The sequence below is a fragment of the Aulonocara sp. 'chitande type north' Nkhata Bay genome, linkage group LG1 (assembly GCF_057382095.1).
Source record: "Aulonocara sp. 'chitande type north' Nkhata Bay isolate Kocher_YH1m ecotype deep benthic linkage group LG1, A_spYH_male_GT1.1, whole genome shotgun sequence".
Classification (NCBI taxonomy): Eukaryota; Metazoa; Chordata; class Actinopteri; order Cichliformes; family Cichlidae; genus Aulonocara; species Aulonocara sp. 'chitande type north' Nkhata Bay.
The window spans coordinates 7,740,656-8,216,383 of NC_141344.1; the positions used below are offsets into that span (position 1 = coordinate 7,740,656).

At 39.3% G+C, this 475,728-nt stretch overlaps 18 protein-coding genes, 2 long non-coding RNA genes and 1 pseudogene across 30 annotated transcripts; 14 read left to right on the forward strand and 7 right to left on the reverse strand.

The window, feature by feature from the left end:
• The first annotated feature begins 11,059 nt into the window (after positions 1-11,059).
• sv2ba (synaptic vesicle glycoprotein 2Ba) lies at positions 11,060-29,051 on the forward strand. The gene is made up of 13 exons (XM_086312086.1): positions 11,060-11,215; positions 14,979-15,707; positions 19,795-19,975; positions 21,645-21,796; positions 23,075-23,208; positions 23,697-23,786; positions 24,968-25,081; positions 25,212-25,300; positions 25,434-25,598; positions 25,693-25,826; positions 25,923-26,123; positions 26,222-26,381; positions 27,661-29,051. The coding sequence occupies exons 2-13, from the start codon at positions 15,230-15,232 to the stop codon at positions 27,842-27,844; spliced, it is 2,082 nt and encodes a 693-aa protein (XP_086168212.1). The 5' UTR covers positions 11,060-11,215; positions 14,979-15,229; the 3' UTR covers positions 27,845-29,051.
• Positions 29,052-35,502: 6,451 nt separating this feature from the next.
• Positions 35,503-36,415, forward strand: LOC147338615 (uncharacterized). The gene is made up of 2 exons (XM_086298338.1): positions 35,503-36,255; positions 36,362-36,415. Exons 1-2 carry the CDS (start codon positions 35,503-35,505, stop codon positions 36,413-36,415), a joined length of 807 nt encoding a protein of 268 aa, XP_086154464.1.
• Positions 36,416-41,730: 5,315 nt separating this feature from the next.
• Positions 41,731-42,623, forward strand: LOC147338616 (uncharacterized). The gene is made up of 2 exons (XM_086298351.1): positions 41,731-42,396; positions 42,537-42,623. The coding sequence occupies exons 1-2, from the start codon at positions 41,731-41,733 to the stop codon at positions 42,621-42,623; spliced, it is 753 nt and encodes a 250-aa protein (XP_086154477.1).
• Positions 42,624-43,448: 825 nt separating this feature from the next.
• Positions 43,449-56,708, reverse strand: LOC147338617 (aminopeptidase Ey-like). 2 transcript variants are annotated; one of them, XM_086312216.1, is made up of 21 exons: positions 56,524-56,708; positions 52,568-53,168; positions 51,606-51,748; positions 51,309-51,451; positions 50,612-50,738; positions 50,376-50,530; positions 50,176-50,289; positions 49,925-50,068; positions 49,458-49,523; positions 49,273-49,338; positions 47,710-47,882; positions 47,505-47,581; positions 47,286-47,419; positions 47,150-47,205; positions 46,911-47,058; positions 46,628-46,719; positions 45,279-45,389; positions 44,887-45,054; positions 44,535-44,675; positions 43,908-43,989; positions 43,449-43,787 (listed from the first exon to the last, which is right to left on the reverse strand). In XM_086312216.1, exons 2-21 carry the CDS (start codon positions 53,164-53,166, stop codon positions 43,629-43,631), a joined length of 2,898 nt encoding a protein of 965 aa, XP_086168342.1. In that variant the 5' UTR covers positions 53,167-53,168; positions 56,524-56,708; the 3' UTR covers positions 43,449-43,628. The 2 variants fall into 2 exon arrangements, with proteins under 2 accessions (XP_086168342.1, XP_086168421.1); XM_086312295.1 differs by having other exon boundaries at positions 56,674-56,693.
• Positions 56,709-57,962: 1,254 nt separating this feature from the next.
• LOC147338618 (aminopeptidase N-like) lies at positions 57,963-82,548 on the reverse strand. Of its 4 annotated transcripts, none has more exons than XM_086312579.1 (21): positions 82,304-82,548; positions 70,538-71,248; positions 69,684-69,826; positions 69,277-69,413; positions 68,983-69,109; positions 68,748-68,902; positions 68,237-68,350; positions 67,945-68,088; positions 67,536-67,601; positions 67,289-67,354; positions 66,633-66,808; positions 66,243-66,319; positions 65,968-66,101; positions 63,469-63,524; positions 63,243-63,390; positions 63,041-63,132; positions 62,837-62,947; positions 61,715-61,882; positions 60,730-60,870; positions 60,392-60,473; positions 57,963-60,263 (listed from the first exon to the last, which is right to left on the reverse strand). In XM_086312579.1, exons 2-21 carry the CDS (start codon positions 71,140-71,142, stop codon positions 60,111-60,113), a joined length of 2,895 nt encoding a protein of 964 aa, XP_086168705.1. In that variant the 5' UTR covers positions 71,143-71,248; positions 82,304-82,548; the 3' UTR covers positions 57,963-60,110. The 4 variants fall into 4 exon arrangements, with proteins under 4 accessions (XP_086168705.1, XP_086168630.1, XP_086168552.1 ...); XM_086312504.1 differs by having other exon boundaries at positions 82,295-82,548; XM_086312426.1 differs by lacking the exon at positions 82,304-82,548 and adding an exon at positions 75,294-75,458.
• A 177-nt stretch (positions 82,549-82,725) lies between these two features.
• Positions 82,726-91,767, reverse strand: ap3s2 (adaptor related protein complex 3 subunit sigma 2). The gene is made up of 6 exons (XM_086312791.1): positions 91,570-91,767; positions 89,741-89,832; positions 89,142-89,253; positions 86,411-86,482; positions 85,163-85,270; positions 82,726-83,727 (listed from the first exon to the last, which is right to left on the reverse strand). The coding sequence occupies exons 1-6, from the start codon at positions 91,636-91,638 to the stop codon at positions 83,602-83,604; spliced, it is 579 nt and encodes a 192-aa protein (XP_086168917.1). The 5' UTR covers positions 91,639-91,767; the 3' UTR covers positions 82,726-83,601.
• A 10,137-nt stretch (positions 91,768-101,904) lies between these two features.
• Positions 101,905-164,384, forward strand: LOC147338620 (insulin-like growth factor 1 receptor). The gene is made up of 21 exons (XM_086312849.1): positions 101,905-102,929; positions 112,387-112,953; positions 144,698-145,004; positions 145,327-145,463; positions 146,504-146,648; positions 147,661-147,869; positions 148,103-148,229; positions 148,777-149,012; positions 150,408-150,575; positions 150,668-150,872; positions 152,135-152,439; positions 152,545-152,678; positions 153,531-153,690; positions 153,832-153,931; positions 154,845-154,915; positions 155,405-155,634; positions 155,773-155,880; positions 156,088-156,250; positions 157,151-157,280; positions 157,414-157,548; positions 158,684-164,384. The coding sequence occupies exons 1-21, from the start codon at positions 102,839-102,841 to the stop codon at positions 159,207-159,209; spliced, it is 4,254 nt and encodes a 1,417-aa protein (XP_086168975.1). The 5' UTR covers positions 101,905-102,838; the 3' UTR covers positions 159,210-164,384.
• Positions 164,385-165,197: 813 nt separating this feature from the next.
• lrrc28 (leucine rich repeat containing 28) lies at positions 165,198-177,836 on the forward strand. 3 transcript variants are annotated; one of them, XM_086313067.1, is made up of 10 exons: positions 165,198-165,327; positions 172,765-173,005; positions 173,102-173,142; positions 173,371-173,408; positions 173,491-173,628; positions 175,205-175,411; positions 175,504-175,606; positions 176,002-176,186; positions 176,289-176,448; positions 176,534-177,836. In XM_086313067.1, exons 2-10 carry the CDS (start codon positions 172,838-172,840, stop codon positions 176,601-176,603), a joined length of 1,110 nt encoding a protein of 369 aa, XP_086169193.1. In that variant the 5' UTR covers positions 165,198-165,327; positions 172,765-172,837; the 3' UTR covers positions 176,604-177,836. The 3 variants fall into 3 exon arrangements, with proteins under 3 accessions (XP_086169193.1, XP_086169148.1, XP_086169079.1); XM_086313022.1 differs by lacking the exon at positions 165,198-165,327 and adding an exon at positions 172,216-172,341; XM_086312953.1 differs by lacking the exon at positions 165,198-165,327 and adding an exon at positions 172,267-172,474.
• Positions 177,837-178,030: 194 nt separating this feature from the next.
• Positions 178,031-183,399, reverse strand: LOC147338622 (uncharacterized). The gene is made up of 3 exons (XR_015130181.1): positions 183,347-183,399; positions 178,921-179,020; positions 178,031-178,136 (listed from the first exon to the last, which is right to left on the reverse strand). It is a non-coding gene; the product is annotated as an uncharacterized LOC147338622 (long non-coding RNA).
• Positions 183,400-184,019: 620 nt separating this feature from the next.
• Positions 184,020-225,132, forward strand: LOC147338623 (synaptosomal-associated protein 25-A-like). 2 transcript variants are annotated; one of them, XM_086313248.1, is made up of 8 exons: positions 184,020-184,139; positions 202,836-202,942; positions 204,989-205,030; positions 212,610-212,658; positions 218,336-218,453; positions 221,742-221,861; positions 223,008-223,152; positions 223,733-225,132. In XM_086313248.1, exons 2-8 carry the CDS (start codon positions 202,871-202,873, stop codon positions 223,799-223,801), a joined length of 615 nt encoding a protein of 204 aa, XP_086169374.1. In that variant the 5' UTR covers positions 184,020-184,139; positions 202,836-202,870; the 3' UTR covers positions 223,802-225,132. The 2 variants fall into 2 exon arrangements, with proteins under 2 accessions (XP_086169374.1, XP_086169292.1); XM_086313166.1 differs by lacking the exon at positions 218,336-218,453 and adding an exon at positions 218,694-218,811.
• Positions 225,133-226,996: 1,864 nt separating this feature from the next.
• Positions 226,997-229,655, forward strand: cox5ab (cytochrome c oxidase subunit 5Ab). Its single transcript, XM_086313442.1, has 5 exons — positions 226,997-227,156; positions 228,700-228,816; positions 228,927-229,048; positions 229,193-229,315; positions 229,526-229,655. The coding sequence occupies exons 1-4, from the start codon at positions 227,084-227,086 to the stop codon at positions 229,304-229,306; spliced, it is 426 nt and encodes a 141-aa protein (XP_086169568.1). The 5' UTR covers positions 226,997-227,083; the 3' UTR covers positions 229,307-229,315; positions 229,526-229,655.
• A 1,011-nt stretch (positions 229,656-230,666) lies between these two features.
• fam219b (family with sequence similarity 219 member B) lies at positions 230,667-239,225 on the forward strand. Its single transcript, XM_086313347.1, has 7 exons — positions 230,667-231,376; positions 233,256-233,364; positions 234,092-234,185; positions 234,314-234,391; positions 235,372-235,423; positions 236,753-236,903; positions 236,994-239,225. Exons 1-6 carry the CDS (start codon positions 231,302-231,304, stop codon positions 236,900-236,902), a joined length of 558 nt encoding a protein of 185 aa, XP_086169473.1. The 5' UTR covers positions 230,667-231,301; the 3' UTR covers position 236,903; positions 236,994-239,225.
• A 3,513-nt stretch (positions 239,226-242,738) lies between these two features.
• On the forward strand, positions 242,739-302,506 carry LOC147338626 (AT-rich interactive domain-containing protein 3B). Of its 2 annotated transcripts, none has more exons than XM_086313634.1 (9): positions 242,739-242,789; positions 243,753-244,385; positions 272,203-272,277; positions 272,945-273,017; positions 290,417-290,600; positions 292,591-292,850; positions 295,203-295,475; positions 296,241-296,333; positions 297,492-302,506. In XM_086313634.1, exons 1-9 carry the CDS (start codon positions 242,754-242,756, stop codon positions 297,692-297,694), a joined length of 1,830 nt encoding a protein of 609 aa, XP_086169760.1. In that variant the 5' UTR covers positions 242,739-242,753; the 3' UTR covers positions 297,695-302,506. The 2 variants fall into 2 exon arrangements, with proteins under 2 accessions (XP_086169760.1, XP_086169683.1); XM_086313557.1 differs by lacking the exon at positions 242,739-242,789 and adding an exon at positions 242,823-242,941.
• Positions 302,507-305,034: 2,528 nt separating this feature from the next.
• LOC147338627 (semaphorin-7A-like) lies at positions 305,035-320,988 on the reverse strand. Its single transcript, XM_086313764.1, has 14 exons — positions 320,732-320,988; positions 318,438-318,565; positions 318,285-318,323; positions 318,086-318,184; positions 317,726-317,813; positions 317,345-317,461; positions 317,104-317,246; positions 316,823-317,001; positions 316,231-316,336; positions 315,613-315,808; positions 314,313-314,428; positions 313,941-314,086; positions 309,403-309,458; positions 305,035-307,144 (listed from the first exon to the last, which is right to left on the reverse strand). Exons 1-14 carry the CDS (start codon positions 320,826-320,828, stop codon positions 306,774-306,776), a joined length of 1,881 nt encoding a protein of 626 aa, XP_086169890.1. The 5' UTR covers positions 320,829-320,988; the 3' UTR covers positions 305,035-306,773.
• Positions 320,989-321,140: 152 nt separating this feature from the next.
• On the forward strand, positions 321,141-322,951 carry LOC147338628 (uncharacterized). The gene is made up of 3 exons (XM_086314113.1): positions 321,141-321,257; positions 321,344-321,461; positions 321,593-322,951. Exons 1-3 carry the CDS (start codon positions 321,156-321,158, stop codon positions 321,694-321,696), a joined length of 324 nt encoding a protein of 107 aa, XP_086170239.1. The 5' UTR covers positions 321,141-321,155; the 3' UTR covers positions 321,697-322,951.
• On the reverse strand, positions 322,242-337,337 carry LOC147338629 (semaphorin-7A-like). 2 transcript variants are annotated; one of them, XM_086313892.1, is made up of 14 exons: positions 337,085-337,337; positions 335,080-335,210; positions 334,920-334,970; positions 334,733-334,831; positions 333,047-333,155; positions 332,693-332,800; positions 332,451-332,593; positions 332,169-332,347; positions 331,758-331,863; positions 331,218-331,413; positions 329,395-329,507; positions 329,059-329,204; positions 328,233-328,294; positions 322,242-325,298 (listed from the first exon to the last, which is right to left on the reverse strand). In XM_086313892.1, the coding sequence occupies exons 1-14, from the start codon at positions 337,182-337,184 to the stop codon at positions 324,976-324,978; spliced, it is 1,866 nt and encodes a 621-aa protein (XP_086170018.1). In that variant the 5' UTR covers positions 337,185-337,337; the 3' UTR covers positions 322,242-324,975. The 2 variants fall into 2 exon arrangements, with proteins under 2 accessions (XP_086170018.1, XP_086170111.1); XM_086313985.1 differs by lacking the exon at positions 335,080-335,210 and having other exon boundaries at positions 337,085-337,324.
• A 4,008-nt stretch (positions 337,338-341,345) lies between these two features.
• Positions 341,346-342,565, forward strand: LOC147338630 (uncharacterized). The gene is made up of 3 exons (XR_015130186.1): positions 341,346-341,458; positions 341,544-341,655; positions 341,722-342,565. It is a non-coding gene; the product is annotated as an uncharacterized LOC147338630 (long non-coding RNA).
• Positions 342,566-344,907: 2,342 nt separating this feature from the next.
• On the reverse strand, positions 344,908-354,019 carry LOC147338631 (semaphorin-7A-like; annotated as a pseudogene). Its single transcript, XR_015131831.1, has 13 exons — positions 352,509-354,019; positions 352,356-352,394; positions 352,151-352,249; positions 351,826-351,919; positions 351,454-351,561; positions 351,213-351,355; positions 350,868-351,046; positions 350,569-350,669; positions 350,009-350,204; positions 349,701-349,813; positions 349,299-349,444; positions 348,236-348,297; positions 344,908-347,744 (listed from the first exon to the last, which is right to left on the reverse strand). The product of XR_015131831.1 is annotated as a semaphorin-7A-like (transcript).
• Positions 354,020-354,974: 955 nt separating this feature from the next.
• On the forward strand, positions 354,975-356,856 carry LOC147338632 (uncharacterized). Its single transcript, XM_086298388.1, has 5 exons — positions 354,975-355,046; positions 355,152-355,276; positions 355,534-355,889; positions 355,978-356,201; positions 356,517-356,856. Exons 1-3 carry the CDS (start codon positions 355,034-355,036, stop codon positions 355,834-355,836), a joined length of 441 nt encoding a protein of 146 aa, XP_086154514.1. The 5' UTR covers positions 354,975-355,033; the 3' UTR covers positions 355,837-355,889; positions 355,978-356,201; positions 356,517-356,856.
• A 6,631-nt stretch (positions 356,857-363,487) lies between these two features.
• Positions 363,488-375,257, forward strand: LOC147338633 (synaptotagmin-5). The gene is made up of 5 exons (XM_086298402.1): positions 363,488-363,585; positions 365,152-366,152; positions 371,497-371,668; positions 374,139-374,305; positions 374,391-375,257. Exons 1-5 carry the CDS (start codon positions 363,564-363,566, stop codon positions 374,538-374,540), a joined length of 1,512 nt encoding a protein of 503 aa, XP_086154528.1. The 5' UTR covers positions 363,488-363,563; the 3' UTR covers positions 374,541-375,257.
• Positions 375,258-404,533: 29,276 nt separating this feature from the next.
• Positions 404,534-445,258, forward strand: LOC147338634 (collagen and calcium-binding EGF domain-containing protein 1-like). Its single transcript, XM_086314371.1, has 11 exons — positions 404,534-404,937; positions 406,705-406,785; positions 436,704-436,756; positions 438,340-438,474; positions 438,916-439,053; positions 439,904-440,037; positions 440,288-440,402; positions 440,638-440,777; positions 441,281-441,316; positions 441,666-441,701; positions 442,365-445,258. The coding sequence occupies exons 1-11, from the start codon at positions 404,825-404,827 to the stop codon at positions 442,551-442,553; spliced, it is 1,170 nt and encodes a 389-aa protein (XP_086170497.1). The 5' UTR covers positions 404,534-404,824; the 3' UTR covers positions 442,554-445,258.
• The last annotated feature ends 30,470 nt before the right edge of the window (positions 445,259-475,728 follow it).

Sequence of the window (475,728 nt, forward strand, 5' to 3'; positions counted from 1 at the left end):
TTATTTGGGAATGATGTCACTTACATGGCAATTATTGGAACTTGCAACATAATTGTATATTTATTTTTATTTTTCAGTACAACTGTCATGCATTTCCCAACACTCAACACTGACAGCAGATCATAATCAGAATTTTTTTTAAAAAAAAATAGTGCTTGAAACTGCACATCCACAACATACACACACAAAGCACTTTGCTCTGTGTAACACCAGGGAAACACTTATTCAAAGTCTCTATTTTCGATTTTCATTCAGTAAAAAGAAATAAAATAACTTTATAGTTCACAAATTGTCATTAGTAGAAACTAGAAGAAAGGGGGGTAACTTTGATTTTGTTTTATACAGTAAAATTCATCAGCATATTGAAAATTTAACTACCCAAAACATAATCACACAAATCCAGATGATTTAACTATAAATGTAATCTTGTAGTTACTAATTTATTTGTAGTCAAATACGCTGAAACCATAGCAAACCCCATCTTCCACCATATAAACTTTTATTTTGAAGGGAGCGCCTCAAGCCACTAACCTTAACCACTAACTGCTGCTCAGCTGACAGACAGTGATCCTACACTGCTTTCTGTAATAAGGCTAAAGAAGAAATTAAGTGAAGGTTGCTGCACATTTTGCTTAATTTAAGTTGTAGCTTCTCTGAACTACAGTGACCTTTATATGCTGGGCGGACTCTACTTTTCTATTATTACTTTGCTGAAGTCACAGAACTGCTCTGCACAGGGCTGCTATAAATCACGTCTTGTAGCAACATTAGTTGTAAGTAACGCTACACAGAGATTAAAATGCATTACACAAAGACACTGAATTCATTTGATCCATGCTGGTTGCATGCCATACAGTACGGTAAAGGTCACTGATTCCAAACACATTAAGCTTCCTTTCTTGCTTTCCCCTTTTTCAGTTTGGTAATGTATCAAAAAGTGATCTATGATTTAGACTATCTATGATCTATGATTTGGACTCAGTGATGAGAGGTGAAAAGTACAATCTCCTGACATTACATTGTGAATCACAGGCGCTTTCATTTTTCAGCAGTGCAAACATTAGGTAGATGCTTATAATGTAGAACAGCGAGTTTCAGTGTTGTCTCATCATGACTGCAAATCCCTTCCAGGCAGAGGGGCGAAAAAAAACTCCTGTGGTTTCAGCTGCCCTCTGCAGGCACAGGAGGTTTTCTGCAAGGATCTCTGTTCCCAACACATTATATACAATATACTGGTAAAGGAATGCTGTTTGAAACTTTTATAACACCCCCCTCCAAAATGCTGGAAACGCAAACATAAGTAGTTTGCCATGAAATACATTAGTCTCTTTCTGTGTTAAATGTCAACAGAAAGAAAGAAAAAAAAGAGCACAAAAAACAAGACCTTGTGTGCTCGGTTTACTCAGTCTTGTAAAGAATGCAGTGTTTAGAATAACCTTACCTTTCTTATACATACTGATACAAAGCAGGGCAGCACTGAAAAGGAGCTTTCATTCCCTCTGGCTTGCCGGCCAGATTTATAAATAAATAAATGTATGTTGTTTGTGACTTCTATTATTTGCCTTCGGGCATCAACAAAATGAATTAGAGCTTGCAAATACCATCACATATCCTCATTCAAAAAAAGGATAATGCATGCTTATGTGTTTAAAATCAAGCCAGAGTTATTTCTGGATCTTTAGAATGACATGAACTGAGCTAATGAAAAAAAATTACTGTTTTTCAGCTGAGCCTTGCTGGCATGTGAGGCCACACTTCCGGATGGAATCACTTTTAATAATGTCACAGTGTCCCTGGGGCAGGAAAAAAGAAATCTTGATAAGAGAAAATCTTTTAAAAAGAAAATCTACTGTGTAACTTCATGAACCAACTAAGAGTCTAGATAGATGACTGGCTGCCTGTATGGACAGACTGACCCGTCAGAATGAAAAAAATATTTCTGAGTATCAGTTCCCAGCTCAGAATTTGAGTTTGAGGCTGTTTCTCTCCATCCACAGATTATCTGCTGTTATGGATCACAGCTGTGACAAAAGCATTACTGATAAATCAGACCACTCTGCTGCCTTGTGCAAGTAAATGTCTCTTGCCAGAAAGAGAAAATCACAATAAATACCCCATAATCTCCAATGGTGTGTCTTTGGCTGCAGCAGAACCGGATGGATAGATGGGTGTAAAATAAATAAAACATTTTTAGACTAAATTTCTGCACAATTCTGGGAATCGTGGGTTATTGTGCTTCCATTTTTGTCGTTTCACAAAAATGAAAATACTGATCACGCTGAAAAAGATGAAAGCTTTAATGTCATAAACATGCATATAAAAACACTAGAAACTAGAAAATGTTTAAATATTTAATGCTGAACCTGAAATAAAAGCTATCAAGATTTTACCTGAAACTCATACAAAGACATAAAACTTACTACCATCTTTAAAGCTCACCTTTCTGCACAGACGCTGGTATCTGGCACCTCATCAAACACATGCGTACGGTGTCATCAACACAACAGGCGTACTCTTTCCATCACTGTACGTGAAATTGAACCGCATAAAAGTTGTTTTGGAGGCCCAGCAGGGATCCAGGCCTCCCAGCCATCACAAGCATCTGGGCTCGGAGCTACGCCTCTCTCCTGCACCTGTAACCAGCCGAGGGTTAGATAAATGGCAGGTGGTATTGAAAAGGGTCCCCATTCACAGCCATACCGAGCTGCACTTAGACACATTATTGCAGCCTGGAGGAGGAGTGGAGGGATGTGGGGAGAATGATGAAGCAGGCGCGGTCTACAGAGTGCCAGAACATGAGTGAGACGGGGTAACAAGCATGACACAAAGAAGTACATAGCTGCCTTTGTGTGGTGATAAAAGAAGGTTTTGTAAGTTGGAGGATTTGGATGGAAGAGATAGAGCTGGAAAAAAAAGCCCCATCCTGAGTAAACACTTGGACAGAGAGACAAAAACGCACTAGTTGCAAGAGGAGGGAGGAGGTGGCAAAGAGAGGAGTGAGAGGCATATCATTTGGCTGAAGTGCCTTCAGAATAAACTGCCTCACAGCTCAGTGGAAGGACCCTCTCACTCAGCACCAGTGTCCACAAGTCTTTTAACTCTGACCTTTGTTGTTTACATACAGTTAAAGCTACACTGGGAAATGTTTGCAGTCCAAACAGCCACAGTGGGGGAGATGTTTGAAAGTGTTTTTAATACTCAAGGTCAATTTAGCAGCTCTTTTGTTTGTGGTTTTTAAATTTATAAACACATAACGCTCCAGGGATCTTGCTTGAGGTTCAATTTTTAGTTTTAACCTTGTTTAACAAAGCAGTCATAGCTGCCAATTTACAAAAACTGACTCCACAGGACACTCGTGCATACAGCTCATCTAAGCCACTTGAGGCTACCTTAAAAAGTCATTCAGTCCACACAGACCCCAGTGTTAGAAAGCTCACCTTCAAGACCCAGCTGCACAGACCTAGATTTCAGATGATGACCCCCCCTGGAAACCCCAAATCTGTATAACCTCCAGCATCTGATAAATAAATAATGAATATATATAAACCACCGGTTCCCAAGGGTCTCCAACCAGTCTCTAGACCTTTGTGTCTGGGACTTTACAGTAGAAATAAAACATGCTTATACTACAAAACGGTATTCTCCATAGCTATACAATAGGGAATTTATTTGCTGAGGCATCTATTTAGTTAATAAAAGGTTTAAAGTAAGGAATGTGGCCACTCCAAGTGACTAGACTGCTAAGTCTTTTTCAAAAATGACCTGAGCTTATTTGAGGCACTGAATTGGACTGCCTGTGTTTGCAGTGTTGATGGCGATTTCAAACATATTAAATGCAACTGCCTGACAAATAGCATGGCAAGTTGTGTGGTTAATTATAATTATCTGTTGCTATGATGCCAGGTCTCTCTTGGAAATGAGATTTTTAATCTCAATGAGATTTTTTACCTGGATAAATAAAGGATTAAAAAACTGCCTCGACAGCCAGCCAAAGAGGTCTGTGTTCCAGGTTGGACAAATGAAATTGTAATATTTTACTGTTACGTTACTTACAATTAATTAGAAGGTGTCTGAAGGTGCAGTGTGCTAAGAAAGCTTGCAAGCCACAACTAAAACCGCATCGCAGCCAGATATGGTTACCTTTAGGTAAAAAACTAAACAAAACAGGAAATTACAAGCCAACAGAGGCCATTTTTACACACCCTTAGTGTCATTATCACAACGCCATCTAGTGGCTTTGATAATTATTAGAAAGGTGAAAGTTAGTAAACTCATATTATTATTATTATTATTATTATTATTATTATTATTATTATTATTATTATTATTATAGCTTGTGGTAAAAGATTGATTATGAGGGTTATTTTTACTTAATAAAATAAGGCTCTGTTATATTTTGCAGCATCATGCAGATTTTTTTGTAAAAATTTGCTTAAAATCTGATTTAGATAACATGCTAGCTTGATTTAAAGCAGCGCTGCTGGATTTCTGTCCACAACACAAGTTAAAGACAAAATGTATGTACTACCACTCTATATGGTGTCTAAGGTAAACACTCAAGCAAAATCTGCATTCAAAATGAGCATTTTTATCAAGTCTTCAGTCATTTAAGTCACTTCAGCCAGTACACATTAACCTACAGGAGCTGGTTACCCATGGAAAAATGAGATGATGCTCCTGGTACACGCTTTCATGCAGATGTTAATGCCATAGTTGTAGGCAACAGCAATGCACCATGCCTAGCAGCACTCAGCAACCCTGCTCTGTAACTTTGCATAGTCTGACACTTCTCAGCTGAGTTGCTGTAGTTCCCAAAATTTGGGAACCACATCCACATCAGATTACACCACCATACTAGATTTAAATGAACCCACAAGAATTATCCATTATTTTTCAAATGTTAGTAAAGAGAGGCTGCATGACTAGGTGTTTGATTTTATATACCAGCAAGTGTAAACACCTGAATTCAAAGATGAAGAGGTTATTATTTTGTTTGTTGTTTTTGATTATGGCTGATCCCTCAGAAATAACATATAGTCATTTAACCTTTAATATAACCATATTGATAAATGCAGTTTTAGATTAAATGTAAGGAAAGAATGAATCTCTATGTAAATACACAGCTTGTATGTTAAAAAATATCGCGCCAGATGCTCTGACTATTGTTCTTTGAAGTTTCATATCATTGTTACTTTGGGAAAGTAGACACATGTTCAGCATAAAAAGTTCTGACACCATAAAGATAAAAGCTTCCTCTGGGCTGTAGCTGTCTGTTTTCTCAGCAGCACTGTTCACTCAGCTGCCGCCCACCATTTGTTACAGCAGAGCTTGTCACATGCTCACCTTACAGGTACAACAATTCTCAGGATACTTCATACCAATTCTCTGTAACTGTCAACTTTAAATTGACTCTGGGTGTGAGATTCTTACCATCAGATCCTTATTTTCTTCATCTCGGTGTGCAAAAAAAAGCTCCAAACTTCAAAGTGTACCTTATTATCATGATACAGTGTGGTATAATTGCACAGATAACAGTGCACCAGTCATGCTGCTGTCATTCAGCTGAATGGACTGGCTGACATCCAAACTGCCACCCCACAGTCATTGTGTGTGATGAATATGTGGATGCTTGTATTTTAGTATCAACAAATGCCAGGAAAATACCAAAATTAACATTTACGAGTATTTCCTGTGAGCCTGACATGAGGCCTCGTGTAGCTTATTTCCACAGTGTTCTGTGAAAGGTCACAATAAAGATCTCGATGACATAAATCAATAATGTTTTTGTAATTAAAAGCATTTATCAATAATCTCAGTGCCCACAAGATGTCAGTATCTGTGGCGCTGCAGGTCAGTAAGTCCATTTGATCCTCATCACCTGGGATTTACTGTCTCTGTGCAGTCGAAACACACCACAGTACAAATCACTGTCACATAAACTCTGTGTGTGTTCCACCAATCAGAGCAGTTTTTGACCAGTTCAAATGACTCCAGTGACGCAAAACCATGACTGCACTTTGTTCACACCCGGAATTGAAGTCAACCAACTGCTTTGTTTCTTCACACTTCTGTGTGTCTTTGCATGCAGTCCTGGATCTGTGCCAGAGAGCAGGTCAGGTGACTTAAGCTAAGTTGGCGTGTCCAACCAGATGACTGGGATTTGGGGTGGTCGGACCCTGGCCGTCTCCCACCCGCCACCACATCTCACCTCCATTCACCAAAGCTCAGCAGATTAACTCCCTCAGATCTTTCCTCTTTAATTAGGAGCAAACAGGAGGCATGAAGGCACAGCGACTCCATACTAATAATTCATGATAAGCACAGCTGGGGAAATAAACAAAGAGGCCTCACTTAGATTTCACCAGAAAATTTGTATGTAAAACCATTATTTTTCTGCTTCTGAATATACTCCACAAAACAATGTTTACTCAGCTGGGAGAAAAAACTCATAAATTTCATCTATTACCATTTTTACAAGTCCGTTGGATCACATTTTTATATATAGTTTTTTATCTTTCAGCTATAGGCAAATATGAAGAACAGGGGAAATGAGCTACATATAAGACTCGGCTTTAACTTGGAGACCCACAATCATGTGGAGCGTCCTCTCTAAGCTATGTAGCACTGACTCCATTAAGGCCCAGTCAGCAGATGAGAAAAAACACCAAGCTATGTCTCAGTAATTGTACCAGCAGGGTTTTGTTTGCTGTATTCTTCTCCGTCTTGTTATCTTAAAGTTATTTTGCGCCCACATATATAGAAGATGAGGCACTCAACAAAAGGAAGCTGCAGTGCTGAAAAGAACTGACACTTGAACAGAAGATGCAGAAACCCTGAGGGTCTTATAAACAGTATTTTAAGCAAATCAGACTGTAAACAAACAGCTGCAACAATTGAGTTTGCATTAGACATGAAAAGGAGAGAAAGCAAGGAATTTCTCTAACCCAAGTCAATACCTAAGTCAATGCAAAACATATAGTAGAATGTAGTTCTTTGTATGACAATGACTCAAAAATAAACTTTAATTCCACAATAATGCAAGGTTGCAAGGATGTCAAAGGTCACAGAAATAAAAATTTATTTGGTCCTGCAGTCTATAAAGATTTCACAGGAGGTAAAAGCAGTAAATAGTGAGTTCATGCTAAAAGGGATGCAAGAGTGGGTTTATCACGCCTTCCCAGAATCCTCCCCTGGAAGCCATTCATTTCCTGGATATTTGCATGAGACGTCTCCTCAATTCATTGCAGGGATTGCCCCTCCTCCTGAGGCAGGCCTATGGCGGGCACCATCAGCTGCAATCTCACTGTGCTGCCAGAGGACACAGCTCTGCAAATGAAGGACGGAGACATTACAAAGTGTAAAACCCAAGCACAAATTTTCAGAGTCTACATCAAGTGTGCGCAGCTGTGACACAGTATCATTAACGCTGACAGGAGGCAGGGCCAGAATAACAGGCCGAGAGGGTGGATTATGTGGATGCGCATGTCTGTAGATGTCATGATGGCGTAATAAAGAACTGCAATGTGTGATTGGTGGATAGTGTCCCTACATGGATGGGTAAAGGCAGTCACAGGTGGGGCTTGGAGGAGGGGTTAAATGGAGACTGGTGAAGACAGAGAGTAAGGGGGCTAAATTTAGCCAATGGCTCTGCTGGGGTGGAGCTAATCCTCTTTGCACTCGAATTATCTGGCCTTCGGATTAGAGAGCTTTGCCTCTATGTAAGACATCTACTCTTTATAATGATGTCCCATAGCAGGCCGTACCAAGTCCTCTGATGGGGGTGTGAGAGTTGACAGACTGACCACAGATATGAATTTTGTGTGCGCGTGCACGTGTGTGTGTTTTGTCATGGCATTTCACACAAATGTGCGTTATATAGTAACAGCAAGTTAGTTCTCAGCTGCATTTGAATAAAGCACCAAATCCACACTTTTAAGCTTAAATTTCAAAACTTACATTTAACTACTGATTTTATCTATTGTTCTGATTTTATCTGTTTTGATTTTATATACTGTTTTGTTTGTTTGTTTGTTTGTTAATTAGTTAGTTTATTTGCTTGTTTTAATCAATTTTAAATCATGCTTTTTATTTGTTCTTGTTTCTAATGTCTCTGTAAAGCACTTTGAATCACCTTGTTGTTGAATTGTGCTATACAAATAAACTTGCCTTGCCTTGCCTTGCCTTGCCTAGTAACAGCTATCATATATTGCTGCATATGGTGCATTTAATATTGGATCAAAATTAAAATTAAAATCTTAACACAATATGTACACTAGTGAGCAAGGCACAAATGATCTCTGATATATACAATGCACAACTCAGACACCATATATTCCTTAATATATAATTCCATCTTGTTAATATTTAATAATGAAACTTAGATGTGTCTGTGGAAAGAGATTTTGAGCTGTAAATGCTGCATACATATCTAAACCAGCAGGTAGGTTTCTGGTTTACATATCAGCTGTAGAGACTCCAGTTAAGGCATAGAAAAACTAATCTGATAGGTCACAACAAGATGACTAACGGAATAGAAAAGCAGTAAATAAGTATTTGTATTACACTGCTGGATTTTTTTTTTTTGACAGACTTTTCCCGCAAATCTTATTTTCGTGTGAATAACCGGGCAATTTTACCTCTGAAAGCTTCTTGTAAACAAACTGCATTTATATACCACTTTTATCCAAACTACCTTAGATTGTGTCTTCAATTCACCCACTCAACACACACATTTTTGAAAGAGAGCCACCACCACTATCTTGATTTATCAGAACAGTCATTGCAGCTGAGGGACAGAGCTGACTGAGAACCTTCAGAATTTTTACATTCAATACTTTATTCTAAACGGGTCCCTAATTTACTAAATGAACACAATGTATTAATTAAAAATGACACAGGCAACTGAAACCATAAACTCACTCAAAAAGTTTTTACTGAGGTCATAGATCAGTAGATTCATAGATAGTCCAATATATCCGCTGTCCCTTCTCTGCACATGTCCAAATGAGCCTCATCTCTCATCTCTCTAACTGCTCAAGCTGAGATTTTGTCCATCCTGGTCAGTCCCAATGAAAGCCTCAACATCTTCAACTCTGGCACTAACCTTTATTAGTGCCATCCTCTCACTCACCAGGTTTATGTTAAACAGTCTGGTCAAAAACTCCACTGCTCTGTCTCCTAGACATCTCCATATTTTCACAGGTATGTTTTCTGGACCAACCCAGCAACATGATTCAGAGCATAGCTGCCATGGTCCTGGGTCTTGGACCTAGCTTTTGCGTTTATGACTGTGTGATTCCTTCTTTGGGATTTAAAAGATTTTCATGTTTTAGTTCTGCATTAGTTTTCTGTAGTTAGTATTCTCTAGTGTGTCTGAGTTTGTTATTTCTAGTTCCTGGCTCTTGTTTTATTATGTTAATTCCCTTTTGTGTTTAGTCTGTTCCTGGTCTTGTCTTGTCATCAGCATCTCCTTTTGCAGCCTGTCTAATCTCCATGGTCTTATCATTTGTCTCCCTGGTCATAGTCCCATGTCTGTCTGGTGTCTCTTGTCCTTTCATGTTAATTCACAGGTCCAGTACCTGAATCCAGTTAATGTGTCTCAATCTAGATCTCAGTGTGTTGTTGTTTGCTGTTTTATTTTGATAGAGTCCTGCTTCATGTGTATGATTCGACTTTGTTCCCCAGGGGTGTCCTCTCTGTCTTATCTTCTCCCTGTGTATATATTATTTGCATCTCCCTCACGGCATGTGAGTTTCTGTCTGCCCAACCAATAGCTTGGTTAGTTAGTTCATTTTCTCTGTTGTTATTCCAGCATTAAATAAAGCTGTGATTCTTAGTTTACTTCTGTCTTTCAAGTCCTGCACTTTGGGTACATCCTCTGCCTGCTACCCACCTGCATCACATCACAGTAATAAAGTGGATTGTATCATATCCATCTGGGTAAATAGACCTATACATAAGTGTTTTAATGTCTTGCTCAAGCAGATTTGGACACTTTCTAGCCTTTCACTTTTATATTACAGGACAATGTAAATACCCTCAGTAAAAACAAACTATATAAGGATGTTTTGGCCCAGGGAGACTGCAGATAGACGGTGGAGAAGGCCTCTTGAGGCCTATGTAATACATCTATATATTAAAGCCTTTTATATTATATAATCTACTATCATTTGGGAAATGCCGGGCATCCATATACCGCACCGTCAAACCATAACTGCAGGGGTTTTTTTGTAGCATCAGACCTCTCTTCTATCATAGTCAGTATATTCTGTGTATGTAAACCACAGGAATGATATGTGGAGCAGCAAAGCTATGATTATCCATCTTCCGCTCTAGGTGCCACTCAGACACATCCATAATAACCTCTACACTCATCCACACCCAGAGAAATAAAACTGCCAGCCCTTCCTTCCTGCTTCAACGGAAAAGGAATATTTCATCCAGTTTTGCTGATATGCTTATCCAGAGTTTCTCAGGATGGATGAGCAGCCAGCAAAGCGAGCCAATGTCTCATTCAAGGATACTTTGGCATACAGCTGTTCCTCAAAGGAAGCAGCTCTTCTGCTTCTGGGACAAAAGGGAGCGTCCCTGACTGGGGTTACTATAGATAGTCATTATCCTAACATGGCGTAGGCAGTGAAAACCACTTGGTGTGGTGATTAGATGTAAACTAAAATGTGCACCTCTTGGAACTTTCTTCATGTAAATTACTGAAACCACATTCAGGTACCCATGACAACGAGCATCTGCCCTGCTGATGTATGTGTCCTTGAGCCAAAAAGAGAAAAGGAAAACAGAAAATCTGAAGGCTGCTGTTCTGACAGCTGACTATAAACTCTGACCTCTGTTAATACAGATCAGCAATATCCCAAAAATCCTGCAGAGCAACTACACAGTTTGCAGTCAGTGTCAGTTCAGCCTGTTGCTATTTAAACCTTTAGGACTGTACCATTACCTCCCAGAGGGGTGGTGGGGTTAATTCTGGGGAGTTTCCTGTGGGGATGAGCCCTGGTGAGGGAGGGGTAGTGTGTGGTGTGTATGTGTATGCATGGGGTGGGGGAGTTGTGAGCTTGGACCCTAATCCCTTAGGTTTGTCTACAGCACGGCCTTAGGATAAACTGACATGTAGGCGATCGACATTTGAAAATGCTACTTGGACTTTAGCACATTTTTAAGTTCAGAAGTCATTTTATATATTACAGGAATGCTTTCTCTGGTAAGATAACATTTGTTATTTTTCAATGCTCGCTGCTTTGTGAGATGAACTAGTGAGGAAGTAGATAACAATGATGGAAAAGATAGCTGCAGTATGATTTTTTATGTGGTGCAGCAACACAGGCCTGATGATATGCAGCAAATGCTCCTTTATGGTCAGCACTAATTCTGATGTTTATAAAACAGAGAAATTTTAGTCTGAAATTATTTGTGTCAACTGGTTTATCTTTTACAAAAAGACATAAAGCTGAATGCTTGATGAGATTTTATGCGTTGAGTGGAAAATCTCCAATCTCTTGTCTATCAGACATAGAAATGGGTCAGTTAGCAGACAGTTGTCCCAAGAAATCAAACGGGATTCTCCTTTGACCTCTGGAGATCAGTGCAGAATTGAGATTAAAAGTAACTTGTTTCTGTTATGGTCCAGTTATTCTATCAACAGATGCAAGACATTTAGCAGATGTAGTGCAACTGATTTTGTGTTATATCTCAATAGACACGAGTTGCTTAGCAGGATCCTGGTGTTGTAGGCTGATAAGAATTTCAGCAATTTCAATTTGGACTAACAATTTTTAGCGAGCAAGAAAAATGTTTGGATCCTCTCAGAATTGCTTAGCTGTAGGTAAGGCTTTGATCAAACAGCTGTGTTGCAGAAATAGGGGTGGGTGGGGGTGGGGAGTGATCCAATCACCAAAAGGGGCCAAATTAAAAAATACTATTGTAAAACTGAAGGCTAAAATTTAATTAGAGGACAGTGACTTGTTGCAGACAATTAATAAGCACAACGCTCTGGGTTCTAGGGTTGATTTGTGATTTTGTCAATTTCTACATTTCCTCAAATGTAATTAAAACATAGATTAAAAAGCAGGAGGTTGGACCAGCTGGGTATGAAAAAGTGAATGAATAAAGCTAGGCTCCTACAGCTAAACTGGAGCTGCCTGCAGTGGTACTGCAGGCAGCTCCAGTTTAAAATTAAACTTAAAAATTAAATATAAGAATTGCAACTGGAAAAAAAAAATCAAAACGTAGACCACTGGGAAGCTCTGATGCTCTATCCACTGCATATGTATGTGTGTGTGTGCGTGTGTCTGTAGAGCTATTCTTCCAAAGTCCATTATCGCAGCATTAATATGTAACGCCACACGAGTCTGTGGTTCCATTGCTCTCTGTAGAATGAGCTACAGAGTTTGGCTCAGTCAAAATAATAAATGATCTGAATGGTAAAAGGTCATTTGTGAAATTGAAATAGCTTTCTGTAAATTAGGTGGCAACCTCTCTGCTTCCTGTTAAACCTCAGACTCACATTGATTTTCGTGATTTCAAAGGGGCTCTCTGACTTTTCAACAACGGGACACACTCAGAGAAAGGCAGATTATGACCTATTCAAAAACTGCACAAATGGTGATTTGACATCTGTGTAAGTGTGTATGCAGTGTGAGTTACGGCTGTGAACGCAAACCTGGATCAATAGGTTAGAAAACAAGGGCGGGAGATAGAGGGGAAAGACTAGGCAGCCCAACTGTTATGTAAGCGGCAGCTGTGTGAGAAAAGGAACTGCAGCAGGATGATGAAAGCAACTTCTCTTCCCTCAACATGACTGCGCATCCATCCTAACACATTCCCTCTCATGAACTGTTCATGTATTATTCACACCGCTTGAAGAAATAATAAATAGATGATGGTGATTCTATCACAGTACTCGACTTCTTCTCATTACTTCCGACAGTAAAACTGATTCAAGCGTAGATTTTAACTCAGACTTTCTGATTTCAAAAACCTCGCATCTGAAAGCACCAAACAGCCTACATTTCAGTGCATCAATCCAGACTGTGTAATCCATCGCTGCTACCAACCACCTCTGTGACTTTCATGATGAAACAATGATGTGAGGCAACAAGGGCAGAATAAAAAAAAACCTGCTGTCGTAATCTGGATTAATTTACAGTATTCGTCATCCTGCTTCCAAACCAGCACAGACCCACCCAAACCAAACCAAGCACTGTCACATGATAGGACTACAAATATTTCTACAGGGCTAATAATCACCGGATGAAAGTTATGCCAATAACACTTAGGTGGACACAAATGGTCCATTAGGAAAACTGCAGTAAATCAGGATTAAAACGGTTCAAATCACAATAAAAGTTATGTGAAAGGATTCAGGTGGAAATACACCACTGTTTTTATACAGTTAGCAAACCGTCTTTCTAACTTGTATCACTTAGTTATTTCAAACAAACTTATCATTCATCTTATTCATTGAAACTATTAAGGATTCTATTAAAACGCATATGTGGAATGTATGGCTGATGAAATTTAAGGACAAACATGCTAAAACCTTTTGGTATAGTTTACTCTGGGGAAATCAGTTTGCCATCAAAAAGCAACAGAAGTCAGAGAAACAGAGATTGTGTGGAGATCTGGGTTATTTAGGTGATCTAGGTATTTATTAATTAATCATGTTAAAGACTGTCATTTGCATTAATTAGTGTCAGGCTAAAAAAAATCAATTAATATATTCTGTTATTTAAGGTGAACTTTGTGGGTTACCTTTTGAAATGTGTTTTTAATGAAGAAAAATATATAATTAAACAAGATCTTAATAATTATAATACATACAGTTGCAAGTACAGCATTACTTGGTCTGGCGTGGCCAATATTTATGCTCCTAATGCTACTTTATGCTAATGTTAACTAATGCAAAGACGATTCAGTTTTCTAGATTTACTTCTTTACCAGTTTTATGTAATTTCTGCAGTAAAGGTTTAATAGGTTGCTTTACAGTACTATATACTTCATAAGTAGTACAGATGTGTGTAAGTGTGAATGTGAAGCTGTAGCTGGAGGAGGAATAAAAAGCTAAAATTTGCCTGTGACTATACAGTTAGAGGTTAAATAAAGGTTTGTCTTGTTTAAATGTTTAACTGTGTGACTGAATTGTGTGCTGTGTTTGGTATTCAGCCATTTAGTTATCTGACACAAAGCATTAAAAAAAACCACGACATCATATTTTATCGCTAAACTACAGAGGATAACAGCTTCAGGTTAGCAATTTCTTGATTTTACAAGCATGTGTGTGTTTGGCTTCACTGTGATACTCATTTAATCACGTCAGGAACGGATGCAGCACCAAAAATCCTCAAATTTAATGGAATTTGTGTTTCTCTGTTCGTCGGCATTAGATGCTCTGGCCTCTGGTCACCAGAAAAATCAAGACAGATCTGAATGTGTCATTGCAGCAATGCTGTGTGATGGATCAAAATGGCGCCAGAGCATTTGAGCGGGGGAGACGATGAGATTATCTGCTTGTGTGGAAGGACAAGCAGCCTACAGAGAGGGAGAAAAGCATTACCAAACTTGTTTTTCCTTCCATAAGACACTTTGAAAAATTGAATTTTTGGAAGAAGGATAGGATTTTAGTTCACAAGCAAGTTTTTTAAAAGTTGGAAAAATAAAAAGGAAATCAACTCAAAATCTGTTTTAATAGATGCAATAAATACAATACAAAGATAAAAACAGGTTTAAAAATCTTTCAAAAATTAACACGTTTAATCAAAGTTTAACCATTAAATCTTATTCTAGTACTTTCCCCGATACTTTTATAGAATTTTGATGTAAGTTTTATAAAATGATTGTTTGGAAGTCCTTTGAGACATTACCTGTTACCTGCCCAAAGGGCACCGTTGCATAGCAATGGCTTTTCCTCTACAAGTGATGTGGGGCTAACAGACAATATGTAATGTGTGGTGTTCATTGTTTTTCAGGTTCAGCATGCAGCACTTTACGTATCACGGAAGGTAACAGTCTTTCAGCATACTTGTTGAGGCCTTAAACCTGAGACTTAACTACAGAAGACCTGCAGTTTTCTTCTGACACCAGGAGACTGCAGCTACACGAGAGCAGCTCACGGCTTCTTGGGAGGATTATGCCATTATAGCTGACAACTTGAGCTTCCTCAGCACACGACGGCTCCGAGACAAAGTCACTCCTGCTCTCCTTACATGCAGCAGGAACCATGGATGACCCCTATCACAACAATGTAAACCAGCAGATGACCGAAGGTGGAGATTACACCTACACCCAAGATGGTGGAGGTCAAGACGGCTACCCTTATCAGACGGACTACCCTCCACAGGATGAGGATGCTGCTAGTGATGCCACTGAAGGGGCAGATGAGGATGATCAGATGTATGAGGGGGAGTACCAAGGCATCCCGCACCCCGACGAGATCAAGGAGGCACGACGGGCAGCTCGAGTGGAGGCCAGGAGGAAAGCCCGGATGGCTGCCCAGCAGGAAGAGGAAGAGGAAAGCCTGCCAGAGCAATACGAGACCATCATGGAGGACTGTGGCCATGGACGCTTCCAGTGGATGCTCTTCTTTGTGCTGGGCTTGGCGCTAATGGCTGATGGCGTGGATGGTTTCATGGTGGGCTTTGTCCTGCCCAGTGCTGAAAAGGACATGTGCATATCTAACGCTGACAAAGGATTACTGGGTGAGTTTAACTGAATTTCAATTAAATTTTATGCAGATCAAGGGTTGTTTAGAGCCAAATCAAATCAACAGTTGGGTCAAGGTAATATAAGTAATGTTGACGTTGTTAAATGAGAAAAATTAAGGTCACAAATGTGAGATATAGTGAATATTAAGTGTATCCGCTCACTTTCTGAGCCACTGATGATTAAGAATTGTTTTTAAAAACTGCAGTAATTTGCTGACTCGCCTTTTGGGACAGTGTTTCAGGTACAAAATATCTGGATAGTGGATAACACTGATCTTATCCAAATGTCCGTCAGTGTGGAATTCAACAACTGCAGCTAAATTTGATCAATGACAACAAATGCAAAGACCTGTTTATCTTTTTTGTACACAGCTGTTTTATCTGCATGGCAACCAGAGTATGTTAACTTTCAGCATAAAAAAAATCTTGTTCCTTCTTGACAGTTTATCTATATTGTTTAATATGATAATGATAATATGATAAATATCCTCATTAGAGATCACAGTCATGTTCACAGATTTTCAGTTGGTCAGAAAATGTAACTTTTACCCATATGAAAGGCCCGGAGAGGCCTATAATTCATCCAAAAGATGGCATACTCATAGCATTCTGTCCAATAGTTGCCATAATTCTCAACTTCACGAGGCTAAAAAAATATCAAGACATCCCTAAAGTCAGTAGAGTTAAATCTATTTAAAAAATCAATTCAACAGTATGTCAGTTTGAACAGACTACTGACAAACTACTCCCTCTGCCATTATTTATCATATGGCTAGCATGACAAACATACATTATATGTAGAGACATAAAAACCTGCAAGACTACCTAATTACAGTCATCTGTCGAAGAGTTTCAGTCTTTACCCAGGGAGGAGGATCTCATCAGTGAAATGATCTGTTGTTGTGCTTGGCTGGAACAAAATCCCGCATATGCTTGGCTCTTGACGGCACATGGCTGCAGCCCACTGCTTCAGATAAAAATATCCCCCAGTCGCTGGAGCAAATTAGGGGGAAAAGGCTTGGATCTTTCTGGGCAAATGCAAAAATAAAGAACATAATGAACATTGTGTGTCCTAATGGAGTTTGGGTCCACTGTGAGCAACCAGATTAGCTTCACTGAGCCTTGGCAGTGGTCCTCCATGTGTCTGGGAGTTGGCTTGAGGGTGCCAACAGATATATTTTAATTATTTAGTTATCTTTAGGACTGAAATTTGTATGCAGCGTGGACTTATCGGGAGATTTACCTTGAAAACGTCAGTTCCTCACTTTCTGTGCAGACAACTGAACTGCAAATTAAAGCCTTTCACCTTATTTCCCAGACCTCGTGTGTAGCCAGGCGATGTGGCAGATTGCACATCGCTCATTTCATCTTAACAACAGGCTCCTGGGATGAAGCATTGCGAGAGATTGATGAGGAACCCGGTGGTGATTGCATTCGGTGTGTGTTCCCAGGCTAATATGGAGCATGTTGCAGCAGTCAGAGATCCTGGCGGCCTGCGGAGCTGGTGCAGAGCTGTCAGATATGCTTCAGGCCTCTGACAGGCTGCGGTAGCAGGAGGAAGGCCTGGCGAAAATGAAATCACAGCGTCTGTTTGCGCAGAATGGGGGCAGAGAGCTGATCATTGGCTGAGAATATGAAGTAGATCTGCAGAATGATCCTGTCTGATTCATGCTCATGCTCTGTCCACTAGACACACAGGAACAGAAATTACTTTAATCGTAACCTTAGTCCTGGAAAGCAGACAGACTCCCAAAGCTTTTGTTAAACACAGGAGGGTTAGCACACTTACCTTTAATGACAGTTATATTGTTTAATCTGCAGGGTGAAGTGTTCAGTAGAGGAAGACACAGTGGTGGACACAAACAAAAGGAACCTACACCTGACTGATGATATCAGAAATTCTGCTCAGATTTAATCTCAACCCAAGCTGCTATACTTGATCCACAGCTACTGCGTACGTAGATAATTTTATGATACCTGCCAGATTGTCTTTGGTGCTTCATGTCTATTACTGAAATGTTTTGGCAGACTGGGAGAAATCACGCTAATCGTTCAAAATGTCAAGGCCTGTGATGCTCAGAATTTGAATTTTCACATGTTTCTAGAGATTTCTGAAAACAGCAGCTTCACTGCCCATTCAGAGCCTTCAGTTCTTATTTTCTTTTTTATCTCACAGATTCAGTAGTTTCTAATTTAGTTTTAGCAGGAAAACTTTGCTAATGTACTCAACAATGTTGAATAACTACTGCCCTAACACATTATACATTTTTCTTAAAACATAAATTCAAATACTTTCAGAAAAGTTGGAAAAGTATTCAACCATGGACACAGTCGATTAAGGAAAAATGAACACGCTAATGCTAGTTTTTTAAATTTAGTTTGGTTATCTTAACAACAGTTACACTTTTAATTGAAGTAACAATGTATATGAAAACTCATTTGTGATAAATGTGTTTTAAAAAGTGAGGCATTTAAACATAGTAAACAACCTAAAGTAGCTGAGCCAGAAGCTAACAATTAAAATAACTTCCATCCTTTAGTTTGGTCCCTGTGTGAGATGGCAGCAACGATCAACATTTTCACTTTTCAGTGATTTGAAACCATTTTGTGTTGGGTCTAATGTTGGGTATTTATAAAAGATGATATTCTCTTAAACAAAGTGACTCCCATGCAGGGATAGACCCACTTGTTTCACAAGTGCTGACGTTTGCTTCCCAGTTTTCAAGGGACTCATGGATTAGTAAGTTAACAAATGATCAAATATCATAAAATCACAAAGAAAAACTGCACTGATTCATGAAAGTAGGTAGCAAAAATGTGGATCATTCACCTGGTTAGAAAAATGCATCGATTTAACAGTTGAAATAGTCACAAATGTGCCTTAATGAGGCTTAATTCATTTTATTTGGAAATTAATTTATACAGCATCTATTAACGTTCAAGAGCATGGAGTCTCTTTTACTATATATTTTGTATCTCTGGCATCTTTTGCAGCTGTATTTTGTTCTGTGCCTACAGTTGTGATAAAAGCACTTCAGCACAGTGCTTTCACTTTTAATACAGGAAGGAAAAGATAAATTCTCCCTTTTCCTCCAGGGACTAAGTGTCTTCACTGTATTCAAGGACACTTTTGCAAGCTTGTTGCTGCCAGGACAGATCCTAGGCCTCCATGTGAAAGATGGGATTTCTAAATGCAAGGCCATCCTGTTAATTTATCCTTGCAGATATCTGAGGCGTACACATTTCCTTAAGCAACTATTTGGCCAGCATATTAGATGGTATGATAGCTTTTACTCTTCTTTCCCCTGTGCAGTCTCGAGTTGAATGGGATATGCAACTTGGCGTGTGGAGCATCAGAGCATTTGGGTAGTCTAGTAATCCACGGGGAAGGTGCACACTATGGCTCCACGTGCTGTTAAGCTGCTTAGTTCCTCTGTAGTTATGGCTGTGTAGTAAAAACACAGACTAGGCAGGAAGTATGCATTGTTCTAGTGGTTTAAACAACACGCTGAAGAAGATAGCTGAGGCTGTAGATTTGAGTCCCTAAACAGCTAAGACAGGAGAGCTTATTTCTCTCTCCAGAGACATTAAAATGAAAAATGGAGTATGCTCTTGTGTGGAGCTGTGGAACAGCTTCAGAACAAGAAGAAATGGCAGGCTGGACCACCTGCCTGCTGCATGCTGACAGATTCCAGACCGGCCTGACTCAGAGTGGGAGTCTGCAGTGATAAAGCATGTAATCAAAGAAACAATAAAATGTCAGAGAAAGCCCAAATAACAGAAAACTGAAAGCAGGTTTTAAAATATGGAAGGTGAGTGTTGTAGAAGCGGAACGCTCTTCCTGGGAAATTATTGTGACCTTTATTTCTTTGTCTCAAATGTAAGAATGTGTCACACTGAAACACTGTGTGACGATTTCTCTTCTTCCTACTTCATACAAGGGTAAAGAGAGCCCCCTTGTGTTTGACTTGAGTTTTAAAAGTGAAGCGTTTGTTTGTGTGTGGATGTGTGAATCTGTAAAGGTCACATTTCAAGTTAACCAGGTTCCCAAGTGATTAAATATGTGCGTGTGTATTTGCAGGTCTCCTGGTGTATGTGGCCATGATGGTGGGTGCACTGGTGTGGGGTGGTCTGTGTGATAAAATGGGGAGGAGGAAGTGTCTGATCTACGTCCTGACCATCGACCTGGTCTTCTCCTTCCTGTCCTGCTTCGCTCAGGGCTACGGCTTCTTCCTCTTCTTGAGGTTCTGCTCCGGCTTTGGGTGAGACACTGACTTAGCCAAATTTACATTTACATTACTTGAACAAAGAAAAAAACATCCACAGGCTTTTGTCAGACTGACTGACCTTTTCTATAAATAAGTTAGTAGAAAGAGATTTCAAAATAATACCCCTGACATTTAAAGAAAAAAAATGTACCTGGTAGAACTAACATGGTCTGTGGTACATTTAGTCAGACTGCTCAGAAGAAAGTAACTGATATGCATGTTAAAACATTGCATGTTCTATTGTATCTAACCTATTATGCTTCTTAGTGCTTTAATAATGGAGTGTTTTAATTTGGTGGGCTATATTAGACATTTCAGACTGCTAAATTAGTTTAATTGGTATTCTAAAAGAAAAACTGACCCAGTGTTTGAGTCTAATTGGTGTTTACTGTGTTGGGCAGTTTGACATCAGTTCTTTACTACTATGCAAGGTCCTCCAACTACATGAGGAAGTGTAAAGCAAAAACTGTTGTTTAAGCCATTTAACAATTGCAGGAGAGAGCCAGGAAGATTACAGTAAAGTAGGGGTCTTGTAGTACCTTCTACTCTGCATGCTATCATGTGCAGCCTGCTGGCACATGTCACGAGAACACACTGTTAACACCACCTCAAAGACTGCATGCTGCACACGAGGAGATTTCTGCTTATTTACTTCAACAGAGCATTTCTTTATTACACTAATTAAAACAAGTAAAGAGTGCTGTTTGATTGTTCTTATTTTCAGCTTTATTGCTCAGTTCCTGCTGTTGCCAGCACCTTACGGTGAAGCTATTGGTGCGCACTGATTGATTTTGCAACTTTCAAAGACACATTTATTTTGATAATGGTTCCAGCCAGATCTGCAATATTGATGTTTGAGCTTGTTGTTCAGCAAGAAAATACAAGGTCACCGAAATAAACTGTTCTGCTGTCACTGATTCGCGGTGATAATGAGTCCCACGTTAGTCATTAACACTCACATTTGAAGAAAAACTATGTGCATTTTTCTGGCATGCTAACAGGAGGCTGACTGCACATCCCTGTATGAAAAGATTTGCTACAGTCATAAAAAAGAGAGGAATCTTCAAAAATGCCAATAATCCTTGAAGTCATTTTAAACCTACAGATGTGATAATCTGATTTTTTTTTCCCACAGTTCAAAAAATGTTTCAATGTCCCACAAAGTATGTAAAAGATCTGAGAAATGGAAACGGCATTGGCCAAAACGATCAAATATCCCTGCTGATGCCGTTATTAAACTGTGACCATCGCCAGCATTGAAACTTCCTTATCGCAAGGCTCCAGAATTAAATCAATAATCACCCTCATGATAGGAACCAAAATCTTGACTTAACTCGTGCCTGTTCAATAAAATGAGCTCTAAAAAATCTATCAAATATTCTATCAATGCCAGTAATTCTGTCATTATATAACAAAATGTTTTTAATCACGAGTGTTTGAAGCTTGCATCATCATGACTTTTAGATAAGAATTTTCCATTTCCAGTTAGGGTTTGGCCTTAATTTTTCATTTAAAATGCAAATGTGTGACAAGTTGTCTTTAAAGCAAATTTGACGAACATCCAAAGGAATAGGATGTCCTAAAATATGGACAAAATCACATCAAAATCAAAAACATCTGTGTAAGATTACACTCATTTTATGTTTTATGATCCCTCCTCCAGAATTGGTGGCTCCATTCCAATTGTGTACACCTACTTTACTGAGTTCCTGCAGATGGATAAACGTGGAGAACATCTGAGCTGGCTCTGCATGTTCTGGATGTTTGGAGGCCTGTACGCCTCCTTCACCGCCTGGGGAATCATCCCTCATTATGGTAACGCACAAACTCTGATAAACAGACAAACACATGTAGAGTATTGAAACATATAAGATGAATAATTGAGACCCCCACAAATGGAGTCTGTAATAACAGTGTCCTCTGTTAGTCTCTCACGGCTGTCAGTTCAAATGCCTCGTGCATTAATGTTTGCACAAGTTTGCAAATTTAAACGTTTGCCTTCTAAAAATATTACATTTAATAACGTAGTATAGTGACGATACCCCAATTTTGGTATGTGATACCAAATGCAGTATTAGCAATTCGTAATGTGTTCGTAGGGAGAACAGCATTACTATTTCAGTTTTAATCAGTGGCTGAGACCATTACTTGCTGAACAGAAGCTGATGTCTTAATCTTTTCTGCCATATGGGAAGTCACTGCAGTCCAAAATGTCACATTTTTTTGCCTCTTACTCCCATTTGCCCAAAATTCTTGAAATGCTACTGAAGTTAATCTCTTTGCTTAATAATCGTGTTCATAAGATTACAATAAAATTTATTTGATTAAAATGTGTTCATGTGTGACAGTAAAGAGAAATGACGACGACAAAAAAATAGTTACTGAATGTAATTTCTGGAGGCAATTTATCTGAAGTTCAACAGCAATTTGACACCTCATACACTCGCCTTTTAACTTTTATGTCTATGAACACCATCCTGCACCATCCTGCCCCACATACCCTCTATTCACAAAAGTACTGGGCCATTACTCTTAGAGGAGCTGCCACAAAGCCCCTAGTACACTGTTTCTGTGCTGCTGTTTATGCCAGAGGAGGATTTGAACTCTGAAGATCTTTGCTTACTATCCATCCTTGATTCTCTATTAGTAAATGTCATCTAATCATGTTTGAGAATGTAGCTCTTGCTCTTGAAAATTGTGTGTAGCCCGCCCTTGGCTCCTCCCTTGCTTTTTGTTGGAATTTTTCTCATAGTGGGAACATTTTGCTTCTTCTCTTTCTTTCTCAGTCTGCATAATGTGGTGAAATGTATTGAATAACTCATTAATATGGCTTATCTGGAACCTTATCTAATCAGTTATGTTCTGAATTAATTATTCACAATAAAACCAAACATACCGCCAGCATCCAGTTTGAAAAAGATTCCCAAACAGCCTCACAGTTGGCTACTTGTAATTGACTTTTGATGACTCAAATGTAAACAACTCAAGAAAAAAAATTGCAACACACTAATTCTGTGATTTCATAATTAAAGCATTCCAGAAAACAAGGTTTGTGGAAATATTAACGTGTTCTTCACTGGGTGGTTTTTGCAGGTTGGGGTTTTGCCATCGGTACACATCTTCAGATGCACAGCTGGAGACTGTTTATCCTGGTGTGTCTCTTTCCTGCACTGGCCGCACTCATCGGACTCGTGTTCATGCCGGAGAGCCCGAGATTCCTCCTGGAGGTCAGATACTGGAACCAGTGTAGCCAGTTTGTAGTAATAATATTGATTGTCAGGATTATGCATCCAGCTGTGATTGGTTAAGAATGTTGAGTCATCACCACACCAACATCCCACTGCTGTGCAAAGGTAGCGATGAGCTGCTAAGACAGCACCAGAACACCACCCACCCCTGTTTCTCATCCTGGACAATATCAGGGCTTTAACCACATGTGGTATTGTATTTGTATGCTACTGCTGCACCACAAGTTATCACACATTACCCCTTCTAATAAGAGGCAGACCTAATGGGAACATTCATCTGGCTGCAGTGCTGGTGGGAAAGTTTAAGCGCTCAAACCAAAACCCATGATTAAAAGAGTCACTCTTATATATAGTGCACTAAACTTTATAATTTCAGCTACACATTGGAAAACCCTGAGAGGTTTCACAGGGTGCTCTTTAAACTTGTTTAAATAGATATTTATATGTTTGTACGTGTGGTTTTTCAGAATGCACGACATGATGAGGCGTGGATGATCCTGCGACAAGTTCATGACACCAACTGGAAAGCCAAGGGGGAGCCAGAGAGAGTTTTCACTGTAAGCCCTCATTTACACTCATGTTTGGCTCAGTCAGTTGACAGAAAAGTTATCTACTTATTAACAAAATAAAATAAATGTAGCTCCAATCTCCCTGCATTTGTGCAGGTGATATCTCTTTGTAATTTATGTAAATACCTTAGAGTTAGTCTTACATCTCTTCGTCCATCTATTCATTGTCTGCTGCCTATCTTGGTCCAAGGGCAGCAGTCTAAGCAGAGATTCCCAGACCTCCCTTTCCCTAGCAGCCTCCTCCAATTCTTCTAGTGGGACACCAAAGGGTTCCCAAGCAAGCTAAGGAACATAATCTCTCCAGCATGTTCTGAGCCTGCCCTGGGGCTTGCTGCTCAGCAGGAACATTTTTGTCCAGTTGCACGTGCCAGCTGGACAAGCCCAAAATAACTCATCCAGGAAGTGCCTGTGTGGATAGGGTGGCAGTCAGAGGGAGAGGCCTTGGTGAAATGAAGCTGAAGACGGTTCTTGGGCTCTTGAGTGTGCAATAAAGTAAAAATCATTGAGGAGAAATCATTTGAAAGAATCCAAAAATAATAATTTATTGAACCAAAGAGTTGACCATTCAGCAACTCCAATGAACTAACATAACAGGACCTACAACTCTAGACACTGGTGGTGATGGACTTGAAGATTTGATTGAGGTTCTCTGTGCAACTAGGATGAGGTGGAGATGGGGGCGAATTGGGTTGGACAAATGAGAGTCTGAAATTCAGAATAACTGAAAGGAACACATGCATGTAAGAAATTAACTAATTAGACTAGAGTAATGATGAAGATGCTTCATAACAAAACCAAAAAAACAACATAAATCCCAGAGCCCCATCTGTTAACATACTGATGAAATGTTATTCACAAGTCCTGATAATCATTTGTTTTTATTAATTAATCTGGTTAGGAAACTTTGATCAAAATTTCCAATGTTTGTTTGTCCGTGTGCAACACTCATTACCATGAATATCCCCGACAGGTTTTTTTGTTTGTTTTATTGTTTCAACTCAAGGATCTAACACAAAAACATTTTTTAAAAACTCGATCATATATTAATTTACATATTTCTGCTTAAGTTAAAGTTTTATTTATTTTTAATGTTTTTTTTATGTCACACTTGTGTCATCTGTAATTGTACATGAAAAAAAATATCAAAAAAACTTGATGCCTTTGTCAAGGTAACCAACATCAAGACTCCACAAACTCAGGAGGATGAGTTCATAGAGATCCAGAGTGAGACTGGGACTGCCTTCCAGCGCTGGACTGTCAGAAAAATGACCATGCTGCAACAGGTCTGCAACACTTTACAGTAAAATAAAACAGAATTAAAAAAAAATAGACAATTTTTTGCTTTGCTTCTTTTTTAATGCAGACCTTGCATGTCAAGTTTGATTGTCTGTCGGTCTCTTTCTCCTTCCTTAGGTGATGGCCAATATCATGTCTCTATCAGCGCCAGAGCTCCGACTACAAGGCCTCCTTCTGGTTATTGTCTGGTTCTGTTTGGCCTTCAGGTAGATCTACATTGAAAGCTGAGGTCAAAACAGACCTGTGCTTTCATCTACAGAAAAAAATTAAAATTTTCTATCTCAGGCGAATCATTTTAGTTTTCTCCACTCATGCTTCCAATCCTTCTGTGTGTATCAGCTATCACGGGCTTGGAGTGTGGTTTCCTGATATGATCAAGTACATGCAGTATGAGGAGTACGAGTCCAAAGTCCGAATATTCCATCGAGAACGTGTGGAGCATTTCCACTTTAACTTCTCTCTGGTCAACCAGATCCACCGTGAGGGGGAGTACATCCATGACAAGTACATTTCCGTAACACCTAATGTTATAAATTTTTTCTCAGTTTCACAGTTTCGTTTGTTTGTGCTACTGCTTCATGTCATTATTTTCATTTAGGTTCGCCAACATTGAAATCAAGTCGGTCAAGTTTGAGAGTTCTCTGTTTGAAAACTGCTACTTTGAGGATATCAAATCCACCAACACCTTCTTTGAGAACTGCACTATTAAAAACACCGTCTTCTATAACACAGGTACCAGACCAGACTGCACTGAAACTGTACAATTAGCTAAAGCAATAGGTTTCTCCTGTAAGCACTTTTTACAGTCTAACCCTCTGTACTCTTCAGATCTCTGGCAGGACAAGTTCAAGAACTGTCGAATGGAAAATGCCACCTTTCTCCACCCGAAGAAAGGCTGCCATCTGAACTTTCAGGAGGAGAATGACATCGTCATCTACATGGTCAGCTTCCTGGGCAGTTTGGCTGTCTTGCCTGGGAACATCATCTCAGCGTTGTTCATGGACAAGATAGGAAGGATCCGCATAATAGGTGACCTCAGGAGAGAGCAGCACAGGAACGATGAGCTTACGTAGCCAAATATTCAGTCAAATATTTGTCAGTATGTCCTCATTTATTTGTCTTTCTAGGTGGTTCTATGCTGGCGTCATCGGCCTGCACTTTCCTTCTGCTGTTAAGTTTCAGTCAAGGAGCTGTAATATGTTGGCAGTGTCTCTTTTATGGCGTCAGTGTGGCAGCCTGGAATGGACTAGAAGTAATTTCTGTGGAACTCTACCCGTCCTCTAAACGGTAATCTATCCCATTTTTACGTGTAATATGAGCTCCATTATAGTACAGATAAATTATTATGACTCTTCCAAAAGGGTAGGCCAAACCCACCGTTCAGTAAAGGCTAGAACAACAAATATGCAGCTGCATTTTAACCAAAAATAGCCTGGAATGCACTTCATGCCTTCTTTGTTCAGTAGTGACTCGTTAGCTTTAAATATATAATCTCCCCCCCTGCTGGTACTGCAGCTTAGGCATGCATGTCCATTTTATGCTTGGGAGAGGCAAAGTGTAACATCCACATCCAGTAAACCCGAAGACTTGTTGTTTCAAATGGAGTGAGATATTTACAACATATAAGAACTGTAACTAGTAAAGGCAGGACTTTAATGAGTAACTGAGTAATCACATCTGCCGGGGGAGAAAATGAAAAAATATGCAACCAGGAGCTTATATGTGAATTTAATGCCTGATATAAAGGGAGTTATTTTGCAGTTGATAACAAAATTATACATATTATATATAGAAAGGTAGCTGTTAGTACACCAATCTTAGCTGTGTTACTGTGGTTTGCTGAGGAATGAAAAACAGTATACCATTACTGCACAGCAACACACTGCAAATGTCAAAGTAGCTTAACTAAACTCAAAATGTGGCACCTGCCCTTAGAAATGATTGAAATAAGGAAAGCATACACCAGTGTGTACCACCGAGATGGAACGTGCCATCGCGCTAATGTGTAAAAATATATAAACCAATACAAAAATGACAAAGTAGCTTAACTAAAACCAGCTATTTCCTGAACAAATACATTGCACAAACTCGTGCATTATTCTTTGTGGCCTGCGCTCATAGCTGGCTCCCTAAATCATTTTCTCAGATATCTAAACTCTGACACCCCCTAGTTGCGCAAAAATGACTTGGATATTTCACAACATCGGTGACACAATGCTTGGTACACACAGGCGTTTTCGCTGTTCTTTCTGCTGATGCCTCATGTCCTATTGCCTGCATTCTGTTTTGTCTTTTGTGAGGCTCAAGCTTTCAGTTTGGCAGCTTTGTTCTTGGTTCCTAACATTGCAGGTAGTGCTTCGCACCTCACAGCACCTGTGAGGCATATTTGATGTTTTTTCCTGGCAGACAGAAGTGAACACCTTTGTGCAAAACAATGCCAGCGGAGAACAAATGATCTCAAACGTTAACCTGCATCCATGGCCAATTCGGTTCTCCACACATTCACTTCATTAGTAAATCAGCCAAGTTATGACTCTAACCCTTCTCTGTCTTTCTGACTCTGCAGAGGAACTGCGTTCGGCATCCTGAATGGCATCTGTAAGTTTGCGGCCATCATTGCCAGCTCTATCTTTGCCGCCTTCATCGGCATCACTAAGATCATCCCCATCTTCCTGGCCTTCGCCGCCCTCGTCTGTGGAGGCATGGTGGCTCTTAAACTGCCCGAAACCCGGGAGAAAATCCTCTCCTGAAAAGCCAAACTCCTGCAGCCTCTGGGCCCCAAACGCAGTCTAGCTATGGGTGAAGCCGCATATTCTGGGGAAAGTATCAGCTTTTTAAACTGAAACAGAAAGGTAATAAAGAAAGGCCACGTTGTGCTAGATGTGTGTCATGGTTATATGAGTAAAACTATTGAAAACCTGTCTGGTTGCCTATATAAACCTGTGGTTGCTTTCTGTTCTGTCTCTAAGTACCTCAGGCTGCCCAGCTTTTCTGTCACATTGAATAAAAAAACTAGTCTTTGTCTTCCCTCCATCTTTCTCCCAACCTGCGTTTGCACACATTGTAGTAACATTTGTGTTGTTTGAGGTTCGTGTAAAAGATTAATATGAGATGAAAATGTGTACTTGAAAGGTGTTGTAGTTCTTGTTACCATGTCGTGCTTTGATTTCATTCCCTCTCAGAGAAAGAGAAAGGACTCGTAGTGATAACTTGAAATGAATTAGAATCCTGTTGTATTCACCGCCGAGACTCAGCAGCAATATCACTGCAGGTGTTGTTATTCAGAGAAAACACCCATTTCACCCACACAGTCTTTGTTTATTCTGCGGTGTCCTGTGGTGTCTGTAGTCTTCTTTAGTTGTTGCTTGGTTTGTTTTCTGTAGACTTGAATCCAGATTCACCATTTTCAATAATGTAGAAGATTTTTTCTTTTAAATGAAATCCTCTCCCGTCCATTTCTCCCAGCGTATCCAACCAAAACAATTCTCCTTGTCTGTCGTCGTGTCCTCGACTCTGAGACGTTGTGTCTGTCCTCAGTGGTAGAGCTGTGTTTTGCTGGTGATAATGTAGAATCAGAGTCTTGTTTGTCACATCTTGCCATGACAAAGTGTAAGGAACTGTTTAATTTGTTTTTGTCTGTTTTTTTTTTTTTTAAAGAATGACTGTGAAAATAGATGTTTTGATATGATGCTCTCATTTTAACATACTGATGAAGAACTGATTTACAGAACTTGTTGCATATTATGTTTCAAGACTTCTAAAGAAGGTGTTACTTTTTTTTTTGGCACAACTGAGGTGTGTATGTGCGCGCGGCTGTTATCCACACATCTGTGAATTCACTGAATCACAACAGTCTTGAATACCAGTATTGTATTTGTGGTTGTACATATAGACCTGTGTATATTAGTTGTAACATAATAGCTGCATCATGACTTGAATAAAGCTGAGGGCTCATGATCTGGTTTCCTGGTTCATGAACACATGAAAAATGTCATACATTTTAAACTTTATGGAAAACTGTTAGTACCTGTTTTGTGTTGATTTAGAAGTCACTGACAGATGCATATAAAAGCAATGGAGGTGCTCTTCTTCTGGGGATTAAAATCTTTTCTATGTGATCCAATGACCCTCTAAGTACAGGTGTGATTGGCTCAAAGACACACCCCATCTGATTGTGGTCACCCACTGGTTTGTGGACTTGCATTTTTAATTTTGGAGCCAACAGTGACCATATTTAAAAGACAGGGTTGATTCCAAACCAGTAGATAGCTCAGCATAGCCATTGCGTGTCTTTGGATTCTGGGAGAAAGCCAGAAAACCTGGAGAGAATCCACACAAGCAGAGAGAACATGCAATCTACACACAGAAAGGCCCCGGTATGAATTCAAACCCATGACCTTACTGCTGTGAGGTGACAATGCTAACCATGGCAAAATAATAAATAAAAACTTGGAGACTTGTGCAAGACATGGACTGGTTCCCATAGTAGAGAAATAATGTAGGTTATGTGCTTCTTTACATGTCCTGCACATCTTCTGCATACAAGCTTCACCGTTTTATAATGAAACAGAATATTTATTTATGTTTTATTCAGACACAATGTGCATTTATCATCATCGCACTAAAGGGTTCACTTTTCACTGTTGTCCTGTTGCCAGAGGTTAATCTTAATCCTCAGTAAATACTGAACTTCATTTTGATTCACCCTGCAGAAGTGTCCCAACTAATGTTACATCTCATTTGATTTAGTCACACAAAAACAAAGCAATAATCACAGGGGGGTTGTGTGTCAGCGCTATCAGTCTTATCTTAGTCTTGGCAAGAAAGCAAATAAGCGCATTTCTCAAAATGTTGAGCTTGTCCATTTGATATAATCTGACAATGTACAAAATACCCATAAGAAAACATTTGACAATAGTGTTTTGCTTGACAGATGAAGGTGTGCTTTCAGTGGGAGGTGCACTCTGAATATAAACTGTGACACAGTGATGAATACTGGCAGAACATTTAAAAATCTGTTAAGAGATAAGGAAGAAAGATACAATCAGCATAGCCTTCTTAAAAAAAATGTCATTTGAATTTATTTATTTGGTCATGTAAACACGATTAAAAAAAATGAGATTATATCTTGCTTATTTTTTAATGTAAGCATTTGTGACCTCTTCGTTCGATTGTTTTCTAGCAAATTGTTTTCTCCTTCAGGTACGATGACTGCGAAAGGGAGCGGAAAAAAATAGCTGTTCCCATGTCAGAGCCAGCTGTGTGATTGTGGGGAACTAGTAAAAACATGGCAGCACACAAGTGTGAGCAAGTGCCAGTAGTAGGAGGATGTGTTTACTCTGGCTAAGGTGTGAAAGACACTCTGCTGATGTGTCTACCAGGCTTATCAGAATGTCTCATGGCTGTAGAGGCCAGTGAAACGTTGTCTCTGAAGCTAATATTTAAATTTAATCTCGTACTGACTTTTGCGCAATTTGACCTATTTCTGCAGCCTGACAGCGTCTTCCTGCTTGGAGAAGAAGTTACCTGAGTCGTGTTGGCCAGCTGGATTCTTTGATGTTCTGTGAACGTCACTTTCTAACAACTAGATGAAATTTACTGTGCACCTCTGGCTGACCCCTCCGGTTCCAGCACTGTTTCACACCTAGGGTGTAAAATGTGCTCCGCTCACATGCCACCTCACCCACTGACACACACACACACACATACACACACACACACACACACACACACACACACACACACACACACACACACACACACACACACACACACAGAATCTAACAAAATAGCTGTTATTGCCGCATGAATTTGGGACACATAGGACTAAAGTGATACTGCTTTTCACAACTTTGTTTTTTGCTATGTTTAACTGCCTCTGTCAACTCCATCAATGCCATTTGGATAATAATGAGACCTCTGAGTTAACCTGTGAGCTCTCTAAACCTATTATAACTAAAGCAGCTGTGGCTCTTGAAGAAAAAAACAGACTGACATTTTTTCGGCACATTAGAGTTCTTCATCCTCAGTCATCATCATCATTTTCTAGTCTCTTTGTAGGACTCATTTACTCCTTTGGCGCCCTTGCATTGCAGCTACATGGGTGTCCACACAGAACCATGAGTGCACCCTATAATGACAAAATGTACAGTATGTCATTCAGACCCAAGCAAACCCCCACATGCCCACAGTAGCAAAAAGTGTAAATCTAGGTTTATAATGCCTTGTGGATGTCCACATGGATAGTTGTAGACACCACAGATAAGTAGTTACTCTTATAATATTAATTTATAGTCCACTTGGGAGGACTGACTTGCAGTGTAGTGTAGACCATGATTGTGAAACATGCGGCCTGACACCCAGAACCTTCGCAATTGATCTGCAATTTAGCTAATGCAGTGATTCTTGGAATTTTTAAAAAAGGCTTTTAGCCTTGACCAAATTTAGCAAAATGTTTTTGTTCTGTCACCCAAGTGAATTGTGTGCACTGCCATTGCGATAGCTGATACTCATGTTTCTGCTTATAGAGCAACATCCATTGCAGACTGTTTCGAGGAAACCTATTTTAAACTGGAAACTGTAGCAGGCCCTGGGATTTGTTTTTAGGTTTGAACATGTCTAACATCTCTACAAACAAGAACGACAACAACAAAATCCCCCCCAAAACCAAACCTATCCTCTATCAGTCCAATGATATTGTGCAATTTAATCTTTCTTGAAGATATTTGGTGTTTCACAGTGAAGGAGAAATCACAGTAAGACTAACCTAACCCTGAAATTGTGTATCTGAGTATCAAGAGAACCTGAATTATCTAAAACCCTTGAGAGCCATAATAGTCGTGAACTACAGAGTTGTGCACAGTGATATATTTGCTATAAAGTTTTCTTTTACTGTTGCTCCTGAAATGAGTTTCACATCAATGAGATAAAAGTCAAAATAACGTAGTTATGCAAACTATTTTGCTATGCATGCATGTATAATATGTTTGATTTCTACTGTGTTCTACAGTGATTCATCAAATTTCATATCTCTTATCTTTTTTTAAAAATTTTTATTTGCTATGTCACTACCAGAATATCCAAAGAATGATGTTATAAATGATGTCAAACTAGCTTTTAGTCCAAGCAGAGGGAACACCCTGGAGGTCGTGGTGGGGTTGAGGGAGGCACAGACAGGTGGCAGGCAGCCCAGCCTCTGAGCCTTCTGTGGGTGGGCATCCACCCAGAGGTGCCAAACTCTCAGCCAGGCTCCCACAGCCTCACCTTGCTCAGAGTGACTGGCAGGGTCGATCAGCGGGTTCAAACCCAGTTCACTCTGCCCGCAGCCTGACATAGCACATACCTATCCATCACTTTCAGAGCTCAGGCCACAACAGTATCATATTATACACTTATGTCCTTTTATCTGTCATATTTAAGCCTTCTGGAGCTTCCAGCTCGTCAGTTTTCTAGTCAGAACAACTGAATGTGCTCCCAACTGGAGGACACTGTCTACAAACATGTATTTATTTAATTACCTGCTTTACAGCATGCCAGTTCTCCATCAAGGAGAATACACCATTGACACAAAGCCAGCTGGAAAGAACAGAATTAACTGCTGTGTTGAACAGGGTTTGGATTTATGACAGCTTTGATGTTTAATAGATGATTTAATAAAGAGCAGACAGTCCAACACAGACAGGAAAGACAAATTGCCTCCTAGCTCAGAAAAGGGGATGCATCCAACTGGAAAATGCTGTGAAAAAGCATAAATGCACAGACTCAGCATTCACAGACAATCAGTAAACATGTCATGTTGTTTTTTTTTAGTGAAGTTGTACACTCGAATAAAGCCTGAATGTTTTATTATTTGGAATAGGTTTCAGATTTAAGATGCCATATTTTTTTAAGACACGAATGCAAAATTTAAAACTTTAGTTTTTCACTAAAATGGGAAATTTATCATCTCTGTTATGTTCTAAATCTACCCCATAAAAAGCCCTCAGTAGGGCAATCGTTTTTATTTAAGGGGACAGAAGGCACACCGGTCTCCCCTTTGGGAGATATGAACTGGGGAAATGTTTGCCTTCTCTTTGAATATATTGGAACTAAACTGTGCTCACCTGGCCTTGCTTAAAGTGTACAAACACATAAAAATAAATGTCTCTTTCCAAAAATCTTCCTTTAGTTAAACATCCACAAACTTACTGTGAGCCATTTAATGCAGGAATTATTTCTACCAGCCTTATCCTTGAAGAAAAAGCCATGTATCTGTATGTGTAGAGAGTTTGTGGGTCTCACCCATCTCTTGGTTGGTGATGTGTAGTGGAAAGACAATAGTTCGTACGAGAAACTGTTCACAGTATGTGTGTATTATTCTAAGTACATTAGCCAAAATTTACGGAAAGATAAATTCTGTTTAGTTTTTCAAATGTCTTAATTTGGTACTTTTAGCACCATAAATCAAGTATAATCTCTCAAAAACTTGACAACTCACATCAAAAATAATGGAAATTACAGACCAGAGGAAAAAATAGAACACTTAAAGGGAATTTTGGGGTGAACTGTTCCTTTAATACCGAGCCTTTTCCAGGGAAAACACAGAAAGACTGGGGACACAGAGAGGTTACCAGCGACTATATTTTCCAGCATTCCTGGTTCTCACTGCTGAGGTGTGAAGTGACGCCTTCAGACTCATCAGTTCCCATGAGTGTGAAATAATCACACCTCAGCTTTAACTGGATAACAGAGGTTCATTAGGCTCCATTAAACCTCATTATATTTGCATTTTAGCCATTCAGGACATAACTTTTCTTCCTTGAAGCACATAAAAAAAAGAGCAGCGGTTTCAGTTCACCGATTGAGGTAAAGACAGAAGAGGATTGGCGCTCACGCCTGATTTGCTGTGACAATAAAATGATCACACAGGTGAGAAATGGTGGGATGTAAAATGAAGGAGATGAAGTGAAGAATAGAGGACGCTGTCAGGTTCAAGGCTAGAGAGAGGTGAGGAGAGGCAAAGACCTGTTGAAGCAGCACATCCACTGTTCAAATACATGCCACACATGATTAAAACAACACACAATCCCAGACTCTCGATTTAGCGTTTTCATTCTGCATGCCAGCTTTTAATATTTTACTTAATGTCATTCATTAGTGTTGTGTTTTAAGACATAAACAATATGTATACCCAATTCAAACCCTGCACAGACCAACCTGCTACATCTGACGTCAAAATGAATCAGATAAAATAATTTCCCCCAGGGATCAATAAAGTATTCTGATTCTGATTCTGATAATAGGAGCAGTCTAATATCTGGGCTTGCCTCAATTGGTTTAAATCCATAAAACATGCATTTAGGCATAAACTGCACTTCATAGAAAGAATTTAAGAGCTGATCGCACAGGGTGTCGGGGTTTACAGCCTCATGCAACATATTGCTTGGTTGCTGAAATACATGTTTAAGTGTTTGCATTATAAAAACCTGTTCTGAATGTAAATCTTGCATGTTACTGCCAAACTGTAACTAAAGAAGAACCCAACTTTGGAAACCCTAACCGAGAATTGAAAATGGAAATGGAAAGCTAAGTGGAAACTATAATATCAGTACTATAATAATTCTGATGTTGAATCAGATTTAGAAAATGTTATTGTTTTAATACTATCTATCTTTAGTACTATCTCTCATGCAGCTGTTGAAATTTAGCTCGTTGATAGATATTTGCTGATAATGGATCAGAATCCTGATTAAGTTCCACATACTTCTAATTTATAGTAAACGTTGACTTTTCTTGGTACTTTTGCAGATTAGTGTGAAGTACATATGCACATAACATCCATCTTCAGGAGCCAATGTAAAAAACTGTGGTTAAGTCAGCATACAGGCAGGTTTTTCTGTATCGTATATCATTGCTTTATTTCTGCAGTGTATGTCTTCTTCACACTCTTCTGTCATATTGTTGAGTGCGCTGACCTTTTCGCATGTTTGCTTGTGCGTGTGTGTGTTTGTTAGCAAGTGAATGTAAGAAAGAGAAATGAGATTATTCCAAACAAAGCCCTTAAACATGTGCAAAATGCATCAGGCCTGCTGCAGGGACAAAAAGCCAAAAAACCAAAATCTGTTTATTGTTTTCAGAAGGAGTCAAAATTCACACGTCGACTGCTGTAGCTCTGGGCTTTCCCAGATTCAGAGAAGAGGGAGAACCAGAGGGAGAGGTACAGAGACAGGGTCCCACTCATGATGTGTGTGTGTGTGTGTGTGTTCAGGGGCAGTAGCCTCTGCTTAGACAGTGATTGTGAGAATCTGTGAAGGTGTCACTTCGCACCTCTGTGGCCTGGCCTGGGCTTATAAAGCACTGGAGCAGAGCTGAGGAGCACTTAAAGCTTTCCAGTCTCTCCGGTCACACTGTTGAGACCCTTAAACACAACATGGATACCTCCTCAGTTCCTCACCTTGACTACAGTCTGCAGTACCAGTGGTTCTCCGACTCGGACCTCTCCAGCATCTCCTCCCCAGAGACACTTTCTCCTGTCCACTCCATGGACTCCAGCCTCTCTCCTGGCTACCAGCAGCTCCCACAGTGTACTCCCAAGGGAGCCAAAACCGGTTATTCCCAAAGCCTCAAGTCCTCACCGTGCTCCTTGTCCGGACGTGGGCGCAGGACTGGGAGGCCCACTCGGATCCGGAGCAAGCAGAGGGAGAGCGCCAGCGAAAAGGAGAAATTAAGGATGAGGGATCTGACTAAGGCTCTACATCACCTCAGGTCCTACCTCCCACCTTCAGTGGCACCTGCCGGACAAAATCTGACGAAGATAGAAACCCTCCGACTCACCATCCGCTACATCTCCTACCTCTCATCCCAGCTGGGCCTCAGCGAAGAGGTGCTGTTTCAGAGGAGGGAACGAGCAGACACCTCAGTCAGTGACACGTCATCCACTGACATCCTCAGCTACTTCCAGAGTGCTTCCACAGGAGGACAAGTGACTCAGATGCAGAGCCAGAATCTGATCCAGAGCAGCCTGTACCCAAAACCATGTCATAGCCAGAATACTGTGCTGCATTCTGGGAATTGTAGTATTGGAGTGGATCAGCACCACAGACCATACAATGAAGCTCCCCAGAGAGATATGAGCATGGACGGTATCCTACAGTCGCCTCCAGTGCCACAGCCTTCCTGTCAGGTTTGTGAATATTAAATCAGTCACATAATTCAGAATTCACTGTTTGTACAACAATTTTTTTTGCATGTTTCTAATACTAATATATCTTCCACTTTCTTCAAAACAGATGTGTGGCAAAGACTTCTGCACCCCGCTGGTTCCAAGGGAGTATTGGGGTTGAACGCTCCAATCTCTGTGTGATCCTCAGCAGAAAAAGACAACAAACTTTACTGTGTTTACTGCCTCACTGTGAATCAAGTTATTTATTTGAAATAATCATTCTAATTCTATCTTTTATTTATTTTCTCCTCTGAAAAATTCCATGTAAATATTGATATGACTAACAGTTATTTTTCTATTTCTGTATACCACTATTTATAATAAACCATTTAAATATAAAATATCTTGTCCGGATTCGAAGCTTCTCTTGCACAATACGCCAGTCAGTTTCTTTCATTCACATTTCATGTGCATGGATGAGGTGTGCACATGTGAAAAAGGAAAGACTGCAATAACACACAGCTAAATAAAATATAAGTGAGCGCACTTTTGACAATAAAAAACAAACATGTATGTTTGTGGTTATATTTTGTGTTCATTCTTGTATAATTTAGTACTGAGAAACTATATTAAACATGTAAAGCAGCATGGAGCTCTGGGGATTTACCAGAGGGCGCCCTCTGCTGGTAACAAATACAGAGGAGACGAGCCCATCTCCCACACTCATTTGTAGCTGTAATACTTTGAAAGGAACATATATATATATATATATATATATATATATATATATATATATATATATATATATATATATATATATATATATATATATATATATATATATATAGATATAGATATAGATATAGATATATATTCAATAAAATATATAATATTTCACAGACCTTAAAAAATAATTTTAGATGGGAATTTTTATATTATATTATATTATATTATCCATCCATCCATTTGCTTCCGCTTATCCTTTTGAGGGTCGCGGGGGGCGCTGGAGCCTATCCCAGCTGTCATAGGGCGAAAGGCGGGGTACATTATATTATATTATATTATATTATATTATATTATATTATATTATATTATATTATATTATATTATATTATAGCACTGGTTGAGCTTACATTCATTTGGGTTCAGGATTTGTTTGTTTCATTTCAGTTTTGTTTTGTTTTTTAATATTTAACAAGTTTTTATTATGGTTATGGTTAAGTTTTTATTACTTTTATTAAATGTTATCTGTAGGCTTTTTAGGTATTATAACATAGTAGATATTTGCCACTAGCAAATATAACTCATATATAGCATTATAGAAACATAGAAAGTCATGTACAGGTACTCCAGCTTCCCCCCATAGTCTAAAAACATGCATGTTAGGTTGATGTGTCATGGCTGTCTGTCTGCGTTGCCCCTGTGACAGACTGGCAACCTGCCCAGGTTTACCCTAAGCCACCTGGGAAGGCTCCAGCTGGCTGCAAAAATTAATTTAACTTATATTTTTATAGGGATAAGTATGTTACGTGAACTGTGCCACATTGAATGGCATTTATAGCCTTAACTAGTTTGCAAACACATACAGAAAAATATCAATAACATAAAAAGAAAATGATTTCCATAACAGCCCCTCACATCTTCCAGTAGATGACAATCCATAAATAATCATTACTTTTCATATGGATTTATTTCTCTTTTATTATTTTAGCCGTCATCTTCAAATTGAATCATGTTATCTTCATATCTTATTTACTTTTGCTCTTGTATCGCTCTGTCATCATTTTTTAGGTTATGAACACCAGACTGTAGTGGTGTAAGTTTGAATTGTGCTGTTTTGATTTCATTTTTTAAACTTTGCTTTAATTTCCCCGCACAACGTCTGTGTGTACAAAAGTTCTTTCTATATGAAACTGCCTGGCCTTATATTTGAATAACAGTTGTTTTTGTTTATTTCACATAAATGAGAAAAATAAAAATTTCATTTGAATATTACAAGTTCAGTCATCTTTCTTTAGTGCAAACACACACATATACCCTGGAAACTAGCCTTTCCAGAAGCCTCTTAAAAATATCTCTGTTGGGGGGCTAAAGTACTTGAAGAATCTCCACAACATGTCAGAGATCAGTCTCTGTGACTGGTTATCTAGTTTTCTTTTAGTGTATCTTTGTTAATGGGGCACTGCAAACACAGAGAGGTTCCTGGCACCACTGAGTCTAGACTAGGATCCCTCCCTGCTCTTTCCCTTTTCTTTCACCTCATGCCCTAATTACCTGCTAAGCCCACCGAGAACACTTTAATATTCATAGAGAATAGTGGATCTGCATATCAGGCTGGAGAATTAGGCCCCAGTGTTTCATTTGCCACCTACATGTGCTTCATTTGATATGCGAGCAGTAAGCCTAACACAAAGCCTAATATTCTCACTGAGGTCTTTCATCGTGGTAGAGTTAATAAACTCTGGGCTAAAAGGGTTTGGGATGAAAGGGTTAGCACCGCTGTGCTGATTATTCACTCATTACATGTGAGTAAACAACATCAGAGCTAATGTGGATTAAGAGAAGGAAGATCCTCTTTATCACCGGCCTGGGAGGGAAGAAGACAGTTGACAGCCGGGGAAAATCTGCAGAAGTTCAAAATGAAAAAGAAATTAATGAATAAAATGTGAATACAGAGTTGAAGCAAGTTCTGTCAAAAGAAAAATTATATATATATATATATATATATATATATATATATATATATATATATATATATATATATATATATATATATATATATATATATATATAGCACCTTTGTGTGCTTGTGCTAAAAAAGTAATTTGTATGTAACAAGAGCACTGGACCAGCTGGTAGTTCATTCGATATGTAACAGAAACACATGAATGAATAATAAAACATATATAAATCCAAACATATATAAATGCAACGTTTCTCCCACTGAAAATGCTACGTCTAGATGAACAGAATCAACTTTTAGAGATTTACTTAACTGGATGACTGAGCATGCATCAAGACATAAATGCAATGTTGTTTTTAACGGTGACTCGTGGCACAGGGTCAAAGGTCACTGTAGTCTTTAGTTGCTTACACTATGTCCCTTGTCTTTTCCTCAATAACAAATAAAAATTCATGAGGACTTAGAGAAAAAAAGGTCAGCCCCAATCAACAGAAATTTAAAATGCTTAATGTAACGTGCTGTAATGAAATTGCACTGTTCTGAGGGTGAACTGTAAAAAGTACATCTAAAATTTAAGGTTGCAACTGTGCCAACATTATCTTCACATGTGCATTTGCCGGTATGTGTGTGTTTTTACAGACTCTGTATGCAATTTTACTTGTGCCAACCTGTAGTGCTTCCCCTCTTTTGAATGTTGTCATTATGAACGTTGTCCTGAAGTGTTTTTGTCTTGTCTTTGTTATTTGATTACTGAGTCACTGATTTCATCACCACCATGGCCACCACGTAGATTTTGTTTCAATGGAACTTTTCAAAAATTCAATGAAATCTTCTACACGAAATCCCAAGTATTGTGCTATATTCCACAACAATAAGGACAGGATAGGATTCATAACACAAAACTACAAACTGAAATTTAAAGATCATTGTTTTATCATGTTAATAACTGAACTGAACTGAACTGAACGGTCTGTCAGTATAGTTTTGCTACAACTAAAGTACAGTTGTACAATTGTTCTACAAAGAAAAGAAAACAGAAGGCATGTAAACATAATTTTGGCACTAATTTATTATGCACCTGTCTGTACTTATTGTGTTGGTGAATGAGGAAAAATATTATCCAGAGAAATCATAAATATATAACAGTGGTATAACCAGTTGTTACAGCGTCACGGAAGTCCTCTCCCGGACTTATTCCTTCTTCCAGCTGTGGACTTTAATGTCTCTCATTTCAGTATAGCTCAGAAACTTTATTTCTAAGCAGATATGATCACATTAATATAGCATTCATAGTTTACCCAGTTTTTGGGAGTTCGAAATATATCCACACTTCAGCGAATGATAAAATAAGATGGAAAACACAACAGTAATTTATGTGAAACACTACAACTCCTGCCAGTGATGTTGTGATGGTGTCTTGCTTTGGATTGTGGGATGGCATTATTCGCTTTCTTCTGGAATGAATAAATACCGACACTCTGTTCATCTAGATCAGATGTCCAACTCATATTGTGGCTGTCACTTTGATACTTTATTGTTCCCTCATTAGGAACCTTCTTAAGCACAAAAGACTGCAATGTTTAAGTGAGCTGACTAGCTTAGTGTCTCCTAAAACCCTTTGAAGCTTAATTAATTTAAAAAAATCAAATCAAGTTTCAAAATAACCAAAGTTGACCAAGTTCTCAAACACATTATTCAATAGGCAACATCAGAAATATGTACAAAACAAAAAACATTCAAATGTAAATATAAAAAAAAGTGTTTTCTTTGAATTAAGGTGGCTGTTTTTCTTGGGGAAGTTTGTTGGTGGGTGCTGAGCGAAACGGGTTCGCACTTCCTAGACATAGGTTTCACCTCTGCTGCAGAAAAGGAGACAAATGTGACGCGCTGGTTTGTGGGAACACTGCTCAGGACTCAGATCCATGGTTCATGAGTGAAAACAAACCCACCAATGGGCAATTAGTGAAGGGATGTGATTGCGTGAATATTATGTGTTTGTAGTTATAGGTGTTATTGAGCATAATTAAGATGAATTTCAGATATATACTGCACAGCAACATGAAAAAAAATATCCACAATAATATCATACCTGTTTTTATTGTCTTGGCATTACTTCTTGACGATCCACAGTTTTACCTTCCAGAAGCACTGAGTACTGCTGCTGTCCAAACAGCTCAAGGTGCAAAATCCTCACACCTCACAGCTGCCCAGACACACTTCTTCCAGCCTGACCTCTGTTACCACATGCCAGAACTAAAAACAGTTAGTAATACACACAACAGCTACATCATCAGCATTTTTTAAAAGTAGGATCATATTTTGAATGGTCATTCAGTGAGCATCCATGAAGCAGAAATGCTGCAAGTGAACATTTTTCCTTTTGTGGAGAAATTGAGATGCGCTTTTGGTAACATACACATTTGCTGCTTCCAATCGGTGCCTTTGGGTTTTTTAATAAAATTCTAAGATTCAAAGAAGAACTTGTGACCCAGGTACAACCCCAGTCGTGCCAGGGTCATGTTCCCAGGCTGTGGGAGCATATAGTGTGAACCTGTAGAGTTTATAATGACCACGCAAGTTGCCAGGTTACACCTTGTGCTGAAGCATGCCAGATTCCCATGGGACCCCCTAGCCTAGGTGTCATCTGTGGTCCCAGAGTTTCTCAGGACCAGAGGTGGCTGTCAGAGGTGCAACCTCACACCTCCCACCACATATATGGAGCAGCCTCCATGTACCTCCTCAGTATCCTCTGCCTGCCTTACCAGCAACATACTAACAGCTGACTTCTCAAAGAAGAGCCTACAGCAGCCACAATGGAGGTATCCTACTTTTCTCCTCTCCCACTCCAGGAGAACTCTTTCCTCTTTGACTGCGAATCTCTGTTAGAAAAATCTCTGGCTTCTGATCCTGCCTCAGACGCTGGTTACAGCAGCACTGGCAACAGCCTGTCTCCTACTTCCTCTGTGGACTCCTTCTGCTTCTCCCCTACTTCCCTCCTAACATTTGGAAGTGAACAAGATCCCTTGGACTGCTTAATCTTTAATACCCCTGCAGCACCTCATCTCACTCACCAGACTCCACTCTGCTCCAAATCCTCTTCTGCAACAAAGAAGTCCAGATCCAGGTACCCGGGTAAAAAGCGCCAGACTGCCAGCGAGAGGGAGAAGCTGAGGATGAGGGATTTGACCAAGGCTCTGCATCACCTCAGATCATACCTCCCACATTCAGTGGCACCAGCCAGCCAGACTCTGACCAAGATTGAGATTCTGCGCCTCACCATTCGCTACATCTCTTTCCTGTCAGCCCAACTGGGCCTCAGCGAGGAAGTGCTGGAGCAGAAGAAATCCTCAAACTCAGTGGAGCATACCCAAACCTTCAACAATTTCCTGGGTCAGCCAGCAGCCAGTTACAGTCCCGAAGAGCCAAGCTGTAACACCATGAGCAAAGCCCAGCAGCCCTTTCTGCAGAATTCATATCAGGTATGTTAATATAATAAACATAACATATATTATTGAAAAAATATTTTCTATAAAGATTTGCAGCACAATTTTTGATTACATTCCAAAATGTTAAAGCTAAATGAGTTTCTAATAAAAAAAAAACTGTCTTCTGTTGTCAGGTTCCAGGTGGAGTTTGCTTGAATAGCGAGCAGTACTGGATGCTACAGCAACAAAACCAAAATGTCACCTTCTCTGGACTGTGTTGAGAGATGTGGTGATCAATCCACTGAACCCTTTTCATTGCAACAATGACAAGATTTATGCACAAAACCTCTGTTTTTCTTTTGTTAATTTTAACAAAATATGTATTCTAACGTTTTATTTTTGTATATAGATCTTTGTATTTATTGAACTTTCATATTGTGAGCAGAATAAACATTATTTATCAAATTAATCCTTGCTTCTTGGCTTATTGGTGCATTTACTTTTGGCATCATGAATGATGTAGACTTGTAGCTTGCCTGCCACTTCCTTCCTAAACAAACACTGCAGCTGCAGGACAATGAGGTGCTAAACAAGGAGCACATCCCCTCTAAAGTCTTTAAGGAAAGACCCCCACTGAGAGAAATGACAGCTGAACTAGAACCAGTCAGTCAGCACCCTTTAACATCCTGTGTAAACATTACTTGATGGCTGAGATCCTTTTTTTAAAAATTAATTAATTAATCAATGTTTGGGTCTGATATAATTTCAGACTTGACTGTTAAACAGACTGAGCGTGTCTCATTGGGATGCTTTATTTATACAATTTTGCCCCATCCCACTTGTAAGTTGATGCTTCACAGTGTGATCTATGATGCTGAACAGATGTCTGGAGCAAAGAACAACCAAAACTTTTCAAACATTCATTTCCAGTGTGGCATTTTGCAGACAAACTGACTCTTTTATCTACCCTCAGAATTACAAAAAGTAACAAATTAAGACTTCAAAACATTTTTTCTATGTACTTACATCTGCCTAATATTTAAAAATGGGGACGACAAGCTAACCCTATAACATATTAAAAGTTAACGTGCCAACACACACAAAAACCAAGAGAATTAATCAAATCCTTTTTTATTCTTAAAAAGCCTTTTTTAATCAAAAATTTACAATTAAAAAAATCTCCAATACATTTAAAATATACATATTTCAAAAATACATTTGCTTTCAGCAAAGTTAAAGATTTGAACATTTTTGACATTTAAAAAGTGAAAACTGTGTTTCAGTTATCAAACTGTCCCTGAGATTTCATTGGTGAACCAGTCAAACACTAGTTTCTTATTCAGAGCCAACCAGTCCATGTTGGCCTTGGTTCTCTCAAGCGCCTGCTCAAGAGATGAGGCAGCTGAGCCAAGTTGGTTTATGTTGTCTTCTTTAAACTGCAGCAGCTATAGAGGAAGAATGTGAAAAAACGGACATTTAAAACTGACACTAATTTGCTGTAATTGTAGCAATGTTAGCAAGTATTTAATTTTATCTGAAAATATGGAGGTGAAAAGAAAATGTACCTGCTTATACTCAAACTCAGAGGAGAAACGTTTGGTCACTCCATTAATAAGTCTTCCAAAGGACATTGATCCTCCACCATAGCTGAAGAAAAGGCAAACATTAGAGGGCTTTTATCAGTATGCAAACAGCTACGTATGACAACAGCTCTTTGGCTGTGCACGTTCATCCCAATATGCCTCCAGAATCAAGGAAATATCCATTTTTAATTTGTATTGCCAAATATTGTGCGTATCACATGAAATGTCATATGCATTTGCACTACTAGAAACTAGTGCAACTACAATTAAAGCGCTTTAACATGGTCCTTTGTCAGGTAAGTCCTGGAAAAGTTCAGGGATGCAATGCATGTGGGAAACTGGCTATGCTATGTAAAGCAGGGATAGCTCAGTAGGCAAAGTGGTCGCCCCATTAATGGAAGGATGGGGGTCAAATCTACAGAATGGCTACCCTGAGGTACCCCTGAGCAAGGTACCGTCCCTACACACTGCTCCCCGGGTGCTGGATTGGTGGCTGTCCACTGCTTCACTGAGTGAATGGGTTAAATGCAGAGAGTAATTTCCTTACAGAGGATTACTAAAATATGCATAGTATTGTACATATTATTATTAAATAAGGAGAAAACTCACTTATTGAAAATGTGATCCCAGTTGGCTCTAATAAAGTCCCAAGCCAGGGGCTGTCCAATTGGATTACCGGCAATGTAATTGATGGTGAAGGTGGCATCCTGCTTACGGATCATCTCTGGGACCAGACAGTATTCCAGATACCTAAAAGATCATTTACATAATAATATGGATTAATAAAATATTCTGACTCTGATTCTGATTCTGATAAAACACAATTACAGTGAGGCTGAAAGACAAAATGCATCATCAAAGGTGTTGTAAAAGTCACTCAGACCAGTCTGTAAAATGTTATATTACCTAAGAAGTACCAAATGAAAGGGCAGAGCGTTACCCAGCTGCTATTGCAACTGACCTGTTCAGCAGCCAGGGCTGTTTGGTGCAGGACAGAGCATACAAAAGTTTTTCAGCCTCCGAGGCAATGGTAGCATTCCTATACATTCCCCAGGCAAAGTCCCACTCCACCACTCCTCCTTCAGCAATTGCACTGCAGTACACTGTGGTCCTCAAGTTGGGGCTAATCCTGGATGGTTTGAACAAGACAGGAAAAAAGGTGATAACAATCACTGCCCAAAACAGAATCATACATGTCAGATCAGAGCTAAAATGTTTGGGAAATGTATATCTAATAAAAGTTAAAGTATGGTAGTGAATACCTATAGTGTAGGCAAACATATGAAGTAAGAATATATGATTATACAAGAAGCAAAGGGGATGACTATAAGTAATAATTGTTGTTTAACGTACTTGTTATTATCAGGGTTGTCCATCCACTCTTTGAACCACGCTGTTGTCAGTTCCTTACAACCCTCCACTCCTGTGCTGCAGCCCCAGGAGAGTGCGTTCACCTGATTGTACCTGGATGTAAGCGAGTCAGGAGAATGCAAACATTAATGACGCTATCCATTAAGACGAGGCATAGCCAAAGACACATGGCTCAAAATGTATTTCACATTTCTGAATGCTAGAAGTGTGGAGCATGCAAAGTGTTTAACTGACTGCATTCAGGGCTCTGCGAGTACCCAAAAGTACTGTAGTACTCATAATGGAGTGTGGAGTGCTGCACATTTCACACTCTCAGTGGATGTTAACCTTGCTATGTGGCAAAAGAGAATTCAGGGACCACCAACCAGTGTCTAGACACCAGGAGGAGTAAAATTTGTCAAGGTCATGCTAACCAGGTAGCTTTCAGCAGCAGAGACAATGTGAGTTTGTAGCCACACTAGCAGATATACTCTGCAGAAAAGCAGATAAGCTCTTTCTTCAGTCTCCTTTTTTCACTCACTATAAGTTTATACACCTCTCTGTATTTAATCATTTGTTATTATTAATCTCTTGCTCTCTTCCACAGCATGTCTTTTGTCCTGTCTTCCTTCCCTCACCCGGCCTGAGCCTTGTTCTATGGCAGGTTTCTTCCTTCCCACAGTTGCCAAAGCATTTCATCATGGTGGGGGGTTTACATGATTGCTGGGGTTTTTTCTGTTGTATTACTGTTGGGTCCACCTTACAATATAAAGTGCCTTGAGGAGACCGTTATTGTTGTGATTTGACGCTGTTTAAATAAAACTGAATCGAATTGAACTGAAGCTAAATGCTATCTGGCAGTGCTAATACGCAGAATGTCTTTAACACATTCACATCACATGGTTTATTATATCATCATGCTAATATGTGCTAATTAACAATATAAGTTCAGTATAGCTGATTTGATTTCCTTTTGGGTCACCAAGAAAAATGATCTGATAATGCTAAAAAGATCATTGCAGCACTAATAGCTCAAGTTAATGGAAATCATTGAGGACACACAAAGCGAACTTGATGATAACTGACCAGATTAGGTTAGCTTATAGAAATGCAGTGGTGGGAGAGAAAGGGAAGAATTATGTGCAGACTTGATCAATGATTGTTGTGAACACTTTCAAGAGATATGTGAAATACTGTGTCTTACATGACATTGACGGCACATTCTTTGCAAACTGCAGGCTTTTGCAACTGGGATAATAAGGTTTATCTAGCCTACAATGTAATTGTCATTCATGGCATTTATAACATGTTCAAAAGAGTAAAAAAGACAGGCAGCAGGTTAACATCCTTACTGGTCGGTGTGCTTTTCAGGGATCTTTGTCCAGTTGGCAGTGAGATCTTTGAAGTGTTTAAATAGAGGGGTGACCTTTTTATTTATGTAACCCTGAGGAATGAAGATGAAACAGTTTGTTTACTGTGCAGAAAAAATGATCTACGTTTGATTGCCACTGACTCTTCTACTTCTATGATTAACTTACACGATTAATCTCAAATCATCATTGTTCCAAAAACTTGTTTGGATTAATTTATTGATGATGTACTGATGATGATGAGCCTTAAAGTTTTCCTACAAACCTGCATGGGTCCGTACACTTCGCTGCGGTCAAACATGAGGACGAAGTAGTCCAAGTTGCGAGTGGCCGTCTGCCAGGGCATGTACTCCAATTCCGCGTTGAGGAACCTCGTAGTGCTCAGAGCCAGAGTTGTGCTGACTATCTTCGCCCTAAAAATAACCCATACAGCTGTTCAGTTGTTTATTTCAGTATTTAGCAGTACTGCTAAAAATAAAATAAAATCAAAAAGCATGGCCTCACCTTGCCAGGTTAAATGCATCGTCAATAATCTGAGCGCGGTTGATCACTGGAATAGCCTAAAAGGCACATTAAAAAATTAGTTTGGAGGCAATCGTAGCTATTACGAGATGACGCAGAGGTATTCTAGGTGTTATACCTGATGTTGGGTGCTCAGCTTGGTGAGGATACGGTCCCAGTTTTCAGAATCATAATTTACTCTATAAAAGCCCTTCATGTCTATGTTGGCTATCAACCATTCACTAGCACCAATCGTCATGTCTGGGTTTGTTGCTGTTTGGGTGAAGATTAAAAACGAATTAATCGTTTTAATTTATCTTTGCCAAACTACAGTGACCCGAAACACAGTAAATCTTACCTTCTTTGGTAAGAAGCCAGTACTGATCTTTAGCTGCACCAGTCTTAATCCAGGTAATAGGGACAAACCACTCATAACTGGAGCCACATCAGCCAGACACACATGTAAGTAAATAAGGTGAGAGAAGAGAGCGGGTGATTTTAACATGACATGATCAGAACATGTTAAAAAATGTGCTCATGAAACATGAAAAAAAGGATCATACTTGAACTCTGAAGGTACGTCCACCACAGAATCTGGGTTCAACAGGAAGTGCTTCTGAGAGATTTTTCCAGTACTGGTGTCGATGGTGACCACTGGGAATCCCATCTGTAGGATCCACCGGTTCATAATCACTTCCACAGAGTGGGGCAGCTGTATGCCAGCATTATCCACTGCCTGATAACAAGAACAACCGAATTAATATAATAGTATAACAATCTGTGTGTCAGCTCCTTTTCACATTTCAGTATGGTCAGTAACAAAGAATATTTTTGATATTTTTTTCAAGTATAAGTCATCATCGTTTATTTATTTATTATCGTAAATGATGAAGTCATCGCACTTTTAAATTGCTCATCTCATACTCTGCAGTGATCTTTGTGTTGCAGTCACTAGTTCAGCATTTTTTTAAGTACATTTAAACTGGGTGGAAAGCTATAATATAGTAGAAACATTAATGTTATTTATACAGAAATGGAAGGAGGCCATTCACGTTCTGAAACACGGTCTGAAACAATTTGTTTTCTCTCTCTTTTGGACCCATTATACTCGCAACGCACAAGCCTCATTTTGGAGTTTTTTTTGGCTGTGCACCTCTCAGTTTTTGTAATCTGACTTCTTCTTCACTACTATCAGCTCCACACGAAACCTGTTATTCAGGCAAATACTGCAGCAGTACAGCCAGTTTGGCAGATTTTTCCCTTTCCCTCAAAACACTCCAAAGACATTTGTATCTTGTCCTCTTTTCAAACAAGGAACCTTTCCATAGGCAGATGTATAAACCACCACAGAGATGTGGCACCCTCAATGTTCATGCACAGCACGACTGATATGGTGGGTTAATGGACCCTTAAGGATACCCTGCCTTTGAACTCACTCTGTTCTGATGAGTTACCCCACACAATCCAAAGTTTTGATTAAGACATTGTTGGGTTGTCTGTACTCTGAGTGTGCCTGAAATAACCTCATTAACATTCAGAAGTAAGACAAGAAAAAACGGACTGAAGTGGAGCGTTTAAAGCAATCTGAAGCCAGATCTTTCAGCTTAGTTGGATTAGTTGTTCATACATGGACCTCTTTCTTTAAAACGTGGCCATGTTTAAAATCAACATCCTCCTGTTTTAACAGAAATGTAAAAGAAAAAGCAGTATGCATGTTTGTTGCTGGAATAAAAAACCCTGCAAGAACCTACAAACTCTAGACAGAAGGTTTCTGACTGGGTTAGAACCGAGGACCCACTTGTGATGAGGCCACAGTGCTAACACTGAGCCATGCTCCCTATAGTCCCACTCACTACAATACCCATAGTTCTTGGCTCCATCACACAATTTGCTTCAGAGGATAATTGATCCAGTTATATTAGGACATATGAGGAAACATCTTGCTGTTGTTATTCTTTTAATAGTCTTAATATAAATTAATAATAAAATAAATATAATATGACATTTTCCTTTTTAAATCATATTTTCATATTTAAATAATAATAAATAAATAAATAAATAAATAAACCAACAAATGAATGAATACATTTTAAAAAATACATTTTTTTTAAGTGTTACAAACTTACCGTTTGCAGGTTCTTCCACAGGTCTTGGTAGACTGTGTTTTTATATTTGAACTCTTCTAAATACATCTGTAGACAAATTATGAATGACTTAGATTGATGCATGTCAATAAAATGCTGATATGAGCACATTAACATTTCTCCTGATTTGTGGACAGAACCTTATAAGTTGAATTAACAGTACTCACACTGAGTCCATTTGAAAAGACCTCCTCGGTGATGAAGCTGGAGAGCATCCTGAGAACTGCAGCTCCCTGTGAAGAAACATATCAGCTGTTAAAAGAACTACCAAAAAAGTCCAGTTATGCTCATTTTTAAACTCTTGGGAAAGAATCTGCCATTATACCCTTGATTGGAGTACTTTTTTGTACATTAACGATTTAAGTTGTGATCCTCTAGTGATAGCTATGTAGCTATTGATTATATGTCGATGCACATGGAAGTAGATTTGTATATGTAAGTAACAGTCAAATCAAATCAAATACGACTATAGTAGTCATCTTCAGGTCCAGTAATTGAACCCATATTTCTGAAAGTGAAGTTCCTAATGAAGTTGTCCTAACAACACACTGGGTCAGTAACTTGATTAGTGGAGCTTGAAGAATACAACACACTGGGTTACTGTAGTTTAGTTCTGTTGTAAATTACACTGCACCTTGCTGTATGTGATGGAGTCAAACAGTGCATTTATGTCCTCTGGTCTCATGACGTCCGCCTCTTTGGATGAGAGGGGATGGGAAGAGGCCAAAGCGTCCACAGCCATCACACCAATGATCTCGTTCAAAACTATTAAATCGCTCTGGAAAAGACATGGAGAAATATTTGTACTGTGTTCCAACCAGACGCATTATTAAATTTTAAATTGACCTCTGCGTAAAACTACAACAACAACAACAAAAAACTCACCATATTCCAGTCTGGCTCTGTGTAGTTGGCTCCAAGATAAGAAACGTAGGTGGCAAATCCCTCATTAAGCCACAAGTCATTCCACCACCTCGTGGTCACTAAGTTTCCAAACCACTGTGAGGACAAAGCTTCATGTCACTGTATTGGTTTGTAAACATATTTTAGTCTTACCATATTTACAGTTAAGGTTTGTTAGGTACCATATGAGCCAGCTCGTGGGAGATGACTGTTGCCACCCACTCTTTATCTCCGTTAGATGACACTGCAGGATTGTATAAGAGCGCAGTCTCTCTGTAGGTGATCAGACCCCAGTTCTCCATGGCTCCAGCACTGAAGTCAGGCAGAGCGATCTGGTCTGAAATTTATCAAAGATGTCATTTTTGGATTATATATGGTCCTTTTTGTTGTTGTTTTCCTAGGTATTTGTTGTTCTCACCTGACTTTTTAAGGGGGTAGGGAATTTTGTAGTACTTCTCAAAGAAAGACAGTATGGGTCCAGTCTTCTCCAGAGCATATGCACCCTGGCCCTCATCTATAGCCTTCCTGCGAGCCCAGATCCTGATCTGAAAAAGGGAAAACAGCTGTATTAACCAGACAGAAGGAAATGCATGTGGACCTGAGAGCTGAAGTGAGCTCTGAGTCCAGCAGAGGGCAGCAAACAATCACTGTGACCAGCAGAGAGGGAAAACAGCCGCTCTCGTGATGTAAAAAAAAATCCATTACATTAAAGGCCAGGTTTAGGTGAAAATAACTGAGTATTGCTGTGATTATTTTCAGTTTAATACATTTCTTCCAAGAACTAATGCAGCAATTATTCTCTCTGAAAATAGCACCTATTATCTCTGATAGTTTACTTCAACATCCATGATTTATCCATTTCAGCCTATGCACCAGAATCCAGAGCAGAAATGAGCATTGCATATATTTTAAAATCTTTTAGATGAGGCCTCACTGCTCTAATTTTAATTCAAACTATCATGAGCACAGATCAACTTGAATTATCGGGCCTAACATAGACCAGAGATAGTAGTTTATTTATTTATTTTAATCTATTTAAAAGGAACCAAAAATATTAAATAATATGTTGCCATTAGTTTCTGTGATTCTAACTGAAAGCTTTAGTAAATACTCACCAAAACCTCTGCACCTAGATCTGACTGAATGAATCCAAAGTCACACACAACAAAAGCCAGCAGGTAGGTTGACATAATCTCTGTGGGTCCAAAGCTTGTCTGGATTAAATTCAAACCATCCGGAGTGGTGATGTTTATAGGTTCTGTTTTGGGGTCAGAGACAGCTCCGTATTAATGATAAATGAGGAAAACAGAGGAAAATAGACAAAATGTAATTGAGATTAATTTAAAGTCGTCACACGGGGGCAGTTGATACGTTAAATGTTGCTCTGAACACTAAACAAGAATAGAACTTGCCATAGTTCATGGAGTTAGACAGAGCCACAGTCCCGTGAGGGTGAATGAGAGTCATGTGGAAGACGGCTTTCATAGCTGGTTCATCGAAGCAGGGGAAGGCTTTCCTCGCGTCCGTTGGCTGCATTTGAGTCGTGGCCAAAATTCTGATAATGGAAGAAGAGAGAACGTAATAATTACATCCACATAATCGAGTCAGGTGTTGAATTCTTTTTGACGTACTTGATTTTCTTTAAATGGAAAGTTTAAAACAAACTTGACCGTGACTTTCATTAAATCCTTATCAAGATGAGTGTTTTGTATTTTAAATCCTACACATATCAGCTTTAATTACAGAGGTCCAAAAGCAAAACTTGGTTTTGTATTGAATTCTTATTTGACTTCATTTCATAATATTAGTGGTTTTGTTAAAACTACATTGGTTGATGTCCATGAATCATAGCCTGGCTGTGAAGGTGCTTGCATTTAGGCTCCAAGTGATCATATACAATACATACGGTTTTGTTTTTTGTTTTTTTTGTTTTTCACTTTAATAAATATATATTTAAATTACCATAAAGTGATTGTGATTACACAATTAAATCTTTACATTTTTAAAATGATTAAAAATGAAAACATACAGTGGTTTGATTTAAAGTAAAGTTATTCTAAATGTATTAATTCATGCATTTACTTTTAAACTAGTGCACATCTGATATTTCATTAATGGTGGGAGAACAGTTAAAATTAAGGAGTGGCTATTAGGTAATACTTAGATGCAACAGTCTTAAATTTGGGAATGAGGCAACTTGTTAGACATTACAAATTAATTTGTGAGCTTTTAGCTGTTTCCCCATGTTTACAATCTTAGTTTAACATTCTGTCATTTAAATTTTAGAAAGAGCAGAGGACTTGTCCAACTTGCAACACTTTGCTCATTTGAATCATGTCATGAACTTAAGCTTAATAAAAAAAGAAGTTCATACTTTCGCACGCCGTCTTCATAATATTCACTCCTGTAGAATCCTCCCAGGTCATCAGCCAGCTCTCCGACAAACTCTGTGAAGAGCTCATAAGTGCTGCCGGCCTGCATAGGGCTGCTAAGCTGGATCACCAGATACTGAGTAGGAACCTCCAGCCAACTCTTTTTCAGCTGGGGTGCAGAGGCTCCATCCACAGCTTTCAGCTGTGCGTGGTATCCGTCAAACATTGTGAAGTTCAGCTTGTTGGAGTGGATGAGAATGAGGTCAGTCTCGTTCACGCATGTGAACAGCACCGTGGAGTATCCGCTGAAGATGTAGAGGCCATCAGGGTTGGGAGTCAGCCGGGGCCACAGGGTCACATTGTATGAGATAGGAGACAATGAATCTGGAAGTCTGTAGTGCTGCCAGGGCTCTTTTGGGGTGGAGGGTGTGGTGGTCTGGGTGCCAGGTCCAGCAGTCGTTCCAGTCGCCGGAGTCTCTTGATTCTTTGATTTCTCCTGAGCATAAACAACTGAGAGGGCTATGATGGTGGCCACAGCACTGATGGCTACAACCACGCAGACCACTGCCACCACTTTGCTGATGAAGAAGCCTTTACCCATGTCTTCACCAGAGAAGAAGAGAAAGACAGAAATTAGGGAATGATTGTAATTTATATCCTACCTTGCTGGATTCAAAGTTAATGATTCATTTCCTGGGCGGAGAAAATGTCCTGAAGTCAAAAATGTTGAGTTGTAAAAAGTTCCAGCGATAAGAGTAAGCTCTACTAATCTTTAAACTTTTTATCTGCATAAAGGCTCTGAACAAAGGCCCTCTGTAGAAACTGGCCTGTTTCGTCTCTGTGTGTTGTAAACTATGTGGTGGGAGATCTGCGGCAGAGCCTCCTATGTGTCTGTCTGCATATGCGTCTGTGCATAATTTTCAAACGTCAAGTCAAGAAGCCAAAATTACATAATGAAATAGGCTAAGTATGGGTTTACACAAGGCCATAAACTTTTATTTTTTCCCAAGATGCTGTGAAAAATCTAAATTTACTCCAGCTAAGTGACTGGAGATGTTAAAAAAGAGAGAAATTGTAGGGTTAGAAATGAAAACACATGCCTTTTAGATTAGTTCAACAGTATATTGTTGAATTTCTGGATTTAGGTCAACAAGGAGAAGGAGAAAAGCAAAAATGAGTGTCACTTAAACAGAAAGCATAGGTATACTGTTGGCAACGTCATTTCAGCGTAAGTGAGTCATGTATCTTTAAAAGTTTACTGTAATAATGAGATGTGGTTTATGAGTCAATCAGTGCTGAGAAGCAGCTCAGCACCACCGTAGTTACTACATCACCCACGCCACACCCAGGATGCGTTCATTCAGGTTGTTTTGCCACCAGCACAGGGTGATGCATTTCTCTGTAATACATTAGCTATTATGATATCATATTACATCTACAAAAATCTTAGTAGTCACATCTGAGTTGCTTCAGATCCATGTGACTAATGTGTCACATGGGTCTGTTTCTAATGGCCTAACAACGCAGGAGTCAGAATAAAGGCTTACAGAAACGGTATTGGGGTAGCTGGTCCCCATCTGAAAATATTCACTATTCATTGAGGCACAACTTTATTTTTATTCCATGTTATTTGGCGGCTGTAGAGCAGGCATATGCCACACAGTTCTTTTCATAACTGCTGCATATTATACAGCATTTGTGTTTATTCCACAACGGTTTTGTAATGTTTTCCCGTATGTCCTCAAAAAGGCAAAACTCTGCATTCAAGGCTCCAGTAGCACTGCATGAGAAGTCCAGCTGCATGTTTATTTAACTTGAGCGATTTTCAATTTTTTCTTACTTATTATCACCAAATCCCATAAGTTTCACAACCAGAAAGTTGTTTCTGGAAAGTGAGAGTGTAATCATTTTTCTTCTCTGTCACTGCTTTTTAATAAACTGGTTCCCATATGTTCAAATATTATCCATTGTAACTGTGAATCAAGGGAGCTTAACATATTTATTGCAATTCATTGTTGGTTTTGGCCTTTTAGTGATATTTGTCAGCTGGAAAATGTTGTGGTTTTATCTGCAAAGGATGGCAACGTGCTGTCACCATCCAATGAGGCAGATCAAATTCACACAGTGGCCTCTGTTTAGGGTAGATTCATAATCATATTGTGGACATAATATACATTTATATTATCCAGCCCCCTCTGCACTGAGCAACACGAAGCAAAATAATCTTTTTTTCTTAAAAGATTCACTATTTTTAATCTGAAACACATAACAGGACCAAAATCTTACATGTATACAGGATTATATTTAGCAGCTACCCATGCATTCAAAACAATTCATGAGTTTTTCAGGCTATTTTCCCCAAATTAGTGTTTTTCTCACACCAGTCAAGGATCTCCAGTTTACATGCATGAACCTAAAGTTCCATCTTGTCTAAAATATGAAAGTTGTACATACAGTGGCTTGCAAAAGTATTCGGCCCCCTTGAACTTTTCCACATTTTGTCACATTACAGCCACAAACATGAATCAATTTTATTGGAATTCCACGTGAAAGACCAACACAAATTGGTGTACACGTGAGAAGAGGAACGAAAATCATACATGATTCCAAACATTTTTTACAAATAAATAACTGAAAAGTGGGGTGTGCGTAATTATTCAGCCCCCTTGAGTCAATACTTTGTAGAACCACCTTTTGGTGCAATTACAGCTGCCAGACTTTTAGGGTATGTCTCTACCAGCTTTGCACATCTAGAGACTGAAATCCTTGCCCATTCTTCTTTGCAAAACAGCTCCAGCTCAGTCAGATTAGATGGACAGCGTTTGTGAACAGCAGTTTTCAGATCCTCGGACTTCTATTGGTCTTTCACGTGGAATTCCAATACAATTGATTTATCTTTGTGACTGTGACAAAATGTGGGAAAGTTCAAGGGGGCCGAATACTTTTGCAAGCCACTGTATCATTTAGAGCTGGATTTATATGAAATATGTTTCACTCACAAAAATATTTTCTGATTTATGTAGGAACAGAAAAAATGCTTTGACTCCAATATAACAGTAAACTGAAATGAGAGTTTTGTGCTTGTCTCTATACATTGCTTAAATAATTTTTCTGGAAAAGTATGCAAATCGTTGCAGTTAATGAGATAACTGTCCAATGTTTCTATGATGCAAAATAAATTGTTTAAATGTACATTTTATCTTTGATCTTTCTCCCTACCAAGTAGCAGACATATGTGGACATTGTTTTCCAGCCTCAGGCAGTGATAGACTTTAAAAAGAGGCCCTTTAACATTTAAAGTTTATTAAAAGTTGTCTTTTTGGGATTTTACAAAGACTTTAATTCAGTCCAGTTCAACTGATTATCAATCCTTTGGGCCTTGTTTACTCAGAGCGCAATTTTTTGTTGACTAGATGTGTGAAAAAAAATGTCAAGATAGTACAAACCCATCAAGACTAAAATGGGGTTAAATTTGGTTCAAAAACGTTCTGGTGGTCATCTAATGTGAAGTGTCCTTAAACTTTTAATATTTTAGACATGTTCTTCAAAGGTTTTTCATCTTTCACGTTTACATATTTGGCAGCGTTCTCTTGATCATCTTATGAATGAGTTTTGCTGTGTGGGTGGTCTTAAGTGTGAGATCTAAAGTGATAACCCAAACACTACTCTCAACCCTCTCTTATGAAGAAAAGCGAAAAAGATCTTCTTTCTCTATCCTTCTTTTTCTATTTTAAAGTAGTTTTTGCACTAAAACAAAAACATTTTTTGATGCATATCACTTCGGATAGTCTTGCTTTTTTCATACTTCACGGTTGAAATGGTTAAACAAAGTGCACGTGCACACACACACACACACACACACACACACACACACACACACACACATAAAAATGACTAAAAATACATTGTAACTCTAAACCTTCAGCTAGAAACACAAACAGTAGAACATTTTTCTTACCTTGAATTTACTTAGCATCAAGTCACTGGTTTCAGTTTCCTTTTCACCTGTGGATCCAACTATCTTGTTGTCCTCCAAACTTTGAGCAAAGCGGCTGCTTAACCAGAATAAATATGTCCTGTTATTTTGATGATAAAGGAAAATACTTACTGAATCAGCTGGGACTTTCTCAGATTTGAGCCGACAGTGACTGCGTACAAATAACATTGGAAGCTATTACACAAGCACTGATGTCATAAAGCCAGAACTGCAGATACTTCTGGACTTGTTGTGTCTTGTCTTGATAAGGTCAATGTTATGTTTACTGGCATTTCTCCAGCACACCTGTGTTCCAGGTATTTCATGATAGAGGTATTATTACTATTACAATTACGTTAATACTATAATGTTCTATCATATCGATTTTCCATCTGTATTCTTTATTGTGTGGATATTGTAGATATTGTGTAATGCACTACATTACAGATGCAGGAATACACCGCATAGGCCATGACGACCATGACTATGAGAAGAAGATAATGATTATCATCATTATAATTATTATCATTGTTGTTGTCATTATTTGCATGCATTGTTTGTTCCGCTCTTATCCTAAATTGTCCTGTTCTTTTGTTCGTTTAGTAATTAAAATTAAGCCAAGTAAGAAATTTAATTAATTTAATTAAATTGAATATAAGCAGCTTCACCGTCATTACAGACAGACTCTATATGAGTTTAAAAAAATCAATAGAGTGTAAGAGGAAAGTGAATAATGTTTTATTAACCTTAGTGTTAATGTTAAACATATTGGTAAAAACTTTCACCAGCTCATCGTTTCACCTTGAAGTGTAACATCCGTTTCAAACGAGTAGAAACAAGAATGACTAATTTGACATCTTTATCCCGTATATCTTTTTTTTGACAGATGCTGAGGCTTCCAGTAAGACTGTAATTACACAGACTGTAATTACCGGCAGATGATTCCTTTTAAAAATATATTGGAAAAGACTCCGTTTTCCATCTGATTACATTCCTGCGGCTAAAAGTACAAGCTTGTATTGTCAGGATTAGACCTGCAGTGAGATGCTCCTGACAGGGAAAGTTCATCCAAGCGCTCAGCTTAGAAAAACAACCCTTCTTATGACCTATTATGTTTCTAATGAGATATTTTATGGGAAAGTTTTTAACCTGTCACTGCTCAATGGGGAAAAACGACTCCATTCATCTATGTTAACTCTTTAGGGTTTGCAGGTCTTTTATTTTGATTTGGCAGGTGATTAAAAATGCAATAATTAAGTTTAAAAAAGCCAAAATGCGTAATGAAACATGTACTATTATTCTAAATGTAAACTCATCCACTTCAATTAAAAACTCAAAAGCTGCAGAAATTGTCAGTAAACAACGATGGGAAGAAAAGAGGAATCTATAGTTACTGCCCGTTTGCAATAAACACACCAAGAACAGGTACAAATGCAAGTTTATTCATGGGAAATCAGTTTGAAATGTGACATGAAGTTTGGATTAAAGGCAAGCTGTTTTCACACATGAACTTTGGAAAATATATACATATGTAAGCTCAGTGTGCTTAACACAGAAGATAAAAAAAAACATAAAAACACGCTTAGTTATTGAGTGCAGGCCTGTGTGAACAAAGAGATTTGGAGTTTGTTTTTGAACGCAGATATAACTGATCTTAGGTGAGCAGCCAGCTTGTTCCAAAGAACAGGAGCACAGTAATTGAGTGCGCCCTCATCATACACCTTTGTGAATCAAATCCAGGTAAGAGATCTTTGCCTGATTGCTAGACAGGTGTGACTGGCTTATGAATCAGGACAAATGATTCTTATTGATAAACACAAGTGTGGGGAATCATCTGGAGAATCAGAATGATTTTAAATGGAAGGGTTTGTGCTTGTTATCTGTATGTTGCCACATCTCTTTGTAAGGAAGAAAATTGTTTATCTCAATGCCAGTCATGGAGGAGCCATGAAGGTGTTGTAAGGAAAGCAAAAAAAGCTGATGAATTTGACAACTAAGGAAAATAAAACAACAGTTATGTGAGGAGGAAATCAGAAAACCCACACCTTTCCAAAATGTCTACTTGAGAATGATGATGGTTTAAAAAAAATTAAACTTGATTAGTAAAATGTTTATCCCTGAAACAGTTTGTAGCTGCCGGCATTTACTTTTGTGGTACTATCCGCCAGCCTAGAGCTATAAATAAAATACTGGGACTTTTTCCCCTCACTCTTTGTTTCTGGGGCAAACATAACCACTTCTTTGGACCTTCCTTCACATCCATTCAGATAGTTTTAGCAATCTCCCTGCAACAATTTGCTGAAGTTTGGGAGCCCTTACATTGGTGCTATCATCATTATTTCTTGTATTGACACAATGTTATTCTTTCGCTGATAAATTCAAAAAATTTCGTAAAAAAGTAGCCAGAAAGGCATGGGAGGAATCGCACTGAACTGGACAATCTCAATAGTTGTGAGCTGCATCAGCCTGATGTGTAGTTACATTTCTGGGAAGATGCACATCCAGTTATGACACAGGTTAGGCTATAGATTTTGATGGGTCTGCGGTTACAGTGTAGCTGCTGAAGCATAAACCCCCAGTCCCCTCCTCCAGCTCTTCAGGAGGGCTACCAAGGTGTTCGCAAGTCTCCTCCCTGAAACCCTTCACCTAAAAGGTGTCCATGGGTACTATTCTTTCTACGACCATTTCTTTTTGGTTGGTGTTGTAAAGTTAGAGAAGGAAGGCTGAGATGGTTTGGGCATGTACAGAGGAGAGACAGTGGATATATTGGACAAAGGATGTTAAATATGTAGAGCTGCCAAGCAGCAGGAGAAGAAGAAAAGCATAGAGGAGGTTTATGGATGCAGGGAAGGAGGAGGACAGTGTTGGTGTGACACATGATGTCACATGATGGAAGCAAACGATCACATGATGACGAGCAACATAAAATTAAAATTTTGTGAATGAGGTCATTTGTCTAAAGCTGTCCTTTTTCACAGGTGACAGGAAGTACACAACTTTAGATGTGCTCTTAATTCTGGAAATACTTTGTGTTTAGTGGTCACCACTTGCTGTAATTCAGTGACTTATTTTAAGTATAATTCTACCATGGCTTCAACTGCACATCATATGCACTTTGTACTAGGAAGTTGGCAGGATAGAGACTGTTTAATGTCTGATCCCACCACATCAGACATTTCTCCCATGCATCTCTGTCTGTCTAGGAAAGTTCAAGCACATGCATGAAAACAGCTGTCGTCAACAGATTTTAACCACTTGTAGAATTGCTGCCATTAATCTCTGCCTCTACTGCTCTACATTAAATTTACTGCCTTGGGTAATAGTATAAATCATGATAAGGATCAACTTATAATGTAAAATATGTAGAAAACAAACACGCTGTCGTGGTCTCTTCCCTTCCCTTGCACTAAAGCTGATGTTAAGTGGGCTATTGTGTGACAACAGTTAAACAGTCCTTCTGCATTTGTCAAGAGAAAAGGCTTTTGTTGTTTCCGTTGATTATAGTGATTTTCATTAATTACATATCACTGTCAGTACTGAAAAAAGGACTGTGGTGGCTTTTGGTGTTCTCACGTGGACTCCTGAGCAAACCACCGCTGCACTTCAGCTTTGTTTTCTGTCACCCACTTCATGTTAGCCGTTGTTTTCTCTATGGCCTGCTCTAGGGCCATGGTGGCAGAACCAAAGCCAACACTGAGGTTTTCTTCTTTGAATCTTTTAAGCTGGAGAGAAGAGCAAATACAAACAGACAAAATCAGAAATTTAGCAATCGTTGTATTTATTTTCTCCCAAATGCCCAAAGGGAAATTCTGTGTTTTTCTGTGTGGTTGAGGTTTTGTTGGCTCCATACCTCCTGTAACTCATACTCTGTAGAGAATCTCTGTGTGATTCCACTGACAAGATTAGAGAAGGAAAATGATCCTTTTCCATATCTAAAAAAAGAAAAGGGGAAAAAAAAAGCTGTAGTTCAGCAGAAGGAATTAGTAATAGGTAGGTAGTCATGCTTGAAAACTCAAACTGGGCAAGTAAGTGAAAAAAAAAGAAAAAAACCCAGCAGGATTTGCACCTAAAGAAATGTGATTACTTCTTAAATCCTGCTGTTAAATTCAGCTTTTAAAATTCTTTTCTGTCTTTAACAATTAGCTTGTGAGTACTGACTATTTAGAAACAAAAGGATAGAGCTCTCACTGTTGGAAGATGTAACTCCATCTAGCATTGATGAAGTTCCATGCTAGCGGCATCCCCACAACATTTCGGGCAATATTCTGGATGGTAGAGGTGGCGTCTTGCTTACGGATCTTAGTTGGGTCTAGTGTGTACTCCAGATACCTGAGTCAACGATATACCCACATACAACGATTATTTCCGAGGGAAAATGGAAAATATCTGATATCATTCAAAGTTGTGACTGCACAATGCCTGCTATAGATATTGCTCAGTTTAGTGCTGCATAAATAAAACTGAATTAAACTATAAGGGAGGGAATCAACAACCAGAGACCAGGAGATAAAGTAGCATTAATGGTATATGGGAACTATTTTCTATTGTGACCACATTAATATTTAACAAAATTATAGCACATTTATAGGCAATAACACACAGCTTAATATCTTGGAGGTGTGGGGGGGCTGCTAAAGGCTTTCTTTAATTTGCATGGCCACCCTCATTATTTGGAAAGGGGTCCTTAGGGAGTGTAACCCACTCGCTTACTGATCGAACTGACAAACTGATTAAAAATGAATTACCGTGCATTTGTTGATGAGTTTATGGGACTGCATAAAAACAAACTCATCCCAGACAAGATAAAAACACCCTTGGTGGCCAGCATCCACAAGCAGGATTTATTTGTTTGTGAGGATATAATTAAAATAGTACTGTTTAGATAGCACCATGATGGGTGGTAAATAGAGTACAAGCCAATTGGGAAAGCTCAGTTCGACACACTTGTTTTTCTGCTATGATGAGAATCTCTTCACCACCAGTTCACAGTGTTACATTTACTGTTTTTAATGGTTCTATCATTAAGATGTAATTGCTATAATTGCTCTTATGCTGCAAAGCAGGTTCTCTTTCTCTGTGTTCAGTTGTGAGTTTTATTCTGAATAAACAATCAGTTTAGCTTCTTTGAAAAGCATTTACATTGCTAATACATTACTATACTTCCACAACACACCTGTTCAAAAGCCAAGGTATTTTGCTGCAGGCCAGTGCAGACCTGAGCCTGGACGCTTCAGATGCCAGAGTAGCATTCTTGAACATGTTCCAGGCAAAGTCCCACTCTGCCACACCACCAAAGGCTATGGCGTAGCAATAAACTGTGCTTTTCAAGTTGGGATGGATCCTGGTGAACATAAAGATTATGCAATGAATTTCAAATGAATCCTAGAACACTGGCTCTCTCCTCTCCCTCTCTCTGAATGCACACACACAGACATACTTGGCATATAGGTCACTAGCTGTTTAACAGTTTTGTAAACAGTTCAGCAGTCACATTTAAGAGGTCTGAATTATGGCAGATTATAAGAAATATTCATTCTCACACTGTTCTAAATTCCTTACTGCTCTTGCAGTGGCCAGGGCAAGAGTCTTTGGACAATTGCAAATTGTCAGTGTCTGACAAAGTGTGGCATGTCTGAGGTCAGCATGGGAATGACATATCTACTTGCATGTCATGATCTGCTGGATTTGTAACTATGAAGATGCATTCATTTAAATTTATTTATTTATTTTATTTAGAAAGAGGGGCAATACATATTAATGAACATTTTAACAAATGTAAATATGCCAGATTATAGCCTTGGGCTAATTTCCATCTGCAGAACCTCTGGCAGGTTGGTGTTAAACACAAGTTAGTAAAAAACATACAGAGACAGTATTTACAGGTCATGTGACAAGGACAAAAACAGTGATCACATTATACTAGAACAAACAATGACAAGAAGAGTGGACACAGAGGACAATATAGATAATAATAACGGAAGCATAAATTTTATTGCACAAGACCCAGTATTGCACAGGCCCTTACTGTCCTGATATTGAACTGACCCATTACACTAATGGGTCAGTGCATTTGACCCATTACACTAATTACAGGTCTTGTTTCTAAAATCTGTGGTGTCAATCTCAATTTCATGTTGCTGGTTATGAGCTGCATCATAACCGCCTAACCCTAAAAACACCTGCTACTGCCAAGATTTGCCAAGACTGAGTAGTAAAAGACAGATATAAAAGCCTTAAACGTGTATGAGAACTTTCATGGGCTCAAAAGAACAGATTGAAACTATTTTGTACTCACGGGTTGCGACTTGGATTTTTCATCCACTCTCTGTACCAGCTTTTTATAAGCTCCCTACAGCCTTCCACTCCCGCACTGCAGGCTATCCCAATAGCATTTATCTGATTATACCTGAGAAGATTTTTTTTACAGAGACAAACAATATATACAAAATCTTAGCTTTTTGATTTCATATCAAAAATCTGTGTTTAAAAGAGCCCTTACTGGTCGGTGTGTCCTGTAGGTACTCTTGTCCAGTTAGATGTAATTGTCTTGAAATGCTCAAATAGAGGTTGTATTTGTTTCTTAAGGTATGCCTAAAATAAGAGTTAGAGTTAGTTTTTTTTCCTGTCAGTTGACTCTTTTATTTTAAACACTCACAATAGGCAAGAATAATAATTAGCATGTAAACTAAAGTAGGGCTAACCTGCAAAACTCCGTAGACTTCATTGCGGTCAAACATGAGAATATAGTAGTTGAGGTTTCTCAAAGCTGACTCCCAGGGGATGTAGTCTCGCTCTTTTGACAGGTATTTGGTAGTTCTCAGAGCCAGTGTGGTGCTGATTATTTTGGCTCTGGGGGAAAAAGAAAAGGATGCTTTTTCACACATAACTGTTTAATACTTTAACTTAAGATTTTTCTTTTTCCTTTACCTTGCTAAATTGAATGCATCATCGATAATTTGTGCCCTGTTGATGATTGATACAGCCTGAAAGAAAGAAAAAAGTCACATGCAAAGTGTATAAGACAAAACAATTTAACATTTAAAATTATGAAATGTAATACACTGAAAATGCAATATGAAAAATGACATTGAACAAAGCCAACATATTTCTGTCTGTTAAAGCTCTGAAACCTTGGGCTTTATCAGATCAGCTGGAAGGACTCTCTGTTCTCATGTGTTTGTTTGTTTTGCACTCCAGCAGTTGAAAAGGCATTCACAAAGGTTGCCTGGTAGCCAAAAGTGAGATTGTTGACTTGACTGCTTGGTTTTTTAAATTCCTTTGCCACTGAAGGGTAGCCTGGATGACTTAGATTGTGACTAATTGTGATTTTACACGCTTGGGTACCGACCTAAAAAGTACTATGAACTCATTGTCATGTTAAAGAAATCAATTTGAGATGATCTCAGCTTTGTAAATTGGCGTCTTATACTGCTGAAAGCAGCCATGAGGAGATGGATGGACATTGTCAGCAGCAATACTCAGGTAAGCTGTGGCATTTAAATAACACTTGGTTGCTTCTAATGGGCCCAAAATGTGCCAAGAAAATATCCCTCACACCACCACCAGCTTATACCACCAGCACCAGTCTGAACTGTTAATCCAAAGCAGCATGATCCATGCTTTCATGCTGTTCATCACAAATTCTGACCCTACCATTTGAATACTGTAGCAGAAATTAAGACTCAGATCAAGAAACATTTTTGTCCAATTTTGGTGCAAATAGTAGCCTTGGTTTCCTGTTCATAATTGATGGTAGAGGTACCAAGTTTGGCCTTCTGCTTCTTTAGCCCATCTGCTTCAAGGTTCAATGTGTTTTGTGTGTATTCAGAAATGCTCTTCTGTTACTTTTCAATCTCAAAGCAGCCTGGACATCACCCTCTAGCATCAGCAAGGCATTTTCACCCAGAGAACTACTGCTCACTGAATGTTTTCTCTTTCTGACCATTCTCTGTAAATCATAGAGACAGATGTGTGGGAAAATCCCAGTAGATCACCAGTTTCTGAAACACTTAGACCAGCCCATCTGACACTAACAAGCATGCCTGTGGCGGGGGCGTGGTCTTTGGCCTGCTGCAGAGGAGGGGAGCTCACGGGACGGCGCTGAGGCGGGAAGGAGCAGGTGCCCGGAACTGACTTGATGAGGAGAGACTTTTCTTATGTCTTGCAGTGAGAAGGAGTGAGAGGGACAACGGGAGTGACGGAGTGGCTGCGTCCGGGGCAAGAGCCAGAAACCGCAGGGAAAATCACAACTGTAAATAAAGCACTGTTGAACTCTCAAACGCGGAAGTGCCCATCTGTGGGTCGTGTGTCACAATGACTTTCTCAAAATCCCTTAAATCACTGAGATTTAGATGCTCAGTTCTATTTCCACCATGCCTAAATGCAAAGAGTTGCTCCCATGTGGCTGTGGATCTGATAGTTGCATTAATGTGCAGAACGTGTGTACTCAACAAAGTGGTCAGTGAGTGTAGTCTCAGAGCTCAAATAACTGACAGAAAAAGCAGCAAATATCAACATTTGACAGCTAATACGTTTCTGAAATGTAACAAATTCAGCTCTTGTCTCGTCTTCCACAACAAACTTTGATCGGTGCACTCAAAGAAAAAAATTTAGTCAAAACCCAAGAGTTACACATACTGAAAGCAGTTCAAATTGTCTACAGCTCAGTGTGTAAATTTGGCAAAAATGCATAGATTGCACCAAATATCTTTTTTCTGCTAAGACTTTTAACTTGGAGTTTTTGTGCAGTTATTGTGTTTTTAAGATTCTTTGCCTAGTCTGGTGTTGTCTGCCTTAAGCCATTTAAACACATGAACCTCAGTCAAATTCATGAGACATGTTTTTAGATATTTTCCAAATTATCCTTTACATTCATACTACTGATAATACTGTGTTTGCTTCAGGCAAAGGAGTCTGGAGAGCCTTAACAGGAGGCAGCACACATGATTCTCACTTGATACTGTTAAATACACAATTGTTGTGCTATTTTCATATCAGTGCAATAAGATGGCACACAGAACAGAACAACAGGGGCAGGTTGAAGACCGGCTAATACTGGTTCAAGAGTACCCAGACCTTTATCAGGTGGTATCTGTAAAAGTTCAGGGCTGCAGTGCTATTGTCAGGAAAGTGTAAGATACAGCTAAAAGTATAATAACCAGTCACAGCAGAAAGTCTTTGTCGCTGACCCAATCCAGCACAAACCGACCTTAAACATAGGCAACAGAAACTAGGGGAAATTCATAGATATAGTTGGAGTAAATTTAACTTTTTATCTTATTTTGTTTTATTATTTTAGTTTAGTTTTATTTTTATGCATCTATTCCATCCAGTTTTGGTTATTTGAATAGCCGTTGTACAGTCTTTAGTTGTCATACCATATAAATGTGGACATAAAGCACAAACAGGAAAACACTTGTGACTCACCTGGTGGTTGGTGTTGAGCACGGAAAGGAGACGGTCCCAGTTATCAGGATCGTAGTTCACCCTGAAGTATCCAGATACATTTGTGTTTGCGAGTACCCAGTCCTGTCCTGACACTCTCATCGGAATATGAGTGTCTAGTTAAACAAAAGAAAAGAATGACACACAGCAGATTTGATTAATTTAATGAGCTGTGGTTAAACCAACTAATCTAGTAGGAAATGTCTTGTTTTTTAGTCTGTGTGCAGAACTAATACAGCACCATGATATGAGTGTACCTGTTTTTTGAAGGAGCCAGTATTGTGGCTGCTGCACACCCATCTTCATCCATTTGATAGGGACATACCAGGTGTAACTAGACAGAAAAGACATAATGGGAAAAGAAGATAGATAATTTATTGTTTGTCATTTCCATATTACGATTTCACTGCTAGTGGGTACACTGGATTAATACAACAGATTCTTATTGGCTGCTGTCTGAAAAAAAAAAATCAGCTTAGGTAGAAGCAACACAAACAAATCAGAGTCACATCTCATGTCAGCAACACACGACATCAGCCCCTTCAATGTGAATGAGAACCAGGAGCCTAAAGCACATATGTGTAAGTGCAGCCCCTTCATTTCTCATCTGAGTGAAACTTGCAGCACAAGGTTAAACAGTTTCCTACTTGAACTGAGAGGGTCTGTCCACTGTAGAGTCTGGATCCAACAGGAAGTGTTTCTGTGTGACACTTCCTGTCCGGGTGTCAACACTGACGACTGGGTAGCCCATCTGGAGAGTCCAGCGGTTCATGATATTTTCCACAGAGTGTGGAATATGTATTCCTGGTGCATTTTCAACTGCCTGACAACACACACACACACACACACACACACACACACACACACACACACACACACACACAGAAATTTAAGATAATTGCACACACACACACACACACACACACACAGAAATTTAAGATAATTGCACACACACACACACACACACACACACACACACACACACACACACACACACACACACACAGAAATTTAAGATAATTGCACACACACACACACACACACACACACACACACACACACACACACAGAAATTTAAGATAATTGCACACACACACACACACACACACACACACACACACACACACACACACACACACAGAAATTTAAGATAATTGCACACACACACACACACACACACACACACACACACACACACACACACACACACAGAAATTTAAGATAATTGCACACACACACACACACACACACACACACACACCCAAAAAACACAATACCAGTGAAGTCATGCAGGTTAACCAACCTGTTGGAGATGATCCCACAGGTCTGTATATACAGTGTTACCAAAAGCGAATGTGTTCAGGTAAGACTGAAGACACAAAACGGAGATGAGGATCATATGATGCAATCACGAGGAAAGGAAAATAGTGTGAATTTACCAGGAAACATTTTTTGGCATAAATAACCACAGACACAGCATCATTAATTCCTAGTCTGCTGACAGTCGCACACACATTACGGCAGCAGAGATGAAGTGATAATATACTCACACTGAGTCCTCTAGCAAACACAGGCTCGGTGAGAAACTCTGACAGCATCCTTAGCACTGCTGCACCCTTGGAAAAACAAACCGCCAGAATTTGGTGAGCTTGAATTTCTCATAACGGAAAGGGATTTTCCACAAATCCCAAAGCAAACATTAAAACGAGTTGCCGTCCTGATGGTGTGATATGAATCACACGGACGCAGGAAGACTGAGTGAATTGGGAAAACTGAGCGTTTTACTGCAAATTAGCTAAATAAAAGTAATATAATTTAATAAACATGAGAGTTTAAAATCAAAAGGGCTTCAAATCTGGCTATATTGTCCGCAAATGTGGGTGAAATTGTAGAATATATACTTAATTTCTGTGAATCAACTTGCATAAAATGTTGTGTAAAATTATCGGAGGAGCAGACCTTGCTGTAAGAGATCGTGTTGAACATTTCACTGATCTGAGCGGGCTCATTGACTTCCTCTTCTCCACGTGACAGTGGGTGAGAGAAGGCCAAGGCATCCACAGCAAACACCTTCTGAACATCATAAAGGACGATGTGATCTTTCTGCAGCCAAGCAGAGAAAGAGAACCAGGGTAGGTTTTATAAGCCAACAACATCTGTGAAAAGTTACCAATCTGTGACACAAAAGTGTACATCTGTTAAGAACTGTATCGAACTTTGCTGTCTGTGGAGATGCAAGCATGTCTCTTACAATGTTCCAGGTGGGCTCGGCGTAGTCGACTCCGAGGTACTCAACATATGATGCAAACCCCTCGTTTAACCACAAGTCATTCCACCATCGCAGAGTTACCAGATTTCCAAACCACTAAATAAACACATGAGGAGTAAACAGATGAGCATTTCTGCCATGACCAGGGAATTAACGTTTCCATGAACCTAGACTTTGGCCAACATTAGCACTATCAGTCACATCCAAGCAACACAATAACCGAATCAGCAGGGGATTAAAACATTTCAAACCACAGGATTTCCCATCTGGTTTTATGTGTCGAGAGCAGGGTGAAATTACTCCACTGTCACGATTTGTCAGCTGCTCTTGCAAAAGGGAGTAACACAAGTAGATTTATTTTTACAGTACTTGATGAGTGAAGGAAGGAGACTTTGCTGCAATCACGTTCATTTCATAATATAATGTTGCTTTAGTTTGTGATGCCTAAAGCTTTGAGAAAAGAGACCGTCTGGGTTAAAAACCAATGCTATACCATGTGTGCGAGTTCGTGGGCAATCACAGTTGAGACCCTCTCTTTGTTTCCAGTGGAGGAAAGGATGGGGTCATAGAGCAGGGCCGTTTCCCTGTATGTGACCAGACCCCAGTTCTCCATTGCTCCAGCGTTGAAGTCGGGCAAAGCGATCTGATCTGTGGAGATGAAGGGTTAAAAAAAACATGCTGTGCTCAGGGAGATCATTGAAATGAAATGATTTAGCAAAATGGTCTACCTGACTTTGAGAGAGGATATGATGTGTTGTAATAATGCTCATAAAACCTCAGGATGGGTCCTGTAACATTGAGAGCATAGCTCCCCTGACCATCATCTATTGCTTTTCTCCGAGCCCAGATTCGAATCTGCAAAGAGTAATTTAAATCTTTGAGTCCAAAAAAAATTGCTCCTTACCATTTCATGCTCGTTTTAACTTTCCAAGATCATATTTGGGAAAATATAAGCTGGGAAATGCTTTTTGGATCCCGGCCTCACTGGGGATTTAAGTGAATATGTAATCCAGGTTTCTTACCAACAAATCGTTTTGGTTTGACTCAATGGGAACAAAGTCGCTGACGATAAATGCCAGTAGATATGTTGACATTTTCCGCGTGGGCTCAAATGTTGTAATTTTGACAGCCACACTGTCAATGACAGCCTCTGAAGCTTCTGTGCAGGCAGAGAAAAATATTAAACACTCTGTTAGCATTAACAGTGTTTAGTTACTTATTTACTTTAATAACTTGGACAAGGTGTTTTTTTATTAGTTACAACCAATGACTGAAGAAACAGTCATTGGCTTTTCTACAGTCACTGGTTTATGAAGCAATCACATTACCTACTACTTACAACATGATATCTATTCTCATTTTGAGCTTGTTTTTCCATTTGCACTGAAAAAAAATAAAAAACTGAAATAGTTTTGTTTATCCAACGAACCCTTTTCCTTGCCATTGGACAGAGCCACAGTGTCTCGTGAGTGAATGATCGTGACAGTAAAGACTGCTTTCATGGCTGGTTCGTCAAAGCAAGGAAAGCTTTTCCTGGCATACGTTGCCTGCATTTGTGAGGTAGCAACAACTCTGCAAAACATTGGAAATAAAAAACATTAATGGAAAACATTCACCAACAATCCAAAAGCCTTCAAAAACTGACCGAGAGAAACATTAAGCAAATAATACTGCAGCTTTATCACGGACACTGGCATCTTAAAATTATGCACAATCTCATTTGGTGTTTGCATGTGATTCACTAAATATTAGACACAAATCATCACATATTAAATAAATCAGAACATCGATAACACAGTCATTCATCCAGCTAACAATCATAATTCACAAGTTACTGTATTGTGTGAAGTACAAAAAGAAAGTGATGTCTACATTTGATTGATTGGCTGTATGGCACAAAGTGATGAAAACTGCAATCTACTGAGAACGACAAATATGACTTTCACATACAGTTTGGGTAAAGACTCATTCTGCAGCTTTCACTCAAATCTGACCCGTCCACTGGAAGGAGTAGAAATTCTTGCGATAATGGAAATGTGCATGTTAAATGATAAATATAACCTTAATCTTGACCTTGAAATGTAGCTAGTGAGTAAAACCATAAGCAGAGAACAGGTTCAAAACATAAAGCTAACAGTGGTTACCTGTCTGACAGCTCTGTGATTGCAACCTCCTAACGCTGACATGTTTGCTCTCCAAAAAGAACCCAATATCTCACCAGCAGCATCTGACAGAACAGCAGTATTTGACACCGTGGAATAAGAATGTGTTGACAAGTCTTACTTCTTTACGCCATCCTCAACATATTCACTCCTGTAGAAGCCCTCCAGGTCATCCGCCAGCTCCCCGAGAAATTCTGTGTGAAGTGAATAGGATTTTCCCGCCGATAATCTGCTGCCTAGCTGAATAACCAAAAACTCAGTTTTCTTCACAAGCCAAGAATTCAGTATAGTGGGCACTGGGGCCTCACCCTGGCTGCTCAGTTTAGCGTGGTGCCCAAAGAAGGTAGTGAAGTTGAGTTTTTTGGAGTGGATGATGATGAGGTCTGTTTCTTTCACACATTTAAAAATTACTGTTGAACGTCCAGTGAAGATGTACAAGCCCTCTGCATTGGGCTTCAATCGTGGCCACAGGGTCAGATTGTAAGAGACGGGGATGAGGGAATCTGGAAGTCTGTAGTGGTCCCAGGGTTCCTTTGGAGTGTCAGGGGTGGTGCTGGGTGTAGTTGTACTGGTGCCATCTGATGCTCCATCTCCTACGTTACCTTGATTCTTGGACTTTTCCTTGTCGTAAGCAACAGAAAGAGCTATAATTGTAGCCAGTCCACAGACCGCGAGTACAAGCATCCCGAGGCCCACATTTTTACTTATGTAGTAGACTTTCCCCATGTCTGATCAGAAGGTCAATGCAGGAATCAGAGGGATCTCAGTCTGCTTATGTCAGCACGGCAGAACTCCTCCTTCTCAGTTAATGGGTGAGCTATTTACATGGCACCTGCCGAAAAAAAGAGGAAAAACAAGAAAACCTCAGCCATTTAATCTATAACTTGGCATCTCTATTTTTTGTAATAAACGTCAAGGATGCTTAACAAGCCATGTAGTTTCATAGTTACTGTTTTGAAAGAGTTATGTAACATTAATAAATCATTCCATTTCTGTGATGCATTATAAAACCAGACTTCCAAACTAGTATTATTCCTCATCCTGCAGGCAGCGGGTTTAACACTGAAAAAGACACCAAAGGGTTGAAGGTGTTGTTACTCAGACTTCTTGGCTTTGGTGTTTTGCGCTGGTCTCATGCAAAACAAAAAATGTTTCAGCATCACAAGTCGATCCGAAAAACAACTTTATGTATCACAATGAAAATGATCAGTGGTACTATAACGTTAAAAGAAAAAATCATCTGAGAAAAATTGGGGGTAAATATTGTCACAAAGGCAGCAAGCTGAATAATGAAGCATTAAGCCAGAGCTCATCTTTTGAGTGCCTTTAGCTTTTCTGTGGGTAAATTCAAACTATTCCTGTTCTATTTTCTGAGTCTTTTCCGTTTTCCCACACTATCAAAACATCAGTGCTATTCGATCATCAAGCTGAAGAAAACAGGACGGGAGGAAAAGGGAGGAACTGTCTGCTGTAATTGATGGTTGGGGTCAATCTCTGTCAACCGCTGAAGATAAAACAAATGAAGCCCGTGTGCAAGTGGAAAAAAAACTGCAGTTCTTGTGGGTATCACTTGAAGCTGAATAATTAAACTGGACCTTTTCACTCTGTTGTTAATGGATTACCTGACAGATATCATCATTTGCTGCAAGTTAAAGACCACCTAAGAAATTTTTGCTTCAGTTTGAATAAAATTCTAGTGTTTAATGAGCTCATAGTACTTATTAGACCAATATCTGTCTGTGTCACAGACCCGGTTCCGGGGACTCGGGGTCCGTGAACAGTGTGGACCATTATTATTGTTATTGTCGTTGTTGTTATTGTATTGGATGTATGTTTGCTGCCCTGCGCTCTTGTGTTCCATGCTGGTGTGTGTACGTGTGGGTGTCTGCGGGTGTGGCTGAAGAATGAAGGACAGCCACCTGCAGACCTGATGGGCGTGGCCCTGCCGACTGCTGGTCACGCCTAGGTTCCCACACACCTGCTTCTGATCAGGCTCGTCGGGGGAGCTACTTAAACTAGCATCCCCAGGCTTCTACCTTTCTACCTATAAAACCCGCCACCAGCCAAATGGCTGGTAGGCTTTTAGCTAAGCTTTAGCTTCAGGCAAGTGGAAGCTAAATTGGCTAGTCATTCATATGTAAATTGGGTTGTTACCTGGGAATTCTGGAGGGAGGGGAGTGGGGGTGTGTGGATGAGGGGGTGGGGGAGCTGCTAAAAGCGGTGAGCTTCCTTTTGTGTTTCATCTTGATGCATTCTCAATCATCCAGGGAAACAAATCTCCAAAAGTCACCAACTTGGAGTGTTTCAGTTTGCCATCTTAGGGAGAAATCAACACACATGGGTGTATGTCCTTTGTTGCTGAGATTTATTGATAAAAACAGTACAAAAAAATCAACCATTTGTACACATTTTTACAAATAATTATAAAAAGTGAGTGAGTACATTTCAACATTTTCAGCAATCACTCACAATCCTGGCACTGCCATGGTATCTGTAGTCTGCATTTACCTTGGCTTGGCTTCCTGAGGCCTGGCTTGGGCCTCAGGAAGGCTTGGCTTCCTTTTGGTAGTGGAGCATTGATCAGTCGTCCATTGTGGCATCAATGTGATCACACCTTGTTTTGTTGTAAAGGGTGGCAGGGCTTGGCTTCCTTTTGGTAGTGGAGCATTGATCAGTCGTCCATTGTGGCATCAATGTGATCACATCTTCCCATATCTTGGCAAGGACCCCAGTCGTCCCACTGGGGAGAGACTTTCTGAAAATGTAGTAATGAGGCTGATGGAACCATTCCTAGACAAGGGCAGAAATGTTACCACGGACAATTTTTTCACATCGCTTTCACTTGCGCAAAAACTTCTTAGACGGAAAACCACCATCCTCGGCACAGTCAACAAGATTCGCAGGGAAATTCCTCAATCCACTAGACAGACAGATCGCAATGAATTCACCACTCAGGTATGTTGCAGGTCTTTTGTGGTTCTATGTTTATGTGTTTCATTGTGTGTAAAAGTGCTATGGAAATAACAATTTATCTTATTTCTTAGGTGTTTTCAACCTCTGCTGCCACGCTGACGGCGTATGCGGCCAAACGGAAGAAGACAGTCTATATTCTTAGCAGCATGCACGGCGTGGTTCAGACTGATAACACTACCAAAAGGAAGCCAAACACTGTCACCCTTTACAACAAAACAAAGTGTGGCGTGGATGTGATGGACCAGATGGTTCGGGAGTACACTGTCCGCAGAGGAACACGGCGCTGGCCAGTTGCCGTGTTTTATAACATGATTGACATGGCAGCACTGAATGCACATGTGCTGTATCAAGCATGCTCCGGGACGAAGGAAAGACGGGTGGACTTCCTGGTGGAGCTTGCAAGGGAGTTAGCTCACTCTCATGTAGCTGCGAAGAAGGCAAGAAAAGAACAGTTGCCTTTGACACAACCCTCCACACCGAGCCCTGGAAAAAGAGCCATGTGTCAGGTCAAACACAATTGCAAGAACAATCATGCCACTGTGCGATGTGTTCACTGCAACAGATACACATGTGGTAAATGCAGACTACAGATACCATGGCAGTGCCAGGATTGTGAGTGATTGCTGAAAATGTTGAAATGTACTCACTCACTTTTTATAATTATTTGTAAAAATGTGTACAAATGGTTGATTTTTTGTACTGTTTTTATCAATAAATCTCAGCAACAAAGGACATACACCCATGTGTGTTGATTTCTCCCTAAGATGGCAAACTGAAACACTCCAAGTTGGTGACTTTTGGAGATTTGTTTCCCTGGATGATTGAGAATGCATCAAGATGAAACACAAAAGGAAGCTCACCGCTTTTAGCAGCTCCCCCACCCCCTCATCCACACACCCCCACTCCCCTCCCTCCAGAATTCCCAGGTAACAACCCAATTTACATATGAATGACTAGCCAATTTAGCTTCCACTTGCCTGAAGCTAAAGCTTAGCTAAAAGCCTACCAGCCATTTGGCTGCTCTCCGGGTTTTAAAGGTAGAAAAGCCAAATGGCTGGGCTCTGGGGCTTCCTAGTTAACAGAGCGATGGAGCGTCCTCCGGCGCAGGATCGTTGAGTTAGATTCCATGTCAGTGTTTGAAGTGCTATTCAGTGTATGCCTGCTGGAGTTGGTGCCATAACGGCTGTGTCTATCGTTTTTCCCCAGGAGGACAGCGGAACACAGGACTGCAAGACACACGGGGTGTGTGAAGGCACAGGGCAGAGAGCACGAGATACCAGCACTTATTGGAGGACACGTCACGGGAGTCGAGGGAGCACTTTGGAGATTTATTGTGTGGTGTACTTTTACTTCACTGTAAATAAACCCACTGCTCATTCCACTAGTCCAGCGTTTGGGTCCTTTCTCCAACATTCCCCACGGTATGCCACCCAGACCGTGACAGTCTGTGCCTCACACCCATACAGTTTATAAATGCAGCTTGCTAAATTTATATGATAACACCACTCTTTCATCAATACAAGGTAAGTTCTGGCTACAAAACGTGGCAGTGGCCAAAAAGATAACAATATATGTTCAAAAAGCAAAAATTAGACCAGTGGGTAATATCACCATGGCTGCATCCAGCTTTTAACCTGTCTACTGTCTATGGTCAGAAAATGGAAAGCTAATCCAGTCAAGGACCAACCCTAGAAAAGCCCACAAATCCAACTTCTACCTGAATCCAGGTAGTACCCGATTGGGGTTCTTCTGTCGTTCCAAATTTCAGACATTACCCAAAATTGACCTTTTTGTTTTTGTAACCAAAATTGCAGTCATGTATTCCTAAAACTCTAACAGTGATTATTTTAAATGAGTCAGAGATAATGAGAAGAAGTTCTTGTTATTTTTAAAACTTCACCTACAGACAACGAGACGTGTAGCTCCTGTATTCCTTCTTGTTAACTCCTGTTTGGTTAGGAAGTAGCAGCATGCATCCAGCTTCAACTCTGAATTCTTTCTAATTTTACCAAAAGACGCTGCTGAAATCAAAAGTGTCATCCCAGTTCTTGTTACTCCTTTTGACACGACAAAGAACACTCATTAGCTGCCAATTCGGTTCAGCTTGTGCGTTAGATTACCTTCCAGCTACGTCTCTTCCTTGCCTCATCAGTATCATAAAGCACTCTGCATGCAGACCAGTGCATCCTATCTCCCTACATTATTTGCATCAAATGGTTCAACTCTTCACTCTGAATTCTCTGTATTTTTAGCAGGCAACCAGCAGGTTTTCCTGCACTACCTGCAAAAGTTACAGTCATTTAGCCTCTTTGTAAACAAGAATGCCTTTCCAATGAGTTGTTTTCACCATATGTCATTTATTCATATCATCCTGTCTTTCAGGCCTATAATCACACAAACCTACTCCTTCTCAACACCACCTTAACTTTAGCTCAGGAAGTTGCAGCTCACTGTCCACATTCTTGCTTTTCTTCACCACAAATCCACAGAATCCTGTCTCATCACCATGACCTTTTGTGACGTTTTTACTGAAAAAGGAATTTTTCTCTGTCACAACCTCTGTGAATATTATCATATGTTTCCAAAGACTGTAATCTTGCCTTATAGTCATCTAAATTCTAAAGCATTTTGGTAAATATGCTTGTTCACTTTCTTTTCAAGAGGTAAAGAAACTGACAGAATACTCATGTGTGTACAGTAAACATGAAATTGGGCCAGTGGCCAGTTAGCAAACAAGGAAACATTTTTTCACGGACAAGAGTCACAAGATGCTTTACAGAAAACAGTCTAAGACAATACAAAGAGGACAGAAGAGAAAAAGATAACGAACACAAACTGTACAGTGCAAAAAGTGACATTTACCCTTATATGAAGCAAGAACTGCACAATAATTAAAACAGGGTTAAAAGAAGACCCAAAATTATGCTACACAAAACCTCAGCTGGCACAAAATATGTTGCTAAAATGCTAAAGTAAGTAGATATATTGTCAGCTCTCAACAGGATCGTGCTAAGTGGCTTCAAAATCTCCGTTACCCCGCATCCTTATGTGGGTGCAGGGAACAAACCTATAGGTATGGCCTGTATTTATATAGCGCTTTACTAGTCCCTAAGGACCCCAAAGCGCTTTACATATCCAGTCATCCACCCATTCACACACACTGGTGATGGCAAGCTACATTGTAGCCACAGCCACCCTGGGGCGCACTGACAGAGGCGAGGCTGCCGGACACTGGCGCCACCGGGCCCTCTGACCACCACCAGTAGGCAACGGGTGAAGTGTCTTGCCCAAGGACACAACGACCGAGAGGTAGGTAGGCCAAGCTTAGCACAAAGACTGGAAGCACAGGAGGAAAAAAAAGAAAGAAACTGTCACGATCTGAGGAGACAGACCGTGCGGTGGTGCGTGTGGTGGACCCAGGTGCGAACACAAGAGAGTAGACCGGAGTAACTTAAACTGAAAGTGAGCCTTTATTATGGCTGAAGACAGGTCTCAAACAAAGCAGAAATACCATGACTAAACTAAACTGGGAAACAGATACTGATAAACTATGAAGACTCGGAAAACCATGACGAAGCCTGGCCATGAGGACATGGAGGGTGGGAAACACAGACTGCATGAAACACAGAGACTAAATACACATGAGGGATGATCAGGGGAAGTGGCCACACATGGGAGCACAGCTGACACACATGAACCTAAAGACAGGACAGGAGAAGTGAAACTAAATACACTGACATTGAATACAGGCTTTCAAAGTAAAACAGGAAACATGGAGATTAGACATGACATGAACTAAACATAACCACGCAGACATGACAGGTAGACGCACGAACCAGGGAGACTGAGTACAGGGGGAGATGACATAAACAACTAAGAAACAAAGGGCTAAACAGCACCCTAGAAATTAACTAGACGAACTAAGCTAAAGCATAAATGAATACAAAAGATACATAAAACTCAACACTGGATCACACGACCCAGGACCATGACAGAAACCATATTAACTGGTACTTGCTGTATATTAAAGAATGCCTCAGGTATTTATTTGAGGTCCTTTTTAATATTGGACTGTCCATTTTGGTTTTAAGCATTCAAATATATATTTCCATGTAGTAGCCTTTCCCACTTCACTTTGTCATTAACTCATTTCCATTTGTGTCATTAATATTTAACAGTAGGAGATCAAACAGCCTTCACCTCTACGCTGGTAGATATGCCGTGACATCATAAAAACACTCTAATGAACCTGTTATCAATAATTTCTCAATATTTACAGCTGATTCTTTCCATGGAAGACTTTGCATCCCGAGTTTTATGGAGTCTTGGCACAACAGTTCATAAAGTGTAACAGGGTAACAGTTATAAATGAAAGTGAATATAAGATTTTTCTATTAATTCTGTCTGCTTCACCCGGTTTTGACTTGAAAATGAAAGAGAGAAATGAAAGAGAGCAATGTAACAATAACACCTCTGTACTATTTAGACATCACAACTGGCAATAGAAGTAATAATACCTTGTTTACCAGTTAAAGAGTGAAGAGATATAGAAAGATACAGAAAAGAGACTATTTTCTTTCAGAATCTTCTCACATTATCGGTATTTTCAGTGAAATTGAGTCTAGTTATATCTGCTAGTGAACAAACAAACAGAATACAACCCGAAGTCAAAGCACTCTGTGTCACTTATGACTTGTACCAAACCAAAACCCTGAACATGTAGTTATTTATTTCATAATGAACGGTCTCACTTTTCCTTCCTGTCTGACAGCATGTCCATGTGACTGCTCATCAGAGTGTCCTGAAACACAGGATCATCATGATGTTGTCACAGCCCTGGGTCGTGTAACCTAGCACTTTGAGTTTTTTTGGTTTTTTAAGTTCATTATTTATTTTTAGTCTTTTTGGTATTAGCACCCAGGTTCCTCAGCTGTACTTCTTCGTTCATTTAGAGTCCCTTGGGTATTCACCCCTGTGTTAAAGTTCCCCTTGTTGTTGAGTGTCTTGCCTGTCAAGTTTTATGTCTGCACGGTTAATGTTGTCATATTCATGTCATGTCTGCGTCTCGCCGTGTTCATTGTTCTGTGCGTCATTATGTTCATTCTAGTCATCTGTTTCCTCATGTGTCTCCACTTCCCCAAATCACCTCATGTGTGCGTATTTAAGTCCTTTTTCTATAACTGTTTGCTGTCAGGACGTCTGCCCATTTTCCTTCATGTTATCTACTCATAGTCACAGTTTTAGTCACAGTCAAAGTCATAGTTCATGTCATACGAACTTGTCTGTTTATCTTCGTGTAGACTTGGTCTTGTTTTTGGTTCAGTTCATGTGTTTGGCCAGAATTGGCCAGAAAGCTTCTTCTTTTGTTGAGAACGCAGCTCCTTCCTTCGGTGTCTGTTTTTGGGTCTGTGCAACAAAACACAGCAGCATACCCCGCCGTGACAGATGTGTTAAATATCTCATGATTTGTTCTGTGTTAAGAAGGCTTTTCATTCTCTATTTATAACAGAGTATTTTATATCTATATATGAGGTTGTTATATAGTTTTTTACATTTATTTATATTATATATATGCATATATTATATGCTTTCAATCGTATCTTTTTTAATAAAGGTAGTTGGTGATTAGCGTTGTCACCTGAGTTTGAATCCACCAGCCAGCTCGGGCCTTTTGTGTGGCATTTTCATGACTTCCCTGTACTTATATGTGTAAACTTTGGCTCCCTCCTGCAGTTCTCTATGTGTCAGCCCTGTGACAGCTGAGATAGGCTGTAGTACACTGCAACGCTAAATTGGATAAGTTTAAAAAGAAATTGATGGCTGAATTGTGTACAGAAAATACCTTGTCTTGGAATCTATCATAATTCTTCACAGGAGGTTTATATTTTAAGTTGAAGGTTAATAGTTTCATTTTTGTATTCGAAGAAATACATCAGTGTTGTGTGTGAAAGTTTTATTTATGACTTGGACTTTGACTTAAATTTGATACCCATTACAGGATGACATCCGAGCCAATTTTATCTGTTTACTTGTTAGAAAAGCTGACCTAGGCCATAATGACTAACTTTCCGATCAGTCATAAAAGCGAGTAATTGATTGGAAATGAGTCATGGTGTTAAGTGTGTATTAAACCATCATTATTTAAGATGCTATTGTTCATTTTGAGCTAACACATTTTAGTCTGAACTTGCCACTCTTTCTGCTTGTGTTATTTAGCTTAGTTTAGTTTGGATGTGAAGTGTTAACAAAGATCAGTTGTATCTTCTTCCAGTTAAGTATACGCAGAGCTGTGTCTTCGGTTTGTTCACAAACATCTAATTAAGAACGACATAACTGATGGTTGATAATAGTCCATGGTCCATTGTAATGATAGCTTGTAACACTCATCAGAAGGTGAGTCCAAAGCCATGATAACATCCACATCATGATGATTCAGCTTCTTTAGAAATGAGATGCTAAAACAATAAAATGTGACAGCTTTTATGTTTATAGACCAAGAGAGGGGAAACAACGATAAACATTTACCCCGCTTACTTCATACATAAATTCATTTGTAGAATAAATTGATTTAAAAGATCAGTGGATTCCTTGAGTATGCAAAGACCCACTGCAGTCAGTGGTATGTGAACTCAACAACCTACAGGTGGAGAACATGAGGAACATACACTGGAATGCAATACTGCGGGCCAGGACAGAGAGTTATTCTTCGAGCTGGCTTAGAAAGCCTGCTCTCAAATGTCTGAGCTTTTCCCACGCAACAAAAATGAACTAAAAGCCTACTGTTTGAAAGATTGACTTATACTTGTAGACTACACACAAAAAAGGAACAGAAGCTCAGGCTGGAAGACACAGCAGCATGTAGAAAGATTATAATTTGGTGATGATTTTTTTTTACAGAACAGTCATTGCCACATAACAATAATGCACTCAAATTATTATTGTCTATATCTCTTTCAAAGCTTATTTCTTGTGTTATTAATGGAATACCTTTTTAGTGGCAGAGAAATGGAGCAGTGCTTCTTAGGCGCCAAAGAAAAGGTGCTGATGGAGAAACAGCAAGCCGCAAGAGCTGAATGTTTCGATGGAAATAACAAGAAGAATTCATAAAATATTATTGCGTCCCCATTACACAGTTTACAACTGTGGCTTTGGAAGACTTAGCGTTTTGTTGAATAAATATTCAATCGAGGGTTTGGGTAGGTCACAGAAATTGTTTTATCCAGCGTGTGGAATTTACAAAGCTTGTTTGGGAGCATGAGTGTGATTATTTACAGTCACTGGGATGTGTTTGTGTGACTATTCATATTTATATTGAGAGTGACATGTGGACTGTTGTGGAGCTGTGAGGATATCAGCACCTTGCTGTTATAAAACTGGATATGACAAAGGTGAATTTTCCAGGAAAAAACGATATGCTCGTACGGTAGCAACTTCTCAGTCCCAACATGTGCTGTTTAATAAGACTTGAAACCATAGATTGGAGTCATAAAAACAACATATTCTCATAGACTTCTAGGTTATCTGATTTAATTTAGCAAACAGTGGAGTTGCCCCCTGCGGGGTATTAGAAAGAATATAGATTTAATGAAATAAAGCTTTTATACATTGTTTGTTTGTTTTTGTTTGTTGTTTTTTATTGGTATTGCTGTCATTACAGCATAAAGCTTCAAAATCGCACAATGTGTTACATTTTAATGACGGAAAAGTTTTATAGCATACAAGGCTCGGCTTCTTTGCTGGTGCTAACTTATAAACAATGTTGAAAAGAAATCTAATTTTCAAACAACAGGTTATAAAGTCTATTCTTTCCCATTTCCGCAGTGGAAGGTAAATCAACTGTCTGCGAAATCAATCAGGGAATGAATTTTAATCATCAGTCTTTCAAATAAATCCCCTTACAGTCACTTTAGACCAATTCAATAAGAAATATGATCCAAACAAATCACGAGAACGTTCCTCTTTGCCAACTGAGAGCCGGAGTGGGAATGTTTATCGTGGGGAGGGCAAAGTCACATATTTTCATGGAGTAATAAAATGACAGTGAAAAAGCAATGTGACAAGGCGCATTTCGCGGTGTGATTTTTAAAAGGCCTCCCGCTTACATTCTCTGTAAGTGCTGTGTATTCTTTTTGAAGAGCCACAGAAGAACGTCTTTTTTCTATCATGTGATTAACCGGAAGACCGAGAAATGCAGGACAGCGCACCTTCTTTTTTGTGTGCTCCATCCGTGTCCTATCACACTTTAACCTTCAACTTTTTTTAACAAGATTTATCATTATCCATCAATAACTTTCGACTTATCTCAGACATTTAAAGGTAAAAATACCTTTTAGCACTCATGCAATCATTCCACCTGTTCGTGAACCTGTGACCGACACAATCAACTCTGTGTTTACTCACTTCCACGCTGAACAGATAAGCTACAGTCAGTTTATGGGGGCTGCAGAGTTTACATCCAGAACAGCCCATGCTGGATGTTAACAGATGACTAATAAATCCACATCACAGCCACTAAAGCCAAACACTGATTTATCTCACAGCTGCTGTACTAAAGTATTTACTTTGCACTCACTGCAAACTGAGTTGCCGTTGCATACTTTGGTTTTTGATATCAAGTAAGAGCAGCGTAACTCAAAGTATCATGGATTTTCTTAAACGGCATCACAAGACTGTACTTCACAGCGGAAAGTCTGCCTTTGATCCATTCAGAGACCATTTGTGAACAATTACACCAACTTCTTGCTGCACAGAAACTCTAAGGGAAAAAGCAGTGCAACAATTTACCAGATGGCTGTAAAACTTGCACAAAGGACAACTAATGTTACTTTTCTTAGAAAAAAAAAGACTGGATCAACAAGACTGGTCTCTTTGGTCATATTTTTACTAAAGATATAGAAAACAGTACCTGCCAAACCTTGTGTAGCTGCATGTCCAGCGCTCGCCCGGAATTAAGTCCACAAAAGACGTTCAAGTTGAGCTGGAATGATCCCAGGCTTAAAGACTTGCAGTCGGCATCTGGGAGAACGGAGGTAGGAGGTGGCGAGAGTTATGACAGGTTTCTCTAGAGATGTAGGGAGGGAACAATCTTCTCTATCCCCCAAAATCCCTAAGTTTAGTGGGAAGGGGGGACTGAAAGAATGCGGCTGTATCAACACTGCATTGTGGTCAAGCAGAAAGAGCTCCGATCCTCAGAGGTACAGAGTGTCCTGATCATTCTGATTAAGGTTTCATATGACGCACATAAACCCCAGCCCCAGTGCCTCAGCTTACCTGCTAATATCCACGAAAACCTCAAGGTTTGTTATATGCAAACCGAATAAAGCACAGCCACAGGGATTTCAATTTTCATTCATTTAATTTACCTTCGCAAGAAAGGTCTTTGACACCAGGACACATTTCCTTCCTAAAAAGGATTTTATAATAAAAGTCTTAATTTGAACATACCTGACCACTAAATACAGCCAAAGAGACACAAATATACTTTATACAAACATTTCAATGATCCAAAAATGGTTATAGTCATTGCACTCTGCTGTCTCTCCTAACAGATTTTGGCAAGATCTTGCAGTAGCACATTAAAAATTTGGGCATAACCAAACATCATTTGCATGTTCTGCACCCTGGAGAATGACACCATTAGTCACAAATCGCAAAGACATCAGGGGGAAAATATATAAAGGAGATGGAAAATAAAAACAAGAGAAATTGGATAAGTGGCAAGAACCAATAAGTTTGCCAGAAACAGAAGCCTAAGATCATATTTCAGTGAACTGAATGTAGTCCAGAAACTCAATCCAGAAAGGAGGGAATGCTTTGAAAACAGATTTGGGAGAGCTGTGTAGAAAAATACACATGGCTAAGACATCATTTATTTATCCTTTAGAAAAGGAAGGTAAATCGGGTGGCCCCAAAATCCCCACAAACAATAGTACATATATAATAACAGCACGCGTAATGCTTTCTAGAATCAAACCTTATATCATTGTGCAAATCCTTCAAATAATCTGTAACATGGATACAACAGACATCAAATATCACTTACAGTTTACCTCCCATACATACAGGAATAAAGGTGAAAGTAAACTTATGTGGTTTTGTGGTACATTTATTAAAAATAAACAAAACAGTGTTCTCAGTTTTGACCAGAGAGCTGGGTGGAGAAGGACTATATCAGTAGTGCACCAGCCCCGCAGAGCTCAGCGGGAAAGCTGTTCAGAATGGGGAGAGGCTCGGCACTTTGATATTGATGTCTCCAATGTTGATGTTGCGGGGAATCTCGGGCAGGTTCATGTTCTTCACAGCAGAGACAGCACGAGCTGGAGCCGCTGACAGACCTCCCTGCCCAGAGAAACATGGCACAGAAAACACCTTTAAAGGCTTCGTGTGTGGAATCATCACGTTTCATCTTTAATACTGCTGTAATGGCACAAGTCTAAGCATCTGCAGGGGGAAATCCTGTAGTAAAACTGCAACAGTGTTAAGTTACACATGTTGTGTATATAGACTTTACTATGAAAGGATCATGTGACTGAATGAGAACCTCATTAACCTCATTCAGTCAGACTGACACTGTGTTCACGCTTTGATTCCCATAATTTCGTGTACATGTACAATGACAATAAAGGGCTATTCTTGACCATTTCAAAGTCTAACTGAACTGCTACGGTCCTGTTTTGGCTCGGTGAGACGATTTGCTCAATACCCAAGGAAATACAAATCGCTGCAAGTGTGCTGTGTAAAATCTCCTTTTGTTTACAGTAGTTTTATTTGTGGTGCACCTTTACATGAAGCATTTTTAAAGTAAGGTCATCTTAATCTGAAAAGCTAATCTTAAAGCAGACGTAATCTTACCTTGTATAGGAGTTATATTTCTGTCTACTTGTACATACCCGTGCCATCTGGTGTAGGATTTTAGCCAGCTGGTAGTGGGCTGTTAGCAATGCGATGATGTCATAACACATCAGGCAACATTCAGGTTTTTTAATATAAATTCGATTATTGTTATTGTCGTGAAATTAAAATTATTTATAAGGTGTTATAGGTGCAAAAACACTACAAATGAGTCATTTTAACCTAAAATTGGATGCAACATGATAAGATCATAATGTCTAATATAGATACTTCAGGGGCTTAAGATATGCACGTGTGCTAATTTTGGTTGCACAACTCCTGATCATGTAGGGTGAGTTTGCAGAAAAAGAGGTTTCGTATATTACAGTAAGACTAACTTCTTAGTATTATGAGTGGACGCTCAGTGCAAATAGTCTCTTTAGTCAAGTGAGTGCTCACAGTGCTCTTATTCTAAAAATTAGTTAAATAAAAACACACATTTAGACGCCCTTGGTGCATCATTTTCCAACACATTGTGACAAGAGATATTGCAACTAAACCACAATTTCTGAATGGTGACCAAAACAGTACGCCAACTCTCACAACAATGCAACACCGCTACTTGCCTACTTACAAATTCCAGTATTATAAACATCAGTTTTGGTTCTAAAACAACCATTTAAATCATGTTTACATTAAACATTTACAAAGTTTCATAATCAGCAAGTGTAACTTTACAAGAACCATCAATTAATGTTTATAGAAGGTTTGCAAATCAATTACTTGTAATTCATTCTATGCTAACAGTAAATCATTATTACTTAAAGTTCAATTACCAAAGTTATTATGAAGGATTAATTTTAGGGGTTCACAAGAGTTTCTGTTTTCAAGCTAAAACATGCAATAACCCTCAAGTGCGCTCCTTTAACAGAACGGATCTGACCTCTGACTTCTCCATGCGGTTCTGCACCTCCACCTGAGCTACAATCTCATTCATGTTAGTCTCCAGCACCATCCCTCCCATCACCACCTCCTGCAAAATGTAATGGACCTGCAGAAAGAGCAAAGCACGGCAATTAAAACTAAGCAATGCTGAAATGCATGCAGTTTAGTTGGAAAGCAAAGCAGCTTTCCATCACAACCTTCAGATGTTTGAATTCCTGTGGGCACAAAATGCTTACAGCAGCATAAAACTGTCTTCTACTGCAAATCTGTCAGCCTCTTTTAAACCCCTGACTGTAAGTATCAATGACATTTTTACAATGCCATGTAGGTTAGTTGCGTCTATCCTCCAGAGATGTACAAGAACATGTTTTTCTTTCAAGAAGAAATACTTCCAGGTTTCACTTTGGGAAAATTCCTTAGGCCAAACCTAACAACACCACATGACATCCATTTCCTGCTGGGAAAATTCAATCAAGATGGCCGGGGATGTGTCTGATTAGTTTCCAGCAACACATCTAGCTAGGCTCAGAAGAAGAGAAAAACAGATTTAAATGTAGCCTGAAGCACATACACACATCTTCAATTCTAAAGAAGCCCTGCACACAGTTTTAAAAATCTTTATTATGTACTGTGATATATATTATTTGAAATGCAATCATTAATTTCTGAGGTGAAAAGGTTAAGTAAAGAGGCTGTTCCAAAAAAGCATCTGGCTGCACAGCTAAGACTAATAGACTGCACATTACCTGAGGGTCAGGCCTACAGTGCAGTCATAAACACAAAGTTCCCTTTTATCTCAACCTTTTCATTGAATGGGTAAAAAGAAAAAAGCTGTCCATGAATACAGCTCCTACACAATTATTCTGCTACAGCTTTACCGTCAATATCAAGACAGCGTTTATTCTGTAATGGCAGCATGTTAATGTCACATTCAAATATTTATGGACAGTTTCCCACAAGTTCGAAACACCAGTGTATGTTGCTCCGATATGGAAGCCTACTCTTACTCTGTGCTTTTAATACAAGACAGACCCACTAAGCTGTGCCTGACCAGTGCTTTTTTTAAACATTTTATATCACTGTCTTTAAAATTCTTGAAAATTGAGACGGCTCTTTTTGCCAAAAAACTGCCAGAAACCACATTCGCACAAAGCTGAAAACATTTACTGACACATTTCGTTTTATTGAGCAATTATTCAACTAATACTTGCAGCTCTACAGAAATGCATCCCTATCCCCCACTTACCTTATCCATGTGGAATATGAGGTCTAGTTCGCAGACATTTTCGAAGCATTTATCCAACGTTTCCACAAACACCTGCAGTGAAGAGAACAATGGGGTCAAAACGGGAAATATTTTCAATGACAGATTTGTATTACTGTCTGAGTGCTGATTAAGTACATACAGTTAAGATGGTCACAGGCCAAATGTAGAACAACTTCCAAATTTCCCAAAGGGACAATAAAGCTGTGAAGCCAGATGTCAGCCCGAATCAAAGTGAGTGCATCAGCACTTTGCGTAGTAATGTTGTTGAGAGGTCTGTACAGCCTGTATCTGAGATAACAGGCTTTCTTTTTAACAAGTTACTTCTTTAACACAACCACCAAAGGAAATTTAAGACATAAAAAAGTGAAAATTTACTGATGTCAGTTTAAAATACAGTAAAAGGAATTTGTTTTTAAATGGTTCAGTTTATAAACATTGTCCAAATTTGTTCATTAATCTTGGATGTAAACAAAATAACGCAATCATGTTAAGCCATTTATTGTTAAAGCAGCAGCATCTTAGAATACTGAGAACACAGAGAACAGTGAGTGTTGTACAGTGTGTTTTCACAGACGCATTCCCAAACTTCAACACTTTTCGGCTGAACGGAACAGTAATCTGAGTGATAAGATAAAATGTGGATACACCAGTTCTGATTGAAAAGTGGCATAATCCTAAACACCTCACTGCAAAAAAAAGTTTCTCTGTTAGCTGCTGGAATGCATCCATGCTTGCAATAGATGCTGAAAGAATTTCCTCGAATCATTTCTGCTTGAATTCAGTTTGGATCAACACAGTGTTTGGATTCATCCATTAGCTGAGGTCATCCAAATAACTGTGCCTCTCACCTCTCACATCTGTTTCAACTCTGCTGACAGAAGCATAATAACAGAGGGATTTATTTGTAAGATTTCACTCAGTAGGCTCTTTCTTGTATCATACACCTTGTTGCCAAAAGTATTCATTTGTCTGCCTTCACATTCATATGAACTTGAGTGAAATCCCATTCTTAATCCATAAGGTTTAATTTTATGTCAGCCCATTCTTTGCAGCTACAACAGCTTCAACTCTTCTGGGAGGCTTTCCACAAGGTTAAGGAGTGTGTTTATGGGACTTTTTGACGATTTTTCCACATGTGCATTTGTGAGGTCAGACGCTGATGTTGGACAAGAAGGTCTGGCTCACAGTCGCCACTCTAATCTCGGAGGTGTTCTATTAGGTGCAGTCATGTTGGAACAGGAAGTGGCAATCCCCAAACTGTTCCCACAAAGTTAGGAGCATGGAATTGTCCAAAACATCTTGGTATGCCAAAGGATTAACAGTTTGTTTCACTGGAACTCAGAGGCCGTGCCCAACTCCTGAAAAACAACCCTGCACGATAAACACCCCCACCCACCCGTGTGTCTACCTTTACACTTGGCAAAGTGCAGTCAGACAAGGACCGTTCTCCTGGAAACCGCCAAACCCAGACTCATCTATCAGATTGCCAGACAGAGAAGCATGATTTGTCACAAAAGACAACACACCTCCACTGCTCTAGTCCAGTCTAGTCTAGTCTTTACACCACTCCATCCAATGCTTTGCATTGCACTTGGTGATGTAAGGCATATATGCACCTGCTCAGACACAGAAACCCATTCGTTGAAGCTCCCTGTGCACTGTTCTTGAGTTAATCTGAAGGCCACATTTAGTTTGGAGGTCTGCAGCGACAGACTCTGCAGAGAGTTGGCAACTTTTTTCACAAATTTTTTCACAAATGTTTGTAGAAGCAGACTGCATACCTAGGTGACTAATTTAACAGACCAGTGACAATGGACGCGATAAGAACACATTAAGATTTTAAATCAGTGTTCTCTTGGCTTTTTCTTTTTTGTTTGTTTGTTTAATTTTCTATTAAAGTGAGATCTGTTATTTGTGTAATTTTTACCCGTCCAAGCTGTTTTGTTACATTGCATTTATTTTATTGGCCTAAGTTGTTTTAGGTTTTGACTTTGTCATTTCGGTTTAAAAATCTTCAATATTATTCTTTCAGGCTTTTGACTGAGTTTTCACTGATTGACTCACCAAAGAAGCAAACTGGTTGAAACACAGTCGCAACTAATTTGTTTTCATCTTTCTTGCAGTCAGTATTTTCACAATAAAACACCAATTAGTCACATGTGTTGATAGTTTAAATGTGAAGAAAAGCGATATTTACTTCTTCCCATCCATTACTAGATTGTTTTACATAACACACTCACAGCTATCATTCATCATTTCACCTAAGCTGGAAATTGTCCGTGTGAAGATAAAATGATAATTCGTTAAATTTGGCACCTCTTATAAACCTGCCAGAACCCACCTCAAGTCTCATGGCACAGTATTCAACACTGATAACTCTTACCCTTATGACTGAAAACCAGAATTAATTTTTTAGAATATTTTAGAATATATATTATAGATAAGGAAAAGAACATATGTATTCTAAACAGAAACAGAAACTGACGAATGATCCCACCTGGTCATTTTTGTAACTAGAATAGTTTGAATGCTTGAGAGTTAATACTCCTAAGGCCTTTAATGGATATTTGTGTATTTAAGGACCAGTAGACACCCTGCAATTGTACTTTTTGCTCCAGGGTCAAGTGTCTGCTTTACAAGCCTGGTGTAGTGGTTGTGTGATTCCATGTCAAATATTTCCAAAGAGCCATTCAACAAAAGAGCAGCTGACCTGGATCAGGTCCAATATGCCGAGCTCGCTCTCCGATGAGTCGACACAAAAAACAAAGTATAGAGTGGCGTAGTGTCGGTAAATCAGCTTGTAGTCAGAGCCACCAATGAGACTGAAAGGAGATTAAAAAAAGAACAACTTCAAAAGGCATTCAGGAGTAGCTTCATTCTGAAATAGACTAAACTTGTTTTCTGTTAATTCACTTGAAAGATATGATGGAGACTTTTGAATATTTGTCTCCATCTAGTGGTTAAAGCTAGACCACTGCATCCACAGCTGCTGTCAAGTAATGTCAGAATGCCCAAACCTGGCTCAGGATTTACAACAGTTAGTATTTGTCGAATTAAAATGTGACAACACACAACTAGTCAAACAACAAGTGTGCCTCTCTGCCTCTGACAGAGATCCCAGGTGAGCATGTATCAAGACACTCTGACAGAGATCTATTAAACCAGCTTTTGTGACAGCTGTGCCTAGCTAAGCAGTAACAACCTTATCATTTATAGCTGTACTTAGAGTACACACATGCATATATAGAGGATTTGTTTTATTGTAACCTGTGATACAAACAGAATTGCATAAAAGAACACCTGACTTACCTTCCACCCTCCAAGAAGTTGCAGACGTTGTCATCTCTTTTAGATACCAAATGAAAAGTCTCCCGAATGATCTGCTGCTGCATGTCCTCCGCCTGCAAGCAAATACGTTACAAACTCCATTAACTCCATAATTGTCAAAATAAATAAATAGAAATTAATTTTAAAAAGTCTAAATATATTTGCCAATAACGCATTACTTAGACTTTTACTTATTTTTAACCACGTTAAGAAGTAAAACCTCTACAGTAGGACCTGAACAATATATCGGTTAGCCAATATTGCTCCATCACAGATTTGATATATTTGCTGTCCTATACAATAAGTTTTATCAATATAAAATAATGGAGAAAAAAAATGCACATGACTATTTAGAGATGCCATCAGTTGGTTTAAAGAGTGGAGCAGAGGCCTACACTTCATGGAAGGATTAGGGATTTAGCCAGGTAACTTTGTAATAACTCATGAACACACACAAAACTACCTCACACTGACTAATCAATTTTCTCTAAAATAATGTCATCACTCCAGGAAAAGCCTGTGAACCTCAGTAACCTGATAGCTCACTGAGGTTCATTCTCTTATGTACATCAGTAAGTAAATAGATCATGAGGAGTAACTTTATTCCTCGTGTTCCCTGCAGCTGTCAGCAACTTTGATGTCATTTAAATGTTAAAAGTGATCGCCCTCTTCCCAGTGTTGCCAAGCGCTTACTAATAGGAATTGTCTTAACGTTGGGGTCTTTACCTTGCAGTATGAAGTGTCTTGAGCTGCCTGATGCTGTAAATTGTCATTATATAGATACATTTTAATTGAATTATGAACCTTAAAATAGGAATATGAACCTAAGACAAATCACCTAAGCCTTGTGCTTGCTGACTTTATATAAAATTTGCATGCAAGCCTACTTAGAGTTAATTGGTTACTTTCTTTAAAACCACTTTGCATCCAAGAAACACTTGAATGGAATACAAACTGTAGATACGGAAAGATCCCTCTAAGTGTATAGCTTACATCCTACACACTGCTTACACACATATACACCTGTTGCCTTTGGTCTACATCGTGTGTTTAAGATATTATTTTTTGTGATATTAGCACATATTAGCAAAATGATGTTAGGGTAAATGACACCAGATAAATAAGCAATGACTTGTATACACTGGGCATAATAAAATCCTAATTCCTTTCCCATGACTAAAGTACACTCCATACTGTCATAATTTTTATATTTATAAATAAAAATATATAAGATGATATAAACCCACATCATATGTTTTAGAGGCAAGTCTACTTGATTTCTATTATACAGTAAACAAATTAAATAAACCTACTTACAGACAAATCTGCAGTCACTGAAGCACAGCCGCCATTTTTAAATGAGTTTTGATAACTATGATAAAAGAGTTCTCCTGGTAAAACCATTTATTTATGTTGTATGTTATGTAATTAAACAGACAAGGATGAAGCAAAGTCAGTGATTTCAGGACAGATAGTCCGGCTAATACATACATATGTACGATTTAAGTGGATTTATCTTCACAGATAGCTGCTCCTTCATTATATAACGCCTATATACTTTTATATAGAGAGAGGTCTATTTTAATAGAAAGGAAGTAAAACTGAAGAGTGACTGAGCTCCAAGTTTGTTCCCTTTCTTGCTCACGTGATCCGCTAATAGTTTTACTTGGCTACAGGAAAATATCTCATAATATGTCAGGATCTCTGAAATATATGTGGTGCTGCTCATTACACGAAAGGTCACAAACGCTAATCAAATACAGATTGTAAGGTAAACAAATTGTTTCAGCAGTATTTGCTACAATACTCACAAAATACTGATAGAATCTGATCAGCCGCGGCTTCCCGTGGTTGTTAAAAATTAATATGGCTTTAATCATCTCTGTTCTTTGGCGTTATCAAAGTACAGCGTGGAAAATTCTCAAAATGTTACGATTTTGACTCTCTGCTCGACGTTAGCTTCCGAGCTCCCTGCAACCGGATCTCTCGTTCAGCTACATCCGGTTGCACCGCAGCGGTCAGCCAGACCCGCTCATGACAAAAGGTTCCGCATAGATTTTCGTTCTGGGTCTGTCTGCCATACAGGCTATCCAAGAAATAATTAACGTCAATAAACCAAAAACCTGAGCAAGTACGTTTGTTGTAGTGTTGCTGATTTATGGCTGAAAGCTAAACTAATATACAACAAAACCAGGTCTGAATGCACATCACATTAAACCTTAAAACAGCAGAAGACCACACTGGGTGCCATTCCAGTTGTGTAAGAACAGGAAACTGAGGCTATAACTGTCAGTGGCATACCAAAACTGGAAAACAGAAGATTTGAAACAAGTTCCTGCCGTGACATTTAGATAATAGGGTCAGAATTTGGTGTAAGCAACATGAAAGCATGGCTCCATACTGGTTTGTATTAACAGTTCAGGCTGCTGATGGTGTAATGGTGTGGGAGATTTTCCTGGCACACTTTGGTAACAAATGAACAAATGGCAAAGCCTACCTGAGTATTGTTGCTGACCATTGTGCCCACAGTTTGCTCATCATCTGATAGTTACTTTCTGCAGAATAATGTGCCATATCACAAATCCTTAAATCCTGTTAAACTGGTTTCTTGAACATGATGAGATCTTAATTCAATAGAATACATTTGGGATGTGTTGGAACAAGAGATTCACATTATGTACGTGCAGCTGATAAATCTGGCATCATGTCATTATGGACCAAAATATCAGAGGATTGTTTTCAGCACATTGTTGAACCTATGCCATAAAGAATGAAGGCAGTTGTAAAGGCAAATGTATGTGCACCTAATGAAGTGGCCAGTGAGTGTATTTTGTAAAATCACTTTCATAACTTTAGTAAGCCTTAGCCAAAAGTGCTTAAAACATAAACAAAAACCTCTAAAACCCACATAAAATCAGATATTAATTTCTTCTTGCTTAAATATGTCTGCAGTTTTTGGCTTCCTATCAGACAGCCAAAGGTTTCTTGGGATTCAAATTTTATTCCAGTAAGTATACCCAGTCCTCAGTCTTCACAGTGGTGGTCTATACTTTTCACTTTGTGAGGCTATCCACCTGACACATTATGTAATTTTCGGGTCTTCGTGACTAATGCACCATCAGCTGAGGCACCATGTTAATTATTGGAACCTTTGTACTTGGGTCAGCTGCTTCACACTGCCTTGGAAACTCTTTTTCCTTTGATCTACAGTGGGTGGTCAAAAAACCGGATCAAGACCCAAATTATGTAATATTGTAGCAAAAGTTCTCAACAATTAACACATGTGTGCCAAACAGGAAAATTTAATTGCCCAAATGGAAAAATGGTGAAAGATGGCATGTTAGCATGCTTTGAAGATGTTTTTTTGTCTTTTATTTTTTTCTGCCGAGAAAAAATAAGAAGTTGCTGAGTTTTTCTTTAGGGTATTTAAACATTTCTAGTACACTTGGAGGTTTTAATCATCTACTATAAAATATGTTTCCATAAAGAAAAGCTGTCATTGTAAGATGACATTAAGCTTATATCTCAAGTTGTATCTTCAAAAAAAGTGTTTCATTTTGCATATTTTGAATCCATTGTTTAGTTTTTCATTTAGTTTGACAAGGATTACGTATTCAAATTAAATTAGTTTGGGTTAGATAACGAATTGTACTGCATGACTCCATGTAACAGATGCGGGTAGACCAGGCCTGAATTTTAAAGCCGTCAGCCTGCAATCTATATATTGTCCACCAGAGGGGAAACTCTGATTTCCAAAAAGAAGTCCAGCTGTACAGAGCCCTTTAAATGAGAGGTCTCAAACTTAAGTGAGCCGTGGGGCACTGCTGGCACTTTCATCTCATTGGGGGTCCACTTTAGTGTTCACGGAGTACAAAAAATAATGCCGCGTGTTTTGTTTTGGGGGGGGGGTTGCTCTCGCTAAATATTTGTACTAATCCTGTTTTCTCTCTCTTCGCACTAGTGTTTTCACGGTTTCACCCTTTGTAATAAGTTATTGCCACGTACATTTCGCTTCCGTGTTGGATCTGTTCTGTGTGTAGTGTTTTGTTTTGGGGTTTGTTTTGTGATTTTTTAAATTTCAAATCTTGTATAACAAGACAAAACTGTAAACGTGAATGCAATTTTTTCCATTCACTCTCTTTCTGGTCAGACACGTGGCAGCACTTATGCTATAATTTTGTTCTTATTTAACAAAAAAATGCAGACATGTGTGTACACATTGGTTTTTGACTACTAGTGAAAATTGTTTTCTTTACAAATAACTCTCACTGAACTAACACGGCCAATCCCTCAACATGTTTGTACTGTGCTCATATTTTTGCTTTTTAAAGAACTTACTTCAGCATTGCACTCAGCAGCGAACAAATCCTCCTTAAAAAGGTAACTTGAAGTGCCAAATTGCTATATATTTCTTCACGTCAATATACAGGCTGCAAGTTTGAGACCTCTGCTTTAAGTCCATTGATATATGATCTCAGAAAAAACTTTCCTGATAAATTTATGGACTCTAGCTAGTTTAAAATCTTACTGGATACAACATAATATTCATGTTAGGGAGGTAGGGTAAGCCTATATACATGTTGATACTACAAGTTCCTCAGGTGTGTGGTGTTCTTGATAAAAGTGAAACACAGACTGTGTTCATGACATCCAATTTAAAGCAACAAGAGGAATATTTTAATAGAAGGATTTACTGAAATTTTTGGGTGGCATCAAGGTGTCTATGTCCAATTTAAATACATCACATGCTCAATGTTAAAAAAAAACCCTCTTTACTTTAGGTTTCTAAGGGCGACACTTTCAACATATCTAAGAATGACTAAACCAACATGCATTTTACGTGCTCATACAGCCACTAGAAGCTGGTTAATTTTAAAACAAACAGGTGCATGTGTTTGCACTTTTATATAAAGACTTTTTTCTTGTAATATGCAGATTCTCCTTCTAGAGATATATTTAATACCTTTTTATGGTCTTTCCCTATATTAACAGTGGATAAATCTATAGTTTCCAGGAATGCATGCATATAGAAAATACCCCAAAAGGGCTCAAAATATTAATAGCCACCTTTTTTCTTCTTCTTTCAGCTTCTTCCAATAAGGGTTGCCGCAGCAGATCATCTGCCTCCATCTCACCCTATCCTTATGCACAATCCTCTAACACGGCAACTCATTGCACACTAGCTTTCACTCTATAATTTGACAGTGGGGAAAACCTAAAAGTCCTTACTTACTTATTTACCAGGAAAGCACCTTAACATCCACAATCATGGACTTTGGGATTGGGCAGAATACTTACAGGTATCCTTTGCTTCATCACCTTTCCTCCAGAATGAAATGAGCTTAATATAAAATAAAATAATTCCTTTGTTATACTTTGTTAAAACATACAAACAAGACAAGAGATGAAGTGATAAGTTTGGGAGCAACCAAAAGGTATAAATAATGATTTCTTATTTTAGTTTCAGGAAGAGACCAAATGCAATCAGTTGTGTTTTACATTGCTGCAACACATAAGAAAAACAGTCCCCATAAATGTTTCAATGAGAATAACAACAGATTTTCTTAATTCTAATATTACCAATGAGAGAGAAATCATAAACCAAGGTCAAAAACACTGATCGGAAAATCCCTTGAACTACAACCTGAAACTCCAAGGCTTGTGACTTTGTTTATGCATGAGGACACTGCTGATGATGAAATACCCCTGAGACATCCTTGCAGCTGCTTCCCGAGATACTGCTCCGTCACACAAAGGTGTCCAAGTGACAGTGCTGCTGCATAATGTTTCTATTCACGGGATGCTAAGCCACTTTCAAACTATCCATCTGCTCCAGCACAGATTTAACAGGTGAGGGTGACAGAGGAAAAAAGGATATCACAAGCTTTAACATCATAAGCAGGACACGAGTAAGCCAAGCTGTGAAAAAGGACACACAGAAGGAAATTATTCAGGACAGAAAGAAGACCAGGAGTGAGTGGACCAAAGTCCAAAAGGCAAATGACAAAACCTCTTCAAAACCCACCTGTCTTCACAGTTTTCTCTGAGTCAGCTTCAGTGGGTACCAGAACTTTAGGAGAGGCATAAGTGTTTCAAGTAAGTTCTGATTTTTTGCTGCATTGTCTTTGTATAATGCTATATGCTTCTGGGACTAATGCCTGTGCACTTCTCATGCTCTGATCATCTCGAGTAGCATTCTTTAAACAAGTTGCATAAAAATCTAAACTCCTTCAAAAAACAAACAACGAAAGAGGGTTTTTTTTTAAACTTTTTGTTGTTGAAGTTTCAATGCAGAATGTATGAATGGGAAGTGAGGCATGTACCTCAAGGTAATCCCATTTCTTTGAGTACAGCTCAATAAACCTCCACGTTGTTTAGGGCGAGCAGGTGTCCTGGTTCAGGTGGGACTGCACAGTATTTGTCTTCCCATAACACAAACTGAGATAATATCCTACATTTTAATTAGCTGTAGTTTGCAAGCATTAACAGATAAATCTCACAATAAACATGTAGCTAATCTTTAGAAGTATCGCTACTGAAAACCAAAGATGAATACCAGAGAGACAGTCGGCTGAAATAGTAGTTTTATTACAACAGGTTGCTCTGTGTGTAATTCTTATTGATTGATTGCATAGAAATAATTGATTGCTTTGGCTCAGACCAAAGTAGTGGGAATTATTAGAGCCCAAATTTGACGAGATGAAAGCATGGGTGACTTTTTTTAAGGTCAAATGAAAAAAAAGATCTTTTGAAACATGTCTTAACTAAAGAAAGGATGACAATGTGGTAATTTGTAAGTAATAAACAAAGCTCAGTGAAAGATTACATGCAGGTGTTGAGTTTGAGTAGTAGAATGAGGAAAATATCACACATTGTGCAAGACAATGTCCCCACCTCTACAGTATACAGTGAAAAGTAGTTTCTGCCTTCCTGTTTTAAAATTAGACAAAGATGACTCAAGTAAATACAAAGTGCTGTTTTAAAATAACTATTTCAATAATTTAGGGGGGGAAAGCAACCCATACCTTCCTGGCCCTGTGTAAAAAAGTCACTGCCTCCTAAACCCAATCACTGGTTGTGCCACCCTGGGAAGCAAGAACTGCAGTCAGCATTTACGATAACTAAAAATCAGTCTTTCACATCGCCGTGGAGGACTTCTGTCCCACTCTTCTTTGCAGAATTGTTTTAATTCAGCCATATTGGTGAGTTTTCCGGATCATGTGCTCATGTGAAAGCCTCTCAACTCCAGACTTTTACTGGGCCACTCCAAAACCTTCATTTTGGGTTTTTTTAAAGCCTTCAGAGGTGGACTTGCTGGTGTCTTTCTGATCATTATCCTGCTTCTTAACCCAACCCCGCTTGAGCTTCAGGGCATGAACTGATGGCCGGACATTCTCATTTAGGATTTTCTGGCAGAGAGCAGAATTCCTGATTCCATCAATTATGGTAAGTCATCCAGGTCATGAAACAGCAAAGCAACCCCAGACCATCACACTACCACTTATGACATCCTGTGTTAGTTTAGCCAGATATAATAGATCTTGTCAGTCTGAATATTGTCGGAATATTTTCCCAAAAGTCATGGGGATCATCAAGATGTTTTTGTCCAGTGAGAGACGAATCTTTGTGTTGTTTTGGTCAGCTGTGGGGTTTGCCTTGGACCTTTTTTATGGAAGCCATTTTTTTTCAGCCTCTTTCTTACTGCAAAATCATGAACACTGACCTAAAGAACGAAAGAAAGAAATCAGCAACGGGGCAAATATTTTTTCACAGAACTTTCTTCTTGATTCTTACTGTCCATCCCTTTGAGGCTATATGACGTACAGTATGCTGGCGCTGTGGTTCCCAGAGAGTGTGTGGGTGTTTGCCTGTGAGGGTTTACAATATCTACCCACAATAAAAATGCACTGGCTCATTAGTGTATTCCATTGTGCATACAAGTATATAATTCTGCACAGTATATTACAACTTATTTGTCACACACGCAGTCAAAGGTGCCTAACCTGCAGCTACTACTTTCACATGGGACCAGACGCCATTCTGTACCTCAGGCCCAGACTCATCAAAATGTCACACCGCATTTCCTGTTCTGATTTCATTTCCATTAATTCTCTGTTGTACGTTTTTCATCATTAGTGCTGCAAAGCCACCCAGGCTGTTGTCTGCATATCATCTATTATTTCCCCCCTAAATTCCCTTCCTCCTGCATGAGCACAGTGGAAAACAAACAGACGCTCATTAGCATGTGTGACCCGTTGGTGGTAAACAGGCTTATTTCCACATGAGTGAAGTGCGAGAATGGATTCCACCGGGACAGTTGAGGTAGGTGGGCCCGCCGGCTGCCTTCATGGGGACTTTAATAGGGACTTAACAAATGCAAGTGGACAGGCACAACATTCTCTGGCACAGGGGGTCATGTTGGTACAGTGAGCACTTGTTAGAGGGTGACTCACTGTATTTGGACTCTTGGGTGGCCACTGATATTCACTTCATTTTTAATGTGAATTTTTTTTTCTCCTCAGTGCTAATTGTTGGATTGTGACGGATGCTGAGTGCTGTCTGCCAGAGCTGAGGTAATGCGTGGCTTTCAAATAATGCTTCTGTGCTCTGCTCTTGAAGTGATGAAAGCGGCCTGTAATTACAGGGATAATCAAAACTGTCAGAGGCTCTTCTATGGATGGTTTTGTTTACTGTCTGCTTCTCTCACAGCGTCACAAGCTGCTGGCCCTCCACTTCCTCTGGCTGGGCCTTAGACCTCAAAAGATCACAGCAGTTGTATCTGTCTGAGAATCAAATGTAAGTAAAAGTCAGTTTCATTAATGGGTTGTTTTAGAAACCTGTTCGGGTTTCCTGTACTCAGCTCATAGGGCTACAGTATAACAAAGTTGCAGAACAAATCAGGTGGCTCTTTTATCATTTGTCCCTCGCAGGGATTAATCTGTTCATATCAGTACAAAGTCCTGATGGGAGTGGTCGCTTTCAGGGTGCCAATGCCCCCATGCAGAGGCCACCGGAGGTCCCTAAACTGTATGAAATTGATCTGAAAAACAATTATATGCTACTTTACTAATACACTGTTTGCTAGTTTTTCTTCTTCTTGTCACCTGTCTACATTTTTCCTCTTAGTTATGCTGCTTTTTCAAATAGAGATCAATATGTTGTCCAAGGAAAGGATTATAAGGATCACAGCTTCCATGTGGCATGTAAAAAAAGGCACATGTTACCTATAACTTCAAGAGGAATATGTCGGGTTCTTTTTGTTTGTTTGTTTTTTTTTTTAAAAAAGCGGTATAAAATTTTCCATTCAGTCTTTTTTGTCCCACACTCAGTTACGTCTGTTCCCCTCAAGGTGGCAGCATTTCAGTATCTTTTCATTCCTTTGTTGTTGCAGGAGATGCTACAACAGTCTCCACAAGCCATGACAGCATGATACCTTTTAGGCATTTAAGTGAAAGTACAGATAAGTATCTGTACTATTAAAAAAAACTAAACAAAACATAATTGTGTTAAAAAAAATACTCTGATAAAAGCTGAAATACTGATTCTTTATTCAAGTAAGTGTGAAAAAGGACAGGTCTGAAATTTGTTTTCGTTTTTCCCCCCAAGCCAAGTCATATTAATATCATAATTAAACAATAGTGATATAAGAGAAACCTCAACTTTAATTCTAATTTTAATGAATTCACTTGAACATCTGTTACATAGAACATAATATTACAGAGTGAAATTGATTATAATCAGTACACACCTAGTATAGAGCTAGTATAAACCACAAGTGAATCTGATCAGCATCATCAGCTTGAATTTGTGTGCTACCCTTGATGTGATATCACACTGACTTTGAACAACACAACTGCCCTGCACAAACTTCATTGTGGTATTGTAAACCAACCAGTGAAGCCTGCACTAAACTGGCCAGCATTTTCATGCAACCTCTGAATAATAACATTAGTACACTTCATTTTGTTTAGCAGGGTGTTTCACAATATGAAAAAAAAGGAAACATAACTTGAGATATAAAGTTGTATTTTAAACAAATGCTCAAATTAACAAGAACATCACATGATATAACCTTTAAATTTCCAGTTCATCAAATGTCACTGAGCAGTCCTTAAATTTTTAAAATAACCTCTCTTCTTCCTCTCTTGTCTTGTCTTTCATACATCTTTCTCTACCTCTGAGTGATGCTACCTCTCATTCTCACTCTCCCTGAGAAATGTGGCAGTTGCAGCACTAGCTAGCAGACAGATTTTGTGACAAACTGCACAGAAACAGCTATGTGAATGCCAATATTTGTTGAGCTGGTAGAAATGTTGCATTTTAAATTACCTACCACTTAAAAAAAACATGTCACTGCCTTTATGCTCAGTCCTTTTCTGGTGTGCTATTTTGTTTGGTTGTTTTTTCTTTCGCCTATCTCTTTGGACGTAATAAACATCAGTGATGCATACACTCACCTTCCCTCTATTTAGGTTTAAGTGAATTTGGTATTTCAAGGTGTGAGGTGAGAGGAAATAATGATTCCCCTGAAATGTCATAAGTCTAAAGTAAAAAGCCAGTTTAGAAAATATAAGAAGTAGAGAGTCTGGATATTTGTGTTAAAATGTGTTGAGTAAGAGTAAAAAAAAAAAACTGTCAGAAAAATAGATATCTGAATTTCTATTTATATACAGTAACAAAGTACTTTGTTATTTATCACTATTGGTTTTAGAGGTTAATTTTCCACAAATTTCAACTTTTTCCATCTCTTGTTTTTAGCATTTTAGTGAATAATTGGTATTAGGTATGCTAAGTAAGATCAAGTCAATTTAGGGATTTTAATTGTTGTAAAAAAACAAAACAAAACAAAACAAAAAACAAAACAATATTATTATTGTATTATTATTATTGTAAAACACTAAACACTAAATACCTGAGCACCATATCGCTATCTAGTAACACCTATGTTTACATAGGTTATCATCCTATAGGAAAAGACAGATAGCATTCATAGATATGTGGAAAAATTGGTCTATACAGCTAAAGATACACAGGTGGATTTGTTTTCCCTACCGTGACCAGGTTAGTATTTTTTTTCTGTGTATTTGAACCCTTGCTTCCCCTTGTGTATTTACAAGTAACTGCTAACAGTATAACCAGTAATTAACATTTCTGGAACACGACACAACCTTTTCAGAATAAACAGCTTGAACTCTGTGGGGTTTTTTTGGAACACAAATATTATTTCCTTTGGGTACCAATGGCAGTAAGAACATGGCAGAAAAAAGTGTATGTTTTCTTCCCTTGTGATAATTTGATTCTTAATGAGGGTCAAGTGAAGACCACAGAAACAGCATGCTGTGTTCACTGTAAATGGAAATCCTCTTTAAGGTGCAAACTTAAAGTGGTAGATTTAGAAATCTTTTAGCAGGCTAAGCACTTTATGAGCTTATCTTTTGTTGCATCCTAGGGAACATGGGAAAACGGATGCAAAATTTATAAGCCAGTTAACAAGTATCATATTTGCAGTCCGAGTCCAGCCTTTGGTAAGATACCGTTTCTGTAAATTATTACATTTGTGTCATATTGCACTGCTTGGTCACAAATTGTTGGCACGCCACTGTTAAAAAAAAAGGGGGGTGCACTTTTGCGCACCCCCTTTACAACTACACCCCTGCAATCGTGCAGACAGACACGGTCATTGTATAGCTGGCCCTCCACTGTGTTTTTTGAGCGGAAAACAATCCTGATCCTGGATCAGTATCCCTGATTTCCTTCATACCTCATCATCGTAAAGGTAGTCGCTACGGCGGTGCCCCGAGAGGTGACAAGAGGTCTCACTCTGTTTACATTTTTCCATCCGATTTTTAAATAGAAGCTCCAACGAATAATTGCATCCCCCTGTAAAGCCATTTTTCTTCAGAGACCCGCTATTCCCATGCTATATCCACGCTGCCGTGTTTGATGAGAATGATAGCGTAACGAACACGCCTTGTGTGGATATTATGCACTTAAAATAATCCGATAGGGTGTGCAGTGTATGTAGTTTTACGCTTAATTCGACCAAAGATGCTCGAAACTGTTAAAAACTGAGGATTTCTCCCAATGAGCGCCACAGCAGTCACTATGGTAACTGCTCTCCATGGTGGCAAAGCTGCAGTAAGAGCGACGCCCTCTTTCACCGAGGCGGAGTGATTCATCACACGATGCATATACGATCTGTACGCATGGCGCCGTGTTTACGGCTAACACGGCAGACTGCAGACTGACCGAAGGAGACTGTGTGTGTGTGCGTACCTGTGAGTTATTCCATGTAACTGCGCGAACCGCTCACTTATCTATCGACCGAGGGCGTTAGAAAACCAAAGAATTTGACCTCAACCGCAGCAAAAAGCTCAAATATTCATTTTAGCCCGCTGGTATGAAGGTGAATTACCACAACAACGCGGTGCGTGTGTGCATGATGAGCGGCTGAGGAGGAGGAGGAGGAGAAGAAGGAGGCTGCGGTCTGAAGCCAGATTTTATCCTGGATATTTCGAAACAAACGCCGTGCCGTTTACTTAACGGGGCACTGTACAAGTGGAATATGTTACTGTATCCCCCAGTCCATCTCGGCCCATCCCAATTTTAGGGGAGGTTTGACCCGTTTTCTGCCTCCTGAGGATCCTCCAGCAACAGCAGCGGGACGGTGAACGGTTTTTCCTCCAGATATGGAGTGTGAAGATGCGGATTACAGAGGAATCCCCGCCGCTAGTTTAGATACAGTGGTCTTATATTCTCCAGTGCGGCGCTATCCAAGAGAAGAATAACTATGAATACATATTTTCTGACCTCGGGACTAAATCGGTGATATCGCTCTCTATATATGCTTTTTTAATTTTATTTTTTTTGGAGCACGACTGGACTCCCGTTAGGAAACGTGAGAGTGCAATCCTGCTAGCCTGTTTGTAGTTGCTATTAGCTCCATTAGCCGGCTAACAGCTAAAAGGTGCTGGCTGGAGCTTAAAAGGCGTTTTGATAACTCTGACTGGGTTTTCCCCACGTTTCCTTCCCACAGCATATTTATTTACTGGATTTAAAGTGTGATTCACTCATTCGGGGATGAGGTCTCGAAAGGAAAGGAGCCGCTTGACCTTGTTTTGGGGTCTGATGCTGGGTCTTTCGTCCTGCCTACGGCCCGCCACCGCAGAAAGTAAGTAATGCCTCTCTACGCTACTACACACACGGGCAAACTGTGTTTTTCCATGCTTCGTTAGTGTTCAAACACGAGGAAAAGGGTCATTTTTGTTAACCCGAAAAACAGTGTTTTACTGTAAATATCGCACATGTAATACTGCACTGTGTAAGCAGAGTGTTATTTCCGCTATTTGCACATTATTTTTATGCATTTAAAGTGAAAAACAGGTGTGTTGTTACTAGAAACGAAAAAAATATGGAATGTCACTTATGGTTTCACTATAGTTTTGCATTATTTCGGTCTAATAGATCATGATTTACTTTTCTACATTAAATTTGCGGTGTATATATTTATTTATCTTAAGTTGTTGTATTTATTTGGGCTTTAAATGGGCTTTTAAGTCACTGAGAGATTTTTGGGGGCTTTCTACATATGTAGGCTAGTTTGTTATGTCGAATTTATTTTAGAGGCAATTTTCCAACTTTGGAATAACTAAACTTTATCTTGTTCTGTCTGACACTTATCTTATTGCATGGAATTTGCGCTTTACACCTTGACATATTTTTATGAGACAACAGGAAATATAATTTTAACTCTTGGTGAAAACTTTTTTTTTGGTGTGACTATAATAGATCGTTTTAATATTTTACTTGGCGTTTCTAACTACATCACAAACATGAGTCAGCGTTATGACTATTCATTTAGTTTGTTTTTAAATACATCGCTGTGACTCATAGCATGATGAATCAGAACAAACAAAGTGGAGGTATGCCAATATAAAACCCCATCAAACAAGTGGAATGTTAGGAATTTTAAAATGTAATTTTTAGTTTAGTTTGACTCTAAAATTGAGAAATAATATTTTCACATTCAGGTAAGAAAAACAAACAAGATCTCACCTTTTATATAGCTTATCATATATCACATTTAGAGGATAAAAAGAAGAAGCACACCCAAGCATTTATTTCCTGTAAACATATTATATTTCGTTAACGTTTCAAGTTTTCCAGGAAAACGGCGTCCACCTGAAACTGACTTGGTTAAACACGGCCCTTACATTCAGTTAGGCAATGTTTTGTGTGCATGTTATTCACAATATAGGTTGTAATTTTTAGTAATGTTCCCTCGGGGCTGAGTGAAACTAATGCAGGTTTTTTGTTTTTTCCCCTCTCGCTGTACAGTCATTTATTCTCCCTGGGGATACCTTGACCTTGGAAATGCTTTCATGAATACCAGACACAAATCATTTGAGCGACAAGAGGCCACAGATAAGAATATTAGAATATTGTGGGGTCTTTTTTTATTATAATATATTTTTTAATGAAAAGTTGATAGCACTTTAAGGAGCGCTAATCAGACTGCATGGATTTTTCGCAATAAATAAAACTCGGTTGAGCACATAAACCTTACGACTTCTGTCAGCTTGTAAACCTTTTAATCTGATGCAGTTAAATTGTCTATAAATTTATATTCCTACATTTCTTTTTTATGTGTTGCCATCTGAAACGTTTCCATGTTTCCAGCTAAACTGTAAACTGGGCTTCCCGATTCATCCCATTCATGGTGACGTGCTGGGGAGGGCTGGGTTAGGTGGGTTTTTAACCAGGGTCTGGGTTTTAAAATAGAACAAGCCAAAGTACATTCACAAGCAACACAGACCAAGTTCTGTTGATTGGAAAGACTGAGGAGCTTGTGAACTGTGTGTTATGGGGTTTTGGTTACAGGACAAACCTGAGAGCTGCAGAGAGGTTCTCCCATCGAAGTCCTGCATTTATTCTTACTCTGGTGTGGAGCTGTGTAAAGATTCCTTGTGTGGCTTAACTTTGAGCCTTTTTACTGATTTACAGTATCAGATGGCACTGAAGTTCATCTGGCATGAAGGGTGTACTATGAAGCAAGTTCTGCATAGCAGGGCTTTCTTTGTGTTAGCTAGTTTGACAGAATCTAAAAACCCAGTTGGAGATAACAGGTATAACGTTTTTGGTTACCCTAAACCTCCTACTTCAAACTCTGTGCATGTTCACATAAAGAAGGTGCGTTCGATGTCTTGTTCAGTCATTTAAGCCAATCAGAAATTCTAAGAGAAAAAGGTAATAAAAAAACTCAGCAGTGGGATATTTAAATAAATCAGAGGCAGATCCGACATTAGGAAGAGCGCAATCATAAATCTTGTGAATTCATGCATGAATATATGTATTTTTACATTCAGAGGGCTCTGGGTTCTGGATTTTAATGTCTAATGACAAAGCTGCAGATTAGCACTCAAACTTTAAAATTGATCCAGTTAAATGACAGTCAGGTCTGAAGTGGATTTCAGGTTACTGCCTTTGCTTAGGTGTTTGGCTTTTGCAATATGAAGGATTTTGGATATGGTGTGCTTGCACGAAGTTGTGCATAAAACAAAAGCACGCAGCCTGACGGTGATGACAGGTAGATGAGACAGGTGATGATTGAAAAGTGGGTTTGAACAGGAAAGAGGATGAAAGCAGAGTAGAAAGAAATGCAAATAAATAAAAAACAAACAAACATACAAAGCACCGACAGTCTGACAATGTAACCAGAAGTTGGAACTTATGCTGTAACTTGCATCGTAACTTACGATGTAACTGGAATCTTCTGTTAACCCTACGCTGTAACCAGTCAGAGTCATTGTTGGCATTTGTCAGGTGCATGTCAGGTTGCACGGCTGTACCTTTTCTGCAGTGCTTCTTTATGTGATAATAATTAGACACAGCTCAAAAGGTTGCATATAATGTATTCTTTGAATGAACAGAATAGATTGTCTGTATCACACTTAGAGCATGCTAAAGATTAAAAGTAAGGGTGAAAAGGTGGTGCTTTCAGCTGATGTTAAACCAGAACTCTGAACAAGGCTATGTGCTAGGCATTAGTTACTAACCAGGTAAAAAGAGAGCCATAAAAACGAAATAAAATAATATACGTAAAACTCAGATTTTAAGCTTGACATACCTTTGCAACACCTTAATCTTAATTGGTAGCAAACCGCTCTGATTAAGTCCTGCTGCAGACGGAGCTTTCACATTACCCCAAACAAGTTTTATCTGTCACCGGTGATCTCTTTCTTAAAGCTTTCCATCACGTTTCTTCTCACCTTGCCTCTCATGTGGAAAAGTATTTATGACTACGCTTGCCCCTCAGGCAGTCTGTCACTAACGGGACGGAAACGAGGAGTAAACAGACTTGCTGCAGTCTAGTGGCAGCGTTTGAAGCACCAGCTCAGAGGCCTGTATTGCTTCCTATTTCTTGTCTCATGGAGCTTCTAGTGGATTTCCTCTGATTGTCTGTGGACAGTCTGGATGCTGCAGGCGGCTCGGAAAAGGTTATCAAAAGTAAATATGTGATCTGGAAGCTCATCAGAGCTGCAGAGATAGGCTTGTGTACTCAGCTGTTTAAAATCTGTCAGTGTGGAAGGAGAGGGAGGGGGAGTTATTAAGCTGCTACACCTGCTATTGGTATTTTCACTTAGCCGATGCGCACAACATACATTTTGATCACGAGCTTTTGTTTTTCACAAGCGGGATGGGAGCAGTTCCCATGAAAGATGGCTATGCTGGTGCTGCAGTGAGGCCACAGAGGGTGAACTGATGAGGCCGCCTGTGGTGATGTAACGTCACCAGGCAGTGTGTCTTTTTACAGTCCTGGGTGTTGGAAGTGTATTAGCAGGTATGCGGCTCACTGAAGCCTGCTGACAAGTAGATTACAGAGAAAGACATAACGATCATGCAGCACGCTTCCTGCTCTAAATCACACCAAGCGCCCTCAAGCCCTGCCTAGAGAGGTCTTAAACTCTACACACTAAGGGAAGCACAGTGTTTCCACTAAAACTGGAAGATAAAGAAAATAGTTTCTAAACTTAAATTAAAAAGAATATCTATCAGATTGTCATAGATGGTATATGTCCGTCAAATAAGTTAACAGGGTTGGTGCCTTTACCGGTACTGTACATTGACCAGTCATGTGTGCATGTGCAGTAAACCACCACAGATTTTTCCTGCATTAAAAAGGAGGTTTTGACCTCAGCTCATTATAATTTTTGAAGTGGGGTTTAATTTACATAAGCTTTAATAAATTTGTATTCATCAAATGGCTGAAAATATGAAATGCAGACTCTTTGCCTTATATGTGGACCAATCATCATGACTGTGATAGATAAGAGCTTAAAATAGGGATTGTAAAAATTAACATTGAAACTGATGAAAAGCTGAACTACAACTGAAACATTTTCAAACAATAAAAAGGAAGCCAGCTACTCAAACGAACTGAAACAGAACTAAAAAATCAAATTCAGTTCAGGTATTTATTTTAGTTCACAGAAACCTCCAGCTCCGTGTGTAGCTCATGGTTTGTATCCAGGAGATGTTGGTTTCACTTGTACCCTTGTATTGACTAGTCTTTTGTAAACATCACGTAGGATGACATTGTCACTAATATATTTTCCAACATATTTTGGAAAGCTTAATAATCCAAAGTGAAAAGTACTTTTTTTTTAAAGATTAGCAGGAATATTACCCATCTTTATCAACAAGTAGTTGGCTTACAGTTGGAGGGAAGTAACGCTCTTGCTCTGATTTTATCACTTGCCTGCAGTTTGCATTGTGATGGTGTCATACAATGATTTTAATGACCTCTGAGCATTTGTTCAGTTGAGGAATTAAAAATCCAGATTTTCTTGGATCTGGTTTCATTGCAAAGTTTTTCAATTTTGGGTGATTTCAACTTTAAATAAATGTCCTCATTCAAAGGTAAATGATTAGTTATTGTCAGAGTAAAACCTGGAACACTGTGCTATTGCAGTGTTGCCAATATTACATTATTCTATGCCACTAAACTGCATTGAGTGGTTTGGGAAGACATTCTGCCAGCAGAAAGGTTCATAGTGTTCTTTTTGAAATTAAACTTTGTTCCACCTCAATAGGAGCGAAGAAACACCACATATGTTTTTTGTAGAGTTCTATATTTTGGTATCGGCGGTACTGTCTGTAACTGATCCTGTGACATTTTGCAGAGAGCCATTTGCTGGGGTTATTTATTCAGTATCACTTTGTAGCGCACCGTCTGTCTACTCTTTATGATAATCATACATAAAACATGATTTGTTAGAAAACTGAAGGGATGTTTAAAATGAAACAATGCATTTGTTATAGCCATACCTTTGCTTTTATGGTAGATTTAAAAAAACAGAACAACACAAAACTCTCCTTTCTAGTCTTAAGTAGCACCAGACCTAATGTTTAACCGCAAAATGTATTAACTCAGAAAACAATAGTTCTTTTTCTGGGAATGTACGATCTCCCCCTCTCAGTGTTGCTTTCGTACAGTAAAACTTTATAGACCAGCAGTAAAGTAAGTAGCAGTGTGACAACCTGTTAGCTGGTTGGTGTGAGTTTTCCATGACTCAGTGCCCTCCAGCTTTTTGAAGTCTAAATCCTCCTCACAGTGATGTGTGATAATGGCCTCCGCGTTTCTGTGGGTGCTGTGGGGCTTGAGGCAAAGTATTGTGCACACCTAAAGTGAGAGGAAAAGTTGGAAAGGCAAAATCAGTCTACCGATCATCACCTGTTTTGCCAAACTATGCCTCATGCTGGTTCGGTTTTATTCCACATAGATTCCAGCACAGTGCCTCCTTTTAAATCCTTCACTTTGTAGTTTGTTTGGTTTAGAGGTTGTCTTTGTCTAAAAAGAATCAGCCCACTGACTGCCTCAGTAAATAAAATACTTCTCAAGAGGTTAAAAAGAAAACAAATGTGAACAAATCTATTTTTACACTGAACATAAAAGTACATAAATGCATGTTTTTGCAATTAGTTCTCATCAGAGGGGCTGGCAGCTGTCCTTTGTTGTCAGTGCTTTGATCAAAAGCCCTAACATTTCACTTCTGACCTTGGCAAATACTTCTAATAGTTATAATACTTTTAATGTAGTTCACTACATCTTAGTGTATGTAGTGAATACTAAAGGGCGAGACATGGATCACGGCTTTAGGGGGTTAGAGGCATTAGGGGTCCATCTTTGTTTTAGAGCTAAATGACACTTGTTGGGGAAACTTTTGTTAACCCTTTAGAGCCGATCGGAGCGGGAACGCTCTGTTATGCGTAACTATTTTTAAATCCCAGTAGCACTGCAACCACGTAAGCTAGCGCAAAAAATTTTTTTGCATATGAAACCGGAGGAGTTGTACTTACATCTGATGCCATCAGCTTGTCCTAGGTCACGGTTTCCTTCCACATAAAGCTTTGCAAAAACTGCATAAAAAGCACTTGCAGGAACAAAAACATAATATTCCAGAAACACGCTTTACCGATCTGATCAGCTGTTCAAAACACTTCCTACGTTGGAATAGACGTCAGCGCGAACTGTAGTCTTTTTTGCGATCAGGGCCTCAGGGCCTATACTGCTCTTTTTAAAAGTTATCTTTGACTTTATGACTTTCTGTGTCGTTTCTGGGATGCTTAGGACTCATATTGCACTGCTGGAAATAGTTTATTTTGATGCATATGCTGCTTTTTTGCAAATTTGCAGTATAATATTTATTTTCGTTTTTCCTGCAGTGTATAAAAATTGGTGTATTTCAAAAATAAAACTATGAAGACACTCAAAATAATTTTCCTGTGGTGGGAAACTATTTTGTGCAACTTTTTTGTATTTACAGTTTTGAGGGATAAGACTCTTAAATTTCTCTAACTACAAATATATGTCAAAAAATCAAAAACGATTTTCAATTTTTTTGTAGTTTATTGCACTTTTTTGCAATTTATGTAATTACTATGCACTTAATGAATACATATTATTAAAATCTGGGCTATAATGGTTGTATTGATGTATAGCAACTTGAAATGCTCCCAAAAATGGCTCCACAGCATGTAAAAATATAATATAAGCTCTGGCGGACTTGGTTCTATGGTAGGTCTTAAAGGGTTAAAGGCTAACAAGCTAAGGGGAACTTATTCTCTTATGCACTACAGCTCTGTGTGCTCTACTTTATCCCTCTCCCCTCTCACGTACACAAGGTGAAACTACTTGAGAAACTTGTAAGGACACATATGAGTCCAAAATGCATTAAATGCTGTGACACCGCACTGAAATTAAACAAGGACACACAAATTAGGTAAAAAATGGGGTGACCCAGAAGACAGTGGTGAAGGAAACTGATCACTGGATGGATTGCCATTATTGTCAGTGTGCCCTCAGAGGATATAACCTGTTACTCTTATCTCCTAACTTTTTCCTACAAGTTCCATGCTCACTCCCCGTTTTGTTCAGATGACAGAATGTTTGGGTCACCAAGATGTATCTAGAAGTTGTGAAAGGTTTCTATAGGTGCACCTGAGGAAGGGTAATTAACAGTTGCTTAAGGTCGTTGCTTTCAGCTGCTCTTGAATGAGTTGTTGGTTAGTTGTCATCTTCAGCTTGTGTGGAAAATGTGCAGGTCTCACAAGGAGTTTGAGAGACAGTTGTACATCACACTGACATCGATTAGTCCTTCTTCTATTGCCTTCACATAAAATATAAAAATATCTAGATAAATAAACCTTATATGGAAAGATATCAATGCATTTAAATAAAAAAAGACTGTGTGTATAGTGGGAAAGGGGCATTGTATACCCAGATGATTGCCAAGAAAAAGAACAGAACAGAAGTACAAAGGATGCCCAGTTTGTCATTAGTCACACTAACTTCACCACCTTGGCTCACCTACTTCTAGCGCCCTACTTCATGTACTCATGGGTAGGACCACATCATCCTTGAACTCAATCTTCAAGTTTCTAGATGTACCTTGCACAACATACTCAACACACACATGTTGACCAAAGGTTTCCACAGACTGTCACATCTCATCTCAGGAAGCATCAAAAGTGGCAATAAATGCCTATAAAAGTATTCAAAAGTGCCTTTTTGTAGTAATTTCTTGCTACTTTAGGTTTTATTTTATTTCATTTCACTTTTATTAAACAAGGAATTCTCTTGAGATTAAAATCTGTTGGTCAAGGTACAGCTGGCCAAGAAGGAACACCATTACAAAATTATGGATTATAAAATCCGTACACCGTGAATGCACATTCACAGACAAGGTAAAGTCATAGTACAAAATACAAAGTCCACTGTGCAACACATAGTGTTGCAGATGGAAATGACATGTTTTTGCAGCTGATTAAAAAATCTTGAAAGTCATAAACATTATAACTGCTAAATACAGGTTTTTGGCATTGTCATCATGATTCTGTTGGTCTGAAGCACAGCTTCACCTCACGTAGTTCCAGACTCTTGTTTCATGAAGAGTTATGTTACTACAGTACTTGTAAAACCTTGTCATCATTAATTATGTCCTTTGTTTGACAAGTTATTTTATCACATAATGTATTTGATCAACTGACACGGTGTACATGTTTTATGTACGATGTCTTTGATAGTCGAATAGTTTCTAACCCTTTGATGTTGATGCGTTACGAAGGGTTGATAAAAACATACAGCGAAACGAAATACTGTGGTTGTAATAAATGGCTGCAAGTGTAACAACAGCCTCAACGCTGTGCAATCAAAACTTTATTGCACTGTTAACCTAAGCTTGGATCGAACGTGACTCAAGTGTTTACTTTGTCACACCATGTTAAGTTGCCATTGAAATGAGAGCTGCAAGGCAAACACACTCTGTCAGCAACAGCACGGCTCAAATGTACTGTCAATATTTAAAAAATGTACTGGATAAACCTTTAGGTATCGCTATTGCAGAGCTGGAAACCACTGATATTCTTAACAGCTATTTATTGCTAAGGGTGGGTCCATGAGTTATGAATTCTCCATCATTTTTAAACAAGGTTTTGTTGTCTAGCTTCTAAAGATCAGGCAGGACCGTTTGGATTTAGCCGAGAATGCGATTGTAAAGACGAAATTGTTCTGATTCCTGACCAGAACTTTAAATTAAAGGACACAATACAGCTTTAGTTGCAATTGTGATGGACCTCTTTGCATCTCTCAGCAGTGCCTTTTTGAGTCACTTCCAGTTTAGTTTTGACCTGGTCAACTATATCTATTTAAAGACGCAAAACTCGCAATGTTTCTGTAGGTTAAGTTATGGAAAGACTTAAAGGTTGTTGAAGTTCCGTTTTTCTCTAGATGGCTCAGCTGCTCTGATTACTAAGATGTTTTCATGGTTAAAAATTTTCTTCAGACTGGGACAACCACCTCACTCATGTTTTTCATTTGATTTATATTTAACATTCAAGGAAATTCCCTGCAATAAGATTCATATTTTTCACAATTTTGTCATTGGCATGATGGTAAAATAATAAATAATGAAAAATACTGGGATCATACCTTTTGCTGCAGTTGAGCAGCTGTATTATATAGCAGTGAAATACCTGAGGTGTTACATATTTACTTTTCGATGTAACTGATACTGACCTATGTTTTATTTTGGGTTTTTTTTGTTTTTGTTTTTTCTCCTCCCCTGCAGTCTGTGGACCCAACATTGATATTGGCAATGACATCACTGAATTCAGGCGTCTGGAGAACTGCACAGTGGTGGAGGGCTACTTGCAGATCCTCCTCATTGGTGACAAAAACAACAACATCAACAACCAGGAAGTCTTCCGCTCCCTCAGCTTCCCCAAGCTGACCATGATCACAGACTACCTGCTGCTATTCCGGGTATCCGGCCTGGACAGTCTGAGCACGCTCTTTCCCAACCTCACTGTCATTCATGGTCGTAACCTCTTCTACAACTACGCCCTGGTGATTTTTGAGATGACCAGCCTGAAGGACATCGGCCTGTACAACCTGAGGAACATCACCCGTGGAGCCATCCGTATTGAGAAAAACCCTGAGCTCTGTTACCTGGACTCCATCGACTGGTCCCTCATCATGGATGCAGAATTCAACAATTACATTGCTGGAAACAAGCAGTCGAAGGAGTGCAGTGATGTTTGCCCAGGTATCATGGAGAACAACCCCCAGTGCAGCAAGACCATGTTCAACAACAATTATAACTACCGTTGCTGGAACTCCAATCATTGCCAAAAAGGTAAGGAAAGTGTTACAGACAAAAACTTATCAGGGATTTAAAATGTAAATATCATCCGGGCAGCCTTTGGTCTGATTAGTGTAGATTTGAATTTACCAACCTGTCTGTTTAACTGCTTTATTGTATTTTGACGCAAGGAAGGAGGAAAGCTGGGAGGATGTTTTTATGCAAGATTAACTTGTCTGCAGATCTTTGCATTACAATTTCCCAGATGTTTATCTGCAGAGCTCAACAGTGGCATCATTTTTGGCTCAGCCCATGGTTTTGTTGTGTAAGGTTTAGGAACTACTAGTCTGTCTAATGCTAATGTATACTTGCTTGTTTAGAAAAATATGTTTTAAATGTTTCCAAAAAGAAACAGTAGCTCACATATCGCAGTCAGATGTTTTGTATGGTCCAGTAGTTCTCACCTGCCTTAAAAAATGAAAACACTAGGTGAAGGAGTAAATGTTACAGAGCTTAATTAAACCGCTCCGGTTACGATGAGTGCGAAGGCGGCCTTTAATTTTGTGTTTATGACTGCAGCGTTTTAGATGACTTGTTTTGCTGGTGCTTTTCAGACGATGTGTTTTGGCTGTGTGCGTGTGTGTCTGTCTGTCTGAATTCTTTCCCTGGTGACTGGCGCCTTGCTGCAGACTCAGCATGTTGATGTTTTCTGCCTTGTGACATAGAACTGTCGCTGGGCTCGCTTGGACTATAAGCACGCCTGTATACATGCGCGCGCACACACGGTAATGATCATCAAATGCATTCGCAGCACATACAGAGATATAGACACATAAACAGGTAAATTACATATGCAGATATCTCTGACAAGCACATCTACGCATGGCCTGCTTCGTGAGTTGTTGGATTGACAGCGTGTGGGCATGATGGGAAAGAAATCAGAAGGTGAACTGAGCTGGAGGAGGATGTGTCGGATGGATGGATGTGGATGGAGGAGGTGTTAGGTGGATGAGAATAATGCTTACTGTTTGTCATTCCTCTTGAGAAATGGACAGTCTTTGTCTAGAGACTTTTCCTTTTCTTGCATTAGACACAAGGAGAAAGTACAAGATAATTTTATCATTCAGTACTTTATGAACGATGACCTAGAAAATTTACCACAAGCAATCTGTCTAAAGTTGTGTCTTGCAGGAAGGCCATGTGCCGCCCCACCTGCTGCTTCATGAAGTCAGCAACTTTTTTGTCTTAGTATACCAGTTGCACAGTCAGCGAGGAGATCAAGTGTCGCGCTGTACAGAAACAATAAGGTTTCTTCCGATAAAAGGCCATCTTTCTGTCTTCACTCGGAGATAGTAATATTGTTTTTCAAGGGGCAGAGGAAAATGAAGGACAGTAGATTAGGTTCACTGATGAACAATGGCACTGGGTAATATTTTATACATCAAGTCTGCGCACATTCAACAATGCCATGTTTGTTTTGTTGCATCAATAAGTCCAGTGCTTTAAACTGCAGCGGTAGTCTTTGTTCTGGTCAGGCACATGAACCAGTTCTCCAACCTCTCTAGTTGAAGGAGCTATCGTCACCAGCTGCAGCGCACATTTCTCCAGCCACTAAAGGAGGGACACTCTGGAGCTGCCTGCACATAATGCTCACTGTCGCTGCCCAACGGCACATGCCTAAAGTGACATTTCAACTGCTGGCAGGCACTTTGTGGTCTCTTCAGCTTGTCTTACACCACTTAAGTTTAGTAACCTGGTACATGTGGTGTCTTTAGGTGATATATCAATGGAGGACAAAGAGATTCACAGATAACTAAGAGGGAGACCCTGCAAGAGCTGGAAAAGATCAGACAAATAATAATAACAATAATAATAATAGTAATAATTCTTTATTTAAAAGGGACCGTACAGTTTAACATAGTCAAAGTATAAAACATGAAACTGATGTACTGCACAAAAGTTTATGGCTATTGCTAATTTCCAACCATTGTCCCTTGTTGGGCTGCCTTTATGGAAAATGTTGTCCAAATTTAGATCTGCGATATGACATTTTGCTATTATATTATATGGTATAGGGCTGTGCGATATGACCAAAATTTCATATCCCGATATAAGGCATCTATCGTCCCGATAATGATATAAATCACAAAAATTTAACATTTTCTGTAAATTCTGTGAATCTCGGGCAGCTCGACTTGCGTGAAGTGTTTCCAGCTGGGCGTCGTGTACCTGGAGTCGAGTTTTTTAACGCTGTATGAAACCATACATTTTTAGACTTAAGTTTTAACGGCCGCTGTTTTCTTTGTAAGTATTTATTAGGGAAAAGTCTGTTGTAACGTTTGAGTCTAAGGTTTATTTTTTAGCACCTGACGGCTCTTTTTTTGCTTCTCATCCGTAAATAATCTGCTCTTTCACGTGATTCAGTTTATTTTGAAAAGTCTCAACAGGATGACTTACTGTCTGGAGATATGGGGTAATGCATATAAAACGAACACTCTTCCTATTTTCAAGTTACAAAAAAAAGCTATAAGAATTATAAACCAATCAAACTATATAGAACCAACTAACATTTTGTTTATTAATCTGAATACCCTGAAATTTTATGATTTAGCTGAATATAAAATGGCACAGATAATGTATAAAGCACAAAATAACTTGCTTTGCCCCAGTACTCAGAAGCTGTTCAAAGTCAGAGAGAGTCAATATGACTTAAGGGGAACAGATTTCTTTAAAAAAAAACAAGATAAGGACAAATATAAAGCAGAGATGTGTTTCTGTTAGAGGAGTTAACCTGTGGAATAGTTATGACAGTGATTTAAAAAGGTGTAGTTCATTTTCCTTGTTTAAAAACATGTTTAAAAATAGAGTAATAGAAAAATATATAAATCAAGAATGAAAAGAGCAAAAAGGAGAAAAAAAATAACCTCTTGATTCTTTTGCTTTGATGTAGTTACTTATCTAAGGTGGAAAGTTTTTTTTTTTCTTTGTTTTTTTTTTGTTTGTTTGTTTGTTTGTTTGGTTTTTGCTTTGTTTTATTATTTTCTTCAAGCCCTGTGTACAGGAGCTGCATACAAAAAGATATTTTGTGAAAAGGGTTGGCGTAATAAACAAATGCTTCAGCCAATACCTTTTGATTAGCCTTGTCTCATGCTTTCTTTCTTTATGGTAGATTTTTGTTCTGTTTTCACTGTTTTGTTTTTTTTTTGTTTTTTTTTTTTTCACTGTTTTCACTGAGATTTGAATTTGAATGCTAATCAATAAAATCAAATCAAAATCAAATCAAAAATCAAATCAAAATCAAAAAAGGATCTTGCGCTTTATTGTGAAAGGTTTATGTGGTAAATAAACAAGCGGACACACTAACGACAACGCATAAAAACAGGCGCTTGTCCGTCCGTAGTGTGGTTATATTAAATATACGAGAAAGAGAGAACTTTAAGAAATTAATATAGCCACTACAGTGACCATCGAAACGATGAAAAAATATTGCCGTAAACAGTTTATTTTGCGACACCACAAAACAAACGATGGCGTAAAATGAAACGATAGATGTTTTTATATCGTCATCCGATATATATCATTATATCGAACAGCCCTATTATAGTAATGTGATTACTATCTTGTCTTTGGATGTATCTATTAAGACACTCTGGGACCAGCCTATTTATACACTTGAAGACTAATTTAACAAAACACAAATGATTGAAACTCTTAAAACTAAGTAAATTATATTTCATTAAAAGTTGTGATGCATAAAGTAATTAAAGTAGGAGTGGGTATCATCACTGATTTCTAGAATCAATTTGATTCAAAAGGTCCAGATTAGATTCGATACACGATTCGATTAGATTCAGTTTTGACTCAGACAGTTAGAAATATTATAATTCTGATCATTTATCAGTACTGACAGTTGTGAGACCTAATCAGAGGTGTAAGCATCATAGCAGATGCCTTTGTGCCAAAGTAACTGAGGATAAAACACAGAAAAACATGAAGGAGATTTTCCTGGCCTGGCTTTATATAGTAGATAACCTTAAAAATATTTTGCAGTAGAACAAAAACAGAAGAAAACAAAGAATCAACACATGAACATTACATGATGGTGCTGAAGTGAAGCAGAACAAAGTTACAGAGGTTTTATTAGAGACGCAGCTAAGCATTTTGCAATTTGGCGTAATTTTTAAAAAAGTTTAAATTTCTTTGGTATTGAACAGCAGAAATTAGGCTTTCTTGTTGGAAGTCATTTAAAAAAAGAGAAGAAAAGAAAAGAAAACAGCGGCCGACAGTGCTGTTAACAACGGTACACTGGTGGTTAATAAGTAAGCAAATAATATAGAAAACGGAGATTTGAGATGGGAAACTGTTCTTGAAATACACTGAGAGAAAAAGAGAGACAGAGCTGTGCAGGAATTGTGATTTTTATTGCGGTGGAAGCAAAGCAGCAAAAGTAAGAGGGAATTCATGACGATGTTTATGTGAAGCGTAGTTTTGATCTTCTTTTGGTGCTGGTTCAGTCAGTTTTGGTTGGAGAGTGACAAAACCTGCAGCTTCAGAATCTGTGAGCTGTTGGCTTTCAGCACCGGCAGCGTGCCTGTGTACGTGCCGTTGGGTGAGAATGCCGACAGCTCACAGATTCTGATGCGTCGGGTCCGCGCTTTGTGTTTACGTCTTTTTGCGGAATCCGTCTGGGATTCAGGTCTGGGGAACGGATGGGCCAGTCCATAGCATCAATGCCTTCGTCTTGCAGGAACTGCTGACACACCCCAGTCACATGAGGTATAGCATTGTCTTGCATTAGGAGGAACCCAGGGCCAACTGCACCAGCATAAGGGGTCTGAGGATCTCATCTCGGTCAGTCAGGCTGCCTCTGGCGAGCACATGGAGGGCTGTGCAACCCCTCAAAGGAATGCCACCCAACACCATTACGGACCCACTGCCAAACCGATTATGCTGGAGGTTGTTGCAGGCAGCAGAACGTTCTCCACGGTGTCTCCAGACTCTGTCACGTCTGTCATATGTGCTCAGTTTGAACCTGCTTTCATTTGTGAAGAGCGCAGGGCGCCAGTGGCGAAGTTGCCAATCTTGGCGTTCTCTGGCAAATGCCAAACGTCCTGCATGGTGTTGGGCTGTAAGCACAGCCCCCCACCTGTGGACGTCGGGCCCTCAGGCCACTCTCATGGAGTCTGTTTCTGACCGTTTGAGCAGACACATGCACATTTTTGGCCTGTTGGTGGTCATTTGAGAAGGCTCTGGCAGTGCTGCTCCTGTTCCTCTTTGCACAAAGGTGGAGGTAGCAGTACTGCTGCTGGGTTGTTGCCCTCCTACAGTCTCCTCCACATCTCCTGATGCACTGGCCTGTCTCCTGGTAGCGCCTCCATGCTCTGGACACTACGCTGACAGACACGGCAAACCTTCTTGCCACAGCTCGCATTGATGTGCCATCCTGGATCAGCTGCACTACTACTTGTGTGGGTTGTAGACTCCGTCTCATGCTACCACTAGAGTGAAATCACCGCCAGCATTTAAAAGTGAACAAAACATCAGCCAGAAAGCATAGGTACTGAGAAGTGGTCTGTGGTCACCACCTGCAGAACCACTCTTTTATTGGGGATGTCTTGCTAATTGCCTATAATTTCCACCTGTTGTCTGTTCCATTTGCACAACAGCATGTTAAATTGATTGTCAATCAGTGTTGCTTCCTAAGTGGACAGTTTGATTTCACAGAAGTGTGATTGACTTGGAGTTACATTGTGTTAAGTGTTCCCTTTATTTTTTTGAGCAGTTTGGTTTTGTGAGGTTTAACCTGAGAGTCTGGTGTCTCGATTTTATATTTAAAAATTGATTCAGGATTTTAATGAATCGATGTCGCTTTGTTCAAGCTAAAATCGATTTTAATCGGAAAATCGATTATCGAAACCCACCCCTAAATTAAAGCATTCAAAGTAAAATGCTGCACAAGTGTGACATTAACATAAAAGGACTTAAAGTGCTTTGAATGGTCAGTAAGACTTAAAAATGCGAGTACATTTCATTACATTTTGCGCAACCATTATTAACAATAACAGTGGCGTAGGAGTGCCGTGATCATTCATGGGTGCACAATAAAAGTTAAAATCTGTTGAAAAATAAACTTAGGTGGCTGTTACTAGACCTCAGCTGTAAAGTAAGTGCGTGTGTGCGTGTGCGCGCTGTATCTACAGCAAATGTATCTGCATATTTTTTTTAAATTAATAATTTAATCCTAAATGCCTCAGTACTTAATTTACCAGTGCCACTGCGAAAGTTGCTTCCACTGCTACTTCAGCTGCTAAACCATCTGCTGCTACAACCAGTACTATTACTTCTGCTTCTCCCACAAAGACTACAAGTTCTGCTGCTAAAACCACTGTTAACACTACTGTAAGAAGTGCTAGTACTCGGGGCCACATTCCTCTTGTTTGCAGCTGTATGAGGTCAGAGCAGAACACACAGACACAGACAGACAGAGACCTCTGCTCTGCTATACTGTTGGCTAACTGGTGCCAGCACATTTAACGTGGTGTCTGGGTGAAAAGTCTGTTGTTTTCCAATTACCGGTAATTTCACCACTCATGTTCCAAAGCATCTAAGTTGCTGTTTACCCCCAGCAACAATATTTCAGAACCTGACTAACTGGACACTTTTAGTCATGACTTGTGTATTTTTGTTCAGCTGGCATCTTCGTGCCTTTTTGTTAACTAGACTAAAGATAGGGTGGCGAATGACCCTGCAAAGATGCGTAAGTAGTCTACCAGAGGCTCCAGAGGGAGTGTGTCAGCCAGGGCAAATGGGCCATCAGTTGCTGCCGCCGCTGCCTTAAAACAGAATTGATCTCAGACAACATGAGCACTGCTGCTCTCACTGCAGAGACTGCGTGTTGTGCTATTTATTAGGCACTTTATTGGAAAAGTCTGCTGGTAGTAAAGCTAGGCTTCATTAAGTGAGGAAGGCCAATGGCTGGAGTAGTTGAGCAGGCTGACCAAGCATGTTGTCTGGCCACTCCACTACCTGCAGCTCAGAGGCTTTACGTGCAATCCTGTGTGTTAATAGTATGTAGCAATAAATAGAGCAAAACTTGGTTCTGTTTATGCAATTGTAGCAGCAAACATTGCGGCCACACAGGATCATACTTCATCATCATGATTTGTCTCCTGTGATAACGCCCTGTATCAAGCTTCAGTAATCTTATCTGGAAGCTATTGTTTAAATATGTGTCTGGCTCACAAGCCTGTTGTGCCAGCACTTTGTATTCAAAGGCATTTTATTTCCAGACACAGTCATTCATGGGATCAATATATGACGAGAGAGAAGAGTGCCAACCCTGTTTTCAGAGAGTTTATATAAAGGACGTGCCTTTAGACTGAACTCATTCATAAAACTGTTACAGCGAAAAGAAGGTTCAAAGCCTGCTTTCTTCTCTGGGAAAGTTTGGTGGGGGGGGTGGGGGGGGTGGGGGGGGGGCTGCATTCTCCTGTGTTTACTTCCTCATTTGTTTTTTGGAATCTGGTTTGGGTGTTTTTGTCTCCTTCATAACTCATGGGCTGCTTCTAAAGAAGAGCCATGTCCGAGCATGCTGGGAAGCAAACACGTTGTTTCAGTCGCGCTCTCAAGCACACGAATCCACACACTCTCTCACACATCGAACAGCATGGGGGATGTTTTCCGGTGCTTTGTACGGTCTGAGGAGATGAAAGCACATCATTAAAGTACAAAGTAGGACTTCTGGGATTTACTGGAAGGAATTTTTGTCTTTTGTTAACCCCTGGCTGAGGGGATTACACATTAAACTAGAAGGATTGTCTTTAGCGGTGCTGCTCATTCAGTTGTTAACTTAGTTTACAGTACCTGGCGTGTCAGTATTGGAGCGTTTATATTTATAGTCCTTAAGCTAGCATGCCCTCCTGATGAGGCAGTGTGCATTGTGCGTTAGTATTATTAGTATATATACAAAAGGAATGTGCTTATGTGCACATCAAGATAAAAATCAAGGATCGAAGCAATTTTCCAAACCTGTTTGTAGAGTTTGAAAGTTTCTGTCTTTGGTGAGCTATAGCGGTAGACTCAAAAATGCAGTGGCATAGACTATTTGACACAATTTCACAGACATTTTGAGAAGACTTTTTTTGACTTCTTACCATGAATGGGGAAAATAAATGATTGTGGGCTAGTAAAACCTAGAATTTGTATCACTATATTTTTTAACATTCTGCTGTTTTTATATGGGATCATCAAAATCAATATTTGCGCAAGTGATTCTTTATATAATTTTGCAGGCCCATTGCTGTATTATCAGCAATTAACTGCAATTACAAATTGCATGTTATTTGCCTATTTACCCTATTCAATCGCAGACAAATATGAGACTGATAGCAGACTGTGTTGGGTCTGCGCTTCCACAGGCCCCGCTGGTTTAGAGACTTATTCCCGTTAATGAAACAAGACGAACAGCAATTGATCGATTTTACTTGCTAGCAAGGGAGGCTGGTCGGAACCAGGCTCTTGGAGCTGAACGCTCCTCACCTGTTTCCTAGCTAACTTCAAATAAACAGCCTTCCTTGCAGCCTTTTTATTGAATACAGTTACAGTTTACACAGGCACCACCCATTGTAACACCCCCTGTGGTGTGTCAGGCCCTTGTAAATGTGTGTGTGTGTGTGTGTGTGTGTGTGTGTGTGTGGGTGCACGTGAGTGTGTGTGTTTGTGTTTGGGGGTGCATTTGTGTGACCCCCTGTTCACCAAAGGGTAATAAAGGCAGGAAGTTTACTAAACAAGAAAACAGAACCTTCACCTAGGATGCCTATAATAAAACACTATAGCGTCCCCCACCATTCAACAGGCTGGGGAGGGGGTCAGAAACAAAGGAATGTCTTTGATCATACAGTTTGAACCAAGACTTAAAAATTTAAGTAACACAATGACAGCATTTAACAATTTGACTCTAACAGACTGACTGCTTTATTTGGCAACATTTATTGTTTTTAAGACGTATATAAGCTGAATAAAGGTTAGAAATCGGAATGTGTTGCAATAACTGACATGTAACAAAATGTTCAAAAGTGCGATAATATTGTATCATAAGTGAAGAATTTTGATAATATTGTATGGTTGACTACACATGCTCTCATGTAATGTTTTCCAAAATATTACGTTACTGTAATTGTTCTATATTTTTTAGTATTTCATTCTAGGGCTGTTTGATATAACGATATATATCGGATGACAATATGAAAACGTCTATCGTTTCATATTATGATATCGTTTGTTTCATCGTGTCACAAAATAAACTGTTTACGGCAATATTTTTTTTCATTTTTTGATAGTCACTGTAGTGGCTATATGAAATTCTTTTTTTCTTATATTTAAAAAATAACCACACTACGGACGGAAAGCAGCTGTTTTTACACCTTGTCATTAGCTACAATGACTGTAAACCTAGCGTGCGGCTCTGCATCCGTTTGTTTATTTTCTAAACCTTTCACAATAAAGCTGAAGAGCCTGTTGAAATTTTTCAAAATAAACTGAAATAATGACAAACAGAAAGACCAGTCAAAACAAATCAAGTACCTTATTTCTAAACGAGGTGCTACCTCTGTAGCATGGACATGGTTTGGTTATGAAAAGTCTGGCACGGACCAGAAAACTGTACCATGCAAATTATGCAGGAAACCGGTCCCCACCTCACACTCAAACACGGCAAACCTCTTCTATCTCCTACGCAAGAATCACATGAAAGAGTGTGGAGAGAGTTTACGGATGAGAAGCAAAAAAGAGCAGTCAGGTGCACAAAATAAACCTTAGACTCGTTAGAACAGGCTTTTCCCCGCAGCATGCAGTGTAATAAATACTCACAAAGAAAATGGCAGCTGTTACAACTTATGCCTAAAAATGGATAGTTTCATGCATTGGTCAAAACACTTGACTCCAGCTACACGACGCCCAGCTGAAAACACTTCATGCAAGTCGAGTTGCCTGAGATTCAAAGAAAATGTAAAATTTTTGCTATATTTATCATTGTCGGGACGATAAATGTCTTATATCAGGATATGAGATTTTGGTCATATCGCACAGCCCTATTTCATTTATCTCTGAAGGGAAGACAGAAAACAAAGCTGTACTGCTAATAATAATTAATGTAGGCAAAGGATAGAAAGAGTAGAGAGCTCTACAACTCTGGAGGAGATATGAACATTACATTATTTCTTATTGCACAAAAGGGTAAGAACTTGATAGTAAAATGCCCCAGAAAACAACCTGCTGCGACTGTAACAGTATATCAGCTCTTTGGCATGTTGTCTCTGTAGAGATGCTTGGAATCTTGTTTATACACAATCTATAATGCTAACGCAAAGTTAGCATCAAAGACCTCAGCTAAAACTGAAGGTGCTAACAGCATTGGCAATTAAATTAAAGTTTATATTAACAATGTGACTGTCCATATCAGGCTATATTGTGTCGTAATGAAGAAGCAGTGGAGTAAATCAGTAACTTAAGGCATTATTTTTATTGATCAGTGTTCCCAACACTGACCATCATTATCAATAAATGAGTGAAAATGGGAAGGGTATTTATTTTTGCTGCAGTGTAACTGTGTTTGAGAAGAGGTAGTAAATCTGTTTCTCTGCAATGTTGTGGAGGAGAGACTCGTGAGCCATTTTCACATCAGTTTAAAAAAATTACAAAATAAGCTTGTTCATTCCATGTGTCTATTTTCTATCTCACCGGTAGCAGTAGTTGTTTGAGCCACACAGTTTGCATTATGGTAGGACAACAGAGCTAACTTAACAGAGTGCATTCTTAGCCCCCTAATGCAGTTGTTTTCAGTTGCTGGCAAATTTACAGGCATTGGTCCTGGCACTGTACCCACCAAATATTTAAAACAAACTACAGATTGCAAAATGCAGATTCTGAGCACCCGTCTGTAGTATCAGTGAAACTGTGCATGTTAGCTGGCATGTAGGAAACACACTATCAGCTGTCTAGCAGGAAAACGCACTTCCACTGTGTGAAAGAGCTAAAGAGAGTCCAACAGTGTGTGAGTCACTGAATCGGTGGACTCGGTCCCAGCCTCTCCTTCCCTCTCCTGTTTTCTGGTTGCTTTTGGATGTCGTAGATCCAGTGTTTATTTGCCCAGTGCTTCTCTAGTGCTAAATGTGAGGCCATTTTTAAACACAGATTTCCTTAATGTGAACTAGCCTTTTTCAGTTTTTACCTCAGACATTTTGGAGTGTTCCAGTAGTACGTTGTCCCCGTTGAACTCTGCCAGTATGATTTGTGTGGATTCTATTAAAGTCTTGATTTTATTTTTTTAATTTAATTATTTGAGACATATACCTTAATTAGTTTGTTGCAGTGTTTGCAGAAGTCCACGTTTCTTTCATGATATGATGATTTCATTGCTTCATGATACTTCTTTCTTCCTCCCTTTTCTGACAGTTCTTTTCACATGCAACAATATACCTGGTTCAGTTATCAGCATGGCTACAGCAACTCAATCTGTGTCACTTTGAGAGCACATCTGCTTTAAATGTGCGCTTTTCACTCCAGAGACAGGAGAATGATCTATTTTGACTCTTAAATTGCGAATGAAAGTTACGAAAGGAAATATATTTACCCTTTTTTCTTTTTTTTTTTAATTCACACCTTACCTTAATTGGGTTAAATTGGTCTTGTTTTGTTCTGAACATTTTTGTAGGAACATTTTTTATGTTCACTTAAAGAGACATTTTGATTTTTAACTTTCTGTTTAATTTTGTGTTTGTTGTTTGGTCGAGTGTGTATGACAGATAAAAACTGGAATGGCCTGTAAACACGGTTATAGTGGGGGAAAAGAAGCAGTTTCTCTTTGTTTCCCTGTGTTTTTTGTTTGTTTGTCTTTTAAATTTAAATAAAACGTTTTTGTTTTTTGTTTTTTTCGCTATTATTTTGACTGCGTTGACTTCTTCTCTTAGCGTCAACCAACATTATTAGCAAATTAATCACAGGCAAATAAATAAATAACTAAATTGCTCTTGTAAAAACGATTGGTTGAAGGCTCAGCCTATCGCCCAATGTCGATATAGTCATCAAATCACCCAGCCTCAGTGGAGGAGGTTTTAAACCAGTTCCTGCACTGCAGAAATGATCATGGTTGGATTTATGTATTTATGAAAATGTAGACAATCCATGGCATGCTCATTGGCAAACAATTTGTCAGAAGTTGCTAGCCAGTGAACACAAATCAGATCCACCCAAGATGCTGACTGCCAAAACTCTCACCTAGAGGCTGCATAACAAGACTTTACTAACTGATCAATAACAACATCTATCTTTTAGACATTGTATGAATTTAGCAAGTCTTTGCTCTATATTCCAAAAGGCACCATCGGCACAACACACTTCTCAGTTCAGTTGGCCCATGTGTCAAAGTGGCCACCCCCTGACTTTAAGCATTAATAATATCCAAATTCACACAATGCTGGTTTTTATACATGGCTGTAAATACCTTTTCCTGCAATCAGGTCGGACTCTTTAACGTGGGAAACTATGGGCACAAGTGGCTGCTCCAGGAGCTACAGTTTTTGGCACTTTCACCTGAGCCTTTTTTTTTTTTTTTTCCAGCACCAAAGGTTGCTGCTTGCTTCGAAACCACACACATATATGACAGCAAAGCCTCTAGTATACAGCAGTAACAAAATGCATGCTGACAAACAGAATAGTGGTAACATATTGTAGTAAACACATTATGTAAGATAATGGAAGTTACTGTGGTATTTTTGACTGACTGTAAATAAAAGTCAGAGATACATGGGTCGACAGAGAGGTCATCTTATCCAGTCTGACTTGTGTGACCCAGTGCTAGTGCTTAAGGCTTAAGGAAGCCCAGTGACTATAAGTTCCTGCTGAAGTCTGCCTAATCTCTGCTATGATTAGCTCCATGCCATCATGCACAAAGTACAGACATCCACTCTCTCACTTTATACTAAGCTGGAGATGGATGAAGAAGCCCTGGGACCATGTGGTTGCTTGCTTGTGGTTAAATCCCTGAAAGTGAATGAGAGATCTTCTTCTTACTTTTCACCATACTATGAGACGTACCAGTGCTACTGGCTGAATTTCAATCAGCTTGCGATTTTGGGAAATCACCTTGACTTTCATCAAAACACCTCCTACATTACCTTCTTTGGGTCATTTGTGGGTGTGTCCTCACATTCATAAAAGAGCTTTTGATTGTCAGTGAATACCCACTCCCATTGAAGAGCTGAGCATTTCTGTCAGCATGCAAAGCTGGATACATTTAACACACAATAGACTCTGAAAGTGCTGCACACATCTTGGACTCTTGATTAGATCTTTTGGCTTAGACCTGTGATGGCATGCTGAGATGTGTTACTTCCACCAGAAATTCTAATCTAAGTTTATCACAGTATTTTCTCAGTCATTGAAAACCAGTGAAACAGAGTGATTTTGAGTCTTGCTCTGTTTTGCAACTGCAAAAGCAAAAAACCCTTGTTGGACCAAAATGCCTCAATTATAGAGCTTTATAAGGCAGGTAAATGGGTAGTAAATAAATATAATTTAGAAGGTATATAGGAAAATGTGGTAGTCAGGGCTTGTGCAAGGGTTTCAGAACTTAAGGTGCTCTTTGGCTTCTGGGAGACACTAAATTTTATTATTATTGGTTATTTTTTTTAATCTGTTTACTTTTATATTTTTACTTTGAATTTTCTCCGACATCATATTTCAGATTTGGTGATTTAAAAGACCAAAAAAAGTAATAAACAAAAAAAGAAAAACCCTGCAAAAAGTATAAAAAAAACAACCTTTTACTGAAGGTTAACTCTATCATAGGTCATGTTACTGTCTTCTCATTCAGGAAGGTGCTTGTGTGGGTAACCTGTGTGGGACATAGATTCTTGTTTGGTTAAGTGAGCAGCTCTCCATTGCTTCTTCTCCACCCTCATGGTACTATTGGGGGTTGCTAGTCTGGAGCCAGTTCTGCCTTGATTTGAAAACCAGCCCGCATTTCATCAGGCTTGAGAAATGATTATTATGTAGTGTTGTTAGCAGAGGTTTGGGTAATTTCTGTTGGGGGAAAAAATAGTGTACGGAATCTGTGGGCTGCATCTGCCGATCATTGAATTTCCTGCAGTAGCATCACAGCCACACATATCAGCGGTCCAGGGGTGTTGACTACCCATTCCTTTTACTTCTCTGGCACAAAAGGGAATAAGTAGATAATAACAATTTTTAAAAAAAAAAAATAGCCATCGACCAAACTATTGTTTTAGACACTTATATTTGTCCCAGTTCATCAACCATAAAGTGTCTGTGCTGGCCCATGGTTTAACATGTATATTTATATGTAGTAATCCCAAGCAGAAGTAAAGCTTGCCCTCCTCTACTGTTTCATCACTGCAAGCTTGGTCCGGACAGCAATGGCTGGTTGCGAGCTATGGGGCAGCTTAGAGTAAAGTCACTAAGCTTAAAACTAGATATCTCCCTACCACAGTTGGGAGCCACGTATCTGGAAAGGTAACCCTGGGGCTTTGTCTAGACCCTTCTTGCTGAATTTGAGCATCTGTCATATACCAGACACTGACACTGATTGTTGATTGGCAGGTCATTCTTGTGGCCAGCCTACCTTTCAATTTCGATCAGATCACCTGTTGTTTTCCATTTTGTCAGCACATAGCAATCTCATAGTTGTCTCATATTCATTGTGATATGCTCCCTATTTATATGTATTTATATTTACTACTTTCTATGTTGTAAACACATACTGAAGACATATAATATATGAAGCAAGGTATGTAGAATAGCAAAGAAAAAAATTGATAAATAGTCTCTGAATATGTCTTGTTTTTTGTATTCCTCAAAGCAGCCACCCTTTGCTTTGTTGACAGCACTGCAAACCCTTGGCCTTCTCTCAATAAGTTTATGATGTAGTCACCCGAAATAGTTTTCACTTCACGGGTGTCCCTTGTCAGGGTTCATATGTGGAATTTTTTGCCTTCTTCATGGGCTCAAATCATCAGTTGTGCTGTGCAGAGGTCAGGTTGGTACACAGCTGACAGCCCTATTTGACAACTGTTAGAATTCAAATTATGGCAAGAACCAATAAGTTAAGAAAAGAGAAATGACAGTCCATCATTACTTTAAGAACTGAAGGTCAATCAGCTGGAAAAATTGCTAAAACTTTGAATGTGTCTCGAAATGCAGTCGCAAAAACCATCAGGCCTCTACAATGAAACTGGCTCACATGAGGACCACCCCAAGAAAAGAAGACCAAGAGTCACCTCTCCTGCTGAAGATAAATGTATCTGAGTCACCAGCCTCAGAAATCACAAGTTAACAGCATCTCAGATTAGACCCCAGATAAATGCCACACAGAATTCCAGTAGCAGACACATCTCTACATCAACTGTTCAGAGGAGACTGTGCGAATCAGGCCTTGATGGCCTATAAAGCAACAAGCAGAAGAGATTTGTTTGGGCCAAGAAACCCAAGGTATGGACATCAGAACATTGGAAATCTGCGCTTTGGTCTGATGAGTTCAAATTTGAGCTCTTTGGTTTCACCTGCTGTCTCTTTATGTGACGCAGAAAAGGTGAATAGATGGTCTCTACATACATGGTTTCCACTGTGAAGCATGGAGGAGGATGTGTGATGGTGTCAGGGTGCTTTGCTGGTGACACTGTTGGGGATTTATTCAAAATTGAAGGCACACTGAACCAGCATGTCTACCACAACATCCTGCAGTGACATGCCATCCCATCCGCTTCTTTTTCAACACGACAATGACCCCAAACACACCTCCAGGCTGTGTAAGGGCATTTACCAAGAAGGTAGCGTGATGAAGTGCTGCGCCAGATGGCCTGGCCTCCACAGTCATCTGACCCAACAGATGTTTTCGGATGAGATGGACCGAGGAGTGAACGCACAAGGGTTAACAAGTGCTCAACATCTCTGGGAACTCCTTCAAGACTGTTGGAAAACCATTTCAGGTGACTACCTCATGAGGCTGATCAAGAGAATGCCAAGAGTGTGCAAAGCTGTAATAAAAGCAAAGGGTGGCTATTTTGAAGAATGTAAAATATAAAACATGTTTTGAGTTATGTAAATAATCATGAAAATAAAGAAAGACCATTAAATTAGAGAGCCAGTACTACTAAGGTTATTCTGTCCAGCAATAGCAGTAAGAGGAGGAAAAAAGCAGTAACTGATCACCAAAACAAAAATGATGCACGACTACTTATGCACCCCTTACCCTGACCCAGAACCCGGAGGCTGTCAGGGCTGGTAATTATAGGGGCTGCTTTGTAAACCAGGCACATCCATGACTGCTTTTAGTGAACGGACACACCCATCCCTGGAATTCCTGGAAGAGAACATTGCTGGTTTGGCTGTGTTTTAGTGCCTACTGTAATTATGTGGCCTTTAATTGTGTTCTGTTAACACCGTTAGCTTTGGATGAGCGGTGTGACCAGGGTCTCAGGTCTTGTTCGTGAATTCAAAGCTGGCAAAGAACACTCGTGGGGAAAAAAAATATAAACAATCTGTATGGTGACACTCGTGACGTGACTTGAAGCTCCTTCCTAATGCATTTTTGTATGACAGGCAAGAGGCCGGTGACCAGGTCTTATCCAGTCTAGCAAGGTATCAGTTTAAAGTAAAAAGAGCAATCAATGGAAGAGTATTAATATTAAACCACATGCCATCGTTTCTCTGATCTCATTAGGTGTGCTTATCGGAGAAAGCTTGGCAAAAAAAGCATTCTGGTTGTGATGAAACCTTTCAGCCTGTTTTAAGGCTGTCAGAGAATTGCTGTTGGTCCTTAGCACAGCCAAACAGACCAGGATGCCACAAGGTGAATGGGAATCTTATACTCAGCCTCCTTCATCCTTTCCATCAAATTCCAGGGATATTTCTGTCTTCCCTCGCCAAACACACAAACCCATAAACACAAAGAATCAGGAATGTGGACAACTCCTTCTGATGCTCTGTGTGTGGGGAGGGCATGCGCGCCTGGTGGTTCTTGCCAGCAGAATTAGGAATTAAGAAACTTTTCAGATTTTGAATCTCTTCTGACATGTTTGTGCATCCACTCATTAAATGGAAGTTTTTGAACTCCGCAAATTTACTATTTAGGAGGTTTGAGAAATTACTGACCTCTGTAATCATTTTAAGTGGGGGAACTTGCACAATCGGTGGCTGACTAAATACTTTTTTGCCCCACTGTATGTTGATCTTTTGAACTGAAGGGCACGTAGAGTTTGAATGTGTACAGCAGTCTGGCACATATGAATATCACTGCCAAGCTTGTGAGTAGAGTGAGATAAAGTTAATTCAGTGGCACAACATTTGTTTCTTGTATAGCATTAGATTATGGACACTCTTACACTGTTTTTGTAATTTAATATTTTTTAACCTTGTTGCTTATCAACACTTGTCACCGCCTTGGGTGACTCAACATGCGACTCCACCCTTATGCAAAGTAAACCGACTTGCTGTGCAGCTAACACCTGAACTGTATGCAGTATCGTTTGTTGTCGCAGCTTAACCGGATAAGTGGTGTATTTTTGTGCAAGCAGCCTGCAATTTAACAATTCAAACATTAATAGTAAAATTTAAAATGGCACATGCAGATACTTTTTTTTCCAGTCATTTTGTTTTAAAATTGTACTGCCTGTCCTGTTTTAAAGGCTTTTAGCTTTTCATAACACACTTTTGAGAATTTAGGCATGACCTGCATTGATGTGATATTTTATCAGGTTTTCAGTCAGTTCTGAAATATCAGCCCTCCTCACCACTTGACTAACTGACATAACATAACTATTTATTTGTTGATTTCTTCACATATTTTATAACACTTTTCAGTGAGATCATTTGAGTTATTATTTTGTTATTCTATGTCCTTAGTGTTTTATCTTCAGTATTTACAGTGAAATTTTGAGTTAATCTTTAGTTGTTGCATAATGGGTACAAACCCTTATTCTCTTCCCTTTTCACACAGTGAGTAGTTTCTTGAAAGGTTGGCATGTAAACTATGTGCTAAGGTCAAATCTTCTGAGGCTAAGGTTTCAGCAGGCTTGTTTGACCTAGACATAACTCCCAGAAGTGGCAGACTCCTAATGTGTCAGTTGTTACTTCTGTAAAACTATTTTTTCCTCTGCATCTGTAATCTGCAATATCCATCCTAATCTGAATTTATCGTGAAACTCCAGGTACCAAGAAACTAATGTGATAGATCCTCTGTTATTGTGTGCCCTTTGGGGGACCAAAGGAGATTGGCTTTGTGCTTCTCAGGTCAGTCAACAGAGGGATGCCAGGAATTCCTTTTGTCTGTACTTGTCTTGTACTTATTTATTTAACCTTGTGACTCTTGTTGAAAAAAGTTAACGGTTGGCTCTGTTTAGACTACCTTTAACTGACTATTTTTCTGATGTTATTTAGTAATTGCAAGGAATGTCATTATCATTTGTTCTGCCAGCAGCCATTGTTTACGGGTTATTGTGTTGCTATGTCTTGATAGAACTTGATAATCTTAAAATTAAAAAATTATATTAAAGACATTATTTAAATGCTGCTTATGTGCCAATCCTCGAATGAGAATGGTGTGTTACACCAAAAAGCAGTATTTCCTGTGGGAAAAAAACTTCAGTTCAGCAGGTTAGTCAGGTATATTGATGCCTGCCCAACAGAATCCGTGATGGAAAATACAAGTGGGCAGTCCCCGTGTCTTATTTTAAACGATCAGTCATTTCTAACATGCTAACTCTATCCCTTCCTGTGTCATGTTTTCCGTTCCAGTTGTCACCCTGGTCAGGTTACTGTTGTGATGGTCATTTGTGTCATTTAGTTCTTGTCTGATTGTTCAATGGGCTTACCCACTTCACAGTGTTGTATTAAATCTAAGTCATAGCTAAGGTGTAGCCCTAAAACCTATACAGTGGGGCAAAAAAGTATTTAGTCAGCCACCGATTGTGCAAGTTCCCCCACTTAAAATGATGACAGAGGTCAGTAATTTGCACTAGAGGTACACTTCAACTGTGAGAGACAGAATGTGAAAAAAAAATCCATGAATCCACATGGTAGGATTTGTAAAGAATTTATTCGTAAATTAGGGTGGAAAATAAGTATTTGGTCACCTCAAACAAGGAAAATCTCTGGCTCTCACAGACCTGTAACGTCTTCTGTAAGAAGCTTTTCTGTCCCCCACTCGTTACCTGTATGAATGGCACCTGTTTGAACTCATCGTCTGTATAAAAGACACCTGTCCACAGCCTCAAACAGTCAGACTCCAAACTCCGCCATGGCCAAGACCAAAGAGCTTTTGAAGGACACCAGGAAAAGTATTGTAGACCTGCACCAGACTGGGAAGAGTGAATCTACAATAGGCAAGCAGCTTGGTGTGAAAAAATCAACTGTGGGAGCAATCATCAGAAAATGGAAGACATACAAGACCACTGATAATCTCACTCGATCTGGGGCTCCACGCAAGATCTCATCCCGTGGGGTCAAAATGATCATGAGAACGGTGAGCAAAGATCCCAGAACCACACGGGGGGACCTGGTGAATGACCTGCAGAGAGCTGGGACCAAAGTAACAAAGGTCACCATCAGTAACACACTACAACGGCAGGGAATCAAATCCCGCAGTGCCAGACGTGTTCCGCTGCTGAAGCCAGTGCATGTCCAGGCCCATCTGAAGTTTGCCAGAGAGCACATGGATGATACAGCAGAGGATTGGGAGAATGTCATGTGGTCAGATGAAACCAAAGTAGAACTTTTTGGTATAAACTCAACTCGTTGTGTTTGGAGGAAGAAGAATACTGAGTTGCATCCCAAGAACACCATACCTACTGTGAAGCATGGGGGTGGAAACATCATGCTATGGGGCTGTTTTTCTGCCAAGGGGACAGGACGACTGATCCGTGTTAAGGACAGAATGAATGGGGCCATGTATCGTGAGATTTTTGAGCCAAAACCTCCTTCCATCAGTGAGAACTTTGAAGATGAAACGAGGCTGGGTCTTCCAACATGACAATGATCCAAAACACACCGCCCGGGCAACAAAGGAGTGGCTCCGTAAGAAGCATTTGAAAGTCCTGGAGTGGCCTAGCCAGTCTCCAGACCTCAACCCCATAGAAAATCTGTGGCGGGAGTTGAAAGTCCGTGTTGCTCGGCGACAGCCCCAAAACATCACTGCTCTCGAGAAGATCTGCATGGAGGAATGGGCCAAAATACCAGCTACTGTGTGTGCAAACCTGGTAAAGACCTATAGTAAACGTTTGACCTCTGTTATTGCCAACAAAGGTTATGTTACAAAGTATTGAGTTGTATTTTTGTTATTGACCAAATACTTATTTTCCACCCTGATTTACGAATAAATTCTTTACAAATCCTACCATGTGGATTCATGGATTTTTTTTTTCACATTCTGTCTCTCACAGTTGAAGTGTACCTCTGGTGCAAATTACTGACCTCTGTCATCATTTTAGGTGGGGGAACTTGCACAATCGGTGGCTGACTAAATACTTTTTTGCCCCACTGTATAGTTTGGTATGCACTTCCTATGAAATGTAACTACACATCATATCGACACAGACCTCAACAAGCTCGAGGGGTATGTAAACACAGTATGTTTATTTACACAAGGATAACACCTCTGTGGAAAAAATGTAACAGGTTGTAATTGTATGAAGCCCGCTTACTATAATAATATAAAAAGCTAGTATTCTGTCGATGTAGACAGATGTTGGTTTTCTTGGTTTCATAGCTCAAACAGTCCAGGTGTAGACTCAGAGTTGACCCTGAAATATTTTCTCCTTCCCACAAAGTTAACTGTTGATCAATATTGAGCTCCATGTCCAACATAAACATCTTAGTTTCACTCATGAAGGCAGATTGCTGAACACACCCCAGCACACAAGCGTAAATGCAAATGACATTGTCCACTACAACACTGAGTCTCCAGGGATTTAAAAAAAAATACTCGAAATTAACTGTCTTGGACTTCACCTGGTTTGGTAGTAGGGCCACAACTGGAACCTGCAGCAGGTGGAGAACTGCCAGCTGTAGTCTAAGAGGATGAAATAAAGTTTAAGATTTACTGGAGAAGCTTCTGGTTATATTGCCCAATTATTTATTTGTTAAAACTTACTTTGCAATAAAAAACATTTTACGGAGAAGAACCTAATGAGCTAGCTTTGATAATTCGTTTAACCGACCATGTGAACATCTGTGCAGTTATGTACACATGCCTGATTTTACATACACCCATGTAATACAGCCTGTGCACAAGCCTTCTTTAAAAATGTTCTCTCTCTCTAGTGACCATCCCAAACAGGTTTTACAAAGAAATGGTATGTGCTCTCCCATCAATCATAATGCACACATGAAGTGAACACTGGATGTGTTCACTGGATGAACAGAGCTGTGTTGCGTGTGCACATTGATAGGCTATACCTGTGGAATGGTCATTAGACACTAGAAATGTCTAGTGTCTAAAAGTAACATTCAAAACTATGGAAAATATGGAGGTAGCTGTTTTTAAAAGATATTGGGGGGGAAAAAAATAAATGCTGCTGTAATCACTTTCCAGAGGTCTGCAGTCCTGCCTTGAACAAAAATAAATAGTCGTCCTTGTATCTAATAAGCCTTCAAAGTGGGCCACCTGCTTGGTATTTCATCTTCTCACCAGTGCATCTTGCAGGTGTTTTTATCATAGCTACACAAAATAAATCTTTAGCTCTTTATTTTGACCCATTTCTCTAACCTGTACCACCACCCACACGGGCAAAGTAGACACTTAATGCAATGTATTCTTCTCAGTAGAGTCTTGACAGATGTGTGTGAATCCACTCTTGTTGAGAGTGTGAATTAGAAAGAGAATCCAGTTTAGCCTTTTATCGCTAACAGGAATAATGATCTCTTAGTGTTTTGCTTTCAAACAGACTGTAATTATCAACAGGAAGCTTCAGACCACACATCTCCAGTGGGGGGACTCCTCTCACTAGGAGGAGCGAGGGAGGAGGAAGAAATCCAGCATGTCGTCTAATATTCCTGTTCCTGAGCAAATTAAAGCTCCCGATCTGTGTGTACTCAGAGCGAATGGTGTCATTAAAGGAACTTGGAAATGTTATTCTTCATTTTGAGTGAATGAGTTTTTCACAAAAGAGCCGACAAAGACAAATTCTATTTAGGTTTTAAATTAATCAAATAAATATCTGCCATTTGATTTCATTAGGTCTTAATTACTCCATCAATGTATGCATTTTATTTCCATTTTACATGGTGCTCTGTCAAAGTTGGTTTGTTTGTTTTGGGGTGGTTGTTGTTGTTGTTGTTTTTTGTTTTTTTTTTTAAAGCTTTTTATTTTGTAAAACTGCATTTTATCAGCATATTCTGCTTTGTGGAGGGTATGTTTAATAGACTTTTTAAGTGTAGCCAAACATTTTCCTGTTTTTTGGATAAACAAAGTCCATCAGATCTCATCTTCAGCTAAAGCAATAAACAATTTTAAAGCATTTTTGTTTAGATTTGTACAAAATTTTAATATATTTTTCTGTTTATATTTTAAGCCTTGGGTTTTTCCAAAGTCTTCCTGGTAATGTTTTGGGTAAACTTGTGTAAGTAAACAAACTGATTATGGACTGTACCTTCACTTCAACTCTCGTCTTTGAGGCAGATATGTTCTCAAGATTGCTCTAGAGTTGCACAACTAAAACATTTCTAGGAACTCTAACTGATGGTTAATGGATGTCGGCAGACCAAACACAAACACAGCTGTTAAGGTCAATAGCGTGCTCTGTCTTCATTGTTTTCCTCTATGGCGCTAAGCACTTTTTGAACAGCCTGTTTGTTGGACTGAACTGACAGGCAGGTTGTCACATGTGTTGGAGGTCTCTTGTACTTGACCACTGGATGGCTAGTTGTGATGTCTGTTATCTACTTGGAGACTCAAAAGATGAACAGCACAATAGTGGCCAGCCATGTAGAGCTGTGAATGGGCTGAATGAATCAAGACCCTTGTTCTTGCTTTTGTAGACAGCACACACAGACTTTTGACTGGCTGGTTTTCTGAATGACTGATTCACTGACTGAACCTGTACACTGACAGTCTGTCTGGCCAGTACAGAATATGCTTTGTATGAGACTGGAAACACAGCGAGATTGTTGTGTTTTCTGTACATCATCAAGTTCTTCCCAATTCAGCCTGAGTGCTGGAACACACTGGGAGGCCATGGAGTGTGTGAACTTGAGAGAAAGGGCGGGGATGCTTCCACGCTCACTGGATTCACACAGCTTGCACGCACACCAAGCCTAAAAAATGAGGAAAACAGTGAGTGTGGAAACATCTGTTGCCTCAGTTTCTCAGTGGCCACTTTGAAGCTGTTGTGTATGGCTTTCAGAGTTTTGCATTTGGTTATACTTAACGTATTAGTCAAGGTGGCTTGGTAATTATTTAATATGCCTAAAGAACGAGTAACACATTCACCTAAAGCGGGAAAAACATACAGAAAACAGTGGTGTGTCAGATGAGGGATTTGAATAAAAGCATTTTATTTCCAGTGTAATTGTTAAAAGATACTCATTATACCATTAAAGTCATTTGTCATTGATGACAACATAACAATTAAGTTTTCAGTATTCCTAATTCAGTTCTTTTCCTAATAAAAATAAACAGGTAAAAGTCTGTTTTCCCAAATGAAGATAGCATAACCTACAGGACACCAGTGATGTGCAAAATGATTTTGGTGACACTATGCTACATACATTTATTTTGTTTTATTTGCATCGAGCAACTATTTCCATCAATATGTTCAAGCTGTATGAAAGTGGTTGGAATTTTGTGCAGTTGGAAAGAGAGGCATTGTTTGGGTTTTTACAGCATTTCTGTTTTGGAATCTTGATTTGAAGAATATCTTACCAACTGCCACTTTACTAAACGAAATAGTGGTGAGTTGAGCCATATTGTATGTGTGTGCATGTAATGACAGTTGAAATGGTCTAACAATAGCTAAGATAGTGACCTAATTCAATCAGTTTCCAAATGGTGTGTTTGAGTCTGGTTGGTGGTTGCCAGGTTACACTGACAGATGGATTGAAATTGTCTGTAGTGTGTGTGTGTGTGTGTGTGTGTGTGGACTGTTTCATAGACAATCTGGCAACTCGGGTACCATTATGAACATGAGAAGCTTACTGATGCATGCATCCTTAACATTCATAATAAAGTTTGAGATCAGATGGTCTTGAAATATTGGGAAAACCGAGGAGTGTTAGCAGGCATGCACAACAAGATATGTAAAATGAAGTACTGTTTGATCCTGTGGTATTTACTTGTAGTGAAGTAGAGGGGTAGAGGCAAAAATCCAGACATTTTCCCGCCATTAGGGTGGTGACTAGTGTGCGTTTCCCAGCCAGCCTTCCCACTGGGCTGGTATTTCTGTTTCCCTGGAAGCACTGTATTGGCTTTTTGACGCACAACAAGTGATCTTTCTCCCAGAGCCAGAATGCTCTATAATGACGGAGTGGAGAAGGTAAACCATTTCCCCGAATGGACATTAACAACTATACAACTGCCTACAACAACTTTTGACATCCCATCACTTAACTCTCAATTACCCCCAACAAACAAGCCAACAAACAAACTAATCCTTACTGGTTAATGGGAATATGAAGCACAACCTGTTCCCATGCAAATGCTGTGATAACAACGAGAACCACCTTTGCCAGCAATCAGCATGTTTTGATCAAACTGTTAATTCATTGTTTTTGCAGTTTTATTCCTTTCAGCTGCACTTCCATGATAATTTACATGATTTTATTAACCAGCTTGTTTTCTGAGGTTAGGGGAAATACTGACATCACTCAAATACAGCCCAGTACAGCAACACACACACACACACACACACACACACACACACACACACACACACACACACACACACACACACACACACACACACACAATATCTCTGCTGTGTCTGGTAACTTTCCACAGTAAAATATATGTAGCACACACTCAGAACAGCTGGCTAATGAGGATTCAACCAGATTACCACACAGCGAACATATACTTGACTTTTCTTTATTCCTTGGTCACCAAGAACTCAAGTGTTTGTTTTAATAGTCTGCTAAATGTTTAGAGTAGATCACCAACATTGCATTCAGGAAAAAAAACCCAAACAAAACTTTGAAGTAAAATCACATTTCGATCTTCTCTGGCTCTTTTGACTGAAGGACTGAAGAGCTCAGGCGATAGCAAGATATCTGTCATCCAACAGTGCATAATTTGCAAGAATGGCTACTTGGTGTACGGTTTTTTTGTTAGACAGGCTTTGACACAATAATCATTAGATGAACTGAAATTTAATTTTGCACAGAGTCAAGGTCATGTTTGTTGTTCTCAGTAGATTTTAACTCATTAATTTGTGCAACATAATCAACCAATGACAAGAAAACTTATCACCTTTTTTCTGTACTTCCCACCTTACAATAATTGTTTTGGCTTGTTTTGTTTCTGCATTAACTACTACATCACTGATGTTTTGGGATCGTGTTAATGTTGGATAGAAAAAAAGATTAATAAATAAAACAAATTATAATGCTTAAAAATGGTAGGAATTTTTGAAAATTAATTGTTCTCTGGTGATCTGAAACTCAAATTGCTTCACACAAGATAGCAGGACATTTTATTTTATTTTTTCCCCCTCTCTCTCGTTTTGATTTACTGACCAACAACTTCCCTTCTCCTGTTGTTTGGGTGAGTGGGTCCAAAGAAAGCTGCCCCTCTCAGCCCACTGGTTCTGGACAGCAACAGAAAAATCGCAATAGAGTTGATCCTTTTAGCTTTCAAAATGGTTGCCTGCTTGTGATGTGTTTAGAGGACATCTGTAAATTGTAGCTGAAAAACTTGATCTCATTTCCTCATCTGTTAATTTGTGGTGTGTAGATTACAGACGCTGCATTACGTGTGTATGTGTGTGTGAAAAAGATGCAATATACATCTTCATTTCCATCTTAAATTCCTTCCTTTTCTACTTCACTTCACCACTTCACTTCTTCACACTCTGTACCTTGCTCCCATCTCTTCCTCCTCCTGCAGTTTTTCTTTCTTTCCTTTACGCTTTCTCGTTTTCATTCTCTTCCTGTTTCCTTTTCCTTGCCTTGTGCTGCAGCGCTGCATCAACCTGTCTCTAAAAGTGTAGTAAGGGGGATTGAAAGTGAGAAGCTTTATGTTGCAGATGTCCAGCTGAATGCTGATCTGCATTACTGTATGCACCCACTGACCTCTCCACCTCCCGCCACTGGTCAGTCAGGGAGTTGTGTTCAGGGGTTTGCATGCAAAAAGCCCCAGCTTGAGTCAAACTTTAAGCAGAGACTCTCTCTTTTTTTCACCCAACCCTCAGTGGACCTCAGGCTGTACATTATTGCATTTCAGAATTACACCTTTCCAGCTCACATCACCCCATTGTAAGAGGTCAGAGGGCAAGATGGAGTTTTCGGGGACTGGCAGACGCTGTGAGCAGAGAAAGAACATTTTGTGCCTGTGAATGCAGCGCTCGTTTCCTCCTGCTGAGCACAAACAGCCTGCTGAATGGTTGGTGGGACCACACAGTCTGAAGGTTCTGATTGGCTTTTGTGTCAGTTGGAAGATGGGCTAGAAGGTCATCTCATGGTCACTGGCCAATCGGGGAAAGACAGCAGTTTTCAGGAACTTCCTGTGTTCCTGTAAATGACAAATAAGAAAAATTAGCCAGTGATACTTAAAATAACTGACAAATGGATTCTGTAGTTGATTTTTGATTTGAAGTTAACATCAGGGCTGTGCGATATGACCAAAATCTCATATCCCGATATAAGACATTTATCATCCCGATAACGATATATATCACAAAAATGTTACATTTTCAGCTAATTCTGTGAATCTCGGGCCAGTCGACTTGTGTGAAGTGTTTTCAGCTGGGTGTCGTGTACCTGGAGTCGAGTGTTGCATAAGTTGAAACAGCCTCAATTTTCTTTGAGTATTTATTACACGGTGTGCTGCGGGGAAAGCCTGTTCTAAGCTTTTTTTTTTTTAACACCTGACGGCTCTTTTTAGCTTCTCATGCGTAAACACTCTGCATTCTATTTCACGTGATTCCATTTATTTTGGAAAATCTCAACAGGATCTTCAGCTTTGTTGTGAAAGGTTTATGTGGAAAATAAACATGCGGACGGCGGAGCCCCGCGATGGTTTTACCGTCGTTGTTGCTAACGACAACGCATAAAAACAATGGCTTGTCTGTCTGTAGTGTGCTTATATTAAATATAAGAGGAAGAGAGAACTTCAGGAAATTATACAGTGACCATCAAAACCATGAAAAAATATTGCCGTAAACAGTTGATTTTGCGACACCACGAAACAAACGATAGCGTAAAATGAAACGATAGACGTTTTCATATCGTCCTCCGATATATATCGTTATATCGAACAGCCCTAGTTAACATTATAATTAGGAATTTGCTATGCAAGTGTACTGAAAGGTTTCTGTATTAGATGGTGTCAGTATTCAATATTTGGTCATGCAGGATTTGCAAATTATGCAAACGGTAGTAGTGTTAAGGGTAAAAATCATAATCACAAAACTGAACAACAAATAGTTGGCAGCTTTTGCAAGTTGTAGGTCACTGTTGTTGTTGTTTTTTTGTTTGTTTTGTTTTTTGTTTTTTTTGGTTGTTTCTGTCTCGCATTTCTAATTCTGTAAACAAAAATAGATGTGATATTCATGTTTAAACGTGTTGAAACTGAATGGAAATTACTGAATTTCCCGGGGGAACGCACCTGAGGGATTAATAAAGTTTCATCTAATCTAATCTAAAAACCAAGCAGCAGCATCTGGAACTGAAAAATGAAGCAAATGCAGAATTGCAGTTCCTCCAGCAGCCACTTAAAGCTGGCTCCAAAAGTGAGTCACTCCCTATAGACTATTACGGTAAAATGTCCGACTTTCTAATAAAAATAAGCAGGTTTTCACCCTGGAACAAAACCTTTTTAAAGCCTGGTCATCATCTGCAGGTCCTCAATACCATGGAATAGTTGTGTATGCTTGGTGTAGTGATTAATGCATTTGCTTTGCATGCAAAGGACCTCTGGTTAGATTCTGGGAGGAGAAACGAGCCTCAGGAGGTTACAAGCTAGTGTACTACTAGTGAACGTCCCAAGCTTGGATAAATGGAAGATTTATGTCAAGAAGAGCATCATGCGTAAAATCTGTGTCAAATCAAATATGCCGGACCATCTGCTTTAACGACCCCTACCTTTACTGTAGAAACACCTAATACTCTTTATCTAATACATCATATTAGGCTACTGTGCCTCTTAACTGCTTTTATACATACAAATAAACAGCTTGCTCTAATACAGTTTTAAATGTTCATGTAAGGAAGACTGACTCTTTTATCATTGCATTTAAACAATGTGATCTAAGATTCAGTGCTCTTTGCATAAGGTACTTCCTTTCTGAACGTGGTAAATAAATTCTCCAGTGTCTCCCTCCTCTCTCCTGCTGTATGCAGAGCTGCCGGTCTTTCAGTGCCCCCACACTTTTGGATGTTTTATTATTAATCCTCTATTTATCCAGGCAAATCTCAGAGATTCAAATCTCTGGCATCATGGCAGTAAAAATCAAAACACAAACAACACATAACAACATAACAATTAAAAAATACAACGGTCCATACAAACGAGTACAAACATGTGAAAAATATACAACAACTGATCATTAAAACGGTCACACTGACTGAAAGAGTTATCCTCTCGTTCCTTTAAAATGGACTTAAACTCCCTCATGACAACCATTTCTGAATCACTGTAGCTGTCACTATAAGGGGTGGATAGCAATACGTGGACATACAGCAATGATGTGTAATGCACTTTATGAAGGCATCTTATGTACCAGGTCTGTTAGTGTTGAGGCTTTAAAACACGACTTCACAAACCAATAGGTAGTGCCAAAGTGAATGTAATTTCACAGTTGAAATGTAGTTTTGGTGCATTTCAAATGTGAAATTGAAATGCACCAAAGGTCAAATGAATTGATTGGTTGATCATCTAAAAATAAAAATAAACAATTTTGTCAATTACTATGGCACTCTGTTTTTAATCATATTAAAGCAGAAAAGCCGACCTGTACTGGTTGATTTCCTCTTTCCTGAATACCTTTGCTATTCTTTCTGCTACTTATACTTAAAGAAAATCAAAAGCAGATTAACAGTTAATAAATACAGCAGTTTGGGTATGCTTTTGTAAGTTGCTGCTTTTTAGTGTCTTAGAGTTGTTCAGAAATTGTATTAATGCAGCATTAACCCCTGAACCAAACACAAACTTCCTAATCTTTATTCTTTAAGCACAAACATAAACAGGTTAAAACCATCTGTTCAATCTTTCTTTTGTGTTTTAGTCTGTGCTATCATCCACTACGATCTGTCTTGTAATGCTATATACTGTGTGTCCAGATCTTTCAATATAATATAACAAGTCTCTGTGGATAAATCATTGAAATATAAATAAAGGGGAGTAGCCATACGCATCTGCTCTGGCCTGTTGTCTTTGGTTTGTTTGACAGAGTTGGTGGAGGCAGCATGTTGAAACGTGTTCCAGTGTTTTATCGCTCAGCATTCTATAAACAACACATCATTTCTTATAGCTTTGTGTTGTTTGGTGCTGGTTTAAACAGCCTCTGGCTAACCTATGTGGATGACACAATCAAAATTACAGTTTCTTTGGCTTCAGAAATCACTGTCCCTTTGTTTATGCCTCAAAGGACACACAACCAAATAATTTCAAGCAGGGATTTACAGTGTTTCCATAGCAGTTAGTGTTTGTTTCTGTGGCAGACACGTTACTGTTTAGAGTCAGTTTGAGCCAATCAGCTTATGTCATGTTGAAGCAGTGAGCTGCCGACAGTAAAGGTGGGTTAAAGGCTGCTGCTGCTCAGCTGCGTGATGGTGATGGTGAAAGGTATGTGTCAGCTAGTCAAATAAGCTGCCTTGGTGATTTGTTGTCTATCACGCTTCATTTAAATTCCCCCGCTGCAGAGACAAAGGCCATGACGAGATGTGGCTGCTCTCTATATGTATGTCAATATGGTGTTTTTCTTCTGGAACTCCTCAGTCACTTTTTCCTGTCATCAGTTACAATATCCTCTTATTTAGAGGAACACCACAGCAACTGGACGAGTTATTTGTAGCTCTGTTGGCTGGAAAATCCGGAGTGGATCAGGGAGGAAAGCACAGCTGAAGCACCTTTTTAGAATTCTATAATTATCATTATTCTGTAATTTTAAGAATACTACTACTACCACGACTACTTCCTTTGGCTGCTCCTTAAAGGATCGCCACAGTGGATCGTCTGTCTCAATCTTACCCTATCCTTAGCGTCCTCCTCTGTCACCCCAACTTATCTTATATGGAAATCTTGTTCTTCGTAATCTGTGTGTTTGATTTGGCAAAGATTTTACAGTAGATGCTCTTCCTCACACAACAATGCCCATTTTTCCAAGATCGAGACATGCATGAAGAGTACACTGGCTTGTGGCTCCCCATGGTTGGGTTGCCTTTTATAATAGTAAGACTAAGAAAACAAAAATTCAAATGTGGTTGGTTGGATATGAAGCAGCTTGCATGAGTACCTCATATGTGGCTCTTGGTGTATTTAAAAGCTTTAATCTGGGCGGGTGTGCATGCATGCATTGTCAGTCATTCACTGGTAAATGCAAATAATTTGTTCAGAACTGAAGCCAGTAGTGTCATAACAGAGGCATGTTCACACTGAAGGCTGACTGGTTATATTTATGTGTTATGGTTTTAGGTTCACTGCAAGCTCTGTTTGGTTGTTAAATATGGATTTGCATCAGTGGGAATAAATCAGTGTTGTTGTTTGCTCCAAAATTTTAACTTGTTTGTAGTGGTATTAAGGGCGAAATATTACATTTTGAATGGTGTGACGGTAGAATATTAAACAAAAATATTTTTAAAAGTCCAAATTAAAACATAGAGGATATTGGCCTTTTGCAGTAGCTGCTCCTAAATGGTGGTACACACTCCCCCTTCACATCTGGAGTTATTTTAAAAGTTATTTAAAACACAGTGTTTATTTTTTGGCTTTTAAACCAGGCTGAGGTTTTAATGAGGTCTTCTTCTTCTTCTTCACAATTGTTTGTTAAGAAGTTTGTTTGCTTTTTTGTTTCATGTTGATTAAAAGATTTACGTTGTTCTTTAAGTGTGCCAGGTAAATAATAATGGCACATGGCACTCTACGATTGTGCTACAACCTGGAAATTTGAAAACCTTTTTGGTCTGCCTTCAGGGTGAGATTATCTTTCCTGCTGCAGCAAACCTACATGTGCATCATCTGTGCAAAACATTCACATAGGAAACGTATAAGGGAGCAGTTAAATCTGTAGTCATCTTTACTAAATGACCACTGGGGCTCGAGTAATAGAACATGTTATCAACTCAACTCGTTTGCTGTTGGAACCTCAGCCTCTCCATAGGCCAGAGTGCCTTTGAGCAAGATGATGATAGCACAGCAGCACTGCCATCATGTATTTGAGTTTGTGTGGAAAGGTGTATGAGGAAACACTGAAAAGTGCTTTGAATTCTTCAAAAGCAGAAAATCTATTTTTAACTACAGGCTATGTACCTAAAAATTAATGTCATGTTCTGATGTTTTGTTTTGTTTTTTTATTGTTTTTATTATTTTCTGGGGGAAATTGTCTGACTAAAATACCCCCCTTTCTTTCTGTCTCCACAGTGGGGTGCCCAGAGAAGTGTGCACTGCGAGCGTGCACAGCAGACGGCGAGTGCTGCCACCCTCAGTGTCTGGGCAGCTGCACAGTCCCCGATAGTGACACAGCATGTACTGCATGTGTGCATTACTATTACCAAGGCCGCTGCATGGCTGACTGCCCCCCAGGCACCTACAAGTTCGAGGGCTGGAGCTGCATCAGTGCCGAGCTTTGCTCCAAAGCCCAATTTACCGACCTTGACAGATACGTTATCCATGGAGGAGAGTGCATGCCTGAATGTCCATCTGGGTACACACGTGCTGCACCAAACAGGTGAGCTGCTGTTCAACCTGAATTTAGCCTGGTTTAACACCCTCCTTATTGTTGCTTATTGTTGCTTTGCTAATATTGAATTTAGTTCCATCGTAGTCTCTGTATGGCCTTCCAAATAGTGAAGGCCGTTAAGCATGCCGAGGAATTTCACCTAGACATGCTTTGGCTGCTTCTGTGAAATGTTGACGTCAAATCTTTCAGGGACAGAAATTTTAAAAAAGAAAGAAAGAAAACCCCGCTAAACCAGTTTGGCAAATAGATGCCTGTCAAGAACGACGCTGTACATTCACTGTCTCCTGCCTTTCTCTCTGTCTGTCTCCAGTATGTTTTGCACAGCTTGTGATGGTCTGTGTGATAAAGTATGTGATGGGAAGGTCATCGACTCCATGACTGCTGCTCAGTCTCTCAAAGGCTGCACTGTTATCAAAGGCCACCTGCAAATCAACATCCGCAGAGGCCGTAAGTACTGCGGTGTAACACAGCAATACGACTGTTAATACTCGCATTTCTTTGTGAGGGAGGCCTGAGGAGCTGGTGTAGAACATTATGAAGATCTGTTATATTCACACCGTTAAATCAGACGCAAAAAGAAGTTATCACAGATTTTGCTACTTGAGAAAGTCACATGAGAACTCAACAATTTGAATATATTTCATTGTGCATTCAGGAAAGCTGTCGTCATGGATTACAACAGTTTAAAAATGGTTCTATAATAACATTATTTTACAGTAACAATGTAATTTCCAGTTCAAAATAATCCTTATTTGTCTCCTCTTGGGCCTTTGTGCAGCCTGTGATTTAATCTACTGACTGAAACAACCTGGTTCAGTTCCCCTGTCCCTACCTTTAAGCTACCTTTGCTCTTATTGGCTTCTCTTCATAAATAGAAGGTTTGTAAATAGTAGGTGGGTGGAGCTTTTGTGCTCACAGCCAGAGTCTCAGGGTTTAACCCATATGAAAAATGCTGACACACTCCAAAGCAGTTTTAAACTTTAAACAAAGAAAAATAACCAGGTTTGTTTTTTGTAAGCGGGGCTTAATGTTCTCAAGCTTAATGCATTTATGATTATCATATGGCCAGAAATGACAGGAAAATGTTGATACCTCTGTTAATTAGGTTCTACAGACCTTTTGGATGAAACACACTTGTTTAGTCATATGTCTGAAGGTCCATTTTGTTCCAGGAATAAGTCCTGGCCATGTGCCTAAGATAAACATATTACATATATCTGCTTACTTTCACACAGTATAGAGTCAACCGTCTGAAATGGAGCATTTAGCCCATTTTATATTTCATAGTTTTCACTCATGGTGATTGCTTGTACACATACTGAAATTTTAGCCATGTTTAAAAATTAGCATCCATCATTGTAACAGCATATATATGACAGGAAATGCGTAAAATGATAATAAGTCCTCTTTAAGCCAGCAATGAAGTACTAAAGGGTAAAATGCATCAATAGATAAATGAATGTGTTTGTGACGGTCTGTGTGTTTAGATAACATGGTGGCAGAGCTGGAAAGTTTCACAGGTCTGATCCAAAGGGTGACTGGTTACGTACGGATCATACACTCGCACACACTGAGCTCCCTTGCATTCCTTCGGAGCCTGAGATACATCGATGGAGAAAACCTCCATGAAGAGTAAGAACACACACACTTCTCTACGTGGATAAACATACAGCCAAGGTTTTAATCTCAATGCCTTACAGTGGAGACGGATGTTTGTGCATTGGGACACTCTGAGCTCATTTCTTCTCATGTACTTTTCTCAAGGATTCACCTGAATATTAATTAGTTCTATTCATTTATTCAATTCTGTTTTATTAGTTTAGTGCCACTTCACAGTAAACATTGCCTCAAGGTGCTTTGTAGTGTAAGGTAAAGGTAAAAGTGGTTCTCTCTCTCTCTCATTTTACTTTTGAAAACTCTAGGAACCACAAAAAATTAGTGCTCAACAAACACAACTCTTGAGTAACTACATTTTCAGCTAATATATAAGAATGATGTGATCCAACATCCTCAAGATGTTCAATCTTTAGTGAAAAAAGTTAAACAAAACTTGAACAAGTGCAGTTGTTTGTTATTTGTTTGTGAATGAGGTATAACCTCCAACAGTCCCAGGAAAGGTTCTCTCAGGGTCATTGAGAGGCCTTCGTTTCCCTCCTCCATCTGTTTGTGTTCACAGGAATCTTACTGTCCCAAGGCCCACATTACAGTCATTCCTTGATGTCTGGGTGTTACCCAGAGAATCATAAAAAAAACCTCCTCTCCAGCACACAAAAAAATGTCAGCCCCTGGTTAATCGGATTTGCCAGGTGATTTTTATCCTGCTGTCAAGCAGTCCCTCTGCTGTCTAACTGGGTCATTAAACCTCCAGCTAGAAGAGAGATCTACCGAGAAGAGTAAAATAGCTACATTTTGTTCAATTAGCATAGCTTCCCCTAATAGACAAGTCGCTAGTGGATATGTTGTGTAGTTTTCCATTACATGCTGAAAATAAGGCCTTAACCTTGGTGGGAAAGTTGGCTCTCAGCCTAGCATGAATCACTATACACACAATACACTCATAGATAAACATACACGAATGAATGTAGAACGAAGCAGCATATTGATGACTGTAATCCATTCATCTCCTCCTCTTTCTGCCCTCTAGCATGTATGCCTTCTCTGCATTCGACAACCAACAGTTACAGTATCTTTGGGACTGGAAGCAGCACAATCTGACCATCAAAACAGGAAAGCTGTTCTTCAGAGCCAACCCTAAGCTGTGCATGTCCGAGATCCGCAAAATGTGGAACAAAACAGGCATCCAGGCCCGCTTTGATGAGAGTGATTTCCGAAACAACGGCGACAGAGCCAGCTGTAAGGGTCAAAATGAGCTTCAGTTTGAAAACCACAAACATTTAAATTGCTATGTCCAGTTCATGTGCTGAAGTTACTCTAGTTTACTAGAAGTTTGCAAACACCTCTTTTGAGCGTGATGCTGTTCTGCTTCTTATGTCAGTATTTACTGCGCCACTCTGTCAACACTAATTGCTGCATATTAATGCACACATACTGAAGCGCTTTTTCCCCCCTCTTTGCTCCCTCCATAGGTGAAAGCACTATTCTGAAATTTAAGTCTAACAGCACCAGCAGCACAAGGATCAAGCTGACATGGCAGCGCTACCGGCCCCCTGACTACAGAGACCTCATCAGCTTCATTGTCTACTACAAGGAAGCGTATGTTTTTTGTTTATTTTAGTTTATCTGCAGGCTGAGTGTTACTGAGCTGAATCTTAATCCCACCACTTTATCAGCCAACATGTTTTAAGTTAACTGTCAGAGGTTAGGTTTCAGAAACATTAACAGGACTTTAAATACAGGAAATTTTACTTTAATCAAGTTTTATATTAACTTGGTACGTAGTTTCACAAATGTCCAGAGAATCAGCAATAGGAAATCTCACTTAATGGTTTTCCAGCCACAACTATTGGGCGAATATTAGGAGCTGACTTTAAGTGGACATTTAAGTGTTAAATCGTTGCAGAAGAATGAGGGGAAAAACTGATGCAAAGACATGATGTATTAAAAATGGTGGGCCAGGCAACAAACAAATACAGCAAAGTAAAAAACACGATGGAAATGTGGTCTTTCTGTCTGTGTTAACTATTATTTTGAGGAAGATGAGATTTTTGTGTTTTGCTGACATTCTTCATTTGTGTAATAAAAAACACATGAATTAAATAGATGTACAGTAATAAATTAATAATTCGCCCTTTTCTTCCAGGCCCTACCAGAACATCACAGAGTTTGAGGGACAGGATGGCTGTGGCTCCAACAGCTGGAATATGGTGGATGTGGAGCTGAGGCCTGACAAGGAGTCAGATCCTGGAGTTCTTCTGTCCAACCTGAAGCCGTGGACACAATATGCTATCTTTGTTAAAGCTATCACACTCACAGTGGAGGATAGACACATGCCAGGAGCCAAGAGCAAGGTGGTCTACATCCGCACCAGCCCCTCAGGTAAACACCACAACAGCACAGATCAAAAGTTAGTCTCTTACAGTCTGTACTTTCTTCTCTCTAAAAGTGGAGAAAGTACTTTTTTGTTCGTTAGAATAACCAGGGAGTTAAAGAGCAAAATTGTTGTTTGACTAAGCCGACACTAAATATCCCCAAGTAATGCCTTTGTTTTCATTCAACATAAGCAGCTGAAATGGGAAGGAAATTTAAATAAAATGACATTTATGTAGCACTTTTCTGGTGTTATTAACTTCTCAGTGCTAGACACTGCAAACCCCATTTTCACCCACACGTTCATATACTGCTTTATTCTTCAGTGTGTTATCTATTTCAAAACCATCTGTCCAGGGCAGTGTACACCCTGGACAGGTCACCAGTCCATCCTAAGGCCAGCACAGAGTGACACACAACCATTAATTCCTACGATCAATTTAGAATCGCCGATTAATCTAACACGTACGTCTTTGGACTGTAGGAGGAAACCAGAATATGCAGGGAGAACCAACATGCGCACAGGGAACACAAGCAAACAGCACAATCTAACCAGGAAGCTTCTTGCCATGAGGCAACCGTGCAAACTACAACTGGTGCCGTTTAACCCAACCCAAAAATAAAGATTCATCATTTGGTTTTAGTGCCAAAGCTAATCGTAAACTAATCAGTCAAAAAAACCAAAAAAACATATTTACCTTGTCCATATCTTTAGTTGCAGAATTGCAGGTATCCTGCTGTGGCCATGTTTTCACCACCACTGCATTGTAGCTTTATATGTGTTGTTCGACTCCCCTCTATCGTTCGGTCTAAACAATCCCAAAGGGGCATTACTGTATCCCCACCAATGCATAGCAGTTTTCAGCTGGCTTTCTGGCCTTACTGTTTGGCTGCTGCCATACTGTCACTGACCTCTGGTGGTTTGAATTAGCAACTGCTTTATTTCCCTTATTAGTTTAACAAAAGTAGCAAACAACTGTGATGTTACTGAAAATCATATCCTTGAAGTATATTTTTATACTAAATGGTTTGGTATACCTTAAAACCACCGTACAGCATATGCTTAGTTGCTACTTGTTTTGCAAATAGAAGTGGATTATTTCTCTGTCAGAATTAAAGCATTTCTGGATTTTATCCAAACATACTGTAAGGAGATGGAGAGGAAGACTGTTTGAAATAAACACAGCTGCAAGTCAAAGAGATGGAGAAAATCTGATTTAAACAAACTGTAATATACTGCAGTAATTAGATGAAATGGAAGGCTGCTTTAAATAAGTCCAGCTGCAGTGTAAAGACATAGCAGCACTGTGATGTCAGACGATCACATCTGCACTGGCAGCCTGAAGGAGAAAAGAGTTTACTCAAAAGTTGTTAGAAATCAGTTTATGCCTCTGTGCTTCTCAGCACCCTCCATGCCTCAGGATGTGCGAGCGTACTCCAACTCATCCACTCAACTGGTGGTACGCTGGTCGCCCCCTGTCTCAGCGAATGGCAACCAGACGTACTACTTGGTAAGATGGCAGCAGCAAGCGGAAGACCGAGAGCTCTATCAGCACAATTATTGCTCCAAAGGTACACGCACACAGACATAAACTTCCATTGCCACCCCTGCTGCTAATAATTAAGTCACAAACGGACTACAAATCTTTCTCTTTCTCCTGCAGAGTTGAAGATTCCCATTAGGATCGCTGCCATAGGGGTGGGAGACCAGGAAGAGGAGACAAAGCCAACTAAACTAAATCCAGATGGGGCAGGTAAAGGCTGTTGTCCCTGCCCCAAATCAGTGGAAGACCTGGAGGCTGAAGCTGCTGACGCCTCTTACCGAAAAGTCTTTGAAAACTTCCTGCACAACTCCATTTTCACACCAAGGTGATTAACCCAAGATCGTTATTTCTCCATGTGGCACAGCCGTTGTGTAGCTACGGCAACATTTAACTTGATTTTTACCCCTATGTGAACTAACCAAATATCTATGCATGCACAATTTGAGTAATTTTTCAGGTTAGCAAAACAGAGATCAGTTTCTTCCTTTGGTCTTTAGTCATTATACAGTATAATTATGCATAGCAGTTACAAGCCTAATGAGGAGTGATAATTCAGTCTTTATATTTTTTTATCCTTCTTGAAATTTCCCTACAAATGTATTTACTTTTTCTTCATTTCCCTGCATAGTGGCTCAGCTTCTGTTTGATTTGGTTAGTGATAGGTAGTCACCCTGCTGCATTGCACTTCGGACATCTGCATCACATTATTTCTTTATGTCTCAACACACATGTGCAAGTCCATTGGGAATAATTAGTTCTTGGTGTGTTTTGCCAGGCCAGAATAAAGGGATTTGTGTACTTCCATCTAAAGATAAACATCAAGTGTCATCATATTTTCTGCACTTAGTTTTGAGCTTACCTTTAACAGATGTGTGCAAACCAACATGAATGGGACAGTATCTGTAAACTCTGCTGATGTGATCATTACACGCCTACCAGAGTCTTTTATGGATTGGCTGGAACTGTTTAACTATAATTAGCCAAAGAAAACATTTCTTTCTTGGTGTTAGACGAAATATAATTGAGGATACATTTTCAAAAGCCATTTAAAAGGTGTCTATATTTCATTCTGGTTGAGACAAAACCTTGGCAATAACATTGTCTGGTATTCCATCCAATGAAATATTATGAAATAAAGGCACATGCGGGAAACTACTTGGTAATCTCTTGTTGCTCAGCTGTGTTAGTGGGTCTGATATATCACATTTCGGCACGTACTGTGTGCTTTGCCTGTAAGAGTTTAGTAACTAGAAAATTAACTGAGCTGTTCAGTAATTCTGTTTACAGTGTTCCTACCATGCTTCATCAGAGCTGCTGAACCAAAAGCCAAGTGGCAACAAAAACAAAACAGATCACTTAAAACGTCAAGTTTGAGCAAAGTATTCCAGTAACTCTGGAATCAGCACAAACCTAAAGAGCTAAGAAGTAAACAACAAAGGAGACAGACAGGTTTCAGCGTCTTGTGGTTTACCGCAGTATTTCACATCTTGCTCCAAAGTATGAAAAATTGCACTCAGGTTGGGCTTAATGTCACTTAAAATCCACCTGTTTCACACTTAGAATTTCTCCTCTGACTCTACTTTTCAGGCCAGCAGATCGTCGCCGCAGAGATCTGTTTGGCATCGCCAACTCTACTCACTCCCGCCGCAACCACCTGCACGGCAACAGTAGCACTGCCCCTCCTCTTCAAGCCGCTGGCAACAGCAGCACCCCCGAACAGGATCCGGCAGACCAAGAATTTGAATTCATTGAGCAATCAGTGACAGAACGTGAGCTGCAGATCTCTGGCTTGCAGCCTTTTACGGTTTACCGCATCGATGTTCATGCGTGCAATCGACAGGTCGTACGTTGCAGCGCAGCGGAGTTTGTCTTCTCCAGAACCAAGCCTGCAGGTCAGCAATTTGTTTTGAAACATTACAGGCAACTGGGACACACATGACCAAGCTGTGATTTCTTTGATACCCATTGTAATTAAACTCTGGCTGTGATTTTACCAGAAAAAGCCGATGACATCCCGGGTCCAGTGACCTGGGAAGGCCACGAGGACTGGGTGTTTCTGCGTTGGCCGACGCCGCCTCGTCCCAACGGACTTATCCTCATGTATGAGATCAAGTTTAAACTGGGTGCTGAGGTAGGACAAACTGCCTTTGTTTCCAGTAAATTCAGTAGTTTATTCAGAATTCTTTTTGCTCGTAGATCATCTTCTCCTCTGTATGAAGTGATTAATCTGAAGTAATACTTATAATACTGCTAACTTTTAAGACTGGCAGGAAGTTCACAAAGTACATTAAAGCAAAAGGGACAGATGCTAATAGCAAACAAAAAACACAAAAGAAAAACAAAAAAGGGATGTGACATCAAAGCAAGTCTATAAAAATGAGCTTTAAAGAAGAGATTTTTATGTTACCCAGTCTGACTGTCTGCCAGTCATTTAGCTAGAGCCATTTCACGTTTGCAAGTATCAAAGTCAACGCCATAATCTCTCATTTTCCCTTTAATGAAAAACAAATGATCACTATTCCTTTAGTCTTCACTGCACAACACAGAATTTCAGTTTAACCTAATGCTCTGAAAATGTTGGGAAGTCAGTTCTGACACACAGAATGTGATGCAGAAGTGTTCTCATGTTAAAATGTGCTCATTTTAAATGCAGAACAGATTGAACCAACAAACAGGAGTTACGTTTTAGAAACGCCATAAAAACAGTGGCAACGCTGGGTCTCAGAAGTACATGCTAACCAATCAAATACGCCACTGACCAGACATGAGACTTATTATTTATTCATCTTGAGGCAGAATGGGTCTGGCACCCTAAACCCTGTCCTTACTATTTATTGCACAGTACAAATTAAAAACAGCAGGCCCTTGGATGTTTGATTTGGATTTAGTAAAACTTACTCCATAATAAGCTCTCTTTTCTGTGTGTGTGTGTGTGTGTGTGTGTGTGTGTGTGTGTGTGTGTGTGTGTGTGTGTGTGTGTCAGACTGAGAAGCATGAATGTGTATCTGGTCAAATGTATCGGGCCCAGCGTGGCGTTCGGCTGTCCAACCTCAGTCCAGGAAACTACTCAGTCAGAGTGAGAGCCACGTCTCTGGCTGGCAATGGCTCCTGGACACAAACTGTGGATCTCTATGTGGCTGAACGTAAGTAAGACGCATGCGATCATGCATCATTAGAGTTGATTGCAGCATTTTTTTAAACAAAATGTTGTGCCTTTTTGTTTTCTAACAACTGAATGACGTCAAAACTACCAATGATATTAATCAAACTGTTCGACCTAGCAGGATATGAAAATATCTTCTACGCCATGATCTTCGTTCCCATCTCCATCATCATCTTCATCTGCCTTCTGATTGGAGTGATGGTTGTTCTCAACAGGAAAAGGTTTGTGCACAAGAAGTGTTTCGTCACCTACGAAAGATCTATCCTGAGAAAGAGAATGCCATACTTTTCCCGAAAGAAACGCGACCCTGTATCAGGAAAAAAACCAAAATGAAAGGCATATGGGCATGTACTTTTCTTCCTTTTTCTTCCCCAAAATAAACACTTAAACAACGTACTAATGGGTGGTGTGGTCACACTGTGATCCACAGTCACTCAACCAACACACTAACCAAAGCAAAAATGCTTTTGCCAATTGTAGTCCATAAAACTAAGTGGCAAATAAAGCTAGAATTCCATCTGTTACGTGATTGGCACCTTGTTGTATGTGGGGTTATAATATTTAGTGTTTATGTTGAAATACCAAAATTATCCTGAAGAGAACTGAAGATCATAAATTTGCATGATTTGAACTCAAAACAACCTGAAGTAATATGAAGTAATGAGTCTCCAGAAGAAATTAGCAACACCTGTCATACTGTGATTTTACTTTAGGGCCTATTAATCTTTTTTTCTTTTTTCTGAGCCAGCCACAGTAGGTTTCCTAATTGAAATACTACAATACTTGTTTTCACACGTGCACTGCAACAACTTCTCTAGTTTGTAAATCAGTCAGTCTTTAACCTGTCCATTCCTTAGTATGAAGATCAAGTGCTAGAGAGCTGTGCATTGCTGCCTCCTGCTCTATCCAGGCACTGTTATGCCTAACAAATGTCGAGTATATCTGGGAGCGTAAATGCATCTGAAGCAAAAGTTCACTTGTGTCAACAGTGAATTTTGCATTTTACTAGTATTCTTTGTAAAATAAAAAAAATTGATGTGCATGATTATACCCTTATGCATGCTCCCTGTTCTGTGTCTGTAAACATATATATATATATATAATTTTTTTTTTTTTTTTTTTTTTTTTTGTCAGGAACAGTGATCGGCTCGGAAATGGAGTTCTGTACGCTTCAGTGAACCCAGAGTACTTCAGCGCAGCAGAAAGTGAGTGAAGTTAAGCATTCCCGTCCATTCAGTGGCCTTTAGTTGAAAAACAAAACATTTGATAAGTACCTGTGATCAGCACTGCTGAGATGGAAATCTTGGTTATTAATAAAACTGCCTCAGCTTCAGCCACCATACACCTATAGGAATTTAAATCACATTTATAACCTATGCACATTAATGTGCCAGGGAGCAAAGCCAGCCAGTTTTTATCAAATTTATCACTAATTTAAAGCCATGAAAATATATTACACTTGTACAACAATCACAATCAACCAGAAAACAACTGCAGTAATAACTAATAATTTGTCAGCTGGACTCTCTCCACTAGAGCGAGGCTAGCTAATGTGTTTTTGAAAGATTGAATCTTTACATCACTATCTCTCTGTCTGCTTTGTTAAATAGCTAACACTGGATGTGGATAGGCAGCACACATCAGAAAGTAATCACGCTTCTTTTGCTAACATAAAAATGCCTTTTTCTGTGCAGTGTATGTACCAGATGAGTGGGAAGTGGCACGGGAGAAGATCACCTTGAGCCGGGAGCTTGGCCAAGGGTCATTCGGCATGGTGTACGAAGGCATAGCCAAAGGTGTGGTCAAAGACGAACCAGAGACGCGTGTTGCCATTAAGACTGTTAATGAGTCGGCCAGCATGAGAGAGCGGATTGAGTTCCTCAATGAAGCCTCCGTCATGAAGGAGTTCAATTGTCATCATGTGGTATGTGCTCACATAAATTCAGATCTTACGGAGAAATCAGGGTAGTTCATATTTTCTGACTAGTTAAGAAGAAATGGCCACATGGTTACATCAGTTCCCTTTGTTACCTGTGTTTGAATCATCCTATGTTTGTTGCAGGTTCGTCTCCTGGGAGTGGTCTCTCAGGGCCAGCCCACGCTGGTTATCATGGAACTGATGACCCGAGGAGATCTAAAAAGTTACTTGCGCTCCTTGCGACCTAAAGAGGTAGTAAATTGTCGTCATAGTGATCCACAGAAAATGAGTACTGAATAAAAACAAAGCTAAATATTTAATCAGTAGGGGTTTTTTGCATGATAGTAACTTAATTGTATCTCTATCCAGTGTAATGCAATGTTGTAATTAAGTGCAGTGAGAGAGTATCACCTGTGGGTCAGATAATTCATGTTCGCTTGTTCTCCTTCATGTCTCCAGCAACAGTGGTCCAGCCTGTCTCTCCCTCCTCTGAAGAAGATGCTTCAGATGGCAGGGCAGATTGCTGATGGCATGGCTTACCTCAACGCCAACAAGTTTGTCCACCGAGATCTGGCAGCCAGGAACTGCATGGTAGCCGAGGACTTTACTGTTAAGATCGGAGGTAAAGGATGAGTCTTGTCACTGGAAGTATGCTCACTAAGTGTAAACTCAATTACAGAGTAAAGTAGAAAACACACCACTAGCATCATTAGCTATTTTCTAGACAGTTATAGCTACAATGATGTGCCTTGTTAAAATGTCTAAGGCTCATGTGATGTGCTGTCTAAGGGTGTTGTCACATCTTCTGTGTTTAATCAGTTTAAATTGAACTGTTCGTTTGTGCAGATGCTAGCACAGTAATAGCACTCGGCAGCGAACCAAAACAACTGTGCTGAAACCCTTTAGAGGAGGTGGTCTCAGTGCAGTTCCAAATGAACTCCAGAGCGGTTTGTTTATGGTGGGAACGTAATCCGACCCCCATCCGAACCAACTACAAATGCTTTGGATTCTGAATGGGGCAAGGCACTGTTAATGCCTGTACGGGCTAGCAGCTAGCCATGACATGAGCTTAAATTCTCCTTCTTCTCTGATAGTCCAGAACACAGCACTTTCTTCCTGTATTTGCTTTTGTTGCTTCCATCCACAGAAACTTCTGGCCAATGAGGGGACTGGGTTGTAGTCATGCATTTTGCTTTGCTTAGAGTTTACTTGGATTTTTCTCTGTGTGAAAACAAACCAAACTGCAGGGAAAAGCTACAAGTTTACAAACTGATTAACTGATTCGGACCAGAGTAAACAAACCATAGGTGTGAAAACACCCTAAGTGATGGCAGTGAATGTAATGCTGTTTTAAGAGTTATAATACCAGTAAAAAGCACCACCGTATGAAATACAAACCCACTCAAATTACACCAAGAAGTCAGAAAAAATTTGAAAGCATTTCTATCGAATGAAGTGACTGTTTTTTGCTTCACTTTCTTACTTTTGGTCTGTGTGCGCTTGTGTTTGTGTGTGTGAGTAGATTTTGGCATGACCAGAGACATCTATGAGACAGATTACTACCGCAAAGGTGGTAAAGGTTTGCTCCCCGTACGTTGGATGTCACCCGAGTCCCTGAAAGATGGAGTCTTTACCACCAACTCGGATGTCTGGTAAGCAGATGCATGAAAACACACATGGTGACTTCATTCTATGTGTATACTGCTTCCAAAAATATGTCATCATTGTCATAAAGATAATGGAAAGCACACTTTTTTGCCCCCCTCCCCATTTCCCTCTATACAGGTCATTTGGGGTTGTGCTGTGGGAGATTGCCACTCTGGCAGAACAGCCCTACCAAGGTCTCTCTAATGAACAAGTTCTCCGTTTTGTCATGGAGGGGGGGCTTCTGGAGAAACCTCAGAACTGTCCCGATATGCTGTAAGACACACAAACTCCACACTGCACATTCACATAAAATGCTCTCATGTCTGTTTTCCTCTTCTCTGCTGGTTAATTTTAATTATCCGCTCAGTGAAGGGGCACTGCTGCCCTTCAGCCTGTGGTCTCTGGATTTGCTGAACTGCAGTACTGATTGCCTTCACAGCCCATCTATATTTCAGTGTGTGAACTTGTATTCTTTAAGATGTGTTTCTTCTTAATGTGAAACAGCCGCAGTATAAATCCACATCAAAAGAGTCATGAGTGTCACAGACAAATTTGGCAACCAACAAGAAAACACTGAAGGATGCATCAGATGGTGAAGTCATGCGGAGAACAAATGTGAAGTCCCAGGGTTTGCTCTCTTCCCTAACAGCAACAATTTTATAAATAATATTATTCATTAGCATATCTAGAAAATACGGTCTTACTAGTGCACTTCCTTAATTAATAATGATGTGTTGTGTCCTAATTGTTTGGTTTGCAGCGGACCTCATCTCTTGCTTTACAAAATAAAAATCAGGCCCAGTTTGACATCCTGGAGCTGCCACTTCTGAAAAAAACACTTTTAGGTGCATTACTGCCCCCTTCTGGTTGTAGTAGCATGTTTGATACTACCAGGTACCAGTAAACACAAGAGAAAACGTTGATTCTAAGAAGATAAATATTGGTGTAAATTATTAGTATAATTTTTTTTAAGTGACCATTTTAGAAATAGCGGAGTCCACCTTACAGCAACTCTAAAACAAGTTAAGATGCTTCTTTAATCCACTCAAACTGCAGTGTAAGTTTGATAAGTTATGACTGCTTGAGTCATAAATTTGTTTGTCAGAATCAGGTTGGCTGCAGAGCTCTCTGTGCTGGATGCATGTGAAGGCAGCGTCAGCTCAGCACTTCATAAACAAGAAGCGAGTGCACGAGGGTCATACAGCCATTTTAGCAACAGAAAGCAAACATTTGGCAAAAGTAAATATTGGTTTGTTGGTAGGAAAGTACAGTTCCTCTGGATAGGGTCATTACTGCAGGAGGACATGTTGTTGCTGAATACTGACCTGACCTATTTGTGTGTGTGTGTGTGTGTGTGTGTGTGTGTGTGTGTGTGTGTGTGTGTGTGTGTGTGTGTGTGTGTTTGCAGGTTTGAGCTGATGCGAATGTGTTGGCAGTACAATCCTAAGATGCGTCCATCCTTTGTTGAGATCATCAGCAGCATAAAGGATGAGCTGGACCCGTGTTTCAGGGATGTCAGTTTCTTCTACAGCGCCGATAACAAGCCCCCCGATGCGCCGCAGCTCCACCTGGAAAAGCTAGACAACATGGAAGATGTTCCTCTGGACGTTCCGTCATCGACACAACTGCAGCAGACTCCAGCTCCCCAACAGACGCCCCCTTCCCCAAGCTCAGAAGCACCACCTGGCCCATCGCTAGCTCCCAGCTCACCTTCCTCTCCCTGCACGTCGAGAGCTGCCATGGACAAGCACCCCTCCAGCCAGCAAGCAGCTAATGGGCTGTCGGGGGCGGGGCACGCAGCGGGGGCGGGGCTCGGGACGGGCTCGAGCGTCACAATGCGGCCGTCTCTGGATGATCTGCCACCATACGCGCACATGAATGGAGGACGCAAAAATGAGCGTGCCATGCCTCTCCCGCAGTCCTCTGCCTGCTGATTGGACAACCCACCAGACTGCAAACCTTCCATCTGCTGGACATCTCAGTGGATGGAATAAAAAAAAATTTTGTTGTTGTTGTTTTGGGGAATTTTTTTTTGTTTGTTTTTTAAATCAAATACAGCAAACCGCGTGGTCCACTAGCTGGATGTGACCATTCAGTGAGACTTACAGGAAGACGAGCAAACATGTTCTTCTTTTTCTGTTTTTCCTTTTCATAAAGTTTTGGTTTCTACCAGCTGGCTGTCCAACGTGACACTGCCCTCGAGTGGGAAGATCAAAAACACTACAAATAAGAAAAATATCAATAATTTGTGAGATCTCTTTCTCTCTCTTTATGGCTGAACTTATTTTATAATCCATCATTTGTTACTTTTTTATATGTATTTACAAATGGGAGAAGAAAAATCTATAGACCTTTATATAAAACGAGCGGCGTTTTGTTTGCTTTTGAACGGGCATTATGGTGAAAACGTTAAGCATATCTAATGAAGAAGAAACTCTTAAGAGTGACTGGCATGTCTCGTCGGTCGTTCAGTAGTGTGGTTGCTCTGCAGGCTGAGTGTCAGCGTAATGCCGGATCAACAGCCAACTCGCTGAAACAAACAACCAGAGGGGGAAAGGTCAACTCTGCCAAATTTATTGCCAAATTTATACTGTTTGTCAGATTCTCTCTTCTGCAGTTTTGCCCTGTAATTCTCCAACACACTCCATTGAAAATTAAAGCAAAACAAATCTGCTACTGCACTATTTTGAAATAAAAGGGATATTACCTTCCCTCTACAGTGCTACACTACAGTAAATCTGACATTATAGACTTTGAAATTATCTGAAATTGAGCCACATCTTTTCACAAAGTGCTGTACCATTACGGTTAAACCGCCAAATACAGTCCATAAAGAAGCAAAAAAAAATAAAAAATTAAAAAAACAAACAAACTCAAAGCGAGGACTGCGGATGGAAAAAGTGTAAATGGGAAAAACAAACATAAACACGAGTTGTACAACGTCTCTCAGTCGGGGTTCTCCGAGTTCAGAGGCGTCTTTGTTGTTGTATTCGAACAGGTATTTTTTTAGGCTAGTCATCGGTCTCCAACCTTTACAACATCTCTCTGTGGGCAGAGCATTTATGTACACACCAGTTGTTTGTGTCACTTTTCTAACTTTTCTACAGTTGGAGACATTCATCGTGTACAGAAAGAAGCTGCTATTCCTTATTTCTCTTTGTGGTTGTAATATAGTCAATATCTATATATTAAAAAGAGAAAAAAAAACTCCTTCAGGTTGGATCTACGAACGTTTCAACTACAGTCCATTTTTTTTTTAATGCTTGTAACTGTGTAAAGTGTATCTGAGCTGGTTTCGTTTCTGTGTTTGCGTATAAGGTACGACTATTTGCCTTGTGTTTTGAAACACTTCCCCTCCCATCTAATTAGGGGACAGCGATGGGGTGCGACGACCATCGGTGTTCTTGTACTCTCTCGGGACCCTTTTGCATCAGTCCTCTATGGTTTGGATTAAACCGCTTCTACCCATCATTATCACTCTTAAGAGGCCAGGTGTCCCAACTAAATCTCAGGTCAAAGAGGAAAGTTTAATCCTGTTCTACTTTCCCGTTTGTTTTCTTCTTCTTCTTTTTTTTCCTTGTTCTGTCAAAACCCAGAGACATCCAGCCTGGTGTGTGTTAAACCTCGGTCTCATTCTTATTCTCTCTGACTGCTTTTCTTTTTTTAACAATACTCAAAAGCAGTGTTTTTACAACCGAATGGTTGTCAGGCTGCGTTTGATTTGACCTTTACACTTATGTATAGAAACCTAATACTGACAAAATGTAGAAGTGAGACATTTCAAAATGTAGCATTAAACACTGATAAACAATACTGTTAGTTAAATAATTCAGAAGGCATATTAAATAAAGAAATATGTAATTTATGATAATCTTCTATTATACCAGCTCATCACCTTAGTTTCCCCCTTTTTTTTGGAGGGTTTGTGCACACTTGCTGTTTGTTTAGTGCCTTTTAGCCACCTAGCAGCAAGAATACACTAAAAGGGGGCACGCAGTGGCGTCGGGGTGAGCTAATCCTAGTTATCTACCTGAGCCACCTGGTTCACCCAAGCTAACTTATTATAAAACAAACTCCAGAGTAAAAATTAAGTTACTTACTTTAATTACTCCTTTATTTGTTACCAACTATACAGGTGATAAGTACAGTTTACATTTTTACCTGAAGCATTTTACCCAGCAAGAAAATATTAACACATTTTCTTGCTGGCTCATGCTAGTTATACCTTTTTTTTTGTTCTGGTTTATTATGAAAGAAAAGTGTTCATTAAATCATATGCTGCCATAATATGCCCTAATTCATGGTAAAAAAACAAGAGCCGAATATGAAGATAATTGTGTTAAAAATTGGATATTTGTACCAGAAATGGTCCTCATGCTAGTTTAGTTGGGGGGAAAAAAGGTTAGCTGTAGCTAAGTGGCTAGCAGCTCTGTCAGATGATCCCCACACATGCATAAAAGTCCTGAAAAAGTAATTAATGACCAGATTAATCATTAAATGTGTGCCAAAACCCTCCCAAAATCTCGGGCAATAAAAGATAAAAGGATGTATAAAATGTTCTTTTTAGTCCGCATTGTAATCATTTAGCTAACAGTATTATGTGAACTCACATTTCTTTTTTTCTGATACTGCATTTTTGTCAGTTTCAGGGCTCTGTGTTAGTGCCGTGTGCAAACCTTAAGAGTACAATGCAAAACATAATTTATGTATTTCAGGCGAGTACAGAAACCTGTCTGTGGGATACTTTCACCTTCTTCTAATCAACTTCTGTCTCTTCATCAGGGGTGGTTTTCTTTAGGCTGCTAGAGTAACCCATATTATTTATCTTTTTTCAACATATAAACGTGTGTTTGTAGAAGATTGGGCTGAGACATGGGTGAAAATTAATCTTATAGCATTGAGAGGTTTTTTTTTTTCCTTTGGGAACATTAAGATGTCACAGGTGACACTAAAAGGATTTATAAAAGGAACAAGTATTGAGGCCCTTCTCTTTGAGAATAAATCTTAATGGTATTCTTTATGAAGATTTACTGAAGAAAAACCATAATGTATGATCAGAGTGGACCACATAGAAAGATTTTTAAAGGTTTATTTGCCTCTGAAAGCAGCATTTGTGTATCCCTTGCCCAAATGTTTCTTGGTTATTTATGTCCTTTTTGTGTGAAGTGTAAATCACTGTAAAAAAAAAAAATCCCCCATTAGATATTTTTGTTTTCCTTCTGATATGTTGTCATTTTGTTTTGTTTTTTTCTCTATTGTGGGGGAAGGTCTTGTTATTAATCCTTCAACCATCCATCTACCTCACTTTTTTTCTTTTTTTTCCAATCTATCTACATGTACAGAACAACAAAACATCTCACCTACAGTTGACTGGCTGTAATGACGATCTCACTGCATGCTGTCAATAACATGGTCAAATCCAAACCACAAACCAAACCATCCTGGAAACATGGTAAAAGTTCCAAGGGGAAAAACATGACCATCAAACATCTTGCTATTGAAGTTTGGCCCACGATGGCTTTTGTATTTGGGCTTTCTAAAGTCTGGAGGAGCTGCTACAAGCATACAAGAATGGAGGAAGGGCAATTCTGTCCTTTGCACCTACTCTGCACATAATCCACCACCACATTGTAGGGTTACGAAGTAGCATGTAGAATCCCCCCTTTTTATCTTTTGTATTTTTCAGGTTATCCTGTAATCAGGTGGATGAAGTTGTGACCTAAGCTAGCCACTATATGGCAAATCCACCTATTCGCTTGGTAAAACACACACAATGCAAACTTTCTTTATGGTACTATAAATTACTAACGTTTAATATGAAAAAATATAATGAAGAGTACAACTTAAAAATGTTTTATGGGTGTATTAGGGCCACATTGAGAAATTACTATATATTTTTTCATTATGTTGCCCTAATATTTGTACAGTTCTGGATGCCATTGTTGCTTGGAAAAACACTGTCGAGTGGGGTTTTCAAAGAGAGGAGAAGTAAATATAGCTGTAATTTAGTAGTAGTGCATGAAACTGGGTCTACCTGAAGGCCAAATTCGCACCTTTTAAATCCCACACGTGACCTGTGCCATGATGGTTCCGACCTAGAAAGCCCACTGAAGATGTTAGACAATCATTCACTTTATTTTTCTGGTTTATAAAAACAATGCTGCTACTATATGCTGTTTTAAAACTTGTTTAAACACATAAGGATACATATATGCAGGACTGCAGGCTGACAACCACCAGTTTCACCATTTTCAGTGTGACAGTTTAAATCCGTGAAAGCCCTCACTGCCTTTTATTACACTTTGAAGCACCGCCAAGTCTAAAACGAGCTTTCTCTGGTGATTTCTTCTTCTAGCTGTGGACAGTATAGACCGGTTTCAGCAGGCACACATTTTATATGACTTTTTTTTTCTGTCAATACTTGCAGCAGGTATTTGGTACGTAGAAATGTTGATAAGTGAAGGTTGTGTGACTTCTGGATTTCACTATAACTATTACTTGCTTCATTTGAGGATTTTTTTTTTCAACTTTTTTTACTGCCATAACAGGACTTTAGAGCTGTTGCTTTTGCCTCTAGACCTGTTTCCACATCAGTCAAATGCTCTCCCTCGTTTTTCTTTTCTTTTTTTTAAACCCTTCTTCCTCTCCTGTCAGGGTCATAACTTCAAACTGGAGGTCTCTGTAAGCCCAGCTGCAGGAAACGAATCCATGTTGGGTGGTCAGGATGGGTATTTTGGAGTTTGTGGTCTGAATTTTGCCTCACTTTTACCACTGGAACACCTCACAGAGCCGACATAAAATCAAATTTCGATATTTTTTTTCTCTCCTTTTTTGTTACATTGATGGTCATTTTGTTACCTGTACTTTTGATTTGTGTAAATTATTCATAGCCTTCCAACTTTTTGCGTTTTTATTGAAATGATCTGTTAGACTGAGGTTTCATTTTGGTTTCTCTTTTGTACATGCTGTTGTAAGAATTTTTCCTGTTATCGATATATTCTGAGTTCTGGGAAAAATTATTGGCTGAAGGAAAAGAGAATGTCTGTTTCTCTGATTCTTTTTTTTTTCTACAGGAGATTTAAGATGAATAAAAATGTATGCAAACTGTTTTGCTGCGTGTTTTGTTGGAACGGATGTTATTTGGGATGAATTTTGTATATTTCTAGTCAAGGTTTCAGGAAATATAAGTAGAACATCTCAGTGTATTTAATTTATAGTTCAATAACATGAGCACAGTGAACGAATATGGCTGAATTTATATAACAGGTTTAACATAAACGGCTGAAGCATGTTGCTTATTTTTCAAAAACAGGATTTGGTAACAGTAACCTGTGACTATAAACTGGATGTTGGATGCAGCTGCCAAAACCACATGTGCTGTCCGTGTTAATTACAGTATTCAGTTTTTATCCAAGTATTCCCTGTGAGCCAAAAGGTCAATTCAGGAGGATCTAAATGCTTTATTCAAGGTTCAAGGTTCTTTATTTGTCACATGCATAGTTATACAAGTATAACACACAGTGAAATGTAGCCTGACACGCTCCTCGACATGTGCAAAAAAATTGGGGGGGTGTAGAGGAAGAACATTATATACATATAATAGTAAAAACATACATACATACACACACACACATATATATATATATATATATATATATATATATATATATATATATATATATATATATTTATATATATTAGGGGTGCAACGATATTCGTATCGATATTGAACCGTTCGATACAGTGCTTTCGGTTCGGTACGCATATGTATGAACAATACAACATTTGTAATTTATTTTATCAACTTTCCTTCTGACGATGCTGTCTGTGTTGAGCGCTCAGTGAATCTGTGTTCGACTACTCCGCCTAGGCTGCACTGTCGAGCGCAGATCCACTGAGCGCTCAACACAGACAGCATAGTCAGAAGGAAGAGCGCAGGGCAAGCTAGCGAGACAGAAGTTAAGCTCTCCTTTTAACATGGACCTCCCCCACTCTCATTCAGATCTGGCATTTGGAATTATTTTGGTTTTCATGTGACGTATGACCCTGAAGGTAAGCGAGTCATGGACTAAAGTAAAACAGTATGTTGGATGTGCCATGCAATGCTTAATTACATTGGTGTGAACTAGTGTGTTAGCGCAGTTAGCTCGTTAACGTGTTGGCCGTCTAGCCCCATGCACGGGGCGATCGGCGGTAGCTCGTTAACGGAGATTTGCCGTGTTGTGGCGTTAAGGTCATTTCAACGAGATTAACCTGAAAGCACTAGTGGGAACACAACGAATATGACTGCACATTTACACCGACATCATCCTAGTGCAAAGACAAAAACAACAAGCATGCTACTAACTTTAGCCGAGTCATTTAGACAGCTGTTAGCACGTGATTCTCCTTATGCTGCTGAGAATATAGCCCAGAAGAAGCGGATAGTATAGCTTTTATTTTGGAAAGAGCCATTTCTCTGTAATAAACTCTCTTTTCCAAAGATGAGTGATTCCTCAATCAGATACAGGGCTTGCAAAATCGCTAGCCTGACGTCCTGGAGCTAGCGATCTTTCCAGTCGGGCTACAAAAATCTATCTCTTCCCTGCCCGTCGGGCTATTGTAGGAAAAATATATGTCAATGCTTTTGCATTCTTTCAGAAATGTAGCTGGGTAATTATGTCATTGGCATCGGTGAGCCACTGTCAATATGTGACATATTGAAATCGCGTTTGAATTTGCGCTTGTTTTTTTGCTTTCACTTTGCAATCGTGCGAACTGTGTATAGAGAGCGACAGCACTGATCTGTGAGTGATGATAATTTGTGCACCAATTCCTCTGACATCGTCTTATTAATCGTTAGCTTACTATGCAAACATGACAAGTGAAATCTCCCGCAGCAAGCTTAAACATGTGAGAGGTTGATCGCGCAGAGAATCGCTGAGCTTATGTGAGTCCGTGTGTAAAAGTAGCAGTATATATATTTTAGTTCTGCTGAGCCAAATAAGACAGGTCGGGGTGAAGAAGTGACAGCCAAAGAAAAGCTTACCACAAAACGGAGAAGTTATGACAAATGAGACTATAAGGCAAAAAGAAAGTGCAGCTTTATGGTTTCATGGACAAAAGAATTTCTGTGGCTGCAATATGACGAGCTAAATAACCAGGGCTGCACATAAGTGGTCCGCAGGTGCGCATTCGCTGTCAAAATAAAAAACGCGCACAAGGGTTAGGGTTAAATTTAAAAACTGTACTTTTGAGTTAAAATATATATTTATAATTTTAATAAATGACAAATTAAAAAGGCATGAACATTTTTTTGTATCGAAAAAATATCGAACCGTGACACCAAAGTATCGAACCGAACCGAACCGTGAATTTTGTGTATCGTTGCACCCCTAATATATATATATGTAGTATATACATTGGGTGAATGTGCAGTAGTAGCAGCAAGCAGGTGAATTCTGTACATTAATATGAATAGACATCTGACTATTTACAGGATAGACAATATAAACATATTTAAAATTAAAGGAATTGAAATGTACATTGTGCCTTGGTTTAGAGTGCCTGGAAGAGTCCTGACTCAGTCAATTATAGATGATGTGAGAGGGCGGGTGTGTGTGTTTAGGGCACGGATGGCTTGGGGATAGAAGCTCCTCTTGAGTCTCTCTGTCCTTGCCCGGAAGATGCGGAACCTTCTACCAGATTGCAGAAGTTGGAACAGTTTGTTGCCAGGATGGGACGGGTCCTTCAGTATCTGCGCTGCTCTAGTCCGGCATCTCCTGGTGTAGGTGTCCTGAAGCGGGGGGAGAGCAATCCTACAGCAGCGTTCTGCTGTACGGATCACTCTCTGGAGAGCTTTTTGGTCCTTCACACAGCTGTTCCCAAACCACGATGTCATGTTCTGTGTGAGGATGCTCTCCACAGCGCCTGTATAGAAAATCCTGAGGATCTTTGGAGAGACCCTGAACTTCCTCAGTTGTCGTAGGTGATACAGGCGCTGCCTAGCCTTTTGGTCTGGACCTGAATGTGGGCAGCCCATGTCAGGTCTGAGGAGATGTGGACACCAAGATACTTGAAGGACTGCACCCTCTCCACTGGAGCTCCATTGATGATAATGGGCTTGTAGTCTCTGTGCTGACTCCTTCTGAAGTCCACCACCAGCTCCTTGGTCTTGCCGACGTTCAGCTGGAGGTGGTTGTCCTGGCACCACGATGCCAGATTCTTCACTTCATCCATGTAGGCCGCCTCATCGTTGTTGGAGATGGCACCCAACACCACTGTGTCGTCAGCAAACTTCACAATGGTGTTGGAGCCATGGGTGGCCACACAGTCTGAAGTGTAGAGGGAGTAGAGCAGTGGCGAGAGGACACATCCCTGAGGTGCTCCTGTGTTGATGGTGATGCTGTTGGAGAAGCACCTGCCCACCCTCACCACCTGAGTTCTGCCAGTGAGGAAGTCCAACACCCATGCACACAGACGGCTGTTAAGTCCCAGATCCCTCAGCTTTGTGAACAGTCTGCAGGGCACTATTGTGTTAAACGCTGAACTGTAATCAACAAACAGCATTCGCACATAGTTACCCTGTTTCTTGTCCACGTGGCTGAGAGTGGTGTGTAGGACGTGGGCGATGGCATCCTCTGTGGATCTGTTGGATCTGTAGGCGAACTGCAGCGGATCTGTGGTGTCTGGGATGGAGGAGGAGATGATGTTCTTCAGCAGCCTCTCAAACACCTTCATTACTACCGAGGTCATTGCAACTGGCCGGTAATCGTTCAGGGATGAGGGTTTGCTGTTCTTGGGCACAGGGATGATGGTGGATCTTTTGAAGCATGTGGGGACCACAGACTTCGCCAGGGACTCTTTATCAGTTTTTTCTAGTCTTGGTTCTGTGTGATGTCAGTGAGTTTAACATGGCCATCTCAGGCACACAGCTCTCTGTATGCAGAGGCTCTACTCCAGTGTTTTCCCAAACCACAACAACACTTCCCTCATGGTGCTTTATATTGTAAGGTCAAAACCCTACATTAATACACAAAAACTCCGACCCCCTATGAGCAAGCACTTTGGCGACAGTGGGAAGGAAAAACTCTCTTTTAAAAGAGAGAAACCTCCGGCAGAAGCAGGCTCTGGAATGGGGTGGCCATCTGCCACGGCCAGCTGGCGATGAGGGAAGGAGGGCGGTTTTAAAATTAAATTTAGAAATTAAATTTAGATGCCCAATTTAAATAAATATTTTACGCCAATTTAAGAGTTTTGTCACATAATCGCATGCGCGTTTCAGTTACATTTTAGCGCTGGCATGAGAAAGCCCTAAAGATGACATTTTGGCTCTTCAACTTGGCATGTTTTTGGAAGGTTTTGACGATTACTTCGTCAATCACTGAGTTGCTTGACCTCATTAAGAGTACTGGAGAAGGCAACCTTTCATGGAGTTCATTGTATACTGTCAGGCTGCGTTGTTAAATGTTCTCTGAGGACATTTTGTAGTTTTTGGACAAAATTTTGTTCCAGATCTTATGGGAAACCCTCTGCATAATAAACTCAGATGTATCTGGATGCCATGTTGCCGTCTCATTTCCTTCAGCCATAGCGTGCATTACCAGATCTTTAGTGAAATTTTTCACAACTTCCTTGTACTCTTCCCTGTTTTCAGAGACACTGAGTAGTCTTTTTGGTAAAGCCAACAGGTGTTTGGTGAAAATTGGGACAGTAATGTTATCAAGCTGTTCTCTCAGATTAAAAGTCAAACGTTTTTCCTTGCAGTTATGTGTTTTGAAAAGATCCTTGAGAATGGCCTTGTCTAGATTTTTCAGGTAATTTGGGGATAGATCCATTTTGGGAAAGACAGACTGTCCTTCTCCTGTTTTAGGATCAGGATTTCACCGTCTCTCTGCTGAAGCTATAAACTGGGGTGTGTTTAAGACTGCTGCCATAAGAGAGGACGGTTCTGTGAATTTAGAGGAATATGCATCAGTGGTCACCAGCTGCATCAGCACATGCATTGACAATATTGTCCCCACCAAGCGATACAAAACATATCCAAAATCAGAAAACACGGTTGAACTCTGAGGTACGTTCCATGCTGCATGCACGCTCCACTGCATTTGCCTCTGGTGCCGCAGAGGGCTACAAAAAGGCCAGATATGACCTGCGCAGATCCATCAGGGAAGCCAAGTGGCAGAACAGTCTGAAGCTGGAAGGACACTACAACAATTCAGACTCCTGACACATGTGGCAGGGCCTGCAACACATTAGTGATTTCCAGCTGCAACACGCTACCAGATGAGCTGAGTTCTACGCTCGCTTCGACACTCTCAACACCAACCGATACAGAGGGATTCTACCAGCAGGGGCAGCACAGAGCTCTTCACTCACTGTGACTTCGACTGAGGTATGCAAGGTTCTGAGGATTAACCCGCGACAGTGACTGACTTTGAGGGTGTGCTCTTCAGAGCTGGCTGAGGTGTTTACAGACATTTTCAACTTGTCCCTCACCCAATCAGCTGTGCCCACATGCTTCATGTCTACCACTATAGTGTCCCTCCCCAAGAAAAACAACATAACCTGATTGAATGACTATCGCCCCATCGCACTCACTTCAATTGTAATGAACTGTTTTGAGAAGATAGTCATGTCCCATATCAAAGCAGACATCCCGGATACATTAGACCCTCTGCAATTTGCATATCAGCGCAATCGTACTACTGAGGACGCAGTTAATGCAGCCATCCACACAGCCCCTTTCACACCTCAAAAATAAGGACACCTATGTTCAAATGCTGTTTATAGACTACAGCTCAGCATTCAACACCGTCATCCCAAGCAGACTGGTGGAAAAGCTCTTCACTCTTGAACTGACACCCCAGTCAGTCAGAGTTGGTATCAGGACAACAGGTACAAAGATAGTGAGCACAGGGACTCCCCAAGGCTGTGTGCTCAGTCCACTCCTGTACACCTTCTTCACCTATGACTGTGTTCCTGCACAGGTATACACTACATAATAGAACTGTAATTACCCCTAACCTGTAAATTTGCAATTTTTGTACAGATCTCTGCATATACACCTTAATATTGCATACTCCATATATATTATCACTGTGACAGTGTTGAAACTACTTTCACTTTAAATTCTGTTAACACCCACATATAAGCTACAAGATTTACAAAGCACTGTTTTACTTATTATTACTTTCTTTTAGTTGTGTGAAGGGAACCCACAAAGTAAGAATTTATCAGTCCCATTTATTAGTATTAATTCAGATATGTCCCTCTGAGGAACAGCTGGACTGGATGGTGAATTTTTGTTTTTATGGGCCAATGTTTGTTTGCTTGTTTGTTTTTGTAACGGTATAAACAATGAAAGGTGGGGGATTGGCCAATTGGTAACAGTTGACTCTGGGCTGGACCAATTACAGCCAAGGAGGTTGGATGCATCCTCCTCCTTGCTTGAGTAACGGCTCTCAAAGCAGTCTTATCAAAGGCAAACAGAAGAAAATGGTATTGAGGTATCCGTATTGAGGTTAAAAGGGACGCGATTTGATCTGTACTTCAGCTAGAATGAAAAAAAGACACAAAGCTGGAGTTATTCTGTGTCTTTGCTGCACAACTGCCTCTTCTTCTCTCATTCTCCCCCCCTCCCTCTCCTGTTGCTACTTCAATCATGGAACTGATCAATGATCAGCTGATTGGCTTTTCTGAAGCAAGTCTCATCTCTCTTGTTTGTTTATCACCCACTTTGCGCCAGAAAGAGGAAACCAGCAGATGTCGCGCTAAACAACAGCAGCACGTTTAAGCTTGATCAGCTGATGTTAGAATTTATTTAATATTACTTTCTAGTTTCAGCGGATGTTTGCTGGAGCCACAACTGTAAAAGCTGCTGGTCATGATATCTGTTTGGATATGTGGTGAGAGGGAAACATGAAGATGAAACCAGGAGATGTCCTTAGTGAATCATCAGAGCTGAACAGGTGATGGAGAAACAGGTTTACCTTTTAGGTGACATGAAGGAGTTGAAGGAAAGTTATGAACTGTTTCTGAGAGACAAATAACAAAATAAATCATTTTCTATGTAGCTGACAGCTGGTAACTGTGCAGGGGCGGGTCTAGCAAGGTTTTGCCAGGGTACCCGGTAGGGGACAAGGAAAGGGGGGCACAAAGAAATACTTTTCTTTCTTATTCTCATTTAAAATGTCTAGCTTTTGATAAATAATTATCTGAATCTTACAACCAAAGTTTTTATCTGGTGTAAAATGTATAGAATTCATACATACATACCAACAAGACAGTGTACATTACTGTCACAACAGCGTTTCTTTTCATTCAAAGGCTTTATGGCTTTTCCTATAATACCTCGTGGGGCGGTCTCTAGTCAAAATGCCTCTGCCGATTTTTTGTCCCAGTCCAGCCCTGATAAAAAATCACCCCTGATATTCCTCTCCATCCACTCTGCCCTACCTGCACTCTCCTTTACCTTTCTTGTGCACAGACCATTGCTTTGGACGGTTTACCCCAAGTATTTAAAGTCATCAGCTTTCACTTTCTCTGCTCCTTGCAGTTTCACCATTACGGCTGTGTCCCTCTCATTCACACCTATACCTCATAGCTGTCTTCCTGTCCTCATTTATGTACTGCAACCCTCTCACATACTTCTCTGCCACTCCTGATAACCTCGTGTAGTACCACTGTTTCTGTCTTAGCACCCTATCATATGCTTTCTCTCGATCCACAAAGACGCAGTGCAACCTTCTCTATACTTTTCCACCAACAGTCTCAAAAGTCTTTTTCTCCTTCTTTAGTGTTCAGCCTCATATACAAGTCGGTATAAGCTACAATATATTATATCTATTATATCTTCAATGTACTAATAACTTGAGAACAAAAATGTTTATCCTGAAATATTTACATGTTTGGACTACAGTTCCATAGAGCCCATTCTTTTTGTGTCATCTCGCGAGAAAACGGAAATAGAAATACACGAATGACCTGAAGAGGGCAGTAACGCCCCCTCGCTCCGTCTAGTCCGCCGAAAACTTCCCCACAGGAAGAAGACGACGAAGAAGGAGTTAGCCTTGACGTCTGGCCGTGGTTGGTTGTTGTTGTTTAGCAACCATTTGCTAGTTAACGGGTAGTTTACCTTTGACATCGTATATGGCGCATTAAGCTGGTTATGAGTATATGTGAGGTTTAAAGGGGATTAAAATGGCCCTGCAAAGCTGAGGTAAACTACAGTTTTCATGTTATTGGACAGTAGCAGCCTGTTAGCTGTCATGCTAATAGTTTAAAACAACAGATATTACTACTTATTATGTTTTCTTGTGTGTCATTTGGCGTCTAATTTTGTCTAATATTAAATGAACTAACAGGTTCCTACTTTATGCAACCGTGAGCCATTAACTGTAGTTGCACATCACACGAAAACCCCCTGTTAATGTGGTCTGGGTCCACCTCATGTCGCCATTGCAGCTTGGAATATCTGTCAGGACGTCTGCTCATGTGTTTGTCTGTCAGGATCCAGTGATGCCATAGAGGTAGGAGGCACTGCCAGGGCTCCTCCACCGGAGGACGAGAGGTCTCCTTAGCAATGGCAACCGAACTTCATGAGACCATATTCATGGCCAAGCAGGAGCGCCACAAAAACCTGTTTCTTAACTACAAAAACCTGAACATTTTCCCCGTGGAGCTGCTGAAAGATGAAGGCCTGCAGTTTCTGGAGAGACTTTACATGAAGAGAAACTCACTCACTACACTGGTATCCACACAGTGCATTTTCATTTTACCATATGAGACACTTATGAAACCCAAAGAAAATTTCTAACTACTTCTGCTTTTGCTCTGTCTTTATCAGCCTGACAATCTTGCTCAAAAGCTCCCAAATCTCATTGAACTGTAAGTATTTTGCTAAACTAAGTTTTGTTTTATAAATGATGACAACAGAGAGTTGACACATGCTGTCGGAGATTGATGGTGTGTTTTGTGTTTATCAAGAGGTTTCTAGTGAAGTTAACCACCAGATGTTGCATCACTAAATGAGATTAACTGTCTCTCACATTTAGGTGTTTTCAGCAGCAAACACCAGAGCTGTAATTGTCTTACTTGTCTGCTTGTACATTTCAGGTATTTGCACTCAAACAATTTGGTCATTATTCCCGAGGGTAAGCACATTGTCCAGTACAATAATATTAATAACAGTGTTTAATTCACTTGTTTGAATATTAAGATTGGTTTCATTCCCAGCTATTGGAAACTTGGCCAGACTGCAGTCGTTAGACCTGAGCAATAATGCCCTGCAGGTTCTCTGTCCAGAGATCGGCAGATTGAGGTCTTTGCGGCACCTGAGACTGTCCAATAACCAGCTCAAATGCCTTCCTCCAGGTAAGACACAACAGTTGTCTGTCTTGTTTTTAGATTTCCTTTTAGAGGCTTAAATTATTTTACATTATCTTATATTAGCCTGAGTCCTTTATTCAGGGGCATCGGTTTAAGTACAGCTACCTAGACCAGTGGTTTGTCTTGGAGCAAGTCCAGATGTTCCTTCTGATTTTGTGCCAACCATACACTGCAGCAGCACAAACTGAATGCTTAATGTTTGCGAAATCTGATACAAACCAGAATTTAACCCCTGCCCCTCCCCCACAACAAACGTTATACTTACACTATGCATTGGCAACATTTTTATATCATTAGGACCTAATTAAATGAGATCATTGAACAAAATGTGCTTATTCACATTATAGAAAACCAAGAAAAGCTTAAAAAAAACTGTGCTTAGCTGTGTCTTTATGAGCACAGAGAAGGAGGATGTCCGCTGGAAACTGTCATAAAATTCTACTCTGTACTCGTGTCAGTGCAACAACACGATTGGCTAATGTATTCATGTTTGAACTCTTGATTGTCACTTGTCTTACATAAAAGCTTCAAAACAAAACACTAGTGGAATAAAATCGTTTACTCTGAAATATTACAAAAAAAGAGCAAAACATGTACAACATACGTGTATTGGTAATGCTTTTACCTGCTTCAGCAATTTCTCTGTAAGAGTAAGACTTATATTTCATGTTTGGCATAAAATCACTTTGAACTGTTGCTTTTTTTCCCAGCGTGTTTGGTTTTCCCGACTTGTAAATATTTTAATTGCCAGCAGAGAGCAGCAGAGCTCTACCTGAGAGAAAAGTTGTTTTAATTTTTTTTTAAACACAGATTATCGAGGCGCATGTAAGTAGTGTAGCTGAAGCTGAAGGGAGGTTGTGCAATTTCATATACTTTAAAATAAATAAAAATAGTTACCTTCCGTGGATTTTGTCAATAACTTGAAACCATTAGATTATTATTTGTTGTGCCCATAGTCAAATTCTCAGTAACGCCTGTTTTCTTTTTGCCATGGTTCTTGATTTACCAGGAATGTTTCCTGAACTTAGTGACAACACCAAGAATTTCTTTTTCGAGTCTCACAATTTCTGTTGACTGAATTTCATCCTAACTATGAGACAGTGTGTGCAAAATAAAAATAGTAGTGATGAGAAACAGTGCTTCCAGCCCTATATCAAAGTATACTTAACCAAAACCAGAGAGTATATTCAGTTACAGCTGTGGTTCGAAAATAATATAATCATTTGACTGTGCTGCTGTTCTTTTTGCAGCGATGCTCTCGTTTTGCTTTAGAAATCCCACAGGCTCCTGCCTCCTTCTAAGAGGAGGGTATAATGGGCTTACATCAGCTTTAGCCAAGATGATGAAAAAAAGACCTGTCAACAAAGATGTTATGTCTAGTTGAGATGTTTGGAAACCCTTTGGTTTTAAGGCATCCAGCGAGGAACAACAAATACAAATCAAATTTCTGATAAAAGTTTGACAAAACTGGGATTTTCTTTTTTCTTTTTTTCATTCAAATAATAAAGTTTTGCAGCTTTATCTGAGATTTACATCTCTCACATATTTGTGACACCTGCAGAGATTGGTGATCTGCAGGACTTGGAGACGCTTGACGTGTCGATGAATCAGCTGATGTCTCTACCGGACCGACTGCATCGCTGTCTCTCACTACAGAATCTGACAGCGGACCACAACCTGCTGAGCCACGTTCCCCGGCAGCTCTGCTGGCTCCACCGCCTTAACCAGCTCTCTATGGCAGCTAACCGGCTGACTTTCCTACCACTGGGTCGGTGAATCCTCTTCTCTGTCCCTCCGTTATTTGCTCTAGTGGTGACAATAAAATGAGCGAGGTGGTGTTGAAATCTTTGTGTGTTTCAGATCTGGGCAGATCACGGGAGATGCAGTTTGTGTTTGTTGACAACAACGTGGACCTGAAAGGACTCCCGTCCTACTTGTACAACAAAGTTATCGGCTGCAGCGGGTAATACACCATCCCAACAGCTCAACAGATACAGTTTAAGACAACTGATAAAGGTCATTGCTGATAAGCAGAGTGAAAAAGAAATGCAATTCCATGATGTTGGATATAAGTTAGCCAGAAAATTAACTGGTATTTAGCCCACAGACTGTTGGAAAAGTGTAAATACTAAATGTATAGAGAATGTGGCTGGTTGGGACAAGAGCGAGGTGGTAAGTATTATCCTCTGCATAGTGGTGAAACTGTCTTAACATATCATCTTAAGATCTGCACATGTGAGGGGAGGATACTGATATACGTCTTGTATAAAATAAAGGTGGTTTGTAGCATCTTTACTAAATACAACTGCAGACTTAATGGGCTGCATACTTGTGTTTGTGTGTGTTGTTGTCCTGCAGATGTGGCTTATCTGCTCAAGCGCTGGAGGGTGGACTTGGTGAAATGCTGGGTGAGGAATTAAGTGAAGCCTTGGTTGGCCTGCCAGCTGAAGTGAAGGTGGTGGGCTCAGAGACAGAACATGTTGTTCCCCTGGAGGAGCTGGCTATGAGGACGCTGCACCGCATCTACCACCGCCGCCCAACAGGTGAGCAGACACTGTTCACTCTTAAGTTAGAAAACACCTGCTGGTTATAATTTAATAACTTCAAACTTTAACGGCACCTTTTTTGTTTACTGCTGTTTTTAGAGCTCAGCTTGCTGCCTCCCATCACCCTCCCAAAGAGCCTGCGGGATCTGTTGCAGTTCCCCCTCGGTCACTGTCACCGATGCAGCCAAGCCATGTTCACGATCATCTACCCCAAACTCTTCCCCCTCCGTGACACCGCCCTGGCAGGAGTGCACCGCAGGTCAGGCAAACACACCGTCTTTTTTAGTTTCCCCCTGAAGAAGGATTTAACATGCATACTTACGTCCTTCTCCTCTCCTGTTCAGGACCACTGTGAGTTTTGTAGCCTACTGCTGCTCCAGTCACTGCCTCCGAACCTTTGACCTCCAGGGGTGATCTCATTTCCTTCTCTCTCCCCTCCCCCACTCACACACTGACATATAACATCAGCTGTGGATCTTGAATGTCTGTGGCTCGCTACTTGATAAAGAACCTGACAGAAGCAGCGTATGCAGATGTTTGGTAGGTCAGATGATGAACACAAAGCTCAACATTTCAGAGCTTTGCATTCCTGTTTGTGTGGGGGGGAGGTCAGCAGCAGTGCACAGTAGTGCTCATTAAATGGTAACTACCCACTCATAACTGGGCACTTTTAAGAACAAACACTTTCATCTTTGTGGAATAAGATGTTTTTTTCCACTGAAGCTTTTTGCAGCAGACTCATTGATTGCAGAGTGATCTTTGAGGTGTTAACATTTGTAGCATGCTTTTGTTTTTATGATAACCGAAGAATATTTGAAGGTTTGTGAGTTCAAAGAATGTTTATCAGTTTGATGTGTGTTAATTTCAGAAGAAATTAAAGTGAATGTCTAAAATAGAAAATCTACATTTGAGACAACATACTGCATGAAGTCATGTTCTTAGTCACAGTTTTTGTGAACTCTAAGACCTACTAAAGACAATGAGCCAAGGATTCATGTTAGGGCTGTCACGATATCAGACTTAAACTTCATCATTATAATATTGTAATATGAGTGGCTGAAAAAGAAACTTCTGTACTTATGCTTTCAGTCAGATTCATTAACTTTGTTTATTGGCCAGTTAATTAAACTCAAAATTCGTAGACATGGCGAGAGATGCTATGATGCTTAACCCTACAAAAGCATACAAAACAAAGTTTTTTCATATTGTGCATTGACACAATATTTACATTTCATTTTTAAATATCAGGATTTTCAATACATGTAATCGTGACACCTCTAACTCGCATTTATTTGACAGGTTATGAGAAAGTTTGTTATATTCTATATCAGCTTTTAAGATTTGACCGTTTTATATGTTAACAGCAATGTCTTTTTGTCATAACAAGAATTATAATAACACACTCTGTGTTTAAAAAAAAAAAAAAATACACAAACCAAAAAGTCAGATTTTCACACTTTTTAGGGTTTAAAGGACACAGACTGTCTGCCTGAAGAAAAAGAGAGATTTAAACACAAGCAGCGCTGTGTGTTTCTCTTGTTGAACTGATATGTGTGTGTGTGTGTAATGTTTATTACCATATTGTACAGTTCTAATTTATCATTTGTTTTGTTTGGCAGTAAATATTGACTGATGTTTGACTTTGAATTTATGTTTTTCTTACAAAAGAGAGTTCATCATAACAGTTGTCCATAAAGAAAACTGCAGAGAGGACAGAAGCATCTATTATCAGATCCATTACATAAAGTTCTGAAATGTCTGAGAAAACACAGCTTTTAATGTGACTCAGGTCTGAAGCTTGTGAGAATCATGTCAGTCTTACAATATGTTGTTAAAGCCACAACAGAAAACATGCCGTAGTCGCCTTTTGACTGTACCCATGTAAGCACCAACCTCTGCACCACCATGCCGTTCTCCTTTACAACAATAACTCAAAGGTCTGGAGATCTGGGAAAAAGAAATAGAAAGAAGTAGCCTTGGGTCAGCCACACAATCGCCAGAACCCAGAACCTCCCTCCCTAAACTAATTACGTAATTTGAACTAAGCTAACAAGTAAAAGTGAAAAACAGACACTAGGAGAAGATACGAGAATGAGAATTGTTATTTGTAATAAAGCACTTCACTTAGTTTGTTTCTTAGTTTCGTTTGTAGTGGAAGACTTCAGTCTATAAAACGACACAGGTTTAGATTTTATTTATTTTTTGTTCTCTTTCATGTGACTGATGCCTTACAGATGATTGAAATTGCTGCCCAGATCACCCAAAACACTTTCCACTTGAAAGTTTTCAAACATGAACACGTTCAAATCTTCTGTTTTCCTTCTCTTTGCATTTCACAACTAAGAGTGCATGTTTTTTTTCTTTTTTTGTTAGAGTTAAAGTTCAGCTGCTTGGCTATAACAGTTGTTTGTGTCAGTAGGGCAGGAGAGTCGAGCTCTTTGGCTCCCCATTATGTGGAATATAAAAAACATCCGGCCAACAGGAAGGTCTTGTGCCAGTTAGCCTCGAGCCAAGCATGCCAGGGGAGCTTTGCTTAACTCCTGAGTCAGACTTTTATTTTCCTTATTTATTCCTCTGATATACCAGCTATCCCCCGCTGAACATGCTAGCAGCATACCCCGCCTTTCATTTCTTATTTTCTTTATCGTTTGCATTTTTTGCAATGAGTCCATCTGTAGCTGCTGCATAATAACAGAGGGTTGTTGAGAGGAAAGCGGAGCAGCTCCATTACCTGGATCGATGACATGTTCAGACAGATGTGATACCATGATCCTCTCTGACTGGTGCTTCAGCTTTCTGCCCTCCCTCTGGGACTATTCCATCTCAGCTGCCTGCACATAGGAAATATCACTCATCCATACTTTATGCTCACATAAAGACACAGGCAAAGCAAAGCCTCATGAATTTGTACATAAACACAGCACTGCAGGAACACATGACGAGAAAGTCATCAGTGCAAATTGAACATGTGAGCTCAGATGAATCTGAAGGAAACCTACATTTAAAAGGAGGATTAACCCCCCCAAAAAAGATTGCGAATCCTTGTGCAGATGGACTGGTGTTGTGAGAAGTCAAGATTTCTCAGATGGTGTTTTCAGAGCCTGATGTGGTATGTTCACATGAAGTAAGAAAAAACCTATCTACTTTCTTAACCCACATTACAGTGGGGCAAAAAAGTATTTAGTCAGCCACCGATTGTGCAAGTTCCCACACCTAAAATGATGACAGAGGTCAGTAATTTGCACCAGAGGTACACTTCAACTGTGAGAGACAGAATGTGAAAAAAAAAAATCCATGAATCCACATGGTAGGATTTGTAAAGAATTTATTCGTAAATCAGGGTGGAAAATAAGTATTTGGTCAATAACAAAAGTACAACTCAATACTTTGTAACATAACCTTTGTTGGCAATAACAGAGGTCAAACGTTTACTATAGGTCTTTACCAGGTTTGCACACACAGTAGCTGGTATTTTGGTCCATTCCTCCATGCAGATCTTCTCGAGAGCAGTGATGTTTTGGGGCTGTCGCCGAGCAACACGGACTTTCAGCTCCCGCCACAGATTTTCTATGGGGTTGAGGTCTGGAGACTGGCTAGGCCACTCCAGGACTTTCAAATGCTTCTTACGCAGCCACTCCTTTGTTGCCCGGGAGGTGTGTTTTGGATCATTGTCATGTTGGAAGACCCAGCCTCGTTTCATCTTCAAAGTTCTCACTGATGGAAGGAGGTTTTGGCTCAAAAATCTCACGATACATGGCCCCATTCATTCTGTCCTTAACACGGATCAGTCGTCCTGTCCCCTTGGCAGAAAAACAGCCCCATAGCATGATGTTTCCACCCCCATGCTTCACAGTAGGTATGGTGTTCTTGGGATGCAACTCAGTATTCTTCTTCCTCCAAACACGACGAGTTGAGTTTATACCAAAAAGTTCTACTTTGGTTTCATCTGACCACATGACATTCTCCCAATCCTCTGCTGTATCATCCATGTGCTCTCTGGCAAACTTCAGACGGGCCTGGACATGCACTGGCTTCAGCAGCGGAACACGTCTGGCACTGCGGGATTTGATTCCCTGCCGTTGTAGTGTGTTACTGATGGTGACCTTTGTTACTTTGGTCCCAGCTCTCTGCAGGTCATTCACCAGGTCCCCCCGTGTGGTTCTGGGATCTTTGCTCACCGTTCTCATGATCATTTTGACCCCACGGGATGAGATCTTGCGTGGAGCCCCAGATCGCGGGAGATTATCAGTGGTCTTGTATGTCTTCCATTTTCTGATGATTGCTCCCACAGTTGATTTTTTCACACCAAGCTGCTTGCCTATTGTAGATTCACTCTTCCCAGTCTGGTGCAGGTCTACAATACTTTTCCTGGTGTCCTTCGAAAGCTCTTTGGTCTTGGCCATGGCGGAGTTTGGAGTCTGACTGTTTGAGGCTGTGGACAGGTGTCTTTTATACAGATGATGAGTTCAAACAGGTGCCATTCATACAGGTAACGAGTGGGGGACAGAAAAGCTTCTTACAGAAGACGTTACAGGTCTGTGAGAGCCAGAGATTTTCCATGTTTGAGGTGACCAAATACTTATTTTCCACCCTGATTTACGAATAAATTCTTTACAAATCCTACCATGTGGATTCATGGATTTTTTTTCACATTCTGTCTCTCACAGTTGAAGTGTACCTCTGGTGCAAATTACTGACCTCTGTAATCATTTTAAGTGGGGGAACTTGCACAATCGGTGGCTGACTAAATACTTTTTTGCCCCACTGTATATTATATACTGGCATTTTTAATGTATCTGGTTGTCATACTTGTACAATTTCCTTCATCAATGACAGATACTGAGGATTTCAATCATTTATGTCCAAGGTGGTGGTTGGTGGGGTGTTAGGGTTAGCCTCAGTAGACTACCTGCTCTACCTCCTGAACTACAGTTGTTCCCAACTTCCATTTGAAGCTGATTTAGGTGAAATAAAAACTGCTCTTTCCTCCCAAAGATAACATCTGTTCTTCTGCACAGAGATCAGTACCAGGACTGTAGTATTTGATAAGCCAGCGACAAACATTGTCCAAATATCACTGATAGCAGAATGTTTGTCCACAGCCGGCTTGTTTGCTGTGGTTGCTCAGCTGTCAAACAGCATGTGCCTGAGGATAACTTGGAATCTTGTTCTAGGTCTATTAGGCATAATTCATGGTTCACTGTTGCAACACAGTATAGTATGTTTGTAATTCAAAGCGAAAAGGTAGAAAAGACAACAAAAAACCCCCATAACAATAGCACATAAACAAAGGGATTCAGACCTGATCCAAAAGTTAATGACCTGTCCCTTTGCCTCTCCTCCACCTCTGAGTTTCATTAAATTCAGCCGGTCAGTTTCAGGTACACGTGTAGATTACTATACACCCTGAAAATGAGTTGATATCTTTGTAGCTGCATGGGTTTTATGATTAACAATAGTGCAGTGCAGTATTCAAATGTCCCAATACCACACGTGTAGTACTTAACACATTATGCAGCAGGAATCCTGTCACTGTTTTGTAAATGATAGCTAAATACTTATCAGATTATATGCATTCAATTGACACAGCCAGTTGCCAGTTCCCAACTGTCACACATCAGAGTAATCACTTGGAAATGTCTCTTTGCTGGATGTTCTGTGCTATGCATAAATTTGCACTCTGAGCCATTTTCAAACACTCGAGGAGGACTGCTTCAATCAGTGGCAACACGGTGTCACAGTGTTATTGGGTTCTTGACTTTATTGCTATTGGATCATCAACTGGGAGGGAGGAAAGCCAATCCATCACCTGCATAGATCCATTCTGCTGCTAATCAGCTGCTTTCAGGCCTCGAGGGTCAACTGGATTTCTGGAGAATGTTTTAGTGTTTTAATAGTAAATAATGAGGAAGAAGACAGTAGAGCGATAAGGACATTAATCCATTAAACTAGGAGAGAAGACAAGGACTAGTGTAGGATCACCACATGCTGCTGATGGAGCACAGTAAGGACTTACTTGACAAAACAACAAATTTAAAGAACAAGAACTAAGGGCTGATTGGCTCAAAGGACACTTGGAAAAGCGTAGTGACATAATTTTTTTTAATGCGTTTTTTTTTTTGACAGTGTGGGAATTGACAAGGAGAAAGATGATATGATCTGATCACTGCTAAGCCTTTACCTTACACTCCTTTCCCCAGCTCATTAGGACCTCTCCTGTGTTATCTCTCCACAGTCACAGAAATAATCAAGGCACCATGGCTCTCATCTTTTACCTGCTTAATGTTTGTCTTGCATGTATGCTGTTTGCGTCTGCAGATGTGAGTCATCTAAGGCCACGTATCCGTTAAAGTACAATAAATAAAAGCTGTCAAAAAGAGAGTGCACACAAGCAAATTTTCATCTTAAAAAAGGAACAACAAGCTTCTAATTTCTGCAATTTCTCCAGCTAAAAAGACCTTTTTAGTAAAGAAGACGTGTTGCCCCTGCACCATGTCTTTTCAAGCATTTTAGCATTTTGTGTGATTATGTAAAGTCAAGGACTCCAGGGGCAAACAGCTGAGCACACAGAGGACAATCTCAAGAGGCTTTTTGGGCTCTGTGTGCATATAAACACACATGGATAGATATGCTTGTGACAGGAAGTATGGTCAGTGGAGATGGGAAATGTATTGCATGTAAGGGGATGTAAGGTTATTAAAAAAATATTTAGGGTAGGAAAGAAAATCATCATACTTGTAACCATGAAAATCTTTCTGTATACCAATTTAAAAAAAAAAAGAATAGAAAAAAACTTGAACTACGCGCTTTTGGATTTATGTCAGAAATATTCTATAAATAAATAACATTTTCTTTGAATGCTCTCTTATCTATCCCTCAAATCGCATTAATCACCTGCACTGAAAAAAGTCAGATTTGTCAGATTTTTCTTTCTCACATTTATTATTGTTTTCATTTGAGTTCCTTCAGTAAAAAGTTTTCTTTGTCAGTTACTCTGCTTTCTGAGTAGTAAACAGTCGGACTAAAGCACCGTGAATTTAGATCACAGACAATAATCTGCAGTTTGCGCAGATCAGCCTGCAGCTCTGCCTGATATCAATGCAGAAAGACAGCAGCTTGCAGCCAACATGGCTTTGGGCAGCGCGCAGCTGACCTACCTTTTTATCCGTTACCGCTGACGTCAGAGGGCGCGGCCATTTTGTGAGAGGCGTCAATGAGACAGGAAAACAGGTGGCATGACTGTCAAATTAAAACCAAACCTAGTATTATTATTATTGTTGTCAGAAGTAGCTGTGTTGCTATATATCTTATATTTTATCTAATAGGAGAGCAGGTAGCACTGCCTGGTTGGCCTGTGCCTAATGCCTTACGTCCTTCTTAATGCAACTCTCAAGGAATTTGTGTCTTCCCATGTAATCAAACCGGGGATCTTTCACAAATGTTAGGGAAATGTGTATTATTCACTTATATTTCCTTCCAATAACAGGAGTAAAGCATTTCGTGGATTTACCCTGTGCTATAATCTATGTATGACATGTATATTTCGACATTTCCGACTTGTAGTGTTGTTGCTTTGCCACCTTTAAAAATAGTCCTGGATTTCTTGGGATGTCGGAAGTTTTTTTCAGCACCACTTCCTGTGTATGCACCTCCTAATGACCAAACACCAGTCACGTTATACACAGTTTTCACTTAAAGTAACTACACAGTTCCTTCACAGGTTTTATTTTGTGAGTCATTAACAGGAAGTGTTTGATGAGTAGACCTGCGGAGATTAACGCTTGCTGTGGCAGTTAAGGGGGAGGGCGGTGCTGATCCAGCGGAGGGCGTGGGGGTTGGGGGGCGGGGACAGTCCCGTTGAACGGAGCGGCTGGACGGACAGACATCTTCACCCTGTACAAACATACAGCAAAAGAAAAAGAAGAGAAAGAGCCGAAGAAACTTAACCAGGTCGGTTTAATTCGATTTTTTAATCCTCTCATTTTGACCCACAGAATAATCAAAAGAAGAGCGATAATTAAAGTTTGAATGATTCTCCAGATTTCAGGTTTTAGCAGTTTATACGTCCCAGGACGTGACAGAGTTGTCAGCTGTAAGAATGCGTCATATTTGCTAGGTTATTTTTTGTTTGTGAGGTGATGATATCTGAGGGGAAACGAGGACCATGTTGCTGAGGTGTTTCTGTTGTGTTTGTAGCGACTCTGTGCTGAATTGTTTGAACTTTTGGCTGTTTCCTGTTTTCTGTCACAGGGGAAGAGTGGTTGTTTTATGTAAGGATTAAACAACAGGATAACACAGACTGTGTAATCTTGTTTTTCATGTTTCTGAAAGCTTGTAGGTGTAGCTGGCCATTGAACAGAAAAGCCGTGTGCAGGTTCAGGACCTTGGACAGCTCCCGAGTCTGAAACACGCTGAAAAACACTTTACGCACAAAGCGAAACGTTTGTTCTCAAAGTGCCCCCCCAAAAATGAAAATCTGAAGTTAATCTATTCGTGAAACGAGGCAAACTGAAGCAGTAAGTCGTGAAAAATACCTGAATCTAGTTTCTGCGCTCTGGAAACAAGTGAGACAGCATTCGTTATCACACTTATTGTTTTTATAAAATGGCCAGGCTGTTTGTGGTTCAGATCTGTTTTAATCCAGAGGTCTGACTTTTCATCTTTCCTTCACTTCCTTTTTCCAGAGGACCGTACAGACACAGTGAACAGGGAGCCGTTAATGGTAACAGATCATTTTCATGAGGGAAAGATGGATGTTCGGTTAGGAGCGTCAGGTGCAAGAAAAACAGAAGCAGAAAAAAAAGATCAGAGGTCAGCATATAAGCATTTGAAATAATTATTTTAAGATGCTAGTTTTTAAGGCCCTGTCTGAGAAAACGTGTACAATAGTCACTCCTATGACTGAAGCTGCGCAGTTGCGACATTAAGGTTGAATTTTGTTATGAATTTTGATTATGAATTTAACTCAAGTTAAAGTAGAAACTGCTCCAGTCTTTCTCCCCTTCCTGCATGTGCACCTGTGTTAATGTCAGAGAGGACAAAGAGCTCAGGCCGACTCTTAAGCAGATCAACACGTGTGTGTGTGTGTGTGTGTGTGTGTGTGTGTGTGTGTGTGTGTGTGTGTGTGTGTGTGTGTGTGTGTGTGTGTGTGTGTGTTGTCTTTTTTTGGCAGCCTGGTGTTGTTTGTAACTCGATGTAAACAGGTGGATATTTCAATTAGGGCAGGAAATGACTGCAGCACACCCAACATGGGGACTAATTGAAACATATCCAACTTCCAGTCAATTCTATGTCCTATGTTGTATTTTGGTTTTGCTGCTGCTTTAAATTATGGAGTGCAAATGCATCCAGCATGTAAAAAAAATATCAATCTCAGCTGCAACAGGTGAACTTTACTTCTAACAATTTGTTAAATTTAATTAATAATGTTTTCCTAGGACTTCCTGTGTTTTCTTGTCTATTTTTTCCTCCCTTACTTCCTGTTTTACTTTGATAATATGTTTTCTTGTGTCTCTGGTTGCTTTGCTTCACTTGCTTCACTTTCTCTCTTTATGGTCTGCTCCTGTAGGATTCCTGGTTTATTTTCTGGAGTTATTCCACTGAGTTTTGGTTTTTCCTTGTACTGGATTATTGTTGGACATATTCTGCTCTTCTTCAGTTTATTAAACTTACTTTTGTTTTGTTTTTTTCACCTTAAGAAATCTTAAATGTGTCCTACAGTTGTGTCCTGATTTTGCTGAAAGCTGGTGTACAGTGAACCAAGTGTAACTGGTTTGGTTGATGAAATGTTAATTGCAGCTGTTTGCTTTTCCTGGAGCCGAAATGTTATGATTAACATGAACCCAGGGTGCTCAAATAATTAGCTTCCTGGTGAGAAAGTGCTTCCTGCTTTCATTAGCACATACCTGCCCCCCACCATGATCAATCCCCCATCCTCCCCCACAGCACCTATCACTCACCACTCTGTCACCCTGCCCACAAAGAGGTGAGAAATTACCACCAGTCTCCCGCTACATCTGTCAAACACGCACACATGCCACAAACAGCGTAGCAAACTTTTCCTCTCCTTCCTCTTCATTCGATACTTAAATGTACTCCCCTTGCTATTTATTCATTTTGCTCTTTACGCCTTCCTGTTAAATTTCAGTGCAATCGTCTGTGAAATTGCCACATGATAGACAAACCCGAGTGATTATGCGCCCAGATCACAATCTCACTTATTAACTTTGAGCAATAAAATGAGTGCGGGGATCTTCTTCTGGCAATGACTTCCCTTTTTTATTTTACCCTGTGAGGTTTTTATAAACACATGCACTCTTTAAACTAGTTTGGGCAGCACATCATTTATCAATCTAGGGCTGAGAGGGGCAGATGTTTTAAGAAGCCCTCCAGTATATTTTGATTGCACCCGCAGGGTTAATTTTTAAAGCTGAGTCAGTCAGAATGAGTGCTGCTTACAGAGTTTAGCTTTAACAGGGTGAGTTTTTATCAGTTTAAGTTCTTTTCACCATACAAAACAATTTACAGATGAAATAGACTGATATACACTCACCAGTTTGTTGGGGACACCTGTTCAACTGCCCTCATCAAATCAGATAATCACACTTTACTGGGTGAAAATCCCAGTGCTCAAAGGAGAATAGGAAGATGATTTTGAGATGACAGGAAGACAACCGTAACTCAAATATCCACTCATTATAACTAAGGTAGGCGCATCTACGGACACAAAATAACAACAAACACAAAGCAAACAAGCAAAAAATTGGTCTTGGCAAATGTAAATGCAGAATTTCAAAATCTGTGCACTTCTAATTTTAAAGAATCCAGCAGCAGTAGCACCAGCAAAGAGCAATTACTGGTTTAGAACTTGAAATGCTAAATGTGGAACACGAGATTTCATATCTAAAGATTATTGCACATTTCTTTAACACTTTGTTTCATGTCTGGCCAACTTAATGTAACTTAAAGGCACCTTTGTCTTTTACCTCCAATCACAGTATGTTCGATGAAATGGGTGGATCTGTTTCAGTAAAAAAACACGTCTTTTCACAAGTAAATATGGATGTAAAAATGTTAAAATACATATTAAAACTCTTACATTTTTGCAAATATCTAAATAAGAGATGCAGTTTATGCATGTGTTAGACATCAAGGATAGACAAAGAAATACTTAATGTTGTTTGTTCTGTATTTTGATCCTGGTGCTTCATCAAATTATCATTTATAAAACATTCAAAATGGTGATATGATCCTTCTTATTGATCACAATGGCGTTATCGACTTGCAGTAACTCGATTCCTTTGATGGCTTCAGTTTTACCCTTACAGCAAGGTTAAAGTCGGTGCAACACCAAAAGTACAAATCCTTTTGCAAAGAAGCCGCGATTATCTTTTAAGGACGTTTATGTTTTTGTTGTTAGCACAAGCATGTGATAACTCTAATCCTGTTGTCCACGCAGGAGGAGAACCATGCTGTTTTTACATCCTTTTCCCCCATTTGTCACACGTACAAACAGAAGAGTGTGTTTTTACCTAATATATACAGCTCTATATGTGCCTGTCAACAATCTGCATGTCTAAATGAGTGCGCACAGAGACGTATACTGACAGGTGTCCATTTGAATGTATACATGTAGAGAAGAAATGGAGGAGAGGAGATTGTGTGCGCATGTGTGTGTGTGTGCTCTAGGTTTTGTGTGTGTTTGTGAGAGCAGAAGTGAGAGAGAGGCTGTGAATGTCAAAGTGAAAGAAAAGCATGCAAAAGAGAGGAAGAGTGGTCTGTGTGTTATGTAAGTGTGTGTGTGTGTGTTCTGTAGGCCTGCAGATTAATCCAGTGGGTTTTATCCTCAGTGAATGGGACAGTGGGGCTTTGCAGTGATTATCCCTGGAGGCCACAGATGATTGCTTTGAATTTCTTGCATGTCCGACACTGCCACGTTTGCCTGCCTGCGCATTGTTCTGTCTGCCGACTTTATTGGCAATACTGTGACGCTCCATAAAAGTTAAAAGGCCATAAAATTGGAGAGCGTGGTAGATGCTTTATATATTATTCTTAATATGTGGAAGGTTTTACTGGAATAATGTGTCTTTAATTGTGCAAAGTAGTTTAACCGGCTGTGTTAATGTAAAGTTTAATGTGTACTTTCTTTCTGACCAGCTACTCCGCCTCCTCATGTCTGTCTTTCCATAAGTCTGCTTCTCTGTTAATCTGAACCGCAGCTTTCTGCCTGTCTGTCTCTACTTTGGATTATATAACGAGGAAATATCAGAATTGCAATCTGCTCCATCATCCCTGCTCAGCTGAGACAAAAATGGCTGAATGCTGGGAACCTGCCCCCTCCATATGTTTTGGCTTTCCTAAAGGTGTCAAAATCAGAGCCTGGCATCTTAAAAGGTGCATTTTTGTATGCTTGTTGCCAGGTGGTCGACCATTTGCCTCTTATGTCATTGATGTTTGGCTGGGAAGTCATCACGTTACAGTACAGTTTATCTAGAAATATATAAATCCCTTTGATTTTGAAGCATAAATGGAAAATATAAGAAATGAAGCCATTTTGGTGGCTTTTTAAAAAAATAACAAGTCTTAATATTTTCCTATGCTTTTCCTCAATGATTTTCCACGGCAGATTTCTCTCTGTGTGTCTATCCTGCCTCTCCACAGGGAATGTGTTAATTCTTTATAGCCATATTGTCACTGCGGGCGTTGCTTTGGGCAGGACACCAGCTTGTTCCATTCACACTCCACCACTATGGTCAACCTGGATGGTTGTCAGGAGGCTTGATTATAAAGCTGTTCTCTCAGTAACTGACATTCATCCTGCTTTTTTGAGTCCTTTTAATTTAAAAGTCATAATTTCTTTAATTTTTAGAAGCCTTGCTTTGGGCCACCTTGACATTACATCTACAGGAGCTTTTGTAAGCCCCGATCTTTGTGCAGCACGCAAGATAGACAGCGCACAGTGTGCTTTGAGGTAGCAGCCAAGAAAGCTTTAGTCCGCGTCTGTGAATACCCATGTGTGCATACCTGTGTGGATCAGCATGCTTGCATTCCAAAGGTTTCTCCATGTAATGATCTGCTAGGGAGTGTGGGGGGGCCACAGCCCCGTCCTCCAGGGTGTGAAGCGGGTATGGAGGAGATCAAAACTCCAGACATCCAGAGGCCCCCAGAACACAAGAGACCATGGAAGACCAACAGAGGGGCAGCCGCGCCACTGTTCCAGTAAGAGCTGAGGAGAGTCCCAGATGAGGGCTCGCCCAGCAGCCGCGGAGCAGAAGTCAGGGGGAGTTGCAGTGACGCGCCCGTGAGCTCCGCCGGCCCCCAGCTGCGCCTGAGTGACCGAGCCCCAGGCCGAGAGGCCGGGGGCACCCCACCTCCAAAGGGGCCCGAGCGAGCCCCAGGCCCCAGGCCCCGACAAGCGGCCGCCAAGGAGTGAGCCGGTGTGTACCCGGACGCCCACCCCCAGACACAAAGAACCACCAACACACCGACACCTGAGGGAGTCCGCCACCGGCAGGGGAAGTGGTGGTGGGTGGAGATAGGCCTCCAAACCTTGGAGGGCCTGAGGTGTCCCCAGAGAGGTGGCGTCTGATACCCAACCTGACATATAGACACAGACATACAGGCACACACAGACACAAACATCCATTCCCACCCTCATGCTCTCATATGCACTCACTCCACACTCAACCAACGTGGAGACAGACATAAAGAGACGCTGTACACACAATCACACTCCCCAAGCGTACTCTACAAACCGGGTCTAGGTACCCTTGCCCCTGGAGGGGGGAATTGCACCCAGACCCAGGTGGTGTTTCCCTTTTCCCTGCGGTGGGGAGAGGCAGACCACCCCGACTCCGCAGCAGCAGGGAGGCCCCACACCCCAGACCGCAGTCGGACGGCCAACTCCTCCTACTAGCCCTCCCGCTCCAGCAGGCCGCAGAGAATGGGGGTGGGAGAAGACTCCAAACCTCCCTCCACCCGCTCATTGTAGTGTTGATGCATATGTGTTCTAAGGTGCAATTAAAACCCAGGAGGGCATGGAGCTACCTGCCATGGAGCAGCAGGTAAGCGCATGGTCCCTCCTGCTAGCCCTCAATGACTAAGTGTATTTAAAATTGAGAGGTGGGCAACGACGTCAGGGGTGAGGTATACACCCTGATGGTAAATTGGACTCCGTGATTGTGCCCACCCCCAAGATCCTATATGTATGTGTAATGAGAGTGTGAATAATGTGAATGTCTAAGTTGTGGGATAAAATTGAGGCAGAGGCAGCCAGAAGGGGACAGGGGGGGGGGGGGGGGTAGCCTCCTCTGCACCCTGGTGACATACCCCCACTCCAAGGCCCTGCATGTGTGGGTGGTTGTGGAGGAGCGGGAAGAGGGAGGCAAGGTTGCAAGCCCCGATCTTAAATTCACATTTCTTGGAGGACTTTCCAGTGAATTTTCCAGTGTCTCCTAACTTTTCCCACAAAGTTAGAAGCACAGAACTGTTCAAAATATCTTGTTAAGCTGAAACATTAAGATTTCTATTCACTGGAACTAAGGAGCCAAGGCGAGCCCCCCAAATGCATCCCCAAACCGTTATCCCTCCTCCACCAAACGTCACAGCTGGGACAGTGAAGTCATGAAGGTAATGTTTCTAGCTTTTGTCAAACCCAGACTCATCCATCAAACTGCCACGTAGAGGGGTGTTATTTATCAGTATGCAGAATGTGTTTCCACTACTCCAGAGTGGGTGTGCTTTACACCACTATGAATTCAATAATTCTGCAGATATCTGGCCAGCAGACCATTGGACTGGTGCTTATAAGTAAGTAAGTAAGTAAGTAAAGTTTATTTATTAAGCGCTTTTCATAGACAGGTAGTCACAAAGCGCTGTGTCTTTCTACTCTGTGCATTTGTGCATGTTTTGATGTTGGCCCATGTATGCAGCAGCAGCAGTCAGGCGTAAACGGGTGGGTGAACTGTCTGAATGGTTTAGCCCTCAGGCTCTCATCATGCTCTCTGTCCAGGTCACATCTTGGCACGTGTATTTATTGTTTATAGGTCAACATGGTGGTACAGTGTTTATGCAGGAGTGGTTTTTATGACTGGAATTCTGCAATTTTTTTTGTTGTTGTCTGTACCGATATAACAGACACATTGTTTCTGCATAAGCTTCAAATTATCCAACAGATCAGTTTGGGTCAGGTGATACTGTAAAAATCCTGATCCTTCACTATCGTGTGGATTTATCTGATGTAATACAAAGGTTGTCTGAGAATGGATAATGTAATAAATCAAGTGTCAGTGGTCACTTTAGCTCCTGAGTCACTACAGTTACTTTTAGCTTTGCCCAGCCAAGAGAAAATCAACTTGAAAAGCCATTAGTACATACGGGGGATGGATGCAAGTGTATCTGAGCATGAGTGTGTTTGTGAGTGTGTGTGTGTGAAATGGAAAGGTATCAGCCTTTTCATCTTAACAGCAGTCTGTCTGACGCAAGATGGAAAAGTATCCTTGCAGGGTTACGCAGCTTTCCGTGCGTAGGATGGATGTTGATCTTGATAGACATTGAGATTTTATATTTAGTGATTAGTTTATTGATTTCTCTTTCCAATTTCCTAAATTTTTTTTAAAAACAAATAGGCCTGCACAGGATTTAGAACCCCTACAGTTTTATTATTCTTGAGTCCGAACACTGAAACCCACAAAACAGGAAACATGCCGTGTTTCTCAAACTGTGAACCCCACTAGTACTGCGCTGAGCAACAGCAGACGAGATGTAAAACTAGATCTTTGTTAAAAATGTATTTTTTTTTAAATGAGACAAGCTTTTTGGGATTCTTATATTGGGCATGTGAGAAAAAAACCTTTAAAAACCACTGATTTATTGAACTACAGAGGAAGCGGGGCAAGTAGTTTGCCTCTGGGATCTATAACAGACACGGAAGGTGCAGGTGGAAAATCTGGAGAAGAGAGTTGAGGGCATCAGAGGTCACAACAAGAACTGCAAGCCTAGAGAGGAACTTATTCCCTAAACACTGTCCAGGGTTGAAGAGCTGGGGTTCATATACTGCCCGTTGGTGATCAGTTGATGCATGTCAGGTATGTGAACAAAGGAACTGGCAGGAACTGGAGAGAAGTCACATCTCAGGAATTCACACAAAATAAGTCAGCTATATGAAGAGGGAGAGAAACCTCCACTGCATGGATTCTGATGTCACGGCTTTGCAATGCACAACAATAAAAACGTTATTAACTAATATTTTATTGACTAAAAAATAGCTCACCTGCATATGTAAACAGTATTTATTTACTTTACCTCCAGGATCTTTCAGGTCAAGGATGACTTGGCATAATGTAGTCAAAGAATTTCACACATTATAAAAACTAAATGATATAACACATTAACTGCCAATGCCTATCATTAAAGCATATACATTATAATGTTGTTTGCTGCAAAGACATACCTGCATTTGAGTTTCAGCAGGTAAGAGGTGTAAACCTGCAAAGTGGCAATCAGGAGATGAACTTTTCAGTCCCTCCTTCGTTAGGTTTGTTTGGCTTAAAATCAAAAGTAGTATTTACATGAGTGTTTCTGCATCTTATCTTTCTTATCCAGATGTTCACATGTTGCACATATGATGTGTCAGCAGGTTAGGATTGGAAAAGAGTGCAAAAGCACCTGTAAACACACAGTATATGTGTGTAGCACACTGCTGTTGCATTATTGACCTGGCTCCATCCAATAAATAATGAAACATAGTTATGCTTTGAAGTGGTGGATGTTGCTTCGTCCCACCCTTAACACACAAACGCAGCAGTATCTGCTCCACTGCTGCTCGCCTTCTTGTCCTTGGTCCTGTTCATCACATGTGGGGTTTTTTTTTTCAGTTTCTTGGGTTCTCGGTCTAGAGAAGTGTTAACCTTCTCCCACACATTTTCTTTTGTGTGATGTGTTTCTGCAAATTATTATTAGGACAGAAAATGACAAGGAAAAACTGGTCGCATGCCTGTTTTATAAAAACTGACTTTTGTCAGTGTTATGAAGCTTTTTGTTGCAGTCTCATTTATCTACTGCTGTGCAGAAGCTCCAGAGGCACTGAAGTGAAACAATACAAAAAGTCAGGTTTGGTTCAAATAGAGGAGGGAGTGAGTGAACAGGAGGGTGTTAAATGTCATCCCAATAGAGATTTGTTTTCTGCCTTTATTCATAATTACTAATGTCACCTCTGGTACCCTCAGCGCTTCTGGTGCACTACCAGAGATTTCTGCAGTAATGAGAACAAAAGGTGTGAGAAATCTTTTCTTGCTGGGCGGAACTGCAACCTTTCCACAAACCCAGTGACTCCACAGTCTTCATTTCAGTGCCATTAAGTACTGCACATCCAGATTTCATTGCAATTATGCAAAGAAAGGAAGATTATAGGAACAGAAGTGCTCATTTTCACTAGCAACCCAAGTAACCTGAAAAATCCCCCATATGAAAGAGAAGGAAAAGTGCAGCAGCTATCCTAAAAATACAATAAATAAACATATAAATCTCAGGTTTAGGTTAGTGCTTCTATAAGCCTGTGAGAAACATACAGCCAACAAACTGATGGACTGACCTCGTTTCTCTTGACTCTCAGATTCAGTGCTGCCACGGTGTCCTGATGTCCTATTTTCTTCACAAACATTGTTTATCTCCAATGAACACGGCACTTGATTGATGGCGGTGTACTCGGTCTAACGGAGGCCGTTTGTCACAACAGACTGACAGTCTGCTGGATGCTAAACATGAGCCTCTTCACTTTTTAAATCCTGATTCTGTCCTGTGTTAATGTTGCATAGAGTGTAACTGTGCACTTATGGTTGTATCTAAATTTATTTTGTTCCTTTACTGCAGACTAGTGCTAACATCTTCTAAAAAAATTTCTTTGCGGTTATATGTTGGTGTTTGTTAGATGTGACTCAGTTATTGTTTGTTTGGAAGCCTTTGATGTGAAGCTACGATATGATATGAAACAAGCCAGCACATGATGATTTTTGTTGCTGTGTGATGAGCATGGTGAGTGACGAATCAGTGTTAAGCTGACCTCAGCATTTTTCATTTCCTCCAGTGACATGTTGACATGATCCCCCGACTCACATGCCAGTGGATCATGTCAGCAAACTTGGGTGCAACTAGGGGGATGCTAACCGTGCTTGATCACTGTGTGAGGTTTTTTTTTTTGTAGCAACAATTTTAGTTCAGCTTTGGTAATATATATTAAATCTGACCATTTAGATACGTTAGCTATCAGGGTTGGTTGAGTTCATTATTTTTATTTTATTTATGTTACTCATGTGTGATTGGGGAACTGCTGTCGCCCATATATCATCCCCAGAGAGTATAAAACATGGACGTAGCTTCTGAGTCTGAAAAATGAAGCCAAATGAGAACTTTCCTTCTCTCTGATGTTCAAAAAGACTTCTCGTTCTATAGAAGTTTAGGTGGAATGGGCCTCAGCTTTAACCTCTGAAAACATTTTCTCATGAGTTTCTGGACTCAGTTGCTTATTTCAAATGATACAAAGAAGTATAAAGTCAATTTTGTCAATTTTGGTCATTCTAAGAGTCAGAAAGGAGGATTATCCTCCTTTAAGCCTGTGGCTTTAAAGTTAGACCACACCTCATTTGTCACAAAGAAGGAATTTCAAAACACAACATTGGTGAAAATGAAAATACTAATTTAGGCTTTATAATGGTGTCAAAGCAACGGTTGATGTGACGCTGCCTACATCCTACATTTATACTGTCTATAGTTTGAAGACAACAAATGCTCAAGCACACTAGCATCAGTGAAAGGAAACACAAAACTTTCCTGCACCTCTGTGCACGCCAGTGTGTTCTGTATATCAGGCATATTGTACAGCAACTGAGAGAACAGCCTTAAATCTGAGTGTTACAGCTCATGAACGAAGGCTTATTTGCTTTGCCTCACCTGCGCACACCTCAGCAAATATATAAATAATCACTGGTGTGTGTCTTAAGTGCCTGTTGTAATTTGCTCCAGCAACATTTTGTGTTTTAATATCAGCAAGATATGAAAATGTGCTCCACTTTACTCCAGAGGAGATGATTTGAAGATGATTCACGCACACCGTGTGAGAAACACATTATATTAAAACAATAACTCACTGAAAACATATGATTCATCATGTGAATGGACTTCAGTTTGCTAGTCATATCTCTCTGAGTTTTTATTAGATGAAAATGTTTATTTTTCCAAAGTAAATACATTTTATTTTTCATAGAGGTAGATGCTTTTAAAGCGGGGTTTTCAAAGTGGGATTTGTGTTTGTGTCCTTTAACTGTTTTTCTTTGTTTTTGACTAAAATAATTTGTCGCTAGATTCTTCCACGACTGGAGCTCCACAGTGGCGTGTTAATCGTGACAGTCCTAATCCATTCTCCTTCTGGAGCTTCGTTGCTGCTCTTTTCTTTGGACCATCTGCATATTTATAATGAAAAATGTGAAATGTCTGATTCTGAAACACAACATCAACACTCTCTCTCATCGAGGTCATGTCCTTGTTATTTTCAAACCTTCTCTCATCCTGTTTCCACATCTACCTTCAACAGCTTTCAGGATTAATGCTATTAATATTATCAATCAATTATTCATCAGTGACCTTTCAGTGTCTTCAGTGAACTTTATGTTCACCCATTACATTTAGTTTTGATGCTCATTCTGCTAAAGATCCCGTCCATTTTCCTGTGTAGTAAATTATACCAAATGTTCAGGTATTACATCATTCAGCTACAGATAAGACGGTAAATACTATAAAGTTTTTATAAAATATGCTTCCTCTTTCCTGGACAAACACTGTAAACATCCAGAGGGCGTTGAAAGAAGAGGAAGCAAAACAAAGAAAGCTACCGGCAAACTGAGAGGCGAGTGTGTGTGTGTATGAGAGAGAGAGAGCAGAGAAAACAGTGGAGACTAAATCCTCTTTTCCCCCTGACTGTAATCTCTCCATGGGCTGAGCCTGGCAGTTCAGGCCTTACAGCAGCTGTCAGTCAAGACGAGTGACAGGCAGCAAGGCCGTAGGTTGGGAGGGGGGATGGGAATGACCGGAACGTGTGTTATGACAACTGTAGGTGTGTGTGTGTGTGTCTTTGAAATACAGTAGGCGTGTTAAAGAGCAAGCGACTGTCATAGAGGGAGGGTCATTTTTCATGCTACAATTAAAAAATTCTTTCTAAATGTGGGTTACTGTCAAATAAACAAAACATTTAGCTGAGTTTGCCAAGCTAGCACTGCTTACTGTATATGTCCGATTAGTTTTTGCTCCTTGACACTGGATTTCGTTTCTGGTTGAAGAATCATGCCTACTCCGTGAAGGCTGGTTTATTCTCCTATCCATGCTATGTACTTGCATTAGTCCTGTTCAAAATAAAAACCACCTGGCTAATTCTGGTCCCCCTTGTCCCAGTAAAACTGGTCAGAAATACTGGACCTTTGTCTCAATGTATCTGCCACCACAGGCTTATATACTTTAAGTCATACTTGTTATGGAATTGGGCGTTTATCCTGTCATCTGGCATGGTAATAGACGCTTAAAAAGTTTTAATGCAAATTCTTTTAGTGTTCTGGCAAAAAAAAAGAAGAGAAATAAAGCTGCTATCGTTTAATCTTAGCATATTCCCAAGCACATAATTACTATTTCATGCTTTCCAAACATGTTCTTGAAGCTGTTTCACCAACATCCATTATTGATTTTTCTTTTTTTTTTTACAGTTGAGTGCTGCTCCTTACTTTCTTGTAATGATTATGAAACCGTATTTATCAACAGCACGAACAGCTCAAGCAGTGAATTCAAAACAATCTCAGTTCCACATTTTTAAAAATTCCAAAATGAAAACAAAAGGACCTAAAGAATTTTGCATAATTTTTGCACGCTGCCGATGATCTCTGACTTGTCGCAGCAGATGGCTGGATGCTTGCTCGTGGTTGGTCGTTTGATTGTTGATCTGGTTTTACCACATATTGTTGACACGGCCCCATCTGACAACAGAGGCTTTCTGCAGGTTTATGGGTAGCCCGTTGCTGCCCACGAATGTCAATGTTCTGCCACCGCTAAACAACAATTTCCCCTTTTAGTCTAAACACTGACTGTGTCCCTATTCTGTAGCCACAGCACTGTGCAATGTACACATAAGTGCTGAGCATCTGTTACTCTTTGGAGTCGGTGTGTACATCTCTGTTGACTGGGTGAATGTTTTCACACTATTGATGCTGAAGTGACTGGCTGCAAGTCTCAATAGATGCTGGTGATGTGATTCTACAAATTCATATCTCACGCTAGTCTGTGAATGGCGACTTGTTTTTGTATTGAGCACATACACAGGGGTGATAATGATGATGTTTAAGAAACTTCAAAAGTAGCTGGCTAGGTTTGCCATTTTTAAAAACGTCGCTATTGTGTGAACTAGAATGAACTAAACAATTGAGTGTTGCTGTCCTTTTGAGTCAGCAGCAAAAATACAAGTTGGTTTATTATTTTTATAAAATGAGTAATAACTCACAATAAGATTTTATGGGAGCAGGTCATCTTCACCCATCGTGGGAAGTAGAAAAAAGCAAGGTTGAAAAAAAAGGAAAAAAAAAGTCCAGCTCACCAGCGGCCTTTTGATTTAGAAAATGAATGGTTGTATGCTGGACATGCAATACACTGTTTATACTGTTTATTCACTTCAGTATCAAAAATACGATGTGATTGAACTGTATTTAAATGAAAATGTACTTTAACATTAAAAATTAATGAACAAGATGTTTTTAAATTTAAAAAGTTTCGATGGCTTGAGAAGGAGGGTGAGAAAGGCCTCAGTCAGTATAGGAAAGAAGTAGAAGAGGCTGTGCAATGTGTGAGTAAACAGGAAGCTCTGCCACTGCAAAGAGATAAGCAATCAACGGCTGATCAATAACACAGTGGACATTACACTGGGGTAGATGTGTTGAAGTGTAGTAGGAACAGAAAACATAGAGCATGTTTGAGAGTACATGTGAGAGTACAGGCCTGACACGACTTATAATACTGTTTAATTCAGGTACTGCTGCTGGTCAAAGGGTTTGTAAACACACTCAGACATGTTTCACTTCAGAGTATGATGATTAATGGTGTTGTATTTGATAATGGGAAGGGCCAAAACGGGACCCAAGACAAAAGGCTTTGTTTATATGACACTTCTCATACAATATGTGATGTACACATATACAACATCCAAAGTTAAAATCAAAACTCTAGGTCAAAGACCCAGGACTGTGACATTACAATGTTTTTTACAGTGTCAGTTTTTTTATTGTTAGTGAACAGGAATTTATAAGTAATGCATTTCAGTAGGAAATAGATTTTATAGATAGACTTAATATATTTTTGTAGTGATATTGACTGTAGACAACAGTTTTCTACAGTCATTGGTAGTGACAGTGGCAGCCAGGAATATAACGTTTTGAAAGAAGTGGCAACCCCTGTATTTTAACTAATATCATTGTATTTGGCATGAATGTCAAGAGAACTTATTCCCCCACCACTCCAAATCCAAATCAGTAGGCTACATGTGAGCACAGAGTGATGAAAAATGTCTTGTGGGATATGAAATAAAACTGGGAAATTTGTGTCGAGGAACATTAAAAAAACAAACACACACATTGGGATGCACAGCAAGACCTAATTTTAGTCAGATAATCAATTAAAAAAGACACCGATAGTACACAAACAGCAAAGAAGCCCAGTTTATTGGCTCAGTGTAATGGTTGACACCCAGCAGATACTGACTGGGACAGCTGCCACCCCACTCACAGCTGTTATGAAGGGGAAATTAACAATACGGGGTAAACTATTTGTTTGTCACCAGCCTGTTAATATGATTTTTAATGCAATAAAGTTTGTCTCAGACTTGGCCTCAAATGACACCTAGAAGAACTGCAGGCTTTCTAATTTCTGTTAGAAAAGTTTGAAAAAATACACATAAAAGGTGACTTCAACAAGGTTTTTTCATAATCTGAAAGATAACCCGTAATGCTGTTGATCTGTAAACTAACTCATTCTGCTGTTGCACTCAGTGTAAGCAGCTCTCCATTATAGCATTAGTCACATGGCTAAAATGTAAAATGTCAACATAAATATTTTAAAGCAAAATTACATACAAGGCTGAGCAGACACAACACACACATGTGCGCGCGCACAGAGCACGAACGAGGAAAAGGACTGATTTTTCTCTTTCCGTTCCATCTTTTTTTCCCGGCACATGTTCAATTATTAACGGCTGTGACGACTCCATTGGGATCGAGGCAGAGGCGGACAGACAGAAGGAGGGGCAAAAATAGGCAATATTTTATCAAACATCCAGCTGTGGCACTAACTGACCATGCTTGATTGATGGCAGAAAACCTCATTTGAATGTCTCAAAAACTGGTCGTTTGTGTAATTTATGAGAAATTCAGAGTTTTACATTGTCATAAAACATGAAAATGATGGTGACTTACAATCAATGTAGAAAAATAACTTCCACTTTTAATCATGAGCATACATGCTATTTTGCAGTGGTAATCTAATAAAAATCCTCCACCACAAAGCTTTATAGAGTGCAGAAACCAACGGTCTGTTGGTCCCTTTGCTATACTTTACGCTGCAGTAGATTAGCTTACATAAAGCTTTAATGATCCTGAATTGAAAGCTGCTGGGTGGTTAAATATATATCAGCAACAAGCCTCATCACAGCAAAATCTCTTCAATGTGATTTGTGCAGTAGAAACAAAAATTCATTACACTTATAAATGAGATCTGCTCAGACCTGATTCTTTGCCTCATTGCAGGCATAATTGAGTGAAGGAAACAAAAGCATCTGAGCTGGTTTCTTTTGTCTCCTCAGCCTCTCATCAGTGCCGTCCCAACCAGCAGCAGACTTACTCTGTCAGACTGCGGAGTAACAGCCACATATATTTTTCATGAACCATACCTCCGGCTCTACTGTGTGTGGCTGTATGAAAAACTGCCTGGCAGTGCATCAGAGCAAAAAAAATAGACCCCTGTCTCCTGTCCTGACTCTTTCTTCTAACTAGAATCATCATGGCACTCCTCCCTCGTTCATCTTAAATGATCACTGGTTCCAGAGGAAGAAGATCAGGGTTAGCAGGGTAGTGGCTTGAACTCACGGCATCCGTCACAGCAGTGTTTCCATGATACTTTTCTGGTTATAGCAGTTCACATATGTTGTTTTCTGCCCCTAAAATTGGATTATAGTGCAGGTGGTAAATGTTAATTTTGCCAAGCTTTAACTTCAGAATTCTGAAAGTCAGTAAAAAGCACCTGTATCAGAGAGAGACCGAGGTTCCGTTCTCTCATGATTCCTATGTGGACACTGAAATATAATCCTTGGACCTCTGGAATTAAAAAGTTTCCACTCATCTTGATTGTGCACATAGTTTGATCGGATCTAGGTACATCCGAGGACAAGGGAAGCAGTGCTGCTGGCTGTATTCTTTTTTTCAATGCAGAGATTAAAGATTACTGCTAACACCTGTGCCTTTGTCTGGCTTACTTTAGTTTGGAGACAGTAGCAGAATTAGGTGACCTTTCAGCTTGTGAGACACTTTTTTTTTTTTTACAAAGCGTGGTCAGTCTGTGTGTGTGTGACTGAGATTCACACTCAGTTCTAACATGTACACCTCCACGTGCGTCATCTCGGTATATTTAAATCGTGAATTCAGCTGTTTTCTCAGTGCAGATGGGTTGTGTGTTTATAGGTTGCATGGTAACACTAAATGTAAATGGGATATCTTGCTTTAATTTGAATTGGATCAAATGAATTTAAGTCTGTGCTTCCCTGCCTTTGCACTGCCAGGATGGTTCTCCAGAACTGCTTTTTGGATAGAGAGCTAAGTGCTAAGTAATTTTTATTGTGTTTGATTGGCAGTAAGAATTGTATTCAGCAGGTTGAAGGTAGTTGTGGTAAATGTCTTGTAACATGTTGCTGGATTTTAGTTTGCGGTCATACTTTTACTCAAACGTTAAATCCTATGTTACAGTGGGGCAAAAAAGTATTTAGTCAGCCACCGATTGTGCAAGTTCCCCCACTTAAAATGATGACAGAGGTCAGTAATTTGCACCAGAGGTACACTTCAACTGTGAGAGACAGAATGTGAAAAAAAAATCCATGAATTCACATGGTAGGATTTGTAAAGAATTTATTCGTAAATCAGGGTGGAAAATAAGTATTTGGTCACCTCAAACATGGAAAATCTCTGGCTCTCACAGACCTGTAACGTCTTCTGTAAGAAGCTTTTCTGTCCCCCACTCGTTACCTGTATGAATGGCACCTGTTTGAACTCATCATCTGTATAAAAGACACCTGTCCACAGCCTCAAACAGTCAGACTCCAAACTCCGCCATGGCCAAGACCAAAGAGCTTTCGAAGGACACCAGGAAAAGTATTGTAGACCTGCACCAGACTGGGAAGAGTGAATCTACAATAGGCAAGCAGCTTGGTGTGAAAAAATCAACTGTGGGAGCAATCATCAGAAAATGGAAGACATACAAGACCACTGATAATCTCCCTCGATCTGGATGATACAGCAGAGGATTGGGAGAATGTCATGTGGTCAGATGAAACCAAAGAAGAACTTTTTGGTATAAACTCAACTCGTCGTGTTTGGAGGAAGAAGAATACTGAGTTGCATCCCAAGAACACCATACCTACTGTGAAGCATGGGGGTGGAAACATCATGCTATGGGGCTGTTTTTCTGCCAAGGGGACAGGACGACTGATCCGTGTTAAGGACAGAATGAATGGGGCCATGTATCGTGAGATTTTGAGCCAAAACCTCCTTCCATCAGTGAGAACTTTGAAGATGAAACGAGGCTGGGTCTTCCAACATGACAATGATCCAAAACACACCGCCCGGGCAACAAAGGAGTGGCTCCGTAAGAAGCATTTGAAAGTCCTGGAGTGGCCTAGCCAGTCTCCAGACCTCAACCCCATAGAAAATCTGTGGCGGGAGTTGAAAGTCCGTGTTGCTCGGCGACAGCCCCAAAACATCACTGCTCTCGAGAAGATCTGCATGGAGGAATGGGCCAAAATACCAGCTACTGTGTGTGCAAACCTGGTAAAGACCTATAGTAAACGTTTGACCTCTGTTATTGCCAACAAAGGTTATGTTACAAAGTATTGAGTTGTATTTTTGTTATTGACCAAATACTTATTTTCCACCCTGATTTACGAATAAATTCTTTACAAATCCTACCATGTGGATTCATGGATTTTTTTTCACATTCTGTCTCTCACAGTTGAAGTGTACCTCTGGTGCAAATTACTGACCTCTGTCATCATTTTAGGTGGGGGAACTTGCACAATCGGTGGCTGACTAAATACTTTTTTGCCCCACTGTAGATAATCCTTCCAACTCAGAGGTCACTCAAACTTGGGCTGAGTCCTGAAGCAAAAACACTCCCACTAATGACAGCATCATGTGTCTCTTTGTTTTGTTTTGCTTTTTAATTTGAACAACAACTTACTTTCAGAAATCAGATTCTTCCCTGTGATTTGTCTGCTGTTCAAAGCATCTTTTGTGCAATAGATTTTGTTGTGTTGTTGGTGCACTAACCCTGCTTCTCCCCTTCTTCTTCTCTCTATTTTTCTAGTTTTTCTTCTTTGACGTCAAAGTACAACAGTCGTCATGGCAGACGAATCGGACATGCGCAATGAGCTGGCCGATCTGCAGACACGTGCAGACCAGATAGCTGATGAGGTACAGTAAGAGAAACATGTTTTTTAGAGGTTTTTGTTGTTGTTGTTAAAGTGTTTTTCATTTCTGTTCTACACATTGTTGTTTCTTAAGACTCCTCTAAAAGCTCATGATCAGACAGTTTTTTTCATATTTGTGGCTCTGTATCATGCCAGTGAAAAATGATATCCTAAATATGTATATACTAGGTGTTCTCCTCTCCTCTGGACGCATAAGCCCCACCCACCTGCTGTTTAAACCATTTATAAACACAGGATAGCCAATCAGAAGAAAGCTGGAGCCTGGCTTTGAAGAGACTGGAGCTAAAACTGAGGATTAGATGCAACTGAGAATCAAATCCAAAGCTACTCTAAAAGAATAAAACTATATAAGTGAAAATGAGCAGAATAAATCCACTTTAAAGAGATGGGATTTACAGAAAAAATATTTCCTATAAGGCTGAAAATATATAGTAGTAGTATAATAGAGTATATTTTTTTATCTTTAATTTACAATATGTGACAGTTACACTGTAATATTTCTCATAGATATAAATTGCTGCTTTCCTGCAATATTGACAGCTGCCTGAATATTTATTACAATCTATTCTCTATTTTTCTGTCAGTGTGAAATGAAGATCCATTCAATTTAGCCCATTATTGGCTGACGCTGTTCCTTTCTATCTAGTGTTTCTCTGTGGTCCAGATAGATTGAACTGTTAGCTGTCAGACTCCAACTCCACCATCCAGACAACAACTGGCAACAGTAGCACTGCCTCTTTTATGCAGTTAGGTCCATAATTTGTAGAACAAAGACACAGTTGGATTTTAAATCAAACAGTGCAGACTGAAAGACGTCGTTCTTTTTCTTTTTGTTGTGCAGACTCAAAGACTGCACTTAAATCACACCATGGTTATTTGATTTAAACTCATCTGTGGTGGTTTTCAGGAAAAACCATAAAACCTGCGTCTTTGTCCGATAAATTATGAACCTAATGTATTTCATGTGCTGCTACGTTGAAGCTAATCGAGGCTGCAGAGCAGAATAAGGACTACTGTTGCCAACTGTATCTAAGATGGTGGATCTGTAGTCCATTCACAGGATGATGAATATTATTTACAATAACTGTAAATTTTATCGTGAATAATTTATTTACGAGAACAAGCCTGTGCCCTCTGCATCTTTAAATACAAAGTAAAAACAATCCAGCTCTGTGTGAAACACTGCGATTCCAAATCATTCTGCTATTTATGAGCTATTGTTTAAAAATTTACTTTGTAATTAATCACTTACATCAGCTACAAACATGCAGAGAACTCCTTCAGGCAACAGCGCCAAGTTTTAACTAATGATAATGTAGCTCACTGGCAAAGTTACCACATAAACAGGGAACAAGCATAAAAACTGAAATCTCCAGTAAAAACGGATTTTTCTGTGACATTCCAATTATAATTTGACATTTGAAAATGGACCGTTCTCATAAGGACACAAATGTATCTCCAAAGCCTGCAAGCTGACAGATACAGCTGCTAAAGTGACCTCAGCTTGTTTCAGCATTTGGAGCTCTAAGAATCTTTCATCAAGAAAGTGCTTTTTTTGGATAAGGAAGAACTCTGCCCTTTTTTAATGAGATGAGAGGAGCTCAGGAAGAGCAGATAATTCCATGCTGCAGAATAATGGATCAGCTCAAATGGCATTATTAAACATTCATGAGGAGATAATGTAGGGCCAGTGATGGGAATAGAGGAAAGGAAAAGAGGAGAAATGGGTGGAACGTTAGATTGATAGAGCAACAGGAGGCAAAGCAAATAACAGTAGGAATCATGGAATCAGACAAGAGGAGAGGAACATCTAGGTGTAACTATATTACTGAGTGACACTCATTCGTCTTACCATATTAGTGGTCCTCCGTTCTCCCTTTCCACCTTATGTTTTTAATACATTTTCTACGTTAACACACTGAGATGTTGTTGAGAAATTTGTTACAGGTGCCACACCGTGTGTCTGTGTTTGCTCTCCTTTGGACTCTAAGTTAATCCTTTGCTAATCTTTCTCTTACTCTCCCTGCAGTCTCTGGAGAGTACTCGGCGCATGCTGGCTCTTGTGGAGGAGGTGAGTCCAGTGATTCAATGACACACATCACATTAACAGATACAAAAGACATGAGAGAGAGAGAGAGAAGCTGATTTACCAGAACTGTGAGATCTTCTTGTTCTTGTACATGCCCCTCGCCTGTGCTTCTGCTTAATGTCTAAGGTTGAGTTTTCACATGGATTTACTTGGTTAGTCAGTCCCAAAAGATCTACACTTGGCCTATATAGATATATATACATATACACACATATATACATATACATATACATATACACACATATATATATATATATATATATATATATATATATATATATATATATATATATATATATATATATATATATATATATATATATATATATATATGTGTGTATATGTATATGTGTGTATATGTATATGTGTGTGTATATATATATGTGTGTATATATGTGTATATGTATATATGTATATATATATATGTATATATGTATGTATATATGTGTATATATATAGTTCCAAATCTATACTTATTTAGATTTCTCTCTTATGGTACAGTATCATTTGAATTACCTACGATGCCTAAATTACTTGTCATTCCATTGAGCCAGGAAAAAAAACAAGATATTGTTGTTTTTACTTTTAGCTTACATGTCAGCAGGATATTCTAGCTTTAAGTGCTACCAAGATGAAAGCAATAAACAGCTGTTCATATGTCCTTTAGTTATCGGTGTATTCACACTGGCTGCAGAAATGGAGACATGGCTTCACACTAACCCCTGGACAAATGACCATGTCTAATGAGAGAAAGCCATGAGTGACAAATGGAAGTCCTTTGGGAGACCTACTCTACATACCAAGCTTTTCATTCACATCGAAAGAAATTAAATATGTGTCCCTGAAGGGTTAGCATGCTGATACTGTATTAATTTGGTTCTACAGTGTGTGCCTCTTCTGTAAAGATTAAGTGTTATTTGTAGGGTAGCTATGATTTGAAAAATGATGCGTTTTGAAGGATAATCCCACTTATTGAAGTAATCCTACTTATTAAAATAATTATTTTCTTTATTATTAAAACAACAGAAACTGACAGATTAAAAAACAACCTTGTATAATAAATCTGAACATTCACTTTTTTCTGGCACCATCCTACAGATTAGTCACAGTCACTGACGTATGTGTAGTTTTAGCTCAGATAATTTATTTCTATCTTCAGTATGAGCCACATGTGTATTGAAAGTCATGACATATTCAAACCAAAGACCAAAAACAGGATAGATGAGTAAATCAGGCGAGTGTCTGTTGAGGGAGCGGAGAAGATATAAAATGACAGAAGCTAATAGTCAGGAAAGTATATAATTAAAATAAACTTGCATCCATCTTCAAGATCCCAGAATAAAATCTTAGGCTGCTTTTCTGACTAAGTTCCCCTTTTATGCTCAGATGTTTAATTTCCAGTTGTAAAAATTTCCAGTCAATTCATCATTATTATTCCTGAGCCATTAATTTTCTGCCACTTACAGTCGCTGATGTAATATGTCGTTGTCTCGTGCAAATTGGACAGGAGCAATGAGCGACATGAGCGCTGTTTTGTTTTAATGACTGATAAATGAGCGAGACAGACACAATAAAATGACTGTTTGTACAAAGAGTCAGCCAGTAGATCAGGTGAAGAAGACATAGACAGGGTGAAAACAGACGAGCAAAGGTATAAAAGCAGAAGACAAACCTCTGCACAGCTGTTATATAATTATGTGGCTTTTCAGCATCTACTCTGAATTCAGGTGTTAACATGATTTTCAAAATGATCCTGCGTCATTATTTTTCGTCTTCCTTTTTCTTTAATATTGGCATTTAGAAACACAAAAACAAAACTCCACTTTTAGATGAAGGCTATTTTTTATCGCTGAGACAGTAAATAACCAAACTGAATTAATACTTGTAAGTGCACAGTTTCCTCCATATCAGATGTAAAAGTGTGGTTAGTAAACCTGCATTAGTGCAGACTTGGAGGGTTTTTAAGGCACTTCAATTAAGTCTAGTTGGTTGGAAAGAGCTCTTAATGTGGCTGGCCCTCCATGCGAACCCACAAACTGAGTGAAAGTGTGTAAGGAGAGCTTGGCTCAGAAGGGCCAGCCAGGCAGACTGAAGTGCGGTTTGTAGCTTAAATAGGCCACTGCTAATGTGAAGGACAGAAATAAACCCAGACCTGTACCATTATCTTGGTGCAAACACATCACATTACACAATGTCATAGCAGAGTGTAGTAAGAAACCTCTAATGTGTATTGAACAACTCATGTCGGACATTGTAGAAGATTTCACTGTGCCTGGTAGTCACTGGCAGGAAAACATTACGTCATGTAGTGTGATATAACATGACGCTGGTAGGTGATGTGGAAATCATCTGCAAATGCTCTTTAAATAACTGAAAACTATTAGACTTTATGGTTTAAAAAAAGCTGAACAGGCTGTTTGTTTTCTGCAAAACTCTTAAGGTTTTACTTTTCTTTGATTTTGAAATTCACTGATTAACAGCGAAGTGGTAAATGTATCATCTAAATAACAATAATAACAATCCTGTAGCAGCAGCGGAGCGATGTAGAGAGAAGAATAAACTCATGCAGCAACTTGAAAAGGTTTCATAAACGAGGACCCGCAGATTATTAAAGTCTTTATGAAAGATGTTATCGTCATGTCAGGCCTGTAGGAAGAGAAATGAAAAACTGCTCCTTGGTTTGTGATACGTGAACAAAGCAGATGAGAGCGGTGGAAATGAAGTAAAAGAATGAAAGACGGAGATGAACACGAGTAGATCAGACGAGGGGAAATGTGAACGATAAACAGATGGATATAAAGAAATCTGTGAAGGACATAAAATTGGATTTCAGTGTCTCTGTGAAGCAGATAATAACACAAGAGATCCGCTGGACAGACCTGGTGCACCTAAACGCGTAGTGAGGGTGTGCTGGGAACGTCTAGCAGAGGCCCCAGTCCGCGAGATATTCAACGCACACCTCCGGCAGAGCTTCAACAGCATTCCGAGGGAGACTGGGGACATTGAGTCCGAATGGACCATGTTCAGCGTCTCCATTGCCGAAGCTGCTGCATTGAGCTGCGGCCGCAAGGTGGTTGGTGCCTGCCGTGGTGGTAATCCCCGAACCAAATGGTGGACACCAGAGGTGAAGGGAGCCACCAGGCTGAAGAAGGAGAACTATCGGGCTTGGTTAGCCTGTGGGACTCCGAAGGCAGCCGACAGGTATCGACAGGCCAAGCGGAATGCGGCTCGGGCAGTGGCTGAAGCAAAAACTCGGGTGTGGGAGGAGTTCGGAGAGGCCATGGAAAAAGACTTTCAGACTGCCTCGAAGAGATTCTGGCAAACCGTCAGACGTCTCAGGAGGGGAAAGCGGTGCTCTACCTGCACTGTGTATAGTGCTGGCGGAGCGCTGCTGACGTCGACTGAGAAAATTGTCAGGCGGTGGAAGGAATACTTCAAGGACCTCCTTAATCCCACTGACACGTCTTCCGAGGAGGAAGCAGAGTCTGGGGATGAGGGGAATGACCCGCCAATTTCCGGGGGCGAGGTCACTGAGCCAGTTAAACAACTCCTTGGTGGCAGAGCCCCTGGTGTTGATGAGGTCCGCCCCGAGTTCCTGAAGGCTCTGGACGTTGTAGGGCTGTCCTGGTTGACACGCCTCTGCAATGTTGCGTGGAGATCAGGGGCAGTACCTGTGGACTGGCAGACCGGGGTGGTGGTCCCCATCTTTAAGAAAGGGGACCGGAGGGTGTGTTCCACCTACAGGGGGATCACACTCCTCAGCCTCCCTGGGAAAGTCTATGCCAGGGTGCTGGAAAGGAGAGTTCGTCCGTTAGTCGAACCTCGGATACAGGAGGAACAATGCGGTTTTCGTCCTGGTCGCGGAACACTGGACCAGCTCTTTATCCTCTCCAGGATACTTGAGGGTGCATGGGAGTTTGCCCAACCAGTCTACATGTGTTTTGTGGACTTGGAGAAGGCATTTGACCGTGTCCCTCGGGGTGTCCTGTGGGAGGTGTTGCGGGAATATGGGGTGTCTGGCCCATTGCTACGGGCCATTCGATCCCTATACAACCGTTGCAAGAGCTTGGTTCGCATTGCCGGCAATAAGTCGGACTCATTCCTGGTGGGTGATGGGCTCCGCCAGGGCTGCCCTTTGTCTCCGGTTCTGTTCATAATTTTTATGGACAGGATTTCTAGGCGCAGCCAAGTGGCGGAGGGCTTTCGCTTTGGTGGCCTCAGAATCTCATCTCTGATTTTTGCAGATGATGTGGTTCTGTTGGCTTCATCGGGTGAGGGCCTCCAGCTCGCACTGGAACGGTTCGCAGCCGAGTGTGAAGCAGCGGGAATGAGGATCAGCACCTCCAAATCTGAGGCCATGGTTCTCAGCCGGAAAAGGGTGGAGTGCCCACTCTGGGTCGGGGATGAGTTCCTGCCCCAAGTGGAGGAGTTCAAGTATCTCGGGGTCTTGTTCGCGAGTGATGGGAGAAGGGAGCCGGAGATCGACAGACGGATTGGGGCTGCAGCTGCAGTAATGCGGACGCTGCACCGGTCCGTCGTGGTGAAGAGGGAGCTGAGTGTAAAAGCGAAGCTCTCAATTTACCGGTCGATCTACGTCCCTACCCTCACCTATGGCCACGAGCTGTGGGTAGTGACCGAAAGAACGAGATCGCGGATACAAGCGGCAGAAATGAGCTTCCTCCGAAGGGTGGCTGGCCTCTCCCTTAGAGATAGGGTGAGAAGTTCGGCCATCCGGGAGGGGCTCAGAGTAGAGCAGCTGCTGCTCCACATCGAAAGGAGCCAGCTGAGGTGGTTCGGGCATCTGACAAGGATGCCCCCTGGGCGCCTCCTGGGTGAGGTGTTCCAGGCATGTCCCACCGGGAGGAGGCCCCGGGGCAGACCCAGGACACGCTGGAGAGATTATATCTCTCGGCTGGCCTGGGAACGCCTTGGTATTCCCCCGGATAAGCTGGAGGAGGTGGCTGGGGAGAGGGAGGTCTGGGCCTCTTTGCTTAGGCTGCTGCCCCCGCGACCCGGCCCCGGACAAAGCGGATGAAGATGGATGGATGGATGGATGGATGGAGATCCGATTTGATGAGCGGTGTCAGGCCTTAAGTCGGAGAGTAAACTACACAAGATGAACATGCTATTTTGTATTCATACAAGCTGTTTTTATTAGTGAAGTGATATGAATTGTAAATTATAATCTAAGCCTAAATAGACGTATAACTAATAGTTTTACCAATGAGGTACACTCACTTCAACCCACAAACTAACAACCCATGTTTTCAGCCGTTATTGTGGTATCGTTATTGAATCACAAGGTAAATACGTGAAATGCATCAGCGGTATTGTGAGGGGCAGAAAGCAATCCCATAGCTAGTTTGATGAAGCTTTTTAATTATGACCTTTATTATTTAGGCTAGATTAGACCAGACTAGTATCGAGGTACCTTTATGTGCCATGTGAGCTGGAAGTAAAGTGTGGTTATGCAAATCATGTTTTTTTCTCAACTCTAGCCAAGTAGTTTTAGCGCCTAATGTAACCAAATTAATTTAGAAAAAAATGCCATGCAGGTTGCTGTGTGTTTCCCGTGTGTTTGTACCCCAGCCCATCTCTGAACATGGCCTTTTAAATAGTTTCAAAATATGCATATTTTTTATTATTTCAAAGTACTGTTACAGATTAAAGTAATGAGAGGGTGTTAAATACAGTTGTGCAACAAGTACGCACAAAGTGTCCTTTGGCACCTGTAGCAATAGTATGCTGGATCTGTCCTTACAATTAATCTTGTGTGGATTCCAACATAAGGACCCTTTAGCATCACATTTAAACACACCGGTAAGCCAGACAGCAAAGTGCAAATGTGAATGAAAGATCAATACCAGCTGTGTTTATCTGAAGGACTGTAACTGATACAAATGCAGCACTGAGCCTCTAAGAAGCTTAAAATAAGTTCACCTTTAAGATATCACATTATTTTTATTCTTCCTACTTCACGAGTTGACTTTATATGCTTAGAAATATATCAAAAGAGGTCTGCTTCACATATTTACAAATGGTTAACATCAAAACAAAGTGCAAAGAAAGAAAGCGCCTTATCTGTTCATTGGGTAGAAATTTTCTGGGTGGGTGGGGGGACAGTATCCTGTGACTTTATGACTCACAGTGAAGTGTGAAAAAGTCCTGATACTCTGTGAGCATGTGTCCTTAACTAGCCATGCAGAAAGAAGTGATGTCACCGCGTGAGACTCTGCCAATTGGCGAGGTCAGATATCCTGTCCTGTAGTTCTGAGGCCATGGCTGCCCTCGCATCATTTCCCATGAGCCCTCTTGGGGAAACAAGCCGCCCTCCCATAGGGTTTATGCAAGTGTATCTGCAAACTTTGGCACAGCTGAATGCGATGCTAAGAATTATCAATTTCTTTCATCAAAACTCATGTTTTTTGTCTTTTAATGTTATTTATACTGAGAAAAATTTCCTCATCCAGTTTAACTTTACTCATACAGACCCATGCAGACCCAGTCTTTTTCAGCATTGATATAGATGTGGATCAATTTCAGTGATACGACTGATTTGTGACTGATTTATTCTAAATGTGTAAACTTTTTAACATATGTAACTAAATACACAAAAGATGGATACTTTGTACAGACATATCAGCACAGCAAACAGCCAAAAAATTGTAATGGGTTTTGTTTTGCTTCCTGGCCTGTTCACACATTGTTGTGGGACCTCTGGGGGCGTCCTGTGGTGCCTGACAGTAGGATGTTTGTAGCAGATCCTTTGGTTCCTTCATGATTCCTGCTTTTTACACAACGTTAGACACAATTAGTTTTGTATTTTGGACATTTGGAAGTCCGATCAGTTCCTTTACCATATTTCTCGAGCTACAACTAAAAAAAAGCACAAAACATTTTAATGTATACTTTATTAATCCCCTGTAGGGAAATTACTCTCTGCATTTAACCCATTCACTCATTGAAGCAGTGTACAGCCACCAATCCAGCGCCTGGGGAGCAGTGTGTAGGGACCTGCTCAGGGGTACCTCAGGGTAGCCGTTCAGTGGATTCAAACCCTTGACCTTCCAATCACGGGGCGACCACTTTACCTACTGAGCTATCCCTGCCCTATTTTGTGCAGTTCAGTGGGGTGCACTACTCCTTTGGGGGAGACAGCTGTACCCCGAACCCATCTGAAAGTTGCTTAAATATCTTTTATCCCATTTTAAAAGATAAAAATATCAGGTTTTCTTTCAGAGGTGCGTTTTTGTCACCTTTGGACGGAGCAGACTAGCCGATCATCTGCTTTAATCTTTATATTTAGCACACAGACATAGGAGCAGTTTTGTAAAGCAAGAAGCTGTCAAAATGTCCCTGCTGTTTTCTGCTGTGCCTCTCAGGATCAGTTTCAAAAATGTGATTTCAGATTGCAATTTGACCCACTTTTGCTGCTGCTTTGATAGCTTTGCTCTGTTCTGCTCTGCTGACCTTCACTCATCTGTCAACTTTATTTCTCTTCTTCCTTTCACTTCTCTTCTCTGCTGTCGTCTTCTTACCTCTCCTTCTGTCTGTCTGTTAGAGTAAAGATGCTGGCATCAGGACTCTCGTCATGTTGGATGAGCAGGGAGGTAAGTTGACAGGGAGAGATCACTTTTATCTGCTCTGCTCCTGATTCTCTCTTGCTGCAGTTTCATGGTGTACAATCGGAGAGTCGTCATCAGTACATCCAGTATAACACTCTAGATTCTCAGACCAAGTTTAAGGAAAAATAATGACATTTATGGTCTTACAGCAGACCTGCACAGGGAAAAGTGAAATGAAGGGGTTCCCACAGGTTCGGAGACCCTTTGCAACTTTTACTTCTTCTAGATCAACCTTGGCTTCTTCTTCTTGGCTTTCTCTTTCCATAATTTCAGGCTGAACTAAACATTGATTAAGTTTGGCTTTTAGGGATGCGACTTTTTAAAAATACAAACCAAAACAACAGAATCACTGTAAAACTGACTGCAGCACAACACTTTTTTTTATCAGTGGCGGAAGCCACAATTGTAAGAAAAAGTTACATTTGATTAACGGAGTATACTGGAATGTGCTGCTGAGCTTGCCTTCTGCTTTGCCTCCCTGTATTACACTTTCATGCCCTTTTCTCAGTCACATGTTTATGTTTATGCACCAATTCATCAGCTGAGCTTTGATGCAGGCTGATATTCCCCTCGTTGTTCACCATCCACTTCAGATATCATGAGATTTGTCAAAGGCAGTGGTTGATAACAACATAAACAGGCATCAGCTGTTAGTCAGTTTAACACTACACATTGATGTTAGCCCACATTTCACAATCATTGCAGCCCTACACCTTATGAATTAAAACTTGGATTCTTTCTTAGCTGTATGTTAAGTACATGTTTTACTTTGCTCTGTTAAAGCAAGCTAACATGTTTGCGATTCACCTGATTGTCAGGTCTAAATGTTCAGAGGTCAGTCAGTGACAGATAATGTGTCTTACCAAAGTCATTTTTGGGAGATTTACTCTATGACTCAAGAAGAGCCTTTTCCGGCCTGTTTTTGTCTACGTAACTTGGGAGCAAGTCAAACAAATAATGATTTTCTGTGGAGATTCTTCATTTTAAGATTTTCAGTGAGCAAAACAGCTGAATGCACTTCACAACAAAGTCAAATTTAGAGGGAAAAAAGTATTATAGTAGTATAGTATAGTATTTTTATTTCTTAATACTTGGTACATAACTCTGGGTGGATTACCATTACTTTTGAAAGCCACTTAGATTAATGGAAATCATGGATGTTTACCCTCAAAGTAGGGATTATAAATCCCTTCACTGTTTGTCCGCAAACTACACACATGTACATCACTCTGAAGTATTAATTAACACATGCGGACTGTCAGAGCGTAGTAACTCCAGCTGTTTTCAAACTCAAACATAACCTAGTTATAAGTGTAACTGGAGATTTTATGCATGATGTAATACATGTTGTTGTGCCAGTTGTGCAGACACCCAGTAACCATCATGTGTGGCTCAACTAGCTAGCTTAACTGGAAGCTCTAAGCACTAGCTTTGCAAAACCTGTTTAGAATGAAGAATACAGTGAATGAAACAGTCCATGTGACAATTTATTAAGATTCACTTAAAAAAAAGTGTAAACTGAGTAGAGCTGAAATTAAAGAGCTAAACATTACAACAGCAAAACATTGTGTGTGTGGCTTTAGTTTTAAATGGACACAGTTAGCATGTTAGCTTGACTGCATGAATGAAACACTTTGCTTATAGATAGAAATAAGACCTCTTACTGTTTAACACCAATGGTTATGTTAGTTCTGAGTTTTTTCCACAATTTTTTAAAGTGTATGAACACTATCGTCTCTGAAAAAGTCTCCATGTTTGCAGAGAGTCCTCACTATTTTTAAAAAGTGTGCTAGAACTATGGAAAGGTTTTTTTGCACAAACTCTGTGAAACATGCATTAGAGTGTGTGAAGAAAATGAAGTTCAGTGAAGGCTACTACCAGTCAGAGGTCAGTGGTTTGAGTCCCACAGAAGTTAAAATTAATAACATACTGAAACTGACTGAATTTGTATGTTTTTCCAACCTTCATAATAATATTTGAAGACTACTTTTCTGCCTTTAATAACCACAAAATCTGCTGGTTCGTGGATGCATGTAGAGACACAAGGCTCATGGATTATGCGTAAAAGAGTTTTAAGTAAAAATACAGGCAGCCAGAAATGCTATAATAACAAACAAAGGAGGAAGAAAGAAATTCTCAGTAAATATGTACAGTTAATATCCAGTAAATATATCTAAACATTTAGTCATTTGCTGAAAAAGTGTGAAAAAGTGCTTGCCCCTGTCCTGATTTCGTATTTTTTGTATGTGTCACACTTAAATGTTTCAGGTCAAATATTATAAATAAATATTACTTTTATTTTTGCTAATGTATTTATTTAGCTTTATATTAATCCTTCTGTGCTTTAATTTCGCTCCCATTTTAATTTATCTCCCTTTATATTTATGAATTATGAATTTATTTGTGAATATTATTTTTTAATGGTTTTACATTTACCATATTTATCTCATTAAAGACAAACATCAGATAAACATTTACAAAGCAAACTATAAAATACCATGTTCTGTCACATCTTACTATGTTATTCGTGGCACATTCAATTTTATTTATAGTGAAATCACATTTTGTTATTTAATTCTGGTCCTCCATATAGGAAATATGTCTGTATCTTAAGCAGGCAGTTCTATGCATGAGAGAGCAGCCTACAGTAATGGGCCTGTCAAAAGAACAGATAGCCTATTTTCCTCTTCTCTCTTTCCTCACATCTACTTTCCCCCTGAGTAACTCTTGCCACAGCACACAGCTCACTGCTGTAATAACAGGACAACAATCAATGCAGAGATTTAAATTACCTCTGCCTCTAAACGAATGTCCTCTGTACCTGACCCTACATCTCTCTTGCTTGCACTGCCTTTCTCTTCTCTCTTTTCTCTCTTTTTTTCCATCTATCCTTCTCTCTTGGTTACTGATGGTAATTTATTTGTGTCTCCTTCACATATAGATATAAGAATTACCTCCTATATTTCTGTTAAAGAAAATCACTGGGCTGGTCATGCCTGTAGTAATTAGTACACTCTTGTTGAGGTGTAAACTGGGCTGTGACTAATCCCTCTTTGCACTTTACACTAAACGACATGCACGCACACTCATGCACAGGTCACACCGGAGGAGATTTGTCATTTCTTGCAGAGATGTCTCACCTGTGATGGAGGTCTTACTGCAGCTAATGAGCCCCTCCCTACTTGGCTGTTACATGCTGTGTGACCTAAATTCAACCAGACTCAAGGCTGATGGATTATACACAACTGTGCTTGGATGAGTTTTTAACAATTGTGACATTTTTGCAAACAGCACTAAACTTTGTCGATCACGTTTTCCATCTGGGGTTGCCATTTAAAACAAAATGCATTTGTGTTTATCCATGAACTTAATTTTAAGATCACAAAAATAATTTAGTTATTTTTAATTCATTAAAGAAGCTAAGTGTTCAAAAAATCAAGACTAAACCTTTTGTGAAGACAGACGATGGCCACTAATAGAGAAGATAAAGTCTACTAAACATTGAGTTAACAAACAAAGCTAAACATGTAACTTGGGAGTGTGTCACTGCTGCGTTCAGCAAGCAGCCTTTTCACAGGCTTGGATGTGTGTCGGAAATTGCAATACATAAGCAAGAAAATCCCTTACATAAGTCTAGACTTTGCAAAAGGTTTTATATATAAATAATGAAGGAGTTTTCTATTTAAATCAAGGTCAGTCCGTTTTATAAATGCGGCCCCTGCAGGCTGAACATGCATAACGATTTTGTCATGATTTATGTTGTTACGTCCCCCCCGAAGGAGTCTAGGCATACGAGTAAGGGGACCAGTAACAAATGAGTCCAGAACAGAATGAAAGGAGAACAGACAGGTGTTCTTAGTAAATAAAAGTCTTTATTATAGATAATCTTAACATAAAGAGCCGGCAACGCCGTTTTACCGATAACACTTGGAAAAAGGAAAAAGGTTGCAACAACACAGGACACAACAACCAAACAAAAACTCCACACCACGAGGAGGCACTTCCAGGGGCCCACAAGCTCACCCTGTCACTAGCAGCAGCTAGCTTTACTGCTGCCGAGGCCCACAAGCCCACACTACTCACGTGAAGCAGTTACACTGCACACTGCTTCCACACTATAGGATCTCTCCCGACAACTGCGACACCCAATGTGGGAACACCAGAGAAAAACCCCCTGCTCACAGCTCATCCCCAGCTTAGATAGCTTCAGAGGTGATTGCTGACTGGATTCAGGTGGCAAACCAGGCTAACCAAGAGCAGCTGTCTCCTGGGGAGAGAGGAGAGTGAGAGAAACAGAGGGGGTAGGAGTGGCAAGAGAGGAGGAGGCGGAGAAAAACACCACGCCCACACAAGGGCAGTTTCAGGAGGCACAGCTGTAACATATGTTCATAATAACTAGTTTATTAATAAAGAGTTGAAGTTTATCCTTTCCATTTTCTTAACTAATATTGGTTTCTGCTTAGCGATATGTCTGAGCCTCTCTGTCTGTCATTTTATTAGCAGGATTATTTAAAAGGTTATGAATTCATTTGCAAGGAAATTTTTATAGAGGTGGAACTTGGGCTAACTTTGACGTGATTAACTCTTGAAATTGATCTGGATCTGAGGATACTTTGAAGAATTCTTTTTAAGTAGACATTTTGCAGTTTTACAAAAATAGTATCACACTGACGTAAGAAAACTCGGGAGAGATTTTCTTGGTGTTCTCAATTAAATATAATAAGACTAATCTGGAACCAGATATTCCTCCTTATCCAGGGATTCAGTTTATAAATGGGGTAGGGTGAATTCAGTGTCAGACAGCTTTCATTTCTATCTACATCACGCAGTTACAGCCAGGCTTGAGACTGAAAAATCGATACATTGTTTCCTTTTGTCTTAATAATACACTGGTGGATTTTATTAAAATGTGCAGGCGCCATGACTGGATTATTCAATCAGTTTGAATGACCAGAGTAACTACTATGGTGGCACCTATAGATGGCATTACCTTCTTTTTCTGTGGCATTAATACTGAATGAAGCCTGTTTAATGCTTTGCATGCGGCATTGTGTTGTTAAACCCTCCGATATGCCTTTACACAGGCACAGTAATAGTTTTTTTCAACAATAGTCCGTCCAAATTTGTACTTAACCTATCATATTTTGAGACCTTTTAAATAATCTTTGGCCCTTTCTGCCTCTTCTGATCCTTTTTTCTTCTTTTCGTTCCTTTTGGATCTCAGGCTTCTCAGCCACCTAAGCCATGAATTTCTGTCTTTCACTCTCTTTGTCATCTATTTCTATTCTCACTGACATGCAGTAATATTTAAGCAGTTAAGGTGGCAGAATAAATGTCCTTGTGTACACTTGCAGAATTGGATGAAGCATACTGCTACTGATTCTCAGCACCACTCACATCAAATACTTACTGAGAAAAGATGATCCCATGGAGGTAGGGAAAAAAAGGCTATCACGAGAAATGCATGCAATTAAAAGTCACATGGAAAGCTCCAGATGAAGAAAAATTAAAGTTCATTTGATACTTTTAATGCTTTTTGCCCGCTTTGCCTTCTGCATCTAGCAAAACACAGTCTGCCTCTTGCAATCTAGCGTAGAGCGCCAGCCCTCGATACAAACCAGTCAACTTTATTTCAACACTCTCATGCCTTTGTCCTCACCAGAACAACTTGATCGTGTGGAAGAGGGCATGAACAAGGTGAACGCAGACCTGAAGGAGGCCGAGAAAGATTTAAAAGATATAGGACAATGCTGTGGTCTGATATGCCCATGTATTAAAAAGTAGGTACCGGCCAGGAGTCGTGCGCTCTTGCCTGTCCAGTGCTGGTGATGGTGGTGGTGGTGGTGATGGTGATGTCTGATGTCTCTCTTGTCACAGTCAATGTCTTTTTTTGTCTTCTCTCCTTTGTCCCCCTTCTCTACTCCCATCCCCTTCCTTCCACCCTGCAATTTCTTCCTCTCTTCTCTTCTCACGTGCTTACGTTCTTTTGCTGGGATAAATGACAATGTGTTGGTAATCAGAACAACTGGAACGCATCGAGGAGGGGATGGACCAAATCAATAAGGACATGAAGGATGCAGAAAAGAATTTGAACAATCTAGGACAGTTCTGTGGTCTATGTTCATGTCCCTGTAACAAGTAGGTGTTGCCTATGTCGCCTGACTGCATGTGTTTCAGTGCCTGCCTACCTGCCTCTTTATCCATCTGCCTGCTTCTGGTGTGTAGAGCATGGTGAACTGTGGTGTGAGCAGTCAGGCCTACAGCCACAACAGCACGCTCTCTGAACAGGCACCAGCATTGCATGCACGAGTGTGAGACAGATTATTTAAATTAAGACTCTGCAGGGAGAGAATGTGTGCATGCATGAACAACATACGGATGCCACTGTATTTTCTGTCCAGCCTCAGCAGCTGTCAAAAGCCCTTCATTCCACATTGGATGAGAGATTCTCTTCCAGCAGGGAGCAGCATCTGCAAGGATCTCGGCCACAGAAACACTCCAAACCCTACCCAAACTCCCACCCTAACGTCCTGCAGCATGATGCATCACGTTGTGTAAAAGTCCAACCAAGAAACAAATCAGTTAGTCGCCTCCTTACATAAAGATATATAATTGGTTATGCCTCAGTGCATTCAAATGAATCCAAGCTTTTTTCTATTTTTTCTTTTTTATAACAATAGGACTCTTTGAAGAAAAAGGGTAACTTTGTTTTACTGGCTGTTATTGTTATCAAGTAAAAAAAAGCTTATCCTGGGTTACACAGTTACTTGATAGTCACAGCCAGTCAGTCTGACGGGTCCTCCAGTTCAGAGACATACGTTAAAGTTTTATATTTCACATTTAGCCTTTTGGAAATGTGTTTATTTGCCTTTTTGCAGACATTGTGGTGAAAATCTGCATTTTTAAATACTCTATCCATGTCAGTTCAAGACCCTACAATATTAGAGAGCAACCCCCAGTGATCCAGGAATTTGTTTGGAGGAAATTATGAATTTGGTGACAGTAGGAAGGACTCTATGCTTCTGTAGAGTGTAACTAAAGGTGTTATTGTATCACTTATAAACACATATATATATTTAAGGAAGTGAAAGCTGGGAAAATTTACAACCTTACCTCTGATTATAGATTGAATCCTACCTCTCTTCCCTCAACATTGCCCTGCACATTACAGTCTCATGCATGAGTTAGGCAAACTTGTTCTCTTTTTTCTGACCACTGTTTCAGTATTAAAGTTCTTAAATCTGTATATTTACTTTTTAAAGTTAAGTTGGATTGCTAATGTCAGTTTTGCCAAACTCCTGTGTGATCTGTTCTCTACCCTTTTAGCAGCCAAACTATGGCTGCTGAGTCATGTCTGAGCATACTACACGCTGGAACAAATACATTTGCTGGATATGGTTATACTATTTCAGAGCTATAGAAAATACAAGTGGCTTACAAACCAAAAGTATATATAAGAAAATTATATTTTTTATTTTCATTTGGTTTACACCCAAAGTGTTTCTCAGATATTTGCCTGGGAGTGAATAAAGTGAAGTCTTAATGATTAACAATATGCACATTGTATGTACAAAGGTACAAGCCATGAATATGGGGAGTTGGGTAAAACTTGCTCTTTTGTTTTTGAGGAAAGGATTACACAGAACCAAACAAATGATTTTTATGTTATATCTGATTTTATTCCTGTATTACTTAACTGGTATTTTTTTTAGTATTTTTGTTTGCCTTTAGTGTGTAAAGCAACAATTTTTAGATCTAATCTGGAAATGACATTACATTTGAACAACAGATAATTATTGTCCAACACAGTGACATTGACATTAGCACTATCCTTTTCGCTTTACTTCAACACATCAGTCATTATGTATGAGTAAAGTCTCTTTTTCCCATTTGGAGAATATTTAATATTTGGGTGTATTTAAAATCCGTCTTTATTCTGCTTCCAGAAGATTTGGTTTTTGGGTTCAGAGCTTGTCTATTCTATGGCTCTTTGGTCCTCCCTTTTGTAAACCAGTAGTTATGTAATCCTGTGGTTACGTCATATGTTTCATTTGATTGAGACTGTTTGTATGGCAACCCTGGGTCAAATAGCATGAGAAAAAGAATTCTAGCATGTCTAGAATACCTGGTGGGTGAATTTGTGTTGCCTCAAATGGGCTGTAATTGGCTGAAAACCAAACTAAATTTACCTAAGTGGAAATCTTCACCTACCAGATATTCCAAGCATTGTAAAACAAATGTTAAGAATTACATTTGCTTATTTGACTGTATGCAGTGAATCCTCCTACTGATCTATCCATCCAGATGAAATGAAGGGCTGGTTTTAGCAAGTCTTCCATGCAAAATGATCACATTGTATGTTTAGGGATTTATTTTTTTTAAATTAATATGCTTTTTTTTTTTTTTTAAATCACATTGGATCTAACGGCTTTCTTTTAATAGATAGAGCATGTATCGGATCCTTTGCCTTTTTTACATTTTTCCTTTTTCATGTCAAATATCATGTTTCTGCCTTGCATGTCTCCTCACTGCATGTTTACATCTCTGTGTTTGTGTGTCTTCTGTCTGGAGACTGCTTGTTGTGTTCAGTGTTTGTGCTTTTCTGTATGTGCTTGTGGGAGAAGTTTTGTTTTTAAACTTTTAATTCCTTTCTTGCATAAGCCACATTGAAGCTTACTGTGTTGGATTCAATTGATCTGCATGTTAGATCAATTATTTGCTAACAGACTGCAAATGCATGTATGTAACCTTATCATACGTGGCTGGCATGTTGCTTTTAGGTGGCTAATTGGCTTAAAACCATCTGCAGTGTCTTCTAAACATATATTCATATATATATGTTTTGATTGTAAATAGCAAGAAATAAATCCACATGGATAAAGCTGCTTACTCACATTCACACTCACTGGCTGCCTTACATGTTTACTCAGATACACAAACCAGCCCACAAATACACACATACACAACCATTCAGTCATTAACAAACATGCATATACATGCACACACATAAACATACACACACAGAATAAAAAGCTACACTGACTCTGACTGAACTGTATGTGTGGTAGGATTAAGGGCGGGGGCCAGGCCTGGGGAGGGAACCAGGATGGAGTGGTGAACAGCCAGCCGGGGGCACGAGTGGTGGACGAACGCGAACAGATGGCCATCAGTGGGGGCTTCATCCGCAGGTAACCATTCATGTGTGTAGGTGTTGGTTTGTGTACGCCCCAAGCTTGCTTGTTTGTGTCTGACTCTGTGCATAAATGCTCAGGTTTGGTTGTTGTGCAAAATGAGATATGTGGTAGTGTTTATGTATGTAATTATGTAATGACTGGAGGCATATCCTGGAGCCGACTGTTCATGTGACTCTTTAAGTAACTGTTTTCCTTCCTTATGCACAATGTGACTGTAATCTCTCAACTGAGTTTCGCCTCAGGAACAGATCAAATTGTATATCAGTTTAATGTTTAAAGATGTAAATACTGACGAACTGTGGAGACATTTCAGTCTGCAGCAATATCTCTTTAATTATGCATTAATTCGATATTTATATCAACACAATAATAGTTCCCACGACAACATTTTGAACCTATATCAGCGTTTAACCATTTAAAGCAAAAACTTATTTTTATTTATGTATCGCAGCTTAATTACCTGAAACCTATCTTTGGCTTACCAGAGGGATCTCAGCCCTCATGTTGAAAGTCATTCAGTAATACCTAGTTATGTAATTTGCTGTCTGAAAGGTGAACATTTGTACTTTTAAACGTGATGTTTCTAACCCTTCATTCTCACTAGAGACAAAAACACTGTAGTAGTTAGTGTTTCCTTCTTAAAGCAGATGTGTTATGTGTTAACCTATTTTCTGTTGTGCACGTACTTCACAGTAGAAAATGGTCACCAATAATGCTAATATTTTAAGTTAGAGCATGTACAGGTATTTCCTTTGTGCCAGTAGGGCAGGCTTTTCTACTTTTCTGTCTATATGATTTCAGTGAGAGCAGAAATTCCTCACAGGTAGAAACCCGACTGCCTTCTATTTAAACCTTTGGTTTGCAAGAGGCAGTCAAACAGAACACACCAGACTTAAAGAAACCCTCCTGTAGAGGCAAATGAGTTACAATGACTCACAGACAATGGATAAACTGAGGGGCTGCATGAATAAGACCTTTTAGTAAGGAATAAGGATTGGATAAGGGCTTTTTAAAATTAATATTACATGTTTTTAGGAAGCAATTTAACTCCATTAAAATGCTCTCCAGCACAATCCAACAACAGCTCCCATTGACCTTAAGCCAATAAGCAGTCTCACTTCAACCTTGTGAATTTTTCAGGGTAACAGATGATGCTCGGGAGAATGAGATGGATGAGAACCTGGAGCAGGTGGGCGGCATCATTGGCAACCTGCGTCACATGGCCCTGGACATGGGTCAGGAGATTGACACGCAGAACCGCCAGATTGACAGGATCATGGACAAGGTAGTGTACAGTCAGAGCTTTTTATGCCACTACCATGAACAGTATTCAGTTTATTTGATATGGGATGGTGTTTTATATCTGTATAATAAATATATATGATGTTTGATGGAAACAAGTCAGCTTCAAAAATGACGCTTTGAAATATATCTAGACTGACTCATTAGGTTATAATTTCTCAAAACATTAAAAAAAAAAGAAGAAGAAAAAGACAGAAATCGAAAAAAGGAATTAAAATCAGAACGTGTAGTTGGACCGTTCCATTGCTGGAATTTTATGTAATGCAAATAAAACACAAAAATACGTGCAAAATATAACTGTATAGAAAAAACAGAAGTTGGCTAATGGATTACAGGCTTGGCATCAGGGTATATAACAGCAGATATAAACCAGTTGTGCTGACTTTGATCAGATTTAGCCCCGATTTCACACACTAATGGGGAATTCCTGATTCACGTGCCATTGCATACTTTATCCATCCATTCAGTATCTTCATTTAATTTGCCCCTCTCCAATCTTTAGCACTGGTTTGACCACATTTTCCTACCTGAGCTCTATAACAGTTGGTGCTTCTTTCTTTCAGGCTGATTCCAACAAGACCAGGATTGATGAGGCCAACCAGCGTGCCACAAAGATGTTGGGCAGTGGCTAAACTACAGCGAAAAGTGCTTTCACCCTATTTAATCCATGTCACCCTAACCCCCACCCCCCCAAAAAAACAAACAAAAACAAACAAAAAAAGAAACCCTCAACCAAACCTATCCCTGCCCTTAACATCGACACCTGGCGCCCTCTTCCTTTGCTTAGTAGCAGGCACTGCAAAATTATGCTTTTATTGTGATACTGATAGAGTTTTGCACACATGCACATATCACACGTTGCTCTGCTCGCCCATCCAACTCCTGCATCACTTCCAGTCCTTGTTGTCAGTGTTGTTCTGTGATGTTGCTCATCTAATTTTGTTTAAAAAAAATAGTTACACAACCACCAGTCAAACTCTTTCCATGCTGTACATAGTGTTTCTTTAATGGTTTCAGTGATTTAGATCACGTGTCCTGTTTTCTTCATCATTCTTTCTTTTTTTTTTTAAAAAAAAGTATATGTGTAAGATAAGTTGTATGTACCCCCCGTTTCAAAATGTCCTTCACTCATATCAGTATTCTGGTGTTGTCACACAGTGTATTCAACAGTTAAGATGTTGTGATGCTACAGTACCAATAAGGCCACACTGATTTGAAGTTACCAAATGAACATGCAGCCTTTACTGTTTATTACCAAGGCTACTGTTTAAATACATTTAATGGCCATAGTTGACCAAGTGTCTGGGCCATTTGGATGAAGATGTGGCTTTCTGGTCAAGACTATACACTGGTATTTTATCAACTCAATTAACAGAGCAGTCTTAAAAGAATATAATGCCATTTAAACTGTATAGAACAAGTATTTTTCCTCAGGGAGCGAAATCTGACCATTTAAAAACAAAAGCAAAATGTTTGTTTAATGCATTGAAATCTATAAAAGCCACCGCTTATAAGGCTTGGTGTGTAGGTGAACAACTGCAGTTTCTTATGGTCTGAATAGCATCATTGATAATCAGACAAATATTAGCATTAATCACAGTGAATGTACAAGGATGTGAGGCTTTGATGGAGGTCAGAGGTCAAGCAATCAATCCAACAACTTATTCACGTACCATGCTACAATTTATTCATGATCCAACCCTAGCAATATAAAGTAGTGCATTAAACGTATTATGCATGTCCATCTGCTGCTAGAAAACACAAATTAATTCAGTTAAACAAGCAAATATACCCCAACATGGAAACCGCATGCTACTATGTAGGCCACACAGAGGAGGGACCCGTATTTATCTGCAATGGTGCCACTCTTTGTTTCATGTCTCTTTACCTTTCCAAACTGTGACCATCACTGTAAAATAAAACCTTGGAAAATGCCAATAAAACTATCATAACTGTAGAATCATACTGAGTTTTCTTCCTTTTTTTGGAACAGAGTGGAGGTGGTGAGAAAACAGTTTGAGTAATGGCGTTAAATGTCTGCAGTGTTACACTACACACAAGTTAACACCTAATCTGAGTGTGTGAGTTGGTTAACAATTGTAGTAGCATTTTCAGATTCTGTATTTTTTATGTCTTTCTTCAGAATAAAGTACAATAATTGTTATGCAAGGAATCAGAGCCACAGTGTAATTGACATGTATGGATTTTATCTGGAATAGTTGAACAGTGTACTCCACCCCTTGCCCTATGAGCTGGGGTAGGCTCAAGAGATAGGCTTAAGAGAATAAATGAACTCAGAAGTTTTGGCTTCTTGGAAACATTTTGAGGTTTCATGATATCTGTATCATCTCATTTTTCACTTTATGGTGAATTTTTGAATTTCTATTCTTATTCCAGATGACTTTACATAAGAACAGTAACTTAAATTGTAAAGACTCTTATAAGAGTCTAATATCATTTCAAACTCATATGGGAACATGAATGTTCTGTGTAAATCCAATTTAAGAAAATGTTTTTTTTTCTGCTGCTGTTCCATGGTGAGGTCAGAGGTCAGGGAGCTTATAATTACATGTTTAAAGGAATTCTGAAATTGAGGCTAAATGCCTAAACATACAACATCAACATGGATATTTACAGAGAAAAGAAGAAAATAAAAGCCTGACTCGGATAGAGAAAGATAGAAAGAGACAGGCAGAGACAGAGAAGGAAAGATGTGCAGCAACACATTACACTAATGGACATCTACTGTGGTGCTCTGGGCTTAGGGGGGATTACAGTTCACCGCGTCACTAAGAACACACACACACACACACACACACACACACACACACACACACACACACACACAAACTTGAATCAACACATGACAGAGTGATCCACTGTACCTTAGTTACATCCACAGCAAAGGCCTGTCATGTGACTACAGACAACCCCCACATAAATCAGTATTTGAAAACTCTAAAGTATTTGATCATTTGTGTTTTGCATTGACATCTTCCACTTCTTTGACTTGGGCTGCACCTGCAGCCATACTAGAAAATTACTCGTGCTGTTACAACCAGAGGGCTAAAGACTATATTTTAAAACCAACAGCTCCCTCTGCTGGTGTTATAGGCCATTACCAGTGGTGTTACACTGTACCAACTTGAAATATGAATTTTAGTTTAGTAATTTACTAGTCTACTCCACTATTAAATTAGTTTACTAGTCTAATATATAAAACTATTAAACTAGTTTAGCTTATGAAGCCAAACTAGTTTGCTAGCCAAACCTCTGCTTAACTGATGTAATTATGGGACGGACAAATGATTTCGAAGATGGAACTGCCAGACAGGTGGAAAGGAGGATGACCACGGAGAAGATTCGTGTATTTAGTGAAGGAGTACATGCAGAGGATTGGGCTGACAGAGGAGGATGATCGGGATATTGTGAGCATCGATACTCAGCTATGGCGACCCCTAAAGGAAGCAGCCAAAAGAAGATAAGTGAAAGCAAAAATTCAACGCAAAATTCGAAAATATAAAACTGTAATAACTTTTATTTCTGCATATATGACTATATTGGGCATAATACTAATTTTCCATAATTGGAAAACGAAACTAAAAATAAAATGGAAACTAAAATGAAAAAAATATAAATGAGCAAGAAGAAAAAAATTCTTTTTAGAAATTTTATTGTTAAATCAATATATTTATATATTACTTTATAGTAGCAAAAAAACCCAAACAAAAAAAACAACAACAACAAAAAACAAAAAAACAACAAAAAACAAATCGCTCACGTCAACGGCCTGGAGGAGGCATTCGGCTGGCTTCGTTCAGTCACGTGACCATGGCGCCCTCGTCGTGTCCTTCCGTAGGTCCAGAGTACCCCTTTCTAGCACGTACAGGACGGTTAGTATCCAGTGCGGTAACATGTTCCGTGCCGTTTTCCGACTGTCAGCTTCAGGAGCGCGGAGTCTGACTCGGTCACGACCCTGCTACTCAGGTAGGACCGTCTGCTTTGCACCTTACTTGAAATTAAACAAACTGTGTGATAAATTAAGTAAAATGGGCTCGTATAGCTACCCAGCTAGCTTAGCTAACCCTGTGTGCTTGTATGTAGCTAGAAGCTAACATGGGGTGACATTGAATTAAAGTTGTGACCTGCTGTGTTTAAGGGTCTGAAATTAAAATAGTCTGGTGTTTTCACCTTTCGTTGTGTGATTTAAATATTGAGGCGCGAAGTGAATTAAAGCGTAAAAGTCACGACCTTGCGATGACCCTCCTCGGTTTGTTTGAGAGAGTCAGCGACCGCAGTTTGCACGCAGCTCATATCAACACGCTGAACTATGGTCAAAATTGAATGCAAATCACAATGCTACAGAGTTTGATCTAAGATTTACACCATGAGTATGTATTTTTGGCCTTTTTAATGCTGCTGTTCTCCTGAAATAACCGACCCGAGCTCACCTGTGCAGGTCATCTAATGTTAGTTGACGGTATATGGCAGACGGGTTTAGAACATTAATGAGTGCTATGTAAAAAGTTAATCATTATTCAGGATTGTTGGACTAAATAAATGGAGGCATTACAGTATTTGGTAGAAGTGGTTTTCACTATCTGTCCTTCAGTTAGTTTAAGAAGGTGCTCTGCTGCCTGTCCAGTAAGCGGTGCAGAGGGTCATCTGGATTATCCATAATGCATAACAGTTTGTTCAGTGACCTCCTCTCTACGACAAATTCTTAGTTTGCTGGCTTCCTACACTGGAAATAAAGAAACTGAAACCAAACTCGTTTACGTCTTCAAATGTACACGCAAACACCAGCTACTGTGATCAAGGCGATGTAGCAATAAATTGCATGACCCTATTTCACTTTACTCCCTCAAAATGTGTAACGACTACTGTTGTGCGTGTTTTCACTCTTTCTGTAATGCCGCTGGGATTTATAACTTTGGTACAGTACTTTGAGTTCTGTTTCTGTGTATAAAATGCAATTTCATACCAGAGTAGAAATGAAAAGGAATTAGAAGGTTTTTGACAATGTACCCTTGTTCAAAAGCCTCTGAGGTTGCATTCAGCCAGAGTGAAAAGTGATAAGAAGCAGCACTGTTAATGATAAGGCCATGCGAAGAGCAGTGGGGCTTTGAGTACTGTGGAAAAAAAATCAGTTTAACAGCAAAATGAACATATTGTTTTAAAATATATTGTTTGTTAAAAATGCTTTTGATATCTATTTAAAAAGGTAAATGTTTATTACTATGGTTCAGCACCAAGATGCACTTCCTGTTCATTTGTAGATGCAGGTAATTTTACAGTGTGTTCCAAAAGTTTAAAATGTCACTGTGTGTATGTTTGATTAAGGACCTGGAATGTTTTATTTACTTTAAGTACAATACAGTGTTTTAGAACTTTCTTTGTCTCGGGTAACAAAAAAAATAAATGTATGTTTTTTTAAGTCCAAATTAGTTCAGTTTTAAACTGTATTATTTATGTATGTATGTAATACAAGTATGTCCTTGAAACTTATTTATTGAATCCTTTTTTCAAGCTCCCTTGGCCTCCAGGTGCTACTCCCATGGAAAGGTGGAGACAGATGAGGAGTTTGATTCCCGTTGGGTCACTTACTTCAGCAAGCCTGACTTAGATGCTTGGGAACTCAGGAAAGGTGACTTTGAGTGGATTATTTTTGTATTGTTATAGTTCAAATGAGGGTTACTCTAAAAATCATAACTTTAAAATGACGTTGCTACTTCTGTAAACTAAACACACACACAGGAATGAACACCCTAATTGGATATGATTTGGTACCTGAACCCAAGATCTTGGATTCGGCATTAAGAGCTTGTCGGAGGCTGAACGACCTGGCCAGTGCCATCCGCATCCTTGAAGCTGTCAAGGTGTGTAAGACTCATTTCAATAAAATATGCCATTAGAGGAAATGAAGTCACATAAATCGTAGTCTTTGAGATTACAATTGGATGTACACCTTGTTAGGATTTTTTTGTGCCTTACAGCTGATCACATTTTTATCTTTATCTTAGGACAAAGCAGGCCCCCATAAAGACATCTATCCCTACCTGATCCAAGAGCTAAAGCCCACCCTCACAGAACTCGGCATTTCAACACCAGAAGAGCTGGGAATTGACAAGTTGTAGATTATCAAGGTGAGACTGCACCATACTGCAGCATGCTACCTGGATGGGCAGTGTGGATTTTAAAAAGAATTGCTTCAGGCATTAGTAACTGATGCTGCCCAGTGCTACCTCGAACTGTGCATTTGCATGCTGTTCTACTTTATTGCACAATATTATTGCAGATTATGTGGCCCGTTACGTACTTTCAATTGCAAACTTGTTTTGTTTCTCTTTCCTCAGGTTATTAGATGTATAAAGAGATGAGCTTTCCCGATTCTCTCCATGCTGAATTGTCAATATTGTTTAAATCCTAGCTGTCCTGTGGTGTACAAAATAATGGACCTTATAAATAAACCAGAAATTGATGATGTGTGCTTGTTCTTTGTCTATGACTAATACATCCTTTGATGTACTTAATTACACCTTCATAAATATCTGATGTGAAGAATAGATAATAACCAGCTGAACTCTATTTAAAAGGATAGGAACTGTAGCATTTTTTTTTTTTAAACGGATGGTCATGATGAATTCGATGAACCAGTGTTTTAGATTTTAGTCAGTCCTTACAGTACCCATGTTTATTGCCTATAAATTAAAAAAAAACAAACAACAAAAAAAAACCCCCACTACAAAACCTCCAGGGTCGCAAGCAAACAGGAGGCTGAAGACGATCAAAGGAGCAAAAGAAGTGTGTGAGCAAAATCCATTTTAGTGAATCAGAAGACTCCCTGATGGCTGCAGATCCTGACTGTAGACTATGCAGAGCTGGGCTAGTAATTACATCTCAAAGAGAGCAATTAATTTGTATTTTGAACTGTTTCTCATTCTCATATTTTTATATATTATATACACAGATGAAACCCTAATGAAAATGTAATTTTTAAAGTAATTCCCAAGTTAAAGAATTTTAAGTGTTTCCTTTTGCTCCTCTTGCTTTCTAAAGAAACCTAGTTTAGATATGCTATGTTAAAACTCGCAGCACGGTGGTTAGCACTGTTGCCGCACAGCAAGAAGGTCCTGAGTTCAATTCCACCATCAGGCCGGGGTCTTTCTGTGTGGAGTTTGCATGTTCTCCCCGTGTTTGCGTGGGTTCCCTCCGGGTACTCCGGCTTCCTCCCACCGTCCAAAGACATGCAGCTTGTGGGGATAGGTTAATCGGATAATCCAAATTGCCACTAGGTGTGAATGTGCGAGTGAATGAGAGTGCGAATGGTTGTCTGTCCCTGTGTGTTGGCCCTGCGACAGACTGGCGACCTGTCCAGGGTGTACCCCGCCTCTCGCCCTATGACAGCTGGGATAGGCTCCAGCGCCCCCCGCGACCCTGAAAAGGGGAAGCGGATGGATGGATGGATGTTAAAACTCCAAAGTTATTTTTAATAATAAAATATTTCTATCCAGATATTTAGGTGTATATGTAATACAAATGTAGACTTTTTATTTTTCACTTGGTCACAACCGTTTTAGACCTCTCTCTGGGCTCTTATTTTTGCCCATCAGGTGGCGATGAGAGGCTAGAAATCATCCTGGTTGTAACTATATATTTGCGTAAATAATATATTTAAATTGATACGTGTATCTTATTCATTTTTGCTTAATGTATTTATTGTATTACTGTAACTTGAAACAAAGTCATTGCTTGAAACTGCTTGAAAAAACTTTCGTTTAGTTTCACTTGAACCGTGAACATTAATTGGCAAATATGACAGTCTAGTATTATGACAGTTTAGTGACACATTTAAGGCCCCTTTAATATTTATCCGCAATTTTCTTAATAAGCTGGGCCGGGCTGCTTTGTCGTACTTCATGATTTTATAAACCATTTAAGGAAACATTCTCGAGTCGAGCAGGGTTTTATTTTGAAGTTTCTGATTCCCGGAAGTAGTATGAAACCTGTCCCGCGAGAGCACAGCTAGCTAACAGAAGTTCCTGTTTGCTTATGGACTAAAAGTCCCTTCCCAATGGGGCAGCTGTCAACATGGGTGTGTTGCGGCGTAAACTGTGACAACTAAAGCCAAGATGATGAACGACATTTTGGAGGAGCCGGAGAAGGACTCCCTGCTGGAGGCACAGCAGGATTCGCAGGGTTTGTCGGTAATGTCAGCTAAACCTAGCTAACGGGGGAGGATAGCTAACTAGCTTAGCTTTTGATTTTTGACATTTCGCTAATTGGGAAATCATTTCAAAATCATTATAAGGATGAACAAGACTTCGTTGATAGACCTTAATAAGTGTGGGAGAAATTAATGGAGAGTGAGTGAAATGAAAAATTATCAGAAGTATAGCTGTTTTTGCAAATCGAAAGGACTAAAACTATAGTTTTTAATTTCTCTTATATTCTTTGGCTGCTGCAATGTAATAGACAGCCCTGGGGAGGAGCTGGAGCTAAATCAAAAATGAATCCAAACGAGATTCGTTGCAATATTAAACATATTAACTAATTAATTCAGTTTCTATTTCTGTTTTGTAAATAATAGCACTAGGATATTTTTCTAAAAAGATGATTAATTACAATAATATTTGACTGATGTACAGTACTGTGCAATTGTCTTGGGTAGCTTCTCATTTCTGTATATTGTTCTGCAAAAATGGGAAATAGTTGCAGTGATTTTTTTTTTTAACTTGTGCAAGTGTGCATGAAAATAAGGCTGTTGCTTGGTCTGAAATACACTGGGAAGCCATGTTGGGAGAAAATCCTCCTGAGTTTCTGTGACAAACCTGCTACATAAAATACAGCAGTGCTGTTACAATTTTGATTCTTTCTTCCTGGTTGGTGACTGGCATTCATTCATATGCATCTTTGCTGATTTGACAAAAGTCCAACTGGGATAACCGCATGTTTTAAGAGCTTTCTTTACACACCTATATTACTTTTCTTTCTGTCGGTGCTATAGAGTGTTGGCTATCCCAAGTTTGTGTTCCAGTGGCTGGTGGAAAGTGTGTGTTTCCAGTAAACTTAAAGGTTTAGGCTTCTATCCTCCTCAATGATCACAGCACAGACCAGGGACAATAACCTATTATGCTTCGTATCCTCCCTGGTGAACCTTGTTTTTATCCACTGTTGATTTGTTTGGTATAGGCTTCTACTTGTTTTTTGACCCAGTTGTCATCCATGTATCAGTACCAGTGGCTAGGTGTTATCCCTTTGAAGGAGCCCAAAGCTTTAATTTCCACTTCCTCTGTGTAAAGGTTATGTACAATGGGTTATAGGGGGAGCCCATGGTACATCCGTGCTTATGTCTGTAGCAATTCTAATTGTTTTTGATACATGTGGTGGTAAGGCAAAAGTGTACTGCAGTGCAAATCTGATTGTAAAGCTGGTTCTGTTGTGTAAGGAACTTTCTTTACTCTTACTATACTCATTTAATGACTGTCTCCAATGCCTCGGTTGTAGGTAGGTATACAAACGAAAAGGTAGACAACATCAAAGGACCCTATGGTTTAATCTGGAATGAGTGCAAGTTTGCGGACCTTGTTGGTGAAGTCAGTGGAGTTTTTGAACAAATGTGTTTTTTGTAACAGGCTACTGATAAGAAATTGGTTTTTCTTATGGTTTCTCTTATATGTAGATGCAACACTATTTTATACCTTAAGTTAAGTGTTTTTCATGGTTGAATGTTTCATAAGTCTGTGTGAAGTGGTTTTGAAAAACTTTGAAAGACCTTCAAAAGCTGAGAGAACTGTTGCTCAAGACATGTGAAAAGATTAGAAGACAGCTTCTTGGAATCAAAATACTTTAAAAAAATTAGTGGTGTTTCAAGACTTTACACGGTGCTGTATATCTTGTTCTGTCCTTTTGTTCCACCCTGTTATTGTAACATGTAAACCATTTTATCTTTTCAGTGATTTTCACCATATAAAGGACAGTCACTTCATTTCATTGTACAGTACATTGTATTTTGACAGTGAAGCTGATGATTGAGTAATTTATTAAGTAAGATACTGATTGTGCTTTCAATTTTTGAAACTTGAGGGGCCAAGTAGTGGCACAAGACCTAAGAGCATAGATGGCGGCATCAGGCCTGTGGAAAAAAGAGGACCTTACATCATGTCCAGAGCGCCAGCCATCCATCTCAAACTACGTAAGTATTTCCTCACCTCAAACAGTTGGTGGCATAAACACGTCAATTTTATCTCTGTCTGTAGGTCACCAGTCCTCCTGTGATTGTTGTTTTTATGAGGTGATTTATGCTGATGTGCATGAATTGTGTTGAATGTGCACCTAGCAGGAAAACAAATCCTGAGTCATATGACACTGTTGGGCACTCTCAGCTTAACTTAGCCACAAAATATCTTCCTCTTCTTTTTTTTTTTTTGTTGTTGTTTGTTTGTTTTAATGCAGTCCTGCCTAGGGGCCTGAAGATCTTAGCCTAGTCTTTTTTTGGGGCCCTGTCCCTTGCACAGAGTTTCTTTTGGATTTTCTAAATCTTGTAATGATACCCCGTACAATGTACAATAAGACTCTCATCTTATGTTTTTCACAGAGTGGTAAACCACTGCCAGTCTGCCTCTCCCTGGGATGTTCTTTATATCCAAAGTCATGTTACTTATTAACTAAATAGATGTTAGACATTTCATTGGATACAAAACTTTTCTAGTCAATGGTTCATACATCTCAATTTATTTTTAAAAGTGCATAGGAGTGTTTTTAGTCTGACTCACTATGAAATTCGTAGGTGTTATGAAAATGGGTTATAGGTTATATAGGTTAAATTTTTCTGCCTGTGTAAACTGTCAGTGTTTACTTTCATTCTCCACTCCCTCTATGGTCAGTTCTGCCCTAACAAAAATGTCTTTTGTTATCTCAAGAGAAACACAGGGAGATGGCGAGGAAAGCGCTGAAGAAGAAAGCTCTCTCACCGGGGCCTCCAGTGACGCACCAGCCCAGACAGGGAGCCAAGAGGTCAGAAGAAAAGAATATCAGAGGAAGCAGCTTTTTGTGATGTCAGCATAATGAAGATGAACTGTGATTTATTATTCTAATGTTGTTTCTGGTTGTCTTTTGGGTTTGTTTGTTTGTTTGTTTTTTAGGATGGTGAAATATAACAAGGGCTATGCTGCTTTGAGTCAGCACGCTGAGGATACTTTGGTTGCAATTGACTCAGACAGGTATGGTCAAACCTGGTATTCATGTTATTAGGTTAAAACAGTAGTACACTAAGGACTAACGGTCTGGTGTTATCATTCAAATCCTTACCTACTTAACTCTGTCCAAAGAATGTAAGATGAATCAAGATGTTAAACTCATTTAGACGTTAAATAACCACATGATGTCTAACCCACCATATGTCATATCTTACCAATTCAGGTTAGTGTCTGTAAACCTATACTCTACAATCTACAATCTAAAATGTAAACCTGTTAAAAAAAGTCAAAAGGCTTTTAGTAGACAGTTGAATTTTACACATCAAAATGACTGAATTTATTTATGTATGTGTAAATTTACGTTTATATGAAATCATAAGGCAATGTCTTTTTCAAATCGTCAAAGAGAAAGCACACCATTTCAAATATTAAACAAACCAGAACACTTCATAAATTACAGTTGCACTGTTAGGTTTGATATTTATTTATAGGAGTTTTGAACTCTTCCAGCAAGCTCAAAACATTAACATATAGTGCATTATGATTGGTGTTTGGGTCCTTAAAAGTGGAGGAATCTAGAAGAGGTAAAATCACAGCAGCTGTTTGTAAAAGACAAGCGATTACATAGAATAAGATGTGGGTATTTGTCCAGTATAGTTTTGTAAATAGAAAGTATACCAGTGCTTCTGGGCTAATGAAGGCCAAGAAGCCAGATTATAAAGTACACTCATGATGTGCGATCGATAATGAATTTGATATAAACTGTAACACAGAATATACGAATGTAGTCCAAAGGCAACAGCATGTATGCATATAAGTAAAGTTACTATAATGAATAGCGTTTAATAACTTGGTCTGTACAAGTATTTTCCTAACTGTTAAATTAAAACAGGCCCATTTTCTGTAATTCAGTCTAACCTTAATTTTCTTCACTGGGTTCTCAATTTGCTTTCTAAAATTGTGCCTCCTAAGTTATGAAGAATCTGTCCTTCATGTCTTAACAGTGATGAGGAGATTGATTTTGAGCAGTATTCCTCTGGATACTCTTCAGCTGAGGTGAGTTATTTCCACAGGACATTTTTTAGATTCTCTTCGAATCTGTTAGCATTGTGTCAAACTGGTTGGGTGACTTTTAGCCACAGCATGCTGAACTATAGTTTATGTTCTTATCAAATCTGGCTTTTTGATTTTTGTTTTAATTTTAGCTCCCTGCCTTGGTGCTTTGGTGCTTTTTTCACAAACACATTGGATTGACTTGTCAGCACACACCACTGAAACGAGACCACTGAACACACTACCCTTTGCACCACCAAATTACATGCAACCTTGGGATTTTTTTTTCTTCATTAGCATTCAAATCTCTCAATGAATACAGAAGAGAGACTTACCACAAAGCAAGAAAGCACGAGATAAGGCTAATCAAAAAGGTATTGGCTGAAGCACATGATTATTATGCCAACAAAGGTCATTCAGCAAGCAGCTCATTTACAGCTGCACCAGAAATGCATCAGACATTCACAACTGGTAGCAAATTGTTTTTTGTTTGAATTTGTACGCATGCTAGAAACGACATGTACTGAGTACATTTGTGAATAAATGTGAGAATAAAGGATAAGTTTTACTTCTGTTATTTGTCTTTCCCAGGCACTGAGTCTCGTGATTTAAGATTATTATCTTGGTTTGTACCTTGTGGCAAACTGTCTTGTTCTATTCTAACAAGACATGCAGAGACTGAGTCATAAAATCTGGAAATAACTTGGCATGTTTCACTTCCAGTTCCTTCCTCTTGAGGTTGGTGGGTTTTTTGAAGGTTTTCTGGTGACAAAAGCTTTAGACACTTTCAAGTTTACTGTCCAGCATGCAGGATGCAAGTAGATACCCCCATCATGAATTTGGACCCTTTTACATGTCCCAGAAGTGTTTGCTAAAGAAGACTTCAGAGGTTGTCAGCTATAATGGATACATTACAGCTGAATGACTTCCACATTGTCACCACAATGTTTCTGACATTAGTGTTTTAAGTTTGATCAAGGCTGCATTGATTTTTAAAGATTTACATTCCAAAACGAATATAATAAAGTAACATAACAAAATAACATAACAACACTTCCAAGCTGGCTTACAAAACTATGTGCTAAATGGACTGGTACTCATCAAGAGCCAGGGAATCAAATCATATGCCTTCTGTTTAATAAATGAACTGTTCTACTTCATGAGCACAGCCTCTCACAGAGTGCAGCAGCCCTTGATAGACTTGCCTTTAAATATGTAATTTTGAGGGGGGCAGACTTTCCATGTAAAAATTCATTAAGTAACATTATTTTTAAGTGGTTACACTATTCTGGTTGCATCACATCTCACTTATATTCTGTCTTTGCTCTCCAGATCCATCCTGATTTGAGCAAGCAGCTGCTTCAGGATGGCTATCGCCTGGATGAGATCCCTGACGATGAGGACCTGGACCTGATTCCACCCAAAGCCATGGGCTCCTCTGTGTGCTGCTGCTCTGAGGGCCCGTCCTGCCCCATACAGTGATGTCAGTGCAGTGACTCAAATCTAACAAAGTCTTGGCTCCTGCTTCAGCTTACTTTAATGACTGGTGCCTGACGCCTTCTTTGTCACGCAGCTCCACTGCTGCACTGCTAGAGGACTTCCAGCTCTAAAGCCAAACACCTCTTCATGCAGGACTGCGTGCACTGAGATTGCTCAACCCCCTTTGAAAATGCAGGTGGACGTGAGAACAAGCCTTATCCACTGTGACCCCAAAGCTTGACCTATTTTTTTTTATTTATTCTTTTTTTCTTTTGTTTCTTAAAAAAAATAGGACTGTGTGAAATGCTAACTACACTACTGCTCCTAACAGATTAATTCAACATTTAGGATGATGCCCTTGTTAACCCAAGGGTGAACTGGTTACTGTCTTTTGTAATCAGGCAGTTACTTGTGCAACCCTCTAAGCATGACATGCATACAGATATGCTATACAGTCTTACTGTTTCAGCTCTTTGGTGAATCTGCATTACCCAGTTATCAACCAACAGCTACATGAAGTAATTGTACCTTGTTTTATCAATGACATTCCCAGATCACTGAAGTATTAACTATTTTTTTTTCTTTAAAATTACATTTGAGTTTTATTCCTAAATGAAATGGCCACCACATAAATAGTCATGTCTCAACAAAAATAACTACTTACAATCTGAAAGATATAGTTTTTGAGTGGACTCATTAATAACACAAATAATCACTATAAAAGGTCACTACGTTTTACAAGTTGTAATTGAGAAAACTGCGACAAACCGAGGAGGACTAAGCCATCATCTCCTTAAAAAAAACAAAACAAAAAAAAGGTCATTGGACAGGACTGGATAAGGAGAAAGTGAAGCATACTAGTATTCTAGTTGGCAAATGCCACACTGCTGTTTAAGGCACAGCTGTGAGCAGATGGAATAAAGTGCTTTGATACATTTAACTACATTTGGACTTCATAGAAGTCATTATGTGACATTTGCATTTCAGTTTTTTTTATTCGATATGCATTAAGTAACATGGTGTGGTTGAGAAAAATTCAAGTATGGATTTATGTTAAAAACTTTTGTGTTCAAAGATGGATATGTAGCATTTTGATTTAGAGCCTCATTCAGGGTATGATTCAACTAAGAGTTACTTTATTTTATTTATATATATATATATATTTGTCATTATTTGTTGAAGACACTAACTATTGTGACACGATAACATGACAGCAGATCACCATTAGAATCAAACTTTTAGTCCAGCCTTATGTTATTTTATTAAGCTTATACTATATGTTGGCCTCATTTTCTGTGTTATGTATTGCTGATGCCTACATAATGGACGCACTTATGTACTGAAAAAAATTAAACTGGAAGACAATTTTTCTTTTTCCACTTTTAAAAATGTATGTGTTCACTGACATGCTACAGCCTGGGTGATATTTTACTGTTAACTGTTTGAAACCGTAGTAAAAGGAAAAGATGTTAAATGTCAGAGTAAGTGGTAGTGATCACTTCTCAGGAGATTTATTTGTGTGTATGTGTGTGCATGCGTGAGTGATGGATGGATGGGTGGGTGTATGATCATAAATAGAAATGATTTGGTTTTCCACTTACATTTACGAAATAGAAATTAGGAAACTGCACAACGAGTCAAGTGCAGGGAGGACATGTGGCTGCTATTTTTACTGAGATACTGGCCACTCTGTTACTTCCTTTGCTGTGATGTTAACTCTCAGTGGTGTGAATCAATGATATAGCATACCACTTGATCAACATAACAAATTGAGGACTGGAAAAGTGACATTTTGTGCAATGACAAAGTAGGAACCTTGGTTTGTACTTTACAAAGTTGGAATCAGTTCCTTTTTTCCCCTTACACCTTTGCACTGTAAGGTGTTAGAAAATCTTACCTTACTAGTATTTGTCACGCACACCATCTCCTCCCAGCACTACTTGGTTGTAATGTGGTTGTTTAAGGAATAAAAGCTGATTCTACTATAACACTTAAGTGTGAGTTACTCGATACAGGTGTGAACTAAATGCTTTATAATGGACCAGCTGAATTTATAGTGTATTGACGCCGGCCCTGGCTCTGCACGTTCTTATGTACATACAATTTTGCACTTAACACCAGTGGTCAGTAGCAAGTACACTTGACTCACCTGTACTATGCAACTATTGGGACAATCTGTATGGTGTACATCCCTGTGATGAGATAGTGTTGTTGCGTGCAAAATGCAATAACAGGTTGTTTTTTTTATGATGGTAAATGCTAATCTTTTTATTTGAATTGTATTGTTAATTGGTTTACATTAAAAAATAAAAATCAGTTGATTATGCTTATGTGTCTTATTTTTGATTAGCTATTATTAGTTCTTTGGTAAATGGGTAGTAACCACTTGCCTGCTACTATGTGGATTTTCAAGATATTAAAACTCATGAACTCTTTAAAACTTCTCAAGGTTTCCTGTAATATCAGGCACGTAGACATTTGCAGCTTTAAATCCTGGATTTTTTTTGAGTCCTGGACCTTTATGGATTGGACATCCCACAGACTCTCAGTCAAAATAAGATTTGGGGAATTTGTAGAACAACCTTTTGTCATGTCCCTCAAAGATTTTATGCTACTGAACCATTGTTGCTCTATCAGAATACATTTTGCTCTTTCTTTTAGTGTTTAGTTACATTTACATTTACATGAATGTTACGTTTCATAGCAGAACATTCACCAGAATAGCACATAGTTCTTCTGTGTTTTGCTGCCATTTCTTTTAGGTAAAAAAACTGCAAACACACCTGAAACTGTCAGTGACACCTGGAACATCTCAGAGGACGCGCACATTTTGATCACATTTTTCATCAATCAGTAATTTAAAAAAAAAAATAAAAAATCCACCTTAGATGTTACTTTAATAATAATCAGCACAACAGCATCAATAGCCTAATTTGTTTTTTCCCCCCCTAACAGCCCTCCCCATCCTTATTTATATTAGTTTCACTTCATATTTTTCTCCAACTTGTCTGTGCCCCACCAGTGGGGACCCACCCAACCCCTCACAGTTTCAGAACCACTGCTGTCAGGAGATATTCAGTATTACAGACTGCACCTATCTGTGTCTTCACTGACACGGCTGACTACTGCAGTTGTTGTAGTTTTCACTCGTTTTTACTTTCATTCAGCACTTTTGTTTTCATTACTTTCCAGGCTGCATTTTCTCACTTCAATTTGATTTTTGTTGGCAAGTTTTATGGAAACACATTATAATAATCACACACTATTAAGCCTTTGCAAGATGTTAGTTAATATGTATTTCATCATCAAAGTATTACTTCTTCTTAGTATGTCGTTTATAAACACTGATATAAATGCTTTACTGTTCCTTAACAAGCTCACCTATAACGTGTTCAACGACAGCATTTTTATATTTTATAAATGACGGATTAACAATTTCTAAATACAGTTACATCAATTACATCAAGCACAAACAAATGTTTTATAAATACTTGTACTACATTGTAATTCATGAATAATTAAAACAGCTACTAGTCGTTAGTAAAGCATTTTGTGTGAATCTAAAGTGAAGACAATCTATGTCTGACAAAGCTTTACAAATGAAACTGAACGGTCAGCAGGACCTCAAGACTCAAACAGGCCTCAGCTATCTTCACAAGAGACAAAGGAAAGACACAAAGCACAAGGGGATCCAGCACATACAAATTTCTACTGCATGATGCAAACATAATTCACTGTTTTCAGAATAATGAAATGTATGTTGGGCCAGAGACACAGCGTTTAGCACTCTTTAATATGGTTATCAGCCCACCCTGTGCAGCTATAACAGCTTCAACTCTTCTAGAAAGCTTTCCACAAGTTTTAGGAGAGTGTTTATGGGAATTTTTGTCCATTCTTCCAGAACCGCATTTGTAAGATCAGACACTGATGTTGGGCAAGAACGCCCGGCTCGTAGTCTTCAATCCGATTCATCCCAGAGGTGTTCTATCGGCACTTCTATCAGCACTCTGTGTCGGCCAGTTAAGTTCTTCCACACCAAACTCGCTCATCCATGTCTTTATGGACCTTGCTTTGTGCACTGGTGTGTAGTCATGTTGGAACAGGAAGGAAATTGTCCAAAATGCCTTGGAATGCTATAGTATCAACAGTTCATTTCACTGGAACTAAGGGGGTGAGCCAAACTCTTTCAAATCAACACCATACAATAATCCCCACTCCACCAAACTTTACATTTTGCACAGTGAAGTCACACAAGTACCGTTCTCCTGCCAACCACCAAACCCAGAGTCATTCTTTGGATTTCCAGATGATTTTCTGTCTAGAGAACAGGTTTCGACTGCTCTAGAGTCCGGTGGTGGCGTGCTTTACATAACTGCACCTGATTTTTTGGTGGTGTGAGGTTTAAACGCAGTTGTTCAGCTACAAAAACCTATTTCATTAAGCTCTCTACACACTGTTCTTGAGCTAATCTGAAGGGCACATGAAGTTTAGAGGTCTGTAGCAAAAGTCCGCTGACCCTGCTACTGTAGTAGTAGGGTAAATATTTAGTAGTGAGAAAATTTCACAACTGGACTTGCTGCACAAGTGGCATCCTGTCACAGTACCACACTGAAATTCACTGAACTTCTGTGTGGGTTCTCAATCACCTAGGTCATTTTCGTCTAAGGGACTACCATGGAAAGAAAGTTTTTTGAAAGTTAAAGAAGTGGGTATTCGTCAGGGTTCAGAGGAATTAATGTACAACACAAACACCGAACCAACAGCCATCTACATATCTCAGTTTCAAAACACATAAGCACCAAAGCCTTGTGACCAAAATGATAAAGAATAAAAGTAATATTGTTTATATATAGTTTTTGGTTACTTTATATAAAGTCTATTTTTTTTAAATTTCAGTTTACTATAAAATTTTCCCCAACACGTTTTAGTTCTTAGTTTAGTTTTAGTTAACTGTAATGGCCTCGGATCAGTTTACGAGCTAAGCAGCATGAACCATACACTGTCTGTGGTTTCCTCAAGGGGGTAGCAGGGAGCCACACTGCAATTGAATGATTATGCTGCGCTTCAACCTCAGCACAGCCCTGTCCCATTAACTTTTTGTAGAATTATTTTAAACCTTGCTTAATAATGGTTCATGTTTCATTTTAAAAATTAATAGAACAGGTTGTTTTCTTTAAACTTACTAACCGTCTACCTATTGAGAGACCAATATCCATGTGCAGAAAGATCAATTTCAAGCTTTAAAACTATCCATTTGTAACTGACAACATCCACATCTACTTGTGCTTACATTTTCATATATTGTGCCTGCATTTGGCACTTTAAAATCAGTTCAATACCTTCTGAAAATATACCAATTTGGTTCGAGTTTTTAGTTGATCTTATGCGAAGAATCGGAATTAACACATTACAGGTAAAAGAGCTTAATAAAAGTGGTGAACTGAAAAGGGCTGATACTTGTTGCTGTCGCTGGGCGGGCCTAACGCTGTAGTGCGCCATGCTGGGGGTGTCAATTGAAGGCGAGGAAAAAAACCGACTGGGAGTTACCTCAGCGCTTTCCGAGATATGAGATCTGGCCGTTTTCCAGTCGGTGCACTTTTTTATTAAAGAAGAAAACCCCGAAAATCACGGGGCAAAAAAAAAGAAAGAAAGAGACGCACACGCATTTGAAGAGGTCACCCAGAAAAACAGCGTTCAGCGGCTTTCTGCCGGCGGATCAGTCGGAATCTGCGGTGTACGCTCGGAGTCTCTCTCCCCCAACCCCCCCGTGCGCGCGCGCGCGTGTGTGCGTGTGTTTACAAGTGTTTGAACGACTGCCAAAAGAAGAAGGGAGGAAAACGCCAAGGAAGGAGGGATGGTGGACAATTCAAGCAGTAGTAAGGCACAAATGGTGAGTCGGGGTTCTGCTTCTCGCCCTTTTGCACTTTCCTAAACGGCAGCGAGCTGAAAACGCTCCGATTGTTTTTTTTATTTTACGCCATTGGCTCGTTCAACGTTGTAAAATTCAAAGAAAAAAACTTTTTAGGGGTAATCTGACTTTTGGTAGGTTACTTTTATTTATTCATTTGATAGTTTTTCGACAACACTGTAATGACTTTATTCATTTTTCCCTAAAGCGTTGTTGCATATTTTGCATTTGTTGGGAGTATCCTGAAATCGTATCCAGGTTTGAGGTTGTGGCACCTCACTATATAAACGCGGAAAATGTGTTTTGCCAGTTTTTTTTCTTCTCTTTTTTTCACTTTGATGGTTGTTTATCTAGTTTAGTTAAACTAGTAGTTAATCTAGTTTATCGGGATAACTACTTTTATGATTGTAGATACATGAATATCCGTTTAACTTTCTTACTAATACACACCTCTTACTGCGTTGTCGTTTTGACAAATTATTGCAATACTTCCTTAAGAGCTTAGCAAAACTCAGGGTGGGTTACTGCATTTGAATTATTTCCTCTAATCTTAACAGAGATTTTTCTGTGGCTGGTTACTGTAATGTTAACTTTCCAAACTCTTTGTGTAAAAGTTTGATTTGGCTACTTTCTAGTCTAGTATTTTTTTCTGCTTTTATTCATGCTCAGGTTTTAAGAGCTCCAGTTACCAGCGAGATTTTTGTAATTTTTTTTCAATTTCTTTATTTAGCTTAAAATAATTTAAATTTGTTGTTGGGATATTGTAGGTTTAAAAGTACACAAGTGTTTTACTTCTTTAATCTGAGGAAAATCATGTGGGTGAATTATCCAAATTTGTTTGAGTTAATGTTTAAATCGGGCTTCGTTGGCTCCACTGTAGCTTTCAGGAGTAATTAGGTTTCAGTATACAGTAAGTCATCCATGACTCCTCTCTTCCTCTCACAGCCCGGAATGTCTCAGGAGCCTGGTGTGGCCTTTCCTCCAAGCACCTCCGCAGGAGGAATGAAACTCGAAGCAGTGATGGAGCAGCTCCAGCGCCAGCAGCAGGCACGATTAGAAATGGAGCGCAAGGAGAGAAAGATACGAGAAGCCCACATCATGTACGCTCAGCAGGTTGCTGCCCAACAGGCCATCTTAGCAGCTGCCCGGGCTTCTGGAGCCAGCTTCATGGGGAAAGGCCTGCCTGGAGGCATCGCTGGTGGTGGATTGCCTCCCCGGGTGTCCAATCAGAGCAGTGTAGACTCAGACAGAGAGGACGACGAGGACAGAGGTCGGGATTCTGGAGATGAGGACGATGACAATGAGATGATGGAAGGGGATGAGGGCAGCGATGATGATGAGGGAAGCGCCAGTGGTCTGGAGTTCCTCCGCAAGCAAACCCTTGCTTTACAGCAGAATGCCTCGCGAATCCCAGCCCGTCCATTTGGCAGTTACTCTGCATCGGCTCCCCAGAGGGCTGCTTCCCCACCTGTTAGAGTGAAGCAGGAACCTGACGAGGGCCTGTCTCCTGCAGGGGCACACTCTGCTACTTCTCCTAATGGACAAGCTGACTGGGGCTTTGATGACCACTTTAGACAGGTTAGTATCTTGCCAGTTGTTGCCCTTCTTTCCACAGGATTTCCTTTGTAATCCATCTGATCCTATTATGTCCTTTCACAGTTATCTCATTCAAATATGAGTATAAAACTTCAGAATTTAAAATTGTCCATCTTTCCTTAAATATTGCAAATCAAGGCAGAATTTTTTTTTTGTTTTGTTTTTTTTATAATTTAAATTGTCACTATAGTTTACTGAGATCCCAATGAGTATGTCCTTATACTGCTTGTCAGTTTTCCATTTAGGGTCTTGTTTGTATTCTAAGTCCAGCCCCCTGCCGTGAGAGACAACTTAATCTTAACTGTGGCTTGAACCGCTCCAGGAGTATCTTTGTGAGTCCCTTCAAATCTCTGCGGAGGTTTGACCGCCGATTGGCTTTTGTGGCAAAAAAAAAAAAAAACTACTAAGTGACTGCTGGCAGAGGGCCAGGCCAAGGCGCAATGTTTTCACGCTCACTAGTTCTCTCCCCACGCGCTCTCATTTTGTATGCCTCTCTCACTCTGTGTCCCTCTTGGCGCTTTGCTTGGGCTCTGGTTTGGCTCTGATCCAGGTAGTGGAGTCAGGCGAGACATAGCTGCTGTAAGGCTGTGGGTGGTTTGCTGGGTCAGTTGGAGGATTTCGGGTGGGTGGAAAGGTTGGATGTAGTACACAGCAGAAGCAGTCTGTCACACCCCACTCTCGCCTCCCCAAGAGTCAGGGCTCTGTGCCAAGTGTAGGCTACTTTCACTTGAAAGTAAATATTGCCTCAGCACAGTCTTACTGAACTCTGGAATGCCAACTGGGAACCAAGCCGAGCTGCATGTTTTAGCATCATGGCAGGTTAAAGAGAGCGCAGCAGGCTGCGGGTGATATAAAAAGCCTTAGCTGTGCAGTAGTTGGCAGTGTCGCAAATATATATGTGCTCTATCAGTGGGCTGAGGGTGCTGGACTATCATGTGTCGGGATTTTATTACTGTCTATTTAAAGGTAAATGTCTTTGCATGGTGCTTCTCTAGTTCACATTTCCAAATTTAGCTTTAGAGCGTGTACATTTGGTAGTGACACGTAGAAGTGCCACAGCGTGAGATGGTGAGAGAAGCCAGTATATACATGTTGTGGAAGGAGGCACAACGTTCTTTATATTGTTCATTTGCTAAAGTCACCGGCTTCACATGAATCTTCACACTTTATCAAAGGGATGCTGCTGGGACAGTTTAAATGGAGAATAAATGAAACTGTCTTTCTTATGTTCTTCAATATTTATTATTTTAAGTGCTGCTGAAATGTGCAAAACCTGGCAGTAGATGTCATTGGCAGTGTCAACACCAGCAGCCTTATTTTCTTTCGGGTTAATTTCCATGTCATGCCAGCATGAGACACCATTGACTGTCATCAGATGAAGGTAGCCTGTGGGTTTAATGGCCATTGTTCTGGTATCCGGGCTAAGGGGTACATTTCCAAGAAGCTAATAGCTGATTGTTTTCAGATTGGACAATGTCTTCCTCTCTTGCTCTTCCCATGGACCGCTTGTGTGCATCGAGCCATATGCTCGCTCAAATGTGATTGGTCAGTGATACTTTCATTATGAAAGAAAACCAGAAAGCCTGTTTTTTTTCTTATGCCCATTGCCTATAGATTCTGCATAGTCATATACAGAATCTGTACATAGAAACACACTCCTGTTCCTGTTCTTATCAGGATAATTTTACCCTTACAGACACTCTCATTGATTCTACTCTGAATGAAACCAGGTATGTGTGCAATTAGTCAACTAGATCAATTTTTTAAAAAGTTGGTAAAAACTGTTTTTACTTCATTAATATACAAAGGCAGTTAACTGTTGGGTCTGAGATTTCATCCCCTGGAGGTGACAATGGAAATTTGTAAGCAAGCAAAGTTAAAATAACACAGTTGAACGGCCCCGCAAACAGTTGCACTTCTCGTGCAGTTATTTTAGAAAACTAATCGTTATATGTAGACTTTGTCAACATCAACTCTGGACAAGCATGTGAAGTTTTTTTATTTTTATTTTTATTTTTTTTAAAAGCTACTGGTATAGCAAAACTAGCATTAGCCACTCTCGGCAAACTACGCTGTTACACATGGGGCTAAGTCAGCAGCATTTAAAATGTTTTAGCAGCTTCAAAAGTCTTTTAAATACTAGAGTATTTCTACGAAAGACCTTTAACGTCTATTCTTAAAAATTGTGTTTTTTCCAATTTTCAAAGGTTTTCTTAGTGTTTTTGATTTTAGACTTGCCAATTTGTAAAACTTTCTACTCGCATTTCATTAACAAATTAGTCACTAGGAGAATCTTTGCTTAATTTGCAAGCTAATCTGCTAAGATAAGCAGGTATGAGCTTGTTTCAGAATATGCCTCTGGCATCAAGTGCTGCATTAATCTGAACAGTTAGAAGTGTTCATTAGATTATATATTTTATTAAATTAAATTAAACGACTATTTCTGGACGTGACTAACAGGCATATCAAAGTTTGATTGTCATGTGACAAATCAAACATGTGACAAATGATGACTATATAGTTTCTGTTTCTGAATATATGTATAAAATTGGGCTTTCCTGCATTGTGTGGGATGTGTTTTAGTTCCAGATGTCAAGGTGTCAGAATGAGTGGATGAGTATTATTTGCAGGGATGAGCAGGCTTTGTCTCGGCGTTGTTAGAGCTGAAGATCATAGCAGCAAAGTTGTTGCTGACCAGTGTCCTATCTGTGGCCTGGTGTCTTTTATTATAGAGTGAAGGCTGAGCCAGGGGGTTGGGGGAGGCATTATGGGACGAGAATTGGTCTGGCCTTTTTTTTTTTTTTTTTTTTGTTTCCTCCCTTTTATCTTTCCTGTCATTATGTCAGCTCTGCAGTATTTAATGACGGCTCATCTCTTCAGGCAGTTTCAGGTTGCACCGCTGTAGGGGGAGGGGGGGCAGTAGAGGCAGAACAGTTTTTTTTCTTTCCTTTTTCTTTCTTTCTTTTTTTTTTTTTTGATGTCATTGTCTTCTAGAGGCCAGAGACAAGCCTGGCGGATGCCGCAAATACCAACCCGCTATAATAATGGGGGGAGCACATTTATTATGTTCTAAAAGCAGTGACAGAGGAAAGATGAGACGACAGCTAAAGAGCCAGTTGGATGGAAGACCATTTACATTAACATTTAAATTTCATGTAAACGGTCAGATTGGACCAAGGCTTTTATCCAAAGAACTCTTTGTATGATATCTGCCATGCTTCTTGAATCATAGCAAACCACATTCAGAGAGAGACTCTGGATTTCATTCAGCACATGACATATCAATGACATATGAATAAAATAATAATACTCATGTGCTAGTTCACCAACAGTTTACTGAAATAAAAGTGTTGATTGTAATGATCTCTAAACAATAGGTAGAGTGTGTCAGATATGATGATGAACAATCAGTGTATATATGTAACATATAGATATGAAGGGTTATTTGTTTTAGTTTTTTTTGACCGCACACAAATGTTGATGGACTATACAGGTCAGACTGAGTGGACAGACATGGTAGCCAGTGTTTTCTTGTCAGTGATGTATGTATGGTGACCTCAGCCCCATCCTAAACAGCAGAGTAAATAATTGTCAAACAAGGAGATGGACAAAGGCGTCGCGTGGTGAGAGAGCTGGACCGGATAACCGACCGGCCCCAGCGCTCTGGCCTTTGGACAGAGGCTACATGACCTCTGTAATCCAGCCCCCACCCGCCCCACCTCTCCTGTCACAAACACACACATATCCAATGTCCTCCTCTTCTTGCCATAATCAGTCTGTGACTAATTGTTTTAATTGTGCCTGCAGATTGTGTACTATGTCCAACTCTATTGGCAGCGATATTGCTTTGGTTGGATTAGCTGGATGTTTAACATGTTGGGTGCTGTGTCTGTAGAAGCAGTAGCCTTGTTTTAGGTTTAAGAGTTTACCAGTTTACATCCAGATTTTATTTGAGGTTTTGAGTTTTATGTATGTGACCTATGTCGTTGTAGACTATTGAGAGCAAAACGGTTTGGTTCAATCTTCCTTGTGTCACATAAACTAATGGCGATGAATATTAGCACAGGACATTTAGATTATAGTTTTGCATGGTAATACATTTGCATGCAGTTGATTTACATGGTACCTGAGTAATTACCCTTTGCAGCCTGATTAGATTTGTAATTTTATTTGCTTAGACTGGATGACCTTTTGTTATGGAGATGCTGAAAACCTACTTGCCTTAGCATTTCAGGCTTAAGTAAGTCAGTGCAACAAATGAGGCCCAGTCAGAACAGAAAAAAGGCAGAATAGGTGTTCGAGTTGGATGAAGGATGCGTAACACAGGGAAGTGGTAGAGATGCACTGATTGATTACCTGATGACTGGAGTTGGGTGTTTTATTTAAGTTGATCTGCCATGGCTGGCTTGTCAGCCATAATTGAACAATCATTTTATCTGACGTTCTCATAATGATAACAGTGTAGCCAGTAATGTCACTGCTGCCTTTATGGACGTCTATTCAGAAGATCACTGGTTCAGTTCTAGTCGGAGACAAAAATCCTATTTGGGTTTGTGTCAGAAAGGGAATCTGGCATGAAGGTAGAGGTAGAGCAGATTATCAACCAATTACAAGGTTGGTGGTTTAATCCTTGGCTGCTTCAGTCTGCATGCCAAAGTATCCCTGGGGAAGATACTGAACCCCACGTTGCTCTCCCATGCATTCATTGGCGTGTGGCATAGAAAAATGTGTATGAATGGGTGAATTAAGCATTTGCGATAGAGCACTACACCACAGAGTGCTACAGTAGAGTAGAAACACACTATATAAGAACAAGTCCACTTACCAAATCTTCTGTCCTTTATATATTGCAGCAATTTCAGTAAAAGTGATGATCATGCCACAGATGGATTTAATGACCAACTCAGTTATGCCAAGATTGTTTACATAAGGTATGCAGTTGTGGAGAAGACGTAAAACTACACCTAGAAGGGATTAAAGAAAATATGCAGCCAACCGGACCAACTTGAATCCGATGTCTGGCCAATGGTTATGAATAAGTCCTGGCATCGCTATCACTCTTAAGCCCTCTTTTTGCTATTTACTACTTCTGTTGAGGCAGCGCTGTTGCATAATTTAGCTGTCGCCCCAGCAACATCAGCCAGGAAGTGGGGAGCTACACAGCTGCAGCAAGGAGATCAATAAGGATTGTGAATGAGCTTTAAGAGGTTGGAGTGTTTGCCCGAATTTTCCCCTCATTTATGATAGATGAGCAGGACATTGTATTTAGCAAACTGACTTTTAGTTAGAATTTTGACAGGTTTGCGGAGACTTTACCAGCAGGTTGCTGTTTTTGTTGGGCGCATACAGCTGTTTCTCCGTGTCTTATGTTGAAGTGGGAGAAAGGAGGCCTCACTGCCATATATGCCAGTCTGACCTTGTTTGTGCTTTCTCAGTGTTATGTTGTTTTCCCATATGCCATAACTGTCAGTGGGTTTTAAAAGTACTGTGTATTATTTTGTTTACTGGAATTCCTGTTATGTTGATTTTATGAGGCTGGAATTGCTGTCTGACCTCTGCTTCCACAAACTGCCTGCAAATGGAGGTCATTCAGATGAGACATAATGAGGAAGGCTGAGTTCCTTTAAAACATGCTGCAGTGCTTGTTCAGAAGAAGAAGCTGCACGGTAATGCGTGAGAACTGCATCATTTCTGCCATGCTGTTGAGCCACACAAGGAATTGAAAGCCTCAACCCTGACCGTTCACTTATTGGTGTAAGTCCTAACAACTGCTTGCATTTTCAATTAATTAATAATTGAAAAACGCTGAAAAAATCCTCTTTGACAGCCCAGTAGGCATTTCTAAATTTCGTACTTGTCATTTAGCACAGTGTAGGTGGGATATGTTCGTTTGGTTCTTTTTTTAATCTTGCATATGTGTAGCACTTTTGCAAGTAAAAATTCTATCTACTTCTTTTTGTTTGTGGCAAAGTAAATTCCACAGTTTCTTTGTTACACGCTTTACTGATTTGCACTCGAATCAAAGTCCTTCTAGATGCCACTCAGCATCTTTAGTTCCTTTTGGGCAGTCATTTTGGGATTACAGTCAGTTGCGGATTATCTCAACTGGCTGTAATTTCAGTTTCACACTGACAACCAAACTGCATGTATATGCAGTTTATCTGCCAGATTTGATAACATGCTTAAAAGGTTTGGTGCCTAAAACCTAAAATAAGGTTTGAAAAGCATTTCTTTTTCCCCACTGGAGCTTATGCTTTTATTATGATCTATACTTCTGTGGAGTCCTACAGATTTCAGTTTAGATTTTGTGTGTCTGTGTGTTTCTCTAATATCGATGGTCAAGTATATTTCTTGTTCAGTCTTTCTTCTGAGCACAATTCTTTTTAAAAACCTTTTCAGCTTTTTTGTCATGTAGATAATGACTGCTTTGGACATTAAAACGATTTTACCTAATTTCTAAATCTGCCACATTGATTTCAGATTAGACTGGCTAAAAAGGTCATATTTCAGCTGTGTTTTTAGCGCATTAGTGTGAGTCCCTTTCTTTCTATATGTCTTCATGTCATACATAAAATCAGCCACAGCAGCATAATAATGAATGTGAATCTTAAACTGTTTACTGTTTAAGTTCCCATAAACATGTTCGGGTTTGTTCCTCAAGCACTTAACTCTTAAAACTCATTTCCCACACTTTGTTTGGGGATCTTTAAACAGATCTTTTATAACACAGTGAGGTTGTCTTATATCCGTGGTTCAGTGCTGAGTGAACTTTGGTTTACCTCATTAAGGCCAGATGTAAGCTGGCTGGATTGGATGGAGATGTCTGGGCTTTTAGCCTTGTGTTTCCATCTTTAATGTCTGATTGATGCTGCTCTTAATGTAGCTTAATGTTGGTCACTGGCTATGGCTCCACTCGAATTTGTGTCAGGATGGAAACAAATAAAGGTGACGCATAATTGTGTTTTGCACCCCCATTTGCTAGTCGAAATATTGTAGAAGTAACATCAGAACATCTAACTTCATTTCATCTGCCCGTTGTCTTAAATTGATACATATGAGGAAATCAAAAGAATAAAAAGCACATTATCTAAAAATTATTAGAATTAATTCACTTAATAATCTCAGTGCTGTAGTGCAACTGTTTGCTCAAACTTTAAGCAATAAAATACATTATTCTCTTTTTTTCTGATAAAAGCAGCCAGCTTATCAAACATCTAGTTGAGAATGTTTTCTCATTCGAATCTCTGAATCAGTGTGTAAAGTGTAATTGCCCTGGTTATAAAACAAGCCTCATTTTGTGCAGAGCTCCTCTTAACAGTTAAGTGCAAAAGAACACCCCCCCCCCCCCCCCCCCCCCATCTGAAATAGAGGTATTGAATTTAGTAGGGAGATGAAGGGGGAGGGAAAGGGGGAGGAGATGCTATGGAACTAGAAGAGGGTTTAGTGGTCTGGCTCAGCACACTAAACTGCCCCACCCAGAGGAAACATTCCAGACAGAATTAAAGAGTTAACTCTTCAAACAGTGAACATTCCCACTGGGGGCTCCCATTGAGGGGGTTTGATGGGGGTGGGTGCATGCCCATGTTGTAATCGTGCCTCTGATTGGTGATCTTTCTATTCATTTTGCTCAGTGTCACAGGGGCTGTAAAAGAAAGAAAGCCAAAGGCCCTGAATGGGAGGAGCTGGATGGGAGGACACAGTAGTCCAGGCAGAGACAGTTTTTTATTTGTCTGAGTCCCAAAGGGCACATCTGCTGCTGACAGGCAGGAGGAAGCTTCTCATAGTGAAACCAGTCACCTCTGTCACAGTGTGGCTTGGTTAAACGCAGCACTAACTACCAGTCTTGAGTCTGCCATCCACGCTCAAAACTATAACACTTATAGTTAATCTTATAGTAGTGTTTCACATGCTGGGCACAGCAGGCATTTGCCTGTAAAAAGTTACATTTTAAAAAATGTCTTTGCACATTCAGAAGATAAAAATGTTATCATTTATCTTTTGAGGGGATACTCCCACTGGGTTTAAATCTGGGACTCTCCACCATTTGACCCTTAGAACTGAAGAAGCTTCTCGGATGAGAGGTGAAACGTCTTCAAGCAACTTAAAGAAGTCCAGACGCTTTTCTTTCCAAGCTCCTTAGACTACGGTGACCTGGATGACTGAGAACCTTCACAGACATGTTGTCATTTATTATCATTTTTGAAGTTTAAATAATAGTTTGAGTTATTACAGATACGAGCCATGGTATCAGTGGCAACAGCTGTAATAGGTGGTTGTGTGTAAGAGTGCTTTTACATCCATTTATGGACTATTGAAGCTTGTATATGTTTTCCTGTTTTCACTGTGATTTAGATCAAACTACACCGGCTTACACATAAGTCAGATATTAATCTAATACTTTATTTGAGCCTAGCAGATAAGAAGGGATGAAAAAAAGATTATTGTATAGTAATGGTCGTGTATACAGTATACCTGTTTACCGGACATGATGTCTTGTTACATCAATTTCAAACAGGGAGACATCTGTAGTGATGTGCAGCACATAAATACATTCAGATAGAGGAGACAATACTGCCATTCTTAGACTGTAAAGTGCCATAAATAGTGTCTAATGAAGAAAAAAAACAAAGCTTGAAAGAGAGCTACAACGTCTGCCTTCTTTCTCACCTCTAATCAGCTGGCCCCTCGTGGCCTGAATGTCAGTTTGTCAGGGTTGGAAAGTTACAGATAATAGGCGACACAGTCAGTGAAGTTGACTTTGGAAAAGTGTGGGCGTGAAGAGATTTCCAGTGCCACCTGACAGGCACTCAGACAGTTTGATGGATTGCTTCTGCAACATCATGCAAATGACATTTAAAAAGACCCATCTTGTCTGGCAGTGATGGCCACAGTTTTCCTTTCTGTTTAATTGAATTGAATAACAAAAATTGTCTCATTTAAATGCAGATTGCGCATATCCGTTGGGGTTATTACACTCTTAAATTGACCCTGGAGGATTGACTTTCTTGCTTCTAATGGAACTGGAGTTACTGATGTATGCTGTAATTTGATCGGTTTGTAGTAAAACCACAAGCCCCCACCCTTCGCACACCATCTCTGGTTCTTTTTGTTTTTTACAAGCACTTCTACTGAACATATCTCAACACCTGCTCTTTAATGACGGCAAACATAGAAAGAGGAATAGCCAATAGAGCAGGGCGATATGGCCAAAAATATTTATCACGATATATATTTGAAAATTTGCGATAACGATATAACCGACGATATAATTGATGCGAGACAAAATACAACTCCACAACATTACTAGCGCAAAAAGACAACCTTCCATTTATTTTCACTTAAACAAGAAGCTGGTTTTTATGTACATTAAAGCTTTATAAAAATATAACAGTGCAAATGCAAATTCCTTGCTGAAAGTTTAACCAAAAGGCATTTCCAGTAGAAATGGGCTGACATATCCTGAGCATAACCATGTATAATATCCACTGAAGTTAAAAAGAGGTGCTTTGCAACATTAAACTGCAGTGTGCAGTACGCATTTTTCGGACCATAAGGTGCACGGGATTATAAGGCACATTAAGCGAAACAAAGCAGTCAGATAAATCAAACTTTATTAAACTCATTCTTCTTGCTTCCTCCACTTCTGTACCATTGATTCATTAATGTTGAATTCTCTGGCAGCTGCTCTATTCCCATGTTGCTGCAGTATATTAATGACTAACCTCGTATTGTGGATGGATTATCTCAGTTGTTCTCCTGACTGAAGTTTGGTCCGTTTACAGCATCCTGCCATGCGATTGCATTTGTCTCTAACCATGAAGAACCTTCACGTTAACTTTTATAAGTGGAAAAGTGTTAGTGTTCGTCCTCCAGCTTCACTGTTTATGTTATGCTAACATAGCTGTGTCGCTAGCGATCACGTAGCACATCATTATATACCAGCTAGCCCAACTTCAGTAACCCTACAAACGTCACTGCTGTTTAGTTTCCCGTCTTCATTTATGTTGGAAGTGATAGCAGAGCTGTACGTTTGATTTTTTTCAGAAATCTCTCAGTCAGAACATGCTATATCATGCTTAGGTAACTAGCGAAACTAGCGAGCTAACTTCCGCTAGCTTCCTGCTAACTTCTAACTCCGTTAAATGTAATAACTTTTATTTTCATGGATGCCTGGAAGTTAAACTTCATAGTTACACCTGGTAAAGCAGCAATGCTGATCGTTTTATTAAAGATGAAAGAATTTAGACAGTTCTTAACTCTAAGTGATGCTGCAGTGTTGTTTGACCTGAAGCATACGGAGTTTAGGACCCAGATTACTCCCAGATTTAAGAGCATCTTAGTCCGACAAATATGACAATAACAACGGCCGCTTGCATGTTCTGCAAAAAAATGTGCTTTGTTGTGTATCTGATGGACAAACACCAAACCAGTTCCACATCACGGAAGTTGCACCATTTTTACAAACCAATTCTGGTTCATCTGTTTCACTCAACAATCGGCCATGTGCGTATGAAAACAAAGGCACTGCGCATGCGCGTTTTACTCCCATTCTATCGCGATATTTCATTTTCCTATCGTTGCCTAACATTATACCGGTATTACCGTGAACGGTATAATATGGCCCAGCCCTAATAGCCAAATTAAAACGGAGAGACACCCGGCCTCAACTTTGGCAGCTGGGGGGAAACAGAGGCAAGGTCATATGACACCTTGGAGAGAAGTCTCCTTGAGTTTTATATAGGTTGGCACCATATAACAGTATGTACAGTGCACGTGTGAATCTGTTACTGTTAACACTCGTGCAGTGACTCTTGGCACACTATGTGAGGTCATGTTGTCCCCGTGATGTGTATGCTCTTATTTGTCTATCTTGATTTCATAAAATTAATTACATTTTAATGAATGATGTGCTTTATGTGACATGTAAAAACAAAACAATGTTATAGCTGCTTTTTTGCTAGCACAAAGTCTGTAAAGCAACTCACATCTAACCAGTGTTAGTTTAGTAGCTCTCACATTAGCTTTCCCCCACTGTCCGCCATTTTCCTAAGGTGGTTTCTCCGTCACTGGCAGCTAATTACCATTGGTTCTTAATAATTAAGGGAGCTATACCACAAGGAGTCATTAAGTAGTGACTCTGGTAAGTCAAACTGGTGGGTGGAATTTGTTGGAGCACCAGCATGTTCGAATAAAAGAGAACGTGAAGTGATATTTTTGTCGTATAGATATTTTGTCCCATCCTTTTTACATATCTTTGAATCTTGATGTGAATACTTTGCATTGAGACGTATAAACAAATGTTAGTCTTTTTGCAAGAGATGCAAAAAGAATAAAATAAGCACGTAATGAAAACATTGTCTGCTTCGATTGTGTCCTCGCTCAGGGTGAACCTTTTTCAAGGGTGCTGTCAGGGAGTTCTATGAGGAGCTCTATTCTCAAATGAGCTCAGTCAGACAAATTGAAATAGTGTTTGTGAGAAAATTACTTGGAATTATTTGAATTGGAAATTGGCTTTAGTCGTTTTTCATTGTCTAGTGGCTCTTTTTTTTTACATCATTCTTTGAATAAGGAAGCTAAATGGCAGATTTTTTTTTCTTCTGTGTGTTCGCAATAGCGGATGGAAATGCACAGAAATGCTTAAATGATTTTCACATCCATACACTTTCTTAACTAACTTCGTTGAAGGTTTTAGTGTTGTAGTCCAGATTGGATTATGGGATTATTATCTTGATACTGATAACCTAAAAATATCCCAGCCCTGCCAAAATCACCAACAGCAGGTGTTTCAGAAACATAATGCAATTAAGGTATAGACCTTGTCATGGGAGGAACATAAAGCAGCGTGACATTTATGAGGCTGTCTGTGTTGTAGCCACAACATCCTCCAAATGGTAAATTGCAGATGGAGTCAAAAGATATGGTCTCTTTTTTGCACCTTGTAGAAAGGCAGAGGCTGTGATGAGGTGAAGGGTGAGAGTTGTCTATTGTTTTTGGCTTTCTTGGCCGTCTCGTGCTACTGGTTTGGCTCAGCTCCAGGCTAGAGTCAGGGGGCTAAAAGTGCTAACTGGACCACTGTGTCAAGGCACTTGGGTAAACATTGCAGCTGACTGGGACCTGGCACAAAGCCACGCAGAGTAGAACAAGTTGAAAGAGGTGCAAAAGGGTTTCCTTTCACTGTTGCCTCTCTGCTTTTCAGTCTCCATTCCACTGGCTGCCAAAATCCCATGTAGTTTATAATAGCTTGTGGCCAGATTGTTTTTCAGCCAAGTCTTCAAACACAAGCTTAGTATAATCATGTACTTGTGAGAGGGAGAAAGGAGCAAAAAAAAAAAAAAAACCAGACTCCCATACGCTCAGAAAATGCAATGTGTTCAGACTCCGCCATCCAACATTTACATTCTACGTTCAGGGATTTACATGCCCCAAGTTTCACAGTTCCTGAATCACAATCACCACAAGAAGTGAGCTTTAAGTGGAGTGTCTGTAAGAAAGCCACAGGCTAACCACTGGGTAAATCCTAAATGTTGTAAAGGTTTATGGAAAGTTTCATATTAAAGAAAAAAGAAGCTTGTTTTTTATTATTTATATGAGTTTTGGATATATTATTTGATAGTATCTTGTAGGGCTGTGCGATAGGACCAAAATCTCATATCCCGATATAAGAATTCTATCGTCCCGATAACGATATAAATCACAAAAATGTGACATTTTCTGTAAATTCTGTGAATCTCGGGCAGCTCGTCTTGCGGGAAGTGTTTCCAGCTGCGCGTCATGTACCCTGAGTCGAGTGTTTTAACCGATGCATGAAACGATACATTTTTAGACATAAGTTGTAACGGCCGCCGTTTTCTTTGTGAGTATTTATTACACGGCGTGCTGCGGGGAAAAGCCTGTTCTAACGTTTGAGTCTAAGGTTTATTTTTTAGCACCTGGCGGCTCTTTTTAAATTCTCATCCGTAAATAATCTGCTCTTTCACGTGATTCAGTTTATTTTGAAAAGTCTCAACAGGATCTTGAGCTTTATTGTGAAAGGTTAATGTGGAACATAAGCAAGCGGACACGCGATGCTGTTACCGTCGTTGTTGCTAACGACAACGCATAAAAACATGCGCTTGTCCATCTGTAGTGTGGTTATATTAAATATAAGAGAAAGAGAGAACTTTAAGAAATGAATATAGCCACTACAGTGACCATCAAAACGATGAAAAAATATTGCCGTAAAGAGTTTATTTTGTAAACATGTAACAAACGATAGTGGAAAATGAAACGATAGACGTTTTTATATCGTCATCCGATATATATCGTTATATCGAACAGCCCTAGTATCTTGTACAAAACTAAATAATCAAAAAAGAAACTGATAGTATATTTTAAGAAGCGTAATGAAACTTCAAGCTTTCATTATTGTAGAGATTGTAGATTAATGTCAGCAGCATATATATTGTTAGATTCACCAATGAATTGCTTATACTGAATTATATCAGTTGCCAAAAAACCCACCAGGCTCTGACCTGCAGTCGATCTGGTTAATAGACAATCGCTCTGTGAATGGAACTATGGACCACATCAACTTAAGTCGATAATTTCAAAAGCCACGGTAGTAAATGATTAAAGAGTAGCACAGAAAATTAGAATTAGTAACAGCAGGGGCTTCACTGCACCCACATTATTATAAGAAATACGTGTAGTGGCTTTAAGAAACACAAGAAAACTACACCTCCATTGTTCAGTTTCTTCTCAGCCTGTAATGTATGGAGATTTTCTGTTGAGTTCAATTATTAGTCAAAATATAATGTATACTGCTGTCAGTGCCCAGGCATTGATCTTTTCCGAAGAAGCTCTTTTTCTAAAAAAGACAAGCATAAACATGGGACTTTTTTCAATAATGTTTGTCACAGATTTGGGAGTCCCCCCAACCCCCAGTGGAGCCAGCCTAATTAGCCAGCCATCTGGTCAAACAAAGACAACTCAGGTTTTTCCTGCCCTAAATAAATGTGATTAGAAAACCTAAAGAGGCCCTGTGCTTTCAGTAAAATAAGGATGTGTGGAGGCAGACGTTCATAAATTCCAAAAGGATTAAAATATGAAGTGAAATGTAATATTTGCAGACAGTAATTTAAGTTTCTCATTTAGAATTTGGAAATAAGCTGTTGTGAATGCATACTTTAAGTGGGTGCGCATAGATAGAAAATGAAAGTGCAACAATGATGTTTGTGAAAGTTTAGCATGCTTTTCTTTTTCATATATTTGAGGCACTGGCAAAATGTTAATTGATTTCAATATAAAAACTGCACTGGTTTTTTTTTTTTTTGCTTTTTTTTAAATTTATGTATTTATTTATCATGTCTTTCAAGCTGTATTTAATCTGCAGTTATGTATACTTTAAGCTGAGCACCACTGTAGTAAGTGACCAAATATTTTCCAAAGTGTCTCGAGCTTTTGGTGTTGAGGTTGAAGCTGCGAGGAGGTGGGGGTTTTCTGTTTTTAAATCGGTCAATATTAGTCATCTTTAGGTATAAATATAAATATAATAATTAATATTTAAATACTTATATATTATTTAAGTTCAATTCAGTTTTGTTTGTATCATGCCAGATCACAAGAACAGTTGCCTCAAGGCGATTATCATTACTCCCCATCCATTTGAGAGATGAAGCTACTGCTGTCTAAATGTAGAGCAAGGTTTCAGTTCTTCATCTATAGATTGCCTACCTTGGTGTGGGCAGGTGGTCCTGCAGAAGGCAGTGGGAGGGGAAACGCATAGTTTACAAAACACACAGTTTTTAAGCCGTGTAAACTCTCTATTTGCACATGTTTGCCTAAATACATTTACATCTATTTTTAATATAAAAAGCAAATAAAAAATTTGGCTCAGATTTAAATATTTAGATAGACTAAGCACAATACTTGCATGCCAAATTTCCCTTTATACCAGCCTGTGCAGAAAAAAAATGAACTTGCACAGGACCTTTTCTAAACTCAGTTTTGTAAGATATGTACAGTGCTGTGAAAAAGTATTTGCCCCTTTCCTTATTTCTTAGTCTTTAGCATATTTGTCGAATTGAAATTTTCAGATCATAAAAAAATTGTAATATTAGACAGAGATGATACACATTATGTAGTAGGACAGCGATCCGAAACACACTAGCAAGCGCACCCCTGAATGGCTAAAATTAAGCTTTTCGAGTGACCTATGTCCAGGCTCACATCAGATTAAGATGCTTTGTCCCGATCTCAAATAGGTTGTTCATGCTCGAAAATCTTCTAATATGGATTAATTAAAACAATTCTGCAAACAAGAATTGGCTAAAACTCCTCCACAGTGATGTGAAAAACACACTGCAAATTATTGCAGTTGCTTGATTGCGATGTTGGCTGTCATGGACGGCACAACCAATTACTGTGTTAGGGAAGTTTAGTTCTAGGTGTATTTTTTCACACATGGCCTTAATAAATGAAATTCTCAAATAAAACAGCTTTTTTCAGGTTATCTGTATCTAGTATTAAAAATGTGTTTAATGATTAGAAACATGCAAGTGTAACAAATGTGCAAAAAACTAAAAGAAAATAAATCAGGAAGGTAGCAAATACTTTTTCATTGCTCTATATATTCTGGTACAACTAAAAACAAACAAACAACAACAACAACAAAATTATGTAGGTCCCCTCATGCTGCCCAAACTGCTCTGACCTGTGAAGGTACAGACTCTATGTCTAGAGGTGTCCTTTGGTATCAGACATGATGACAGTCAGAGATCCTTTTAGCCCTAAGTTGGGAATTGGAGCCTCCATGGATTGAACTTGTTTTTTCAAGAGATCAAGACACCAAGTCAACACCTCTTTGTGATATTCCTTAGTCCATTCCTGAACACAAATGTGAATGGGTGCATTATCCTGCTCAAAGTAGCCAGTGCGGTTAGAGAATAACATGTTCATGTTCAAGCGGTGTATGTCTACCATTACTCCATTATCCTGTTCTAATGCCAACATGTCTATTGCGGGTACTTTTAAGTGGTGGACAGGAGATTGCGATGCAAGCTTTTTTACAGTGTTTTGAAGCTCTTCGCTAGTATTAAGGTTTTCATCCATGTGATCTTCTGTGGGAGTGGGCCACAAAGACCACCCATTTCACTCCATGTTTTAAGAGGCCTAGTGTGCTGATGATGGAATCAGTTGTTGTCATTCATTTACTTGCCACTTTTGGTAGCTGCTAATTATTGCAGACAGGTAACAACATCTGTCTTTTTGGAGATGCTCTAACTGGTTGTCAGTCCATTGCCACCCTGAGATCCATGCACTTATTCATTTCCCTGCTGCCAAACCATCAACTTCAAGAACTGATTATTAACTTGACATTGACAGTTGTCTTAATGTTATGGCTCATCAATGCATATGCTAAATGTATGTGGAAGCAGGTGTGGCTAAATGCAAGTTAAGCTGTTTGATCCCGATGGCCTGCCAATGACTTACATAGATGCTCGTCTGCTTTGGGTGTGTCTTCGTGTGATTTGTTGAATAAGAAATAGTTTCAAGTGCTTTGTAGAACCATTATGGTTATAAGTTCAAGCCATTTCCACTATATCTTAATGTATAAATGGTGACTGAGTAATGACAAGTAAGAATCTGGTTGATCAAGAAGTGTGAACAACATTATTCTATAGGTATTTGCAGTATTCTGCAAAGCACAATTGATCCCAATGAACAACCACGATATGGCATTTCTGGAAGAGTATGTTTTGTTACAAAGATAGCTTTCTCATTATTAAACTGTCAACAGACACTTTGATTTTTTTTTAGTTTTGATTTGGTAGTTTCCACAGTTACTGTGAGTTTTAGTGTTTGTTCGTTTCAAGGTTTTGGTCGTTTCAGCTATTCTCTGCACCCAGTAAAGATGTAGCATATTGACGGGCTGTGGAGATGAGCTCCAGATGCGTGACGATTGCAACATCTCGGCCCCGATCCCCAGGGGGTGCTGGCCTGTCAGCGGTGGAATGCCCCTGCACACTTAACGCTAGCTGAGAGGAAACAGATCCCTTTGGTTCGGAAGAGAGCGATCACATCCTATCGATTAGACTCTACATAAAGCTGTGAATTGGGCTTATGGTTTTAACATTTGATAGTGCAAATTCAGAGAGGCAGTCATAACATTAGCGTCTCAGATAGCGCGCCTACCCCCAGCCCGTATCTGCCCCACTGTTATAAGCCTGACAAAGAAGTAATTTACCCATCTGACTGCAGGCATTGCGACCTTTGTCATTTCACATGTAATTAAATGTGACGTGAAGGTTTTTTACTTGATTGTGAATATATCAAGTTCCTGCCACTGTCAGTATAATGAAAATGTCTATAAAGGCCTATCAGGTGTGTGTGATGTCTCCAGCTGCCATTAACGTGGGGGTGAAGTGGATGCTTGCTCTTTGAAAGATGTGAGATATGCAAGGTATTTTTAACCAAAGCTTTTAACCTAGAAGTAGTAGCTAATAGCTCCTTTAGCCTCAATGCAGTGCTATGGCTTCTCGCTTAAAGAGTCGCCAGTGACACGTGGAGTCAAAATATACATTTATTATCCAGCCATTAGCTTTCAAGCTCTTCGAGAATCTTCATACTCTTGTGTCATTGTCATATAATCTAATATCTATCAAGTATGATAGAGGAAGCAAAGGGAATAGGCACCAAGGGGCCAATGTTTTACCTTAAAGTTAAGTTTTAATTATAAACACTATGGTAAGGAGTTAAAGTATGAAGTACTGTATGTGATTGACTAAAATGTTTGCCTGTGAAAGGGTCTTTGAACCAATGAGTGTGAACTTCTGGCCACACCACCCTACAAACGTTGCATTTGTGTGAGGCAGCGAGAGGGGCCAGCTATGTGATGGGGGATGGGGCCTCTGCCTGTGGAATGTGGTGTCTTGGTGAAAGGGCTGGAGCTGAACAAATGCAGTTTATTTGGCAAACCAGACCTGCTGGTCACCAACAGACATGTTTACCCAAGGACTAAATAGGGAGATTCACCTCTCTCCTCATGTCTATCTTTTTTGGTTCGAGTGCAGCCACTTTCTCACACTCTCTGGCTTTAAAATTGTACAAATGCATCGATCCATCTGGACGTTTGTTTTTCCCATCTGTGTGCCTGACTACCTGTCTATCTTTGTCTTTCTATCCATTACCTTTCACCCCCCACACCTTTCTTTTTCTCTGTTTCTCTTTTTCAGCTTTGTAATTGGAGTGATTAATGGAGGGAGGGGTGGTCTTGCCTGAAGGCCTGTTTTTCAGTGGCTTATTCAAAGGTGCAGCACCGCTGAGGCCAGGGCAGGTAGCAACACGTTCTGCCCCTGGACGTTTAGCCCCTTGTCCCCGCCACTTTGTCTGTTCCCTTAAAAGCCAGAAATCTCTCAAACATGACTGGACACTCAGAGGCAGGCACGCCCCTGGGTCCTGTTCTCTGCTGCCGGTCTGCTCTCATGTGATTTGTGACCTTTTTTATGCTCCATAATAATTCTTAATGAGAGCACAGAGTAAGGAGTGGATCTGGCCGTAAGCAAGAATTTTACCATATGTTCCCGAGTGGCAGTGAGATTTACTTACATCTTGTCGCACATGGGATCACGATTAGCCCTTTGTTGGCGGTGGTGTATGACCAGCTCACCATGAGATTATTTTCAGTAATTAGGAGATAAAGGACGCCATCCACTCAGCTCAACTTCCCATGCACCCACCACTCGCCCTCCACCCCCTCCTGATAGACAGTGCCCCAATAAATGATTCCTGGAGTCCTACAGAGGGATCAAGACCCCAATTATTTGATTAGGATTAGAGATGTCTGCCCCCGACATTGTTCGTTATTACTGCCATGCTGAGAGGAAGCACATTCACTTTCTTTGAGATCGTGAAGGCAAATTGGCATATGGGCTAATTGATGGCTAGGCTTTTATTCTCTAGTAAATGTAGAAAACTAGGGATGCACCAGTTATCAACATACTTTTTTTTTTTTAGTTTGTTTGCCTTTTTGACACCGATAGAATAAATAAATAAATCTTTCAAAAATAAATTTAAAGCTCTTTGTGACTATTTTTGTTTTGGGACACTGTGCAAAACAAAACTGTTGTGATACTACAAATAGACATCAGCAATTGTCATCTTATTTGGGAGAAAATAAACAACTGTAAATGTAATCTTCTTTATTCTCATGTCCAGTTTATTACAGAAATATAAACACATGCTTGTATTTACTTATTTCAGATCTGCACGTTGCATTGTTACCAGCTTTTTAATAGCAGACAATGAATAATATTACTGGCCATTTCAGTCAACTATCCAAAAAATTTGGTTTAACAACAAAGCAGGCCTGTAGCCTCTTTCGTGGGTACTTCCCATTTATCACTATTGTTGGCTGCAATCCAGATATGTGCTGGAGGCCTTGATTGTGATTAAATTACTGCTGCCGTGTCTGTTTAAAAGATTTTCTTTGCTGAACTGTTTTGACAGGCAGCAATTTGGCTAAAAAAGATTAGTCCGGGAATGAGATGTTAAGAGTACCTGTGGGATGAGAGGGGCTCTCCTGTTATTGTGAGATCCTGTTTCTGGTGTACAGGAATGTTGGTGAATTTAAAGCCAACCTCCCTCCTATCTGTTCTGGCAGAGCTCGCACTGAACTTTCTGTTGCCCTTCATTTAGTGCCTGCGGTTGCTATAGGGATTTTGCTTGTATGAGCATGTATTTTGTTTTCATTGAGGTTAGGTGTGGCTGCCTTACATTGTTTATTTTAGTAAAACAGCAATTTGATGAGGGTCCTCTTTGAAAACCTGTGCCGTGTTACTTAAAGTAAGGTTGTGTTGATGAAGGTGCAGAGGAAGGTTAACTCTGGGAGCAGTGATCTTGCCCTCGTCTCAGTCTCTCTGGCTTGGCGGTAGATGACTGAGGATGATGAGTATTGACTTATGCTGTGAGATTGCGTCCGGAGGGGGCTGGGGACTTCCCTGTGTTTGCACATCCAGGGCTATTGATTTGGACTGCCTGTTCAATGGCTGCGGCCCAGGGGACTTGGTTTGCAATGTTCAGCTGTGTAGGGTGCGACACAGGGCTGTAACGGTGCGTGAATAAGGAAGACGGGGGTTATGGGTATGTCTCAGGGCTAACAGGGTTCTAATATGGCACAGACATGCGCCTCTTGTCATTAGCCTTTGTTTAGTCTACAGGGTCACTCTTGCAGTCTGCAGAACAACAACTATTTTGTACTCCATGCTTTAGATGAGCTTGCTTTTACTCCCATCCCAACAGTCATCAACCTGTTATCTATAGTATGAAAACGACCTACTTCCCTCAGGTGCAGTACTGCTTACAGGCTATTCAAATGGATGCTAATCTGTTTTAAAAAACAAATGTGGAAGTTTTCTTAGTCTATTTTTCCTCCCAGCTGCTTTTAATATCTTAAAACAATTCCCAACTAGTTGAAAAGTGATTATTTTCTAAGCTGAGTGGTTGGTATTTGAGTCTCCTCCATCTGCCTTCATCAGGAGTGAAGGCAAATCACATGATGCTTTTATTAAGAGCAAGCCTCTTCATCTAATAACAGCACCGCTATCAAATTGGAGAAGTGCTGTCAACATCCTGAGCAATCAATGCCATCCATCCCCCTCTCCCCAAGCAGCAGCCATTAACCCTTCTTGTTCCGGCATGCCTGGCCTCACTAAAATGGTGGCTCTTCCTCAGACATCTTTCTATAATGGCTGAGTAGAATTACCTCCAAGCTATTCACCAACATTCAAGTATGAGTGCGTGCTGTGTTGTTTGTCCAGTGCAGGGTGATTCAAAGAATGTCGGCTTGTTAAAGGTTGTGCACTGAAATGTGTGGCAGTAATGTTGCACAAATGCACACTGCATTTGTCTGCATTTTTATTTTATTTTTTGCCAAAATTGCATGTTTTACTCAAGGACCAGCAGATTAACGCTATCTCTGTCAGTGCCTACCTTTTTCTTTCTTTCTTTTTACTGAGATGATTTAACAAAAACTGCATAATTAAATATTAGCTTTAGCTTTATAGTGGAGCCTGGTTTTTATTCACCTGTGTGCTACAAAGTCTTTAAAGTCAATCTATGAAAATGTTCATCATCTCTGGGAAGCTTTGGCCCCCATTTAGAAACGATTTCTATGGGGAGAACTTGTCCAGGCACAGAGGTGTGATCTGTATGTCAACGTGTGCACAGATTTTCCTTCATCCCCCTGTGGGATGACAAACTCCTGCACACTAATGGTCATCTACCTTATTCTTATCCCTGATTTGGCGCTGTGCCAGTCAGTCACGTATGGCCGTAATGTGATTAGGCCACCCACAGCCTGTCCAGTAAACCTGCTAAGAGCATGTGAGAAACGGCGAGAGAACACAGGCTGTTTAAACATATGAAGGCTTCTGTTTATCTTCCACCCAACACACACACACACACACACACGTATAGACATCCGCATGTGTAACTAGTACAAATGCATAGACACACACACATACACGTGCCATACCTGGAAAAGATATATAATATCATTTGACCCTAATTGAAATATTAGCTCACATAAATATACTCTGGCCATAAGTTCAAAATGTAAAAACTGTCTAGAATCTATACTGCACTAAAAAAGTTACTTGAAGTATAGGTGCTAATGTAAAGACACATGTTTCCAGCAGTTCATTGAAGCAATTACAAATTATATCAGACAAGCCAGGCCTTGTATATGACTGCCATAAATATAAGCAGGGTGTGGGAATCGCTTTCTTTAAGAACTGCTTTCTGGGTTGAGCACTGAAAGTGATGTAGGGTATGAATCGACTTATCATAAGGAGTGTTTCCAACATTTCACTATCCACTCTAGCATTTAAAACAACAACAACATAGTGTTAACATTCCTCAGCTGACCAAGGTCTCAATTCAAGAGCCAACATGTCTATTCAGGGTTAATCGCTTCCATCTTACTGTGCTTTTTTTGACCCAACTGAAGAAGCAGAGGGTCTTCTATAGAGCCATCTGAACGTATTCACATTCTTACAAGTGGCAGCTGAATTTACACTCTAAGACTTAATTATAGGGAATCTGTCATAGTAGAGCCTGAGCTCGGCACTCATTTTTAGGGAGTAAAATATCCAGCTATTGATTTTATTTTTTTTTACCATATACAAAAAGATAGTGTGACACTATTTTCCATTTTTTGTTATGTCACATTTTAATACATTTTCCAATAATGTTTAAATAATTAGGAACCTAACATGAAAACAGGGGAGTGTCACTATGTACGTTTGTGTGCTGCAGGCATCACTGAGGGTTAGAATATTTCCAATGACTAATTTAATAGTGTTAATCATTTCAATCATTTCAAACCATTAATCACATTCTTCAAGAAGTAGCTTTCTTTTCCTTACTATTTTCTTTTTCTTTTTCTTGCTTGTATGCTTGCTGATTCTGACGCTGGGTACAACTGTTCATTTTCAAAGTGCTGATGAGCTATGCTGTTTCTATGGCTGTGAACTGTCTTACTTTCCGCCTTGCTTGTTTACAGCTTCCTGGCTCAGATAGAAAGAAGAAATTTTCTGTTGAAAACTAGTGAGGGAAGCAACATTTAGGCTTCTGTTCAGCATGCCACATTCATCCCTAGTTAAGAGTAGTTTCCTTCATTCAGTTTTCACTTCATTCATCACTGTAGATTAGAGTCAAAGCTACTCTGATGGATACATTATGTGAGAAGACAGTTTATAATATCATCAGTGCTTATCTTCTGTAATATAATCTGGTGACAAAATGGAAAAAATATTAATATGCAGACATATTGGACAATATATGTGGAAATGGTTATCCGTCAGCCAAAAACTGATATCTTATTTCGCCTCTACTTTGAAGTTGTTGGTTTAAAGACCAAAAAAGTATTGTAAAAACATCAACATTGATCCAGCAAAGTGGTGCAGACATTTCATTTTAGCAGGAAGGCAGTTAGTTGTTGTGGCTTTGGTTAAGATGTCTAGTTGAAGTAACTGATAATACCTTTTAAAGTCGTTGTCTGTTTCATCACATGTTAGTTTGCAGTTAACTGTTTTTATCTTGGCCACCATCTGCTCTTTATCACATCAGCCACTCTACTTTTCCTTTATTGCAGCTGAAGAGGAAAAACTGAAGGTCGTGGTTTAGAGCAGGAAAGCACTCCACAGTTGCAGTAGTCTAATGTGTGTGTTTGTGTCGGTTTTAAATGTGTGCTTGTATTGTGTGTTTTTAAATTAAAAACAAAAAACAACAACATATAAACTTTAAAGTAGTCACATTATTACATTTCTCCTCATCTTTCACCTTTGTTTACAACAGGGAAACTGTAATTACCCTTTATGCTCGTTGTTCTCAGCCTCATAAACAACACCACAAAAAGTTAAATTTACATCAACTGGCATAAGCTGCACTTTGGTGTGTTTTTGGCCGCTCGTACGCATCTCAGTTTTTGAAACCTTGCTTAAACAGTGACTAGTTTTGCTGCCATTTTAAGGATATTTCAGTACAGAAGCTCAGAGATTCAGATGTACAGCGGTTTTCATTTTGACAGCAAATTTTGTTTTAGTTTCAGTCATAGTCTTTTGACTAAAATGCCATTTAGTTTTAGTCATAATTTAGACATTTATTCTGATATTTAGTCAGAAATAAGCCTAATTATCATAAGATTATCACAGACTAAATCCAAAGTTGATTCAGCTCACTAAAGTCTCAAGTGTAAAAGTTTGCCATGTTTTTTCCAGGGAGAGTTGTTCCACGCGTTTTACAAAGCGTCTTATTTTCCTTGACATCAAATGTTGAACGTGTCCATGTGTCTACTCTTCTCTTCCTCCCAAATCTTGACATTCTTGAAATTTTGTCACGTTTTCATGAGAAACTGAGAGCATGCGAGCTCCCCCCTCACTACCTGTCTTTGCGGCAGCAGCTCAAATGTGCGCATCTAACCTTACTGCACAAGGAGATTACTTCTGATTGGATCACCTCAAAACTCCTCCTGCCTTTTTACACAACTTAATTAGTTCTGATTTGATCATTGAATCGCATTTTCATCTTGTTTTTATTTGCTGATGAAAATGCCAGTACATTTCATCGTATTTATCATCCTCTTGCATTAGTTTTTATTTAGTTATTGTCTCGCTTTCGTCAGGAAAAAAGGTATTAGATGAAAATATGCAGAAAATTATTGATCCATGAAATTAATACTGTTGTACAGAGAGATGAGACTTTCTGGAAATAATTTCTGTTTCGTTGTTTCTGGTTTTGACGTCTTCTCTTCCTGTACCTCTTGTTGTGGAGGTTTTGATGTGGAGTTTTTGTTTTTGCTGACAATGGTTATTCAGGAGAACACTGCAGAGAGTACTGACACCCTCAGCGCTGGTATAAATGGTACAAAGCGACACTGTTGTCGCTGTTTGCACGCAACATGAACAATGCGGTGAGAATAATAGGCCTAAGGCATAGAGAAGGTATATGTGTGGGCAACTAGGTGGGAATGAAATGTTAATAACCACTGGTCTGCAAATACATCTTTAGTAAATTCTTAGATATTAGATGTTACTCCTTTCACTGAACGAGGAATAGATAATTAGACAAAGTAATAGAAGATCTGGTGCCTCTTGTTGTATTGTCTGAAAGATTAGAAAAAGTATGTCAACTGTGGAAAGCATTTTCTTTAATATTATTATATTCGTCTTTTAGATATGGGACTAGATGTACTCACAAGTGAGGATATAGCAGTAAGCCTTTCATTGACTGGACACTGGTGTTCTGTCACTTTAGACCTTTGTTCCAGGCTAACATCAGGAACACCTTGACCCCTGCACTCCCATGACACAAGTGTCACTCAGGGAAGTGTGATGTTTGTATGCGTGCCTGCAACCCATACGCTACAGTCTGCTTCTTTTGTTTTAACATCTAACACTGATGAACTGGGAGCTAATTGTAATGTTGCAAGTCCCAAAATAATTTACTTTGAATAAGAGCACCTGTTAAATAGTAAGAATTTTTGGACTATGAATCAATAAACAAACACTTTGTGTCCTCTCAGTGCAGAAACGTAACCATCTTGATCTTGAAATATTGAACTCGGGGTCACAGAATGGGGAACATCCTGTTTGTATAAAAGGTGCTGCCAGCAGTTTTTTCCTAACCATGTAGAACTACATATGGCTGCAATGTGAATTATCTTCCCTTATAATCATTTATAATGGTTAAAGTTTAACAGACGTGGTCAATTGTGAGCAAAGGTCTATAGGCCCTTCAGATGTACCATAACTTATGTTTACTTTTACATGATATGTTAATCTGGATCACATATAAGAGATTGTATAATATAGGAAGCTGTTTTTGATGATGAAAAAGGTTTTGTTGTGCACACATTTTCAATACAACACTTCACAGTCTGTGAAGTCCAGTAGGATAACGTAGTGTTGATTTTTTTTTTTTTTTTTTTTTAAGTTTTGAACATTGAACTTTAGAACTATACGTTTTTTACACAGGGGAAGCATTTTCGAACAAACCCTTTTATGGTTGCTCAAAGAAAAGAAAACATTTTATCACATGTCGTCATTGCCCCTGTTAACAGCATTGCAGCATTGGATAGTTTGTGCTTGTGGTGTGGTGCAGACCATGTTTGCCCTTCTAAATAGCAGATGTCTCATTTTGTCTTCATGCTTTTGCCTTGAAACCCACCATTTGCAGTAGGTTTTCAACTTGATGGCTGATGGTATTTGTATAGGGAGCAATTGTTGACAACCGTTACACATACTGAGAGTGAGAGGCTGAAAATGACTTGCTCTCAGGGGCCTTGACAACCTTTGCCCCCCTGGCTCTTGTTTCAGGCCCTGTAATTGCCACTGACCAATGGGCTCCTGGTTGAAACTAGACTCCAGGCTGCAGCTATTAACGTCCCCCTCCAAACGGATCTTGTTTTGATTCCTGATGCTTTTATAGGTTTTGTCTTTAGGAGACATTCCTGGTCGGCACATACCGTGCACCCCTTTCTGCCCTTATTTTCCTTCCTTCCCGTCTTGTGGGGCCATTGGCCCCCCCTTCCTGCACTCACAAACATACACATAGCCTTGATCAGCTTTTGCGTTTGTGTGTATGTGTGTGTGAGTGTACGTGTGTGTGTGTGTGTATGTGTGGGCGCCAAGGCTGCTGACCAGCCCACCCTTCTCTGGCCCCTCCTGACTGCCATCTACACTCCATGAACTTGGCCACCCGTCACAGCTGCGTTAAGATTGAAGGATGGGGGGCCCTTGTATCCAGCTGGGTCGGAAGACATTGTTGGGGGCAGGGCAGGCCCAGATGCAGATGGTTTAGGTCAAATGGAGATGTTTGAGGATGAAGGGGGAGGGGGGATTTAGGAGCTCAGAGGTACCATAACTCCAGAGGTTACTACTTCAACCCCTGGACTATGCACCCTTAGTCTTTGAGTATATATTTGTTTTGATAAGTGTGTATTGCAGATTGTACTTTGTCCTATCTAGCTTAGCGAATGCGCCACTTTTAAAGCTTGTTGCAAACTATTTGAAGGGAATTCAGGCTTAACTTAATAAATGTTTGGTGTAACAACAGATGAATACATTTTTTTTTTTCATGGAAATGAGTCAGTTTTCTAAAAATAATAAATTTGTATATACATTAGTGTTGCAGTATATGTTTTTGCTTGATTAAACAAATGTTAAACTGGAAGAATGTGGGTTCAATGGGAAGCATTCACATTTACGGCAAAGTTCTTTATGTTATGGACTCCTTGGCAAGGGTTTGAGTCCAACACAGAGAGGGTCGTCTCCTCAGCCGATTCAGCACCCACAGACTGGAGCCTTAACATTTTGTCGAAATTTCCCAGTGGAGATGCAGTTAACAATGTGCCTATTTGGGATTGTCAAATCACACATTACCTACTTCTGCCCACCTGAAATTAGTGCAGCTAATTTCTAAGTTTGCTCTACGCAGCCAACTTCCCAACTCACCCAAATGGAGCATTTTCAGTAGTATTTTCAGTAATTTGTATATTTCAGTAGTTAGAATGCAACAACAGACTGTTCTCTCTGCTGAGGTCAGGAAAGCGATTCCGCTCCCTGAAGACCAACACAGAGAGACTGAGGAGGAGCTTCTTCCCGCAGGCGATACGGTCTCTCAATCACACCACCACACAGTACTGACCCACACATATGGTTCTTACACACACACTGGACTTTCTGGACTTTGGTTTTGCACAACACTGGTCACTATATTCTTCATTTCCGGTTAATACTTGTACAGCTGCTGTTATTGTGTATATATTTATTTATATTTAGATTTCTTCATACATTCTTATATAGTTCTATATTGTGTATTTTGTTGTACAGTTATTTTATTTTCAACTTTAATTTATATATTTTATCTTATTCTTCCCAGTTAAATTTACCCTTCATTCTAATTTGTGTTGTACAGTTATTTCATTTTTAACCTTAATTTATATTTTATTCCTTCCTAGTTAAATTTACCCTTTTTAATTTTTCATATTTATTTCCTATCTTATTCATAGCCTTTTCCTTTTTTGTTTTCTTTAGGTCACGAGCAGTTGTCCAAGCATTTCACTACATATCGTACTGTGTATGACTGTGTACGTGACAAATAAAAATTTGAATTTGAATTTGAATCTGAAGCAGACTGTCTCCTGTTTTGTGTCAAAACTTGAATTACCTAAAGTTATCCAGAGCTGATGTGTGAAAACCTGCTTATTTGTTTGTTTCGTTTTTTTACTGACCTCATCTGTATTTACTCTCATTTGTTGCAGAATGGCAGTGCAGGATGGGCAGATGAGGCTGACAGCAGCAGAGGAAGAGGAGAGGCCTCCAGAGACTTTGCTAAGGTGAAAAACAAAATCAAGGAAAAAAACAAATAAAATCCCAAAAGTTTTGTTACAAAAGTAGCAAAAGGAGCCCTCTATGACAGTTATGTGATAACATACATTCTCATTTCAGTAGCACATGTGGGACATGTATATAGGTCAACCTTTTGAAGTATTATACAATTGCAGAACTATAAAAATGCAGGATCTATGTGTTCCTGAAACTCTAAGCCAGCTTCAAAGAACTAAAAGTGTCGAAGCGTGAAAGATTCATCTGTGCACACCTCAAAGATAACAGTTAGCTGCTGACATGTATGTTTTGTGGTTAAGTGAGATGAAAGCATGTGTTCTAAAAAGAACATTTCAGGGAGAAAAAAGAACAAATGTCTTCCAGACAAACATTATGTATAGAGTATATGAGTCATAACAATGGTGCAATTACAACGTTTTGCAATGCTATTATGAACTATCATCATACAGTCTAACATTAAAAAGAGCAGTAGAGAAAATACAGACATTCAGGATTAAGCACTGGACAATAAACTGTATACTTAAGCACTTTGAGGCGACTGTTGTTGTGATTTGGTGCTATATATAAAATTGAATTGAGTAGACACTGTGGCTGAGCAGCCACACAGCTCTACTTTTAGCAAACAGTACCCTAATAACGTTCTATTTTTCTTTACAGCTGTATGAGCTTGATAATGACCCAAAAAGAAAAGAGTTTTTGGATGATCTCTTTGCCTTCATGCAAAAAAGAGGTAAGCATACAAAAATATTATTTTACTAATATCAGATCCTGTGGCTTGGCATGTACTGGATGGAGCATTGAATTGGAGGTTTATTCGGGACCTAGATAACTTTTAGACTTTAAGGAAGACTACAAGTTATCATCATTATACTTCAAAGTTATAATATTTTCTGAGATGGAAATTATTATATTGTTGCATTCCTACTCTCAAAACATGTAGGGTGCTTTAAACTTTAACTTTCAGTGTGACTCTATGGGAATTGCCACAGATGTGTTACTAAAGTTAATTTCTTTTTTTAGAGAGCACCAGGAATTTCAGTGTTGATTGAGCAATGTCACACCTGCAGCACAAATAGATTACTTCTTCATACAATTGCTAGAAGCCATACAAAATCAACGAGGATGAAAGTACATACAGAATGTAACTCCTTGTCTGATGCCAGTGAAACATGTTTTGCCACTAAACAACTCACACACTGGCTGAGAAATACTTCATTAATTCCCCTCTCAAGCATAAAGGCCATAAGGTATCAGCAGGTAAGATCTGCCTCAGCTGATCCTGTGTTTCTGTAGCATCAGAGTCAAGTGGATCTGGCAGTGGCCTAGCTTAGTTGGCCAGCAGGCTTCATGGATCAGCTGACTTTGTGCTGCTTTGACACTGCTTACGAGACCTGTCTGACCAGGGCTGCTAATGCACTTAGGCTTTTATCAGACAAACCTATTGCAAAGCAAATTACACTGCTTGAGCAATACCTCCCAAGGTGAATCACAATGTTATTACAGTGGTGCATACTTCACATTATGTTTTGGCAGGCTGTGATAGGTGATGATAATCTGTGAGTGTGTGTGTGTGTGTGTGTGTGTGTGTGTGTGTGTGTGGTTCACTTCAATATGTTTTGCTACAGGCTTCAGTGGTCGGTACCGTACATGAGTGAAACTTTATTTGATGCATAGTTTGTTTTGTCGGACTGACAGATGATCACTTTGTGCAATTATTATTTTTTTGGGTAAATGGGCCCGTGTGCATCGACACCTATGTGTATGTACTTGCATATGTGTGTTTACCCACTAAGGTGCACGAGAGCAGCAGCTTCTGAGAGACTGGTTAGGTCTTGTTTGGTGGGTGATGAATTAAGCCGAGTAGGAGAGGGAGGGACGGGATCTGTCAAGGCCCTGTTAGCATCTCTGTCCAGTGGCAGACGCTGGGAGTGGCTGCCTGACCCTTTACTCACGCTGGTCAGATGGAGAAATCCATCAAGCTGACTAAATCGCCACCTGACAGCAGATAACTAGCTGATTACAGTGTCACATTATTTTTCATGCAGTTTGAAACGAGTCAGCACAAACATTGAGTGAATAATAACACTGATTTAAAACAAACAAATTAACATGTAACTTGTAAATTATATTGCCATAAAGTAAATTAGGACAAAGCACAGTCCTGGTAACTCTTTGGTGTTTAACTTGTTTAACTGAATTACATTTCCAAAGAGAATTATCGTGAGTGTAACTGGAATCGGCTTACGCGTTTCAGGTTCCCATGTCAACATTAATACAGGTGATCAATATTGAGTCCAAGAGTCAGTGCTAGTTGTTGCAGTTATCACTAAATTTCCAGAGTGCTCATCTACAAGAGAAAGATACTGAAAAGACAAAGGAAAGATATTGTGAGATTAAAAAGTATTATTTATTTGAATAGTTTTATTTTACAGTTACAAGTGCAAAGTTGAAATCTAAATATCCATGGCTGCACAGTGCTTTAAATATAGATGCAGGATATGACATTAGAGACTTGATGAAACCATTGTACAAGAGAGGGTATAATTTCAGCTAGACTAGAGTGCCGTCTTCACCCCTCCCTTAAGTCAGGAGCCACTTGGCTGACCTATGCTGTCCCTCAAGCCGGAGTCTTAATCATAGGGCATTGCTTGGCTGGATTTCTTTTACACTCAGTGCCAAGAGTAAATGAGATGAAGAGCAAGCCTCTCTAAGCTCACGCTACCCTCTAATTTCTGTGCATTGGCTCCTCCCTCCATTTCATTTCATAGATATGTTGTCAAGATTATTGCAGTCCATTTTTTGTAATTAAAGAGCACTTAGGAAGCCTGTTTTGTTTTTTTTCTTTAAATGCAATGTCATTATTTGAGACTTTCTAAGAAGGGCGTAGCAAAGGGAAAATACCTCTTAAATTGAATGAGATTACAAGTGGACTCTGAAAAATGAGGCAGAGTGTGAGGTTAAGTTAAATCCAGTGGAAACTCTGGCGAGAGTGAGACAAATGGTGAAGTGCTTTTCCCACCTTGGCGTGGGGCCTCTGAGCCCTGAGAGGGAAGCAAACGGCGGAAGGAAAACTTACGAGGGATTCGCATTTCCTGCCTCTGCTGCTTAAAAACAGGCACATGTGTTTGTGTGTGTGCGTGTCTGTGCGTTAATGCTTGAGGAATTTTACCAGCTGTCCTAAATAGAGTCTGAGTGTAAAGGGAACCCATTGATGGGCTTTGAATCACAGACATGACAGAAGACACACATACAACCCCCCGCCTCTTTTTGTCACAGATGACCACTGTAGGGTCAGAGGAATATTTGTTACATCCATTACTGAACCCAGCCAGCTTTCACCACTGACCTCTGTGCTATTTGTTGCTTGTAAGGAGCTCAGCCTCATTCAGCTGGAGACCCTCATGTATATATTAGTCATTTGCTCCAGGTAGAAACATTAGCTAATGGCCTGACATGTACATGTAAATGCACTAGGGCTGCTCACATAGAAAGAGCTCGGGTGGAGGATATTAGCCAAGATGAGTTACGGTGACATCACTGTTCATTACATCCATTACAGGTTTTCCTGTCTCACCCCCAATTGCTGCAAAGAAAGCTTGGCGGTGGCTTGATGCTTTTAACCACCTCAAAGGTTTCGATTAAGCATATGGGTGATTGTTTGTTTTGGTTTGACACTCGACCGCTTTGTCATTGGGGATGGGGGTTTGGACCAGGAGGTGGGCTTTTGAGAAGGTGGGGGAGCAGGCAGTAAATGAGGCAACAGTTGCTCGATGAAGAAAAAAAAAAAAGGGAAGAAACTCAGAGAGTGATGCAGCCAACTGCCTGTCAGTGCTGTCCACTTGAGATGATTAATGGCCACGAGCTGTGATGGACAGAGCCAGAGAGGGAGAGAGAGAGAGGCTCCTGTTCAGTGAAGTCACCAGTCGAGAACCCCTGCCCCGCCCCACAAAGTGTTTTACTCGTTCTCCTCTCACCAGAAAACCACACACATCGTGGTCAGAGATCAAGATCCATCTCAGTGTGACACTCTTAATTGGAAGTGTAGCTTCAGCTTAAGAGGGACCACATGCTGTGCTATCACAGCTTTAGAGTTATTTTAGAGGAAAATCCCAGATTTAGCTCTGTTAATAGTAATAAAGTGGTAAGCAGGACTTGTCTGTGTGATTAAATTATAGTCCTGATGTTGTGGCTAGGGGAAGATTTATAGAATGAAATGAAGGGTTCTTATTTAGCTGTAGCTCCACAGTGAATTGCACGAGGAGAGCAGTGTTTGTTCCTTTGAAGCTCCCAGAATTTGCTGCAGGAGACAGAAAAATGGCACTAAAGGGATTTTGATCAAAACAGAGCAAGTCAGCAATTTAGTGACGTAGCATTATTTGCATATTCCTTTACACTCAATTTCTTTTTGACTAAAAAACAAATGTTAAACATGCCTTTGTATTACCTTTTACAAAGCACAGCATTTTTCGCTCCAAGGTTTAGATGGATTTTATTTGAAGTATTTGTGGTGTGGGAACAGTGGCCTCCCAGCAGGACATTAGAGGAAGTTCCCCAACTGTAACCCAGAGACCGAGTGCTCTGTCCGCACCAATTACAGCATGAATGGGCTCTGGGGATCCACGTATGCATTATATTACTCCCCTGGTCAGCCTCACACTGGCCCTCGTAACAGGCAGCCCCTCTGTACAAACACCACACCACAATAGGAACATTCTCTGGCTCTGTGATATGGACTCGTTTTCCTTTAGTTAACACCCCACAACTTCTGGAAAGTGGCAGCACCTGGTTGGTTTAACAACAAAGTCCAAGGTTTTGTGAGCATATTTGTCCATTTCAGATGAAGTGTTGGGTTATAGTTAAAAGGATTTTTTTTTTCAGGTGGTGGTGGCGGTGGTGAGGTGTAGGGGCAGAACTAGAATCCTGCTAATTGATTTGGCAGGTAAAAGGCTGTAGATGTAAAAGTTTTCATTCATAATTTTGTGATAACCTTGTTTTCCTATTACAGTTATAATCTGAATCATGACAGATCTTCTCCTTAAAGCCTGTGAAGCATGTTTTACACAGAATCCACCAATAAAATAGAAAGAAGAAATGACATTATGTCCTCTCTTTTCATTCCCGTCCTCTTCCTTTGCACCCACTGAATTCTCCTCCCCTCTCTGTTTATTGTGCTACAGTTACAACCGCTGAAACTTGATAACACCATGGGGGATAGGGTTGGAGGGCCGCACTGTGGCCTGCTTGCTTGGTGAGACCGAGGGAAGGAAGGACTGGCTGGATTAAGGGGCCTCCTGTCCTACGCACAATGATTAATGATCTCTAAATAAGTGGAGGCAAGTCTTTTAGATATGGTAACCCTGATAGACATCAGACATGTGACTGTCACATGTCTGATGTCTGTGAAAAAGACAAAAGAAAGGATGAGGGATGAATGTGGCCAACATGGAAGTAAGAGCCGAGTGCAGACGGGGTGCCAGGGTTACTGAGGAGAGGTTAAAGGAGACATCAGGCAGCTTGTATGGGAGAACGCAGTGTTCTTTGATTTCCCTTTCAAAGCACTTTGCCAGTGGTCTGAAACTGACTGAGGTTACCAATCAGACTGAAAGATAATGAGGGAACTGTACAAGAAGATTAGAACTGGTAGTAAAGGGGCCCTTCTCTCAGCATAGGGTGGAAACCCAAATGATACATAGATTCCAACCACCGCTTTCTAATCATTTTCCAAAAGAAGAGATGAAACTCTGCCTTTTGGACACATCCTCCCATGCATTTTTCATCAAAGATTTGGTGGTAACTGCCCTGATACATTTGAGGGTTGAGATTGTCTTTGGTTTGGGCAAACCCCACCCATCCCCTGCCAAATTACAGCCCAGCCTTAAGGGCACAAGCATCTAGAGTGGTTATCCATTTCCTTCAAAACAACAAGGAAATAGTAGTTTTCCTGATGTTTTGCGTGTGGGATGGTTTATTGTGGGAAGCTTAGATTAAAATCTTGTGACTTTTAAATTTTTTTTGTTTTTGCTTCTTTCTTTCCAACTAAGGCTACTCTTTGTGTCCTTTCCTCTCTGTGTTTCTTCATCCCAGCCCCCAATTACTTCCACCCCCTGTTATTTCCTCTGTTCTGTGGCCAGACTATTCCACAGCCCTAGATTGCCACTGTGCTGTCCATCTTTAATTACAACCATACTGTACTGGGATTTGAGACCCTAAATCGCCATGGTCATATGACCAGGCAAGAGGACAAGTGCAGGCCCTCAAACAGATTCATGCTTCCCAGTGAGGTCATCGGTCAGGGTAAAAATAATACTGGCTGGCTGCTCTGTCCATTCACCCATCTTGTTTTGCACTCACTGAAAAATACTTACAAGTGAATGCTCTTATGGGAAATGGGAAAGTAATAGGGTAGAGGATGTTATTGAATGGAAAAAATAACACGACTTGTGATACAAGTTGAATAAAATAGTAACGGTTTGAAGAAAGAAATTCAGAAAACTGTGGCTGAAAGTGAAACAGCAAGAAATCTGTTCCTCAAACAATGTATGTAATACAGGAACTTAAAATGTAGTATGTATATTCCTGCTTAAAGGAAGTAGGCCGCAGTGTATATTGTAAATTAAGTTAAAGAAACGCAAAGTTAAAAGTAAGAGATTTCAATAATTACAAATGATTTGTGTAAGTTGATTCATAAGCACATTAATAATATTGTGCCAAATCAAGCTTTTCTGTAAATATATGTATGCTTTTAATTTTGTATTTGTGTTCATTGGAAACTTGTTTACTTCATTGTGCTGTTTCATATAAAATATATTTAATCTTTAGGCAATCAAAATGGGGTTTGTGGTTCCATCGTAAAGCTTTCTGCGCACAGAATTCTCCTGTGATCGGCAAATTCCCTAAGCCTCTGCTATCTGTATATCTGCATGTCTTGCTTCTCCATCTGTGTCCTGTGTGTGCTCTTAAAGCAATGTTTCCTGGCCTCCACACCCTTGTGATGGATGGTATGAAATGCATTACAGCCCCCAGAGGAGCCCTACACCCGTACAATAGCCCTGAGCTCACTTCCACTGCAGCTTTGCAGCCTTGCTCCATAAGCCACACAGCAGCAGAGGTCTGAGTGCCTAATGGAAAACAAGACGTTTGATTTGAGGGAAGAAATGGACATGAAACACACAAGTGCTGTTGTCTCTTTGCCAGTGGCGCTTTAGTTGATGTGGTTTATTGTTTGGGGTACATGATTACATAAAGCCAGTGGTTACTTAACAAGTGGTGATATATGAGTGTGAGATGAGTTATCATCATTTGCAGTTAGGCTTAAAATAAAATTTTCAGTGTTGCAGTATACAGTGTGTCATCATCAGTTTTCTAGTGGTTTACTTTCTTTTGTATCGTTGACTCCAAAAGAAAAAATAAATTGTAGAGTTTTAAGCCCTAAATTAACAAATAACCTTTATCGAGAATTCACTAAAAGGGTTTTATTGCACTTGTATGTTACTTACAAATGAAAGCTTTTTTCTGATGTTGATTTCATTTTCAGTCACTCTGCATTAGCATCAGCTAAGACCCTGAAAGGTACGGTAAACATATGACCCACTCTCATGGATCTTAGAAGTCAAAAGTAATTAGCATTGACAAGAGGTAAAATTTGCAAGATGAGTGCACAACCCCCAACAACCCCCTTATGTGCGTGAACAGATTCCCCTTTCTCCCAGGCTTATAGCATTTGATGTCTCCGGTATTGATCAGCGGTGCTCGGCCTCAAATGGTGCTCATCAGCTGATGGCTTTATCCGTCAATCCGGGTGGTCATTGATTGAAGCAGTTAGCTGTGTTATAAAGCTTGCTTTATGGGACAGAGGGCCCCCTCAGTGCATCAGTAAAGTCATCACTGCCTCATGTGTACTCCTTAATCCAGCAAAAACTAGTTTGACTAGTGACTTGTCACCAGTGTTGGCCAGGCGTATTTTGGTCTCAGGATATCCTGCAGAACCCAGGTGTCCATAGCCAAAAGTTTTATTTATGTCCACTGTGGAATAGTCAGACCCAGGCATCTGTAGCCAACAGAGTTACAACATGTGAAATGCTGTTTTAATTCAAAAGATGGCCTTTCTTAAACCTGAAGTACTTTTGTTACTACAACTAAAGATAACTAAAGGAGGAAAAAATGTTTTGTGTGTAGTCCTGTCCTGTTTGTCTACCTCACCACTTCTTTTCTCCCCTTGTGTATTTTTTAACCTCCTAGGACCTGGCGTCCACATATGTGAACATCACATTTTGGATTATTTAGACCAAAATATTCCATTTTGCGCTACAAGGGCCTGATATCCAGTTACGAGGACATTATACTGACACTGTTCTGTCGAAATTTTATACGAATATCCTTATATGTGGCTCTCATTTTTCTTAGAAGCACAAATCAGGTTAAAAAAAATCTGGTAATTCTTTGTTTTTACATTCATCGGGTCCCAATATTCCCAAATATCAAAGAGAAATTAAAAATGTATGCCGTGGAAGAGTTCGAGTATTAGGAGGTTAAAGCAGAAAGACCCGAAACCCAAGTTTTCTCTATCACACTGCCTTCAGTTCTTAGAACTTATAGCCCTCAACTGAAGCCATAAAGTAACGTGCAAAAATGCATGTAAAACAGTCCTTTTATGAAGCCTGGGGGGGCTATTGTACTTACTAAATAGCTGTTGTGTGTCTGTTTGCACCATGGCATTTTCCCCTCTTTCTATTTGTCTCCAGGCCTCCTTCCTCTAGTTGTTGTTTTTAAGCTTTATCTGTGTTCTTTTTATTTGGTCTAAATAGTACTCCTTCCCCTCACTGTCGTACTCTTCCTGGCTTCAGTTGAATTTGAAGGGTGGAAAATTTTAAGCCTCACCTCAGCAGCTTAATCAGTGAAACACCTCCACCCCCTTCTCCCCCCTTTCATGCGTAGAACAAGCTGTATTCTCGTAGCTGTCACATATACATTTTTTACACTGGACGATCAGAGATGTTTGTTTTCAGCCAGTCTGCTCGGTTACTGTAGTCTCACTTGATTTTCAAGTTAGGCAGAGATTTAGAGCAGAAGTTATCCTTGATATATGGCCTAGTTTTAAAGTTTGACATTAGGATATAAAAAGGCAACATGGCATTTTATATTCTCTTGTTGAATACGAGTTCCAGCAGTTTTGGCAAACATGTAAATAGCAATCATGCATACTAATTTTTAACCTATAATAAATTGCTTTTGAGGACTAAAAATATGTGTACAAAACAGCTTTCACTGATCTTTTTTCCAAGTGAGAGTAACTCATAGGACAGGCCTGTATCATTAGTTTTACTACATGTGTTAACAAACATTTTCCCTCCCAACACTCTCACACTGCAACACTCTTGCCGTTTTCTGCTGTTAGCCCCTGTATCTGTACCATGCTCATAGATTTTTTTCTAATCCAGTCATAGCTATAAGTCACAGAAAAGGAAACACCATCACAGAATTTTAATAACGTCAAGCTTTAACAGAACAAATTGTAAATACATTTCATGCATGAGTTGCACAACAGGTTTCAGTAGTTCCTGCAGCTTGGCTGCAAACATACAGCCTGTAATGATAAATGTTGTTAGAGAACATTCAAGCACTTCAACAAGGTAAAGAATTGTTAAAAGAACATCCTGACAATCTCTCTGACCACAGATGTTTTCAAACGCATTCCTGTGACAATGTTTGCTTAGTTTCAATTAAAAGCTGTTGGGTGGAGTAACTTAACCAGATCTGTGATAAGTAAAAACACCCTGAAGGACTTGTAGGTGGATCCATAAACATCTGTTGACCATTGGTCAGTCAATAATCTTACTTTTTGTCAAACACTAAGCAGAGCAGAATTTAATGACTTTAATACAATTTATAGGAGACGGACAGAAAGCATCTGTCAGGATGTCCCGATCAATCAGTGACTTTAAATATATACCTAACCTTTGTCTAAATTTAATATAGCCTAATCTTATTATTTTAAACCTTGAAGGAGTTTTTCCTTTACTGCTTTGGGCTTACTTTGAAGGAAGCAGAAATACTACACATGGTCCTACAACGTTTCCCATTTTATATAAATAGGTTTTCCCTTGATATACTTATCAACAAGCAAAATATTCTCTCTCTGGACTGGGATAAATGTGCTGAATGTATGTTTCCCTTCTCTCTTTCTGATGTACAAGACATTTTAAAAATACCAGTGACTTTGAATAACCCTGCAGCATAAGACACCCCAACCACCACTTTTATCCATCCATCCACCCGTCCACTCATCCATCTCTCTGATGGCTCCGGTGTTGATTGGGGTCTGGTCAGTTGATCTGCCTGGTCTCTGGGAATCGAGGGGACTTGAGTTACAAATGGAGAGGCCGTCTCACTTTTCGCGCCATCCAACCTTTTCAATCCCCTTCCCCCTCTATTTCAACAGGTGACCCATCTTCATGACCCACAGAGAAGGAGTCATGTTTCTTTTCTTTTTGTCTTTCTTTCTGTACATCTATCCATCTCACCTCTGAGATACTTTACTGACAGAGCTGTCATAAGATTAAGGAGGTCAATCCACCAATACTTAAAACACCATATAAAATCTTGTCCACTTTATCGTTGCAGAGATTTCTTGACAAATTGCACTTGAAAAATTGTCAAATTCAGTTTCTAATAGTGTCATTGTGTGTATTCTTGACAGACTTCCCAGTGTGTGAACAGCAGCCTTTGAGATTTACAGCTTCAGACTTTTGTCTGGAGACTTGCCAGCTTTGCGATGTTTTACATGATCCCAGAGCAGTTGACAGTGCACAGAAGACAGCTCCTTTAATATACTGGCTGCCTGCTCACTGTAATAATTCTTACTAAGAAGCTCCTCTCCCTGTTTTCTAAGCAAATATAGCTTCAAGTGAATTATCCATCACTGAGTGTTTGCCTTTTTCCCCTTAAGTATTGTTCTTTTTATTGAGGTAAAAGGAAAACCTGGATGAAGGAAGAGAGAGGATCTGCTGGCTTTTGAATAAAAAAAAAAAGGAATTTATTAACCTTTTATTTAATTTTTCATCAACAAAGGGACATGTTAAATTCATCATATGAGAAAATGTTATTATTTGTGTAAGTCTGTAAGCTGATAATGGTGCCTTATGTAGTCCTTACATTGGTTAATCTCTTTACTGTGCTGTTGTTGGTATAGTGACATCATGCAGTGGCCGGGCTTGATAATGTTGTCACACATTATCTCTGTAGATGGATGAATGTGGCTTAACTTGTTCCAGTGTAATTCATTCTACGTGGCATCCTTTATTTTGACTTCAACCTCACAGAGCAATAGAAAGCCTTTGTTTTTCTTGGTTTTTGTGTTCCTTATCACAGCAGCGGTCAAATACAGTTGACAGAAGATAAGTCATTTCTTGGCTTTTCCTGTCTTTTCTTTTTTTCCTTTGTCTGCCTGTCACCTCACATTAATTGCATTTTATTGACATGAAAGTAATGAAACCTCTGCAGCCAGAGATACAGGAGTATATTGACTGACTTATATTATATAGACTTTATTAGATGACTCTCTCTCTCTTTATGTGACTCTGCCAGCTGCAGCTTTAGCTTCATGCTTAGAATAGCAATGCATCTATAGTGTAATGTTACATTTAACTTCCCTTAGGTGGAGGGCACTACATATCTTAACACTTGATATGAATTGGTCCGTCGTGTGAGGCTTGGCTCTGTCTGGACTAAAGATAGCAAATTCCATGCACTCAAGGCTTTTTTACCTTTTATGTCCCTGGCCGTGCATTAAAAATAAAACAAACATGCCCCAGTGAACACCAGGGTCCTGACAATATTCTAGCCTGAAGTATGAACATAAACTAAACAGCCAGGGGCTGCCTACATAAAGTAAACTCCCAGCATGTGGAGCCCAGACACTTATCTCCCTTGTCAGTGTCTCCCTGCCCCAGGTTAATGAAGGGTTTGGGCTGGTCTGTGTTGGTATTCTCTAAAAATGAAAACATATTTTTCTGTATTTAGATGCAATGTCATCAGACAAAATTCCTTCAAGATGGATGGGAACAAGGATTTCTTTCTATTGAGAGTAGTATCTAATATACATGCACAGAAAACATCAGAAGCAGCATATTAGGGATTCATAAAAACTTCATCTCAGCACTTCAGAGTATAAAATATCATCAGTAAGATCGGAGCAGTCTCAACGAAGTAAATATTCTGGTATTATTGTTTAACTAACAGTGAATGTACTTAAATTGAGATGAGGAAACATAAGTTAAAAGAAACAAGAGATAACTTTGGTTTAGTCTGATCTGCTGTGTAGACGTGGTGTTTGAGGTAGCGAGGAGGAAGAGGAGAAAGGTCTCGGTCAGCGGCACTCTAAAAGGGTTCAGACACTGCTACAAGGCCAGGGGCTGTTTGTGCTGGCTGACACCTTTCTTACTGCAGTAAGAATCCAGTAATCCAGTCTTTCTCCAGCTGGCTAGCTACCACACCTCCCCCTTCCTTTTCTCCTTCCTTACACCCTTCCTTTCTTCCCTCCAAAGGGGAATTTCAAGATATTAAAGTCATATTAAAAATAAAAATAAAAAAAATCTAATCATCCCTGCGAGGAATTTCTAAATTGATCGGAAGAGGTAAAGAAACCAAAAACGATGAGGTGATGTGATGTGATGTGGTGTTTAATCCTCTCCCTCCTCTTTTCCCTGTCTTTCTTCACTGTAGATGACAGTGAAACCTCACACCAGTCAATGTTCATTTAGTAAAAAATTCATTTCCTGTGTGTTGTCCGCTGTAAGGCTGTCAGGCTGTCACTTAATTATTTAAAGAAATGCCCATCAAGTGAAGTCAGCAATATTTAATTTACCACTACTGGCGTCAGGGGCACACAACTGATTTATTATACAGACCCTGTAATGTGAACAGCTGTTTCCTGCTAAAAATAGGTCAGAGGTCAGATAAAATGAACTTGTTCCTTTTTTTTGGTCATTTAGATACAAAGTCATGCATTTTATTCTCTCTCTAAGCAATAATTATAATACATCAAAAGGGCAAAATGGGTTCTTTTTTCTTTATCTGGTTTATTTCTGCCATATTTCCTTATGAAGTGATCACAAGCCTCTGAAATGATTTTTAGATACTGTTTTATTTATTTCATATGATACTGTGTTATTGTGAGTTTTTTAGATGAGGAGTTTATATTTCATAGTTGAATGCACTTGAATCATTACGGGAACGCATCTTAATTATAAAATATAAGAATAATGATTTGTTTTTACTCCTCAAAATATTGTTCCACGAATACATTCCTCTTGCATTTTTGTCCTTATAATCTGCATCCGTTATCGTCTGAAGTCGAGTTGTTTGAAGGCTAGCCCTGTGACTCTTGTGTTCTTGGTGGAAGTTGGAGGAAAGAGTTGGGTAGTGGTTCGGGGGCCCTCAGCCACAGCACTTCCCACCAGAGCGACCTCTGACCTCTGGTGCCATTAATCACTAGGCTTCTGATGGCCGTGTCCCTGGGGAAAAATCAGTCCGGGGCAAAGGATGATGGGAGGTGAGGCCTGCAGCCAATTACAGATAGACTCAGAGCAGACCAATGGACAAATCAGGTCTTTACAGAGAGATGAAACGCCCAATAGCTGTCTGCTTGAGGAAGAGATGGTCTTGTGTTGGTTGTGTTGGTAATCATAAAGTCTCTAGTCTTCTCTAGTGGAAATTAAGCATTGAGGTTGAAGTGGGAACAGGTATTCCACCAGAGCAGAGTGCATGCGAGGCAGAGTGCCACTGTGATCAAAAGAGATGTTTGGGCCTGGTCTAATTAAGCCTGTTAGAGCTAAATGTCTCCAGGGTTGGAAAGGGAGCAGATGTTGAACACCAAAGGCTGGTGACATGCTGGTTTTCGCAAATGAGGGAACTGTCTCTGGCTAACTGCCCAAGCCTTGCTAATGTGATTTTTGCTCAATTACAGTATTATTAAAGGTGTTTTCCCACTGCTTTCACACGTGGCTGAGCAATGTTGAAATGTGAAACGTGACTGATGTCACACATGGAATAATTAATCCTTTTTTTTTTGTTTTTTAAAACCACATCTGGTCCGCTGAAGATGTATAAATGGATATTTGTGTTTGTTTTCTTCTGTCTGAAATTGTTAACTTTTTGGCTTTATGGGTTATGTTCTAAAATTGTATGTAATTAATAAAGTCTTGTTTTGACTTTATTGTACAGCAAATGATGACAGAGGTGTTGGCGTGAATAAAAATCCTAACCAGCTGCTGGCCTGTCACTATGGGGCCAGCGTTGTTGTCTCATTTGTTGTGCTGTCATTGTTCACAGCCTGGCCTGTATGAAAACATGGCTTCCTGCTGACCTGCAGTTTAATTCACACATCAATAACCCCTGGCTGATCTCTGACCCCCTTAGTTGTATTAATTGTTTAATGTAGGATTGATGTCCAGCACTGCACCAAAGAATGATGGTCGCAGCGTAGCGCTGCTGGTCCTTTTGATGCATTGCTTGTTAGTAGAAAATTTAGTAGAAGCTCTCCATTCTTCACCTGCTACATTTGAACATGTCAATTGGCCAATGGCAGCTGTTTTGCTGGTTTTTGCCTTGTGTTGATGTTGTGTTTTTTAATATATATATATATATATATATATATATATATATATATATATATATATATATATATATATATATATATATATATATATACACAATTTCACTATCAGTCAAGCTTTGAAGTCAAACTTTGATGGAAGCTGGCACCTTCACCCAGATATTAGCGCCAAAGAAAAAGCTGCATGCCAAAATGAAAACAAAACTGAGCGGTTTAAATCATTCTAGAAAATTTTATTCATTCATTTATTGGGGTGAATGAGCAATTTATCCAAATCTGTTTAAAAAAACAACATTGCAACAATATAAATTTAAATTTGGTGTTGCTCTTTCCACCTTACTCCCTCTAATACACAGCAACTAATCCACACTATTATTACTCCAATTCTTTCCTTCCTTATTGCACATATTTCATCATTTTAGCAGGTTTTATTTACTTATTTTGATAATCAAATGATCAGAGATAGTGGCGCAACAACTGTGTAACCAAAATAAAAATGTCCCAATTCTAATTCACTAATTCGTCCTTCGATACTCTGGTAAAACTTTTAGTGCCCAGCTAGTCTGGTGCAAACAAATGGGCTGTAAATATGACACATTAATAGTTTAAGTTTTGTTATTCATGATCTTATAATGATTAAGTGGTTAAAAGTACTTCCCTCTAAATATATCCCTCAAAAGAAAAAGTGAGGTAGGACTTTTGTTCATTAGGATTATGGTTAATTTAATGTTTTGCTAAATCCAGTGGAAATGCACACCTAGTCTTAAACAGAAACCTTAAACAAATTCTTGTTCCTTTCTACGACTCATCTTCTCTCTCTTACCACAGGACTCAAACTCAAATAATCTATAAAAGAAACTAGCATCTTGACAAGCTCACTCTTGATTTTCCATTAATTGGCTGTGAAGATAGGATCCCCTTTTCCCACAACAATTTTGTGCAGCTTTAACAAACTAAAAAAAATCCATCAGCTATAAATACTACATTAGATGTCACCATCGACTGTGTTATTTATTTATATGAATAAAGGTGAACTTTTTTAATTTACTTCATTTTACAGATACGGTGGTCTGTTGTGTGTGTGTGTGTGTGTGTGTGTGTGTGTGTGTGTGTGTGTGTGTGTGTGTGTGTGGTATTCTTTTAGGTGTTTTCTGCTTTTTATGTGTTATCGTACCTACCAGCTTTCTGGACTGTCCTTAAATGCTTAACCCTTAGCAGCAGGATCCAAAAGCCTTCAGGCTTGATTAGTGCACAGAATAATGAAAAAGTAGCACCAAAGTTAGCCTGTACTTCCAAAGCCAGTTTAGAGAAAGACTTGTTAATAGTGACTTTTGTGTAACAGGTTAGAGACGATTGATTTTCAGTGGATACAGTAGTAGTAAAAGATTTCCTTGACCACTAACATTAAGACACCTAAAAGGTCATAGTGCTTTGCTAGTGCCATCATGGTGTCTTGATCTCCCCACTCCAAAGGTCCATGTGTTCACCTAGGACCTTTGCACATGGCTTAAAGACATGTTGCTAACTTAGGAAAATGAATCGGGGCTAATCTTCATGGCCTGATCACACTGCTATTTCACAGAATCATTAATGAGTCCAATTCCAGGTTAAGAGCAGCCTGTGGAGGGGCTGGCGGATTGACTGGCATTAACTGTGAAGACAAATCTGTACGATTCCCCTGTGCTGGGCCTGGCAGCAGTAACGCAGAGGGGTGTGGATTTACTCCGTGCAATCCTCTAAATAAGCTTCATTATACCAGCCTATCCATGAGCCCCCCCCCCCCCCCCCCCCCCCCCCCCCACACACACACACACACCCTACCCACCGCTGCCTGTGGATTAGCAGGTTGTCACGATCCTTCAGTCCCCTCCTCCTGCCTCATGCTTACACGGTTGCACATTGCACTTTTTGATTCTGTTTCGTACAGGAACCGCCCACTACCCCTCCCTCTTCATCCACCCACCGTATCCTCCCCTCAAGCTCCCAGCAAGCTTCGCTGCAGATAAGCTGTTGACAAGATTAATGCATCTGTATCAAAAGTCTAGAGCAGCTTTGCTTTGTGTTGTTTGTGAATCCCCTTTTCCAGGTCAAGCTAAATTGCTTAACTGGGCTAATGTGTTTTCAAGGCAAATTTCACAGGAAGTAGCCCTTGCCACCCATGTCTAACCAGTATCCTAACAACCCTTAACAATATGTAGAGGTCACAAAAGTATATTGGGCGCTTCACCATTGACTGATATTTTGAAGCAGAATCCAATTTTCACTGAAAAAACTTCAAATCAAAGTCATTCTTGCCTCTAGGCCGATTTGTGTTGGCAAGACAAAGTGCCTGTTTTAATTAATTAATTAAGAGTCATAACTTTTACTTCAAATGTCACTCAGAAACTGTATGTGTATGTAAGGCTGATAAAAATGCTTAAAGTTTAGTGTTGTTGGCCCACAATGAGCTTAAGCATGTTTTCGCACAGGTTATATTTATAGTACACATGCTCAGTGTTTCATCACAATACAGCTTTTATTTCTGGCTCAATCCAGACTGCTGGCCTAATCAGCCTCACTCAACCTACCAGAGCTCTGAACAAACGCTCACATGTTTATTTGCGATCTGATTACCAGAAAGAAAAACGGTGAGGACACTTTAAAACTTTACCACAATAAAAAGTAGATATGCCTGCCAACACACATTTCTATCTGTCATGGAACTCAACTGTGTAATTGCATCAATGTAGCAACATGATTGACTCATATGATTCCCCTATCTCACATTTGCTTGACTCTTTGTGTGACTCTTTGCTATTAAGATATTCCTTCAGGACTTTCTCCTCTAGTGTCTCTACAAGTCAAGATATTTCAGCAGAAATTCGAGTGTTAAACACAGGTCCTTTTCCATTGTATTAACATTTACACCTTTTTGCATGTTCCAACCACAGACCACTCTAAGGGTTGTGCTCGTGGGAGTTCACGAGTACTTCTGAGTGGCCCTGGAAAAAGAAAAACTGCTGGCTGGGCTCACTGTGACTAATTAAACTGGAAACAACTGCCATTTTTTTTTAACATAGCAGAGGAAAGGTTTATGGTCATTAACTTTAGCCATGCACTGTGCTTAAATAGCAACACAGCCAGTATGTTGATTCTCTCTGCTGCTTCTGTTATTGTTGCTGCTCTGCCTTGCTTTGAATTGACGTGGCAGTCAAAGTGGTTGTTCAGTGCATTAAAAACAAAAAACTTGAAACGGCTGATTAGGATTGTTCCACCTTGCTCCCGCCTTATTTTTTTATTAGATTTTTTTTCCAAAGTAAAGATGACTATTGGTAAAAGTATTTCATTTTAGAGGGAACTCCATTGTGTGTCAGTATTTGGTCAGAAAGAGCCCATTCTCAGCGTTAAGGTTCAATGTCTGAGTATTAAAAACTTTATCCATGTGAGACATAAATGCACTTTGAACCAAAGACATCCTTTGTAAGACATTGTTTATAATTAACTGAGCCATATTTGTTTTCTTTTCCTGTCTTCCGTAGGAACCCCAGTCAATCGTATTCCAATCATGGCCAAGCAGGTCCTAGATCTGTACATGCTGTACAAGCTGGTGACAGAAAAGGGAGGCCTCGTCGAGGTTATCAATAAGAAGATCTGGAGAGAAATCACAAAGGGACTCAACCTGCCTACCTCCATCACCAGTGCTGCTTTTACTCTGCGGACACAGTAGGTCTTTGCATTTGTGACACAAAGCTAACTAATTAAAGGTGCTGGAACCGATTAAAGAATTTCAGCAGCTTTCCTCACCGTGTGGAAGCCAAAAGCTTCTTCAGGCACTAAATATGTTCATTTCGGGAGCATTTCAGCCATCATTTCCAGTTGTCCTTCTCACTATGTCTTTTATTTTAATAATTCCAGCTGTCTAGAGAATTGTTGCGACAGCTAGTTTTACTTCCTAGTATACATACGGAAACACGCCTCCTGCACGCACATGCAAGGATCCGCTCTGGCTGCAGCTTCTAAGTAGACATGTTGTTAGGAGTGTTTGGATTTGTGTGTTGGAATGAGTATGAATGTCATTCATTAGAACCCATACCTGTGTATTTATACACACACACAAGTTTTCTCCACTGGCCAAACTTTTCTCTTTACCCCGAACCCCTCAGTGCATTACATCACACATGATTGATTTCCATCGATTTAATGATGTGAATTTGGTCAGAGTTCACAGTGACTAAGGTGGGGTTTGATTGACAGCTTATAATGTCGAACCCTGACTAAAACTATATCGCTCTCTGGATGGGAACCCTTTAGCAGAGGTAACACCTCTATCTTGTCCAGCAGTACATATCCCTAATGAGCCTTGATGTATTTTTAATGTTGCTGGACTGTTGTGTAGCATTGGTCGGCTAGCTCTGTCTAATGGATGCTGCTGCTCGTGCTTCTTATTGATCCTTGGTACTTCTATCCCACCATTATGCAGTAAGCACGCATAATGTGTATAGTGTGCTCATTTATGGCATGGAAAACATTGCAGAGCTGTGACTCTGCATACTTGCAGTGCTGCTGTGATGTCATGCAAAGTGCACCAAACATGTTTTGAGCAAAGCTTTAAAGCAGTAAATTCTATATAAATTCATACATTTAAGAAAGGAGGTTACTTTCAGTTTACTGAAGTGGCTTGATTTATAAATATGCAACCTAATGTCTGTTGTAAGGATCAAATATTAGAGAAATAAAGTTGCAAATGGTTTTTAATGTGTGAACGTGCACAAAGGATTTGACAGAATCATTGTGACAGCACTGCTGGAGATAAAAGGTTAGGTCTTTATTCAAAGCAGTCTGTTTTTTGTTCTAAACTAAAGTACAGACAAAAAAACAAAGTCGCAGTGAAATAAAACAGAATTATCTCTACTATCTGAACAAATACACTGAGCTATATACACATTCGGATAAACAGTGCATCTCTCGGTGCACATGTATTGCTTGAAGCAGAATCCAATCTATGTACTGCAGTTTTAAATGTCCCCATGTGTGCTTTTTTTATGTTCTGTCACATTAATAGAGTGCTGGATGCTCATCTTAAAAAAATGGTCAGAGTGTGTTAGCATATGTGCAAGTAATCTTTGTAATATTTTTTTTTGCCTAGTCTTAGCTCTCTGTGTGAGAAAATTGTTAATAGGTTCATCTCAGGTGTTCATCTCTAACTGTGGTCTGAGAAGCCCCGCCCATTTGCTGTGCAAATATTTGTTTGCAGCCAGTCAGAGGAAAAAAAAGTCGTCTTGAAGTTAAGGGAAATGGAACTAACACAACTTGCTTTGGAAAATAAGGACTATTTTAAACTGTAAATGGTGGGAGCCTACTGTAGAAGAGCCCAACAGTAGCTAGGAGTAAATTACCAGAATAGGTTCACCTTAAGTCAAATAGCACTGGACAATTTTTGAAGAACCAAAATGTTAGACTATTGACAGGCTATTAATGAGACATATTCAGTTTCATATTGGAAGAAGGAGAAAAATGTTTTCTTTTCTTACATATTCATAAAAAAGGGTGCTGATGCCACTGCTGTACATGCTAACAGATTCTCTCATTTAATATTATGTTTCAGCTGTAATGTTTTGATGTAGTCAAATATTACAATATTATTTCTGATATTTTCTGTGCAAATCTTTCTGTCGTGATCTCACGTGTTACTGTGCTTTGCGTTTTCCTTAAGGTACATGAAATACCTGTACCCGTATGAGTGTGAGAGGAAAGGCCTCAGCTCCCCAGGCGAGCTTCAGGCTGCCATCGATAGTAACCGACGTGAGGGTCGCCGTCCGTCCTACAGCAGCAGCCTCTTCCGCTTTTCTCCCTCTCCCAGCACTGCTCCCCACATCCTCTCACCCCCAAAGATGCACCTTTCCAGTCTGGGAGCGGGGGCCTCAGTAGCTATCAATGGCCTTCAGGCCTCACCGGGACCCTCTTTGAAGAAAGGTACGTGTTTGAAAGCTTGAGGTTAAAGAAAACACCAGAATCTGATCTATGCCCTTTGGTTAATAAATAGAAGTGGGGTTTACTTTCTGTTGCCTATCTGGCAGCTCTCAGATGTATATACTGTGTGTTAGTCTAAAGGTCCTTTGGATCAATTAAGGCCACAATGAACTAAGTAAATGTTCATATCAGAAACTTCATACTGGTTACTATAGCTGGGTGCTGCTTGTTAAGAACTTGAAAGAGATTGTAGAGAAATGCTGCCCTCTGTTGCAGTTTTGAAAAACTACACCTGTGAAAACAATTGATAAACCATAAAATAAAACATTAGCTACAGGAACGGCTCCGGTTTTAGTAATTTGATGAGGACTTTTCCCTACATATGGTGCCTGACACTTCGTAGCATTGTGGTCTGTTTTTGTCAAATATCCATGTGAATGTGAGTGTCTGCTTCCGTGTGTGTCCCTGTGTGTTTGTGCATTTTTAGTGTTCATGTCTTTGTATATGTATGGAGTTATCTGGGTGGAACCAATTCTGCCTCAGGCTATCGAGGCCCTCACCTTTATTACGGCTTAATAACATAGTTGGGGACACTTTGTGAACTTTGCCTTTAGTCCACATAGTTGGGATCTGGTTGATAACTGTCATTACACTGCTATCTTTTCTGAAGTTACTTTAACTTTGTTGGTGTGCGACTCAGTTGTGAACCCCAGCAGAATCTGTGCTTTAATTTAAAAAAAAAAAAAGGATTTTGACTCATATATTGGATGTAGCTACAAACCAGTTCTACTTTGTTATAAATCAGTGCATTAAAAAATATTTATAACAACAGAAATTAAATCAGATGGCTAAAGATCAGTTTAATCAAAACGTTTTAGAGACATGTAGAAGGCTTGCAGTTTCTTCTTTGTTTCTCTTTTTGTGTACTTATACTGCTTTCATTACAATCTGAACCAAAACACAGCCAAATGCATTTGTTAAAAAATGTAAAGGAGTCCAGCATAAAGTTTCAGACACAAATTTTGCTTGTCTTCTGCAAAAATCTGACATTCAGTCTTGTTTTTTCTGCTGTTCAGCTAAACATTTCTCACACAAAATGCAACTTTTTTGGAGATAGATATACATACTAGTAAAATATAACCGTAACCTATACTGAGTTTTCCATGGTTTTTTAGAGGTTGTGTTTCTGGGAAGTGGTGGTGTTATTTTAAGGTTGTTTCCCTGTGATTGTTTTGTTTTATTTTATTTTATTTTATTTTATTTTATTTTATTTTATAGAGAATAACCCTTGTAGTACCCCTGTACTTATAGTCCAAAGTCTTTAATCTTCACAAAATAACATGTTTTAGAAATAATGCAAACTTATGTGGATAACTTTAACTTGCACACATAAAAAGAATAAACATGATTTATCAACACAACTCCATTTGTGGAGTAAGCGTAGTCAGGGCCTACAAGTTTCTGGCTGTTGTATATATTTGTTTTTGCTGGTGAAACACCAAGTTACCGGAGTATTTGTGTTGTGTTACCAGCGCCTCTCTTTAGAAAAGTTCAGTCCTGGGTAACCTGTATATGTTGTAGTTCAAGTGTCCCATTGTGTGAAGTAATGCTGCCTGCTTGTAGCCACTGTGAAACGCATGCCGATAGGGGTGATTGGGTTACTATAATTCGGCTGTGAATAGGAGACATTTCAGTATAACAGTTACTCAGATGTTGCGTACTATCTTCACTGCCCCAGAAAAGGAAATGATACATGTAACCTAAAACCAGATGTCTCCCTACTTCACTTAGAAATTGTGGATCTTCTTGACAGATACATTTGGGGCTTGTCTAAACTCTGGTGTCTTGCAGAATTTGAGGCTCTTTCACACAGCACTCACATAAGCCTTTCTTGAAACATAATAATCATTTGTGATCATTTCATTAAAATTTGTAGTTCCAGTTGCCAGCTTACCTTTTGTCTGAGAGCAAGAAACCATATACATATTTTTGTTTTGTTTTGTTTTGCCAACACACAGACCTCACACTTTTGTTTTTCCATCCATTCTGATGTATGTTGCCTAAATACAAAATTGGAATCATTTGGCTGAGCAAAAACATTGAGGTCCTTCATATCAGCTTTTCTATAGTAGAAAAAAAACCCTTAAGTACTGGGTTTAGTATAGTACTATGGATAGTACATATACCCACTTGTCCAATCAAGGTGTGGGCTTTACTATTATAGCTCCCATTAGGTAGGACTGATAACCTTTCACATTCACCTTGATAGATTCATGCATTTCAGTTTTCAAGTTACACAGAATCACGAATCACTCCTTTTGACTTATTCAGACTAAACTTCCATTTTTCCTCCAGATGATCTGACCCCACCGATTATGGCTGCAAGACCTTCCATGGCGCTGGCTCTGGGTCAGCAGCAGGTTGCTGGCTTGGCCAGGGCTGCCACACTGGAGCAGCTTAGAGAAAAGCTGGAGACTGGTGGTGGAGAGGGGCCAGAGAGGAAGATGGCCCGCCTGGCAGAAGAGCAGCACCGCCTGATGCAGCAGGCTTTCCAACATAATCTACTGGCCATGGCTTCCCAAATGCCTATGAACCTGCGTCTGGGAGCCCCTGCTATGCCTACCAGAGGTCAGTGTTGAGAAGTTTGTTGAGATTATGTCTAAAAAAACCCTGGAAATGAAATACAGTGTTTGTTTTTCTATTGAAGTTAGAGGTATCATATCATGGAATCACAGTTTTAGTGTGTTTTGAGACATCTGTAAACTTTGGTGAATGTTTGTGGTGAATATCCACCAATATTCTCCAAAGTCTGGATATCTCTAAAGAGCATGCTGCTATCATGGACCCAAACCTATTGCTGTACATGGGATTGGTAGCAAAGCATGCATTAGCCAACAGAAAAAAATCTTTAAGTGTAAGATATTGTTAACATCTTTTCACTGCTTAAATTTTTTCTTTCTGTGGGGAAACCTGAGCTCGTTTCTTGTTCTCATCAAACCTACCAGGCTAACTCTTCTGCCAAAAACAAATGTGTTTTCCGTTGCAGAGCATGTAGCTGCAACCGATTTACCAAAGCCCATCAGTTAATATGTTTTAAGCTGCAGCAAGAGTTTGCAGAAATCTGCATATATTCTATTCTGTAATTATTTGAATAATTTCATGTATTTCAGGAATAGCTGACAGTGCTCTTCCCTTGGTTAGATGTTGTTAAATTGTTTTTCTTGACCATGGAAATAATTCTGTCATCATGCACATTAGTTGTGTAGTTTAGCATAAACTGTCATGGGTCAAGGGTCAAGAAACTGACTAAATACATATTATGTATTAATGGTGAAATTATCAAGAAAGAAAATACACAAAAATAATCTCTCCACTCTTATTTATGTTTTTCAGAAGAGAAGCAGCAAGACATGTCTCTGAGTATCTCAACCAATGGAAATTCCAGCATTACTGTCTCAGTAGAGGTCAATGGCACAATCTACTCAGGTGTGTATAATAATAATAATAATAATAATAATAATAATACATTTTATTTATAGGCGCCTTTCAGACCCTCAAGGTCACCTTACAGTAACACATAAACAATATGACAGATCAGGTGCAATTCTAAACAGATGGGTTTTGAGTAGTGATTTAAAAGTGGTGAGACAGTGTGTGGTCCGTAGAGCAAGTGGAAGTGCATCCAAAGTCTCGGGGCAGAACAACTAAAGGCTCTGAGTCCCATGGTAGTCAGGCGAGCAGGTGGAACTGACAGAAGGGAAGCTGAAGAAGAGCGGAGTGTACGAAGGGGTGAGTATGTATGGAGAAGATCGGATAGATATGGGGGAGTAAGGTTATGAAGCGCTTTGAAAGTGAGGAACAGGATCTTGAAATTGACACGGAGGTGAATTGGGAGCCAATGGAGCTGTTTAAGAACAGGTGTTATATGTTCAGTGGATCTAGTTCTGGAAATAATACGAGCAGCTGTATTTTGAACCAACTGCAGTTTATGGAGGGATTTATGAGGTAAACCATAGAGAAGAGAATTACAGACGAGATGTGACAAGAGCATTGACAAGTATGGCGGTACTGTGTGGTGTGAGTGAGGAACGAAGACGGTTAATATTACGGAGATGAAAGTAGGAAGACCGAGTGATATTATTTATATGTGCTGTGAAGGACAGAGTGCTATCGAGGATGACACAAAGACTCTTAACCTGAGGGGAGGGTGTGACAACAGAGTTATCAATGGATAACGAAAGACTGGTTGGAACTGTAGTCAGTTTTGATCTGGTGCCTGTTAAAATGAATTCTGTTTTATTGCCATTAAGTTTAAGAAAGTTGTGAGTAAACCAGACCTTGATTTCACTTAAACAGTCAGAAATGGATGTGGGTGGGAGAGTAGCTGTGGGTTTGGAGGATAGGTAGAGCTGGGTGTCATCTGCGTAGCAGTGAAACTGGATGTTATGCTTCCTAAAAATATTACCTAGGGGTAGGAGATAGATGATAAAAAGTAAAGGACCCAGGACAGAGCCTTGGGGTACACCGGAATTAACTGGAGTAGATACGAGGGTGGGATTAGGTAAATTTATTTTGCTTAACCTCTGGAAGGATTCAAGCATCAATGTTCATTTTTAACTAATGACATTTCTCCTTTTTCTTTAGGAACCCTGTTCGCCCAGAAGTCTGGTGGGGCCCCGGGGCCATCTGTGTCTGCTGCTACTGCTACTGCTGTTTCAGCCTCCCCTGCTGGAACCAGCGCAAGCTTTGGTTTTTCCGCACCTCAGGCCCAGAGCCTCAGCCCCGCATCCTCCTCCTCCTCCAAGGGTCCCGGCTCGGCTGAGCCGACCCCCACCGGGTCACCCTAACTCAGGCTGCCCTTTGTACCTTCTCCCCAGGCCTCTGCTCCTGCAGGAGGCCCAGCATGAATATACAGTACAATAAGAAACCGAAAAGAAACTGTTGCACAACAAATACCTCATCAACCTGTCTTGGCTGTCCAATCATGAACACAGAGCCTGAAAATTTAATGATATATCCAAAATAAATTGCTATGCATTTTATTTTGATCTAACACACACACACACACACACACACACACACATGCACGCACATACACATAGGAACACAACACTACAACCACATCATGCACAGACACACATCACATATATATACTTGTTAATCCTAATCGACATGCTAAACACAATCAGCTCAGCCAAAACCCACTGACAGGTGTAGTCACAACCGAACTTGAAAAGTTTTATCTTAGAACATTTTGTTTGTTTGTTGCCATTTTGTTGTCTTTTTTGATTTTGTGTTTTAGAATGATTTTTTTTTTAGTTTTTTTTTTTTTTTTTTTTTTTTTTAGTTTTTCTCCTTTTACATACCTCAAATCAAATAACCTGCAGTGGTGTCTTTACCTCAGGAGCTGTAGTATATTTAACCTGAATCAACTTTATTTTTATATTCTTTTTGACCTAGTTGCAATCAGGGGAAGTTGGGTAACTGTCACCAGTGGAAACCTGTGTACAGAGCACCCCCCCTCACAGTGATGGGCCTCCAACTGGGGCTGCTCAGGTGTCTTCAACGTGCTGTGGCGTCAAACTGGTGATGATCTGATACTGTAGATCAGCAGATTAAATACCTCATTTCATTCTTTCAGCTGCCCTCAGTTGAGCTCTTGAGAAGTCCATTAGAAAGGTTGCAAAGCTAAAGTTTAAGTAGTTTCAGCTCCACGTGCGCGCACAAAGTTGGGTTAACAGTAACAGGCCCGTTAGAGCTTGCGATTTGTGTTTCACCCATAGCGGTACAGAGAGGTAATACTGAGGCATTCCTAGCTCCTGCAGACCAGATTTGAGTTTGTTGTTCCCCTATTTTTATTTTTTTGTGTGCATCCTTCCTCCAGCTGAATGTCGAGTTGGGTGGCATCGTCATCTCTGACCACACATTGGCCTCTCTGCTTTGGGGAGGGGGGGCAGCGTCTCTCTCAGGAAAAGCAATGTGACAACTGCAAGGAATCACTGTCAGTTTAAAAAGACACAAAAAAAGAGGATTAATACGTGAAGAATGCACAAGCCTATGTGACTGTTTCAAAAATACCTCATCAGACTCTCTGAAAAGGAGAGTAACACTACATACCTCAAAAGGCTGTGAAGCCATCGAGACTTGACGCCCCGAATCCTACGTGAACTGAAACTGTTATGGACGTGCTGTCACACTGCTGGTGGTTTTTGGGGACAAAGAAGTGGGATGGGCTTGATATATTTCTCCTGTATTTACTTGTAGAACGTGTTTCATGCTTGCTTCTTCTTTGTTTTTTGTTTTTTTCCCCCTTTTTTAGGTTCATCAGGTTGTCTGAGAAGAATGATATATCTGAGGTGCTTTTTCAGCAGAGAGGAACAGACAAGTTATTTTTTCATTGACATGTTAATTTTCTTTCTTAAAAAAACAAAACAAAAAAAAAACCAATGGTGTTTCCATAGGGGTAAGAAAACAACCTTAAGTTTGACTGTGTATGTTGAAATTGCATCTTTTTTGTGACAATGGCAAAATCATGATATGCATTTGAACAATCATGTGACCAGTGTTTGTTTTTTTTTACACCTCCATCCTCTGGTTATTGCACAGCTACATACCAAAGACTAGCACAGTCAGTCCTTATGAACTCTTTGTACAATCCTGCTAACAGGATGCTGATGCACAGCAAGCAGGTCTGTGTTGGACTGCAAAAGGTGTCTCTTTCAGACTCTTTCAAACTGACTGTGAGGTTTTTTTTCACAATTAGTTAGTGGAAAGTGCATTTAAAACTGTAAAGACTGAAAACCCAATTACATGACTTGTACAGGTGGGCATATTCGACCCTTTTAACAGATTCCATTATTTAAAACTGAAGGCCGGATACAGTGGCCTCATTAACAGTTGCATTTGAATAGTTTGTTTAACCTGTTTGTGCAGTCCCTCACAGACAATGTGGACAGTAGCCCGCATTTTCTTTTATCAATTTACCCCAGGCACAGCTTGATTATGATGAACATGTTATTGTAGGATGCTTTTCTCCCTTTAAAGATTTTTTTAAAAGCATTGAAACCCCACAAAAGAACAACATTTTCTAGCTTTACTTGTGTTGAATGTAAGGCATTTTAACTGTTTAGACCTTTTTACGCCTAGTGTGGTCTGAGGTGGGCAGCTTTGTTGCTTTTCTTAGATTGTATTTTAGCAATTATGTGTCAGGTTTTGCAGTGCAGATCGCAGGTCAGGGTTTAAGAACCTTTGAGAACTGCGCTGTTAGTCTGTCAGTATAGCCTTCGCAACCTTGTATGACACATAACTGTATTTTATAAAAGGTGAGGAGTATAGATGCTGCCTTAAAATTAGTTGCTGGTGAGATGCAGTCCATGCAGGCTTCCCTATGAAAGTTTTTCTCTTCAGGCTTAATCGTTTTGCTGCCCCCCCCCCCCTTTTTTTTATTTTATTTTAAAAAATCACACGTTAGACACAAGTTATCCCTCAGTTTCTTGTGTTATCAAGTGAGTTTTGATATTTATTTGTTTTTTCCCTTTTCCTGGTGGACCTTGCTTTTAGTAACAATCTGCATTATTTAGGCTGCCACTAAAATATTTTCTGTTTTCCAAGTCCATTCTTTCTGTTTCTTGTGCTCATTCTAAGCAATGACTGTTTGATGATGTAGCTTCACTGCCTTTGTACATTAGTGTGTTTGTGTGTGTGTGCAAGCAGGTGCAGTATATTGAGTAAGTAATAACATTAAAGGCACTGCAGGTGGCGCCACTGGTGAATTTTTTTTTTTTTTTTAATGCTGAATGAGGAGGTGAAAAATGACTTTTAAGAAATATTTAAGTAGATAAGGTTTATCCACATTTTTCTGCTATATACTCGTACAGTTCCGGTTTGTTCCGAGGTTGAAGGGCATTTTTGGTGGTTCCTCATAGACTGAGTAAAGGGTCACTTTTCTTCCTCAGTGTTTGCTTCAACCCGGCAACCACTCTGGTCACTGTCTTTCAAGGCTCCTGTCACTTGCCACTTGTATGGATAGGTGCATTATGTATAATGTGTTGTGCCTGTATACCTGCATCCATGTGTGGAGTGTGAGTGAGTGTGTGTGCCCCCCCCTCCACTTCTTCATACCACATTACCTCAGGGCAGGGAGCTGCATTCAGTGTTGCATACGATGTTGAAGCTGCATTGAGGGATAAATGCTGATAGAAGCTGCGGTCACTTCACAGAATGCTACTTTGGATTTGGTGTCTCTTTTCTTTTTCTTTTTGTCGTCAATAACTGCATTATGGCAAGGTCTCGTTACTCAGGAAGCTGTGAAGTTGGAAGTATGCGGAACCTTTTGATTTTGGAGTCAGTTCAATTTTAAATTGTTTAAAAACTAACCTGATCTGTGTACAAACAGGTGCATATGCAAGTGGTTATTGAATACCTCATTTATCAATTTTATGTTGTTTTTGGCTTGTACAATGCTCCGTATATTAATTCAACTGTGGGGTTTGTGCATATTTTTGTACTGTTATTATTATTATGGACATGATAATAATGATATTACTGATATTATAGTTTTCTCTTTGATTAAAGCAAACAAAAAATAGGACAAAACATGAATGCTTGTAAAAACTGGTTTGTGCTGATTGTATTTATGAGGAGCACTTTTCTAAAGTGGTTTTCACACATTCAGTTTTGTTCATATCAGTTAATATAAAGATATGGTTCTCAGGGCTTTTAACTTGTATGTCATGATAAAGTTTTACTTTATATCCTATGTCCCTGTGTGTTGGTTAGTTGCTTTCTTTCCCCCTTTTTCATCTGAGATCACCATATAGGAACACACTAACATGCAATCAACACTCTTGGGGGGGCTTATTGTACATTTTTGCCTTGAAGCTTAAATATTGAAAAGCATTTTTACAATCCTTCAAGTTAATTTCCAGTAAAGCTAACTTTCTCTTCGTAAACAGTCCTTATTAGGTTAAGTCATTTCAATACCAATACCAAGAAGTACAGTATTGTGCAAAAGTGTCGAGTCACCCTTTGTTTCTTTATACTTTGCTTCACTAAATGGCTAGGGTGTCTTCTTTGTTGTTCTTGTTTTCTTAGGTGATCTTCAAGATTTTGAAAGACAGCAGGTCATGTGGAATCAAGAATATGCAAATGTTAAATTTTTGATTTGAACTGTAAAACACATTAGAGGCCGTGTCATGGCTTGGGCCTGCATTTCAGCCAGTGGCAGTAGGGATGTAAAAGTAAAAGCAAGCTTTTGCCTCACTATTATTCAGGCACTGTGTGATCTTGACAGCAAATGGAATAAAAGTCAGCAGGCCTCCAAAGACTAGCGTTGAATGTCCTTCGAGAAGCCTGGAGAACATTTCTGAAGACAACTTAAACAAATTATACAAAGGCTTGCTTGAGAGAGTTCAGACTATTTGGAAGAATTAATGTATGTAGTAATATCAAATATAGAATTCTACACACTCTGTTTTATGTCTTATATATTGTATTTTCATATATGCTTACACATTTAAATAAATAGCTGCACCTATTGTATTTCCTCTTTTTACTAGCAAAATAGAAATAAATGCGAGGTGGCTCAAGGTTTTTGCACAGTACTATGTCTCAAGACTGAAATCTTTGGTTTAGCAGTGTGAGTTGTTATTGGTTTCTCAAGGGACTATGAAGACACAACACTTGCAAACCAGCAAGTTCCAGGAACATTGTGTTCAGGAAATAATGTAATACAAGCAGTAACAATTCTTATCTTTCCATCAGCCCAGTGTGTTTCATAGACTTAAAAAAAAAAGACACAAAACAAGTTTATTGATCATTAACAAGCAAACATGAATTTGTATTTTGAGTTGATGAACGTGGAGCTGTGGGAACTGAGAAGGTGACGTTATGTAGGTGGAGCCGCAATGAAGGAGGACCTGGTTATATCAGAGCTCTCATGTTAATAACTGACAGATGCTCAGGCAGATCGTTCCTGTTGATGGCCCCTTAAAATCTCTATGGTGATGTACACAGCATGTTGGGGATGATGCTGCACCATCAGATCCACAGTTTGGGGGCAGTCTGCCCTCTCCAGTCTGCCCCCAAACTGTGTCTCCAGTCTTGAAGTTCTTAAACTCTTCCTGAGTCAATTTATTCAGCCCTTCAAAAGCAGCACTTTGATCTGTGCTCGACTTTTACACTTTATAGTATGTGTCATAGACTGATATAAATAGTCAATGGTGCATACATATGGAGATGTGAAAAGTGTTTGCCACTTTCATGGTTCCTTTTTTTTTTTTTTTTTTTTGCATATTTGTCACATTTCAGATCCCCATGTCATTACTTGAAATGGCCTAGTCGAAGTCCTGACCTGAAGCCAATTGAGATGCTGTGGCATGACCTTAAATAGGCAGTTCACACTTTAAAACCCTCTATTGTGGCTGGATTATAACAATTCTGCAAAGATGAGTGGCCTAAAATTCTTCCACAGTGCTGTAAAAGACTCATTGCCAGTAATCGCAAACACTTGATTGCAGCTGTTGCTGCTAAGGGTGGCCCAACCAGTTATTAGATTTAGGAAGCAACCACTTTTTCACACAGAGCCATGTAGCTTTGAAATTTCATGTCCTTCCCCTTAATAATAAACACTTTCATTTAGAAACTGCATTTCATGTTAACTTGTGTAAACTTTTGTATATTTGTGTGACAAACATACAAAAAAATCAGGAAGGGGGGAAACACTTTTTCACACCACTATACAGAAACATATGAACATATTTTTCAGGGCTGAAAAGCAGAAAAAAAACCTTAATTATTAGTAATGCCCAGAACAAAGGAGTGACTCCTATGGTTGCAAAAAAAAGTGGTTCTATAGTAATCTTAAACATGTCCACAGCTCTGTTGATTTTACGGATTACCGTCCTAATGACTTTGTCTCCATCTCTAGTTTTAAACCCTATTAAATATATCATGATGCTCACTGTTACAGCATGGTAGGGGAAAACAGAGCACAACACAAATGTGGCCCCCTGCACCTTTGCACCCACAGAAGGACCAGTGTGACCACAAAATTTGCTGTCTGGACAGCTGTTTTATTTGTCTTTTTCACACAGAACAATATTAGCGTGGGTGCAGCTAAAACAACAAGCAATATATATATATATATATATATATATATATATATATATATATATATATATATATATATATATATATATATTAAAAAAACAACAGCAACAACAACAATGCAACACAAAAATGAATTAACCTAGCACGTGGCAAGGCTGTTGAAAGAAAAAGACTACACCTACCAGGACTGCTTGTAAAAAAATACATATTTTGAATATGTACAAAATTGCTGCCACTTTGCAAGTCAGAAAACACACACACACACACCACTATAAACACATTCACACAGCACCCACTGACTAGAAATCAGGAAGTAGAGGGAACTGGTCTTTTTTGGTCCTAATTTAAAATTAGCACTTCAGTCTCCAATCAATGTCCAGCTGCTAAATAGAGCTTGTGAAATCTAAAACATGGAACAGAATGAACAACACCACGTTGTACAAGGTAGAATAATATCACACTTTGTGACTGTAATATTTTACAGTCACTTTGTTTATTATGATCGCCATTACTGCAACAGACTGACAACCTGTCCAGGGTGCACCCCGTCTCTCACTGTTTTACAGCTGGGATAGGTTCCAGCCTTCTGTGACCGGGACCCCCATTCAGTGTCTGCAGAACAGGCTTCACTACCCTATGATTGTATTCTCATTGGCTGGCATTTTTTCTAGAGTAACTTTTTCCCAGTCAGAATGTCACGTTAAGTTTCACAGTGTCATAATGATGACATTGAAAATACTCAGGCGGAACATTCAATAACTGGTGTGTAGCATTACAATATGTACATTCAACTTTCGTATGCAACTTCTGGTATAAAAGTTAATTACTTATAAACTGTGTGTGTGTGCTTTTTCAATACAGGTATGTTTTAAGGAAGGTAAATATCACAGTTCCTCTGAGACTGAAACATGGAAATGATTCATGGTGGCAGCTATTCTCTTTTTAAAGATTTAGTCAGGTTTTGACGAACTAAACTCGGTATAAAAAAAGGAAGGAAGCTGTGGCATAAAAAAGAATTATCCTTATATGGAAAAACTATGTACACTATATAAGATTTGCTTATGTATGTTTTTTTAAATGTACAGATCAGTTCAAAAGCTCAAAGTTCAAAAGTGAAATTCACTGATACTGAATAGATTATGAAAGATTTGCATGAAAACACACACACATATGCACAGACACAACCCTGTATTGCATTCACAACCTCCATCTACAAACAGCCCCACACATCCATCCACCCAGTGGTCAATTTCATTAAGGTTGGCATATTTAAAGGTAACAAGGCCGACCGAAGTGCAAGTTTAAAATAAGCAAAATAAAACCACTGATCAAAAAAAATAAATACAAAAAAGATAAAAGCAAACAAATGAAATATAATTAACTACAAATAATTTATGGCCTGCGATTACTAAATGTGGAAAAGCTTGCTGTGTTGGGCCAAATTAGAAATCAGAAAGTGAGTATTTTGGTAATTTTGCAGCACAGCATGAATTTAATAACACACTGTATTCTCTCCTGTATTTTGCTAGGCATCACAGAACAAAAGATCTAATAAAATTAATTTGGCATTTGTACTTTGTACTGTCAGCTCAAGTATTTGGCAGTGCAGCAACTTATTTGCAATTTGAAACCTGAGGGACAAAAAAATGTGTTGATGCAGAAACAGCCTTCAACAATAGCTGCTATTAACAAAAGATGTGTGAATGTTAAAACTGACACAGGGTCTCAGTCTTGTGAAATCTAACGCTTGAGGTAGCAGACATGACAGGATTTTTTAAAGTGCGAAACATACATTCAGATAAAATTTCACATTACAGGAAACCAATGTAACATTCAGTGCTGTGAAAAAGTATTCACTTCCACATTCGTCACACTTAAATGTTTCAGATCATCAAACAAACTTTAGACAAAGGTTCACTTAAATAGAGCCTGTCTGACAAAGAGAAGCAGCTAACAGATCTCAAAAAGCAACCCATCAGGCCACAATCTAAAGACACAGCTGAGAAACAACATAGTGGTGGGAAGTGTGATTGTCTGGGGACTAGCCATAACAGAACCATGAATTCTGATCTCTACCAGAGGATCCTGGAGGAGAATGTAAGGCCATAAATTAGTAACCGGAAGCTCAGGTGCACTTGGGTTATGCAGCAGGAGAATGATCAGAAACACACTAGCAAATTCCTCTGTGATTGGCTCAAGGCCACTCCACAAAATAATGTGTCTGATTTAAAACAATTATGCAAAAAAGAATGGTCAAAAATGTCTCTACAGTGATGTGATTGCCAATTATTGCAATTACTTAATTTCAGTTCTTGCTGCAAAGGTTGGCAGAACCAGTTACTTTTTCACAAAAAACTTAAAAAAATCAGAAAGGGGCCAAATATTTTTTCACAGCACGTCAATAACAGTAAAGATTAGAAATAGAAAGTTTCATAATGCAACATGTGCATGAATAAAAATGCTCTAAAACACTGGCAGTCTTTTCAAAACACATAAGGGCTTCTTAGCAATTTGTAAAGAAAGAGTTAAAAGAATGTTTACATTTTCATACAATTCATAAGGTCATTATTTGTTTAAAAAAAACGACATATATTGCAGAGAGTTGATATTGCACTGGAAAAACCAAACAAAATAACGCGAATGGCTTGCATTACCTGTCTGAGCCACAGCTGTTACAGATGTTTACACAGATGTTGGAAGTGCAGTTAATTAATGGAAGGAAAGAAACAATAAATGTCACTGAAAAAACAGTAATTGTAACAAATTTCGGATTTTAGACAATCACAGATTCAGCCTCTAACTTACATCACTGAGGAACTAAAAGGACAAACTCTTAATCAGAGCCATCATTACACAAACCCAGATCACTGGGCTTGTCTTTCGGCCCTCTGCCTTATTCGGCCACAGTTGTTGGTACTGTTGGGTCTTCGCGTCATTCTCCACCTGTAGTTCGTACTGTACCAGGACTTTACTGTAACCCATCTCCTGTGATATACATTTGTAAGTTCCCTTGCACTCACTGTCCATGTTGTCAATCAGATAAAGGCACTGCTCTTTCACCGAGCTACAGGCTGTAGAGTTTTCATCGTGCTGCCAACTGTACTGAGCATGACGGGATGACACTGGGCATTGAAGGAAATACTTTGAGTAACGTGGGACTGGGACTGGGTCACCTGTATAATTTGATGCTGTGGAAACAACAGAAGAGGGACAACTTCAGTTCTGCTTTTCGTTTTGTCTGTTTATTTTTAAACCAGTCAGATTTCAAATGTAGTGTAGTTAACCTAAATCAAACTGGTTTCCTTCCCTCAGGTGAATGTTCATATAAGGACCAAGGGCAATGTAGCTTTAAAGCAAACAACAGAGAAAATGCGGTTGTATATTTTAACAATCATTGTTTACATAGTGTAAAACTGACATTGTGTCTATTTATGCATTTGAGTTTTCCACTGCAGTCAGCTCAACAAATACCTAATGGTGTGTAAGTGTTTCAGTTGTTAATTATAGAATATAAAGCATAAGAGAACTTCTCCTTTTAAAGCCTTCAAGTTAAAAGAGGAAGTTGATCAGCTATAAGGGTTGGAAGTATTTATAAAGAATAACAGAATAAAATAGAAGAACTATATCATATGCAAGTAAACATAAAAGGATTACTATGAGATATTATTAATGTAAATTATTTAAATTTTAAAGGGTAAATGTTTGTAATGATGAAAGCACAAGTTGTGGAATAAAAACTTTTTTTAGTAACTCAGATAAACATGATCTTAAGATGTTGATAAGATTAAAACTGAAGCACATTTGACCACAGATGGCACCAATGATGAGTATCATTGCAGAAGCGTGTGGCATACAGATGCACAGCTATAAGAAGAAACAAATCTAGTTTTTGTTCCCCTTAACGTGTGACCTATTTGGCAAGACAGGAAGCTAAACTATGATGAATAAAGGCTATGCTGTCTGCTGTGCGTTTGAATCCCCCTTGCATATGGAGGAATACAATGTGCACACTCTCACCTACCAAGCTATTCAAATGAGTCTTATTGGCTGGTGGTAACTGGTTTCTGGTTCTGTCTTGAATTTGCGGTTTGCATCAATTTGCTGGAAAATTTGTGTGTTACATTACTTGTGTAGGTTTTCTGAAATATGTCACTCAAAAATGTGCTGCGAGTGTATTAATTTATCCTTTTAACATACATTTTGCCGTATTTGAAATGTTTGATTAGTGTATAGACAGAGCTTGTGTTACTTGTGTTGCTGCTGTTGATTTTTTTTGTTTTTGCTTTGTATATGAGGAAACAGCGCCATGGGTTACTAACGGAAACCACAGAGGAAGCGAGAGCGGGGTCTTTATGCGCTTGCATATGCTCATACATCTACACAGTATATTTTGCAAAGACTTTTCTAACTTTATAATATAAGAGATCAGTTTCCTACCTATAATTGAATTATGTATAAGTGTATTGTGATATTTTTCCATTCACTTATTTTGCTCTTGTTTTGACTCTGCTAAAGTAGCTTTACACAATTCACACCAATATAAGATAAAAAAAAATCCTTATTTTTCTTTCATGCTGTCCATTCTGCATTTAAACAATCCACATTTTAGCCATTTTTCCTCTAATGCCAGTCAACAGACTTTACTGCTCAACTGCATTGACTCAGCTCTTTGTGAGAGTTTGTCGAGTTAGTTAATAATTAACCACATATAAAAAAGTTTTTTACATGTACGTTTGATAATTACTGTTATGACACCAGGCATTTCTTTATCAGTCAGTTTTATAATAGAGGAAGAGAAACTGAACTGAAGGGCTTCTTCATGATCTGGTAAAAATTAAATAAAGATTATTTTGAATGGCAAACCATTCAAATCTATTCAAGTGAACCAAAGACTGAAAATAGTAGGAAATTACGATCATGCAGTCTCCTGGGCTACAGCTAAAATGGCCCTTTTACTCAATCTTAGCTTTTTAGACTACCTAATAAAAAATAATACATTTATATTATATGATAAAGCCAATAGTGTAATTCTTAAATATCAGATAAATATATAAACAGTTAAAGGACAGTTAATGATAACACTAACAGGCCTCACAAACTGTGTTTAGTTTTTGTATTAGGTTTCTGAACTAGCATCACAAAAGATAAGAAAGGGAGAGGATACATTTGGGTAATTTTCAGCTAAGAAAGTACCAACTACCAGTGTATACAGCACTGTATTGTTTTGTGGTGCATCTAATAGCTCTTGTGTTCGGAATACAAGAAAATAAAATTCAAATACCCCCAAAATATTTAAACAATTCCTTCTATGATTGTTCATAGACTATCGTTTGATCTTTGGGTTTTTCCTCTGCTATGCAGGGTCTTCACCTTAAAGTGTCCCAAGATTAGTTTTGTTGTGAATAGGCATTATGCAGTAAAGTAAAACCGAAATGAATTTAAATACCATTGTGCTCATTACAGACGGAAAGGTCCCCAGTGGCTGCATCATGCCAGCTCCCCCTGAAAAAGATAATGTATGAGTAAATTAGGCCGTATGGAATGATTATGCTTAACAATCGATTTAAAAAAATTTACATGTTACTGGAACCAGTGGAAAGTTTTGATCTGTGTATATTGTTTTCTAACTAAAACATCTTTGATTAGAAAATAATTTTTGGTATTGTGTAAGATAGTCAATACCAACTTCAGTATTTTTCATTCACACAACACTCTTTGACTGTACTGGGATTTTGAAGCAAAAGGAAATCTAAACAGATCAAAAGAAAAAAAGTGGAATGATTCAATAACTGTAACATTACAACATATAGTACTGTCCCCACTCATAAATGTGCTCCAAGAGAGCTTCCACATCTACATGGTTTGGAGTTTTTAGGAGTTTTACTATTACTAATATTCTGAAATTTGTTATCCCTCTTAACTGTCAAGAAAAAGGGATTTCTCCCCATCTGTGGGCAACTTAGCCTGATCTTTTCATAAGTGGAGGATTAATATGAAGTGAACCTTGACAACATTTTATCAGAGAAAAAGATCCTTAGCGGTTAGTAATCTCCCACATAAAACGAAAAAATCATCTGCATGTGTGGAGCTGCAAAAACCCAGCTGTACTTTTGCATGCAGTGTGGTTGTGTTTGTAAGTTTGTTGGTTGAGGTTTGAGTAGCACTAATTTTACCTCACTAGACCCTGTTCTCTTTTCACTATAATGTTGTGTAAATGTTCCCATTTACAGTTAAAGGTGCCTTCCCTTTTAAGAGGTAAATTTCATCTTCAAGTCAAATTTCTGTGGAACAAAACTAGAATCACAAAGTGAGAATGAAAATACCAGTGCATTGATATAATTCAGTATAGTTCCTATAAAGGTATTTACAGAAATTAACAAATTGCCATGTGAGAAGAAAAATGTTGGGAAAGTTTAAGTGAACACATCTCTTTAGAATGAAAAAAATTCTCGTGTCATTATCAGATTTATGTTGAAAAACGTAATTTCCTTGATAGTTTGCGTAGTATGCTTTTTTAAACCCGCATTTCCTGAAAGATAACAGCTGCTGAATGTGAAAAACAAAATCACACATTTTTTTACAGCAACGCATTTCTAAGTGTACAAACCTAGTGCCATTTCTGAATTGCTGTGCTTAATAATAAGATTAACAATAGCATTACTTTCATTGAGCCATGCAAATGATCAGGATTACGCTCATGGATGAGCAGGGCTGTGGACCACAGAGAAAAGGATTTGTTACCCCGATCAATGTGACAATGTTATTAGTTCATCTGTGGACTGATTTGCATGAAAAATGCATGACTAGAATGAGGCTTGGATCCAGGAATTTTTGGAAGGACTAACATTGCAAAACAGGGAAAAACATGACATTTTGCATCATATCTTCACAAATGCATCTTAATCAAGTTGGAGAAAAAAAAGGGGAAATTAGTGCACGCTATCTTGATGTTCAAGAAAATGTCACGAACTAATATAGATATCCTTCTGAATCCAGGTATTCAGTCCTTGCAAGGTGTGCAGGGAAATATTCTTGTTTTTTTCAGTCTGAGTCTGCCAGTGTGTGCACAGACAAGTCTGGAAAGTCACAACAGACTGGAGGGCCTGCAGGCATCTGGAGGGAATCTTGCAATCACCCACCAATGAAATATGCGTTACTCATACTAAGGTAGACACATGCACACTGTAGACATGGAAACTGACATATTCTTAGAGCTCAGGTACTGTTTAGTTGCCAAAATTCTTATTGCATACATGTGACACAATATCCTGTACTCTACTAAAGCAAAATGTCTTGACACATGGCTGCATTTAACTGATTTGTGGTTACTGGTCCAATTAAACTGCCTGGAGTTGGCTGTTATATTCTTTGTTGTTGTCTGTGAAGGTTCTCAGTCATCCAGGTCATTGTAGTCTAAGGAGCTTGGAAAGAAAAGCATCTGGACTTCTTTACGTTGCTTGAAGATGTTTCACCTCTCATCCGAGAAGCTTCTTCAGTTCTAGGGTCAAATGGTGGAGAGCCCCACATTTAAACCCTGTAGGAGTATCTCCCCAAGAGGGACAAAATAACCCCCTAATGATAAAAAAGAGGCCATTTATGTCCACTGTGAGTGACCATCTTTGAACAGAGGTGGTGGCTTACGACACCAACTGTCTGCATCTATAATCCAGTTTTGAGATCCCTTCCCAGACGCCTTAACGCCCACTCACATCCTGGGCCATCTGACCTCAGGAAATCACAAGATAGGGTGGGGCTAGGTTTCACAATGAGCTCACCCGAAACCTTGGCTGATTGTGACCTACACCCGTTTTCGCACATTGGCTCATGTGATTAGGTAGAGGATCTATAGGGGGTCCTTTTGTCCCTCTTTGGGGGACACTCCCACAGGGCTTAAATCTGTGACTCTCCACCATTTGACCCTAGAACTGAAGAAGCTTCTCGGATGAGAGGTGAAACGTCTTCAAGAAATTCCAGACACTTTTCTTTCCAAGCTCCTTAGACATTCTTTGTTGTTCTTCTATGTTTCTCTATGCTATCTCTAACTCTAGTAGTGTCTAAGACCATACAATATAAAATGCATTGAGATCACTCTCTTTTGTGAACTGGCACTATGTAAATGAAATTTGCTCAATTTAATGCACATTATCTTGTTTTGGTATATGTGCTCTTTAATCTATGAGTAATATACAAAATATACTCATGATTTTCTTGGTTATTTATGTTAATATTTTCTCAGTTGAACAAAAGTCACCTGTTGGCTGATACCTGAACACTAGTCTTTCATAAAGCAGTAGAGCTACAGTAGGACAAATTCACAAACGGCTCCAAGTGTCAATATGTGCTGAAATATTGTGACAACATGATTTACGGGACATTGTAATTCCCGAGTGTTGCTTCATCCTGGATTAAGTTTGCAATGACTCATCTGTCGAGCTTTGTCAGGTGGCACAAGGCAAAAAGTACACTAATGATGTTGCATAATCATTTATACTCTTCGGGGCGTGCGAGCACGACTTTGTAGTATCTGAATCAAACCTGTGTATGATTCAAAAGGTACACTAATGAGTGTTTAAATACTACAGAGTAATGTTTGTATAAATATGACCATGTTTTTACATGGTCATATTCAGTGTTGGTCAAGTTACTTGAAAAAAGTAATCAGTAACTAATTACTGATTACTTCCCCAAAAAAGTAATCCCGTTACTTTACTGATTACTTATTTTCAAAAGTAATTAATTACTTAGTTACTTAGTTACTTTTTAAAAACACGATTTACAACCTGAAGAGGTGATAAAGCAGCCCAATTCTACTTTTTCTACATAATCCATCATACAAAATGTAATCAAATGGAAAAGTCTCTTTTTTTTAAACTTGTTTTATCAGTTTTAATCTTTTAACTTTATGCATCAAGCAAAAATTTAATTATATGCAACATTCTCTGACTTGAATAAATTAGTTTAACATTTAAACCTATTTTCTGCACATTCCAGCACATAAAATAAAATATTTTTTGTGTTTACACTCACTCTTTCAAATAGATGCAAGTAAAACACAGCAGAAAATAAATAAAGTCAAAGACTCAGCGGTCCTGTTGCTCTATTTTCACCTGTAAAGCAGGACTGCGGTAGGCGGAGGTTTACCCCGGTGCAGGTGTGCCGCGGTCAGTTGAAGAATCCGCGAGTTTCTCTGTGAATTTCCCATTACGTCGTTGCGCACTCGGTGCTTGCTTGGAAGTTTAGGGTTTTTTTTCGCTGTAAAAAGTTTTCTTCCCACGCACAACGGACGCTAATGTTTTTGTCCCTTTTTATGGAATCAAACTCAAAGGTCAGTACTTCCACGCTTTAAACGCTGCACGCTCATACTCTCTCCCACAATCGATATATGATCCACTGTTGATCTGCACACAGCTGTTGTCACCAACGGTGCACTCGCTTATGTCACTGTCATGAGACATTCTCGCAAAAAAAATCATGGCTTTAATAACGCAGTAATGCAGCGTTCCTACGGGAAAGTAACGGTAATCTAATTACCGATTTTGCAATATTAATCCCTTACTTTACTCGTTACTTGAAAAAAGTAATCAGATTACAGTAACGTAACGCGTTACTGCCCATCTCTGGTCATATTTGGTATTAGTAATGTTGGTATTAATAAACAGTCCTGATTCTGCTTTCATTGCCTTTTGACTGTTGACCATCAGCAGCAGTAGTAATGGGCAAAGAAACATACCAGCATAGGCAAAGAAAATTAAGGTGACTAAACATGAATATAAAAAATGAACATATTTCATATTTCTGTTTAGGGAAGGAAAAGCATTCAACACAACTGTGAAGCTGACTTGTTGTTCGCTTGTATGACTTACCTCAAATAAGGTAAACACTTATTTTAATTTACTGTTGGAAACATTTAATGCAATTGTTGGCTGTGAAGAATTATTCTTCATATTTTATAGATACGAGTTCCATAAAGCTCTGAGGTCTTACTTTGTCTCACGTATGCACTGGGTGCCATCCCAGCCACAGTAAGGATCTCTGGATAACATACAGTCCTGGCAGGTATCTCCATACTGGGAGCAGTCTGCTACATCAAGTTGGACCAGTTGACTTCCATCATTCACATACAGCTTTTTCTGTAATGATGGACAGGTTTTCTTAATGTACTGGGCTTTTTCGTAAAATTCATTGGAAAATAAGATTGAAATGATTTCAAAGTTATTGATTAGATGCTACAGTAGATTCTTTAGGAGATAAAATTGTTAATTTTTCCCCTTTCGTCCACAAAAACCATTTATTCCATATGAGTAATCTTTGTGGTTTGATTGGGACATTGGTTACACAGTGATCATTGTTACTCACAAAGGTAGACTGAAGGATGATGCTGAGAACGTGTGCTTTTTGTTTGAATGGTTGATACTCAGCAATTACAAAGGTGTGACTTTCATTCTGCAGCACCTTATGAATCCCTCCATTATCTGTGGAAAGACACAATGGGGGTGAGGGGTGAGGGAGGAAATGACTAACAGTTAAAAACTGTCTAACCACTCTAACCCACCTCTGCCATCCCACTCACTCTCTGGATCTGTTACCTTATATGATACTACATTTTGTCTTCAGAACCTGTATAAACTCATCAAATAAATTTGTTAACCAGTGACTAACTGTGATCTCAGCACCACACACATCACAAGGCGCAATCCACTCTGTATAGTAGCCTGTGGGGTAGTCATTCAACAGTCACATCTAACTCATCACATACTTTAATACTCTTCTGATCATATTTAGAAAAGGCTGACTTAGTAGTCACGGAGGTCAAAGCACAAACAGTGTGCGTTGACTCAACATGTTATTTTAAGGGGAACTGGAGTAAAAGGAAAACCAAAAAAGTGTCAGGGCCAGCGGGGGCAGACCGTGTGGAGAGTGTGTGTGGTGGAAGTGGAGACACATGAGAACACAGCTGACTCAAATGAAACATAATGACAATACAGAGGAGAGTAATACTAACTACAATGAACAAAGAACACCAGACTCTTACAGAATAAAACAGGAAACACGGAGACATAGACATGGAGATTAAACATGACATGAACTTAACCGCATAGACATGAAACGTAGATGCAGGAACCAGGGAGACTGAGTACAGGCGGAGATGACAGAAATAACTAAGAAATAAGGTCTGAACAGCAACCTAGAATTTAACTAGATTGAAAATGAATACAAAAAATACATAAAACTCAAACACTGGGTCACACGACCCAGTACCGTGACAAAAAGCCTGTTATGTCAACATAAAAAAGGAAAAAGAGGAAGTTTATATCTGGGAGTTTTATGTTACATTCAGATTGTGCCACACCTGTTCTTCTACTCGTCACCTTTGTGTGAAGACCCCAGCAGGTGTGATCATACAGGAAACTTTCGGTTTCTGGTTTTGCAGGTTACACCACCCACCTACGTTTGCCCTTTAGTAAATAATTCCTCTTCATTACAACCCAGTCCCACTCAGTCTGTTCCAATGTGTGCCTTATTTTACTAGACATATACTAGTAATGACTACTTTAATATTATGTCCTGTTTCTACTCACCTTCCACTGTAGACAAACACACAGAACATTCTTCTTAACATTTAGTATTTTATCATTTAGATTTTTTTTTTACTCACTTAAAGACAGGAAGATGACGTTCTGATTACTACTTCTGCTGTTTGGTTTACTGTCAACTTGGATGTGGGTATAGTTGTGATGATTAAAGAAAAGAAGGCCAGGGTTGCCGACAGGATGAACCAACTGCTCCATCTCTGAAATCTTTTCAATCTTCTTCAGGGTGTCCACTGGAAGCTTGGAGCTATCAGGAGCGCACTGAAGAAGAAAAAAGTGCTCTATTTAATAGAGCTTCATACCACGTGTGGCCCCATTTACCCCTTGAAGATGTGAAGCCTTTTGTTTTCTCTTGCTGCATATGAAAACTTTACTCTGATAATGCTGTCGGAGTAACCATTTAAAATTCAAAAGCTGTTATAGGATCAGTGAATTAGGAGAAAATCATGTCTCTAATTTCCAAGTTACTTGTTTCAAACAAGTTTAATACACTCGATTTATTTGGCAATTTAATGAGGCCTGTGTTTACCAAAAGATATAGCTAAAAAGATCAGGCCACTTTGTGCTTTTAAGTATAATTACGCAGTTGGTTTGAAAGATATCAGCCATAAAATACATGAATCTTTGTGTAGTGGCACTGTTTGTTACACTTTTCTCTTCAGACCAGTTTAAATGTCTCATACCGTCCTTGGTCTGTCCATTTGGTCTTTTTTGTAGCCATTGAAAGGAGAGTTTTCGAAGATTTTGTTGATGTCTTCAATCGTGTAGACACAGACAGCACTCATCCCCCTGCAGGGAGACTCATAGTCAGCAGGTTTGTCTGACACATTTAAAGCAAAATGGCTGGAAAAACAAAAACAGCTGACCATACAGACTGAAAAAAGGACATAAAGTGTCACCTGACCAAATAAATCTAAGTTAAATCATAAAAGCACTATGAGGGTGGCATTTTTTTCTATTACAATTTTCCCAAGTTCCTGTGTTTTACTTCTGTGTAAAAATTCCAAATCAAGCAGCCAAATCATTCTGGTTTAAACCTTTGGTTACTGGTTTAACATCCATGTGATGTTAAACCAGTCATGATCATATTTTGAAAAATAAAACAGCACATGACTCAGTTACACAAACACTGAGTCATAAAAACAGACAATAACTGTATTATAACTATTATTTCATGTTAAATCAAATGTAGAAATGTGAATAATATTACCATAATAATGACATATATTAACTATGATAGAGTAGAAGCATCAAAATCAATGATAATAGTCCTACCATTCATTTCTAAAGAGTGCATAGATCTTTGTATCCTGCCATCGATCTGCATCCACAGTGGAAACATCCACCAGCTCAGAGAAATGCTGTTTTCTCTCCTGATCTCCACAGAAGAGCCTGGCATTCATCTGGGATGTCCAAGTAAACTGCAAGTTGTTCTTAGGACCACCAACATCTGTCTAGAAGCAATGGACAGTCAATCATTATGTATTTATGTTTATTTATTTATTTTTTATTGTTGGTGGCACTTAATACAAATTTTCAAACTATTTTGGTCTTACCATGCAAACCTGGGTCACAAAGGGGAGCCACATTTCACTGAACAGTCCAGTGTCTTCGGTTTTCTCCTTATAAAAGCCATAAACTCTGTTCTGGGAGGGATCCTTTTCACGTTTGCTGAGCACCAATCCTACATAATGCTGCTCTAAACATTGAAAGAGAAATATTTATTTGTCTCCAAACATTCATAGTGATGTGATTTCACTAAATAAGGTCTCTGTGGCTCTAACTTTATGAAAATACCTTTATGGTGGTTCTTTGGCCCCACTTCTGCTTTACCAAATTTGTGAATGCCAACAGATTCAACAGATCCACCAGATCCAGAGCGTGTTATGTAGAGATCTGTACTTTGTTCAGATTCTGGAACAAACAGTGGCAAATTGAGGTTTTATAGGGATGTACAAACAGGGAGAAACTAGTTCAATATTATAGTAATAGGGAGAAGAAGCAACCTTTAAAAGGGACTGATTTAAATAAAAGATGTTAGTAGTTTTGACAAAAGTACAGACTTTCTGTAAACACACAAGAAGGATTAAAATTACAGACTCATAGAAAAAGGTGAATGAGGAAGGAGGGATTCATCAGCAGATTTATTCAAAAGCATCTTGTGTGTAAAAAACTCACCTGCAAGGGCCGACAGGTCACCTTCCTTTATGTTAAATGAGCTTATATCTTTTATATCCTTGCATATCGGTGACTGCTCTGCCAAATTCTATTAAAAAGAAAGAACAGTTTATCTTAATGTATCCCAACTAATGTACATCACAGATGATAAACATGTATAGCCAACACCCTGTATCTAACAGATAGTTCAAAAAAATATGGCTAAACAGGAAGTGCTGTGATGTATTTGCTTTGTTTGCAGAAGAGGGCTGTTTCAATTAAACCAGAAGTAGCTTCGCTTAGTATCAACCCTGAGCAGAAACAACACAACTACCAGTTCCCAGTATTATATCAGTTCTCTGTCACAGTACTCTGTCCTACCGAGTTACAGCAAACTGTTTCATCGTCAGTGGTTCCACACACAAACAACTGGTTAGCATCTTCCATAAGGTGGGCCAAAGTGATGTTATAGCTGCAATCCTAAATAACAAGATTGTTGTTAGATTTTTTGAGTGTTCAAACAATACAATTTAACAAACTACTTAATTTTGCTCTGTTTATCTGTTCACTGCTTACTTACATCACTGTTGCAATTCTCCAACCGCATACGTCTTTGATTCTGTGGAAATACATAATGCATGACTATTACTTTCCCATGATATTAATATGAAGATCCATTTATTTCAGAGCATTCAATACATTAATTTAGTGTGATTATACAGCTATGTTCTACCTTTTTCTGGTTTTTAATGTAGGTATTCAGGTATGTTTTTCCAACAGCTAAGACAGTGTCCGGTTGCTCTTTTAGAAAAATCCGCACCGGTGGATCATGAGGAAGATCTAACCTATTCATTGCAGCTTCTAGAATTAAGAATAAAAAACAAACAAACATATATTAAAGGATAAACACAGCCAATGATGTAAAATTGCCAAGCACAGCACAAGGACAAAATGTTACTGTACACATGTTTATACATGAATAACCTGTTCTCAGTCCGTCTGGTCCTGCCTGGAACATCTCCCAATATCTATAGCATGTACCACAATGAGGCTCAACAGTTAACCCATTTATGTAGTATAGTGCTGCCACTAAAGTCATATATTTTTTGTTTTTAATTATTTTTTTCCCGTCATCCTGAGAATGAATCCTAAACCCTTTGGGGATCCATTTTTGTTACTTTGTTACGCCCTCACCCACATTACAGAAATCAGAATGTGAGAGTTTTAGGTTTTTACTGTAATAAACTTGCTAATATAAGCTTTTAGTTATAAATATTACGTTTATTCTGTGTTTAAAGGTGAAGGTTTTCTTTTTGTTTCAAACTATTACTTTTGTAATCTGAGAAGAAAAGTACACATCAGCAGATGTTAGTGCTTACTGAAAGTACAGGGCGTTGACCTGATGTTAATCAACTGACTGAAGCAATTTTTTGGTTTGCACACTTTTACTGAGAAAGTCAGTGTGCTTTATAAGCTAAATTACTTCTTCTACCTGCAGCAATGACGGGGCTTTCTGAAAAATGTAATCAAAAGAGCAATGGTCTCATACGAAATAAAATGATATAAATGTTAATATTATATAATATATTAATTAGCTAAACCCAGTATGAACTCTATCAAACCCCTGAAACTGGAGAAGCTAAATGGAATTCAGTGTAAGTGTCAAAACGTGGTGAAAAAGTCAATAATTAAACTTCCACTAATTGAAACCCTAAAGTCTTTATTCTTTTACATGCCTTCCTTTGTACATAGAACCTTTTAAACATTTCTTTAAATGGATGCAACTCTTTATTTCATAGGACACTTGACCAGCAAACAGTGTTATGAAAATATAAATTAAAGCAACAACACATAAATATAGGAAATTAGAACAAACAAAGAACATTGTCAAAGTCCAGCTTAGTAACACAATTTGCACTCTGCAGCTACAGAATTCTTTATAAGTGCTTTGGGCTCAAACACACTTGTCCCATAAACAGGAAGCAAATAAGACTTTGATGTCCGACCAAGTTGTAGAATTTGGGCACCCAGCATAAGCAGCAAGTGATAGCAACTTACATAGATAAGAAGGAAATGTATCAACATGGCTTTGGCTTTCTTACCACGATTGAGCAACTTCGTGGTATACAATGATGTCTGCAGCTGTTCAAAAACAGCCAGACGTTCCTCAAGTTTGACTCAGAAGAGCCTAAAACATCTGTGTAAAGATTCTCTTTACATGTTAACATAGCATTCCAGGTGTTATTTGCAAGTATAGAAGAAAAAACTAAAGAACAGGGGGCCTAAAACTGAACAGCGTAGGAGTCTTTCTGAAAAAACCAGGAAACTTAACGTCTGTCCATCCAAAGCCACGTGTAGACCCTTTTTTAGGGGTGCACAACCACCCCCTAAATTTCATCATATCGTCCCTAAAGATAACTTTAGCATAGGTAGTAATAATAATGCAGTTTTAGTATTATATTCTGACATTGTATTCTAATGTTATGTTAACAGTGTGCCTTATCATTATTAAATAAGACTTTTTTTGCAACAGCTGGAGAGACGAACATGAAGATATTTCATGACAAGTATCAGTGTTGGAGACTTAAAACACACTTTACCTGAAACATCCCAAAAGTGCAAACTATTCTCATAATACGGAGACATTGCTGGGGGCGCTGTCATCAAGTGATTGCTTATGTAGCCCCCCAATAATGTAAAAATATACATTTATGTGCATTTTTTTCTATATAGCGTCAGAGATTATTAGGCAATGATGATCTTCTGAGCCATATGTATGGTGGACACACACTTTAACGGGATTGAATAATACCTACTGTACTTTTGAAAGGAATATGTCGTGTTTTTGTCCTGAATCACAATGATTCATATTGATTATAGTCATAGACTATAGACTTTAATAGACGTAAAGTATGCCAGGAAGTCACTTAACATGATTGAGAAGATTTTCCCGATTTTCGGCTTTATGACTCATGTTTACACTATGTTTTATCTTAGCTAAAAAGAGAAAAAAAAAACATTTCCTACCTTTCTCTGTGAATATCATCCTCGGAGAACGATCGTTTCCCACAGCCAGACAACAAATGTGTAAAAAAAATAGACATGCCACTAATGAGAACCTCATCTTCCAGATCTCCAGGCACGATATTATAAGATGGATCTAATAGTTAGTGATGTGACGTTCTGTATCGAGGCTTCGAAGCTCGTGTCGAGTAATGGAGGGGGCGTTTCCGCGATGCGCGTATCGAGGCTTGCTTCATTTATGGGAGGAGCTGAAAATGATGACGTCCGAAGCCTCGCTGCCCGGCTGTACCACGTGACTGGTTCATGAAGTGGTTCGAACTTTGCCACGAGATATGACAGCGATATAGACCCCCCAGACTTCATTAAAAATGTGGGTGTTTGATGGAGAGTTGCGGTTAGTGAGAGTTTGGAGACAGTTTGGAGGTTTATGAGAGTGAGGAGAGAAAGTCAGGAGAGAATGGAGCCAGCTAAGAAGAGGAGGATGTCCTCCCCTGTGTGGGAACATTTTGATTTTATTCCTCCCAGCAAGGTATGTAACTTTCTACAGAAGATGTATTTTCATAATACTGATGGTGCAATACAATTTATGTTGAGCTGTCTTGACTTTTGTACAAGGTGAAGTGTTTGCTATGTGCCAGGGAGCTGGGATATAACAACAACACCTCATCCATGCTTAGGCACTACAGAGCTTTGCATGAGAATAAGGGGGACACCGATTGTGGAGCAAGACCAGGTGAGCCATCAAATGCCATGATAATATAGCATGCAGTAATGTTACTAAATGATATAACGATATTATACAACTGTAATAAGTTACGTGTGTGATATTTATATTTGTGCTTTGTCTTTATTGTCTTTCCTCAGGAGAACAATCTCAAATAGATGAAGACCTGGTCAGCATGGTGATTGAGGACTCCCAGCCATTTAGCATTGTGGAGGATGCACATGTGACGACTGATAAACGTTAAAGTGAAATCTTAACAAAAGGATGCATGAATGTGACAGGTGAGACCTGGGTCTGGGAACCGCCCCTGGTAGGCGGGGCTGGGTTTTTCCTTATATGAGCACAGGTACAGGTAGAAAACTTGTAGTGGACTCCGCCACCTCTTAGTGAAGGGGTAAATAAGTAGTGAAGTAAGGAATGCGTTACCATATTGGAAAGCCAGTCTGATTAGACTGAATGCAAAGTGGAAATGCCTTAAACAACTGTTTGTTTGCTTTTCGCATTGCTTGCTTATGGCCTCAGTTAGTCCAAAAAGACGATGACGCGGGGACCTTCTTGTGATGGTCAGGTCTCCTTGGTTTTTCAGTCTGATCTGTCCCTCTTTTGCAATGTTCTGCTTGAGAACAACAAGGTGATGGACTTCTTACAGACCTCAGTAACTGATGAGTGACTGATAGGAAAGGTTACCTATCAGTTTCCTATCGTGGTGGCTATGCTCAAATATTATATGTATAGCAAATCCACCTTCACTACATGAAACATATTTTTTCATTAACTAGTGTTAAAGTAATATTCTGTTATCAGAATCAGCATACTTTATTAATCCCTCGGGAAATTACGTGAGTTACAGTTGCTCCAATACAGTAACAGAAACAGACGAGACTATTTAACAATACAATATGTTACAGATTTACAAATGTAGGAAATTGCACAATATAGACAAATCACTCAATAATAAATATCAATGATTTACTGAGGTATTTATGAATTAATATCAAGAATATTCACAGCAACATTACTGAGTAGAAAAGAGTGTGTGCAAAAAGGGTGTAACTATTGCAGTGTTTACATTGTATTAGATAGAGGAGTTGTACAGGGAGATGGCCACGGGCAGGAATGGTTTCCTGTGTCGTTCAGTGGTGCTTTTTGATCATCTCAGTCTCTCGCTGAACGTGCATCCCCACAACATTACTGGCCTTGCGGATCAGTTTATTTAGTCTGTTGGCATCAGCAACCTTCAACCTGCTCCTCCAGCATGCAACAGCATAGAGGATAGCACTGGTCAAAGCAGACTCATAGAAAAATCTTTATCTTTCTTAATGTAACAGTGCCATCCACAGCCTGGTTTGTGAAAGGAAGTGTTAGTGTTCGCACACTTACTGCACAACCTCATTAATAGTTTAATGTTTCTATCTGTATATACTATGAGCACTATATGCAGTTTACTTAAGTGGGTTTCTGCTTTTGCTGACACTTTAAAAAACGAAATAAAAACATTGTAAACCTATAAGTGTTCTGATTTTTTTTTCCCCCAAGTAGCTTCAGCTAAAACTTTCTTTTGGAAAGTTCTGCTGTAATCGAACTTCTTCTATTCAATTCAATTCAATTCAATTCAATAAAACTTTATTGATCCTGAAGGTTGACCCCGAAGGAAATTGGGTTAAGGCTGCCGACCTTTGCCAGCGCCATCTTACCCTTCTGACCATACATACATGACACAAACATCACATGGGGAAGACAGGTCAGAGGTATAACAATGGAAAATGCACAACATGAGGAAAGATAAGGAGAAAAAAATAACTCCCCCCAGACTGAGCTCCAACAGGGAGATCAGTTTGAGAACAGAAAAAAACACCTCTGTACATAGCACATGAAAAAAAAAAACCCTCTTAATACACCAAAGAAACACATGACAAGCAACAGGGGTGGGTAAAGGGTGAGACACAGCCAATGTACACAGTGCATCCGGGCCTGCAGCATAAGCGCTGGTCTCCTTGATCCACCGTCAGCATCGGAGGGGAATAAGCGTCGAAGGCGTTTGGAGGGGGAGGGGGGATGAGTGTACATCTGCATGTGTATATATGTCCAGAGTTCAGCTGAGACAGTGTCCTTCGCCCTGCCAGGCTAAGTAAACAGTCTTCCAGCTCCGTTTAGCTGTGTGCTCAGTGTGTCCTGTGCTTCTCCAATAAAGCCTAGTTAGTTCCTAGTTTCTCCTGAATGACTCCTAATCTGCCTGGCACATGTGCTCCATAACAACACCATGCTAAAGGTTTGTCTAAAATAGACCACTATATATATATAAAAAAAAGGGTTTGCTATCATTGTGGATCAGCACTAGCATGAATGCAGATGAAAGATGTGAGGTGCCAAAATAACCCTTTTCTTTATGGATGTTAACCAGGAGGTTCACATGGTAATGGTCTGTGTTTATATTGTGAGAGGTGTTTATTCACTTTATGGAGAATGAGACCCAGCAGCGCGTTTTTTGTGGTAACATGTTTGGACTTGTTTATCATCAGACACTAACATGAGAGACTTTGAAAAAGACAGACGCATGTTGTAAACATTTGCAGTTTATTTCCTTTAGTTTATATGTTGAAAAGATGGTTGAGATGTTTAGATGTGGTATTTTTTTGGACTCACGTAACTGCAAAAATGTGATAAATTAAATCTCTTTTTGTTTTGGTTGTAGCTTCATTTGTACTGCCAGGTTAAGCATTTGAAAAGCAGCAACTTGCTTGCTATCCTAAAGCACTGTGAGGTCAAAAGTCTTACCTTTCTACTTGGAATTTATGATCAGGTTTCACTCAAAAATAGGGGAAAAGTGTCTGAGTGTTTCTTCTCTTTATTAACCGAACTCTGAACAAACAGAAACTGGGTCAGTGTTTGGAAATCTACATGAGCTAAGACACATGGCCGGAAATTTATAACGTGCACTGTGTACATTCTGGCAGAATTTCAAATTACAGGAAACAGATGCAACAGTTACAGGAAAGAATAAAAAAAAGGAATCAATCAATATTGATTGACATGCGTGCATGTACTGCATGCACGCATGTCAATCAATATTGATTGACATGTGTGCATGTACTGCATGCAACACTGCAATTAATTTCTAAAAATTACCACAGACAGCATTTTATACCATTGAACTTCAGCTTTTAATACTGTCAACAAGCCTGAGTCCAACTGATATTCAATATATTTTTTCCATAAGAAGAAAAAAATGAATGAATTAGCCCCTCAAAAAAAGAAAAGCTTTGGAGCGTGGCTGTATAACTGCAGTTTGTTTTTTAATCTATCTCTCTTACACACGCTAATGAATGCATTGGTGGCAATTGATCTCATCCAAGGACATTTGCGAAACCAGATATCAAAACTCTACAATAATGGCTTGCTCTACATCCCGAGCTGCAGCTCAAAGTATTAGAAGTAATAGAGTTTTATTTTAGTTAAAAAAATAAAAATAAATTAAAGAATAATGAAATTTTTTTTATAGTATCACAACTCTGAGGAACTAACATCACAACATCTGAATCAGAACCACCATGAGACAAACCCAGATCATTGGCTTTGACTGTAAACCAACCACCTTGTTCCCCAGCTGTAGTTGGTACTGTGCCAGGATTTTCCTGTAACCCATTTCCTCTGATACACAGGTATGAGTTCCTTCCTGCTCAGGTCCCATGCTGTTGATCAAATAAAGGCAATGATCTGGCTTCCCGATGCAAGATGAAGAGTTTTGAAGGTGGTGCCAACTGTACTGAGCATGACGGGAGGATACTGGGCATTGCAGAAAATGCTTTGCGTGAAATCTGACAACATCTTTTTCTGGATTTGGAAATTCTGCGGAAAAAAACACAAGAACGCCCATTTAGCTTAGCCATGTTTTTGTTTTACATCTTTTTTTTTTTTTAATTTCTGATTTCTTCTCACAAATCCAGTGCACTAAGCTCTTTGGGAAAATGGTTGAAACCTTTTTTTAGGAAGCAATAGATAAGCCATCAGATTGAAAATGTATCAGTAAAAACCTTTCAAATGTCTCATTAAAAGTTTTGATAGTGTCAGAAATTTAATATAACCATGTGACTGCTGCTAAAACCCACATCTACATTCCAACCAATAGGAAAACAACATGAAAGAGAGCATATCGTGAAAAAAAGAAGACAAAAAAAAGAAGACAAACCAAGATTTCTTCCAGTTGCTGGAATGCATTCACAATAATAATAATAATGGATTGCATTTATATAGCGCTTTTTGAGACCCTCAAAGCGCTTTACAATACCACTATTCATTCACTCTCACATTCACACACTGGTGGAGGCAAGCTACAGTTGTAGCCAAGCTACAGTTGTAGCCACAGCTGCCCTGGAGCAGACTGACAGAAGCGAGGCTGCCACACATCACTTTCACTCAAGACCAGGTTCAGAGGCAAATGAGGAGGCAAGGTTGCTGGACCAGATGGACTGAGTCCCCGTGTCCTCAAGGCCTGTGCCCCCCAGCTTTGTGGAGTCTTTCATAAACTGTTCATGTTGAGTCTGAGTGTGCAGAGGGTCCCAGTGCTGACCCCCAGGATTACAGGCCTGTGGGCACTGACCTACCACATCAAGAAAATCCTGGGAAGACTCATCCTGGACCTACTCCGACCCATAGTCAGACCACATCAGAATCCCCTTCAATTTGCTTACCAGTCCTTACTCGGAAATGAGGACGCCATCATCTCTACCTGCTCAATCGTGTCTACACCCATTTGGACCAGCCAGCGAGTGCTGCATAGGTCATGTTTTTTGACTTTTCCAGTGCATTCAACACCATCAGGCCGACCTTCCTGGGTGATAAACTAACAGCAATGCAAGTGGATGCTTCTCTGGTGTCTTGGATTTTTGATTACCTGACAAGAAGACCACAATATGTGTGGTCTCATTGTGTCTGACAAGGTAATCAGCAACACAGGGGAAACAAAAGGGACTGTCCTCTCCCCCTTCCTCTTCACCCTCTACACCACAGACTTCAGCCACTGCACAGAGACCTGCTATCTCCAGAAGTTTTCTGATGACTCTGCAGTGGTTGGATGCATCAGCAGGGGTGATGAGTCAGAGTACTGCGCTGTGGTCGACTCCTTTGTCATGTGGTGTGAGCAGAAACATCTGCAGCTCAACATGGGAAAGACCAAGGAATTGACTGTTGATTTTAGGAAGACCAGAAAACCCTTGACCCCTGTTTCAATCCATGGGGTCAACGTGGACATATAAATACCTTGGAGTACACATAGACAATAAAGTGGACTGGGTTAAAAACACTACTGCACTTTATAGGAAGGGCGAGAGTCGTCTCTATTTTCTGAGGCGGCCGAGGTCCTTCAACATCTGTCGGACAATACTCAGGATTTTCTACAAGTCTGTTGTGGCCAGTGCTATCCTCTATGCTGTTGCATGCTGGGGGAGCAGGTTAAGGATTGCTGATGCCGACAGACTAAATAAAGTTATCTGCAGGGCCAGTAATGTGGATATGGAGCTGGACTCTCTTAAGGTGGTGTCAGAGGGGCGAAAGTTTTTCCAAGATAAAGACAATGTTGGATAATACCTCCCACCCACTCCATGACACGCTGGCTAGTCACAGGAGCACGTTCAGTGAGAGACTGAGATTACCAAAAGGCACCACTGAACGACACAGGAAATCATTCCTGCCTGTGGCCATCTCCCTGTACAACTCCTCTATCTAATACAATGTAAACACTGCAATAGTTACATCCTTTTTGCACACACTCTTTTCTACTCAATAATGTTGCTGTGAATATTCTTGATAGTTATTTATAATTGCATCTGTCAACCCTGGATATTTATTATTTGGTGATTTGTATATATTGTGCTATTCCTTGTATGTTAACATATTGTATTGTTAAATAGTTCAGTCTATTTTTGTTAATGTTACTGTGCTGGAGCAGCTGTAACCCACATAATTTCCCGAGGGATTAATAAAGTGGTTGCTGGAGTACTTTTCTATGCTGTGGTGTGCTGGGGGAGCAGCACAGCAAAGAAGGACTCATCCAGGCTGGAGAAACTGATCAGGAAGGCTAGCTCTGTGGTCGGCATGAAGCTGGACACTCTGGTAACAGTGGCAGAGAAAAGGACACTGAAAAAACTGCTGGACATTATGGACAATGCTGGGCATCCTCTGCACACGGCCATTAACAACCAGAAGAGTCTGTTCAGTGACAGGTTGCTTCTCCCCGAGACAAGAACTAACAGACTTAAAAACTTCTTTGTCCCACACGCCATCAGACTGTTTAACTCCTCTCTGGAGGGGAGAGGGAGGAGAAACAGGTGGACAAAGGAAGGGGGAACAACTAAGCTGTAGTGCCTCTTCACTTCACTGTGCAATACCTTTTGTGCAATACTTTTGTTAATAGTCAACGGTGCAATAGACTCCATACTTGAAATGTGCAATTCACTTGTATTTTCATTTTTATTCCTATTTATTCTATTTATCCCCTTCGTATATTTTATTTATATATGTATCTGTATTTATATATGTGTGTGTGTGTGTGTGTGTGTGTGTGTGTGTGTGTGTGTGTGTGTGTGTGTGTGTGTGTGTGTGTGTGTGTAACTTCTGTCGGTGCTGTGCTTTTGGAAACCGAATTTCCCAGAGGAACCCACCCGAGGGATTAATAAAGTTTTATCTTATCTTATCTTATCTTATCTTAAAGTATGCTGATTCTGATATATCTATCAGATAGTTTGGGGCTCTGTCCAAATTTTGCAGGTGCCTGAATTTAAATACCTTTTTCAGCGTGTTCTTGACAGATGGCTAGGTTCCCAGTGGCTGCATCATGCCATATCCCACTGCAAAACATAGTGTATGTTTACATTAGACAGTATGTAACCAACATCCTGGCAGTTGATAGAAAACTAACATTTACAGGAACCCACAGGAACCTTACTCCTCCCAAGTATATCCCTTTAAATTAATTGAAATTATGCTGAAGTATCTTGACTTGCATCAGCTTTAGTTAGTTGAACAAAAAAGCCTAACACCCGTTGGGTGATAACTGGTTGTTACACAGTACACTAGCTTTTCATAAAGCAGTAGAGCTGTACTACAGTAGGACAAATTCATAAACAAAAGCTCCAATGAGTGTCAGTGAGTGTTGAAATATTGATAACATGATTTACGGGACATTGTATTTCCTAAGTGCTGCTTCATCCTTGATGAAGTGTGCAATGATTCATCCATCAAGCTTTGTCAGGTGGTGCAACACCACTGGCAAAAAGTAAGCTAATAATGTTGCATATTATGTACACATTTCAGGGCGTGCTAGTATGACGTTATAGGATGTGAATCACACCTGTGTATGAATCAAGAGGAGTGTTTGAATACTAAGGAACATTGTTTTTATAAATATGACCATCTTTTACAATGTACATGATCTTGCAACCTATGGTGGTAACATTGGTAGGTTCTTAATAATGTTTGTATTAGTAAACATTACATTTTTATTTCAGCTTGCTGTTAGAAAAATGTAAGGCTACTTGATGCAATCTTTGGTTGCGAAGAATTATTCTGCATATTCTCCAGATATGAGTTCCATAAAGCTCTGAGGTCTTACTTTGTGTCACGTATGCACTGGGTGCCATCCCAGCCACAGTAAGGATCTCTGGATAACATACAGTCCTGGCAGGTATCTCCATACTGGGAGCAGTCTGCTACATCAAGTTGGACCAGTTGACTTCCATTGTTCACATACAGCTTTTTCTGTAACGATGGACAAGTTTTCTTAATGTACTCGGCCATTTCTAAACAAAAACAAAAAACTCCACTGGAGTTAATTTACAGATCTAAGTTTGATGTTCCTTTTCAGGAGCATCTAAGTTGTTTTCCATACTCACACACCTATATGGTTTAGTGGAGGATATATTGTTCTGTAGGGAACACTGGTACTCACAGAAGATGGGTGAAGGATGAAGCTGATCTGTTCTGTGTAGTTGAATGGTCGAAACTCAGCAATGAGAAAGGTATCATTTTTATTGTGCAATACTTTATGAATTCCTCCATTGTCTGCGGAAAACCACAAAAAGAAGCAGGGATGATACTAAATATTAAAACCCATCTAAATTAGAGATGGCACGATACCACTTTTTTATGTCCGATACCGATACCGATATCATAAATTTGGATATCTGCCGATACCGATATGAATCCGATATAGTGTTTTTTAATCAACAAAACTGTTTTTTAAATATCTTGCTGCATTTTGTATAAGTTCATACTCAAGTTTAAAACAACAAGTACACTAAAGCTATTCTGTTATACCTGTATGCAAAAAAATATATTTCATAGTTCAGCAATACTGATCAATCTAATAAACTTAAACCTACACCATCCTCCCTATTCTGGTATTTTAAAGAGTACTTAGCATAAATATTAAGCAACCTAACTAATAGGGTTCCAACTCCCAGCAACAACAAAAATAAATAAATAAAAAATAGGGAACCACCCCTCACGCTCCACCTCATGATGCTTAATCGACGTAATCAACCTTAATTTGATGCAGTGTGAAAAAAAATGCACAGAAATCAATTATTTTTCAAGAAATATTAAATAGATTCAACATCTTTCTTCAACAAAATTGCAGACTGCACAGATGGTACCTTCCCAAAGGAAAAACTACTATAGCTTACTAGGGTATATATATTAGACTTAATAGTTACTATATACAGTAATTGACTTCTATTCATTTTACATCAAATTAAAACTTTGGGTGTCAGATAATTATTTATTAAAAGCTAGACATTTTAAATGAGAATAAGAAAGAAAAGTATGTCTTTGTGCCCCCTTTTCCCTGTTCATGCCCTATCGGCCCCCCTGGCTAAACTTTGCTAGATCCGCCCCTGCACAGTTACCAGCGTCAGCTACGTAGAAAAAGATCCTCGAGTAGAAAGTAATATTAAATACATTCTAACAATAGCTGATCAAGCTTAAACGTGCTGCTGTTGTTCAGCCGCTGGTTTCCTCTTTCTGGTGCAAAGTGGGCCAAAAGCAAACTAGAGACACGGACTCGCGACAGAAAAGCCGATCAGCTGATCGTTAAGCAGTTTCATGATTGAAGTAGCAGCCGGAGAGGCAGTCGCTTGTTAAGCTTAACGCAGGAATGCTTTACAAACATTCAGAGATGGACTTACACACTTGCTTTACTTCTCTCGGGATAACTTTGTCGGAGATGAAATGCCGGGTTGCTAGCGAAGCTCCACATGCTATCCAGACCACCGACAGGTCCCGCATGCCACAGCCGCTCTATCAGGTGATGCATACTGCTCCGACGTGCTAACGTTCTGAGGTGAGTTACAGCGTGTTGCAAGTTTTGTGAGGTGCTTTCGTGATATTTAATGGATCGGATTACATTTTTTATTTTTCTCCAATATCCGATCCAGTAATTTAGGTCAGTATCGGACCGATACCGATACGTAATATCGGATCGGTCCATCTCTAATCTAAATGCACAAATGCACCTCAGCCACCCCACTCTCTCTCTCTGAGGTTCTGCTAATTTTTGGTCTTCAAACTCAGGTAAACCCGTTGAATAATATTATATTCTTTTAATACATTCATAATTACATGGCTGTGATCACAGCACCTCCCGCATCAATCAAGGAGATTTGGTTACTGCACTATTTTCGCCCTGAGGTATGATCTCAGATATACACAAACATACATTATAGCATATTCTTCTTAGCATTTTTACTACTTCAGATTATTGTTTTTACTCACTTAAAGATAAGAAGATAACAGTGTGGTGACTGGTTCTCCTGTTTGGTGAGCCATCAATTTGGATGTGAGTATAGCTCTGGTGATTGAAGAGAAGAAGGCCAGAGTTTCCCACAGGATGAACCAGCTGCTCCATCTCTGAAGTCTTTTCAATCTTCTTCAGGGTTTCCACTGGAAGCTTGGTGCTATCATCAACACACTGAAGAAATAAGGTGCTTAACTTAGACTGGCTGAACACCAGATGACTGGTCAATAAGCCTGTAAACCTCTGGTTTACTTTTTCAGTTTCCAAATGACTGTTTTAAAAACAAATCTAAAACCTTTTAATTTAGTTTTTTAATTAATTTAATATCGTAAAGGTGAAAGAAAATATTTAAAAGCTATTTTTCACTCAGTGACTACACTTAACCATTGGTTTAAATTATAATAAAGGGCTATTCTATTCTTGTCTATATACTCCGCCCCCCCAAAAAGGCAGGGATCTTCTTGTGATGGTAGCCGTTATTAAATTTTTCACTTTAGACCAATTTGAATATTCCATACCGTCCTTGGCCTGTCCATCTCAGCTTTTGTGTAGCCTTTGAATGGGGAGTTTGTGAAGATTTTGTCAATGTCTCCTATTGTGTAGATGCAGACAGCACTCATCCCCCTGCAGGGAGACACATTGTAGGTTTGTCTGAGACATTTGCAGCAAAATGAGTAGACTGGTCCAAGGTAAAAAAAAAAAAAAGAGAGAGAGTTGAAAAAGCAGCTGACCACACAGAATGAGAAAATAAGAAACTGGTAGGGAACGGCTTAAAAAGAACAAAGTGTCCTTTTATCATCATGAAAGGATATTGTTTGGAAGTTTGGAAGCAGATGATTCGATTACACAAATAGCTAGTCACAGAAACAGAGTAAATTATAACTATATCATTATTATTAGCATCAAAATAAATATCATCAGAGTCCTACCATTCATTTCTAAAGAGTGCATAAATCTTTGTATCCTGCCATCGATCTGCATCCACAGTGGAAACATCCACCAGTTCAGAGAAATGCTGTTTTCTGTTACGATCTCCACAGAAGAGCCTGGCATTCATCTGGGATGTCCAGGTAAACTGCAAATTGTTCTTGGGACCACCAACATCTGTCTAGAAGCAATGGACAGTCAATCAGTCATGATGTATTTATGTTTATTTAATTTTTTAACGTTGGTGGCACTTAATACAAATTTTCTAACTATTTTGGTCTTACCATGCAAACCCGGGTCACAAAGGGGAGCCACATTTCACTGAACAGTCCAGGGTCTTTGGTTTTCTCCTTATAGAAGCCATAAACTCTGTTCTGGGAGGGATCCTCTTCACGTTTGCTGAGCACCAATCCTACATAATGCTGCTCTAAACATTGAAAGACAAAATATTTATTTGGCTCCAAACATTTATAGTGATGTGATTTCACAAAACAAAGTCTCTCCGACTCTAACTTTATGAAAATACCTTTATTGTGGTTCTTTGGCCCCACTGTTGCTTTACCAAATTTCTGAATACCAACAGATTCATCAGATCCAGAGCGTGTTATGTAGAGAGCTGCACTCTGTTCAGAATCTGGAAAAAACAGTTGCAAATTAAGGTTTTATAGGGATGTGCAAATGGGGAGAAACTAGTTGAATATCATAACAATAAGAAAAAGAAGCAACCTTTAGAATGGATTGAGTTGATTAAAGGATGTTAGTAGTTTTGACAAGAGTACAGACTTTCTGCAAATTACACAATCATTGAAAACAAATGAATGAAATAGCAGGGATTCATCAGGAGATTTATTATAGAGCATCCTCATGTAGAAAAACTCACCTATAAAAACTGATGGTTCACCCTCCTTTATGTTAAATCTTTCTATACCTTCTATTAAGTTTGCGATATTTTCAGAGGAAAGGCACATGGGGGCCTCCACTGTTAAATCCTATAAAAGAAAGCACAGCACATCTTAATGTATGGTCCCCTCAAGATCGGTGGTGACCATGGTGGCCATTTAGAAGTCGGCCATCTTGGATACAACTTTTGTTTTTTCAATGGGAAGAGGGCCATGTGACACATCAAACTTATTGGTAATGTCTCAAGAAAAACAATGGTGTGCTTGGTTTCAACGTAACTTTATTCTTTCATGAGTTATTTACAAGTTTCTCTTTGTTCACAGCCATTGACATGTCAAAGAGGTTAACACGTGAGGAGCGCATCAAAATCATGTTGATATCTGGTGAACGCAGTAACCGGGCCATTGCAGCAGATTTCAATGCAAGACACCCTACGAGACCACCCATCTCCCATGCTACAGGCAGCAAACTGCTTGCTAAGTTTCGTGAAACTGGTTCAGAGTTGGATTTGCCAAAATGTGGACGCAAGAAAACTGTCACTAATGTCCTAGCTTCATTCAGCAAGAGCCCACAGCGTAGCACTCACTGCATGTCACTGGAGAGTGGCATTAGTCGAACATCCCTTTGGCGGATTAGCTACTCACAAATGGCACCCTTACAAACTCCAGCTACTGCAGCATCTCAATGAGGATGACCCAGATCGGCGCACAGAATTTGCAGAATGGGCAAAACAAAAATTGCAACAGGACCCTCAGTTCACACAGAAGATTTTGTTCAGTGATGAGGCAAACTTTTATGTGAATGGTGATGTTAACAAACAAAACCACTGCTATTGGTCTGACACTAACCCACATTGGATGGATCCTTCCAAGGCTGTTGGAACAACAAAAGAGATGGTTTGGTGTGGTATATGGGGACAACGATAGTGGGTCCATTCTTCATCAATGGAAACCTCAAGGCCACTGGATATTTGAAATTGCTACATGATGATGTGTTTCCCTCTTTATGCACTGAAGCTGGCACGTTCCCTGAGTTTTTCCAGCAAGATTGTGCACCACCACATTATGGGTGCCAGGTCCGAGCATTCCTAGATGAACAGTTTCCTGGAAAGTGGATTGGTCATCGTGGGCCAGTTGAAGGGTCATCTGAAGGCAATTGTCTATGGTGTGAAGATATGAGATGTGCAGCACCTGAAACTACAGATACTGGATGCCTGTGCTGGCATTTCTCCTGCGGTGTTACTATCAGTGTGTGAAGAGTGGGAGAAGAGGGTTGCATTGACAATCCAACACAATGAACACATTGAACACATTTTATAAGTGGTCAGAAACTTGTAAATAACTAATGAAAGAATAAAGTTACGTTGAAACCAAGCACACCATTGTTTTTCTTGTGACATTACCAATAAGTTTGATGTGTCACATGGCCCTCTTCCTATTGAAAAAAACAAAAGTTGTATCCGAGATGGCCGACTTCTAAATGGCCACCATGGTCACTCACCACCCATCTGGAGGAGTTTGCCCCCACACATATACTAATGTGCCACAAACAGGACTTTAATATCACCAACCATTCCCATGTCATTACGGTGTATCCATATAAATGGCCCACCCTGTATTTGTGGTGATGTTAACAGTTCTCAATGACAATGATGCCAGTGTCCTACCGTGTTACAGCAAACCCTTTCATTGCCATCTGTTCCACACACAAACAACTGGTTAGCATCTTTCTTCCGGTGGACCAAAGTGATGTTATAGCTGCAATCCTTAAAGACAAGACAAATATTGTTTGTTATATTTCTTCAGTGGTCAAACAATCAAATCTAACCAACTAAATTTGTTTGTTTTACTTACATGTTCACTGCTTATGCTGTTGCATTTCTCCCACTGCATAAACTTGTGGCTCTATGTAGATATATGATGCAGGACTATTACTTTCCCATGATATTATTATGAATATTATTTCAATGATCTCAGTATAATCATTTACTGTGGTTGTACAGATTTCTACTACCGTCTTATGGTTTTGAAAGTTGTAGGTATTCAGGTATGATTGTCCAGCAGCTAAAACAGTGTCTGATTGGTCTTCTAAAAGAATCTGTACAGGTGGGTCATGGGGAAGACTGAACCGTGTCATTGCTTTTTCTAAAAACAAACCCAGCAAAAACAAGAAAAGAAAGATAAAATGTATGAATGTATTATGAGATTCATCAGGTAAACCCATAATGTAGTATCATAAACAACAAGAATGATTTTTCGCCCCTGGAAGGCAAGGAGTATGTCATCAGTTCATTTTATTTATCTGTTTGTTAGTAGTGCAAGATCCACATACCCATAACAGTTTGAGCTGATTAAATTTTGTTGAAAACCAGGTCAAGATCACACCAAATGTGAAAATCTTTATATTACGCACAATTGTTTTTATGGATCCTCTCCAAACTTCACAACAATATACACAACAGTATAGAGGTTGAATAAGTGTTTAGCCTTGAACTTCATTGTTAGTACCCAGTATATATATATATATTTGAAATGCTTGATGCATGTTAGTACAGGTCTCCTAAGAATGAAACTCAAACACTTTGGTGATCCTATTTCTGCCATCCCTCTTGCACTTTTTTGTAACTCCAAAAACCATTGGCCTTGTCTTACAGTGAGAATAATAATGATAATCTTATGGTTTTCTTGCATTTTTAAAGGCACATTCTTAACTCTTTCCCACATAAAGATGGCATTTGTAAGCAACAGGTGTCCAAAGATGTATTGTGTCTACTTAAAGTAGACAGTGGTAATCCAGTTTTATTAAGTAAGATGTAAAAAAGCTGAACAAAGTTTTTTCCCACACTACTGTCAATATGAAAGTGACCAGTGTCCAGTTACTTCTTCAAAAAGAGGTTTATGGTAGCATTGTTGGTGCTGTTTTGAAAACTTAGCTGAAGGGAGAAAATGAAACCTACCCTCTGCAGTTGTCAGAAGAGTTTACCATTGCTTACATAAACAAAATAACAAGTGCAAAAAGTTTCAGTTAGATGAAGTCTGACACTCTACTAAAATATCACGTTGTTCTGTTAATGTTATACAGATAAACTTTTTTGAAATCTTTATTTAATCATTGAGTCCCTTAGCATTAAAATCGTGGGAGACCTGCCCAAGAAAGCACGTCATGAAAAGATTTCAGAAATATAATAAACGGCAAATAGACTAAAATAAAGTAGAACAAACAAAAACATTTTTTAGAAATAAAAATTGCACTCCACAGAATTCTTCAACTCTTTAACTTTTGAACTCTATCAGGGAGACAAAACCAGTGAGACTGCGTCTTGTAAATGTTACGACGTACGAAGGGCACCCACCATAAGCAGCTGTCTGTGCACGATAAGAAATTACATAGATAAGCAGTTTATCCACTTTGTAAATAACAATATGCTAATGCGTTTAGCTAAACGAAGTCAGTGACGTGCACTGGAGGGTGAAGTAGAGTTTTGTTAATATTGTCAAAACTTAAAGAACTATGATACAGGGACAATGTGTAGAACATAGTCTTCACAGCCATTTCTGTCCAGAAGAGGGTGTGTAAAAGCTCTCTTTGCCTTTATACGTATCATTCCTAATTTCTTTTGTAACTATAGAAAAAATAGAAAATAAAAAAACAACATCTAAATCTAAACCATCATCCTGCCAGTGAGTCCTAACCACTACTCATTGTTGAAAAAATTGTCCACAGACAAACAAAGAAACATTGTAAGGCACAAAGCTGCCTTCTGTCCAACACATCGCCTTGTGGTTAACATGGGCATGTTGTCCTCCTCTGACGATAATGGAACTGCATAATACGGACTGTACGTTTGAAAGAAAGACTTGATGTTTTTTTCCTGAATCACAATGACCAAGTCATTTAATACATATTCATTCACCTCACTGCATACTTTAAAGCGCTGATAAAAATCCCTTCGCAGTCCCTTTTAACTTTTTAGCATTTGATATCTCATAAATGAAGAAAAATCATTTCCTTTTTTTACCTTTTTCTGTGAAGATCATCCTCGGAGAAGGATCAACGTTCCCCATAGCCAAATTACAGAGATGTAAAAATAACAAATATGTCGCTAATGAGAGCGTCATCTTCGTCGTTACTGTCCAAAACAGTATTTCCGTCCCTAATTACTTGCCCTTCACCTCGATGGAACACATTCTCTGGAAAAAATGCACTGAGGACTTTGGAGAAGTGCATGACAGCTGGGGTGTAGTTTACAGTCAGAGTCTCTTCGCCCGCCCACGGGCACGAGGAAGAGAGGTGTAGACAAACCAACCCTCTGAGCAATCATTTTGTCAGTTGCATAATAAAGTTATCATAGTTGACACAGCTGCTTTATTAATCATTTAGCCTGCCCACAGCTGCATTTTATGATGTACAGTGTAACAGTGCTCATGATATTTAGGGTTAATTTTAATTATGAAGAGATTTCTTACCTTTTTTTCGAACACGTAAACAATGGAGGGCAAACAGTTTGATCATTTCAAATAACTAAAACAACATATGAGTACAGAGGAGTTATTTGAGGAGTTCTCCTTCCTTGTATGTTCCAGCTGTGTGCCACACTTTCTAGACTCTATAACACACACATCCTCTGATATGTCTCCGCTGTCCTCTTTACTCCAGAATAATTTCAGAAATTGAGAGACCCTTCAGATGACACTGATTTCTAGGTCAAATGGGGGACGGTGGAGGAGAAACGAGACAAAAAAAGACGCACAAATTGAAGAAGCGAGAAAGCACAGGTGTATCCACTATTACGTTTGATCCTATTTTCACTTTTTAATTACCTTTACCTGTATGATTGAAGTTAAGCTAAAGCTCACCCCCCCTCCTTTATTTATGCTGTAAAACAGCTTAAACAAGATTATAATACCAACATCATAGCGAAGGACAGATAAGTAAAAATGGTTAACATGAGCCATCTTCCAAAATTCTCCCGTGATCACATGCTATAGATCAGCTGCTCTCGACATGATACAATGCTTTCTTTTATCATATCCTGTTGTGCATCACAATTACTACTTAGCTGCCCCCCCCCATTTTATTTTTAAATAACAGGTCGAGTTTTTAGAACGGATGCTCTCGCTTAATACTCATATGTGAATAATGCTACTGTGTGTTAAATTTAGTGGTACATTATCAGCATGGCTAATTAACAGTTTCTATCTTCAGCCTTTTTTTTGTAAATTTGCATATTTTGTGGGTTTAAAATGTTTTTTATTTTTTTAATTTTGTTTGTTTGCAGCCATAACTCATAATTCATTTTCAGAATCAACACCTGCAGTTGCTCTAACATGTATTGTGTTATTGTGTCAGAATACTTTGGATGTCAGACTTCAGTGACACATATCTTGTGGCAAAAGACATATTGATTGATTGATTGATTGGTAATTTATTTCAACATGTGAACAATATGACAGGATTACATGCACTGCTTACAAGTGCTGACCAAATAGAAACCTACAAAATCGCTTCCCCTTCATGAAACACACTCAGCTACCAGAAAATAAGCAGGTGGTTCTGTGTAGCTCAAGCAACTAAAAGGGAAACGAGAGGAAAATCTCAAATTCGAGAAGGACTATGTAAGGTTTTTGGAAAACGTCATCAAAGAACGATCGACTCAAAAGAATCAGAGAATCAGCTGATGCAGCACAGCGGTACTAGATCGATATTAATCAAACAACTCTAGAAGCCTCATTGTTACACAGCTGTTCTGTTCAAACTGGCTTTTGGGACCTGATTTTCAGCGGGACAAAGTGTTTGGGAGTCAAATAATCAAAGTCAACTCCAAAGCATCTAGTGGGCAATTCTGTGGTCAGAATAAGACAAGAACTACAAATAAAAGCAGTGAAAAGCCTTAAAGGATTCTTAAAATAGCATGCAGCAATAAAAGTAGATTCAACAACTCGCCAAAATAGCAAAATAACATGTCAAAGAGAGGAAAAACAGAAGTCGAATGCTTGTAAAATTGGCACAAAGGCCTAGCTTAAAAAGGAAGTAAAAACACTGAATCATGGCAAACTGTCAGGAAGCGAGATGTTGTTCTAGGGGTGAGAGGGCAGTTACCGAACGTTTTCTTATCTCTCAACTTGAAGCATCTAGTAATTCTACCAAAGTGTGGCAGTTACACGTTTGATTTTGTAACTGCCATGGAAAGACTCAACATTAAGGCAAAGGACAACCCATGAATCAAATGAGAGAAGAAAATTCATGGATAATATAAAAACACGATACAAAACCAGAAGGTGGAATCAATCATTTCTCTGTTCGGTTTCACTTGGTCTGTCAAGTTCCTACCAAGACCCATGGAAAAACCTACTGTCCATCCACGTTCCAGTAAATGAAGTTGATTAACACTGTGAGGAGAGTTACAGATGATTTGATGATGACTATGATGATGATGAAGGGCAAAGTTCCCTTAGAGGTGAGAAGATCCAGCAGGGGTCAACGTGAAGCATCAGTATCTGATAGACTTGTAGTCAAGACCGCCTAATCCGAGACCAAGACAAGACCAAGACCAGAGGGTATCGAGACAAAGACAAGACCAAGACCAAGTCGAGACGAGACCAAGACCAAGACAAAAAAGTCTTTAAACTGCAGCCAGATGCTGCTTCGTTTATGGGTGTCAGGCATATTTATGTGTTTTTGCTTTCGCACAGCCCTCCTCACCGCTGTCTACTGTCTCACTCACTTACTCAGAGGACAGATGCACACTCCACTTGACTGTCGCGTCTCTCACCCTCTCTGTTTTTCACATAATGATATTATCCTATATCCTCGCATGTAATTGGACACAATATGGAGGGATTGGAGCATAGCTGAGCCACTGTGTGAGAGCTGAGCAGCGAAAGGAGATTAAGTGAGGGTAGAAATGACTGAAAAATTAATAAGCTCTGTTTTGATTTTTGTTCAAAAAAGAATGACTTCATATAGGAAAAAATATATATATCACATATACAGGACACCTTAAACTAGGTTTTTAATTAAGCAGCAAGGCAGAAGAACAAAGTCAGGGTTGTATCAAAACATGAGGACTAAACCCCAATTCAACCAGACCCAGAACTGATTCGGAATTAAAACAGGACTACAACAGTTCAAAATCAGGACTACTTAGAACTTAACCAAAGATCCAGAACCAGAATCAAAACTAGATCATAGTAGCACTAAAAATCATCATAGACCTGCACTACCCTTATTTTTTAATTCTACCAAAGTCCACTATTTAGATTCAGAAAAGTTTATATAATTATTTAGCCTTGTTGTGCAAACAAGCCTGCACAACTTAATAAATATAGAATTTGAAAAGTAACAAATGGAATCTAAAAAGAAACACTAGGTACGAGATACATGTTCTGATGAGTTTTGGCAAACAACCATTTGACTAACATGTGTGTCTCACATGCTCTTGTTCCATCTCTGCTCCTCTCTCTCTCTCTTTGTTTCTCTCTCTCCCTCTTTGTGCTGACAATCAAGCCAAACACCAACATCATCAAATATACAGTTGAAACCAGGGCCCTGTTTCAGGAAGCCGGTTTAGTGGAAAAACTGAGTAAGTATACCCTGAGTTAACGAAAACTCTGGGTTTTCGGTTTCACAAAGCGAGTTCAGCTGAAGCCTGAGTGAGTCACTATGACGACACACGCCGTGAAGCTAACCTGCCCCCTAGCAGGTTTACTACAACTAACCCTGACTGTCTCCGCCCCTTTGTCGGAAACCTGACAGTAGGAAGTGTCGGACATGGCGTGCTCCTTCCTTGAAGAGCCAGTAGATGTTGAAGCCCAAATTCTCCGCAGAGCTCTCCGCCGGGAGAGAGTGATCAGAGCGCGTTTGGACATTTTATCATTTCCTGATGATTTTCTGTGCGAACGTTACCGTTTCTCAGCACAATCTATAATTTATTTGAATAACATCCTCAGGCCTAATATTGCTCATGTGACACATCGCGGACATCCTCTCAGTTCTGTACATATTATTTGTATCGCACTTCGGTTTTTTGCAAACGGGAGCTTTCTGTATAATATTGGTGACGCTGAGCACGTTTCCAAGGCTACCGTCTGTCGGGCAGTCAGGAATGTTACAGTTGCACTGAAACGTCTCCTGCACTCGTTTGTGGTGTTCCCCGGTCACAGACCCACAAGATTTATCAAAGAGGGATGCCACAAAATTGCAGGTAGCAGGATGACCAAAACTTAATTCATGATGTGGTGATACTTGAACTACTACTTAAATTTTACATTTATTTTCACGGTTCCCAGGCGTGATTGGCTGTATAGATGGTACTCACATTCCAGTCATTGCTCCTTTAGTAAATGAAGGAGACTATGTGAACAGGAAGTCTTTCCACAGCATTAATGTACAGGTACATAGTTCCCTGTAGCATTTCAAACTAACAAATTATTTTATCATAGTAATGGATGCTAATTTATGTTCTCTGCACTGTGAAGATCATATGTGATGCTGCCAACATTATCACAAATGTGGAAGCCAAGTGGCCAGGCTCTGTCCATGACTCACAAATATTCCGTGAATGTACACTGAGCACAAAATTTGGACATGGTGAGTTGTAAATACTTTAAAATATATAAAGACCAATTGCTTCAGAAGTGTATCCTTCTGTCTTAGGAGAGTTCACTGGCTACTTGCTTGGTGATAGGGGGTATCCATGTTTACCCTATTTGCTTACCCCTTACCCTGACCCTGAACCGGGCCCACAGCAGCGATATAATCTGGCTAATTGCAGGACAAGAGCCAGAATTGAAATGACTATCGGAATGCTTAAGGCCCAGTTCCAGTGCCTGCAAAGACTCAGGGTCACCCCAGAAAGGGCATGTGACATTATTGTGGCATGTGTGATTCTTCACAACATTGCCACAATTAGAGGAGAACACTGTCCTTCTGAACCAAACATCAGCAGTGATCCAAACCATGAACATCCTGACCCTCCCACGGACATACAAGATGGAAGCGCAGTCAGAGACACCATATGTCACAATCATTTCTTTTGACCCGTCACCTCAACATGTTGAAAGAAGAATAAACAGATTTTTTGTTCAACTGGCTTTATTGGTCGCCTGTATTTCCTGTACACAAAGTATTAAAAGATGTAAACCTCATAAAGTGTCTCTGTTGCTTCCTCCTCTGTAACAGCTGTCAATGTTTCTTCATTATTTTCCTGTAGTAAAGAAATAAACAACATTGCTGTTCTACTGTAAACTCATATAATCTGTGGAGTATTACTCACAACTGCATGTTGGTCTGGCTCAACAGGAGGCTGCACCAGATGCAGTACACCACCACCATCAACTGATAGAATATGAGGTTTATACAGGTCACTTATAACTTACAAGGGACCAAATGGCAATTAACAAACATACCAATCACCTTACACTTCATTGTCATTATGCTCTCAAAGACAACCAAGACTGAGGGAAGGCAAAATCAGTCGGAAAATAACTTCACTACAAAATAATCCATTATGGTAAAGAGTTTATCAAATGAATGAGCAGCACTGCGAAGGTGACTGTGAAGAAAGGATGTATGCACATCATGTATTATTTTGAATTTACCCCTTATGTAGGCACTTGTGTCTTGCGGGGTTATTGACTCAGAGGATGTCCCCGCAGAGATGCCTTCGGCCACAGCCTCTGTGAGTGGTGGTGGTGGAGGACCCCCACCTGTTTTTCGGGCCTCCGCTTTTTTTCTGTTGGCTATAACGGGCCACATTTGAGCATACAGAGTAAGCAAATATGTACTTGTAATGTGCTCAGATAATTTCAATAAGTGCTTACAGAAAGAAAATTAATGTAGCCTCTAACTGCAATTGATTTACATGGGACAAACAGACCAAGCACTATGGCTCATAATACAATTACACCTTACCTGTTTGGACTATATTTTTATATTTCATTTTTACTTGCTGCCAGGAACGTTTGGGGCCTGTTGGGTTGCACCTGCGCTCACATCACATCACAAAATAAAATGTATAAAATAACAAATAAAATAACATATGATAAAATAACGTGTTAAATGGGTGGAAATCCCTCGATCAATGTTTATATTAACACTCACGCATTGACTCTGTCGGCTATGTTTTGCCATGCATGCTCCCTTTCTTTCGCAGCTGTGGCTGTGTTACTTTTTTCCGCGGAATTTGCGTGTTATCGGCATATGCTGCCATCAGAATTTCGGCCTCAAGCGCTGTAAAATACATTGACCACGCCTTCTTTCCCTCCGTCTCCATGGTGACTCGCTTAATCTGTGCTCCGCTTATCAGGGCTTTATGTATCCTCGTCCGCGCGCTTCACTTGGGGTTAAAGCAACTCCGCGTTGACTGAACTACTTGTTATCAGCCTTTCTGAAACCGAATATTCCGAGTTGGACAGTTCGGGGTTACTCAACCCTGAGTGTCGTTTTTCACTCTGAGTTTTCTAAACCGGCTTCCTGAAACAGGGCCCAGGGCCCTGTTTCAGGAAGCCGGTTTAGTGGAAAAACTGAGTAAGTATACCCTGAGTTAACGAAAACTCTGGGTTTTCGGTTTCACAAAGCGAGTTCAGCTGCAGCCTGAGCGAGTCACTATGACGACACACTCCGTGAAGCTAACCTGCCCCCCTAGCAGGTTTACTACAACTAACCCTGACTGTCTCCGCCCCTTTGTCGGAAACCTGACAGTAGGAAGTGTCGGACATGGCGTGCCACTTCCTTGAAGAGCCAGTAGATCGTGAAGCCCAAATTCTCCGCAGAGCTCTCCGCCGGGAGAGAGTGATCAGAGCGCGTTTGGACATTTTATCATTTCCTGATGATTTTCTGTGCGAACGTTACCGTTTCTCAGCACAATCTATAAGTTATTTGGATAACATCCTCAGGCCATATATTACGCATGTGACACATCGTGGACATCCTCTCAGTTCATTGCATATTATTTGTATTGCACTTCGGTTTTTTGCAAACGGGAGCTTTCTGTATAATATTGGTGACGCTGAGCACGTTTCCAAGGCTACCGTCTGTCGGGCAGTCAGGAATGTTACAGTTGCACTGAAACGTCTCCTGTACCCGTTTGTGGTGTTCCCCGGTCATAGACCCACAAGATTTATCAAAGAGGGATGCCACAAAATTGCAGGTATCAGGATGACCAAAACTTAATTTATGATGTGGTGATATTTGAACTACTACTTAAATTTTACATTTATTTTCACGGTTCCCAGGCGTGATTGGCTGTACAGATGGCACTCACATTCCAATCATTGCTCCTTCAGTAAATGAAGGAGACTATGTGAACAGGAAGTCTTTCCACAGCATTAATGTACAGGTACATAGTTCCCTGTAGCATTTCAAACTAACAAATTATTTCATTATAGTAATGGATGCTAATTTGTGTTCTCTGCACTGTGAAGATCATATGTGATGCTGCCAACATTATCACAAATGTGGAAGCCAAGTGGCCAGGCTCTGTCCATGACTCACAAATATTCCGTGAATGTACACTGAGCACAAAATTTGGACATGGTGAGTTGAGAATACTTTAAAATATATAAAGACCAATTGCTTCAGGGACATTTGAACTGAAGTGTACCCTTCTGTCTTAGGAGAGTTCACTGGCTACTTGCTTGGTGATAGGGGGTATCCATGTTTACCCTATTTGCTTACCCCTTACCCTGACCCTGAACCGGGCCCACAGCAGCGATATAATCTGGCTAATTGCAGGACAAGAGCCAGAGTTGAAATGACTATCGGAATGCTTAAGGCCCGGTTCCAGTGCCTGCAAAGACTCAGGGTCACCCCAGAAAGGGCATGTGACACAACATTGCCACAATTAGAGGAGAACACTGTCCTTCTGAACCAAACATCAGCAGTGATCCAAACCATGAACATCCTGACCCTCCCACGGACATACAAGATGGAAGCGCAGTCAGAGACACCATATGTCACAATCATTTCCTTTGACCCATCACCTCAACATGTTGAAAGAAGAATAAACAGATTTTTTGTTCAACTGGCTTTATTGGTCGCCTGTGTTTCCTGTACACAAAGTATTAAAAGATGTAAACCTCATAAAGTGTCTCTGTTGCTTCCTCCTCTGTAACAGCTGTCAATGTTTCTTCATTATTTTCCTGTAGTAAAGAAGTTAACAACATTGCTGTTCTACTGTAAACTCATATAATCTGTGGAGTATTACTCACAACTGCATGTTGGTCTGGCTCAACAGGAGGCTGCACCAGATGCAGTACACCACCACCATCAACTGATAGAATATGAGGTTTATACAGGTCACTTATAACTTACAAGGGACCAAATGGCAATTAACAAACATACCAATCACCTTACACTTCATTGTCATTATGCTCTCAAAGACAACCAAGACTGAGGGAAGGCAAAATCAGTAGGAAAATAACTTCACTACAAAATAATCCATTATGGTAAAGAGTTTATCAAATGAATGAGTAGCACTGCAAAGGTGACTGTGAAGAAAGGATGTATGCACATCATGTATTATTTTGAATTTACCCCCTATGTAGGCACTTGTGTCTTGCGGGGTTATTGACTCAGAGGATGTCCCCGCAGAGATGCCTTCGGCCACAGGGCGCCCACTGTTTTGGCTGAGGGCCAACTGCTCAGCCTCTGTGAGTGGTGGAGGACCCCCACCTGTTTTTCGGGCCTCCGCTTTTTTTCTGTTGGCTATAACGGGGTCACATTTGAGCATACAGAGTAAGCAAATATGTACTTGTAATGTGCTCAGATAATTTCAATAATTTCAATAATTTCAATAATTACAGAAAGAAAATTAATGTAGCCTCTAACTGCAATTGATTTACATCGGACAAACAGACCAAGCACTATGGCTCATAATACAATTACACCTCACCTGTTTGGACTATATTTTTATATTTCATTTTTACTTGCTGCCAGGAACGTTTGGGGCCTGTTGGGTTGCACCTGCGCTCACATCACATCACAAAATAAAATGTATAAAATAACAAATAAAATAACATATGATAAAATAACGTGTTAAATGGGTGGAAATCCCTAGATCAATGTTTATATTAACACTCACGCATTGACTCTGTCGGCTATGTTTTGCCATGCATGCTCCCTTTGTTTTGCAGCTGAGGCTGTGTTACTTTTTTTCTGAGAAATTTGCATGTTATCGGCATATGCTGCCATCAGAATTTCGGCCTCAAGCGCTGTGAAATACATTGACCGCGCCTTCTTTCCCTCCGTCTCCATGGTGACTCGCTTAATCTGTGCTCCGCTTATCAGGGCTTTATGTATCCTCGTCCGCGCGCTTCACTTGGGGTTAAAGCAACTCCGCGTTGATTGAACTAATTGTTATCAGCCTTTCTGAAACCGAATATTCCGAGTTGGACAGTTCGGGGTTACTCAACCCTGCGTATCATTTTTAACTCTGAGTTTTCTAAACCGGCTTCCTGAAACAGGGCCCAGATATTTACAAACTCTTCAGATAAAAACAAAAACACTTTTTAATTGTAACATCAAATCAGACTAAATGTTTATTTTTTTAGATTGATAGATATAAAAAAACATATTTGTTAACTTTAAGAGTAAAGAGAGAATCTGTCTGTATTTCTTAATTGTAAATGGCACCAAATTGTATTCAAAATTGAGCCACACTTATGGAGGTCCACAATTCTTTTCCTGGTGTTTTGGTTGATATCTCTTGATTTTTTCCATGTCAAAGAAACAGGCTCTGTGTTTTGGGGGTGTCTTATGTGCGTCCACAGGTGTGCCACCAATTTACTCACATGGACTCTACTAACCTATCAGAAGCTTCTTAAGCTCGGAATGGAATCTTCTGAAGTTTTCTTATTAATTACCAATAAACTTAGTGTATATGTACTCCTAAATTTGATGAAAGTGATTCTGACATTTAACTAATTCAAAAGACATTTCAACATTTATTTATCTAAAACAAAACAAGTTTACTCTAAATTGATGTTTAACAGTAAAAAAAAAGAAAGTTTTTATGTTTTTTTCCCTAAAGTGTATGTAAATATCTGGTTTCAACTGTGAATATACTGCTGTGTATTGAAATTCCTCTTGTTTTGCATAGAAATATACTGAACAACATACAAAGCATAATATATAAAATAACATCTACCTGAGTTTTTTCTTTGAAAGAAGCTCCTTATGTCCATTGTTGTGTACATCAGTACATAACTGAAACCGATTTAGTTTGTTTAGCCGTGGAGAGTAACAACTGAAAATACGACTTATGGTCCTTCATTTGCAAATTTAAGATTTTATAATATATAACAATATAATACATCAACTCTGGCTTTAACATGAGAAACTCTGAATCAGAACCACACTTAGACAACACCAGATGATTGGGTTTAACTGTTGGCCCACTGCCTTGCTCTCCAGTTGTTCCTGGAGCCGTAGTTGGTACTGTGCCAAGACTTTCCTGTAACCCATTTCCTCTGATACACAGGTGTGGGTTCCTTCCTCCTCAGGTCCCATGCTGTTGATCAAATAAAGGCACTGATCTGCCTTCCAGATGCAAGATGAGGAGTTTTGAAGGTGCTGCCAACTGTACTGAGCATGACGAGATGACATTGAGCACTGCAGAAAATGCTTTGCATGAAGTCTGACTTCATTCTTTTCTGGATTTGGAATGGGACTTGTAAATTCTGTGGAAAGAACACAAGAATGTCCCTTTAGCTTGTTTTTCTCCTTATTTCTAGTCACAAGTGGAATGTAAGATCCTCAGAAAAATGACTGGACCTGCTTTTAGGAGGCAATGGGCACGCTATCAGATTTTGTAGACCTAAAAAAGAAATTGCTCAAATGTGTAATGAAAGCATTTTGGTTTTCAGTTTGGAATAAAATGGGGGACTGCAGAACCAGAAATATTTTAGCATCTAAGTAAAATATGCCTTTTAGCTGTTGATAAAATATTAACATGAAAAGAAAAACATTTTACCAGAGAGTAGGCATGGCACTGATAAAACTGAGGTAGAGGTTTATGGCATACAGAGACAGATATTAAATAATTCTCAGAAGACTCAAATCTTGCTTTCAAGTAGATAGCTTGGGGTACTGTAGAGATTTTGCAGTTTTCATCAATTTGCTGGAGCTTTCAGGTGTTCGATTACTTGTGCATGCGCCTGAATTTAAATACCTTGTGTAGTGTCGTCTCCACAGATGCCAAGGTTCCCAGTTGCTGCATCGTGCCACCTCCCACTATAAAGGACGATGCATGTTTAAATAAGGCAATATGCAACCATGATCCTTAACATGGATTTAAGAAATAAACAAATTATTGAAACTCAAAAACTCTATCCCATTAATTTAAAAATTAAATGATCTTTATAAAGTATCTTGACAACACACCTTCAATGAAAAGCTATTGAACATGAAAATAAAAATAAAGAAATAAAACAAACTCGCACAGTACCAAACTTTTAGATACTGCAACCAATTTAGAATCACAAATTAACTTAACATGCACCTAACACTGTGAACTGCTGGGAAGAAGCTGGACTATGTAGAGAGAACCAATGCAGGCAGCGGGACAACATGCATTGGATTCAAACCCAGGACCATTATGCTGTAAGACAACAGTGCTAACCACTGCAACACTGTATCGTCAAAAAGATGATGGAAAAAAGGATGTGCATGGTAGCACTCTACTTTCTTCTTAATGTATAGTTTATTAGTTACATGTTATTATTAATACTAATTCAAATAGACATTTCTGCCAGTGATTTCAAGTTATTTTGGCTGTTAATCATCAGCAGCAGTAAGCAGCAAAAAAACGTATCGAGAAAGAGAGAAAATATAGGTGATAACTAGTGAAATATGAATATAAATGTGAACAATAAGTAATGTAGTAGTTCATCAAACTAATCACTATCACAATTCACATGTTGGTCATTATGTTAAGTTAAATCTGACCAACGCTTCAGAGGCAGTAGTAAATCTTGTGAATTATAGCGTAAGCTCTTCAATATCAGTCCTTTGGCTGGAGGACCTAAGAAATTGGCAATTTAATATTTCAGTTGATGTATAAGGAATGAATAGCATTTAATACAACTGTTAGACCTTGAATGTGGTGAGGGACAATAACTATACATAGCTTGGGTTTGTTTACAATTAGATAAAACTTAAGGGTGTGTCGTTTAATTGTTGGGTCAACAGTTATTGTTCACAGGTCACAGGTCTGCAGGTACATAAAGTCTTACTTTGCATCAGGGGTGCAGTGGGTGCCATCCCAGCCACAGTAGGGATCTCTGGATAGCATACAGTCCTGGCAGGTGTCTCCATACTGGGAACAGTTTGCTACATCAAGTTGGACCAGTTCACTTGCAATATTCACATACAGCTTTTTCTGCAATGATTAAAAAATGTTTTCTTATTGTTAAAGGCCTACTAGTAAAAATGGAAAAAAAAAAAAGAAAAAAAGAAAAGAAGCTAATATAAGCATGTAACTTACATATAAAGATGTAAGTAAAATGCTTGTCTTTATGATGTTCATAATTTTCCTTTAGTTGACTAAAACAATTATTTCCAATCAGTAAAGCATCAACAATTTCACCTTCATGGTTGGTGGGGACAAAAGTTTTGTAGGCATCATTGTTACTCACAGAAGATTGGTGAAGGATGAGGCGGAGGATGCGAGCGTGGCTGAACGGTCGATACTCAGCGATGACAAAGGTGCGACTTTCATTGTGCAGCACTTTATGAATCCCTCCATTGTCTATGGAAAACCACAAAAAAGAGGAGGAATGATACATGATGACTTTTCAAAAACACACTACCTGTTGTTTTTCTGGTCATATATTAGTACAGAGTACTTAAATACTACCTTCTGTTACAGAAACACATTAAAACATTAAAGTACATTCTTCGTAACATTTAGTGTGTCCTACTTCAAATTATTTTTTTTACTTACTTAAAGATAAGAAGATGACGTTCTGATTTCTACTTCTGCTGTTTGGTTTACTGTCAACATGGATGTGGGTATACTTGTGATGATTAAAGAGAAGAAGGCCAGAGGTACCCACAGGAAGAACCAACTGCTCCATCTCCGAAGTCTTGAAAATCTTCTTCAGGGTGTCCACTGGAAGCTTGGTGGTATCATCAACGCACTGAAGAAATGAAGTGCTTAACTTAGACTGGCTGAACACCAGATGACTGGTCAATAAGCCTGAAAACCTGTCTCTGGTTTACTTTTTAAGTTTCTAAGATGACTGTTTAAAAAAAACAAAAAAACATTTAAAACCTTCTAATTTAGTCTTTTAATGAGTCCAGTGTTTATCTTAAGCTGTCTTAAGCTGAAAGAAAATATTTAAAAGCCTGAGCAATTTTTTACTCTGACTACACTTAACCACTTGTTTTAAATTATAATAAAGGGCTATTCTATTCTTGTCTATATACTCCCTCCAAAAAAGGTTGGAATGTTTTTGTGATGGCACCAGTTATTACATTTTATCAATTATCAATATTCAATACCGTCCTTGATCTGTCCATTTGGTCTTTTGTGTAGCCTTTGAATGGGGAGTTTTTGAAGATGTTACTGATCTACTGTGTAGATGCAGACAGCACTCATTCCCCTGCAGGGAGACAAATTTAGCCTGAGACATTTGCAGCAATATTGCTATTATTTGCAGTTAGTGGCAGCATTAAAAAAAATAAATAAATCAAAAAATACATAATATGAGTGAAAAAGAACAAATACACACACAAGATAAAGATAGTTGCACTCTGGTCTGAGGGATTTGGAGGCAGTACAAGTTATTTAAGAGTTATACCGTTTGTTTCTAAAAAGTCCGTAGATCTTAGTATCCTGCCACCGATCTGATTGCACAGTGGCCACATCTACCAGTTCAGAGAAACGCTGCTTTCTCTCAGGGTCTCCACAGAAGAGCCTGGCATTCATCTGGGATGTCCAGGTAAACTGCATGTTGTTCTTAGGACCACCAACATCTGTCTAGAAGAAACACAACTTATTAATAATTGGAAGAATATTTATGCAAATATAAATCTTGTTTTGTAAAGTGGTTATGTGGTTACTGATGCTGTTCATTTTTTTCTGTTTTGGAAAAATGTAGGCATTACCTATTTAATTCAAACTTCCCCATTCATTCTGCTCTTACCATGCAAACCTGGGTCACAAAAGGGAGCCACATTTCACTGAACAGTCCAGTGTCTTCACTTTTCTCCTTATAGAAGCCATAAAGTCTGTTCTGGGAGGGATCCTCTTCACGTTTGCTGAGCACCAATCCTACATAATGCTGCTCTAAACATTGAAAGAGAAATATTTATTTGTCTCCAAACATTTATAGTGATGCGATTTCACTAAATAAGGTCTCTGTGGCTCTAACTTTATGAAAATACCTTTATCGTGGTTCTTTGGCCCCACTCTTGCTTTACCAAATTTGTGAATGCCAACAGATTCAACAGATCCAGAGCGTGTTATGTAGAGATCTGTACTTTGTTCAGATTCTGGAACAAACAGTGGCAAATTGACGTTTTATAGGGATGTACAAACAGGGAGAAACTAGTTCAATATTATAGTAATAGGGAGAAGAAGCAACCTTTAAAAGGGACTGATTTAAATAAAAGATGTTAGTAGTTTTGACAAAAGTACAGACTTTCTGTAAACACACAAGAAGGATTAAAATTACAGACTCATAGAAAAAGGTGAATGAGGAAGGAGGGATTCATCAGCAGATTTATTCAAAAGCATCTTGTGTGTAAAAAACTCACCTGCAAGGGCCGACAGGTCACCTTCCTTTATGTTAAATGAGCTTATATGTTTTATTAAACTCTCCTTGCATATCGGTGACTGCTCTGCCAAATTCTATTAAAGAAAGAACAGTTTATCTTAATGTTTCCCAACTAATGTACATCACAGATAGCACACATATATATATACCCAACACCCTGTACCTGTGATGTATTTGCTTTCTTTTCAGAAGAAGGTTGTTTCAATTAAACCAAAGTAGAAGTAACTTATCAACCCTGAGCAGAAACACCACAACTACCATTTCCCAGTATTATATCAGTCCTCCGTCACAGTACTCTGTCCTACCGAGTTACAGCAAACTGTTTCATCCTCAGTGGTTCCACACACAAACAACTGGTTAGCATCTTTCTTCGGGTGGACCAAAGTGATGTTATAGCTGCAATCCTAAATGACAAGATGAAAATTGTTTGTTAGATTTCTTGAGTGGTCAAAAAATACAATTTGACAAACTACTTCTTTTTATTTTTTTGTTTATCTGTTCACTGCTTACCTCACTGTTGCAATTCTCCAACCGCATAAGTCTTTGATTCTGTGGAAATACATAATGCAGGACTATTACTTTTCCATGATATTAATATGAAGATACATTTATTTCAGAGCATTCAGTACAGTAATTTACTGTGATTATACAGCTATGTTCTACCTTGTTCTGGTTTTGAAAGTTGTAGGTATTCAGGTATGTTTTTCCAACAGCTAAGGCAGTGTCCGGCTGCTCTTCTAGAAGAATCTGTACTGGTGGATCTTGGGGAAGACTGAACCGTTTCATTGCAGTTTCTAAAACAAATTTTTATTTTTATTTATAATATGTGTGTGTGCGCAATATATATTGAAACTGGACAACGTGCTCAGATGCTCAGAGATTTCTGGAAACCAAAATAAATTTGGTTTTGGTTTAAGAACCAACTTTAAACCAGTTCATCATATGTGCAGTCAGGAAGTCCTAATGAGAAACATGCTCTTCAGACAAAGTCCTCCTGAGGTCATGTAGAGGGATATAAAATATCATTTTAACAGTGGTTTTTTCTTAGCAAATACTTTGGACAGATGAACAAATGAAGCAACATTGTGTAGCACAATATCTCATTTTAATTCATAACATTAACATTACCATTGTCACCACTTTCGATTACATTACTCACACTTAATGGATTAAATGATATCGACTCTATCTTCATGTGTTTGCATTTCATTTACACCTTTTTTCCTGCAGAGCTGTCTTTTAACTATTTAAAGAAACACAACATCACTGCCACCACAACAAACAAAAGTTGAAGCCAGTATGTTAAATCAACATCGCAGTCTAAATCTAGATTCATTAGCTTTCATTTAATCAATCTTGAAAATTAGTGGTCATTTTTTGACCACTTTTGAAAAACCACTTACATCACAACTAAAAATCAACGGTGCTCTAATAATATTTTAGCTTACACTAAACACAGCAACTTATTAACAACTAACATCGCTGAGTCGACCATTCAGCCACAAACTAACAACTTACATATCACTGTATTTCTTTATCTAAAGCAGTGGCGTTCCTTAGAAAATCAAAGTAAGTAGTTCTTGTAAAGTGAAATCTACACTTCAATTAAACCAAAGTCAAAGCGTGTCTCTCTGTACCTCAATAGGCATTCTGTCTAGTTGGCTGCTTGCACAATCCCTTCAAATACTGACATCTTGTGGCCACAGTTGGCGATTGTCTCTAGAAGAAGGCTTGACTTTTCATTTAAAAGCCACAAATCTAGAGTTTTGAAATTATGCTACATAAATAGTTTTATTTAACATTAGGCACTGAAATAAATTAAAATGTTTTTTTTTTATTTTTTAATTGAATTTAATTTCTGATGAATTCACTTATTGAACGATGTCCTACAGAAGAGGATTAGGGCCACTGGAAAAAAAAAAGTGGACATGTCTTTTTTTTTTCTTCTTTTCCAGAATTCTGACAAAAATGTCAGAATCCTGAGATCAAAGTCAGAATTTTGATTAAAAAAAAGTCAAAATTGTTTTATATTTTTATTTGTTCCCATGAACAAAAATTATAGTGCACACATTCTTTCTATACTTTAAAATTAAGATTTTCCCTTTCTTTTGTGTTTCTGGGTTTATAACTTTATCCTGACATTTAAAGTATTGATGTAGAACTGAAGAAAACAAATATTACCTACCCTTTTCTGTGAATATTATCCTTGGTGAAGACGCAAAGTTTGCCTCAATCCGACTACAGAGGAGTAAAAATAATAAATATGCCGCTAGGCTCATCTTTGGGACCGTCAAGCACGGTTGTCTAAAGATTTGAATACGATTTTGTGAAGAAAAACAACAACACACAAAAATACACGTTTGGATTGCCCAAAAAGTCCTATTTTTTTTTCTTCTTGTTAATAGCCAGGGGCCTACGCTGGGGCAAGAGGGGGGCAACGCCCCTTAAATCAAACTTTTAGAAGCTGAGAAAGAAAATAATAGATTACCCACAAACTGAATATGGACAAGATTTAGCAGATGAAAAATCCACTGGAAAAGGCACAGATGAGATGATAGCTTTCACCTCTTGTTCGTTCTTTCCACTCCGTGGTCTGTTTGTGCTCTGTTCTGCGTAGGCTTAAACAGCACTCGGCAGAGATCTCTCCCCCTGGGCAAACATCCAGTCACGTATGCAAATGGCCCAGTGTCAGGCAGGGCAGAGCAAAAGGAAATAGCAAGTCTCTGTCGTCAAAATAATAGCGACTCGTGAGATAATTAACAAGTAAAAAACAAACAAACAAAAAAAGGTCTATATTTCTACAATCAATGGGGTACTAGTCCATTGTTCTTCTCACACTTTCAGTCTGGCAGAGAAGTTTTTTCTTCTCGATCCAAAAAGCACCACTGTGAGCCTGTCTGCTGAGCCGACTCGACTGGAGGACGTGTTTGTCAGACCCCGACACAAAGCCCCGCTTCAGCTTTCAACTCTGAGCAAACTTTAAACACACTTAAAATTTCTTCTGAAATTTTTGCTTTCTAGTTTCATTATATACTTTAGCTCAGGAAGCAAAAAAACAAACAAAAACATTTATATGTATACATGTATTTAATTGATGTATCACAAATATATTACTTTTACCAGTCAATGGGAGGAAGGTAATTTAGAACCTGTGGAGCAGTGAGGAGGGAGAATAATGGAATAGAGTCATGGTTTTAAATGGTAAATATGAAATTATGTTTCCTGTCTGTTACACAAGCAAAGCTGTCAGCTGGCTTGCACACCAGGATAATGCAATGTAGTGATAATTGGAAACTCCTATTGCAGAAGCAAATGTTGGAGAAGACCTGCTCTCATCACTTTCACGAGATGACATCAAAGATCTGTTTCCTGGTCCTGAACATTTCCTCAGACGTCGGGCTCTATGGCTTGCAGTGCACAAATGTGAAGAAGTAAGTTATGTCCTATCGCTGTGTGACAAAACTGAGAACACACCAGTTTGTTTTATGCAGTTTCAAGTAATTCCACCAATGCTCACTTAACAGAAAGTAGAAGAGATGTTGATCATCTTCTTTAGTTTTGACTTAAATCAAGTGGCCTACATATTTAACACTTACTGATATTGTGTTGTATTTTCTTTCATGTGTAGAGACCTAAAGTTCTTGTGCAATTTTATGTGAAAATTAGCCCTGTGTACACTGTATTTTAGAACAAGACTGCTGCTGAAAAAACGCTAACAACCACTGGAGATGGTGACTTCTCCAGAGAAGAACCCAGCACTTCTAAGTTTGTAACTATGTCCAACCCAGAGTACATAGTCTTCACAGACAGTGAACTTGAGCAAGCTCGACGTTCCTACTTTGAACAGAAGCAGCTGGGGACAGAGTGTGCTGAACCTTTGTCAAAGGAACTCTTTTGTCGACTCGTAAGAAACACCATGACAAACATGATTTCGATAGCAAGAGCAGCTGAGGACTCCAGATATCCCAGCAAACATGAGGTTGATGCCTAACAAAGCAATTGATGGAGTACTACCCAATGCTTAAAGAAACGTGGGGTGACTGGGTAAGTAGCATTTTCTCACTATCACTCTGTGTTAATCATGGGTGATGTGTGTTATCATCTCTTAATTATTACTGTTTGTACCTGTTAGGAGCATGTTGCTAAAAAGCTAATGAAGAGACTCTCCAATGTTAAAAGTCCAAGGAAGGGCAAAAAACCTCCTTCGAAGAAGCCAAGAAAGGATGGAAATGAAAGCGTTGCAAGAAGTGACAGCAGTGAGGAATCCAGTGCATCAACTATTATTCTAGATAAATCACCAGTTAGATCGATGGGCATCCCAGTGCACCACCAGGATGGCATTGATGAAGAATATAAGTATGATTTAATGCACCCTCTTAATACACCTTGAGTGTATATGTGGTTTAAGGGATACTTTTTTTATTTTCTTAAAAATTCCGCTAACAATAGAACCCATCTACTTCACTGTTTATGTTGGAATCTTTGCGTTCCATTTAATAGTGACAACTTGACAGGATGAATGAACAATTTGAGGATAGGTGGTTAGTTAATTTGTTGATCTAATTTACAAATATATTTTTGGTGTTTTTGTTTTGTTTTGCACCAATAACAGATATATAAAGCCTTACTGTTGCAATAAATAATTTACACACCTCTGCTCTGTGTGTTTAGCTGGTTCAGCTGACTTCTTTGACAGCCAAAAAACTCAGGCAAGACACTACAAGACTCTCCAAGATATATAAAAGACCCAAAAACCAAACCAATGCTGTAAAGGAGCAGGACAGAGCAGTGAAGATACCAGAGGCATACCTTTGTTTCAGAGATCTGGATCATGTAAGCAGCACTTATTTCTTTTAGCCATCCTGTTATTCCTTTGGGGACATTTTGATTGTTATCAGTTATTGTCAAGACCACACACAGAGCTAGATAGATCTCTTAGTTGGGTTTCTGTTTGTATTTTTCAGGTCCTGGATGACCTACAGAGAATTATTCAACCATCCAACTCGAAATACATTTCTGAGATGAAGGATAGATGGGAAATCTTCTACTCGAAGGTGCAGTTCTATGGTGTCATGAAGAAAGTTATGAAGCTGCCAAAAACTTTGAATGGAGGTAATGCTACAGTATCTTGATTTGTCTATATTTATGCTTTGCAAATTACATTATTTGCAATGCTTAATGGTGTTGCCCTGTCTTATTTTTCTTTTTTTCAAACCAGTGGAACATGCAGCAGCTGTGTTCAGAGCCCTTCCAATGCTTTTCCCTTCCAGCACAGTACCACCTAAGAAGCTGGGCGTCTGTAGTGAGGCTTTTTTTTCCATGTCCTAAAGGCAAGGCTGCAATATTCTATATTTATATATTGTTGTATTTTGCAGTTACTCATGCTTTCCTTTTATATATTTTACTGTGGAGTCGGTCTAAATATTCTTAAAGTTCAGATCCCCATAACATGTTGATGTTAATGTTGTGTAATCTTTCAACTTGTTCTTCTAAAAACTTGTGTAATATAGGATAAAAACTTATGTAATTCAAATGCAGATTGTTTTAAGCTGCAGCTAAATTTATTTTTGCTACCAGAGTATGTTATACTGATATTATTCCTGTTAAGAGTATCTGGAATATGCACTTTTTATATTGACGATGTTACACAGTACCCTGCTGAAATGTAGATAATGTTAGACATGATTCTCCTGGAACTGACCTCAGTACTATTAAAATTGAGTTACTGACCCATTGCTGTGTCAATAAAAGCGCAAAAACTAAGAGTGTGTCTGCTGTCTTAATTTAAGATGAAGTCCTTTATTTTTAGTAGCTTTTGAAGAGATGGTGTCTTATTCTCAGGAATTTTTGCTAATTATTGTTCTCAGAGGTGAAATATATTTCTAATAGTTAGTTCAATCAAGAAAGAAACAATTCAGTTTTAAGAAAATTTGTCCTATAGTAATTTTTTTTTTGTTATGTGGAAAATCTACATTAGGTGTAGAATCTTAAAGTAAGCAAATAATTCTTGAAAATAGCTTGTTCAAGAAAGCATAATACTCGATTTAGGTACAGATTTTCTAAATATCAAAGTGTCTTTCCTTATAATAAGTCACATTTTCTTCAATTAAGCATACATTTTAGACAGTTTTATCTAGTTAAAAGGCATACAGCAGTTAGCAGTTTGCTAGTTTTAAGAATTCTAGTCAAGCAACTTTTGCTTACCCCATTGGCAGATTTTTTTCCTCAAAACAAGAAAATTTTGTTAGATTTGAGAATATTTGGCTTGTATCAAGTATAACTGTTTTTGCAGTGTGATGAGAGAAGGATGAGAAGCTAGTAAGCATTGCTAAGGGAATCCCAAAAGATGCAAAATACACATCTAAGGATATCCAAAATGAAATTATCCCAACACTGGCTGAGCTGCACACATTTTATGTAACAGTACGGGTAATTGGTGTGTCTTCAGAATTGTGGGAGAGCAGTTCAGTTCTAAACAGAGTTCAGTTCCTTGTAAAACAAGCAAGCTTAAGATAAGAAAAAAGAAGAAAAAAGTTCAAGTGTTCTGTTCTAAATCTGTTGTGTTGTACAAATTAGTAGACATGGTGAATTGTTGTTGTTTTTAAAATTACTATGCCAACCCTTTTTTGTTTTGTAAATCTGGCTTTTATTCCTACTTTAATTTGCAAATTTATTTGAGAATTAGGCCATGCAATTAAGATAAATATTATTTTGTTGGTTGCAAAGATCTGGATGGATCATTTATTTTATTCTTTATTTTTTATTCTATTTTTCTGTTTTATTTTTCAAGACTTGGTAAATTTACCTTTTTTAAATAACTTGGCTCACCCTTTTTAGTTTTGTTAATATTGGCAATAGTGAGAAGTGTTATTGTTGGGTTTGAGTATATTTGATATAGGTCATCCAGTTGAGGTAAATGTCATGTTTTTAGTTGTTATAATCTGATGAAGATTATTTTATTTTATTTTTAAGTTTTCCCCCTGAGGGTTTGCCACCTTAACGTGGTCATGGGGTTTGCTGTGTCAGTGACCCTAAGAGCTAGACCAGCAGAAGCATAGCCTTCAGGTGGGACACCCAAGTTGGACAGGTCTTAGGGTAGCGGCTTGACAAAGTGCAATCCAATTGCATGACAAAAACAGTTATCCAGTCTGCAAGAGTGGAAAAAAGGTCAGGAGGTTTTCAACAAACCCACTTCACTAACAGACTATAATACACATGTGGAAATGTCTTAAACATGCATTCCTTATAACTTGCAGAAGGTGACTCTTTGTCTTAAAAAGAACTCCAGTTGTTTAGAAGACTGCAACAAGTTGCTCAAGTACTCACTTGGTATATGATTGTTATGTGTTGCATCCTCCTCCCATATGCGCTTCTAGTATTGCTCCTTCTACAGCTTTGATGGGGATGTTCTCATATTGTTCCCACTGAGAGTACACCTTGGATGGTTCAGTGGAATTATCTGTTTTATTCTGGTTTCTCTCTCTCCTATCTCTCTTAAAGTGGCTAGCCAAGACTTTAAGTCTTCACTTCATAGCTTCCAAGGCCACAGATGTGGATAGCTTGCTGTACTTCTTACACATCCCTTTCTTCATCACACCTGATGTGTGTATTTTTTTTCCTTTATGACATTAAATATTTGAATATTTCAGACCTCTTCGTTTCTGAGACAGGTGTTATAGACAATATTGTATACCAATATGAATGTTACCATCTATCGTGTAGACAACTTAAATCTCCAGCAGATGGCAGTGAATGATCATATGATTCTTCATCTGCAATTCAAATTAAACACTTTCTAGACTTATGATAAAACAATAGCAGCACCAGTTAAGTTATTTTTATTCAGGTGAGTTGTAAGAGTTCTCATTATTATGTGGATGCCCATTAACTGTTACTTTAGCAACAGCGTTTCCTTTAAGGTCACACAAAAATATTTTCTCATGCAGAGGAACGTGAGCAAAACTGGCTGAAAGAGTTTAACTGTCATAGTGGTGGTAAAAATGTTATGACTGATCTTTATAATTGCGCTAAAAGTCTTAAATTAAGCAGGATTTATTGACTATACAGTAGTGTATGCATGTTTGCGTCTTCAACCAAGAACTAGACTACAGTTCATACTGGAAGGAGGCCAGTCCTAAGGTAAATGCAGCTGCAGCATGTGCAGAAGACTTTCTGCAGTTACTAATCAGAGCAGGCGGCTGAAATGAGTAAACCTGTGACGCTCAGGATGACACAATGTAAAGGAACAAAAGGAGCATTTTAAATGAGTGATGTAGGGATTTCATCATCCAGCTGACCAACACCCAGTGGAAGTTGACCGAGGACGAGTGAAAATGCTCGACACATGAACTGGCCATTTAATCAGCAAACATTTTCCTGTAAATGCACACCAGTAGATTGGCAGCTCTGAACAGGAGATAGAGCCTTTGTTTTATGTCCTGCGTGTGCATCACAACCAATTACTTAAAAATCCCCAGGCTGAGACTTGCTATGCTTTAGATTTTGAGAAGGAACTTGCATTTGTCAGTTAAAAATAAAGGCCTGCAGGAGAGTACGTGAGTTGAAACAGCCATTTCATCCAAAAAGAAAAATCTCATTTACATTAGTTTTATTGTCTCAGTATGAAAACTTACCAACTTTCAACATAGCAGTGGATACAGTGAGTAAAAACACATTATAATAATGTCACCAATTTTCTAAATAAATATATTTCTAAGGGTGCTATTGACATGAAATTACCACCCATCTAACCCAAACATTCAAAGAAATCAAGTCATAGATGTTCATAAATTAAGTTAGTTGTGATAATAAGAAAAGACACAGGGAAGAAAGAGAGGGAGATCCAAAAAGGCATGGGAAATCATGACACCAGCGCAAATCTATCAGCAATTACGTCTTATGGTGGGTTGACAATGAGCTCTCGCAGGAACTTTGCAATCTTCTGTTGCAAAAAAGTGATGGAATTGGTTACAGAAGAATTTCTAAACTACTGAAGGTTCCAGTGAATTCTGTTGGGGCCATAATCCAGAATTGGAAAGAACATAATTTCACCAAACTGGCAATGACAGGGTGCTCCTGCAAGATTTCAGACAGAGGAGTGAAAAGAATTATCAGAAGAGTTGTTCAAGAGCCAAGGGCAACAGAAAGATGTGGAATCAGCAGGTACAGTTGTTTCACAGAAAGTAAGTAATTAATGCCCTCAAGCTTTAAATGCATGCACCACGGCCTGTTTGCACCCGCAACATGCAAGACTCCGTTGCTAAAGAAAAAGCATGTTTACGTGTGTTTAAAGTTTACTGAACAACATTTAGACAAGCTTGTGAAACACTGGGAGAATATAGTCTGGACAGATGAGACCAGAATTCAACTCTTTGGATGCCATAATGCACACCATGTTTGGAGGTCAAACATATTGGTATGGTATTTTGGGGGTGATGTGCACATGTGAGGATCTCAGTAAAGATATGCTACCACCTACCAGGATGATGAAGATGAAAATGAGGGTGGACATTTCAGCAAGACAATGATCCCAACGCACAACCAAGGAAACTCTCAACTGGTTTCAGAGAAATAAAATAAACCTGCTAGAATTGCCCAGCCTGAATCCAGCTGAAATGGACTGATAGAACAAAAAGAAGGGGCCCATGAAACCTTCAGGATTTGAAGACTGATTGATTTATTTGCATATCTCTTCTCTGGTGAGAATTTCATGTCAATAGCACCTTTGGAAATATTGACAAATTTACTTCAAATTTAAGTTGAAAATGTGTGATGTGTTCAGTAGTTATTTTACCTCCTGTATATGGTAACCAGTTATCCAGCCCTTATTTATTCCATACTTTACCCCAACACCTTTGCACTCTGCACCATTGCACATATAAATATAAATACAAAAATGCTATACATGTTGTTTTCTGCGTTGCCATCTTATGTGTTGTACGTTTGTGTATTCTGTTTAGTACAGCGAGAGCAAAGAGAGAACCAGAGCCCAGGTCCTTGTAAATATACACACTTGGCTAAGCATGTGAACATATACACATACTTGATTTGTATAGAAACACTGATTCTGATTGTGGTTGTGAAAAGAGAGCACAGTGAGCCAGACTAAGGAAAAGAAAAGACAACCTTTAATTTGCAGTCATATTATAGTTGATTCATCCTTACAAAAGCTCAGAAAAAGTGACCCTCCAGGATATGTAATATTTTAATCTGGAAGAGCATAAAACTTCCGTCAAGGCCCATTTTCGCCTTAAGATAAATGTATTTATAGCACAACAATACCCATAGTTCATGGCTGGACATTGTTGCTTTCAGGCATATAATTTCTCTCTAAGACTGAGGATTTTGAGGACAGACTGTTTTTTCTCTCTTGAAGATTAAAAGGGTGTGACACGGTGTGGAGATAGGTGAAAAGGAAAAGTCTAAGTCTTATTTATAGTTCAATTTGAATTTGTATTTATTTTTTTAATGTAGTAATGGTGGTGATAATTATGGGGTGTGTAGCTCGAAATGAGGCATCTGTCTCCTTCTAAGTGCCTGCAAGTTCTACACAGTGCGTTATATACTCGATTTGTCACCAAAAGCAGCTTCTTAGTAAATGTAAAGTAACTTGTAGCATTGCGTAGCATTGTTGCAGGGCACCTTAAAGATGTGGCTTGGAGGCAGGTTTGATTAATATTCAATGTGGTTTAATAGGGTGTTTATATACAAATAAATCTGGATTGGTGCAGCTATTTCTACTGTTTTTCACAGCTGACTTGCAAAAAATCTGATGGCCCAACCGATGGCAATAATTAGCCACAATATTAAAACCCACTTACCTAATATTGTGTCCAGATAATGTACTGATTTATTGGGCATGGACCCGTGATCCTCTGGGTGTGTCCTGTGATGTTTGGTACTAGGATCTTTGCAGCAGAATCTCTGGTATTATGTGGGATGCTCTTGTGTATCCCTATGACACTTGATAAGAAATTTGTAGCAGCCATTATCTTAGGTGTTTTGTTCTTGAACAGTTTTGTGTGTGTGTGTGTGTGTGTGTGTGTGTGTGTGTGTGTGTGTGTGTGTGTGTGTGTGTGTGTGCGCGCGCGTGTGTGTTCTGCAGGTGGAGAGAGCTCCAATCAGAGTGCAATGTCATTGGGGTGCTTGGTTTATAACATAAAAAATTGAAGCCGTTAAGATTTAGCCGTTTAAGCTTTTTAAGGCTTGCAAAAAAGCATATGGTCAAATACCTGATTTCAGTAAATCACATTCACATTCACTAGTTTAGCACATTCTCTTTTTCTTCGACTTCAGCTTACAGTAATTTTCAAACAGTCCCTTACTATTGTCACGGAAGATCATTACTTGGAGATTGATGTAATCAATAGCACGCCGTATCTGACTTATTGATAGGCATGCATGAATTTTAATATGATATTCTGCCTGAGCATTTGTTTTACTTTTAATTTGGTTACAGTTGCAGGACATCTAGCATAAACCTAGCTGCTGTGCCTCATAAATTTGTAAAGTGAACAGTAACGTCGGTTGGCTGAACTGTAGTAAGGAGGCAGCACCTTTTTATGCCTTCAATGCACGGTCAGTGCAACTGAAATAAAAGCCCAGTTACCCGATGAATCTATTGGCTGGAAGGCTTCAGGTTCCTGCGCACTGGTGATGAACCACTCTCATAAACGGTGCTCACAGTGACTCCACACACAAACCAAACGGCGTGGGAACATGTCGCAGTACATGCTGGCAGGTAGGAAATGTTCGGTGTCTTTTTTAGATTTTACTAATTTTGTCAATGAACAGTCTGTGTTTGCTTTAATTTGTACCTTAGTCCCGATGGTCTATTCTTCAGACAGGGAAACATATCAGAGCATAACATCGTTTTTTTTTTTATTTGATTGCTTGTTTGTTTGTTTTTTCCACTTATGGCTGTTAAAAAGATTTCAAACACGAAAAATAACCGAGAGGAAAATAGAAACAGCTTTAAAAATCAGTTTGTTTTTGCACTGATACATGAACTGCAAAAACAGAGTGGGAACGTATCCTGGTTACAGTTGTTTTAGATAATTTGGTATGAAGAAGATAAAACAAATGGATAAATAAATAAATAACAATAAAAAAACAACCTAGGGAGTACAGTGATCTTAATTCAGTTATTTGCATGCCATTTAAAAATGTTTAGTGTAGGATTAGCTATGATGCATACCATGTCAAAATGCACACACGTCCTTCAGGATTAAAAACAAGAAAAAAAGAAATCTGCATTAAATGCTGATTTATCTCTACTCAGGTTTCACCATCACATCAATTGGTTGGCAATAATGTCCACTGGCTGGTCAGGCTGACTCATATCTTAGAGCAATCCCATCAGCCTTTAATTTTCAACATCACTGCTGCATCCACCCACTCTGTACTGTCATGACTGAGGCAGAGTGAGGAGCTCCCTGCTCCTGGACTTTGACAGGGCTGAAATTGATCTGCTTTGATTGTGATCCCATCTTAATGTAATAAGTGAATAATTGTGGTAAGTAATAATTGTGGCGTTAAAGGGTGCAGAGTGCGTTGACTCTCTAAGTCTCCTGTGATAAGCAATTTTATAGATGTGAGGGAGACACTCCTTTTGGGGGTAAGACCGTATACCTCTTCATAGCAAAACTGTGGTGGACCTACTCTTAATACTTTCAAAAACACAAGTAATGGTTTACTGTTGGCATTGTTGGTTGTTTACCTCACAATAATCATGCTTACTGCGCTGTCCACGAGTGTGTTTGATGCATGAGTCATCTCAATACATTATCCCATTATCTGACATTAAATCAGCATCAGGGCTCTGTTTTAACAGCTTCAGTCTGTGGTTGTTTTGATATTCTTTCCTGTTTTAAAGGTGTTTAAAACACCAAAGTGGACTTTTAGCTCATCATAATAACTTGATGCAAACGAAAGGTGATGTTACAGTATGCAATAACCTGTTTTATTTTTTAAACATGGATGCTTCTAAGATAAATAAAAACAGAAATAATTGATCTTACAGCAGTGCAGTGCTCCCTTGGATCAAAAATGCAACTACAACAATATAAATTATATCGTTATCATGATGACAATTCCTCCAGAATGCAGCCACAACAAGATGTTTTGCAGTAACTTTGTTTGTAATGAATATGCCTTCAATTTTCTGAGCCTTCAGTCAAACAAAATCATTTGCTTCACATTTCAAATACCTGTATCTATACCTGTGTGCTTTGATTTCCTGTTCCTTTCTAGTTTTTGCATTTTTACGACATAATATTAATGTTTTATATTTATACCTTTTTTCTAGTTCACTTGCAGATCCTGCTGGCTGTGGGTCTAGCTGTATTCTGCTATTGTCTAGTTCTTGGCTGCATCCTTTGCTATCGCAAAAGGAAGAAAGCCTCATTGGAGGACAAAGAAGCAGTTTTTTTGTCTCCTCATCCTGCAGAGTGTGTGACTGTGACACTGACTCCTTCTCCCTGTACGCAAATTGTGAAACAGCAATATGAAGAATTGGATGGGGATGTGTTTGAATTTTCTTTCTCTAAGAGCAGCTCTTCTCCCTCTGAAGATGACCTCACTGCTCTGCCCTTTGACTCCAGCCCTACCAGGTCAGCTGACCTGGTAAAATCTCCTAGATCTTCTTTTCCACTGCGGCGCCTCAGCACTCCTGCAGTTCCCTGTTCACCTAATAAACCTCCAAGACATGGCCGAGCCTCTTTGCCTTCTCTCACCAGGTTGAGTTTTGTGCCTAAATCCCGTCGAGCAATCGGCCGGCGCTGCACTGTGACTGGTGAAAATTTTATTTACAGTGAGAGCAGTTGTCTGACTGCAAGCGCCGTCAGACCTCCTGTGGAGGAGGGAGAGCCTTGTCCATCACAGTATGGCTCTAACTCTCTCTCCCCTCCCAAACCAGCTCCACTCCTTCACTTCTCCGTGGTCTTCTCTTCTGCTTGTGGCACCCTGGTGGTCAACATCCTAGGTCTCTTGGGGGTCAGTCGAAGGCGCAGTGGGGTGTTTGTTAGGGCAAGCCTTCCTCCACTTTGCCCTTCCCCACAGCAGATATCCTCACGACGGCGCAGCCTCAGCCCAGAACTCCACAACCAGAGCTTTGCACTGCAGGTGAGCTCTGTGGAAGAGCTGCGGACCTGTACCTTGAAACTGGCTGTCTACAGTAGGGACTTCTCTGGTCTAAGAGAGGCTGCACTGGGGATAGTGGAGTTGCCTTGTGAGAAGTTGGACTGGGAGCCTGACATTGCCACCACCTACACCAGGCAGCTCTGCCCAACTAAGAGCAAGCTGAAAAAGGTATATGGTGAGATGATTTGATCATGAAATTTATTTGGCATAGGTATTACAATTAAAAAAGGGGCAATGCAAGTTCCAAAACACAACAGATTGTCCATAAAAGCTTCTCTGACCCTTATGCTTGTAGAAAGTGACTTTAAACACTTGAACTTGAGATTAAAAGAGACCTAAAATAAATGCACAGTACCAGGGAGCATAGTGAAATACCATAGAGAGTATGTGGTAATGCTTTATCTGGTAACAATACCAAACAAATGAAAATTATTATTTTTTAAATATCTCCTAACAGCATTCAGGACTTTTTTCCTTCAGTGGGCTGGTTTCAGTCATTATACAAATGTCATTATGCAAATGTACTGTTTATAAGATTGGGGAAACCTGCAGTCAGCTGAGACTGAAGAAGTCACTTGTATGAGTGACGAAATGTTTCTCCCACTAAAAAACGCTACGGCCAGATGAACAGAATCAACTTTTGGAGACATGCAGGACTTTAGAACTTCAATAGAAATAAAGAGCACAAAGTAAAGAGTTACATCTGAAACTGTCTCTTCGCCACCTGTGTTTGCTTAGAAAGTATGAAGCTACAGCCACCAGATCGTTAGTTTAACAGAAATCAAAGGGAAAACAGACAAAATGACTGGACTGCTCACTCAAACTAAGATGCAACAATTTCCTAATGAGTATATGGGTTCTATTGCTCTCCAGTCATATTAAATGCAATTTAATGTAGATTTTGCAAATTATAATCAAGCAGGAAATGGACAGTGCTGCCTGCTAAAGGTGGACATCTGGGTGGGGAGTCCTTGAGTACTTACCCAGATTGGCATTTTGGTAACCACCAAAATCTAGGGCAGTTAAAAAACCAATGCCAACTGTTTAGATACATGACTACAACTGTACACATGATCAGTGATGGTATTTTAGAGGGGGTAGTTATAAAATCTCTCTTATTGCTTCCTGCAAGTGATTCTATTTTAGATTTCCTCGGTTCATTTAGTTGCCGTTTTTACAGTTCAAGTGTAAATGCATTTTTAGTGATTAATTTTCTCTTGTGAAAATGCTATTATTACAATATATATGTGTGATGAAAGTCAGATATTGTAGCAGCCCTGGGTGAACGTTTGTTTTCAGTGAAAAAAAGCAGCATTATACATGATATGACACATCAAAGTCTGCAGAACAGTTGGTTCCTCACATATGCTGCTTGTGTAGCTAAATTAAAAGTACCGTGTCTGCCCTAACTCAGTCAAAATTTCAATCAAATAAATTTACTTTTGTTCTCCTGGTTTCATTGACTTGATAGTATAATTTCAGTCTCCATTTTCATTTGATTTAATAGAAAGGGAAAACTACACTTCAGTCATAAATAACACGTATCATGGTTTTCCCATGAAGGAATGTAGCATCTAATCAGCTCTCCCATTAGCCTGTTTTTCCACTGTTGTTAGTCATGGTGACGCTGTTGTTCGCCACTGCAGAGCAAACAAGTAGAGTGCAGCAAATGGGCAGTGTGCCCACGCTGTGGCCTCTGCGGCTCTGCTGATACTCTGCCAGGAGACATTAATAACAAGCTTTTGAAGGGAGTTGAGCCTAGTTTTTCAGGTCACACTGAGACGTGCTGGATTCTCTTGGGGTGTGCCAACTTGCTTTTTACAGTAAAGTGACAATCAGCTGGGTATACCCACCTCAGTCTCTCACCTTTATACCTGATTCAAACTCTCCACATAAACACACCTTTACCTTCCTCTTTCTTAGTAACAGCAGCTGCCTGGCACAAAGGTGTGTGCATACAAAGCGGGAGTTTACTTAGAAAAAACACAGCTGCTCAGCAATCTGAATAGTTCTTGTGTATTCTTGTTCATGTATATATCAACTGTGCATTGGAAGCTGTAGAAATCTTCTGCATAGATAGTAAAGGGCCAGTTTTCTTTATCAGTGTAATGGGATCAGCTGAAATATTGCTAATCATTCATCTGCATTGCCTTAGTTATTTTGACATTTTATGGGAATGAGGGGCTGATATGTTCAAGCAAAAGTGGAGTGATCAGGATGATCTGCAAACTTTGATTTGTTTCATGTAAATGCACTCTTTGTTTTCACTTTAAATCACAGTCCTGTAGCGTTCCTGGCAAATTTCCACTTTCTCCAGTATAGGAGAGTATAGGAAGGGAAAAATAAATAACATTAGGGAAGCCTTTCTGAAAAACAAACAAAAAACAAATAAACAAACCAGAGAACCGTTTTGCTTGCTTAGCTGGCATTAGTAGCAGAAAGCTGCAGAGTTGGAGTTTCACATAATATTTCCCACCAGGATGCAGAAAGTCTACAAAAATAATCTAAGTATCGTATTATATTGTATCACTGCATCAGTCAGCTGTTACAATTAACTTATTACTCTTCCTTTAATGTAATGCAACTTCTTGTTACATAGCAAATAACCTTTCAGCTACTGGGGGGCAAAAAGCATTCATGTTACAGAAAGAAGGTTAAAAGTACAAACTCTCACAAATTTAAAGTGACCTTTTTACTTTATAGGTTTAAGGTTAATAGTGTTGAACTGGTGTAAAACATCGATTTTTTTTCCTTTCTTATAAGCACTACCTGATGTTCCCAAGTGTGTCACTAAGCTTGGAGGGCCGGTCGAGTGAGCGAGCACTACACCTGTGGGTGAAAGAACACTTTACCTTACTGTATAAAGTGCCTTGAGGCAACTTTTGTGTGATGTCCCGCTCTATGGTATAAATAAACCTGAATTTATCTGATGTAATGGGAAGCTAATATAAGTTGTTGCTTACAGAATATCAATGTGCAGTCAATTGTTCCTACTTATACACAGAAATTAGGTTGGAGGAAAATATTTCAGAGTCTCTTTAGGCATCTGTTTTTTGGAAATTATTGGATGATTCATAGAATCTGTTTGTTAAATAACTCGAGATGATTTACAATTAAGAAGAGACTTTCATAGTCTGTTTGCAAAAATAACAGCCAGAAAATTACATAACGCGATGTTTTCATGTAAAATATAATCTGTGGGTGGAAAAGAATTTGCTTTGGGATTTTTTTTAATTACAGAGAAAATTAAATATTTTTATACAATGATATAGTTGCAAAACTTGATTATGGAACTGACTCCCAAACAATCTCATATTTGCATTAACAATGTAAATCACATATTGTAATCCTGAGTTGTGAGACCTCTGTTCTATTTTACACTTCAAGGATTTTCTTTCTCCAAAAAGTCTGATAAAAATGTTTGTGTAGGCTTCCTGAAGGGACGGCCTACACAAGCCCAATGGCTTCAAACTAATGATGAACATTTGTTGAACATTTAGTAAGCTGTCTTTAAACAGAGTATAAAATGACCAATGCTTTTTGAAAAGACCAATTGTGTCATGAAACTGTGTTATGATCTTCTGCAGTTTTTTTTTTTTTTTCAATTTTTGGACTCTGCTATAGTAGCTTTGCATAATTCACAGTTCAAAATAATCCTTCTCTATCTCCGACTGGGACTGATTCCTATAAGGTGACCCTCTTCTTAAAAGCCAACAGCAGTTGGGTGGGACTACTACGTTTACAGCCAGAGCTGTAATGACCATATTAATTCTATTCTATTCTAAAGATATCACATAGCACAAGAGTAGAACTGATCTAAAACATTTAGAACAGGATGAAGCTTTCACTAGGAACTGGGAATTCATTTTTAATTTCAAAGTCTATAAGTGAAATCAATTGAGAGAGCTGCAAGTACTTCTGCAATGTATCCAATGATGACGAGGCAGAAAAGGAGAAAGTGTTCTTTCCAAGTTCTGCACAAACTGATGGAACACTGAATGTAATGAATTCTTGAGACTGTAGACTATGACTAAAATGTTTATGTAACATGTAATCTGATAAATAAGAGGCGAGTATGCAAATAGATTTATAGATAAAATTAAACCAATGAACCTTCCTGCAAATGGGGAATGAGGACCAGTCAACAGTCCAAAAGTCTAAAAGATGGAGAGAATGAGCAGAGGCATTCATATAAATTATATAACCATAATCCAGGAGGGGTTAAAAGGTGGTAGCATCAAGCCTTTTTCCTTGTAGTGAAAGAGAAATAAGATGCATTTCAGGAAAAGAACCCCAACTTCAAAGTCAACTAAATTTTAGTTGACTTTTGTGGTCTTTCATGCCCTTTGGTGTTGCTCAGATGACCGGTGCATTCCTTATTTTTAAAAAATCCACCAGGTTGTTTATTTGATGGCCCTCACTTGCACTTATATTTCTTTGAAACCTTATATTCAAATAACAGCTGCTACTGTAAATGCACTAGAAGCTTAGAATCAACCCCAGATCTTTTTTCGGCTTATTTTGCCAATAATGTGGGGACATGCCTCACTGCACCCTGAAACTGCTTTTCAGTCAATTGTTCAATTTTTTTATGCTCTGAAAACGGGTTACTATGTGTAAAAATGTTTGTAATTCCTAAACAGAAAAAAATAATTGTTAGATCCATTGAGAGGCAAAACTGTGTCATCGTCCAAAAATTTATGGATCTAACTGCAGTACATGTTTGACAGAAAATCAGAAAAAGAAGGATAAACCTACCCACAAGGCAGTGCTACTGAGTGACAGTGTTAGTGACAGTCAGAGGCAGTGAACCAAAACTCACTTGTTGAATGAAATTGACTTCACACTCTGCTACCCAGCATCAGCAAGTCGCTGACGGGCTAACACAGCAGCTTGACAGCAGAATGTGACTCACCAACCAATGAAAGCTAATGAAAGCTGACATGAAGTCAGATTAAAATTTGTATCAGATTTAAAGATGAGCTATTGCTTCTATTCACAGTGCATGGATGTCTTTATTGTTTAAGGATGACTGGTCAAATGGAATCCTCAAGCATGACAGCTGCACACAAAAGACAACCTCTAATATCGATGATTTGATTTAAGTGACTGAAAAAGTGGCGTAGATTTAGCCCTGCTGAGTTCCTCTGGCAGGTGAACCCAAGATGTCGTATGATGTTTTGCAGAAACTTATTCAGATTTAAATTTCTGACCTGTTCCTTTATATTAACAGGCAATGATTCACAGCAAACCCCATTGATTGAGAACTAAAACATTGATTTTCACAGATCTGAGCCTTACTGCTTTGATCGACTCACTCAGTGATAGCACTATAGAAGCATATTCATGAGTACTTCTGGTTTTACTGCTTGAATCACCTCTTTCCCTTGGTTTTTATCCACAGTTCCCCAAACAGATGAAGCAAACATCTGCTGAGTGAAAGACAACTTTTCCCCTTCTTCCTAAGCCTCACATTTCTATCTCTTCGTCTTTCCGTCCTTTCTACCCTTAGAGTGTGAGTTCTCAGGAAACGCTGGGCCGCAGGAAGAGCTCTGTGTGTGTGCCACGGACTTTGGGGCAACTGTTCATCCTGCTGCAGTACCAGACACTAGCCCAGCGCATCAAGGTGATGGTTCGAAAGGCTGAGAATCTGGCCAAGCTCACAAGGATCCCAGGAGCTCCAGGTGAAGACTACACTCATACCTTTATCCATTCATCCATTCTGCTGGCTAAAGCCTATCCCAGCTACCATAGAGCGAGGGGCAGGATATACCCAAGACAGTTTGCCCGAATGTCGCAGGACTAACACAGAGAGACAGTAAAAACCATTCACTCTGACACTCACACCTATGGGCAATTTAGAATGTCCATTTAAAACTAACACCACTAATTACATGTCTTTGGGCTGTGGGAGGAAGCATCATACCTAAATTACAAAATAGACTATTTTTGCCATTGCCTTCCTTAAAGCCCAATTTTAATCAAAACCATAATTAAAAGACACAGACACTGACTATTGGTGGGAAACTCGTGATAACTCAGCTCACAGTTAATTGATGTCATTGTCAGGTGCCATCAAATAACAGTAGCACTTTATTTGATAAGTTAATGGATTATTATCTCTGGATGTGAAGTACTGGTTTTCTGCCAGATACCTGTGTCATCTTTAATTTCACACTAAAGTGTCCCAAACTGACTAACTAACCCAACTACATTTTGACTTTGATTTTTTACTTTATCAAAGCCTCTGACTTTGTGCATTTTATGTTTTTTACTCTGTAGGCATTTGGTATTACCTTTGAGAAATTCCTCCCAAAACGCTGAACCCAAATTAAATCTGTTTAATCCTAAAGATTACCAAAAGCAACAAACGTTTTGTCCTGCTCGTCCTGCTCTGCTTGTTTTTTGTTTTTAAAAAATCAGTGGTTCGATGTGAATATCACAATACTGAAGGCTTCTGTAATATTTAGATAGTGTAATATTAATGTTGTTTTAGTAATAAGGTGGCAGAGTGGTGCACTGGAATGCACTGCAATGTTTCTTCGTTCCTGACTGGGTTTTCTGCCACAGTCCAGGGATATGCTTGTTAGGTTAATTGGTCACTGCTCAAGATTATAATTATAATGACATTACTGCTCATAAATTTGCCTAAGGTGTGGATGTGAGAGTGTGTGGTTGTCTGTTTCTTGTGTTATGTCTGTGATGGACTGATAACCTGTCTAGAGCGTACCCTGCCTTTTGATCTGTGTTAGCTGGTAGAGGAAAGAAGGAAAAAAGACAACTCTACCCACCCTCAACAAAGCTAGCTCACAAGTGTGTTATGAACATTTTCTTATATGTTAAGTGTGGATTATTAACCCTTTCATACATTTTGCATTTTAAAAAATTGCATATAGTTTTCTCTGCACTGAGCAGTAAAAAGTAAATGTTAGTATTTTTTAATATACAAGTCACACACACTCTACTGCCTGGCTGGTTATGATCTGATTAGTCTTCCGTCCCTATGCCCAGATCAAAGCCCCTTGAGGCAACTGTTGTTGTGATTTGGCATTATATAAATAAAATTGAATCGAATTTAATACATCAGAGGACCAATTTGGACCCAAGGACCACAACCAGTTTCCTCTGGCTTCACTCTTGCCCAGTGGTGTTGGTGAGACAAGCTGGTGAAGCACTTTGAGCATGGGGACCAGGGATCCCACTTCACTTTCACTGTGCCTTGGGATTTCGATGGACTCTTTGATTCACATGTACTGTAAACTTTTGAAGCCTTAGTCTATGTTTTTACTGCCCACCTCATTTTCAAAATGATATAACCCAGGACAATCCAAATTTACAAACCAAAAAGATAGTGAACCCTTATAATAATCATAACATTTTTTTAAACATGTTTTAATAGTCCAGAAAAAATACTAATAAAATGTAATGCCTGGTTGCTCTGTGGTGTATTGAAGTAAACCATGATCTCCTCCAAGTAAAGGAGAAGGGTTAAATTTCCCATTAGCACATTGTAAGTATACAGATCTATTGTTCTGTCTCCTGTTTGCCCATCTATGGTCAGACAGACCAGATCTCTGATTGGTTTGTTATATAATCAGATTAGGAACAAATCGCCCTGGTGTCATTTCCCCCCGTCTGTGCCATCTGATTTAAAGCCTCGCTGAAGAGCAGAGGAGGAAGTAGGAAATTGTGTCAAAGTAAAAACAACAACCTAAACTGACACTTTGAAGCATAAAGTCAGTTATGTGTTTCTCATGAGCTTTAACATCAAATTACCCGTGTCAAATATATGAATAATGGGCTTTGCAGATGCACGATTGCACATTGCTTTTAGTTTTAGTAAATCGAATTAGTACGCTTGACTGGATTATTGAGATTATGTGATCATGCAGATATGCAACAGTTAGAGAAGAGAGGAGAGCAGAGGGAATTTTAAGGATATAAATAAACTGTTGCAAATCATTTTATGTGAATCTAGCAACACAGCCCTGCAGAGAGGTTGCTTTGGTTTGTTAGCACCAGCTGAAAATGTTCCTGTAACTGATGTTTGCTGCTCCTTTTTATTTGTTGACCTTTCTAGAAAGGAAATGTAATTTAATAAACTGATTCAATCTGATTATAATCATAACTAAGGATGTAATTTTATTCCAACAGACCACTATGTTGTCATTAACTTGCGTCAGGATGGGAAGGTAATTGGTACTAAGGAGACTAAAGGGGCCAGTGGTCCAAACCCCATCTGGAACGCACCATTCCTGTTTGACCTGCCTCCCGGTGACATAAATCAGCTACCACTGGTGCTTGAATTCATCGTCATGCAGGTAGGAAGTTCTACAAAAGTCACCAACCAGTATCGTATTATTCTGAGATCTCTGTCGCATCTTCATTTTCTTGATTTATCTACAGGGGCGCCTCTACACTAAGAGCAGCATTCTGGGTCGGGTGCTGATTGGCACTGATGCTTCAGAGGAGGGACAGAAACACTGGAGGGAAATTTGCAGTCGGGGGCAAATAGAAACTACTCGCTGGCATACCATCCAGTCAGATGCGCTGTAAGAGTGAGAGTGTGAATGACTGACACAGCGTGGGACGCCCTTTGCTGACTAGTGAGGATGATTTCAATAGCTATGATCACAATTTCTGCCAATTATCAAAAAACAATTATTAAATAATAACTCTTCATGATTTTCTATGTACATTGACAGACTTATACAAGTAAAAAAAAAAAAAGAACACCTCATCTGCATCCAAATCATTACATATATTTTAAGCACAGCTGTGAAGCTGTTTTCTCTGTATCAATAATATTTTTAAACCATGCATTTATTGTGATTCTTTCCATTGTGACTTCTTAACCTTTATTCCGTTTTTTGTTTTGAGTAAAAAAAAAAGGGGAAACATATTTAGTTTTCTTTATAGCCACTAGAATTACAAATGAGGGGACATTTTGATTTTAATTCAGCTATACATTGTATTTTCATATTATGTATTATGTATATGCATATTTAACATTAATGAAGAGCAAATTATTATAAAACCTGCACATTTTTCAGACCCCTGTTTTCCATTCTGTCTTACTGTAGCAGCATGACTTACTGTTATTGTGCAGCATCCGTCCATAGCAGCTGTTTTGATGTTTTTGTTACTAACCATTATCTAAAATACACAAGATTACCTACAGTACTTATGATTAGATAAGTAAAAAATTAGGGAGCAAATAACAAAACTAAGGAAACCACTTCTGTTTTTGATAAGAATTTCATATTAAAAGATACTAGAATATATATATATATATATATATATATATATATATATATATATATATATATATATATATATATATATATATAAAGATGTATAGTTATTAACATCATTTGGGAGCATTCTCATATATAAAAATGATTCTTTAATTATAAAATTTTATTTAGGAATTGTGTGTTTGTATGTGTAGTATACTATCCATGGGAATGCCTACGGTGACTTGTCTTATGTCTGAGCTGTGTACTGTATGTTTTCAGAGGATTAAAAAAAACAAAAATCAATAAAGGATTTTTTTCCAAAGTATAATAAATTCTTATTGATAAATAAAACTGTTTCTTGATGGTATGATCATACAGAAACATATTACAAACGCACTGGTCTAAATAATAAAATTAACAGTGACTAACTTTCATTCAGCTATGACAATGTCAGGTGTTTCGTTGTGCATGCTAGCTCATTACCAATGTCCGTGAGGATTTTGCTACTGTCACAGTACAAGGCTTGTTGTTTCATGTTGGCTTTGAGTTGTAATGTTTACGTTTTAGTGAAGATGCTTTTACTGTTGGAATGTAAATGCTTACAATGCCACGCAACAATTCTTCTACCTGATTTTTATTAATGGCCACCAGGAGGTGACTGTTGTAGCTGAAAAAGTTTTTCTGCCGGCCCTCGGTGTCTGCCCTTTTTGATCTCAGCATACACTTTCCTCATGATTTTAGTTTTTCAGTCACTATTTCCAGTCAGGAGACGTGTGTGACTGAGGGCGTGTCTGTAAAACTATGATGTTGCAAGGAGTAGAAGTTGTGAAGGTGGATGCATTTAAATACCTGGGGTCAACCAGCCAAAGCAATGGACAGTGCACAAGAGAGGTGAATAAGAAAGAGCAGGATGGAGAGGATGGAGTGTCAGGGGTGGTTTGTGACAGAAGGATGGCATGTGCAGAAGATGAATTGTGAATATATTACATTCAGGCAGGAGGATAAGATTAAGACCACAGAGATGATTCATGAATGGAGTAACAGAGGACATGGTGTGACAGAGAAGGATGAGATGGAGGCAGATGATCAGCTCTGGAGACCCCTAAAGGGAGCAGCCAAAAGAAGAAAATTTAAAACATGAAGTTATTTTGTATTTTGTATTTAGCTTGATCGATCCATTAGTTCTGTCCATGAAGTGGAGCTGACGTTTTCTATTTCTTTTTGAACAACTAGTCATCTGATCCACTTCAAACTTGCTAGTCTGCTTGCTGGGGATCGGGATAGGTGCACTGTTGAGTTTGAGGTCAGTTAGAGCTGTTGCTAGGCAATTAACGGACAAAGCCTGTTGCTGTTATTGCTAGGTGTCATCAACAAAGGCAAATGCATGACCTGAAGAGATGATAACACAGTTCAGATAGTATTGTAGATACTATTGTAGATTCTCTGGCTAATTTGTTTCTTCACAGATGATGTCACATGTCTTTGTGGCTGTGTGTTGATGCTAGTCCAGATACTGTAGCTTAATTAAGCTACAGTATCTCGTTCGTGTTTCTCAGGTAATTACCTGAGAAACACGAACGCTTGCTCAACATTTCACGATAATCCATTCAGTAGCTGCTGAGAGATGTCGCTTAAAGAGGTCTTTTGAAACTGGTAATTGCATTAATCACATTGAAATGTACAATTTACAGCCTCACAGCCCTGAATTAAATAAGTGGAAGAAAATAGGTTGATACATTTACTGTGACGCTGAACAGCTGTATGACATCCCTGAAATAAATACTGGAGCAGCTCCAGTGAAAAATGGTGAATAACTGACTAATGCCCTCAGCCATTATTATGACTTTATGGGAAAATGGAAACGTTTCTTTTTCACTTCACAGCTCAAGGTTCTGCGCTCAATAAAAGAAATGTAAAATAATAATAATAATAATAATAATAATAATAATAATTGTGTGTCATTTTTCCAACTAAAACTCCATAGAGACAGTCACTAAATGGTAGTTAGTAGATTGAAACCTGCCCCCTGGACTAAACCTGGTTGCATTCAAATTATGTGGTGTTGACAGAAATGTGGTAAATGTAAACTTCATGACAAAATCTTCCAGTCACTGTTTCTTGTTGCCAGCATTGTGACGTCCACCCAACGAGTTATAAATATCCATAGGATGTGCAATCTAATGGTGATGCAATCTAGCTCCTGGGGTGATCTTATCTCATATCAGATCACCAACTGAATGTGACTGCTATCACACACCAGCACACAGAGTTATGTCTCAAGTGTTTGTGACTTGCAATATCATGACATCGGAAACTTTAAGGCCAGTTGGCTGGAAAACACATTCTTGCACCCAGTTATACTTATCATATCAGGTCAGGCTTTGTATTCTGCACCTGATCCATGAAGTGGGGCATGAAAATGCTGTAGATATGTTTGAAACCTCAGATTATATTACATATACGTGGTCCCATGTAAAACCTTAATTTGCTTGATTTATTCAGTATATTTATTTTCAGGTAAGCATGGTTTTAGAGCCTTTTTTTAGCTTTTGATATAACTTAATATATGCATACTAAATGTAACTGGTAAATAATTTAAATCTACTAGTGGATTATTAGTATCCTCTGTATTCCAACATATGTTAACTTTACTTGACTTTGGATGTTTTTCCCCCCCGAAGTGTTTCTGTGGTGCTGTAATGGGAATAAATCATTTGAACATGAAAGCACATAAACCTTTTTAGTGAAAAGGACACAAATGAAACCTGCTGGTGTGGGGCTGTAAAGCATTTGATACAGACATGCTTCTCTTTCTCCATTCCTCTGATCTGCCCACTCTCCTGAGGGAGACTAAATAAATGAGATTTTGCTGATCTGTTCGCAGTTCTCTCTGTGTGGGCCTGCAGCAACTCTGCCACTCAGGTTCCCTGAATCTGTTGCTGAGAGACAGAACATTTATTACTTTGAAACCATTAATATGTGTAAGTGAAAGAGATAAGTCCAAATAATAATCGTAAAATGTATTATCTTCCTGTTTTCAACGCAAACCTGATTACATTATTCTGATATGATCAGACACTCATTTCTAAGCAAATAGAAACATTTATATCTATTAATCTTTGTAACAACCTGGCTACCTATGACTTAACAGATGAGCTGAAGTTAGAAAGAGGTCTCATCTTTTTGTGACACATCAGTTTTATATTAGTAATAATAAATCAAATTATTTACTATTAGGTAGACAGATGGGAAGCAATGCAAATAAAGGGCAGGCAAAATCGCAGTACAAAAAAGTAAAAACCAAAAATACACTAAAACAAAATGTACTAATAACCAGATGAAAGTTAAAGAAAATGATCACAGAAAACACAATAAATGGTAAATGACAAAGAGTTAAAAAGAAATTTAATGGATAAAGGAAGCAGGGAGTGTATTTACAGAAAACCTTGATTGAATAATTTGTGACAGGTGGTGCAAAAACTAATTTGGCAAAGAGTTTATTGGGACCAGCATTAGGTATACACTGTCTTGATTTATCATTAATTGATTCAGCTAGTTTTTCATATCTTGGTACAACAGAATTGACCCTTAATAAAGTATCGTATTGTAACAGTAAACAACTAATAACCAATGAAGAGTTTCTTATGTGAAAGTGGTTCTAAATTTCTCTTGCCTTACATTGTGTGTGTGTGTGTGTGTGTGTGTGTGTGTGTGTGTGTGTGTGTGTGTGTGTGTGTGTGTGCGCGCGTGCGTGCGATTTTGCTACACAGTGAACCACAAAGGCAAATGTTGTACCTTCTCTACTGTAAGAAATTAGTGGTCTAAAATAAGCTACCTGTACTGTTACTGACCTGGACTCTGTGTTCTCACACCAGCGCAGAGAGCAGTGAGCTGCTGTCCCTCACTCATAGTCCCTAAACAACCCTCCATTAATATGCTGTATTGATCCACAGTGTGTCCACATGTCTACCTTTCTGTTCAACACTCTGAATGACCTCTGAGTAGATATTATTAATAATTCCTCTCTGAAACAGAACATAGTGCAAAGTTTTATTAATTTGTGTGCAGGTAAAAGCATCATTGATGTTTTGTGTGGGTTTACTTAGACACAATATACCCTTCAGCAAGTTAGACAGTAATGATCTCTAGCCTCACAGAGTTTGAACATCACAGCACAACAGGATGCATCCATGACTCACTGCTTCGCTTGGCTGCCTTTACTAGACCCACGTTCTGACATTTACTGCCTGTCACTGAGCACCTGCCTTCACCTGAAGAGACAGCAGGGCCTTTTAGAACCGGGGTGGAGGTGACGTGTCCACCTTCTCTGTTTTATTAGACTAAATTGAACATTGAGGCGTGCCGCCTACGTTCTCAAACCAACTGTTTTGCTGCCCCTCCATGACAAACAAGATTAAAAAGTTTCTGTCTTCTTCAGGAGTACTGAAAAAGTCCACCGGGAGTGAACAAACAAAACAACTTTCCATTCACATCTACTCACTGTTCAGTTTCTTTGGTCACTGAACTCTAATGATAAAATTCTGACCAAACTTTTTTAATGATGCATGCAGAGGGCAGTTCCAAGAAAGCAAATATCTTTCAGAAATATATCAGATTTGATCTGACCACAGTCTTGAACAAAATCCCAGAATGAAGTTACACTTCCAACTTTATACTTTCCCTCAGCTTTCTACCCCTTCCTGGGCAGAGACAAAGCAAGACACAGCAGGTAACCTGTTTTCTGTCAGAGAGCCTTGGCCTTCTCATAACAGGCCCTATGTGTTTAATAATATTAAAACATCAATCAATAAAGCTAAAACAGCAAATTCCCAAGAGGAATATCTACATTTTGCTTTTTTTTCCTGACTCTGAAGTATAGAAGTACTATAGATGTGTTTTCCACAAACAAAAGATTATTCTATATAAAATTATGAAAACAAAATGACAGAACAGCCCTGGTAATGGAGTGACCTAAAGACACATAGGGGGTAATGCAATTCATTCTATATTTGCATGTATTACTTCAGTGTCAATAGGTGTTTTCTTATTGTACGCTGTACATCAGTGAAATGTAAAAACCAAAATCTCACACTTCTTGGGAACTTCAGTTTTCTTTATAGATAGAAAGCAGTGAGTAGCACCTGAGGCTGAAACATGGGAGGCAAATAATAACAGTGGCTCAGTTCCATTAATTGTTCCATTAAGCCATGATATTAAACATGAATACACAGAAGAGGGATCTCCCTAAGCAAAACTCAACCTTCATACCATTACACCTGTGCTTTCCCTTCTGTGACAAGTCAAGATGTCTGCTATGAAGCAGAGCAGCTGCTGAGCCTCCAGCTGCGACTCGGTCCTGTGCGCACCAACTGGATCAAATAAAAAAACTCACATTTTCTAATATTATGAGTAAACATGTGCTTTTAATACCGGCTTAATTGTACTGACGGTTACTAATGAACCATAGTTGCAACAACAATTTCAGTTTTTCATAAATTATGTTTTTACAACACAAATGAAGCCGTTTGTTTATTAAGATAAGATAAGATAACTCCTTATTATTGATAAGCACACGAGCATTATTACTAGTTAGATCATTGAGAATCACAGCAAAGATTTGAAAATGCCGCACTAGAAAGAAAGACACAGCTATAATTGATAACAATAATGTTATCCATACTGCATGTGCTTTTCTCTAGGTAAGTTTTAAACAGATGTGTGCAAAAGATGAAACAGACAGATACGTGTTATGTATTACAACTGATGTAAGTTATATTATATATAGATAAAGGTTTTATATTTTCTATATTTTCTGTTATCTGTTAATTTTTGCACATTAACTTCTGCTTTAAAGCAGATGCTTTGAAGTGAGCTTTCATCAGGCAATTTTTTTTCAAACCATGAACAAACCATGAGTATTAAATACATCTGTGTGAACATTGCCATCTAGAGGCTGTCTGAGACAAAACATCTGCAGGCTGAAAACTGTAACTGAAAACTTGTGAAACCTGGCGTTTGTCAGTGAGGTCACATCTACATGACTCAAACTTACCTGAAGAGTTTGGGCATGTGTCCTTGTATTCACGTAATGAACAGCGCACTGACAGAAGAAACAGCTGCTGCTCTTGTTGACTTCACAAGATGGTTGTGAAGTTCACAGCAGCTGCGTTTTCCAGGTGAGAACTTCTCCATCCATATTGATAACACAAGAAAGCCACATTTGACCTACATTGTTTCAAAGCAAACACATGCCTCATTGCACATCATGTTATGCACAAGGCATTTTGCGTGCTTGGAGATGGGTGTGTGAGTGACTTCACAGTCCACCCTCACATCTGGAGCCCACTGCAACCTGGTACAGGATCAGAGAACTACAGCTAGAATCAGATCCGCCTCCTTTTCTTTATTAGAAGTCTCTGTGACCATGATTAATGAACAGTGTGTCACGATTAGACCAAGTTTCACGCCCCTTTGTGCCAGCTCAGAACTTTAACCCCTCTGGCTCAGGTTGCTCTGTGCCTTAAAATCGCAGCACGGTCAGAGGTCTCAAGTCCAACTGCACTGGATCAAATGCTTGGCGGATTGGAGTAGACATGAAAACCGTTCATGTTTCTCAGAGATTGGCAGAAAAAGGGTGTAAACATGTTGACATGCTTACTGAGTTCTTGACTAACCATTTGAAGACTATAGGAAAGGTCCAAAAACTGGGTGGGGGCTCAAACTAACTCTAATCACTGCCAAGACCGTTGCAAACTCTTACTCATTTGGCTCAGAGTGTTTAAACACTTACAAAGAACAACTGGAATGTATTTACGATGCACTGATGAGGCTCACAATAATTAAACCAAAAAACAATGCTCCTGTTTTTACAGCACGGATGTACGTTCAAGGTTTAGGTAAGAGTGATCATGCTCTTGCAGGGGCAGCTGCAAAGGTCTTAAACAGCAGTCCTCTCACAATCCCAAAGTAGGCATGTATGACTCTTACGAAGTGCAATACATACATGTTTTATCAGTTGTTGCATGAGTTTTCTTTACATTTCATCATAACTTGCTTTAATATCAACCCAGTCATTTATTGCTGTTAGGTATTAATATTTATATTTCAGTCTACATTTTGAAATAAAGTAAAAATATGCTTATTTTATTTGCATAATAAAAAGTTTCATGTTTTTCTTAAGTTTACATTTTGCTATTTATTCTGTTATCTATCCCATAGCTGTTGTGTAAAAAAAAAAAGAATCTTCTCAACCAAGTTCATAATATTCTTGCAGTCTTTTAATGAGTTTTCTTCTCTTTGAAACAATGCATCCTCACAAATTGTATCATTTTAATTCAGTTTTTTCTTTAACTAATGACTGACAAATGATACAATTCATTTGCCACTACTTTCATAGACTCTTACACTTGGGCTGAAGGTGATAATAGCTAATGAAAGATATCAAATTGTCAGTGTCTGAAAAGGCATAGCATGTTAGCACAGATCTACACTACCCTAAAGAAGGTTTGGTGTGCATTCAGGGGAACAGCATGGTGCATGACTACAGCTGCAGAGAGGGCTGGTGAGCACTACAATGAAGATGTGTTGAAGACAGTGAAACTCAAATATTCCAGAGCAGCTGGACTCAGTGTGCCTCTCTCTGCTCTGTGTAAACAATGGGCCAGTTTAAGCAAAAACAGATGAGATTCATTTCTACTTAGACTATCTTTATTGTTGTGTTTGCTGACAGGCCTATCTGCACGAAAAGACATTCTTTAAAACTCCACAAAATTTTAAAGCAGTTGAAGAATGGAAAGGATGACATTTGTGTTTTTAACTCTAAAGAATGTCAAACCAGTTAAATATCTCAGGAGACTTATTTTCTAAATACTTTACTGTAGGAGAAATACAACTGAAAACAATGGAATTGACCACATCCAAAACAGATTAATGTCAAAATTCAATGATTTTCCTTGGGTAATACAAGGATTATTCACTTTGTCATTTGATATATTAGGAGACATCCACAATGTTGGTCCATTTTCTGGCGAGACAATAAAGGATTTCTATGCCAATTAAATGATAATATAAAAAAGGTTCTTCAGTTATATAACATTATAAGAAATAAGAACCACATCCCTATAAAGGGACATCATTTCTCATTCTCACATCCATAGTTATCAGGTGTCAAGAATGGTACAAGAATAAAACATGTATAAAGAGACATGAATAAAAAACCTACAAAGAATGATGGCACTGATGTGTACTGTATGCATTCTTAATTCAGTCATTATGAGTCTTGTTTTAATTTCTGAGCTGCTGACCGAAGGCTCCATATACACCACTCCCAGCCAGCAGACTGTGTCGACTCTACGTCACCTCTGCTCTGTTCGTCTGCCAGGGAAAATAAATAAATAAGAGTAAACCAATAATGGGAGTCAGATGATTATGTGACAATGATGTTACGGGAAATGTTTCGGGCTCAACATGTGATATGCAGAAGGTCAACTGAGTGTTTTACATTGGCTAGAAAACAGAGAAGGAAAACCCACAATTACTTTTTACTGTATTTTACTATGCAGTTACAGTACACATGTTGTAAGTGCTTTCTTTTATATTTTATTACCTTCACTGCATATTATTTTGAATTAAAATCATATCTCATGATGTTTCAGTCAGTCAAATCAAAGAGAATGAGACAAATGTTCCTGTGTTTGGCACTAATGTAAATCACAGAGAGACTAATAAGGAAAGCTTAAAAAGTAAAACAAAATCAAACAGGAGCTTAGTCTGACCATCTTTGTATCTGTGGTCATGACTATGACTAGACTAATTGTTGTTCCCTATTAACATTTTATCTGCCTTTACTCTGCAATGTGTTGTAAGGTGAACATCTGATGACCATGCAGATTCAGTCACAGTCTTGTAAAACACATAAACACAGTCAAAAAAGTTGCACGCACATACGAGTGCCTGTATTTCACAAAAGGTGCTAAACTCTCAGAAACAAACCTCTCTCTGATGTTTATCTAATTAACTTGACAGAACAGCAATCTACACATGAGAACAATATCTTAGTTTAACAGAGCTGGAAAATTACCACTGTTTCTTTTTTTTTTTCTGCCTCTGCTGTCTGACACAAAGAGCCTTCTTGTTTAGATGCACGCTGCAAGCAAAACGAGAGCCTGATGATTAGAGAGGAAGCTATGCACAGTGCCTGGTTCCCAGGCCAAAAAGCTAATTTCAGAAGAATTAAATTAACTTTATAGGCTATTTTGTCGTGTCTTAATTTAAAAAAAAAAAGGTCTCACTGAACATTCTCTTCTCCTGGTTTTTGTACCACATAATGTATATGAAAATATGCTCACAAGCAGACAAAAACACCACAGTCAGGATCATTAGAATATAAATTATTTGTTATTGTAATCTGCAGTAAACCTTTCACATCAAAGCTGTCAAGTCAGAGAAAGAAAAAAAAGGAAAAAAAGAGGAGCTACAGTGGAAGTGTTTTGCAAAGCAACTTGCAAATGCGCAGCAGCTGTACACAGGGTAAAGCAACAAATAGGATTCAAATAGATTTGCCCCTTGGAGGCGTAGATGGATAATAGCCTTGGCATCCGGTGATGTGCATTGGCACTGTGATCACCTTATCTGCTTGGCTTGCCTGCTTGAGTTTATGCCCTCTCTCATCTAATACCATGCTAAACTATGGAAGCCCGTTTCCGCCACTAAAAAAAAAAAAAGCTAGTATCCATAACTCGAAATTTCGAGTTATTTTCTCGAAATTTCTAGTTAGCTCTGCCAATCAAAAATATACGTGAATGAGGTCGCTTTCTTGTTACCCGGAAGCATATGGCGCAGGACCGTGCACTCAAAAACGGATCCCAACAAATTAAAGTATGTTTGCTGATAGTAACACCATGTGATTCAGCTAATAACACAGGGATTTCATCATTTGTGAAGCCAGGCTGAAAACACTCAGCAATCTGTGCATTCATGACTGGATGTAATACCGGTAGCTTAGCTGTAGCATTTGTAGCTGAGGGCTTCAGCTTCCGGGTAACATGGAAATGACGTCATTCACGTAGATTACTGATTGGCAGCGCTAACTCGAAATTTCAAGTTGCTTTTCTCAAAATTTTGAGTTAATATGTCGAAATTTCGAGATAATAACTCGAAATTTTGAGTTATGGATCCTTTTTTTTTTTTTTTAGTGGCGGAAACGGGCTTCCATACTAAACATATAGAATACATAGAAAATCATTCTATGCATCATCTTGCATTATATTTTTTTCCTTCAGCTGTTACGTTTACGGGTTGCCAAAGCAGATCATCTGCTTCCATCTCACTGTATCCATTGTGTCCTCCAACCCTTCTACATGTCCTTCTTCACTACATTCATGAATCTTCTCTGTCATCTTCCTCCTTTGTTCCTGCCTGGCAGTTCTTCAGTGTCCTTTGGCCAATGTGTCTGCTATCTCTCACCAAATATAAGTCACTGCATATTAATCATTCAAGCAAATAAGCAAAGTATATTTTTTAATTTGTATAGCACCTTTCAAGATAAACATCATAAAGTGCACTACAACAAAATGTTAGAACATGAAAACAAAGTTAACCAAAAACAAGTTTAAAAAGATGATGTAACCTTCATGTGGTGTACTCTGCACTAATTAACTGATGAGTAATGAGTCCTGTGAGTTCAACGGCCATAATCAGAAATACAGCTGCAAGGATGTTTTCCTTCTTAGCTTTGTTCAATAGAAAAGCTTCACAGACATGTGAAAAAGGTTTGTCCATCTGTTCTCAGCATTGTGGGCTGTTGTTCTGTGCAAAATAAAAGACACGTGGGCACAGTAAAAGTACAAACAAAATCAGTTAGGGAATTTATGAACTATAAGCTGACGATGTGAAAGCTTTCAGGGGAATGTTTGTGTTTTCTTTTCATTCTTTTCATCCAGAGTTAGACTTTAGAGTTAGAAAGACAGTTGCACTTAGGTACAGATGTTTGCTGTCGATGTTTCGCAACTGATCTCTTCAGCGCACTTTTTCTACAGAAGACCAACTCTTGTTCATTATTGTATTGTTAACAAAACAAGATGGCTTTAATTAATCTGCAAATCATCAGTTTTTAACGACAATGTCCTTGTTTCTGCATTTTATCCTGATGACGATGTTCACAAAATCCAAATTTTACAGGGAACAGTAAAGACAGCCAAATAATAAAACCAAACATTTAGATGGAGCAATTTGAGGGCCGCACCACAAAAGACTTGCCTGCTGTCCCCATCTGCTCCTGCTTACTGGTACCTTTAAAGTTTTAACATCACCAACTCAGACCCGTTTCCAAACTGCCTGCTTTGTAGAATAATGCCTGGCTTGTTAAAAAAAAGAGGAGTCCAGTTTGTTCGGTATTTATTTACATTGCATCTCATATATCTGTATTGGGTCTACAAGGTTTGACCTGTAAGTCTGCAGGGATGTGTGCATATTCATCCTCATAAATGGAATAATGGGAGGGGGGCTTTTATGTGGGTCAGTGACCACAGGAACACTGCATCTCTCTCTCCCCCTCTTTTCTTCATGCAATGCGAGCAAAAGGAAACTGTAAAACAACAGGTAGCTTTAACCAACCAATCTGATTGGTCAAAAACATGTTCCATTCATAACATGAATGCCTCATAAACAAAGCTAATATTGCAATATAAACTAGAAAGTGCCTATAATGTCAAGTATTCTACTAATTTGGAAGCTTAAACTGGTTTTAATGTGGACTCTTGATACTTAGTTGGATTCATCACCCTGCTGTAATTAGAGAGGTGACCGGTGCATTGATGTATAAAAACAATAACAATAGTAAACGAAAACTCTTTATTTGCCCTTTAAACATTTTTTGCCATTTCATGAGTTTTCATGACCAACATCATTCTTTCTCAGAAGCAAACACTGTAACCGTGTGGGCTTGTTATGTTGTTATAATGCTCTAAATTCTTGCAGAAAGTGAGGCACACGACAGTGTTTATCGATCGCAAATGGAACAATTGCTTCAAATAGTTGTTTCGAAACACTTCTGGTAATGTAAATCTGAAAATTAAACAACTGCTTCAAGAAAAATCAAAAAGAAGAAAAAAACAGATCCAGAAACCAGGAAAGGCTGAAAAGTACAGAATGAGATCAGGCAGCAAGACAGAGCAACAAGCACAGTGATTAAAACACGATAAATAATAGATGATATAACAATACGTCTGAGGCCAGTTATATGTAATAAGAGACTAATTATGGAAGATTAAAAGTGTGCTGTAAGATGCCTGATTACTGACCACTGCTAAACAATAAAATGATGGCTGATGTAGCTGCTTCTCTTTCAGGTGCCTGCACATGACAGCTAATGGCGTCACTGTTGAGGCTTACTAAACAGCTTTAGTGTCTGCTGTAAAAACAACTGGAGTGTTTCCAACTGGTTTTGGTGGTTTGGTTGTTAATCCCAATTGATGTGTGTTTTATTTCAAAGTAAAAGTAAAATATTCAAACACACGAGCCAAACTCAGAATCTAACATTTTGTTATTATTAACAAATGTTTTTAGCAAACTAGTCTTTTACCAAATTGGATCTCATTTCTTTTAATAAATGTATATAATGTTCTTCTCTCCCCTTTTGTACAGTCGAGGAGCGTGTCAGGATACATTTCAGTGCGTGTTGTACTTGTATAATGTGACAAATAAAGAATCTTGAATCTTGAATCAGGGTTCATGCTGCAAGATCCAGGAGATGGTCAGTTTGGAACTAAGTATTCTAGAGGATTATGAGGGGTGTCAAATTATGAGGGTCCCCAACTAAACACTACTTTGAAAGTGTTTGAAAATGATTGAATTCGTGTATAAAGTTCATGAAACTTCATTATAATTATAATATTTTTAAATGACTCTCTTTGAAATATGGCCGTGTAATATGGTATAAATAGTATATTGTTTTGTTTGTTTTGTTTTTTAAGTACAAATACAACGAAAACTAAAATTAAAGATGAATTTCCAAAGAACCAAAAAAGGTTAAGATGGAACGGACAGAAACAAAGACACAAGAAGATCAACATTAGATGTGGTTTAGTGGTTTTAAACTAATGGAATCTCTTTATTAGTTCAGAGTGGAGGCTTGTTTCTATTAGTGTCTCTGTATTTGTCGAGTTAAAATGGTGGATTATTTTGTACACAAATTGTTAAGAACCAAATGTCTGTTGAGCCCCGAGACTGCTCAGACTGTTACATCATGTTTGTGGTTGTTGTGTGAAGAGTGCAACCCTCTGTGATCACATTACTGATCACTTTCAGGTTGATGGTGACAGCTAATGACTGTAGCAGGCTGGGTATGAGCTATTGTGGCCTAGGGTAAACTGACTTGGAGTTTTCTATATTGTGACAACTGAAAATAAAGCATTTAATGTGGTTAATTAAAGTGCTAACAGTGCAGTCATTGCAGGGCATGAAAATCAGCTGCTGCACGTCTTTGAACTGTGAGACTGCTTATTAAACCGTAATGTTCTGCTTTCTCTTTTTACACGTTTAGTAACAATACGATCAAATACGATGGTTTGAATAATATATTTATTTTGCTGACCATTAAATAATGAATTGTTGTATGTTTTCCCAGTGATTAATGTGTAATGAGTAATTGATTACTGCTTGGCACTGATCACTTCCAACCATCTGTAGAGCTAACTTTTAGTTTTTACTGCTTTTTTCATTTGAACTGATTCAAATTATCAAGCTAAAGTAGACAGACGTCTACTTTAGCTTCGGTCTGTTGTCACATTTGAATTAAATATATGAAGCTGATCCAAATGCAGACAAGATAACGAGAAAGACTGGCATGGATTCAATTGAAAATGCACAGAGAATAAAATACATAAACAGAAAAAATGTGTTTGAATTATGCATTCATTCACTTTATAACACACCACATTGAGGGTATGTTGTTTCCCTTATCCTGTAACACTGTAGGTGTTACAAAAGCATCACCTAACAAAATCAAAAATTATTGTACAGAACTATAAAACGGTCCGCGTTCTCCTGTGCCTGAGCAGAATGATTTACAAGGTAAAACACCTAACACACATTAGTTGTTACTCTAAATAACAAATAAGTAATATGTTGTTAAATAGCTCTCTTGTGGAATATTTTCAGAGCCAAAGCAACTGTGGGGATGCTGTTGTTTACTTCAGACTTCAGCTCAGCATTCAATCATATCATCCCGGAGATCCTGGTCCAGAAACTGTCTCACCTGGGACTCTCCACCCCCATCTGCCTCTGGATCAAGGACTTCCTGACAAATAGACCACAGTCTGTCAGACTCGGCCCCCACCGGTCCAGCACCATCACACTCAGCACCGGGTCTCCACAAGGATGTGTTTTGAGTCCCCTCCTGTTTACGCTCTACACATCCGACTGCTCCCCTACCCATCTCTCAAACACCATCATAAAGTTCGCGGATGACACCACAGTGGTTGGACTCATCTCAAGGGGGGATGAGTCGGACTACAGAGATGAGGTCAACAGACTGACTGAGTGGTGTTCAGTTAACAACCTCCAACTGAACACCACGAAAACTAAAGAACTTATCTTGGACTTCAGGAAGGGCAGAGCAGACCCGGCCCCACTTTACATTCACGGGAGGGTACACTCCATGAGGTTTCTGGGCGTGCAGATATCTGATGACCTCTCCTGGACTGCAAATACTACAGCGGTGGTTAAAAAGGCCCAGCAGCGTCTCCACTTTCTGAGAGTGCTCAGGAGGAACAACCTGGAGGAGAGGCTGCTGGTGACATTTTACAGAGCCACCATAGAGAGCATCCTTTTTTTTTTTTTTTTTTTTTTCTTAAATGACATCAGAAACAGCAGTATGCGACATTACGTGATGGCAGAGCTTCAGTTCATCCTTTGTCTTTTTTTTTTTTTTTTAATAAATAGGACAGGGGGAATGAATGAGAGAAAGAGGGGGAGAGAAAGAAAGAAAACCAAAGGGGAGAAGAGACTGTGAGAAGGGGGGGGAAGAGAGAGAGAGAAAAAAAAAAAAAAAGAACTCCTGGGTCACCTGTATGGAGAAAAAAACAAAAAAACAAAAAACAAAAAAACAAACAAACAAAAAAAACAAACAGAGGAGACAGCAAACAACAAAGAGCAACATAATAATAGAGAAAACAAAGCACCATCACAATAAACTAGCTAGTCATAGATATCAATATTTACTAAATAATAAACGATATTGTGCAGCACGCAAGACAGACAGCGCACAGTGTGCTTTGAGGCAGCAGCCAAGAAAGCTTTAGTCCACGTCTGTGAATACCCATGTGTGCATACCTGTGTGGATCAGCATGCTTGCATTCCAAAGGTTTCTCCATGTAATGATTTGCTAGGGAGTGTGGGGGGGCCACAGCCCCGTCCTCCAGGGTGTGAAGCGGGTATGGAGGAGATCAAAACTCCAGACATCCAGAGGCCCCCAGAACACAAGAGACCATGGAAGACCAACAGAGGGGCAGCCGCGCCACTGTTCCAGTAAGAGCTGAGGAGAGTCCCAGATGAGGGCTCGCCCAGCAGCCGCGGAGCAGAAGTCAGGGGGAGTTGCAGTGACGCGCCCGTGAGCTCCGCCGGCCCCCAGCTGCGCCTGAGTGACCGAGCCCCAGGCCGAGAGGCCGGGGGCACCCCACCTCCAAAGGGGCCCGAGCGAGCCCCAGGCCCCAGGCCCCGACAAGCGGCCGCCAAGGAGTGAGCCGGTGTGTACCCGGACGCCCACCCCCAGACAGAAAGAACCACCAACACACCGACACCTGAGGGAGTCCGCCACCGGCAGGGGAAGTGGTGGTGGGTGGAGATAGGCCTCCAAACCTTGGAGGGCCTGAGGTGTCCCCAGAGAGGTGGCATCTGATACCCAACCTGACATATAGACACAGACATACAGGCACACACAGACACAAACATCCATTCCCACCCTCATGCTCTCATATGCACTCACTCCATACTCAACCAACGTGGAGACAGACATAAAGAGACGCTGTACACACAATCACACTCCCCAAGCGTACTCTACAAACCGGGTCTAGGTACCCTTGCCCCTGGAGGGGGGAATTGCACCCAGACCCAGATGGTGTTACCCTTTTCCCTGCGGTGGGGAGAGGCAGACCACCCCGACTCCGCAGCAGCAGGGAGGCCCCACACCCCAGACCGCAGTCGGACGGCCAACTCCTCCTACTAGCCCTCCCGCTCCAGCAGGCCGCAGAGAATGGGGGTGGGAGAAGACTCCAAACCTCCCTCCACCCGCTCATTGTAGTGTTGATGCATATGTGTTCTAAGGTGCAATTAAAACCCAGGAGGGCATAGAGCTACCTGCCAAGGAGCGGCAGGTAAGCGCATAGTCCCTCCTGCTAGCCCTCAATGACTAAGTGTATTTAAAATTGAGAGGTGGGCAACGACGTCAGGGGTGAGGTATACACCCTGATGGTGATTTGGACTCCGTGATTGTGCCCACCCCCAAGATCCTATATGTATGTGTAATGAGAGTGTGAATAATGTGAATGTCTAAGTTGTGGGATAAAATTGAGGCAGAGGCAGCCAGAAGGGGACGGGGGGGGGGGGGGGGGGGGGGGGGGGGGGGGTAGCCTCCTCTGCACCCTGGTGCATAGAGAGCATCCTAACGTACGGCATAACAACATGGTATGCAGGGTGCTCAGCTGCAGACAGGAAAGTACTGCAGAGGGTCATCAACACAGCCCAGAAGATCACTGGCTGCTCTCTGCCCAGCCTGGAGGTCACTGCAAACTCTCGGTACCTCAGCAGAGCTGGCAATATCATCAAGGACCACTCTCACCCCAGCAACCAACTGTTTGAACTATTACCGTCAGGCCGACGGTACAGGTCACATAAAACCAGGACAAACAGATTCAGGGATAGCTTCTTTCCCAGAGCTATCACCGTAGTAAATAAGCACAAAAACAATTGAACCTATTCCATACCGTCACTGTCATTATATTATGCTGCTATTCATACTGTCATTATATTAATGCTGCTATCCTGTATATATTGTACATACTATTGTTTGAGTACTTACGATTGTTTTTTTTGTACTTTTTATATTTTACATTTATATTTATTATTGAAACTTGCACCAAGGGAGTGGCACTCCAATTTCGTTGTACTCTGTACAATGACAATAAAGGCTATTCTAAAAAACAAAATGTAGTTTTAATTTATCTGACGTAATTCCACAGATGCAGCTTCATCATGCTCTGGTAGGTGGATACGCTTCATGTATGTTGTAATCAAATCAAATCAAATCACTTTTATTGTCACATCACATGTGCAGGTACATTGGTACAGCACATGTGAGTGAAATTCTTGTGTGCGAGCTTCACAAGCAACAGAGTTGTGCAAATACAATAATGTAAACAAGCAAAATACAAGAATGGCTACATCTGAAACTAATAAATATATGTACAATATATAATAGTATATGCATTTCTGGATGTGTATACTAAATATTTTTCTACGTGTGTGTGTGTGTGTGTGTGTGTGTGTGTGTGTGTGTGTGTACACATATTTTACAAATTAAATAGAGTAAACAATAAATAAAATATATAAAATAAATATACAGAGTGAGACATGTGCAAAACAGTGGCATTACTGTACAGTATGGAGTGCATAATGTTAAAGTTCCAGTAGTGAAGCTGAGGTGTCTATGACGTGTTCAGCAGTCTGATGGCCTGGTGGGAGAAGCTGTCTCTCAGTCTGCTGGTACGGGACCGGATGCTGCAGAACCTCCTTCCTGATGGAAGCAGTCTGAACAGTTTATGGCTGGGGTGACTGGAGTCCTTGATGATCCTCCCCGCTTTCCTCAGGCACCGCTTCCTGTAGATGTCTTGGAGGGAGGGAAGCTCACCTCCAATTATCCGTTCAGAGCACCGCACTACTCGCTGGAGAGCTTTGCAGTTGTAGGCGGTGCTGTTGCCATACCAGGTGGTGATGCATCCAGTGAGGATGCTCTCAATGGCACAGTGATAGAAGGTCCTGAGGATGCGGGGGCTCATGCCGAATCTTTTCAGTCTCCTGAGAAAGAAGAGGCGCTGCTGCGCCTTCTTCACTGTTTTGTTTGTGTGTACTGACCACGTAAGATCCTCAGCCAGATGTACTCCAAGGAACCGGAAGCTGCTCACTCTCTCCACAGCAGCGCCGTTGATGGTGATGGGGGTGTGTACTTCTCTGCACCTCCGGAAGTCCACTATCAACTCCTTTGTCTTTGCGACGTTGAGGGTGAGATGGTTGTCTTGACACCAGTGGGTCAGGGCGCTGACCTCCTCCCTGTAAGCCGTCTCATCACCGTTGGTGATAAGACCCACCACTGTAGTGTCGTCCGCAAACTTCACAATGATGTTGGAGCTGTTAGTGGCTGTGCAGTCGTAGGTGTAGAGTGAGTACAGGAGAGGGCTCAGTACACACCCCTGTGGAGCACCAGTGTTCAGTGTGATGGGGGATGAGGTGATGCTGCCCAGTCTGACCACTTGGCGTCTGTCAGACAGGAAGCTAAGGATCCAGCTGCAGAGGGAGCTGCTCAGTCCTAGATCCTGCAGTTTCCTGTCCAGCTTCGAGGGAACGATGGTATTGAATGCTGAGCTGTAATCTACAAACAGCATTCTCACATACGTGTCTCTCTTCTCCAGGTGTGACAGGGCAGTGTGTAGTGTCAGGGCTATGGCATCATCAGTGGACCTGTTGTGGCGGTATGCGAACTGTAGAGGGTCCAGTGAGTCGGGTAGTGCAGAGCAGATGAAGTCCTTGACCAGCTTCTCGAAGCATTTGCTTACGATGGGGGTCAGGGCTACAGGTCGCCAGTCGTTCAGTGAGGAGATGGTGGAGGATTTGGGTACAGGGACGACGGTGGCCATTTTGAAGCAGGCTGGGACTACAGACAGAGAGAGGGAAAGGTTGAAGATGTGCGTGAACACTCCAGCCAGCTGAGCCGCGCATGACTTGAGGACGCGGCCGGGAATCCCGTCCGGACCAGTAGCTTTGCATGCGTTCACCTTCCTGAAGCACTTCCGCACATCCTCCTCAGACACAGTGTGCGCACTGACGTCATCCGCGGTGCGCACACTGTCCGGTCTCATGGTGTTCGCTGTGTCGAATCTAGCGTAGAATACGTTTAGATCCTCACACAGAGAGGCCGTGGTCTGCGGTGTGCTGGTTTTCCCTCTAAAGTCTGTGATCGTGTTTAGTCCCTGCCACATACTCCGAGGGTTGTCAAACTGTTGCTCCACCCTGTCCCTGTACTCACGTTTGGCTGCTTTGATCGTCTTCCGGAGTTGGTAATGTGCGTGTTTGTAGTCCGATGTGTTCGCGGAGGCAAAGGCGGTGCTCAGTGCCGCGCGAACATCTCCGTTAATCCAGGGTTTTTGATTTGGGAAGGATTTAACTGTTCTGGATGGGACGACATCTTCCACGCATTTCCTGATAAATCCGCAGACTGAGTCTGTGTATTCATCAATGTCCCTAGCAGCCACGTGAAACATTTCCCAGTCCGCGTGATCAAAACAGTCCCGCAGCGCAGACTCCGATTGGTCCGTCCAACAGTGCACCGCCCTCCGGGTTGGAGCTTCCTGTTTCAGCTTCTGCCTGTAGGCGGGCAGGAGCAGGATGGAGCGGTGATCTGATTGGCCGAATGGGGCGCGGGGGAGGGCTTTGTACGCATCCCGGAAAGAGGTGTAGCAGTGGTCGAGTAGCCGATCTCCACGAGTGTTAAAATGGATGTGTTGGTGGAGTTTGGGTGAGACTTTCTTCAGGTTTCCCTTATTAAAGTCTCCGGCTGTGATAAACGCTGCCTCTGGGTGTACGGTTTCCTCGCTGCTGATCGCGCTGTACAGTTCCCTGAGTGCTCGGTCAGTGTCGGCTTGTGGGGGAATGTAAACAGCCGTAATAATCACTGCTGTAAATTCCCTCGGTAGCCAGAATGGCCGGCACTTAATCATCAGGTACTCCATACACCTTGTAAATAAGGTTAGGTGTGCACAGATGTGTGGCATGCATCTTTAATTAAATGTTGTGCAGAGATTTGTCAGTTACAATATGTATTTAAAAAATGGTAGGCCTCAAATGTGTTGCAGATGTTCTGCCCTTGTTTAAGCATCAAAGATAATTATGAATATCGGGATCATGATTATGTAAGAGTGGCACACCCATGTAATGTATCAACAGCTGTCTACAATTGTTTGCTAGTTAGTCTACCATGGAGAAATCACTATATAATAGAGGGAGTGAGTGAAAGATTGGACAATGCAAACACAGCTAAAGGCTGAGGAGGAATATACTATATATGAAGGAGAGGCATAATAAGGAACAGGTGAACTTAATCATGACAACGAAGGCAGAACAAGGGGCAAACAAAGGAAGAAAAAACACAGAAGGACATGAATAATATAAAAAAACAATCCCCAAACCCATGAAAGTCTATGAGTAGAAAAAAAAAAGTTTGGGAAATGCTGCATAGAAAAAAAGCTCTTCATATATTTTTTGGTTTTGAAACAGCTGTTGGATTTCTAAATGCAGCTGTAATGAAACTGATGATAAATAAGCTGTTAGGACGCCGCATTGTGTTTTATCCCTCACACATCCTCCTCTTTTCTTGCAAAGAGGAAACCGCTCTGTAAAAAACACAAAATAATATTACTGTATTTTTTCTTTCAATGTGTAACACAACCCTAGCCAAACAAGGAAATGCTCATTTATAACAGCAGTGGGGGAGAAATTGTACAAGTCCACTCAAATGTTGCCCTAACCTTTACGCAATCATCTCGTCTTTCAAAAATAAATAGCCGTCATCAAAAGCTGCGGTCCGGCTAAAACAATTATTCACAGTTGTGAATTCATTTACTACCATTTTGCCTCTTTGAGTTCTGCCATGATTTATAGTTTGTAGAAAGCTTTGAAATGGGGAGATTATTTTGCTCTCACAGGTGCACCCAGCAGTCAGCAGCTGAAAACACACGCTCTCACAAGCAAAATGTGGCTTTGACACAACTCACACCACAACACGTCACCCCGTCCAGCACAGCGGCTGTGTACTCACACTGTGCCAACTGTGACGGATATGACTTGGCTTGCCAGATGATGGTATGATGAAGCAATCTACAGAACAACAAAAAAGGGATAAATAGCGATGCTTTATTAGATGTAATGAAATACACTAAACCGGTTCACTTAAAGTAAAATATATGAACGTGCCACCATCTGCTTTTTGGGTTCTGAAATAAGCTTGTCCAACTGCATATAGCCAGCAGGTGTAAAAGCAGATTGCAATAAATAAAATTTATTCCATTATTATAATTTTATTACTATTATTGACGAATGGAGGCTTATTAAAAGTTAGGTAATGGTTTCTATTGAAAGACAAACAACTATCTTCTTCTGTGTCTAATAAAAATATTATTAAAAGAAGTTGCAGGTGACCAAGACTGTGTCTAGACCACAATTCAGCCAGTTTTGGGACAAATCAAACAGATACTTGCATACTTTGCAAACATATGAGAGTGGTGTTGTCCAACTCCTGACAGCAAGATAAAAATTTGAATTACTGCAGTGAACCACATGAAGTAATGGCTCAAATACTCCCTAATGATAACATTGTTATTAGTTCTTATTGTGAAATTGGAACAGAATGCACCCTCTGGTTTCTTAAAAAAAAAAGAAGTTCTGCCCCATGTGTGACCTCCATCAATCATGCCACTGGTACTCAGATTGTTAAGTGGCTTTAAAAAAAAGCTGTGTAAACTGATGTAGGGGGTTAACCCTACATTAAATCCCGATCAGGCAGGCAGGGGGGGAGTCCCGCTATAGTAGCACCCTTGCTCGGCCATGCAGACAAAGCTAACACTTTGTGTGTGTTCACTGATTGGTTTAATGGTCTAGAAAGAGCAGCTACGTCTGGAATGCCTCCCAACATGGCCATGACCTCCTTGGATGAGAGGGGTTACAAGTTGTGGGAGAGGACGGACCTTTCTTCACACACTGAGCAGAGCAACAACACAGCAGGGTCAGAGCCTGGAAAAGCGGGCCTTTTAGATTCTGCCCTCAACAATTTTCTGAACATGGAGACTCACAAGGTTTATGATGCTTACAAAGACCCCTGACTGAACTGCAATGCAAATATTGAGGGGGACTGATGGGGGACACCAGCATTTAGTTCTCTGTATCAGAATCCTTATAAAATGATAGAATTTCCAAAAGTCTTTGAGCTACTGTAACATGCCTGTTGAATTTCAAGTATGCATTACCACAGCAAGAATCTGTACCTGGCAGGGATCTATCCCTTTAGATAAACTAGACCACATGGAGACAGACACAAGATACATAACAGTGAAATAGTGTGCGTAGTTGGAACTCTAGTCTTCCGACTGACTTTTAATTTATATGCTGCCAGCATGAAGCGGGGTGCAGAATGAGAAAAATGTGTAATTCTGCATTGTTAAACTGCAAATTAAACACCTCTGGAAAGATAATGCGAAACTCTTGTCGTGAATCAGACGGCACCATACCAGGTGCAGCTGTGTGGCCCTGAGACAAATTCCTGCATGCAGTAAGTCACACAGAGAGATGGTGGTAGAACACACACAATGTAAAAGACATTATTCATCCTTCCATTCACACTCATGGGGAACATTTTATTTCTTAATTAACTGTGATGGTGATGTTGTGACCAAAGTAAGACAGGGCGACAGGGGAGTCAGCGTCCGTATTTAGGTTTCAGTTTCAGTGTACTAACACACTGGATCAAAACTGAGGTCTGCTCACTGTCCACTCAGCAGCAGACCACTTCAGTTAATTGCTATACTTCAATTAAAATGCTCCCCAGAAACATAGAGCTAATCAGATCAGAGAGTAACAATGACAGGCGATTAGAGGTGCGCACTAAATCTTAGCTGCATGTGAGGTCTTGCTGCAGCACAACGCTAGCATGTGGTCTCTATGTGTGGGGTGAAATACTGCAAGGATTTTAAAATCCCAGACAATGCCTGAATTGACCCTCATGGTATTGTTTATAGGCAGCTGCACAATTTATGTACTGTATCACAGTCACAAAAAAGTTGTCTTGAGTATTAGGTCTATTAAAAACACATTTGCAGCAAAAGAGGCATGCTTTTGATATACTTTTGTAAAGTGTACAGTGAACGATGTGTGAAAAACAGGGACTACAGGAACACAGATGAGACAAAGTCCTTCTAGAAGCAAGTCATACAGTACCACTTGGCAGCAATTTTGACTTGCCTCTGGGCAGTATTTGGACATTTAAAAAAAAAAAAGCTCCCACCAAAATTAATCAGGACAGAGTCTAAACAGTAATTTTAATGGTGACTGTGATATAAATACTGCTGTACAGAACTACCAGTAAAAACCGGTTGGTGTTTAATTTTACCTTGGCTTTGAGCAGTGTCAGGACACTCACCAGCAAAACACTTATATAAATTTCTATTCAGGATTTTTTTGCGTGCAGTGTCTTTCTTGTTTAACATCTCTAGATGAAACACAAGAAGAAAGCTGATGTTATCCAGAAAGAGTGATTTTATATCAACTCTGTCTGAGCAGCAGCCAGACACAACAAAAGGAGAAGAATCAAGGACGTCAAAGAGCGTGGTTCTGCTCAGCAGTGGTGGAAAATAAGAAAGTACTTAAGTAGTTTTTCTTATACAAGGGTCATGTAGACAAAAGGCCTGGGGAACAGGATTTGATAATTCGTTGTGCTTGATAAACTGCAGGCAAATGGAAACCGAGACACTAGAGTAGTTTAACTGTTGTGGCAAATTTGCCTAAATGATTCATACATGTAGCTCCATTTTATTCAATACAGCAAACCTGCAGCAAAATATCATATTTTCCAAAGGGGGCCTGGATCTCAAGTTGAAAATCAGATGTTGAACAGCAATTGGAAGGTGGCAGGATAAAACCTTATAAAATAAACTAGAAAAATAATTTTCCACTGGCTGCATTACATCTCTGGAGCTTTTTATAGGGGCTGCTTTTTCCAGTTTGAATTTCATGAAACAATAAGAAGCAATGCTGCTGTGTTTATATAAGTCCCTACCTTGTCCCAGCACTCAGAGGTTCCCAGGTCCATGTTAGTGAGAGACGACTGAATTAAGGCAGGTACTGCAAGACACTGACCTCAACACTTGACAAAATGTAAAAACGAGATGCAATAAAAAGACCGGAGCTGCTGGGAAAAGGTTTCTGCAAAGCCTGCTGCTGTCTGCTGCAATAAAAACAACAAATTGTCAGAAATAATAAAAAAAAGGAGCAAAAAGCTTGCTAAGGCATTTGTAGAAAGTTCAGTCAAGTGTCAGTGTATTAAATTTTAGCACTGCTAAATCCAGCAACAAAACATTTGAATTGTGCAACATCAGTCAGATTACAAAATAACTTTTTCCACATTGTCCTTCCTGGTACTAATGGATTACTTCTGTGTTGTTTGGCTTGGAGATTCAGGTGTTTACCAGTGATAAGAAGGGCGTGCAATGTGCATATTTTGTAAACTCCCTCACTTTCTAAACACAATACAATAGAAACAGAATTGCATAAGAGTCCCAACCAGAAACATGATTCACGACTCTTCTTGTCAGTATTTTATGACAACCTATGTTTTAACTGGAAGAGTGCAATTATTACTAAATCAGTTTCACAGAGTTCTGTGTGCTAAAAACAGAGAAGCTTTACAATGATTTGTCTTTGGAACACACTCATAAAAATAAGTTATGTCTGTGCAGCTCTGTGGTATGAGCTCATCACTTTTCTGCTGTGTTTACCTGGCAATGGAGACGTTTTTTGAAAATATTACTTGTTCAGTATAAAGAAGTTTGAGTGCCTGCAAAAATAAATAAGCAACTAAATACTATAATGAAGTACAATTAGTCAAAGTAATTTTTAACCGTTCTAACACATTATGCCTCTGATAATTACTTCATTTAAGATCTAATTGACCAAAATAAAAAAAGTATTCCTGTGTACTTACCTCGTGAAACACAATATAAGTATGTATATATATCTGACAATGAAAAATCCAACTAGTTAAAAAAGTAAAACAGTAAGGTTGTTGTCTACATTTTCAAAGAAATAATGAAAACAGAAAGTCATCATACTTTAATAATAAATACCTATATGTTTATAAAGAATGACTGAATATGATTGAATCCTATTTTTCATTTGTTTGAGTTTAAAGCTCGAATTGGTTAGCACTAGTAGCAGGAAAAGGTTTAGGTTTGTACCTGCTGTTTTTCTGTGTTAGCGCTGACAACATGTCCTGGATGTACTCCACCTTTGCCAACATCAACCGAGACATTTTAAACCCAGATACAAATAATAAATGATTACAGCCACAAAATAGGTCTCTCTTTTTAAATCACGCACAGTGTAACAACAGCCACACAATTGAAATAAATCAGTCAGACATACAGGTTTAAGGATTCACAGTATACTGCACCATTACCACATTAGAGTTCTTTCCTGTTGCAGTCACATATTATTAGACAAATTGTTTTCAAATTAGCTTATTTTTTCTTTTATAACCCTTTCACGCATAGTGGTCACTACAGTGGATAGCTATTCAAAGGTTGTGTTCTTGTATTTGTGTCAGTGATGATGGTATACTGGCACATAAACCTTTTACACAGTGTATATTATTTATTCATTTGTCAAATTCATAAGTCAAAACGTATGTTGTCCACCTAAGTGGGCATGTAACAAACTCTTTGAAAAAAATATTTTTTATGCCTAAAGATGAAAAGAAAATCCTGATTGAGGTTGTCATAATTCATGCATGAAAGGTTTAAGTATTTTGGGGTTAGGTAAAACCCACTTTTTGAACAGTGCACCTGCGCCTATGAATCCTTTGACTGTTTGCTCCCTGACATGTTCTAATGGCTCATTCTCGTGTTTCTGTGTTCAGATGTTTAGCCTCAACTTGCATGGATTTGTCTGAAAGACAAGACAAGGCTTTAAGAGAGATTAATGTCCTCTATGTATCCAACACAGATAATATCATTCAGGGATGTACTCCTGGAGCGCCTTATGTCTCATTGTGGACATGCTCAACATTCTTAGACATGTCACAAAAGAACAACATTAGTGGGTAACGATCAGCTGTTTCAGATGCTTTGCTGGTATCAGCCAAAACCAATGAAAAACATCTTTGAAGTGACTTTAGTGCATTTGGCTCATGCAGGACTTGGTAAAAACAAAGAGATGTTTAACAGCAAAAACTGTTAACTTAAACAAAAGTCTTTGATATATGAGCACCACATTTTTAGCATTAAATCATTTGAGGTCAGTCTTAAATCCTACTGAGAGTTAGCACTGCCTGTTCACCTATATTATAGATAAGTGCTTCAGTATAGCTAAAGAGCTGCTTTAACCGATTAGAAGCAATTATTCATTGACAACATTCAAGTAATGCTCAGGTGATAAAAGTAAGCACTAACTTCTCAGGTGCAATTTAAAATGAGCAACACAGCAGAATAGCCGACTGTTTTTTAAATTCCCTCTGAATGTGTCTTTCATTTCATGTGTTTCACAACTGGCTGGTCTTATCCATGAGTGACAAGAAGTTGGTAACGAAGCAGAATGCAGCCTCAGACCTCGATGAAAAACACATTTGTTCCTGCCTGCTTATGTGCATATACAAAAACACTAAATAAAAACCACAACCAAAGAAAATGGAGAAAGGAGACTCTCCTTCATGGGAAAAGAGGAACCGTGGCCTGTGTGGTCGTAATAATGAAGCAGAGGCCGTAGTTTCAACAGCTGCCTTTTTGCTGTGGTTCTGTAATAATGCTACTTTATGTATTTTATGAATTTATTTGATTCTAGAGGGAATGGAGCCAAAGGAGATTGTGCAGTTTAATTTGATGTGAGAGACCATGTTACTATGTGTATACATGTATACAGTGCTAGTAAGTGAGTGCATGTGTATTTCTAGTGTGATTCATTTGCGGTGAATAAAACCAGCTGTTTCTATTGAATGGTGGCCAGGAATCCCGCGTACCCAGGGGAGTGACGGTGTAACAGACCACTGAGTACAGACTTAGCTAACATCGCCTGACCATCCTCTGGCCAGTGTGTTGTGCTTCCCTCTAAGGTGACTGTTGGGCAGATCGTCGCTCACAACTATGAATAACACTATTTCTTCCAGTGAATCATCAAAAGCTGCCCACAGAAACACAGGCATGCAGTTGGTAACTAAGCAGCTCTCCCTAAAATATTTGTATCCCATTCACGGGCAGCAAAATCCCCTAAAGTGTTCTTAATCTTTAGTGTAGGAGCTTATGTTGGGTAAGTGAAATTAAGATGAACTACCCTCCTATATGTCATTATTAGTACACTGATGTATGTATGTGTAATATGCTGCAAAAGTGTATCACAGGATTGGTAATAGTTTTCCCCCACGTTAGATTCATGTTGTAAGAACAAGATTTTGATCTACACTCCACAATCTGGCTCTGATTTCATTCAATTACTCTTTCAGGTTGAGTTCTAATTAGTATTAATGTTGTTTTGTATTAGCCATATATCAAGCAGACAAATAAAGGTACGGAATCTTCTCATCTTGAATTAAATACTGATATAAAAGACCTGCAAAGGAAAGGAGGAATATTTTTTCATTCCTAATAAAAAGAAATTAAATGTACAGTTAACAAGACTTCCTTTAATGTCATGATGCATAGTGAAATTTATCATAATGTAAAAAATAACAAACATTTTGCTGGATAGTATGGTGACTTAATCAGATAGTGACACACAATCCACTGCTAAAAGCCCATGGCAAATGTTACGTTGGGCAATCAGGCTGTGATTGCAAGTATGATTAAAAATAATGGGTGGATAATTAGTATGCATAGAAACTGACCTCTGCACAGGGGCTATTTACAAAAAAAAAGAGAAAAAAAATCATATAGGGTGCATTATAAATTGTACCCACTCCACCTTCAGGATATTTTCCAAGCCAAGCAAATGGACAAATGTGCTTTAATTGCACTGACCATGTTCAGTTCTAGAATTGTCCACAGTGACAGATTGTCAGCAGTCAACAGTAACTTCAGTTTGATGCTCTATACAATTTGCAAGAAATTGAATGCCTATTTACAGCATATAAAATGTTTTCAGTGTTCTGCATTAGCTCACAGGACAACAACAGAAGAGATAATTTGTCTTTGACTGGCTGTAAGTTGGAAACCATGCATTGAGCATCTCATGAAATTAGCAAGTTTTAGATCTGGATCGATCTTGGAGATTGTGGTTTCATTTCTGGGACCTAAACCAAGTCCAGCCTCTGCTGACACCAGGAATTTGTTTGTTTGTTTCTTTTTTATTAGAAATCACTCCACCCTTTGCTAGATATTGCAAACATCAAAGAAATAAATACTTCCCTGGCTCTGAGACTTCACAAACTCACTCAACAAACTTCCTGGTCTAGTATGCAGATGACATTCAAACGTTTGCATACTATGAAAGAAGAGTGTCTGATCAATTACACTCAACCCGTTACTGGGTCTTATAGAATGGCAGCAAGACAATAAAATAGACTGAAGTAAAGTCAAGTCAAGTCATTTTGGTGCCAAAGAGGTTAGAAGGTTAGAGCTCATGAGCTCTATGAATTAAGTATTCAAATCTAAATTTAAATAATGTTTACCAAATATAAATTCAGGCCACTGACCAGAGCAAATACATGCTTTATTTATAAAACTATTATTACTATTAATGCATGTTTCATGGATCTCTCCAAAAAATCTATCAGGGGGCTGCCGCTTCTAGGAAACAACATTCTACTCCATCAGTCAAAGTGCATTTCTGATTTTCTGAGTAAGGCAGGACAGACTCAGTAAAGCTGTTTCCAAAATGAAATCCAAACATGATGAAACTGTTTGGAGATAAACTCACAATGTCCACATTTCAAATGTCTAACTGGAAGCTTTGCTTTATTGCGAACATATTTTTGCATTTTCTTGATATTTTTGTATGCTCTGAGCAGTTCATCAGGCCAGCCTAGTAGTTTTTTTTTTCCTACACCAGTTATAGTTTCAATCTTATTAAAGCATTTTTAAAAAGTCTTTACAACGCCACGGGTGCTTGACTTTCTTCCAAGGAATGTATTTATCAAATACAGCGGTAAAGCCTGGGGGTCATTTAGGTTCATGTATGCTGTTTAGCCAATTTATTGTTTTATCATTATTATGTTTAACGTCATCACCACCAATGGGGAGTAAGGTTGTATACTTAGTTGCGTTAAGTCGCTTCTTTGGAGGCTGGAATGTAAATCCAGGGGGGATTAGTGAGAGCACAGTGAGCTGTAAACCCTTCAGTAGCTCTCCAAGAGGTCTTTGCCTTAGTGCGTAAAGTTGGGAAGGGGGCTTCGGACGCACTGCGCAGCACTTATTATCCTACAGGCTCCATGTGCGTCTCCTCTGCGGGATACTTGACAGGGATTTGTGATATTTTGATGGCACTACCCGCGCGGGTCACTGACAGATGAAAACAGTGGCGTTTGGCGGATGTTAAGGCGTTTTCACTCGAGAAGATCATTTGTCCCGGAGCGCAAAAAGGGACATGGGTCAGCTTTATGGTGCGACTCTTTTACCATTTTGCGTTTTCTGTGTCGTTTTCCTCTGGGAATCTGGTGCCAGCTCCATCAGGACGACGCTTGCAATGGACACCTCAGGGTAAGTCTCAGAGATATTAGTTGTGGGTCACATATAAGCAATATTGTTTATTGTTAATGAACGGCAGTGTGATGATGAAACTATGTCTGCTGCGCTCATAATTACGAGAAGTTGTATTATGTGCGTTTCTATCTTGAAGTATAAAAAGTTTCAAAAGTAGCACAAATTTCTGCACGAAAATGTTTGACTTATCGTTTATTTATGCTTTACGGTGGTTTTATGAATTAATGTGAGATTGAAGCTCTGCAAGTTTCTTGGCAGCTACCACTCCACTCATTACATTTGTTTGGCATTCAATTAAACCTCAAAACAGTTATTTCATTGTCAGATTAGCATACGGTGCCAGAAATCATAACAGAGTTTAGTCTACGTTTTATGGGTTTCTGCTCTTTGCGACATGCTCTGTGAGCAGCCTGTCACGGAGACCCCTGGATGAACCGCTGCAGAGCGTCTAATCTAATGTGATGCTCAAGGAAATGCAAAAAGCAAAGGGAAAGTCCAAATGGTTGAAATCGGTTGCGGTGAGGAGAGCCAAATGTTGCTTGTGCTCAGACATAATATGACAGATGCTGTTAAGATGCCCGGAGAGAGTAGGTCAGGAGGTGAGGAGTCAATGGGAATGGAGCACATGCTCCTAATATTCTGTAGAAGACAAGAGGAAACCACTAAACCGCAAAGCAACAGGTTAAACACGGGGTAATTAACCAGAGTTTCGTTTGTCCAAGCACATGAAAACATGGGCATTGCATCTTCAGATTTATGTTTCCAGGGTATGTGTGTTCATCGGATTCTATTACGGAGAAATGAAAATTACCGCTGTGATTGATGCCCTTCTTGCTCGAGCACATTACTACCTCTGGTAGTGTTAGTAGTGGCTGTGCACACAGGAAATATGACTGTATTGATATATTAGTCTGTTTCTTTGGCTGTTAAGTTTTTATGAAAATGTCAGAGTAGTTATTTGGGATTATGTTTCTAAATTAACAATATTCTCTGGGATTCTTCTGTTATGTCTTATGATATTGAAAACTGACAGAAAAATGTTACCAGACAGTCAAAGTGTTGTAAGCAATATCACAAATATCAAATAAATAGTTGCCTGTAATAGTCTAGCAATATCCAAACTGTATGATTTATCCATTGTAAATCTGGCCACTCTAAACCTTTCTTGGTCAACACCAAGTTCACCAAAACCTTTTCAGTAAAATTTGTATTCATTTAGTTTAGAGTTTACGTTAACAATATAATTGTATTATCAAGTAAGTGCAAGTCAAAAGACATTAAGTATCTTGTTTATTTGATTAAAACACTGCAAAATTTATACTTTAATTTACAAAAATATAAAACAAATAAAAGCATAAACTTATCCAGGTGGAGAAACTGCAACTGTAAAGAACAGAAGATTTTTCATATATACTTTTAAAAGTGAATCAGGGTAAACCCTCAAATATCAATTCAAAAACTGAAATCTAAATTTTTAAAAATCAGTTGGGCTCCAATAATGCCATGCATTTGCATACATGCAGACTAGATTCACACCGGTCTTTTATGTAACTGTACTTTCAAATAATAGCTTGGATTCCCTGTGGTATCAAACTTTGAATATGGGGGAATTCCATGCTAAACTGTAACATCCCCCTTTTCAAATCCAACCTTGGATCTCTTTTTGCTTGTACTTCCCCACACCATGTTTTATTACTATGTAGCTTAACACTGCTGGAAAACAGTGCCAATCAATCATATTTCCTTTTTCCTTTTTTTGCTTAGAATGGAGTGTCCTGATAATAAAATCTTGACGGTGGAATATCCCTGCATTAGGGCCGATGGGAAGAATGGCACTTGCTTCAGGTAAGCTGTGCAGCTGTCACTCAGATCATACATATGGATTTTCCTTGGACCCCCGAGGGCCTAAAATCTTGGCCACTAAGTGTGACAACAGTCAGTTACTCTATATCACACATTTATATCTATTGTTTTCCCTAGAAGAGTGACAGGAAATGATGAGTGCCTGTTAATCCTTGTAGGGCGAATTGAACATGAATTATTCTGAGGTTATGGAACAGTTTCTGCAACCACTAAACCACTCTGCTGTGTCATTTCCACAAATCCACATAGTTTATCCCCTTTTGGAAACTCTACATATCCACTTGGGAGTGAAAAATAAAAAAATTCCCAAGGGTCATTACATAGAGATTAAATGACGATCCTCGGTGAAGATAAACGTGTCAGATAACCTTTCAGAGCATTCTTTTTTTTTTTTTAACTTGTGTTGTTGATTCTCTTTGATAACTACTAGAGAATGTATAATTTCAGTGTTTAGCAACACTAACGTTGTTTTCCCTGAAGTTTCCATCAGCACGGAGATGATTTCCACTCTCCTGGCCCTGTGACAATAAAACAGAACTTGAGTTTGGGTCCAAAGCTAAAACATTTCGGGAAAGAATCCCCCTTCCCCTGGGAGTAAGGCCTGTATTTTAACCTAAAAAGTAGAAGCAGTCTGTGAAGTGATTAGCTATTTTTATTATACTATACATAGAGAAGGACAAAAACCTCTTTAATTAACAACACCAAATTTGGTTGAGCTATTGAATCAGCATTTAATAAAGGCAGTTTTTATGTAATATGTACAAAGTCAAGTAAAGTTGAACAGAGATTAGAGGGATATAGTGTGGAGCAATCCTCTAAAGTTATGAAATATTACCTGAAGTAACTGGCCCCTCTCTCGTGCTTTTTCTTTATTACTCATAATCTCCAGAAAATGTTTGACATTGTATTCTGTGTGTTTTGAAACAAAGGTTATGCAGACATTATGGTACTTTATAAGACTTTCACCTCCTGATACATCACACACAACATGAAAAAGTTAACATGGATCACTAATGCTGACACCGAGATAAGTTTTGTCTGAAGCCAAACTTTGGCTGAGGTTTGCTTGTTGGTGTAAGAATATCTTTTAATAAATGAGGCACCAGGTCTGGTGTGAGGCCAGACCATGTGATCTGTTTGCTTTCAAGGTTAGACTGTAACAGGCTCTGTGTCTTGTTTAATTTCTGGCTCTATGAGAGATCTGTGGTGCTGGAGGAGGTGGATTAGATGAGGTTGTATTTTCCTTGCCATGCTTTTCTTTGTTCTCTGTTCAGCACAGACCTGGATCAAAAAGATTTCACAGATGACTTCAGGGGGAAACCAGATTGGTTCATTGCGTATATAATATATGACGTTCAATTCTGTTTTAGCGTAGGCTGTATGTTGTCCAGACATAACTGATGAGTGCCACACCACGTATTCATCTGTATTAAAAGAGGTACTTCATGAGACTCGCATATTTGGTTTTCATCGTCCGTCATAGATTTATCAATCTTCTGGATTTTATCCAGCACATTTCTCTAGACAATTACTGTTAGTTACTGCTGCTCTGTGTGTCAGACTTATCCATGGGCAACATCAATTTTAGTGCAACTGGCTTTTACTCTCTCTTATTTTTTGTCACCATCTACTGGACTTGACCAGTCAAGCTTACAGTGGCTAGTATTGTGATGAATGAACATGTTCTAAAAGGCTTAAGGTCAAAGAACTGCAGTGTATCCCTCTTGTATTGATAACATGCATTAGAGCCAGATTTATTCCCTAAAAGGGATAAATGGAGCAGATAAAGTGGCAACTTCCATTGTGTGAGGTCTTGTTTGGCTCAGTCACTCATGAATCCTGTTGTTTTATTGCTTTTTATATTATTTTACACATGTGAGCAACATCAGGAGGAACCTGCATTGAATTAGCATGTGCTATAGCCAAAGTGGTATATCTGGGCAGATAATACAGAACATGCACTTTTTTATATATCTGAGTTAGCAAATGTGCAATTGTTACAAGATAAGAATAAATCATTTGATCAACTAAAATATTTCAGCATGCTGATGAAGAGCTACACACATGACATCTTAATTGGCCATCACTATAATAAGGAAGACAATTACAAATAATTTGGAGCATTTAAACCTAACTGTCTAAATTATCCTGGGTATTTTTAGTTATGGGCATGCTCAATGACAATGCAGTTTGGGAAGTCACAGTGTTATTTCGTTGTTGCTTTATTTTACAGCTTTATGGTATTGCAGTAGTTAGTACTACCTCCTCGCAGCATTAAGGTCCTGGGTTTGAATCTGCTGGATGACTGGGGCCCTTCTGTGTGGAGTTTAAAGGTCTCTGTTATATTAACTGGTGATTTAAAATTGGTCCTATGTGTGCATATATTTTAATTTATCTCTCTCTGTTTACTCAGCCATAGACTGGCAACCTATTAATTGGGATAGAGATAAGCTTTTGGAAAATTGGCCTTTTGATGATGGGGCATAAACTCTATATGCAGGGTGGATACAGCCACTCTTTAATTATATTCTTCAATGGTCAGCAAGGGGCAGCCCCTCTGGTTGCAAAAATGCTTGGTCGTATAGAATCCTAGGAAAATCATTCTATTGTATCTATCTGCTCTTCCATTAATCCATCCATCCATCTTGTTAATTCAATTAGGGTTGTTTAGAAACTGGAGTCTTGTTCAGCAGTCACAAGCCAAAAGGCAGGACACACCCCTGTAATCCACAAAAGTTGATTCTGTTTATGTGGACGTAATGTTTTCAGTGGGAGAAACATTTTGTCAATCAAGTGACTTCTTCAGTCTCAGCTGACTGCAGGTTTCCCCAACTTATAAACAGTGTATTTGCACAATAACGGAAAAAGGCACCACTGGCAAACAATGGGTTGTGAGGTCAGTTTCATAACCATTAATATGCAAATTATTAAGACCATTGATCAACAACCACTGACAAAGACCATTGATCAATGTCAACTGATCAATGGTCAATTGTCATTGATCAATGGTCACCTGGAGCTTTCTTTAGGTGCCTTCCCAGCTTTGACAAATGTCCAGCTGGGATAACCGCAACAAGAGTCAAACCTTGAATACTGATGTGTATGCGCAGGTTTACGGTACACATTTTACAACTTTTAAACGTCCCCAATTACTCATGGAAATCTCTCAGTCTAAGAAGGCTACTCTGCCACTTACCATCTCCTGCTTGGTGAACTTGATGTGTTGTCCACCGAGTTAATGTGATCAGTGAGTTGTGTTACGTCCTCACATTTGATTTTCACCCAGGTGTCATCGACATTCCTGAACCACTGACTTGGTGGTGTTCCAGGGTAGGATAACAGAGTCCTGTTTTCCACTTCTTGCATGTACACGTTGGCCACAACGGGTGAAACTGGGGAACCCATGGCAGACCCATCGGCCTGTATTACTGACCATTGTATGTGAAATATGTAGAATGAAGACACAGTTCCAAAAGCAAACACACTTGGTCAATGCTGAGAGTGGTCCTGTTGCTGAGATTAGAGTTATCTTGTAATCTCTTACGAATTACCACCACTGCTTCAGTGACTGGAACACAAGTGAAGAGAGATGTAACATCCTCCATAATAACATCTCTTACCTTCTCAACAAAACCAGGGTGTTCTTGATGTGGTGTTTATAGCTACCTACCAACGGGTTGAGGATCAAAGCCAGAAACTTTGAGATGCTATAGGTGATTGAATTGATCATATGGACAATTGGTCTTAAAGGTACACCCTGTTTATGTATCTTTGGTAAACTATACAGACTTGGCGTAGCTTTCCCTGGGTTAATAGCATTTTCTTGTTCTGACTACTTCAGACAATATATCACCCTCTTCCGGTAACCACTACCTGGGTCTCATTTCACAGGGTCATGAGTATTTTTGTCACTGAGCAGTGACAAAATTGTTTCATGATAGTCTTTCTGGTTAAGCAAAACCATGCATCTGCCCTAGTCTTCCAGAAGGATGATACATGTTGGAATGTTGGGCGATGTCAAATCACTGATTAATCTAATATGTGAGACAAAACGCAGGTTCCATCCACAATCTTACAGCATTTTGTCATAGCCTTGAGTGAGAAAGCCTACACTATTCTGAGGCGACAATGCTGACTCCCTCTCTTTACAAAGACCTCCGTAGAATACCAAATGCAATTCTGCTGAAAATAGTTTATATTATAACCTCACATGACCTCTGTACATGTAAAGAAACCCACAGATTGACAGGCCTGCCATGCTGAGTTGTCGTGGCTAAGCCATAAGTGGACAATTGAAGTCTTTCAATTGTATGTGACCCACACCGGGTCAGTTTGACAGTCTAATCTCAACCCGCAGCATTGCAGTGTCCAGACAGGCTGTACATTTTCCAGGAATTTCTGGTTCTCAGGGATTGTATTTCTTTACCTGGCACTGGTCTCTCATATTCAAATAATCTGGGAATATGTGCTATTTCTATAGCTTTTATTGAAGAAGACATGTTAGGCGTTTGGAAAAATTCACACCTTCCAAAGAAAATGAGCTTAGTTGCTGTGAAAACAGCAAAGGAAATTATGGAACTTAAATCATGGTTGCTCTTACCACGAGCTGTTTCACTTTTATGAAAAGGATCTTTTAATGTTTGACAGTCATATTTCACAAATATTGGACATTCGCTTATGAATCTGGTATTGCATTCATTAAATAAATACAAATTAGTCCAAACTGTTGTCAGCACAATGAAGCTCTGACTCACCATGTATTGCAAGTGGTTGCTGTCAATGTTTATTTCGCTGATTATCTCAGCTTTGGTGTTGCCTTCCTCTGCTGTATTCCATCTGCCTTAATGTTAGTTGAATGCCTGAAATGTAAATGACATGTCTCGGTCTCAGGGGGGATTCCTGGTGTTGTGCAGAACTAAACTCACCATCTAAACAAAGACCGCATGTCCCCTCGCCACTGTGGCTTTCACAGCAATGAAGATGAATCAGCTCAATTTCTGCATTTCTATTGTTCTACCCACTTTGTGTTCTTATTCTGTCTTCACTGGTGGTCAAATTTCAGCCTGGCCAAGCCAAATGTACATGATTTGTACCCTGTTTCTGAGTGAGTGTGAGTGCCAGTTTGCATGTTTATACATGAGAATGTATGAATTGTCTCTGTATTGTCTGTGTTGGCAGTTACTGCAGGTTTATGATGATGGGAGTTAATTTTCTGCCCTCGTGCTTTAAGCGCTCTCAGCTGTGGAGTCAGATGGAAGACTGATGTGCTCCACTAAACTATAAACAAATTTTTTCACATGATTGACATTTTCTAGTTTAAATACCCTGCAGGGCTCATTACTGCAGTAGATAACACCCATAACATCATGCTACAGTATGCAAGTAGGGGATGGTGATAAATGTTAGGGAGACATGGTTGATCCTAATTGTTTCCATACTTTATGCTACTTTTGTTGTTACAATGATCCATCCCTCCCAACGGGATCATTATAGTTTTTTATTCCATCATATCCGAGAAGTTCTTAAGCGGTATTCATCTTTGGGATTAATTTACAGACTGTAGGATAACATAATGTTTTTTTCAAGTATAGAGAGGATGTGGACATTTCCTTTGCAATTGGTGGCTGTGGCTAGGTAGAGTGAGTTCTCCTTCATTTGGAGGGTCATTGGTTCAGTCTCCAGCTGCGCCAGTCTGCATGTCAAAGTTTTGGGTAAGAACCACAAATTTTATCTAAAACATCCACTGATTTAATTTAAGACAAAAAAAAATTAAATGAATGAGAGGTAAAACTTGAGGGGGTAGGGACAAATAAGTAAATACTTCAGCCTACTCCTTTTCAAACAAATAATGGAATGATATTTTGTAATGATTGTGAAGGCACATGTTTGAAATGTTTGAAATAAAAATGAACTGAACTGAACTGAACTGAACTGAAATGTCTGTGAGAATAGAATAAAAGCAGTGTGTGAAAGTGCTCAGTAAGACATAAAATAGCATGATAAACGTAGTACTTTTACCAGATTTCTGTGTTCTATGAGGCTTAAAAGTTCAACCCATAACAAACTTTTTGTCTATTTCATTTGTTGTAGTGTGAGTTCAGGAAATCAGGAAATCAGGTGCAGAGAAGTTTGCCTTCAGTTAAATACACTGGAACAAGATGACTTAGCATTGCTAATAATTAGAACTATTATTATTACTATCCACTGAAGCAAAGTGTACAGCTAGCTAAGACAACAGCTCAGCCAAAAGCGTCACATCGTCATAAGCATGAAACTCTCTTCACAACTCTATGCACATTTCTTGTAGAAAGAATATTTGATTCTGGGTTTTACTATTGCACTGAAAACAGCATGTTCTGTCACCATCAGTAAAATTACTACTATATTTAGAGAGAATTACTGAATTCAGTGGCTATTGAAGAAAGAACTGCAGCTTTACATATTATTTTATTTGACAACATTAGAAAGTTGTAGCCATATGTGGGAGGAATTTCTAAAGTCAGTAAATGCTGTGCAGTTGACTGCATTTGCAATCATTCCCTGACTTTGGTTCCAGGAATATCTCAGGTCTGAGTCACAAAGTCCTTGGTCATGTTGGCTGAATTTTTCCCTCTAAAGCTTCTTTGCGGGGGTCTCTGATATCACTACGATCTTGAGCCTTTCCACACATTTTTTCCTTCACCTTCACTATTCGTCTTTTCTATTTGTCTGAAAATCGTCCATAGAGGAAATTCTTCACTCGCGGTCCTCACTTCAAGTCAGCATGGAGGATCTAAAAGCAGGCCAGAATATTACTGGCAAATGTATGTTCTAACGTTAACCCCTGTATAAATGACCTGTTAACTGTATTTAATATGATGTTTGCCTATGATTAGGCTAGAAGTGAAGGAACACACATGCTGAAGCGCTCCACTGGTCAAAGGTATAATACAAGCTTTAACATTATGAGGTTTAGTTTAATTCATCCTTAAATTTCTACCCACAACTGCTTCCTTCAATAATCCTGCTGTTTCGCCTCTGTGATTGCATGCCGACTGCAGTACCTGGCATTCAAATGCATTTCATATCAGATGAAAGCTGTATGCAGTTTCCAAAAAGCAGTTTTGGCCAGAGTTTCTCTTTTGATTTTAAACAATACATTTCTGTGCAGAAAATCCATTTTATTAAGGAAAGAATGATCCGTCCCAGTTTGGTTTTAACTACACAGTGATGTGGCTCTAAAGTCAATTTTATAGCAGGTTATTTCAGTTCGTTGGTTCAGACTAAAATATCCCCGTAACTGTTGATTTGATTACCATGAAACTGAGCACTGCTTGGGTAACACCCTCTGCCATGTACCTGACTGTTCATCTTGTGCCACCAGCCAGTCAACGTTTTCAGCCATGTAGAGGAATATTTAAACATCTCCTAGAAAGATTGGTGCACATGCCATTTATGTTTCCCAGATGATTCCCGTTCTTGTAATCATATTCTGTAGCAGACATGTAGTCCTGTCACGAAATACTTGAAGAGTGGATAGCAGTGGTTTTAAAGGTCATGCCACAGTGTATGTATATTTATAGCACAATTAGAACATCCTGCTAAACAAAAGTTCAGCATGTTTCTTTTACTTTCTATATCTTTTGGTCAGAACAGATGAGGTGAAAATATTTACATGTATGGAAACTTTCAAAGTGCTCAGTAAGAGGCATAGATTCCTTCCCAAGCACCAAGTCCAAACACAACCCCCTCCACCCACAGCCGCCCTATGTGTCACCCAGAAACATTTAAAGTGTTCATTTCTGGGACCCGACGGAGTCTGACTCACCTCCATGCCTGGACTCCATCTCCATCTCCACTCTCCAGCTTCCCTCTTTCTAGTTGAGCTCTGCTTTGCTCTGGGGAGACACAAGCCAGGCCTCCGTCTAGTAGCCTCAGTATTAATGCTGGGGTAGAGGTCAGGTCAAATGTAATAAACAACAAGTTTTTTACATGTTAGATGCTGGTTTGAAGAGAAGGTGATTACACAGCTTTGACAGTTTTTGTGCTAACCAGATATGTTAGTGTTGTGTTAGTGTTGAGAAATTGGTCCCATCTTTGTCCTTGTCAAAAATGATAACGGCTGATCTCTTTAGGGAAAAAGAACTAAGTGTGACAGGAAACACTTTAGTCGCTCTTGATTTGACCCAGCAGCCTTTGCTTGTGTCCTGATAATTTCACCTCTTAGGACCTTTGTGTCCTGGGAAAGGGTAAGATGAGGCCACAAGGGAACGTCTCTGGTGTCACGGTCCCGCTGAGTGAGGAGTGCGTGTAAAGTTTCAGCAGTAAAAACTGAACTAACACTTATTTCCGGGTGAATGACTCCCTAACTTCAAAGTTCATATAGACCAAATCATTCAATGTCTAACTGACTGACCAATTTGTTGACTGACTGATTGACATGCTGAGGTGATTGATTAACTCATTGAGAGGCTGATAGATTGTGATGATGGTTATCCTTGTGTGTCTCTGTGTGTGAGCTTTGCTCTGTGACACCTTGTGTTATGTCAGGGTCTTAAACTCTCTCTCTTCTCCTTTGGATTTATTGCATTAGATTTGGCTTTTGCCTCAGCTCTGAATCCTAAAGGGACTCTTCACATTCTTAGATACTTAGTGATATTAAATGGGGTAGCTTGAAGGCTTAGTTGGAATAAAATGTATATTTAAAAAGTACTGAAATCACTAGTTGTTAAAAAAAAAAATCAACAGCAAAACACAAACAACGGAAATGAGTCATCAAGCAAATTTTGAAATGGCACTCACGACATGAGAACTAATATAATTTGGCATGCTACTACTGGCATTCACCCAACATGCATTCATCAATTTAAATAACTTAGATAAGTTATATAACAGCCTCTGCGTGCATGTTTCTTTGATAGCAAGTTGACATTTTGCACAAAGAAAACTCCAGAAACTTGGGAAAGAGCAGTAAAAAGAACAAGAAGAGACTCATGATCCCTCCAAACTGTTTTTCCTGCCCAGTTTTGGCTTGATGCTATGCCAAGTGTTCAAGAAACCATCGATTCAAGAAACGTCCATTATGTAGTTTTCACTTTTTTTCAGCCTTGGAGTTTAGAAAGAGATTTCTTTGTTTATGTAAGGAAGGCTAATGCAGTGATATGCAATATTTTACCCAGATTTTGCCCATATTTAACAAATTAATTTTGACATAAATTGTAGCTTATGTAATTATGATAAAATCTGGAGAAAAACACAATTTTTCAGTAGTCGTTATAAAACAACCATTTGCATTTCGTGCTGGTCCATAAGCAACCAGTATATCCCTTATTAATGCAAATGTATAACTAAAAAGAAACAAAAACATGCACAGCAGGGAGAGCTAAAGAAAGGTGCCAAGATGACAAAAAAAGAAAGAAAAGTAAAGGAGGTGTTGTGTGACTTTGGAAAGAGAGGCATCTTTTTGATCCATATGGAAGAAAGCTGCGCACTGGCAGTTGGAGCGTTCGCCTCAGTGGGGGATTCGCCTGTAAAGGTCTATAAAAAGATCAGAAAGTGGAAATCAGAGCATGCAGGCAGGTTGTGCTGTGTGTTTTTCCTTTCTCTCCTGTAGCTGGCTTCCCACCTAGATGACTACATGTGGTGGAGTGCTGAGTGAGGCTCTGCTGACGGGTCGCTCTGGGTGAATGAGATGTTCCCTTAGGAGGACATCACCTCTGCTCCGCTCACATCCACATGACATTCACTCTCATTTCAAACTCTTTTCTTTCATTCATCACACTCTGAATCCATTACTGTCACTTGAACTTTTTCTATTTTTTATCTACTCCTCATGTTATCCCTTGACACATCCATCCATTCTGGCCCGTCATGCTTTGTTTTTTTCTTTCAACCTTCCTGTGTCCTTCCTCCCTAACATTTTATCATACTGTCTCCTGTTTCCTTTTATAACATTTATCACATATTTTCTCAGTTTCTACTTCCTCTCTAAGGGTCCTTACCCCTTCTATCTATCCACTATCCCTCCATTCCCAACTTTTCAGTTTCCCTTATTGGATCAGAAGCATCAGAAACGTTAGAGATTTCAGATACCACAAAGGTTTTTGTAGTCTTGCAAATCTGGGGGCATTATGTAAATATGTGGGGGAGAGAGATAACAAATTGGGACCCCTGTTAACACTAAGCAGTATACATGTCATATATGTTCTGACTTGTCACTATTTTTTAATAACATCAGTCATCCAGGTTGTGGTGATGAAGCATACTCATGGAGAGCACGCAAGCTGATTTGTGTTGAATGTAGAGGGAACTTAACAAGATGTCAGACTGAGGAAAACAGGGACACCGACATGTTAAAACAGAAATGAGACAGAGGGAAGTCTAGATGAAGGAACTGGGGGATGCGAAGAAAAGAAATCAAGACATAAACCAAAACACAAGATTGCATAATGAAAGTCATCACCAGAATACCTATAAAGTAAGAACAGGAATCAAAGACTCACTGAAATCATGATGAAGTTTTCTAGAATTATTTATTAGAATAAAGAAACCAAAAGCAAATATGTAATCCAGCAAACATAAAAATCAAATTGAACTTTAGATTTTCAATAAAGCATAAACCAGCATTAAAATATATTAACTTAGAATGTGAAGCTCAAATAGACAGAAAACTCTTAGGACATGATAGTGAGACCGCATGTGTTTTTCCATGCATTTATTTTTGGACACATTTTTAATTTACACATTTTCAAAAACCTGAGTAACAGTTCATTCATCATTAAAGGCAAAGAAAGGTGGAAAAAGTCATGGAATATGGCAACAAACAGCATAACCTGAGTAGCATGTAAACTTATACATGAAACAGATGTGACGTTTGTAATCAGTATAAGTTGCACAGCTGTTTTATTTAATTATATAGTTGTTCTTATTCGACTCCTTTAAAATGATTCAATAGCACTTGACAATAGAACGGGCACAACTAACTCTTTATCTTGATGGAGCTAATTCTTGATATTTTATTCATGTATAACTGAATAAAAAGAACATTGAATTGGCATTTTCACATTTGTGTTTAATTTAGTGTATTTCTGTTCAGTTACGCCAGAGTCCACTTTGTACCTAAGGCCTGAAACGCATCTAAATACAATTTAGCCATAAATGTGCTTTATGTTTACTTGGACAGGGTATTGTTTTTTGCATTTGTTTTACTTCCTCTAGACATATAAATCAGACATATACATTTGGCAAGCCTTCAGCTATTGTCTGTGGACAGCACCTCTCAGGTCTTCCAGTGAAACCGGTACATTTCCAGGTGCAAGATAATAAAAACCTAAAACATCTTCAGAGATTGAGATTGCATTTTGGCAATGCAGTGTTTGTCATGCTCCAGCCTTCTCAGACATGATTGGTTAGTAGAATTAAAACTGGTGTATGAAAATAGAAACCGGAAAACTCATCCACACAGAAGAAACATCTATATTGTGTGTGATGATAAAATAATAATCCCATGTCACAAGAAGAGCTAAAACTCACATTCTTGCCTAAAGTGCTGTGAATATTGATAGAAAGAAATCAAATACAAACTGCTCCTAACAGTAATCCAGGCAAAGAAGAACTAAAAGACATGTTTAAAAGTTTTAACCTTTCTTTTCTATAATTTCCTGCAGTGGCGACGATAGCACGTGTAAAACAAATGTGGCGATGAAGAAAAAAACAGGCAAGACGCATCAGCTGTGCATGGTTGTAAAGAAAGCTGCTCTCTGTAGCAGGTGATGAGAAGCAGGAGTGTTCACATGTGTGGGCATACCCATATGTTTTCTCTCTTCTGAGTGCTACATTATGATGTGTGTGGCTTGTATCTAAAGACCTACAAGGAACTGCATGCAGTGGTTCCCTCTGCTTACAAGCCATAAAACAAGCTATAAAAACACCAATGTTGCTGAAAAAAAAAAAAAAAGAAAGAAAGAAAAAAAGAAAAAGAAAAGAAACTCAGTGTTTCTCAGTTGAGTTGAAATGTGCCATTTTTGAGGCAACTAAGGGAGTTTCATCCTTTCTCCAAAGGATTCCCTAAAGACCTTATTGAAACTGATTGCTATATTTATTTTCTGTTTTCATGATGAATGTGCTGTTTGTACATGCTTTAATCATCAATCACAGAATAACTTATATTTCACCAGCAGACCCGGTAGGCTTGTCTTTTAGTGACAGAATTAATACAAAAATTGGAAAAACAGTAAACAGTGAAATTAGGTGCTAAAATCCGTCATGTCAAACAGCAGGAAACCCCCTGACTGAAGAATGGAAGGAGGTGATTTAATTTCACTCTAAAACAGGTACAGTAATAAGGAACATATGCATCCCTCTGTGTGTGCGTGTCGTGTGTTTGAACAAACTGTAGCAGTATGTGCACGTGTGCTTCGTAGATCTCTGGATTGAATATCACTACATTTGATACTTTTATGTGAGTAGCTGCCTTTGAATGATTGTGTGTACAGGTGCCCATAAATGAGATCATCCTTTATGCTGGTGAGTGTGTGTCCATAAGGGTAAATGTTGTCTTAGTTTGTACATAGATGTATAGTTTCAATGAGTGGGACAAAATGAGCTAAACCGTAAACATATGTGTGCACATATTTGATACCTACAGAGTATATGTGTGATTTCTGGGGATTTTTATACTGAAAGAAAGGTACTGACAGCTCAGCGCAGTCCACATCACACATTAGATAAGGTCAAATTTACCCTCAAGCTCTTAATATCTCAGAGAAACTCTCATCAAGTGGAAAAAAATAGTGGACTGAATTCGATCCTCTTAGAGGTTGTTTGCATTGCATCCAGGAGTCCGCAGAGGCAACCTATTCAAACTCTCACTCACTTTTCTCCCTTTGGCATTTTCTGTCTGTGTACTTTGGATTACGATCAACAAACCCCAAGCTGAGGGAACATTAACCTGTTCATTTTTCTCACACTTGGAGTCGGCAAATAATTTTTTTCTATGAAGCTGTATACCTATACCTATGTTTCATTACAATGAGAAACACCTTTTGTCAGAAAAAAAACCTTTTATGATTCTTCAAAGTTATGCTTCCTGTGTTTAATGGAGGCATACTTGTCTTTGGAAGGCTTTAGACCAGAGTTGGACCTCCCCAAAAACTCCACTAATCATATTCCATCTTTTTCTGATTAGCGCACACCTGAACGGCCCTCTGGACAAGCACAATGGCTGTTTTTTGGCAAACAATCTGCTCTAGATTAGCTCTGTTCTGCCCTTTTATGGTCACCCTGTCACTATTAATACCTCAACAAAACAAATCACCAGCCAATTGATAACAGACCGGAACGACATTGTTGTTGTGGTATTGTCTGAATTCGACAAGCCCAGCTGTGTGCATGTGCCTGTGTGCATGAAACGTGTATTGTGTAGCAAAAAATTAATATAGGGAATGTTGGGGGTGTGGAATTCAACAACTGGGGAGCTGCAGATAAAAACAGTGATAAATCTTGCAATGCTTTCAAAGTTTTCCAAGATCAACGAAGTCGTGAGGCCATTTAGAAGATCTGGAAGAACTATTTGGTTTTATCAGTTCATTACTTTTCTCTTGTGAGATTTTTAGTAAAAGGTCCTCCTTAAGAAGCAGCTTTTTCCTGTCTGGCATGTAAACTCAACCAGACACATCATTATGAGGGGTTTGTCGTTAGGTTGACCTCAATGTTTAGCTGCTCCCTCACCCTTATCTCGCACTTAGCCATTCCTCTTTGGTCCCTGGTTGCCCTTCTCTCAGAATGCCCACCACTCTTTCTTACACTTATTTTCATCTCAGTGGTTTCCTTCCATAAATATGTTAAAATAAATAGTATCCATACAAAAAAAAACAAGTGTTACTTTTGATAGCGTCTCTCTCTTTGTCACACATAAAGCACTAGTCTGAGTTTGCCAGTCCACTGCTGGATTTTCATTCACCTAAATTTCTGCCAGTATGCTAAGCCAAAATATGATACAGTGAGTAATGTGATGGAAACACATCGGTTTGGTAAATGACAATATTTCTTGTGGTCTCCCAAGATGCCTTCGTGATGTGGGAAAGAGGCACTAACATCTGGTATCAGTGGGCCAGTGAGTAAATCAAAGACTTTTTGAGGTCTGAAACATTACAGCTGCTACAAACACTGAAACTCCAACTGTAAAATTGTTGCCAATTAGAGGGATAGACGTGTTTAGCTGTTATAGAATATCAATGGTGATCAGTCATTTACTATTTAAGGTGTATGTGCTTTCCTGTCTGGCTCTGCTTACGAGTCAGAAACCTCTTGATTCAAATTTAACCAAGAAGCAAAAAAACCCAAGATTTTTTTATATTTACATTTTGCTTTTGGCAGCATTTTAAACATTTACTCTGAAATGCCTCCATAGAAATATAGCTATAAACATGCATAAACATGTAATTTGTCAAGTCCTCTTCATCTCCTTCCCCATGTGTTCTCCATTCAAGCTCTTTTTTCATGTCAGGTAAAATGCCAAATACTTTCATGTCCCTGTAGACTTGGACAAAGCAGATCATACATGTGTCTGTCACAGAAAAGCAGCTCAGAGGGTCAGAGATGCCACATTCCTGCAGAGACACTGAGCCACGACAGGGTCACAAAGGCCAGAGACCACAGGCAGAGCTCTGAGACACTCTCATCAAGTGATGAGGCTTTCTCAGTCTCAGCCCTTAGTCAGGTACAGTGCTGTTCTGATTCAAACTCCAACAAGCAGAGTCCAAATGACTGGAAATTGCTTTGCTCTGTTCATTTTGTTTTAAGATAATTTAAGAGTTAACAGCTGATGTTTTAAGAATGGTGATTATGGCTGCCAACATTGTAAAAGAGTTATGCATAAAACTGATGCAGAGATCATTTGAACTGCAACAAGGTGGGTTACTATTTTTTTACATTTTTCATCTTTTGGTGCTTATGGAGGTAAAACTTTCCCAGAGCCTGGAAAAGTCATTTATTGAGATTTTAAGCCAAGCTGAAAGTTGTTTTTCAACTGCTGTCACATCACTTTATTAAATTTTGCTTTTTTTTCCCCTTCAGACATTTACATAGATTTCAAATATGTGGTGATTTTATCTTGTGTTTTTGGCAAAAATGACTTGCTGTTCAGTGTCTGTCATCATTTCCAGATGAAAAAGAAGGTAATTTTTTTCTGGCCCTGAAGTCTGATGCATTTAATATTTAACATTTATTGCTTTTTTGCTGGGAAAGGAGGCAAAAATATTTGTAGATATATACTATTTGTTGCTGCCAGTTTGTTTGAACAAGTGCCGTGTTTGCTGAATGTGGAGCTCAGATATATACACATATCACCACATTTGAGAAAAAGTGTCATGTGTTAGTCACATGATTGTTATTTCCATCTGAATGAATTTACATTTGGAAGTTTGGCCCCACTCTTGGATACCCGTCATTGTGCACACATGGAAATCAGGCTGTAGTGAGAGCAAACCCCAAGCACAGAACAGAGTAGGTATCCGTGACAACAAGTATGATACTTAATAAATGTGAAAAGAGTTGTGGTGGGCCACAAAGCAGCATGTAGGTACACAGCAGCTGTGGACAGGGCAGCTCAGCTTATTTCATAACTAACTGTTATAGATATAAAATTTAATTATTTTGGATGAACATAATTATAAAATGATATGCTAGATAGAAAGGCATCAGCTGATGAAGGCTACCACTGATACCACTGATATCAGCTGACCTGCTAAGATTATGGCTTAGCTTGACTTTGGGATTTGAACAGAGGAAAAGTGATTATCAGTACTTTGCTTTGTTTTTATTATATTTTACAGGTTGGGTAAGAGTACTTTTTGTATTCTAGGGTCTTCATTACAATTTCTCATGGCTCTGACAATAGGCTGATGGGTGGTGCGGTGGTGGTGGAATAATTAGCAGCGTTGTCTCACAGCATGACCTTTCTGTAGGTAAATTTCAGTTTTAAGTTCTGCTACAATAAAAGGCTGGAAGACAAAGCAAATGAGTTCAGGCACAAGTGGCTGCTCTGAAATGACATGAGAATAAGAGGTAGGGAAATCTGAATGACTGAAGCAAACTTTTTTACATGAAATTTTTCCCCCAGCAAAATGAAGCGAAAATCCCATGTTGCCTCATAAGTGTCCCAGTCCTTTAACAAATGGGCACTTACTAACCAATTTTGTTTTGAATTAAAACCACAGTCCTTAGTTTAACAATCTGCCATAAAATTTGAAAATGAATCATGAAATTCAGGCAAGGAGTTTTCCAGGAAATCATGCATGACAAAACACCATTTACAAAATATCACAATGACATTGTCAGGTTAAGCTGACCAACTCGTCTGTGGTCTGAGGTTTTCTGTATGATGGCACAAAGTGCAAACAAGACGTAAGGGGTCTGGTTTAGGAATTGTTTCACAAATTCCAGCAAGGATGTTTTCCTTTGCATAGAATTAAGAGTTTGCTGCTGTTACTCTGTTGTTAAGACACGCAAAATTGTATAGTGAAAAATTAAGGGAAGAGTTTAAGAGGTTTTTTTTTTTTAAAGTGAGTCAGGGCAGGAGGAAGGCAGGAGAAATCGTGGCAAATGGGGAGAGGTGAGGCATAACACAGGGGAGGAGAAGTGCAGGTCAGACTGCACTCTGGTGGAAGTGGCTCAGGCCTCCTGGGCTCCCAGTCAAAGCGTCCTCTGTTAGACCAGAGATCTGATGGGTCCCCTGAGGCCTGGGTCCTGGAAGTGGGCTGGCAGAGCAAATAAACAGAGAGGATGTGCTCGTGCTGAACACCTTCACATATGTATACTTACACGAGTTGAAAAGAACACACACATACAATTATACACTAAGAGATGCACTTGTGATGTGGACAACACCATCACACCTTTAGGGGGAAGCTGACGTAAGGACGGGTTTTGTTTAATTTGTGGAGACAGAGATCCTGGGAATATTTCTGAAGGACAAGTAGTTGGAATTGTCTTGATGTCTCAGTTGTGATGTGGAACAATGGGTAGAAAAGTATGAACTTGTGTACTATGAATGTGCTTTCAGTGCAGATTTAAAAACCCACACAAAGGGCTTATGGAAAGAACACCTTATAAAATTTTCTTCAAAGAGTTAAACCACAAGAAGGCTAGCAGCACATTGAAAAGAAAATTACAAATCTCAACAGAGAAAATGGACAGTAGTGACTCTCAGAAGAACATATATATACAAAGACTTAAAGATAAATGTGGCTTCCTTCCAAAACTGTGCTCTGTTGTTCAGTCTCACTGTGCTAATGTGCTTCAGTGTAATTCATCATCACATCGTTGTACCCACCACAGCCGGCCAAGTTACTGAACTGCCTGCGACTGTGAGACTTGTTGAGCAAATAAATCACTTACATCACAGCTGATGCACATGTTGTAACACGGTTGTGACACATATATGCCACATCAGTAAGCAGCATCCATCAAAATGACAAGATGTACACACGTATATTCACACATTAACAGTCTCTTGTCCTAGTATGTCAAGGGGCTGTTGACCTTCACTGAGCTCCACTTCCTGTGTTCCTCCAACAAGAGTCCCAAGAGGGAGAACTCTAAACCAACAAAAACCTTCGTCCCTGTCTTTAAACCTCTTATCAATGTCCACCTCCTTTATTTTTATTTCTTGATATTTCCTGCCACATCTTAGCATCTGTCTCAGTTCATCACATATCTTGGCACCTTGAGGCAAGATATGGGAAATAAAATGAGACTCATTTCCAAAGACAATGCTAAGACCTATTACCCATTCTTCCCTGTATAAACTCTGCAAAACAATAGCACTCAGTTAAATGAAAGGCAGTTGTAATGCACAGTGACTGGAGCAATATTCATGGTAAGTGTCATACACGCACTGACCTACTGTCGGGACCACTGTTCTCTCTATGTGCTACAAGTAATATCCTCTGCAGAACTTTCCCACCTGTAAATGCAAAAATAAATCAAGGTACTGTCGGATTTAAAAACATAACAATGAACATTCCCCCCTTGGAAGGAGACCCCTTGCTAAAGTACATAATCTTCAGTGTAAAATGATCTACCCCAAGGCCTGCCTCTGGAAACTGTCCTCGAGTTTCTTCCAATGCCGCCATGCTGGTTTTGGCAACAGCTCCCACAGCAGGCTGGGATCCTACATGGCCCTGCCTGTACCCCATGCTGGGCAGGAAGCTGACGGGTCAGCCACCCGCAGCAAAATTGACTGTTTGGAGAAGATGGACAGAACCAAAGTTTGTATGCTATAATATGGAGAAGTTATGACCTCCTGGAGGTTGCATTTAAACATTTAAACAAAGCTAAACTATCAACAGACACCGTTGAGTCATTTTTTTTTTTAATAGATTTTGCATTGCTCTCTTTCAACCTCCCAAAATTAACAAGAATTTGGGGAATCTTGTCTGCAGGATGTGTGAGTATCAATCACAGATCATTAATCAAGGTCTTTTATTGGATAAGCACAAACCATGTAGTGCCCAATCGAATTCCAATGATTTGTGTATGGTAATTAATTGTCCTCTAGATACACAAGCTGTCAAAAACAGCAGCCAGCTGTCACAGTTAATTACATCCGCACTGACAGTATATCAACAAAAGCCAAAAGAGGTTGCCCAAATCCTGTCCAGACCTCTCTATCACCCATGTATTTTCTTAATACTACTAATTACAAGATAAAGTATTTATATTTTATTGTATACTTGGAGAGCCAGAAATGTCAGTAGCGTAGGCCAGCTAACACGAAGCAGTACATGTAGGCCTGTTAGTGAGTTGTGGGTGAACCGGGGTCGTAACAAGGCCATGGGTTCCTGTAAGCTAACTTCATAGGGCAGAACAGATAATGAAAACATAAACATCCAAATCATGCTGCACCTTTAATATAAACTTTTCTATCCAACACAATAACAGTGGAAAACTGATCAGTTTATTCCTAGCTTTCATTAAAAATCTTTTCAACACTGCAGTGTTGTGGCTGCTGTTACGGCCTCCGGCCTCAGGTGGCCCCACCTTCCTCTAGGTAAATCAATGTGTTCCAGGACTCGTGTGTGTGATTGGTTACTGGGAGACCCATGCCAACCCTCTCTTATGCAGAATGAAGTGTGCCAGACCACACGGACGATTGGCTGCCCTGGGATCCCGTGATGCTCCAAGAGGCAATCAGTGGCTGATCGTACCCACCTGTGGCTACAAAAGGCTGGAGGTCCTTCACTCAGTGGCTGCTGCTTAGGACTGAACATGCAGTTTGCCCTTCGTGCCTCCCTCGTCGATCTTTGTTGAACTTGTTCATATTGCTGAACTTTGTCGAACCTTGGTGCATGCTTTAAACTTAGCCTGATTAGAGTTTTGAGCTGCTAGCTGGCTGTGAGTAGGATTTTGTGAAGCTGGCTTGCCTTAGTTAAAACCCTAGCTTTTATTTTGTGTGCGGCCAGCCTGCCTTAGTTACCCTTTAACTTTTACTCGTGACTGTTCTTTCTTTATGTAATAATTGTCTGCCCAGTGGTCTGTTGCACAGCCCTGTCGGTTTTCTGTTTAAAGTTTGTAATTAAAACCTTTTGCTTTACTCAGTTTTGTGTTGGGGGGCTCGTGTATGTTACTCCCTCCCTGACGCCTAGCAGAGGGGGTCGTAACAGCTGCTTATTTGTTTTAGTAGATTCATTGTTTATGACTGTTAAGAAAACACTTGAAGAAAAGCTATTTGCTATTTCTTAAGAAAATTATGAAACTGTACTTTCATTTGTATTTGTGTGCTTTATGGGATACAAGTAATAATACTTATTGGCAATTACCAGTACTGTAGGTCCATATTTTGATCTACTAAGGTTACAAAGCAAACAAAACACAAATGGGGAAAAAAACAACAGATTTTCAAAAGCACAAGGGAAGTGTTTCTGGGGAGATAACCCGACGGACCAGTTGCAGGAACCAAAATATGCTAAGAATTGTGCTGGAAGACACTTAAAAGAAGAGGAGGATCTATTGGTTGTGTGAGGAAAGAAAAGATGAGAGGTAAGTGTGTTAGATAAGATAAGATAAGATAGAACTTTATTAATCCCTCTGGTGGGCTCCTCTGGGAAATTCGGTTTCCAAAAACACAGCACCGACAGAAGTTACAGTTACAGAATGAAATATATATATATATATATATATATATATATATATATATATATATATATATATATATATATATATATATATATATATATATATATTAGGGGTGCAACGATACACAAAATTCACGGTTCGGTTCGGTTCGATACTTTGGTGTCACGGTTCGATATTTTTTCGATACAAAAAAAATGTTCATGCCTTTTTAATTTGTCATTTATTAAAATTATAAATATATATTTTAACTCAAAAGTACAGTTTTTAAATTTAACCCTAACCCTTGTGCGTGTTTTTTATTTTGACAGCGAATGCGCACCTGCGGACCACTTATGTGCAGCCCTGGTTATATAGCTCGTCATATTGCAGCCACAGAAATTCTTTTGTCCATGAAACCATAAAGCTGCACTTTCTTTTTGCCTTATAGTCTGATTTGTCATAACTTCTCCGTTTTGTGGTAAGCTTTTCTTTGGCTGTCACTTCTTCACCCTGACCTGTCTTATTTGGCTCAGCAGAACTGAAATGCTTTTACACACGGACTCACATAAGCTCAGCGATTCTCTGCGCGATCAACCTCTCACATGTTTAAGCTTGCTGCGGGAGATTTCACTTGTCATGTTTGCATAGTAAGCTAACGATTAATAAGACGATGTCAGAGGAATTGGTGCACAAATTATCATCACTCACAGATCAGTGCTGTCATTGCAAAGTGAAAGCAAAAAAACAAGCGCAAATTCAAACGCGATTTCAATATGTCACATATTGACAGTGGCTCACCGATGCCAATGACATAATTACCCAGCTACATTTCTGAAAGAATGCAAAAGCATTGACATATATTTTTCCTTCCTACAATAGCCCGACGGGCAGGGAAGAGATAGATTTTGGTAGCCCGACTGAAAAAAATCGCTAGCTCCAGGACGTCGGGCTAGCGATATTGCAAGCCCTGTATCTGATTGAGGAATCACTCATCTTTGGAAAAGAGAGTTTATTACAGAGAAATGTCTCTTTCCAAAATAAAAGCTATACTATCTGCTTCTTCTGGGCTATATTCTCAGCAGCATAAGGAGAATCATGTGCTAACAGCTGTCTAAATGACTCGGCTAAAGTTAGTAGCATGCTTGTTGTTTTGGTCTTTGCACTAGGATGATGTCTGCGTAAATGTGCAGTCATATTCGTTGTGTTCCCACTAGTGCTTTCAGGTTAATCTCGTTGAAATGACCTTAACGCCACAACACGGCAAATCTCCGTTAACGAGCTACCGCCGATCGCCCCGTGTGTGGGGCTAGACGGCCAACACGTTAACGAGCTAACTGCGCTAACACACTAGTTCCCACCAATGTAATTGAGCATTGCATGGCACATCCAACATACTGTTTTACTTTAGTCCATGACTCGCTTACCTTCAGGGTCATACGTCACATGAAAACCAAAATAATTCCAAACGCCAGATCTGAATGAGGGTGGGGGAGGTCCATGTGTCTTGCTAGCTTGCCCTGCGCTCTTCCTTCTGACTATGCTGTCTGTGTTGAGTGCTCAGTGGATCTGCGCTCGACAGTGCAGCCTAGGCGGAGTAGTCGAACGCAGATTCACTGAGCGCTCAACACAGACAGCATCGTCGGAAGGAAAGTTGATAAAATAAATTACAAATGTTGTATTGTTCGATACATATGCGTACCGAACCGAAAGCACTGTATCGAACGGTTCAATATCGATACGAATATCGTTGCACCCCTAATATATATATATATATATATATATATATATATATATATACACACACACACACACACACACACACACACACACACACACACACACATATATAAATACAGAGACAAATATAAATAAAATATACGAAGGGGGATAAATAGAATAAATAGGAATAAAAATAAAAATACAAGTGAATTGCACATTTCAAGTATTGTGGTCTATTTGCACCATTGACTATTTACAAAAGTATTGCACAAAGGTATTGCACAGTGAGGTGAAGAGGCACTACAGCTTAGTTAGCCTAACTATTAGCCTAGAAATACGTCATCAGTATTATATGAATCATGATAAAACACTACCATGTTTTGGGTTCCTGCAACTGGTCCGTCAGGTTATTGTCTCCCCAGAAACACTTCCCTTGTGTTTTTTCCTATTTCCGTTGTCGTTTTTCCCATTTCCATTGTGCTTTGTGTGCTTTTGCAGCATTTTTCTTATTGCTGGTGTTTTCTTAAGTTGCAGTCCGTTTGGACTCTCAGGGCCACCGTAGTACGATGTTCTTATAATGCTGCTGTCTTTTTCAAAGTGTTATAAAATTCTGGAAGCTGAAAGGGGCCAAAACTGAACTCTTGTGTGCTGCAGGCAAGTGGCTCTAACTGGCACAGCTCCTATCACAGTAAAGAGATAAACTATCACATATAAACAGTACTCTGCAAATATAGATCCACAATATTTCCACACTTTAGCAATGCCTGTAACAATGCCCACATGAACATGTTTGGCAGTTTTATTTTTTACCATCTTATTTTAGCACACGAGCATGCTGTTGGTGATCAGGTAGTAGGAAGCCCAGGAGTTTTCAGGTATCATTTTTCTAGCACTGTCACCTCACAGCAAGAGGTTTCTGGCTTCTAACCTACTGGTCAGCTGGAGCTTTTCCATGTTTTCTCCCACTGTCCAAAGAGATATTTGTTAGTTTAATTTTTGATTCTAAATTGGCTGCATGTGAAAATATGTCTCTATTTGTTGGTCAGCTTCACGTGGCCATAACTTTGATTAATGTTTGAGAAAGTTGTTGGATGATCATGACGGTTAATGTGCTGTTGATGTCTTAGTTGTTTACAAGTCATGTGACCTCTGTCATTGCATTTAGCTGCTTTTTGTAGGGCTAAAGGAACATTGAGAATATTACTAAAGTTGACAGGATTCATTTTTTGAGGTCCAAATAGTCCATACATGTGGACACTGTTGCTTCCTACTCTGGACAAAAGGATTTGTTAAAATGGGACACTTTGTGTTAAGTTACATTCTTTGGGAAGTTGTTGTGTCCCCTTAATGGTTTCTTCATAGTATCTCTGGGGGAAAAGAAGCATCATTTGAAGTTCAGCAAACAGCTGGTCCTTATTGACACCACAGTTTAAAGGTTGTTGTAAAAGGTTGTGACCATTCCTGGCCTCAGCAAGTCTTATGGAGGATGGAACAATATTCATCTGCATGAAATGAAGATGGAAAAGGTAGACACCTCATCAGGTTTCTTGGCTGGAGAGCAACAGGAGGCCAGCATCATGTCAGTCTGAGCAGATGAGAGAGCGAGACAGATTATGTCAACAAGTAGTAATGCTGATAGGACGGGCTGAATATAAATTGACGTGTTTCAAATCACGGATTGAATATAAGGAGAGTGAAGCAAAGTGCACTGAGAGGACATGGAAAAAAGCGGAGAGGGTGCTTGCTAACATCATCGTTTGGTTCGCTTATAAATCCTGACTGACATTAAAAGGCTGCAAGATTACTGGATGGCATCCAAGCCCTCACACAGACTCTCCTGCACATAAGACCATATATACACATGTATTCTATATTCTCACAGACATGAGCATGCATGCTTAACAATGTCTGACTTTTGGCAGGCAGATCCCGACATTTTTTCTTTTAATTAAATGACACTAATTGCTAATATTTGGTGCCAATATAAAACATTTCTTGCCAACAAAATTACACTACAACTTCTAAAACTATTATATATAATGAAGAGAATGAGAAACACACTCAGATTCCCAGCGCACAAACCTTTAAAACCTTTACATTCACACACACAAAGCTCAGACTGATTCCAGTTTAATGGGGTGTGTTTTAGAGGCTGTGTCATGCTGACCGACATACTTTCACATTCCAAAACAAAAACACACGGGTCACTTCTTCCTCCACCCTCAACTTCTTGTCCAGACGCCTCAGCCTCCACTGTCCCACCCACCAGAGACACCCAAGGGAGAGCTGCTCAGACTGACATGCTGCTTATGTATGTACAGTTTACAGATGTGCAGTGAGTTCAGTTAGTATTCACTATTGCTGACCAGATTCTGTTACCATTCAGATTTGTTTTTTCTCTACACATTTGTATCATAACTCCTCAAATACAACACACACATCAAAGGTGATGGATATGCTTCGGTGAAGACTGACAAACAAGGGCTTGGTAGAGAAGTTCAAACACTGTTTACCTCCACAGGAGATAGAGGGTTTATGAACATCTTAGGCCATTCATCAAGTACTTGTGAAGTGTTCTGCCAACATTTTAAAAGCTCAACTGTACTTTACATATTATCAGCACTATTATCATGAAAATATGTTTTGTTCTGGAATTAAATTAGCATAGTCAAATATACTTACAAGCAGGTAAACAATGTGCAAAAAATGAAATTTAAAGACATACCATTAGATAAAATATAAAGGACACAGTACTTGAGCTACCCCTAGTTTTTTTTTATTCTTTTACAGAGAAATATTCAATTCAATTTTATTTTATTTAACAGAACCAAGTCACAACAACATTTGCCTCAAGGTGCTTTATATTGTAAGGTAGACCCTATATACAGAGAAAAACCTAACAATCATATAACCCCCAATGAGCAAGCACTTTGGCGACAGCGGGAAGAAAAAACTCCCTTTTAACAGGAAGAAACCTGCGGCAGAACCAGCCTCAGGGAGAAGGAAGACAGGACAAAAGACATGCTGTGGAAGAGAGCCAGAGATTAATAACAAGCACGATTCAATGCAGAGAGGTCTATTAACACATTGTGAGTGAGAAAGGTGAGTGAAGAAGAAATACTCAATGCATTATAGGAATCCCCCAGCAACATACACCTTTTGCAGCATAACTAAGGGAGGATTCAGGGTCACCTGATCCAGCCCTAACTATATGCTTTAGCAAGGAAAGTTTTAAGCCTGATCTTAAAAGTAGAGATCTGTCTTCAAACTGGAAGCTGGTTCCACAGAAGCGGGGCCTGAAAACTGAAGGCTCTCCCTCCCATTCTACATTTAAATAGTGTAGGAACAACAAGTAAGCCTGCAGTGCAAGACTGAAGCGTTCTAATGGGGTGATATGGTACTATCTTATCATTAAGATAAGATGGGGCCTGATTATTTAAGACATTGTATGTGAGGAGCGGGGTTTTGAATTAAATCTGGATTTAATAGCCAAAGAAGGGAAGCCAGTATAGGAGAAATATGCTCTCTCTTTCTAGTCCCTGTCAGTACTCTTGCTGCAGCATATGTGCAATCATACATGGAGACAGAGTATATAAGTCACCAACAGAGTTTTTACAATTCTAACAACCCTGAAAGTCAATATGGCCACCTTTATTCTTCAACAGCGTGAATTCTTTTGAGCAAGCTTTATTGTAATTTTTTAAGTGGTCTTCAGGAATGGTTCTCCAAGCTTCTTGAAGGACATTTCAAAGCTCTTCTTTGGATGTTGGCTGACTTTTGTTCTGTTCTTTGTCAAGATGATCCCACACTGCTTCAATAATGTTGAGGTCCAGGCTCCAAGCAGCCCAGTCGATGACTGGTAGTATTCCACTGTGTGTTTTTCTATCCAGCTAAGCTTTTACTGGATTGGCAGTGTGTTTAGGATCATTGCCGTGCTGAAAAATGAACCTGTTGCCTATCAGATGCTTTCCAGATGGTATTGCATGGCGAATGAAAATCTGATGATACTTTTCTGCATTTCTAATTCCAAACATATTGACAATGCAGCTCCAAACCAGGGGAGAGCCGCCACCATGTTTTACAGATGGCTGTAGACAATTACTGTTGTACTTCTCTACCAACCTCTTCTGCACATTTTGACAAGGATTTGACCCCAAAATGTCACATTTGGCTTCATCGGTCCATAAGACAAGTTGCTACTCATTTTACCTCCAGTTATTCTATATTTTTTGAATACCCCTGCCTTCCCCTGGTCTGCACCCTTCCAGTGAGACCGTTTCTGATTAGGTTTTGTTGGGCAATAGAAAGATCAGCTGAAAGGCCAGATGCAGCTCTCAGGTCTTGTCTCAGGTCTTATCTGGATTTCCTTTTCCTATTTCTTAAGGTTAGGACTTTCAGGTACTGTTCATCTTCTTTAGTTGGTTCTTTTATAGGCTTGCCACTTCTCCTTTTGTCCTCCATTTGCACCGTTTTCTCTTTTTTTTAAGGACCCACTGAACACCATGCAGAAACAAGCCAGCGTGTTTGGCTTGTAGCATTTTAGGTATCATCTTATTGGTGAAACTATTTTATTTTATTCCTTCCAAACTTGCTTCTAGTATCAAAGTGTCTCTATATCAATTATGGAATTAATTCTTTGCTAAGTTGCGTCTTATGTGTCCAGACCTTTGCATGCCACTGTGTTTATAGCTAATTTTATGAACACTTTCTTATATTTATGACACCTTTTTTTCCCTGTTATATTAAGATGACTCATGACACAGCACACATTTGTCAGTTGTTTTGGTTTGTTGTTGAAATGAGCAGACACTGGAATTACACTTCTACAGCCTTATGCATATTTGTGTATACACATCTGCACAGAGAAAGGTGTTATGGGTGACTTATGTTAAAAGAGTTGCACACACAACTCAAAATTTCACCAGCAAAAATTGTCAAGCAATTATTATTGCCTAATTAGCTCTAAAAGCAGTAAGCAGTCGACGCTTATGGGAATGCAATTAGTTTGTCAGGTAGGAAGTGTTCCAGGATTTTACCCTGTGGGGAATATGAACAGCTTGGCTAAAATTCAAGGGAAAAACATTTGTAAACAGGGTGAAAGTGCCCATTGTGTCAAAGCCATACATGTAAAGTTCAGAGTGGCTGTTACGGTCCCTAAATTACTGGCTCAGAGGAACCCATAAACTATGAGAAGCCACAAGCTGTTGGGAGTTCAAAGCAAATTTAATGATGCAAAAACCGAACACAAATAAGGGAGATGGAAGCCCTGGCCAAAACAAACAAATGAGAGAGAAGGTCTTGAACCAGCCAAGTACTGCTTCTTTGGATTCTGCCTTCTGTCCTAAAATAAAAAATACTCAACAGTCAATGATTAACACCACAACCAAAAACATGTCTGCTGGTAACTCAGCTAATAGCTAACAAAACAAACCTGCAAAAACAGCTCAGGATTAAAGCTGACTCTGCGGTGGTGGTGAACCAGACACTCTACACCTCTGGCTTTCAATATGTGATCGTCAACATGCACAACCAATGAGAGAGAAGGAGCGCACGTGAATGAAAAATGATCAAGACAAGAAGGAAGAACGTAGCAGAGGAGAGAAAAACAGTGGCTTACATAACACGTTGCTTCATACTGTAGCAGTTCAAGAATTATTAAATTGTTTCAACAAGAGAAAGTGAAGGAGTCATAAGATTTCAGATAAGTTTTCAGGGTGAGAAAGAAAAAAGAGCATAGAGGGATGTGTGTAGTTTTATGCATGCACTGGGCCATTTCTTTTCTTTGGTTATGCACCATGTTTTCCTCTACTTTTACAAACCGATGGGTTGCTGAAACAAATAAATAGGGTCGTTAAGCCATATGTGTAGTCCTAAATTACAGCTGTTCTAAAGTTGATCAGAACCAGATCTACTTTAATCTTCAAGCTAAATAATCTTTTTAGCTGCTGTCATGCCAACGATATAAATCCAAGAAACCCTCCTGCTCAGACGTACATCTGCATCACATTAGCCCAACTTAGATCACTGACTGAGTGATTGATTGATGGATTGACTGACTGATGCAATGAGTGACAATCTTCATCTCAGTATTCACTTTCCTTTCTCCACCTCAGCTCAGAGCCTGGCTTTATACATCCCTCTCAACACTCCACGCTACAGGCTGCAGATTAAAGCCACTCTCATCTGGATCTCATCAGTTTAGGCTGGCCTCGCTATTTTATAGGTTATTTTTCATTCAAGAGAGGGAGGGGGATCTCATAGTGATTTAAGGTTACACTGCATGGAGGCTGGAGGAAAATAAAAGCAACTTATTGTCTTGAGGGGACCTTGACTGAAGCAGCATGCTAAATCCCCTCCGGTAACAGCTTGCAGTTTTTGGGATAGGAGTTGGGAATTCATCTGTGTTTTTTCAAGCATGCATGTGTGATATTTGTTGCATGCTGTGCTGCTAGAAATTCTGAGCCATTTCCTCTGTTTTTTTCCAGCTGTGCTGCTTGTAACATGTGGTGGATTGTTGTGGGATTGCTGAACGACTGTCATTTCCAAACACCCTAAATCAAGTGTGAGAAAATTCCTTGCCCAATAATTTTTGTGCAATGCTGACTTAGGGAAAAATGCATCTACAAGACTTTAGGAGTTTACATCACAAAAGTAGACTGTAAAGAAGTTTTGTTTTTTGTTTTTTTGTTTTTTTTTTAAATGAATTCATAGTTTAAGTACTGTGACTAAAATTCAGAATAAGAAGTAACTGCAGCTTGTTTTTACCTACTTTTTTAAAACTGTAGTGAAACTGAGAAACAGACCAGTAGCCCTCAGGCAGCTTTGATGACCTGCTGACAAATGAGCATTGTCAGCAGATTGCCAAAATGAACTTGAGTTCTTGGGTTTATTTATTATTGCAATAGTTAGTTAGTTGACTCTAAGTCTACTATTATTTGTAAAGGATGGCCTCTCTCATTTCCAATACTGTTTTGATGCAGGTTAATAATGCATATAAAATAAGCTGCTCTTTACTTTTTAGTGTTTTGGTGCTGCTAGTGCCGAATACCTTCCTCTAAATCAGCGGTCCCCAACCCCCGGGCCTCAGACCGGTACCGGTCCGTGAGTCGTTTGGTACCGGGCCGCGAGAGTTGAGGCTCAGGTGTGAAATGTATAGTTTTCAGGGTTTTTATCGGTTTTCAGCGTTATTTTGTTATCATTTTTATCGTTTACTCGGTTTTCCTGGGTCTTTTCACGTGTGTTATGAATAAATCTTCTTTTTTTCGGTACCGGTACTAGTTTTATTTTGTTGTATTTATCCGCAACACCTTAAAGGCCGGTCCATGAAAATATTGTCGGGCATAAACCGGTCCGTGGCGCAAAAAAGGTTGGAGACCGCTGTTCTAAATGATGATGTGTTAGTTGTCAGTGAGGGTGGCAGGATGTCATTGTTGTCCTCACGTTTATCTTCAGCTGCACTTATACACTTATACACTGTTTAAATACTACAACAGTTGGCTCGCGGTGTACACTTTCCAAATATTTTTTATTTTACAAAGTTCACGTGAACAGCAACAAACTTATAAAACTGCAGTGCTGAAATTATTCAATTTAATTACTGCTCTCTGAAGCAAAGATTTTTTGACTCTACTAAGCAGATTTTGCTTCTTGGCTCTTTACTAATTAAAACAGCCATTTCTACTTGATGGGCAACAAATCACATTTATATAGAAAAGTGCATCATGCAGGCCTGTTTTTCATCAGTGCAATGCGCTACACAGTTAAAATGCAGATTCATCACAGCAGTTATCCTGTTTTTGCTGTTTCATTTACCACTCTGTAATTGTCTGATTACGTGATCCAATATGTAACAAAGTCAACATCAACTGAAACATTTGGTTTGACTGTAGAAGTGCTGGTTTGCAGACTTTTTATTACATATGGAGGTTTTCTGTTTCTCGCTGAGCAAATCAACATCTGGGTACGGCTTTTTATTTATCAAACATATAACGGCGGTATCACTCTTCTCATGTATAAAAAAATAAAATAAAATGGCTTTCCCAGCTGATCTGAAATTGGCATTGAATATTCTCCTTTTCTTCTTTCAGGAGGAAGTGCTGTAAAGGATTCAGATTTGTGATGGGCCAGTGCATACCTGAAAGTAGGTAAACCATTTGCTCCATCGCATAAGTTTTGCTCATAAACTCTCACATCTGGATCCACATGTTTCAAATCTGATGCAATTTTGTTTTCCTCGAAGGCAGTTTATAAACACAACAAACTGTACAAAACATAATGTGGAACACCTTTGTCAGTTTAGCAGTCCTTTTATACAGTTTGCACACTTCAGTCACCTGAAACAAACGGCACATAAAAAATAATATGTCTTGGCAAAGACAACTGACAACTGTGATTTTCCATAACAAACATCTGATTCTTGTGAAAGTTGTCAGCTTTCATGGCCATGTTCTCACGGGCTGGTGAAAAGCATTGCTAAACAATTTCGTTTCTTTCTAAAACTGTAATCCTGTGCTTCCAGATGGTAACAGTAATTAGCATCAGACACTAGACGGTGCTGTTCTTCCATGACCCCACGAAGAACGAATGCTTCCCTAAATTATTTGTGAATAGCTGATATATAAGGAGAGACTGAAGATAGACAATAGATATGATCATATCTGTAGTATGTTTCTTACAGCAGGTTAAAATTTGAACTTGAGTCAACTTGAGCAACAATAAAATTATAATAAAGTATATAAACAAAATAAATCAGTGCTTAACTTTGCTTGACATGCCATTAAAATCTTTAAATGCTGTGGTGCTTACAGCCCCAGCCAGAGGCTATAAGTGAGGCACAGAAACCCAGAGAAGAGATCAAATAACTGCATTTTAATGTTTCAGTTTAATGGTTCCTTTGGCCTAATAGCACACAAGTTTAATGCAGGCTGCTGTAGGATTTCAGTTATATTCTATACTAACTACGACATGAACTACTCTGTTGAAAATCTGACAATACACTTATTAGATGAAATCCTAGACTTAGTGTGACTAGTCGCAGGCTTAAAGATTGGGTTAAAGGCTCAGTCATTCAGGAGGAGCTCAGAGGAGAGCTGCTACTCGATCACATTATATGGAGCCAGTTGAGGTGGTTCCTGGGTGCCTCTTAGATGAAGTGTTTTGGATATGTTCTACCAGGAGGAGACCCTGGAGCATACCCAGGACATACTGGAGACATTACGTCTCGTGCCTGGTTTCCTTGTTTCACCCTTAGAAGAGCTGAAGGAGGTGTTTGGGGAGAGGGAGGTCTGGGTGTCTCTGCTTTGACAGCCCCTCCCACGATGGGGAAATACATATAAACAGCAGAATAACAAGCAAGCAACTCTAGGTTGCAGTGGCGTATATAAACTCCAACATTCATTGTGATTAGATACTGTAAAACATGAACTTAATGAAATTGAATAAAGCCATGCAGAGTCTGCACTGATGTAAGGTTATGAAAAAAAAATCTCTTGTCCACAAATTGTTTGTGTTGAATATGGAGGAAACTTCAGATAGTTACAGATATGAGTTACATGATAATATTTCAGACTGTGCCAGTAAATGTTTTGCTTGTGTTACACCCATCCTACTGTGATATGTATAAACCCTTTTTGAGATGTTTCTTTACTTGTTCTGAAACTCTATGAATGAAACAAAGCAGTAATGAAGCTGTATAAAATGCTCACACCACACTCCTCTTCATAGGTGTGGATGTGTGTGCTGCGTCACCTTGCGAGCAGCAGTGCACTGATAACTTTGGACGAGTTGTCTGCACATGCTATCCTGGATATCGCTTTGACAGAGAAAGACACCGCAACCACAAATCTCCATACTGCCTGGGTCAGTTTTCATTATCTCTGGGAAAAAACAATTAACTATGCTTTTGCATAGGCTATTTGTCATTCACTGCACCACACGTCTTTATTCTTGAAAGTGATCTAAGTAACAAGTGTGGTTTGGAACTAAACAGGTGAAATAGCTCCCTCTTGTGGTTTTGTGCAGCAAAACATTTTCTCTCTATTACCATCAGCTTTCTGGGCTTAGACCAGGACCTGGAAAAGTAATTCTAAAAAGCTCTTAATTGCATTTAACACCTCAAAGTGACTTTCATCTTTCAAATTCTACAATAAAAGATTAACCTGAAAACACACAAATGGACAGAAATTACTATGTGTAAGTGTAGGAATTAAACATTCAAATTTTACTTGAGATTTACTGTAAACTAACTTTATCTTTACTACTTTCTTCCCCTTTCTGTCTCTATCACACAAAAATATGCAGACATTGATGAGTGTGAGGCCCCAAGCAGCAGTCTGTGTGACCAGGAGTGTGTGAACACAGTGGGCAGCTTTGAGTGTCGCTGTCGCAGTGGTTACATACTTGCATCGGATCAACGCTCTTGCATTGCCATACACAACTGTAAGTTTCTGTGCCACTCATCATTGCATCATTTTGAGCTTTATGTTTTTTGTCTTCTATTTTTCCTGCTCTGTTTCGTTCATTTTAGTTGTAGAGCGCTTTGGTCAACCTTTGTTGTTTTCAGATGTGCTTATAAATAAATTGATCGCTGTAAACAGAACTTGTAGCAGATTCTTTTAGGCCTTTGGCTGTTTTAAATAAGATATCGCTTCCAGCTGGTGGTAGGGCAGATTATGTTATAACAAAGATAGATGTGAGATTTTATGTGAGGTTGAACAGAAGAAGGTTGTTTGAATAACTGCAACTGTGAGTAGATGCATGACAAACTTAGGATGCAAAGCCAGGAAAGTAAATGACAAGAACCCGTTTTATTAGGTGATGCAAAAAAACATCAAAAACTTTTTTTTTAAAAAGAAAGAAACACAAGGTTAAAGAATGAAAATAAAACCAAACCAAAAACAGGAGCATGAGTTACAACAGGAAAAACAAACACAGAGCAAACACACTGGCAACTGATAGAGGGAAGACAGGAAGATATAAACCCAGGGTTGAAAAGATGGAGATCAGACACAGGTGAAGGCAAAATACAGAAGGAAATAACCATGAAAAATGTGGACAGTGGAAAAATGGAAGTTAAGAGACAGACATAAAAGAGAGACAAAGAAAAAAAGTAAGAACACGAAAACAAAAATCAATTACAGTAATTACAATTACAATTACAGTACTGCTTGTGGTGGTATTTAAACTCACATGAATTCAAAAAAATTGACTGAACTTCTTTCTTCTGTTATTTAACTTAACAGCATGCAGTACAGTTTGAGAATTTTATTTCCTTGTTTTTTTCTTGCAGTGAGCTCATCAGGGAAGTCAGATACCTTGATGAGTTCTGGTACCTGCTCATTCACCTGTCAAGATTTTATGAACATGAAAAATAGTTTACTGCAGCTGAAACTCAAGCTGGGAAATACACACTCACCCAACCAGGTAACATCTTTATGTAATAGCAGTTAAACCAAATGACTGAATCAAGCATTCAAGCATGAACTCTTTCAGTCAGTCAATCAGACCATTTATTGTAAATGATGATGGCTAAAAAGTGAGCAAGACTTAATAGTTGCATAAAAAACTGAGGATGTTAAAGAAATTATTCAATTATTCAAAGTCAAACTGTGTTGGACCACACATCTGACCTTTAAATTCATTTTAGTTTAAACTTTCTTCTATTCTTTTGAAGGTACCTGGCTTGGCCAACAGCAGTAATAAACCAAGTCTGGGACGAGCAGGAAAAAAACCTGATGGCCCATGCCTTTCTGGTCTTCCTGGCCCTCCAGGAGCTCCTGGCGTCCCAGGTAATATGAAACTGATGGAAATCCTAGAGACAGATCCACCTCTAGTTACAGACACTGTATTACAGTGGCAAATATTTTGGCTATTTACCCAATAGATTTACTGGAAAATAATCAAATGAAATGTTCTGAACAGATGATGTTCGCTCATAATAACAGACCTTAAAAGTATTCTCAGCCCATGCTGTTGGGATGCCAGACTCCACTGAGGTTAATATTTTTCTTCTGTCTCTACCAGGACACCCAGGGCAACCTGGAATGAGAGGTGACCTTGGGGAGAGGGGCCCTCCTGGACCTCCTGGCCCTCGGGGAGACATGGGACCTATGGGTCCAGAGCCTGACCTAAAGCACATAAAGAGAGGCCGCAGGGGGGCAGTGGTAAGGAAAGAAACTGGCACCATAATTTAGGTGTTCTTACAGGCTTTACCTCCCACTTCAATCAGCTCATAAAGCTAATAACCCTTTTCCACTGGCGCAGCGACATGACTGGTGCTGGGACGCATCCAGTTCTGTCTTGATGTTTGTAGAGACGTATTATTAATCCATTTTCAGCGGATTAGCAACCAAATCCTACAAGTAATGTTGGCAGCATAAGTTGCTATTCACTATGAATCTGAAGACTGTACCTGCAATTTATGAGTCTTTTTTTGCAGCAGAGCCTCCAATAGTCACTGATATCAGTAGTCACTACTTGGAACTAGCAAACTTGGTATGTCTTGAAAAAAATCTGTTCTGTGTCAGACACCAGTACTGCATCACTGGAAAGAGGTAGCTCAAAGATGAATAGATGAACTGTATGATAATAGTTTAAGCAGGTAACTGTTGCTGTGATTAAAAGAAAACCTGCTGTTCTTAAACCCATCTCTCAATCGTTTATACAGGGACCACCCGGGGCGCCAGGAAGAGATGGATTAAAGGTTGTTATAGCAACTTTATTTTGCTTATGTGTCTTTGTATGCTTTTGTGTCACCATCGCCAGTCGCCATCTTGTGCTTGTCTGTGTCTGGCTCACACATTTCAAATGCACTCTTAATAGACCCTGCTCTGAAAAGCAAACTTAACAACATTTATTACGTTTTTTTGTTTTTTAACTGTTTCTTATACCTCGTCTCACCATTCTGACATTTAAACTCACCACTGATGCTCTTCCCATGCATGAAGCTACAGTACACCCTGTTATGAGTCTTATTGTCCATGGAAGCAAGCAAGCTGAATACAGTTTAAAAGGTTAAAACTCAATCAATGTGTGCTGTTTCTCATCTACAGGGTGACAGAGGAGCTCCAGGTCCCAGAGGCCCACCTGTAAGTTATTATAGATGTATGGATTATAACACACTATATCAATGATAGACATAGCCACTGTGAAATCACCTACTTGTTTACGAAGCCCTGGTGTAAAGCTTTAGTCTAAGCGTTTTAGGTGCTAGAAGTGATCATATTTGGATAAGAGGGTTAAAAAAAACAAAGTCTGGCAAGGTTGGTTAACAAGCTGCATCCATACACCTTAAGTGTGCATCAGTCAGACACTCAGTACCTGCTAATAAGTGCAATGTAGCATAAAAATAACATGCTAAAAATTAACCATGAAAACTGGAACACAGACTTTTTGGTCTGTTGTAATATTAGTCCACATTATTCATCAGATAATTTCACTGAACATGTTTTAAAAGGAACAAATGCCACAAACATGGGAAAAAGGTGGTACATACTAGCAGACAGCTACTTGCTAAATCCCTTTGTGGCTGCAACCCCATATATTTAAGTCTAGAATAAATTTAAAAGAGTGAGCTTACAGCTGTGATGTAAAGGGTAAACTAGTTATGGGGGCTAACTGACATTTGGAGTAATGATTTAGTGACCATTCAAGGAGCTGCACTGTTTCGGGGGCTTTCAGCTTTTCCTTTATTTTCAGGCTGCATGTGCACAATTAATTAACTAACCAATCAATTTCTCGCCTGTCTCTAGGGTCCACCTGGCTCCTTCGACTTTCTTTTGCTAATGATGGCTGACATCCGAAATGACATAATCGAACTGCAAGAGAAGGTGTTTGGGGAGCAGCGGGGAATCTCTCTGGACAGTCCTCCTCATAACAGCGGGGAAGCAGATTTTGTAGAGTGGGGCTCTGGAAAAGGAGATCACATGCTTAATACCTGACCTCTAACGTCCACCTCAAAGTAACAATTACTTGATCCCAGCAAACAACATATCAATCCTGACTCTTTGCTTAGAGGATAACGGATGCTGGCGGTCAAAATGTTAGCGTGTACATAATTCCTAAACTTATGGCTGGGATGAGCCTTGCTTGAACTTCAACAATGGTACAGACAGTAAAAGAGAGCAACCTAAATTTTGAAATCTGATGCTTTGACCACTGCAAGCGCTGTTTTGCTGCCTTTCAAGTGGATGTGAGAGTGAAGGGTGTGCGTGCAGGACATGGAGTGAGAAAGATGCCGCGTGAGCCTTTATGTCTGAGTCTCTGAGCTGTGCCTCTGAGCAGAACCACTTCAAACGACCGACTTTATCGTCTACATCTCTTCCTGTTTCTGAGTCTGTTCATGAAAGCTCTGCTGTGCCACTCACAGTTTGCCTCCAGGGCACTGGTATGAGGACCCAGGCCCTGCGCTGTTACCCTCCTCAGCACCTGCCTGTGGCATCCAGCCATGAACACTGACTGTGCAGCTAACCTCTGAGGGGGTCTTCAGAAAATAAAGATATATGAGTATGGTATTGTTAAAATTAAAATTAAAGAAGATCAATTTTAATAGAAAAAACATTTAACACATAGAAATCACCTGATATGTACCACTTAGCAATAATATGAAGTGATGTAAATGATTTTAAAAAGTAAAAAATGGACACATAATAATCTTTAAACTCACTTGTTTAATGGGTTCATTATGAACATGTTCAAGAAGAATGTTGAACATCTTTTAAAATTGGAGGATGAGCCAGCAAGACAGACAAGAAGACGGCTGGTCATTTATTTTATTTTATTTTATTTTATTTCATTTTATTCTATTTTATTTTATTTTTTTAAGTAAATTATGAAAAGGGTAAACTGAGTGCTTGTCAAGGTTTGTCTTAATGTAGTTATTTTGTAGTTTTCCATTTGAATTTGTTGTCCATCAGTTTCAAAAGATGTAATAATTAGTTGGTTTTCAACAAAGCATGTAGCAAAAGTTACAGAGGAGAATGAGAGCCATGTTAAAAAACATATATATTACTGATTATTTTGAGAGTAAAGTCGAAATGTCGAGATTACAGCTGTTGTTATAAGACAAACTGCCACAGCTGCTATACTCTCTAAAATGCCTTGGTAGATGAGTTAGTGAAAAGAAACTTATCTTATCTTATCTTATCTTATCGTGTCTTGTGACACAACATTCATGCTGTTTATTGTAACCATTGATACCCTTACATCTGTCCACCGCCAGCCATTTCATTTTGCCAAATCCACTCTTCTGTGTTTGTGTGTTTTTTTTCCATCTGACCAGAAGCAGCTTTCTTCACCTTATACTGATCACTATACTGTGTTTATGTGCTAAAGGATTGATAATTTCCTAGACAATTTCCTAGACATCAGGAAGAAGGAGCACAACAAAATAAAGCAGATGTGGAAATTAAAGCCCAAGAGGTCCCAAAAGAGTAGAGCCAGGAGCTCTAACTCTAGATACAGCACACTATGCAGAATTCTCAAATTACACAGAGCAATAATATATACACAAATATAAAACAGCTAATAATCGCCCTAAATGGTCTATTTTACTTCAGTTCAGCATAATAAAATTTTTATATGAAAAATGTTTTAACAAGGTTGCTAGGAGCAACCGGAAGCATCGCTATCAGGATTTATCCTCCCCATATGAAAATATGAACACAGTTTAAAATGTGTCCACTATAAGTACATTACAATGGAAAACTCAATAAACTAATTTGAGACTCTAGTATTTTCATCTGGATGATTTTGGTGATGAATAAATGTGTATAATAATAATAATAATAACATAATAATCACCAATTCAGTTTGATAAGACAACCTGGGGGTTTTTGTGCCATAAATGGATTAATAGCAATTGCCAAATTTATAGCCCACTCATACTCATACTCTTTCAATTTATGTCCCAAGGGGGTTGGAGCCTGTCCCAGATGACACTGGGTAAAAAACAGACTACACTCATACCAATTCCAACTCTAACATGCACTGTTGCTGCACTGAAAAAGCAAGGTTGAGTAATTGTGAAAAACAGACACAGGCACAACTCACAAAGAAAGACCCAGCCAACAGTAGTTTGAAATCCAGAAACCTTCTGAGACATAGTGCACTAACTACTCACCACTAAAAAGAGTATAGCCAGACTCAAATTCCCTGCTTGTGTGCACAAACTTGGCCAAATAAAGATGATTCTGACTTTCAAACCAAGTGTGGATTTATTCAGTGCCACCAGCAGAGGGTGCTAATTCTCAGATGGTGCTTTCTCAAAGCAAAGCGTTGCGTTCTTTAATTTGCTTTGTGAATCCCACCCAGGTTTTTACTTACCTGATCAAAGGGCCCTGCCACCAAACCATCACATACTTAGAAGGTGTTTATATTTCTCCATGTTTTTGAGCATACATGAATTATCCTAGCATTCATGTACAGGCTGGTGCTCATCATTATGTTCAGCGCTGACTGTTGAACCATCACGTGGCTGCATGTTATTATGAAAGGTGTAACAATTAGAGGTCAGAGGTGAAATGTCTTGGGGTACAGAGCTGTAGGGATAATTATAGAGTGCAGGCTGACAGCGAGGGCCTGTTTGAGCTTGTGGGGTGCACAACTTAAGAGATTGTGAAATATGTTTGATTTGTGCTGTGATCTGGTTCACCACACATATTATTTATTTTTTTATATATATATATATATATATATATATATATATATATATATATAAAACTTTTTTTTTAATATATATGCATTTACACACACACACACACGCACACACACATATATCAGTGTCTGTTACGTGTGTGTGTGTGTTTCACTTCGTGACAGACTTCTCACTTAACAGCTCCACCCCCTGCCGTGCAAACGGGATCAGGAAAAACAACATGAAACAATTTAAGAACCATGTCAGTAAGAGAAAGGCAGGAGACTGAAAGAGATTATCTCATTTCCTTCACCGCTTGTCATGCAATTGGAAGCCTCTTTCTCAGCCTGTAGAGGACAGTAGAGGCAAGGTCACCAGAGTACATCTTGATGCATGAAGTTCACATACCATCACTCACAATAGATTTGTCTCCTCCATCACAGAAGATCAACAAAACGGGCTCTTCCTTATTTTACATTTTAATATTTTACATTGACTTGCGTTCTAATTCACGTGAGCTTTTATTTCCTTACTCTGGCAAGCATGCAAGATAAAATCTAAGTGGGTTTCATATGAATGTATACCTGAGATCTCCTTTAAGACTGCTCTTATACTCATATCTCTACCAACCCATGTTATAATAACAGACCTTAAAAGTATTCTCAGTCCATGCTGTTGGGATGCCAGAGTCCACTGATGTTCTACAGTTAGTAGAATTGTGTAACTATTTGCTGGCATCTTCAGATGAGACTAAAGATACAAGAGATAAAATTTGGCCAGATGTTTCCTAGAATGAGAGGAATTTCCGTGCTGGCACACTATGGGCTATCCATAAATACACCTCATGCACGACAGGGCTGTCACTTTAAACAGTTGAGTGAGAGAAGCGTGTGTAAACTTCGGCTGATTCTGGAGATGCAAATGGATGTGTGTTTCAGTATGCAACCTGGAAAGTTAATAGAGTTAATATGATCCCTTTTTGTGAAATACCATGTTTTAATATCATTTGTTTGATATACGTATTAAGGGCCAAAGATGGTCTCCCAGTAACCTAGTAAATCAAAAGACCAGAAAAGCATTTTAGAGAATCAACTCAGGTATTCCCCAAACTGTAAGATGATTTTCTACATGTAGTAACTCCCGTTACACAGTCCAGAATAACACCAAGATGCAAAAACTATTTTGCAAAAGAAAAAAAAGGGAAAAAAGAAATAAATGTTAAGGTTTTCATATATAATCCACCATAGAAGGAAATATACATGTGCATCAATATAAACATTAAAATGTGGGGCAGCCTGGTGACCTGACAATGAACCACAACATCCCCGGTTTGCGTCCAGTGCCAGATCCTTTGTTTCATGTCCTCATTTCTCTCTTTTCCCATTTTTTTCTGACACCACACACTCCCTCGTGACATAAAATCAAAAATGCTTCTAAGCTAGGTATATTGAGACAGTTCTTAAAATTGATGTTGTTTGTGACATTTTGATGGAAATGGGTTATGTGCTGTATGCTAAAATGACTCAAACATTTTCTGTTGTCAGAAAAAGGAGGATTGGGGAGGACTGGGGAGTCACATCCTCTGGATAGTCATCCAGAGGATGTGACTCCCCAGTGGAAAGCAAAGTTCAAGGGGCAAACAGCCATCACCATACGTGTGATTTGCACATTTCAAAAAATTATTTGTCAGTCCATATTTTGGACTTAGAATTTCATTCTAATTTAAGTGTTGTATGTAGACTTGCTGGTCTATACTTCTTTTTTCTTTGTTCATGTTCTAATATGGTACACGCATTTATTCTATTACCAGGTACCTGAGATTTAGTTTAATGCTGTAAATGTAAAAACCAAAAAACCCAAAAACAACAACAGCAAAAAAAAAAAAAAAAAAAAAAAGCAGAGTAGGATAAGTAAACTCCTTTTCACAAAAGGTATAAAAATAGCTTCAGAATTGTGCAGGGTTCAGCAGAAAGTCAGCATAGCTCCACATTTATCATTCATCTCTTCTTTGTTACCCATGAAACAACCACGTAGCGAAAGAGTCAGATACCAGCCTTAGATAAAAGTGTCATGATCCTGGGTCTTATGACTAGGGTTGCCAACTCCCTGAAAAATAAATAAGGGACACCTCGTGGCCAGGGCCGGGCGACCCAGTTGTCTTCACCCTTCCCAGTGTGGTGAATTTTCTAGCTCTTTTTTTGTGTGTGAAATTATTTTTTTAACCATTTGACTTGAAGTTGATTTAAGTAGATGTGTATTCTTTGTGATATGAACACATGTGAAACAAATGATCATTTAGCCATTTATTTTTAGCTCAAAATGACAACATTAACACAATAAAACAGGTCTCCTTCTTAAACAGAAGCCTGTCATGCTTAACTTTTGAGAATATAAGTAAATCTTTCTTTAAAAGAACTCTGTCCTGCTTAACTTAAAATAATAGAAAACAATAGAAAGAAAAACATTCTTGTAACAGTGCACATTTAGTGCATTTAGTACAATTGGCTTAATGCTAATCAGCTGCTCCTGTTTGTAAACCCGCTTGTTCCCAAGATTACCCATCTTAACTCATCATCATTATTCATCTATGTATTACTTTTATGTATTAGTCATCTATTTGTTGTAATCATCTATCCTTACAGTTGTTTATTACACAAAATAAATTATATTATCACACTTCTGGCCACATAGCACTGATATTCACTGCACATGCCCATATTAACTTTTTTCAGCCAGGTGTTTTCCTTTTCCCATTTTTCCCTTTCTCTGAACAAACATTGCTGCTCTAATGCTGGGCTTACACGGTGCGGTTTTAGGCCCATTTTGAGCCGATTTTTGAGTGATCGGACCGATTTTGGCCTTCATCGTGCCTCGTGTAGTATACGTGGGGTAACGAGAAGTGATTAACACCTCACGACCAACTCCCAATCATCAATCGCTCGTGAGGGTCTCACCACAGCCGCTCACACTGCTCGCGCGCAAACACGTAAACGTTGGTGTAAAAGACGGAGCAGCACGGCTGTGCAGCGTGTGATCTGGACACAAGCAATGGAGGCACACAACCGTGAAAATAGTTGGATTTACATTGCTGCTTAGTCACAGCTGCCCGATCAATGTTTTTCATTAGCAATTTAGCAAAGTTGATGGTGGTGGTGTGTGTGTCTGTGTGAGTGTAATGCTGGGCTTACACTGTGCGATTTTTGGCCCATTTTGAGCCGATTTTTGAGTCGTGCGACCGTTTTGGCGATCGGCCCGATTTTGGCCTTCATCGTGCGTCGTGTATCGTGTAGTATACGTGGGGTAACGAGACGCGATTAACACCTCACGACCAGCTCCCGATCATCAATCGCTTGGTCGGGAGGGTGTCACCGCAGTTTGTCACACTGCTCACGCGCAAACACAAATGTCGGCGAAAAAGACGCCGCAACACGGCAGTGCAGCGTGAGGTCTGGACACAAGCGATGGAGGTACAACTTGTAGAACTTTGGAAAGCTCATCCGAGCCTTTTCGATGTGGCCTCAGAAATTATCACGACACAACAACCGTGAAAATAGTTGGATCTACACTGCTGCTCAATCACAGCTGCCCGATCAATGTTTTTCATTAGCAATTTAGCAAAGTTGATGGTGGTGGTGTGCGTGTCTGTGTGAGTGAAAGACGGAGAGAGAGAGCGCGACAGATTTTCTGTTATAACCTTCATTTTATGGAGGCACAGTGTGAGCACTCAGGTCGCATCAGAGCATCGGGCGGTATAGTGTGAGACCTGCATCGTGACCTACCAACTTCTAACCCCTGCGAGTCAATCGTGCAGTTTGAGCAGGAGCTGAATAACGTGACTGAAAAAATCGCACAGTGTTTGCCCAGCTTTAGGTGTACTGTCGTCCGAGACTTGCACCGCAGTGTCGGCGTTTGTTTCCCTGTTGGCCATGCTTCTTGTTGTGGTCATCTGTTGTCTTCCGGTATTTTCTCCGTAAGCGACCTTTCCTTGACCAATGAGATGAGCGGTAATCTGAATTGTCATACTCGTAAGTGTGCTGTCAGCTCATTGGTCACAAAGCAGGAGAGGGGCTGGGAATTATGTTTTCAAACAAAGCGTTAATTCCATTAAAAGTTATAGACTACTTTTGATTCTCACTGTATTACGGGACAAAGTGCGTCCCTTATTAGCTCAATACGGGACGTGTACTTTTGTTTCGAAATACGGGACGATTCCGTATTTTAAGGGACGGTTGGCAACCCTACTTATGACCCAGTGTTTTGAGTTTTAGTTTATTTTGATGTTTATAGTATATGATTAAGCTCATTAGCTTTTCTAGTTCATTTGTGTCTTCCAACCCCTGTTAAGTCTCCCTTGCCCTTCATGTGTTTCATGTCTGTGTCTTACATTGTCAAGTTCAGGTTGTCATGTCTGCGTTTCCTGTTTTATTCTGAAGGGGTCCTGTGTTCCTATGTTCAATGTTTTTAGTTTACTCTCCCCTTGTGACGTTGTTATGTTCATGTGTGTCAGCTGTTTCCCCATGTGTTTCCATTTCCCTCATTATCCTGTGTGTATTTAGTCCGTGTGTCTTCAGTCATTCCTTGTCAGGTTGTCTGCTCATCCACGTCACAACTTCAGGTATCCATGGCAGTTCACCATGTTTAGTTTTAGTTCACCCAGTTTAGGTTATTGTTTAGTTTCACCCATGCCCTTTGCTTGTACCTTGTTTCCTAGCCTCAATAAACGGCTTGTTTTTTGTTAAATCCACGTCACGTTCAGTTTTTGGTCTGCGTTTAAGTCATCTCTTGCAAACACATACAGTCTGCCTCAGCCAGACTGTGACAAAAAGTAAACTATGCAGATCTTTTCAGGAAATATGCTTAGGACTATAAATTGTGGGACACTGGCACAGTCATCCTACCCATGGTCAAAAACCACAGCTACAGTTATATGATGCATATGGGCTTCGGTTCAAGGGGAGGAACATAAATATTGCATTAACCCCTGAGTAATGATAGCCACAAGGACCCATATGTGATAAGACAGTTCATTCAGAATAATTTCATTATATAGAATCCTTATCCTAATCCTTCTCTAAAAACAAACAACAACAAAAAAAGTCTACTGGAGGCATGGCAAGAAAATTGGGATTAGTTAAATAAAAAACTGCCAAAAGTCCATAGAAGACAACAGTGGTGAGTGATCATGGCTTCATTTCTGTGATTAAAAAAAACTGTCTCGACATCCAGGTACTGTAAGTGAAGAACACTCTCCAGGATTTAAGCATATTATTATCTACATTTCAATCCGATCGTTCAGTCTGACGTCACTAGCTGTGTCTGGGCCTAAACTCTGCTGCAGGTCCATATATCAAATGATCACTGTGGCATTACTGAGAGTTAAAACACTGTCTTAAGTCTTTCATCTTCAATAAAATGATCAGCGTTCTGCTCTACCAGGTGTAACAATTGAGTTTAACATCCAGGCATCCATGAAAACGGAATTTATGACATTTAACGGCGTTAGAAGTTAGCAGGGAGTTAGCTCGCTAGCTTCCACCTAAATACAATATAGCATGTCCTGACTGCGGGGTTTTGGAAACAAATTAAAACGTACAGCTTTCTTATCACTTCCAACATAAATGAAGACAGAAAACTAAACAGCAGTGACGTTTGTAGGGTTACTGAAGTTTGGCTAGCTGGTATATAATGATGTGCTACGTGACCGCTAGCGACACAGCTATGTTAGCCTAATATAAACAAGCTAACTTTTTTCCACTCGATAAAAGTTAACGTGAGTGTTCTCGGTGGTCAGGAACAAATGTAATCGCATGGCAGGATGCTGTAAAAGGACCAAACTTCAGCCAGGAGAACAACTGAGATAATGCAGCCACAATACGAGGTTAGTCATTCATATACTGCTGCATGGGCTGTGCTGTAGTTACATTGTAAGGTTTTAAAAACTGAGCTTAAATAAATGATTAGCGGTAATAAAAGCTGAGGGAGGTCAACAGTGATCACTGACTTTTTTTAGGAGCTTTTTGAGATTAAATAGAAGAAAATACAAAGCATTAAATATGTTAACAACACAAAAGCCATAATAAATGCAGACTACTTTAGGCCCGGAAGTAGGATTCGTCACGTCATCACTTAATAATCGGATTCTGGAAAAAAAAACAACATTATTTCATTGTACATGTGCAGTCACAGTAAAGAGCTATTCTATTCAAGTCTGTCATGCAGAGAAGTTTATTGAGAAAAAGTGTTCACAACAAGGTACAAATGAGCCTCAAGCAAAGATGTTGCCAAAAATCATCAAAAAAAAAAGTGGTCCACTTCTGATGCATCATTCTATGGAGAGATCAGCCTGTACCAAAATGATGGCAAATAAAGAGCGAGGAGAAAACACGACATCTTTCTACAGCACTTGTAAAACACAGTGGAGCAATTGTCCTGTGAGACCTCGGTGTAGCATTCGATAGCTTTGACCACAATATTTCACTTCAAAGACTATAACTCTGGCATTAAAGGAGCTGCACTGTAGTGGTTTGAATCATATCTGACAGAATCCAGTTTGTGCATGTAAATGGGGAGCATTTCTTTTCCACTCACCTCTTCTCAGTCTCTGTGTTTAATCATTCATTCATTGGTTTTTTCTCCCATAGTATCCAAGAATATGCATGCATGTATGTAGACCATCCAGGTCACAGGTGATTAGAGATCTGAAACACATACAATCACATCTATAGAAAATCCATTCTACTAGACAAACTAGACTGTAATTCTGCTAAGTGAACCCTGTGTGAGAAAGATGAGCCCAGAGGACCTGCAAAAGAAGCTGCGGAGAAGTTGGGTCAAACCCAGAATCTTGTTGTTTGCGATTATGTTTTTCACTTGCTGCATGGCCACTAGGTAACACAAACACAAATATTTCTCTCATATAAATATATAATGTATATATACATTTAACGTGTTTAATTCATGTTGTTTGTCCAAATGATAATCAGCCAATGGCTATTTGGAGTGGAGGCAAATTTCAATCAGTAGCTGGGCAAAACACACAAAAACATTAAAAATGAATTACAAAAATCAGCCCTTCTACTCCCATTGTTATAAGAACGCAAACTTAAAAGTTGCCTTAAAATATTAAGCAATTTGAATCGGATGTTTTTGCTATTTAGCTCTAAAAAAATTAAATTGAATTAAATAGACTTGAATGAACATTTTTATATTCATAATGCATCATGTGACTAGTTTACAAAAATGCTGCTTGTACTAGCAAGCCTACACTTAATTTGAAATTTTGCCTAAGCTCCACAGAGCTTTAAAGTGTCTTTCAGCACATTGCTTTGGTTTGCAACTCCATAACATTACTGTTTTCATTGTATTTCAGCACTTTAATCCAATAAACTACTCGTCCAAAACTGGCAATAGCAAAATTAACAATGAACTCAAGGAAGTTGGTTTGAAAAGCTTTTAGGAAGAGCTACATTTTTTTTTACCTTTTGTTAAAACCTTTATGACAGAAAGTGTATTTTAAGAGGAAGAGGCATGTAAAAGCAACTTTTACCTGCACATCTGGGGTAATTTATACTATATGGCAGCATCCTACAGGTATTGCCTACAATATTATAATAATTTCTGCTTTAAATATAAATTATACAATTTTTAAAAAGTGACCCAAAAAATATAACAATGCTGAACCTAAGAGCATGTTGTAACAAAGTCAGTGCAACTCCAGAGAACACACCAAGACAGACAAAGATGATTCAGGTATTTGATGCAAAAATCTTGGCATCTTTAACCAGATTTCATGTGTCAGCAAACGGGTGAGGATGCTAGATGGCCTGGCAGGTGAAACCACTGCACTTCTTGATAAATATTTAGTTGTTTCTAGGGATCTGTACCTATTCCAGGAGCTAGGTAAATCACAAGTGCCCATCATCGTTGTGGTATTCAGCTACGTGCAACAAGAAGAAGGCGAACAAACACATATTACATGCAGACACGCACACAAGAGCTCCCTCACGAAACTTAGGCATGCCACAGAACACCTGACAGGTGCAGGCGTGGTCTGCTGCAAGACACGCTATCTTGACACGCTAACTCATTCTTAAATCTTAGGTACGTGCCTGAGGCCAAGTACTAAGCACCCTAGTTTACTCTCTGAAGCCTGTTCCTCTTCCAGTCCTTGTCTCTGGGCACACCCTCTTCCGAATGAAGGCCGACTTCTATCATTCTTTTCATAATGGAGCTGCTAAGAGGCCTGAGAATTTGAGCTTGTCTGATGAGTAATGAACCTATTAGCTGTGTCAAAAGCAAGCCACCAATCCCATGATCAGTATGTATTATCTGTTGTCCTGCAGGTGTCTGTTTGAGTGGCCACTGATCCCTTAATCATGACCTGACATTACAACAGTGGCTATTTTGTCATCCTGTGAAAAGAAGCTGTCTACACACTGGATTGGTTCTGATGTTCATTAGGATTTCTTTGCCATTTTCGATGAAGTACAAATGTAAGCTCACAGAACTTTGGTGTTTAGATAAATGTTTGCAAATGCAATAGGGTCATATACTAAATTGAAGGTTTGTGGTTAGATCTCATTCTCTCTTAATCACAATGTCATCATGTCCTTTGCCAAAATACCGAACCGCAAAATTCTCTCCAATGCACCATGTGGACATTATGGGCATCATAAAAAACATGCTTTATGGTGTTTCTGTTTGTGTGTGTGATAGTATATAGAATAACTACCGTGTGTGAATCGTTGAGTCTAACTCAGGGGTGGGTCACTTCAGGCCTCGAAGGCCGGTGTCCCTGCAGGTTTTAGACGTGTCCTTGAACCAACACAGCTGATTTAAATGGCTAAATTAGCTCCTCAACATGTCCTGAAGTTCTCCAGAGGCCTGGTAATGAACTAATCATGTGATTCAGGTGTGTTGACCCAAGGTGAGATCTAAAACCTGCAGGACACCGGCCCTCGAGGCCTGGAATTGCCCACCCCTGGTCTAACTTGTACTATAAAAAGTATTTCAAGTAGCTGAAAAGACTTGATAAACGCACTATATAAATGCAGCCCAGTATCAATGTAGAAAGTGCTTTTCAGTGTTATAAAAGCATGATTAATTTGCCATGAGAATGAGACATGCTTGATTTGATTCTCCACAGTAGTGTCTCCTGGATGGTTTAGCACAGAAACAATATCACATGTGTGAGGAATGCATATAAAAGAGTTGCCAAGATCTTTTACTTAGCTTCACAGGAAAGTTCCCGTTGATTGGCATCATTATGGCAGAACTGGATAGAAAAATCTGAGAGGGCGGATTAATGGCAACACACTGTGTAAACTCCCCTGCCCTGAGGCACTTGCTCTCTATACACCTTGGTTTCCTCTGTTATTTACAAGCCGTTCGCATGCACGCTGTAGAGTGAAGAGTGTGAAAAACCGGATGAGCAAGTTCAGTGCTCTCTCTCTTGCTCTCTCTTGTTTTTAGAGAAAAGGGAAAAAAAGAGTGTTGCCTCTGGTTGCAGAGTTGCTTGCGTGAGGACAACACCTTTATCTTTTTGGTTGATCTCCCCATCTTGCCTGTGGCAATGACACTTTTACAGCATGTTTTTTTTTTTTTTTTTTCATTTTACGTGCTTAGAGGCATGTAAATTTTAAATGACAGGTGTAAACATATATGCCGCTGAGTGACTATGTGGAAAATCTTTTCATGAGTGTCCATCCATCTATTTTGCCGCTTATCTGGGTTCGGGTCATAGTCTGAGCAGAGAAGCCTAAACTTCCCTCACCCCAGCTAACTCTTCTAGAGATGTTCCCAAGCCAGCCAAGAGATGTAATCTCTCCAGTAAGTCGTGGGTGTGCCCCGGGGCCTCCTCCCAGTAGGATATGCCCAGAACACCTCACCTAGGAGGCGTCCAGGAGGCATCATAGTCAATACCCAAAACACCTCGACTGTCGCCTTTTGATGTGGAGGAGTAGCGACTCTATTCCATGTCCCTCTTGAAGCACAGAGCTCTTCGCACTATTTCTAAGTGAGAGCTCAGTTATGGACACATTTTTGCTGCTTATCTGCAACCTAATTTTTCAGTCACTACCCAGAGCTCGTGACTACAGGTGAGGTTAGGAACATAGACTGACCTGTAAATTGACACCTTGGTACCAGCACATGCTGCCCCAATCCATCTGCCAATCTCGCCCTTTACTCATGAACAAGATCACAAGATACTTGAACTCCTCTAACTAGGGGCAGTAACTCATCCCTGAATCGGAGTGTTGGTGACCTCCAGCAGTTTGCTGCCAAGTGTGAAGCAGCAAGAATGAGAATCACTAACTCCAAGTTCAAGACCATGGTTTACACCCACACCATTTGCTTGTTCACTCACACTCACATAGTTTTAGGCCAAGCACAAACCTCTGATGCTGAAAAATTAAGCTGCAAATCAAAGGCTGCTTTTCCATGATTTTATCAGATTGTTTAATTGTTAGCATCGATTAGAAGTTGTCTGTGGAATGCTTTGGATGCACCTTGCTAATACAAGCTGATAATAAGCACTCCACCCTTTGTCCAAAGATGGTCACTGGTGACTTTAATACACAAAGAAAGCTTAAATCATAAAACTCTACTGCAGGGTTTAAAAAAAACAACAACAACAACAGAAAAAACAACAGAAAAAAAACATAGTAACCCACAAACTAATTATGAGGTCAGACTCCTGCCTGCCATTCTGGCAAGCAGGCAGGAACGCAGGACTTGGAAAGTAAGAAATAAACTTGCAAGCAGTTTCATTACTTACTTCCCATGTCCTTTAATCATAATACAAAATAATGCAGGTACAGGAGCAAGGAAACCAAATCAACAACTACTCAACAAAAAAAAAAACTGCAAGAGAGGACATAACAAAGAGCATACGGAAGCTGAGAATTTAAATACACACCAGATAATTAGGAAGATGGGAAACACCAAGGAAGACAGCTGCAACAAATCAGGAAATGAGACAGGGGAAGTAAAAGCCGATACAAAGCACAGGAGACACAAGACTATCAAAATAACACACACACTCCTAATGCAAACAGAGTTTTTAGGCCTTGGATAGTTTTGTACTGAAACTGCAAGAAAAAACATGGCATGTTTACATATAGATCATTTCAGCATGCCTGTGGAAGTAATGGTGTGTGGTCTGAATTTGCATGAGCATTGCTACAAGCTGCATCTGCAGATTCTGCCAAACCAGAAGTGGGATGTAGATGTGTGTTTAAAAAATTACCTTTAAATGGTCATTTTAGTGATTTTCATTTTCACACTAATTTATAAAAAATTGTAAAAACAATATCCACACAGTGTATGTGTTATAATATTACCATGGATACATAAAGCCTCTACTGTTTTTAAAGATTACAGACTCAAGCTTAGCGAGCCCTCTTAACACGCTGAGGTTAAACGGCGGTCCCTTAAAAACAGGCATTTTTACATTACTTTAGATGTTCTTATGCAAAATGTGTTCTGCATTAGCAACCTGGACTTTGACCAAATGCTCATTTTTCTCGTGGTATGTGCAGAAAATTATTATTCCCCAATCAGACTCTGAGCAAGTTGTTCCAGAGTCCTTCTTGCTCTGTTCAGTTAATTTCCTAAATTAGTATAAACACGAGCACATGCAGTACTTCAGCTTCAATTCATCATAACATCTATTAGCCTTTTTCACACTGTCACTGGTGTTTATAAGCATCTGAAGAACACTGATTAATGTTTGGAAAAACTTCTCACAGCTGCCAGTTTTCAATCCCCTGTCAATTACTTCCCTGACAGCTCCTTAATAGCAGCATTACACAGTGGCTCACGTCATGGTTTAAAAAAATAATAAAAATATTCCTTTAATGAAGTGTGTTCCCACAGTCGTCACATTCTTCAAAACAAATGCAAGTTGTAACACCTCCTGTCAACAGTGCTGCTGCAGCTTTCAAAGTCAGTTGAACTACATCTGCTTCCCAATAATGTGTTACATAAAAGTGAGAACCGTGATGGCATGTCAACAAACCATTAAATCAACTGATGGCACTGATGTGGGTAAAAGATTTGCTTCAGACACCTGGAGCATTCAATCTCAGTGCAAATCACTTTGATTGTCGAGGCTGATACACGCAAAGCCAGTTATCTTGCTGACACTGGTGCAGACCACAACCACACACACATAGGCACTGACACGCACAGCATCACAAAGTGTTGTTTTTGGCCTAGGCAGGCAGGATTTTAGCGCATGATATTGGTATCTATAATGGTGGAATTTCCAAGTGGCCTGCTTTGGAAAAGGGGGTGATAATTCAATTAGAGCTTGGCAAACAATGTGCAGACACCACTAGTGTTACGAAACGACTCCCACCATAACAAAGATCTTGCTTAGACAGCAGCTGCCTGGAACTGGCTGGAAAGTGGCGTGGAGAGCAGAGTCAGATTTTTTTCAGTAGTTATTTATGAGCCACAGGTTGTAACAGCTTTTTACACAAATGTTGGCCAGGGGCATGTTTTTCTGTAGCATTTCCTTTTTACATGTGCCAAATGTTAAGAAACATCTATTAAAACATCCAATAGTTTTGACAATTGCTTGCATTACCCTTGCAGGCAATGGTCTCCAACTTTATAATCAACATGCAACGACTTGTTCAATCTGAGAACATCTGAAGTGGAATTCAAATGAATATTAAACTCATCCACTGACATAATCATAAAAATATAAAAATGATGATGTGAACTTGACAGCTCTGTGTAAAAAAAGAAAAAGACAAAGAATGTGTGTGTGTGTGTGTGGGGGGGGGGGGGTAATAATTAAACAGTAATAAATGGTAAAATGGCTTGTATTTGTATAGCACTTTACTAGTCCCTAAGGTCCCCAAAGCGCTTTACATATTCAGTCATCCACCCATTCACACACTGGTGATGGCAAGCTACATTGTAGCCACAGCCGCCCTGGGGCGCACTGACAGAGGCGAGGCTGCTGGACACTGGCGCCATTGGGCCCTCTGACCACCACCAGTAGGCAACGGGTGAAGTGCCTTGCCAAATTCCCATTTGGTCTCCAGTTACATGTCAAGCACTGTTACATTTATATCAGCACTGTTGCTTTATCTTTAAATGTGTAAGCAATAAAAAAAAAAAAAACTGTGAAAGAAGGCAAAACCTGAAAAAGCTCATTCAGCTTCCCCATGACCTGATGTTTAGATTTGGTTTAACAGCACTTTAAAATACTTTGATAGAAAAATACAGGTCTAGGATGACTAAGATGCCAATTTGTGTGTTTGTTTGTTTTTTAACTCTCAAGCAATGAAACAATTTTTGCTTAAAAAAATGTTACAAACTGTTAGGATTACATCAGCTGAAGGTAATTATAATTAGGTAAAACTAAACTAAAAATGACCACTAAATAAAATGCAGCTAGCTTTAATAAATAAAAAAATGAATAAACTAATAAAAGGGCATTTTAGAAAATATGCAACAAATGCATTTATCTTTAGAGTTTGTCAGGCAGGAGGTCTTGGTACATACAGTATGTCACCTGAGATTTAGATATCATGACTGTGTGTCACAGGCCTTCAAAATCAAATATCTAACTAAAGTGAAACTGTGTGAAACTCATAAAAACTAAAAATAACTCAAAGCAAGAAATTTAAAATGAAATAAAAAATGAAAAATTTATTTAAAAAAATACAAACCAGAAAAACGAGACACACCTGAAAAATGCAAAAAGACTGCAAAGCATTGACATCACAATATTGATTGACTGGTAAAAGCCCAAAGCTGTCAGGCAGAGTTCAATAAATATCTGGAGTTTGTCCATATTTGCACATAGACAAGGGTTATGATCTTCACTTCATCAGTGACTTGTGATCACAAAATCCTTTAGCCCTGTGAGTATATCAGAACAAGTTCCATTTGTTTGAGAACACAATATGAGAAGGATTAAAAACTTCCCCTGAAATCAGTGAGGACACTGACGTTATCAACAAGAGTTGAGTGTGTACACATTCTAGACCTCAACATCTTAAGATGCAACAGATCCTGTTGTTAGATTATTTAACTGGTTAATGTGCTTGACAGGCGCTTTGTATTGTAAGGTAAAACTCCTACGATAATACAAAGAAAACCCCAACAGTCAAACAACCCCATGTGAGCAAGCACTTGGTGACAGTGGAAAGGAAAAACTTCCTTTTAACAGGAAAAAAAACCTCCACCAGAACCAGGCTCTTGGAGGGGCAGCCATCTGCCGCAATTGGTTGGGGTGACTGGAGGAAAACAGGACAAACACACACACACACACACTATGAAAGAGAGCCAGGGATATGGTACTATGAGGTCCTTGAGATAAGATGTGGCTGGAATATTCAAGGCCTTGTATGTGGGGAGAAGGATTTTTAATTTGTTTGGCATGGAGCCAGCCTAGAAGCAGCAAAATGACAAACAAGTTTTTCAGTATCACTCAGGATGTTTCTAGAGAGATACTTTAAATTCAACAATGGAGTCATACATATTTTTTTAGGACATATCCTGATCGAAGAAAACACCAAGATTCCTCACAGTATTCCTGCAGGCCAAGGAAATGCTATATAGAGTAAGTATCTGGTTACATGCAATTTTTCGGGCTAAGTATAAAAAGCTCATTTTTACCTGTATTTAGAAGAGTAAATGAGAGGTCATCGACGTCTTTGAGATCTTTAAGACATTCCTGCAGTTTAACTCATTGCATCATTTAGCTTCATGGATAGATTGAGCTAGGTTTAATCTGCGCATCCGATGCTATGCTTTGAGAGATACTGCCAAAGGGAAAGAAGGAAGGAAAATTTCCTCTGAGAAAAAACGTTTGACAGACAGTTGAAAAGGAGTTTTGTTTTATAGTACATCACAAAAATCAGGAAACATCAACTGGCTGTGAGGGAGTTTCAGTATGTCTCTTTCTTTAGTTTATCCTTACAGCACAGTGGCATTTCCTTCTTGACTCATAATAGTATACTCAGCAAAGGAAAGAAAACCCATGCTGTCAGAATATTCTTTCTTTCTTTCAAACACGTAGACCAACAATCATTCCACTTTCAGTCACCTGATTTCCTGATGTTCAGTCTGATCTTCAGCACGCTGTCTTGACCATGTGTGCATGCCTACATGCTTTGAATTGCTGACTCGTGATAAGTTGATTAGATATTTGCATTAATGAGCGGTTGAACAAGCATAACTTATAAAGCAGCTGCTGAATGTATCTAGTGTGACTGGACTATACAGTAATTTATGCTGTCTCAGATTTGTCTGTTTCCTGATGCATGTAGTTCACAAGTGTCATATTGCTTTCCTCCATTTCAGCAGTTTTAAAATTTTCAAATGAATCATCCACACCTCATTTTTGTGTCTGAATACTTTTTACTCTACATTACGCCTGCTTTTTTGCAGTACTCAAAGTCAATGAGATTTTGATAAAAACTAAAAAATCTATTTGTTGTCTTAAAACGGCAATGATTGGTTTTAATTCATTCATCACAGAGTCGAAGTAAGTGATTGACTTTTCATGTTTTGACGCATATGAAAAAAGTTCTGATTGTTGCAGTGTCTTTTGCACAGGTGAGTCTGTGTTAGTAAAAATGCCTTCACTGTTTTGAGAGCTGCATTAAGAGAATGACTTCCTTGCGGTGAGAAAACTATAATTTTTGTATTGAGCTCTTGGTTACTGTAATACAACTTCATTCTTTGTTATGTTCACATTCCTTTGTTGCATAACTTTGAATCACTGCTGACACACTGTTGACTCAGCTCTATGACCTAAGGGTGATTGCTGTGTATTGTTGATACTGATATGTTTTGCTAAAGAAGCTTAACCTCATATATTCTGCTCAAATATTTACACGGTGCTGATGTAAAATTTAAATGCATTTCGTTGCCTTGTACCTGTGACATGTGCAATGACAATAAAGTTGAATTCTATTCTATTCTAAATGAAGACCATATTCACATTTGTATCACAGTGAATGGTTCTTTGTGGTTTTCTGTAGTTATACTAGCAGACCATTGCCATCGGAAATCCATGCAGACAGTCAATTGTTGTTTAACATGTAACATTTTCTAACTAGAACACAACATACAGCAACAGATGAAGACAAATGTACGTTTGTATTTGGTAATTAAACAATCTCCAGATTTTAATAAATAAAGTCAACACAGGAGTACCAAAAACGTTAGCGTTCCATTTATTTCCCATATTTAAATTCACAACTTTTAAGGAGAAATTTTGTGAAGGCCTTCCTTCAGCTAACTGGAGTCTCTAACTGAACCAGTTGATCATGTTTGTGGTGCTGACAAATAACATGGCATAACATAACAACATTCAATAACATTTAGTTAGTGACTGGACAAAAAAAAAAGATATCCAGCATGTCTGTGTTCTGACTTGTAGCATTTCATAATATAGCTGAAGACTTATTGAGTAGTTCGTGTAATTCGTCAGAATTTAGGGTGAAATATTCACAACCTAAAAAAAAATGCTAAGTCATTTACAAAAGGACACTCCCAACACATACACATACAACTCTCCTCTCAGGCTTTGTTCTTAGACTTCAACAGGACTCAAAGTCAAACTGAGTACACAGCTCTCATGTTCATACCACCAGAGTTCTTCTCTGTTGTAAACTTAAAAGAAACTTGTCCTCAGCAGGAAACTTTCTATTCAAGAAGCTGTCACTCACAAAAAGGTTTTCATTCATGTGTCTAGCAGTGTCTGACTTTCTTATGTGGAGCCAAGAACTCAATAACACTGAATAAACCAAGAAGATCTGAAGCATATACTTTAATAACTGGAAATTCGATCTCACACAGAGATAAAAAAAAAACTTTACATTACTTTAGGTCGAACTCTGTCATCTTTATTTACCAAATTTTTAGCCTCAATATAGATCATTATTTAAAAAAACAGATTGCTGCAGCCACTTCTACCTATGTTTACACAAAATATCTCCCCAACATGTGTGCTGGTCCTTACCACTGATTGCTTGAAAGCAAATACATGAGTCATGCTACGGGAACTGGAATGCAAAGTAGCATACCTGTACACTCACCTACCTTTGTGAGCAAGAAACTAAAGCAACTACATAGTTGGCACCACACCCATGCAAGAACATCTTTCCTTTTATTGCCCTGATGGATCTACATATGCCAGCTGTTGACTTCTCAGAGTCTTGGGTTCAGTATCCAAAAACTGTTTGGTTAAGCTCACAAAAAAATCCTAGGAAGTTCAGTTCCTGTATAAATCCTAATCCCTGATCCTTACCCAGTAGATAATGCTGGAGTCTGGAGCCCATGTAATGTCATCCAGGTGTCTTCCCTGCTAACCCTGATGTGAAGCAACCTGAGTATCCTTGCAGGTCAAAGCCTATCAGTTGTAACAGGTAGCTCTCCTGTTGATTGGGGCACTTGTTATTTCTGGGATGATTTTAGTTGCCTGGGCAGCAGGCTCCAAGGAAAGATTGCTTTATTATGCTAGGGTAACCTGTAAGAGCTATTTGCACCAATAAAGAATAATATTCAGACTTCTGCCTTTACGGTTTCATAAAAGGCAAAAAAGAGAAAGTAAAAAATTTGGACTTTAATTGCAGGAAAATTTTTTTAAAAGGGGGCAGGGATAGCTCAGTAGGTAGAGTGGTGGCCCCATGATCGGAAGGTTGGGGGTTTGATTCCCCTGAACGGCGACCCTGAGGTACCCCTGAGCAAGGTACCGTCCCTACACACTGCTCCCTGGGCGCCCAATGGCTGCCCACTGCTTCACTGAGTGAATGGGTTAAATGCAGAGAGGAATTTCCCCACGGGGATCAATAAACTACACTTTCTTTCTAAAGAAATTTAGCAAGAGCAAAGCCAAATCTTAAATCAAATAGTAAAAATCAATAATCAAATCACTTAAACTATACTCATTTAATTTACCTACTCTGAGCTAATGCTGAGTTTGTTCTTATCTTTAGCGGAGGGAGGTTAGAGAAAGGATGGGCACAGTTAGATCCAAAGATGCACTTATCTTTATGTTCCAAGTTGATGATAAACGCCCAATAGGAAAACAGCTGAGCATTCAGTGGAAGTATCATGTAAATCAAAATCCTTTGAATTAACCATCTAACATGGCAAAAATGAGAAGCTGAAAAGCCAAAAATTCCAAAATCAATTCACAGGTTCACAGGTTGGACTTTGGTTCCCCCTCTAGAGCCTCTGCTGGACTTTTCAGCTGTGAACCTCTTAGATCCAGTCTTCTGAACTGGTCATCTCGCAGAAGACAAAAGGGAAGAACCCCAAATCTCTTTTACACCCCACTTTTACAACTGCTCTCCCTTTCTCCCCCTTCCTTTACTGGACGTCACATCTTCACATTTTTGCCATCCAATCAAGTTGCTGGCATTTAATCATCTGATGTCCACCCACACCTTGCCTATCCCTCTCTATCTATCTGACTTACATAAGATTTAACAAAAATATTAAACTTTAAAATCACTTCATTACATTTTCTTTGTTATTCTTAACATTCACATCACATTTAAACACTCAGTCACATATGGATATAATTCACTTCATGTTTTATTCAGTTTATGTAATTCTACTGCAGCTGGATTTGTCTTTAGCACATTTATTTACATAAACATTTATGTAAAATAATCCTGTTTCAATTCAAATACAGAGGAATACATTTACTTTTTAAAACTCTGTGCTAAACACCATTTATTTAATTGTATTTATTTTATGAAATCTTGTATTAAATCCAGTCAGTCATTTTGTAAGTCAGACATTCTCTGAGGTTAGTGGCTCCAGTGTGTCACCTTCACCACCATCCTGCACCACATACACATGCACATGCACCCACACACACTAGGATCAGACTCTATAGGCTTATTAGAATCCCTGTTATTCTTTATTCTGATCTATTAAACTGGTTAACTTAACCATATTTACTTTAATTTATTTTATTTAGTCAGTATTCAGTATTGAGCAGTTGAGCTCAATCTCTTTTGACCCTGGATCACATGACAGCATATAAAGGCTCATCTCAGTGTTGCCAGAAAACATCCTGATGATCCCCAATACTTTTAGGAAAATGTTTTGTGGACTGACAAGACAAAAGGAAGGTGTGTGTCTAGGGTAAAAGTAACACAGCATTTCAGAAAAGGAACATCATACAAACAGTACCAATATGATGATGGTAGTGTGATGATCTGGGGCTGTCTCAGGACCTGGAAGGCTTGCTATGTGCCAAAATTCCTCCCCTACTGCTGTAAATACTCATCGCCTGTGTCTCAAATCCTTGATTGCAGTTGTTGCTGCTAAGGTGGCTGAAGCAGTTATTAGGTTTAGGTGGCCATCACCTTTTCACACAGGGTCATGTAGGCTTTTAACAAATGTACAAAAAAGAAACAGGAATCCAGGAAGAAGGCAAACACTTTTCCACACCACTGTGAAAAAGACTGGAGACAGGCACAGAGACTGGACTGCAAAATCAGTGAAAAAGCAGACAACATATAAAGAAAGACTTTTTAAGGCCTTAAGATAGCCTGGATAACCATTGTCCAAGACCACTTTAATTTGCTTCCAAGTTGCCAGACTTTCTCTCTGGCTCCTTGGAAGCAAATCTAAAGAAATGAGGGGTGCCTCAAGAATTTTCCACAGTACTTTACTTGCAAGATTTTGCCCAGCCAGTTTGTAGGATGGAAGTTAAAAGGTTCTGACCTCAGGACACTAAAGCATATTCAAATCTCTTGTATCCATCCATCCATCCATTCGCTTCCGCTTATCCTTTTCAGGGTCGCGGGGGGCGCTGGAGCCTATCCCAGCTGTCATAGGGCGAGAGGCAAATCTCTTGTAATGTAACAAATATAAGCAAGAATCTGTGGAAATAATAATTTTGAATTTCATTGTTCTTGAGTTGAGATTAAACCTACAAGTTAATACAACAAAATGTGTTTGTTAAATGCTTCAAGCAAGTTTGTAACTAAACTATAGGGAACAATTTTTGTGCAACATCAAAGCTGTTCAGTCTGACATTACAAATGTGTAATAGAAAGGGTTTTTATTTGCTCATAAATTACATTTGGAAAACTGGCTTGACATCAAAACAGAATAATTTCTAATCCGACAGGCAGGGTAATGGGCTGTTGGCAGATGTATTTGTAACCTCATTTGGAGCGCAGACTCATCACATGTCATATTATATCAGTAGCATTTCCTTCGTCTCTAATTTATAACTTTAAAAAAAAAAAAAAGAGAGATCTACAGAAGAAAGTCAAAGCTTTGTTATGGTGTTTGTAAGATGCTGTTATGGGTGGATGACAATCCTTGTTGCCCTGCAGAAATCAACATTTATTTAAGACAGGTTACACCCATTGGCAACAAGTATCTAGATTCTTCTCTCTGTCATTTTCACACCACTGACATCTACCATACCTTCACACATACCTGCAGCAGCAAATAACACGCTCACAAGCATTGTGATATATACATAAGCTAGGTGTGGCAGTTTCTTCTGTACTTTCTGTTGTGTCTCTTTAGCATTCCAGTTTCATGAACGCCATCTTTGGTCTCCTGCTGTATGAAGCTTGTGAGCTAACAATCTGAAGGATTACTGCCCTCACTTATCACACACGCCAGCACGACAAACACAAGCTGGCACTGTCAGCACTGTCAGTATCTATCTCTTCCTGGATTGCTCATTTTCATGTTTTACAACTGTACCAACACACCTCACATGTCATCCCTGCATGTAAGATAAAAATAACTGCTCACAGTCTGACCCTGTCAGCTATAGCTGCATGTGCATGCATAAATGCCAACGTACAAACACACTCACAAAGCCACTGGCCAGATGTGTCAGTCCTTATTCTTATCTTTCTTCTTGTCACTTACTGCAGTGCATAAAAGAGCATATTGAGACAGAGGAAGATCAGATATTGGAGTGCTTTACAATGCACACAATTAAACCTATTCCCTCTGGTACAAAAAAGGGCTGGTGGCTGTGTAATTCATACCACTGCCCACCGGCTAAGTCAGCACTATCAGCCACAGTGTTGTCATCCAGCCTCCTTTTTCCCACCACGTGTAATGAAACCAGTATGTCTGAGCCTTAGCATGCACAAATGATTAACTGATGGCAAAGAAAACTGATTAAGGAGATAAAGTTTGGCACACAATAGTCTCAGTGCTACAAGTGTACCTGCAAAAACCAGAGCTTCTTCAAATGAAGAAATTATTCATCTCTTTGGATTTGCACAAACTTGAATTCTGAGAGAAATCACTATATATAAATAAATAACAAATATCAAGACATTTTAATGTGACGGTTTCTCACCACAGAATTAAAGCGTAGTGCAGAAGAACAGCAATATGCTTTAAGTTATTTTAGGTTATGCTGATAGTAAAAACAATTCTGGAAAAGACTTTGGGGTGCAGAAAACAGTCAAAACAAACAAAATAACTAAAATAAAGAAAACAGTCAAGTGTTCAAAGTACAATGTACAAAGGACGTGGCAGCACCCTTTTCTGGCAGTACATGCACGGTTAATTCGTGAGCCACATGAAAACAAGGTGGGCTTTATAAGATAATTGTTTACTTGGGGCTGATAGCAGTGGTTGACTTAAACATGCACTTCACTCATCTCTATAAAATCTATGTTCTCCGGTGCCTGGAGAACATAGATTTTGCGACTAAGAGAAGACCCAAGCAATCAGGTTCTACTGATATAAAAAAATAAATAAAAGTGCAGTTATAAGGACCTGGCCTGTTTGGCTTTTGGCTCATGATTAAGTTTGCCAGTCTCTTTAGTCCCACTAGCAAATCAGAAATTTAATCATCATCTAGTAAGTTCTTTCTTTGTCCCTAAAGCAGCTAAAGAATGTGGTAGCCCTTTTCACAAACAGATTTTGGGACAGTTATAGCAAACTGGCAGGTTTAGTAAAAGCTGTCATATTCTAATGGACTCAATCGTCATCAAAAAATGTTTCATTACTCTTCAGTTTTGCTCTGCAGGTGAATTTACATTGGTCAGTGTACCTGGGTTACCCCAGAGCACAACTGTCACTTTATTTAATCATAATCTACATTAATAGTGTGAATGACTGAAAAAAATTATGATATGGGACATTTTGTATTATAAGGATCTGATGTGTGACTCATTAGATGCATTCTTCATTCAGTATAGTTTATTATTAATTTTTCTTCCAGATTTTGTTTTAACTTGTGCAGGGCTGCACTGCTTCTGAAAAGGACATTATGCACTGCAAAGCATATCTAGCTGGCTACAAATGCATAATCGCTCCATAATTGCACAAATGCAAACTTTTCTTTCCCGTTTTTTGCACAACTTTGCGTGCTGTCTAAAAAAACGGCCGATGATTGTTATGATAGAGAAGGGTGAAGGATACCTCCCTCAGCTCTTTCTGTACACAACCTCCCGACCCTTGGCTCTGTCCGAGCAAACACAGTCTGCACGCAATGCACAATGATTAACCCGCAGATCGTCTATCGGGGAAGCACTCACTCAGGAAGAAAATAGTTAGTTTCCTGGCCGCAACATTTAGGCCTGAACTTCTGCTAGTTTATTTTTTCTTACTGTTTTCCTCGTGTCAAATCCAACGTGCTAAGAAGTACTAGTGGAAGTTATCTGGACGTTTTCTGACTTTATTAATAACAATAATAAAAAAGTATTTTGAAGTTTAATTTTTTTTAAACTTTTTATTTAAATTTAACCAAAATGAACTATCATTCATTTCATCACGTCTTTATACTTTTGTTAAAAATAAAAGACCCAGTTCGGTGCGTATGGTTATCCACAACAGTTTCCGTAAATATATTTGTCATCGACGTGAAATTGCAATACAAGCCACTACTCGGGTCAGTTCTTTAAAATAAAGCAGAGTGAAACCTCTTAAAATCGCGATCTTTGGTTTAACCTGTAGACGATCGGCTCGTTGACAGGCCGTTGGTTTGTACTGCAGAAAGAATGAAGGTTATGGTGGGGGCATTGTGTATGTGTGCTTGCGTTCGCGTTTGTGTGTGAACGGGGCAGAAGAGGTTAAATTGTGTCATGCGTGACTTGCTTTGCGTGCCAAGCTTAACCATATCTTATTTCTCCATAGACAAAAAGAAGAAAAAAAATAGAAACGAAGATCAGCTAACAATTGCAAAAGAAACCTATACACTGTTTATCCTACAGAAAAAAACAAAAATAAACAAACAAACAGAAAACTGGGAGGACCTTCAGCAGTGGTGCCACATGTACAAAAGTGCTATTGATGATTGTTTAGTGGTAAAGGAATAGTACATGGTCCATTTATCAGAGCAGTAATTAGAGCCTGAAAACAGGCTTACAGTCTATAGTTTGGTTTGGTTTGACACCATGTAAAGTCCCTTTACATTTTGCATAGACAATGTTAATGGTATTGACTAAAGGAGCCTTGAATATTTTCTTGCATGAAGCTGGAGATTTTTTTTTAACCTAGGCGCCAGCATCAGGCCAGGGCTAGACACTTACAGTCTCATGACCCCAAAGCTCATTTACTCTTTTTCAGCTACAGCAATCAGTCAGTCAGCAGATATCCCATAACCAACAAAACTAACACAATACAAAGCTTGCGACATTCAGCAACTCTTTTTTGTCTTTTTTATATATGTATGCATATTGATACCGCCAAGAAGGAGGTTATGCTGTTGATTTTGCTTGTTTGTTTGCAGGATTACTCAAAATGTTATGTATGTATTTGCATGAATACATTATTAGTTGGGAGTTAGGTCTTCTTAGAACCGATTTGGAGTCAATCTGGACTTGATCTGGATTCAGGAATTTCTGCAAAGATTATTTACCATTGTAAGAAAAGGCAGAATTTTATATTTCCCATCAAATCTAATTACATATCAAATTGAAATAGGGAAAAAAATGGAAGATATCATCTAGGTTACCTCAGCAGAATATAATTAACTGATTCACATCCAAATATGTTTCTGGATCCAGGGACTAAGTTCATGGAAGTATGCAATGATCATTTGCTGTCATTTGTGTCATGTGTGTGGTGGTGGTGCAAAAGAGTCTACCAGACTACTTTCTATCTTTATCTGATTCAATTCAGATCATTCAGGGCCAGGTGGGGGCAAGTTTATATATACATATTTGTGCGTGTGTGTGTATTTATTTGTTTAGTTTTAGGCTTCTCTTTTTTTATGCTCTGCTTTTGTTTACTTTTTGCAGCGCGGGTCATAACTCGACCCAGACACGCGATCTCAAGCTTTTTTTTTGCTTTATGATCGCTCTCTCTCTTTGCCTGTTCCTTCAGTTATGACACCTTCGTGCTCCGCTCAGGAAGAGGTGACAGAAAGATGAATGACCGAGATATTTCCGCACGCAACTATTGTTCCTGCCACAACTCGCCAGTATACCGTCTTGCATAAGGACAGAGGAGAGTTATGGGGATAGGAGGGAGGGGACATCATCAACCATTAGCTCAGTTACTAATGCGGTATTTACGCCTGGTGAGGAAGGGAAGGTGATCCAGCAGCCCCCTCCCCACACACACACACACCACCTCCTCACCATTACTCACATAAAATATTTGCCTCCTCGGCATGCAAATACAGACGCACACAATTCGTGTGAAAAGGTTTTTTTTTCCCCCTTAGGGACAATGCAAAGTGTTTATGGTTGCGTGTGAAAGACAGCATGTTTCAATGACCTCCCTGACATGTTATCTTTTGGTTCTGCCTTCTTTTTTTGACCTAAAAGATTAAACTGACTTTGTGTCCTCTAAAATGGTGTAATCACTTGCTCTAGTCATTGGCCTTTAGATAAACTGCAGTTTTATCACTTCTGAACTGTCCTAAGATCACTTTAAAGAAAGAGAACACTTAGTACTATAGATTTTTATAAGTGAGATATATGTTTTCAGTTCTTAGAGCTTTGAATGTTAAACTTTAACATCAGTTTAACACTGATTATAAATACAATGAACAGAGTGTACATTGGATACATTTATTGTAAGATCAACCTGAAAATCTGGTGAATTTGGTGTATTTCACAAAAAAGGTCAGAATTACAAGACAACTGCACTGTGTGCTCTACAGTGTGTAATTCAAATCAACCAAAAACAACAACATTTCACCACCACCATTTCCTAGCTGTTCTGTTTATTCAGTTCACATTTGTGCTGGTACCAAAAGTCATATTGTTGTGTCATTCAGGCGAATTGTTTTATATTGCAAGAACATGACATAAAACCTAATCCCAATATTTTCACATTTAATGCTAAAAAAAAAATGACACTTTTCACTTTTAAAATTGTGCAGACAAAAAATTCACATCTAAATATGAGGTTAATGAAATTACTGTTTGATGAAGTGCAGCAGGCGCACAACCCTGCAGATATCCCAGCTTTTCATTATGTTTAGGGTTTCCCCTTACAGTATTTAATATGTTTTTGTTTTTTGTTTTTGGTGAGCATATTAGTGCCAGCCTTCCAAAATGTTGGCTAGTTTGTTTTTGTGTAGCATACAGGGGTGATGGTGAAAATGTGAAGGAGGCCATATATTGCGAAATTACTGCAGTGACAAATCCATATGCATTTTCCTAATGTGTCGTGTCCATGTTTAGTGAATGTTCCCAAAACCTGAGTAATACTGGTATATATAATATGTGCTAATCAGAAAATACTATATTTCAAATAAGATTTATCACCTCTAAGCAAAACCTCATTCCTTGGCTATAATCGCTGATTTTTTTGTCAAAGTTGTTACACTAACAGTTCCTCTGACTGCAGCAACTTATTCAAAAACTTATCCAAACTGGGCATTTGTTCAGGACCTCATGTGAGCACATTTTAATGAACTAAGAAGCCTTAAGTATCATTTTAACATGCAGAGTTATGATCTGTGGGCATGTTGTTAACTCAAACCAGGATTCTAAACATAATCAAGTATTTTGTAGTGCTTAAACTTAAAGTTAAAACAAAGTGAAACAAAAGCATTAGGCTTCAAAATAAGTCCACCACCACTTTTCCTGCTATTTTCGCATTCACATAAATCTTACCATCCTTTCAAACAGAACAGTAGTGTGTTCAGCACCAAAGGACATATTATGCATGTTTAGTTGCTTGGCTTGGGTTTTTGATAAAACAGCAATTTCACTGGGTGACAGCAGGGTCACTCTTTAACTGACCTGTATCAAAATCAGAACATTCTCACATTCAGAATAGTGGTGGGATATCAATCTTCACTTTTCACTTGACAAGCGTATGTAATTTCATTTTAAAAAATTTTCTTTCCAGTCTCCAAATTACAAATGTCATGATACACACGTCCCTAAAATACAGTGGAAAAAAATCAAATGGGATCTGTAACTAAAACAAAGACCCTAAATAAATAAAACACTGTGTAATAAATAAGCTACTTACATAATCAAATATGATGCATTGCTCAATAGATAGTCATAAACATTTAACATGCGCAGGGGAGCTGTAGACTAAAATCTAATGTGACAAAAATAACTTTTACACCTTGCGTACAGCAAAGAATGGTACATTGTATGTTCATTAAACACACAGGTAAGCATGCTTTGTGTTTTATTATGTTGTTAAGAGAAGTTGAGCGGGAATTCTTCTCTACATCATTAAGCTGTCGTGAAGACCTTTGATCATATCAAATGCAACAGATGATATGATAAAGCATAAATGCAGTTATGTGAGGCATGAGCTAATCCATAAATATGGCTCATGTTAGCCTGTGGAGTGTTTGATGCAAACTTACGGGTTTAGCTTCATATTAATACCTATGCGGCATATGTGTATTAGCTCATAGGCAACATTCCTGTGTGGTGTCATGACCTGCAGCCCAAAATAATCCTATTAAGTTTTGCTCGATGGGGCACACGCAAGGCCAGGAGCCTGTTTGCTGATGTCCTACTGGTCGGGCTTTGGTCTCATTTATAGTAAACGTGCTGTACATTTGTGTTACTTTGAGGTTTACCTTTTGAATTCACAATTAAAGGAGAAGCTGAATAAGCATTAGAAGGGCACACAGTGATTTCACACATGAAACTCAGGTTACTAATCAAGAGAAGTACTGCTGTGAAAATGAAAATGATTGCATCCTCTGATGTGGCTCAAAAAGAATCTTTCCAAAGATGAAAAAAAGAAATGGTGATGAAAGACATGGGAAATGTAAAGCCCCGGGGCTTGACTCGCAATTGTTGAATACACTAAGATTTAGAATATTATTGTATGTGTTGCTCAAGTTGGGGCAAAATTTTCAAAATCAGCTAATGAGCCACAATTTAATGTAAGAGCAACAGAAAACAGGTGCCATAACTAATCAATAGACCCATGAAAAAGAGACCTGTTGTTGACAAGAGTTACAAGGGAAACTCCACAGACAAAGGTGATAAGAATTAAACATGATTCTTCCTTTAAGACCATTGAAGGGAAATTCCTATTTTCTGTTTTATTTCCCTGGAGGTACTGTACAGCTGTCAGTACAGCTATCCTAGACCGGGTATACCTCCACTGTTTTATGCAGCAAAAATTGGGTTGACTGATTATCAGATGGTTTAAGCAAGTATTGTATGATTGTAGTCGTTCGTGTGGATTATTATCATCTAATAAATATCATTCATCATTATTATTTTATAGAGTTAAAAAAAAAAACAAATTATAGCATTATAAGAACCAGAGTGGTGTGCTTTATTTCTCAGCTGATTCTAAATCACGAAACTAACACACAGAAAAAAACCAGCCTCCTCACAGCACTGGTATGCAAAGAACCACGATCACACACTTAGGCAGTACACACCTGCTCTCAAGGTGTGTGCGTGACAACCTTTGCGTGAGTAGAAACTTACCAACCTTCACAGTCATTACACCAGCGTTTATGTCCAAGAATTCTTTAAGAGGTATATGGCTGAGGGCAAAACTTTTTTTTTTCTTGTTTTTTCTACTCCCAGTCCTACTTCTCTGAAATGGACACATTTGCAAACTTAGACCAAGCACCTTCAGGCCAATGTACAGCCTATCACTGTGATCTCTTTGGTCATTTGTACACACAGCTTAGTATCTATACAGTAGCACAGCTGATGGCTTCCCGTTGTAGCAAATAATCTCTTTAATCCTGTTAAGAATGTGCCCCTCACCACAGCAACTCTCCTGTCACTCACATCAATGCTCCCACATCTTTCCTCACCTGCTCCCCACGTTTGTGGCATTTACAGCTGTTGAATACTGCTCACCATTTGTGATGTGACACACACTCCTGCAGCCACTGTAAACACAGTATTCTCTGTAAAAGCTCCCATGTCAGGCGGTCCGCACACAATCTCAGTCGCATTCATCTCAAATCGGGTTCAGTTTTATCCCTGGGGCTTATTGACACCCATCACACAACTTACAAATGCAACAATTGAAATGTGATCCGTTTGATTCGGAAACACTTCAAGTGGTGTATACTGTATAATGCCAAAGGGATACTCCAATGCTGTTCCAGATTTTGGATTTACTTAGGTTCACTGGACTGCATTAAAGTTAATATTTATTCTTTTCATATTATTGAATTCTGACACTGCTGAAAGGTGAGTTTCTGTTACTTCCTCAGCTTGGCAAAATCTTGCAACTGTTGCAAAGGTTTTAATGCAAGGTAAACATAATCTTTTCCCTCCATAACTGCATTATAAACCTGTTTTATAATTTATTTATGGTGTTACGATAATGATATAAAATATATTGTTACAACCAGTTTGTAGGGCTAGTAAAAATGTGACATATTTAAAACATTGTGAATAAAAATAGAGCTGCTTCATTGTAAAAGGAAAATTAACTTCAGCAGATCATTGTGCAGTTACGTTTCTTTACATATTAAAGAAAATATTTGAAGATTACCACACATGATCACAGATCTGAAAGCCCTTTTTACTGCAGTGACCTCTTTTGTTAAAATTAATTAATAGTTTTGCCCAGAAACTCCATCCACCTTGTTCTTATCCTTGCAAAACCTCTGGGAACTGCTGCGTGACAGAAAGGGTGACTGGTTCACCTTGTTCCTAAGTTTCAGTTTTCGTAACTTTCTTTGCCTGCTTTAGGTGGATTCTCGCCTGTGTGGCAGTTCGGAATGGCCCCACGGTGTTACATGACTGCAGTGAATGAAGCCTGAGTGACAGATTGCATGACTCCAAAGCCCCAAGATCCTCGCATTTACAGAAGCTATAGCGCGCAAATATGTGCACCTTCGTGCCCAAGCAGGGTGGAGAAAAAAAGTGTCTGCGCTCTTTGTTCTGCAAGTTTAAAACCCTTGTGTCTTTTCCAGAGGCTGTTGCCTTCGCGTGACTTGACCAAGCAGATTTAGGATTGTCCAGAAGACCGAGACCCTCCCCTTTGGACGGCAGCTCCGCTTCTCACGCAATCTGCAGCACCAGAGGCGCAGCGCCGTGGCGCACTGCAGAGTCTCGGGAGAATCAGCACTCCCATCCCGGAGGAGCACGACAAAGCTCAGCGTCGCCGATTTTGCGCCCCAGATGAACAAAGAAAAGTTTTGCCTTTATTTATTTATTTGTGTGCTAGTTTAAAGTTATTCGTGAGTTTTTTCATCTTAATTAAAAGAAAAGGGGGGGGGGAGTAAACAGGCAAATCAATCAATAAATTGTGGTTATGTGCTACACCCTATTAAAGCGAACGGGATACTTTCAACAACCAAAGAATAGATTTCATTTTTAAAAATTAATTTTCCACCCACATTCACTTGATGAAGTTAATTAAAGTCTTTAGGCTTAAAAATGTCTATATCACGGGCAAAACGCATTAAAATACATTTGTCCATAATATCTTTCTCTTTTTCCTGCTATTTAGCTTGTATGGTGGTCAGAGCACTCTTGGTGGTGTTTTAAATTAAGGCTGAGTAGAAATTTTCAGGATGTAACGCAGAGACTTTTCATGTCACTCTGCATAATAATAAATAAAATGAAGTGAAATGAAATGTGTATTTCATAGAAAATTAGGCCCAATAACAGGCTTGGTTAAAGTTTAAAGCCCGAATTATAACTGACACTTCTGATCAGGATTTTTCCAGAGCAACACTATTTAAAAGGCTGCGATGGTGAACGCCGTGCTTTGATTGGTCATTTTTAATGTTTTACCAGTGCTGCTTAAAAAATAATGCTATCATGGACATTTTTGATCTACTGTTTTAAGATCTATTTTCTGAGAAATGGCGATTGTCTGAGTTTTTGTTCCCTCACAATAATAATAATAATAATGATAATAATAATAATAATAATAATAACCGCCAACACGGCCCAACCCTTTAGTTCATCATCTTTGCATTGCTGTGGCTGGAATAAGAATTCGGAACCCACGATGGACTGAGAACAATTTTTCAATATGATTTTCAGAGTCTTTCCAAAGCTCCGGGTAAATACAAATCACACGGACTTTCAGAGAAAATTAACTTTTTGAAGAACTTATTGCTGCATTAAAAT

Coding starts and splice junctions, on each gene's coding strand:
- sv2ba (XM_086312086.1), top strand. CDS start 15,230: ATGGATGACCCCTATCACAACAATGTAAACCAGCAGATGACCGAAGGT. Junction 23,209..23,696: donor GCCCGAGATTCCTCCTGGAG/GTCAGATACTGG, acceptor GTGGTTTTTCAG/AATGCACGACATGATGAGGC. Junction 25,082..25,211: donor AAATGACCATGCTGCAACAG/GTCTGCAACACT, acceptor CTCCTTCCTTAG/GTGATGGCCAATATCATGTC.
- LOC147338615 (XM_086298338.1), top strand. CDS start 35,503: ATGGATACCTCCTCAGTTCCTCACCTTGACTACAGTCTGCAGTACCAG. Junction 36,256..36,361: donor TGCCACAGCCTTCCTGTCAG/GTTTGTGAATAT, acceptor TCTTCAAAACAG/ATGTGTGGCAAAGACTTCTG.
- LOC147338616 (XM_086298351.1), top strand. CDS start 41,731: ATGGAGGTATCCTACTTTTCTCCTCTCCCACTCCAGGAGAACTCTTTC. Junction 42,397..42,536: donor TTCTGCAGAATTCATATCAG/GTATGTTAATAT, acceptor TTCTGTTGTCAG/GTTCCAGGTGGAGTTTGCTT.
- LOC147338617 (XM_086312216.1), bottom strand. CDS start 53,166: ATGGGTAAAGGCTTCTTCATCAGCAAAGTGGTGGCAGTGGTCTGCGTG. Junction 50,531..50,611: donor CTACCCCCTTAAAAAGTCAG/GTGAGAACAACA, acceptor GATAAATTTCAG/ACCAGATCGCTCTGCCTGAC. Junction 46,720..46,910: donor AAGTGTACGGACCCATGCAG/GTTTGTAGGAAA, acceptor TTCATTCCTCAG/GGTTACATAAATAAAAAGGT.
- LOC147338618 (XM_086312579.1), bottom strand. CDS start 71,142: ATGGGGAAAGTCTACTACATAAGTAAAAATGTGGGCCTCGGGATGCTT. Junction 66,102..66,242: donor CTGGCTCCTTCAAAAAACAG/GTACACTCATAT, acceptor TTGTTTAACTAG/ACACTCATATTCCGATGAGA. Junction 61,883..62,836: donor AAAAATCCAAGTCGCAACCC/GTGAGTACAAAA, acceptor TATGTTCACCAG/GATCCATCCCAACTTGAAAA.
- ap3s2 (XM_086312791.1), bottom strand. CDS start 91,638: ATGATTAAAGCCATATTAATTTTTAACAACCACGGGAAGCCGCGGCTG. Junction 89,833..91,569: donor TCAGATTCTATCAGTATTTT/GTGAGTATTGTA, acceptor ATTTGCTTGCAG/GCGGAGGACATGCAGCAGCA. Junction 83,728..85,162: donor ACCGCATGGAGAAGTCAGAG/GTCAGATCCGTT, acceptor TTCTCTGGGCAG/GGAGGTCTGTCAGCGGCTCC.
- LOC147338620 (XM_086312849.1), top strand. CDS start 102,839: ATGAGGTCTCGAAAGGAAAGGAGCCGCTTGACCTTGTTTTGGGGTCTG. Junction 150,873..152,134: donor AACTCCATTTTCACACCAAG/GTGATTAACCCA, acceptor TCTACTTTTCAG/GCCAGCAGATCGTCGCCGCA. Junction 155,635..155,772: donor AGTTCAATTGTCATCATGTG/GTATGTGCTCAC, acceptor TGTTTGTTGCAG/GTTCGTCTCCTGGGAGTGGT.
- lrrc28 (XM_086313067.1), top strand. CDS start 172,838: ATGGCAACCGAACTTCATGAGACCATATTCATGGCCAAGCAGGAGCGC. Junction 175,607..176,001: donor AAAGTTATCGGCTGCAGCGG/GTAATACACCAT, acceptor GTTGTCCTGCAG/ATGTGGCTTATCTGCTCAAG. Junction 176,187..176,288: donor CTACCACCGCCGCCCAACAG/GTGAGCAGACAC, acceptor TGCTGTTTTTAG/AGCTCAGCTTGCTGCCTCCC.
- LOC147338623 (XM_086313248.1), top strand. CDS start 202,871: ATGGCAGACGAATCGGACATGCGCAATGAGCTGGCCGATCTGCAGACA. Junction 205,031..212,609: donor TGCTGGCTCTTGTGGAGGAG/GTGAGTCCAGTG, acceptor TCTGTCTGTTAG/AGTAAAGATGCTGGCATCAG. Junction 223,153..223,732: donor TTGACAGGATCATGGACAAG/GTAGTGTACAGT, acceptor TCTTTCTTTCAG/GCTGATTCCAACAAGACCAG.
- cox5ab (XM_086313442.1), top strand. CDS start 227,084: ATGTTCCGTGCCGTTTTCCGACTGTCAGCTTCAGGAGCGCGGAGTCTG. Junction 227,157..228,699: donor GTCACGACCCTGCTACTCAG/GTAGGACCGTCT, acceptor CCTTTTTTCAAG/CTCCCTTGGCCTCCAGGTGC. Junction 229,049..229,192: donor GCATCCTTGAAGCTGTCAAG/GTGTGTAAGACT, acceptor TCTTTATCTTAG/GACAAAGCAGGCCCCCATAA.
- fam219b (XM_086313347.1), top strand. CDS start 231,302: ATGATGAACGACATTTTGGAGGAGCCGGAGAAGGACTCCCTGCTGGAG. Junction 234,186..234,313: donor CCCAGACAGGGAGCCAAGAG/GTCAGAAGAAAA, acceptor TTTGTTTTTTAG/GATGGTGAAATATAACAAGG. Junction 234,392..235,371: donor GTTGCAATTGACTCAGACAG/GTATGGTCAAAC, acceptor ATGTCTTAACAG/TGATGAGGAGATTGATTTTG.
- LOC147338626 (XM_086313634.1), top strand. CDS start 242,754: ATGGTGGACAATTCAAGCAGTAGTAAGGCACAAATG. Junction 242,790..243,752: donor GCAGTAGTAAGGCACAAATG/GTGAGTCGGGGT, acceptor TTCCTCTCACAG/CCCGGAATGTCTCAGGAGCC. Junction 290,601..292,590: donor GCTTTTACTCTGCGGACACA/GTAGGTCTTTGC, acceptor GTTTTCCTTAAG/GTACATGAAATACCTGTACC.
- LOC147338627 (XM_086313764.1), bottom strand. CDS start 320,828: ATGAGGTTCTCATTAGTGGCATGTCTATTTTTTTTACACATTTGTTGT. Junction 318,566..320,731: donor GATGATATTCACAGAGAAAG/GTAGGAAATGTT, acceptor TCTTAATTCTAG/AAGCTGCAATGAATAGGTTA. Junction 318,185..318,284: donor TGGAGAATTGCAACAGTGAT/GTAAGTAAGCAG, acceptor CTTGTTATTTAG/GATTGCAGCTATAACATCAC.
- LOC147338628 (XM_086314113.1), top strand. CDS start 321,156: ATGAGAGTGAGGAGAGAAAGTCAGGAGAGAATGGAGCCAGCTAAGAAG. Junction 321,258..321,343: donor ATTTTATTCCTCCCAGCAAG/GTATGTAACTTT, acceptor CTTTTGTACAAG/GTGAAGTGTTTGCTATGTGC. Junction 321,462..321,592: donor CGATTGTGGAGCAAGACCAG/GTGAGCCATCAA, acceptor GTCTTTCCTCAG/GAGAACAATCTCAAATAGAT.
- LOC147338629 (XM_086313892.1), bottom strand. CDS start 337,184: ATGACGCTCTCATTAGCGACATATTTGTTATTTTTACATCTCTGTAAT. Junction 334,971..335,079: donor ACTTTCAAAACCATAAGACG/GTAGTAGAAATC, acceptor ATATCTACATAG/AGCCACAAGTTTATGCAGTG. Junction 329,205..329,394: donor TCATCCTTCACCCATCTTCT/GTGAGTACCAGT, acceptor CCATCGTTACAG/AAAAAGCTGTATGTGAACAA.
- LOC147338632 (XM_086298388.1), top strand. Junction 355,277..355,533: donor CAGTGCACAAATGTGAAGAA/GTAAGTTATGTC, acceptor ACTGTATTTTAG/AACAAGACTGCTGCTGAAAA.
- LOC147338633 (XM_086298402.1), top strand. CDS start 363,564: ATGTCGCAGTACATGCTGGCAG. Junction 363,586..365,151: donor GTCGCAGTACATGCTGGCAG/GTAGGAAATGTT, acceptor CCTTTTTTCTAG/TTCACTTGCAGATCCTGCTG. Junction 366,153..371,496: donor CTAAGAGCAAGCTGAAAAAG/GTATATGGTGAG, acceptor TTCTACCCTTAG/AGTGTGAGTTCTCAGGAAAC.
- LOC147338634 (XM_086314371.1), top strand. CDS start 404,825: ATGGGTCAGCTTTATGGTGCGACTCTTTTACCATTTTGCGTTTTCTGT. Junction 404,938..406,704: donor CTTGCAATGGACACCTCAGG/GTAAGTCTCAGA, acceptor TTTTTTGCTTAG/AATGGAGTGTCCTGATAATA. Junction 441,317..441,665: donor CAGGAAGAGATGGATTAAAG/GTTGTTATAGCA, acceptor TCTCATCTACAG/GGTGACAGAGGAGCTCCAGG.